At 36.0% G+C, this 576,716-nt stretch overlaps 1 protein-coding gene across 1 annotated transcript; it reads right to left on the bottom strand.

Annotated features, from left to right (window-relative positions):
• Positions 1-383,306: 383,306 nt before the first annotated feature.
• On the bottom strand, positions 383,307-383,761 carry LOC101541674 (60S ribosomal protein L22-like 1). The gene has a single exon (XM_055140119.1). The coding sequence runs from the start codon at positions 383,748-383,750 to the stop codon at positions 383,385-383,387; it is 366 nt and encodes a 121-aa protein (XP_054996094.1). The 5' UTR covers positions 383,751-383,761; the 3' UTR covers positions 383,307-383,384.
• Positions 383,762-576,716: the final 192,955 nt, after the last annotated feature.

Raw genomic sequence — 576,716 nt, forward strand, 5'->3', positions numbered from 1 at the left:
TTACACAGGATTTTTATCTGCAAAATATGAAAACATTAATACAAAAACATATCTACAACCCTACGTTTATAGGATTGAGGATTGCTGACAATAAACCATCATGAAATCAACTGAAATACCCATCCAACAATGACTAGATGAAGAAGTTATAGTATCCATATGCAAGAAAATATGTCATTTAAAAAGATAAAATTATGCCTTTTGAGATAAATGGGCAGGTATTAAGGGGTGAGGATAAGTTAAATAAGTATGCAAGTGAAAGGCAAGTACTTAGAGTGGTTTCACTCACAGAATAAGAATAACTAGAGATGCCTCCAGACCCTGCATTAGGCTGAACCTCATATATGGGGCACTCTGGAGGGAGGCAGGTGAGCCCACCATCTGCCAAACAGACCCTGGACACCCAAAACCCTCCAGAAACCAAGTAATGGTGACATTACTGGTGCCCGCTCGAGCAAATCGATGAGCAACGGGATGATAGTGACAATGACCTACATATATTATCTATTTTTCAGTTAATATTTGTGTCCAGAGTTAAATGATGATCAATCTTCTTTCCTTCATGCTATCTTTCCTTCTTTTCTCGGCTGAGCTTTCCAAGCACTATTTTTAACGGGCTTTCTCTTCCCGTATGTACTCAGATCCCTTCCCTTTTAGTAGATGTTATATACGTGTAGGAATTTATAACACTATTCCATTGGTTTGTGTGCCTGTTTTTCCCTATCTATCTTATTCTTCACTATTATTGTAATATATTTTTAAGTTAAGGAATGTGAGCCCCCCCGTTTTAATTTTTATTTGCTTTGGCTAACCAGGGTCTTTTCTGGATTCATACAAATGTTATTATATGTTCTATTTCCTTGAAAAACACATTAGTATTTTGATAAAGATAGCAATGAATCTGTAGATTGCCTTACTTAGACAGGTGGCCATTTCTATCATGTTTATTCTTCCAATGCATAAGCATGGAGCGATAGCACAGTGGGTAGGGTATTTGCCTTGCATGCGGCCGACCAGGGTTTGATTCCTGTCCCTCTCAGAGAGCCCTGCAAGCTACTGAGAGTATTCCGCCCTCATGGCAAAGCCTGGCAAGCTACCTGTGGCGTATTCGATATGCCAAAAACAGTAACAACAAGTCTCACAATGGAGACGTTACTGGTACCCACTCGAGCAAATTGATGAACAATGGGAGGACAGTGCTACAGTGCTACAGCCTGGAGGGAAGTCAATAAACTTTGCACTGATTTGTCCTATACAGCTTCCTTGTTGGAAAAGTCTAATTTTAAGACTGGCTATCCCAATGATTAAAATGAGTTATCTCAGGCAAATTAATTAACCTCTTCAAACTATTGCTTCATCATCCATTTTGTAAAGCGGATAATAATGCTACCTAACTCCCAGAGTTAGAGTGAGGATTAAGTGAGATAATGAATGTAAAACATTTAATCCAGTGTCTTGTAAGTAGTAAATGCTCAGTAAATCTTAATTACATTATTATCAATATATTTCTTGTCATGCTGAGCAAAATGCCAGAGTCAATCAGTGCAGCTGTGAGAAAGTGGGCAAGTGATGTTGAGGATTCCCTCCCCTCCCCTCTCTGAAAGATTTGAATGAACTCACCATGTTTAATATAGCCTGTAAGTCGAGCCCTTTTTAACATGGAACATCCAATGTTCAAAAAAATATTAAAATTCATTTTTAAACGGAAATTCTCAAGCTTCCTGCAAATTACCAACAACGGGGTGGTGGGAAGAGTCTGTACATTTCTTAAAACCTCAAGAATAATGGAAATTTCACAAAAAATATCTATGTCCCCAGGGGCAGTATACCACCAAAATGCAACATTCATTATTTATTCTCAGGTCAATTTGCACGTTGCTAGAAAATGAAACAAGGACAATTGCAGTCTTCTGTTTTATTTGAATAAGAGGCAAACAAAGTTCATCACCTCTCTACCTGAACTTGATTTCTGCCAATTCACAACTTGTATCATCAGCAGGAAGTTCCAAAATGCCTGTAATTAAAAGAAAACACAACTTTGCTGCCAGGAACATGTGTGCAATATGTGTACAGAAAAAAAAAATGTTTTCCCACCATGCAAACACTTAGGCTATGGCACAGGCTTTAAAAAAATTGAATCAAAAATGTGTCTGTTGTTTTAGTGAGGACAGTTAGATGTCGTGCAGTGAGGCTGCATGATTGTGGTTGTAGACTCACAATTTTGAATCGCTGATCTATAATTTACTAAGCATTTATGCTCCTTTCACCTATAAATATTCAGTTTGGCAAATATAATTTTACCAGTCCCTGTGATTCATTTTCTACAACTATACAGTATGGGCCTCCTGCATGAAGCCTGATATCGCCCTCCCGCTGCTCTGTCCACCTGTTTAGAATTTACATCCAAAATTCATCTAAAACATACCATTGCCCCCCTGGAGAATAGTCAGTTAATATATTTACAAATTCCAGATGAACCAGATATGTTCTGAGGGCTTTGCAATTTCATATTTTGCAAACTAGTCTTTGATGAAGCTGGAAATGTATACTTTTTAGAGCAAAATCAAAATGTGAGCCCCCGCCCAAAATAAAATCCAAACAAGCCACAAAAAAAGAATTCCTTCTATGCACATTTCATGAAAATTTCCCCCCTTTAACCATTGGGTTCAAACGGCAAGAGGCAGACACAAATGATTATATGCATCTTAGGTTAGCTTTTTCTTAATAAAAACAGACAGACTTTATTTTTCATGGGAATTATGCAATTTTTCTGAAGTTCTGGACTACCTGGCTCCTCAGGCAACTCTTTACACACCGCAGCTCAGAGAGCTCAACTTCCTTCTTCTTTCTTACAAGTACACTGCATTAGCATAGATTCCTTTGGAGGGAACATTTCATTTTCATAGGCTTATTTAATCAATGTCATAAGAGTCTTCAAGCTTGTAAGTTTATGCGTAAGTTTCTCTTTTCTGTTTCCTAAAATGTTTTGGATGAAGGGACAGAAGAAGGGGGCAAGATGGTAGAGCTTCTTTAATTCATAGTGCTCCTGCAAGAGAGCTTCAGCTTCTGGAAAGAATTCTGAAAAACAGATGTCTGCTTTCCAAAGTGGAAATCTAAATGTCAAAACAATAATAGTCAAGTTACAGCATGCACATGTAAAATGTTGAGAGAGTGTTTTAAATCCTTATAGCTTGACCTTATTTTTTCAGACAGCTGAGAAACCCACCAAGAAACACACATTATCTTACCTATGCACACAGGCAGGACAGGGAGAAGGTAAGGAAAAAAAAAATGTTAAAGAACCAAGCTGGCATAGATTTATGGAAAGAGAATTTAATGGATAGCTTGGATAATGGAAGTTAGTGATGCAGTTATGACTATCTCTTTAAATATTCCATCAGGTTTCTTTCTCTAACTCTATTTTGAATTTACCTGCATTCATTTAGTCACAGTTTCCTATCTCTCAATCAGAACGTATTTTGGGTCTGTTACCTGTATATCATTTTTTTTTCAGTGCTTGCATTTACGGAATGTGCTCAGGAACTGATAGAGTTCAGAATAAAACAAGTTGATTATTTCTTCCTGTTCAGAACACAAGCTAGCGGGAAGGAAACCCCACTTTTTTCTCTCTTCAAAAATAGTGTTTTCACTGTTATATAAGAGTAGATAAAAAAAGAAGGTCAGCTGGAGTGTCAATATTTTCTATAAAGAATGGTAAATATTTTAATGTAATTACGTGTTAGGATTAATTTGTTAATCCTTATATTTTCTCTTGCCCATTCAAGAGATGTATCTCTAATTAAATTTCCCTTTGGTCACACTAATGAATAGAATATCATCTAGAACTCTAGCCATAGTCAGCATGTGTGGGCTCTGGTGATAAGGGTTCGTAATTGCAGGATTAATTATTGGCTTTCTATTGAGGCTGAAAGCTATGCACTGTATAGAAACTCACTGAATTACTTGAAACATATATAGACTTTGCTTTGTGCTCCTTGCTTTGTATTGCTTCTTATAGTAATTCCGTTTCCCCTTTCTTGTGTTCCTCTGATTTTTGCAAGCACGGTAACAATCATGCTAAGGCTACTCAATTGTTTCCAGGTCATTTCCTCATTATTGGTTTTACATAATCCCCATAGGCAAGAAGTGCAACTTAAACTGCAACAGTAGTTCTGTGATTTAAAATACTGACTTTTAATATCTCCAAAACTGTTGCTTTTAATTTAGAGACAGATTCTGCTGTAACTATTAATGTGGCAGGTGAATTGGTATCTCTTTCAAATATTACCACAGCATGAAAATAATCTTATGATTATGTTCAGAACTTTTTATTATAGTTGTAATATATGGTTGTATGGTAATGTATTTTTCCTTGATGCAAGAGATATATGTGAATGTTGGGCTCATCTATGAAACTTGAGCATTAACCTGGCACCTAAGAAAGGTTATCATCGTTTACTCTCTTCACCTTCTTTAATACAAGAGCAAAACATTTATGGCCTTGTACAATTTTTTTCTTAGAAACCCCCACTGACCTGGCCATCAGTTGAGACACTTAAGAGTGATGTGAGAGTGTATTGGAAACAACAATGATGCAGGAAAGTGGAGAGAAAGTCCTCTTGAATTGGTGCTATTTGTTTTGTCTTGGGCATGATATTCTTCAAATACTGGAACCAATAAAAAATAAATATGACCACTCCTGATGCTCTATTGCACTAAGGAATTAGGGTACTTGCCTTTCATCTGTTGCTCTGTGAAGTAACAAGGTATGCATGGAATGTGAACTTCATTTTTGCTTTGGTGACAAAGACTCCTATATTTTACTTAATATAAATGTATTCCTCTTACTCTAATATTAATCAATTATCGGAATACAAATATAATAAGTAATTTAGTTATCATAGAAGCAAATTCTCCAGACTATTAAACCCTACAAAAATCTTTTTAATGGGAAAGAAGTAGAGTATGGTAATTTCTATAGAAAAAATTCTGCTTATTGAAATATGAAAAAAGCAGACTCTTTTGGAATTAATTGCCAGCTCTAACCACTGAGTTGATCTTTCTCTTATTTAGTTATTAGAGACATTGCCCATTCTTCTTATTGTAGTGATTCAATCATAAAGCTTTAGGACATGCAATTCTCCGCAGGCTCTACTTTTGTTAATATTTGTAAAGCCCAAAAAAACTGAATGGCTGCTTTGAGAACTTTAGGTATATTATTATTCTTATTTTGGGCAGCTTAATCATTTAAAATTCCATTGCTATCTTCACATATTAATATTTATTAGCATTATCTAGTTAGAACTTTATTTCATACTTGGGGGATACATTTTCCAGCATAATTTACATAGTTAGTGTTCATGATTTCCAATGCACTTAGCAAAAGAGAAGATTAATCTCTGTAAGTAAAATGTAAACTAAGTACAGTAAAAAATTAGGTGCTGAAATTCAAGGGCAAGTGAAGTGCATGTACTTCATTCTAACCACAGATTGCAAAGTCTGTTTTTATGCATAGCTCTTTTAATATAGATTTACTTTAAAAACCTTATTTGGGCCCTTCATTTAATTGTAACATAAAAATTTCTCTTTTTTTGGTAATATTTTCTCATATTTTACCCTGATCAAAGGAAATGATCTTCAAAAATTCATCCAATATCAATTTACATTGAAAATGCAATTTACTTTGAAATATATATCTATTAACTATTACTCTCTTCAATCTGTCACCTCTTCAACATTTTTTCTTAAATTTATATACAAAGCTTATAAAAATACAACTTACTGACTCTTTTATTACCCAGCATGTTAATTTGATGTTTTTGGAAAAACTAATAAAATGTAAATGCTAAAGGAAATTGAAACTGTTTGCCATTCAGAAAGAGTGAAACACATCAAATTTTAAGTTTCTTCTAAAGGGTAGAGAAAACCATTTATTAATATAAAAGTTTAAATATCACATATACAGAAGGAAAGAGGACAATGTGCAATCATAGTTCATTTTGTGAGGCAAGAAAACGCCTGAAAAAGAACCCACAAAGTTATGAAAAGAGAAAATTTTAAAATACTGAAGTAGACTCATGGAATTATAGATTGCTAAGATCACTATATCTAGAGCAATGTGATGGCTCAAGACAAATACATGACATTTGCCTTTTAGAGTGTTAAATTTAATAGGCAAATATTTTAGTTCTTCCTGTATGCTGCTGAGAAACTGTAACTGTACACAAACATATACATACAAACACACATTTGGGAGTAATAGAAAAGAGAGCCTTGTAATTAATGTCCTTAATTGTTTTGTTAACACAGCTCATGACAAAATCTGCCAATTCTAAAAATTTCAAAGAAATAGAAGACAGAAAATAATGCCTTGCTTGATTAATAACATAAAACTCTAATGAAATAAGTATCTATAGCAATTTTTAAGGTATGCCATACATTTATAAATGAAACACACATACACATTCACATTTAAAAGAATATACAAATATAACCAGACAGCAACAAAGACAACCGTTGTAAACATAAGATAACATGATAGTCACAATGGGTCAACATATTCACTTTTGGGAAAGGGGGCTGGCCCGCACTGGAAAGTGTGGTGGTGTTCAGGGGCTACTCCAATATGTCTTTTTGGGTCACTCTGGGCATAACTCAGGACACCATGCAGTTCTATGGATTGAACCCAGAACTTCTGAATAAAGAGCAAATACTCAGACATAATTATAACTCTAGTCACTATGTTTGTTATTTGTCAAGAGTCCAGTTAATTATTTTAATAATATTAAAATCTGATGGTTATTATTATATTTACCTGACTAGATATCTGAAAGCTATGTTTCACAAGCTATGTAGTCTTAACATTAGTTTCAATCATATAAAGTGGGAATAGTGCATTATATCTTAGAAAAGTCCAAGCCAATGGTTGTCTATGATTCAATGTACAGAACAGTAGTGCTAAATCATATGCTAGTGGGCTTAGGAGATGATTCAGTGACTCTGGTGCCTGCCTAGCAAGTGTCAGATTATAGGCTCAATCTGTGGTGCACCTTGCAGAAACCTAGAGCAATTTTGGAAACTGCTGTTTGTATATCTGCTCTTAGAGATTCTTGGTATGAGATTGCCTCATCTCAGTCAGATATGTACAAAACATCACAACTAAAGGGTGCTAACTCCAGTGAGTAACATAACTAAAAAGATATGCAGATTTAGGATAACATGGGGTTTGTCCTTTTAGCCTTGCCACAGGGAACTTAGTTTACCTTAAAGCAATGTCCTTTCTGTATGGACACAGGAAGACAGTTAATGTTATGCTTTGTAACTTGAGAGCCGATTGACTCCAATAATATTTACTCCCAGGCATCTGCTTTCTTAATTCAGTTGCCCTTAATTCCTAGCACCCCAAAAGCGGGGTCCTGACGAGGGATAGAATGGACCCAGGGCAAGCTGTGAGCCACCCTGTCATCGAAATGGGCCAGGCCAAAGTGCCACAATACTCAACTATAAGATGAGAGTATGGTCATAGACAAATGCTGTCATGAACCAAAAGTAACAAAGAGACTAGGACTCTGCTGGGGTTAGGAAGACTAACCTGGCCTGAGGACTGTGGTCTGGAATATATAGTGAATGTCCTCAGTAAGAACGAATCTTTAAGTCTGATATATCTCTTACTGTGCTTATACAGAATGACATTATTAGAAATCATCATCATCATCATCATCATCATCATCATCATCATCATCATCATCATCATCCTGTTGATCATTGTATTTCTCAAGCAGTCTCAGTAACATCTCCATTCATCCACGCCCTGAGATTCTAGAAGCCTCTCTCTATTTGTCCTTCCAACGATGCCGTACTGGAGGCTCTTTCAGGGTCAGAGGAACGACACCCAGCATGTTACTGGTTTTGGCATATTAATACACCATGGGGACCTTGCCAGGTTTCCTATGTGGGCAGGAAACTCCCAGTAGATTGCCAGGTTCTCCCAGAGGGTGAAGTTTGCGGCTGCGCGCTTCCAGGAGCTGGCTTTTAAATCACTGGATGCTGGCTGTTGACAGGATTACATGGCACGGGGGCAGTCCCTGGGTGTAACCACCTAGCTATTGGGAGATGGGAAATCTGGGTGGAGGAGGCCCAGTCCCGATCCGAGCAGCCTTGGAGGTCTCAGCTCCGGGTCCCACATACCTAGGTTCCTCTGCCTGTTCCTTCATGTGTGAGGCTCGTCCAAACCTGTGGAGAAGGACCTTGAGCATGGCCATGGCTAGGCTCTGGAGGTCTTCGGCTACCGGGAGCTCTGTTCAAGGTGTAGAGGGAAGCTGGAGCCCATCGCCTCTCAGGAGGCCCCGGGGAAGACAGCCAGGTGCTCGGGCAAGAGACTCTCTGCGTTGCTCTCTTCCAGGAGCTGGCTTTTAAGTCTCTGGATGCTGGCCATTGACAGGATTACACGGTGCTGGGGGCAGTCCATGGGTGTGACCGCCTAGCTACTGGGAGATGGAAAATCTGGGCGGAGGAGGCCCAGTCCCAATCCGAGCAGCCTTGAAATATTAGAAGTAAATTTACTGTAACTATTTAAATGGATTACTAGTTGAGGAAGGAAGAAAGGGACACACCCTGACACACCCTTGTTTGGACCCACCCTTAATGGATCTCCTAGTAATCTTAGATGAGATTTTGTTAATCTCCTCGAGATTACCTTTCTTTGTTGATTTGTTAATGTTCAACCCACCTTTGTGTCACTACCCTATGTAATTTGCTATATAAACTAAGACTGGGGGAAGATGGGGGAGACAGAAGAAGACAGAAGAGACAGAGAGAAGACATGAGAGGACATGGGAGAAGAACAGAGAAGACACAGAAGCAGGGCAGAAAACACAGGGAGACAACACAAGAGAAGACAGAAGATACTGGAAGACACAGAAGCGAAGGAGACAACACAGACAGAAGACACAGAAGCAGAGACAGAGAGAGGTCGGAAGAGACCAGAGGAGAGACTATCGAGACAGAGACAGAGAGAGAGCACAGAGGCACACACGGAAGCAGAGCTCAAGGAGGAGCTGTCCCTATCTGGTTCATACACAGCTGCTCAGGAACACGAACTCGAGCGGCGAGTGTGAGAAAGAGCTGCCCCCAGAGCCCGTGGACAACAGAACAATGACACATATCGTTCTCCCCTCCTGCGCATGCCGCCTAATTCTGGAAGTATGTTCTATAAATTCAGAAAGTTCTGTCTCTGGGAGTATTATGAGCTCTGAAACTGCAGCTGTATATGCTGTAGTGAGCACTGTGATGTGTACTAGCACTGCAACATCACATGCAACCCCTGGTAAGCACCATAATACATGAGCACCACAGTCAAATGTGTGTGTGTGAACCTTGGTAATCTCTAAAACATCAACAGAGCTAAGAAGGTAATCAAAATTATAATAAAGGTAGAAAAAGTAAATATTTTAATAATTAGCAGGGATTTCAGATTTATAGGGAGATATTTGACCGTTTATCAAATCAAATTGGCAGTGCCAGTATGGAGGTGTTTAGGTGCCATTGGCTGTGCCTTAAAGCCTTTAGTACTTTGGGATGAGAACCTTGAGAAATTTACTGGATTAAATTTCAGTTTGTTTTGGTAGGTCACCTTGGCATTAGAGCTTCCTCAGTCTAATAATATTCTTATTTAATTTACAAAACAATTTAACGCATTGAAAAGACAAAAGGATGCACAGGAAGCATTATTATAAGTTTAAAAATATATCAAATATAAATCACTGTATCACAGTCTTTCCATTGTTCATCGATTTTGCTCAAGTGGGCACCAGTAATGTCTCCATTGTGAGATTTGTTGTTACTGTTTTTGGCACATCAAATACACCATGGGTAGCTTGTCAGGCTCAGCCATGCATGTAGTTACTCTCGGTAGTTTATCAAGCTCTCTGAGAGGGATGGAGGAATCGAACCCAAGTCAGCTGCATGCAAGGCAAACATCTTATCTGTTGTGCTATCGCTCCAGCCCATCAAATATAAATAAATATATCAAATATAAAATGGTATTAATAGAAATGGTGGATTTCATAAGAGACTCAGAGAATTCAAGAAATTAGTTAATTTTCATGCAGATATTTTTATACCTGGAGAAGAAATAAGTTTGGGAGTAATGGGTATGCTTAGAGAAATGACTAAAGACAGCAAGTGAGTGGTTGTGTAGTACACAATCAGATTCTAACCTTAATATATAGAATTTTAATTTTGAGGGTGAAATATGAATACTTTCGACTTCTGAATTAATAATATAATTAATAAGCAATATGTTAATAAGAAAAAATTAATTAGTTGTAATTCTAGGTAGCATATTATATTGTGTGCTATTATCACATATATTAATATATAATGAAAAGCTCATCTTATAAATTGTAAAATAATATAATGTATGCCAATTACTTTAAGATGATGTTCTTAGTAGAAAGTCTCCTAAATGATACAGATTGAATGTCCAGAGATGAAGGAACACAAATTGTGACTGCTGATTAGCTGAAACAGATAATTTTAAGAATTTCTGAACTTCCTTATATTTCTTTTACATTTTTGGTAAGATCACTAGACTGATGGTTCCTAGAATTTTTTTAGATTTAAATTTTTATGATATATGAACTGGTAATATTGCAATTAATGTACACTTTCTCTGCACACTTTCCTCTGCATCAAATTGCTTCTTACATAAGAGATGACAGACCACAAGAGTGTTGGGGACATGTTTTCTAAAATTTGGGATGCCTAAAGCCGAAGTACTTGATCATTCCATAAACCATGGGAAAAATGTGGACATTCTCAATTTATTTAGCAGACTTATTGTTTTCCTTGAATTTTTTCCAGTTTGTTATTTTATTGTTTATGCATCCTTCACCTAAGAAAGAAATTGAAGCCTGAAAAAAGTATATTCATATTAGAGTGATAAAATATGTTACAATTCGGTAAAAATATTATATGTAACTAACTTTGCTTTTGGTATTACAATTCCATTACATTTTTATGAGAAAAAATCAAAGTAAAAATAGATTTTGAAGATGTAACTTTGACTGTTCGCATACTTTAAATACAGTCCTTTGAATAATAGCAACCCTGATGGTACCTCATTAAAATTCTTTTATAATAAATTTTACTATATTTAATCATAATGACCATGTAATTAGAAAGCCCAAGGCACAGTTGATAGAAATAAGTTCTTGTGTATATATTTGTTAGAGATATTGCACTGCTTACAGGGGTTGCCTCGTGGTATTTTTAAGAGATTTTAGTTCTTGAGCATCAATGACAAGGTTTATCTTAATGAAGTTGGTAGGCATTTTATTTTCCACTGATAACATCTATGCTGACCTAACTGCTTTGTAAATCTGCAGTATCTTAAAGAAAGAGGTAGTGAATTATTAGCTACTATTCTGTAAATTGGCTTGTTACCTTTTCAAACTGAAATATGTGTGTTTATGTGTATGTGTGTGTGTGTGTGTGTGTGTGTGTGTGTGTGTTTTCCATGTTTCTACTCATTTTACTATAGTCAAAATCAGTCCCTCCTATCAGGATAATTGTTATCAAGAAATCTTTCTGCATTTACATTATAACAATACGAGAAGAACCTCAAATCTAGTGTATTTAACAATAGGCATATTCAAACCCTAAATATATTGGCCCTTTTCTGTTTTTGTGTCATATTCTTAGCAAATAGACCAAGTGTTAAATACTTCATAACCTTCACACTTGAAATGTTTTCTGGCTACATTTCCAACTTTCACCCAGCCATTCTTATATGCCATTTCTTCCAGATTCACCTAAAGGGTAATTCTTCTAGGTTAGCACCATATATTCAGCATTCATATAATTATGAATTTAGTTTTATAGATTTTCACTAAACTAAAATTTGTAGTGTAGTTAAGAGTCCTTTTTATCTCAATAAGCATAAACCACACAAGCTGAATTTAAAAATTCACTTCCTGAAAAATCTAGGAGGCAGCTTGTATATGGATTTAGAATATTTGAATGAAACTCAGGAGCTAAATATTATCAAGAGAGAAGGGGGGAAAAGTTCTGAGGATATAACAGAAGCCAAAGAAGTTTCTCATTCTATTGTCTTTGTATCTCTGCCTTCATTTAATACAATATTCAAGGACTGTGTTCAAATGGCAAAATGCATATGGTCATCCCGGGGTTCAAAAATCAATATATTCTATTTCCCACGTCATAGATTTCTCAGACTTTCTTCCTAGCTCTGTTGATGAGAGAACTCCTTTCTAGATTCAAATGAAAACTCAGCACTGCTCCACTTAAGTCAAAGTCAGAGAGCAGAGTCATATCTAAACATGACGGATAAATGAATATGGAAAAAAAGTTGGACAAAACCTTTCAATATAATATAGAGACAATATATTATCTCTGAACTCCAATGGCACCCTGAGCATGGGACACCTTTGAGGGTAATTGGTAAGGTTTTCGGACGGGTGAGTTGCCCTGACCCAATTGGGGGAAAATTAGGCTTCTTCAGCCCCTCAACTATCTTTTCTTGTCTCATTTTCCTCCTGACCTCTCCCACCGGCATGTAAGACAGCCCTTTACACGGCTGTTTGCCAAACTACCTTATCCTGAGCTATCTCTCTCTGTTTCTTCACAGCTCCTGCCAGCACAGAGCTAGAGCAGCCTCTTTTCCTTTCACCTTTGAATTCTAAACATGTGAGTGAGGGACGCCAAGTGAGTGTCTGGACAGTGAGTGAATAGGACCCCATGGCTTTGGCTACGGGGCCTGAGTGGGCTCCAACCACGGTTCCGTGGGTCCCATAGCGGCTGAAGGAGACTTGCCCTGCAAGGGAGCAACCTGGCAGGGGGATTATACTTGTGCTCCAATGCCAAAAGAACCTTAAGGTCCCAGGAGGAGTCAGGCCTGGCAAGCACCAGAGAGTTGCCCCTCCCCCCCTCCCCCGCCCGCCGCCGCCCAACCCTTTTCCTCTCTTCATAACAGTGGGAACTATCAGCTCCAAGGACTCTCTTATTCTAAACAACCTGCAAGAGATCTTACACTCTTGCAGCATGAAACTTAGCTGGTCTCAGTTGAGACTTTTGGGGGACATGTGTGTGAGATTGCTCCTTGGATGACCAAACCCACCTGGTCTGAATCCAGTTCCTGGCCTCTAGGGCTCAGGTGAGAGACAGGAAAGTATTTTCCCCAGAAATTTTTGCCATTCTTTTGGACCTTCGCCAGTGTCTTAGGTCCTTTGAAGAAGCTAGCACTGCACGGGTGGCCTGGGATGCATCCCTAGGCTGACAGAAGTTCACCCAGGGTTGCCCTTGGGGGAGAGGAGTCAAATACTGCTTCTAAGGGGTCTGCTGAAAGCCACTCTCTGCCTTTCCTTTGTTCTGCTGAATCTGTTAATTGCTCTATTCAGGGCCTGCCAACAGTTCCCACCACCCCCACCCTGCACTGTTGGGAGGAAAATTATTCCTCAGCACTCCTAGATGCTGCTTCAATCTTTTTTTTTTCTCCCCTGAGGTCTAACTGAAGGATTATCTTTTGTTTTGCTTTGTTTTGCTTTATTTATTTATTGTAATGAAGCACTGTGAGGTACAGTTATAGACTTACAAACTTTCTTGCTTGCATTTCAGTCATACAATGGTCCACTACCCACCCCTCTCTATTACCAACATTCCCAGTATCTCTCCCACCACTAGTCCTCCTCTCCCCTTCCACCCTAGCAAGTGCATTCCCTTTTACTCACTTTTTCCTTTTGGTTGTTGTGGTTTGCAACACCCAAATAAACAAATTTACTTATTCATTTATTAAGTGGCCGTCATGTTCAGCCTATAGTCTACTTTCAGCACACATCTCCCATCCCAAGCGGGCCCTCCAAGTATCCTTTACATGGTGGTCCTTTCTCTATCTGAGCTGCCTTTTCCCCCCAGGCATGTGAGGCTGGCTTCCAAGTCATGGAGCAGACCTCCTGGTCTGTATCTCTACTATCTGTACTATCCCTACTTGGGTGTTAATCTCCCATTGTGTTACTTTATATGCCACAAGTGAGTGCAGTCCTTCTATGTCTGCCATGGAAGAATGCAGTCTTCTATGTCCCTCTCTTTCTGACTCATTTCACTTAGCATGATACTCTCTGGACACGTAATGCGATTTAGAGACGACCGCTGGACTAGAGCTGTTACCAACGGATGTTAAAAGACCGTGTGGCTGCCCACCTACAAGATGGTCAGACTTCTTCGTCAAAACCCTGAACGAATGATTTGAGGCTCTTCATGTTCCTGGAAGCAGAGATACCATTGGGCTACACTAGCATGTGACAGGGACAAATGGAGATGTTACTGGTACCCACTTGAGCAAATTAAAGATCATTTGGAATGACAAGTGATACAAGTGATGATACTCTCCATGTTGAAGATGCTTCCATCTTGATATACCTTTCAAAATATATTTGAATGAGTGAATAAGAGAAAAAAATAATCCTCCCATTCACAAACACATATGAATTAGAGTTTTTTGGATTTTAAGATACTTTTTTTGTCTTTGCCATTACCAGAATGGGTGACTGGATCCCCAGTGCAATGATGGCATTATGCACTTATTGTTTTGGTTTAGTACACAGGAGCTTACTTCTTGCTCTTTGCTAAGGGACCACTCCTGGTCATACTTGCAGAAACATACAGGAAATCAAAACTGGGTCAGTCCAGTTTTGGGTAACACTGTACTATCTCATTGACCCCAAGAAGGGCATTCTGATAAAAATGATAACAACAAAAATCCCTGCTGGATTAAACAATTCCTTGAATCACATTGAAGAAACTATTTTTTTCAATAGAGGAAAAGTATGCAATGTTCCCATATTTTTATTTTAGGATTGGTACAAATGTGTTTTTAGATTGTAATGGGGCAGAATTTTTGTCTTACATGCAGCTAATCTCAGTTTTATTCCTCAAACTGCATTTGTTCCCCCAGAGCACCTCTAGGGGTGATTCCTAACTACAGAGTCAGGGCAAGTCCTGAGCACCTCTGGGTGTCTCTCCAACCTCACTTCCCACCCCCACTCCCAAAATTAAGGGCTTAATTTTCCTCAGTTATGCTGCCACATTTGCAATCTGTTATTCAGGTACATTCACCTGAAGGAATAAATAACACTCTGGTATTTCCTACTTTGAAGTTCCAGCTGTCTCTGAATCAAGGTTTTCAGCTACCAATTGAGCAGCTTGGGGATTTTTTGTTTGTTTCTAAATTTGTTTTCCCACTAAAGGTCAGCAGTATTATCACTTTTCATTATTACTAGATTTTCTTTAAAAAAATTTATTCTCTCATTGAGATATTTTTACCTGACTACTAAGTAATGCTGAAATTAATTCATTCATGTATCAAATTTAAAGATTTATCACGCAATGGTAAGGTCTAATTACAGGAACTTCTAAGAAATCTATTGAGAAGATTCTGCCAACTATGTATATAATGTTTAATAATAATTAGAAATAACATTACAAAGTATCACACTATAAACCTATAATAAATTGGCCACCGATCTCAATGACTAGGTTAGTTATGCTCTAATAGGTTTTACAATTCTAAGCTTTACCATATTTTCATAAACATATTTTTTGAATTTCAAATAATTCCTTTTGATTAGACATTAAATTGTTAAATTCTATTTGCTAATACAAAGTTGCTTATTTCTGATAGCAAAAGCCTACCTCTTCCCAAAATTCTTTGTCTAAAGTTTAATATCATAGGAAGCATTTAAAGGTCACATTAGCTTGAATTTCTTTGCTTCCCTCCTATTGAATCTTTTAGGAAATTAGAGCAGAGTTCACTTCCTGCAGCTTATGAACAGTGAAAAACACAGCCTGTGCAGACAGTACTAGCTTGCTATTTACAGAATACACTACTTACTTAGACTTAGTAATTAACACAGGAACCACACCCAGATCACAGCTCCCATTGTACAGTGACACATTCAAGGACAATAGCAATCAATCTATTGTTTTCAGCAGCATCATAATTAACTAAAGTAGTGGAAAATATGTCTCAATATTAATATCTTAAATTAATATCCAGATAATTTAAGTTTCTATTCACTTAAAAAAAGTCATGTTTCTCCTCCATAAATTTGTCTCCAAAAAAGGAAAAACTTAAATTTAAAGTCATTATAAATGTTATGTATCATCCAACTCAAACTTTCTTCTACTAAATAAAAAATAAATGATCAACCTTTGTATTTTATTAAATTGTCCGAAATATAAAAAATTTGAATTATCTAAATATTTATTGATGAAGTTTTAGAAATCTAAGAGATGATAACCCTAGACAAAAATAATAATTTCACAAAATTGTGTTATCTGATATAAAATGAATTGATCCCTTTACCAAAATACATTTTAATATCTACACCAAAGAATAAGGAGAAAATCAGGGGCCAAGACTATAGTACTTGGTCTAAGGCACTTTGCCTTGCATGTCCTAGCCTAATCCTTAGCATTACAACCCTGAGCACAACCAGGAGAGACACTGTGTGTGAACAAAATTACACACTTCTCCACACTAAAAATAGTGTGAATCATGAACTTGTAAGTTCAGATGCTCTAGAGCAAAAGTAGCAAGATCAGAGCTCTAAAGAAAAGCATAGATTTCTTGAAGGCCATGGGGAAGCCCTGGTATTATATTAGTAGTAAAGAGTTATCTAAAGTCTTTAAGAAGACTGGGGATATACCATGATTTATATGTTGTAATGAAACTTGGGTCCAAAACTAAGACTAGAAATTGAGGTTGAGGTAGACATAGCAGAGTACTTAGGAGGTAGTTTTTCAAGAAGATAGAAAAAGGATTGGTGGTGGTTTAAACTAAACTGGTAATAATAAACAGATGCAAATAAATTAAAAACAAAATTTTGGCAAGGCATATATGATTTGTATTATTAAATAAACATAAGTTTTATCTAAAAACTATAAAATTACTCTTATATAACTATAACTATAACTTTATAAAACTATAAAACTATAAAACTGCTCTTTATCCTTCTATAATGAATAACAAATATTGGCATATATTTACCAAAAAAGAAAACCTATATTATCTAATTGCACAGGTGAAACCAAAAATCTTTGATATCCACAAATCTCTGAAGATGACAAGTTCATTGGGTATTCTTCTTAATGGACTTGTCCAAATTATCTGACTCCTATCTATTACCTCAGTATTTTTGCACATACTACAATTCTGGCTGGAGCAATAGCACAGCAGGTAGGACTTTGCCTTGCACGCAGCCAACCCGGGTTTGATTCCTCCTTCCCTCTAGGAGAGCCCGGCAAGCTACTGAGAGTATATCATCCAAAAGGAAGAGCCTGGTAAGCTACTCGTGGGGTATTTGATATGCAAAAAACAGTAACAACAAATCTCACAATGGAGATGTTACTGGTGCCCACTGGAACAAATAGATGAGCAATGGGATGACAGTGATAGGTGATGGTGACTGCAGTTCTACCAAGATATCTTTTCCTTTTGTCATTTAACTACCCCATCCTTCTACTCATTTTATTCCGAAAAACTTTATTTTGTTTTTCATCATTGTTATTTGACACATGACTATGCTCGGAGGCACAGTGCTCAGAGGTTGATCCCAGAAGTGCTCAGAAATTCAGGCAATGTTAGGGATTGAACCCAGGGTTTTGTATAAGTAGGTGCTCCAGACCTTTTAGATATTCCTGAATCTACTCCAAAATCCTTTGCTGACACTTCTTTTATAAATTCCATAAGATTCCTTTTTATATGTTTAAATTATACCTAATATTTATTCATGGCTCTTATTATACAAAATATTTCCAGCAGTAAGTTTTGTGTATTTCTCTATCATTTTAATTTCTAACCCAGTACCTACAAAGTAGGGGCCTTACAACAGATAGCTTGCCCAAGTAACTATTTATATTTTACTTTTGATGCGTCATACTGCATATTAATATATTGTTAACCAATTGAAACCTAAAGTCTTCACACACAGTTATTTTTGTTTAAACCAACATCTTATTAGAGTCTTTTCTCTTATATTATCTAGCAATTCCTTATGGAAATGTAGGAAATCTTGGAGAAATGCCATCTTTGATTATAAGCTTTTGGGGAAATATTATTTTCCACCTAGTTTATACCAGTTAATATTAAGGAATATAATTTCAGTTTCTCCTCATCTTAGAGAGCTTATTATAAGATTTTATGCCAGTTTCCTCTGGCAAAATAAGGATAATATCAGTAATTCTTTCTTTGAGATGAGAGCATAAGTGAGCTCACATATATATGAACGAGAATTTAGGATGGTGTTCCACACACATGAAGTACTCATTAGATATGAAGTATTTTTATAATAAGTAATTTGCTAAAGCATAATTGTATCTTTGGGGAGATGGGATCTTAAATTATAAATAAACTTGTAATTTAATTTTCCTTGAAATGTATTTTCTAAAAATTACAGTTTAATAATGAAATGTGAAAAAAACCTTAAATACTGTTCAACTTAGAGTTCTCTTTTTTACTTTGAAAATTACTTAAATAATATTTAGTGAGAGTCTTTTTCTGAAAAACAGCAAATTTATTGTAATGCAAAACTTTGTCATTTTGATTACCTACTTTATGATTATATAAATAATGATATTTATATTACAGTTAATGTAGGAAGACATTAGGAATTTAACTGCAAAAAAGCCCTACATCTAGTATGGATTTTAATAGCATAAAACTGCTGAGGTTTTCATAAATTGTAGCTAAAAGTTTTACTTATTCATCTATTCTGGTGGTACTTTGCCTAGTTTAATTAAACATCACAATTACCATCCATTTTCTAAGTTTGCCAATGAGTCATAAATTAAATATATTAATTATAATGAAAAGACTAATATAAAAATGTTCACATTTATTAAATGCCTATATCATGTTTATAAAGTACAACCTGCTTTGATTGCTGTTTATTCTTAAAATTTTCTTAAGTGAGTTTTTCCTTCCCCTCAACCAATTTGGCTTTCTGTTTACTTGTTTTGGAGCCATACTTGGCTGTATCCAGGGATCAATCCTGGTAATGTTTGGGAGATTACCTGGGGTTCCAGTGATCAAACCCAGGCTAAGCTGCATGCAAAGTATACTAATATGATCTCATCTTAACTGATTCACTATATCACTGTCATCCTTTGCTCATCGATTTGCTTGAGTGGGCACCAGTAACATCTCCACTGTGAGATTTGTTACTGCAGAGCCTGGCAAGCTACCCATGGTGTATTCGATAAGCTAAAAAGAGTAACAACAAGTCTTAACTAATTATTGAATAAGAAAGACCTTAAAATGAGTCACATTCTGGGATTGTAGCTGATATACCATTTGTAGTGCAATATTGAGTTCAGTATACAACTAATTCCAAATTCAGAATAATCTTATCTCTAACAGTCTAAATTCAATTGAGGAAAAATTTCCACCTTTTAAAAGCAATCTAACAGCAGATATTCTGAAAAATTTTAAATAGATAAAGAAAGAAAAGAAGAGGAAAAACAAGGAGCTTAATGTTGAGGCTAGAGCTAAAGCTCAGCAGTAATATTATTGTCTGAATGTGAGAAGCCCAGACTTCCACCCCTGAAATCCCACCCTGTAACCAAATAATTAATGTTGTTTTCTATTCCTTAAAAATCAAAATCTTGAAATTGAAAGTAACTGTGTCATTGTTGGAAGTATCAAATTATAAAATGACAATGAGGAAGAGTTTCCATCTGACCCTTAATTTTAAAATTCGAAAAGAGATAATGAAGTTGTGCTAACTCTCTCTGAGCCTTGGTCTTTGTCTGGTTTCTATCTCTTGCTTTTGCTCACACTCTTATTCTCTACCTTATCTTCATACTTAAGTTTGAAGATTTGTGATGTTTATACTAGACTCATTTCCATTAGAATGAATGTAAGTGATTTACATTTTATAAATTTTCGACTATTGCAAGCTACTGAGAGTATTCCTCCTGCACAGCAGAGCCTGATAAGCTACCCGTGGTGTATTTGATATGCCAAAAACAGTAACAAGTCTGACAATGGAGACGTTACTGGTGCCCGCTCAAGCAAATCGATGAATAATGGGACTACAGTGCTACAGTGTTACAATACAACTTAGTAATGGTTTTATCTTTAATTCAAGGGAAATCAAACCACAAATTAAGGTAGAATGGTGCATTATAAGCAGTGAAACATTCATTTTAAGGTTCTGAGCTTGAGCTAGTTTTCATATAGCTGACTACTCAGAAATGGCACAATGGTCTAGGGTTGTATATCTGCTCTTTGATTCAGAAATGAGTGACTATAGATTTATCATGGCACTTGGGGATTGATTGAGTATTGTATTGAATTTCTGGTTAATCAGAGAATTTATAAGAAAATAAAGTTCAGTTTTCTGGCTTGACACATGGACAAAAGCAACTCCATTTTACAACAAAGATAATACACATTTTTTTAAAAAAGGTTTTGCACTGTTTTGTTTATGAAGTCATGTAATCATTAAACTATTATTGGTTAACCAATTGAGTGAAGAGTAGGACAATATCTAAGAGGAATTACCTAGTCCTAAGAATGTGTTTTGTAGGAAGGGAAATTTGGGGTAGAGAGAATTTGATAATTGATCTATTGGAACACAAATATTTTCAAGCTTTGGTCCTATTCTAAAAGATCTGGTTTCTCACGCCAATTCTCCTTTTCACTAGTCAAATAATGCTTTTTCAAATATCCTTAACATTTAGGGGCTAAAGTAATAGCACAGTGCCCTAGGGCACAAGACTAATCTGACTTTCATCTCTGATATGGTCCCCACGCCCCACTAGGAGTGATTCCTGATCCCAGAACCAAGAGTAAGCCTTGAGCACCGCTGAGTGGCCAAAAACAAAGCAAACATATTCTTGATATCTAAATAACTATGGTCACTTCAATTTCCAGGAAAAGTAGAAAAAAATGAAATGATTTTTATGTCCAGTGGAACAATGTTTCTTTTCATAGCCTTGAAAGGCCATAGCTTGGTGAAGTTGCAATATTTTGTATTACTTGTCATCCCATTTATCTTCGATTTGCTCAAGCAGGTGCCAGTAACGTCTCCATTCGTCCCTGTCACATGCTAGTGTAGCCCAATGATATCTGCTTGCTCCAGGAACAAGAAGAGCCTCAAACCATTCATTCAGGGTTATGATGAAGAAGAATGACCATCTCGTAGGTGGGTGGCCACACGGTCTTCTGACATCCTGTGGAATCCAGTTGGTAACACCTCTAGTTCAGTGGCCATCTCGAAATCGAATTACATATCTGGCCCATCTGATTTTCAATGCCTTGGCAAATGTGACAGCGTCATCTCTGATTCTTGATAGTCGACGGAGATCGGAACTCCGGATTCCTTCTCTCACTTGAGTGAAATGTGATATTTCAAGCACAGCCCTTTTGATTCCTCTTTGGGACACATGAATAATGTTCTCGTCCTGTTTTCGTAGGGCCCAGGTCTCTGAGGCGTATGTTAGTGCAGGAAGAATGGTGGAGTCAAAAAGATGTGCCTGGAGCAAGAGGTTCTTTGTCCTCTTAACCACTTCTTCGATGCTCTTGAAGGCATTCCATGCTGCTCTCTTCCTCCTGCACAGTTCTGTTGCCAAGTAATTCCTCATGTTGGGTTCTTGACCAAGGTACACATAGCTGCTGCATTCGGAGATGTTTGTCCCATTGAAAGCAAATGGAAGGTCAGGGACTAGTTCATTTTACATGAACACTGTCTTAGTGAGATTCAGCTGCAGTCTGACTTGTGGTCAAAGTTGGCCAGCATTTGTGCCACTTAGTTAATGTTTGGTGTTATTAGAACTGTGTCATCTGCAAAGTGGAGGTGGTATATTTGCTGACTAACTTCACTCCCATTCCTTCCCATTCTAGTTGTCCCATGACATTCTTGAAGGTGGCACTGAAGAGCTTTGATGAAATGGTGTTGCCCTGCCAAACCCCTCTCTTTACATCGATGATTACTTTCTTGTAGAATGGTGAGATCCTGGTGGTGAATCCGTAATACAGCTCGCGGAGTACCTTGATGTACTGAGTTTTAACACCCTGTTTGGCTAGGGCTTCGATGATTGCTTTAGTCTCAACAGAATCGAAGGCCTTCTTCAAATTGATGAACATTATACAAAGCAGCATCTTGAACTCTCACGAAACTTCGATGAGCTTGGTCGTCATGTGGATATAGTTGATCATGCTGAATCCTTTTCAGAATCCAGCTTGCTGGCATGGTTGTCCTTCATATAGTATTCTGCCTATTCTATTCAGGATTACACGAGTGAATAACCTTAGATGACGAACAACAGGCAGAATGGGCGATAGTTGCCAATGTTGTGGATGTCTCCCTTCTTGTGTGGGGATCTAGCCCAGGACAGACCACAGGAATCTATTTAGCTTTCTTAAGACTCTTTTTACAGGAGCCCGCATTCTAGAATAACTTGATTTTCTGCCCCTGAGCAAGGAATTCAGATACAGGCACCCCGGTTCGCAAGAAGGGTGGTGGTCAGACCAGATAACCAGACCCATATCACATGACCCGTATCACAAGACCCAGGACTGCCCCCAGAACCGGGACATTCCTGAATATTGGCGCGAATACTGATCTCTAAAACCATAGGCTAAGGAGTGATGTCCTTTTAAATGGATTGGTTAAGAAAGTTTGCAATATTACAAATCTATTGGCTATGAAATGCGCGGGCTCTGCTGTAACGGCCGGGGAAGGCCTATATAAGATCTCCTTTGGAGAAGCTCGGGGTCTTTGGCCCAACCTGCTGGACCTGCGTGTCCGTGTAGGCGGCTGGACCCTGGCTAGCCAGTCTTACAATAAACCCTGCTTGCTGTTTGCAGTCTCTGGAGTCTCTTTGTCGGTAAGGGAGATTTCGATCCGCGCCCTAACACTTGTACAACAGGACGGTCCTGCTGGTTTTCCATTGGGATGGAACCTTGCATTTGGACAGGTATCATTTGAAGAGCTAAGTCAGTGTATTTTTATTTTTTTGACTTGAAAAAACAGAAATTTATTCTGGAGGCCATAAGTCTGAGCTCCCGGCGTCAGCAGTACCCTGGTGCTTCTCCTAAGGCTCCGTTGAGAACTTCCTTGCCTCGCACTGGATTCTGGCACTCCTGCCAATGTTGGGTATCCCTGGTGGAGAGTTCCACAAGGTCCCCGCACTTGCCCTGCCACCTTCCATGACACCTTCCCTCTGGCCTCCAGGCTCCTTGTAGCAAGCCTCCAGCCTGATCTGGTTTGTCTCCTCCCAACCTAGTCACCTGGTCACCAAAAAGGCCCTCCTTCCCCAAGAGGTTTCGGTGACAGGTACCAGGTGAGCGGGGAAAGGGAGTGTGGGGGACACTCAGTATCATCAAGAAGCTTTTGTTTTCACTTATACATTTCAAAAAGGCCTCCCTCTCCTCAGGGACACACTTCTCCTGGGTTGTGCTGAGTTGTTCTAAGAGCAGATTCCCTCTAAGGGACTAGGAGATAGTTCAGCAGGTAGAGCATTTGCCTTGCACGTGGCAGACCCAGGTTGCATCCCCAGCATACCTATGTTTCTTTGAGCACCTCCAGGAGTGATTCCTGTGTGCCAAATTCCTGAATGTAGGGCCTCACCACTCCTCAGACTTCCCCCATATACTAGTGCCCCCGCCCCAGCATTCTTCTCCATGTTCCCACATTCCTTTCTGCTTCATCCCTCCCCGGTACTAACCAGGGAGTTGGTGGGCACTATCATGGGATAGATCAAGTCTCCGAAATCTGGATTAGCAGGGCTGGGATGTGGCTTGATAAAGTACCTGCCGTCAAGCCAGTGTATTGACGAGTCCTGGAGGCATATTCTTCAGGTTTTCGGGTCTGACCTTGTCTGGACCGAGTGCTGTATGCATCTTTACTGACAAAATGGCATGTCAGATTTTGGAAGGGAGGATGTTTGGAACGACATATCCATCTTGTGGAATTCGATATGTGGGCAGGTGGACGTGGCTGTCAAAGAGATCCGAGTAGAAGTCATAAACAATCCTCTCCATTGCCCTTCTGGAAGATGTGATAGAACCATTAGGACATTGGAGGGGAGTCATCTTGGTATTGTACTTAGCGAAGGACAGGCGAGTGTTGCGAATCCTTTTCCTGGCTTCTGCCACATCAGACAACACTGCTACTCTTCTCTCTTTGAGGACTTCATTTATTGCTTTTCTACACAGTTTTGAGAGCTTGTGCCAAACCACGTTGACGAATGAGCTCGAGGTTTTGAAGACAGGCATCTGTTTGTGGCTCTCCCACTCTCAGAATTCCTCAAGCAGTCATGGAGGTGCTGAACCAGTTGTTTGTATTCCTCGTCAATGTTGTCAACAATGACATCTTCCCGCATTACCCCAGTAGTGCCAAGGAGCTCCCAGTTGGTGGTCATTCTGGGAGTTCTCTTCTTAAAATTGAACTTTGCAGTCCTTTATCCCTACTCTATGTGTAAAAAACTAAAGAACGCCGAGGGGCGAGTGTACTCGCGGGCCTCTGGGCGGCTCTGTCTCACCGCCTGCGTTCGGTGCTCTGGAACCACGGTGTATGGGCTGGATCGGGACGGCCGGTGGTGGTGGTCAAGGACAGGCGAAAGAAGAACGAGGACCAAGCTAGTTGCTGATTAGTTACCGTTTATTCAATCTTCAAACTTTCTCATCTCCCGCACTCCCAGCTCCGGCCTCTCTCTGGATCTACTGCTCAACTGCTGCCTCTCTCTGGCTTCTCTCTCTCCTCCTCCTTGTCTCTCCCGGTGGTGGATCTGGCCCCGTGGATCTGCCCCGTGGATCCGGCCCCCAGGAAAGAAGATACAAAACCAAAACTGAAGCCCTCTTTGGGCTGTAAGCACTCGGATTTACATCCCAAAGACCAGGCTGGGCTGCAGCAAGAAATCTACATGTCAATTACAAACTAGACAGCACCTGAAATTTACATCCCAAAGACTAGGCTGGGCCAGAGCCTGGAATCTACAATGTCAAGTCAAGCCTGGCTAGCACCTTAGATCTGCGGGTCAAAGATCAGCTAGGTTTCTGTGACAAAAGGTTTCTGTGACAAAACTCCAGAAGGCAGCTGGAAAAGGGGAAATATTCCAACGTCTATGAAGTAGAATTTTGCACGAAGGAGACGGTGGTCTGATCCCATTTTGAATTTTGAGACAACAGCAACATTGGTCAGGCAAAACTGTTGGTTCAATAGGATGTGGTCAATTTCATTGCAGAACTGTCTACCGGGAGACTCCCATGTCCAACGTTTAGATTTGGTCTTCTGGAACTGTGAATTACCATGGATGGTCTTGGTTGATGTGATGAACTCAGACAGTCTCTCACCCTGTTCGTTCTATTCTAGGCCATGGGTCTCTATGTGGAGTTCTTCAGGTGACCTTCTCGGTTCTATCTTGGCATTAAAATCACCGACAATGATCTTGTAGAAGGTGTGGTCTTCTTTATAGAACTTCTCCAGCTCCATGTAGAACTTCTCAATTTCTTCTTCATCAAAGTTGGATGTTGGTGCGTAGACAACAAATATAGAAACTGCCAGCAATGAGCCATATCTATTCAAGCATAATCGCCCGATTTGGGTTGTTAGGCATTCTAACGAATCAATGTTCATGGCCAAGTTCGTGTTAACAAGGACACCGACACCACTGATGCCTCTATTGTCGCATGTTCTGAGGAACAGTTTTTCTCCAGTCTCGAAAATGGTGTGATGATTGATGCCTTCTTGGTCAGACCAATGATGTAGTACTTGATCTTCTGTGCTTGCACCATCAGGTCCTCAATGGATGATTCCAATGCCAGTGTACATGCATTAAAAGTACAGTCATTTTAGTCCTTCATTTTGGCAGTCTAGTTCATCCCTCATATTTTATCAGCCTTTTCTTGCTCATCCTTCTTGATGATGCCATATCGGGGGCTCTTTCAGTGCCAGGGGAAAGAGGCCCATGTTGTTACTGTTTTTGGCATATTGCATACACCACATGTAGCTTGCCAGGTTCTGCTGTGCAGGCTGGATACTCTCAGTAGGTTGCTGGGCTCTGAGAGGGCTGGAGACTTTTAGGGCAGCCTCTAATCACCCTTACAGGTGTTCCCACGGTTCACATCATATTTGAACCCCATCAAATATGGTGCGGTAATTATTGGAAAATGGGTATTAAGTGTCTTAAGATGTGTCATGCAGCTGCGAAGCAGCCTGTGGTCTGGAAAGTGGCCTGGAGCGTGGCAGTGGCTGGGTAGTGGAGGTAGTGGAGATTGGGTGATGAGGTATTTATCTGGCGCCTGTAGAGTGCAGTCATCTGGATGTGATCCCTGGAGCACTGGAGACTGGGGGAAGCAGGCAGAGGATCTCTATTTATGGGTCCCATTGAGCCTGGAGTCCAAGGTCACAAAGTTCTTCTTTACCTGGTTCTGTGGGGCTTCACTCATTCATGAGGCTCGGCCAAAGTGTCCGGAAAGCAGCTTGGAGCGTGGGGGTAGATGGGTAGTGAAGGTCCACTTCTAAGAAGAATAATTAAAGTTGGCATTAGAAACTACTATGAAGTCATATGTGAGGGTAAGTGTTATTTATTCTCAATCATGCAATCTAGGAAACTCTTTCTAAACCATAGTTGTGGTCTGAGGGTTGAATGTAATATAGACACAGACATAAATAGTGTGAGACAATTTTCCATTTATATTTCTGCCATCAGAGATAATTGGTTAGAACAAACGTGAATGTTTTTATATATTTATTTATTTTATTTTATTTTATTTTATCTTATTTTGCTTTTGGGATCACACCCAGCAATGCACAGGGGTGACTCCTGGCTCTGCTCTCAGGAATTACTTCTGGCAGTGTTTTAGCGACCATAGGGAATGTTGGGGATTGAACCTGGGTTGGCTGTGTACAAAGCAAATACCCTATCTGCTGTACTATCACTCCAGATCCATTTGTTTATTTATGATTATTCTGTTGCATTCATTCAATAGTTATGCTTTATAATGGGCATTTTCTAGTGTTCTTTATGAGGATCGGGACACATTTTTCCAAACTATGAAAGTTTGGAATGCTAGGTATTTTAATATTTTTAATATTTTAAGATGGATTAACTCAATAAAATAGTTATAGAAACAGAAAGACTCTTACATACCTTCATCCTTTTCCCCCGAAAGTGCATAAAGCTTTGTATGAAAGGTAACAATCCTATACCACTAGGGGAAGTCATTGTTCTCACTAATGATAGGAATTTCACAATACAAAAATCCTTCTCACCCAGAATCTGGATGTTTCAACAATGACCGAAGCTCAAGATTCTTGCTATAAGGCCCTGCTTTGCTTTTTCTGGGATAGCTTTTAAAATAACCTATAAAGTGAGTCCATAAAAAAATCAGTGATGTCTTGGGGTTGGAGCAATAGCACAGCGAGTAGGGCATTTGCCTTGCACACGGCCAACCCAGATTTGATTCCCAGCATCCCATATGGTCCCCTGAGCACCGCAAAGAGTAATTCCTGAATGCAAAGCCAGGAGTAACCCCTGTGCATCGAAGGGTGTGACCCCAAAAGTCAAAAACATTAAAAAAAACCCAAAATATCAGCGATGTCTATACCACCTATCTTATAAGTAATAGTTAAATTACTACCATATTCTCTGTCTCCTGCTTGCCCATGTCCTAGGAGAGAAGACTAACTATCCTGAAAGTAATAAATTTAGGACTTTACTTCCTTTGTTTCAGTCTATTGAAACTGAACCTTCAATCAAAATAACTCCTGGATTTTTCTTCCCCCAAATGGGAGCTCTGATACTTAAAGCTACCGGCCATTCCTTCTTGGTTGACTTTTTATCCCACTACTAGCAAAATTTTAACTTAACTCTAGCTGTGGATTCAACACAATAGAAATTGAGAAATATATACGAGCAAATTGTATAAAACTTACCCTAATCTACATAGTTACATTGCACACTAACTCCAGCCCAAATCAATTTGTCAGGTTCATTATTCACAATATTTTTGCTATTGTTTCCAAAATGTACTGAACACTCCTTTAATTATTTTTCCTTTAGTTATTACTGCAGGACTCAGTAATCTTGTGATGACTTTCATTTACCTATAATAATTGTATAAAACACTAAACTTACTTTTAAATATACGGCATTTGATTTAAGTAACAAATTTAAAGAAGAAAGCTTTATTTTAAAAAGTATTTTGTGGGGCTGGAGCAATAGCACAATGGATATGGCTTTTGCCTTGCATGTGGCTGACCCGGGTTCGATTCCCAGCATCCCATATCCCATATGGTCCCCTGAGCACTGCCAGGTGTAATTCCTGAGTGCAGAGCCAGGAGTGGCCTTTGTACCTCAGCCAGGTGTGATCCAAAAAGCAAAAAAAAAAAAAAAAAAAAGCATTTTGTTTTTGTTTTAGGCAGCAGTGATTTATAATATTGTTAATGGTAGGGTTTCATGCATAAAACATTCTAGCATCAAACCCTCCACCATCATCCACCATTGCCGCAGTTCCCTACCAAACTTTTGTTTTCCCTCCTCTTCCCTCCTGCCATAGTAAGAGTTCTAGTAAAAACAAGTTCTCCGATTTTGTTGTCATTGAGCATTTGTTACTTTTTTACTGTGTGTTTTCATATCTCATGTATGCCAGTGATCGTCCTGTATCTCTCCCTTTCTTTCTAAGTTCATTTAATATGTAGCACTGTAGCACTGTTGTCCTGTTGTTCATTGATTTGCTTGAGTGGGCACCAGTAACGTCTCCATTGTGATACTTGTTGTTACTGGTTTTGGCATATCAAATATTCCAAGGGTAGCTTGCCAGGTTCTGCCATGCGGATGGGATATTTTTGATAGCTTGCCAGGCTCTCCGAGAAGGATGGAAGAATTAAACCTGGGTCCATTGCATGCAAGGCAAATGCCTTACCTGCTGTGATACTCTTAAAATATAAATAATTTTCTTTTGCATCTGTTTTTATCAATTTAATTTTCAGACTCAATCAGAAAGATTGTCAAGGAAACTGATTCCCTCTTACACATAATTATCAAGAATTCAGTCTCTAAAAACTCCAAATAACAAGCCCAGGGATATATATACAAGTATGATTACATGCCAAAAATAGCATTCCAGTTTGCGCTCCTTCTCCAGGTGATTTGGTCAACATTTCCCCTTCAATCATTGTAATTATTCAGATTGGAGCCAGATTTGTGACCCAAGGGAATAACACATACACCACATATGTGCTAGGCTGTGTTCCTGGCACTCATGTTCTGTCCCTCAGAATCACAAAGTGTGACTTCCATAATTAAAAAATAAATAGGTTACTTTCCTTCCAATCAAATGTAATTTTTAAAAAATTATTTCTTATAATAGGAAATAAAAAATTCTAATAGAATCATTCAGTTCAGTATTTATAAGACATTTGAATTTTTATATCAGTTATGGTTTTAGGTAGAAATTATAAATAAATTCTGGTTAATGTAATACATCAGTAAGGTAACAAGAAAAAAAAAGAATTAAGAATTTTTGGAACTGGATCAATAGTACAGTGGATGGGGACTTACCTTGCAAACAGCATATCTGGGTTAGATTTCCAGCACTCCATATGGTCTCCTGAGCCTTCCAGAAGTGATTGTGAGTAAGGAACCAGGAATAAGCCCTGAGCACAGCTGGAGGTGGCACCAAATACACAAAAAGAAAGAAAGAAAGAAAGAAAGAAAGAAAGAAAGAAAGAAAGAAAGAAAGAAAGAAAGAAAGGAAGGAAGGAAGGAAGGAAGGAAGGAAGGAAGGAAGGAAGGAAGGAAGGAAGGAAGGAAGGAAGGAAGGAAGGAAGGGAAGGAAGGAAGGAAGGGAAGGAAGGAAGGAAGGAAGGAAGGAAGAAAGAAAGAAAGAAAGAAAGAAAGAAAGAAAGAAAGAAAGAAAGAAAGAAGGAAAGAAAGAAGGAAAGAAAGAAATCTAACAAAAAGTATTATAGCTCACAAAGTTGAAAGAGAAGCTAGAAGAAATATATATGCATTCAGAGAAGACATCCAGTGGCTGAGTACACGAATGTATCATTTAACATACAGACTAGATTTGAAAATACCACTAGGATAATAGAAGAAAGGAAGGGAGGAAGGTAGGTAGGTAGACTGGGAGAAAGAAGACAAGTGCTATATTGTAAGATAGAATCAAACTTATCTTTACTTTTTTTTCTTTTTTAAAATTTATTTATTGAATCACCGTGAGAACAGTTACAAAACTTTCAGGATCAAGTCTCAGTTATACAATGATCAAACACCCATTCCTTCACCAGTACACATGTTCCACCACCAAAAACTCCAGCATACCCCCTCCCACTCCCCACTTGCGTGTGTGGCAGATGATTTTCAATTTACTCTCTCTTTACTTTGATTACATTCAATTTTCGACAAAAAACCCACTACTATTATTTGGAGTTTCCCCCCCCACACACACAATCAGACTGGTCGAAATGGCATCATTTGGTCACATTTTATCTATTGATGATAACAAAGAGCGTATGATGTTGCACGGTATCGAAAGCAGCTGCCCAGTTTTGGGATTCAGGTATTTTAGTGATTAAGTTCAGAGGTATTTCTGCCAGCAGCCTCTGCATTCCTAGATTGGTTTGTGTTCCTCTGGGATCATGGCAGTTCAGTAGCGGAGGAGCTGTTTGTGGGCGGTTGCTCAGGGTCTCATTTGGGTGGGGAGCAGGGCCGGTTCTGCCACTCCCATCGAGAGATTCCCTGTGCATCCCATCACTGCAAGCTCCTACCTCTCTGTCCAATTGGCAGTCACCATGCTACTGCAAAGGGGAAAAGGTCAAGGGACAAAAACCCTTCCCCTCCCAGGGCTGCACGGGGTCATAGCTTAGTTCACAGCCCAGAAGTATATCTGCCAGCAACCATTGTATTCTAAGATTGGTTTCTGGGGTAATAACCGCTCAGGGGTGGGGGAGCTGTTCCTGAGTGGCTTTTTGTATATCAGGAAAGGTTTGGAGAAATAGTTCCACTTCCCACATACTGGAGTCATGATAGTAGAAGCTCAGTGTCACCAGAACTCCATCTGGAGAAGGTGAGAATTGAACTTCTAAGCTAAATGTAAATGTAGTATATACACACATGTTGATTTATATGATTAGCTTCTGAAAAATATCTTTTATACTTAAATGTTATTTCAAAATTCAAAATTATTTCCATTGAAATAATAATTATATAAATAATAAAAGGTTGGAGAGATATCACAGCAGGTAGTGCATTTGCCTTGCACTCGGCTGCCCTGGGTTTGATTCCTCCCTCTCTCTCAGAGAGCCCAGCAAACTACCCAGAGAATCTTGCCCACACAGCAGAGCCTGGCAAGCTACCTGTGTAATATTTGATATGCCAAAAACAGTAACAACAACTCTTACAATGGAGACATTACAGGTGCCTGCTCGAGCAAATCTATGAGCAACAGGATGACTGTGATACAGTGATAAGTAATGAAATGCTTTTTGGCAAACTTGCAGAGAAGTGTTATGAGACGTTAGGACCTAAATCAGTAACTGTAATCTTCGTGTGTGTGTGTGTGTGTGTGTGTGTGTGTGTGTGTGTGTGTGTGTGTATGTGGAGTACGGGGGCTATACTCAACAGTACTCAGAGTTTATTCCTGGTCCTAATCTCAAGGATTAGTTTCGGCAGTGCTGGGAAGACCATATGTGATGCATGATATTGAACCAAGTGGCAAACTGCTTGCAAAGCAATCATTGCCTTTACTCTCGTAGCATTTTTCTAGAACTCTTATACTATCTTTCTGGAACCAACATCTTGTACAATCCACTCATTACATATTTTCAAACTTAGTCACAATGTCATTCATGAACACTGTGACAAAATCTTTATCATCTAAATTATCAAAGTACAGAAGAGTGGGACCAGAGCAGCAGCACATCCTGCAGGGCACTTGCTGACCCAGGTTTGATTCCAGCAACCCACATATAGTCCCTCTCTCAAGCGGACCAGGAGTGATGTCTGAGAGTCAAGCCAGGAGTGAGCCAGGAGCACTGCTGGGTGTGGATCAAACCCTTCCCACCATGCCCTCCCCCCACCAAAAAACAAAAAAAAGCTCAGAAGAATTTGATTGCATATGACTATGTTTTTCTCAGTGATATTTGTATATTCACTGGATAAATATATATCTCTAACGTCTATTTTTAAAGTGTGCTTACAAAATAAGTATAACATCTAATCATGGATAATTCCCATAGAGAAACTTGTGTTCTCTCTTAAACATTTATTCCTCTTATTTCTCTCTTCACATCTATCTTTCTCTCAATTGCTTCAATAAAAACTATTTATATTTCACTTAGAAAAGGTAAGGAACATGTTACCTTGAGGAAATAACTTAACCACTTTGAAATATAATGTCTTCATATTTAAAATGAAATGAAATCTAATTAATAGGGTTGCTGAAAAACAAACATAAAAAGCAAAAGACACATCGACATGTTAACACAGAATAATAAAAAAAAACCAAAAAAAACTCAGAGGTGTATGATTTAATTTATTCATTCATCAATTCAATATTTTTCAGTTATGTTATTAGATATTTGTGTTGTGATTATTATTAATCACTTCCCACTAGTGATCCCTTTGGAAACTTGTTGATTCACTAAATGCTACTATCTGCCACTTAAAATAGACTTAAGATGGACATTTACATTAACCTGACATAGTTAAATGTATATAGAGAAAAATAATCTCAGGGTCATTTTAAAGATTCAAGAAATCTGTAAATTTGCATTTCTATATAGAAGTTATGCTGTAGATAAATTAAGTTCCAATTTAAAATATATTCTTTATGGAAAAGCTCAGGTTCTTATCAGTCAATTGATTTACCTTTCTGAAAGTTTTTTTAATATGGTCATGGTTTCTGCAATAAAATTTATAAATCATTTATTTGGAACATTGAAAAGAAGATAATGAAAACCTTGCCCCTTATAATTTAATTCTATAAAAACTTCCGATAAAAAATTGTGCTGATTCTTCTATAGAAGGATTAGCAATTTATAAACTGAAGATTTAATAATTTCCCCTTTTCTAACCCCCACTGTATTAAATCCTTTTCAGGAGCTATTTATAAAAAAAAAAACCCAATTGTTGAAAAAGCAAAGTGAAATAGTCATTGACTTGTATTCAAGTTATCTGGATATTTCAAAATATAGACAAATTATATAATACAGTTACTAACAATATTTTAAATATCTATATCAATCTATATCATTACTATATTTCTTTCATGCTAAAGGTAAAAACTTAATTTTAATAGGTTAATTTTGCATTCTTGGATTTGATGTTGGAAATCTTATGCTTCATTAACTTTTTCAGAGTAGGACTTTTTTTTAAATTGAGTATATTTTGTTGTTTTAAATTTTATGAAAATCATTATGAACACTGAAACATTAAGTGCTTAATATTTTGAATAATAATTAAGACATGAAAATATATAATTTAAAATTAGAGGTGTGGCTTTTATCACTCCTGAGGAACTTGGGTTCTCTCTTAACATTCATTCCTCTCTTTATTTTCTCTATTTACATCTCTCACAATTTCTTTCAATAAAAAATATTTGCTTAGTTTAAAAAAAAATCACAGGCACATAATTTGATTTGTTCATACAGGAATTCAATAGTTTTCAGTTATTATTAGATATGTGTGTTAAATATATATTTAGGTTTTAGAGCTTAAAAAAGTTTAACTATGAATTTTAATTAAAGATTGATATATTAATTATTCAGTTTGATTATAAATGCATATAACCCTATTCATGAGTTGCACATTTTGAGGTGATTTATATACTAAAAAAATTGTATATTTTATTCTGTTTGGACTAAAATACAAGAATGTGCCCCCAATATTCAGTAGTCTAAATTATCTTAAATTGATGTTAAAATGATTTTTTTTTTTAGTTTTTACATTTTTATGATAGCTCACCATCCTTATATGCATTCCCTTTCCTTTGAGTTCCAGACAGAACAACAATTAGCATTTGGCTCATTTGACTATATTACTAGGAGCTTTGGCTGACTCTAAAGGGTTCAAAGATATCAAAAAATGGTAAAGAAAAATATTTATGAAGCGCAATAAAAGGATTAAGCCCATCTCTTTCTAAGCATTTTAAACTTGGATCTTATTGTAAAATTCAGACAAAAATATATTTTGAGGCAAAAGAACAAGTTCCTAATATCTGATGATGTCTAACAACTGAAAAAAAAAAAGAACAAAATGTATTTAGGAACATGGAAACACAAGCTAATCAGATTGGACGGAACGTATTTCTTTCCATTTCTAACATTCTAGAATTACATGATTGGTTAAATCGAATTCCTATGATCAAATAATACTCTTGCATGTGCAGAATAAACTGCTGCCTTTGCCTTCAAACTACAACAGCTCCCTGGTTTTTTTGCCCTTGGCACCTGGAAATTTCCATGACTTACTATATTCAATAGAGCTCTAATTTTATAACTTGGGAGAGGAAAGGGATATAGCTTTTATGAGCAAACACAAGGTTAAGGCAGAAGGCTGAAAGGAATCCTATTTGCATAAAAAATACCCTATAAGCCCTCCAGGGAAAAAATGGTGAAGGCCATTTGGGGGTTGTTGTTCAGTTCTTTGGTTAGCCAGTATTCATATTTCTTAATAAAAACAAGACACAAGGAGTGTGGAAGAATGCGCAGATCAAACTCTTAAGAAAGAAAGGCACTTGTTTTGGAAACAATAGTGATTGGTTAGAAGAATACTCTTTGAAAATCTTATTAGAGACCTGTTTGAAAGAGAGGAATTAAGTGAGAAAGAATATTACAAGAAACAAATGAAAATGGACCAGGTGAATGTTCAAAGGTGGTAGATGGTGCCAGATTCCATCTCCAGCTATATGTGGTCCTCCAAACCCCAGGAGCAACCCTGAGGTTAGTACAGTCCCCAAAACCATCAAACCAAGAAAAGTAACACAAAACAAAAGCCAACTCCTCACTCCTAATTCACAACTATTTATATATGTTATATTAATAATATTGTTTATGCATTTTTCACTAAACTTTTTTTTTATTACTATTTTGTCTTAATTATTGGGTGCTTCTATAAGTTAAAAAATACTTATATTTGTCAGTATTCTAATTTTTACATGTACATAGAAAAATAAACCTTTTTTTCCTCACAGAATTCACTATTTTCTTTCTAGAAGCCCAATATTGGAAGTCTTACTGTTTTAATTTTTTTTGAGTTATGTAAAATGCAGACTTGTATTCTTTTCTTATTTTAATTTTTCAAAGCAATGTTAATTTGTTTAAATTATGTACCATACAATATATCTATTAAAATTATGAACCAACATAGAGATCTTAATTTTTTTATTAAATCACTAAGGACCATGTTGCCAAGATTAGAAACTAGGGATGTTTTAGATTATTTCCTCAGTATTTTCAATCATCAATATTATTTTTTTTAACTTTACATCCCTAATAGATTGCAATTTTTCTCATTTCTCCTATATCTAACATTGTTTTACTATCTAATTTTTATAGTTCCTTTGATATGAGTAACTAAAACAGTCTCTTGGCATATATTACTTTTTGTTCACAGGATCTTTCAGGACCAGGGATACAAATCAGTTGCAGAGTGTGTAACTTGCATAGTGGAGCACTGGGTTTGATTCCTGCCTTGAAACAACAACAATCACAAGGCCCCCTAAACATATAATATATCAGTACTACAAATATATAATTTCAAATAAATTCCCATTCACAGTATTATTTTAATCCTATTAAATGACACACAAGTCTTAATACAATGCCCATTTATATTTTAACTCATTCCATTCCCCACCTCCAACTCAAGCTTACTGATATACTGGTAATCACTTTCACTTATATCACCTATCATCCCGTTGCTCATTGATTTGCTTGAGCGGGCGCCAATAATCTCTCCATTCCTACCTGTCATATGCTAGTGTAGCCCAATGGCATCTGCTCGCTCCAGGAACAAAAAGAGCCTCAAACCTTTCGATCAGGGTTTTTTTTTTTAATCGTACTGAATCACCCTGAGATAGTTACAAGCTTTCATATTTGGGCTACAATGACACAATTATCAAACACCCATCACTCCGCCAGTGTACATTTCCCACCACCAATATCCCCGGTGGTAGGAAATGTGCTCCCCTTTTCCCACCCCCCTGCCCCCATGGCAGACAATGTTGTCAATACTCTCTCTCTACTTTGGAGCGTTATGGCTTGCAACACAGACACTGCGAGGTCATCATCTTTGGTCCATTATCTACTTTCGGCACACATCTCCCATCCTGACTGATTCCTCCAGCTATCATTTTCTTAGTGATCCCTTCTCTATTCCATCTGTCTTCTCCCCTCGGCTCACGAAGCAGGCTTCCAGCTATGGGGCAATCCTCCTGGCCCTTTATCTACTATCCTTGGGTGTCAGCCTCATCTTATGTTATTCTATACTCCACAAATGAGTGCAATCCTTCTTTGCCTGTCCCTCTCTTTCTGACTCATTTCACTTAGCATGATATTCTCCATGGCTATCCATTTATAAGCAAATTTCATGACTTCATCTCTCCTAACAGTTTCATAGTATTCCATTGTGTAGAGGTATCAAAGTTTCTTTAACCAGTCATCTGTTCTAGGGCACTTGGGTTGTTTCCAGATTTTGGCTATTGTGAACAGTGCTGCAATGAACATATAGGTACAGATGTCATTTCTACTGTGCTGTTTTGCATCCTTGGGATATATTTCCAGAAGTGGTATTGTGGGGTCATATGGAAGCTCAATTTCTAGTTTTTGAAGGACTGTCTATATGGTGGCATCACTTTCCCCACTTCAAATTGTACTTCAAAGCAGTAGTAATTAAAACAGCATGGTGTTGGACTAGAAACAGACCCACAGTCCAATGGAACCGAGTTGAATATCCTGTCACAGACCCCAAATATATGGCCACTTAGCCTTTGACAAAGGAGCAAGAAATGTGAAGTGGAATAGGGAAAGCCTCTTTAACAAGTGGTGCTGGGAAAACTGGATAGCTACCTGCAAAAAAAATAAAATGAACTCTGACCTCTGGCTAATGACTGGCACAAAATTCAGATCAAAGTGGATTAAAGACCTCAATGTCATTCAGGGTCTTGACAAAGAAGTCTGACCATCTCATAGGTGGGTGGTCAGGCGTTCTTTTGAGTTCTTTTGATGTTCTGTGGAATCCAGTAGGTAACTGCTCTACTCCAGTGGTTGTTTCCAAATCGCATTATGTGTCTGGCCCATCTGATTTTCGATGCCTTGGCAAAGGAGATAGAGTCCCTGATTCTCGATCGACGATGGAGGTCAAAACTCCGGATTTCTTCTCTCACTTGAGTGAAACGTGATATTCCAAGTATAGATCTTTTGATTCCTCTTTGGGAGACCCAAATAGCATTCTTATCCTGTTTTCATAGGGCCCAGATCTCTGAGGCATATGTTAGTGCAGAAAGAACAGTGGAGTCAAAAAGATGTGCCCAGAGCCAGAGGTTCTTCGTCCTCTTAACAACTTTGACACTCTTGAAGGCATTCCACACTTCTTTCTTCCTCCTGCACAGCTCAAGTGCCAGGTTGTTCGTCATGTTGTGTTTTCAACCTAGGTACACATCACTGTTCCATTCAGAGACGTTCATTCTGCCGATCATGAACTAGTCTGTTTCTCATGAACATTGTCTCCGTGAGATTCAGCTGCAGTCCAACCTTTCCACACTGGTCAAAGTCAGCCAGCATTCATGCCTCTTGGTGATGTTTAGTGTTATTAGAACAGTGTCATCAGCAAAGCAGAGGTGGTGTAGTTGCCGACCATCTATCTTCACTCCCATTACTTCCCATTCCAGTTGGTTCTTGACAATCTCGAGTGTGACACTAAAAAGTTTCGGTGAAATTGTGTCACTCTGGCAAACACCTCTCTTTTTTTTTAATTTAATTTTTAATTTTTTTATTAATGAGTCACTGTGAGGGTGCAGTTACAGAGTTTCGTTGCCTGTGTTACAGAACCCCTCTCTACGTTGATGATCACTTCCTTGTAAAATGGTGAGATCCTGGTGGTGAATCCTTAATTGCTCACAGAGGATCCTGATGTACTGAGTTTGAATGCCATGTTTGGCTAGGGCTTCAATAACTGCTTCAGTCTCAACAGAATCAAAGGCTTTCTTTAAATCAATGAACGTTAGACAGAGCACAGCATCTTGAGCTCTTGTGAAAACTCAATGAGCCTGGTCACTGTGTGGATATGGTTGATTGTGCTGAATCCTTTTCGAACCCAGCTTGCTCACATGGTTGTCCTTCATCTACTGTTCTGCCAATCCTATTCTGGATGACTCAAGTGAATAACTTGTAAAAGATGGACAACAGGCAGATTGGGTGATAGTTGCCAATGTCATGGATGTCTCCCTTCTTGAAAAACAGAAAGGTCCTGTTGGTTTTCCATTTAACAATGGAGATACTGGTAATATTACTATGAAATTCTTGGAGAGAATTTACTCTTCAGTATGAAACATAAACATAAAGCTAAATTTTTCACTTGGTAGAATTCATCATATTTCACTAGCTCTATAATCAGTCTGAAATGATAAGTTGATCTTCAGGATTGTCAGATATGACCAGATATACAAATTATCATTAAACCTATTAACAACTTACATTAAAAAAATAAGAATTAGGGGCTGGAGCAATAGCACAGCGGGTAGGGCGTTTGCCTTGCACGCGGCTGACCTGGGTTCAAATCCCAGCATCCCATATGGTTCCCTGAGCACCGCCAGGGGTATATCCTGAGTGCAAAGCCAGGAGTAACTGCTGTGCATCGCCAGGCATTACCCAAAAAGCAAAACAAAACAAAACAAAAACAACAACAACAAAAACAAAACCCCAAAAATAAGAATTACAACCGTTTTTACACAGTGGTGGGATTAGGACTGACAGATTGGGATCTCAAGGCCAGACCAAGAAAGATGCTTCATAGGAGAAGAGACATAAATTACAAAATTAGCTTTACATTTAGTTGGTCTGTTTTAGATTAGTCTCAAATTAATGGCAAACTGGTATAATCAAGGTCATTAATAAAGTCTTTAATGAAAAAGAGAGAGATTTGAGTCATACTTTATTTTAACTTTGATCATAAGAATGTACTCTTAATTTACTTATTGCATTAAAATTTATGATAGCAGAGTGGAAACAGGAATAAGTTGACACATGAAGCATTCATGTTTAATTCAATTGAAATATACAAAACTTACAATCAAAATTAAAATATATTAAGCCTCTCATTACTTTTCACTCTTTTAGCTCAATTATTTAAAAAAAAGATAAATTGCTAAGCAGTTTTGTCAATTTTACAGATTTTTTGAAATGTCTATGTATTGTTTTAAAAAATAAAGGTTAAAAGCTTTTATTGTGTTCAAAAATAAAATATAAATGCTACTAATTTTTTTTCTGGATATTGCATATTATCAGTACCACTTATAGCTGGCAATTTTAAATGACATGAGTAAAATAATATATGTATCTCATTATATGGATTGTAGAACAGAAATAGAGACCTACAAAGAATTGATTATATATGTATTATGAGGGAATGTTTTTAAAGTAATCTTTCTCTCTTCTCTTCTTTCTCCTTTTTCTGTTTTTAGAATGATTATACTTGACAGAACAATGAGTTTGTGAATGTCACTAAATTTCCATCTCACTGAAATATCAAATCACTCTCAAGATATGATTACTGATATGTAAAGCTCCAGAGATATTTCATATAATAATAGTGTTCTAGTAAATTTGTGCTTGTTAAAAGAATAGACACTTTCTACAGAAAGTTACTATTTGAATATTTTGTTTCCATTCCTCTCAAGAGAAAAAATGGCTATCAGAATAATAAATAATATCAATATGAAATATCTGATATTTCCAAAGACTTTATTTGCAAGGTTGTATTTGTAATTTTACAGAGTATGTAAACCCATACATATTAATGAAATATGTAAAAAATGATTTTTCAGACAATATGAAGTCATGCAATGAAATTCTGCTGGTGTCTAGTCTTTGATTATGTCCAAAATATCAACTACTAATGTTCTTAGTATAAGGAAAGGAAAATAAAACTAACCTGTCAGTTTGCAACTGATAGCTAAGTATTTGATGTTATGGATGAACTTACTGTTTTTCTGTTTTTAAACCTGTCCAAAAAAGAACAAATACCTGGAGGCCTTTAATAATGATGGTGTTAGAAAAACAGAGTGCTTTGGAAGTTAATTTTCAATGTGATTATATTGAGTACTCTGGCTCAGAAAGCAGCTCTTCTGGTAAAAGAAAGGGAAACAACATTTGCTGAAGAAATCATAAAATTCTCTATTAGTCTATTAGATACTACTCATAAATGATATCAACAAACCAAAGAAATAGAAACCTCTTTAGGCTCCTTTGAACAACTGACATTTGTGTTGATGCTCATTATTTTTCAATTTTAATACTCCATTTTATAATTTATAGAAATAAGACACCAATTTTAGATTACACTCCAAAAATGTTCTTATTTTATACTAAATTCCACAAATAACTTCTAATTAAAATTAGAATTGTGTGGGTTTATATGCCCACACATGAGAAACATTTATGGTAGAAACTATCATTCAACTATTATTAATTTTCATCCATAGTATTTTTTCATACATAGTATTTAAGCTCCTATTATTTGCTGCACAGAATGCTAGGAGACAATGATTTAAACAATACATGAATATATGAGCTCCTAATGTGCAATTTTATGTGCTTAGGATGTTTTGAGGGCAAACAAAAAATAATAAATAACAACATAAGATCTAAACACCTGTGACTGTCTGTTAAGAGCTCTAACAGAACTGCCTGTTTCTGTTTGAAGTAACTATGTGAGTCGTTTCAAAATACTTGAGTCTCAGATGCTCAACTCTAAAGTGAGCATCCATAAAGCACCTTTATCATGTATTACCTGGGAGACAGCAATCAAGAGGAAGAGATGCTTTCTTAAGCCCTTCCCTCAGAGTTTCTTAACATAAAAAATGGATCCTAATAAATACCCATTCCTTCAAAACAATCAGTCAAACCATTTATTTAATTTAAAGCATTTGTTTTAACTAGTCAATCAACTGAGATAAATACTCATTGGCTAATTAAAATAAATGTGTTAAATTAAATGGTTTGAAACAAATGAAGTCTCAAAGAATTTTTGAATAAAAAATTATTAAGGCTATAACTTATTGACTGATTTTTAAAGTTTTGTTAGAGTGCTGCTATAACACTATTTTAGAGGTGGGAACTAAGAGTTTTTTAGATCAGAATGTTGTAGAGCCAAATAACAGTATTCCTTAGTTTTTTAGAAAGCAAACATATATACTACAGAATCCTTTGAGAATTCTTTTCTCTTTTCCTTTGGTTTTGGTTTTGAGGATCACACCTGAGGGTCACACTTGGTGGTGCTCAAAGGAACAGATAAGGTGCTTGAGTACCAAACTGGAGTTGGTTACCTGCATGACAAGGAGACTTAGCTGCTGTATTATCTCTTAGACTCTTAGAAGGTTTTTACTTTTCATAATGTTTGTCCACACCCAGAATATTTCTCTTAACGGGTTTACTGTTTCTTTTCTACCAGAAGTCTCACTTTTTAAAATAACGTCCATTCCCCCAGGTAGATTTATATTTATCAAAACTGCTGCCATAGACTTGATTAAACTTCTCTTCCACAAAATACTAAAGATCCTTGTCACGTGTTTCAGAGAAACTTTTCTGTTAAATAAAAATTAGTCTGTTTAGATGAGGGAGAATACTGACAGTGCTGGACACTAATTCTTTCGAAGTAATGTTTGAGAATCTATTTCTACTTTAAAGGGGATAATTTAGCACATAAATCATCACTAACTTTTTCTCATATATATAAAGATTAAAACTAGAAATATTAAAAGTATATTTTTAAAAACACGTCACTTTAATTAGACAACTGTTTATATACCAGTAATTTATCAATTTTTTAAAGAAATGTGTGTCTATAATGTTAATATTGTTCGAGGCATTGGAATTAAGGCAATGATTTTGGTAATTGATGTTTTGCTCCTTTAAAGTTTGCAACCTATTAAAATGAAAATTAAAAAGAAAAGAATAAATTGTGATGATTTCTGATGTGCATGTTATGGGGAAAACAATGTAATTTAGAATGACTGGGCAACTTTGAATAAAAAGGTCAAAAGGTTACATTTGAATCAGAGGTGAAGAGTGAAAAGTGAAATTAGAGCAATATAGTTAAGAAATAAAGGAAATATTAAGGCAATAGTATCAGATTCTTCTGAGAATTTCCAAAAAGTGAAGACAGAAAGAATGTCATCAGATTTAGTATAATAAAGGTCATAGTGATCTTATAGAAAACCAGATAGGACTTGAAATGGCTGCAAATTAAATATTGGAGTGGAGACAATTTAAACAGAACTCCATTAGTTTTGCTACCTCCAAAAAAAAATTAAGAAAGGGTTGTGAAAGATAAATCTCTCCAAATGTTTAAATAGGTCTTTTCAAGATACCAAAATATACTTTCCCAAGATGTATTATGTTGGCATGTGAATTATTTCAAGCTAAAATCAAATGAAGCCTTAGTTTTCATCCAAAATAATGAAGAAAGTAATAAATTATCTGAATGTATTTTTTGAGTGATGTCATGCATATATCAGCAATATGCATATAGATGCATATATATGAACACTTTATTAAGTTATTAGTACAAACATATTTACTATGATTACTATTATTGTATTATTATTCGTAGGTGCAAGAGTATATCAGTTGCTGTAAAGACGTTACTCTTTACCCTAAAGGGAAGATAGAAAACAAGGCTGACACCTATGTAGTAAAGTAACTAAATTGCTTTATTCTCTCTAAGTTTGCCTCATCAAGCAGTGGGGATATGTAGGAGAGCTGCAAGAATCATGTTCAGTGTGTGTGAGATGCTGGGATTTGAACTCATGACAATATGCTTACAAGGCATGCACCTAACTCACTGCCCTATTTCTCTGGATTTTGTGCTAACATTTTTTTCTGTCTGGTCCTAAAAAATATCTTATTGACACATGGATTTCACCATCAGGATTCTCAAGGACACTTTAATGATTTCTAAAATTTTAGCTAATAGCTCTTTTATTATTTTCATTTTCTTAAGAAATAAAATCACATTAAACTATCAAATGTAATTTTTGAAATGCATAAAAATAGGTATAGGAAAATTATCACCTTTATTAATTAGTTATTAATTAATTACTTAGTGCTATAATACCTTTAAGCTTTCTATTTTGTTTTATACGTTCTCATAAAGAAAAGTTAAAAATATCAATATTGTTAAAATAATAGCTTTTTCTTTAAGAAATTAAAAATTAGTAAATGATATATAACTTTTTCTAAGACTTTATTGAGCCCTATACTTTTATGTTTAGTATTTAATTAGAGTTAAATAGATATTTTAATATTGTTTGGGGTATTGGACCAAAGGTGATATTTTAATAGAAAATATTTTAGAAAAAAATATCCAAAATTTTAATTTTTTCTTTACTTACAATATTGGTTGTAGAAAAAAAATTTTATATTTGGTTCTTTTCTCCAGCTAAGATTTTTCCCTATATTAATACTGCATCATAATATAAGTTTAGATTATCTTATAGTTGGCGAGACTTAATTTTTCTGACTTTTTTCTTCCTTAATAATACTTTTGCTAATTCTGACACTTCCACTTCCAATTATCAGGGAATATAAGCTTTTACTTCTCTGAATTTTTCTTGACTGTTAAAATAATCAAATTACCATTACAGATGAACTGGAGAAGTAAAATTACTTACATATGTTCTAGGACCATCATATACAAGTTATGAATTGTTTGATGACAACTATGTGAAATAAATAACTCATTTTAACTCATTCTTAGTTAAAACAAAATCAGATAGGAGACCAGGGTCTCAAAGGGGAGAGAAATTTCTAATAAATATTCTGTAATCAGAGTTTTTCTGATTAAAACTTATAAGTTAAATCATAAAAACTTACATCATAAAAACTTTATTCTGGTAGAATTTTGAAGTGGGAAAGGCCCCCGATTTTAATTTTTCCAAGTAATTTTAGGAGAGGCAAAAGTATATCTGGATTACCTTCAGAAAAAAATAATCACATGAACCTTGATGAGGCTTATTTGACTATATTAGGAATGCCTGTTTCTGAACTCTGCATACACATTAAAACTGCATTTTCATTTTATTTAAGTTAGATATTACTTTTAAACGTTTGTTTTAGTTGCAATATTGGAAACTTTTAATTCATAAGGTTGGTGCTTCTCATTTAGTTATACTTAGTTAATATACAATATGCTTTTAGGTGTTTAGGGATTTCAGTGTTATGTTGTAATTTGTAGATTTAAAAATACATATTATATTAATACACTTGAATATTGTTTTTAGTTAATTAAATTGATAAGCAATTAAATATAAATAATTACAACTTAATGCCCAAGTTTATTATAATGATGAATACCCAAGAGGATTGGTTTTCCAATCTTCTGTATCAATCTATTAATACATGTATACCTTATATTTTTCTCAAAATTTGTTTAATTCTTTTAGATATTGAAAATAGTATTAATTCAAGTAGTAAAAATACTTTTTTCCTAATTTCTTTTGTTATTAACTTTTATTATTTCTTTGGTTATTAACTTTTAAGTTTTAACTTATAATGGAGACAGCTGCCAAATAATGCTATTACTGTATCACTGTATCACTGTCGTCCTGTTGCTCATATATTTGATCGAGTGAATACCAGTAACGTCTCATTCCTCCCTGTCTGTCACATTCAGGGTCAGGAGAATGAGGCCCATTATTGTTACTGTTTTTGGCATATCGAATATGCCATGGGTAGTTTGCCAGGCTCTGCCATGAGAGATTTTGTATCGCTCTCTTCCAGGAGCTTTGTTTTTCAGTCTCTGGATCTTGGCCTTTGATGAGATTATATGGCGCCGAGGGGGGCAGTTTGTTGGTGTTGCTGCCAAGCTACTGGAAAACGGGCTACCTAGGTGGAGAGGCCCAGTTCCGATCCGAGCAGGCTTGGAGTTCTCAGCCATGGGTCCCACATACCTGGATTCCTCTATTGGTTCCTTCATGGATGATGCTCATCCGAGCATGTTGAGAGTGGTCTTGAGCATGCTGTGGCTGGGTTCTGGAGGTTTTCGGCTGCAGAGGCTCTGCTTGGGGTGGGGAGGGAAACTCAACCTGCTCCCCTCAGAGATATCCCAGTGAAAACAACCTGGCACTGGGTCAGGAAAGATTTACTTCAATTTGAAATTGAAACACAGATTTTGTCTCTTTGATTTTTACAGCGCTGTGTATTATATACATATGTGTTTTTTGCTTATTTCTGTTTCTGTTGTTTGAGCCACATCCACGTGTGCTCAGGGCTTGTTTCTGGTTCTGTGCTCAGGGATTACTCCTGGCAAAGCTGAATCAGGAACAGGTATGTACAAGGCAAACATTCTACAAACTGCACTATCTCTCTGGCCCCGTGTGTGTATGTATTATGTATAGTACACCATTTACAAATGTTGTATATGAATGTATAATACATCACATAATACTATACTATATATGTTTGCATTGCGGATGGAGTTAATTATAGTGTTAAATTAAGCCATTTTGAATACTTTAATATGTGATATATCTTTCTTGGTGGTCACACCCAGACACTGCCCCCAGTGCTGTGTAATCCCACCAATGGCCAACATCCAGAGACTGTAAGACCAAGCTCCCAGAAGAGAGCAACGCAGAGTCTCTTGTCACTGCACCTGTCTGTCTTCCCCGGGACTCCTTGGAGGGGTTGGGTTGAGTTTCTTCCCTACCCCAAGCAGAGCCCCCATGGCCAAGGACCTCCGGAACCCAGCCACAGCCATGCTCAAGGCCCCTCTCCACTGATTCAGATAAGTCTCAAGCATGAAGGAACCTGCAGAGGAATCCAGGTGTCCGGGACCCATCGCCAAGATCTCCAAGCCTGCTCTGATCAGGACTGGGCCTCTTGATCCCAGACCCCCCATTTTCCAGTAGCTAGGCAGTCACACCCAGAAACTGCCCCGGCGCTGTGTAATCCCACCAACGGCCAACACCCAGAGACTATAAAACCAAGCTCCTAGAAGCAAAGTGGCCGTGCAACATCTTATAGCCTAATTCTCCCCTTTGGAGAACCTGACAAATGACCGAGAGTTTCCTGTCCGCATGGAGAGCCTGGCAAGCTCCCCATCACGTAATCATATGCCAAAACCAGTAAAGTCACAGGATATAAAATCAATACCCAAAAGTCCATGGCTTTCCTATACACAAATAATGAGAGAGAAGAAAGTGATGTGAGAAAAGCAATCCCATTCACAATCATGCCTCAGAAAATCAAGTACCTTGGAATCAGCTCAGCTAAAGAGGTGAAGGACCTGTACAGATACAATTACAAAACGTTACTTCACGAAATAAAAGAGGACACGAGGAAATGAAAACACATCCCCTGCTCATGGATTGGGAGATTTAACATTGTCAAAATGGCAATACTCCCCAAAGCATTATACAGATTCAATGAAATCCCTGTAAGTATACCCATGACATTCTTCAAGGAAGTGGACCAAACACTTCTGAAATTCATATGGAACAACAAACCCCTACGAAGAGCTAAAGCAATTTTGGGGAAAAAGAAGATGGGAGGCATCACTTTCCCCAACCTCAAACTATACTACAAAGCAATAATAATTAAAACTTCATGGTACAGGAACAAAGGCAGAGCAGTAGACCAATGGAACAGGGTAGTATATCCTTACACACACACTCAAATATATGATCATCTAATCTTTGATAAGGGAACGAGAAATTTGAAGTGGATCAAGGAAAGCCTCTTTAACAAATGGTGCTGGCAACACTGGATAGCTACATGCAAAAAACTGGACTCGGAACTATACCTAACACCATGCACTAAAGTCAGATCAAAATGGATTAAAGACCTCAACATAAGACCAGAATCCATAAGGTACATTGAAGACAAGGTTGGCAAAACTCTCCACGATATTGAAGCTACAGGTATCTTCAAAGATGACTCGCCACTGACCAAGCAAGTGGAAACAGAGATAAACAAATGAGACTCCCTTAAACTGAGAAGCTACTGCACCTCAAAAGATACAGTGACCAGAATACAAAGACAGTCTTCAGAATGGGAAAGGATATTTACCCAATACCTATCTGATAAGTGGTTGATATCAAGGTTTTACAAGGCACTAGTTGAACTCCACAAGAAGAAAACATCCAACCCCATCAGAAAATGGGACGATTAAATGAACAGAAAGTTTCACAAGGAAGAAATTCAAATGGATAAATGACACATGAAAAAATGCTCCTCATCACTAATCATCAGGGAGATGCAGATCAAAACAACAATGAGATACCATCTCACACCTCAGAGACTGGCCCACATCCAAAAGAACAAAAGTGACCGGTGTTGGCACAGATGTGGAGAGAAAGGGATTCTCCTTCACTGCTGGTGGGAATGGGGACTGGTTCAGCCCTTTTGGAAAACAGTATGCACGCTTCTCAAAAAATTAGAAATTGATTTCCCAGTGACCCAACAATACCACTTCTGGGAATATACCCTGGGGATTCAAAAAAGTATAGTAAAAGTGACATATGCACCTATATGTTCATTGCAGCACTGTTTACAATAGCCAGAATCTGGAAAAGACCCGAGTGCCCAAGAATAGATGACTGGTTAAAGAGACTTTGGCACATCTACACAATGGAATACTATGCTGCTGTCAGAAAAGATGAAGTCATGAACTTTGCATATAAGTGGATCAACATGGAAAGTATCATGCTAAGTGAAATGAGTCAGAAAGAGAGGGACATACATAGAAAGATTGCACTCATTTGTGGAATATAAAGTAACAAAATGAAAGACTAACACCCAAGAATAGTAGAGATAAGTACCAGGAGGATTAGTTCACAGATTGGAAGCTGGCCTCACATGCTGGGAAAAAAAGCAGCTCAGATAGAGAAGGGACCCCCAAGCAAAGAGTGCTAGGTGGGCCCACTAGGGATGGGAGATACGGGCTGAAAATAGACTACAGACTGAATATGATGCTTACTTAATGCCTCTATAGCAAAGCACAATACCCAAAAGGAGAGAGAGAGAGAGAGAGAGAGAGAGAGAGAGAGAGAGAGAGAGAGAGAGAGAGAGCGCAAAAGGGAATGTCCTGCCACAGAAGTGGGGTGAGGAAGAGGGTACAGGGTGGGGGTGGTGGAAGTGATTCTTGGACCATTGGTAGTGGAAAATGGGCACTGGTGGAGGGATGGGTACTTGATCGTTGTATAACTGAAACACAAGCATGAAAGTTTGTAAGTCTGTAATTTTATCTCATGATGATCCACTAACAAAAAAATTTTAAAAAACAGTAACAATGACGCGTCTCATTTCCTGATCCTGAAAAAGCCTTCATGCGGCACTGTTGGGAAGGACAAGTGAAAAGAGGCTTCTAAAGTGTCTGGGCTAGGATGAATGGAGACGGTATTCAGACTGCTGGACAAAATCGACAATTAACGGGATGATGATGATGATGATGATGACATCTTTCTGCATTGTGCTGAATAAGATTGCTAATATTGCACTTTTGGATTTATATCAATGTTTTGTGACACTGTATGGTCTCTTGAGCACCACTGTGACAACCTCCAAGCACAGAGCTGAGAGTAGCTCCTGAGCACTGGGGAGTGTGGTACACACCACATCCCCCTCAACAAAAAATAGAAATAAAACAAAAGCAAATTCAAATAAACAAAAGCATTAAGGCATATACCTCATTGTTAACTGACTCCCATGATAGTCCAGTATCATATGTTTTCCCTGAGCATCACCGGGTCCAGCTCCGGAGACCCCAAACACTACTTGGGATGGACTAGGTAGTCCCAGCCCTCCAGGGACCCTATATCTCCTGCTTAATTTGGGTCATAACCCTACCAACTAATTACATAATCATTGCTTACGTCAAAGTGATTAACCAAGGAATGAAAAGGCATGATCAGTCCTTTCACAACCAAATATTATTTCTCTTAATTGCCACTTTTTAAAGTATAATTTCATCAAAGGCACTATCCTGAGGATTAAGTTCAGAACCACCATTCGTTTTATAAACCACCTTCGCATTTCATTGCATCATATGTCTAGAGGAGTGGAGGCATCTAATTAACTTGTCAATTGTTGAGTACTTTAGATATGTAAATTTAATAATTTCTCTCAAATGTTTAAATACTTCAATACTGCATCCCCCCCGCACACACACCCCCGAGAATAGATCTAATAAATGAAAAGAAAGTTTTGATGTTTTATCATCAACTTTTTCCACAATGCAAGTTTTTAGCCTATATTTTTCCACACAGAGTTACCTACAGTTTAGGGACTGGAGAGATAGTATAGTGGGTACGATGCTTATCTTACAAATACCAGGCCCGGCTTCTATCTCCAGAATCCCATATGGTCCCTCGAGCAAAGCCAGAGTGCAGAGTTAGAAATAACTCATGATAAACACACAAGATGTAGGTGGTTCTTTCTTTGTTAAAAAAAAGAAAGGTCTTTTGGGTCATCCTTAGTGTGTTTCTCATGAGTGATATATAGCATATTTATATGTAACTGAATAGCATGTTTATTCTATTGTGTACATGGTTATTAAATATCTTGCTTTCTCATTGGCACAATTGGCATGGAGAACTTTTGCTCTTTCCCCTTACCTCTCTTTCTCATAAATGTATCATGTCCTTATAAAATTCATAATTTTAATTTTTTTATTTTATAAAGTAGTTCACAATATTTGGTTACATTTAATATTCAAACACCAATCCATCACCATTATACCTTCCCACTACCTTATTTCAGATGTTTCCATACCGAACAGAAATCACTGCCCCAAAGCAGAAACCGAATAAAATATTTGTATTGTTTGTTTTGAAAAACTGCTGAAAATGCTACAAAAAAAGCACCCTTAGAAGAGAAAGTGTGAAGATTGTTGTATTTCACCAGGGGTTGAGCCTTGTACAGGGGCTGGAGCGATAGCACAGTGGGTAGGGCATTTGCCTTGCACACGGCCGACCCGGGATTGATTCCCAGCATCCCATATGGTCCCCGAGCACCATCAGGAGTAATTCCTGAGTGCAGAGCCAGGAGTAACCCCTGAGCATTGCCACTTGTGACCCAAAAAGCTTAAAAAAAAAAGGTTGAGCCTTGTGTGCTTTTACATATATATATATATGTATTTTTTTGAGATATATATATATCTCAAAAAAAAAAACTCCCTCTAAGATTGGTTGCGTACTATTTTGAATCTCATCAAATATGTTGTGACACTCTTGGAGTATGGGTAAGGTGTGTTTGTATGAAATGTCCAGGAAAAGTTTCATTTGTGGGTGAGGCTTGGCTCGAGCCTGTGGAGACAGTGGCCATGCGCGTGGTAGCGATTGAGTTCTGGAAGTTTTCAGTTGCCCGTCTGTGTCCCTTGGGGTGGCGAGGGGTCTCACTCACCCCCCTCTGGGTCTCCCAGAGTGAAACATTCTGGCAAAGGGTCTGGCGGTATGGTTATGGCAAGCATTATGTTATGCTCCCTTATGAGAGAGAAGGATATGTCATCTGGGTGGTGGCCGATGACGAGGTTATCTCGCACCAGCCAGAGGTAGCTTTTTGGCATGACTGCTGAGTTGCTGGAGACAGGGATAAAATTCATATTAACCATCATGTTAACTCAGACTTATTTCTTCTCCTTTTTCTAGGATGAAGACTGAATATTCTCCTATAGCAGCATCATCATTATCATCATCATCATCATCATCATCATCATCATCATCATATCCATATTGTATAAATCATTATACAGATGAATAAAAGTAAGAATTAGATAAGATAAACTCTTTACTCAAAGTCACAAGCAAAGAATAAATTCTATTTTATTTCTGGTCTTCTTATGTTTATGTATGAAGTTCAGAGAGAATTCAAATTGAAGCATACATAAAAGCAACACAATTCTTAAGACAAATTTGTTAGCAGTTAAAGATAGTTTTAAAAGTATAAGACCTCTTAAAGAAACAATAAATATAAGTCAGTGAGATAGTAGCATGATTAAGGTATTGGCCTTGCACTAGGTGGACCTAGTTTGTGGTTCCTGGCACTCTTTATGGTTCCCAGAATCTCATCAGGAATAATCCCTGAATGTAGACCTAGGAGTATGTCCTGAGTACTGCTAGATGTGGCCCAAGAAACTAAGTCAAACCAACCAACCAACAACAACAACAACAGCAGCAACAACAGAATAAGTTGTATTCAAAAAGTAAAGTTGTATTCATAAAATGTAACATTCATTCCTCTTCCCGGTTTCTGGGCATAGAAATGTGAAAAATACAGCTTTATTTGTTTTTCTTGTAGTATCAGAACCAATATAAATCTGGATACCTAACAAATCATTTGTGAGATAATAGAAAGAGGGTAGACAGCTTAAGAAAAACAGGAAGCAATCCCCCTGGTACTTTAAATATTAATCAAAACATGTTTTCCTTAGGAAGACTTATGGTGAAACTATGAGCAATAGAATGAGTCATATCCAGTCCAGAATGAACCAGATAGGGGAGGAGAATGTCAGTATAGGATTCATTCTACTACTGGGAGGAAGGTTATGCAATTATAACAAGTATAAATTATATAAAGCACAACTGAATCATATGACATATCTATTTACAACACCAACACAATTTCTAAGTTTCATAACTTTATTATTGAGGCATATTTATTGCTGTTGTATGGAATTATTTGTCCACTTACTTGGAATCAGTAAAAGCAATTATTTGTTCTCATACATAAGTCCAGTAAAAACAGGTGGTGTATAAGCAGTAAGAAGCATTGAATTTAAAATCATATTGTTTTCCCTCTTTTTTGGTTGGTTGAATGCATTTAATTCTATAATTCTTAAAAGGTAATTATTTTTTATTAGTCAAAAAACTTTAGCACAACTGTACTATTTTCAACTCCTGACCTTCGACAACTTGCTTACTGTCACTAAGATTAAACTTATTTGCTTCTGCAGATGAAAATATCTACCCATATATCTATCAAGTTATAAATATAGCTGAATTAATAATTTTAAAGTGAGAAAAAATACCTTGTGGAAAAGGAACATTTATTAGTTCTCATAACTCTCGAGTAGTCATCTACTTCAAGTGAAGTCTAATCAAAATTCCAACATGTTATTAGATTCTTGTTATTCTCATTATAAGATCTAGTGTATTTTAGTGAGCAAATATTTATCCAGCCTTCTTCACCTGATACATAATATGCAGGAAAAAAATTTGCAAATTCTCATATTCTTTTCATGCATCATGTTTACTACAAAATAATTATGGTTTAAGTATACCAAAAAGTATTAAAATTAACTTCACTCAACTGTTTGCATAACATTATATCTTTAGAGTTATTCAACATGGTAGAGTATAACAACCTGGTTGGCCTGGGCTTGAATTAAATTTTCCATTTTATGAAATAGATCGCATAGCGTGGATCCTTACAATCATGACCTGAGAGGAAGGCATGAAATTCTGACTAAAAATTCAGAGATAGGGGTTGGAAGGATAGACAGCTGAAATGGTATAGCACTTACCAAGTATGCACAAGTCACTGAGTTTAGTTGCTAATTCCCTGAGCCCTACCAAAGTGGTACCAATGGCCCCTGGAGCTGGTATCTGAACCTCAACCATTGCTGGAACTGATAATACCTGCAGGCCTGCTCCCTCCACAACTGAGTGACTCCTAATTAAAAAAATAGGTATAAGGAAAGCAGTCCCAGAAAAGGAATGAATCAATGATGGAAGGGGTAATAAATAAACAAAATTCCACTCTCTCATATAATGAAGTCAATACTACAATTACTTCTCTGAAAATTCTCAATGCGTGATAATGTCAAATAACAACAGAACAAATTTAAACCAAATATCTGCTATCATGCTCTTTTCTCAATTTCAGGAATAATATTCACAAATAGAATGTTTATATTTTGACTAGATTCTTATCAATGGCTTTATTAGGAGTAGTGAGATAAAATTTATGACTCTTTTTAAGTGATGGTGATAATAAAAACATAAATGAAAATGAAGAGTTTTCTTTTCTAATATTTAAGCCCCTAGCTCTCAAATGATCCCTATCATTCTTCAAATTTGCTTTGGATCAAGTAAGCACCAAAAACTTTAAAAAAAAACTGTTGAGATACACTTGCTGAATCATTTCTGAAAATTGTGTTAGAAAATGAAAGTCCAATCAGCATATTTAAGTACAGACAAGTTGAAGTGGTGAAAGAGATTTCATTGTGTTTATTTCTCCTAAGGAAGTAAAAGTTAAGTTAGTTTATAAAGATAGTGGCAAGTTATTCTTGAACTCTATGAGAAAGAGCACTGTTTGCTGAACTGATTATTCACTTAATGCCTCTTCATAATCATGCATTCCAATGAATTTATGGTTTTTGAGAAATCATTTCTGGCATTAATTAGATTAATTACACACAGTCATAGATAGTAGGACTTGGTGTTGCAGCTCATCACAATTAGCATGGTGTATTATTTGTTCTTCTTAACTCTTTCTACTCACAATGACCCACTATTTTCTAGAAAGTCAACTTGCTGAGATGTGGAAGTAAGGTCAAATGATGTGTGTTAAGTAGAAGCAATGTAAAAACTCCATATTTCACAAGATGAAAAAAATGGTTAATTCTTTTCTTTCTTCCAGTTGCCCGATATTATGGGTACATTAAATTAAGAGACTTTTATGCAAATAAGCTGAAATTATCACTGTATCACTGTCATTCCGTTGTTCATCGATTTACTTCAACGGGCACCAGTAATGTCTCTATTCCTCCCAGCCCTGAGATTTTAGCAGCCTCTTATTACTCGTCTTTCCCAACTATTGGAGGTTCTTTTCAGGGTCAGGGGAATGAGACCTATCATTGATGTTTTTGGCATATCAAATATACCACGGGTAGCTTGCCAGGCTCTGCCCATGTGGACAGGACACTCTCGGTAGCTTGCTGGGCTCTCCGAGAGATATTTTATATATACTTTATATATATATGTATATATATATAATTCTCTCCATGATTCATTGTCTTATCTGAACTCCATCAAATATGATGTCGTAATTTATGGAAAATGGTTAGGAAGTGTCTTATAATGTGTCACAGAAACCAGACTGGAGTATGACAGCAGTTGGGTAATGGAGGTTAGCTGCTGGGGCCAGTCCCTCGGGGTGGGGAGGGTTCTCACTCACCACCCTCTGGGGTGGCCCAAATGAAAACAGCCTGGCGCGGAGTCCCATATATATACATATATGTGTATATACATACATATTTTTATTTTTGACCTGAATCTCACAGTTACCTCTTGAAATGCTCCATATGGCCATATATATATGTATATATATATATACACACATATATATATATATATACATACACACACACACACACACACACACACATATATATATATGGAGCATCTCATGAGCAAACTGTGAGATTCAGGACAAAAGTAAAAATAACAAGAAGAAGTCCTCCTATTGTGTTTATAAAGTAATTCCTCCTTAAGGAAATTCATTGTTTTAGATTTTAATATGTTCACATTAAACTATAATAGGTAAAAACATTTGGTTGTGGTTGCAAAAAACACCACACAGGTTTAATATAATAGACAACGAATTGTTTTTTGGGCCTCTTTCAATGATGATTGTGAAAATTATTCTATTCAAGCTCTTTTTTGTGACTTGATGTGCAAATGATACCCCTTTTGGGGAGGGAACATGGGAACAATGATAGAGAGAAGTTGACACTGGTGATGGGACTTGTGTTTATAAACATGCCTATTTATAAGTATGCCTGAAAACCTAGTACAGACACAACTGTAAATCACAAAGCCTAGGTGAAAAAATTATTTGAAAAAATTCTCTTTTTATGCAAGAGAACTGTTACTAGATTCTGCTTCAGGTAAAAAACAACCATGAAACTTACAGGCATTTTCAGAAATGTGTTTCTTCAGTGTCTGTCTTAATTTGACCACAGTTTCAACGTCATGTTTTAGCTTTTGAAATTTAGTTCTACCCTTATAGATTGTTAAGATCACAGAAGGTCTACTGTATCTATGTAAAGATCTTGCTTCTAGACCCCGAAAGAACAATTTAGAGGAATTATTTCTTTGGGTACTGCAAAGGGTACTCTGCAGAATCAGAAATAGAAAATTATCTCACATGGTTGAACACTGTATGTTGAGGAAATAATATGCTCATTTCAGTCTCCTCCAGAATCAGCTCAAGTACAGAGGATAGCTTATAGATTTACCAGTAAGTACGAGCAAAGAGCACGGAGAAAACTGCTAAAATTAAATTAGAATTCTGTAATTCAGCCTGGCCAATTAAAACCCATTATCACATTACCTTGTACTTTTACAAAGGCTTGTTTCTAAATATATTAAACTACCCTTGGAGCATTAATTAAAGAACACTCGCAACTCACTTGAGAGAGATTACATCCTATGCCAGGGCTATTATTTTTTATGCAAGATGCATTAAGGCAAGAACACCAAGGCAGTTATTCTCTGGTCATCTCATCTATGAGTCAGAGGCTGGAGCATAAACAGGGCTCTTGACTGCAGTTTTGTTCTGTGTCAAAACCATTCTTTTTATATACTGGTCTTATTTCCTGACATTGTAAAAAGAAAAAAAAAAGTCAATACACTGCTGAGTCATAATGAAATCTGAATCATTAAAATCACAAGGTTTTAAAACAGTGTTAAACAAACATAGCCTTGCTTTACCTAAGTCTTTGAGTGACAGCTTTGAAATCAGAGTTGAGAAACTGTTGTGAGTTGGACACCTTTAGGTCAAATGCATCAGTGAGGGATCAGAACAAAGCCCCTTGACTTGTTCACACAGCCCACCCGCTACCTCTGCACCAGTGCACACTGTAAAGCAAGAAAGATAGTAGCTTCATTAGTGAGACTCTCACCCCAGCTGCTGAGTAGAAACAAAAGCACTTATGAAAGATAAAAAGTGATTCTGACATTTTACCCAGATGTTGATGAACAGCTAGAGACAGTACAAATAAAAATGTTTAATCACAGTTTTAAAGGAGCAATATAAATGTAACACCGTTTGACCTTTTGAAAAAAAAAAAAGGTAGAGTGTGACCTTTGCAATGTACAATTCTTGCCTTTATCAAAAAATCAACACCTCTTCAGAGTGCAGTTTGTTGGTTCTAATTCCACATAACTCTCTTCTGACATATGTCTATTAAATATTGGAGCATTCTTTTTGTAATGATTCTTCTTAAATACAAGAATGTGTCATGTAACTCTAATTAAATATTTTATATTGTCACTTAAGATGTATTCCAAATATGCTGAGAATTGTTTGATTTTTCTTCAGCAAATTCATTATACTTTGTCCAATATTAAAAAAAGAAAAACAAATGAGTTAAAATATATTTTTTACTTCTAATCTTGCTTTGACAAAGATTTATAATACAGTGGTTCAAATATAAATATAACATTCTTGAATATAATACACAAAATGAAACCTTGAGTAGGTTCTCAACTGCTACCCTGCCCACTATTCTTTGTTCCTACAATCAATGAGTTATATAGTCCATGTAATAAACTGTTCCCCACCCATTATCACATTTTTAAAAACTGGTAAAGCAGCATTTTGCTTTGATCTATGTTTTCCAATGTTCAGTTTTATCAAAGTGCACACTAAGAAAATACTTCTTTGTATTTGTTAAATGAGCATTGGTTGACTATGCCTCTTCCTCATCCTTAAAACCTTACAGTGGGAATTATTACCTTTCTAGCATCTTTTCCTCTTCATTATAATTTACACTTTATTCTGATATATACATATATCTAGCAGTGTGTTGTCTACTGTTTAGTAGGGTGAGTACTAGGATGAGGTAAATGATGTGCCTGGGGTTAAAATTTTAGGACAAAATTTAAAATTTATCATCCTCAGGGCCCTCCAAGTACTTACTCAGCAGTAATATCAATAATTTATTATTGATAATCCTATTACTTAGAAAAAAATGACCTGTTTAGTGCATCATATAGTGTAAAAAACTAAGGCTTGATGAGGGTCGAGTGCACTCGCGGGCTCTCTGGGCGGCTCTGTCTCACAGCCCGCGTTCCGTGCCCCGGAACCACCATGTGTGCTGTCGGTCGAGGGCAGGCGACAGAAGGAAGAAGGCCAGACTGGTTGCTCGATCAGTTTATTTCATTCTCTCTCTCCGCTTTTCTCCCGCTCTCAGTCTCTCTCTGGATCTGTGGATCTGGCCCCCATGGATCTGGCCCCGTGGATCTGGCCCCCCAACTCACTCTTACAGCCTAGTTAAATCTCCACAGCATGAGGGGGTTGGGGCATACACATAGGTGTGGTCAGCAATAGGGTAAGGTTCCTTTTCCTTAGGGGATGCTTCTCCTAGGAATTAATTCTCTTTCAGCAGGAGGATCCACCCAAGGGCGGAGTCCCATGAATGTGTTTCTCTTCTCCTCAGCCAGCAAACATATAAGAATTCATAATATTAATTATTTTGTATGGACACAATAAGAGATGCATTAAAGCTTATAGAATTGCTCTCCTGGGGCCATCTCAATCTCAGACTACAGTGCTCAGGCCAGATCAGTCTTTCCTATCCCTGGCAGGGTCCCAGTCTCATAATTACTATTGGATCATGACAGCATTTGTCTATGATAAAGCTCTTAACTTATAGTTAAGAATTAGACACTTTGGCCAGGCCCATCTTGATGCCAGGGTAGCACATAACTCACCGCTTGCCCTGGATCCTTCCTGTCCCACGTCGGGGACCCTGCTTTGGGGTGCTAGGAACTGAGGGCAACTGAGGCTTAAGTGTAGAAAGCAGATGCCCGGGAGGGAATAATATTCGAGGCCAATTAATTCCCAAGTAATAAAAACATAATATTGTCTTCTTGTGTCTATACAAAACAGACATAGCTTTAAAGTAAATTATTCAAAAGGCACAAGAAGAGGAGAAAGGCAATATTGACTTATATAATATAAATTCAGTATCCTTGGAAGGTCTGACCTTGCAAATTAGCAGAGTCAGATTAAGGGAAATCCGAGGATTAACTGTTTTGGGGAAGAGAGCATGGAGAAGTGATTATAGCTAAACAAAGGGATGGGAGAGATTCGGGAACACCTTGATGGGTGTGACTGGGGTAAGCCTAAACTCCGGGGAAAACAGGAACAAGCTACTTGTGGTAAGCGGGGAGAGGACAAAGTAATGTCATCCTACAATATAGGTTTTAGTTGTATAGACTTGTATATCAACATCTATATAAACTATATTGGGCTTATCATCAAATGTCTAGTCTCCATGTATCACAATGCAATTAATATGGATTATACAATATCACCATCTACCATTCCCCTTGAATTCTGATAACCGCTATATTTTTTCTATAATCACTTTGTATAAGCATTTGTAATGTACTGTATCTTTAATTAAGCATTAAAAACATGCAGAACCAAACCTTAATCCCAGTTTTGAGATTTGGGATATATATATATATAATATATCCCATTATATATATATACATATATATGCGTGTGTGTATATATATATATATATATATATATAAAATGAATCACTGTCATCCCATTGCTCATTGATTTGTTCGAGCGGACACCAGTAATGTCTCTCATTGAGAGACTTTTTGTTACTGTTTTTGGCATATCCAATATGCATGGGTAGCTTGCCAGGCTCTGCCTCTTGGGCTGGATACTCTTGGTAGCTTGCTGGGCTCTCCGAGAGGGGTGGAGAAATCGAACTCGGTCAGGGGTGTGAAAGGTGAAAGCCCAACCGCTGTGGTATTGCTATGCATATATGTACATATGCATATGTATATATATACATACATATACATACATATGTATGTCTCTTATATATATATATCTCATTCAAAAATAAATTCAAGATTTTGAGAAATATATACATTTATTCTCCCTGGGTAAGCACTTTCCAAACAATTCTATATAGAGATATAAAAGCTTTTGGAATAGCAAATAATTCTGATTCTCAGTAAGTCTTATTTCCCTGAGGTCTGGTCAAATACCAATATAGTTAGGCTAGTTTCATTAAAAGGCTCAATATGAAAAAAAAGTAATTAATTCATAAAAACCATAATATAATCATAATAAAATTATGTAACAAAAATACTTCGTAAGTACCACATTATTAAAACTTGATTAATGAGAGGTTACTGTTCTGATTTCATGTTAGTTTATTTTTTAAAAGAAAGTTTGGTCATATTCAAGTCCTTGTTTTCATCATAGATCATGACCAGAAGTGGAGCCTGGAGGGGGCTTTTGAGGAGAGACCACTGGACAGGAAAATATTAAGATGGTTCATGGATTTTACATGGGAAGCTCATTAGCCTAACAGGCACTGTGTCACCACATTCCATTATATTTCTGAGTTTTCTTTTCCCTGCATTTATTTCCTCTTTTCACTCCCATCTGAGTTACTGCATAGTTGGTGGTTTTTTATGTACATAATTAAATATTTGTCATTAGCTCAAAGCTATTTACTGGTAGTAGAATATTATAATATACTTTATTTCACAAAGAAGCTACTACTACTTTTTCAATGTGCATACTTAATTTGCATCATTATAAATGGACGGTCTCTGCTATATATATTGTTTAATAAGTAGATAGATCTGTGGCTAAGTGTCTTTTGAAACCCTGAAGGTAAAGGAAGAATGTATGAGAAAATTTAATGGCTATTTTATAACCACAATTTTTGAGGAAATGGTATTGATGGGGAAAGGAAATGGAAGATGAATATTACAATTGCTGTTTAAATAGAAGTACATCTTTTCTTTTCTGTACTTCACACTGAATATTGAGGATAGTGATTTTATCGCATTTAATATAATTTTATCTAAATCCTTTAATCCAGAAACCTTATTCATTGTGCTATCAGTGTACTTTCTAATTCTCTTACACAGACCACACTTCCTTTACTGTATCTCCATTGAAAAAAATTAACAACAAAAAGGAGTTAATTATGGCTGCCAATATAGGACAAATGACATGAAGGCATTTCTAGCTAATGCAGTGAACAAGGGATTCACTGTTGGGAAAACAGATTTTCAGTGGAGCTCACAGTATATTAAACCGAAAGAATATGTTGGGATTGGTGAGTTCCTGGACCCTTGACCCCAGATAGCTCTAATTTACCCTGAGCAGAAGAAGTGTGCTGCTGAGAGAGAACCTGTTCATTTTCCACTTGAATGGAATGTGAAGGCATAGAAATCTCACAAGGAACTTGTGTCTCTCAAGATTTCAAACCAAATTTTGCAGATTCAGGAATGAAGTCAACTGAACTTGATAAAATTATATGCTTTGGTTTATTTTTTTCCCCATCTCTACAAATGAGCCATCTGTGCTATTATATCAAGTACACAGAAAGAATCATGTCTTATTTAACCTAACCCAGATCCCTGGTTAGCAATAACTGTAAGTAAAGCCACTTAAATATTTTCTGTCGTAGGTGGTAAATGACATTTACCCCCTCCTATATTCACTCTTACCTGTCTGCTGACCTCATAGAGTCTGATTACTCCTTGGTAAGTTTCCTCTTTCTCACCACTCTTATAAATTGTGTTAACTGACATGGAATTTGCCAGTATGTTGCCTCACGAAAAAGTGTCGTACTAGTTTCTATTGAACCCGAGATATGCTGTTCTATAGGATCCAAGGTTTATTCAGTTGCAGTTGTCGGGTAATCCAGACATCACCAGGAATTGCATACACGTATGGTAGTGTTGTTTTTCTTCATCACCTGAGCTCTTATTATTACATTCTATATACTTAAGCCTCACGAAATTCCTTTCTGTCAATTTCTTTGATGTCAAAATAAGTATATACATTTTTAATTTTTTCTGATATTATTATGCATTGTGTCTCAGCCACAAGTATACTAGTTATTTTGTATTAAATGCACAAAACCAAAAACTTTTAACTTGATATCAGCTGATAAAATATACATTTGGCAATAAAATTTTTGTTGTGTTTGGTAGATAGAAATATTTATTTTGGGCTTGCACTTCAAGCTCATGTTTTTCCTTAAATATATATCTCACTTGCTTGTCTCTTTGCTTTCTTGCTTACTTGCTCTCTCTAGCCTGTGTTCTATAGTTAAATCAAACTATATAATGTCATCTGTAGGATAACATAGCCTCAGGTAGTTTAGGTTTATTGGGTTACTCCCGTTACAGTGCTCCCATTCCTCTTTGTTTATTTGTAGCTTCTTTCTTAGTGTTCTGTTGACTTGTAAATATTGTTTTCCTCTTCTCCTTGAGTCCTTTGCATAGTTTATTCAGAGCCATGTCCTTTTTGTATGGACACAGGAAGACTTAGAAAATGCTATGCTTTTGTAACCTGGGAGTCATTTGACTCTACATGATATTTTCCTCCAGGGCATCTGTTCTCTTGACCTAAGCCTCAGCTGCCCTTACTTCCTAGCACCCCAAAAGCAGGGTCCCAACAAGAGATGAGACGGACCCAGGGCAAGCGGTGAGTTGTGTGCTACCCTGGCATCGAGATGGGCTGGCCAAAGTGCCTAATGCTTAACTGTAAGTTAAGAGTTTGATCATGGACAAATGTTGTCATGATCCAAACAGTGATAACTAGATTTGGACCTTGCTAGGGTAAGGAATGATTAATCTGGCCTGAGTGCTGTGGTCTGAGTCTGTGGCAAGATGTTGCCAGGAGAGCTGCCTTGCAAGCCTCAATGTATCTCTTGCTATGTCCATACAAAAATAACTAGTATTAAGATGTTAATAAGTGTTTGGACTAAGGAAAGGAAAAAAACCTTAAGAGTCAAGAAGGGCTTTGGAATGCCCTGCCCTCAGGAAGGGCTTTCTTATGTTGATTTTGCTACCTGGCTGGGTGTAGCCTAGAGGGCAATGTGGGAGAGACAAGTAGGGGAAGAGACTAGAGAAGGAGAGACTGCAGTTGATCCAGAGAGAGGACAGAGCTGGGAATGCGGGAGATGAGGAAGATGGAAGATTGAATAAACGGTAACTAATCAGCTACCAGCTTGGTCCTCGTTCTTCCTTTGCCTGTCCTTGGCCAACGGCCATCCCGATCCAGCCCATACACAGTGGTTCCAGAGCACCGAACAAGGGTGGTGAGACAGAGCTGCCCGGAGAGCCCGCGAGTGCACGCGCCCCTCAGTGTGCTTTAGTTTTTACAGTAATCAAATAATTTGTGATATAATTTTTGCTGGTGTTGAATGAATTGCAAAGAGAACAAAAATTTCAGAAAGATATGTTAAAATTAAGGTTGAATTATGAATGTCCTGACTATTCTTTTTGTGATATCAGGAAAAGTTATATTTAGAAATGATAATTGGATATCTAATGATCGCATATTTTCCTCTGACCTGTTGGTTGATTTCCCCATATGGTGACAGAATTTTTCTACATGCTGCTACTGAATTCTGGATATGACGTGAACAACAAGTAGGGCTTTCTAGACCTAAAGACATTTAAAAATAAGTTCTCTTGTACTGGATATTTCTCATTAAAAGTATCAATTTTTTTCCTCCTTATTCTGGCTTTCACTTACAGTTGCTTCTGGAAGTTTATACTTGCTATATTTCAGGGATTATTTTCACTAGTAATTCTCAAATTAATGTCTGAGACAAACTATTCTATATTAACAAACTCAGTGGGTTTTCCTCCTGGTGGTGCTGAGACATAGAATGTAGCCAATGAAGCAATTGGCAAAGGAAATTATTCTTACAATGGTTTAAAAAAAGAAGAAAAATGTATTACAAAATACTTCTTCCAGAAAGTTGTTTATTAAGTAGAATTTATGGACTTGAGTGTTTCTGTTTAAGTGAAATGTGTAGACAGCTTACTACTGTGTCAGATGGTGCTTTAGTCTTGCACCCACCTGACATCAGACCACAAGACAGCATGCTTGATGAGAAAATGGCAATTTCTCCCTGAGTGGAGACAGTATTGAATTCTAGTTCACCAAATAAACATTTTATTATAATATTTTAAATGGTTTTGCTTTCCTTATTTACATAGAGGTAGAGTGGTAGGGCATTTGCCTTGCACATGGCCGACCCGGGTTCGATTCCTCTGTTTCTCCCAGAGAGCCCGGCAAGCTACTGAGAGTATCCCGCCTTCATGGCAGAGTCTGGCAAGCTACCCATGGCATATTCAATATGCGAAAAACAGTAACCACAAGTCTCACAATGGAGACATTACTGGTGCCCATTAGAGCAAATCAATGAACAACAGAATGACAGTGATACAGTGATTTAAATAGAATAAATCATATAGCAATTACAAATTGACTTACTGATCATTTTATTTGTCATTTGTTAAAGTTTTGCTGGAAAAAGAAATATAAAAATAAATGTGTTATGTGCCTAAGGGAAGAGGTTGGGAATGGGAGGAAAATGGGGACATTAGTGAAGAGAAGGTCACACTGGTAGTATTAGAATACTAAACACTGAAATATGTAAATACTGTTTCAGTATTCAATACTAAATACTGAAACAACTGTACAATGAACAACTTTGTAAATAACAGTGTTTTTAACAAAAATTTAAAGAAGAAACAGTAAAAAAAAAAAGAAATCTAGCTCACCCAAGGTCACTGATTTTGCCATCTGTATTTTCACTGGGTGTGGGATGTTTGGATGAACATCTGGCAGAAACATATGGCAATGGTTAGTTAACTCTGGCTCTAGAAAAAAGGTTATGTTCAGGAACTTCTGGAAAGATGCTACATAGACAATTATTTCACAACCACAAAAACAAAGTTGCCATGGTAGGCTCCAAGTTTCATCTTAGATGATACCTGTACCTTGATAAGGAGAGTTCAGAACAAATCATTCTACATCTCTCTAGGTTCTTCTGATATTGGACAAATATTGACTAAGTATAAAATAGATGCTCTCTTCCTCCTGTGTAGTTCTGGCGCCAAGTCATTCTGCATGTTGAATTCTCAACCCAAGTACACATAGCTGCTGCATTCGGAGATGTTTGTTCCATTGAGAGCAAATGAAGCGTCAGGGACTAGTTCGTTTTTCATGAGCATCGTCTTGTTGGGGTTCAGTTGCAGTCCAACCTGTGGCTCTGCACTCAGAAATTACCCCTGGTGGTTGCTCAGGGGACCACATGGGATACTGGGAATTGAACCTGGGTTGGCCACGTGCAAGGCAAATGCCCTACCTGCTGTGCTATCATTCCTTTATCTATTTTTAGCCCTCAACTCTTATCTGCAATAAGGCAATCCTTAAGCTGGCTTAACTGAACAAATGATTTTGGAAGAAAAGAAGAAAAATCAGTTAGTGAATTTTCTCTCCCTCCCTCCCTCCCTCCCTCCCTCCCTCCCTCCCTCCCTCCCTCCCTCCCTCCCTCCCTCCCTCCCTTCTTCCTTCCTTCCTTCCTTCCTTCCTCCCTTCTTCCTTCCTTCCTTCCTTCCTTCCTTCCTTCCTTCCTTCCTTCCTTCCTTCCTTCCTTCCTTCCTTCCTTCCTTCCTTTCTTTCTTTTTTTCTTTCTTTCTTTCTTTCCTCCCTTCCTCCGTCCCTCCCTTCGTTTCATTTCCTTCCCCCTTTTTCCTTCCTTCCAGCAGAAGTTTTTAGAAGATACTCCTTGTGCTGCCTTTAGGTGCTGCTGGGACCACCACCTGATTCTGTATAGCAAATCCAGTCTCTTACATGCAAAGTATATGCTCTATGAGTTTGGGCTGTACACAGCACTAAAAGAGTTTTGAAGGAAAGGCACAGTAAAAAGACATGCAGATTTGTTTTTTACAATGTAGGAGTACTGCTATCATTCAACCATTGATTAATCTGATTGAATTGGGCATGAACTCCACATTACTTTTTTTTAAATTCTATTCTGAATGAATGGGTTGCTTCTCCTGGAAGGGAGCATACAATGAGGCCCCCATAACCATGCCACTGAACTCTGCACCAGGGGTTCCCCAGAGGGGGGTGGGTGAGAGCCCTCCCAGACCCAAAGGACCCAGCACCAGCAGCCGACCACCACCATGCTCCAGGCCGCATTTTACACACTTGGGCTGAGCTTCACACATGACTGAACATATTCCTGGACTGAGAGGCTGCTTGACACAACATCATAAATAAATAAATATATATATATATATATATATATATATATATATATATATATATGTGTGTGTGTGTGTGTGTGTGTGTGTGTGTGTGTGTGTGTGTGTGTGTGTATGCCTCTCGGAGAGTCCAGCAAGCTACCAAGAGTATCCCACCTGCAGAGAAGAGCCTGGCAAGCTCCCCATGGCGTATTTGATATGCCAAATACAGTAACAATAAAAGGCCTCATTCTGCTGATCCTGAAAAGAGCCTCCAATCATTGGGAAAAGCGAGTAAAGAGAGACTGCTAAAATTTCAGGGCTGGGACAAATTGAGACGTTACTGGTGCCCACTCGAGTAAATCGATGAACAACCGGTTGAGTAAATCGATGAACAACAATTGATGAACACTGTATTGACAGCAATACAGTGATTCTGAATGTTAACTTAATTTTATTATTTTATTATTATCCCCCCCTTTTATTTTGATTCTCCATGAGTTACAGTTACAAAGCTTTCATGTTTGAGCTTTGGTCATACAATCCTGAAATGCCCACCCCTTCATCAGTGCACATTTTTGGCCACCAAAATCCTCAGCATTCCTCCCTCCACTCCTGTTCCACCCTTCCCTTGCTTGCGTGGCAATTTCCCCCATACTCTCCCTCTACTTCGGTTACGTTTGATATTTAGACACCAGTCTCACCACCACTCAAACCTGCCAAAAAGGCAGTGCTAGATGATTAGTTTTGTATTACTTGTTATGATAGAATAAAATGTCCAGGAAGTTCTGTGTTGGTCTCTTCTGGGAACTTTAGTTCATAGTTTCTGGGTCTTGGCCATTGATGAGATTACATGGCGCCAGGGGAAGTTTGTGGGTGTGACTGCCAAGCTTCTGGAAAAAACTGAAGACCTGAGGGGAGGAGCTGCAGTCCTGATCCAAGTGGACTTGGAGATCTCAGTTTCCACATATCTGGGTTTTCCTGCTGCCAGTCATCCCGTCTTGAGTGAGACTCGTCCACTCTTGGGTGAGGGTCATCCGAGCATGAGTGTGGCCTTGAGCAAGGACATGCAGATTTAAGTTCTGTGTTGTACCAAGAAAAATTAAGCAGATTAGATTTTCCCCAGTAAAATAGGACCTCTAAAACAATACTTATTATCTTATTTTTGAGGTTTTTTTTTAACTATTGTAATTGGGTGTCATGGTTACAATATTGCTAATATTCTAGTTTTGTTGTACAAAGTTGATGCACCTTCACAAACACTGGAGTGCCTCAGACCCTTTACCTCTGATCATTTGAGTTAAAGATATTTTAGACCTGCATTATAAATAAATATCTATTTTTTCAAAAAATCAATTTATTTTCATAAAGTTGTTTACAATAATTGATTGCATTCAGTATTACAATGCCAATTCCACCACCATTACACCTTTCCGCCACCATTATTTTCAAGTTTCCCACCACCACTCAAGCTTACCCCGCAGGCAGATGCTAGATAATTTATTTTGTATTGCTTGTTATGAATAGAATAAGATGTCTATAAGGGTCTCTCTCACAGAGATTCAACAAAAAATAAAAAAAAATAGTATGAGATATCATGCAGCTGCAAAAGCACGCACATCACTCCTGGGATTGTAAAAATTTTCAAAATTGGGGTCCGGAGCCATCCCTGCAGCGAGCTGCTCAGTTCGGAGATTCATTTGTGAGTCTCTGGATCATGGCTGTTAACACACTTAAATGACACCCGGAGGCAGTTCAGGGCCTGACAGTCAGGACCATGGTAGGGTGGAGAGATGGGAAAGTACGGCTCAGTCCCTTGAGGTCTGGCGTTTTCAGTCCTTGGTCCCACATATATGAATTTGTCAGCGGATTTATTCTCTTGCATGGGGGTTTATCTGGTGCAGTCAGAGAGAAAGGACCTCTGCTCCCATCTAAGGTGCCCCCAGTAAAATCAGCGTGGCACATGGTCTGGAGCCATTCCTGCAGCAAGCTGCTTGGTACCGAGATTCATATGTGAGTCTCATAAATATCTTTTTTTTTTTTTGAAAACTGATCTCTTTCTTAACCTCAGGGCCCATTCTGTAGAATTAATTTTCACTTTAAGATGAATTTCAGGGTGGCAAATGCTTTATTTCCTATCCTGTTTTGTAAAATGTAGATTTCTGGGCCTTTCCTTAAATTTATTATTTTACTCAGAGATAATACTCAATAACCTATGTGAGTTTTTTCTGAGGGGGGAGGGTGTAGGGTAGGGCCATACCAGCAGTGTTCTTGGCTTACTCTGGACTCTGTGCTCAGGATTCACTCCCGGAAGTTTTAGAGGGTGCAGTATGATGCTAGATATTGAACTGGAGTTGGTTGTGTAAGAAAAGGACCCTATTATCTGTGCTATCTTTCCTGCCCCAAACTTTATATTTTTAGATATCTAACCTCAAGTTTGTTTCCTAAACATTTTTATTGGAAGAGGCCCTTGGCCATTTTTTTTCCTATTTCCAATATTTTTCCAAGGTTGGAGAAAATTTGTAAATGTGCCAAGTAAATGAAATTATTACAGAAACATAAATGAAATATATTCTTCCTTTTATAAAGAATGATAAAGGCAAAGGCATTGATTATACCTGTCCATAACTATAAAATTCTTTGGCATATTCTTTGGACATTTTCAGAGGTTAAACATAAATTTATGTGCACACACCCAGATGCAAATATGACTCTTGTAACTTTAATATTTGTCACATTCCTTTAATCCCTTTTCTAAAATAATATTTTTAACCTTCCAGGACTTTTCTGGGACTTAACTTTGCAATATTGAAAGTTATTTTTTCCTGATGCACTTTCTACAATAATGAGGATATGGGAAGATCCATAAGTTCAATGACAATAAATGGATAAAGTTGTAGTATATTTACACAATGGAATACTATGAACCTGTAGGGAAAGATAAAATTTTACAGTTCATTGAAACTTGAATAGCACTAGAAGGCATCATTTAAAGTAAAATAAGTCAGAGGTAGAAGAAGAGATCAAATACTGTTTGATCTCATTCAATTGTCTATACAGAAAAAAATCAAGGAAGTGATATATAATGATGAAAAATACTTGGCTCTGGTTTACAAAATTCAGATTAACAAATAGGTAAAGGGGGGAAATGGGGAAGGGAATAATAAAGTGAATTAGTATTTCTAAGTTTTTAGAACATCTTGTATGAAAATTCTCATTATTCACCTTCTAATAGAGCAAGCACAAGGCCCAGAAATAAGATAATAAATGCACACAAAATAAGTCCATAAATTAATTCTGCTACTTATTTTATACATTTTAACAAATTATCAATATTTTCACAAATGAAAATGGGAATAACAATACTACTTATAACATTAGGTATATAAGTAGCATAGAACAAAATAAACTAGTTATTCTAGACCAGAGTTGACATGTTCTACAGTTTTCTATTAAGTTTTGTAATTTACTATTAAAGTTAAAAGAGATTTACTGTATCAGTGTATATTGTTGTTCCATTGCTCCTAAAAAAAGAGATTAATAAGGATAATTTAAACTATAAGTTATTCAGTTTTATGTATTTTAATGCTTCACCATTTTTACTAAAGTTCCAAGATTCAGAGTACTGTTAATCATAGTTTTCAAGCATATATTACTCCAGTTCCACACTCATCATCATCAGACAACACTGCCTTCCTCCAGTGCCCAAATGCACTTCCAAACCACTAACCCTCTCATATAATCCAGGTATATAGACAAATTCTCCACTTCCAATGATCTAGATCATTTATTATTTCCTTATTATATCTCTTTATGTTTCATATATAATATGAATTTATTTTGAAAAAAAATATTGTGGAGGTAGTGGCATCTACAAACATATAGGTGATTAAAATTAATCCCCTGAAATTCCACAAATTTGTAAATAAGTTGAAACAAATGTTCAAAAATCATGTTTCTTTTTTTGGTAGATATATAAATGTAAAAAAAAATAATGTGACTAATTCTATGCTAATACCTTTTAAAAGTTACCCTAAAATAGATTTATCCTACAAATCACAATTTAGTAAGAGCTAAGAGAGGAAAATTAAGAAAATTTCAGGGGAAAATCTAGGCCTATAAAAGTACAAATGTGTTTTATCCTAAAAAGGGACATCCTAAAAATGCACATAAGTGTGTTTTATCCTAAATAATGTTCTTTATCCTAAAATGTTTTATGTTAGAGAAGATTATATTATAGATAATACTTAAGTATCTAAATTAATAGTAAAATATTATAATAAATCTTTATAGATGCAAAAACAACTAACAGAATATTAACTATAAATAAAATTTTGATTCAGTACTTAAAAAAGTATGAGACGTAGTAATGTACAGACCTTTTATATCTAGCGGGGTAAATTTGAGTGCCACAAGTGAATGCATGCTCAGTGACAAAGTGCTGAGAATTTTGTCTTGTCTTTTAAAGATGGTCCTTTAGTCTTGCAAAACTGAATCAAGAAAATGGATCCACTAAACTGTTGCCTGTTGGTGAAGGTATATATTATTCCTTCAAATCTGGTAGCACTGTAGCACTGTCATCTTGTTGTTCATTGAGTTTCTCGAGCGGGACCAGTAACATCTCCATTGTGAGACTTGTTACTGTTTTTGGCATATCCAATACACCTTGCACATTCAAGGCAAACGCCCTACCCGCTGTCCTATAGCTCCAGCCCCCAAATCTGGTCACTGTCACTGTCACTGTCATTCCATTGCTCATCAAATTGCTCTAGCAGGCACCAGTAACATCTCCATTTTGAGACTTGTTACTGTTTTTGGCATACTGAATACGTCACTGGTGGCTTGCCAGCTCTGCCTTGCAGGCGAGATACTCTCAATAGCTTGCCAGGTTCTCAGAGAGGGACAGAGGAATCGAACTCGGGTCGTCAGCATGCAAGGCAAATGCCTCACCACTGTGCTATCACTCCAGCCACCCAAATCTGGTAATGTAGTTAAATAAAGAATTCTTCATGATCTGTTCATTTCATTGAGATTATTTTTATTATATTTTCTTCTGAATTCTAGAGTTTATTTGACAGATCTGTTCTGAATTTTATAGGTTTTCATTTGTATGTTAATTATCCTTTCTTTATCTTTTTCTTTTTGGGTCACACCCAGTGATGCTCAGGGGGCCATATGGGATGCTGGGTATTGAACCCAGGCTGGCCATGTGCAAGGTAAATACCCTACCCACTGTACTATCACTCTAGACCCTGTAAATTATTATTTTCACCTTGATGCTTTCAATGTATGGTATTTATCATTGAATTTTTATTTTGATCACAATGTGCCTTTGAATTTTTCTTGTTATTCCTACTTTCACTAGGACTATTCTGGGTTTTTGGATCTTGAAATCTGCATTCCTCAACTTTGGAAAATACTTAACTATAATTTCTAGACCTAGTTATTCTCCATTGAAATTGTCTTTCTGTTTTTCAAAGTCTCTTATAATTAATATATTGCTACTCTGGATTTTATCCCATAATTCTTTGCTGTGCTGTTAATTTTCTTTCAGACTTTTCCCCATCTTCTACTGCTTTTTAGAGGTTTTCTGTATCTCATTTTAGGACTTCTTGATTTTTTCTCAGCTGCTATTAATCTGCTTCTCAGCTGTCCTATTGCATTTTTATATTGTTAAACATATTCTTTATTTTTGTCACTTATGAATGTAATTCCTGTTCTCATATTTTCTTCTGCTTTGTAGAATATCTGCCATTATTTCTTTGGGCTCATTAAACATCTCCAACGTGGTATCACTCTCAGGGAGTTTACGGAATTAGTTTACTGGTAGAGCCTCACTTCAGATTTCCATTCCATAAGCTTGGTGGGGTTCTACATGGCCTCCCCATTCTGTTTTCAGTGTTCTTGCTGTACTGCAGGTGAATCTTTGTAGTCATCCCACTGTAGCTATTATTGGAGCATAAGGAGAATCATGATTCAGGATATGTAGAGGTGGCCATCTAAGAAGATGGTGATGGTGTCAGGGTCAATAGGAGTCAAGACTCAGAAGCGAGAGGGCTCTGCTTCTAGATCAAAAAAGACCCTGGAATGTCAGCCAGGAAGTTAACCTTATCTAAGAGTTTGGAAGACTAAGCACATTCAGAGGATATGGAATGACTGGCTGAAAAGATAGTGGAAAGGGTCATACGTGGAAGCTGCTGGGAAATCAAGGAAATTTTAAAATGTCAAATATATTCTCTTGGACTTTTCCTCCAAATATACATTATCTAATTTTGAAAAAAGATCATTTTTCATCATTTTCTTATTGATACATACTATACCCTTTGAGTGTTCTTATTTAAAAAAAGAATACAATGCCTATATTATAAGTATGTTTCTATTTTCCATCATCATTATTAATGAATATATTCTTTCACTTGTAACTAAAGTTTCAAAATAATTTAACAAAATTTATCACTGTTGTTGTCCAAGTTTCTAGAAAATTCAGATCCTTTCTTGGTTTTTGGCCTCTTTATACTTATGCTCATCTTATTCTTATTTTGTTCACCTTATTCTTTTGTTCTATATCCCTATTTATTAGCATACCACCACCACCACTACCACCAATACATGTATTTTCAAAACATTTAGGAAAAGGAAGTGAAATGAGAAAATGTATTGTTTACAGAAATGTGAACTTTGAAATTCACACATTGCATAGCAATAAAGAAAGCTATACAAATTTCATCAGTACTTAACCCTAATTGAATTAGTCCCAAAAGAGTTGTTTTGCAACTAAGGGGGCATTTGACAATGTCCAGAGACATTTTTGTTTCTCGGAACTTGAGGACAGTTACTAGAAGCTAATAGAGACCAGAGATACTGGTAAATATGCTACAATAAAAATAGCCCCTCCATAGCAAAAAGAAAAAAAAATCTGGGTCCAAAATTCAATAAGGTCAATCAAGATTAAGAAATCTTATTATAATCTAATAAAATATAAAAACAGATTTTTTAAAAAAGAATATAGCTAAAAAGAGATATTTATAAACCTGGGCACATATTGAGAGAGAATCCTGAGTGCAACTATTTGAATCCAGGGAACTATTTTACAACATAGAAGCTAGCCTTTAAACTCTCATCTACTTGTGCAGAAATATTGTTCTAATTATAAAATGCCTTTCAAAAACTCACATAAATCAAATAATTTTCTTGATAGCAGATTACATGGGAAAATGTGAAACTTCTAAACAACTCATCACTACTTGACCAGCTGTGTGATACTGCTATGGCAATATCTAGGAATACTTATGGGTTCATATATTTAATAGCATTTTTCACAAAATTATATTCTTTTGAATAAATTCACTTAAAAAATCACAGACCCATAACCATCCAACATTACTTTGGACAACTTTAATTATTTACAGTTTTCTATTCTTGGAATTAACATACCAATTCTGAATAGTACATTAAAAAATATCTTTACAGAAACCCGAAACGGAGAGGCCGCTAAGTGTGGTCACTAGACCTCATACCTCTTCATCCTCAGAAATGGAAAACAAATTATCTAATGCTTCCTTTTCAGCAGGTCTGACTTTAGGGGAGAGACTCTCCAAACAATAATAGTGAGTTTTGTTGAAATATTGAATGCAATCAAAGTGAAAGTAAAGTGAAATTTATTAGTTACACAGGCGGGGGGGCTAAGGGTGGGGGGCTAGGGGCGTCGGGGGGGTTAGGGGTGTGGGGGTGCGGGGTGGAGCTATACTGGGATTCTTGGTGGTGGAATATGTGCACTGGTGAAGGGATGGGTATTCGAGCATTGTATAACTGAGATTTAAACCTGAAAACTTTGTAACTTTCCACATGGTGACTCAATAGAAAGTTTAAAATTTAAAAAAACATTAGTCATAAAAGATGATGTATAGTATGTGATTCCATGTATATGAAATATCCAGAACATTAGTAGAGCTAAAAATAAAATAATTATACTTAAGGTGAAAAAAAAAATATCTTTATGTTAGAGTTCCTTCCTTTTCATTTATTTATATGGTAGAAAAAGGCATACCTTCTTGTTTTATTTCTTAACTGTTTGTGGTGTAAAAATTTTCCACTCCCTTATAGTATTTCTTTTTTATAGCTTTATTTAATGATCGTTCACCATTTTAGCAATTTTAGTATATGTATAAATACAAATCCTAAGTTGTCAGTGTAAATTCAGTATTTTTTAATGTGGCTTATAAAAATATAAGCAGCTTTTTACAACTGGTCTATCATAAGTTCTCTTGTTTTGAAAACTGATTTCACATTAGCATCAGAGATAATGAATGGTGGGAATGAAAAACTTAGAGGTCATTTATTTCTTAACTATTTGTGTATGTTAGTATACATTTTTCTGCACATTGCCTATGAAAGAACATCCAGTTAAAATAGAAAGTGGAGAATAAAGTCAAATTTCCCCGCTGTTTACCAATTCTTTTGCTCAATTGCAGTACTGTTTCCAAAGCATAAGGATAGCCATCTAATTTGAACCTACCTGATCTTTTAGTATTTTCATTTATTAAAAGGGAAATGTCTGTGTTTTATTATTTTAAACATGCTCTATATCCACAAGTTGGCTAGTTTTTCATCATTCCTCCATTATAGATGATAAGATATGATGCCTAAAGTAGCAAAGTTCCTTTATTCCCCAAACCATAAAAGAAGTAAATATTATGTGATAAAAATGCTATGAAAATTATATTTGGCTTTTGACTATATTTATTCATTTATATTTAGCAATGGTTCCCCTAAATGCCTATTTAAGCAAGACTTTATAGGTTAAGACTTTATTTTTCTATTACATAGGTTTCATGCTATAAAACAACCTCCAATCCTAATAATTTGAAGATGAAGTTGTCAGATGTGGAAGTGTAGAGCACAAATATTATGAGAATAAAGGGTATACATGATATCTTGAGGCAGTTTGATTCATTGTTGTGGCTAAATTCATATTTCATTTCTGGACAGCTTCACCATTGCTAGAGTAGTAAAGATAGATTGTATGCTGCAATGATTTTTACCACAAAGTTTACAGAAATATCAGAATAAAAATGGTCATCATATTATATTCAACCAAGAAGTCATATAGTAAAAATTATTAAAAATTAATTTTTCTGTATTCCATTGTACTTGTCATATTAGCTTTATGCATTAATTCATTTTCTTTCTGCTCTAACATTCATTAATTTTAATCCAGGATTAACACAATAAGAAGAGGAGAATTGGTTTTTCTGTAGCATCTTCCCCCACTCAGAGTATCCTGATGTGCTTTATAAATAATGAATGAGATACTGTTAGAGTAGGGACTCTGTAGGCAAATAGAGTTGCCATTGTAGAAACGAAATAACTCTTTAAAAAAAAAGATAAATACTAAAATGAATGTCCTTTTATGTCCTGTCTTTTGTTCCTTTAAGTTGTGGTGAAACTTTAAATTGCTATCTGGGAGTAAATGTCATGTCCAAGGAGAAGAATCAGGGAACTGCTATTAGAAAATTCATTAATCACAGTTGTATTTGTAGGTCATGATAATCATTTATTAGCTAAGTAAGACTCCTGGGGTTTTTCACTTATAAAACTTATCTTTTTTCCTTCTATAAAACATTTTTGGCTGAGCTTGAAGCCCTTACCAAGAAATGCGAGAAATTTATAGCTCTCTGATACTTGTGAAAGTCCAGTATGTTGTCTTTTACTACAGGCAATAATGTATGTAGTAAAATAAGATAAATTTAGGCCAAACAGATATTTTTGAGTTAAAAATAAAACTCAAACATAACCCAAATATATGACTTTATGCATAGCAGTTATTTATAGCTTACTACTTAAAGACTTCAGTCTGTTTCTAATATAAATACACAATGATTTATGGAAATATGACAGTAGCTAGAATGCCATGATAAATGAAGAAACCTCAGGTGAACTGGAAAAAGAGTTAATTCTAGTCACAGCTTTCCTGAAAATGTCTAAATTTACTCATTATAGAGAGATTGTAAAAGAGAACTTTAGCTGAACTCACCTTCTTTGAAAAAGTAATAACCACTTGATATGTGACCATTGTTTCAAAGCAGAAGAGTGTGTTAATTTGGCAGGTGGGTGGGGGAGTCAATTAGGCAGGGTACTGTTTTTCTCTGTAAGGTCATACACTAGCATAATGCTGATGCACTGACATTTATTACTTTTACAGAGACCTTACCTGTGAAAACAGGTAAATCATAAAGACATACTAGATGTATAGGTTGAAGTAGAAGAGAGGAAGCTAAACTGGATTGGGCTTGCTTGATTTTAAGTGAATGAATGCATTTGTGTCACAGAGGTGTGCACTGAAGTTAAAAAAAAAAAAGAGGCATATGGCTCCAAGTCATCTCATAGGACAAGTTCATGGGGCAATGTAATGTCAGGGGAGAAGGCTTAGTGAGTTTAGATGATCAGGTTGGGGTGGGGGTGGGGGAACAAACTGACACTGTAATTTGGGGATATGGTCCAAATGACTCAGGACCCATGATGACTAAGCAATATAAATTCTTTTGTTCTGTAAAGAATCAACCAGTAAATACTCTTGGGGATCATATGGTCCTTGTAGACATCTATTCAACTCTATTTTCGAATGAGAGATAAGCATAAGACATTGCATAAATAATAGGTGTGTTTTATTTCAATACCACTTCAGACCCACAAATTATCAATCCATGATGAACAACAATACTCTTAGAAGTAATCATAGTTGGAAAGAAATAAAGGAGGAAAGCAAGAGACACAGGGCACATGTGTGATATTTATAGTACTTTAGAGTTGGCACTCTGGAGAAGGCAATATAACTGAAAGATTTATCAGGAGGTCTTGAGTGAATAGAATGTCATTGGGAAGGGAGTCAAAGAAATTAAAAAAAAATGCTGAATGTCAAATAAAAAACAGCGAAGAAAAATTTTGCTATTTCTGAACTATTGTATTCATTTTATGGACATCTATTCACATAGACATTAAGTGACCTTGCTTAATTCTACCGAATGTATATGTACTATCAATATCTTTCCTATATTGGTTAATGAGTTTCTGTTTTTCCTGTGTATTTGAAGTTTTTAAAGCTATGTGTACCTCATTTTGGAATTGGCAGCTGTGTAGACAGGGCCACTCAATATTCTCTAGAATGTGGATTTTATTTATTTTTTATTTATTTTTTTTTGCTTTTGGGTCACACTGGGCAATGCTCAGGGGTCACTCCTGGCTCTTCACTCAGGAATCACTCCTGGCGGTGTTCAGGGGACCATATGGGATGCTGAGAATTGAACCCGGGTCGGCAGTGTGCAAGGCAAACGCCCTACCCTCTGTGCTATTGCTCCAGCCCCAAGTATATGGATTTTAAACCTCAGGAGCAATCAGTGGGTTCTGAATGAGGAGCTGCCATCCCTGGCCACCGCCACGAAGCGACCCCACTGCCCACAATGCAGAGATTATGGAGGTTCAGGGCACCCAGAGCAACCACTCCACGGCCTGCGAGGAAACCGGCCTGCCCTGGGGACCCCTTCCCCATTCCTGCCCCACTCCTCATGCTGGACAGCCTGGACACATCAACCCAAACAGGATTCTATGACATCACCTACATTTCCAGTCAGAGTCTTAAAAGGCGAGGTTCCAAATATTCCTGACCAGGTACTTTTTGGTCAGGAAGACTAATTTTTCCCCCATTTCTGGCCTTGGATCAGATCACCAGGACCTCTGGAGGGTCTCCAGGTCTGGAATATATGGAGAGTGACACACTGAACAGAGGGCATATGGAGCCAAAGTCTTCATTCTCCTTAAGGGAATAAAATACACTAAGATTCCTTTGCAAACACCCACCAGGACTATGCCCCAGACCTGACCCACCGAACACCACCCCCCCAAAAAAGTATTGCTCAGAAATCAATAGGCATTAATATTCAGATATCATGCTTTTTTGTGTTTATTGATTCATTTTCGGGAGGGGAGGGCACGTTCTGTAGTCCCTCTCGGAGACACCGGCAATCTACCGAGAGTATCCTGCACACATGGCAGAGACTGCTTGGCATATTTGATATGCCAAAAACAGTAACAAGAAGTCACAACAGTGGAGACATTACTGGTGCCTGCTCGGGCAAATTGATGAACAATGGGATGACAGTGCTACAGTGACAATGTGTATTTTATTGTTACTACAAGGAAGGACAGCTGATGAATCTGTGTTAGATATTATTGACTTATTTAAAATAATACTTTGAAAACATAATATGAAAGTACATGTGACTTTATGGTTTATAAAAATATATATCAAAACTTTATTACTTAGGAGGAAATATCAGAGCCTACAGATTAAGATCATTAGTATGAATTCATCAATCTGTATTCAAGTTCAAGTGGAAGAATAACTAAATAGACTTTAAGGACCTAGAGGCAAAACAGTTTTAGTTGTATTCTTTTTTTGTTGAGATATTTTTAAAATAAGAAAATATTTAAATTTGTTAAAACATTCTTGTCTTTAAAAATGCTTCTCAAGTACTTTAGCAAAGAAAATATACAGGTGGCCGACTGACACATTTAAAGAAATGTCACTTAATATCACTATAAATTGTGAAGGAGGTAGCCCTTCATTCTATTGAGGATGGCTGGTTTATATCAAACAGGTTAGAAAACAGAGAAAGAGTTCTTATTCACTGTTGGTAGGAATATATGTAAATTGTTTCAGTCTCTATGGAAAATAGTATGACAATATCTCATTATATCAAATGATCCAGCAATTTCTAGAAGTCTATCCAAAGAATGTAAAACACTAACTCAATGGGCATAAAAATTCTTGTTCCTTTCAACACTATTTTCAACAGCCAAGGCTTTGGAACAAATCAAGTGCATAAGGACAGGGAAGAAAATAAAGACAATCTGTTATGTATACACAATTATATACTACTCACCTATTAGAAGAGATGAAACCTTGTCTTTTTCTACAAACTTATGGAAATGGTGTGGGCCATGCTGAGTGAAAATAAGTGAGAAAGAGAAATGCAAATAACTGTGTATGAACTCATATGTGGGATATTTAAAGATATATAAGGTAATAAACAAGTCCAATTAAAACAAACCCTTTGACTCTGACTATTGAATTGAGGTTATTAGAGGGGGTGGAGAGAGTGCAAAGAGGCTCCAACAAGTTTTTTAAATTTTGGTGGTGGCATGATATAATAACATAGTTATTAACATAGTTATAAGAGTAATGAAATCCTACATTTCAAACATATCATATAAACCAATATTACCTCTACTAAAAAGATAAAATAAAATTTTAGCTAGTTGTATATTTTGTTTGTGCTGGAGCTATAGTACAGCGGGTAGAGTGTTTGCCCTGCATGTGGCCAACCCAGGTTCGATTCCTCTGGCCCTCTCAGAGAGCCCAGCAAGCTACTGAGAGTATCTTGTCCACATGGCAGAGCCTGGCAAGCTCCCTGTGTTGCATTGGATATGCCAAAAACAGTAACAATAAGTCTCACAATGGAGATGTTACTGGTACCCGCTGGAGCAAATCAATGAGCAAGGGGATGACAGTGATACAGTAACAGTGATATTTTGTTCATATAACATTGGATCCATATTTTCTTCTTTGTTTTGTTCATTTAGTTATAATACTTCTATTTGACATCTAGAGTAATATATTCTTACATAATCAGTTAGAAATGTAGATTTCTTGTGTCTTTTTCTTAAACTATATGTCTAGTTTGAAAGATAAGCTTTCTCAGTACATTGACACCTTAGTTTATTATGTTACATAACATCGATTGTATCTATCAACCTGCCATCATAATCTTCATTACTATTTTTTTTTTTTGCTAGACTTGGTAAAGCCTGGCTTTACCTTGATTTATTACTTGATACTCTTACTACAATTCAAAGGAAGAACTGAGGGTACTAGGGATAGAAAAATTAAATATTTTATCAATGGTCACCAGTAGGTATAAGATAGAACTTGGATTTCAAACTGAATCTAACTGACCCCTTCACTATTTCTATGGAAATATTAAAATTAATAAAGTGATTACAATGTTAGTACTGATTGCTCAAATTTTTCAAATTTTATTGGGATACTTGCACATGGTCAATCCGGGCTTGATTCCTGGCATCCCATACAGTGGTGTCCTTAGCATGATCAGTAGTGAAGGAGTGATTCCTGAGCACAGTCCAAGTGAGCGCTTAGTACTGGTGGATATGACCAAGAAACAATAAACAAAAACAAATCCCCAAATGTTATTGAGATGAAACTCTCAGTCAAAATATTTCCTATTTCAGTACAAGTATAGATGATTGTGCCATTTTGTAGAATAGTTTTGCATTCCTGTTTCTGATTCCAAAGCTGACATCAGTAATCTCATCGCACTGTTTAGCACAATAAGAAAAATTCTTTGTTTTAGTAACAATAATTCTTGCTGCAGTTCATTTTTCTTTTAAAGTGACAAAGAAGGATTGCTTTCAGTGTTTCTTAAAATTTGCTCTCAGTGTTTTTTTCTATAACTATGTTTCTTAGGAAATTTGGTACTTAACTAAGTACACTTACAAGAGAAGAATATTTTGATGATAACATCTAACACCAACTTAAGGAAATCAGCCTGTTTCCTTCGATAATGACTCTTCTCTCTTTTCTGTTCATTCATTTATTTATTGTACCAGTATTTCCAGACCATCTATATTGCAAAAAAGGTCCTATTGTAGGAACAAATTAAACAGTGATCAAAGAAACAATGTCCCTATTCTTAAATTATTTTCATTTTGGTACAAAAATGAGATAACTTAATAAAAGAAATCCAAATTTACCAGCTGGTAATAAGTACAATGGAGAAAAAACAAGAAAGATCAAGAAGTATAAATTCACAAAGTACAAATTCACAAAATGGAGATATTTTTACAATGCTTACAATATTTTTTATTTTTAATATTAAGAATTCCTCATCTCCCTGCACATTATTTTGAAGTGTGAGTGATATAACTGAAGATGGAATTGCACATAGCAAAGAACACAAAATGTTTAGTGTTCTATAACTGTCCAAAGAAACATATTTTTAATGATTTTTCAATGCTTGTGAAAATATAAGCTGTCAGGGCTTCAGTTTTTTTTTCTTTTTTAATCTAGAGGGTACATGATTGAAATACTGTGTTCCCACATGAGGAGAAATTGAACGGTGCTTAAAAATTTTTGTATGTGGTAGGGAAGGTGTAGTCTGCGACTGCTTTTTTTTTTAATACCAGCTGGAATACAGATTTGCTCCAAAGTTCAGAAGGGAGCAATAACATTTTGGGGGGTTATTGATTTTAATGATGGCAAGGAAGAACTTTGGGGTATTGTATTCTGGAACCCAAATGTGAGAAACTTGTCATAAGGAAAATGAATTCAATAGTTTCCAAACAGATTTATCATTTGTTTCAGAAGTACCTACAAAAGTACCTAAAAAACCATGATAAATTCAGAATGGAGGTACACCATTCAAGCCATGGATAGCATTTGAATGGTTTCATTGGTGTGCAATAATCTCTGAGAAAATGGCATAGAGTTAATATTAAACACAATGATTTACAGAAGTGAAAATCTTCAGCACAGGTGCAAATTCAACATTCCTTAACAAATCTATTGAATATTTCCAGATGTTTGTGTTGAGTTTTCCTTATAATCAATGTAACTTTTCCAGCTTTTAACAGCTTAAGACCTCATATGGTCCTTTTTAGGTTACGTTTATTCTTCTATTTTTTCTTAGTGTTGAAAAAATTGGAAAGTCCCATATCTGTGTTAATTTAAATTTAAATGATAAAGTTAGAAATTATTTGCTTAGATTTTTATTTACTTAAAATTTGGGGGATCTAGTTCAAACCAAAATCATGAGTACACATTAATTTGCATTCAGAATAAAAATTTTCACAGGATGTATAGGAAAAATGTTCATATAGAAGAACTGTAAAAGAAATTTTATAAATAAAAGGGAAGTTTATAAACCACTTCTCCAAGGATGCTAAATTACTATAATATGAAAAATTTATAGTTAACTTCGGAATATTATTTTAAAATACTAAGAATATTAATTTTTAAAGTTCTCATTCCTGAGATATTTGTAGAAAAATCTTTAATGCATAAAGTAAGCAGGAGTACATTTGTTCCTATTTTTAATGCTCTCCCATGGAGACTTGGCCTATCTTTTATACATACATATATACATACATACATAAGCTGACAAGAATCCTCAGGCATTAGAGTATTCATGTAGACTTCAACATAGGGGAGAAGCTTATAAAAACAGGATATTGAAAATTCTTAAAATATATCACCAGGGTCTATTGTGAAAACAGTCAAACCCAAAGTAATGATAAGTACCATATAAACTTAGTTTTCGTGGATTTCTGAACTTCAGAGAAATGTTGAACACTTTAAAAAGTGATGAGGCATTAGAAAATGTTCAAGACTTAAAAATACTAGTAATTGGATTTAGGAGCTAGCTCATAGAACTGGAGCTTACATTTGCATGAAGGAGCCCTGATTCTGATGCCTACTACTTCATGGTCCCCCTGCATGGTCAGGCATGACCCCTGAGCATCACCGAGGTGTGGTCGTTTATTCCACCCAAAAGACTAGTGATCATAAAAATGAAGGAACATTTTGTCATATTCTATAAAGTATGGTTAAATAAACCAGTCATGATGGAGTTAGTATTAGAATTTTATATTACATATGAATTTTCTATATTAAAGGAAGTAAAATTTAAACTGATAAATTGGAAAAAAATCACTGTTCATGCTTCTCTTCAATGTTTTTTATCCACTTTGTTATTGATTGACAAGATAATCTTTCTTCTAGGTTTCTATTTTATCTTAATAGTTTTACTGATAAATAAGCCTTATGTGAATATTAAACATATAGAGTGTATTTCATGTTTAGAGTAAATATCGAGTAGTTGACATTTGGGTTAGCAAGTGGAGACACACTTTGTGGTGTACAGGATTTTTCCTTTCTATACTCAGGAGTGACCCTTGAAGGTGGTTGTGGAAACATATGCTTTGCTGGGGATTGATCCATGGTCAGCTGCATGCAAAGCAAGTGTGCTATGTACTCTTCCACAAATGGTTTTGCAAAAACTGTCCAATCATACGTATATATTTCTATATATATACATACCAATAATACATATATGTATATACATATATAAATATACAATGCGATAGATATACATAACAAATCATATATGCATATATACTCAGGTATATGTGTGTGTATATGTATGCATGTGTGTATGTGTACATATACATAGTATACCTATGGTAGGAAACTTTAAGTGAAGTTTTCTCTGGCTGGATGTCTGTTTGGCTTCCTGTTTTTTCCTTAATAAAATTCCCATCATTCTGCCTTTACTCCACATGGATTCTATAGATTTCATTGAAATTCCAAAATTTGCATAGGCATATCTATCCTAGAGAAGATTGACTCTTTTAACACTCAATTCAACACTAATCTCATCAACGGCCAAGAGCTAGAGACTAAAACAAAGCTCCTGGAAGAGAGTGATGGAGAATATCGCATGGCAGAGCCTGGCAAGTCACCCGGGGCATATTGGATATGCCAAAAGCAGTAACAATAATGGGCCTCATTCCCCTGATCCTGAACCCGGCAAGGATAAATGGAGACATTACTGGTGCCCACTCAAGCAAATCTATGAGCAATGAGATGACAATGATAAAGTGATACACACATACACACACACACACACACACACTCAGACCCTGTATAAAATGAAAAAGCCCTTATTATTAGATGTGGATCCACAAATTTACTCTAGAAAACAGGCATAATCCTTTGTAATACCGAATCTACAAGTATGTTCAACAATGCAGTGCCATACTAAGCAAAACAGAGGCAATAAATAGATAGGACAACATCACATTAAGAAGGTTCTGCACAGGAAAAAAAAAAGATCAGACCAGAATACAATGATACCTTGTAGACTAGGAAGAAATATTTGCCCATCACTCATCTGACAAAGGGTTAATGTCCAAGTTACACAAAGCATTTGTAAAACTTAACCAGATACACCCCCATTTTTATTCAACAATGCTTCTTAAAAATCTACTTAAAAATCCTCTTTAAAAAATCTTCCTAAAATATTATTGATTTTTTGGGGGGGTGGGCTACACCATGTAGTGTTTGAGGCTTATTCCTTGCTTAAAAATTCTTTCCTTATTGTGCTCAAGAGACCATATGCAGTGACTGGGATCAATCCACTGGAGCCAAGGGGAGCAACTTAACCTTATATTACTTCTCTAGCCACAAAATTTTATTTTATTTTATTTATTTATTTATTTATTTATTTTTTTGCCATTTTTAAAAATTTATTTTATTCTTTAGTGAGTCACAGTGAGGGTACAGATACAGATTCATGCATTTTAGAGCTTTTTTTTCACTCACACAATGTTCGCAAACATATCCCTCCACCAGTGCACATTCTCCACCACCAATAAACCCAGCATCCCTGCCCCCCAAATCCCATCTCCTCCCTCACCCCAAACTGCCTCTGAGGCAGGGTATTCCCTTTTGATCTCTCTCTCCAATTGGTGTTGTGGTTTGCAATAAAGGCATTGAGTGGTCATCGTGTTCAGTCTCTAGACTACTTTCAGCATGCATCCCCCTTCCCGCACAGGATCTCCAACCACATTTTACTTGGTGTTCCCTTCTCTATCTGAGCAGCCTTTTTCCCCAGCTTGTTAGACCAGCTTCCAAGCCATGGAGCCACCTACTGGTACGTATTTCTACTATTCTTGGATATTGGTCTCCTACTCTGTTATTTTATATTCCACAGATGAGTGCAATTTTCTATGTCTGTCTCTCTTTCTGACTCATTTCACTTAGCATGATACTTTCCATGTTGATCCACTTATATGCAAAGTTCATGACTTCATCTTTCTAACAGCTGCATAGTATTCCGTTGTATAGATGTACCAAAGTTTCTTTAACTAGTCATCTGTTCTCGGGCTCTCGGGATTTTCCAGATTCTGGCTATTGTAAACAGTGCTGCGATGAACATACAAGTGCAGATGTGATTTCGGCTAAACTTTTTTGCTTCTCCGGGGTATATTCCCAGAAGTGGTATTGCTGGGTCAAATGGGAGCTCAATCTCTAATTTTTTGAGAAGTGTCCATTTTGGTTTCCAGAAGGGCTGAACCAGTCGGCATTCCCACCAGCAGTGTAGAAGGGTCCCTTTCTCCTCACATCCTCTCCAACAGCAGTTGCTTTTGTTCTTTTGGATGTGTGCCATTCTCTGTGCTGTGAGGTGTATCTCGTGGTTGTTTTGATCTGCATCTCCCTGATGATTAGTGATTTAGAACACTTTTTCATGTGCCTTTTGGCCATCCACATCTCTTCCTTGGAAAAGTTTTTGTTCATTTCATCACCCCATTTTCTAATTGGGTTGGATGTTTTCTTCTTGTAGAGTTCAGTGTCTTATATACCCTTGATATCAACCCCTTATCTGATGGGTATTGGGTGAATATCCTTTCCCATTCTGTAAATTGTCTTTGTATTCTGGTCACTGTATCTTTTGCTGTAGCCACAAAATTTTAAATTCTAATTTGAAGTACATAAAAGACATATCAGAACATTTGTAAGTATTTTTTATTGTATTGTAATACTTTAATGATTAGAACGTTATAAGGCTAAACATGCTTGCATTCTATATCTTTACCTTGTGGATATCAAAGGAGAATTAATGTGGTAGTGTCTTCATTAAGTTTAGGCAACCAGAGCACTGATGAGATGTATTGAGGTGGACCCCTGTCTAAGCAAAGAGAATATCAATAAATCTAGACACAGAATTAGGTGTATTTAATATCATGACATATCTCCATATAATTATCTCCATTCAAGACTTGGGTAGAATAAAATAATCATTCCAATATTTACAGAACATTTAGTATGCATCCACTACTGGAGAGATGCTAAAGGATTTGTAAAATCCTATTCATATTAATAAAGAATGTATTTACTAAGAAAAAAACAAATAAGTTAAAGATAAAATGCTAGAATGATAAAAGCAATGCACAATTGAATCAAGGCAACTGGGGCTTTGTATATTATTATAGAAAAGCTTTAATGGATTATAAAAAGATGCTTCATTTTATACTTTAATAAGTAGAAGATGTTTGTTTCTCAAGTTTACTGCTTTTATGTACTCTGATGATTTTGAATACAAGAAATAAGCTCTGCTTTACAAAGTATCTTGCAGTTTGGGAATGAGGGTGAGTGTCTGTCTATCTCACATAGTCCTTCTGCTGTTTACTTCTTTTCTGAATACTTCATAATAGCTTTTTTTGCTGCTTGTTTCAACCAAACCCAGACATACTCAAGGGATACTTCTAACTCTGTGCACATGAGTTACTCAGGTGGTGCTGAGGGGACCCATATGGAATGCTGGGGACCAAATGGTGGTTGGCCAGATGTAAGGTACTTTCTGCTGCACTATCTCTTTAGCCCACATATGTTTTGTTCTGTTTTTTAAAAATAAGATTATTCTTGAACTATGTTGTAGCTCATGTTCTTTATATAAGTCAGAGTTTGTAAAACAAAGATAAGCCACAACCATGATGATTGCAGTGCAATCAGTTTTTTCTTGTAATTTGTCAACAGCTTGTAATCTGGGAAATGGTTAAATGCACTTCCCTTTAAACCAGTTGACTGAGCATATTTTGGCGGACTAGGAATGAAAGTGGTTTCTCCTTATACTGAGAAAGATGTCAGTATTCTCAATCTCCATATAAGCTGACATGTCTATTTTACTATCACACCTGCTTCTGGCAGGTCTGGATGTAATTTTACTGAAAATGTGATTATAACTAATAAATAATTATGTTTAATTCCTTAAATAAAAGTATTTATGCACTTTGTCAAACTATTGCTGAAGTACCTATATTTAAAACATATAGAAAAGTTAAATTGTGAATATAAAAAGACACAATTCACTCCTCACATTATTTTATATTCCTTTGTGTTCTCAAGTGGTTCAGTGGTCAGTGACTCTTGCTGCTTGCTATCAATGATTCCAATGAAAATTGTTAGCTGATAAACACATCACCAAGGCATATATTCTCCTGGATTTGATCACTGCAGTAAGGTGAACAAGTTAGAAGTGCTAGTGGAGAAATTTTTATTTTATGATTTGTTCTAACTTAACTCTCAGGACAGAAAACATCAATCTGCTAATTGACCAAAGGTGCAAGCAGTGATAGATTTCAAGGTGACTATAGTGTACTTTATTTAAAATCCAGAATTTTAGGGCTAAAATTTAGTTTGGAAAAAAGCACGTTTATTGGTAATATGTCTGTTTATAATCAAAGTGTTCTGGGAATTGATAATATATAATTGTCATAACTAAGGATTATTTATTTTTAAAAGTGTGAATTAAGCACACACAAATATTTCTAAGTATTTTTTCTAACTTATTTGTTAATTCTTTTATTAAATGCATCTATTCATTTTCAAGTATAAAATAACAGCTAGAACTTTAGGCATAAGAATGAAAGGCTCAACCTTAACCATTCTGAAACTCATATTCAAGCAGAATACAGAGACAAAAATATTTACATATGTAGTTATAAAATTATAATATAGTAAGTAATGACAGTTTAAGGTACTAGGAAATCTCATTTATTCTGGGAGTAAGGAAATGTTTTCTTGAGAAAATAAGTTCAACTGATGTCTAAAGCTTGGATAAACATGAATAGAAGAATGTTGTAGTCAGTGGAAACAGTTCTGTGGGTTTAGAGAGAGGCATGCACAAACATGTTTTTTTTTTTTTTTAATTGAATCACCATGAGAAAAGTTACAAAGCTTTCGGGTTTAAGTCTCAGTCATACAATGGTCAAACACTCATCCCTTCACCAGTGCACATGTTCCACCACCAAGAACCCCGGTATACCTCCCATCCTAACTACCCCTTCCCCCACCTGTGTGGCTGATGATTTTCACTTTAATCTTTCTTTAGTTTGATTACATTCAATATTTCAACAGAAAACTCTTTATTATTATTTGGAATTTTCCCCCAACAATCAGACCTGCCAAAAAGGCATTATTTGCTAATTCGTTTTACATTGCTGAGAATAAAGGGCATATGAGGTTACATGGCTGCTGTTGCGGCCGTGCAGTTTTTGATATTTCTTGTATTTTATTAATAAAGTCCAGAGAAATTTCTGCCAGAAGTCGCATCATTCCAAGCTCATACCTCTGTTTAGTGGACTCTAAAAGATGACAGTCACCACACCATTGCCGCCGACGAAAGGAAAGGCCAAGAGAGAAAGACCTTTCCCGTTCCAGAGTGGCGTGGGACTGTAGCTTAGTTCACAGTCTAGAGGCATTTCTGCAAGAAGCTGCTCAGTGTCAAAAGTAGTTAGTGGGCCTCCAGGATCATGGTCGTTAGAAACAGAGGAGACATTCCTGTGTGGCTGCTCAGGGTCTCATCTGGGCGGAAAGTGGCCATGCACAAACATCTTGAAGTGAATTATGAAATAAGACCAGAATATGAGGACATGGATTTAATGGTGATCGTAAGGAAGGCCTGGCAGTCTCCTAACCCTGTGCCTTGATATCTTCACCAGGGCCCTTTGGAAGGGGGTGGGTTGGGATTCCCTCTCCCTAGCAGAGCCCCAGCAGCTGAAGACCTCCGGAGCCCAGCCACAGCCATGCTCAAGGCCACTCTCCACATGCTCGGACGAGCCTCACGCATGTGTATGAAACCTGGGGCTGAGATCTCCAAGGCTGCTCAGATAGGGACTGGGCCTCTTCCACCCAGACCCCCATTTTCCAGTAGCTAGGCAGTTACACCCAGAGACTGCCCCTGTCCCGTGTAATCCCATCAATGGCAATATCCAGAGACTATAAAACCAAGCTCCCAGAAGCAATATCTTTTAGCCTAGTTCTCCCACTTGGTGAACCTGACAAGCTACTGAGAGTCTATTGCCCACTTGTGAGAACCTGGCAAGCTCCCTGTGGCATATTCATATCCAAAGTACAGTAACATATATATATATACATATACCTCTTGGAGAGCCTGACAAGCTACCGAGAGTGTCCCGCCCTCACAGCAGAGCCTGACAAGCTACCTGTGGCATATTCGATATGCCGAAAACAGTAACAATAGGTCACATTCCCCTGACCCTGAAAGAGCCTCCGATTGTTGGGAAAGATGAGTAAGGAGAGGCTGCTAAAATGTCAGGGCTGAGTGTAATAGAGATGTTACTGGTGCCCACTCAAGAAAATCAAAGAACAACGGGATGACAATGATACAGTGATAAAAGTGGTCACGAAGTATCATGACACCTTTCTCAGCAAGTGTTTAAGGGAATTGGCTAATGGAAATAGAGTTTTTACTATTTGTGCATTTTAAATGTAAATGTTAACAATATTTTTAGTCAAAATATTTAAATCTTGGAAAAAGCTGAAATGTTTTATTTCTTAATTATAACTATTATTAAATCTGTCTACTCTTACAGTTCACCAAACTCTTTCCCTTAGAAATTTGTAATGTAAAAGCCTAAAGTTCTAGAAACTAGAGAAGTTTCTTTGTAAAACTCTATTAAGTCACATGAACAATGACAACCATTCAATGTTGTACAGCAAAGAAGGAATATACAGAATAATGTAAAAATAACTGAATTTGAGTGTTGCTCTTTACTTACTGTGTGACCCTGAGAAAATATTTCAGCCTGGTTTCTTGCTTATCTACTAGAACTAATGTTTTTCTGGTTTAGCAAATAATGATTAAGCAATTACCATATTTCAGACATTGGAAAAGGGAGGGCAAAGCAATGAATAAGTTATGTGTGATTGGGACAACATTGTGGGCAAAAGCAAAAGGGTGCTAGAACCCTGCAGTAATAAATACTGCGAGAGAAGGGTATTTTAAAAGTGAGTGACACAAATAACTTGGTGCATTTTTATTGCAGCACCTATGTTTTATCTTCTACAAAGTAAAACTTAATCAGTTCTCATGCTGTGTTCAAGATTTCCATGCTTTGTTATAGCATGTGAAAATTTTGTTATAACAAGAAAAGATTTGATAGAGTAGTATGATTTAACATTTTATTGCTTTGCTCATTTGGAAATTTTAACTTTATTTTTTCTAGAAACTCTCATACTATTTTTTTTTCTATGATTGCAAAACAAATCTGCAAGGTTTTCTTTGAGCAAGGCAAAAGCAAGTTTACATCTTAAGAATGACAACATGACACTCTCAAGGTACTCTGGAGCTACAGACATGTTTTGCTCTTCAGGTATATCTTCAAGGAACGGCAAGTTACATGACTAAAAATTAATCCCAAAGTCTCAGGCTGAAGGTGGTCTCCATTCCCAATTGTGAGCTGCCTTACCACCCTAAATAATTCAAAATAAAGGAGCATGACTCTTCAATCAACATTTTTATCTAATTGTCTAAATTGTTCACATAGCCTAACTTTTCTGTTGCCCATTCAAGCATTTGAAATGTGACTTCATAAATAAGAGTGTTAAAAGATAAATGGCTTACCATTTGACAAGAAACTAAATGTTAATTGATATAATGATACAATTTACCAGTGAATCATTTCCATCTCTACCATGGAACCATCTGCATGTACAGCCCTATATACTTTAATCAATAGTTCTTAGCGTTTTTCTTTTAATATGGTATATATGGCCTTTTCTCAAAATTTCTCCTAAATATATTGATTTTTATTTTCTATTTCACTTTTCTGTATAATAAGATTTAAGATTCCTTTATTTTATTATATCCATGCACCACAAAATATATCATTTGGATCTGTGGTTTCAATTTCTCTAATTTAAACTATGCAAATATTATTAGCATATCATCTACTTCTCTTCCACCCACATGTTTATTCCAAGGACTGTGAAACAAATGAGGTACACTAAATTCCACTAAGCACCTAAGTGAATTTTTGGTCTTGCTCTGCTATCTTAAGCTAGCTTTTAATCTCCATAAATGTTAAATGACTTTCAGTTGTTAGAGTGAAATATTGTGGTATATTGCCAGATACATGACAGTTAAAAACACCCACAGACTTTTGGCAGGGAATAAATCAGGGAATGCTCATATGGGTGAATAGTGTCTTAACAAGGGAACCATATGTGTTCCAGGAAAGGTCTTATGAAACTAATTTGATAAAGGTATTTTTATTTTGCTGTAAAGAAAAAAATATCTAAAACTATCATGAAAATATCTAAAACTATCATGAAAATATTATTTTCTTTCATGCTTTTACATGTCACTAGCAACATACCAAACTCCTTACAGAGATGTTTGTAGCAGCTGCCATCAGCTCAAGTCCAGTATGTGACAGTCACATTGCAAGGAAAAAATACCCAAGTTTTCTGCTTAAAGAAGTTGGTTTTTTTTTTGTCTCTTTAATAAGTCTCTAGGCATATATGAAGAAAATATCAATGTGAGATAGAGTCAAAGAGAACATAGGAATGGCACAAAAGTGTTTGAAATTTTCTCCATATATGGCATTCATATATATACATATATATGAATTATATATATATATATATATATTTCTATGCACCTTTCAAGCTACCCATGATGATTTAAAGAGGAAAAATGCCAAACAATTATCATCATCTAAAAGCTTGGATATTTAGGTAATGATACCTCCAGATCATGTTTCATAATAAAATAATGCTTTTCTTCATCACTGATGGTTATCTTTGCAGTGAATTTATATTCACCCCAAACTTGGACAGGTATAGCAGTTTTTCACAATTAGACTAAGCTAAAAGTAACCAAGATGTCCGTCAATAGTGGAATAAACGAACAAACTGCTATAAACAAACAATGGAGTATTATAAAGCAAAGAAGCTATAAAAAGACCTTGTGTATATTTTTTTTACTCACCATCTATTCATTACCACCTCTACGGATTGAATTATTGTAGCACCTATAGAGAAGAAAATAAGCAGATTTTCCCCCATGAACTTAAATTATGATTAAAAAATAGAAAACATGTATTTTATTTCTTTTTATTTTATATTTGCAGAGATTATTATAAATTATATTAGAATAGTTTGGTTGCCTGTGTAAGCATTTTTGAGGAAATACCATTTGAAAATAGAAGTAAAACATAAGGAATAATTATGGGCTGGAGAGATAGTCAAAGGGTAAGGTACTTGCCTTGCATGTAACTGACCTGCATTTGATTCCTGGTTCACATATATGGTCCTCTGAGCACTGTCAGAAATCATCCCTGCAGAGACTAAGAAATAAGCCTTGTAAGCACTGAGTACCACTGGGGTTGGTCCAAAAACATAAAAAACAAGAAGAAATACGCAGAGAGATAGAGGTAGATAGATAGAGAGAGAGAGAGAGAGAGAGAGAGAGAGAGAGAGAGAGAGAGAGAAATAGATCAAGAACATTTGATGCAGAAGCAATTAGTCAAAGTTCTTTGGCTTATAAACAAGATTTATTTATTAAGAATTGCTTATACAAGGGGGCTGGAGTGATAGCACAGCGGGTAGGGCGTTTGCCTTGCACGCGGCCGACCCGGGTTCGAATCCCAGCATCCCATATGGTCCCCTGAGCACCGCCAGGGGTGATTCCTGAGTGCATGAGCCAGGAGTGACCCCTGTGCATCGCCGGGTGTGACCCAAAAAGCAAAAAAAAAAAAAAAAAAAAAAAAAGAATTGCTTATACAAGCTCTGGTATATTCTATACTCTACACTAAACCTACTTAACCTTAATGTCTCATTTCTGTTATATCAATACATCATAAGCATATATATTTATAGATATATATAAATATTGCACAATTGTAATACATACAGCATATATTATCTAAATACATTATCTATCTTATATACACTTATACATATAAGTACATATTCATATTTTTATAAACAGAAGAAAAAATTAAGAAGGGCTGATGGAATATAGGACAAAGGACAGTTATGGCAAAGTATTAAAAGGTGTTGGAGGGACTGAAACAATAGCTTCAAGTTTAACTTTATTTCTTTATTAGTGAATCACCTTGAGGTAGAGTTACAGACTTACAACATTTCATGCTTGTGTTTTGGTCAGACAATGCTCTAGTACTCATCCCTCCACCAGTGTCCATTCTCCACCACCGATGATCTCAGTATCCCTCCCACTCCCCCATTCAGCCCCCCCACCTCTGTGGCAGGGCATTCCCTTTGGTTCTCTTTGTCCTTTTGGGTGTTGTGGTTTGCAATAGAGGATTGAGTGTCCATCGTGTTTGATCTATAGTCTACTTTCAGTGCGTATATCCCATTCCCAGTGGGTCCTCGAACCACGCTTTACCTGGTTTTCCCTTCTCTCTCTGAGCTGCCTTTTCCTCCAGCATGTGAGGCCAGTTTCCAAGCCGTGGAGCTAATCTCCTGCTACTTACCTCTACTATTCTTGGGTGCTAGTCTCCCATACTGTTACTTTATATTCCACAGATAAGTGTAGTCTTTCTATGTCTGTCTCTGTTTTTGACTCATTTCACTTAGCATGATACTTTCCATGTTGATCCATTTATATACAAAGGTCATGACTTCATCTTTTCTAACAGCTGCATAGTATTCCAGTGTGTAGATGTACCAAAGTTTCTTTAACCAGTCATCTGTTCTCGGGCAGTTGGGTTTTTTTTTTTTTCCAGATTCTGGCTATTGTAAATAGTGCTGCAATGAGCATTTGAGTACAGATGTCATTTCGACTATACTTTTTTGCCTCTCCGGGATATGTTCCCAGGAGTGGTATTGCTGGGTCAAATGGGAGCTCAATTTCTAATTTTTTGAGAAGCGACCATATTGTTATCCAAAAGGGCTGAACCAGAGGCATTGTCACCAGCAGTGTAGGAGAGTCCCTTTTTCTCCACATCCACACCAACAGCGGTTGCTTTTATTCTTTTGGATGTGTGCCAGTTTCTGTGGTGTGAGGTGATATCTCATAGTTGTTTTGATCTGCATCTCCCTGATAGTTAGTGAAGAGCATTTTTTCATGTACCTTTTTGCCATTTGTATTTCTTCCTTGAGAAAGTTTTTGTTTATTTTATCGCCCCATTTTGTGACGTGTTGGATGTTTTCTTCTTGCAGATTCCAACCAGTGCCTTGTATATATCCTTGATATCAACCCCTTATAAGATGAGTATTGGGTGAATATTCTTTCCCTTTCCATAGATTATCTCTGTATTTTGGTCAATGTTAATTTTGAGGTGCAGAAGCTTCTTAGTTTAATATAGTCCCATTTGTTTATCTCTGTTATAACTTGGTTTGCAGTGGCGTGTCATCTTTGAAGATAACGTTAGCTTCAGTATTGTGGAGGGTTTTGCCGATCTTGTCTTCAATGTGTCTTATGGATTCTGGTATGATGTTGAGGTCTTTAATCAATTTTGATCTGATTTTTGTGCACGATGTTAGGTCAAAGTTTAAACCCATTTTTTTGCACGTGGTAGTCCAGGTATGCCAGCACCATTTGTTAAAGAGGCGTTCCTTCCTCCACTTCACATTTCTTGCTCCCTTATCAAAGATTAGATGTTCATACATTTAGGGTTGTGTGTAGGGATATTCTGCCCTGTCCCCTTGGTCTGCGGCTCTGCCTTTGATGGGAGGCATCACACTCCCCAACCTCAAACTCTACTACAAAGCGGTAACAATCAAGTTTAACTTTTTAAAATGATTTTCAGTCTATAATTCTGAACCAGCCCATCATGGGGCCTTAAGACTTACCTAAGATCAGACAATAGTAACTACAGAATTTCATTGCCAATGCCATATTTAAGAAATACAGTAGTGTTGCCTGATATCTCAAGCCAGAGTTCTGGATCAAAGTCTTTCACTGTCACTGTCATCCCATTGCTCATTGATTTATTTGAGCGGGCACCGGTAACAGCTCTCATTGTGAGACTTGTTGTTACTGTTTCTGGCATATCCAATATGCCACAAGTAGCTTGCCAGGTTGTGCCATGCAGGAGCAATACTCTCAGTAGCTTACAAGGCTCTCCGAGAAGGGCGGAGGAATCAAACACAGGTCGGCCTCGTGAAAGGTGAATGCCCTACCTCTGTGTTATCACTCCAGTCCAGACCAAAGACTACCAAGGGAAAAAAATGTATCCCATACTTTAAATTTATGAATGTGTATATTAACATTACATTACTGACACTGTCAAAGTTTCTCTGGAAAACAACTGCTCAAAATAATATGCCTATTTGGCAGAAGCATCAAAAACACGAGCAACTTGAGAGATATTACACCTGGTAAGGTTGCCTGCAGTCAACCCAGGTTTGATCCACTGCACACCATATTGCTTCCCTATCCTATTTGAAATGATCCCTGAGCACAGAGCCATGAGTACCCTGAGCACTGCTGGATGTGTTCCAAAATCTAAAATAAATAAATAAATAAATACCAAAATACATAAAATTCTCAGCGCTCTGCCATTATTAATAATGATGGGTCTCATTCCCCTGACCCCAAAAGAGCCTCCAATGCAGCACCGTTGGGAAGGACAAGTAAAGAGAGTCTTCTAAAATCTCAGAGCTAGGATGAATGGAGACATTACTGAGACCATTCGAGAAAATCGAAGATCAATGGGATGATGATGATGATAAAATTCTAGTCAGAGATATGAAGAACATGGGACAGAATCAATTTTTATTTGTTGCCAAATTTTGTTACTTTTCCCTGAAAAGTGTTTGTCATAGGGTTTGTTAATAATTCGAGATTATTAATACATTATTAATGCATGACCAGTTTTATTCCTGATTTTCAACATTTTGTAAGGTGTATTTCATTCCACAAACTAAGTTTCAAGCTTCTAGGCCTTATTGAATTGTATGTGTTCACTTATTCTTTTAAAATACCATAATAAGATACTACCAATGACCACAACTGATTTTTCAGGGATAGAGATGTAGACATTTTAGGTACTGGAAAGTAATAAGACTGACAACCAGTAATTTTTATATTTTATAAATATATAAAAATTATTCCCTAAGTAGTTCACTTTTTATAAATAATATGAAATCATTTTCCTACTATGCTTTTTTGCAGACATGCAGTCACTAGTGTATATTTTGAAATTTCTCAATCCATGAAAACCTTTTTTTGAAAGAAAATCTATTACTGGAAAAATCAAACATGAGTATATTCTCAAGTTACCAAACTTTCCATGGGATTTCCTGCCTGTGACATTTAGGGTATTTCATTGTAAAATTGTGCTATTGTGCTAATATAGGACAATTTTCTTTAAATATAGAAACCCAGTTCTAAGTAAAAATGTATATTCATGCATAGTGTGGTCTACAACTCTCAGATTCATATCAGATCATAGAATCCACAGATTTTAATTGAATCTTGTGATTTCTTCAAAACATTTTAACAGAAGAACACAAACTCACAATACAAAACACACACGCAGTGACAGTCAACAGTTAACACATTTATGCGAATAGTAACAATCCTTTGGTTTTTGGAATATTATCTTTTTAATCCATTTTTCTACTTTTTCTTAAATCAGTTCTGGAAACTGACAGATATTCTTGTTAAGAACTACCAAATCAAAACTATGAAATGCTTGTTATTTTGAGTGATAAAACTGTTAATAAAACTCTATCGGAATATTGTCAGTAGCACAGTCTACTCTTCTTCTCTAGCTTATCTCCTACCCATCATCTTTTTTTTTCTTTTCATCGTGCTAGTGATTCAGTACAGCTGAATCCTGAGAAAACTGTAGCTTTCCCTTAACACCCTTCTATCATTCCAACTGTCCCTGTTCTCTGTTTGTCCTCGCTATTTTATCAAGATTGAAACTTCTAGACAACATTTTCAGTCATTCTGAGTTATCATCTGTGATCCTGTGATCCTCTCCTCAGTAATTTAGATCTGGGCAAGGCTTTCCCAAGTGCCTTTTTACCAGATAGAGCATGCAACTAAAACAGTGACTGCTTCCCTTGCCATCAAAAACTTACATGGATCCATTACAAAGAAAAAGGTGGATTGTCTAGCCCACCTCTGAGACACGCCAAACCAATGGGAAACTATCTGCACATCATTTCTGGGAGAGTGCTGATTTTACTGATTGTTGTGATTAGTATAGATTATTTAGTTCTTGTGAATTCATATATGAGTATGAATTTTCAATGCATTTGATATTTACATTCTTATGAAAGGTGAATTATGATGTGTGTATATGTTTTTACGTCACTGAATTTAGTATAAACACTGAAAAATGACTTAAGTCTAGAAGGTGCTAATTACCATCACTTGCAAACATGTATATAATTGGTGAGTGGAAGATAGCAGATAATTGAATATAAAATAAATGTTATGCTATGTAGGATTTTGCATGACAATCAAAAGAAAGACTATGCAAAAATAAAAAGCCCTATGTACATACTAGATGGCTAAATGCTCTTATAATTAAAATTACCTTTCACTTTTGGGGTGAGCCTAGGAGTTTTAAAAACTACAGCATTATTATACTTGGACAGAACATGTGAGAGCAGAACTCTGGGTTCATGTTATATACTCTGGTTTGAATCTCTCCACCATGTCCTGATCCTGTAGGAACTTGGGAAAAATAATTCTCTTCAACTTTATTTTTCTCATTCATAAAAGGTGGGCTGTTTCAGTGAAGTCAGATGTTCCCAAACTTCTATTTGTTTATTTATTTTACTGCTTTCAACTTTTCAGGAAAAAAAATATATCACTTCATTCACAGCTCTTCTGTATACAAACCATCTTTAAGTGAGCATTTTTACCTAGGGCTAGTACTGCGCCTAAGGATTATTCCGATACCCTTCCCCTGGAGGGCAGTGGTTTCATGCACTTTAGGAAACACTGAATTAAACAAATTATGAGAAGTAATTTTGAAAGATATAAATATTAATTTAAAATTTTTCTCATTTCTAATGACCGAAATATTTAATAATAGCTAATGATTATAATTTTTATATCATAGGCTTGGTCATATTGAGCCATATTGACTCCACACCCCTTGTGAACTTCTTTATTCAACAAATATTCTATCTGTGAAAAGCGCTAGATATTCTGAGAGATTCAAAAACAAAAACATACTACTTTTATTAGTCTCTTTGGATCTGGCTAATGCTTTGATGATGAAACAAAATTAAGTAGAAGACAATACAATGTCCAGCAGTGTTTGATAAATTCCATATGTGTTGTTAAGAAAACTTTGCTTCAGGAAAAATTATTCTTACCCAACGTGATGAAGAACAACTAGGTTGAATAGCAAATATCTTCCACTTGAAAAATCAGAGAAACTATAGAATGTGGACAGTGAAGAGCTGAAATATTGAAGGTTCTATAGACAGAGCGTGCCAAGATTCTTTATATCCTTAGGAACAAATTTATTTTCTAAATGTCTGGATGCATTTGTGGTCTGAACAGATAATCTTTTAAACTTTGTGTCATAAATTATCACCCAAGGAATAAATTGACATTAAATGTGGTTGCAATGAATATGATATATGCTAAATAGTGAATCCTGCTGATAATATACCTGCTATTAGAGTGTATTTATATATATATACACATACATGCATACACATATGTATATTATATGTAACATATATGTGCTATGAGATAATAGAAAAAGTTCTTGACAAGAAACTGGACATATTTTGTACTTGGCTCTGCCCTTGTATAAATGATCAATTAGGATTCATGACTCATTGAGAACACTCTTGACTCTTCAGTGATTAAGTGAACATGAAATTAATACATGGCTTAATGAACTATTCAAGGAAGTAGTTGAAAGTGAAAACAGAACTTTCTGGAATATTTAGGACTATCAGTAAATCAATTAAATTAAAGCTTTGCCTATAGGCCATCTTGCCACATTCAACAGAAAGAAGCCGGGCATTCTGAGAAGAAGCCGGGCGTTCCAGTAAGCAACGCGGCCAGAGACTGCTCCGGACCCCCAGACCGGGCCAGCAGCACCGGGGAGCCAGATGGGGGAGGTACAGCCACTACGCCTCCTCTAGATAGAGCCATGGCGACAATGAGCAGCAACTAACATGACTCCAGGATGTGGCAATGGGACAGACCTTTTCTAAAAGATGAAAACATATAATCTATTGATGCCATCCAATATGTCTGACTGTTGGAGGAAAACCTCCGAATAATGATAGTGAGATCCCTGTTGAAAATTGAATGTAATCAAAGTATGGAAAGAGTAAAGTGAAAAATGTCTGCCACGCAGGCAGAGGGGGAGTGGGAGGAGGGTATGCGGGGGTTTGATGGTGGATCAAATATGAAAACTTTGTAACTGTACCTCACAGTGATACAATAAAAAATAAAATTAAAAAATAAAAATAAAGTTTTGCCTATAGTGTTTACATTACTATTTCTTTGCATTCTAATGATACAATTAATTGGTTATTGTATTTATTTGCTAACTATGTAAATAGGGCCTTCAGTAAAAAGAAGGTCAGAGATAAAGCACAAAGTGTAGGGGCAAACCTTAGCGTATGTTTTCATCATAAGAGCAGATGTCCCTAATACCCTGGAAATTTAGAAGTACAATAAAAGAATCCATCTATGTGACAACTGTGTGGAGTACGACTTGTCACCAGTATGAGAGAAGTCTCTTTTCTCTATATAAGAGGCACAACCTTGTCACACTCTAGTCACTTTTATAAAGTAAGACCATAATACTCCATGGAACTCTAAGTGATATTTTGTTACATCCAGGATTTTTTTTTTCTTATTTGCAAAGATGGTGAAATACAGAAATACACAGCAGCTGTTTTAGACAGGAATGGATTTATCAATGCATAGTTGTTAATTAATATTTTAGAGGGTATCAAAAATGTCAGAGAAACACACTTGTGTTTAATAGGAAAAAATTTCTGGTCAAGTTATAGGTGTCTGAGAAATTAGCCTATGACTTTTCTGGATTCTAACATTCCATTCTATTCTCTAGTGCAACTGATTTCCCTTCACTACTTCATACAGGTGGATTAATTAGAAAAATACTGATCACACGTCAGCAGTCACACTAGAAGAATATGCAAAATTTGTTTTTAGCTTTCCAGCCTCTATAGCAAAGAAAAGGCAAATAAACAAATAAGTAAGCCATATATGAGTGCTACAAAGACATTAAAATAATAATGATGGCTTTTTGTTTAGCAACCTTAGTATTCACTTATATAGCACTTGTGAGCAAAGTTCTATTTTTATTTTATTTTATTTATTTATTTAGCTTTTGGGGTCACACCCAGCGATGCACAAGGATTACTCCTTGCTCTGAACTCAGGAATTACCCCTGGCGGTGCTCAGGGGACCATATGGGATGCTGGGATTCGAACCCGGGTTGGCCCCGTGCAAGGCATAAGACATACCCACTGTGCTATTGCTCTAGCCCCTATAGGTCTATTTTTAATCCTGTAATTACTCAATACACTTCAATACTTTAAAGCAATTTGCAGATGATATTACTCACACATTTTATCAAAAATGAGGCATGACAGGTAGAGTTAGCTGCTCCAGATTTCATGGCTGCTAAATGGAAGAACCAGACAAGTACCTTAGCATTCTGGCTTCAAAAACCAAGATCTTATATTCTATTCCACAGTGCTCTCATACACAGAGATAGAGACTCTGACAATGAGGGAAGGAATAGGTGGGATAAATAGCACTGTCATCCTGTTCATCGATTTGCCAAGCAGGCACCAGTAACGTCTCCATTGTGAGACTTGTTACAGTTTTTGGCATATTGAATAATCAAAATAATTCATCCCAGATTTATTGACTTTGGTAAATAGATGGATAACTCCAAACTAAATTTGACTCCTGGACATAAAGTAAACCATTTTCCCCCTAGAGCTTAAAAAAAAAAAAAAGGTTGTGCAAACTTGGCTGTGCAGTGCAGGGGAATGAGAAACATTCTGGATATTTCTATTCCTTCCAGCACTGCTGTTTGCTTTCCTGACATAAGAAATCTTGACTAGGGGCAGAGCAGAGTAATGTGTTTAGGAAAGGTCAGAGGAGATTGTGTTCTGCCTCTTGACACCATCAAGAAAATCTTTGGCCACATTGTAATTACAGATCGTTATCAACAGCCAGGAGAACAGACGGTGAGAATGCAGCTTGAGTTCCAAATCCCAGGCTGATCATGGAACATAAAAATTGAGAAATATCATTTTTGACTTGTAAACAAAAATTTAAATGGAAATCACTGAGAAAAAACAAATATTGACTCAGTATAACGGATTAAAACCACACTTTAAAAATGCATCAGGCTAGATTTACTTGAACAATAGCTACCCTTTCCTATTTGATATTTTTATTGTCTTATTTTGATGTGGAATTTTTGTCCTTTGATGTCTAGATCATCAGGACACATATGCCTGTTAATTACTTTATTTAGAAATACCATTGTTCAGATGTTAACAGGGCTCATGTTTGGACTTCCTGGGGACAATAAGACTCTCTAGGGGGTACTTTGCCTGATGAAAATGTTGTTCCTGAATGATCATTCTTTCCTTGTGTTAGTGTGCTAATAAATACCACTAATGAGCATATTAAATTTGTTTCTTCCTTCATTATGTGCTAGGTCACCCTGGAACATATCAAGGATTCATTTTATTTCTAAAATGGAGCAATTTATTTACTCTTTAGGCAACACATTATTTTTGTCTTTTAAAAGCCATTTTACTTTTATTCTTTCCTATGGGATAATTAAAAACACTAGAAATATGTAAATCTATATACACATTCCATTGATGTAAACATAAAGAGGAAATGACTTTTTAAGATAAGATATAAATATTTTGGTAGGGTTATAAATAAATTATGTTTCTATACAACAAGTAGGAAGATTTTTTGAATGTCCATTCCATGTAACAATTTTATAATCACAATGTATTGCCTTATCAATACTATGCAAAGTTCAATGTTTATCTGAAAATAGCATTACAAACTGTGTTTCCTAGAATTTCATGAATTTTCTATATGATCCTTTGTATGCACATTATACATACATGTGCTTGGTTTAGTGTTTGTACCACATTTCACTTTGCTCAAGCCTTACTCCTGGCTCTGTGCTCAGGTGTCACTCATTCCTGCCTGGGCTCGAGGGAAGGTGTAATGTGTCAAAGACTGAACTCATATTGGTCATGTGCATGACCAGCATCCTGCCTCTCTGCCCCTGCCCTTGTTCTACCTCGAGCCCCACATGTGTTTTTATGTTGTTGTTGGATAGGATCAAGCAATGACTTTCAACTCAATGACTTTCAAATCTGTGGACTGCCACCTGTGGGTTATACTCTATTAGGGATGAATACACATTAATTATTTTCTATATTTCAATATATATATCACTGTCACTGTCACTGTCATCCAGTTGCTCATCGATTTGCTTGAGCGGGCCCCAGTAATGTCTCCATCTATATTTAAAAATATTTCTATATTTTTGGAAACACTTTTTGTTAAGAGACAATTGTTGGTGAGGGTAGTGCCAGGGGAAGTTGTTCAGAACTGGTTAAAAATCTGTACAAGTTCCTCCACAGGGAGGACACTGTGTTCTTGCCAATCCCAGGAACAAAACAGTCTTCTCTAGAGACCCATTGATTTATGTGGTAGGAACTGATCCCTATCACCCAGATTTGAGGGGAGCCCTGATTCTGAGGCTAAGGTAAATTTAAATCATTTGCAAAGAAATAAAAGTCAATTTTAGTCTCTACCTGGTCTTAGGCTCTTGATCTTGTGTTACTAAAATAAATTTTACGAGAAGATAGATTTTATATCATTTTCTTGAGATGGGGGAAAGGATGACTCTCATTCTGAGGATAAATGTGGCATTCTCTAAAGAGAGAAACAAAGAGAGAAGGAAAGTCAAAAGTGAAGGACACAGCTGCACAAATGAAGGCATGGTCCCCCTTATAGTGAACTGTCCTGAATTGCCTTTGGAATGTGCCTTTGGGACTCAGGTAAGAGCACCTGCTAGGGTGTTTAAAAGGAAGGATGGTTTAACTCCTGTGATCTGCTTTAGGTGTCTTATTATGGCCCCCTCTGAGAGGGGTGGAGGAATCGAACCCGGGTCAGCTTCATGAAAGGTGAATGCCCTACTGCTGTGCTATAGCTCCAGCCCAGCATAAAGTATATTTAAAGAAACATTTTGTTTTGTGATAAATATTTAAAAGATAAACAGAGGTACCAAAATTTTTAAGAAGTTTTTTGGGGAAAAATTTATTCCAATCCAGCAGCACCAATGACAAAGTGATTAGAAGCAGTCCAACAGGAGCTAGGGGAAGACTTGAAAAAAGAAGTATGCAATCAGGAAATCTGTCTATCATTTATCTGACCCTAGGGTTTTGATACATTCACTTCAAGGCACTTTTGAATTTAGGTTTTGGTCTGCTTACTGAGATGCCAGAGTATTAAACTAATCTAGATCTCATTTTTAAATAGATCTAAAATAGGGAATCTGCATTCCAGGACACTATTGAAGAAATTGTTTTACTTTCAACAAGGATATAAGAAAAACAATAGGTAGAGCAGTCATTATGAAGATAGAAAATTCTTATTTTTCTACACCTCCTCTTTCCTGTAGTTCTTTTGTTTTATAAGAAGATAACTGGGTATACTAACGTCTGATGAATGTATTTGGTCTCATAAATCTGATTTCTACTTCTATTGTATCATAACATTGACACAGATGAAACTAATAGTGATTGAGATATCTTGGCTTGGTGCAATTTTTTTTTTGCTACTTATAGGCATTTTAATGCAAAGTGAAACATAATTCTTAAAAAACAGTAAATTTACACAAGTGAGTTACGGGTGAAATAAGAAACACTTTTTTCTGTTTTAAAAATCAAATATTCAGAAAAAACTGAATGCTCCTAATTAGAAAGTAAGACAGCATTTTGCTAGCATAAGGAATATTAAAAAATAAAGGTAAGGAGAAGTTTCTTAGAGTGTTTCATTACATAACTGACAGTCTCTTGAATGGTATCCAATAAAAGCAGACTATTAATATTAGCACTACTCATTACATAGCTAGAAAATATTGATTATATGGCTTTCAAGAAAATTACATAAAAAATTCAGACTTGTTCGACAATTTTCTTTCTTTGTATTTGTCCCAATTTGCTGTTGAATCCATTTTTTACACATTTATATCTGACTGTTTTGCCCCCTCAGAGGAATGTGGGCTACACATAATAAACAGGATTGAATTTGTGTTCAGTTTATTAATGGATTGGTAACAACTGTTACTATGCCATGCTTCTCTCAACAGCTGTTTATATTTTATTTAAAAATCTGTAAAAACATTTCCAGGTAGTCCCTTGATCTGTATAATAATTTCCTTTTGTTCCAAGCTGTTGAAGGTGTCTTTGAACCCACAAGGAACTATTCATCTATTCCTTCAAGACAGGCCCACTTTCATCATAAAGAATGAATATCATGAAAATGAACTCTGAAATCAAAGTGAGAAAACAAAGGTGGGTGAACTCTACAAGGCAATAGAATAAAAGTCCAGGTAGCTGCTGAAAGTGATCAGTCACTATTGTTCTAAATCGCTCTTGATTTGCACCAGGAAGCTGTCTTTCTGTGCTACACCAAATCGCGTCCAGAGTTATCTTTTGTGTTCATGCTCTGCTTACAGCCTCTCTAAAAATTCTGCTCACTGTTTGTCACAGTCAGGAACAAGTCTGTTAAGCTCCCCCTAGCTGATAAGTAGGCGTTGTTACTTATGGATATCCTGTTGTGCCTGCCTCCTGTAGTCTCGAATTTTCTTATTGTTCAAGCCAGAGTGATCTCAGAGGAGCATTCTTTGTAAAATACAATGTCTACTTAAAAATTTGTCAATGTGCTTCCAAAAATAACTGGGATATGAGTCCAAATGACCGTCCTCTCCACATGCTTCATTGTGATTAAAGTAAAACCCAGAAAAAATAATCTTCAAAATAGGAAAGGGAGGCAAAGTACCATCCTGTAAATTGCTATATCAACTGCAAAATGCCATGAAAGGCCCTTCCTTTTTGAAGCAAAGGATGAATAAGGAAATGGAGATATATAATATACATGTGGAGAAAAAAACATAAAGCAACAAAAGCTTTTATTGCTGTCAATGAAAGCGATGGATAAATTAGATAGAATGGTGACGGGATGGGTATGGTAAACTAAAGAATATAATATTGAACAAATATAAGATTTCTGCAAGAATGGGGTGAGTCTGAAACAGAAAAATTCAGCTAATGACTTTTGTTTAGTACTGAAATAAAGAAAATAGCAACAAATGGAATAGTTTGTATTAAACCCCATGTCACTAAATCAAGACTCAATTCAATAAATTGAATATTTTAGCTGCTATTAAGAATGTATTCTTAAACCAGCCAATCTAGAATTTCCTAGTCTTAATTTCCTAATAGGGTGAACTATCTAACTACTTTTCTATAGGCAGGAAAATTTTAGTTCCACTCAAGGGCCAATCAAATGCTTTATTGTCAACAAGTTAGTAGGCTGGAAGATGGTGGGTTCATGTCCTCAAAGCAACCATCTAGGGCCAGAAAGAGTACAGTGGGTAGGGTGTTTCCCTTGCATGCAGCCATTCTGGGTTTGATCCCAACACCATATATGGCCCCTTGAGTACTATTTATAGACATCTCTGAGAACAGAGTGAGTAGAAGCCCTGAGCATCCCTAGGTGTAATCCTACAAGTAGAGAAACCAAAACAAACAAAAAGTAATTATTTTGTCTAAATAGCACCAGAAGAGGGCCTTTTAAAGAAAAAAAGATCAGAGAATAAAGGGAAGGGCCTTTTTTAAAGAGGATGGGCTTCATACCCTAAGGAGTGAGAAAGAACAAGAAAATCCCCTTTAAATTGGTCCCCCGGGCCATAGTTTTATCTGTGAACCTAAACAAAGGATGAGGATTTTGATATAGGAACAGGAATTGTCCTTGTCTTTAGACTTATAGCAAGGACAGTTTTCCTATCTAATATTGATTTTAAGCCTCCAGTTTCTCTACTATCTCCTAAAGGTGGGTGAGTTTTGGATCAGCTTCCTCCAAATGTTCAGATGGGGATCTGCAAGGTGTTTTGAAAAGCATTGAGAAGGAGTGTTAATTTGAAATAAATGTTAATTCAACCTAGTCATTCGAGGCCCTGAGGACTTAAAGAGAAACACACAGATTTAGGATTACCTCCCAAATACTTTTCTATCAAAAAAATCTATAAAATTCTGTCTAGCATTTAAATTTGAAACCACATAGATTCTCTCTGTCTTCCTTTTCTCTTTTCACGTTCTCTCTTTTTCACTGTATGTGTGTGTGTGCAAGCACGTGCGCGAGTGTGTGTGTGTGTGTGTGTGTGTGTGTGCGCTTGTGTATGTGTATGCGTCTCTTACCCCCTCACACCCCTAGCACTAACCAGAAGAACTCAAAGTACAAAGGGAAAATTTACCTCTATACCTAACATTGTCTCACCTCCTTCAACCTATAAAAGTCTTTTGTTTTGCATGTCTTAGGGACTCTGTTTTATATGTTGGATTTGGGTTGTTGCCTAATTCATAAATCAATGAATAAGTCAATAAGAATGTAATATTCAACCAATAAAATTTTGGTTTTAAACAGAAATAAAATTCAAAGGTGCTTATTTTTAAGTTATGTTTAAGGGAATCTTTATTTTACAGAAAATCTAGAACACAGATATAAAAATTTTGAGTTATGTTCAGTATCTATTTCTTTGATATTTTAAATATAAATACTTCAAATTCTTATTAGAAATCAGAACATGTGCTGTAATCTTTTTTTGTTACTCCTGAAAATCTTAATGCCTTCTTTGCATACATAGTCACTCTCTTTTAAACTAAAAAACTAAATTTATTTTGGGGCTGGAGCGATAGCACAGTGGGTAGGGCGTTTGTCTTGCACATGGCTGACCCGGGTTCAATTCCCAGCATCCCATATGGTCCCCTGAGCACTGCCAGGAGTAATTACTGAGTGCAGACCAGGAATAACCCCTGTGCATTGCCAGGTATGATACCAAAAGAAAAAAAAATCTAAATTTATTCAATGATGTGAGGAAAACTGGGTAGCTGAGAAAAGGAGGCTTTTGGTGGCAAAAGGAGGTATAGTTTCTCCACTATACAAACAACTCCCTCCCCCACAAAATAGAGCAAAAAAGTATTTTATTTTATTTTATTTTTATTTTTTTTAAACTTTTTATTAAATCACCATGTGGAAAGTTACAAAGTTCTCAGGTTTATATGTCAGTTATACAATATTCAAACACCCATCCCTTGACCGGTGCCCATATTCCACCACCAGAAACCCCAGTATACCCCCCACCCCCACCCCCTACCCCCTACTGTATAACTAATGAATTTCACTTCATTTTTTCTTTACCTTGATTACATTCCATAATTCAACACAAAACTCACTATAGTTGTTGGAGTTTCCAACCAAGAGAGACAGACCTACTACATTTGATAATTAGTTTTTCATTGCTGGAAATGAAGAGATATGTAACCCCACTGCTACAAGTACATAACTCTCTCTTTATTTTTTTTATTCCTTTTTCCTTTTCCCTTTTTTTTTTTCTTTTTCCCCCCATCCTCCTTCCAGCGCCTCATAGTATGGTGTACGCCACGCCGCGTCGGCCAGCGTGGGGCTTTTGCTTAGTTCACAGTCCAGAGAGGTGGCTGCTACATTAAAAACCTTCAATATTTCAACAAAAACTTACTGTTATTATTTGGAGTTTCCCCCCCAAGTCAGACCTGTTCAAAAGGAACCATTTCACATTGCTGACAATTATAAATGTTAAGTTTTGGATTTCTGTATAAAGTCCAGGGAAAATTCTGCCAGAAATTACATAGCCCAGCTCACAGTCCCAGTGCATTGCTGTAAGAAGTCTCTGAATTCAAAGTCTTTAGGCACAGAGGGTCCGATTCGCGCTCAGCGGCTCCGGATTTATCTGGGCCGAGGGCGTGCCGGTTACGCCCCCTTCCCATGAGTTCCTGGGAGCCCCAAAAGTAAAAACCGAATACCTCTGGGTTTGGAGTCACAGAAGATGGTGCCTGCCACATGGGTGCCGCCAGCCCGCCGCTTTCCGTGCAGGAAGACAGGGTGGGGAGGAAAAAAAAAATCCACCCCCTGGCAGCACAGAGTTGTAGCCCAGTTCACAGTCCCAGAGCATTGCTATCGGATGCTGCGCTGGATGCCCGAATGTGTTACATCTCTGGAATCAAAGTCTTTAGGTGCAGAGGGTCCGATTCGCGCTCAGTGGCTCCGGATTTATCTGGGCCGAGGGCGTGCAAAAAAGTATTTTATAAGAAGAATATATTCAATTGCAGTCCAAGGAGACACAATTTATGTGCTCACAAGTTGTGTAGATTTTATCGTCTATTAATTTGCTGTTCAATGAAAAAATGTGTATTTAACATGCAACACACATCTCTCATGACACACACGCTAATTTTAAGTCATGCACAGTACCTTTTCAAAGCAAAACACAAACAAACCATCAGATTCTAAAAGATGCAAATGTCTTTAAAGCATACCATTGAAACAGATGTGCTTCAAATACTGTTTTTATTTTAGACATGCAGTTTGTGTTTCATGGTAATGTTTACTCTGAGTTATAAAAGGACTCTTTGCAAATCAAGATGGAAAATAGTAAACAACATGGACTAACAAGTGACTATTAGAAGAGAATTGTTTTCATTTATTATTCAACTTCCTAAATTAATAGTTACATTGCTCATGAGGTACATTAGATTATCTTCTATACACTCAAAATATTTTCTCCTAGTTTATTTCAAAAGTACATATTAATGAGAAGTTAAATGGATATTTGATCCTTTTAATTTATTTTGAGGCACAGAAAAACAAGTAACAATCTAAACTTAGATTGTTTTAAAATGGATATTATATGGATTGTTTTAAAATGGATATTATATGGATCCGGCATCTCCCAGAAGCTCTAGTCCACTTCACAGCCATGTGACATCTTATAGTCCACTTCTCCCTCTGGGAGAATCTGGCAAGCTACCAAGAGTTTCCTGACCACATGGGAGAGCCTTGAAAACTCCCCATGGTGTATTCTTATGCCAAACCCACTAACAATGCTGTGTCTCATTCTCCTAACCCTAAAAGAGCCTCCAATGCAGCATCGTTGGGAAGGATGAGTAAAGAGAGGCTTCTAAAATCTCAGGGCTAGGATGAATGGAGACAATACTGAGACCACTTGAGAAATTCAAAAATCAACGGGATGATGATGATGATGATGATGATGATGATGATGATATGGATAATTTAGATGAGATCTAAGGACTTTCAGATATCTTTTTTTTCCTTTTTTGGGGGGAGGTCATACCCAGCGATGCACAGGGGTTACTCCTGGCTCTGCACTCAGGAATTACCCCTGGCGGTTCTCAGGGGACCACTTGGGGTGCTGGGAATTGAACCTGGGTCTGTGTGTGCAAGGCAAATGCCCTATCCACTATGCTATTGCTCTAGCCTCTACTTTCAGATATCTTTTGGTGAATTTAGTTGATTTTTTTATTTTAAATAATTTTGTTTGAAAACAAATTTTTATATAGTGTAAATACTTCTAGTTTTTATTTATACTGCTAATAAACTATTGCTAAAATAATTAGGTAGCCCACTGCCTCAGGGGTTTACTATCAACTGTTTCTCTTTGTTTATAACTTGTATAGTTTAAAACTTGTGAAGTTTAAGAAAATTTATTCTCTCTCTAGGCTGTTTTGAATGGCTGTAAAACTGGGATAAGTCATCTTATGAGGCAGTTGGGAGTATGACATGAATCTGTGTATATCTGCCATATAATAAGTTTGTAATATATATTTGTGATACTCAGCAAAAAGGTTAAAGCTACAATATAATATTTTAGTATTTTATGAAAGCTTATTAAAATAACTAGATTATAAAGTTTAATTTATATAGTATACAAGGTAGTATACACGAAAAACTTAGCTATAAGAGAATTTGGGTAACAAGATCAGTTAATTTCCTAATTCTCTAATAATTATGTTCAGTTTTTTAATTCATAAAATGGAGTACTAGTATCTGGCCTGAAATGACTATTACATAGTTAGAAAAATGATATAAATCAGCTTTTAATCCAGTAAAAGACATATGGTAAATAATGGTTTAATAAATAAATGTTTTTATTACATCCAATAAATAAAGGTCTTCTTAACTCTATAAATTTGATAATAGCAGATTTTTTACAATTTATTTTTAATTTTTTTAATTTTTAATTTTTAAAATTTTTATTTTTTAATTGAGTCAACATGAGATACACAGTTATAAAACTGTTCATAATCAGCCTTCAGTCATACAATGATCCAACACTCATCCCTCCATCATTGTCCATTTCCCACCAGCAATGACCTCAGTTTCCCTCCCACTACGCTGCACCCAGCCTTCCTCTATTGATCTATGCCAGGCACTTTCCTTTTCTCTTTCTCTTGCTCTCTCTCTCTCTCTCTCTCTCTTTCTCTCTCTCTCTCTCTCTCTCTCTCTCTCTCTCTCTCTCTCTTTCTGGGCACTGTGGTCTGCAACACAGATACTGAGATATTATCGTGTCTGTTCCTTTACCTACTTTCAGCACCCAGTTCCTGTCCAGGCTTATCATTTCCAACAATCTCTATCATAATGGTCTCTTCTCTATCACAATTGCCTTCTCTCCCAGTACTTGAGGAAGGCTTCCAATCATACACTAATTCTCCTTGCCCTTGTTTCTAATGTCCTGGGTCTTATACTGTTTTTATATTCCACAAATGACTCATTTCACTCAGCATGATGCTCTCCATATCCATCCATCTATAAGCAAATCTCAAAACTTCATTTTTTTTCTACCTGCTGCATAGTATTCCATTGTGTAGATGTATCAGAGTTTCTTTAACCAGTTGTCTATTTTCGGGCATATGCATTGCTTCCATATTTTGTTTTTTATGAATAATGTCACTGTCATCCCGTTTCTCATCGATTTGTTCGAGCGGGCACCAGTAACGTCTCTCATTGAGAGACTTATTGTCACTGTTTTTGGCATATCCAATACACATGGGTAGCTTGCTAGGCTCTGCCGATTATGAATAATACTGAGATAAATGGAAGAAATAGAAGTGCAGATGGCATTTCTGCAGTGTATTTTTGGGTCCCCAGAGTATATTCCCAGAAGTGGTATTATAGCAGTTAATTTCTAGCTTTTTGAAAAATACCCACATTATTCTCCAGAAAGGCTGGACCAGTAAGCATTCCCACCAACAATGAAGGAGAGTTACTGTCTCCCCACATCCACAGCAAAACTGGATACTCTTGTGTTTTTTTTTTTTTTTAATGTGTGCCAGTCTCTGTGGTGTGAGATGATATCCCTTTGTTGTTTTGATTCGCAGCTCCCTGATGACTAGCAATGTAGAAAATTTTATTATGTGTTTTTTGACCATTTGGATTTCTTCTTCGGGAAAGTTTCTATTCATTTCTTCTCTCCATTTTTTTGATGTGTTTTTTTTTTTTTTTAGAATGTCCTACCAATGCCTTATATATCTTGGATATTAACCCCTTATCAGATGGGTGTTGGATAAATATTGTTTCCCAGTCTGTGGGCTATCACTGTAACTTGGCCACTTTTTTTTTTGAGTGCAGATGGTTCTGAGTTTCATGTCATCTCATTTGTTTATCTTTGCTTCCACTTGCTGGGTCAGTGGTAATTCATTTTTGAAGATGCCTGTAGCTTCAATGTCATGAAGGGTTCTGCCCATTTTCCTCCAAATACCTTATAAATTCAGGTCTGATATTGAGGTCTTTAATCCATTTTGATATAGACTTTTCTGCCTGATGTTAGAGAAAGTTCTGAGTTTATTTATTTATTTATTTTTTGCATGTAGTTTCCCGGTTTTCCAAGCACCACTTGTTGAAGATGTTTTACTTGTTCCACTTCATATTTATTGGTACTTTATCAAAGATTAGGTGACCATATATTTGAGGGTTGTTTTTAGGATATTAGACACTGTTTCATTGATCTGTGGTTCTATCTTTTTTTCCAATACCATACTGTTTTAATTACTACCAATTTGTAATACAGCTTGAGGTGAGGAAAGTGATGCCTCTCTTCTTCTTTCTCCCAGGGATTGCTTTAGCTATTTGTGGGGGTTTGTTTTCCCATATGAATTTTAGGAGTTTTTTATTTTTTTCCTTTGAAAAATGTCATGAGTATCCTTAAAGGGACTACATTGAATCTATTCTAGCATGATATTTAATAACAGTGATGACAGAATTTGAAAGAATATTTACCCAATACCCATATAATAAGGGGTTAATATCGTTAATATCTAGGATATACAAGACACTAGTAGAATTGTACAAGAAAACACCTCCAACCCCATCAAAAATGGGGAGAAGAAATGAACAGAAGATTCCTCAAAAAAGAATACAAATGGCCAAAAGGCACATGAAAAAATGCTCCACATCACTAAACATCAGGGAGATGCAAATCAAAATAACAATGAGATATCATCTCACACCACAGAGACTGGCACATATTCAAAAGAACAAAAGCAGCCAGTGTTGGCATGGATGTAGGGAAAAAGGGAAGCTCTTTCACTGTTGGTGGGAATGCCAAATGGTCCAGTCTTTTTGGAAAACAATGTGGACATTCCATCAAAAACTAGAAATTGAGCTTCCATATGACTCTACAATATCACTTCTGGGAATATATCCCAAGGGTTCAAAAAAGTACAGTAGAAACGACATCTGCACCTGTATGTTCATTGCAGCACTGTTCACAATAGCCAGAATCTGGAAACAACCTGAGTGCCCAAGAACAGATGACTGGTTAAAGAAACTTTGGCACATCTACACAATGTAATACTATGCAGCTGTTAGGAGAGATGAAATCATGAAATTTGCTTATGAGTGGATTGACATGGAGAGCATCATGCTAAATGAAATGAGTTCGAAAGAGAGGGACAGACACAGAAGGACTCCACTCACCTGTGGAGTATAAAATAACATATGAGACTGACACCCAAGAACAGTAGACAGAAGGGTTGGGAATATTGCCCCATAGTTGGAGGCTTGTCTCATGAGCTGGAGGAGAAGGCAATGGAAGTAGTGAAGGGATCACTAAGACAATGATGGTTGTAGGGATTGTTCAAGATGGGAGATGTGTGCTGAAAGTTGATAAAGGACTAAATGTAATAACCTCTCAGGATCTGTATTGCAATCCATAATGCCCAAAAGTGGAGAGAGAGTATGGGGGAAATTGTCTGCCATGGAGGTTGGGGGAGTGCTGGAAAGGGGGGTATATAGGGGACATTTGTGGTGGGGAATGTGCACTGGTGGAAGGATAGGTGTTTGATCATTTTATGATTGAAACTCAAACATGAAAACTTGTAACAGTATCTCACAGTGATTCAATTGAAAAAAAAAAGAATAACAGTAATGACAGTAGATGACTTTGTCTTATGCCTGGTATTAGAGGGAAGGCTTTAAGATTTTTTCCATTGAGGATAATGCTTGCTGTGGGCTTGTGGTAGATGGTTTTGATTATATTGAGAAGAGTCCCTTCAACTCCCATTTTCTTGAGAGTTTTTAACATGAATGATAAAAATGGACCTTGTCAAATGATTTTTCTGCATCTATAGATATAATCATATGGTTTTATCCTTTTTTCATTGATATGGTATATTGATTGACTTGCAAATTTTAAACCATCCTTGCACTTTTGAATCTAATCCTACTTGGTCAAAGTATGATCTTTTTGATAAGTTGTTGGATTCTATTTCCTAGTATTTTGTTGAGGATCTTTGCATCTTTGTTCATCAGGAATATTGGTCTGTAATTTTCCTATTTTGTGATGTTTCTGTCTTCTATGAATATCAGGGTGATATTTGCCTCACAGAAACTATTCAGGGGTATTTCTGTTTCTTTAATTTACTGGAAAAACTTGAAAAGGATTAGCAGTAGGTCCTCCTGAAAGGTTTGAAAGAATTCACTAGTAAATCCATCTGGGCCAGACTTTTGTTTTGGGGGAGACTTTTGATTACGATTTCAATTTCCTCAACACTGATAGGTCTGTTCAGGTATTCCAAATCTTGGTTTAGACTTGGAAGTTTATAGGAATCAGGAATTTATCCATTTCTTCAAGGTTCTCTTGTTTGGGCCTGTAAATATTTACAAAGTAGTCTCTGATGATTCTATGTATTTTTGTAGTTTCTGTTGGAACATCCCCCTTCATATTTCTGATTCATTTATTAGGTTTTTCTCCATTTGTTTTTTGTGTCTTTCTAGTGGTTTATTAATCTTATTTATTTTCTCAAAGAAACAGGTCTGGACTCGTTGATCTTTTGGACTGCTTTTTTGGATTCCAGCTCATTGATTTCTGCTCTAGGTTTCATTATTTCCTTCCTGCTGCCTGTTTTGGACTCCTTTTGTTTTTCATTTTGCAAGATTGTAAGCTGTGCGGTAAAGTTATCGATGTGGGTCCTTTCTTCCTTCCTGATGAATTCTTGCAGAGCTACAAACTTTCCTCTTAACACTGCTTTTGCTGTGTCCCACACGTTCTGGTAGTATGTGGCTTCATTCTTGTTTGTTCCAAGAATTTTTTGATTTCCTTTTTGATTACCTCTCTACCTTACTGGTTTGTCAGGGTCCTGGCCAGTCAACCCTGGCAAACTGGGGTAGAATCCCCCAGCCACTGGACTTACTCCCTATAGGAGAGGGAATGGGAGAGGGAGAAGCCTCTGCCCTGCCCCTCAGCACACTGCAGCCACCCTACCGCTGCCACCAAGAAAGAACCACGCAGAGAGGGGAGAGTTGGAGGTCAAGGAACTCTCATTTTTATTAAGCTCACATGCCAATATTTAAAGAAGAAATTTTAGGGAGGAGTGGGCATTAAGGACACCTGGTTATCAGCTCTGGAGTAAACATTTTGCTGGGCCCTTTATAGATGTTAACTAATGATTTATGTTCCCTCCTTTCAAGGCCGGGTATGCTTAGCTCAGACAAGTGGTGACTTTCAAGTTTCATCCCATTATCTCCTCGACCAGGGAGCCTTTCTGGGTGGAGTGCTGGCATAGGGCCTCAGGGCCCTGTTTGAAGAGAGCCTGTTTCTGTCTCTAAGGGCAGGGAATTTGGCCAGGGTCTCAGGCTAGCTGCTAAGACCCCAACACTGGTTGTTCAGTAGTGAGCTGTTAAATTTCTAGGTGTTTGATTTGATTATTTGTTTTTGTGTGTGATTAACTTCTATATTGAGTGCAGCATCATGGTCAGAAAGGATAATTTATACAAATTGTATCTTGATATTACTGAGACATCTTTTGTGTCCCAGCATGTGGTCTATCTTGGAACATGTCCCATATGTATTGGAGAAGAATGTCTTTCCTGTTTTTGGAAGATGAAAGCCATATATATATATATATATATATATATACATATATATGTGTGTGTGTATGGAAAAAAGAAAAAGGTTAGTTAGTATATACATATATATATATATATGTATATACTAACTAATTTTTCTTCCACTTTTTTCCCTCAAGTAAAGTATTTCCTTGCTGAGCCTTAGTTTAGTTGGTCCATCAAGAGGTGACAAAACAGTATTAAAATCTCCAACTACTATTGTGTTGCTATCAGAGTCTTTCTACAAGCAGTTGTTTTAAGTATTTTGCTGGTCCCTCATTAGGTGCATATACATTTAGGAGTGTAAATTCTTCCTGATATACCGATCCCTTGATCCTTAAAAAATGATCTTCACTGTATCTTATAACTTTCTTCAGTCTGAAGTTTATGTGATCTGATACTACTATGGCCACCCCAGCTTTTTTAAGGGAGTAATTTCCTTGGAGAATTGTTTTCCAGCTTTTGACTTTTATCCTGTGTTTGCTTTGATTGTTCATATGTGGTTTTTTTTTTTTGCAGGCAGTTGAATGTGGGTTCAGTTTTCTAATCCATTCTGCCACTCTATTGGTTGGTTCATTTAGTCAACTGATATTGAGAGAGATTATTGTGATGGGGATTTGTCCCATTTTATATAGAATTGCAGTGGACTTGTGGCGCTTGTCTTAAAGTAGCCCACTTAGTTCTTGTAACAATGGTTTTGAGTCTGTGAAGTTCCTGAGTTGTTCTTTATCTGTGAAGTTCTGTATTGTTCCTTCAAATATAAACAAGAATCTAGCTGGGTAAAGTATTCTTGGTGAGGTGTTCATTTCATTGAGTTCATTATAGCCCACCAGAGGGTTTCATCTGATAAGTCTGCTGTGAATCTTAGGGATGTTCCTTTATAAGCGATTTCCTTCTTTGATCTTGTTGCTTTCAATATTCTATCTTTATTGATTTTTTTTCATTCTGATTAGGATGTGTCTTGGAGTATTTTTATTTGGATTTCTTTTAGCTAGTATCCTTTGGGCCCCCTAGAATTTGGATGCAAGGACTCCCTAGCTATGAGAACTTCTCAGCAGTGATAGCTATGCCAGTTGCCTCTTCATCAGGGTCTTCTTCTTGGCTCTTTGGTATCGCAATCATTCTTATGTTGTTCCGCCTGGCTTAATCTCGATTTTCTCTTGTCATTTTTTTTTTATTTTGGGGGTCTTTTCCATCTTCTGCTATAGTCTGGAAATTCTCTGAACTTCATCTTTGAGCTCAAAGATTCTGTCCTCATCAGCTGTTATTCTGCTGCTGAGGCCTTTCAGTGAGTTTTTCATTTCACCTACCAGGTTTTTCATATCTGTTATTTCTGCTTGTATTTTCGTTTGCATTTTCCTCACTTCTGCTCTCATATTCTACTGTATTTTATTGGTGGTGCATTTCATTGTTTCTTTGATCTCCTTAAGCATCTTTAACAGTTCCATTCTAAATTCCTTATCAGAGAGGATATACAGCTCATTATTACTAATTGGGTCACCTGGGCTAGCTTCTTCACTCACCCAGCCTGGTGGGTTTCAGTGATGCTTTACCATTGTGACCTTTGCAGTTTGGAGTCTTCTGCTCACAGTTGCTTTTGTGTTTTAGAAGGAATGTAGATTGGTGGAAGGGCTACTGGACTATTGGCTTATTCTGATAAGGTGGTTGAGTTATCTTTGTGGGTTCTGAAGAAGAGGCTAATTAATGATTCTAATGGAACATGATGGGGGAACTTAACTGGTGAGCTGCTGACACTTGGGACCCCCCTCCCCCTCACACACACACCAGCTACTAATCTGGGAAGCCCAAAAGTCACAGCCTTATTGATTGCATCAGCAGTCAGGTACGACTCGATACCAGGGACCAAGCAAGTGCAGAGTTCTTGGCCAACTTGGGAGACCACGCCATCCAAGTTTCTAACCTGGGAAGTCTGAAAGTCACAACCTTGTCAATTGTATCATCGGTCAGATATAGCTGGCTAGATACCTTTTAAAATGGAGATTAGACTGACATATATAAATAGTATTTTGAAAGAACTGGATATATATACATGTATATGTATATATATAATTTATAAAATTTAAAATTGGAACATGCAGTTACATTTAAAATTTAAAAAATAAGATATTTAAAAAGAAAAAAAAATTGAACAGTTTCTTAGTAAAAATCAATAAAATGCTAAAGCCTTTATCCAGGCAAAATTTTTAAATGACAAGACACAAATTAATAATATAAAAAAATAGGGAGGAGACATCACTAAAAATCTGATGGATTTTAAGAGTAATAAATGAAGGCTAGAAACAGCTCTGTAGCCCTGTAGCACTGTCATCCTGTTGTTGTTCATCGATTTGCTCGAGCGGGCACCAGTAATGTCTTCATTGTGAGAATTGTTGTTACTGTTACTGTTTTTGGCATATTGGTGAATATGCCATGGTACTTGTCAGGCTCTGCCGTGCAAGTGGGATACTCTCGGTAGCTTGCCAGGCTCTCTGGCTCTCTGAGAGGGATGGAAGGATCAAACCCGGGTCAGCTGCATTCAAGGAAACACCCTACCCGCTGTGCCATCGCTTTAGCCAGAAGCAGCTCTATGACCATAAATTTGATAATAAACGTAAAGTGAACCAATTCCTTGAAAGACAAAAAGTGCTAAACAATGCATAGGAACTAAAGAATTTAAATACGAAAACCCTGTAAAATTGAATTATCACTGTATCACTGCCATCTCATTGCTCATCGATTTGCTCAAGTGGGCACCAGTAATGTCTCCATTGTGAGACTTGTTATTACTGTTTTTGGTATATTGAATACGCCACGGGTAGCTTGCCCGTCCCTGACATATGGGCGAGATACTCTTGGTAGCTTGCTGGGCTTTCCGAGAGGGGTGGAGGAATAGAACCCGGGTTGGGCTGCATGCAAGGCAAATGCCCTATGCACTGTGCTATCGCTCCAGCCCCAAATTGAATTAATAATTAATAAATATCATTAACAAACCAATACCACCCTTTGTAATTCTAAAAGTCTCTATATCACCTGTGTGTTCCAAGCACCACTGGGTTCCGAGCACCACTGGGTTCCAAGGGTTCCAAGCATGGGAGTCCCTAAGCACCAATGGGAGTGGCACAAGAAATCTCTGGCAATGGGCTTTACTATTGAAACACTGATTTACTCTTCACTGTCACTGTCACTGTCATCCCGTTGTTTGTTGATTTGCTCGAGCTGGCACCGGTAATGTCTCCATTGTGAGATTTGTTGTTACTGTGTTTGGCATATCAGATATGCCATGGGTAGCTTGCCAGGCTCTGCTGTGTGAGTGAGATACTCTCGGTAGCTTGCTGGGCTCTCCTAGAGGGGTGGAGGAATCGAACCCGGGTCAGCTGTGTGCAAGGCAAATGCCCTACTTCTGTGCTATCGCTTACTCTTATAAACTAATATTACTCTAATAAATTACTATCAATAACAAAACAAAATCTGCTAATGTAATTCATTACATTAATAAGCAAAGAAATATCACAGTCATTAAAATATATGCAAAAACGATGAGCACTGAAAACTGAAGTTCATAGCAAACTAAAAATATGTAAAGGTTTTCTTAAATTGGTAAATGTTTTTATACTTATAGGAAAAAGATCGAATTGCTCTCTCGTCACTCATTTTTATTATAGTTATGGAGGTTATAGTAATGGAAGTTAAAAACTTTATATAGATTGGAAAAAATCTATAGATTATAATCTACAAATTGTCTATTTAAAATATGAAAGAATTGATAAAAAAACTGTGCCATAAGTAATAAACAATGATAGCAAGATTGGAGGATATAAGGTCAATATATATAAAATTCATTTTCTGCTTATGCATTAGAACTAAGTGGAATTTGAAGTTAATTTATTAACAAACATTGTAGCACTGTAGCACTGTCATCTCTTTGTTCATTGATTTGCTGGAGCATGCACCAGTAACAGTCTCCATTGTGAGACTTGTTACTGTTTTTGGCATATCGAATATACCACGGGTAGCTTACCAGGCTCTGCCATGTGGGCGAGACACTCTATAGCTTGCGAGGCTCTGAGAGAGATGGAGGAATCAAACCCGGGTTGGCAGCATGCAAGGCAAATGCCCTACCCGCTATGGCACAATAAACTTCATCCTATTACATATATGACATCAAATAAATAAGACATAAAATATCATTTCATTTATATCATGAAATTATATACAATTAAATATATAATTCTACTTATATAATGAAATTTAGCTAAAACCTACCTATACAAGTGAAGTCAGTAAAGCAATTGAATATGTGGACAGATATGGGGTTTAACCTAGGAAAGGCATAAGACATACCAATGTATTGTAACATGTCTCTTGATATTAGAGCTAGTTATAAAACAAGTTATCACTTGTATCACTGGTAGTCCCATTGATCTTCGATTTGCTGGAGCGAGCGCCAGTAACATCTCCATTTGTCCCTGTCAAAAAAACAAGTTAAGTGTGAAAAAAATTATAATTTGCTATTCTTTTAAGTTTTCTGCTTATGTTTTATTTCTTAGAATATAAATTTATTCTTTTTATGAATAAATAAAACGATGTAATTTTTATATATTTATATAAAATGATGTAATTTTTATATATTTATTTTAATATATTTATTCTTTTATGAATAAATAAAATTATGTAATTTTATATATTTATATAAAATGGTGTGATTTTTAATATATTTATTCTAAAAATTAATTTGCCTATGCCTATCAAATACATATATAATGTATGCATCTGATTCTTTTTTCCTTTCATCAATTGATAGAAATTTGCATATTTTCATTTTTTGAAATGAAATTTCATTTCATTTTGGTTTTTTGGTTTTGACTTTCTGTTTGTTTTGGGACCTACTGGTGGTTCACAATGATAACTTTTGGGAATAGTATTGCTATCAACATGCATGTACAGGTGTTTGCTTGAGAGTTTAGTTTTAGTTATTCTTGGTATACATACAGTCATTTATAATTTGAATCATGTGGAAATTCTATGATAAAAGTTTGAGAAGTAAGGATATTAGAAAACATTTTCAATGAATCCTGTCATGCATATGATTATGTAATCAACATAACAATTAATATAGAGAACAATTTTGTCACCCAAGATCCCTTATCATACTACATTTTATATAGAGGTTGTTTTAATCTCTGTAGCCAAGTCTTTCATACACATAACCCTTTTTATGAGCATATAATTTATTTAAATATTTTCATTTAATGGGAATGTATACTTTTTACTTAGGGTTTATAAAATAAAAAGAAGCAATAATGTGCTATTGTGAATGTAGGTGTTTTTATTTGTAGAGAGTAAATACCAAGGAGTAAATTTGATGGGAAATAGACTAGGTATATGATCAACTTTCTAAGAAATTGTCAGTTTTGAAAACTAGTAGCAAATTATTATAGCAAACCAGCAATATGTAAGAGCTCTATTGGTTAATATTTAATATAATTCTTGCTGACAGTATAATCTTTCACTGATACAGAACATTTAAGTTACTACATCAATTAAATTTCAAATTGCTGTGTTCTGAAGACATAATTTGACACACTGATACATTTATTAGTCAATCTAATAAGACTGAATAATAAATTAATTACATTTCAGTGCTTCAGTATTTACTCATGTTTTTATTTGTAATTTTATTTTAACATATAGGCATTTTTGATATATTGTAAATACAAATTGTCACATGTAAACATTTTCTCCCTTTCTTTAGTTTTCACTTTAATTTTCTTAGTCATTTTTTTGGGGGAAAGTTCATATAAATGTGCTTATAAATTGTCTTTCAGTTTTATATATTCTTTCTGCATACAAATAAAAAGTTTTATAAAATTTGGAGTTATTTTCCTTCTTATTCTTTCTAATAAAATGATTCCTTTAATGTTAGGCTTGAATCAAAATGCAGTTTGAGAGGATTGTGCTTTATTTTCCAATATGTTTATCTATTTGTATGATCAAGTTTTGTTAAAACTAATTTCCCACTGAATTAGATTATACTTTACTTTTCTATTTGTCTGTTTTTGTGCTTCACCAGTGGTGCTCATGGCTTACTTCTGGCTCTGCTTTCTGGTATCATTTCTGGATGTGCTTGGGTGACCATATAGAGTACTAGGGTTTGACCTGATTGGTTGCTATACTATCATTCCTGCCCCCTAGACCTTAGCTTCTTAAATCGTGGATCATTTCCTTGCATGGAATTAATTAGTTGAATGTGAATGTAGGAGTTGCAAAAGAAGTGAGAGCAGGGGCTGAAGCAATAGCACAGCGGGTAGGGCGTTTGCCTTGCACGTGGCCGACCCTGGTTAGATTCCCAGCATCCCATATGGTCCCCTGAGCACCGCCAGGGATAATTTCTGAGTGCAGAGCCATAACCCCTGTGCATCGCCGGGTGTGACCCCCCCCTCAAAAAAAAAGAAGTAAAAAAAAAAAAGAAGTGGGAGCAGCAAATGGTCTCTGAACACACAATGACCAAAATTTTGTTCTGAACCAGCATAATGGATTGAGAGGTTTTTCTGATAGTGTTCACCTGTGTTGCATTTCTTGGGTGAAAGGGAATCATGAGCAGGAAAAAATTTAAGAAGGCTTTTCTTAGGTTTTTTTACTAAAAAATCAATTGACAATGTTAAGGTGGCATTCTTTTTTAAATTATTTTTTTTCTCTAGGTTCAGTCTATCTAGGTAATAACAGCAAAAATATTTTTAATAATGTCAGGTATGTCATTCCTCCTCCTCTCCTCCCCCCTTTTCTTCTTGTCCTCCTCATTCTTGTGTGAAGGCATGAAATGTGCCATAAACTGAAGAGTTTTCACTATTTCATCTCCTTAAAAGAAAATGTCCCCTAACCTCTCTTGATTACAATGGCCAGGCAATTTACTTATATTTTTTCCACTATAGAGCAACTTCATCCGCTTTGTCAATTCTTGTGTATGGTCTATTTAAATGAATACTATTTTATCCCTTACCTTTATGATACAAAAAGATAAACATTTAAAAAATTAGTGAGATGATCTGATATGATTAACATCTTAGGAAAAAAACATGAACAAGGCTTAAGTGCAGTGTTCGCCCCCCACCCCACCAACGAGGGGCCAGGGAGATATCTTAAAAGTCTAGAGCACATTTGGGAGGCCGGGGGTTGATCTCCAGCACTACATAGGTCCCAACGACCAACAGGAGCAACCCCGGAACCCAGAGCCAGGAGAAACCTGAACACTTCAAAGTGAGTACCAAAACAAAAGTAAAACTTCGAAAAATATATATCTTTATACATATGATTAGTTAAGGTGAGCATACAAATTGCTTGGATTCTGACCTAATAGAAAATATTTTCCTAATTTATGGTTACTTATTTTTACTTACTTTTAATTTAAACTAACATGAATAGCAATATGTTTTTTCTTCTATCTCCTGATATTTCTCGCCTTTATTTCTTATTTGGTAAAACATTTGTCATCTACTAAAACTTAAACATTATCCATAAAGTTTTAATAGTCCAGATTTTGTAAATCTGACACAAAAATTTCATGATTTGCACCCATTATTAATAGTGTGTATTTTTTATCTTTTTTAAAATTTTTTATGATAGTGGATGACAGAATTTTACCCAATCCTGTAAATACAAAATATGTATTTATCAAAAGTTTTCTTTTAAGGAGGAAGCATATGTGTTTTGTATCGAGTATTTATTATGTGTTCAGTAAATATAAATAGGATTAAAAAACTGACTTGCATGAATAAATAGGATTGAAGTATATAATAAATCATAGAGTCAAGCATCACTCCTTTCTATTCAGAGTGGCCCCAGAGCGTGAGTTCAGACTATGTAGTCATAACTATTGCTGAAATCCACAGCTTTGCAACTTGTTCAGGAAGTGAACTTGAATACATTATTAATTCTTCTAGTGTCTGTTTCCTCATCTGAAATTGAGTTAATAATAGTACCTAATTCATAGTCATATGGGGGAGGATAAATGAGCAATCCATATAAATACCTGGTTGACACAGGATATACTCAAGCATTTAACTATATTAATTATTATTCTAAGTGCTCACTGTGGGGTTTGCTATGTGCCAGAAACTGAGCTATCATGGACTGCATTTTAAGTAAGTTATGAAGTAATGCAGTAGATAGATAAACATGATAAATAATAAATTGCATGAATAGAATCCTATGGGAGCATACAGGAACAACAGTTAATATTCTGGATACTTAAGAAGGCATTATTTGTGTAGATATTTGACAGATACATAAGTGTGTGTCTTAAGAATGAGAGGACAGGCCAATGCTAGTCAGGCAGAAAGAGCAAATGCATGGTCAGATGAGAAAAAAAGATATTGGAGAAATTTGAGGAGTAGAGAGAGAAAATGAAATTAAATCCAAGAATTCACAAGACAAACGAATTGTCACATGCAATGGGCATGTGGAAGCATTGGCCTATTTCTGGGTAGAAACAGCTGCTGACTTAAATTTTGGCAAGCTATTTCAAGTGGCAGCCTCATATGTAACTGAATATAATCTGGAAGTGCAGACACCTTTATTAAATTCACATGCCATCTCCAAGAGCATATCCAACTAACTAGACTAGTGTTAGCTACCATAAGACCAAATAAACTATTTTTTGACATAGCTAAATAGAGAGAAAAATTGGATATGTTGCATGAAAAATAAATAATACTTCTATTAGAAGTTTTTGACCCTAGTCAAAAGAGTCAGTTTGAACTAATAAAGTAGTAACAAGTGTGTGTACATAAGTTTCACCTAACCTCATTTTATATCCAATACTATTAGAATCAATAGGAATGTACAAAAGTCATAAGACCTTTTGTTGAAGGAATAAAGTGAATAGAATAAGGATAAATTGAATAAATTGCATCAGTAAAATCAGGAGTTATTTAAAACCTCAATAGAATTTGTGGTTTTTCTACATTGACACCACTTTTATTTTAAGCACTCATTTTTAAAAACTTTTTTATGCAAATGATCTAGAAATTATTCCAGGATGGGGAGAACTTCAAATGATGAAGCAGATAGGTTTAACCACAAAATCACATCCATTTTCAGTCACAGCAAAATCCTAATACCTAAGTGTACACATAGTTGTTACTTTATTGGAGAAAATATAAGTATGATTTGCTATCCACTGACTTTTATGCCATCATAGTATAGGTCTGAATTTTATTTTCCAGACTGTAGATTTTCTCAGGCTGGAGCGATAGCACAACGGTTGAGTGTTTGCTTTTTATGTGGCTGACCCAAGTTTGATTTGATTCCTCCGCCCCTCTCGGAGAGCCCGGCAAGCTACCGAGAGTATAGAACCCGCACGGCAGAACCTGGCAAGCTACCCGTGCATATTGGATATGCTATAAACAGTAACAATAAGTCTCTTAATGAGAGACGTTACTGGTGCCCGCTCGAACAAATTGATGAGCAACAGGATGACAGTGGCAGTAGATTTTCTTATTTGCTGGCATAGTCAAGTTACAACTAAGAAAATTCTATATTTTTCACTCTAAATGCAAGCTAAATATCACAATAAATTGTGATAAAATTGAAATTTTAGTTCATTAATACACTTTATGTGTGATAAAGACTATTAGTCTTTCACATATCAGAACTTTTATTTAATGATGTTATATTCTCCTCCTGCCATGGGAAATAGCAGTGGATAATAGAAACATAAACACTACATGAATTACCAAATAAGAACATAGACTCTGGACTCTTTCCCAACTTTGCCATTTATTGCCTTGGTGTATAATCATAGGCAATTTGCTAAACTTCCCCACACTTCCTTATTTCACATCTGTAAAGTGGAGAAAATAATATTATAATTATAGTACCTACTTCAAGATGTAGTTACAAATATGTAACACGATAGTTATAAAATGCTTAGAAGAGTGCTTTCATAAAGTTTGTCCTCAATATATACTTACTAATAATTATGTTCACCAAAATATTCTTTCAAACAATAGATTTTCAAGGTGTTAATTACAATATCTATGTCTGCACTTTTGTTTCTTGGAGATTTCTACACTCTGCTGTCCATGACTAATAATATTGTGTCATCCTTTAGGGTTCATATTTGGCATAAAGACATCTCTTTAATAAGGATTCTTTGGATTTTTCCCAACTTATTTTCCCCCCAATGTAATCTGTCTTCTAATGTTTCCTCTCATTTATAAAAATTATCAACTTACTTCTTGATTCTGGGTCATATTATTTTCCCTTTTTATAGAATCTTGATATACATGAAATTATGATAATATCCAATTTCTACTTGTATCACTTGTATCACTTGTAGTCCCGTTGATCTTCGATTTGCTCGAGCGGGCACCAGTAACATCTCAGACACCACTACCCAAACACCGCCACCCTCCAGGTTGCTCTCCGGACACATGGGCTGAACTTCACGCACGAGTGAAGCCCCGCAAAGCCAGGTAAAGAGAACTTTGAGACCTTAGCTCTAGGTTCAAGGAGACCTGGAAACAAGATCCTCTGTCTGCCTCCTCCAATCCCCGGCATCTGAGGGACGGGTCCAACCCAGATGCCCCACCCTACCTAAGATAAATATCTCACTGGATGACCCCTACTACATCCACTACCCAGACACCGCCACCCTACAGGTTGCTCTCCAGACACACCATAAAACACTTAATACCTATTATTCCCATACCATATTTGATAGGGTTCAAATTTAGTGTGAACCATGGTAACACCTCTAAGGGCAATTGGAGGCCGCCCTAAAAGCCTCCGTCCCTCTCGGAGAGCCCGGCAAGCTACCGAGAGTATTGAGCCTGCAGAGCAGAGCCTAGCAAGCTACTCGTTTCGTATTCGATATGCCAACAACAGTAACAACAATTGGCCTAATTCATTCACCTGTCATCCAATTTCTACTATCATTTATAAATGTTAGCATAATACAAAATGATGAGAAAATTTTTTTCCATTGCTATAACGAACCACTGCCATAGATATCACTGTGGCAATGGTTCCTTATAGCAATGGAAAAAATTAAAAAATTAAAAATTAAAAAATAAATTCTTAATTTTACTGGCATAGACATTTATATTTAAATGTTAGGTCTCATATATTCAGAACCTCATACAAGATACATGGCCTCTGCTTCTGGTAATTTAGCCCATGTGAAGAAATATATTAAATATATTTAAACTATTTTTTTAAAAAGTCATATTTTAAGTATCATTATTCTTCTATGTACAATGTAGTTGCCTTAAAAAACAGAAAATAATTTTATGCTTTTTGTTGTTATTGCTTTTGAGCCATACATGCCTGTATTAAAAAAATTACTCCTGACCTATAATCACGACTGGGTACTGGGATACCATCTTTAGCGCTGGGTATCAAAGCTGAATTGGCAAGGCAAGTACCCTACCTGCTATCACTTTGGCCCATAGTTTTAATGCTATATGTTTGAAACTTCAAATTTCCTCTAAATATCTCACCTTTTCCCTATTGCTTCATATTCTGTCCACGTTATTCCTTCTCACCATTTTATTCAGTCTTTGCTGCATTGGTTGTCCCAATCTACTGTCATATGAATTCATCTAAGCTAATAATACTAAAACCAGTTGAAATATCGGGATTTTTTCCTACCAGTTTTTTAATTCAACGCATAATTCTCATTTTAAATTTATATAACTTCAAGCAATAAATAACAGTACAAAATTAATTTCAAGAGCAAAGTTTAGTATGCTTTTCTCTGAATCTTTCCTGGTAGCACAGTTATTCATGAGTTTCTTTTGCTATTCTCCAATTGCAGAGAAATCACAGCAAAGTGTAATTTGATCCATACTGCCTTTTTGATAAGCAGTGACAATAATATGGTAAATCTGTCAGTTACATGAAGAATGACATAACTTTGTAAAATATGGCTTTCTTGACTTATGGGCAGTGTATACAGAGATAATGGAGAAGTCAAAAGAGAAAGGCTCCAATTCATGTATAATACAGGATTTGAAATGAATGAAAATATTCTATTTAAACTTGAGTTCATTGATTTTTAAAAATGAAACTAATAAGCAGACTGAAACTATTCTATTTAACCCCCCAAAAAGACTGTGCAGAATTGAATTATGTATTGAATTGTAGTTTTAAACTTTATGCAAACTACCATATCCCCTAAATTTTTAATTTATTCTTGACTATTTTAGTATCCTGATTTTTGACAAGCGTGTCGTCTGATATCCAGAAATTGCCACCAATAAGCTGTGAATTCCTCTCTAAATTGCAGTTGACATCTATTTGCATGACTATAATCCCCTGGTCTCTTACATGAGCCTATTCCTAAAAATATAAAGAATTTAAGACACTTTACTGTAATTGACTTTCAATTGCCTTATCATTCTGAAGATGATAGCTTATTTTTTACAAGATTTAGCTTAAATAAAACCTGAAGACTCTTTTTTAGAGCTACCTGCTTTTTTGTAATTAAAGAGTATTGTAGACCTCATGCATTCTTGTGGTCTTATACTTTAAAATTGTACCCTATGTTTAGAAGACAAGAACTTCGGTGTGAGAAAGAAATAATTTTATAAATGCCCAAAGTGTATTTTAATAAACCATTTAATTACATAGGTTTTAAAACTGATGAAATGCACATTACACATTATTTCTTTTAGTTCTGTCCCGGGTAAGAATGATTTCAAATCCCTTTGTCTCATGATAGATGTGCCTGATTTTCCTGAGCAAGCATTACTTTTTTTCTAGAATAAGAGGATAGCTAAACATATCAACTTTGATACATCTCCTTTAACAAATTCAAATTGGGCACTGCCACTTTAATAACTCACACCTGGTGAAGATTCCTGTTCCATTGAATTCACACTGCAGTAATGAGCCCTGAACATCAGGCAGAGAACATAATGAGAACAATGCAATTAATCACCAAATCATGCTCAATTTCTGTAACATGAATATTTCTTTTAAATCTTCTACCTAAAAATAATATTTCACATAGTGAAAAATGTAGGCAACGTTTCATTGATAAACAAAAAATGTATCCTGAGATTTGAAAAAAAAGGCTAACAGTCAGCAGGCCACATGGAGGTGAGTGCATAAATCAAATACCTATACCATCTGTTATAGAAAATTAACAGGAATTAAGTAGCATTCATTACTAAAAATATATTTCTTCACAGCATGTAGTAATGCATCTTAGAAATTATATTCTAAATATGAATATAAGAATTCATTATCAATCAAATTTTTTCTTATTAAAGAAAAGCCAATTCACCCACAAACTTCTTGTCAACTAAATCCAGTGGTATAACACAGGCAGTAAACAAACAAACAAAACTGGACTGGATATCCAAAGGGAAAGATATACTGGAGATACTAATTATTTGTTTGTGATGTAGGAAACAATTAACTATCTCTAGAACTATCCTTTCATCTATAAATAAACAAATAGAACAACAGTGGAACAGTTATGACAGAAATATTTTTAAAAAGTTAATGTCTATGGGTCTATGGCTCACGGATGTTTAGCTAGATGAAAGAACATGAAGTAGATATTGACTTATCTCATTCCCCTATTCCATGTAGAATTTTAGTGAGACCAAGCTCAGAAAAAAATTGCATTTATAAATTAAATTTAAAAACAAGTTATACTTCCTTGTTGTATTAAGCCACTGGTAGAATAATTATATGCACTAAAATACATGAAGGAGACCAAACCTTGTACTTTAATATTTCAGTGGGCTATAGCCAATTGTCTTGGAATTGACACAAGACCTACATATTTATGACTGCACATATTTTTGAAGAAGACAGTTCATTAAGGACTGTCATTTGAAAACAGGTGCAATGAGCCCACCTGCGAAATTAGTTTATATGCACATTTCTTGTAATAATAAAAACAAATTGGGCATTTAAGCACTAGCTATGCATTTTTTATAGGCTCTCCTCTTTTATAATAGCAAAAAAATAAAAAAACACTTTGCATGCATAATTTAGCATCTATATGTGGTGTAGACCGTGTTCTTTCCACTCACTTTGGAAACAGTTAATGTGAAGGGCTACTATCCTTTATCTTGTAGAGAGTAAACATTTTTTGAGACCAAAAATGACAATATGTTTCACAGAATTTGCAGGCCAGTTTACATGGTTGCATTCCTGATTTTAATTTAACAGTGTCACGAACACTTACTTTTTCAATTTCAACTAAGGTAACCAGGCAAGAAATCCAAATGAGTAAAAATAGTGACTGATGCAGAGGATGGCTTTTGACACATTTCAAATATGCCTTCAGTTAGATGCTGTAAATTAATTTCAGGTTATCTTAAATGGAAAGTTTTATGTAGTTTGAGTAAATAATACACTCAAGTGTTTTTTAAATTTAAGCACTGGATTACAACTAATATTTGGTTGAGCCCTAGATATCGCTAAGCTAAGACTCAGCGAAATATTGATATAATTTCTGTATAGTGAAAATAATATGCTTTTCAAGAAATGGACATGATAGAGTGGTTACATTCGATAGCCGTTATATCATGATTGAGAAAGAGATTGTGTTATCACCATCTTACAAATGAAAAAAGTGAAGATCAGAGTTTTCATTAGCGTAAGATTCAGGATTGATACATTTTGACATTGAAATTTGAAATATCAACATGTGTTTGATAGCATCACTTTTTTCAACCTCTGGAATGTTAAAGAATTGCCCATATTTTGAAAATTATTTTGTTTTCTAATTATTTTCAGTATTTCCTAAAACCATTTTGTACATGTTTTCCCTTCATGATTAAAATAGGATTTGTTAATATTTGGTTTGGGGGCTACACTGGTCAGTTTGATCTGGACTTACTCAGGTATTATTCCTAGCAGAGCTGAAGAGACCATACGGGGTGCCAGGATTGAACCCAGGTAAGCTGTGTGCAAAGCAAGTGTCCTGCCTCCTCCTGTACTCTCTCCCTGGACTAATTTTAAAAGGATGATCTTTTATAACTATTTTTACTTATTTCTTTATGTGAGGGGAAGAGACATACCCAGTTATGCTCAGGAACTAATCCTGGTTTTATACTCATGAATTGCAGTGCTGTGGAACCATATGTGGTGCCAGGAGCTTAACCTGAGTCAGTTGCATATAAAGTACATGTATTAACCACTGTGCATTATCTTGGTCCTCAAAACCACACCTTTTTATAATTAATTCTCAGTACATGGAATAGATGGGGGTGGGGGGTTACAGATTAACATAAAGGTTTCCTCCCTGGTAATCAAATAGAGAAAGATGTGTGAAGAGAAATTGAACCTTAGCTTAGGAGAATTGATAGAGTAAAATTATGTACAGATAATTAATGGGCTGGAGGGATAGCATAGCAGTAGGGCATTTGCCTTGCATGCGGCTAATCCAGGTTCGATTCCTCCGCCCCTCTCAGAGAGCCCCGAAAGCTATCGAGAATATCTTGACCGCATGGCAGAGCCTGACAAGCTACCCTTGGTGTATTCACCATGCCCCAAACAGTAACAAACAAGTCTCACAATGGAGACGTTACTGGTGCCCACTCTAGCAAATCGATGAGCTATGGGATGACATTGACAGATGATTAATGTGTTTCTCATTCTATCAATCTCAAACACACTTGAAAAAGTAAAAGTGAGGAAATATTTTTTTTGGTTTTTACCTAAGTTTAGTGATAGTCTCCTTGGAAAAACACCTCTGGTGGTCTAATATGAAATTAACCATGCCTTCTGGAGTAACAACTGTGATTACACCTCAATTTTATTTGGACAGGAAGAATGAACAATAATATCTTGTATTAACACAAGATCAATACTGTTGATTTCTTCTCCAGAAATGATACTTATATTAGTCTAATGATATTCACAATGCAGAAGAAATCTAGAAAAATTACTTTAAAAATTTTTCCAGCACTAGCCATAATTTTTTAGATGTCCTTAATGCGGTCCCATTTCTTTATTCTTCTACTTGGTCTCACAGGACAAGCCACAGTCAGATTATGATGTAACACAGTCCAGCAAATGTTATTAAAACGGTAAAATAAAATGCTGAGTGTGAACCGCAGTCACGGGCTCTTTATGTGTTTTCACAGGTGTAAGTCTTTTTTCAGGATTTTTTTTTTACTTTAGCTAATGTTTTTATGAATTCTTAACAAATACTTAAATATTCATTAAAATAGTAATAAGGAGAATTTTAAAAGTCAGCTTTATCACTTCCCTCCCTGAGGAAAGCAAGCACGGGGAATAACAGGTAACCAGGTCGCTATTCAAGATAGCACGGTCGGCCTTATAAACTGATCTTAAAGCACTAGGTATTTCTTATAATACCTGGTATTTGTCCTCTGTTGCATTTCTAAGAGGCTTATAGAATTCATGGAAATTATGGGGTTAACCAATTTACTACCACTCAGAAGTAGATGTCGGGGGTTGTGGGTTAAAAAAAAAAAGGAAATAGATGTTGCATAAACCAAATTATTGCATGTAAGGAACAGTTTTGTTTTCCTTCTTAGCTTAGACTTTGAATTCTAGCTTATTTAACCAACACAGTGCTGAGTTCCAGGATATGAGTAACTGAGGATCTTAAATGGGATGTGAAGCAAATAACTTTATTTTGAATCATTAGGGCAGAGCAATAGCACAGTGGGTAGGGCGTTTGCCTTGCACGCAGCCCACCTGGGTTTGATTCCTCTGTCTCTCTAGGAGATCCCGGCAAGCTACTGAGAGTATCCCGCCCGAGAGACAGAGCCTGGCAAGCTACCTGTGGCACATTCAATATGCCAAAAGTGACAACAGGTCTCACAATGGAGACTTACTGATGACTGTTCAAGCAAATCAATGAACAACTGGATCTCAGTGGTACAACAGTGCTACAGTGCTTGAGTCATTAGAGTTATGAAGATGCTTGTGAATGGATGAGTATTTTAGATGCATTTTTTTCCTTTTTGGGTCACACCCAGCAATGTGCAGGGGTTACTCCTGACTCTGCACTCAGGAATTACCTCTGGTGGTGCTCAGGGAACCATATGGGATGCTGGGAATCGAACCCGGGTCAGCCACGTGCAAGGCAAATGCCCAATCCACTGTGGTATCGCTCCAGCCCCTGTTAGATGCATATTTAATTTAGTAATGGTGCTGCAATAATAAGGTTACAAAAGGTAAACTTGCATTTATCTTTTGTTCTGGAATTTGGCTGATAACACATCTCCCCAAATCTGTTTGTAAGGTAGGATTAAAGGGTGCATATCCTTAGCGACCCACTCCTGGGAACATCCTTTCCCTTTCCTGCATGCACCTACAAAAGATATTTTGGGATCCTAAAAAGGAAAAAAATGTGCCACACTCCCAGGATAGGAGAATCCTATCACAAATGTAGAACTTCTCTCAATCCCCACCTTTTTTAATTCAAGTGATTACTATATGACCTCCCACTGAACTACTAGATTTATTGGGGCAGCTTTTCTTGTTTGTTTGTTTTTTTTTTTCAGGAAAAGGGAACCTAGTGCACCTGACCAGTGACTTTACATCAGTGGAACTCAGGATGAAAAGCTTATACAATAACCTGCAACAATTTTGTCAGTCAAGGAAGAAAGCCACTTGGAAATTCCATTTCCTAAGAATGATACAAAAGGACCTAGGAGAGACTAAGGCACTAGCCTTGCACAAGGTCCATGTTTATTTTGATTTCAGCATTTCATATGACTCCCTGAGCCCCAGCAGGATTTATCCCTGTACACAGTACCAGGAGTAAACCCTGAGCAGTACCAGCTGTGGTCCCCCAAACAAACAAACAAACAAAAAAGCATACAAAACCAAACAAAATAGGTCAAAATGGGCTGGAGAAGGCACAGTCATTGCCTAGCACATAGCCATCCTGGTTTGCCCCAAGCATACCAGAACACAGATCTGAGAACAGTCTCTAAGAAACATGGTATCAAGTCTAAAGACCCACAAAAGAAATAAACAGAAAAATAGATGGATTTCCTGTCAGAAGTAACTATTGAGTACAGAGCCAGGACTAATCCTTGAGCATAGATGGTATGTTCCCCAGCCATCCAGATTTAATAAGAAAATTAAAAGAATGTTATAAGAGCACATCAACCCAGCGTAGCGGTACTTCTCCTAATTGGGAAGATGTCCACATCCCTTTTTAGTGTGTATATTAGCTTGTAATAAACCAGTCTCCTTGCTGAACATTGAACTGCATAGCTGTCATCTTTGCCTGCTCCCCCTTATGTTATTGTTGTTCTCTGGCCAGAGTTTAACGATAACCTAAGGGCCCCCTCGTGTGGGGTCTGCATAGCACTTGCATTTACCTTTTGTTGTGGAATTTGTCTGATAAAGCCTGGGTTTCCAAGAAGAATTATGAGCTCTGACAAGAACTCTAATTGTAATATTAAGAAAGGTAGAATCCTGGACCAAGGGAAAACCCTCAGCCCATCCAGATTCTTCTCAGGCTGGATGAGTAATCAAAACAGCATCAGGCAGGTTAGCAAAGGACAAATCAATTTAATAACATTCCAATGGAGAATTCATAAGGCTATAAATTCTACAGCAAAATTGCAAAGACCAGGGATTTATGCCCTGTGTTTAGAGACCTGGGGTATCAAGGAGAGTGACAGGGAGACTTTACATGACAAGGAGGGATGACCTCATCTTTTTATTCTGAATACAAGGCCACAATACCTTAGTACTAAAAATAAATAACAAATGAAATGTTAATACTTTGCCATAGAAGCGGGCAATATTATCGATTTGTTTCAGCCCACTAAAGAGCTAGATGAGAAAAGAAATTATGTACTTTTAATTTCTTTTATAAGCAAATGCTTATTTCTTCACACCACTGAAGTGAATAAATATTAAAGAATAGTCAATACTACTTAATTGACAAAATGTACCTGTAATCATAAAGCAGATTTTCAAAGTCGTATATGTTAGAGTTGTAGCACTCTTTTGCTCTTGCTGGTGAGGGACAGCCCAGTTATTTTTCAGGCAACATCTCACACACAAGGAAACGCAAAAGCAGTGACCCTTTTTATTTGCTTTCCTTTCTAAGTGTTGTAGGCAGGAAGACACGAGACACCTTTAATGTATGTTGGGGCAAACTGTGTCTAAAATTTAAACCAGTCTGAAGACACAGAGGCCTCTGACACAACAGAACCATCTCAGGGGCACAGAAAATGTTTGAATGGCACTATTCTAAGCCCGAGTAAGGAGAATCCCTGAAAAGAAAAGTGACTGGACCCTGTGGAGCCCCTGGCAGGAGAAACTCCACAGCTAAAATAGAGGCCACAAGAAGAATATAAAAAGAAGACCACCAACTGCTCCCAGCTCTCTCCGTTGGCAAACACCCTAGGAACTCTCTGGGGGTGGCAGGCCTGCAGTTTTAGAAAAGTGTGGATAAACTAACTTGGGTAGAGGAAGCACGTGCCTACCACCCTGGCTCTTGTTGCCCTCACACACGCTGCCCACATCCCTCGCTCCTGGATGCGTGCTTTCATACTTCACCATTGGGGTGTGCACTGGAGAAGCCCTGGAGAAACTCATAGTCTCCTTTGGAAATGTATCATAACCTACTTCTCTTCTTACTTCTGTTTACTTCCCTTATAAACATGTTATACTGCACTGTTCATCTTCTCCTGAAATTATTTTCTATGAAGCAAAGGCAATAAACCCAAAAGACTTTGATAAGATTAGGCCGGACTTTCCTGTCCTGCAAAGAGTAAATGAATGGTCCAGGCTGAGAGTCCACAGCTCCCCCAAAAAATCAGGTGTCAGGGATCATATCCCATGCCCCACAGAACAACGGCCTCATGGGAATGGCAGGAAGTGAGAGGCTATGTGGTGCAGGGGTCCATAACAAACTCTTTTTTTTTTGCTTTTTTTTGGGGGTCATACCTGGCAATGCACAGGGGTTACTCCTGTCTTTTCACTCAGGAATTACTCCTGGTGATGCTCAGGGGACCATATGGGATGCTGGGAATTGAACCCCGGTTGGGCACATGCAAGGCAAATGCTCTATTGGCTGTGCTATCACTCCAGCCCCTCATAACAAACTTTTATTGGTCCTGAATCTCTCAGACCCTTCTCCAGATAATAGAGGTATATATGGAGAGAAAGAAGTTGATTTTCTTTCTCCTTTCGACTTTGCACAGGGAACCTCCACGGGCAACATTAAGGACACATTTCTTGGGACAGTCTATGTTCAGAATGATTTTAAGTTTTATTAACTTCTTTGATGAAATAATCACTAAGACATTAGTAAACGTATATTTATTAGTTGCATTTTAAAACCGAAAGATTAGATTTTTGACTAAAAGGATGGTTTGCAGTTACTCTACATGCTATTGTTGGCAGAGTGATTGTTTCCTGCATGTTATTGCTAGCTCTTTCCAAGAGAGAGCAGTAGTGAATTGTATTATTTGTTCTGGCTATATAGTTTTACTCAAAAGTACTGATTTTCGTTTTCAACTTTATAACTTTTCAACCTATTGACCATGAAAAATGTTCTGACACAATGTGACACATATAAATGTTTAAAGTCCAAAGGGTAATTATCTATATTCATAGTTAAAACTCTGCCTTGATTTCACAATAGAAACCATATGTTCACCCAAAACACTTTCAATAGGTAAAATAACACCCAGATTAACCCTGAGTTAGTTTACTGGTTAAAATAATAGCAGCATCTTCTTCCAATTCAGTAGTTCATTTATCATCTCTGATCAAGGCACTGGACATGAACTTTCAAGATTTAAAAGCTTAAGTTTAAAAAGAAAAGAAAAACAAGAGAAAAAGCCTACAGATGTTTAAATATCCTCTTTACTGACCTAAGGATGGTCCTATGTGTTCAAGTACTTAATACTAGCTTTATGAGTTATTATTGAAAAACTGCATCCTATTTTGTCTTATATTTAATAACACAAAAGTTTTTCTCTCAAGTCAAGAAGGCGATAACTTGTTGAGTTATTTTCAGCATTGTATCACAAGGAGAACAATTTAGATCAATTATTGAATATTTTTTTAATGTAAATTGCCTTGGGCCTGGAAAAAATCAAGGAGGTGACCCAAGATGAGGAAAGTGCAGGGCCCTGTGAAGGCCAGAGAGTACATGTTGCTTCTCCAGTGAGACTGTCCTGTGAAGTGAAATTTAAGGTTTTACTTTAAGAAGTCAATTCAAAATATATATGTGTGCTTCATCCTTTGCAATAATTGATTATTCTCAAGCTTCGAAATCACTGCTGCAGAAAATTACAAGCAGAAAATAAAATGGTATATTATAGAAGTACTGACATGCAAAAGGAAAAAGGCAGTGCAGGGTTGGAAAAAAAAATAGGCAAATGACTTTCAGCATGTGCCAGCTCTGAACAGTTTAAGCTCATTGCAAGCCACTTCTTGACTGCCTGTGTAATGCCACAGTTCCTTGCCAAGTCACAGCAGAGAAAACTTCCAGTGAACAGATGATCTACAAGGACTTTCATCAGAAAGAGCCCTGTTATCTCTGAGAAGTAACATTTTTCTGGACTATTCTAGTCAAGCCTCATTTGAAAAGGCATAAGGGCATAATACAGAAAGAACTAGGAGGTCTGTAGATGTTTGGCTGAGATACTGGTTCTGATTATATTATTATTTTTATGACTAGTGCTGTAATTACTTCATATTGTTATTTTTCTATACAAAATATAAAGGCCATAGGAATGTGGAAGGGAAGTATTCCCAGAGGATTTAAATGAATTCAATCTTCATAGGAAAAAGAATGAACTCCAGAGGGGGTCTTGACTGAGTGTTCCTTCCCTCAAAATGAAAAAAAGCAATCTCCTTCAGCATATAAAATCCAGAAACTGTTATCAAAGGAAGGAAAAGCTTTCTTTTCCTTGAAACAAATAACATTCTGAAATGTTGCAGTTTTGCATCCATCATGAGCAGATATTCTCGAAAAAAGTGAACAGAACCATTCACCCTTACAGAAGCTGGCTTTCACCCAATTTATGCTCTATGTGTGAGTTTTCATATGTTCTCCTTATTCAACCTAGCAATCACTTATACAGTATTTACCAGAGAGATAGGGCTTACTAATAAATCTTTTCTATAGAATACTCTTTTAAAATCCTCGAGGTCTTCTATATTTAATACCTAAATGGCTCTGCAGCCTTCTTTTTGTCACAGTGCATATTATTTTGGATCAGGTTTGCTTGGGATTTAGTGTAATTTATCAATAAAACTGAGTGTGTGACTAGAAAGAGAAATTCTGGGACTGGTAGTAGAGCTGATAGCGTGTTCGCCTTGCACATGGCTGACCCAACTTTGATTCCTGGCACCCCGTATGGTACCCTGAATACTGCCAGAAATGATATCTAAACACAGAGCAAGAATAACTGTCACTGTCACTGCCATCCCGTTGCTCATCGATTTGCTCAAGCAGGCACCAGTAATGTCTCCATTCTGAGAATTATTGTTACTGTTTTTGGTATATTGAATACGCCATAGGAAGCTTGCCAGGCTCTGCCGTGTGGGTGAAATACTCTAGGTAGCTTTCCGGGCTCTCCGAGAGGGATGAAGGAATCGGACCCAGGTTGGCCACGTGCAAGGCAAACACCCTACTCGCTGTGCTATCAGTCCAGCCCTTGGAGTGAGAATAAGCCCTGAAAATCATCCGTTGTGATCCAAACACAAAGAAAGAAAAAAACCTCAAAATTCTTAACATTTGCTTTGGAGGAATTTTTCAGGCTCTTGTCTCAGTTCCAGGTATTGAAAGTTAACACCAAGGCAGTGGAATTTTGAAAGCTACTTACATTCCTAGTAAGTTCCTGACTGGATGATAAAGCCCATGAAAGCTGAGGTGGTAAAAAAACATTTATGTTGCATTATTGGCTCAAAATGAAATAAAGCTAGGTAGCAGTGCAGAGTGAGTGTTTCATTAAATTTTCTAGTCAGTGAGTTAGTGAGCACTTGGGGGGAAAATGATACATGGTTAATATCAATATATGAAATATATCCAAACTATAATCAGTGCCTAAATGATGGGATGAAAGTTTGGAAAGCTGAGAAATTGTGCTTGTCGGTTAAATATGGTCAAAATACAATGAAACGTGGACTATAATTTATCTTTTACTAGATCTTCTGCTCTGAAAAATTTGCTTTATTAAATACAATGAAATTAGGTTTATCAAGAAAATTTACCAAGAGAAATTAAGCTGTAGTGTATTAAAAAAAAAGTTCAAATATTCTATCTATTTTAGAGGTCTGGGTTTACTCTAGAGAGACATATTATGGGCAAAAAATATTAAGCGATGGTAGAGATAACATCATTTATTAGATCTAACTTAGCATTCTTTAAACGATCATCTCCTTCAGGACTTTTTCAGTTTGCTTTTTTTTTGACAATCAGAATCTTATGCATGATCATTCTGTAATAGTTTCTCTTTCTCTGCCTAGTTTACACACACACACACACACACACACACACACACACACACACACACACACACCAGGAACCTATAGTTTTAGACTTAACTTTGACCTCTAAGCTACAGTTTTTTAAAGATCGTAGTATATTTTTGTGTACATATATTTAGAAATTAAATAATAATATATAATAAATTATTTGAGATCATAAGAAAGCAATTTTAGGAAATATCCATGAAGTTCTGATATTGACCTTAAATTTCTACCAAAGCTTCTGGTGATGAGAACAGCACATCAGTGCTGCTAAAATCTCTGATCTGACTTACCTTAAACTGACCTGCTGATTCCTATCTCTGCTTTTCCTGACCTCCTTCTGTTTGTTTTTGGGTCACACCTGGCTCTGCACACTGCACAGGGGTTCCTCCTGGCTCTGCACTCAGGAATTATCCCTGGCGGTGCTCAGGGGACCATATGGGATGCTGGGAATTGAACCCCGGTCGGCCGCGTGCAAGGCAAACGCCCTACCCGCTGTGCTATCATTCCAGCCCCTCCTGACCTCCTTCTACTATGGTAGTAAGTATAGAGTTTCTTGTGTTTGCAATGCAAATGTTCAAAGTTAACTTTAAATTCAATATGTTAAAAAGTCTTGCTCCTTTCCAAAATGCTCAGAAAAAAAAATTGTTGGCTGCTTACTTTACTTGTTAATTGAGAAGCCAGGTTTTTTTTTTTTTTTTTGTCTCTACATTATCCCTGCAACTTTTCCTCTCTAGCTTGCTCTGGTTGTGTTCTTCTTTCCACACTAAAGTGAAAGAAAGAAGTAAACTGATCTCCAAAAAAAGGAGCAATATTTGTTGGATACAACTCAAATTAGATCTCCCTTTGTGGAGTACCTTGTCATTTCCTGGACAGCAACACTCAGCATGTGTCTGAAAAATAGGTTAGGAATAGTACTGCTTAACCACTTTGTACTCCAAGTAAACCAAAAAAGAAAGTCACCATCCAGGGCAAAAAGAGGTAGGAAAGTTGTTGAAGTAAAAAGAGATGTGCAATGACTGACCTGGGTTCAATTCCTGTCGCCTCATAGGGTAACTCAAGAATTGCCAGAGTAATCCCTAAGCACAGAACCAGCAGTAAACCCTGAGCACTGATTTATACACCAAAAACAACAATAAAAATGAAATTATTCAATATTAACAAATTATCAATTAACTTACATGTAATATAACTTAGTAATATTACTAGTCTTTAGATAAAGTTGGTTCCAAAATTAGTTCCTAACTTTCTACTTACTAAATGTCTGCCATTTAATAAAAGACGTTTGTAGTTGTCTGATTGGGCCAATATTTCATCTTAGTTGAACTATGCAAACCTAGAACCCATATTGAATATTCTTTTAATTGTAAGTATTTTATGAATATTAATTTGGTAATATTGTTGCCAATACTGTTAGCTTGTAAAAATTATCAATAACAAGTATATAAACTGCCTGCCAGGTAAGTTATTGAAAACTATTAGATACTAATATTTTGTCTGGAAAGAAATAGGTGTGGTTTTCCAAGATCATGTCATTCAAATAACCAGAGAATCCATTATGAGATGTAGGCAAATGCAAATCATACAAGTATAGTTATGTATATAAATATACAGATCTATATATGGATATATGTTACCATCTTTCTATATGCTAAGACCAGCAATTAAAATATTTGCCAACACCCAATTTTTAGATTGTGGAGAAAAGTAAATGAGAGAAATTTAGCAAGTAAATTAATTTATATTACAGTATCCACCATTTTCCTGATATTTCTGGAGAATTTAAGATTTAGTAATGGGAGATTATGTCTCTAAATTGCCTAAAAGGTCATAAAAGATCTGGGAAAATATATTGACTTTGGAATTCAGCATTATCCATTGCCTTGTGCTTGCTGTACTAATGGTTTAATTACGTTTAGTCTGAATAGTGTTCTTCACAAAGTGACTGGCTAAGGTATTTTCTCTGAGAAAGTGCTGGTCTGTAACTAGAAAAAGTCATGACAGAGTGGTAAGGATTCAATCTAAAGATATATATGCATATTTGGGATACATGAATGTATGAAAATTTCTTTGCAAGGAAATTTTTTTGTTGTGCTGGGAATCAAAGCCAGGTCTTACATATACAAAGCATGCCGTCTTTCATACTCCTACACCGTATGGAGTATGAAACAAATAATTACCTAAAAGGCTTTAAATACAAACTTCCATATTTATTTTTTATGTTATAATTCCAGAAACTGTGCTTTTGCTTTGCCATTGAATTCTTTTTTATGGTTTTATTAGTAACACATTTTTTCTACTTTACTTGATTGTTAGATATATTTTGTAATACATGTAGCATATAAGATATTTTAATTGACTATGTCAGCAGTAAAACTTCCTATCAACAACATGTTATTTGTAGATTTTTTTTGGTGAATCAAAGTTTATATGTTGATTTCTGAGATCATAAGTTTGATTACTCTGACCTCTGCATAGTTCAATGATCAATTCTAGGTATGTGGATTTATGAATAGGAGAGCCCGGCAAACTACCGAGAGTATCTCACCTGCCTGGCAGAGCTGGCAAGCTACCTGTGGCATATTCCATATGTCAAAAAGAATAACAACAAGTCTCACAATGGAGATATTACTGGTGCCTGCTCAAGCAAATCAAGGAACAACGGGATGACAGTGACAGTGACAGAGACATTTATTACTTGAACTGAAGTTCTTTGAAATTCATATGCTGATTTTCTAACCTTGAGTACTTTAGGAAAAGACCACATCGAAAATAATGTCTTTGTAGATATAGTTAATTAAGATGAGATCCTAGTGGTATAGAGTAGTCCCCTACCCCACTATATATGGGAATTTTAAATACACATATAGAAATTTGAGTATAGATATGAACCTAAACTGAATTCCATGTGAACATGAAAGTATAAACAAAGTTGAATAAATCGTTAAAGCAATAAAAACCAGATTGGCAAAAAGCAACTGTACATTTGTAAAAGGACATTACAAGTTTTCTCTCTTACAGGAAGAATAAACCAGTTCTGTCTACACCTTGATCTCAGCTGAGTAGCCTGCAGATCTGCGAGGTGTTAAATTTCTGTTTAAGCTCTCTAGTTTGTGTTACTTAGTTATGGAGCCTTAGCAAACTAAATCTAACATGTCTGCAGAGCCAAACATGTCTGTACAGTGCAACAAGGAATGCTATATATGCCATTATTCTAGGTTTCTACTTGGGAAACACAAGTTTTTTTTCCTGAGTTCTCATCCCCTGAATGCTCTAGGACACTGAACCTTCAGTGTCTTTTTTCAACATATAAATAGTATGCACCTCCACTATCCTAGAGTGTTTTACCTTATTGCCAAATCCCTGGTTATATTGGGAAAGTGGTCCTTGACCAATTGTGGAACTTGTAACAGAGAGAGTCCCGCTCTGCCAGCTGCTTAACAAACTCTGGGGGTGCACTCCACCAACCTCAAAGAGATCAACTTGTGGCCGCAGATGTTCCAGGTGCTGCCCAGAGATGCAGGCAGGTGCGTGTTTGTCAGTGTGCAGATCGTTACAACATGCCAGTTAACCGAAAGCTTACATTCAGTAGGCTGGGTATTCAATAGCTGTAATGATTAGAGACCACTCCAAAAGCCTTCATCCCTCTCAGAGAGCCTGGCAAGCTACTGTGAGTACCCCACCAGCATGGCAGAGCCTGGCAAGCTACCCATGGAGTACTCAACATGCCAAAAACAGTAAAAATGACGGTCCTCAGTCCCCTGATCCTGAAAGAACCCCCAATATGCCATCGGGCTACACTAGCACGAGACAGGGACAAACGTTACTGGTGCCTGCTTGAGCAAATCGATGAACAACGGGATGAGGGTGACAGTGACAGTAACAGAGTAATGAAATAAAGGAATTTCATTCACCTCATAGGAATTAGAGATCTTTTCCCATTTCTTAGATAGATCAACAAGTAAGACATCAATTCAGAGGGGTTTTATGTTTTTAAAACCTATCTTCAAAAAAGCTCACAGTCATTTCTAAGGCAAACACACAAAGCAATAAGTGCTGACTTAGGAGGAATAAAAGTACAAATAATCCATTAAAAGCTACTAAGGATATAGAAGTTTTGCTTTTTGAACATATTACATGTTATTAATTAAGTACTGGATCTACACAGCAAATTGTTGCTTATTTACTCATAATATCCTAACTAACTCTCCCTATAATTCTGTGATCTGGATGTTATTATTATATCTTTACTATCTCAAACAAAAACTGATGCTTAACTTAGGTAGGTTTCTTGTTGTCACATTGCTTTCAAGTTTATTGATAAGCACTTGAACTGCATTCTCTCCTGTTTCTAAATTTATGGTCTTAACCATTACTCCCAACACTCCCTGACACCATTCCTAATTATTTTCCCTGAAATATGGTTCAATAACAAATAAAACTGTACGTTGTGTGAGGTCAGTAAAGAAAGAGGAGGTATCCGACAATTTGAGGCATAAAACTTAAGGGTGCATTTCTTAAAAGAAAAAAATGGATTAACCCTAACTTGTCCTTCAATGCACCTTTAAAATATTTATTTTTTAAGTAATTTGACAAAGTTTTGAATTCAGTCTTTGGTTGTAAAATCACCCCATACCAATTGGGACTAACACTTAAAACCATGGCCTCATTAGCACCTTCCCAACCAAATTAACAATATAAAATTAGGAAAAAATATTCTTAAAAATCTAACAGGGTTTGATTCGAGTTATGAAAACATGTAAAATATTCAGAGAATATGAAAACATTTTATGATAATAAATCTTCAACCAAGTGAAGGATTTTCTGATGTATTGAGAATAGACAGAGGGTAACTTGATTTTATGGCAGTTTTGTCACCACAAACTTGGTAAATATCTTTAATATGACTAAATTTTAATGCAAATAAAATTGGGTTATTTTAAATATTTGAAGTTTATTATACCTATGTTTTTGTTATTGGAATGGAAAAAATCATTATCAATTCTTCCTAATTCAGAAAAGTGTCCATAGATAGATAGATAGATAGATAGATAGATAGATAGATAGATAGATAGAACTTCCTCTAGTGCGTGAGGGAGAGGAAGAACTCTAGAATGGAGGGAGAGAGGGAGAGATGGAAGAGGAAGGAGGAAGATGAAGGCAGGAGGAATGGAGGTCATACATTCTGATAGAGTTCAGCAGTCATGATATCTGCAAAATAGGGTGACAAAGGTGATTTCTTAAAATGGGAAAGGGTAGGGGAAAGGAATAAAATGCCAATGACTCTACTGGGGAAAAATGATTCTTTCTTTCTAGGGTGCCATGTGCTGTGCCTTGACCAATCCCAGGTCAGCCTTGTACAGGCACCCTACCCACTATACTGTCTCACTGGCCCCTCTTTTGTACCATTTTTACTATACAAAAGCATCGTAAGTAAAGATGAGTAACAAAACACAACTTAAATGTATTACTTTCTTTTTTAAATGAAATCACAAAATATGTTAATAACTTGTATAGTTTTTTTTTGGCTGGAGTGATAGCACAGCGGGTAGGGTGTTTGCCTTGCATGCGGCCGACCCGGGTTTGATTCCTCTGTCCCTCTCAGAGAGCCTGGCAAGCTACGGAGGGTATCTCGCCCGCATGGCAGAGCCTGGCAAGCTACCCCTGGAGTATTCCATATGCCAAAAACAGTCACATCAAGTCTCACAGTGGAAACATTACTGGTGCCCGCTCGAACAAATCGATGAACAATGGGATGACTTTGATACAATTATACCCATTTTTATATACCCTAATAAACATAAAAACCCTAAAAGCTATACTACACAACTCTTAGAAAAAAGAAATCAATACAATTCAGATGGTCACCTACAAAACCACTATACAGGGGACTGAAGATCTAGTATAATGGGTGGGGCATTTGCTTTGTATGGTGATGACCTAGTTTTGATATCTGGCATCCATATGGTCCAATGAGCACTTCCAGGACTAGTTTCTAAGTCCAGAGCCAGGAGCAATACCTGAGAACCACTGTGCAGGGCCTTAAAACAAAACAAAACAGAACAAAACAAAACACAATATATAAATACCTTCCATTTTTCCTTATGCATGTAGCAAACCAGAAGAGAGAGAAATAAAATACAACACAGTCATAGCACTGTAGCACTGTATCACTGTGGTCCTGTTGTTCATCTATTAAAGATCTCATATCAAAGAGATGGTTTTAGGGATATAACTCATTCACAAAACTTAACTAGAAAACACAAAATCCTTTCAAAATTGAGAAGGAGAGCTGAAGAGTTGAAATACAGATGAAAAATAAATGTTCAGGCACATAAAATTAAGCACATAAAGAATAAATAAATATTCATTGTCATTTATCAGGGAAATGTAAATCAAAACAACAGTGAGATAATGCCTGGGACCAGAGAGAATAACCTATATCAAAAAGGCCAGCAACAAATAAGTATTATACCATGTGTGCAGATAAAAAAGAATCCCTGTATAACTGGTAGGATCATAAATTGTCCAGCCTCTATGGAAAATTTGAGGGGTTCTATTAAAATATCATAAATAAATGTATCATATAACCCAGTAATTCTATGCCTATATGCTACCCCTTAATGCTAACTTTTAAAGATATATGCATATAAATATTCATTGTAATGCTTTTTACAATAGTTAAGTATATGGAAAAATAAAGCACCGAGTGGAGAAAGAATATGTAGTATATATATGTGTATATATATACACATATACATGCATATATATGTATAAAATTGTACCTATAAAGCATATGCAGTATTTTAGGTCAATTTTACACCATAAACTTTTTTTTTTTGGTTTTTGGGTCACACCTGGCGATGCACAGGGGTTACTCCTGGCTCATGCACTCAGGAATTACCCCTGCCGGTGCTCGGGGAACTATATGGGATGCTGGGAATTGAATCCGGGTCGGCCATGTGCAAGGCAAATGCCCTACCCACTGTGCTATCACTCCAGCCCCAACCGTAAAACTTTTTAAAGGAGAAAATAAATAAAAGACCAGGTGTCCTCTGAACTAAAGACACCATATTTCCAGAACTTATATTTTTTGTGATCTTCATTGTCAGGGAAAATAGCTAAGAATGAGCACAAGGAGCATGATGGAAAAAAAAAATTTGTAGTAACAACAGTTAAAGACTTTTTAAAATATTGCTGTGTCACAAATAACTTTTCCTATTGCAAAAGTGATACTGATAGGGATACTTTTAATAAAAATTAATCTGACCTAAGAATTTATTGATTGATAGTTTGTGTCCTGGGTTTCAGCAATAATACAGCCTTGTACACAGCCAAACAGAGTTTGATTCCTAACACTCCATATGGTGCCCCAGTCTAACCAGGAGTTATCCATAAGAACAGCAAGGAGTAAGATCTGTGCATCACAAAGTGTGGCACAAGACAACAACAAACTTAAAAAACAAACAAAAAACAATTCCTTTCCTTCATAGTCTCCTTCAAGCAAACTTATAAATGTTCTCTTATCACTGTCATCCCATTGCTCATTGTTTTGCTCAAGCGGGTACCAGTAACGTTTCCATTGTGAGACTTGTTACTGGTTTTGGCATATAAAATACTCCATGGGTAGCTTGCTAAGCTCTGCAGGGCTCTCCGAAAGGGACAGAGGAATTGATCCCAGCTCGGCCACATGGAAGGCAAATGCCCTACCTGCTGTGCTATCGCTCCAGCCCATAAATGTTCTCATAATAAAACTGAAAGAATAGTACTTATTCAGTATCTTCTGAATATCTATACTCTGAATTTTCTTATGAATTTTTTCTGTAGTTTCTTACTAATAAGAACCGTGTTTTCCTTCTTTACTCTGGAATACAAATCTAACTTCCATGTAAATAAAACAATTTTTTACAGCTGCTGAGAATGTGTATAACAGCAGTCTTCTAAGGAAGCAAAATTTCTATATACTAAACATAGTTACACACATAATACATATTAGTTGTTGTACTATATGCAATGAATATGCACAATCATTTATATGCATGCATATATAAATATGAATAAATGCGATACATAAAGTATTTTTATTTAAATGGTTTTATCTGATGCACTCATGGCAACTGGTTAAGCAATCTCTGTGAAACTCTTTGTGTATGACACTACTGAAGCAACATCTATAGGAGAGGCAGTAGGAAACAATATATAAATGTAAAGTTGATGAAAGCAAAAAATAAGCGAGAATCCACAGCATTGCTTATATGGCATGAATTAAACCTTCTATTAGTCTTATTGCTTCTGACCTTAAAGATTTAAGTAGCCTGCAGAAACTGGACCCGTCATAATGAACTGATGGGTATGTACTTCATCCGGAAGTCAATTACAGGGAGAACTAAGGAAGATGAAACAGCTGGAAGTCTAGTCTCTGTTTAACACTGAGGATGAGCAGCATGTAGGCAGAGTGTGTGTGTGTGTGTGTGTGTGTGTGTGTGTGTGTGCGCGCGCGTGCACGCGCATGTGTGTGTGATAAAATGGCCGCTCCTCCACTCACAACTCTTACATCTCCCACAAGAATCTCTCCTATGATCAACATTAGAGAGAAAGAGAAAAAAGATTTTTGGAAAATAACATTCTGTCTAGTTTGGTTGACATATTACAAAATCACTGCAGTGCTGCACTACTAAATTTTTTTAGTAGATATTATATTGACAATAGCAATATATGCAAAAATAGGAATCCTGCCTTTCTGAACTTCTATTGTATGGCAGGCACTCTGCTGGGCAGTTGATATGCATTATTTCATTCAGTCTTCATTTTACCAAATGAGCTAAGTATTCTTGTCTCCATTTTAAAGATGAGAAAATTGAAAACCAGAAATAATAGTATCTACCTGAGGATGTAAGAGCTGGTACAATTTTAGATACTGAGTCTGTCTAACGCTAACACATCTATATGTTTTCATTTTTCCTGGTAGTGTAGCAGTGATGATGGTGATAATAGCTAATGTGTCATCCTGAGTATTATTGTGGCAGAAACAGTGCTCAGTACATTATGTGTCTTATTTTATTTAAACTTTACATTTTCATGAAGGAGATACTGTCATTATTCTATTTCACAGATACAGACAGTACTTTTTAGAAATTGAATAAAAATGTCTTCAATCACAGAAGTAGTAAGTGGTAGAGCCAGGACATATCTCCAAATTTGTCTAGTTTCAAATCCAGCATATTTAACAGAATTGGGTAATGGATTTAGGGTCTAATGTATGTTTTTTGTTTAAAGAGCTCATTGGGCTATAGAATTGAGCTTACCAGAGCAGAGGGACCAGGGTGTGAGAGTGTTGGACTCTGAGACAATGATAGAAGTAAGAGGACTCTCTGTTGGATCATGTGATGTTGTATGTTATATGCATGAAAACTTCCACCATGTTGTAAATCATAGTGTATCAAATATAACTTAATTTTTTTACTGTACTCATACATGTATTTAACTTATTTAAAAAGTAAAACATAATGGCTCTATTGCCTATCTGCCTAATCTATCTAGTTTCCTATTTATATATCCCAGTATAAAAAAAAACACAGATTAAAGGTATCTTAGAAGTCTTTCTCCAGTACTGTTACTCTTCTCAGAGGAAACTACAAACATGAATTTTATATTAATAATTCCTTTTTATCCATAGTTTTACCATGTACATATAATATAGTTCCTTTTCATGTCTTATTGAAATGTTTCACATCTTTTTCTGTTCTGTACATTTTTCTATGACATTTTTTCTTGAGAATCAAGAATGTGAAATTAAAGCAAGCTTCATTTCAGATAACTAGTTCATTCATTTCCATAACTGTATAGTTTCAAGGTGGATACTACAGTTTTTTATTTGTTCATTTGGTTATTGGAAGACATTTAAGTTGGAATGTTTACTTGTTATGAATAACAATTTTATGAACATCTAAAAAATGTATCACTGCTGCATATGTCCTACAAGTTTTCAATAGTATTTCCCAAAGAGTAAACTCTTTAATGTATAGCTTATACTGGTCTTAAAAATTTAAAGAGGTATCAAGCTGATTTTTAACATTAAGATAAAATAATTAAAAATATATATCAACTGTGCTTGATAATATATTGCCATAATTGACATGTTATTTCCATCATGATATATTTATGCCTCCAGACTTCTATTATGTGTATATATAAATATTTTGAAGTTTTATTCAATATATTTATAACATATTGAGAATATTTTCCTCTATTATGAGTTACTTGAATTCTTGTTCTGAGATGAAAATTATTGTTCTTCTCATCTTGATGCCACAGTCCACAGAGAAGCGGCAGGCATTCTGGTGAACGGCACGGCCCGGACAATGCTCCGGACCCGAATCGGGGCCAGTAACACCGGGGGGCCGGAGGGAGGAGGTGCCGCCTGCACACCTTCTCCGGATGGAACCCCGGCGACACTGAGCAGCAACTAACACGGCTCCAGGATTCGGGACTGGGACAGATCCGAGCCGCGGGGGACACTGGAGTGGGGCGGTGCCAGCCCAAACTCTGAGTGGTCCCGGCCGCCGGAAGTCACGCCCTCGACCCACCCTCGGCGCCATCTTGATGCCACAATCCACAGAGAAGCGGCAGGCATTCTGGTGAGCAACGCGGCCCGGACAATGCTCCGGACCCGAATCGGGGCCAGCAACACTGGGGGGCCGGAGGGAGGAGGTGCCGCCTGCACACCTTCTCCAGATGGAACCCTGGCGACACTGAGCAGCAACTAACACGGCTCCAGGATTCGGGACTGGGACAGATCCGAGCCAGAGAGCCAGCCCTGCGCAACCTCAGAGAGCCAGCACTGTGTAACCTCCGAGAGCCAGCCCTGTGTAACCTCCGAGAGCCAGCACCTGTGTAACCTCAGAGAGCCAACCCTGTGCAACCTCCGAGAGCCAGCACCTGTGCAACCTCCGAGAGCCAGCACCTGAGTAACCTCAGAGAGCCAGCCCTGCGCAACCTCAGAGAGCCAGCCCTGTGTAACCTCAGAGAGCCAGCACCGGCACAACCTCAGAGAGCCAGCACCTGTGTAACCTCAGAGACCAGCACCTACGTAACCTTGGAGAGCCAGCATCTGTGTAACCTCAGAGAGACAGCACCTGTGTAACCTCAGAGAGCCAGTATGCATGTGCCATCCCATGCATCTAAGCAACAACCCCCATGACAAATGGAGTTATTAATATGAATAAATTTTTACTGCGTGTTGTTAAAAAAAAAAGAGGTAGAAATCAGAAGGGAACACCTAGTAGAGACTATTGGGAGGACCCACTCAGGTTGAAAGCTGCGTGCCAAAAGTAGACTATAGACCGAACATGATGGCCACTCAATAAATACCTCTATTGCAAACTACAACATCCAACAGGAGAGAGAACAAAAGGGAATGCCCTGCCACAGAGGCAGGGTGGGGTGGTTGGGGTGGTTGGGGTGGGGGTGGTGGGAGGGATACTGGGAACATTGATTGAGGAGAATAGGCATTGGTGGAGGGATATAAATGAAATGCAAACATGAAAGTTCATAAGTTTGTAATTGTACCTCATAGTGATTCATTAATAAAAAATTTTTAAAAAGAAAAAAAATTATTGTTCTTGTGCTCATTTTTCTAAAGGGTTGTTTATATATTTTTTGCTAATTTGTGATTCATTGTTTTGTACTCCAGAAAGATCTTCTTCAAGAAAATATTTATAAATTCATTGTATCTTTAGGAAAGAATTACTTAAATTTATAATCAATCTTTTCAAAATTTATGTGTTCATATATTGTGTCTTCCTAAGAAATTTAGTTATCTTGTGATCCTTAATATATTTCATTGTATAGAGCTTTTAAAAAGTTATACTTTTTAAAGTATAACTTTAAAAGTTTACTTATGTTTATCTTTTAATTCACCCAAAGACATTTATTTAATTCACCTGAAGCTGTTTGTTGTCTGACATGTCGATTTAATTTCATCCATGTGAAAAGACAAATTTCCCATTGTCAAATTTAAATAATTCATCCTTCCTCTACTTACAATTTCAACATCACAGTAATGGCTCTGATATATATGCTTCTCTATACATGTGGGCTTTTTACTTAATTTTTTATGTGTCTAAGAATATATATCTTAATTAACATAGAATTATATTTTCTAATATATCAAAAAGTTTATCATATTTTCCTCATCAGGTAGTTTATGAAAATCTTTGCAATACGTGGGCATTTGTTTTATACTATTTATAAATTATTTATACTATTTTCATAATCATTTTATTGAGCTAATATAGATAGAATAATTTACTCTGATTGTTTTATGTAGACTTAGAGGTTAACTTTATAAAATAGGTTTTTTTGATGAAATTTAACCAACCACTTCAAAACCATATACTGTCTCCATTTGAAAACAACTTCCCTTTGTTAATGGCAAATATTTTTTTTAAAATGCCATTTGTTAAGGGAGTATTTATTATTTAACTGCTATAATTTTCTACATAAGAGAGTTTGTATCTTGTTAGACTTATTCTCAGACATTGTTACTCTAAAATAATATAACCACACATTAAACACTAAACACTGTCCTCCTGTTGTTCATCGATTTGCTCGAGCAAGCACCAGTAACATCTCCATTGTGAGACTTGTTGTTACTGTTTTTGGCATATCAGATATGCCATGGGTAGCTTGCCAGGCTCTGCTGTGCTGGTGGGATACTCTTGGTAGCTTGCTGGGCTCTCAGAGAGGGATGGAGGAATCGAACCCGGGTCGGCCGCATGCAAGACAGATGCCCTTTCCACTGTTCTATTGCTTCAGCCCATCCACACATTACTGTAGACAGATATATTTTATTGACATATTTAATTGTCACTAATATATATAAATTTAATTGACTACTATCATAATTTCTAAGTTTTTAATTTTGTCATTATTTCCTAATTTGGTTATTTCCCAATTTAATATATATTTGGTTTCTTAAATTGATAGTGGTGTCACCTTCAACAAATATATTTTTTGTTTATTACTTTTTAAAATTCTTATATATTGGTACTAGAGGGATACTACAGCAAGTAGGGTATTTGGCTTACACTCAGCTGACCTGGGTTTGATCTTCTGCATCCTATGTGGTTCCCTGAGCTCACCAGGAATGGTCCCTGAGTATGGAATCAGCAATATGCCTGAACATCACCAGCAGTGACGACTCAAAAGTAAAATAAAATTTTAGTATTTTGTAACTGGATAGTTCAAAGGTTGAGGTTCCTGCCTAGAGTTCAGCCAACTCCAATTATATCCCTGTTACTGTGTATAGCCCTTTTAGTACTGCCAGTAGAGGTCCCTGAGCACACAACCAGGAGTTAGAACAGAGTACAGCCTAGTATGGCCACTCCAACACAGAACAATTTTTGAAACTTTTCTTTTTGTTCCATTACACTATAATAAAATATTTCTCTACCTCTAATATGATGATAACTTTTTAATAATTGGACATTAGTTTTATCAGATGAGATTTTACAGTTAGTAAAACACATTCCAATAATTTATTAGAATGCTATATGATATTTACTATATACTTACTAAAACACTTCTTGTTTGCAAAATGATTCAATTCACTAGTGTCTGCTTTCAAATAATTTTTAAGGTTTATTTTTCTTTTGTTTTACATTGAAAAATTATTTTAGTTTTTTAGAACAAAGTAAAGGCACTGCTGGGATTTCAACCAAGTATCTCCTGCTGGTTCAAGGTAGGCACTGTAACCAACCAAGCCATGATGCCAATCTTTTTATCTTCCTTCATGTTAGTCATCCATTCTATATGTGGAGTTTGAGATTCATAACGCAATGAGTAGGGTGTTTGCCTCGCACACAGCCGACCAGGGTTCGATTCCTCCATCCCTCTCGGAGAGCCCAGTAAGCTACCGAGAGTATCCCACCCACACAGCAAACCCTGGTAAGCTAGCGTATTCAGTATGCCAAAAACAGTAACAACAAGTCTCACAATGGAGACATTACTCGTGCCTGCTCCAGCAAATCGATGCAGTGTAAAACAGTGTAAAACAGGACAGCAGTGTACAGTGCATTTTAAGATACTATATTTAATGGTTAAATTTAGAATAATTTCAAAATAAATGGTTAAATTTAGAATAATTTCAAAATAAATGTTTACTTTAATTCTAAGGTATAAAAGTAATTCTTTAGTCAAAGTCCTACAAAATTATGTTATTCAACACTATTTAGTAAACTATTGTTATTTCTTAAACACAATGCCAATGAGTTACCATAGTAATAGTATAATCTGTAGGGTTTTCAACTAGCACACTGCCAACCTGGGTTTAATCACTGGCTCCCCATGAGATACCTTGAATCTTGAGCTTCACCAGTTGTGGCTACCAAACAATCAAGCCTATAAAATAAACAAAAAAGCAATAACAACAAAAACAAACAAAAAACAATGCCAATGATTAACCTTTACATTCAGGCTGTTTTATTGAAATATTTGTTGTCACCTTATCACCATTTCTTCTCAGTTCTTTAATCTAGACTGATTTACAGACCAGATAATTTAATATTTTTTGAATTTTTTGTGTCAATTTCAATAAAACTCCAAATATTTTTTATTCTTAAGTATCTTATTTTCTGTATACCATGTTAAAGGGATGATTGAGCTCGCCCTATTCAGGTGTAGCATTATTTTTTATTAGACAATGTCCTTACATTGTTCTGATTTTTATTCTCTTAACAATTGAACTGCGGTCATAAATTTTCTTTGTTTCTTGTGAAGATAGCTTTGTTTTTTTAAAGAGTATCATTATATTGTGAATCAATGTGAATTTTTTTTCACTTTTCTATTAGATTTTTTTCCTGTATCTGGGGAAATCATTTCTTTCAACAGTTTTGACAATTTAGCCATTCTCTCTTTTAACACACTCCTTTTCATATTTTCTCCATTTTATTCTTCTGAAAATATCTTAAATACCTCTCTCCCCTTATGTCTCAATCTTTTTTAATATTCTTAATGATTTTCTTTTCTGGATTGCATTTGTGAGAATTTATTAAAATGTATATTCTGAAAGGTGGAGTGTGAAAGTACAGAAGATAAGGCGTGTCTTGTATTCCTTGCATGCTACCTATCTGGCACCACATAGATACCTGAGCAACCCAAAGATCACATCTGAGAACAGAGCCAGAAATAGCACCTGAGAACCTCAGGTTCTCCAACCCACCCAATAAAATACGATACAAAGTCTAGTTCACTGTCTTTTCAATTTTATTTACCCACTGTGTCAAAAGTTTCAACTTCAAAACAATTTATTTCTAGAACCTGCATATGGTTCCTTTCAGTTTTCAAATGTTTTTCTTTTCTTGTTGTTAGTTCAAGCTTAGTAGGTTTAATTTCATAAAATAAATTAAGTGTTTTATTATATAATGTGCATTTGCTACTGCTTTAATGGGTGCAGGCACTCAGTTCTTGTTTTCATTCAGTCAAGATTGAAAGCAGGGGCTGGAGTGATAGCACAGTTGGTAGGGCGTTTGCCTTGCAAATGGCTGAACGAGGTTCGATTCCCAGCATTCCATATGGTCCCCAGAGCACCGCCAGGCGTGATTCCTGAGTGCATCAGCCAGGAGTTACCCCGAGTGACCAAATTCAGAAATCACATTAGAGAAGAGAAAGGAAAATAGGGATGCAAGGAAATTCCCAGACTATGGGATAGGTCTCCTCATAAAGGATTTCAAAGAAATACAGAATCCATTCCCCCTTTATACCTCTTTTAAAAGCAGAAGAGGTGAGCGTTGGTTATATTCTGAAAATGTAGGCCATTAAAACAGGGAAAAGGATACTAAGATGCTACCTTCTGGTTTCTAGCTTCAGGGCCAAATTATTTGGGTTATCATGCACTACCTAGTCAACCCTTGGAACATACCAATGATTGATTTTCTTTAGGGTCATCTCCCTAATCTCACCTACTAGTTTCCCTTTTGTCCCTATCAATATCTTTTAATTTTAATTTAAGTCTTTAAAGTAAATTTCTGTTGCCACTTTTGTGTGTGTATTGAGTTCTCTGAAAGCAGATAAGATTTAATTTGAGGAACAAGATTTTAGATTGGGCAGATAAATATTGACAGTTTTGCTTTTACAAAGTTTTGCTTTAATGGCAGAAGAGGGCCAAAATATTAGAGAATATCTGGGCTTCTATTAAAGGGCTTGATGTTTTCTCTATGTAAAAAACAGTTCTGCTACATAAAGAAGTGTGAAAGCCACACTAAGAGATCATGATGGGGCTTAATGGTCCATGACAGAGCGTTTCCTCCAGGTGGTTAAATATCTGGAAGGGGTTCTTCCATTTGCCCAAGCAGATATTCCTAGAGGGTGTTATCTTCAGCTGTTTGTCACTTACTTATAGGGTATGAACAGTATTTTAGGGACACTGGGCTTAGATTTATAGAAGTAAATCTTTTTATAATCACAGGAAAAAATTGTTGGTCTATGTGAGATTTATTTATTTTTAATTATTAAGTACAGAAGCTTAATTTAGATTGTGTCCTTGCAAGATATTAAGGATCAGTCCTTCTGAAGACCAGGTACAGGATACCAAACTTTAACTTTAACTCACATACCACACAAATTTCAGTCAACATGATAAGAAGGTTGCACTGTTCATCTATTTGCTGGAGCGGGCACCAGTAATGTCTCCATTGTGAGACTTGCTGTTACTATTTTGGGCATATTGAATACTCCACGGGTAGCTTGCCAGGTTCTGCTGTGTGGGCAGGATACTCTTGGTAGCTGGTAGCTTGCCAGGATCTCCGAGAGGGACGGAGGAATCGAACCTGTGTCGGCCACGTGCAAGGCAAACACCCCACCCACTGTGCTATCGTTCTAGTCCAATAAGAACGTAGCTAGCAAAAGTGCCTGTTGGAATTGCTCTGGGCAGAAATCGATGAGCCTCTTTTTAGCTGATGAATTGCTGCACGATGAGAGGAAGTCCTCACAATCAAGGGAGTGCCACCACTTCTGAATGAAGCATACTTCTACTTCATTTGCCATAATGATGTTGCAGGTGAAGTCAGGAATGGTAAAAGTCTGCGTGAACTCTTGTACTCCTTCAGGACTGAGGCTTTGCCAGTTCTAATAAGACAGCTGATCAAGCTACATGCAATATCCACTTCTTAGATGTGATGTAGGCAGGAAGGCGAAAGGCAATGTCAGTAAATTTCCTGGGAAGTAATAGCCCTGAAGTTTTGAAAGGAAACCTTGCATCAAACAGGAACTCAGGTCCAATGAGACCCTATTCTGGAGCCTGCAACAGATGCAGGAAAGCTCTAGCAGAAACAAAAGGCCAGGAAAGGAATTTCAAAGAAGACCATCACCACTCCCAACCCTATCTCCCTTGGCAACTTTGTTAGTAGTTGGCTTTTATTCAGGTAGAAATCCCACTGGGGGCAGGTTGGAAAATCCCTATAAAAGTTACCTGGAACTAAGGAAGGGCATGCATATGCTGCCCCAGACCATGTGCTGCTTGTGCCCATGTGGCTGAGCACACGTAGTGCTTGAGCAAATGTGTCACATGCATCTCGCCTTTTGAGATGTGTACTTCCATGCTTTCATATCTAGTGCTGGGATGTGCGTAAGGGCTCTCTCTGCCTTCGGAAAAGCCCGGTTCTCTCTTGAGCACCTTACTTCCTATCTCTCTCTCCCACTTTTCTCTCCCTTCTCCCCTTTAAAACCTCCAAGCAAAATCTGTGTTACTTCACTGCTGTCTATTCCTGTATTTCAGCAAGGTGAGACAAGAACCTAGTAACCCTGGGTCCAAGGAGGCAGAGGTAAAGCAGGAGAAAGTGATCCTCTTTCTCCTCCCAGTTTCACATAAGCCACCTGTGGAGCTACCGACATCAGATGGGTATGGTCTCCACTATCCGAATTTTCAGGCTAGCTTTCATTTTCAGGTTCTCAGGATTAGGTTGAAGGAAGGTTACAATCTAATCTTCTCTTGTGCTTTCAAAGTTTAGCTGGTAAGAACGGAATTTCTGAAGACCACAGGAATAAAATGGAATAGTTTTATTTAGTAAAAAAAGTGAGAGAAGAGAAACCCATAAAGTAAAGAAAAAAAACTTGCACATCCAGAGTCAAGATGCAGGTAACATTAGAATGAAATAGCCCAAGAGCCCATCATCCCAATAAGTTTATTATACAGGCCTTTCCGCTCTGTCTTTACTGGGGCTTCAGTGTGCTGAGCTTCAGTCATTTCGAGGGTAATGTCAAGACAAAGCATTTTGAACTTTGGTAGTCTTCAACATTGAGGATATCATGATGGCCTTTGTTCCTGATAAATATCTCTTCAGTGTTCCTCTGATGGGTCATGAACAAAGTTATTTAGCTGGTATCTTCATTCTTCATTCTTAGGCTGGCAGTAGGGAAGGATCGGGTCATTTCTTGGTTTATGATTTCCTGAACTTCATTGCCAAGAGTTTACTTCGTATATCCATTTGCACCCTCTTCTTTCTCTGTCATCAGAAGTAAGATGCCTCAGCTATGACTTGAGCAAGGAAATTCCGAAGTGGAAATGGAATTTGAATCTTGGTTATATTTTCTCAGAGTGCATTACTCATTTGCTTCAACCAGGAATAGAAATTTTTCTTGCTATGTTTTTTGAAATGGGGTATAAACCTCATTAATATTTTTATTTGTACTGGTGTGGTCCTAAATTCTCATTAATATTTTAGGTGGTACTGGAGATTGAACATAAGTCCTCTACATCAAAACATATCCACCAGTGAGTCACATCCTCAGAGAATTATTTCTTATATATATATTGAGTATGTTTTGCTCTACTATACTTCTTTAGGTTAATGAGGTAGAGTTTAATAAGACTATCCACCTTCAATCTGTCAATATTTTTTGTCATTGGTTTCTGTCTTTATGACTACAAAGCTATCAAAACGAACCCAAGTTATCTACCATCGGTTTTAAATTCTCAAATTTCCTATTTCCTACTGTTGTGACCTCACTTTCTGAACTCTTTTCTGTTAAAGTTAGTTTGCTTACTATATTACTAGAAACTAACATTTATATATTACACTCAAGTAAATATTGATATAGGGCTGGAGCGATAGCACAGTGGTTGGGCTTTCGCCTTTCACGCAGCTTACCCAAGTACAATTCCTCCGCCCCTCTCAGAGAGCCCGGCAAGCTATTGAGAGTATCAAGTCCGAGCAGCAGAGCCTGGCAAGCTACCCGTGCGTATTGGATACTGGATATGCCAAAAACAGTAACAATAAGTCTTTCAATTAGAGACGTTACTGGTGTCCGCTCGAACAACCTCTTAGATACTGCAACTAAAAGATCTAACATAATGGGTCGATAATCTCAAGGTGTCAAATATTCAGGTCTATAATTTTAATTAAAATAATGGTGACACATACATTTCTATTATAATCACAAAATTCTAATTAAATGAAACTATTTTATTTGTAAACAAAAATACATTTTTTGCCAGGCCAGTACTGGTTTAGTGATTCATAGATTTAATATTGTTTCAATAATCTATGCTATTTTGAATTTTAATCTATCTAGTTCCATATCTAATCATAAAATAATTTTTGTAACTTATTTAATAAGAATATTATATATGACATAAAATATTATATACAAATGCACATATGTGTTTGTGTATGTTCTGAATAGTTTTTCTTTTGAGATCTTAACAGGAACTTGTCCATTGGCATTTGGAAAAATATTTTCTATAAAACTTAAAAAATTGTAGGTTCTTTTATGTGTTACCTGTATATAATATGGCAAAACTTATACCACCTGTTTTCAGGTTTGCAGCAACTTTATTATTTATTAAAATGGAGTAATTGAACAGATTTGTTCTAAATATCTAGATTACATTTTTTTGCATTATTAGCAAAATTTGTGTATATTCTAGCGATATCACACAAAATTACTATACTCAGTCACAAAAAAGACAATAATTCAGAGCTCAGAGAAAAAGAACAAAGACCATAATTGGGTATAACCTGCAAGGACTAGACAGAGCAAGATGTGATACTGGATATTTCCACACTAAAGGGGCTAAATTTCACTGCAGGGCCCCTAGCAACAATAATGGCAGAGTATTTCTAGGAGTAGATGGACCGCAGGTTTTTTGAGCAATGTTTTAAAGCAATTCCCCAAAAAGAGAATTAATAATTAAATGAATTACAAATATTGATTACTTAGTGTCTCTTTGCCAAACTATATCAACTGAAATATTGCTCCAGTTATACATATCAATTAGCTTATTATCATTTTTGTCAAGACTACAAATTCTGTATTGTGTTCACCCATATCCTATTTCTTCTTTTCTAATTTTATAGACTATTTTCTTTGAACTGAATAAAGACTTTTGCTATTAAAATGTATTTAAAATTTCTTTTCATTATGCATTGTTTTCACAGCATATCTCAACAAAATTCAATTGGTAGACTATTGACTACTATTGTGGTGGTAGTTGAGTATATATTAATGTCATGAACAGTTTCCTGATCTCAGAGAAGACCCAAAAAGAGAAGACCTGGAAAGAGAGATCAGTTGTTGCTCTCAGGCTAAGCCAGGGACATTAGAAGCATGCTTCTAAATTTTATGCAGGGTATTTTGGCTTTTGAGAAATCACTTAACCTCAGCTCTGGTTTTTTGAGATGTAAAGTGGGGTGTTGAAGAGGTTATACAATTAATATTTCTAAAGTAGTCATAAAATGAAAAATACTATACAAGTGTTAATTATCTTGTCGTGTTATTATTAATAGTAATTTAGGTAATAAACTTTCAAAAGCAACCATCATGACAGTTTTAGAGAAAGTTTCCCGAAACAGAATGCATATAAATGTAATATAGATTTAAATATTCATATAAAATGTTTCCTATATAATCTTTAGAGTTGGCTATTTAAATATTTTGTAGACATATTATACTGTAAGTGAAACAGTTTATGTAAAACAGATTCAAAATATTGCCAATCTAAAATCCAAATACATTGGCGTGATAAGCATTTACCTATGTGTGCCATGAAAACCAGGAGAGAGAATGGTTGAAAGAATACTATATTCATGATGGAAAGAGATTTATTTTGAGTAACTGCTTAATTTTGTCAGTTATTTTCCACTGACCTAACAGAAAAGTGGTTTTACTAGTTGGTTCTGGCAGTAAAGAAGACATGCAGAAGAGTAATACTACATGGTGCTGATAGTTTATGGTTAAATCAAAAGAGTAGCTTCTATGCATAATTATTATATATTGACTCTCCGAAGAAGCAAAATCAACAAGATACGCATGAATATCATCATCTTTGTCTTTCATCTAGCTTGCATTTTTTTATGTATCCAAATACAGAAGATGTTGGCCGTCTGACATCTTATAGCCTAATTGTCCCTCTGGAAGAACCTGGCAAGCTACCGAGAGTTTCCTGCCCACATGAGAGAGCCTCGCACACTCCCCATGGTGTATCATTATGCCAAAATCAGTAACAATGCTGCATCTCATTTCCCTGACCCTGAAAGAACCTCCAATGCGGCATCATTTGGAAGGACGAGTAAAGAGAGTCTTTTAAAATCTCAGGGCTAGGACAAATGGAGACGTTACTGAGACCACTCGAAAAATTCGACGATCAACGGGATGATGATGATGATGATGATGATGATGATGATGATGATGATGATGATGAAATACAGAAGAAAAAGAGGGAAATGATTGCCATAGGAATTAAATCACATAATTGTGTAGGCCAAGAAGCTCAATGATGGATCTCCCATCTGCAAATTTATAATCCAGTAGCAGTAGGTATATTTAACTCTGAATCCCAAGGTGGGAGAATAAGAAATGTTGGTATTAGAAGGCCAGAGATAATATACTGTATCAGTATATGAAAGATAGAAAATTAGTCCTTCCTTTGTCTTTTTGTTCTATTCAGACATGCAATAGATTGGATGATATATACCCACATTGGTCTTTCATAGAGTCTACTTATTCAATGCTAATTTCTTCTGAGTACACTCCCAGAGCATATCCAGAAATGTTTTACTTGTTATCTGAGCAACTCCTAGAGCAGTCAAATTGATACAATATTAACTATAATCCTGTGCTTTAGACATTTAATAAAAATCCACAAAAATTAACAGGCAGTTTTGAGGGCAATGGGAGAGAGCACGTGCTTTTTTCCTATTTTAATGCCAACTGATAAGAAATGTCCTTTCATCAAGAACAAATACCCATTCCTAGGATATCATTGGGTTTGTCCTTTTAGCCTTGCTGCAAGGAACTTAGTTTAACTTAAAGTAATGTCCTTTCGGTATGGACACAGGGAGACAGTTAATAATATGCTTTGAAACTTGGGAGCTGATTGACTCCAATAATATTTACTCCTGGGCATCTGCTTTCTCAACTTAATTGCCCTTAGTTCCTAGCACCCCAAAATTAGGGTCCTGACGAGGGACAAAATGGACCCAGGGCAAGCTGTGAGCTCCCCTTGCATCGAAATGGGTCAGGCCAAAGTGTCACAATAGTCAACTACAAGTTGAGAGCATGGTCATAGACAAATGCTGTTATGACCCAAAAGTAACAATGAGACTAGGACCCTGCTAGGGCTAGGAAGACTAATCTGGCCTGAGAACTGTGGTCTGGAATATATAGTGAGATGTCCTCAGAATGAACCAAACTTTAAGTTTATATCTCTTACTATGCTCATACAGAAGGACATTGCTAGAAATATTTGAAGTAGATTTACTACAACTATTTAAGTGGATTACTACCTAAGGAATGAAGAAAGCGACACACCCTTGTTTATATCCCACCCATGAGTGGATCTCCTAATAATCTGGAGTAATCTCTTTCGATGAGATTTTGTTAATCTCCTGGAAGTGGTCTTACCCTTCTTTGTTGATTTGTTAATGTTCAACCCACCTTTGTGTCACCACCCTATGTGATTGCTATATAAACTAAGACTGTAAGGGGAGAAAAGGCAGAGGTAAGACAGAAGCAAGGAGATGAGACAAAGTAGAGAGAAGGCACAGAGGCAAGACAGAAGACACAGGAGAAGACACAGAAGCAGAGAGAGAAGACACAGAAGCAAGAGAGAAGACACAGAAGCAGAGACAGAGGTAGGAAGAGACCAGAGGAGAGACTACAGAGACAGAGACAGAGATAGAGAGACAGACAGAAGAGATCACAGTGGCACACAGAAGCAGAGCATAAGGAGGAGCCATCCCGATTCGGTCTATACACAGCCGTTCGAGAGCACCAAACACGAGTGGCAAGAGGGAGAGAGAGTGCCGCCCCGAGAGCCCTCGAACAACACAACACACATCACATCGCACCCTCCTGCGAGTGCGCATGTTTGAAATTTTTACACCTAGCATTCTTAAGGACATTAATCATGCAGGCTACGAGAATCCATGAAAAGTTTTCCAAAAGATTCTTATCAAAAATATACAGATTTTTGTAAAATTTGTGTAGATTAAGATAAATGTGTAAACATTTCAGGAATGTAGTTAAAGCCCAATCTACATAGATTTATCCTTGTTCTGATTCTATAAAACAATTATGCAGACCATTTGACTATGTTGCACCTCACAATGCTTATAGTTATGAAAACTCATAGATTGTGTAATATAGACCTTGGTTATACACATATTACTGCTGAGAAATAGATGCAAGTTATGTGCATCAGTAATAATGTGATACAGATATTTGTTTCAGAAATCACCCTGTCAAGTAGCTTTTTATATATAATAAATCTCCCCCAAACTTTAAACATCAGTCACTTATTTAACTCACAATATTGGGAATTGACAATTTGTAATGGGATCAGCTACTTAGAGATAACTCATGCATTTGCAATTTACTTCAGTCTGGGACCTCAGTTCTCTACAAGATGTTGATCCTCCAGCTGGCTGGCTTCATTTTTTTCATGTGGTACAGTATCCTAAGAACATAAAGAGACAGAAAACCTCAGTGTTAAGCACTGCCAAGCTTCTGTGTGTGTTACATTTGCTAATATCCTACTGACCTATACAAATTAAATGACCAACCAGATTTAGTCCTTCATGAAAGGAGCTTCAGTGAAACATTTCCAGGCATGAAAGTAGTTAAGGGAATAATTTAGATTATTTTTATAACCTGTCAAACCAAAATCGTCATTCCTTAGAATAGCAAAATTTTCAAGAACATTATCAATCAAAGGGTACTTGAATAAATTAAAATAAAGTCTACTTTCACTTTATTAGAGCCCTTTTCCCTTAAAACACCCAAGGAATCCTGAGGAAATATTTTTACCAACATTAATTTTTGTTGGATTTAGAGGAATCACAACCTTTTTTTTTTTTGAAAAGTATAGTCATGTTATTTTTTTTAAAGCACTGTAGCAATGTCATTTCATTGTTCATTGATTTGCTTGAGTGGGCACCAGTAATTTCTCCATTGTGAGACTTGCTACTGTTTTTGGCATATCAAATATACCACGTGTAGCTTGCCAGGCTCTGCCGTGCAGGCGAGATACTCTCGGTAACTTGCCGGGCTCTCTGAGAGGGATGGAGGAATCAAACACGTGTTGGGCTGCATGCAATTCAAATGCCCTACCCACTGTGCTATCGCTCCATTTCAAAAAACATTAATCACTTGTAGTTGTAAAATGTACAGAATTCATTTTTTCATGAATAATATTTTGATGTATAGTATTACAGAATTTCCTTGCTTTTCATGGCTTGATGATTGGTATCATGACAATGTAGATGAATTCATCAGTTTACTTTGTTTGTTGTTTCTTTCTTGTGGAGCTTCAATTTGTGAGTTAAAAATTAACTATTAACCATTCTTCCTCATCAATGGATGTCTAACCCTAAATTTCCAAATCGGTGCCTGCACTTTCAGCTTATTCATCACATCATCAGAAATCTAGAAGAGGTAGTAGAGCAAGTATATTTCATCTCCAAAACTGTATATAGTCTGCAAACCCCTCCCAGGAGTGATCCCTAAGCATTAACCAAGGAATAAGCCATGAGCCCACCTGATGTGTCCCCCAAACCAAAAAAAACAAACAGAAAGCTAGCATACTATTATTTATCTATCTATATATTATAAACATGCATAAATATTTAGTATTATGAAAATTTTAAAGCATTTTTTTTTCACTAGCATGACTTCTAAATTCAGGAAACTCAAGTTGGTTATAACTGTTTACTTATTTTTAATTTGGGCACTGTGATTTACAAACTGATAGTGTTAAGGTTTTATGATAAAACATTCCAACAACAGACCCTCCACCAGAGTTAGCTTCCTGCCACCTTTGCCTCCATGTCCCTGTCACCTATACTATCCTCTCTCATACCCTCTATGTAATTGCTTACAACTAAAAGAAGGGCTTAAAAGAAGGGCTGTGATAATGGTAAATTGCTACTCAGGTTTCAAATTAAGCCCCAAACAGAATGCATATTTTGTTTTTGAAAATGTGATTATATAAACTTAAGGGCAAACACTTTCTATGACCTGAATATCTTTTTTTTATTTTTTAATTCTTAATATCTTTTGACACACTTAATTTTTTACAAAATATTTGTTGAAAATTATACTTCTATTTATTATATAATTTTTGTAAAGCTGAAGAGTATATAATTTAGGACAGATTCAGATTATTCAAAATGAAAGAACCATGCATTTAATGTTTTAATCATATTTGTCCCTGTGCCACTGTGAAGACTTTCTAAATTGTTCCATGTTATTGAAATTGCATCACAAATCCTGAAAATACATAAGTCTGAGGGAGATGCTTCACTGCTTCATTCTAATGACAAACCAAACTCTTCAGGTTCTATGCCATTCTACTTCCTCCCAGATTTTTTGCACATTCAGTTTGTCTGCCATTGATCTGCAGGAGGCTGAAGTCTAGTCACACATCCTGTTGTACACATCTAGAACTGTCCAATTTGCTCCTGTGTGCATTCTCTTCTGACACTGTTTTTTTCCTTAGACTTTTCAGATGCATCTATTCTTAGAACCTTGTTTGGGCATGTATTTGTAACTTTGCACTTATTTTCATTTGGATGCCATTTGCTATCTGATTTCTGTGTTCTTTACCAGCTATTATTTGCACTTCCATTGATACCCTGAATTGACTAAAGGTGCCTTATTGACCTTGTTTCTAATTGGAATAGGGGAACCAGAATTTGTTAGGGTAAGAAATGAAGGAAGGGGCTGGAGCAATAGCACAGCAGGTAGGGCATTTTCCTTGCATGCGGCCAACCCGGGTGATTCCTGAGTGCAGAGTCAGGAGTAATCCCTGTGCATCGACGGGTGTGACCCAAAAAGAAAAAAAAAAGAAGGAAGCACTAGAATTAACTTTTGAGGCGATGGTCCCTGTCAGTACCAGTATAACTTTTGCATGATAGCACACATTGGCAGAAGGAACATTCAGATGGTCAACATTCAGAAAAAAATTTGCTATTAGTGGGTTTGCTTCCTTTGGTCCTTGGTTGCTGACTGTTAAAATAAATCAGAACATATTCAATCAAATATGACTAGTTTAGGTCCATATACCTAGCCTAAATATTCCTAGAAGAATCATTAGCCTGTAAATGCTAATTTATAGTTATGCATATGACATATGTAATTGGACTGGAGTGATAGCACAGTGGTTGGGTATTTGCCTTTCAGGCAGCCGACCCGAGTTCGATTCCTCCACCCCTCTCGGAGAGCCTGACAAGCTATCGAGAGTATCGAGCCCTCGCAGCAGAGCCTGGCAAGCTACCCGTGCATATTGGATATGACAAAAACAGTAACAATAAGTCTCTCAATGAGAGATGTTACTGGTGCCCGCTCGAATAAATCAATGAACAATGGGATGACAGTGACAGTGACAGTAACATATGTAATTAAAGTATTGTAGGACCAGCATTTCTTTTTTTTAATTTTTAATTTTTTTAAATTTTTTATTGAATCACCATGTGAAAAGTTACAAAGCTTTCAGGCTTAAGTCTCAATCATACAATGATCAAACACCCATCCCTTCACCCATCCCTTCCACCACCAAGAACCCCAGAATACCTCCCATCCCATCCCAACCCCCCAGCGTTGTGTGGCTGATGATTTTCACTTTACTTTCTCGTTACTTTGATTACATTCAATATTTCAACAGAAAACTCACTATTATTATTTGGAATTTTCCCCCAATAATCAGACCTGCTGAAAAGGCATCATTTGATAATTTGTTTTCCATTGCTGAGAATGCAGAGTATATGAGGTCGCATGGCACACGGTTTTGGATTTCTGGTATTTTAGGAATTAATGAAGTCCAGAGAAATTTCTGCCAGAAGTCGCATCATTGCAAGCTCCTACCTCTGTTTAGTGGGCTTTAAAAGATGGGGGTCACCATGCCACGGGGGAAAGGAAAGGCCGAGAAAGGAAAACCTTTCCCCTCCCGGGCGGCATGGGGCATTTCTGTAAGAAGCTGATGGGTGCCGAAAGTAGTTAGTTGGCCTCCGGGATCATGGGCATTCGGGAACGGCGGGGTCGTTTGTATGCAGCCACTCGGAGTCACATCTGGCAGCATTTCTTTAAATTTAATAAAAAGGGAGTGAAATTTTAAACTGAAAAAAGAACAAATGATCTATTAACCTAGAAAATTAAAATGAAACTATGCAAAGTTTAGTTAACAGTATAAGTATATGAAGATTTATAATAATTAAAAATATTATACTGTGGAATTTAGTTATTTTGTCAATTGTTCTATCTCACATAAGGACATATTTAAAAAACAGCAGCTTTTTTTTTTTAATTCATCCAAAAACAATTTTCCCTTGAAATCTCTTAAGGGCAGACAAAAAGGCTCAGCTCTGAGAAACATGGATATACCAATTAGAGCAATCAAATCATTACTAGGTTTTGACTTTCAAATTAGTCCCTAAATTTACTAAGAATTTCTGAATCTTTTGTGAGCCACTATTCTAGAAAACTGGGCTTAAAAGAGAGAGAGGACTATTTTCTAAATTCCTTAAGATCCCATTAACAGCAAGAGCCAATTCTGAGAGTCAAGCTTGAATAGTCAGTTTTAGTCCAACCTAGGTGAAAAAGAAGAATTCAATGTCTAATGTAATAGAAATCTTACCTGCCAAAATGTGATGTGGAAAATTGTCCGAATTGAAAATAAGAGAAATTCTGATAAATTGTTTAGAGAACTAAAGCAGGTGATAGTGTATCATTTTCCATCTAATGAAATTCCTAAAGTGATATGTGACAGAAACATCTGGATTAGGTTGAGGAAAGTAGGCCAGTGTCCTCTTTAAATAGCTGTATGGTGTTTGGATGCTATATCCAACTTGCAAAGAGTTCTGTATATCTCAAACATGCAGAGACCTATGTACTTCAGATACATGATCAAAATAGCATACTACAATTTCTTCAAAACTGAAAAATTTCTACGAAAAGACTTTAGAACCACCAGAAACTCAATATCATTGTGTGGTCTAGATGAAGAAGTCTTGGTGCACAAGGTCTATAAATAGAGACAATAACCATAAACTTGAGTTTCTGCTACCAATACCTGCTCGACATCTTTTGTTTTCCTCTTTCTGTCTATACTTTATACAGATTGGGGTGAGATGGGATAAAAACTCCTGAAAAGCCAAACATTTTACTAAAATCATGTAGAATGATATGCTGAAGAATTACATAGAACTTTTCTCAGTTGGCAAATACAAATTCTCACACCACCATGACTGCCACCAGGTTAGGCACTTTCTTCCTAGGTTACACAAATTACAGGTCAAGTGGTCATTTTCTTGCTTACCAGAAGTATGTTACTAATTGATCTGACCATATATTTATGATATTGGATTTGGCTAACACAATTGTCTCTAGTGGGACATTCAGTGTAACTCTTCCTTGTTTTAAAGAAGAGTTAAAACAATGACTGCCATGTCCTGAATTTGGTATTATACCCAAGACCAGTCTTACCTCATGTCTGATCTTTGATACTTCTTTAAAACTTGAAGGCACTTACCACCAACTTGGAAAAATTTCAATCCATAATGGCATACATTCAAATTGTAGGGATTGAATCTTCAATAAATTATAATTTTGATTTTCCATATTTGTTATAATAAGCTAAAGGATGTTTTACTTCTTTAAACATGTACTCCATTTTTAGTAGGAAGGCAAGGTGACATTTTTGTTTCTTTTGGGGTGGGAATGGGGTAACACTTGAAACAAGAAACTTTGTCTTCAGTAGGAAGGCTTCAGACCATTTCTTTGTATTATACTTGGTTGTCCTGTGATTATATAAATGTGTAAGTGCAAATCATTCAACCTTCAAAGAAGTATTGCAGGAAGTAAATCATAGTGGGTAAATCTTTTAAAAACTATAAAAATGCAGCAGAATAATTAATGTTTTTAAAAGAGTAAAGCCAAATAGATTAGAGAAAGTGAAATAGATCACTTTCTCTTTGTCTACATGTATGAAATAGATCACTTTCTCTGTATGTCTACATGTATCACTTTCTCTGTATGTCTACATGTATACAGTATGTGAACTGAATATAGACATTAAACATACTTCCAAAATAGTCCTAAGCAGTTTATATAATAATCTTCATTAAAATAATGATACATTAAGTAATTATCACAGGGATTATAATTATAAATATGTGCAAATCTATGAAAAATTAATCAAGGGGGAAATTATGGTAGTATTGCCATTATAAAAATAGACAAGACATAGGTAAGAGTAGATGTTAAATAGCACTTCACCTCTATCTTCATCCTTTTCTTATAATAGTGCCTAAAACAAATTTGACAAAATGGTAATTGCTACTTTTTCAATTATTAGAACATATATTGGATATGCCAAAAACAGTAACAATAAGTCTCTCAATGAGAGACGTTACTGGTGCCCGCTTGAACAAATTGATGAGCAACGGGATGACAGTGACAGTGACAGTGTTCATTTTATCACTTTATTTAGTTCATGTTTTCAAAAATCACTGAAAAATCATTGGTAGACTCAGAAATTTCTAACACTTTTTAGCCTTGTGGAAAGTAAGAGATTCCATGCTCAGTCATCCTCCAGTTTTTCCTAAGAAAAATTCAACTCAAGTTATTTTTCGAGACAGGTCATAATAATAAGAATTTTGCTATATGGTCCTTTCCCCCCAACCCAAGAAATCTGCCTCTAATCCTTTACTTGATGGAAAGAAAAAAGATATGTACGTGGTGGCCTTATCTTAGTTGTTCATTGCAGGCTGGGGAGCTACCTGCACTTTCATGAGCCAGTGAGTTAAGACAGATAAATCAGCTTGCACAAGTCAGCTAAGTCAGGTATATCCAAGAGGTTGTGGCTCCGACTTGACATGTCTGGACACTTGTCCTTAAATAGCTTCAATAGAATACGTCTCCGTATAGCCTTCTTTCAAATTACATTTTTCTACCTTCATGAGGAATTTTCCTAGTACATTTCCTACAGAGCATGAGATGTCTAAGTTCATACAGAATTCAGAACACAGAGGAATACATGTAAATGACTTTTTGTGTATTATACATTTTGAGAGTCATACTCATATGTCTGCACTATTCACAGGCCTTTAAAATACATTGAAACTGTGTGGAATAATTTGGGTTACTAAGCCTCAGGATTTTGAAAACTGTATTTCTTCTACCTGGTTAACACAAAGGAAGGAAGGAAAGGTAAAAAACGTGTGCCGAGTAAATGAGGAGAGAAAGTTAGATGCAATTCAATAAGTCTGACATGCAGACAATAGTGTCTCACAGCTTTAAGTAGTAGTGCTTAGTTCAGACAACCATCTTGAAAATTTGTGTTAAGCTGCCTTCAAGGTATAGAACTGGGAAAACTTGGGTAAAAGAGTGTTTAAAAGAATTTGTTCAAAGAGACATAGAGGAGGAGAAAAATCATCTAGAGACACCCTTAAAGCTAGTTAATTTCAATTCTTGTTGCATAGCTTGTTTATGGTAGGAGACCATCATCTTTTCTTTTATAGAAAAAGTCACTTTAATTGTCTTCCCTCTAATCCACCTAGTAACTTCTCCCTCCCAAAGCCCTCCCCCCACACGCCACACACAGCAGTAGAGCTTTAGATAAAATGGCCCTCATAGCTTTACAGACTGAGGTTTTGTTTCTCCCCATATTAAATCAATAGCATTTTTTTTAACAGATGCGTAGGAAAGCCAAATGTGAAGTAGGACAAGTGGCTCCAGAAAACACATTGGTTTCGATTTACTATTGAATCAAAAAATTCAAGTAAAACGAATTCTTTTGAATCACACAATGATAAAGGGATAAGATCACAAACAGGGCTTCTAAGCTAAAAATGTAAATGAACTTCACTGGCTACTCCTCAGCAAATACAGGATTTATTAATAATAAATAATAAATAAATAAATAAATATTTATTAGGATAATAAAGCCCATAAAATCACTCTTTTCAAATGTGAGTTTTTTTCCTTTGCATTGACACATGAGCATCGTAGACCATCAGTTACTTCAAAAGACTAGAATTTTCACAAAATTTAATTTCACAGCTGTGTTAATTTCTTCATTTTCACGTTTTAATTAATATTATACTTTGGAGAAAAAATAAGTTTGCCATTATCCACATGAATATAACTACATTTTCTCTTTTATTGTAATGTCTTCTTTAGTCCCTAAACTGTCATTAAACTGAATTGAAATTGCACATGGATATAAAATAATGAAAAACATGAGACGTGCACTTACAGTTTTTTAATTCAAAACTTTATTTTTCAAGTATAATGCTTTTATATGTATGTTTCATGTGACCCTTTTTCTTTATGCTTTTTTATGATGTTAATAGATTAAACCAGGGGAAATGGGATTTTTTCCCATTGGAAATGTAGCATATCCTGAGATTTCATATGCAAAAACTCATATGCACTGAGTTTTGCCTGCTACCCTGTGAGTTTTTTTTTTTTATCCAATCCACCTAGATGGTTCCTGTTCCATATTAAATTTTATGTATAACAATTAAATTTCCCTCTGAGCCATCTGGGTTTTTTTGTTGTTTGACTTTAGATTTTTCAGCTTGCCCTCCCAATTTACTCATAGTGGGACCAGATTTTCTCACTCATTTTTCCATAAATTTTCCTGTCTGCAGCTAGTCCAGTAAACTTCCTGCTGATATGGCTGTAATGTGGGTTAGACTTTAAGTGACCTATCATACATTGGACCTCACAAGGAAGTGGGTTTGTCTCTTGTATTCACTCAAATAAAACTGGAGAAAAAAACTCCAGTAAAAATTTCAGAAAATTTGCCTAGCTGAAAACTGACTTCACTCTGAAACTGATCCCTCCCGACATACCCACCCCCTGGGAAGGGTATGGCAGCTTATGCTAGTAATTGTGAAAACTCTCAGCTATCAGTGTCATAGAGTTCCCTTATAAATTATTTAAATTTCAGGCAGCTATTTTTCTTCTAATTATTCTTTCCAATATATTTTCAAGTGGATGGTAAGAGAACAAATAGTCACACTTCATTCAAACTTTTATTTCAGAAAATGCTTTAGGTGATCAACTTGAGGAAAAACGTCAAATTCAAAATGTTATTATTTCAATGTTGGGAATAAAGTCCTCTCCAATTAGCAGTTAAAATTTGCCAAAAAGTTCATAGACATTCTAAATTTTCTCTTCATTTTGAATCATCTTTCTCATATGGGAGCAGATTTGTATAGCCAGTTATAAATAAATTCCTTCCTCTCACGATCTGCAGTGCCACATCTCAATCAGATCTTTTGTATATGACTAAACTTTTTCCTTAATAATATATTATGTATTCATCCTAGTAGTAAGCATATGGGATGTTAATAATGAACCATTTTTAAAGATAATATTATTTTAGAGGCCAGAGAGGTAGTGCTGTAAGTAAGGTAGATTGCCTTGTATGTAGACCACTTGGGTTGTATCCCAGGCACCACAGGTGGTCTTAAGGTCCTTCAGGAGGGACCCCTGAGCACCATTGTGGGCACTGTTGAGTGTGATCCCCAAACATAGCAAAACTAAAAGAGTAATGCTATTTTAACTAAAACTTGACAAAGAAGTTATAATTTGCCAAAGTATTTGTATTTGTCTGAGATAGAGTTTTTCATGAAATTTCATTTAATGCATGTATCTGAAAATAAATTTAAAAGTTGATCCATTTTATTATTAAATACACCATTTAAAATGCCTCATTGTTGAATTTTGAATATTATAGTAAATAAATTTCAAGTATATGGCATATAATGATAGATATCTCATGTTAAAATGATGTTTACTTATGTACTAAATTTATCACTATCACCACTGTCACTGTCATCCCGTTGCTAGATTTGTTCAAGCAAGCACCAGTAGTGTCTCTCATTGAGAGACTTATAGTTACTGTTTTTGGCATATCCAATATGCACAGGTAGCTTGCCAGTCTCTGCCGTGCGGGCTCCATACTCTCAGTAGCTTGCCGTGCTCTCCGAGAGGGGCGGAGAAATCGAACATGGGTTGGCCGAGAGAAAGGTGAAAGCCCAACTGCTGTGCTATCGCTCCAGCCCATACTAAATTTATAAGATGCATATTCAATACCTACTCTAAAATGAACTATAACTCAAGGCATGGGGCATATAGTAGCTTGTATTATTTTCTACCCTCATGAAGCTCACAATCTACTCAGAAAAGATACATAAAGAAATAATTTTGGTGTAATTGTGCTATAGCTGCAACATACATAAAGGTTGATTCAATGTACTAAGGAATAATTTTGTAATGAAAGTCAGAGGAGTCTTTAGAGAAGGAAATGTATTTGAGCTACTCTCAAAAGAACTTCAAAATTCCTAAGTCAGAAAAAAAAATGTGGTTTTATATCAGTGGGAATGACAAGAACAAAGGCAGAGAGACATAATGGAGTATAGCATATTCAAGATATAGTAGCTGTCCTTTTATCACCAAAACAAAAGCATGAAGGGCGGGGAAAGGAATTGGAGATTAATCTGGAAAACAGAGTGCCATTATATTCTGAAAAATCTTGTATAAAGATGAGGGTCATAATTCTGTAGATATTCGGTAGTCATTGAAATTTTGAAGTAGGCAAGTCACATGGTCAAATGTGTAGTTCAAGAAATAACTGATATCAACCTGATGGGTGAACGAAAAAAAAATCCTAGAGTTGAAGACTTGATAAAGTATATTTTCACATATGAAACAAGAAATGGGTCTCTATACTCCTGCAATAAACTCATAACTGATCTTATTCTTTGTCTCCTATAAAATAATCACAACACAGAAGCTAGAACTATTCTTTTCAACACCAAATCAGGTCATGTCACTTTTCTGCTCAACACTTGTAATGATTCTCCAAATCATTCAGAGTAAAATCCTTATAATGAATAGCTGTACATTCCTATCACCTGCCTGCCTGACCTCCTCTCTTATACTGATGCCCCGAGTTTCTCCATTTCAGCCCTACTAGCCTTCTTGCTGATCCTCACACATGCTGGATATATTCCGATCTTAGGACCTTTGCCCCATAAATGCAGGGTTAATTCCCCAACTGTTTTTAAATCTTGGTTCAAGTGCTGTCATGTACTGAGGACTTTCCTGGCTATTTAAGATCACAAACATCTATCTCCACCTAGCACTCACAATCCCCTTTGATTGTGAGTCCCCATTTTGTTGCTGAAAACATTTGAAACTCTAGCATTACTATATAATTCTTTAAATTATGTTTGTTGCCCTTTATTCATAGATAAAAAGAAAATGATCATCCACTTTGCTCACTATTGTAGCTCAAAGTGCCTAAAACATTAAAACACAGAAGAATTTTAGCAGCTAAAGGGTTTTCATGAATAAAATGTTGTAAGTCTTTAACCAGTGTAATAGTGATGGGAATGAATGTAGTGACCAAGTTCAAAAAAATTTTAGTGAAATTGTGAATAATACTGGTTTATTCTGTCATTAGCAGAGATGACAAAATAGGTTTTTCTTGTTTGGTAGAAGCACTGACTTCAATCTGTATTTCTAGTGTTAATTATACTATGTAGACAGCATAAAGGCAAGTTAAACAAAGGTTTGCAATTAAAAACATTCAATTACATTCAATTATGAAAAATGTATTGTCAATTCTTCAAAATATGGTATTTTAAAAATCTTCTTTTTCCTTAGGAGGTTGCAGGAGAGAAAAAGGAGAATGTGAATATGTCAGAGAGAAAGAATAACAGAGAAGATTTTAACATGATAGTTCTTGATCAATTGAAGGGGAAAGCATCACTTTATGATTTATATGTAGTCAAATAACCTTGCATTTCTCTTGTTTCTCTTTCTTTATTATGGGGCCAGTGTCTACTCTTACTGGTTTTCTTTTGAAGAACCAGTCCCAGCAGTACTTCGGAACTATGTCAAGCCCAGAATACTATAGAAACACTTAAGTGATGCACTATCACTTAAGCCTCATCCCCACCATCAGGAACATGATACACTTGATTAGTCTCTGCACGGGTACAATGACTTAATCTGGAAATGGTCCGGTATTCTGCAAAGACTGCACTATGAACAATGAGGTGCTTGAGGGAAAAACACCGAAACTTTGCTCAGGCCTATATTATATAGAAGTATTTTCAGTTCTTATATTTGCTTATTGAACTGGAGCGGTAGTACAGAGGGTAGGACGTTTGCCTTGCATGCAGCTGACTCGGTTTCGATTCCTCTGTCCCTCTTGAAGAGCCCGGCAAGCTACTGAGAATATCACACCTGCACGGCGGAGCCTGGCAAGCTACCTGTGGCATATTCGATATGCCAAAAACAGTAACAACAATTCTCACAATGGAGACGTTACTGGTGCCCACTGGAGCAAATTGATGAACAACGGACGACAGTTCTGCAGTGCTCCATTTGCTTACTTATTGGCAATGTCCCAGAAAACAAATTACTTAACCTCCTCAGGATTCAATTTCTCATTGGCTAAACTTCCTCATTTCCAAAAACTATTATGTCATGAAATTTTGTTGTGAAACACAATGCATACACAATGCATGATTTTTAAAATTAGAAAGGCTATATGATGTGACTGATATAGTCATTATTCTAAAGATGTTGGTGGAATTATAGAAAAGATGTCAAGCATAAAATATTTGCTTTTAGAAAACTTTTTCAGTTAGTGAAAAAAGCCAAGTTTATAACTTCTATATTATTTAAACTTGTTTCTAGGTTATATGGATTTTTTTTTACTGGACAACAGACTGAATTGTCATATTTATATTTTTGCTTCACAACTTGTCTTGGAAGACTATCATTCAGGGACCCCTTTAGATTTCACACTAGCTCATCTCAGGACATATTCTGACTACAAGTACTTCAAAATTAGTACCACTAAGGGAGTTATGCATTTTAAAAATTAATCAGTGACTTTAGTTTCACCTTTAGTATACATGCCAAATGTAATAATATGTAGTCACTAATATAGCTTTATAATATTTTTATTAAATCAAGGATTTGAGTTTCCCATCTTGATTACATGCTTAGAATTTCCATAATAGAAAATTCCTTAATTTTTTCGTATAATTTTTATTGCTAACATTCTTCACATAGTACATTAAAAAAGATTGCAGTAATTTTCCTTCCTTTTGGCACTTGGAAAGTTAGATAATGGAAACAATATAATATTACAGTAAGAGGGGATTGCTTTGACCTTCAGAGAATAAATGTGTAATGCAAGAAAGTTTAAGACAATAGTAAGGATACTAGAGTACCAAAGACTTGGATTTGGTTCTGCATCTTCCATTAGCTAGATTCTAGGTTACTTCATCTTTTTTTCCCTGTACTTCAGTTCTTTTACCTATACTATAAGAAAATGAAAGACATTATTTGTATGTATATTTCAGCTATACAATTCTATAAATGTTATCAAATACCCTAGAAAATGACAATTAATGAAAAGATGATTAAAAAGCTGCTAATGAAGATAAACTGAAGACATGTGATGCAGTCATCATCTGGATAATTTGTCATCATTAGAGTACATACCATTTGATGATTAAAATAGAACTAAAAATATAAATCAGCTTATAGAGGCAATTCAATTATATTTACAGGCTTCCCATTCTAGAAAGCATCAAATCCATTAGCCAAAGATAGTCACGAAAAGATTTCCATTGGATTCTCTGTGAAATTACTTTTGATCTGACTATTTGTCAAATGAGGTTTGTATGCTTTATATGCTTTGTTTCTAATTACTTTGCCCATGTCAGTACTGCTGAATAACTCTCGACAGAATTAGGGTGAAAGTTTCACAAAACTTTCAATATCTATTTCTCTATGTTCTTTGCTTATTCTGAATCAAAGAATAATATGATATCCCACTCAAAAATAATGATTCATTGTGCATTAATCATTTATTTGAATATTAGAATGCTGAGTAAATAAGCAGTAAAAGTGATATAGACAGATGAGAAAAGTAACAGTAGTTTCATTTTTAACCTATTCTGCCTATGTTTTATTTATTCTGGAAGTTTCTGTCACCAAAAATGCACATTAATGTATTTTCAGGTAAAGTTAGCTGATTTCAGACAGAGTTTATGGTAGATTAACAAGTTCCAATAGGAAATGGCTCAAATGAGTGGAGTTCATGCATTTTCTGTAGGGTCTGATATCTAACATGCATATCTCATGCTAGTATCCCCGGGGTCTCCAAATCTTGAAGTATCCTTCTATGAATGATACATAAATAATTATACATCCATATTACATAGATAAAAGAACATATAGAAACACACAATTATTTTTTCTATGGAAAATCAAAACTCTCTCTAATAGTTATCAATATTTGTGAATAAAATCACAAGAACTCACTGATGCCTTATTATTATTATACTTTCTATTAAGGGATTGTTAATTTATGTAGGTAGGAAATTACTGCTGCATATGAGATATAGCACTATAGTTGGGACTGTTTATATGTTAGATTTGATTTTGCCACTGGCCAGAAATGATCAGTTTTAAAATGTATGTGTGTGTGTGCATACGTGGTGTGTGTGTGTGTGTGTGTGTGTTGTGAGGACTCCCAAATTATATTCAGAAAGACCAGAGTCCCTATTATTTCTGGCCAAATGGACTAGGTAGTTTAATCTGAGAGCCTGAAGATCCAGAGTTGCTGAGACTCAATTATGTTAAAATCACCTGGCTACACTCTGGTGACACTCAGAACAACACCTTGCCAAGCATGGGGGTCATATGTTTCAAAGTTTTTAACTGGAACCTCATGTGTGTTAACTGCTATACTATCTCCTTAGCTTTGACCAGTTTTTAACTTACAAATAATGAACGCCTCTTTAGCAATGTCAGTTCAACCTGTGCATCTATTACTGCAATATTTTTCCCCCACTTTAAGGTCACCTCAAGCAACACAAGTCTTATGTGGTGTTTCTCAACATTTACAAAACATTTTTGACTCCATCTTGCTTTTACCAATTTATAATCTCAATTTTCCTATCAGATATAATTTCTGCATTGTGCAGAGCTATACTCTTGAGTCGCAGTAAGCACAATTTTAAAGTTCATGAACTAAGAGCTAATTGTAAATTCTTCTATCTTACCACATGATATCAATCAGAACTCACAGTCGGCATTGAAAAAATTGCTCAAAAAGTGTATTGGCTCAGAAAAACTCCTCTGGAAAAAAAAAAAAGACCTAGAGTTTTGCACTGAGTTGACCCCTCAATTTAAAAATTGTATGAAAAAACTCTCTTTGTTTCAACATTTTATTTTGATAAATTTTAAACAAATAACAAAGTTGAAAGAAAAATATAAATTCCCTATTCTATTATCTAGATTAATAAATCAATCCATTTGAATTAAATTTTAAATTAAAATTTTAATTAAATAAATAAATTATTATTATCTCTTTACTTTGAACCTTATTTGTATATACATTTATTACACATTTTGGTTTTATTTAAATTTATTTTTGTTAAGTTACATAAACAAACTATTGTTATTATGTTGTTTTCAACATTTACATCTCCTATAAAAAATTCTCTATAATGGTCAAAAAATCTGTTATAATAATAAATTTTAAACTTTTAAGGCTCAAGGCTGCTGAGAGAAGATAGATATTCTTTGAAGGAGGAGCAGCAGCTGTCTGATGAGCAGCTACAGGAGAGATCCATCTTTCCTATCCACCCTCCTCCAGAATCATCGCCTTGGCAGAACCTCCTATTATTGGAAGCACAACACAGTAGTGGTTGGGACCGGAATTTTTAACCATGTCCTTTTTCCATCACATGAAACCACTTGTAAAAAGTGAAGAAATGCAAGTAATTAATGAAATGGTACAAAATATATTTCTGGAAGCTTTGGACAAATTGTTGTCGTTTACACCCAAACTCAGAGAGACACAGGATCCAATAGCACAATCATTGGCATCATCACTCTCAAACAGACAGCTGCTGCGAGTTTCTCGCCGGCTATCACAGTAGCCCAATGAAAATCTTCACAGTACTGCTAATAAAGCCTGACTTTCCAGGTTTTTACCGAGCCTTGCAAGATCAGCATTAGAAAAAAATCTGGTAGATGCTGAAATAGAAATAAGTACTGATAATAATCTCGAACCACAGCCAGAGGATTACAACTGTGAAGTAGCATCTGGAGTTCTGAGCATTGGAGCTGTTAGTGCACCAGTCTACAATGCCCGTGAAAAAATGAAAGTGCCTGATGTCCTGTTCTGTGACAACATTCAGATAATCTCCTCATCGGCCACTGTCCAGAACTCATGGCCTCTTCTCCTGGAAGGGAGCATAGCCATGTCATTGGAGTCCGAACTAGACTGTATTTACTCGAGGTGCCCCAGAGGGGGGCAAGTGAGAGCCCTCTCTAACCCAAGGGACCCAACCCCAGCAGCCGACCTCCACAACCCAACTGCCACCACGCTCCAGGCCTCTTTCCACATGCTCGGACCGAGCCTCACATGTGAGTGAACATATTCCTGGACACATCATAAGACTGTCCCTACTCATTTTCCATAATTACCACAAAATATTTGTTGGGGTTCAGACGGTAGGCAACAAATCATAGAGAGAAATATATATCTATATGCCTGACTGGGAATACCTATAAACCCGATTAGTAGCCACCCCAAAAGCTTCTATCCCTCTTGGAGAGCTCAGCAAGCTACTGAGAGTATCCAGCCTGCATGCAGAGCCTGGCAAGTTACCCATGGCATACTTGATATGCCCAAAATTATGATGATGTCAGTCCTTATTCCCCTGACCCTGAAAGAGTACCAATATGCCATTGTACTACATTTGCACGTGACATGGACAAATGGAGACTTTACTGGTGCCCACTTGAGCAAATCGATGAATAATGGGATGATAGTGATACAGTGAAGGAATAAAACAGTTACATCTCATGCAAGTCATTCTTTTAATTTATTATGTTACTTCTGATATGATGCAACATTCAATCACCAATCAAATTCTATTTTTCACTGACGTAATACACTGGTGTCTTTTAATCTATGAAAATCAAGAAAAATATACATTATATTATTAAACTGTTATTTACAAACTAATTTTTTGTGATAAAAATGTGTATTTGTTTAATTGCATTCTATTCTGTAAGTTAAAATTAAATATATGTGATAAGTATGCTGCATAGTTTTTGCTGGATTCTGCTTGCTGTATCACTCTAGGAATCATGTAATGTCTTTTGGATCTATTATTGATAGTGTTTGTTTTCTCCTTTTCCTATTGTAATTTTTTAAATACTATTTGAAATAAAATTTAAGTAAACATCTTTGTATGATAAAACAGTGGTCTAGAGAAATAGATTACTTCTTTGGGATTTTAAGAACATTTCTCTGAGAATATCTGTTACTCTGTCCTGGGTATGTTAGTCACCACAATATTCTAATTCCCATGCTTCTATATAGGCATGTACTGTGAGGTCACTTGTGTAAAAACACAAAAATGAAAAAAGGAAGGGGCAAGGAGGAGAGAGCACCTCCCGCACCGGGCACAGGGCACAGGGAAGCGGCCCTGTCTCTCACACCACCCACGTTCGGTAGTCTCCAGCCGCTTCCCCCACCCCGGGGAGGCTGATGGCGATGATGAGGCAGGCAAAGGAAGGAACAGAGGCCAGGCTGGTTGGTCTCAGTTGCAGTTTATTCCATTCCCATCTCCATTCTCCTCTGATTCTCCTCCTGCTTCTTCCTCCCCCATGCTACTTCATTCTCCTTCTCCTCTGGATCTGGATCTTGGTCTAGCTTCTCCAGATCTCACACTGGGCCTGGCCCTGGAACTGGCCCTGGAACTGGCCCTGGAACTGGCCCTGGGACTGGCCCTGGGATTGACCCTGGGATTGACCCTGGGACTGACCCTGGGACTGACACTGGGACTTGCCCCCAGCCCACTCTTTCAGCCTAGTTAAATCCTCAAGAATGAGGAGCTGGGGCTTACACATAGGTGTGGTTACAATCAATAGGGTGTAAAGTTCTATCCCTTAGGAGATGCTTCTTCTAGGACAGATACTTTTTCAGCAGGACACCTGCCCAAGAGCGGAATCCCATGGGTGTGTTTCTCCTCTCTTTGTCCAACTAACATATAAGTATTCATATTATTAATCATTTTGTATGGACATAGCAAGAGATGCATTAAGCTTATAGAATTGCTCTCCTGGGGTCATCTCAATCTCAGACTACAGTGCTCAGGCCAGATTAGTCTTTCCTATCCCTAGCAGGGTCCTAGTCTCGTCGTTGCTTTTGGATCATGACATGACATGTCCATGACCAATCTCTTAACATATAGTTAAGCATTAGGCGCTTTGGCCAGGCCCATGTCGATGCCAGGGTAGCACACAACTCACCGCTTGCCCTGGGTCCGTCCCGTCCCTCGTCGGGACCCTGCTTTTGGTGGTGCTAGGAAGTAAGGGCAGCTGAGGCTTAAGTCAAGAAAGCAGATGCCCGGGAGTGAATAATATTTGAAGCCAATTAAATCCCATGTTACCAAAGCATATTAACAATTGTCTTTCTTTGTCCATACAAAAAAAATATTGTTTTAAAGTAAACTATTCAAAAGACACAGAGAGGAGAAAGACAATATTAACTTACGATATAAGTTCCCTGTCCTAGCAAGGTTTGACCTTACAAATGAACAAAGTTTGATTAGGGGAAGGGCTGATTAACTAATTGGGGAAGGGAGCATAACAGTGATTACAGATAAACAAAGAAATGGGAGTGACTCGGGAGCACTTTGGATGGGCGTGACTGATATACCTAAGCTCCTAGTGGCAAGGGGAGCAGGACATACCAATGTAGTCTAGAATTGTTTAGAGATTATTACCAGATAAGCCCAAACTCTGTGGCAAGGGAGAAAGGACAAACCAATGATATCCTACAGTCACTGCTAACTTTTATTCAAATATCATATGTCTTAAATTTTTATAAAATAATTATTACAAGTTAGTAAATTAAAACTAGAGTTAGTTATCTGCAATTCAACAAAATTGGAAAGTAAATACAATACTACAATCTAAAAATTCTTGTAATTGTCTCAGGGTTGTTTCTAAAAACTTTAGTAGTTTTGTCAAACAGGCAATAAAATTTTATATTATTTTCCTAAGTATTACTTTTTCTGATCTTCTGATGTCATTTATCAGTTATTGAACTGAAATATGTTTTATATATTTTACTTGTATATATTTTGTATTTCTTAAAACATTGAGAATGCATTTCTTCTTAAGAGCTGGAGCTGTAGCTGGTTGACTGAATGTATGCAATGTATGCTTTGTATGCCAAAGGCTTAAGTTCAATACCTATCATCTAATGGTTCACTAAGCACAGAACAGGAAATAGCCCCCATGGACTGCCAGTGTGTGACAAAATCAAGTAAAATAATGTTTTTCTACAAGTTGTATACTTGAAACTTTATCATTAGCAATATTGTAAATCATAGAATATTAAAAAGAATGCTCTGTCTCTCTTTGTCTCTCTGTCTGTTTCTATCTGTCTGTCTCTCTTCTAGCTTTTTGAGTCACCCTGGTAATGCCAGGGGCTACCTGGTGGTTCTGGGGGAACCATATGGGATGTTGGGGATTCAAACTAGGTTGGCTGTGTGCACTGCAAATGCCCTCCCTGCTATACTATAGCTGTAGCCCTATTCTTTCTCTTTTGAAGGGAATTTATGCTTGCTTTTTTTGAGATTAAAAAAAAATTCTAGGTGAGGATTTTATAGAATTGTTAAATATTCTTTTACTAGGTAAATTTTAAAATCCAGTTCAATATATAAGAATTACAAGGGACTTCATCCCTTCTGAAAGAACATTTGAACATATACTATAAATAAAATATATACATACTATATTGTTTTTCTGTGTTTATTCTGTACTCTTCTAAGACCATCAGCACCAGACATAAGTGTAATAAGAGGATTGATGAAATCATTGTTCGTTGTGTAAAATCCCTTTCAAAAAATGATGAATTATCTTCATTTTTATAATTTGGGAAGACAACAAAATGAATACTGGCTTGAGCTTCATTTCAGGAAAGTGGTTTGGATTCTTAAACCATATTGACCACTTATATGTCTGTATTTGAATTATGGTAAATTTTAATTAAATATATCTTAGGTTTTAAAATTAGAAAAGTGTGATAGCTGAACCTGACCAGAGAGGTGTTCCTGGCCAAAAGATGCCAGTGTTCCTTACACCACACTAGAACATGAAGATTGCCTCCTGGTGCTTCTGTCATGCTCTTCTTCAAAATTTGAGAGGGGGCTCTCACAGACCTGGAAATAACAGAGGCCTGTGGAATGTCCCAAGAATTATAGGAAGACCCTTCTGGGCTTCCACTCCAACAACTGAAGGAATCAAATTGATTGGAGGATGGTGTCTCCAGCTTGAAAGCATCAATGACTTGCATCTCACTGCACCAATGGAAGTTTCCATACAGCCCCCAAGGAACAATTCTTTTAAATGAAGTAATTCAGCCATAGCGTATTATATCAAAAGATGGTAACCAAAGTCAACTATATCAGATCTTACCAAAATGCCTTAAAAAGACTTCAGACTAATAATCTTCTCATTGATTAATGACCTGAGAAATTCATTAGAACAGAGAAATAATAAAACTGAAGAAAGTTTGGTAGAAAAACGTAAGAGCTTATACAGGAAGAAATGAAAGAGCTGAAGAAATCAACAGCAAGTCTCAATAGCAAAATGGGAGAAGCTAAAAATTGATTTAGTGATCTTGAAGATAAGGCACATAACTCCATGAACTAATAATAGATTATAGGGAAAAAACTAAAAATAATAAGAATTTAAGAGATGTAGTTGACAATATGAGGAGCAACTTCAGAATCATAAGAACTCTGGATGGAGGGAAAAAAAGGGAAGAGAACTGTTTGTTCAAGAATAAATAGCAGATCACTCTCCTAATCTGAGAACAGAGACTTATGAACTGATGTAGGAAGCCCAAAGAATCTCCACCAAAATAAACACAAAGAATCTAAGATATATTGAAACCAATATGTCAAGATCTAAAAGAAGATAAACTACTCAAAATGCACTGTAGCACTGACGTCCAGTTGTTCACCGATTTGCTCGAGCGGGCAGCAGTAACGTCTCCATTGTGAGACTTCTTGTTACTGTTTTTGACCTATCTAATACACTTCGGATAGCTTGCCAGGCTCTGCCGTGCGGGCAGGATACTTTCGGTAGGTTGGCAAGCTCTTCAAGAGGAGCGGAAAAATCAAACCCAGATCCGCTGCATGCAAGGAAATTGCCCTACCCGCTGTGCTATCACTCCAGTTCTACTCAAAATAGCAAAAGAAAATCAAGTGCTCACATACAAAAGAAAATGTTATATGATTCACACTAGTTTCCTCAAATGGGCAAAAGAGAATGAAATGATTTATTTATGATATATTTAATGTACCAATGAAGACAAGCGTCAAACATGCATTACAGGGTTTTGGACTATATGTGAAAAAATGCTAAAAACATTCTGATAGCTGCATGCATATCTTGCATCTGAACCAGCTCTGCGAGGGCTATTACTAGAATGGCCTCATATAAAAAGAAAAGTTCAATTGGCAAAAGCAACAAAAATCCTCACGGAGACATGGCAGCAAATATCTTCATATCAATAATTTCTGTAAATGTCAGTGGACTGAACTCTCCCAACTACAGGCACACAGCGACTGGATAGATCAAGAAATAAATCTAGTTCTTCTCCATATAAGAGACACACTTGAACTCTCACAGTAAGCACAGGCTTAGCATAAAAGGTTGGAAAAATATCATACAAGCTAATGGTAAATATGAAAATTCAGGGATAGTCATATTTGTATCAGACTAAATATAGTGCTCTATCTAAAAAAAGAGTAAATATTAAGGGTGGACTTTACATAACAGATCAACAAATTGAAAGAACTCACCAAAGTACCAAAAATAGAGGCAGCAAAATAACAAGGTACATAAAGTGACTTCCCATCGATCTAATGAAATTCACCAACATCAATAATACTAGCAAAAGATTTTACCCCCCATTCTAATCATTAGACAGATCAACCAAACAGACTATCAAGGATGCAAGATCTCTAAATGAGGAATTTGAAGAAAAATGTTGAGAAACTTGGGTAGGGTCTCCCAATCCCCAAATGCATAATATATATATTCTTCCACAGTGTACATGCGATATTCTTTAAGGAAAAAAATCACATTTTGAAATATTATTAAAGGATTCATAAAATGAAAATAACATCCAAAAGTAGAATGGAAGAAATAATAGAATTAGAATAGAAATTATGATATAGAAACCAAGCAAACAATTAAAAAGGTAACTGAAATAAGAAGCTGTTTTGTTATTCTTCAGTAAATTATGTTGACAAAACTAACAGCCATGCACAACCTGTATTACCATATTCCAATGAAGATCCATTACTAAGTTTAAAAATTAGCATATTGAGTAAAATAAATAAGGTTCATGCATTGATTTCTCATTAATTTATACATTGTCCTAATTAGTAATTTTAGGTGTGATAATTTTGACATGTTTTCATACTTCTCAGGGAACAAAGGCACAGCCAAATTTAATTTTCTTTTTTACAAAATAATTAATTACTTAATTTGGGGGCATCACATTCAGCAACACTAAGGAATTACTCCAGGATCTGTGCTCGCTCAGGGATTACTCTTGGCAGCCTTGGGGACCAAAGGCAGGTCAAACTCTGGCCTACAGTCTATACTATCAATCTAACCTAAATTTTTCTAATTTATTTATTTAATTAGTAATCTTTTTAATGGATCTGTGACTTTATTTTTATTTTATTATTTTTTGATTAAATCACCATGAATTATAAAGTTACAAAGATGTTTATGATTAAGTTTCAGGCATACATTGTTCCACAATCTCTTCATCATTCCCTTCTATCCTCCCCTTCCACCCCCTTGCCTGCCCCTGTGAGAGGCACTTTTCCCCTCCTATATTATCCCGTATTTCCTTCCCTAACTTATCATCCTCATTCCTGACCCAGGGCCAACCTTCATACTGAAGACCAGTTCTTCTGCTCTTTGTTTCTATTGCTATTGGGCAGTTGGTGTTCCCATATGAGGTTTCTTTATTTTCTACATACAAAATTCTGAATCTGTGCTTCTCCCTTTGACTATTTTCACTTATCATGATATTACCCAGATCCATACATTGCAGCAAATTGCATAACATAAGTTTTTCTTAAGGCTGAGTACTATTCCTTTATGTGTATGTACCATAGTTTCTTTATCCAGTGATTTGTTTGTGGGTATTTGGACTTTTTCCAGCTTTTGGCTATTGCATATAGTGCTGCAATGAACATAGGATTGCAAATGTCTTTTCTGCGTTGTGCTTTTGGGCCCTGGGGGGTATATTCCCAGGAGTGAAATTGCTGGGTCATATGGAAGTTAACTCCTATTTCTTTTGAGGAATGTTTGTATTGTCTTCCATAAAGGCTGGACCAGTTGACATTTTCACAGGCAGTGAGTGATGGTCACTTTTCTCTACATCCTTTCCAGCATCAGTTGCTGTTCATTTTTGATGAATGCCAGTCACCATGTTATGAGGTGATATCTCATTATTAGTACTAATTGTACATTCACTCTGCCCTACACACACACACACACACACACACACACACACACACACACACACACACACACACACACACACACCTTTCCTTCTTTGAAAAAAATAAATAAATAAAAAGGTCATACCTGGCAATGCTCAAAGATCAAAGATTACTTGTGGTTCTGTTTATAATTGCTAGATATTAAGAAAATTTTTCCTTTTTTAAGTACTCACTCCTGTCGGGCTGGAGCGATAGCACAGCGGTAAGGCATTCGCCTTTCACATGGCCGACCCATGTTCGATTCCTCCACCTCTCTCGAAGAGCCCAACAAGCTATGGAGAGTATTGAGCCCGCACAGCAGATCCTGGCAAGCTACCCATGGCGTATTGGATATGCCAAAAACAGTAACAATAAGTCTCTCAATGAGAGACGTTAAACTGGTGCCCGCTCAAACAAATCGATGAGCAATGGGATGACAGTGACACTCCTGTTAGTGCTTTGGGATGCCAGAGAACAAACCTGGGTCCAACACTTTCAAAGCAAAAGACTTACCCTCCAGACTATCTCTTCAGCCCCAAAGTTTAATTTCAAATTTTAACCCATTTATTCTCTTAAACTAAAAAGATAAGTAAACATTTTTTTAATAATGTAAATCTTTATTAATTTTCCAGGTGATCTTTGAAGTAATAACTTCGGGACATTCAGGTTCCATCGCTATTGATGAAGTGAGGGTCTTAGAACATCCATGTAGTAAGTTGCTTCAAAGTATAAATAAACATTTTTAAGTACACTTAAGTGATATCCGGAGATGACAGATTAAGGGGCATAAGTATTTTGTGTCTCTTTTATAATAGTTAATTCAGTTGATGAGATCATCTGTCAATCTTGGTTAAGATTCCTCATATGATTTGTAAAATTCCAAATATTTATTTGTTTAAGGGTTTAATAAAATATAAGTAATTCATTTTGAATTCATCATATTTACAATACTAATATGAATAATAAAAATAATCAGTAGTCATGAAAAGTTGATATAGAAAATTAGTATGTGATGGAATAGAATATTCATGCCGATATGTTCTAGACTATTCCAGAATATTTCTCTGTGAAATGAAACTTTTCTCTATCATTATAGTTTTGGTACATGCTACTTATAATTGGAATATACCTTTTAAATGTAACTCAAAACTAAACACAGAGAACTGTTAGTACACCTGCTCTGTTTCCATTGAATTTAAATATAGATATGCTGTGAAAGTTTTCTTTCATCTAAATACTTTTTCTTTGAGCAAACTTTTTTGATCCCTTTTGTGTGTTACAGTCTTTTCTTCTGGATGTAAGCACTGAAGTCTTTATTTTGATATAGTGGTTTATTAGTTGCTAATTTTACTAGTTACAAGTTAATTTGATTAGTTTTCTAGTCTATTATTAAAACACATTTTCTGATAAGTTCTTTTCTTAATTTCCTTCTAAGTACTTCACACTCTCTAACTAAAGGAGAAATGGGATTATGTAACATTGCTTTTCCTAATTGTTTAAAGCCTCCTAAGTGGAATACTTCTTAAAAATATTTTTAAGTATTTTAAAGTAATGCAATGTTTATTTTAATTTTTTAAAAAAATGATTATTGTGTGATATTTTTATTAATTTAAAATGTGTAAATTAACATGAAAAACCTGACCCCTTTACATTTCTAAAATACCACTAATTTATTTTTAAACATTACAGTTAGACGTTAGGAATATTTTTTATTTTTATATTGACCTTATATGGTGATAGCAGTAGCATATTATTTTTTTCTGCACAAAAGCCTACTGACTGATTTGAAAAACAATTTTCACCTATGACTCAATTGTAAGGGTATTTATCATTTTTGAAAGGAGTAAGAATAACTCTGTTCTGCTCCATAAGCCTTGTTATGTTATTAAATATTAAACTAAGGACATTCTTTTAGAAAAGTAAAACAAATGCTCTCAGCTTACCAATTGTTTTGTCATTAGGGTTCTAAACTCTAATACTTTTGGAGTGATAATTAAGTAACCTTGTAATGAGGAGGGAAAAGTTTAAATGTCTAGAACAATTTGTTCATAGCTTTAAGTCTACAACTGTGATTTTTAAAGCTCTCTATTAAATAGGGTAGTTTCAGAATTCCCATGTGATATATAGCATTGCAGACAAAGTATACTATGAAAATATGTACAGATGGCTGCTTAATGTGTAAATTAATCCGACTTGGTAAGGATCATACCAGTCATTGGCAGTACAATTATAGATCAGAATAAAATCTTGCTCTAAAGATATGTTCAACCAGAGAGCATTACTATATACACAAGTTTATTTAAACACTTTAATTATTTACTGTCAGAATTTGTGACACATGTGTTTCATTCAACTTGCAAACATTAATGGGAGTGATATAGCATCACATTACTAGCAACAAAACAAGTCGGGTAATTAAAAAAAAAAATGCAGGCCATAAATACCACAAATCACCAAAACCAAACACTCATCTTCAAGTTCAATTGTGTTTGAATTGGATCAAATAGCAGCCTACTTGCATGGGTAATTTGAAGGATTCAATGAAATATAAAGCTTAAACTTCTTTTATATTTGCTTTTATATTTATGTAACCTCAAAATTAAAATTGAAATGTAAGTCATTTCAATCAAGCCCTCAATAAGTATTTGGACTTAGAAAATATTTCAACCTCAAGGTAACAGCTGAACGTTTATTTAAGACAAGCATATTTGTACATAATGAGATTCATATGAATGTTAGCTTTTATTTGAAGAGTTTGGAAAGCACCAACCTTGAAAAGCACATCTGTTCCTGTTACTAGACCAGAAAACAACTCCTTTCCATTAACTATGGGGCATAGAATACACTGCAACAGACAGAGAAAGTTTATCGACTTTTCCTAAGGTAAACTTTAATTTTGTCTTTACTCACATAAAGTAAATCCTAATTATAATACTTGAATTGAATCCCCATTCATTCACTAAAAGAGGAAGAAGAGATAGAATATGATGAAATGTGCTAGAATTCCAAAACCGTTCCTCTTCCCTTTGGAAGAAATGCTTTTTAAAAGGTAACAATAAATAAACTCCCTGATGTTGAGGAATGTGGCCGTCTCTCTTTCCCTAATGCCAGTCTATCAATGGAGAGATGATTAAGCTGTACACATCTTTCTTCACATTCATTAAGAAGCCGTGCAGTATAATGAGAACACAAGGCTGGAAGTCAGGACCTTGGTTTCTGCAAGAATAAGTGATTGTCAGCAAAGCACTTAACCTTTGTGAACCCCAGTTACCTCATCTATAAAATGAGAGGCTAAGCCTAGTAGATATCTAAGGTGTTTCTTTCTCTTCTACTATTGAGTTGTTCTTAAAAAAAGAGGAGGAGGGTATAAAAATGTAATAACTGACCATATGTCTAGCTAATTCTATCCAATTAAGCAAAGCTTATCTCAGTGATATGGATGATTATAGCCCTCACACACAAAAAAGTGTCCTTACTTTTCCATTTCATTTAAAAGACACATAAATCCCTACTTATGTAGAGGGGTCTTTGCCATCATGGTATGCTTTGAGACACCCTTGAAACCTCATAACCCATTAAAGGCAATGTAGTTTTCAGCTCACGGTTACTTTCACGCTTAGATGGCAGCACTTTTCTGTAGCTTTGAACTTGCTTCGTTTACTGTTGGGTTTCTCAAACTGGGAATGTGAATGTTGATTGTGAAGGTCAATACTAAAGCATAAATGCATTTCTCAAATCATATGTCAGAATTCTATTCCAAGGTCCAATACAGAAGGAAGTGAATAAAGAGGCCAACAGAGCTACCCTAAGAGGGAAAACTCATTAATAACCTTTTATTAGGGATAAATAGAGATGAGGAAAAGCCAGAAGAGCAGGAACTAGATCTCTGGGTCTCAGAATGTCAGAGGCAGCCTGGTATTTTATTGGCACATTGTTTTCTAATTACTCTAAGGAAAGCAAGGCTTCTCTGACAACTATCTCCTAAGAAAATAACAAGGTTTGACTCTATTGCATTCTACAGACCTTTAATTTAAGCAAGCTAGAAAAGTTAACCATTACAGAGGGCTTAGCAATTAGAATTGAGGAAGAACACACAAAAAAAGGTGTTTTGATAATTGCTCCCTGACATCTGGATTTGGTGTCAATAGGAAAATAGAGATTAAAGGAAACACTAGCAAATGTCTCATCTAAAAGTAGGTGATACACTATCCAGTTCATCCAACACTTCACCATGTCTGCTGGCTCAGTGATTCAGTGTCTGACTTCTTTCAAGTTTTCATATTGAGTCAAATGAATACTTCTGTATGCAGTCCTTCATTAAAAAATCTGGAAACTATTTTACAAGCGTTTATTATGGTCTATAGATCAAACAAAACACATTTACAGGCTTGATTTGACTTGAAAGCCAATTTTCAATTTTGAACTAAAGCAACATCCAACTTCTTCTAAGTGTCTACTTTACAAAGTAATACTCTTCATGTAATAGAAAATAAATCTAATATCCAAGAACAAACTTGTCTCTAAGCACCCAGTAGCTATCATAGTGTAATTTCTAAGGTACTAGGAAGCTCTTTCATTTATTCTGATAGACTCACTAGTTAAAAATCAACATGGATATGAAAGTATGTGAACTTTGTTGAATTAACATTCATTTATAAATATAGATAAAACAGAAGATATAGTATTGTAAACACTATTAATTTAAGAAAAGATTAAACCATATGCCCTTGCCTATATGTTCCTTAAATTCTAGATTTTTTTTTTTTTTTTTTGCTTTTTGGGTACACCCGGCAATGCTCAAGGGTTACTCCTGGCTTTGCACTCAGGAATTACTCCTGGTGGTGCTCGGAAGACCATATGAGATGCTGGGATTTGAACTTGGGTCAGCTGAGTGCAAGGTAGAACACCCTACCCACTGTGCTAGCACTCCAGCCCCTCTAGAAGGTTTTCTGCTGTTGTTATTTTGTACCATTTCCGTGGTGATAGAGATTAAACTTGATTTAGTATTTGGGGATTGTTCCTGGTTTTGGTTGGTGCTTGGGATCAACTTGAGCTTTCCACATGCAATGCATATATTCAGTTCACTGATATTTCTCTAATATTATATTTATTTATTCATTTTATTTTTGGGTCACACCCAGCAATGCACAGGATTTAGTCCTGGCTCATGCACTCAGGAATTACTTCTGGCAGTGCTCGGGGGACCATATGGGATGCTGGGAATCAAACACGGGTAGGTCGTATACAAGGCAAATGCCTTAACAGCTGTGATATTGCCCAAGCCCCTATTTCTCTAGTATTTTAAATTCTTTGAAATATTTTTGGGTCAATAAGTTGTTGCTTTTATGACAGGAAATTATAAGATTTTAATTGTTGCTTATTTTTTCTCCTGTCATATACTGAGAGGAAGGTGGTGTTTTTCTGAGTTTTCTTTTTATTCTGTTTTATTCCCTGTCAATTATCAGGAAATATTGAATTTGTCAATACTTTGAAGGTTCTCTAAAATCACATCATGAATGGAATAAAAATATGATTTGACTCACAACACATTCATTGTATTAATGGCATGAACAAAAGTTTATGCTGTTAAAAAATTCTTAAACTTAGTGTTTTGATTGAGTAGTGCATATTACTCTTTTGTTACAATATTAATTTGTTTTATAAAATCTATATATTGCTAATGTAACATGGGAGCAATAATCAAATATCTTGTTAAATTCCATGTAATTTAAAAAGAAAATACACATTCATTTGTATATTTACACAACAATCATTTACATGCTACTTGGCATATGAAGGAAATTCAATGTACAATAGTCCATATACTCATCTATCATCATCATCATCATCATCATCATCATCATCATCATCATCCCATTGATTGTCGAATTTCTCAAGCAGTCTCAGTAACATCTCCATTCGTGCAAGCCCTGAGATTTTAGAAGTCTCTCTCTACTCGTCCTTCCAATGATGCCGTACTGGAGTCTCTTTCAGGGTCACGGGAATGAGACCCAGCTTGTTACTGGTTTTGGCATATGAATACACCATGGGGACCTTGCCAGGCTCTCCCATGTGGGCAGGAAACTCCCAGTAGTTTGCCAGGTTCCCCCAAAGGGAGAAGTAGGCTATAAGATATTGCCCAGCTGTGAAGATGTCTCGCGCTTCCGGGAGCTGGTTTTTAAGTCTCTGAATGCTGGCTGTTGACAGGATTACACATTACAAGGCGCCGAGGCAGTCCCTGGGTGGGACCGCCTAGCTACTCGGAGATGGGAAATCTGGGCGGAGGAGGCTCAGTCCTGATCTGAGCAGCCTTGAGGTCTCAGCCCTGGGTCCCACACACCTGGGTTCCTCTGCCGGTTCCTTCATACATAAGGCTCATCCGAACATGTGGAGAGGGGCCTTGAGCATGGCTGTGGGTAGGCTCCGGAGGTCTTTGGCTGCCGGGAGCTCTGCTCCAGGTGGGGAGGGAAGCTGGAGCCCATCCCATCTGAGGAGGCCCCAGGAAAGACAGGCGTGCGGGCAAGAGACTCTCTGCCATCCTCTCCTATAAGATATTATAATCTGCATTGAATTTAGCATTGAAAATGTTGATTACTTGTAAAAATTGTGAAATTAGGAAATATATGAATACTAAAATATATCAATTAACCATTTTGTGTCACAGAGGATTGAGTATTGGGTAATGGAAGCCTTTTCTGCCAAAGCAACATTTATAAAATAAAGAAATTCAAGTCAAATCAGTATTTAGTGGCAAAATTTCTTTAAGAGGTATACAACAAAAGTAGAATTCTGAAACGTGCTCCCCATATGGATTTCAGTTAGGGGTTAGTACCCAGTTAGGTTTATTAGTAATATACCACTAACTACTAATTTTGAAAGTAAGAGTAAATGCAAAGAGAGTTCACTTTTACTCCCTGTGGAAATATGTAAATTTGGAGAACTCTCTGAAACATACTTATCTTATTTATAAAAATACATAAAACTTAATTTCCTATCCAACAATTTTGGTGTTAAGCAAAACAACAAGCAACTGATTCAAATTTGGTACACCATAGTTGTTAGTGTCACCTATTTCTTTTGTTTTAAAAATGAAAAGGCTGAAAAGTAAAACACATGCTAAGCTATCCCTCATATAACTGAGGAAGTGGAGTTAGAAAGTTTTCATAGAAGAGGATTTCAACCATACACTAAAGGTTTTTTTTGTTTGTTTCACTTTTGTGATTTTACTTTTATGAAATGAATAATGTCATTTCTGAGGGAGAAAATGACACTTTGTAGGGCATGATACTGTGTAACATAATTAGGATGTATTATTTAGCCTTTGCAATTCAAGACAATTTAGATATAGGTATTCTCACTTGCTTTTCACTGATAGAGAAACAGACGCTAGTGATTTGAAGTAACTTGCCCTAGGTCAAATCTTATTAAATAGAACACTGTAATTAATATATATATATATATACACATATATATCTATTTAAATTGTGTGCACCTGTGTTAGTATAATTTGAAGAAGTCATTTCATCATTCTTGAATTTTATAAAATTTTTAAATATATACATCTATTAAAAGACTTCCCTCTTGGAGACGCTGGCAAGCTACCAAGAGTATCCCCCCCCACACGGCAGAGACTGGCAAGCTACCCGTGGTGTATTTGATATGCCAAATACAGTAACAACAAGTCTCACAATGGAGACATTACTGGTACCCACTCAACAGGACAACAGTGCTATGATGCTATTATAAGAATATTGGGGTCCCAAAGTAGGAAAATTTTTTGGCACTAATATTAGTGTTTTCTCAAGGGAAAAGTATAAACACCGTGTTTCAAATTTTTTACTTGTTTCTTGAAGAAGGAATAGATTTAAAAGGAGAATAGATTAGAGAACTGTGGAAGCCATTCTCAAAAAGTAGAAAGACTTTTCTCAAAAATATAGTAGGGATTGAACAGAGAAGAGGCCAGGCAGTCTGGTGAGCAATGTGGCCGGAAAAATGCTCCAGACCGGAATCCGGGCCAACAACACTAGGGATCCAGACGGAGGAGGTACAGCTGGGTCGCCTTCTCCAAATGGAGCCCTGGCGACACTGAGCAGCAACTAACACGGCTCCGGGTTGCGGGACTGGAACACATCTGAACCTTTTCTAAAAACTGAAAACATACAATCTTTTAATGGAAAACCAATTATCAAATGCTTCCTTAGTAAGGCTGTCTTTCTTGGGGGGAAACTCCAACAACAATAGTGAGTTTTGTTTTGCAATATGGAACGTAATCAAGGTAAAGAGAAAATAAAGTGAAATTCATCAGTTATACAGTGGGGGGCGGAGGGTATACTGGCGATTCTGGTGGTTCAATATGGGCACTGGTGAAGGGATGGTGTTTGAATATTGTATAACTGATACATAAACCTGAAAACTGTGTATCTTTCCACATGGTGATATAATAAAAATTTAAAAAATATAGTAGGAACTAAATACAAGGAATTACTTAGTGTACCTTTGAAAGTTTTGGAGGGGTTGCTATTAAAAAACTATTTTTAAAATATAATAATAGTTGTAACTAAATAAATTAAGGTGAATCAGGCATTCTTGAATGAAATATTCCTTAGATCTATCTACTTATAACTACACCTCAATGAATGAAACATAATGCAATATAAAAGATTTGTTTGTAAGTATTCTATTTTGTTCACCTATAAATAGGAAATGTTAGAAAATGTGGAGTTGCATAAACAGAGATGATTATGATATGTATAAAAAGAGCCATGGAATTCACACACAAACCAACAACAGATAAATAACTACTGTAATATCAACCACTGAAGTGAATATTAGTGATTTAGTCATCTAAAATGATAAATCTTGAGAATAGAAGTAGGAAGGGGTAGACAGGAGGTACCAAGGTCAGAGATCAGGGTTGATGGGAACATCAGTGGTGCAGAGGTGTGGGAGGTGTGTGTGTCTAAACCATAGAGCCAAAGACACTGTAAGCAGGATCCCCAATTACAACAATTCAGTTTAAAACTGTGTAGGTTAAAGGGGCAATAAAATAATAAAAGGAAACCAGGGTCCTGGGTCCATTGGTGAAGGGAAGTTAATGGTGGGTGGGATTGGTGTTGGAACATTTTATGCCTGAAACTCTATTAAGAGCAACTTTGTAAATCACAGTGGCTTAATTAAAAAAAAAAAAGAAAAGAAAAACAAAAGAAGAACTTTAAGTAACCCTTGTAGCCAGGGATATGGTGCAAATGCGAAGCACATGCATTGCATGTAGAAAGGCCGGGATCAATTGCAGGCATGGCATGACCTTTGAGCAGCTGTTAGGGACTTGGTGGCCCATAATGAATGCCTCCCTCACCCCTACAAAGTGGTGTGGTGTCCTACATTTAAAATAAAATATAATTCTTAAAATATCAGAAAAAACGGTATTAGTTTTTTATTAGTTTTATCAGATGTTAGTTTCGAAGGCAATAGTCTTTGAAGTTTGCGGGAGAAAATATAAATACATTAAAATTTTGATGTTAGAAAAATAGAAGTATAAACTGCAGAGATAGCTCAACAGGCTTTGTTTGCATTCAGGAGGCTCAAGTTTGATATTGGGTAACATACTTGCCAGGGCACTGCTGAAAGTTACCATGAGCACAGAGCCCGGAGTAGTCCCTGAGAATAGTCAGATGTATTCAAAAACAAAAAAATAGAATACATTCTGTCACTGTCACTGTCATCATGTTGCTCATCAATTTGCTCAAGCTGGCACCAGTAACTTCCCCATTGTTGTTACTGTTTTTGACATATCGAAAACATTATTCAACAAAATGTTAACAGTTGTACTATTGGGCTAATGTAATTTCATGTAAATGCGTAAACATTTTCAGGTCTAGGGAGATAGTACAAGAGGCAGGGTGCTTGACTTCTACATGGCCAACCTGGGTTCAAACCTGGCATCCCATATGGTCCCCACAGCTCAACAGAGTGATTTCTGGGTGCAGAGCCAGCAGTAAAACCCAAAGTACTTCAGGGTGTGGCCCTGAAAACAGTGACAATAAGGAAGCTTCTATTTTCTTGCTCTTTCCTCATGTGGTTAAAATTATATAAAAGTTTAAAAACATTAAATGAAAACAGTCCATGTTTTAGGTGTATAGCAGGATAACACCCAAAGTTAGCTATCATTTGTTTGTTTCTATCAAATCAACCCCTCTTATTATGCACACTCTGTCATTGATTATCACATTTAATTTATTCCTTTATGTATATAGTTCATTTGTCAGCCTAAAGGCTAATCAAGAGCTGAGACTTTGTTTTTTCCATCTTTACATACCCAGTATTTAACACAATGTCCTTGATCTAATAAAATGTCAATGTATTTGGTTTAATAAATGAATGAATCACTTAATCTTAATAGCATTTGTTCTCTAGTGTAGAAACAAAGACTTGGTTATAAAGTTTAAGTTTTAAATGTAGTGGAAAATTAAGTTTACTGAATATTTTCCCCTAATGAAATAATAGATTTGGGCAATGATCATTAGTAGCTACAAACACAAGAACAGTCAAGAAAAATAGACCTTATTTGTCTCTTGATGGAAGTATACAATATCGTTTATAAAGCATTCTTGCCTAAAATTGGACTTTAAACAGATTAAGTATTTTAAGATTCAATTACCAAAAGTCTAAAGATTGGAAGAACGTTAAACAACATTACAGGGGAATTATCAAAGCAGGCAGCCATCACACAAGATCTAGGAGTGTTATTTCTTTGGCTGGTCTACCAGGCCAGCCTATGGGTCTATAGAGTTTTGGACTTTCCAGTTTCCATATTCACATGAGACTGTTATTAAACATTCTAGAAAGATGAAAAAATGGTTAGATTTCTCTGGAGATCCCTGACTAATACAACTTTAGACACAATTTCAGACATAATGGAAGTTTAGGATCAAACTTTTAAAACATTTTTACAGAAAGAATTAGCAAGTTGATAGTAGTAGTAGACTGTTACAACTATATATCAATGAGTTTCAATCTTTAATTTTATTTCTTCAGCTTGTCTGAAATAGCATATCATTATTTGAAATATTTAACATACAGGGTTTCTGGGCTAGAGACATTGCACAGCGCATAGGGTTTTTGCCTTGCACACAGCCAACCCGGGTTGGATTTCTTTGCCTCTCTCAGAGAGCCCGGCAAGCTACCGAGAGTATCCTGCCTGCACGGCAGAGCCTGACAAGCTACCCGTGGCGTATTCGATATGCCAAAAACAGTAACAAGTCTCACAATGGAGATGTTACTGGTGCTCGCTTGAGCAAATCGATGAGCAATGGGATGCCAGATTTTCTATTTTTCTATTTGGTATTTTATTCCTTTTAAAATTATATCATGTTGGGGCTGGAGCAATAGCACAGCGGGTAGGGTGTTTGCCTTGCACATGGCCAACCCAGGTTTGATTCCCAGCATCCCAAATGGTCCCCTGAGCACTGCCAAGAGTGATTCCTGGGTGAAGAGCCAGGAGTAAGCCCTGAGCATCACCGGGTGTGACCCAAAAAGCAATAAAATAAAATAAAATAAAATAAAATAAGATAAAATAAAATAAGATAAAATAAAATAAAACCATGTTTTGTCTTACTATAACTGTTAAATTAGGCACTTCCTTGATGGAATATATGATGGATAGGGTAATGCTTTGATAAATCTATCAACCTGAAAGCTCACTAAATACTACTTCTTACAAATCCAAAGAAATTCTTAAGAGTGGAAACAGTTTTTTTTTTCTTTTTGGGTCACACCCGGTTATGCTCAGGGGTTATTCCTGGCGTTGCACTCAGGAATTACTCCTGGTGGTGCTCAGGGAACTGTGTGGGATGCTGGGAATCGAACCTGGTTTGGCTGCATGCAAGGCAAATGCCCTACCTGCTCCAGCCCCGGAAACACAGTTTTTTTTTTTTATGCTTAATTCTTGCTTTATTTGTGAAATTGCTCATAGCTTATATACCTTATTACAGGTTAGCAAAAGAAGGCATTCTGAATATAAAGTTGTGCTATGTTGCTCTAGGAAATTATTTAATTTTGTTATGATGGAACTTATTTCAGTGTGTCATATAAAATATATAAAAATATAAAGTTTTACAAACCTATTAAGAAATAGTTATTTACCAGTTTACCAAAATACCTATACTACTCAAATCTTACTTAGTTTTTGTATATGTAAAAATGAATCAATTTATAGATTTTAGTAATCCTCAACAGACAAGACTGCTAAATTGCTTTTTGTAGTCAAGCTCACACTGGTCTTTTAAGTCTAGTGCTTTCCATTTCCATCACTAATACTTTATAAAGTTTTTTTTCCTCTGCTTCCCTTTAAGTGCTTACCATTTCCATCAGGGCCCTGTACCCAGCATGTTCATAAACAGAGGCTTAACCCACACTCTGCAGTCAGAAAAAACCTCCCCCTGCTGGCAGAGTAAATATTAACTTTATTTTTATTTATTTACTTGTTTATTTCTTTTTTTGGATCACACCTGGCTATACACAGGGTTTACTCCCGGATTTGTACTCAGGAATTACTCCTGGAGGTGCTCAGGGGACCATATGGGATACTGGAAATCGAACCTAGATCAGCTGTGTGCAAGGCAAACACCCTACCCACTATACTATCACTCCAGTTTCAGCAAGCTAGACGGAGAGTATCCGGCCCACATGGCAAAGCCTGGCAAGCTCCCCGTGGCATATTCAATATGCCAAAAACAGTAATAATAACAGGTATCATTCCCCTGACTCTGAGAGAAGTCTCCAATGATTGTGAAAGACAAGTAAGGAGAGGCTGCTAAAGTATCAAGGCTGGGATGAATGGAGACATTACTGGTGCCTGCTTGAGTAAATCAATGAACAATGGGATGACAGTGATACAGTGAATATTTTATAAGTTTTCTTCCTTTAGGAAGTAAGAATTACACATACATGAAACTTTGAGAAAAATATAGGCTACCTAGACATTTCAGAAATTTGATCAACCATTTTCATCACATACTGAAAAGAAACATTTATTGTAATTTATAAGCTGCATTTAGAATAAAATCTATTTCTATGTGAATTATATGTAATTTCTGTAGTGACAGCATTATACTATTCTTAGCATTATAAGCAAGACTAAATATTTGTTATTTTACTATAATAAAATTATATGGTTATATTTTATATTAAATATATTTCAGAAATAATATATTCTGATAAATTATATACAATTATATATAGTTTTATAATTGTTTACAATTAGAAAAAATTTTATATAAGTAGAGACATATGAGTGATACATTAGAAAACATTTTCTTATTTTATTGTCTCCAAGCATTTGAATACATTTCACTGTTACACAGTTGGACTATAAAACAAAGTGAATATTCCATATCTAACAATAATCCTTGAGTTCATCTCTTAATGTCTGTTGAATTTTATGCAGAAAATATTGGATATAAAATAGTTGAGAGAAATAAAGAAGTAAAATCATAAATCAATACTAAGTAGCTTGAGTACGAGAGATTGTGTTTCTATACCATTGCTAGTCTCTTTCTCCTCCCTCTTGTGCTTACTCTCTGTCCCCTCTTTTTTTTAATAATTCCTCCAGTCTCAAGTAAGTGCAAAATGATAATATTCATTTCAGTATCTGTCTCAGTACATGACCCCAATTTATAACAGCATCCAAATTTGCCATCCATAGAAGTTTTTATTAAGAGATGCAAGCCAAACATCCCTCTTTATAGGTTAATGCGAGTAGTCCATTTACAAAGGGAGCTTTACAAGTCCTCAAAGAAACCTATTAAAGAGTTTCAGGGATATTACAATGCAGCTTCCTTCAAACGGTGTATTTTCATTGGCATTATAGCCCTGACAGTAGATTTTAAAATGCTGTATGCAGCCCGAGAGACCTTTGAACATACTTAATAAGTGAGTTAAATAATGGTAAGAATGTTTTAACAGATAAATATTTGGAGGCTGCGCTTGGTAAGAATCCACAGCTCCAAACCTGAGTGCAAAATAAAGCTGAGTCTCCTATCAAGTCTTAACACTACCTTGGTTTTTTCTGTATTTTCATTAAAGTGAACAGTTTTAAAAATGCAAATGTGGTAGGTCTCATCTCTCAGTTTTGCAAAGTGATTATTTGTGGGAGATCAAGGAGGTATATACGATGCTAATTATGCTGTCACTGGGTTTTGAAGTTTCTATGTTTTTAGGGTCCTCTTTCTGTTCTTATACTATGGCTTATAGAGAATATTGCAAAATATATTTCTTAAAGCTACATGATTTTGTGTTAAATAAGATAATGCCCTCATTATACTTCTACTTTCTTTGATAGAGAGAGATACTGAAGTTTTATAAATGCATACTTAAATTAAGAAATGAGAAGAAATTTAGTTTCTCTAGATAAAATCTTTTTTTTGGAGGGGGGTCACACCCGGAGATACACAAGGGTTACTCCTGGCTCTGCACTCAGGAATTATTCCTGGCAGTGCTGGGGGACCATATGGGATGCTGGGAATTGAATCTGGGTCGGCTGTGTGCAAGGCAAAAGTTATCAGCAGCAGAAACTGATCTGTAGTCTTCAATTTATGTTCATGAGGGAACATAGGAGAAATGAATAATTTTATTTAACTTTTGGACAGAAATGGGTGTGCCTGGTAACTAATTGGTAAAAAACTCTTCACACAATAAACCTGTGAAAGAATCCACAAGCAATATTAACTCTGTGAGTCATTTTAGTTAAAGTCCTGGGGGATTTTAGTTTACATCATAAAAGATAAAAGTATGAAACCTCAGTATTATTTTAACTTGCTCTTTTTCTTATTTTTTGCTTTTGGGTACACCTGGCAATGCACTGGGGTTACTCCTGGCTCAGCACTCAGGAATTACTCTTGGCTGTGCTCAGGGGCCCATATGGGATGCTGGGAATCAAACCTGGTTTAGCCGCATGCAAGTTAAATGCAAGTTAGGGCTGTGCTATCGCTCCAGCCCTAACTTGCTCTTTTATAAATGATAGGTATCTTGTCAAGTTGCTATCAGTACCCACAAAATCTCCTAATGTTATAGGCAAAAGTTTGTCTTTTGAAAATCAAACCAGTTAACTTCCTTGAATACATAGAAGAAACAGACTTTTCCTTGCTTAGTATCTAAAAGCTGTAAACAATGGTTAGAAGCTAGAGGCAAAAATTCCAAATTTTCTCAGAACATTTTCAAAGACTGCACATTATATTTTCTTGAAGCTCAAAAATAGCTCTTTAAAATAAGATATTTTTAAATAACAATTTTAATTGATATCTACTTTCATGCAAATAATCTAAGGAAAGCAAAAAACAAAAATACCTTAAAACCTACAGCACAATAAAAATAATTTACACATATTTAAACCTGGTTCCAGGGAATATTTCTACAACATGTGAGTTGATCGCATTGCAACATAGTGAACTAAAGATTAATCAATATTTTTACGGTTGCTAAAAACTTAAAAAGAAAACAAAGAGAATCAAGGATGTAAAAAAAAAATCTTGGGCTGGGTTAAGGTATTTGCCTTTAGTGCTCTGATCCTGGCTTATTCCTGGCACTGTATATAGCCCCCAGGGTACTGCTAGAAGTGATTTCTGAGCTCTACAGAGCCAGAAGTAACCCCTGAGCACCACTACAAGCTGTGATCAAAAACCAAAACAAAACATTCTTGACAAGGTATCATATAAAGAAATGGTAACAATGTGTTTGTAGCTAATATAACATACACATTCATGTATATTACTCTAATATAACTCTTAATTTATAGGCATCAAAAATTCAAATTCTTATAGAAAGAATTCTGATTAGAGTGAATGTTATTTGCCTGAATGTTATTTGAATGTTATTGCCTGAGATTTAGACGACCAGCTCTAAATCTGTTCTTCTTTCCCCTGCCTTGGAGTAATAGTTCTGGTTTCTTATTAGCATCTCCTTTGACAACTGACACAGTGCTGAACTTTATAGGAGGGGCAGTATGAAGAACATTGCTGCAGAAAGAGAAATCTTTCCCAGGTTCTAGTATGATATAATTCTCTTTCTTTCTGTGTGTGCCAGCCAAAACGATGCAGGAAACAGTGAAACTTCTTCTCCACCCAGTTTTGGCAGGCCATGTAGATAGTTCTTAGTGAGACTTGGTGGCAATCCTGCCTTAGGTTTCCTGTTTCCATCCAGTTCTTAAAGCAACAACAACAAAACTACTTCTTTACCACACAGTATCCCAGAGTCACACACTCCTTCCTCTCTCCAGCCCAGGAGAAAGTTAGAGTGGGGAATGAGGGTGCTCTCTTCCATATCTGTTTCTTCCCTGACATTATTTCTCCCTTTACTCTGCATTAGTTCTAGGTTTGTCATTGATTCCTGTGGATGATACTTCTGCATCCTTTAGGATTCTCTTCACTGTTTAGTAGAATAGCTAATAGCTTTATATATATAAAACCACTACTGACCATTATGTGGTGGAATATATATTATTAGTATGTCAAAGAATCTGGAATGCTCTTAGTCAATAAAGGTTTTTTATAAAAAAAACTGATAGCTCTGGGCTGGAGCAATAGCACAGCGGGTAGGGAGATTGCCTTGCATGCGGCCGGCCCAGGTTTCATTCCTAGCATCCCATTTGGTCCACTGAGCACCACCAGGAGTAATTCCTGAGATGTAGAGCCAGGAGTAACCCCTGAGCATCGCTGGGTGTGACCAAAAAAGCAAAACAAACAAACAAACAAACAAACAAACAAAAAACTGGTAGCTCATTTGGTGATGAACAGGACTTACTCCTGACTCTGCTCAAGAAAACCTATAGGGTGCTGAAGATGGAACCCAAGTTGGCCACACTGTACTCTCTCTTTCTGGCCCCATGGTGAAAATATTATAATAACGATGAATTAAAATTCATAAATTGTTTATAATGAAAGCTGTTTACAAATCATATATAGACAAATTGTTTTGATAATTGTCTAATTCTATTTACTGAAAAATAGGGAAATATGCCTACATTTTGCAAGAATTAAGGGAAAGTTCATGGAACCAAAGTAATCTAAATAGTCTTTTCAAGAGCTGCAGTGGGAAGGTTAAAATGTGAAAGATAACTGTAGGACTATTTTGGACCTTATTTTGGATTAGTTTTAAAATAAAAAAGAAACTTCCCTGTTAACTCAAATATCTCAAAGAAGTCCTACAAAGCATGTATACACATTTTTAAAACATACGAAGAGTTGAAGCTGATTCTTAAATTAGCCATAGAAAAAAGAGATTATTTCCCATTTAACTTGAGAAAGATATTAATGCTGCCTAATTCTTAAGGGAAAATTAGATCTTTTTATATATATGTTTTAAATATTAGGAAGGTTGAAAGACATTAGAAGTGCAAGTAATGAAAAATTAATTATTTGTTGAGTTCTTTTTAATATGAGATTTTGTTGTTATATAGTGATCTGATTGTATATGAGAACTTATCTTGTTGCCAACATTTGTTTATTTTTCCAATTCTTTTCCTTCATATTAAAAACTAACAAAAGCTACTGTCAGTTGACTTATGTCCACTAATCTAGATCTAAACATTCAACCTTGGCATAATGGTTATCCAGCAAGGACTGAACATTTGAATAGTTCAGCACATAGAAGTATAGAGTGCAATTGTAATTTTCACGTAGGCAGCTGGAAAGAAAATCAGTCAGTTGGACTCCATTTGTCTCTATCTTTTCTCATTATTTATTTTAGGGGCTATAATATTCTTTGTAATTATACACTTATCCAAATGCATATGAATATTGCTTTGGCTTTTTTAAATGATATGAATTATCTTATTAATTTTTTAAAATGTCAGATAAAATGTTAGGTCGTTTGGGTACCTCCTAATGATTGATTTGTTATTTATTTCTCAAATGCAAAGCATAGATATGTTATTAATAAAATGCTATTTAAAAAATAAAATATAGCACTAACACTATCTTACAGACAAAAAATTTTTAACAACAGACACATTCTATGGAAAAGGGAGTATGAGGCAAATGGCTATGAAAAAAGACAATGTTATTGCTTTCAAAGGACTCTCCAATTAGTGGAATTTACAAACAAGCACCCAATAAAATGTAAATGTTATTGGATTGTGACAAGCATTAGAAGAAAGAAGTAAGCAAGCTGCTAAGACCTTGTGTAGCAAAAATTATTTTAATTATTCTTAAAGATAAAAAAGAGATAAAGTTCTATTCTATTTGGGAGAAAGTATCAAAGAAATTTAATAAAATGCAGAATGTTTAGAAGGTAGCTAACAATGTACTTGGGATACAACATGCAGTGCTGGGACAAATGGTACAAAATGAAAAATTAGGCGGTATGCTAAGAATATTTAGAGTATTGCTGTAAAGGTCTGTGGTCAAAATGTTTTCTAACATCTATGGGTTTTATCTTCTTATTCGTGTTTTAAAGAATGGCATTCATAGTACAAGTTGATTTTGAAGGATAGAATTCACTTGTTCCTGGGAGTTTAGTGTATAGGTTCTTGGATTCATTTAGGGCATTTGACAATGAGGGCCTGAACCATAGAGGAATATGAAGATGAAGCATAGAGGATGCATTTGAAAGACATTTCAAAGATAAATTTGAGAGGACTTGGTCGATTAGATTTAAAGGGTCAAGAGAGGTCACAGTCAAAGATGATGGAAGCTTGCTAGCCTGTGTGACTGGGAGGAGAGTGGCCCCATTACTAGAGCAAGAGAACACCCAGGAGCAGCAGCTTTAGGGCGGGGGTGGAAAGATAATGAGACCAATTTGGAACATCTTGAGGTTTGAGTGTCTATCTCCAGTCATGTTTCGTATTCTCTAAAAATAAAAGGGCTCTAGGGGCAATCATCAAAAATAATTGTAATATTAAAATATAATTTATAAATGTCACCCTGATGTAAAAATATTTAGCAATGCACATCATTAGCTCACAAACCATGCTATTTCTAAGAGGCCATGTATACACATTAGGTCTAAGGTGTAAAAGTCTATCCATTAGAGAATGCGGCCCAGACAATTACATTTGATTTGACCTACCTCCTTGTACATTTCGGAGATGTGAATTAAATAAAGAAAATATATTTTTCTCTTTTTTTCTAACAAATATTTTGGAAGTCTCTTATTTATAGATTATTTGAATTTTACAGTGAGGTTTAGATAATGATTTATCAGGTAGAGAATAAACTGTCTTTAATGGGTAGAGTAGGTTGTCATATAGACTGTTTTTAGTGAAGAATGTTTCTTTAATATGTATAAAATCTAACAAGAGTATTCAGTAATTCTTAAATTGAATTGCTATGTTAATTTTTCTAATTAAGGTTGCTAAATATTTGGGTTGGATTATGGCAATATAAACAATAGTTGTATTGAATTTGATTAATCAAGGGTATTTTAGCAATTTGTACAAGGTTGTATAAGATATTACAAGGTGAGTTATCTTCAAGGCAGAATTTTAGGCTTTTAAAACAATAGGAGCTAGAGTATATATTAGCTTTTAGTTTTCTAAAGCGTTTGCTCAAACATTCTTAATGTCACCCAAGTACAAATCTCTCCAGAATTCAATTTAAAGAAATGGTTATCAAACTGATCAGCACTTTAACTCTTCATTCAAATTTCTGATTCGAAAAGAATCCTTGATAAATAGTGCTACAGTTGCATGCACTCCATTTTGACAGTAAAAATGCCATGGTTCCTCAATATTAACTGCTAAAGCCTGCCACTTAGGCGCAATGGACTTATTACGTGTGATTATTTGGCTAATACTATCAGAAATACAACTGAAACAATTTCTCTCTCCAATCACAACACCCCATTAGTAATTTTAGGCATATTTTGGATAAGAAAGAGCAAAGTAAAAGTCTGATGGGCTTATGTTCAGAAATATTTTTACATATTTTTATTTGATGTTTTGATGGTCCCAAACGGTTATCTGAGAGTAAATATGTGACTCTTTACAGGAGAGGAAATGGTACTTATTATTTGCATAAGTTCACTTTGCTAACAATGATGAAATAACACTGGAATTTAGAACCTCAAATTATTTCAATATTTTATTTATATTTTATAAACTTAGAGATTCATAGAGTTCCCAAGTAAGGAAGCAGCCTGGGAATAGTCGTATAAGAGAAAGCAGTTTCACTGGAGGTTTGTAGTTTGCCCTTGATATTAAATTGTATATGAAAAAAAATCTTTCTCTATCTCTCCCAAACTTAAGGAAGAACTTTTCCTAGTTCAACAACAACAACAAAAAAATGCTTTGCTAAAAGAGGCTTAGATCCTTAGCTATTATATTATTTATAATATTCTCTAGTAAAAGTAAGCACAACTTATCCCTGTAGATTAAGTCTTATTTACATTCTGTGTTTAAACTCATTACAGAATAGTCTTGAACTCTTTAAAAAGCCATTTCTATCAGCAGAGAAAGTTTGTCTAGGTGTCAGCATGTTGGAGCAGAGGGGAGCAAGTACTCCAGAGAGGAGTTCAAGAGCATCTGTAGGAGCACCCCAGGGCATAAAAGCAGAGCCCTGGAAGACACTAAGAAATAGAGGCTCGTGTAGGCAACTCAAGTCAGCTTCATTTTTCTTGAACTAGAATTCTGGAACTCATATAGGTAGAAAACTATCGTTTCTCTGTTTGCTAATTTTTTAAAAATAATTTTCCAAGTACTCTTACTGTCATTAACTAAATGGTAGAGGCTAGATAGCACAACAGGGTGCCCTGCACACTGATGACCCGAGTTATTTCCTCAGTACCAGTGTGGTTTCCTCAGCGCTGTCAGGGATGATCCCTGATAGCTAGGAGTAAGCCCTGAGTGCCTAAGCATCCCCAGGTGTGGCACCCCAAAACAAAACAAAGAGAAAAAAAATAGAAAGAAAAGGAAGGGAAAAAAGGAAACTGGTAAGGGTAAAATAGGAAACATTCCTATTCAAAATATTCAGTGCATATAGCAAATGTTTTCATGAATGTTGATTGCAACTTAATTGAAACAGCAACTTTCTCTGCAAAACCAAAAACTCTGGTCAATCCTAATACTCTCAGGAAACTTTTAACTGGAATAAATTGTATTTATGAAAAAAGAATCAAGTGGTCATTGACTGTATACAGGGACATACCTTCATTCCGTCTGTGTCATCCAGACCCAAGACCAAGGAGAGAAATGAGAGCTCTGTTTCCTATTTCCTGCCCCCTAAATCCTTGGTCACACATGTGAAACCAGCTCCAGTACATCTGATCTCTGAGCATATTGGTAGTGATTGCCTGCTTGGCAAAAACAGACAATATCAAGCCTTCATAAAAATGTTAACAGACCGCAAATGTAAAGAATTATCCCTATTAGTCAAGATAGAGCATTGGCAATATATTTTGTAGACTTAGAGAATTATGGTTGCAGTCATCAGAAGATTTTACAGGTTAAAAAAAATCCTCTGTAAGACACACTCAGAGTAGATGAGGAAGTGGAGAGAATAATGCTTTCTTTATAAAATTCAATTCAACTTAAAATATAGTGTTGAAATTGTTTTACTGTATTTAGTTTTCAATTTAGCTATATTCAACCCATTTTCCTACTACATTTAAACATTGCTTTAAATATGAAACCTCTAACTTTTACCTTAGATGCATGTGTATAAATACATATGTTTTGCAGATATATAAATACAAATTTTGAAAATATGTATTGTGGCTCCACCATAATTCAGGCTTACTGGCTCTGTCTCTGTAATAAGGGGTCACTCCTAGTCATGTTCAGGGACCGTGCATGATGAAGATATGGAACCATGATTGGCCATATGAAAGGCAAATGCCTTACTATCTCAATTATTGTTCTGGCCCCATGAATGTATTTTTTTAATGCTAAGTTTTCTGTGTTTATCACACTAAAAGATATCTTAAACATTTACTCAAGTATTATGAAGCACTTAGAATTGACTAAATCAAAGAATTGTAACTTCTCAAATGGGCTCTCTCTATTGTATTGTGGCAACCATAAAATATAGTTCTCTATGAAATACAAATTATTGTGGCAAAATTTAGTTTTACCATAACTTTGTCACATTTTATTTTAAAAGATTGATCACAAATTTCATTAACTAATTCATAAACATGCATTATTGTCATCCATAGTCAAAACTTTCATCCCTAAGGCAAAATGAAAGACTCAACTTTACCTGCACATTTCAATTTTGTCCTCTTCTTATGGCAAAATAAAATATGTGAATTGCTAAGCAATAAAAGTTGACCTTAACATTGTATTCCCAATTGCAGAAATTACTTTAAAAATTCAAGATGATATACCATGCATTCTAAATTTTATCTATGTATAAACTTTTTATCTATGTATAAACCATAGTTGCTTTATCCAATCATTGATTCTCAGACATTTGAGTTGTTTCCAGATTTGGGCTGCTATGGATAGTGCTGAAACATAGGGGTGCAAATGCCATTTTGTTTTTGGGCTCTTTCCACTTTCCAACTTTCCAAGCAGTGCAGTTGCTGGGTCGAATAGAAACAATATTCCTAGTTTTCTTTTTTTTAGGAGTGTCCATATTGTTTTCCAGCAAGGCTGAACCAGTGGCCGTTCCCAGCAGCAGTGAATAGGGCCCTTTCTCCCCACCTCCAGCCAGCACTGCCTTCCTGTTCCTGTTCTTTCTCGTGTGTGTCCTCTCTGTGGCATGAGATGATGTCTTGTGGCTTTAATTTGCATCATTGTTTAGAAAGTTTTTGAGTTACACTTGGTGATGCTCACTCCTGACTGCACTCAGGAATCATTCCTGGCGGTGCTCAGGGACCATATGGGATGCCAGAGATCGAACAGGTCAGCCCTGTGCGACGCAAAGCCCTACCTGCTGTACTGTCTCTCCAGTCCCCTGAAGAACATTTGTTCATGTGCTTTTGGGTCATTTGAGTTTCTTCTTTGAGGAAGCTTCTGTTTATCTCTTTCCATTTTTTGATTTTATTTATTTATTTATTTTTATTTATTTATTTTTAATTAGAGAATCACCGTGAGGGTACAGTTACAGATTTATACACTTTTGTGCTTATACTTCCCTCATACAAAGTTTGGGAACCCATCCCTTCACCAGTGCCCATTCTCCACCACCCGTAAACCCAGTGTCCCTCCCACCCTCCCCAATCCCATCTCCCCCCCACCCCACCCTGCCACTGTGGCAAGGCATTCCCTTCTGTTTTCTCTCTCTAATTAGCTGTTGTGGTTTGCAATAAAGGTGTTGAACCATTTTTTGATTTTAATTCTTGACTGTCTTTGAAGAGAAGATGCTTAAGTTTAAAAAAAATGTTTTTGTATTATTTAAAAGTATGCTTTTAAATACAAAGTAATTGAGAATGTGGAAGATGAACATATATTATTTTTATTTTTTATTTATTTAATTAATTTATTTTTGCTTTTTTGGGTCACATCTAGTAATGTTCAGGAATTATTCCTGGCTCTGCACTCAGGAATCACTCCTGGCAGTGCTCAGGGGACAATATGGCATGCTGGGGATTGAACCCAGGTCAGACACATGCAAGGCAAATAAATGCCCTATGTGCTGTACTATCACATTTTAACATAATGAACACATTTTAATGTAACAATTCATTCCATTAAAACCAGAGTTTTATCATAATCATGTGTTACAATGTCAATTGCCTTGCACACAGCCAACCCGGGGTTCGATTCCTCGTCCCTCGGAGAGTCTGGCAAGATACCTGTGGTGTATTCGATATGCCATAAACAGTAACAACAAGTGTCACAATGGAGATGTTACTGGTTCTCGTTCAAGCAAATCGATGAACAGGAGGACAGTGCGACAGTGCTTTTAATATTTGTTTACATATTAAGTTGTGAGGATGAACAGAATGGCGCAGTAAATAATTTAGCAGTTATTTTGACACACAAAGAATAATCATGAAGTATTATATGTTGTTTTAATATAGGTGTTTTCTAGTGAGGAAATGTTATGTCAAGTGCCTGTTTCATCAGCATCTGAATATTTCATCCACATATTTCATAGGAGAGAAATTCCAATGGTAGGTAATTTGGTATGTGTGTGTGATCCTCAAGCATCAGTTATCCTAAAAATGCACTAAAAATTCAATAAGTTTTATGTGCCTTAGTAGTTGATCCTGTGAGTTGCCTCATTTGGGTGAAAGGGGGAAAAAGAAAGAGTATAGTAAGAGGATAGCACAGGGAAAAGAAAAAGTTTTTAGTTACTTTGTGGACAAATTGTAAACTCTGGCACAAAGTTTGAAATAGATTGAACTTTATTTGTCACCCTTATGCCTCTACTTGTTATAGGTCCTCATAAAAGTAGCTTTCGGGACTATTTCATGGAGATTCTTTAAAAGAGCTTTAAAAAATTACAGTAATTCTATAACAGTAGCAGAACCACTGGGGAGTGATTAAAAGAGAAAGAAAGAAGATGTAAATGTTTGGCATTCTAGCAGTTTGTATTTATTCCTAACTTGAGTTTTGCTTTCATGTGCCATGCTTTTAAATTGGGAACATTCTGTACCTAAATAAATGGGTGATGTGGTGTGTGTGTGTGTGTGTGCATGTATATATATATATGTATGTATATTTATTCATATATATGGTTTATTATGTTTAAAAATTTTGCAAAAGCTTGTAAGAAAAGTATCCAGAAGTCATCTTTATTGATACAAATTGTAATGAAGTTATCTTGAATAAACTTAAACGAGAAAATATATTCCTATGGTAGATGTTTAATTACTTTTATGAAAATTTCATGTGTCTCTTTTTCTCTATTAATCTGCTGGCATACAAAGGGAAAAAAGCATGTGACATTGTTGACTGCAGAGAAGATGGCAAGCAAAATGAGAAAAGAAACTGCAGACCTGCATGGTCCCTCTTTACATTTGGAATGAATGCTATTCGGAAGTGCTGTCCAGAAAGCACTCTTTTTTTTTTTTTTCATATTAAATACTTAAGCTTTCATTTGTTTACCTGACAGAATATGCATGTTGTCAGGGTGGAAAATAATCAGAAACAAATCAGATTCTTGATGAGTTCATAATATCAATTCTCTACTGATTATCTAATCTACTTTCTAGATCCCCTCTCTTTTTCTCAGATCAAAACCCTTAAGACCACGCCCTTGAAGCAGACTGCAAACTCTTCCTAAGGAAACATGCCTAAAAGTCTAATAAAATTGGAGGTAATTTGTAGTTCTGGCCCTATCTTCTAATTCCTGACCCTTTCTGGAACCTATTTGCTATCTTTGCAGAATAAAGAGAGCTTTGTCTTTTTTCCTTTAGGGGATTCCTTTACTCCATATATCGCCAGGGGTTGGGGGTAAGTATCATGCTCATTCAGCTGAAATTTATTTAGGAACTACTCTTCTAGGAACAAAAAGGGGAACAAGGCTTATTCTGCTAGAGGGCATCTAAGTTTAGAGTCTTTCTGCTCCCTCTGAAGACCATTCATTTGGCCCTAGGAAACATTTCACAAATGCAGAGCTGGGGTAATGCTTGCCTGAAACTACATTCTTGATTTATAAATCCCATAACACAAAATGCTGTACACAAGGTCATGAAGCAAAATTCTACATGGACACATAAAATACTCTGGCTTTATTTATTTAAAGAATTAACCTTTCTCTCATAGACATCTGGAATTTCTATCAGTTCTACTTAACTAAGGTATTTTGTATATAATTGCCACATTGCCCTACTCAAATAAGAGACACTATCAATTCACTCCGTAGCCTCCAGTTGTTTCTGTCACAAAAATAGGACCCTTGGCTGCCTTTGCTTCCTTTTAACAAGTATTTGTTAATTTTTATAATTTGCAGAGTTTAAAGAACAGCAGTTCTGTTTGTGTAAATCACCAGATTTAATTAGAGAAGAGGAATCCAAATGGTACAAATAAAAGTCTGTGCATAATAAAATATTAATTGCCTTTAAAAATACAATAGTGTTCAGTATTCTATTACACTCCAGTGAAAAGTGCTGCAAGCAACAGAGCGCAGTGCCACAGTGTGGCTGTAATCACGGCAGCCTAGGAAAAATGTTTAAGACCCTGAAAGCTGTTGTATAACTAATGATGGGACCATCAGTCTTCCTTTTGTTGGGTGTGAAATACCCACTGTAAATTCCTTATCCAGTATTCTTATTGTTTAATTTTTTTTTTTGTTTTTTGGAATCTTTCTCCACAAACTTCTGAAACTTGGACTACCATGATATAGCTTGTGTCTTAGGTTATTTTTGTTAGGGAAGAGCTTCTTTGGAGTAGCACACATTGAAGGGAAAGATGCAAAAATGTAAGAGTTATTTTTATCCTGCTATTGAGGAGTTATATCACTTATGAGTTCAGGTACATAGTTTCCCTTCCTGTGGTTTCTGATACTGCCCCTATATAAGAAAGAGGAGGAAGAAGAGCTCAAGACTTCTTTAATTTCTACTTTTACAGTAATCCAGTTAATATCTATTTTCAATGATTTTTTTTTTAGAGGAGGTCAGTATAGAACACCAAAAAAATATTTGGTAACAAAATAAACTTTCCAATAAATATGTATAAGATCTAAAATAAACCCCATATTTTGTAAGAGTTTTTGTAGTTTCAAAGTTATTTCATGTATAATATATATGAGATGTAATTTGTTATAATATTTATCCTCAGAATTACATAAAATGAAGTCATATTCTATAAAAGCAAAGTTTATGACATTTATCACTGAACAAGGATCAACAGAATTAAAATGCTGTTTATTTATAAAGCACAATTTTAAGACAAAATTATATCAGACTGTGTAGATTTATTATAATTTACAAAATTAATTTTCAGGCACACTTCATTCTGGAGTCACTAACATCCCAGCTAAGTATGAGTAATTTCACTTTATTATTTTATGGGATTCTCTCTGCTCCCATATTTTCTAAACAAAACTATTTTATTAAAAAATTTGCAGCACTGTAGCACTGTTGTCCCATTGTTCATCGATTTGCATCAGTAACATCTCCGTTGTGAGACTTGTTACTGTTTTGGGGATATCAAATACACCATGGGAAGTTTGCCAGGCTCTGCCTCCTGGGCGGGATACTCTTGGTAGCTTGTTGAGCTCTCTGAGAGGGACAGAGGAATCAAACCCGGGTCGGCCGTGTGCAAGGCAAACACCCTAGTCGCTGTGCTAATTTTCAGGTTAGAAAATCATTTTTAAAACAGTATCAAACATTCAGTCTTACTAAAAATAAATATAGCAAGTACTCATCCTATAACATGCTAAGAGGGCATTTAAAAAGGGGTACAAAGAGCGAATCATTACTTCTCATATCAAGGATCTTATAGGGAATGAAGGTATGTAGGGAAGTAATTTGACTAACATATGATTGATATAGTAATAAGGATGTTATAAGCTGCTTTAGGAAAAGAGACTCAAGAGTTAATATTCATTAACATCAAATACAATTACCATTAATTTCAATTTTTATTTTTTTCTTATTATTGAATAAGATTGAATTATAAAGCTACAAGGTTATTAATGAGTTCTAGGCATAAAGTTTTCCAACCCCAGTAAGACCCCTTCATCAATGTCTACTTCTGTCTATCAACATTCTCAATTTTTCTTCCGACCCCATGCCCAGTCTATTTCTATGACAGTACTTTTTCCTTCTTTTTTTTCCTTTATTTTAAGCATTGTTGTTTACAGTCCTATTGCTGATAATTTATCATACATATCACCTTACCTCCTTTCAGTACCATATCCTCCAGAGATGAAAATTTCCCACATTATTGTTTTAGGACTAAATTTTTAATTTTTTTTTCTTTTTGGGTCATACCCAGCAATGCTCAAGGGTTACTCCTGGCTCTGCACTCAGGAATTACTCCTGGCGTTGCCTTGTTGCCTTGGGGACCATATGGGGTGCTGGGAATCGAACCCTGGTCGGCCGCGTGCAAGGCAAAAGCCCTACCCGCTCTGGCCCTGGACTAGTTCGTTTTTCATGAACACTGTTTTGGTGAGATTCAGCTGCAGTCCGACCTTTCCACACTCACGGTTGAAGTTGACCAGCATTTGTGCTGCTTGGCTAATGTTTGGTGTTATTAGAACGGTTATTAGAACGATTTGCTCACAATGAAATGGACATCTCCGAATGCAGCAGCTATGTGTACCTGGGTCCAGAACACAACATGAGGAATGACCTGGCGCCAGAACTGCGCAGGAGGAAGAGAGAAGCGCGGAATGCCTTCAAGAGCATCGAAGTGGTTAAGAGGACAAAGAACCTCCAGCTCTGGGCGCATCTTTTCGATTCCACCATTCTTCCTGCACTAATGTACGCCTCAGAGACCTGGACCCTACGCAAACTGGACGAGAATGCTATTCGGGTTTCCCAAAGAGGAATCGAAAGAGCTATGCTAGGAGTACCACCTTTCACTCAAGAGAGAGAAGGAATCTGGAGTTCCCACCTCTGTCGACAGTCAAGAATCAGGGACGCTGTCTCATTTGCCAAGGTATCAAAAATCAGATGGGCTGGACACGTAATGCAATTCAGAGATGACCACTGGACTAAAGCTGTTACTGACTGGATTCCACAGGACATCAAAAGACCTCGTGGCCACCCACCATCGAGATGGTCAGACTTCTTCGTCAAAACCCTGAATGAACTATTTGAGCTCTTCCTGTTCCTTGAGTGAGCAGATACTATTGGGCTAACATAGCACGCAACAGGGACGAATGTAGACATTACTGGTGCCCACTCAAGCAAATTGAAGATCAACGGGATGACAAGTGATACAAGTGATTGTTATAGGGGCCCCTTCCTGACCTACTTCAACCTGCCTCTTCAATGGCAAGCTTCCCAATAAAGACTAGTCCTCAATGTCTTTGGTTCTGTTGCCTTTTGGCATTTGTTATTCCTCAGCAAGATAGTCTCCAAATCTATCCACATAGCATTTATTAATTTTAAATAGAGAATATCCCTTTACAAACACTTTTTGGTTTGCATTTTTTAGTATTTGGATCCCACCTCCTGGTATTCAGGGCTTTTCCTGGCTCTGTGCTCAGGGTTCACTCCTGGCAATGCTCAGGGTACCATATGGAGTGCCAGAGCTTGAATCTGGAGTGGTTCAAACACCCTACCTGCTGTTCTCTCTCCCTGCTCGTTTCACAAAAATTAAAAAATTTAGTTTGATGCTTGTGTGCAGTAATGCTGTGTCAATAGTCTGAACTCAAGCACTGTTTGTTACAACTTATTACCTAAACTATAATAAAAATTTAAAATAGATACATTATTTTGTCTATATCTTATTTAGAATACATAATCATTTTCACCAATCTGAATTATTAGAATATACATTCTAGACTAGACATTTCATATCACTAAACATAAGTGACCTGGTAGTTATATTAAGGAAGATAAATTCTAACTCTTCTCTATTATTGTTAGCACATTGTGGTATATATATATATATATATATTCTGTATTTTATGCAATAGGTATCATATATACACATATATGTATAAAACTGTAATAAAATTCATTTCCTCAACTGCCACCTTTTCTTAAAAGTTTCTCTGTAATGGCCACACTGAGTAGTGCTAGAGGTAGTGGGGCAGAACACCTGGCAATATTGTTTGGCATCTCTGCTTAATTATTGATTGCTTGGACTCACAGGTGAGGTGCTCAGTGGGTGATGATTCAAGGCCTCTGGGGCTACACCCAACTGTGCTGGGGAAGGTGAAACATATGTTGTCTGGGATCTTGCACTAAGAGCCTTGCACACACTGTGCTTGGCTCTATCACTGGAACTATCTCTTCAGCCTCTCTCTTTTTTTTATTTTGTTGTTGTTGTTTTTAGTTTGTTTTTAAGGTGTGAAAGAAAGTAGTACGTAAGATGAAATTGAGGTATTGTTGCTGAGTGGTAGAGCAGCACAGGGAGGGAGGGAGGAAGGGAGGGAGGAAGGAAAGAAGAAAGGAAGGAAGGAAGGAAGGAAGGAAGGAAGGAAGGAAGGAAGGAAGGAAGGAAGGAAGGAAAGAAGGAGGAAAGGAATGAAAAGGAAAGAGAGGTAGGGAAGGAGGGAGGGAGGGACAGAGAAGGAAGGAAGGGAGGGAGGGAAGGAGGAGGGAAGGAAGGAGGAAGGAAGAAAGGAAGGAAGGAAGGAAGGAAGCAAAAAGGAGGGAAGGAAGGAGGAAGGAAGGAAGGAAGGAAGGAAGGAAGGAAGGAGGAAAGGAGGGAGGAAGGAAGGAAGGAAGGAAGGAAGGAAGGAAGGAAGGAAGGAAGGAGGGAGGGAGGGAGGGAGGGAGGGAGGGAGGGAGGGAAGGAAGGAGGGAGGGAGGGAAGGAGGAAGGAAGGAAGGAAGGAAGGAAGGAGGGAGGGAGGGAGGGAGGGAGGGAGGGAGGGAGGGAAGGAAGGAAGGAGGGAGGGAGGGAAGGAAGGAGGGAGGGAGGGAGGGAGGGAGGGAGGGAGGGAAGGAAGGAAGGAAGGAAGGAAGGAGGGAGGGAGGGAGGGAAGGAAGGTGGGAGGGAGGGAAGGAAGGAGGGAGGGAGGGAGGGAAGGAAGGTGGGAGGGAGGGAAGGAAGGAGGGAGGGAGGGAAGGAAGGAAGGAAGGAAGGAGGGAGGGAGGGAGGGAGGGAGGGAGAGAAGGAAGGAGGGAGGAAGGAAGGAAAGAAGGAAGGAAGGAAGGAAGGAGGATGGAAGGAAGGAGGAAGGAAGGAAGGAAGGAAGGAAGGAAGGAAGGAAGGAAGGAAGGAAGGAAGGAGGAAAGGAAGGAAGGAAGGAAGGAGGAGGGAAGGAAGGAGGAAGGAAGGAAGGGAGGATGGAAGGAAGGAGGAAGGAAGGAAGGAAGGAAGGAAGGAAGGAAGGAAGGAAGGAAGGAAGGAAGGAAGGAAGGAGGGAGGGAGGAGATAAGGAAGGAGGAAGGAAGGAAGGAAGGAAGGAAGGAAGGAAGGAAGGAAGGAAGGAAGGAAGGAAGGAGGAGGGAAGGAAGGAGGAAGGAAGGAAGGAAGGAAGGAGGAAGGAAGGGAGGAAGGAAGGAAGGAAGGAAGGAAGGAAGGAAGGAAGGAAGGAAGGAAGGAAGGAGGAGGGAAGGAAGGAGGGAGGGAAAGAAGGAGGGAGGGTGGGAAGGAGGGCAGGAGGGAAGGGAGGAGGGAAGGGAAAAGGGGAGGAAGGAAGGAAGGAAGGAAGGAAGGAAGGAAGGAAGGAGGGAGGGAGGGAGGGAGGGAGGGAGGGAAGGAAGGAAGGAAGGAAGGAAGGAAGGAGGGAGGGAGGGAGGGAGGGAGGGAGGGAAGGAAGGAAGGAAGGAAGGAAGGAAGGAAGGAAGGAAGGAAGGAGGGAGGGAGGGAGGGAGGGAAGGAAGGAGGGAGGGTGGGAAGGAGGGAAGGAGGGAAGGGAGGAGGGAAGGGAAAGGGGAGGAAGGAAGGAAGGAAGGAAGGAAGGAAGGAAGGAAGGAAGGAAGGAAGGAAGGAAGGAAGGAAGGAAGGAAGGACGGAGGGAGGGAGGGAGGAGGAGGGAAGGAAGGAGGGAGGGAAAGAAGGAGGGAGGGTGGGAAGGAGGGCAGGAGGGAAGGGAGGAGGGAAGGAAGGAAGGAAGGAAGGAAGGAAGGAAGGAAGGAAGGAAGGAAGGAGGGAGGGAGGGAGGGAGGAAGGAAGGAAGGAAGGAAGGAAGGAAGGAAGGAAGGAAGGAAGGAAGGAAGGAAGGAAGGAAGGAAGGAAGGAAGGAAGGAAGGAAGGAAGGAAGGAAGGAAAGAGAAGGAAGGAAGGAGGAAGGGAGGGAGGGAAGGAGGGAGGGAAAGAGGAGGGAGGGAGGAAGGAGGGAAGGAGAAAGCAGGGAGGGAGGGAGGAGGTTTGGCTCAATTTCTGTTATTCTGAGTAAAAAATATGATTTATTGAGATGTTGAAAAAGGTGGGGAACTTACAAGTCCTATTGTCAGAGAACAGAGATGTATATTTTAGTTAGGGAGCTCCAGGGAATAGTGAGTCCCTGTTGGCTCAAAAGGTAGGCGGTAGGATTAAATCAGTAACTAATTGCAGCCAAGAGAAACAGAACCAAGAGTGCTTGAACGGACTGATAATTTATTAATGAATCAAATTTATGTTAAGATTTGTGCAAAATACTTTGCTAGAAGCATTAGAGGTTCTAAAAGTCATATAATACAGGCCTGGATTTAATGCCATTTGTACTCAGATAAGGAGCTAACATTGCCTGACAAGTTTGTACATAGAAAAGTCAAATATATCTGCCAAATATGTTACTAACAACAAATGTTTTTCAATTTCAGAAGAAAGGCAATGTTACAGTAATGAGAAGAAAAGTCTTCCTTTACAACAGAAGATAGAAATGTAGTATATCTAAGGATAGCTGAGAAAAATATGTTACTTAAAGCAAAATAGATGTTAGGTATGTAGAAACAATAAAATTCAACCTAACTATAATTTGGAATGATGATGACTAAAATAATTTTTAAAAGCATAGCAAGTTCTGCCTCTGTCTCCTTTCTTTAAAAGCTATAATAGACATGAATAGGTACTAGTTCCAATAATATATTAAAAACAAAGCTTTATCACTGTATTTCACGGAATAATAGTAGTTGATTTTTGTCACTGGATGCTTCAATTCACTCTTAATTGCTTACTATTTGAGGACCAATGAGTAGCTGGATTTTCCAAATCTAAAAGGTTCTTGATCACTGGCCCTTCATTTCATTCTTCCAATTCTTAAATAGCTTGCAAAAAATTGTCAACTCTCTAGTTCTTTACAGTACTTCTCCCAGAGGTAATTGTTCAACAAATGACATACACAGATATGCTTTCAAGTTATCTATAATTTTTACTAGATAACTTACTATACAACCAAATTCTCTAAGATTTTGGCTTCAGAAAGCAATTTTAGAAATATCTATTGCTGCCTGTGTGCTTTTTTTCCCAAAGAATATTACTGTAGCAGTGTTGTCATCCAGTATCATTTTTTATAATACATGTGGCCAAATGAGGAATCTACTCCGTTCTAACTAGCAGGAAGATGGCATCTAAGTGATATTTTGAACAGCTTCTAAACAGAATAAACATCCTCCTATTACATTCTGGTAGTTAGAATTATTACATGATAATTCCTAAATGTAGGGTAGCTAGAAGTAAAGTCTAGCTATATGCATAGGAAAAAAAGAAATTCCATTTAATGATCCAGCTACTAGCTAGTAATTGCTGGTACAAATAAATATCATGCTGTGATAGATTTATACCCATCCAATAATTGTCATGGATGAGATTTGGTATGAACCTATAGATGTCATTTATTTTTATCCTATTTCATCATCAATATAATTATATCTAATTGCTCACTAATACTCTTAAGTCTTTTAATGTTTTCTTCCCACCCTATATGTAAGATTTTTAAGTACACAAGTCTTCATCTTTTCTTAATATTTCTTAATAATACCTTTCAAATAATTTGTTTCAAAATGACAGGTAAAAATTTCAAACAGGAACTAGAGAGCATCCTTTATAAAAAACCTTTTTTTTTTCCCCAGAATATCCCTCACTTTAAAATTCTGCTGTCTGTTCTCTAATTCCACAGTGCCCAAATATTTCAGAAGCAATATAATCGTCAGTTTATTTCAAATTTCTCAGTTTTCCCTAGGGCACTAGTCTCTCTACAGGGCATGAGTAAGTAGGAACTTTGGTCTGATGCTATCCACTTGGCTAAAGTTCACAGAGGGTAGAAATTGCCTGTGTCGAAGCTGCAGTTCCAATCCTTGTCGCTGAACATAAAATGACTTGGGCCTCCAGGGTTAATGGTAACATTGAAATCACTGGAGGCTCAGGTAAGAAAATTGTAATTAAAAAGGAAATAGAGTTTGAGATATAGCTGAACTTTATTATATAAAAGTACAGCATAGCATTTCCTCCCTCACCTTGGAACCAAGTCTCTGAACGTGCTGAAGTTTTTGATACCTAGAAAATACCTTGATGAGGGAAGAGAGGTAGAACCAGGGGGAGTTAAGTAGACCACTCTCAGAGTTCTGCCCTGCATTTTATAGAATAATTAAGGTCTCCGTGCCACCTGATTCAAATTTCTCTGCTTTTGTTTCCTCTTAATTTGAAAAATGTACCCCATTTTGCTCTCCTCAGCTCCTCAGCAAGGAACGTTGGCCTGTATCTTCAGAGTGGAGCTGTCATTCTTCCTCTAACCTCTACTGAATCCTCCTCCCCCAACCCCACCACACATACCCCGGTTCCTTCTTTGGGGAGTTTAGATAAGTGTCTTTTGTTTATAGTATCTTGAGTTTTGATATGGATCTATTTTTGTTACTAAACTTTTGTGGCCTAATAGCAGTGTTTTCTCTGTCCTCTGAAACAGCCTGAAATCAGGAGACCACTCCTGTGATAAAGGTGGCTTTGAAACACAACTACCTTTGTGCTTGCAGAATAGCCACAAAGCACCCCAAACTGTCACTGACTACTAATATAATTTAAAATCCAATTAAAACCCTTAGCCTTCTCTTTAAATCCTGAAGGGCTTAGGGCTCCAGACTCCTCAAAACCAGTCTTCTGAAATCATCTTTCCCTTCCTACTTTCAATCATTACTTGCTCTCAGCAGTTGTTTGTTTCCAGAATTAAATTGAAAAGACCTCAACAATGTCATTTTGGAAATGAAAACCCATGAGCATAGACCTCTCACTTCCCACTTACCCACCTGAGTCTTACAAATAATAATTCACAATGTGGCACATAATAGTACCCCCTCCCCCATCTCCAGGCTCAGAGGCTTAGAATCTTGAGTCTGTCAATGCCTGTTTTTTCTGTTTTTGTTTTTTTCCTCACTTGCAGTCACATGGATCATAGAGAGTGAAGCTCGGGAGAAATTATTTTCCCCTGCTGCACTATGCTTACATGTTTCTTTGATTTCATAGCTATGCCGAGTGCCTAGTAATAGGACAATTTTAATAAACATCATACAATTCTGTCTAGGATGCATGCAACTGGGAAAGGCAAAGACCTTCAAGCATCTGCTTATTAGTCCTTTTGACAAGAGACTTTGGGTACTTGGTATCTCACACCTGCCACCGGTGCTGTGGTCCTCAGTGGTGATGTGTCCTCACCTGAGAACTCAATTGTAACAGTGGTTTGCATTTCTCTTTGTTGAATTTCTGTTCCTCCTGGTACCTCAACTACGCCAAGTAGTCACTGGGCCAGAACCACTTTTTCTTTGTGTTTGTGCACATGGTGTTAAGGGATTAAAAAAAAACAGGGAGTCGTATTGATCGTTTAGGAGGTAAAGTCTTGGAAGACTACACTGTTACTGAATAGCGTGACTACAAATGGGGGGTTTCCTTTCACTCAGATGGTCTGGGAGCTGGTGAATCACAAACGTAGTTCAAGGCATCAACTCAGTATCTATTGTGGCATCTGTCCTCTCCATGCTATTGTTTAGTGGCTAATATACAGAGCAATCCCCCTTGCAGAAAATTTACATGTAAGGGAATTTTTCAAAGCACTGAAAGGAGTTTCAAGTCCTCTTAGAAAGTCCATAGGGTTCAGTGAAAATAGAATCTAATCAACCTGTAAAAATTGAAATCCCACATCTATTGCATGACTTGATTTGATTTGAGGTATCTTCTTTTTGATCCCTAAGCAATATAATGAGTTGACTATCTCTCCAGGAACATTATCTACATTTGTGTCTGCTTCACTCAATCTCCTCTACTTCATTCTTTGTCTTCCTCTTGCAGAATTCTATTTCTGAAAACATCCTAACTGCTCCTTGACTTAGGTATAATTCATCTTTATTTGGATGAATCATGGTCTTTCTACTAACTAGAAATGAAAGAAAAACAGTTCATATTGTGTCCTTCATATTTATGATTGACACTTCTCTGCTCATACTTATCTATGTTTTCCTTCTCTGAGACTCATGATTTCCCCCCTGACTACCAGGGCTTTATGAGGACTTTGTGAAAAACCATTTCTTAATCAATCAAATTTGAATCAGAGCAATTTCAGAATTCCTTATGGTGTTTAGGCCAGATTCCCCTGTGCTTACAGCATACTGAAGGGAAGTTTATGTTTAAGCAAGTCTTCTTCCATTAAATGCTTCAAGAGAGGGATACCTTTTCGTACCTGTCCAATAACACTAGAATTATTATAATATTAGAATTATATTATATCCTAATATATTATAAGAATTATTATACAAGCATGATATATATATATTGATGTAGTTTTATAAAGCACGTGGATGTGTAAGTATTGTTTAATTTTATTCTACAAAGGTAATTGGGGAAAATGGGTTTTTTAAACAAATGAGAAATTATCACTTAGAGGATAATTAGAGGACAGAAGTGAGATTGAACCACATCTGACAATATGTGCACTGCTTTCCATTCTAATACAGATCTAAGAACAATCTAAGAAATACGAAGAATCAAGAGCAGTTGGTTAACTAAAAGAAGTGATAAGGCAGATTATTGAGAAATGTATTTTAAAGAAGAAAGTTAAGTTGTATATTAAAATGATGGAAGGTGCCTAAAATGAGGGGAGTGGCATATGTAATAATTTAGATGTAGGAGTGCTTTGGAAGTAACATTACTTCCCTTCCTATTGTAGTTATTTAGATTATTGATGCAAATATAGAATACAATGAATTTCTGAATACATTATATTTACCCAAATTTGCAATAATTTATAAAAATTATTAATTGGCCATAGCTCTTTGAGTTTCTGCATCATTAAATACATTTTCCCAATCCTTTGTCCTACTCCAATATTCAAAGTATATATTTAGTATTCAACATATAACATGGTCCTTTTTGTATTAAACCATAAGTCCTTTATTTAGAGACTTCTAGGGCTATCAATTTTGCACAGGTTCACTGTTGGGAAAAAGAAACATTTTTTTTGCAGCAAAGAATGTGATAATATAACAGAACTCATTGAAAATTTACTACAGAGACTCCATAATCCCTTAAGTACGCTAAAATAAATTGCATGGGGATATTACAGTACATAATTTAATGCCACTTTCCAAAGACAATAGTCGAAGCCAGGGTGCCTTCCAGCACTATGCTAGTACATAGCTTAAATTATGAATGAGGAGAGTATCAGTAATGTGACCCTCTCTTTTTGAATACTTTCTGCAGTCAACTCCTATCTATACACTGACAGTTCTCTGCGTGTGCTGCACAGCTCAACTTCTAAGCAATAATGAAATTACAGCCTTAGGTGGGGAAGCTGTTCTTCAGTCTGATCTTCTCTTTCAGCAAAAAAGAGAAGGAATAAGCGTGGAGAAATATTGCCTAACTCTGGAAGCATTTCTGGAGGAGAAAAGTTGTTGACCTGACTTGTTAGTAGACAACTTATCTGACCTTCAGCTTCCACCAGCTTTGAAATAAAGCCTTATTTTAATGATCTTTTTATCTTCTTTTAACCTTTTAATTTTTTTATCACAACTAGTGATGAAAACTTAAAGGGCAAAGTTCAAAGACAATCTGTGTATGTCTGTATCTGCATGTTGCTATGCTTATGTCTGGCATTCAATACGATACCGTATAGATATAATATTTTGCATAGTTCTGAAAAATAAAACTATTTAAAATTTATTTATTTTTTCTCATCTGATTATCCTTACATTCTTCAACTCTCCAATAATATGAGAAAAGATAATAAAATGCAATTTCCACATTGCTAATCTCTGTTTTAATCACAAAATATTGCATGGAGACATTATTTTCAAATGGTTTCCTTTTTTCCTCAGTCCTGACTGTTTCTTCTTATCCCATAGAAAGTATTCACTTCAATTGAATAAACCATGTGTAGTTTACAAAATACCTTCAAGCTACTGTTTTAAAGATTCATACCTTTTATCGTTTCCTATTTATATCCTGCTGATATAAACATATATTCTGCCAACACCAATCTTTGTTGAATGTTAACATAATCATATTAAACATATTATCCAGAAATTTTGCAGATAATGAACAGAATAAACTTCTGTAAGAGCTAGATAATTTTTAATATTTATGGAAAATTCATTTCTGTGTTTCAATCCTTATGACAGGTTTATTTGCTAGAGTATGTAGTGAAATCTATCATAGAAAAGATTTGAGAATTGAATGCTAAATTTTTTATTAATTGGGATTTTTTTTGAAAAAAATAGTATAAGAATTTGAGCAATGTCCAAGGAATTTACTAAAGAAGTTAATATGTGTAATAAAGTTATCAATTTCAAAATAATTTGTATAAAAAAACTCTACACTTCAAATCTATGAACATAAAATACATATATTTCTAGTGGCAAGGCAATTAATACTTCTGCTATTAACAGTAGAATGTATACCACCTCTGCCTTCTACTATTAACAGACAGCATCTGTCTGGTGTTTGGCTAATCCCTTAGAAAACAAAAAGTAAAATTCTAACTGCGGGGTTATGAAAACATATCATTAGTGCATTATTTCACTTTTGTTGTAGTAATTACTTAAGATAGTTACAGGTTAAAGATTCATTTCATTGCATTGTATGACCAGAATAATTTAACAGGTTTATACCTTTTTGTTTTTATAGAAACCACACTAGAGATGTTGGGCGGAGTGGCACCAGGGTCGAATCGAATTGTATTAGAAGTGTCTATGAGGTACCAGGAATCCTTAATATAATAGGAATGTTCTTTATCCCTGAACCTTTTTTTGTGGACCCCTATAATGTATAATAACTGTATCACTGTCATCCCGTTGTTCATTGATTTGCTTGAGTGAGCACCAGTAACATCGTCATTCGTCTTAGCCCTGAGATTTTAGCAGCCTCTCTTTACTCATCCTTTCATTGGAGGCTCATTGGAGGCTCTTTCAGGGTCAGGGGATGAGACCCATCATTGCTACCGTTTGGAGCATATCAAATACACCACGGGGAGCTTGCTAGGCTCTGCCATGCAGGCAGGATACTCTCAGTCGCTTGCTGGGTTGTCTGAAAGGGAGAACTAGACAATAAGAGGTCGAAGGGCCCCAAGTGTAGCCGTGCTTCAGGGAGCTTTGTTTTTTAGTCTCTGGATCTTGGCCATTGATGGGATTACACGGCAGTGGAGGCAATTTGTGGGTGTGACTTCGTAGCTATTGGAAAAAGGGGGATCTGGGTGGAGGAGGCCCTCTCCTGATCCGGAGGCTTGGAGATCTCAGCCCTGTGTCCCGCACATATTATATAATATATAATATAATAATAAATTCTCTCTATCGTCTTCTAAACAGTTCTCCTTAAAGTAAGTTGGATGACACTGAAAGAAGGCAAATAATACATATTATTATCATAAACAGTAGACAAGTTAGATATAAGACTTAGATCCAGAGTTTTAAAATAATTTGGAGCTCACATGGTTTCATTCTTTATTAAATCAAACCCTGAATAAATGTTTTTAAATATCACCTGATGATGTTTCTAGGCTGTGGCAAATTGAGGACTAGGATTCAGCTATTGTTAATAGAACTCAAAAAGCATGGAGGTGGGTAGTAATTTTAAAAAGTGGATAAAATAGATAAAATATTGATGGATAAAATATTAATATGCAATGATTATTTCATACTGAACTACCACTAATGGCATCTTCATTTTTCTCCACTGTTCACTCAAGCACATGATTGCCTTTCAGAGAGTCACTATCTTAAGCTGTTTTAATTGGTAGGCGAATTTCTCAGTGCACAAGAATAGGAGAAGAATAAGGGACTTGAGGATTTCTTTTCTGTTATTCTTTATAGTTTTCTTTCTCTGCTGCTCAATTTTCATTGAGATCTGAAATTCAGTAGCACTGTAGCACTGTCATCCCGTTTATCGATTTGCTCAAGCAGGCACCAGTAACGTCTCCATTGTGAGACTTGTTGTTCCTGTTTTTGGCATATCAAATACACCATGGGTAGCTTTTCAGACTCTGCCTTGCAGGCGGGATACTCTCAGTAACTTGCTGGTCTCTCTGAAAGGGACAGAGGAATCGAACCCAGGTCAGCCTCCTGTAAGGCAAATGCCCTACCTGCTGTGCTATTGCTCTAGGCCTAAATTCAGTACTGAAGATAATTTATCTTATATTAGAAGAAAAAGCCCTTTTTGCTTATCTAGTAGAGGATAGAAAATAATTGAAATTGAGAGATGGCCAGGTTGATACTATTTATTGTGTTAGTATTACCCTCACTCAATATATAACTTTAATAAAATATTAATTGATGAGAATGATACTATGGTTTTCTGATATATATGATTCTTTGTGCATGAAAAAATAGAATACACATTCATAATTGAAATTAAAGGTAATGATCCTCTGAAAGCACTAATGAAACATAAATACAAGTACTCCTCATCACATAAGTGTAGTTGTGTTATACAGATAATTCTTTAGAACTCTAATTCTGAGAAGAAAATATATATCTTACCTCCTGGGACTGAATTGTTTCACTAACACCAGGATAAAAAAAATAACTTAAGAATGTGAAATGCACATATTTGCCATAAGCAAGAAGGTACAAATACTAGTTCTGAAGAATAAAGAAGTTATATAGATTAATTCAAGCAAATAGGTTTAAAAAAAAATGTGATCAAGTACCATGCTGTTGTCTTGGATCTAGGAAGTAAGAATTCTTCTGTCTGGATTTTAGCATCCACTCAACGCCTGTTTCACATGACTTAATGAATTATTGTTGAAGTAGTTAATTGATTAGCTACTTATTATTTCAATGAAAGTTAAATGATTTCTGGGCCAGGAACATTACTGAAGTGGTGGAGTGCATGACTTACATGAATGATACTGCATCCCTGTGGCCCCTGTGTACCACTGTATGTGGTATTTCCTCTCAAGTGCTTGGGTGTGCCCATGCTCAGCTAGAACTACAGCTTTAACAACAGTGGTGCTATTTCTATTTTTTTGAATAATACAGGCATATTAAGCAAAATGATTGAAATTTGTGTCATCATTCTAAAATATTTTTTTCTAGTAATTCAAGCAGAAAAAAATACAGTGCTATAAAGGTGAGCACTTAAAAAATCAGAAAAACTGTATGGATGTCAGTATTCATGCATAATGCTTCTAAAAAGTCTGAAATTTTTTTAAAAAATGTCTTTTAACTGACTTTTATAGAAAACATCTTGTTTTCCTATTTCATTGATTCTGAATAGCTAGCTTAATAATTTTTCATTTTGCATGCCACTTCTGTCTTTTCAGGACAACATTATACAGACTGTTAGTTTTACATATAATGGACATTTTTAAAAGGTAAGATGTTAAATGTAGTTGGGCTAGGGTATACAGCTTAATATTTCTCTCCAACAAAATGCAAGTATTCCTCAAGACTTGCTGAGAGATATTATCTATAGAGGCATTTTATCGCAAACCTCTGTTAATCCGAACCATTAATACATAAAAAAGTTTACATAAAAATCTTCAGGAATAGTGGGGCTATTTTTTTTTCAATTGAGTCTTTTATAATTCTTTACTTTAGCTCTTTTCAAAATGAATTCTTGACCTTTTGTTCATATAACTTAATCAGGAAACATAATTTAGACTTTCTCAGGGACACATTAGGGGGCATATAGTATTGTATCAAAACATTGATCTGGGCCTGGAGACAGATGGCATATGTTTGTCATCATCCATCATCCAACTCTTTCCTTTCAGGCTTTACCACCTCCCATGCTGCTAATTATCCTGATAAGCATGTTTTTGGTGGCCCTGATCATAGGACAAGAGACTTTTAAGGGAGGAAATAAATATTTATGTACACATAAATACTGTTATAATCAGAGACCAAACTCAAAGAATAAAATTTTTTCAGCAATTATAATCTGGAGAAGGATATGTTTACATTTTCTCACCTATATTTTCATAGTTTTAATAACCAATTAATGCTTATAAAATATTGATAAACTGTCTTAGAAGTCCTTGCTAGTGTCATGTGGAGAATGGACAGTGAATGAATGTGTATGCTCTTGATGAATTTGCAACCTATTATACTTTATAAAAACAAAAATTGAACCAGCAGCTATGTATTGGATATTTAGGCATACATCCATTTCCTACTCTTTAATACCTACCAAATCATTGCACAATGCTGAGAAAAGTGAATTATTTATGTAAACACGTCTCTATCAAAAACGGAAAAGTAATAGGTCACAAGATAAATTATGAAATGTTTTTTATTTGTGGGAGAGTAGTCTTAGGGATTCAACTTATAATTCCAAATCACTACTTAAACCACCTCATGTTCTGCCTTCACTCATGTATTTATATGCCCCATCAACATTTAAGTTTGTGATCACATGTTGATTACTACTGCTACACTTCTCTCACAAATTATAACCTCTCATATTTTTCACATGTTTTTTACTCTTTTTTCTTGTTATACTTTAACATTTTAAAACTTTCATTAATTTTATTTTGAATAGGCTGATATCTCAAGTATCCCATTCAAAACATAACTTTATAGTAGATAATCTAATGATTGTATTTTACTATAATAATTCTAATTTAAATAATTATCACTTGTTTACAATATATTTGTTCAGTAGTATTTAGATCAGTGATTATGTTAAACAGATCAGTGATTATATTAAATATTACTTGAAATATTTTCTCATTTTGTTAAACTATTTGAGTTCTTATGTTCAGGAATGGATAGTCTGGGGGTGATTTAGTCACATTTTATAGTGCATTGGAAGTGATCTTCATAGAAATAACTTCTGCATATGAAAATAGATTTATAAAAATTCTAGTGATTTTATAAAAATTTACTGATTCTACTTCGTTTCTGTATGTTATTTTGGTCTTATTGCATTTCAATTATTTGATTCCTCAATATCTTTTTTCCCAACCTTTCATATTAAAAAGATCTTAAAACAGCTGCTTTACTCAGTATTTATAAGTACACTCTGACCCCAACAAACAAGAGAAAATAAAAAGGACTGCTTATAAACACATTGAAAACATCTATTTAATCAGTGACAAGGAAACATACAATTAACTTTAAATGGAATTAGGGACTTAACTGTGCACTTTGGAGGACAAAGTCCTCATGACATTTTCTGTCCTCAGCTGAATGCAAAGTGAAACATCCACACTTATGCAAAAATGGCTGTCTGAAAAATACTATCTGTAATGCTGAATGTGTTGGGAGTGTGTGTAGGTGGAGAAACAGTGTAAGGTGAACCAGTATGTGGTAGACACCAGCAAAAACGGAAGCAGTTACAAATGAAAGCTTTACCCCCTCGCCCCTCATATGTTAGAAACAGCAATAAAATTAACAATTATTCGATCTAAATATAAACAGACAAACAAGTCATAAAGAAATATTTCCATAGACACAGAACATAATGTGTTCAACCAACTACATTGCTGTAGTGTCCCGAAAGCAAGACTGTTCAATATTGCTGTAATTATGGCAAGTGCCATTTTCCCAGGAGTGAAAGGTTGTTTTTGTTTTCTTAGGTTATTCTAAAGTGCACATTAGTGAGTAAAGACAGTCCCCTTAGGTAAACATCAAACTCATCTTGTGTCTGTAAACATAGATTTAAGAATTTAAAAAAGCTTGTTCATTATCCAGTTCAAGAGGGAGTTTGTTGTTCCCATTAGTACAAAGTGAAGAGTGTATCAAGTATCAGTTCTGGATAAATAGGATGGGGATTATAGAAAGTTTGTAGGATCTACATTGTATGAATGAATTTCTACAAAAATAGCCACAGTCTGGATCAAACTAGAAGTATCATGCTTTCCTTTTTAGTTTTAAAGAAAAGGAATTTGACCTTTGGCTTCATTGTTTTCATTTCTTACATGTGAAAAAAAGCAAAATTCATCGTGCATTAGTCATGAGATCAGTCTTAAAGAGGGGTAATGCTTGAGAGCAATTCATATGATTTATTTATATTTTAAAATAATGAGCTACAGAAGTTCATTATAATCATCTTGAATCAGAAGGTCATGACCTGGATGACTAGGAATAGTTCCTGTGGGAATATGATCAGAAATCAAAAACAGGGTAGGCTGTTTATGCCAGAAAATGGTATATGAGCCAGAAGGGGAAAGTGAAGAAAGGAAAATTGCTGGTCTTTTTCATGCTTAAAAACATTGTAAAAGATTTTAGCAGTGACACTATGGCATAAAATATTGAAATACGTTGCTAAGTTCATAAGAAAAACTTTTGGATGAAAGAAACACAGAGTTGAATATAAAAATAAAGTTCCCACTTTCTTTCTTTCATGTGCCTTTGAAATTCAGAGCACTACTCTGGTGGACAAGAATATTAACAATTGGAATGCAAACTGAGTGTGTATAATAAGAAATATCAAAACTCTCATTTTTGTAATCAGAGTTTGAATCACAGAGGACAGCCCTGCTTGAAGCCCATTAACACATCATAATAACAACCACCTGATGTAATGAAAACAAATGAATTCTAAAGAAATAGAAAATGTAAGATTGGGTCATTATCCTGCAAGTTAATGAGGACCAGACTTTACCTGTTGTCTTGGGTTCCAAGGAAAATTCTCAGTCCACTGAGGACACTTTACACCAGGAAATATTTCATTCTGTTTTGGAATTTCTCCTCGGAACATGTTATAGAACTAGTTTCTTGCCTTCAGCCTTTTTGTTTTAGTTTAGCTAAGCTGAATTTTCTGTTACTCATTACTTTATGTGGAATCTTACAGAACATAAGGATGTGAGAGAGCGGAAAGAAAAGGGGGAAGGAAGAGCTTAAAAAAATGTCAGTGTTCTAAATCAAATGCTCAGACCACCAGTAAAAAAGAACAGAAATAAGTTCATTCTTTTTTTACCATTTTTCATATCAAAATGTAGCCATGTCTGGGACCAGTGAGATAGTATAGTAGGTAGGGTGCTTGTCTTGGTGTGGTCTGCTTTGGGTTAAACACCCAGTACCCCATATGGTCCCCCCAAGCCCCTCCAGGAGTGATCTGAGTACAGAGTCAGAAGCATGACCTAAGCACAGCTTAGTGTGACCACAAAACAAAAATCAAAACCTCAAAATGTAGCTATTTCTCTGAAGATCATTGCGGGAACACTGTTAGAAATGATAAGCACAGTTTATGTGTATATAGGAAATTATTCTAATTTAAATTGGCAAATAATGATGTTAATTTGTGCTTTACTTTATGTTTGTTCAAACATTGACCACTTCTAGGACCTCCTACCCTATATCCTTTAATTGCTTTACTTTTAAGCTAGTTTAATCTACCATCACCCTGAAGATATCTCCCTAATATTGCAATTTAGATATTCGTCTTTTTCTTACCCACTGACCCATTGCCAAAAATAACTGTCTCTCAGGTAGGAAAAATATAATTGGAGTAGCCTCAGATTTCTATTTTTTTTTACACTAAAGTAGGCAAACTAAACTACATAGTTATTCTCATAGTGCATAGTTATTCTCATCTACTAGCGATTTTACTCTTTCCTTTTGTAAAATCAACTTTTATCCTAGTATCTGCAATGCCTAGAATTTAAATATTTAGAAGTTTGGGTGACAAATAGATGATGAAATAACAAAAAGCATTAGGAACACTAAATGTAGTTTAGCTCCCTGATTTAAATACCAGGTCTTATTTTGCTTTAGCAGTATTTCTATTCAATGCAGACACCTCAGAATGTCGAAAGCACAGACTCCTGATATATATTAATTTAAATACTAATTTTCCCACATCTTAAGTGCAAGTTACCGAATATCTCTCAAACTTAGTTATCGTCTCCGTCTCCATAAAATGGAGATAATTATAACTACTTGACAAGGTGATAATGCCAACCTCCTGGGAATGTGTGAGAACCTAATGCTGTGTCACACCACCTTCCTTGTTTTCCTGGAATAGCTTTACGGATCAATATTTGAGACCATAAAAGGCTTTTCTACTTGGCTTGCTTAAAATTTTATTGTCCAGCTATTATGAATTAATGTTATCTATAATAACAATGGCCTAGCAGAAGTGCAACTGTGCAATAAGTTTTGAAGCTACAAAATAAAGATACCAACCTAGGTACTGGAATGTTAATATAGAGGGTGGACCCTTGCCTTATATGCTTTGGACCTTATATGGTTTGATCCCCAGCACCACATATGGTCCCCTGTGCAAAACCAAAAATAAGTCCTCAGTATCAATGAATGTGAACCAAAAACAAAAAAGAAGAACAAGAATGCCAACTTCCTTATAGGGCTGGGTAACTAGTTAAGTGGGCTGAGTGCATGTCTTGCATGTGTTAGGACCAGCTCTAATCAATAAGCAGCAGGTGTGAAACATAAAACATACAGAATTCTCCTCTTTATTTTTCACATTATCAAAAGAACATATCCTTACCACTAAGTATTCAGAAATCATTTTTGTAAATTCACTTTGAAATATATAGTATTAAACTCATAGATATTTTAAGGTGAACAATGCAAAATAATCTCAGAGTTGAAAGATATATAAATTTACAAAGACCGCATATCCTTCTTTGGGATGGTCTCACAAAATGTTTATCTTTCTGGCACAATTTCTAATAGCAGTTCTTTTTATTCTGGTCCAAGACTGGATGATAAATTATGTGGTCACCCTACTGAAAGATTTTTGTCCTATCTCTTATCTCATGCTTGAGATCTTTTTGCATTATCTTATCACATGGTTATAGGTTGGTTTGAACTATTTTTTTCTGACAAGGAAGTTACTGCCTCCTGAGGCATCCTAATATATTGTGGTTTGGTTCTGATAGGTCTTCCTTAAAATAAACCAAATTAAGTCTGGTTTTCACTTCTACCCACTGGTTCTCAGTATACCCTAGGGTTATAGAGAACAACTCTAACGCTTCTCCCACATGATAGCCCTTCAAATATTTGAAGACAGCAATCATGTTCTGCCTGAGGGTACTCATTTCCTGAATATACATCCCCATCTTTTAGTTCAGTTGTTGCTCATATAAGTTGGCATGGAATTTTTTCACCATTCTGATTGCTCCTCTCTGAATACATTATAGTTTATCTTCCTCCATGTCTAAGTGAATTTCCCAGGACAGAAAAACATAATACAACCACTGTTTGACAAATATCAAGAAATACAACATTGGAAATGCTATCTTGGATTCTTTGCTTCAAATTGAAAAAATTCCAAATTTAGTAAATGTTCCAAAAAATGTTTTTTTTTTAATTTCATGTTTATTTTGACAATTAAAACCATGTATCATTCATTATGAAATTCATGCAATTTGCTTTGGTATTCAGCATGAATACTGACCTTCAAGGAAACAAAGCATTCATTGGCAAACTGTTTCTGAAGGAATTATTAGGATCATGTCCATAAGCACATAGAACTTGATGTAGAAGATAATCATTTATGCCAGTACTTCTGGTATTCTTCCATTTTCTGAACCAATGAGTGATTGAAAATTCACAGTTTCCTATTGATCAGTGCACAAGGCTAGTGATGACCAACAGGCTTTAAGAAATGGTGATGGGTATCACTAAAATGTTGGAGTTTTAAAGGGGGGGCATATAATTCCGTTTTTTTCCTCCCGCTGCAAGGAAGAAATCTGAAACTCATGATGAAGTGGAAGTGCTTTAATATTTTCAGCTTGAAACACACTGCCATAAGAGAACAGGAATATCATTGACCATACCTTGCATCAAAAGAAAGTCTGAACCTATGAACTTTGCAGAACATGTTAACAAGTTTCTCATGGTTTGAGTTAAATAAAAACTTACAAAGTGCTAAATACCATAGTGAGCACTACCCATGCTTGTGTTTTTCATTCTGTCTCTCCAGTGTTTCCTTACTATTGGTTCTAATAAATAAATAGAGATGTTTCTTTTTTTAAACTTTGATCTTTATAGTTTAGTAAGTTTTGTGTTCCTGCTGTTTTAATATTTTTCTTATGACGATATATTTGGGTAAATTATTTTGGTGTCCTTGTTGTCAGGTAAATACCTCATTTATTCTTTTAACCTCTGTATCACATTTTTGTTTTGTTTTATTTGGGGGTCACACCCAGCAATGTTCAGGGCTTATTCCTGGCTCTATTATGTTCAGGGATCACTCCTGTTTCGGCTCTGGAAGTCATATAGGCTAAAAAATAAAATACAGGTTGACTGCATGCAATGCAAATACTCTACATACTATAATCTTTACTATAATCCTTCTCCAGCCCCATGTTTCTTCTTTTTTTTTTAGGCCCCCCAAAGAGTGCAGGAGTTACTCTACCATTTAAGCTCATAGTATATATAACATATGTCAACACTGATCACAATTAATTTTACTGCTTTTTAAAAATAGAATAAATAAAATAAAATGGGTAAATAAAATAGAGATAAAATAGAGTGTGGCATTAGAACTCATAATCATTCCAAAAACCTTATATTTCTAGGCTAGTAAAGCAGTACCCTTGATTACTAAATTGCATACATACGCCATATAGTAAGTGGGAAAATTCCCTTCCTGATTGAATGACTAGTTTGTTTAGTGTAGATCACGTACCCCAAAAATCAAAGCAAACAGCAAAGCATTTTTTCTCTAGAAAAAAAAGGAATTATGCTCTCTATTTCATGTACTTTGGTTTGATATTTAAGGGTTGGGATGATTTCACCCGGCATAATTTTGTCAAAAATCCTGGAATGATTTTTCATGACTGTAACTGCTCATACTGTGTACAACTGGTCATACAATAGTGCACTACAGGACGCATTTCCCACTGAAAATAGGGTATTAGAGCACTGGCTTCCCTCCAGTATTAACATGATCATTTCTGGTACCACAGGGAAATCGTGCTACCTATTTAGGCTGGATGAAGTGTCTTAAACAGGCATTTAATTTATTCATTGTAGCAGTTGCTTTTGTTGAATAAATACCAACTGCTTATTAGAAACTGTTTATTGAAGATGAGCAGCTATATTATGGACACATATCAAATTTATGGTTGCTAAATCTCACTTACCATGCCTTGAATATTCTATCGGTTTTAACATACTGTACTAAGATGACGGTATTTATCCTACCCGTTCAAATAAAAATAAGTTCTATTGAGTAAATATGGGTAATATTTTTCCTCTATACAATCTTAAAAACTATATGACAGCTTATCTATGCTGACTTATTATTAGTTGTTAAAATGTCAATAAATTCTTTCTAATATTCAATCAATTTATAGTAAACAAAGATTAAGAATTTAATTAAAATCAAATTAAAACTGTGAGATATTTATGATATTCATTATAATATGTTGCCCCCAATTCCTTTTAATTTTCCAGTATTTCTCCTGGGAAGAAGCTGGAACATTATTCTTTAATTTGCCACATAACGCAGTTTTATAAAAGAACTAGGCTGTCTGGTCAAAGATTCAATTGATGAAATAGTAGAAAGGATTATCCCCAAGCAATGGCAACTAAAAAAAATTTGTTTTATTCAAATGCACCATCCTTTCCATTCAAGAAGCTTGCAGCAATTCTACATGCCTCCAATATACTAATAAAAAATTGAATTGGGTCATTTCCAGTGAGCAACACTGGTGTTTATTATTGCTAATGTTATTTCTATTACAAAGATGATGATGATGATGATGATGATGATCATGATCATGATGTATTCTGTTTATTAACTTACAATACATTGTCTACACCAAATCATAAGGGTCTTTTACATGGAAACTGACATTTTGATGCCTTGTATCATGAAACGGTGCTACCGAATATGTGACATTTTTCGATACCTACAAATAGAATATATGTTGTGCCTTTTATAATTTGAAATATTCAAGATGACTTCTTGCATTCACTGACTGAAAAATCTATTAAAACCATGCTCTTATTTTTTTAATTCTTTTAAAAACAATTGTAAGAAGAAGGAACACAATTCATAAACATTGAATGTATAATTTTCAGCGGTTGTAAATCATATTTCTGCTGGAGATGTTTTAAGATCTCACAAAACTATCTTACTATAGAAGATTGGCATTTTAAAACAGAATTGAATTACTAACAGAACACAATATTCTTGGAATAATATACAATCCTCTGACCACCATCATAACTATAGTGAGGGTGGACTGTGTCCCAATGGGAATTAGTTTAAATTAATGAGTTTATTCAATGATAAAGAATTATACACTTACAGTATTATTTACTGAAGTGTCCATTATTATTTTATTACTAAAATATATTGAAATCATCTTTGATAAAGTCATGAAAAATTTATGTTTAACTTAATCTATTGGAATCTCCTGATTATTATCTATTCTAGACAACAGTCAGGCATTGCATGTGCATTGTATGTCTGGGCATTGTATGTCTGGGGAATTGAGCATTTTCCTGGCAAACCATTTTACAAAGGTCAATAGAGCAAGAGATTATCCCTGATTGGTTAGGTAGAAGCTTACCTAGGCACTTCAAAAGAACCAACAACCTCTTTTGCTCTTTGAATTCATCTATAATCAATGGGATGTAAAGATTACTTTTCTGTTTCTAGTCACACACCCCTTTTACTTAGCATTAATATTGATTTAGTCATGAGTCTACTTAACTATTAAAGGCATTATTGGATTCTCAAATCCTGCATTTGAAGAAATCTAGAGTGTCCTGTTATGAAGTAAGATAAGCTTTTCCTCTTTCAGACCATATTACATTGGATTCCTCCTGGGAGGACTACCTTGGTTAGCCATTTATGCATATGGGAAAATTGTCTGGGGTTTTGAAGAAGCAGAACAGTCCTTCAAAATTTAATAAAAATATACAGTAAGTATCAATAATCAATTATATGATTTAGTCCTTATAAAGAGCATTTCTGCATGTTATATCATTTAAGTCTAAGAAGAAAGCAAGTATCTCATTGTATTTATAGGAAAATCAAGAGAAACCAATTAAGTTATATAAATGTTTACTTGGATGCTGGACTGATCTCTGTGAAAGCCAGTGCTTACCGATTATGACATATTATTAATACTTTAAAATACTTTTAGGCACTCAAAAATCAGTAGATTTCACATGACAATGAACTATGTTGGAGGCCACTTTTTTGGTTTCATGGTAATTTGGCCTTTGCTTAGCTTCCGTGCAGCACTAACCAGCTAAAATGGACCACTAAATTATATTCACCATGAATAATTTTTAGCACTGCAAAAGGAATTCACATAAAAAAGCATTTATTATAGTCAAGAAATCATAATGACTTTCTTGTACTGCTGTTATGTCCTTTTTGATTGTTTGTTTCCAAAAAATTACATTTCTGTTGAAAAGTATAATAGAAAAACACAAAAAGTTAGAAAAGGAAGAGACTGAATGAAGACAAGACTTGAAAAGGGATAAAAATTTCACCCAGCAATTCCACTCCCAGGAATATATCCCAGAGATGCAAAAAAGTATAGTAGAAATGATGTCTGCACTTGCATGTTCATTGCAGCACTGTTTACAGTAGCCAGAACGTGGAAAAAACCCAAGTGCCCGAGAACAGATGACTGGCTAAAAAAACTCTGCTACATATACACAATGGAATAATATGCAGCTGTTCGAAAGGATGAAGTTGTAAAATTCACATATAGATGGATCAACATGGAAAGTATCATGTTAAGCAAAATGAGTCAGAAAGAGAGGGACCGACATAGAAAAATTGCCTCATTTGTGGAATACAAAGTAACAGAATGGGAGACTAACAATCAAGATTATTAAAGATACTTACTGGGAGGATTACTCCACAGTTTACAAGCTGGCCACACATACCGAGAGAAAAGGCAGTTCAGTTAGAGAAGGGATCACCAAGTAAATGGTGCTAGGGGGATCTGATCGGGATGGAGACTCACCCTGAAAGCAGACATAGACTGAACATGTTGGCCACTCAATACCTCTGTTGCAAACCACACCACCAAAAGGGAGAGAGATTGCAAAAAAGGAATGCCCTGCCACTCTAGAGGCAGGGTAGGGGGAGGGGGGCAGGAGTGGGGATGGTGGGAGGGATGCTGGGACCATTTGTGGTGGAAATGGTGCTGCCGGAGGGATGGATACTTGACCATCGTATGACTGAAATGAAACATGGAAGTTTGTAAGTCCGTAACTGTACCTCATGGTGGTTCACTAATAAAAAAAAATTTTTAAGGAGATAGAGAAGAAATAGAAAGGCAAAAGAATTGGCTGAAATCATTACATCTTTAAGTACATTTTGGTTCTTGAGTTTTATTCTTGGCTTTTTGCTTTTTTAAATTTTTAAGAAAAATTTTTTTAGTGAGTCACAGTGAGGGTACAGTTACAGATTCACATCTTTTCGTGCTTGTTTTTTCCCTCGTGCAATGTTCGAGAGCCCATCCCTCCACCAGTGTCCATTCTTCACCACCAATGAAGCCAGTATCCCTCCCACACCCCATCCCATGCCCCCCACCCCACCCCACCTCTGTGGCAGGGCATTCCAATTTGTTCTCTCTCTCTCTCTCTCCTTTTGGGTGTTGTGGTTTGCAACAGGCATTGAGTGACCATCGTGTTCAGTCTCTAGTCTATTTTCAGCATGCATCTCCCTCCCCTCGCAGGATCTCCAATCACATTTTACTTGCTGTTCCCTTCTCTATCTTGGAAGACTTTCCACCAACATGTGAGCCCCACTTCCAAGCTATGGAGTCAACCTCTTGGCATTATATACTACTGTTCTTGGATGTAAGTCTCCTACTCTGTTATTTTATATTCCACAGATGAGTGCAATCTTTCTATGCCTGTCTCTCTCTTTCTGGCTTATTTCACTGAGCATGATACTTTCCATGTTGATCCACTTATATGCAAACTTCATGACTTCATCTTTTCTAACAGCTGCATAGTATTCCATTGTATAGATATACCAAAGTTTCTTTAACCAGTCATCTGTTCTCTGGCGCTCGGGGTTTTTCCAGATTCTGGCTATTGTAAACAGTGCCTCAATGAACATATAAGTGCAGATGTTATTTCGACTATACTTTTTTGGTTCTCCAGGATACATTCCCAGAAGTGGTATTGCTGGATCAAATGGAAGCTCAATTTCTAATTTTTTGAGAAGTGTTCATATTGTTTTCCAAAGGGGCTGGAACAGTTGGCATTCCCACCAGCAGTGTAGAAGGGTCCCTTTCTCTCCACATCCTCTCCAACAACTGTTGCTTTTGTTCTTTTGGATGTGTGCCATTCTCTGTGGTGTGAGGTGGTATCTCATGGTAGTTTTGATCTGCATCTCCCTGATGATTAGTGATGCAGAGCATTTTTTTCATGTACCTTTTAGCCATTCGTATCTCTTGGAAAAGTTTCTGTTCATTTCTTTGGCCCATTTCCTGATGGGGTTGGATGTTTTCTTCTTGTAGAGTTCAACCAGTGCTTTGTATACTCTTGATATCAATCCTTTATTGGATGGGTATTGGGTGAATATCCTTTCCCATTCTGTAGATTGCCTTTGTATTCTGGTCCCTGTGACTTTTGCAGTGCAGAAGCTTCTTAGTTTAATGTAGTCCCATTTGTTTAACTCTGTTTTTATTTGATTGCTCAGTTCCGTGTCATCTTTGAAGATACCTTTAGCTTCAATATTGTGAAGGGTTTTGCCGACCTTGTCTTCGATGTACCTTATGGATTGTGGTCTGATGTTGAGGTCTTTAATCCATTTTGATCTGACTTTTGTGCATGGTGTCAGGTCGAGGTCTAAGCCCATTCTTTTGCATGTGGTTGTACAGTTATGCCAGCACCATTTGTTGAAGGGGCTTTCTTTGCTCCACTTCACATTTCTTGCCCCCTTATCAAAGATTAGATGATCATACATTTGGGGTTGTGTGTTGGGATATTCCACTCTGTTCCATTGGTCTACAGCTCTGCCTTTGTTCCAGTACCATGCTGTTTTAATTGTTACTGCTTTGTAGTAAAGTTTGAGGTTGGGGAGGGTGATGCCTCCCAGCATCTTTTTCCCAATAATTGTTTTAGCTATCTGTGGGTGTTTATTGTTCCATATGAATTTCAAGATTGCTTGATCCATCTCTTTGAAGAATGTCATGGGTATCCTTATAGGGATCGCGTTGAATCTGTATAATGCTTTGGGGAATATTGCCATTTTGACAATGTTGATTCTCCTTAACCATGAGCAGGGGATATGTTTCCATTTACTCATGTCCTCTTTTATTTCATGGAGTAGTGTTTTATAGTTTTCTTTGTAGAGGTCCTTTACTTCCTTGATTAAGCTGATTCCGAGGTATTTGATTTTCTGGGCACGATTGTGAATGGAATTGCTTTTTTCATGTCCCTTTCCTCTGTCTCATTGTTTGCACATAGGAAGGCCATGGTTTTTTGGGTATTGATTTTATAGCCTGCGACCTTACTGTACAGGTCAATTGTTTCTACGAGTTTCTTAGTAGAGCTTTTAGTCTTCTCTAAATATAGTATCATATCATCTGCTTTGCTTTGTTCTGTTTTGTTTTTTAAGTCATACACAGGGGTGCTCAGGGACTTAATATATATTCTGTGCTCATGAGTCACATATGGCATTTATCGGGAAGCATATGCAATGCTAGGGATTGAACTGGGGTCAGTGTGTGGAAGGCAAGTGCTCAAATCCTTATTCTATCTCTATTGTCCCTTGGGTGTCATTTTTAAATATATGACTTTACTAATTACTTCTACTTCCATTATTAATCTGTATTAAAAAGTGTGTATAAAAACAGATTTTATAAGAAAAATGTTACTGTCTCATGCCAAATATTTCTTTGATATTGCCAGAGAAACACATTAAGAGCTAATTTCTTTTAATTGAATATTTATTCCCCACTTGGCAAAAATCCATCTGCTAATCGGTCCAATAATTACATGAACACATGTGTTAAATTTATATGAATAACTTCATTGTTGGAAAATAATGACCTAGTGCCTATAAGACTGACTTCCTCATCAAATACAGTATTTTTAAAGATATAACTATAAGATAATAAAAAATGAAAAAACACACACAATGACAATGCAATTTTAAATCAAATGCATTGAAGATTCTGAGTACATATAATGAAAGTAAGGAATTCTTGTAATGTGTTGGGCAGAATGCACGTTCTAAAAGTTCTAAAAAAATAATAAAGCAGAGGATGACAATTTACTTGGAAAGTATACTTGTAACTCAAAGTTTTATAAACCATATCATCAAATTGATCCTATTTTCTCTTTTTATCTGAACCAGATGGCCCCTCCTTAATTAATATGAATGCATGGTTCCAAAGAGTTCATTGTTCTTTCCCCATGGCCCAACTTTGCCACAGATGATTTTCACTTCTGGGAGAATATATTGTCTTCTTGCTATAACCAGGACCTTTTGAACAACCTTTCTTTCACTCGGTCTCCTTTTTCTTGATCTAATTATCTTTCAAAAATAATCAGAATTGTAATTTAAATATTACAGTACATAATTAACCACACTGGTTGACAGAGAATGAGAAATGTGGCCCTAGGCAAGCAACAAAATTAATATATACACTCAGGAATACTCTTTTCTTTGCTTTTCTTTTTTTTTACTTAGGTGTGTCAACTGGCTAGTGTGCAGAGAGAACCAGAGTGAGCAGCTGGGGCGTCCCTGACCATTGTGGCTTAGGGAAAGGTTTATGAAATCCCAGGCAGAGCTAACATGCTCTAAACATATTTTCTCTTGTTTGGGATTTTTTTTTTGTTTGTGTCTCTAGGTGACATTTCACTCTAACTCCCCAGTGGCCACCTCTTTGATCCTCCTGAAAGTCTCTCCTCCTTATAAACGTGAGCTTTCATGTCTTTTCATGACTTTTTAAAAATTCTTATTGGTTGTCTTCATTTCATGGCCACTTCATTTCTGACTCTCTTCTAGGCTGAGACTGTAGAATGATGGCTTAGCTGTGGAGCTTGTGCCTTGATTCTATAAAGAAGAAGAAGGAGATGGTAAGAAGTGACAAGTAAGTAGTAATAATGAGGTCCCTGTGGGAGGCATGATCAAAAAATATTTTAAAGAGCTGAGTTGTGAAATGGAATAAAACCTTGTGGACTCATATTTTAAAGAAAGAAATAGGGACCCCAGAAGAGCAAGGGGAATGTTTTCTAGTTTTCGTGGAACATTGGAGGATATTGTTTGCTTTCAATACAATTTCACTGGAGTAAATATAGAGGGGCTAAGCAAAATGATCTGTTTCAGTTAGTTATCATCAGAATCTGTCTCCTGAAGTCAATGCTAGAAGGATATATGTCACAGGTTCTGCTCTTAAGAAAGCAAAAAGCAATGGCCAGTTTTCCATAAGAGATAAAATGAATTAGCTAGAGTATAGGTCAAAGAAAAGAGGCAAGTAAAACAAGGAAATAAATAGAAAATTAGTCATGATTTGACAATCAAATAAAGCCTTTTAGATTGCTTCCTTGCTAACTTTGTGAACTTGGTAATAACCTTTTGCCCACATTTGCAGCTTCCCTGCTGAGGCGGCAGGCTAAGTCCTGTGCTCACTATCCTTTTTGGGTGTTGTTATGATTTTGTTATTCCCTTGTGTTTCATTGTTGCATTTTTTCCTCCAGAAAGGGCATAATGTAATGGATCCATTCACCAAAATTTTTAATTGGGTTCATTCCTTCTGCCATGAGGGGACTGCTGGATTCTGGCATGTTTCATTGGAATCGTGTGCACCTTTATTAAAAGTGAAAGAAAGATAATGGCTCTGGCAGCTAAACTCTAATAAGGTCTTCCCCTTAATGACCTTAGAAAGTAAATTAGAACACATGGCTAGAGTTAGTGTTTCTTGATCAGGTCTATTTCTCTTGTCCAGAAGCTGTAAATGCTAACCAGGCTGTTCAATTAGATGCTACCTACTTCTTAGAAAATAAATAATATTATATACATTTTAGTTTAAGGTGCTGTCGATTGTATTCAAGTCTAATTATGAATTGGGTTGATCATGGGAACTACTAACTTGTGACATTTGCCTTTGATTGTAGCTGGCACTAAATATTTTTTCCAATATATTTTTAAAATTAAGATTTATTTGCTTAATACTCAGAAAATACTGGTTTGTCTTTTTAAATAGAAACAATTATAATAGATGACTATTTTTTCCAGTATTTAGCAAGCAATTTTACAGCCAATTAAATTACACTAATAAGAAGATTAATCAACTTTAAATGTGAAGCTTTGTTGTCGATTACACTGTATATGTATTTTATTCTACTATCAAATATGCCAACTAGAAGTTTACATAGATTAAAACACCTATATCCACTTGCACCCATGGCTATTAAACAATTAACCCACTTTTCATGGGTAATCAACCCACAATAATTTGGTTTGGGTGTTCATTACCCAGATTAATTCAAATAAAAAAGACACAGTGAGACAGAAATTGGATAAGTGGATACTATGTAATCCCAACACTCTCAATTTTCCATAGGGATGTCTGAACTGGATTTTGACAAAATACTTCTCTTCATCACAACCCTCCCCAATCAAATACAATGTAATTTTTCTCTATTTCTTAAAATAAATTATTCTTCATTGAATATATTAAATGAGTAGTCTTCAAAATTCTCAAATACTGTGGTTAAATATCTCCTACCCTTGCCATCCAAAGAAACCTACATAATTAAAATATTTCATTCACATACAAAAATAAAGAAACATTTATAAGGGATATGTTGGAAACTTCTGAAAATATACTTAGTCTAATTTCAGTACATGGACATATTTTAAGGGGTGCATGTCAGTAATGAGGTACCAATAATGCCTCTAAAATCAATTTGTATTTTTACATTACAAATTTCTACATTATTTTTATATTATTTTATATTATACTATGAGCCTCATGCATGAGTAGATATATTCCTGGACTGCTTTGCAGCTGTGTGACACATCATCATAAAGGGAAATATATATATATATGTATATATATGTATTATATATATATATACACACACACACATATACATGCCTCTTGGAGACCCCAGCAAGCTACCAAGAGTATCCCCCCCCCTGCACAGAAGAGCCTGGCAAGCTCCCTGTGGCGTATTAGATATGCCAAATACAGTAACAATAACAGGTCTCATTCCCCTGACCCTGAAAAGAGCCTCCAATCATTGGGAAAAATGAGTAAGGAGAGGCTGCTAAAATCTTAGGCTGGCACAAATGGAGACATTACTGGTGCCTGCTCAAGCAAATCAATAAACAATGGGTTGACAGTGATACAATGTGAATTTTGAAATCATGACAAAAAATTTCAATTCCACTACTGATGCTCATACTTATTCTAATTTTCTTCACACACCCAAATCAGTATAAATTAATCAATGCTCTAAAAATTTTAAAGGAAAATTTGAGTCACCTTAAGATATTAGGGTAATTTTATATAATACTATTACTAAAGGTTCAATGATTTTCAACTTCTGTTAATTATTAATATCTGGTATGATGGGTTTTATGCACATTTGGGTTTATTTGTAAAAAAAATGCAAAAAGCCTAAGTATACTACAGTAAGAGAAATTTAAATAAACTCCATATAACTATGTAATGCAAGCATCACTAAAGCAATGTTTTGAAAACAATGTAATAGCATGAATAATATTTACATGTTACTCTCATTCCTTACTGCTTTACAATCATCTAGGGAGCAGGTAGATAATAAAACCAGCAAACTTCTAGAAATTCTACCATAACTGGTATTGAGTGGGATCTGAGCTTGAGCATAAAGCACAACTTCAGCTGATTAATTTCCTTAGTAACCAGTATGCAAAGTTGTGGATACAGTTTAATTAAACTAGGTAAGAATCTCAAATTTTCTTGTGTTGGAGAGATCAAAGAGTAGGTAGGCCACTTCCTTGCGCATGGCTCATCTGGTTTGATTCCCAGAACCCTTCACAGTTTCCCCTCCCACCCACTACCTCCTCCTCCAGCATCCAGACAGGCTACGGATGATTCCTGAGCTCCAATGGTTATAGCAAAAAGAGAAAGAAGTGATGTCAAATAATATGTTGTTGTGTCTTAGTTTTATATGATATTTACTTTTAAGTTGTGATATACTTAAGTGCTTTGTGATTTTTTGAAAACATGATGTTTTGGTGAGCTTATTTTTATTTTAAATAAAATTAGCACAAGTAACATTTAAAATAGACATTTGTAAAGAGAAGTCTTAGACATACTTAAGTTAATTCATAGGCAATATACTTATCTAAAATGTATTAGATGTTATAGTGTTCCTTTCATAGATGCACAAATGCCAATGAAATCTTTCATATTTAAATTAAAGATTCACAGATGAAAATTTGATGTTATTGTTTGGAGTACTGAGTTGCATAGCTCTTCATAATATTAAAACTTGTATCTAGATAAGAATGGCATGGCTAAATAGAAAGAAAACAAACAAACAAACAGTGGTTTATCAAGTAAGTTGTTTTCAACCCACACTTATAGCTTCCCCCATTAAGAGACAGGAACCACCCCAGGGCAGAAACAAGACTTTTTCTCAGAAATGGGAGGACATTTTTCAGAATAGAATTCAAACAAAATGTTTTCTCTCCCACCTCTAATTAGAATTGTAAATTCTTTTTTGTAATAGCAGTATAACGATAAACCTTAAATATTTGATAGTTGGCATTAATATTATGTTTTTCCTCCTTCTTTTAATAGAAAATTTTCTTTTTCTATATGTTTACTTTTGTTTTATGTTTTTTATCTATGTGGATTTGGGTCATATCGGCTTACTCCTGGTTCTGTGTGCTCAGGCATCAATCCTAGATACCGTCCTTGGGTGTCAGTGAAATATGATTTTTGTGAGTATTCAATATTAAGGGAATTTTTTTCCTTGCCACTATAAAAACATTATTAGAACTTCTTTTGAATGCCTTAATTGCTTAATTACAACTTTGATCTGTGCTATTTGTTTGCTTTTACTGATTTTTATTCTCTCAGAAAAACCATAGATATTTGAGGGTAAAAGGAGATTTATCGCAGATTTACTATATTGAACCTAGAATTAGGTTGTTTTTATTTTAAATAAAATCATCCCATATGGAATTTATTAAAATTGTCCAATGACAATCTTTTAATTATTTTTAATTTAAAGAATAATGAAGTTTCTCATTTATAAATCTTATCCACATTGCCTTTTGTTTTTTTCTCTTTCTCCCCATGATGTGACTTTGATACAATGTTATTGCTTCAGATTCCCTTTTCCTTTTCCTTTCTGAAAACTCCTTTATTTTTTATATGAATATGATCTGCTCTACTGAGTTGTTGGTGACTACATTCCCTAATAATTATTTTTTCCCTAGTTGGCTACATCCCCTGGTCACTAACGCTCCCTAATATTGATGTTCATTTTAACATCAATTATTATATATTTAATTTGTCTTTTTCAGTAGTGCTTGAACACTTTCAATAGTATCTGCTTCCTTGCTAGAGTTCTGGATTTCATAGTTAATTTCTTTGTATTTTTTATGAACATTTACTTTATGTTTTACATTTAATGACTTAGTAGTGAATCCTTTATTTGTGTGAATCTAATATTTAACTGTTTTTTTCTATAGCCATTTTCCTATTCATAGTTATTCACTTCCTTCAGTTGTTAGCATTATCTTTTCCATTGTGAGACCATATTTACAAGGACTAAATTTATAGATTCCTCCTAAAAATGTAAGTTGGTAGACTTTCCTCCTGAATGGAGTTGTACATGTTGTAATTGTATATTGAAATTTAGTTTTAATTCAACTTATACTCATGGAATTTCTTAGATGACAGATGGTCTCACTTAAAAATTTAAGATTAAACCCTTCAACCTGAGTTTATACCTGAAATCATAATTCTCAGAGTGAGTTATTAAAGCTATTGACATAGTCATTTTTCCAACTTTTACCTGGTTTGAAACAGACATGCTTCTTTCTTTTATGGTTGTCCTTGATTCAGATAGGAAATATCAAGGAGTTCTGTTACTGTTCTCCTTGTATTTTACTATACTGTTGATATTTCAAGGGATAACTTACTGAGAAACTTTACAAGATGTATAATGACTTCAAGGAGTAGTCTAGGAAAATAATTTCAATTTATGTCAGGGAAGAGGAATCTTCAAGATGTATGTTGACTGCGTAGAGTAGTCTAGGGAAACCATTTTAAATTTGTTTCAGGGGAAGAGGAATCTTCACTTTCATTTTTTCTTTTGTATTTGTTTTGATGAGGTCAACATGGATCTCATGCTGGGTTTAAGGATTATTCCTGGCTCTATGTTCATGCAAAATCCCTAGTTCCCTAGTAGTGCTGGGGAACCATATAAGGTGCCGCAAATCAAACTGATGTCAGAAACACTGTGTCAGAAACTACCTATCTGGGCCCTTTTCGTTGAATCTTTTAGAGAGTAGATGTTCAGGTGCATTTTCCTAAGTGATATCCTTTAAAACTCAGCTCTAAATCCTGGTAACCTAGTTTCCTTTCTTAGAAAACACATCTTCAGAAATTTCTTGAGTCTAGCTTCAAAAATCTATCCTATTATTATTTAGTTCATAGAGAATTTTCTTTTTTATTTTTGAAATGTGCACATCTAAAGTGAGTTTGCAATAATTTACTAGCATTTATATACTTTATGACATATATTGCAGATGAATTAAAAAATATGTTGTCAATATAAAGAATTGTTAATAACTCATGGTGTTATTATTAAACAAGAGAAATTCTCCACTAGCAAAGACTGTTCTTCATTCATTTTCAAACAGCTCTGAGATTGATCTCATGGTGTCCATTTTTTTTAACACATAGTCATCTTCTTGATATTTTTCCCTAAATAAAATTAATTTAGTCAACATTTCAAGCCCACTCAATATAGTGAATTGTCAACTCTGAGTGCATTTTAATTGATATTATCTGAACTTAAAGAAATGGTAAACAAAACAAAATAAAACATAACTCTAGGTAAGTACTGAAAAGCACAGAACAGAATACTTCATCTTCTGTAACCTTTTCATTAAAACAGTTTTAAAATAAATGTAACCATATTTTGCTGAATCAACACTTCTCTTGTGCTTGTGATCTCTTAAATATATATGTCATTTTTTATTGTAACTAAGCCATAGTTATCTATCTCAATTTGGAAAATTATTTTTGCTAGGCTCACTAATTCTTATTAGATTAAACTTTATTGAGTTATAAATAGGTGTTAGAGTTCTAAGAACTCTAACATCTAAGAACTCCTACACCTATTTATAATCTTTTGCAGTAAGTCTATATTTTATATTCTTGCACACTTTCCTCAGACACATTTTATGACTTTCTTTCAAAATTTAATTTTTTTCTAATTTCAAGTCCTCCTACCAAAAAAAGTGCTAAAATTCATGTGAAAATTTTCTTATAGTTACAGAACATTAAACTGTTTAGCCGAGATAAAAATTTGGATATTTAAATATATAATAACCAAGAAATACATATAAAGGTGAATACTATAAGCCATATTAAAATGTAAGTTTGCATTAAATTTTGTATCAACAAAAAATCATTGTTGTATCAGCTAGATAAAATTTTATTCAATTACTTTTAACATATATTTTAAAAGTTTAAAAATATTACATGGCACTGAGGTAAGTTTGCTTCACCTATAAGTACATTTGTCAAAACATTAATTTTTTGCATTACCTTAATTATTTCATCCACCAATTTTAACAAGAGTCCTTCACTGAAATCAAATCAAGATAATTTGTATTAACTGTATAAATTAAAATGACTCAAAAGGAGAGAAACTTATCAATTTCCCATTTGTACCATTGTTCACTAAGTACTACATTCTTAATGCTATTCTAGGTGCAAGAGATAAACAAAACAAAACAAAAATCCCTGTTATTATGGGACTTAAGAGAAGGATTTTAATTTTTTTAATTGTTTAATGAGCAGTAAAGGTATGTATTATGTCCAATTATGGGAAATATTATGAAAAGAGAAAGACTTTAAATAAATAATATGCAATAAATTGGTCTTTGTGAGACAGTAACTGTGATTTTAAAATTCAAATTCAGGAATGGCTTCCTTTGAAAAATGATTTTTGCAATAGATATGCTTAAACATACGAGATACCCTGAATACCAAAACATTAAAGCATATATTCAGTGTTACAGGGTGTGAACAGGGGAAATATTTTTACATGATTAATTTGTAATGGAAAGAATCAATAGTGACTAGCTTCTGGTTATATTTTCAAGGTTAGATAAATAGGATGCAGAGTCCATTGTCATGTTAGGTTTACCATGTGAATAAAAAAATGACCAGAGTTACAGTTTTTTTGTCCAGAACATCTATCCTATAGAATGATCATTTTCTGGAATGGGAAAGGCAGGGGGCAATAATGCTATATAGAGGAAAGATGCAGAGTTTATTTTAGACATGCTAAAAAAATTAACAAGTCTGTTATTCAACGAGCAGAAATTTGAAGTGAACAGGGTATCTGAATGGACAGCTCAGTGATCCAGTTATCTCTTGCTGTATAACTAGCTATCCAGGATTTACTTTAGACAATAATTTATTATTTTTATAGTAATATGGATTGGCAGGGCACCTGGCTTGTTCTTGCCTGGGTATCTAGGTGGGTGTTGTTCAATATAGGATGATACTGAAGTTATTTGATACTGAAGTCATTTGAAGCCTTGAGTTAGAAACTCAGGCAGGACTATCTTTACATTTACTTGTATCCTTTCTGCGCAACTTTGGGTGCATGATTATTAGGTTTCAAGAAAAAAAAAAAGATTTCCAAGTCAAGCATTGTAATGAAAAAAATTCAGCTACAACATTTCTTAGGAGCTGACAATAGAAGTTTACAGTCTCACTTCTGCATAGAACTAATCAACATTAATTTGTAGGTACCATTTAGATTATGGGAAAAAATATATACAAGATTTAGATGCACCTTAGGTTTTGTATCTAAATTCTTTTTTTTTTTTTGCTTTTTGGGTCACACCCAGCGATGCTCAGGGGTTACTCCTGGGTTTGCATTCAGGAATTACTCCTGGCAGTGCTTGGGGGACCATATGGGATGCCGAGGATCAAACCCGGGTCAGCCGCGTGCAAGGCAAACGCCCTACCCGCTGTGCTATCGCTCCGGCCCCTGTATCTAAATTCTTTTTGGATTTTAAAATCACAGCTTGCTGTGCTCAGGGTTAGATCCACACTCTGAGGTCAAGGATTCCTACCCAAGGTGCTTTGTTTTTTAAAAAATACTAAAAATTATTTAAGAATGGGAATTTAAGTTACCATTGATTTTATTCTTCAACATTGTCATATATCATTTAACATTGTTATTGATATATTATTTCATTTTTGGATTATGAGCCACATGCATATATTTTTCTATTCACTTTTTTGAGTTATTTATAATTTTAGTTAACATAGTCGATATATTTTTGTTTTAAATGAATTAAATTGTTAGTCTTTTTAAGTTCTTTTATTTTTTATTTTAAAAGGTCTTAATTGAATAACAGTATTATAAATTTGTCATATTTTTATAATGCAGGAGCACTGCTATTTATTCAGCCATTGATTAAGCTGATTGGATTGGGCATGAATTCCACATTACTTTTTTAACAATTTTATAAATTAGTTCACAATATTTGATTATATTCAATATTCAAACACCAATTCCACCACCATTACATCTTCCCACCACCAAATTCGGAATGTTTTCACCCCAAGCCCCAATCCCTGTCTAAAAACACAACCAAAATAATATATTTTGTATTGTCTGTTATGAAGAACTGCAGAACATGCTTACAAAAGGTGATCATATAAGAAACAGTGTGAAGATTGTTCCAAGCTACTGGAAAACTGGTGACCTGCGGGGAGGATGCCCAGTCCTGATTCAAGCGGGCCTGGAGCTCTCTCTCAGTCATGGGTTCCCGCCTCCCTCTGCCCTACAGGCCCTAACTGTGTCTTTTGATGTTTTTTGAGATTTATGTAAATCTAAAATAATGCCAATAAGTGGATATGTCTCCCACATACCTAACTTTTGGCTGTTTAATTTCTTGGTAAACATGGCCCCAAGTTGTTGGGATCTGGTCAAAGGCACATTAGCAATTTTGGGGTATCTGGAAGTCTGAAGGCACCATCAGGCTGCTGATGCACTCTCCTCACAGGTACTGGTTGACCTGCTGGTGGCACTAAACCCCCAAACTTGTCATTTTTATTCATTATTTTGTAGGAAACTATTACATTTCCCCATTAGTTATATATTTAGAAAGTCCTCCTTTACAATAACAGCATGATTTCTTTCATTTTTGGTGTGTTTTTTAGCTATTTTTATCTGGCACAATGTTAATATGAAGTATTGTTAATCACACTTTTCATGAATGCATCATTTCAACAGGAGACCCATCAACACAAAGCCAGCTTTTCTCCACAAGTGTCCCGAAGGGGCCTTCCTATTTTCTCTTCCACTTTCTTTTTCATATAAACTCAGTTAATTGACAAAAATATTCAGTTCCTATCATTTTGACCATTTGCTGTTCTCTTACTGTGTTTATTTCCACCCCACATCTATCTTTTTTATAAACTGTCATAGAATTTATATTTCTAGTTTTTAATATAATTATTTAGTGTATCTGACATGTGTTTTATCAATGAAATATAGTATTGTATTGCATTACTCTTTCTCCTTCTTCTTCATATTTATCTCCTCTTCCCCCTCCTATGCCTCCTTCTTCCTCATATTATAGTGAGGTTTAGATATTTTTTATAAAATTTCAAAATGCCTTAACAATGGACATCTCAACCATTTCTAAATAGAAATTCAGAAATATTAATTAAATCACAAAGTTGTATGACCATCAACTGTATTTTAAAACATTTTAATTTTCCCAACTATATCTGTAACTATGTAAGAATAATTCAGTTCTTTTTCTCTCAGACATTAATAAATCCTAATACATTGTTTTACTCTATAATTTTTGTGATATTTCCATTTATTATTGTTGTCATGTTTTCAAATCTCATTCATGATGTACTAAATGTCAAAACTTCCTTCATCTTTATTGCTAAACACACACACACACACACACACACACACACACACACACACATACACTACATTTGTTTTCCTCATTCATCAATTGATGGTTATTTTTGAGTATATATATTTATAAGTAAATTTACTGGGTCCTGTTTTTATCATTTGGCCATAAATATTACTACAGTAAATATACTCATACAAGTATCTATTTGGGAATCTGTTTCCAAATTTTTGGAGTATATATTTATGAGTAAATTTACTGGGTCCTATGATTATAGTATATTTAGCCCTTGAAGACTACTCAAATTTGTTACATAGTAACTACACTATTTGCTGCTTACCTTCTTAACAACACTTGCTAGATTTTGATGTTTTTAAGTTATATCTTTCTCAGCAGGTATGAAGTAAAATTTACTTGGGAGTGATCTATATTTTCCTAATGACTAATTACAAAGTGGTTTCTTTGAAGAATTTTTTTAAGTTCTTTCACTGCTTTTAAATTGGATGATATATAATAATTGTTAAATATTTTAAAATAAATTCTTATCAGATATGATTTCAAAATGTTCATTCTTTTTTTAAAAAGACATTATTTATAATGTCTTTTACTCTTGTGGTAATGACCTTTAAATCATATATTAACAAATAATTTTACTGCTCTAAATCACTAATCATAAGGGAAATGCAAATCAAGACAACAATGAGATATCATTTCACACCAAAGGTACTGGAACACATATAAAAGAAGAAGAGCAGCCAGTGCTGACACAGATGCAGGAAGAAAGGAACTCTCCTTCCTTGGGGGTAGGAAAGCCAACTGTTTAGCCATTCTGTAAAACAATAGAGACATTCCTTAAAAAACTAGAAATTGAGCTGTCATTGGACCCAGCAATACTGCTTCTGGGAATATACTATGAGGACCAAAAAATATATAGCAGAAATGTCATCTGCACTTCTATGTTCACTGCATCATATTCGCAATAGCCAGAATCTGGAAGCAACCTGAGTGCCTAAGAACAGATGGCTGGATAAAGAAACTATGGTGCATCTACATACTGGAATATTACTGAGCCATTAGGAAGAATAAAGTCATGAAATTTACTTGTAAATGGATAGACATGTAAAGTATGCTGAGTGAAGTGAGTCAGAAGGAGGGACAGATAGAGAATGGCTGCATGGCAAGCTGCCCATGGTGTGTTCGATATGCCCAAAAGCTATCAGGTATATCCCTTTACCTACTTTCAACACTCAGTTCCTGTCAAAAAGGATTATTTTTAAACTGTTATTTTTATACTGGTCCCTTATCTATTTTAAACACCCTTCTGCCCCAGGCACTCTTGTGACAAGGTTCCAGTTATTGACCATTCCTCCTTGCCCCTGTTTTCCCTAGCCTTGGTTATTAGTGCCATATTACTGTAGCATTGTCTTACCATTGCTCATCGATGTGCTCGAGTGGGAACCAGTAACATCTCCATTGTGTTTTGGGCATATCGAACACACTGTGGGTAGCTTGCCATGCAGCCATTCTCTATCTGTCCCTCCTTCTGATTCACTTCACTCAGCATACTTTACATAATTTTACTTAAAGTCTAATGTTTTTCTTTAGTTGTTCAAGTTTTTTTATAAGAATAAAATTTTCATTAGAATATGCGTTTGATAGAATTTTTTGGTATGAATATATTTTCAGGTCTGGGTTATAGCTTAAAGTGCTGGAGTACACATTGTTAATATAGAGGTTCTTTGTTTTTTAATTTGATTTGAATGTGACAGGTTGAAGAGTTGAAGCTCTGTATATTTCCAACATCACAGAGGCAGAAGAAAAAGAAATCTGTAAAATTCTGAGATATATTTTTATAGTCTTAGACTGAAAGTTATTTCAGCATTTCCACCTATACAACCTAATCAGATTCTTACAATTTACTTTGAAAGAATTCTGGTAATCAGAGTTATAGTAACTTGGTAATACAATCATAGAACATTTTATCATCCACAATACATATAAAATGTATTCAGGTACACACAAGTCCAGGTATATTTTCTACTATGCATGCTTCTTATGCTATGAATCCCCTCTATTTATCTTGAATGCTAGCATTGTTTTCTATTATGCATTCGCGTTTAAATATATACTCAAAGCACAGAAGACCATGGATCTTTCCAAACTTAAAATTCTGTAACACATTTTATATATATATATATATATATATATATATATATTTCAGTTCTAATGCCCTTTTTCTGATCTTCATTTATAGGCATTCTATTATTTAAAACTTAATCACTTGTCATATTCTGTCAAAATATGTTCAAGTAATAGAAATCAGTCTATCTGCAGGTAGTCTAACACCTACAGAACAGGTCAAAATAGTTTGAAACATATACACACACACCCACACTAATATTATGTGTTAATTTGGCATTCAGTATGGGTGATATGTATAGCAGTGTTGAGTATTTCTAATTTTCATAATTAATTGATTAATTTACAGTGCTTTATTATAGATACTATCCTAAATCTATTAGAAACAGTAATATAGCAAATATTTTCTGCCACTTTATGTGGCAGTGGTTTTCAAAAGTCTAATTGAGAAAACAGATCGATAGTAAAGGGACGAGGGTGCTTACTTTGCATGCAGTCAACCCAGGTTTGATCTCCAGCAACATATATGAGCCTGACACAAATTACCCCTGAGCTCAGAGCCAAGGTAACCTCTAAATACTGGTTAAGGTGTGGATTAAAATGTTTTAAAAGTCTAATTAAAGATCAAGACATAAAATCCCAATAACAAATTGCACACACATATATAATTAGTATTACCTATAAGAATATATATGTATGTGTGTACATATATATTTAAGGGGACACAATTAGTAACACTGGGGATCTGTGCTACTCCCTCTTGGGTTAAGGGTGCCACATTAATGAGGGATTGAACTCAGGGTCATGCAGATAATATGCAAGCTTTAGCCCATTAGCTGTATCCTCAACCCCCTTAAGTCTATTTTAATTAATCCATAAACATTTTTTTTTTTGCTTTTTGGGTCACACCCGGCAATGCTCAGGGGTTACTCCTGGTTCTGCTCTCAGGAATTACTCCTGACGGTGCTCGGGGGACCATATGGGATTCTGGGGATCAAACCCAGGTCAGCCACGTGCAAGGAAAATGCCCTCCCCTCTGTGCTATCGCTCCAGCCCCTCATAAACAAATTTTAAAAAGTAATTATTTCACAATATTGAGTTAAAAATGAGTGTCTCTTAACTAATAAGTATAAGACTCAATATTTCACAATATTGAGTTAAAAATGAGTGTATCTTAACTAATATGTATAAGACTCAATATTTCACAATATTGAGTTAAAAAATGAGTGTCTCTTAACTAATAAGTAGAAGACAAAGATGTAGTTCTTTGTCAGTTTTAAGACAGTCCTCATAAGATATTGTGAATCCTTGGTCAATAAAATGATTTGTTCAATTTTGATATCACAAATAGAAGATGTTGTGCCCAGTCACTTAGAATGCATTGAATAAAATATTTGGTCTTTAAATATTCTATTTTGTATTTTAAAGAATAAAAAACATAACTTTTATTTGTGAGTTTCTTAGTGATATATACATATGCATCTTTACTTTTCAAGAGTCAGTTTTTTTTTTTTTTCAGGAAAATTGAGAGAAAGCTCCAACTATTTCTATTCATTTTGCAGGGCAGCAACCTGGAAGTACAGAGAATCACTCCTGGATCTATATTCAAGTGCCAGTTCTGATGGTATCCAGGGGACCATATGTGATGCTGGGGAAGGTAAACAACCTACCTACTATACTATCATTCTGGCCTCAGAAACAATAATTTCAAAGTAAATTAAAATGAATGTTTAGCATTTTAAAATGTGTTAAATATAACAAATCAGTAAATAAGCATAACTTGCAACATAATAAAAAACTAGAACAAGGTTGAAAGACAGATGCTACCTGATCTCAAAGAAAATAATGTTGATAAGCTACAGTAATCAAGAGAGAGTAGTACTGGTGAAAGAAAATGAGATAATGAAGCAGGATAGGGAATTGTAGTAGACTTGAAATTGACTTCAATATATTCAATTGAGATGGTATAATGAGTAGAGCTTTTGCCTTGAATACAGCTGGCCTAGGCTTGATCTGTGCATCCTAATTATGGTCCCTCAAGTCTTGCCAGCAGTGATACCTGAGTGCAGAATCAAGAGTAACCCTTAGCCCATTTCTCCGCGCCCGCACCCCCAGAATGACTGACGAAGAGGAGGAAGCTGCTTGGGACACCAGCAGCCCACCAGCAACCTGCAGTATGTGACTTGAGAGTTTCCGCCAGGTCCCCCGAGCGGGGAACCGGCGTTTCTCTTTTTTTTTTTTCTTTAATCTCTCTCTCTTTCCCTCAACTTCTCCTGGGCACAGCACAGCATCTACCCCACTTCTCTGAGCACAAAATGGAGAGACGCACCCAAACGCGAGGCGCGGCTGGCGGGGGATCGAGGGCGGGGAAGTACCGGTCTCCGCCCACATCGGACACTTAAAGAGAGTGCAGCCACGTGGGCTTTCCCATTTCTCCGCGCCCGCACCCCCAGAATGACTGACGAAGAGGAGGAAGCTGCTTGGGACACCAGCAGCCCACCAGCAACCTGCAGTATGTGACTTGAGAGTTTCCGCCAGGTCCCCCGTGCAGAAATCTCTCTCTCTCTCCTTCAACTTTTTCCCTGGACTTTAGACAGAAACCCAAAACCGCGTAGCCGCTGCCGCGGCCGCGCGACCTAATGTCATCTTAGTATCAGCAATATGTAATGATTCCTTCTTAATGGGTCGGACTTTTGTGGGTGATCCTAACAAGAATAGTAAGTATTTTGTTGAAATATTGAAGGCAATCAAAATGGTAACCATCTCTCTAGATTGAACTAACCTATATCCCCACGCCGGCTGAGAAGAAATATCCTTCTTTCTCGGGAAGAAACGTGGTGTGGTGTCAAACATAGTGTGATGTCCATTAAGCAAACAGACCTGGTGGCGTGGGAATGGGAAATAAGGGGAAAAATTAGGTACATGGACCAGCGGGACGCTGGTGGTATCTCGAGCCGGAGCCGATATCAGCGCAAGACCTTTGGTTCCAGAAACTGCTTGCAGACACTCTACTAGACTATCAACTAAGCCAGAGCCCCACGCCGGCTGATGACGGGAAATAACCATCCTCTTCGGTTTTTTTTCCCTTTGTCAGACAGCGTGGCGATTACTAAACAGGCGTGAACTCGGTGGCACGGGGCAAGGGGGAAAAAGAAAAGTTATGTAACAAACAGCAGGACTTAATATCTCTATATTCTTAGTAATGGAGAACTATCAAATGCCTCATTGGCAATAGGACTGTCTTTTTCTTTTTGGGGGGAAACCCCAGCAATGGTAGTGAGTTGTGTGTTGAAACATGGAATGTAATCGAGATAAGCGCGAATGAAGTGAAACTTATCACGTACAAGGGTGGGGACTAGGGAGGTGGGAGGGGGTGGCAGATATACTGGGGGGGTTGGTGATGGAAGATGGGCACTGGTAAAGGGAAGGGTGTTTGAATATTGTATAACTGACATAATCCTGAGAACTTTGTAACCCTCCACTTGGTGATTCAATAAAAAAAAAAAAAAAAAAAAAGAGTAACCCTTAGCATTGCTGGGTGGGATTCCCAAAACAAAATCAAAATGAGTATGTATCATTCTTGTAACTATTATCTGTGTGATGTTGTCCAGCTTGCTACTATATTCATTGTTTCTAAGTTTGTCCATTTATTGTCTTTTGCAGTTTAATTTGCGCATTTTATATAATTACCTTATCTCTTCTGGGCATACCAAGGATATTGTTTAACTATATGATTTTCCTATAATCAGTTTATTTTCTATCTCAAATCTGAGCCTCAATTTATATTTATTATTATTAGTCTACTTGAGTTGCTTTGAGGAAATTATAATTTTTTCCCTTACAGATGTGGTTACTGTTCAAAGGCCTACCTTAATTTTTATTTTATTTGATAATTTATTTATTTATTTACTTACTTATTTATTTATTTATTTTAATTGAGTCACTGTAAGAACAGTTACAGGGCTTTTAGGATTGAGTCTCAGACATACTATGCTCAAACACCCATCCCTTCACTAGCGCACATGTTCCACCACCAAAAACCCAAGCATACCCCCCTCCCACTCCCCCTCTGCCTATGTGGCAGATGATTTTTCACTTTACTCTTTCCTTACTTTGATTACATTCAAATTTCGACAGGAAACTCACTATCATTATTTGGAGTTTTTCTTCCAATAGTCAGACCTGTCAAAATGGCATCATTAGATTATATGTTTTCTGTTATTGGTAACAAAGAGCATATGATGTTGCACAGTTGAGAAAGCAGCCGCCCAGTTTTGGAACTGTGTGCTGCATGGACACACCTCTCCGCTCCTCTGTAAGGCATGAACTGTTCATCAGGTTCTCACGGGGAGGATCGTGACCCTGCCTTCCCCTCCTGTGCCCCAAGAGTTTACTGGGGGTGTGGCCACTTGCTGGAGTGGCGGCCACTTAGGTGGCTGCAGTTGTAATTTTCCTTATATTATACTCTCTATAACATATTTATTCAAAAATCACCCTGGCCATCTCAATCATTCTTTGCCAAATAGTCCTTTAGCTGACTAGAACTTCACAAAAGCTGTCAGTGAACAATAGAATCTGCACAAACTCCTCATAAAGACAGCATAAACTTAAGTCATCACTAGAGGCCCAACATAAACTAAGAGGAACACCTGATAGTAAGGAAGTATTCTAGAATTGGAAAAAGGCCCCCATCATCAACTTAGCACAAACAGAATCCCCCCTGCAGAAAGAGGGAATAGGGATAGACAACTAGAAAGTTCCAACTCTAGACTTCCATAGCAATATGAAGAAACAGCGGAAATCCCCTCCACGAAGACAAGATGAAGAAAAGATTCCAGAAATCTCCACAGGGTCTACCCACATACGGGACCTCTCAGAAAAATAATTCAGAGAGGAAATCCTGAAGAGGGTCATGTACTCAAAGCAACCATGGAACAGACATCCAATAAATTAAGGGAGGAGATGAATGATGCTTTGAAACGGTCAACCAAGAAAATGCAGGAAGAAATGATATCAGAAATTTCAAAGCTATGAACAGATGTCACAAAGCTATGAACAAAAGTGACACAAATAAAGGATTTGATAGATGAATTAAAAATCTCAGTAGGTGCCCTCAACAGTAGAATGACTACAGCCAAAGATAGAATCAGTGAGCTTGAAGATGAGCTGCAGAACGCTTACAGACAACAACAAATAATGGCAAAAGACCTCAAAATGGCTATAGAGCGAATAAGAGTCCTTGGGGATGACTTCAAGAGGAACAACATAAGAATCATTGGAGTACCAGAAGCACAGGGAAGTAACCCCAATGAAAAAAACACAGTAAAAGACATCATTGCTAAGAAATTCCCAGAGCTGAAGAAGGCAGGCATCCAGATCCAAGGAGTCCGAAGAGTACCAGCAAAAAGAGACCCGAATAAAAAGACTCCAAGGCATATCATACTCAGAATGACAGACGATGTGGATAGAGACACAATTCTTCAAGCAGCAAGGTCAAAGAAGGAAATCACATACAAAGGAGCATCCCTCAGATTTACAGTAAACCTGTCAGAGGAAACTCTCCGAGCCTGAAGACAATGGTGGGACATAGTTAAAAAACTCAATGAAATGAACGCTTCACCAAGAATACTTTATCCGGCTAAACTCTCACTCAAACTCAAAGGAACCATACACTATTTCTCGGACAAAGAACAGCTCAGAAACTTCATAGATTCAAAACCAAACTTAAAAGAAGGACTAAAGGGGCTATTGTAAGTCAAGGAAGAACCCCACAAGAACTACAAACCCCACAGAAAGATGACACAAAACCCCATGACGATAATCTCTCTCAATGTCAATGGCCTAAATGCACCAATTAAGAGAAACAGAGTGGCAAAATGGATTCAGAAACTAAACAGAACATTCTGCTGCCTGCAAGAAGAACAGTCAGAGCAAACACAAACTCAAAGTCAAAGGATGGAAAACAATCCTGCAAACAAACAACTCCCTCAAAAAAACTGAGGTGGCAATACTAGTATCCGACAACATAGATTTCAGGTTGACAAAGATTAGAAGGGACAGCAAAGGTCACTACCAATTTATCAAGGGATATGTGCAACAGGTATGTGTAATCCCATCAATGGCCAACATCCAGAGAGAGACTCAAAAGCAAGCTCTCAGAAGAGAGTTATGCAGAGAGTCTCTTGCCTGCATGCCTGGCTGTCTTCCCGGGTCCCCTCAGAGGAGATGGGTTCCAGCTTCCCTCCCCAACCTGAACAGAGATCCCGGCTGCCGAAGACCACCGGCACCTAGCTACAGCCATGCTGGAGGCCCCTCTCCACACGTTCGGACAGGTCGCATGCATGAAGGTGCCAGCAGAGGAACCCAGGTGTGTGTAATCCCATCAACAGCCAACATTCAAAGAGAGACTTAAAAGAAAGCTCTCAGAAGCTATATCTTTAGCCTTCTTCTCTCTCTGGGAGAAACTGGCAATCTTCTGAGAGTTTCCTGCCCACATGGGACAGCCTTGCATGGTGTATTCATATGCAAAATCCAGTAACAAGCTGGATCTCATTCCTCTGACCCTGAAGAGCCCCCATTGCAACATCTTTAGGAAGACTGAGTCGAGACGGACTTCTAAGATCTCAGGGAAAGGACAAAATGAGATGTTACTGAGCCTGCCCGAAAAATCAGTGATTAACGGGATTTTGTGATCGTGATTCGTGATGTTGAACAGGAAGAAAGCACACTCTTAAATGTATATGCACCAAATGAGAGACCGGATAAATACTTAAAACAACTCCAAACAGACTTTAAGGAGGACATCGCTAACAGCATAATAGTAGTCAGAGACTTCAACACTGCCTTATCACCTCTGGATAGATCGACAAGAACAAAACTCAGCAAGGAAACACAGACTCTGAAGGAAGAAAGATAAGAGAGAGGCCTAATAGACTTATACAGGGCTTTACACCGCAAAAAGAAAGAATACACATTCTTTTCCAGTGCACACAGAACATTTTCCAAAATAGACCATGTACTGGGCCACAAAACACACCTCAATAAAATCAGAAAAATAGAAATTGTATCAACTATCTTCTCAGACCACGATGCACTGAAGATAGAAGCGAACCAAACACTGACACGAAGAACCAAAACAAACACCTGGAAATTAAACAGCTCAGTGTTGAACAATGAGTGGGTCAGGAAGGAAAATCAAGGAAGAAATCAAGAGATACCTCAAAAAAATGAGAATGAAGGCACGAGCTACCAAAACCTATGGGACGCAGCTAAAGGTGTGTTAAAGAGAAAATTTAGAAATCTGCAAGCATTCCTTAGGAAGGAAGAAAGGGCCTACATAGATAGCTTGACTTCACAGCTCAAGGCCTTATAAAAGGACCAGAAAAAGGAACCCAAACCAGACCAAAGGAAAGAAATAATAAAAATTAGAGCATAAATTAATGACACGTAAACCCAGAAAACAATCCGAAAGGTCAATGAAACCAAGAGCTGGTTCTCTGAGAAAATAAACAACATTGATAAACCACAAGCAAGACTCACAAAGAAAGAGAGAGAGAGAGAACCCTAATAAACTGAATAGGGAAAGAAAAAGGGGGACATCACAACAGAAACCAATGAAATTCAAAAGAATTTGAAAGTCTGTGTGCCACGAAACAAGAGATCCTAAAAGAAATGAATGAATTCCTTGATTCCAAAATCTCCCAAGACTGAACCATGAAGACTTGGAATACCTGAATAGACCCATTAATATCAAAGAAATTGAAACTGTAATCAAAAATCTCCCCAAAAACAAAAGCCCAGGTTCAGATGGATTCACTGGTGAATTCTTTCAAACATTTAAAGAAGACCCGGGGCTGGAGCAATAGCACAGCGGGTAGGGTATTTGCCTTGCACGCGGCCAACAGAGGTTCGATTCCTAGCATCCCATATGGTCCCCTGAGCACCGCCAGGAGTGGTTCCTGAGTGCAAAGCCAGGAATGACCCCTGTGCATCGCTGGGTGTGACATAAAAAGAAAAAAAAAAAAAGACCTGTTGCCAGTTCTCCTCAAGGTTTTCCAGGAAATTAAAAAAAAAACAGGAACTCTCCCAAACAGTTTCTATGAAGTACATATCTCCCAAAAACCAAAAGCAAAGAAAGACACCACTAAGGAAGAAAATTATAGACCAATGTCCCTGATGAACACCGATGTGAAGATCCTCAACAAAATATTAGCAAATAGGATCCAACAACTCATCAAAGAGATCATACACAGACCAAGTGGGATTCATCCCAGGGATGCAAGGATGTTAAAACATTCAAAAATCAATTAACATAATCCATCATATCATCAAAAGTAAAGATAAAACCATATGATCATATCAATAGATGCAGAGAAAGCATTTGACAAGATCCAACATCCATTCATGATGAAAACCCTCGCCAAAATGGGTTTTGGAGGAACTTTCCTCAAGATAGTCAAAGCCATCTACCACAAGCCTACAGCAAGCATTATCCTCAATGGGGAAAAACTAAGGGCCTTTCCTCTAAGATCAGGCACAAGACAAGGATGCCCACTCTCACCACTTCTCTTCAATATAGTACTGGAAGTACTTGCGATAGCTTTTAGACAAGAAAAAGAGATTAAGTGCATCCAGATAGGAAAGGAAGAAATCAAACTCTCACAATTCTCAGATGATATGATACTATATATAAAGAAGCCTAAAGCCTCTACTAAGAAACTCTTAGAAACAATACAGTAAAGTTGCAGGCTATAAAATCAATACCCAAAAATCCATGGCCTTTCTATATGCAAACAATGAGACAGAAGAAAGTGAAATGAAAAAAACAATCCCATTCACAATCGTGCCCCCAAAAATCAAGTATCTCGGAATCAGTTTAACCAAGGAATTAAAAGACCTCTACAAAGAAAACTATAAAATGCTACTCCATGAAATAAAAGAGGACATGAGGAAATGGAAACATACCCCCTGCTCATAGTTAGGGAGAATCAACATCGTCAATATGGCAATATTCCCCAAAGCATTGTACAGATTCATCGTGATCCCTATAAGGATACCCATGACATTCTTCAAAGAAATGGATCAAGCAATCCTAAAATTCATATGGAACAACAAATGCCCACGGATAGCTAAATAGTTCTTGGGAAAAAGACGATGGGAGGCATCACCCTCCCCAACCTTAAACTTTACTACATAGCGGTAACAATTAAAACAGCATGATACTGGAACAAAGGCATAGCTGCAGACCAATGGAACAGGGTGGAATATCCCTACGCACAACCCCAAAGGTATGATCATCTAATATTTGATAAGGGAGCAAGAAATGTGAAGTGGAGCAAGGAAAGCCTCTTTCACAAATGGTGCTGGCACAACTGAACAAACACATGCAAAAGAATGGGCTTAGACCTCAACCTGACACCATGCACAAAAGTCAGATCAAAATGGATTAAAGACCTCAACATCAGACTACAAACCATAAGGTACATTGAGGACAAGGTCGGCAAAACCCTCCATGATATTGAAGATAAAAGTATCTTCAAAGATGGCATGCAACTGGCCAATCAGGTGGTAACAGAGATAAACAAATGGGACTTCATTAAACTAAAAAGCTTCTGCACCGCAAAAGATACAGTGATCAGAATACAAAGACTATCTACAGAATGGGAAAGGATATTCACCCAATACCCGTCTAATAAGGGATTGATACCAAGGGTATATAAGGCACTGGTTGAACTCTACAAGAAGAAAACACCAACTGCATCAGAAAATGGAGCAAAGAAATGAAGAGAAACTTTCCCAAGGAAGAGATACGAATGCCAAAAGGCACATGAAAAAGTGCTCTACATCACTAATCATCAGGGAGATGCAGACCAAAACAACCATGAGATACCACCTCACACCACAGAGACTGGCAAACATCCAAAAGAACAAAAGCAACCGCTGTTGGAGAGGATGTGGAGAGAAAGGGACCCTTCTACACTGCTGGTGGGAATGCCGACTGGTTCAGCCCTTCTGGAAAACAATATGGACGCTTCTCAAAAAATAGAAATTGAGCTCCCATTTTACCCAGCAATACCACTGCTGGGAATATATCCCAGAGAAAAAAGAAATATAGTCGAAATGGCATCTGCACTTATATGTTCATTGCAGCACTGTTTACATTAGCCAGAATCTGGAAACAACCCGAGTGCCTGAGAACAGATGACTGGTTAAAGAAACCTTGGTACATCTATATAATGGAATACTATGCAGCTGTTAGAAAAAATGAAGTCATGGACTTTGCATATAAATGGATCAACATGGAATGTATCATGCTAAGTGAAATGAATCAGAAAGAGAGAGACAGACATAGAAAGATTGCACTCATCTGTGGAATATAAAATAACAGAGTAGGAGACTAACACCCAAGAATAGTAGAAATAACTACCAGGAGGTTGACTCCATGGCTTGGAAGCTGGCCTCACATTCTGGGGAAAAGGCAACTGAGATAGAGAAGGGAACACCAAGTAAAATGTGTTTGGAGGCCATGCAGGGAAAGGGTGATGCATGCTGAAAGCAGTCTAGAGACTGAACACAATGGCCACTCAACACCCTTATTGCAAATCACAACACCCAGTTGGAGAGAGAGAACAAAAGGGAATACCCTTCCTTAGAGGCTGGGTGGGGTGGGGGGAGATGGGATTGGGGGGTGGGAGGATGCTGGGTTTATTTGTGGTGGAGAATGGGCACTGGTGAAGGGATGGGTTCTCGAACATTGTATGAGGAAAACACGAGCATGAAATGTATAAATCTGTAACTGTACCCTAACGGTGATTCACTAATTAAAAAAAAAAAAGTGCATACCACGAAAAAAAAAAAATAAATTCTTGCTATTATATTAAACAAAATTTAGTGTGTTATATAAAATTAAAATGAGCAAATAAAAGTTTTTGTTGTGATTTGGCTTATTCCACCATCATTTTTCCCCTTTTATATGGCTCTGTGTCTCCTACAGATATGATTTATTTTTCTCTAAAGTTTCCTTTAAAAATTTCTGTATGCTTGTCTTCTGGAAGCAAAGTCCCTCCATTTTTACCAGTCTGAGTATGGTATTATTTCTTATTCTGTTTGAAAGGGTAATTTCATGTAAAAACATACAAAATAATATGTTTGTAATTTTGTTTTCTTTGAATATCTTAAATAATTCATTCCAGTTTTTTTTTGGCAGACATGGTTTCAGACCATAAGTTGGATGCAGTTTTATTCTTTGCTTTTAGGTCATTTTTATGCTTTGAATTACCTCAGGATTTTTTAGTATTTATTTTTGATATTCTACAATTTAAAAACATAGCTACCTCATTAGCACAAGTAGGCAATGCACCAGATTCGTTTGGAGCTCTTTTGAAGCCCAGAGAATTCATCTTGCCTCATATTCTGAAGTTTCTGGATCCGTGATTTGATATTAAATTGTGTATTACATTAAATTCGGGAATATTTTCAGCCATTACTGCTTAAATATTTCTTTTTCTCTTCTGGTATTTCAGTTAAATCTTTAGTAATTATGTCAGATCCTTACATATTCTGCCTCTTATTTTTCTACTCTTAGATTTCTTGGCTTTTAGGTTTTGAGAATTCTGTGCACATATATTCTAGTTCAGATATCCGTTACTCAGTAGTGTTCAACGTGAACTAATGAATGCATTAAAATCATTTTTAAAATTTCTGTTCTAGTATTTTTTTTCAATCTCTTTGTGACTCAGTCTTAATATATCTATTGTTCTGTTTACAGTTCCCAAGCATTCTCTCTTGCTTTTTCTAGATTACCCTTTATCTAGATAACCCTTAGTTACTTTAAGTGATAGTTGCTCTAAGTTTCTAATTTGATGTTAATATTTCTGGTGTGTTTGGTTCTGATACTTACTCTACTTCTTTAAACTCATGAACAATTTAACTTACTCTTGATGCTCAAGGCAAGGTCCACTTCTGAACTCTTCTATACGCTTTTGTTCCTTTACTTACTTATGTCTCGAATTTTGAGAGCTTTCTGAAAAGAAAACTTATAAAAAATTATCTGTTTTTCCACATTATTTGGGATCTTCTTTACCCAAATAATCATGTACACTTATAGTTTTCACAGGTAGTAAAAATTAATTTAGCATTTTAAGTTGGATTTTTCTAGAAGCTAAGACAGATTAAACAAAAGCTTGATTCTTATATTTATTGAAAACTCTCAAACTATTAAACAAACATAGACGCAGACAGAAATATACAGAAGTGAGGAAAGAGTAGAGGGAAAAAAAGTTAACAATAATTTAGTCTCAGGTAAATTTTCATTGCCCTCATTCGAAAATATTTCGGAGAGTAAATTTCATTTAGTATATATTTTTGCCTTCTGCTACGGAAGTATATTTCCCTCCATGAGGTAGCACTGTAGCACTTTTGTCCCACTGTTCATCTATTTGCTCAAGTGGGCACCAGTAATGTCTCCATTGTGAGACTTGTTGTTACTGTTTTTGGCATATCGAATATGCTATGGGTCGCTTGCCAGGCTCTGCTGTGTGGGTGGGATACTCTCGGTAGCTTGCTGGGATCTTGGAGAGGGATGGAGGCATTGAACCCGGGTTGGCCGCATGCAAGGCAAATGCTCTACCTATAGTGCTATCGCTCCAGTCCTAGCCCAGCAAAACTGACTCCCTGAGGGCGAGAATTTAGCTTCATGGGAGGAGTTGGTGTTAAAGAATTGACTGTATGTCAGGGGCAAGATATCAGTGAAGGTCGTGAATTTAAGTCCTTTCCCCATAGCATTCAGCAGGAGTTAAGGCTACAAGTCAATAAAGGAGACCTGGGCATGGCATACTTACGCTGGATTCTATTATGTTAAGATACAAAATTATGGGCTTAGATTAGTTTACTTTCAGCTGTGAGGTTTATGAGATGTCTGCTTCATGACTAGAGTTTGCAATGAACCCTCTTGATTTTGTAACTTTGTACAAACACTGGTAGGAAATAACATAATTCCTTTGGCAGTTACTTTTAAGCTATGTTCAGTAAATATTTTCAAATGACTCCCTTCCGTTTCCTATAGGCATTCTACCAATGAAGCTTGCAGGTCATCTTAAAGAAATATTATACATGAAATAAGGGTATTTTATGGCCCAAACTTTTGTAGTTTTGTTTGTTTACTAGGACCCTTTTAGGCAGCTTTGAGTTTATGTGTGGTTTGTTGCTATGAGGAGATGTATTTATTTATTTTGTATTTCTAAAATAAGATCTTTTCTAAGATCTTATTTTGAAAGGCTACTGTTGTTTCCATCTATTTATATTGTGGTCTTGTGATTTAATAACAGAAAGGGGAGATTTTGTGTTAGCTGCATGTGAAATTCATATGGTTAAGACAATTAAGTATGTGAGCACTGCGGGAGTAACAATCCACCTGAGTGTGTAATATGTTCAAAGTTTCTTGATTGCAGCATATGAATCTTTCTAAGTGTAATGCAGTTTTACTTTAATTTAATATGTTTATGCTTGCATTAAATTTAGGCTTCGTGAATGTCCATACTCATTCTCAAAGCTTGTGTTGAAAAGTACAAAATTAGAATCTACCATATAATACAGTATCTGTAGTTGATAACATTACTATGCAACTATACTTCTGAAGAGTAGAATTTAAATGTTCTTACATGCAGATAAAAGGATAGATGTGAGGGAATGAATGTTAGTCAAATCCATATGAGGAATCTTTTTTTTTTTTTAAAGTGGAGAAATATAATAGGCAGATCCACACAATCATTTGGGAATTTATTAAATGTTACCTAAGCATGGACTATTTTCAAACTATCTTTTGTGTTAACACTATTATCTGTATTATGAAGTATTAGATTTTGTTTTCAAACAGAGGCTATTAAGTTTTAAATAACCTTTGAGGAATTGCCTGCAGGAGAGAAATCAATCCCTAGAGACAAACATTAGCTTTCTACATACAGGAATCTTTTCTGTGATGGTCATAAATGAGATTTTTAGGGGCGGCAATCTCCCATTATCACTCTACTTCCTGATACTTCTCACTGTTTTATAGCTTTTGCAGTACTCCTCTCAGTGTGGTGGGAAAGAGCTTTCGGCACTAAAGCAGAAAACCTAATTTCTGTTGCAAAACCCCTTTGAAGTAAGTGGCTTTAACTGGTGAAGACAGAGAGCTATTTAGTAGGTAGCCCAAGGGTTGAATTGCAAAGATGCACAGGAGTAGGGCCACATGTGGCAAGAAGAAACAACAGGACTCAGGAGAGCTCAGGTGAAAATCAGAGGAAAGTAAAGCTGAATCAAGGGACTGGAACTCTGCCACCTCAAATTAAAGCCCAGCACAGTGGCACATTCTTGAACAAATCTTCCCTAAGAATATCCTTATTCTTTGAAGTAGACTTAGCTCATCCTTTGTATTTTCCCTGGTGTCTAAAAAGCACTCAGAGCATATCTAACCGTCTATGAAGGCACTTTGCTCCTGACTCCAAAACGGGGAGTCAAAAATTTGAGAAGCACAAATGTCTTTCTTTCTTGAGGTATTAACATCCTTGCTTACCATGGCAGAGCCTAGCAAGCTACCCTGGACGTATTTGATTGCCAAAAACAGTAACAACAATGTGCTCTTTGTCTTCCTGGAGCAAGCAAACACCATTGGGATACACTAGCACAAGACAGGGACAAAGGAAAAAGTTACTGGTGCCCGCTTGAGCAAATTGATGAACAATGGGTTGACAGTGATACAGTGGTATAGTGATCCCTGCTTACATCCATTATTGACCAGCAGCAAACCAATCCCCACTTCTTTCAACTCACCAAATGGTACATTTTAAGCATAACTGTTTCAAGAAAGCATCTTTCCTTGATCATGGAGGTCAAAGATTTGCTCTGGAACATGATGGAAATCTAGGCAAAATCAGAAAAAGCCACAATCTCTTCTGTCTGGACATTTCTTTACCCAGATGCCATGCAGCTTGCTCTATTGTTTACTTCAGATCTTCTTCCAAATGTTAACTTTTCTTTTCCCATCATCCTATCAGAAAATACTTTTCTCTGCAACTATTTGCTTTACTTGCCTTATTTTCTCTAAAACATCTCACTTTGGTTTAACACACAATCGTTTATTTTGTGGTTTTGTTTTCAGTATTCCATAATTCTATCACCATTAACATCTCAATAGAGTTATAAAAATAATATTTTTAAATAAATAATAAAAACAATAAAGAAATAGAGATTTTCGTGAAATTAAGTCTTGTGCTGAATATAGCATGCTTTCCCCCCAATTTTTCAGGCTCTGTTTGATGTCCTTCAGTGTATTTTAAAATTATGTTTAAATGGGCATTACCTCTTTCTTGAATAAATTGCTCTAATATTATTTTATAGTTTAAACAACATTTAATAAATTTTTAATGCAAATGGGTTACATAATGGTAAATGGTTTTTTTTAATTTTAACTATTTATGGTTATTCTACAAAAGCTGTTAATATTTTATAGTGATCTTATATATAGTCATTATTAAGAATTATTTTATTAACTCTACCACTTTATGACTTGACTATATGCTCTAATATGGAATTATAGAGTTTCACTTAATCATCTTCAGTTGTTATTTTATGAATTCCTATATTTCTGAAGAAATTCCAGGGTTTACCTGATTTTCATGCCACTTATACTTCACACTCACACTTCCATCTGCAACCTGGTGAGGTTTGTCTTTACAATGTGGAGTTTTCAACATTTATTAAACCTATTTGGAGTTTCTAAGTCTTTTCCATATGCATGATCAGAACATTCAGTTCTGAAGAACATGTTTCTGATATAGTGCCTAATTATTAGTTTTCTGCCTATTCTTTTTTTTCTCCCCCTGGAACTCTGTTTTCTACATTTGGATCTCCAAATAATTGCCTTGTCTTTTAACTTTTCCTTCAAGATTCCCATTACTTTTTATTCTTGCTCTGTGCTATGAAATTTTATTTCCTATTTAATCTTCAAAATCAATATATCTGCTCTTGGCAGTTATCATTCTGATTGTTTTTGCTACTGACCTTTTAACTTTAAATTATAGAATATGTAGCCCAGAGAGTATTCTGTTTTTTAATTGTTTGCTCGTATGTATTAGGTATTTTTTAAAGATTTTTTTCTCCTGATTGTCGAGAAATTCTATTTTAGTTGCTACCCACTACTTGAAATTGATACTTAATCCATCATGTTTTTCATAGTTATCACTAGTTTCTTCTTAATGTATTCCATTGGCGTTTATTATAAATTTAAAAAATAGTAGGCATGTTTTGGAAATTTATGTTCTTATGACTCATGACAACAAACTGGAGAATTTTAAATTTTTTGTTGAGGATTGTATACCCTCTGTTTATGTACATGTGCGTGTGTGTGTGTGTGTGTGTGTGTGTATGTTTGTGTGGACTTTAAAATGGAGTTCAGATAATGTAGTATCACTGTAGAACTGTTGTACTGTCATCCTGTTGTTCATCAATTTGCTGAACAGGCACCAGTAATGTCTCCATTGTGAGACTTGTTACTTTCTTTTGGATATCGAATATGCCACGGGTAGCTTGCCAGGCTCTGCCATGCAGGCAAGATACTCTTGGTAGCTTGCCGGGATCTCTGAGAGGGACCGAGAAATCGAACCTGCAAGGCAGGAGTGGTCCTCTCACAGAAATTTTATAATCATCTCTTCAGTTTTGCTAGTTTATAATCCTATATTTAAACTTGACCTTGATAAAGACTTATTCTTTTTCCAGATCCTCTATGGCTGAGTCACATTAATAAAAGAAGAATGAGATCTTATATGCTCTCTTCAGGGATATCCTAGAAACTGTCACTATGATGGTGTCTTCAACATGTTCCTATGTCTATCAACACACCTTCCCAGTGGTTTTATGAGTATAGAAAAGGGAGACAGAAAGGATGTATCTAGAAACATCTCAGTCCTCAGACTCTCTTTTTGTGGTTTTCTTGTTCCTTTAAGTATTTAGCTTTGACAAATATATAGGGAAAAATCATAGAGGGCAAAGAGATGAACATAAAGCTTATAGCAAAAAAAAAGTGTAAAAGCAAGGGGAATAAACATGTTGAATTGTTTCTTTTAAAAGTATATTTACAGGGAAAATGATGTCTTATCTTTGTGTCATCTAACCTCTTACGTGGTTCTTGAATGTTGCTAGCCATAGTTAGAATCACAATTTCCAAAAGGTAAACTATAATCTAGTCAATGTTATGGGAGTTGTACATGTCAACTCAGGGTCATATATGGTTTTACCTGTCAAACAGTACAAAGTAAATGTAGCTTTTTTGAAGTGCATATAATTTAAGTTTTTCTTTTTTTTTTTTACAGGTCATTATCAAACTTAAACCCATACCATTTCCCTACTAAGTCATTTTCTGTGTTTAAGAAGAAGCTTTTTAGCTGTAACTACATCAATACCTGTGGCTGAATGCTCTATTGTGAATAAAAATTTCTTTGTTTTTTCCACCCATAACTGTGGAAAAGAGTTTATTTTTGAAAATACTATAATAGTCCCAGTAATTGCAGGAAGTCCTTCATTTCACAGTCAATGTCATCTTAGTGATGATAATGTTTCTTATAATTATTAAAAAAGACATTTTGTTGACTTTTATTTATGTACTTTGGAAAGTAAAATTAATCACCCTTGTGATATATGATGTGGCAAGTTAGATATCATGTCTTGAGAAATGAGTTATACTCCGTGATCAAAGCTTTAGAAACAAAATGGTGCTCTTTATCAAATTGTGTATAGCTAACTTTTTCCCAGTTTCCCAAGACATGTGGCCTTTCTGCTATGGAGAGATACCTCAAATAATTGAGCACACTCTTTGCATAAAGGAAGCTTTAATTTCATCCCAGCACCACTCAGTACCCTGAACACATCCAGGAATGATTTTTTTTCTTTTTGGGTCACACCCGGCAATGCGCAGGGGTTACTTCTGGCTTTGCACTCAAGAATTACTCCTGGTGCTGCTCAGGGGACCATATGGGATGCTGGGAATCAAACCCAGGTCGGCCTCGTGCAAGGCAAACGCCCTACCTTCTGTGCTATTGCTCCAGCCCCCAGGAATGATTCTTAAGCAACGCTAACTGTGCTCCAACAACCAGCTCTCCTTCTTAAACAGAAAATTGACATTTTTTATGAAGGAAGAATTTCACAGCATAGAGACACACTTTCATTGTTTATGATTGCATAGATTATTACTGAAATATAATTTAAAAGTAAGTAAATACTTATTTGACCTGATCCACTAAGCTTAGTTTCATTATGGTATTATATATTTGACTTTATTCACTGGTTTTTGAAGAATGAATACTGTCTCTCAACCCTAACTTGTCCATTTGTTTATTTTTAATTTGTTCATTATTTCCATTTGTTTATTGTTCCAAGAAGTGTCCAGAAAACCTGAACCATAGGACTTGGGGTGGGGTGGGAGTAGAGATGGAACCTCCAGAAATTTTCAGGGAACTGGGTCATGTTTCAACATGAGCATCAATGATGCAATGCCAGAGACTCTGTGGTGCCAGGGACTACTCAGGCCATCTCATTAAAAGGAGGTGGCTTCCAGAGTAATATCCAGCAGTGTTGAGGGGACTATGTGGTGCTGTGGATCTAACTGGGGTGACCACATACAAGGCTTATGTCTAAATTATTTTACTACCTCTTTGTCCTAATTTCTAAGTATCATTTAAAAAACAAGTTCTTGGGGCTGGAGCAATAGCACAGTGGGTAGTGTGTTTGCCTTGGGTTCAATTCCCAGCATCCCATATGGTTCCCCGAGCACCAACAGAAGAAATTCCTGAGTGCAGAGCCAAGATTAACGCCTGAGCAGCACCGCATGTGACCCAAAAAGCAAAATAAATAAATAAATAAATAAATAAATAAATAAATAAATAAATAAATAAATAAAATAAAATAAAAAGCAAGTTCTTTGGTAAGCACTTCCATTTCTTAGTTTTATGTCATCAGATGAATAGTAATATGCAGTACATATGTAATTTGTTTATTACAGTAATATATTACATATACTTATCAAAGGCTGGAGCAATAGCACAGCACGTAGGGCGTTTGTGTGGCAAGCTACCAAGAGTATCCAGCATGTATGGCAGACCCTGGCAAGCTCACTGTGGTGTATTTGATATGCCAAAAACAGTAACAACAAGTCTCACGATGGAGACATTACTGGTGCCCGCTTGAGCAAATCCATGAACAATGCAAGGACAGTGCTACAGTGCTATACTTATCAAATGTCAGTGGATCCTTATTAGAAAATTATAAAATTAAATGTATTTCTATTTTATATTTAGTAATATCTCAGAGATATTAAGCCTAAATTCCAGTGTCTGATATCCTCTTGATAGCTAAAAACTGAAGATACCTTGAAACTTGGATGTTAATCTGAGACTAATTCAAGATGAAAAATTGGATTGGAAATTTTTTAAGAGTAGGCTTTCTCATGAGATTTCCATTACTTCTATTCTTACTGATAAGTCACAGGGATCAGAGAATACCCATTTGTGTATCTTTGGATCCTTCACCACAAGAGAAAGATACAGAAAAAAGATGGAACTTGTTTTGATACAAGTTTTAGAGGAAAGTTTCAATCAATTCAAATTTTGTCTGAAGCCATTCTACTATAATAGCTTAATGTCTTTATTAGATAGTTGTATGATGTTACCTTCAGTGTAATATGCCAACTTCAAATGAAGAGTTCATCCATTCTGATGGATAGGGTATAGTTCTGGCTATGTTTCTGATCTATAAAAATGACCTTGAATAAGTGATGAATTTACTTTGTTTCTGTTTCCTAACCTCCAAAGTGAAGCTAGTTACTTAAAGAATCATGATCTATAACCTTAAGTTACTTAGTCAAAGCTGACATTTATACAAATATATAATGTAACTATAAATCCTTAAAAATATAACCATACAAATGGCTGTGAGATCAATTTGTACTTTTTGAATAGATATGTTTTCTGAAGATGTAACTTTACGTTAAGGAAATATAAATGCATGTATGGTTCTATATAACCTACTGCTAGTTCATGTAGTCTAGTGGTAAGTCTATGGTAAGGCAATATATGTGCATGTATGGTTTCAAGTAGCAAATGTGGTTTCATGTAGAATCTGCATACGCCTCTTAGAATGAACATAAATGAACTTTTCTCACAAAATATTTCAGAAAATAATATTCTTATTGTCCCCATAATTATATTATAAGCCAGTGATGCTTACTTCCTATCAACAGAGAGAATTTATGTGGCTACTGATGTGAAATTAACAATTCTGGATTGTATCATTGGCTTCTTCATTTCCCATTGTGTTCTAGTATTGCACTTGCTCAGTAAAATTACAGTGACAAGCGAGCAGCATGTGTCTTTAGACCACTGAAGGAAAAATAGTAATGCCAGAATTAAGAAACTCATAATAATTTTTATTGAATTTTATTAAGTCATATCAAAGATGCCAATTAGTAGGATTAATTCATCTTCCTGGTAGTTCTTGAGAATTATCAACATAAATTTACACTGAAAAATCAAACCTAGACATGGAAATGGAAGATTTCCAAAGTTTGTAATTCTGCAATAAGGAGGGACATTTCCTCTAATCAATTTCTCCTTCATAGTCTATAAATAAAAATATCACTAAGAAATGTCTTCCTGAGAAGGATTTAGTTCCTGTGGTGTGGCATAACAAACCTGGGCATGCTACAGACATTCAATAACTAACAAGCTAATTGAGAAATTCAGGTTTATTAAGATTGGACAGCAGAGATTTTTTTAAGTCCCTTATACAAAAATAATGCACAGTTGCACAAGTTACTCTCTTTAGTATTTTTTTTGTGTGTGTGTGGTGTTAAAATTTTGAGCAAAGGCATTTTTTAATGTGTTGTGTCTACTTTATATCACAGACTACATTCCTTCTCTAACCAAGTGGTCTATCACAGTAAATAATAATAATAATAGAATATGTATGGAACTTTTATGTTGTTCTTATGGTCAAAATCTAAGGCACTCACATTCTACTATGATGCTTAAGTGATACATTTTTGGGGAAAAATGGATAATATATTTGTAGATATTTTCTCAAAGAAAAGAGCTATCTACAGTTTCAGACCATGAAGGAAATACATATGGAGCTTCTGAAAGGCATTGGGATTTCTACATCGCATTGCTCACCATGCCTAAGAAGTAAAATGTTGAAATAAAACAAACAAAAATGTGCAATCTGTCCTAAATTCTTATTGCATGTTCACTATTATTTAGATTGTTGTAATTTAAAATTTCACAATGAGCTTTATCAGTGCCATGGTAGAAACAAGCAGATAAGCATCATGAATTGTTAGATTTAATCAAGTAAATGTTGATTCTACTCACTCATTATGCTATTATCAGTTCCACATAAAGGTGTTTCTAATGCACTCACATCTCACACATATTTACTGTTAGAGTGTATTGTCTGGGCTGGAATAACAATGGATATAATCATTAATTTTTTATTAGATAGCAGCAAAAAGTCTAATTTTTGTTGTGATGGTTATTGCTGTTTTGAGACCACTCCCAGCGATGATCGGGAGATATTTCTGGTTCTGTATTTAGTAATTACTCCTGGTGGTACTGGAGGAGGAGGTACCATAAGAGATTCAGGGGATCAAGCCTGTGTCAGCTGCACAGAAGTTATGATGTAACCATTGTACTATTGCTCCAGTTCAAGAAGCAAAAAACTTCAATCAAATTTCAGTTAATAAATTTTAGAAAACATGTATTTCAAAACTGATACATGCTGTCATTTCCAAGTGTTAAGTAACAGTGAATAAAATATAGACTTTCAAGTCCCTTAATGAGACTCATATTTCAGCAAAAGAGACCGATAATATATCTGTAGCACTGTTGTCCCATTGTTTACCAATTTGCTCAAGCAGGCACCAGTAATGACTCCATTGTGAGACTTGTTGTTACTGTTTTGGGCATATCTAATTCAGTACGGGTAGCTTTCCAGGCTCTGCCATTTGGGTGGGATACTCTCAGTAGCTTGCCAGGCTCTCAGAGAGGGATGGAGGAATCAAACCTGGGTCAGCTGCATACAAGGGAAATGCCCTACCTGCTGTGCTATAGCTCCAGCCCCAATAATATATTAAATAACAAAATTAAGTGAGCAAGATACTGTATAGTATGAGGAATATATCATATGAGTAAAAAGAAAAATAAGTAAGTGAGAAGATTACTGTTAACATTGAAAGAGAGTTTTCCTTATGGTTAGGGAAGATTCAAATGAGAAGATCTATTAATTTTCTGTTTAACAAACAAATTTGTGCATAGAAAATATGCACAAATTTTGTGACTTAAAAGAGTACAAATTTTTTCTTTTACTACTAGAAATCAACAGCATAAAATAGGGCATGGGAGTACTTTGTTCCTTATTTGTCTTTTCTCAAGAATAGTGTTACTTATCTGTCAGTTTCTAGAAGTTATTTATATCCCTTGGCAATATTCACCTGTTTATACTATTCCTTTTCTCATATCATTTAAATACCATGCTTATATTGTCTCATGTTTTACTCTTTGCTATGAATCTCATGATTCTCTGTGGAGAGCCTCCATGGAACCGTGCTTCGTGAACACCTGTTTCTTGTTGGTTGCACCGTGCTTCGTGAACAACACCTGATGGGGAATCAGGATGTCTTGTCACGCTCACAAGTTATGGCTGGTTTATCAGCTGCAGACACTTGAGGGCAAACAGGCAGGGAGAAGTATATAAGGGGGGAAGTCACCTGGCTGGTCGGTTCTCCCTCATGCGTCCCTTTTTCCGCCTTACTCCACGTCCCCTTTCCTGATTTCTTCCCCAACGCATGAGAAAGTTCCTGAATAAATCGCAGCCAAAAGAATCTCCGAGTTGCGTGTTTCTTCGCTGGACGAAGTGGCGCGCGACAATTCTCTATGACAATACTTATTATTTGCTTGAACCTACTTGCATAATCCAGGAAATTTCCCCATCACATACCTACAAAGTTGTTATGTGCATGAAAAACACAATATTTGAAGGTTCTGTTGATTGGAGTATTGCCATGCAATGTCAGGATATCTAACTCAGAGGTTAAAAATTGAGTGTTTAAGATAATGGGGATCTGAATATTATACTTAGGAGAAAAACTTTTATGGAAGAGTATAAATAAATTTAAAGTTACTGAATGGGAGTAATCCTTCTATGTTCAGGAACATAAAGAATGATGGTGGGGGAGAGAATTGAGATTACACTGATGACAGCATTGAAAAAAAAGAACATAGAGCATTTGCAATGTGGCGGTAAAACAAATGCTAAAGTAAATGCCTTTAATGTCAATGACATAGGGACCAGTGGATGGTTGTAAGAAAAATGATATGGATTATGTTTAACAGAATCCCTTTCGTGCTATTGTAAAAAACAGTCTCAAAGGCATCATTAACAGAAGCAGAAGACTAAAAGGGAATTGTAATGTTTCAGGTGAGAATTTATGGTAGCTTAGATAAACATAAGAGCAACAAGCATGTTATGTGGATCTATTGTGAATAGATTCCCATGGTGGACAAACCAAGTGGAGAGGTATGAATGAACAGCATTAAAAATGACAGTGCAAATTGAAGCCTGGTCAACTACAGGACTAGTGCTATTACCAACTGAATTGAAGATGTCTGTTTGAACAAAAATTAAGCTTAGATTGAGACAAGTTGAATCAATTTACTTTTTGAAATATAAATGTAGATTTTTACTTATAGCTATCATACAGATATATAATTTCACAAACTATCAACAATTAATGGGATTAATACCAAGAGATTGGATGAGATTACTTACAAGGGAAATGAATACTAGAACAAAGAAAATTCACAAGGATTCAGTCTTAAGTCATCAGGGAATTTGAACATTTTGAAATTGAGGAAAGGCTGAATTCATGAATTTGGTTTAATATCCTATGACATTTTTACATATGATGTAGCACAATAATGAAGAACATTTCTACTTGGGCCAGCGAGAGATAGTTTAGTGGGGAAGGACTTATCTTGCATATGGCTGGTCTAGTTTCAATCACAGGCACCACCTTTTGTCCCCACAGCCCGGCTAGATTGATCCCTGAGTGCAGAGTCAGGTAATATCTGAATATTACCATGTGTTGACTAAACTAACCTCACCAAGAACATTTTTTGCTTAGTTGTTAAATCAGGTATTTTAATGAAAATGTAAAGTTTTACATTATTAGACATATTATTTTATTTTGCTGCATAATAAAGTTTGTATAATGGCAAACCTTTCTGAAGTGACATTGGTTCTTAATCACAGAGCAATTGTCCCATCTCCCTAAGGAAAAATAAAATTGATTTATATTTTAAGACTTAGGGACCTGAAATAAACTTATTAAATAAGGTATCTCTTCTATGTGAATATTCTTAGTATATAATTGACTTAATTTAGAGATTTTGTTAGGACTCACTTAGCCAGAGAACTGCCATGACAGACTTTGGGGCCTGTGAGTGACTTAGGCCTCTTCCAGAAACAAGAAAAGCAGAAAAACCAGAAGCTTTTGTCAAAGATTTCATCCTTGGAATGAGATTCAGTCTCCAGAATGTCACTGTCAGAAAGTGGGCTGGATGTTGTAGGCCACCAACAACAAAATATGTGTAGTCTATCACTGTCACTGTCATTCCGTTGCTCATCGATTTGCTCGAACAGACACCAGTAACATCTCCATTGTAAGATGTGTTGTTAACTCTTTTTGGCGTATCGAATACACCACAGGTAGCTTGCCAGGCTCTGCCGTGCAGGCGATATACTCTTGGTAGCTTGCCGGGCTCTCCGAGAGGGGTCGAGGAATCAAACCCGAGTTGGCTGCATGCAAGGCAAACGCCCTACCTGCTGTGCTATCACTCCAGCCAAATAGAAATACAAATTTGCTGAGTAATGGTGACTTGCCAAAATGAAAGTATAAGAACTTGCTTAAACCTAGTGTTCAGGGTCCTTGTTGAAACCTGCTGTGCCAGGTGGATACTTGAACCCCAGCTAGCTGGAACATAAAACCTTACAATGTGATTTTCACTCTTGGCTCTGTTCTCTGTCCTTGAGGTGTGGTTGTCTCTGGACTCTTAACAATTTCATTGTATTTGACTAGTTACACTGCTTAACTTTGAAAAAATATTTTTATTCAATAATATAATTCCCTGGTTTGCTTGTCTCAAGAGTAAACACTAAAGTTTCATTTCTGGGGAGGACTGGTTGTTCCTGCTGCAGAAACAGAAACCAGAAACCATTGTCCGGCCGGAGAGACAGTGGGGAGGGTGTTTGCCCAGCTCTGGCACCCCATAGGGTCCCTGAGTGCCACCACAGGAATGCCTGGGCATCGCTGGGTGTGACTCCCCCCCCCAAAAAAAAAAAGAAAAACAAAATAAACAAAAATCCATTGTCTAGGGCTGGGTGCGAGTGACAGGCTCCAAGAGGCCCAGCAGTGCCAGAGCCAGCTGCTGAGGTGTGGAAGTGACTCAGCTGACTTGTGGTCACTCTGGAGGCCAGACTGGACTTGTGGTCAGCTGGGAAGGGTGCGAGCACAATGCCCCCTCACCAGCAGCCTGTGTACCACCACAGTGTCCCATGCCTGGCCGGGACCCCGTCAGCGCTGGGGGCACAGCACAGCCCCCGGGGAGGCGTCTGTTGGGCTTGCAGAGTTCCTGTCCCTCAGCTGCCTGCACCCGCGCCAGTCACCACAGTGAGACCCATACTCCAGCCTGTGGAGTCAAGTCCCCAGCCTCTAAACAGTTTTTAAAAATTTATTTCTAAGTGGTCTTTGAAATATTAATAATATATTGTTGTCTCCTGGCTGTCTTCACAGGGGCCTCTCAGAGGGGGTGGGTTCAGTTTCCTTCCCCACCCCAAGCAGAGCTCTGGCAGGGAAGACCTCCAGAATCTAGCCACAGCCATGCTCAAGGCCCCTCTCCACATGTTCAGACGATCCTCACACATGAAGGAACTGGCAGAGGAACCCAGGTGTGCAGGACTCGGGGCTGAGATCTCTAAGCCTGTTTGGATCAGGGCTGTGCCTCTTCCACCCAGATCCCTCATTTTCTAGTAGCTAGACAGTCACACCCAGAAACTGCCCCCAGTGCCATGTGATCCCATCAATAGCCAAGATCCACAGACTATAAAACCAAGCTCTTGGAAGTGACATCTTATAGCCTAGTTCTCCCTCTCGGAGAACCTGGCAAGCTACCGAGAGTTTCCTGCCCACATGGGAGAGCCTGGCAAGCTCCCCATGGTGTATTCATATGCCCAAAACAGTAACAATGATGGGTCTTATTCCCCTGACCCTGAAAGAGCGTCCAATGCAGCACTGTTGGGAAGGACGAGTAAAGTGAGGCTTCTAAAGTCTCAGGGCTAGGACGAATGGAGAAGTTACTGAGACCACTTGAGAAAATCGACCATCAACAGGATGATGATGATGATGATGATGATGATGATGATGATGAAATATAATTCCCAAAGAATTACTGAATGTCTTTATAGTCTGTTGTCAATTTTTTTTATCCTTAAGCTTTTTTCTTTGCTGGCTGCATAATGTTGTATTACTTTTATTTTTAAAAAAAAAATTTATTGAATCACCATGTGAAAAGTTACAAAGTTATCAGGCTTAAGTCTCAGTCATACAATGATCAAACACCCGTCCCTTTACCAGTGCACATGTTCCACCACCAAGAACCCCAGTATACCTCTCATCCCGCCCCACCTGCCTGTATGGGTGATGATTTTCACTTTATTTTTTCTTTACTTTGATTACATTCTTTACTTTGATTACAATATTTCAATAGAAAACTCACTATTATTATTTGGAATTTTCCCCTAACAATCAGACCTGCCAAAAAGGTATCATTTGATAATTTGTTTTCCATTGCTGAGGATCAAGAGCATATGAGGTTTGGGATTTCTGGTATTTTAGTAATTAAGTCCAGAGAAATACCTGCCAATAATGCCAGAAGTCGCATCATTGCAAGCTCATACTTCTATTTAGTGATCCTTATAAGATGGCAGTCACCATGCCACCAGGGAAAGAAAAGGCTGAGAGAGAGTAAAACCTTTCCCCTCCAGGGGCAGAATAGGGCTGTAGCTTAGTTCACAGTCTAGGGGCATTTTTGCAAGAAGCCACTGGATGTCCAAAGTAGTTAGTTGGCCTCTGGGATCATGAGCATTCAGGAATGGAAGAGCATTAGTGTGTGGCCACTCAGGGTCACATCTGGCTTACTTTTAAAGGTTTCTTTCTTTCCTCACCACTATTAAGTCTCACATGGGTAGTATATGTGGAAAAAGACTATTGTGATTTTGGCTCTATAAGGTATATAAGTTCTTTGTTTTGCTTGTCTACATCTCAAAACTGTTTTCCTTCCTCTTCTTATTTATTGATGCCAATTTGTCCTTAAATATGAGATCATGTTTACTTTGAGAAAAGCCCTCCTTGTCTTAAGTGGTTCTTGCTTTCATAGAATTTTCTTTTATCTGCAGTTCACATTGCAAAATGTTTTCTTAGCAACTTGGTAAAGTACTTTTATTTATATAAGAGGATATTTACTTATATTTTTACCTTGAAGGTGGAAATACTTTAGGGTAAGTGAGAACATACACTGTCTACTGTGTTAAGTGTGATGTAACATTTTGTGGAATGTATACCAACATAAGAAAAATTAATCTTATGAATTTACTCAACAAATGAATAATGTTTCTATATAAACAAAATGAAGTCCAACTTACCTGAAAAAGGAACACTTAAATGTAAAAAACTAAGGCTTGCCGAGGGGCAAGTGCACTCGAGGGCTCTCCGGGCAGTTCTGTCTCACCGCCTGCGTTCGGTGCCCTGGAACTGCAGTGTATGGACTGGATTGGGACCACCAGTGGTCAAGGACAGGCGAAGGAAGAACGAGGACCAAGCTAGTTGCTGATTAGTTACCGTTTATTCAATCTTCCATCTTTCTCATCTCCTGCACTCCCAGCTCCGGCCTCTCTCTGGATCAACTGCTGCTTCTTTCTGGCTTCTGTGTCTCCTCCTCCTTCTCTCTCCCACCTTGACTTCTAGGCTACACCCAGCCAGGTAGCAAAATCAACATAAGAAAGCCATTCCTGAGGGCAGGGCATTCCAAAGCCCTCCCTCATTCTTAAGGTTTTTTCTTTTCCTTAGTCCAGGAACTTATTAACATCTTAATACTAGTTATTTTTGTATGGACATAGCAAGGGATACATTGAGGCTTGCAAGGCAGCTCTCCTGGCAACATCTTGCCACAGGCTCAGACCACAGCACTCAGGCCAGATTAATCATTCCTCACCCTAGCAGGGTCCGAATCTAGTATCACTGTTTGGATCATGACAGCATTTGTCCATGACCAAGCTCTTAACTTATAGTTAAGCATTAGGCACTTTGGCCAGGCCCATCTCAATGCCAGGGTAGCACACAACTCACCGCTTGCCCTGGGTCCTTCTTGTCCCACGTCGTCGGGCCCCTGCTTTGGGGATGCTAGGAAGTAAGGGCAGCTGAGGCTTAGGTCAAGAGAACAGATGCCCTGGAGGAAAATATCATGTAGAGTCAAATGACTCGCAGTTACAAAAGCATAACATTTGTTGTCTTCCTGTGTCCATACAAAAAGGACTTGCTCTGAATAAACTATGCAAAGGACTCAAGGAGAAGAGAAAAACATTATTTACAAGTCAACAGAACACTAAGAAAGAAGCTACAAATAAACAAAGAGGAATAGGAGCACTGTAATGGGAGTAACCCAATAAACCTAAACTACCTGAGGCTATGTTATCCTACACTTAAACATTATCATGAAGGTTATTTTTTCTAACAGAATCAAAACCCTAAACAAATCAAGCAATACTTGAAATCAAATGTCCCAAGAACGGGGAGACTATTTCTATCCTAAACACAATCAAGAATTTTATTAAATACATGGTAATTTTGCTTTTGAATGTGTCATTCTCTAGTCTGAAGAATTAACAATGACTAATCTGCTCTTTACTGCAGAGTTGAAGGAATGATAGGGGTTTTATGTACTTATAAGCCCAATATAGCACAACTTCAAAATCTAGATAATATACTATTAAAATGAAAAACTAAAGTGAGATAATATAACAACAACACTGCTTGTTTCAGTCAAATATGCATTTTGAGAACATCAATAACAAAAATAAAATAAATACTGTGTTAGTAGGTTTACCTATTTTTTTCCTATTTTTTTTACAGAAATGTATTTAAACAATTACAAATACCATTTATTTTAGACTTGGCAGTAAATCTGGACCAACTCATTTTAATAGTTTTGGTCATAGGATCACTAATTATAGGAAGTTCAAAATAGAGATACATATATTTTGTTTTTTTCTCAGATGTTGCAGATGGATTATGCCTCTGGCAGGTCATAGTTATCATTTAAGAAAACGATATTCAGTATCATTTATAGCAATCAGAACAGAAACTCTTTGGCATAGTGTATGATCTAAATTTATGTTGAATTTATATGCAGGCCACTGTTTTTATGTGTCCCAATTACTGCTCTTGATCTTTATAAGGCAATTTATAAGGCAAATTAAAGTACACTCCTGCCCACCTAAAAGAGAGCAGGTTATCACTGGGAACTTCTGTCTCCTGGATGATTTACAAAAACTCTCTGCAGAATACTTTGATGTTTTCGGGGCATTCACAGATATTCATTACATCCAATCAGACAAACTACAAATTTCGATCTGAAAGAAGTGGATGGGTAAACCATAGGGTACAAGATATAAATATTAATGTAGTTGACAAGGTTAAGATGTAACATTCCACAACCCATTTCATATCCTGGATCTAAAAAACAAATCATAAAAGTTAGGAACTTGTAAAAAAATGTTTAGAAATTTCCTTCTTACCCATGCTTATCAGCACTCTTAATGTTTGCTGCTTTCTTGATATTAACTATCTTTAATATCCCTTGACTATCAATTAACTATCACTATGTGCCAAGCATTGCTCTACACTGCTGAATCATTTTAACTATTATTCTGAGTTTTGTCTCAACAGCCTAAGAATCCTGAAATAATCTTTATTGCTGTTAGTCTGCGACTTATGTCATTCTACGTGAGGAACACTTCTGATCAAGATGAGGTAAGAGATGAGTATTTGTTTTCACTTAGATCATATTCAAGAGTAATAATTCCTGTAATGTTATTAAGAAACTCTCATAAGAAACACCCAGTATTGTTCATTCATACCATGCAAACATGCTATTCAAAGAAGTGGAAAGGTGTGAACGTGACTAGAAACCTCTCCTTAAATATTTTATTCTTCTGTATTTGCATCTATAAATGAAGATTGGAGGTAGGATCATATTTTCTGTAGGCCGATTTTCGCACTATCGGGCCGAGTCTCATGCATGAGCGGAGTCCCACAGAACACCGGTAATGAGGAACTTTGTGATTTTGGATTCTGGGCTCAACGGGATGGGGAACAGAGATCCTCTGTCTGGTTCCCCCAGTCTCCAGAGACCCAGGGGTCACACCCCTAAGCCACCTCCTGCCAGCTCCAGATAATCTCCTCATCGACCACCCTCCAGAACTCACAGCTGCTTCCTGTGGAAGGGAGCATAAAATGAGGCTCCCATAACCATGCCACCAGACTCTGCTCCAGGCTGTTTTAACTCACATCACCCCAGAGGGAGATGGGTGAGAGCCCTCCCAGCCCCAGGGACCCAGCCCTGGCAGCCGACCTTGAATACCCAACTGCTGCCACACTCCAGGCCGCTTTCCACAGGCTCAGGCTGAGCCTCACACAGGAGTGAACAGCATGACACATCATCAGATACTCCCTACCCATAAAATCATAAAGGGAAATGTGTATATATTTATGAATATATATATGTATGTATGTATGTATGTATGCCTTTCTGAAAGCCTGGCAAGCTACTGGAAGTATCCCGCCTGCATGGCAGAGCCTGGCAAGCTCCCTGTAGCATATTCAATATGCCAAAAACAGTAACAATTACATTCTCATTCTCCTGACCCTGAAAGAAAACCTCAATTGTCAGGAAAAATGAGTAAGGAAAGGCTGCTAAAATCTCAGGGCTGGAATGAATGGAGATGGTACTGAGCCTGCTTGAGTAAATCAATGAATAACGAGATGACAGTAATGATGACAGTGATGAAGTGGATGATGCCACTCTTTCCGTGGAGGGGGTTCAATGATCCAGGTGGTGTTATGGGACACTTTGTTTGCTTAAAGAAGTAAGACTTCCAGGGGTACTTTGAGTAACTCTTTTCTTGTTTTGTTTTGTTTCTTCTTAAAATAGAACAATAAGTCAAGTAAGTTCCTGTATATACCTCTGCTCTATATCTACATATTTAAGATTTTATGTACAGGCACCAAAGAAGCAAGTTAGGGCTTTTGCTTTGATCATCCATGTATTTTCTAAAATGAGGTCATGGTAAAAGTATTTTGATTTTGCTTATGAATATTTTTCCTTTGAAAAATTCCTAAAAGAAGCTTGCCCCCAAGTAGTATTGAGATTTTTATTGATAGTAGTTCACGAATACAGAGTTTTTATGTTGGTGATTGCTATTAGTGAATAGGTAAAACCAAGACAAATCTCTATATTACTGGAGAGAACGACACTCCTCATGCATTTTATTTGTATATTCAAAAATTGTGCCTTGTATATAAAATACTCTCTGGATTACTTGACCTTATCTACATCAGTCGTTACTTTACAATTCTAAAGGTTATAGATAAGAACAGTTCAAATAATTCTTGTCTATAGAAGTAAAAAATAATACTAACTTAAATGAATATTTTCATTATCCCAAGAGATAATGGTTTTGTCTTCATTCATATGCTTATTTTAATATTAATATCATAAACATTGTGTACTTACATTCTCCTCTCAGTTGGTTCTGAGTTGATTCAAACCTCCTATCAATTTTTTTATTAGTCATATAACATTTTTAACATGAAGATTTTTATATCTGCATGAAAGACAGATCTTTTTGGTGGAAATTGTCTTTTAGAATAAAAATTTTAGTTAGCCTTAATCCACACATATTTAATGAATTGAGCTCTATGTTACATCATGACAAATGCTATGATAGTCAACAATGAAGAGTACATCCAAATTCTGATGTAGAGAAAAAAAGATCAGCTAATTCAAAACATACCATCCTTTCCCTGTAAATTTCTCATCATTCTTCTTGCCTCTTTGCTTTATTTCTTTCCGTGAAGCAAAATAAATGAGATGATTATTTCATTATGATGCATGTTACAAATATTACAAATACAGGTACTTTGCCTCTCATTTACAACAAACTTGAGAAGAAAGCATTTGAATGAACATGATTATTCTTCAATCACACAAAGTTTGAATAGCTCTCTTTATCAAAAGGAAAGAAATGGACCACATAACTTTGGTCTGATTGAGATTTTTTACATTAGGTATTTCAGAAATAATACCGGGGAACAGAGTGGACAATGATTTGGTGACTAATTCTGCATAGAGAGCAATGGAGTAAGATTGTACATTGACTATTGTATAGGACTACTAATAGACAGTGTCATCATTGCCTGCCATCATTTAAAGAGACGTGCCCAAAAGATTATTGAAAGATTTTCTTCCTCAACTCATTATAAGTTCAGAATTTTATAATGCATCATTATGATAAAATGAGGAATTTCAGATTAAAAAATAGAACTTTAGTGCAACAATTTAGTATATTTTCTACCCAATTGTAATACTTATGCATTATAAGTAAAAGAGAAAATGAATCACAAAATGGGCACATTTAAAAATAATTTCTGAAAGTGGATGTGACCCATTATTTTGATTCTGACCTTTACTCTTCTTTGCCTTAAGATTAATAATATTAAAACTATAAAATTATGATTGTGCTTTATACTTAAATATCAGAAGTTGCATATTTTGTTGACATAAGGCAATAAGATAGTCCATTTCTAGAATAGACTATACTAGAAAAAAAGGATAATTTTTGAGATGAAAGAAACTAATAATTTCTTACACTATAATTCAATATTCCACACAATTCAATAAATACATACTGAGATCTTTGGAAGGAAGATATTGAATGAAAGTCTGTTTTTTTCTCATGAATATTAGATTGTTCTTAAGATTCTAAGAATTTTAAGTTAAAATTAACTGAAAATTAACAAAATTTATTGCATATACACAAATTCTAACAATGAACAGTGTGATGTAGATAATTAAAATATGCATAATGATATGAAAAGTGTATTGGAGGCTATCATATGTTATCAAAGCAACTGGCAAAATCCTCTATTAAAAAGGTTTCATTTAAACTGTGATGAAAATAGCAGAGAGATATAGCTAGACCTACAAAGACACTTTAAACTGGCTTAATAAAGTAAGTGATACTAAAATTACCAAGCAATTGCAAATGAGGCATGTGCGTGCACACATGCACACGCACATACACAGAGTATTGCAATAAAGATCTCAAAGATATTTGAAGACTCATGTTCAAAGCAGCATTACTTAGAAAAAAGGTAAAAGGGTTTAATATTGATGGTAGGAAATGTGCTATTAACATACAACAGAGTGTTATTCTTCTTTAAAAAAGAAAGATACACACTACAACATGAAATAAGCTTGAGATTTTGATTTGCAAAATACATTGTATGAACCCACCTACAATAATTAAATTTATAGAGATAAATTGTAAGGTTCTGAAGGAAGAGATAAGTGGTAAGTGATTTCATATTCTTAGATATGTTAAATTAACATTAAATATGTTAATATAAAATATGTCAAATTAATATTTAATGTATAAGCCTATAGTTTTAGATATGCAAGGTGAAAAGTTGTCCATCATTTGGTCACAAAATAGTGTGAATATACTTAACACTACATTTGTGTTACTATAACTGTGAAAAATAGAAAATTTTATGTATATAACTTTATTTAAATTAGTTATTTTAAAAAGGATAGAAAGTTAAAAATATCTTTAATTTTCTTTTAAATTAAAAATATAGGAAAACAAATATTCATGGTAAAGTTCTCCAATGACAAAATTTTCTAATTTATTTACTATGTATTTCCAATAATTAGCATAGAACCCAATATATTGCAGATATCTCACAGCTATTTGTTTACTTAATCTGTTAGAGTAAAGGAAACACTGGAATTAGTAAAATAAAAACCACTCATTTATTTCATGTGTAACTATATATATAACAGATATAATGATATATAGATTTATATATCATATGTATCAGCAGAGCCTGGCAAGCTCCCTGTGTCATATTCATTATGCCAAAGATAGTAACAATAACAGGTCTCATTCCCCTAACCCTGAAAGAGTCTCCAATCATTGGGAAATATGAGTAAGGAGAGGCTGCTAAAATCTCAAGGCTGGGATGAATGGAGGCATTACTGGTGCCCGCTTGAGTAAATTGATGAACAACAGAATGACAGTGATACAGTGCTATATGATACAATGATAGAAGAATGGAGATTGTTGCCTTCACTTAGCCTTGTCTTTATAAAAGGAAGAAGGGCATATGATTATATGAGGACTGGATAAAAGATAATAAAAACTAGATTAGTGCCATGGTCTTTCATAAAGTTGGAAACAACAGTACTAATCACTTAAATAAAGATAATGTTTAGAGGAAGAAAATAAAGATTAATTTTGAGACTTTTCAGTTGGAAGGATTCATTACTTTAAAAAGAGTATTTCTCACCTACGAGCTCAAAGTTAATTAAAATCATACATTACTGTCAGAGCAAATTAAATATGGTCTAAAGAGTTAGAATTCTAAGGTCTTAGCACCAGTGTGATGAGAGTAAGAGAAAGAATAATGCAAAACTAACCCTAAAGATTTTTTTGAAGACTGGCCCTTTTTGACAGTAGCAAATATCTACTTAACAAAATTGATTCATCTAGGTTTCAGAGAGGGTATTCCATTTTGATCATGCCGTTTTATATTTCCCAAATTTTGATTAAGATTTCCATTTCTTTTAAAAATAATAGTAGTTTTAAATTTTGCAAATATAGAGGATGGATAGCTAGGTAGTGAGCTTGTCTTGTATGGGGCAGGTCTGAGTTGAACTCCCTGTACCTACTATATAGATCCTCTTGTAGTTCCAGGAGTAAGCCCTGAGCACAGAGAGTGTGAACCCTTTGTGGTTCACGCTCAAAAACAAAACAAAACAAAAAATTTTGCAATCATAGGCACTTGGGAAACATGTAGGAAAATGCAGCTATTAGGTCTCCTCCAGACAATTGTAATCAAGTTGCAATCAAATAGAACTTCCAAAGACGACTTTCTCCCCTCTCTCTCTCCCTCTTTCTCTCCCTCTCTCTCTCTCTCTTTCTCTCTCTCTCTCTCCCTCAATCTCTCTCCCTCCCTCTCTACCTCTCTTTCTCTCTCTCTCTCTCTCCCTCTCTCTCTCCCTCTCTCTCTCTCTCTCTCTCCCTCCCTCCCTCAATCTCTCTTCCTCCCTCTCTCTCTCTCTCTCTCTCTCTCTCTCTCTCTCTGTAAAGTGACACCTTCCTAGTGCAACTATAGTGTTAAATTGGTTTGACCTTGATTTGATCAAGACAGATCCTTACCTCCGTACATATTCCTCTCTAGTGGTAGCACCAAATCCTTCAGGTCCAGACAGATAGGACAGATGTTATGGTGCATGCTGACAGACCCCAGTTTGAGCTCCTAGACAAAATAAAATACTCCAACCCACTGGCTGAACAGAACTGGCTTGGAGACTGCATATTTCTGCCTAACAGTCACTTCTTGTCTCGTTATCACACGAAAAATCTTATTTTTATGTCTCTATACAATTTTCTACACTATGCGATTATGTATGTTCATTGCATGTCCTCCAACTGATCACATGCAGACCTTCTGCATAAATACTTATAATTTTACCCCTCAAAACTTTTTATATGAACTCTTTTTTAATTTTATATTAGCCAAACTCTCTACTTACCATAAAGTCAGATTACTTTGCCCCTCTCTAAATTCTACAGAATGAATGGTACGGATAGAATTGATCTTCAATTTGTAAGTTTATTGCCCACAAGCTGTTCAGTCTTTTTTTCTATCTAGCTTTGTTCCCATGACTTATGGTTCACAGTATTATCATGAATTATTTTTCTTTTATTTTACAGATATTTAGGTTTTACACTTTTATTTGATATGCCAAAAACAGTAACAACAAGTCTCACAATGGAGACGTTACTGGTGCCCGCTCGAGCAAATCAATGAGCAATGGGATAACGTGTGACAGTGCTACAGTGCTACATTTTTATTAGTTTTAATATTTTCTAAATTCTTAATTGACATATTGGTGTGCAATACTATATAAATTTAAGATATGCAACACATTTTTCTTGTAATAAATCTCTGATTTTTTTCATAACTTTCAACTAAACCATGCTGCAGTATTTAATATAGCATCATGTTATGTATCTTTATTCCTTATTTATCTTAACTGGTAGTTTTTAACTTTTGATGACTTTCACCTTATTTTTCTACTACACTCTTTGATTTGGGTACAAACGTGTATGATCTACTCTGCTCTAAGTTACTGCTTTTAAGATAAAACATGCAAGTGGCATCATAAAGCAGCAGTCTTTCTCTTTTGGAAACTTTATTAGCACAGCATTCTCATGTCTTACACATAATATCAGAAATGACAGGATTTTCTTTGTTATTTTATAACTGAATAATATTTTGGTGGGTGGTGTTTTATTAGATTAAAAACCACATCTTCTTAATCTAACCATCTCTAATGAACTTCTAAGTTTTTCTTTATTTTGACTATTGTAAATAGTACTGAATATGAACATGAATTTTGGACATTTCTTCAACATTTATTGCCTTTGGATAAACTCCCATAGTGGTAGTGATAAAGTATGCTATTTCTACTTTTAATTTTTGAGAAATCTTTCTTCAATTTCCTACTAATAGTGAATCTGCCATACGGGAGCAGAAGTAGCACTGTAGCACTGTCATCTCATTGTTCACTGATTTTCTCGAGCAGGCACCAGTAACGTCTCCATTATGAGAATTGTTGTTACTATTTTTGGCACATCGAATATGCCACGGGGAGCAGGAGTAGAGGATATATATAATTAGCTGACCATATACTTTGCATGCAGTAGGCCTAGATTTGATCCCCTGGTACTTAAGGGATTCCTGAGTAATGCCAAGAGCCACCCCAAGCACAAACCTAGAAGCGGTCCCTAAAAACCACTGGGTGTGAACAATATCCCCAAAATGAGTAAATCTATGATAACACTTTCTCCATACAAAGGTTTGTTGTCCTGTATTTTTAATTATAATCATACAAATGTTTAATGTGACATCTAATTGATTGATTTTCATTTCTTTAATGAGTAGTAATATTGAGCACTTTAGGTACTTGTTGTTTATCAATATATCTTATTTGGAAATGTCTATTGTTCATATATTATTTCTAGTATATTTTTGGCTTTTGACTTTTATGAGTTCTTTATATATTTACCTATTTTTATATACATGTATTCACTGTTACTGTCATCCCGTTGCTCATCGATTTGTTTGAGTGGGCACCAGTAACGTCTCTCATTGAGAGACTTATTGTTACTGTTTTTGGCATATCCAATACGCACGGGTAGCTTGCCAGGCTCTGCTGTGTGGGATCCATGCTCTCAGTAGTTTGCCTGGCTCTCGGAGGACAGAGGAATCGAACACAGGTTGGCCGCGTGAAAGGCGAACACCCTGCCGCTGTGCTATTACTCCAGCCTTTAGTTTTTGCAAATACTTTTACCATTCTGTAGCTTGCATTTTATTTTTTGTTTAATCCTGAACAGAAACTTTCTAGTTTGATGTAGTCCTACCGATGTGAATTTATTTGTGTGTGTGTGTGTTTGTGTGTGCTTTATGTACCATGTCCACTAAACTAATTTAAAATAAACTTCAAAGCAAGTAGATAGACAAAGATAAAAGCAAGGAGCTCCATGATTTGAAAAACAGCAAAGAAATATTTTATTGGATAAATTGTTGTATGATAGATATGAGCAGTTTAATAGATAGTGCTGAATGTTTAATAACCCATTTTGTTCTGACAAGAAGCAAATTTACTTGTAACATAGCTGTCACTGAAGTGAATAGCAACTAGTTGCTTACAGTGAAAAAAAAAAAGCTACACAATTAGGTAGAAGTTAACTTGAAAGGAGCTAAACACATCAAAACATCACACTGTATACAGGCTTAAATGCCAGCAGTATTTGCAACTTACTTTCAAATATTTTAATATATTGTTGTTTATTTAGGAGACGGAGCTCCAACCAGGAATCATGGGTCCTTACAGGTGCTTTTTCTAGATAATCACTCTGGCAGTTCAATGAAAAGATCCTGAGGTGCTAGGAATTAATCTGGGCCACTTAGGCGTTACTCAGAGGGAATTTGGGAATCACATATTTCTGGGGAATGGAACTGGGGTGAGCTGCAAACAAGGCATGTTCCTAACTGCCTGCAATATCTTCTGGCCCTCAAATATTTCTGAAAATGTTTTTTCTATCTGAGTTTTTGGGGCTTGGAAATAGCCCTACAGTTAAAGGGCACGCCTAGACAGGTAGGACATAGGTAACTGGTTGCATTACGTGGTCCTCTGACCATATATGAATGCATCTCTGGAGGCCTGAGGATGCCTTGGCACTGCAGAATTTGCTCAGCGTCTCATGCTCAGGACTCTTACATGGAACTGCCAGCCTGGTTGGCTGAGAATTGCCTGGTAAAGGGGCATAGTGGCGGGGGAAGGGGGGTGGCTCCAGGCTTCCTGACTCATCTTGTGAGGCCCAGAAAGAAAATAAAATGAAATTAAATAGTAAAGTAAGATAAAATATAAACTAAAACATGGGAGGCCCTCAGAAAAGTTCAGGGGACTTGTGAGGTCTCACCAGGTACTATTCCAGTCAATTCAAGGTTCCAAGAACTTGGTACTGCACAGTAACACCCAGGGCCACATGGAAGGCAAGCACTTTAAGGTTTATACTATCTCTCAAACCCCTGCCACAAATATTATTAAGTATTTTAATATTACACTTTATGTTAAAGCAACATTTAAAAGCAACCCTACTGTACAAAATTAGGAATTGAGACAAACCTTCGAAGAAAACTGAGAATACGAAAATAGTAAACTCTCAGAGTAGTTTTCTATTTTTCTCTCTATCATGCTGTCTCTATTTTTGTCATTCTCTGTAAGTTATTCCGATGAAAGCTGCTCCACACAGATTTCAGAATATAATGGTTTTACACCTTTTAGATTACGTGTTGCACTATCACCACTACACATAATTGTCATGTATTATTATTATTGAAAATTATATACTTTATTGTTTTTGCTATAAGAAATCAGAATTCAAAGTCTAATTTGATCTGCACTGCAATAAATCTAGCTCATGACCTCTTTCTTTATTAAACACACAAGATACAATTTTGGAGGTACAGAGGTAATATTGTTGGTCCAACCTCCTTTAGACTTTTTTCTTAAATCAGATTTTAGGTTTTTTTTCTTTTAAATTTTACTGCAGCAATGTAATTGCAGATATTTTATAGAACACCAAGCAGACAAACAACAGAAATAAAACTTTAACTCAGAACACATTACTGAATTGTTCATGATAACCTTTATAAGAATATAAAACACATATTTGGATAAAACTTCCATATGCTTGGGCCAGAGGAATAGTACAGTAGTTAAGGAACATGCCCTGCATACAGCTAATTCCAGTGTGATCCATGCACAGCCAACTGTCCTACTATCCTTCAAGTCTAAAAAATTCAGTATCCATTTATTGAAGCTTTGCTTTTTTTTTTTTTTTTTTTTTTGCTTTTTGGGTCACACCCAGCAATGCTCAGGGGTTACTCCTGGCTCTGCACTCAGGAATTACTCCTGGCGGTGCTTGGGGGACCATATGGGATGCCGGGGATTGAACCCAGGTCGGCCGCATGCAAGGCAAACGCCCTACCCGCTCTGCTATCACTCCGGCCCCGAAGCTTTGCTTTTATAACAGTATGCTTGATATTTTAAACAACCTAGTCAAGTTGTTTCTGTATAAACAATACTTATGGAGTGTGATATAGTTAAATTTAAAAATAAGATTTACAGGTATAATGAACCCTAGACCTAAAATATTTCTTATTCTAATTAATATATAACCATATGAATAACATAGATTTATGAAATTACATGCACTATCATAAGGCAGACAATTATTTAATGCTACTATAAACTGTCTTAATTAGTTAATGTTCAAATCATTTACATATTTGAAAAATTGAATAAATTTGTATGAAATAATTTTAAAAATCCAGTGGTGTATATTATTTTGAGAGCTAAAATTGCATCTAGCAAAGAGCAAAGCGATTAGTTTACTACTTTCCTAAAAATATAGCAACTTAAGATTGCATTAATGATCAGATAATTAATAGTAATTCAAAACATTAGGCTAAATGATTGTTAAGTACATAAGTGAAATTAAAATCAAAAAGCACTGCAATGGCATATTATACAATGACATTATTTAAAATATTATTATTGTCAAGGGAAAACAACACTGTGAAATATTATGCTCTATTGTTTTTATTCCAAATGAGCAATGATTCACAATCAGAGGATTTATGTTGATACTGAGCTTCACATTTTCTTAGTTACTTTTTATTCAGAGCCATAGATATATAATCTTTTTTTTAAAAAAAAACCTGATTCTACTTAGGAGATTTTATAATTACTGTATTGGCAGTCAAACACAAACTATGAAAGTGATAATACATGATTTGTGATTAACAGCAAAACAAAAATTAAATCTAAAATGAAGTGAATTTAAGTACTGTCTCAAAATGAGATAAATGGCTTTGAAATTAGTAGAACAATGTTGAAAAACTCATGTGTTTACAGTTAATTGGGAAGAATTAAGTTTATGTTTTCATTCACATACGGCTCCTGAGAACTACTATGTATGATTCAACCATCTCCCTAAAACAAATAAATAGCCATGTTGTGTTCTAATTCCCTTTTTCTGAACTTGGAGTAAACTGAACGGTTTGTTTCCTTTATGAAAATTGAAGGATTATTATTAACCTATAGATATGTCTTTTCAGCAATATGCATTTATCATTTTGTTTGGGTAGGTACAAAATTAATGTTTGTTGCATAGAATTACTAGGAAGAAGAAATTGATGATAAGTACTCAGTATACACTTGTTGAATTATCAATTCAGTGAATAAAATATTGATCTCATATTATAGGTAGAATAGAAGATCTAGAAAATTCAAGTAAAATTAATATAAAGGAACTCCTTCCTTAGACTCTAATATGTTCCCACTATGTTTAACCCTGCTCTTAACTTTTGATAAAACTCATTAGATTGTTAGACTAAAGTGTCCAAACCAGAAAGATCAAACAATAAACTGACAAATTGTATAGGTTCAAAAATGGAAAAGAAAAAATAAATCTCAATAGTAGAGACTATTGAATTTATTGTCTTTCTTCAGGATTCTGTCTCCTTTATTCTTTTTATTTTGGAAATTATTTCTTTCGGAAATTATTTTAAAAAATAATTTTTTTAGAAAATAAACTTCACAAGTCTATGAAAGTTTTCAAATTTGTATTTTTACATACTACAAAAATAAAAAATAATTTTATTAGGGTTCTATGAAGAAAAATCATTTTAAACAATGACATTATGTTTTTTCCTATTAATTTATCTTTACTATTGATAAGCTTCCCATGATGCCAGAACAATAATTATTTTGTTCAAGTTTTAAACACCAAGCCTTTACTTTTGGATGTTGATGATGATTATATTAAAAGTCATTATTATATTAAAAGTCACTAATTAGTGGTTTATTGATTAGTCTCAATTCAGTATGTAAAAGTAAAACAGAGTACGAAAATGGACTAGTTCCATTTTCATACAATTAAAAACTTCAAATGCCATTAGATGAAGCAATTCAATTTTCTCTTGAAATCAATTAGCATGCCTATGTGAAATATAGCCCAGAAGACGATCTGGACCAAATGATAGTGAGTCTTTGCTCCCTGTGACTTTAACATTGTGGAGCCTTTTATCTGTATTCTTAACCAGTGACCATTAGGTATTTCCATAGATATTTTTGCCTTTTGTGTCCAGTGAAACACATCACATATCTAGCATAAAATTTAAGTAATTTGTTTAATTTACCTAAATTTTATATATTTTATTTATAACATGGTTTTAACTTCCAGAGAAACCCTCCTAGTTAAAGCAATATATTGTTAAAAAGATTTCTACATTAATCCTAGACAAATTAACAAAATTAGTGGATTTTTTCCTAAGAGACATGAGGAAACTGATTACAATAAATTTAAGATACTGCTTGAAATCTTAACTTCAATCAGGCAGTTTATACTAATATCAGCATATTGCTTTATTTTAGGTTATGAAAGCTATAAAAGTTCTATAAACATTGTGAAGTTTATAATAAATTTACCAATATTAAATTTAAATTTGTGTTAATGAATTATTTAACTGACACTATTAAAGAGAAATGACCATACCTATTACAAAATATGTATTTATTATCTGCTTACATTCATTTACCATTTACTTGACATACTTCACAAATTTACTTTCCTATCAAACTATTCCCACTACGGGAAATCTCAGCTCTATTAATATGTACATTTTTCAATTCGTGGCAAATGCAAGAGTTTTGAAATTGAACAATTGCCTTGGGGTTTTCATAACTCAACTTTTAAAGTATATCCACAATTATGATATTTTGTGAACTTTATGGTATTTCAATACCCCATGATATTTAATTTTACTCCTTTTAATCTGGTACATTTGCTTATTTAGCTACTGACATTTAATATAAAGAATGTGTCTTTTCATGTGGATCTAAAGGTCTTTTATATATTTAATGCAAAGCTGGCTAAGACTTAGCATTATGTATTTTAGTGTCTTTATGTTTACACCTGTAAAATCTCTTCTTATAGCTGTAATTATGTAGGTGTCTCTTGTAACTCCTATTTTAGAAAGAGCTGCATACTATACTTAGTAGAAACCATAATAACTTCAATATAATTTTTCTATTATTCTTATGATCAGTTGAACTCACTTTTCAGACACCTGCTTAGTGTTTTTCAATCTTCAAATGACCATTGTACTTTTCTTGGGCCAAGCGAGCTGAGTATTTCTAAACGACTACAATTTCCATTATACCAAAAGAATATCCTCTCAGGGGATTATAAAAGCTGTAATTTCATCTCAGGGTTCCTATGACTAAACTGCTTGAGTTTGCTCCTACAATTTATGACATTACATGCCTCCTCAAAGGAATTATAGACATATAATATCCCTTGAGATATATTATTATTCTTTATGTTATTCGTGTTTATGTCTAAAATAGGTTCTGCAACTGGCACTTGATGGAAGAGCAGATTTGCAGTTATCTCTTCAATGATTTTTAGCAATTTAAAAGACAACTGCATCTTAACAAAACTGCCATTCTATAGCAGTTCACCCAAAGTAAAGAACATTGGCAAAGTTTTAACTTTCAATACTTGGAATTCCAATACCTTAGAATTCTTTATTCTGATCTTCAATTAATATGCCTTGATTGAACAAAAAAACTACCTAATAACTGGAATAACATATGCTCTTTTTAATGAAATATGATCCTCTTTTTTAAGAAATTAATATTGCCAATAAATGTGTAAATACATATAGAGATATAATAACATTTTTGTTTTTTATTCTCTCAACAGTCATACTCATTTTCTTTCCATTGATTTTCAAACTCATGTCAAGAGTGATAATACTTAATTTTATTACTATTTCACAGAAGAGTTAGGTTGTTTTAAATAATGTATGAGTGTTTTAATCTCAAACCTCTTGAAACTGATCCATTTCTTTTTTGTTGTTGTTGTGTGGGGTTCTCCTGGTCATTGTAAAGTCTTTGGTAGTATCTCTGGCCTGTGCCTACTAGATTACAGTAATACACCCCAATTGTGGTGACCAAATTTGTTTCTAGATATTGCCAAATATTTCCTGGGGACAAAATAGCTTTCAATTGAGAACCACTATAATAATCCATTGACTTGATTGAAGAGCTTACTATCAATCATCTGTTTTAACCCTGAAAGTAAATTTCCTCAAGGATTCTACCCTATTAACTCTATATCAAGTAGAGAGGTAATAATAGCATAGGACAATAAGAATTTTCTCACAAAACTCACACAAGATGTTTCAAGTATCAGTCATTGGTACATTGAACATCAAATGAGTCAATAGGTGTGTGCTATTCTGGATTAAAAATAAATAAATAAAATAGAACAAACAAAAAGTTGCAGCCTTTGAGGCTGATCAACCCATTAATGATGGAAATGCAGGAGAAATACAAGAGCTATTTGATATCATTTAAGTTAGAGCAAATAGGGCTATATATGTGAATAGTTTCAGTGCTCTTTTGTAAAAAATGGGAAATCTATCAATATACCTGAACCATTGGTGGCTTAGTCATAATAAATTTTTTATATAAATATTTGACTGTGGCTTGATATACATTAGAGAGATAAGATATTCAAATATATAAACATATGCTTGCTTTGTCTGCATATCAAAATGTAATGTACCATTTTCAAAAAGCTAAAAGTTACTTATAAATCATTGGTTATATGTATTATGGAATATGTAAAGGTGAAATATTACTATAATATGTACTCATTTTTGGTTGTTTTAATATTACTTTTACATGCACACATATATTTCAACTTTGAAAATCAATGTCTAAAATTTGTATGATACTTAAAGGCATAGTTTTGTATAATCATTGTCTAGGCACTTATGTAGACATATACTACAAAAATACAGATATGCATTAATGACCATAACTTTGATACAAAAAAATTATGAATTACAAACAAGAACCTCTTATATAATTAGTAGAAAGACACATTTCCGAAAAATATTCAGGTGGTTACATTTTAATCTTTATATTTTCAAGGACATCAAAATAAAAGTTTACATCTGAGAGATCTAAAAATATATTTTACATTGCAAAGGGGTCCTAAAATCTAAAAATTTGGGACTTCTGGTTTGGATGAAACTGTATGTTTTAATCTCAACACTGTGCATTTATAAATTTATAATGTTGAGAAAACTTTTTGATAGTTCTAAACTCTATATGTAAACTCAAAAAATACTATTATTGGAATGCATTTTATCCTTATGTTAGTCACCCGTTTAATTTTTACAAAAATCCTTCCTCTCTTCAGGACCTGGAGATATAGGACATGGATAAGATTCTTTCCATGGGAGATCTGAGTTTGATCCTAGTCTACAGACCTGGGTTTGATCCCCAGCATCACCTATTGTTCTTCAAGCACCATCAGAAGTGATTACTGAGCTCAGAGCCAGGAACAAGCCAGGAGCACTGCTGGGTGTGGCCCAAACCAAAACCAAAATGAAATAAATAAAACAGTTTTTATTCATTTAATTTGTATTAAATATATACCTCTCTTTAAACTTAGCATCAGTGAATGATTTATGCTGTTGATTTGTATATACTTTCTCCATCCATTTAACAAAAAAGTATATATATATATTTTGTAGGAAACATAATAGAAGTTTACACTTTTCAAACACATCTCCCAAAATGCTCTAGTAATAATATCTTGATTGTTTCTGAAACCATTTTCTAGCTCTGTAATAGATCCCTGCCACTGCACTGTAGATTTTCGAAAATGGTATACTTGATCTAAACACTTTCAAAACAACTCAATAGTAACTTTAGATTCAAAGCTGCAGAGCAACTATTTTTGTGTCCATCTGCACTTGTCATTTCACATCAAAGCAGAAATCTGTGAATATATTCTATTTTGTTTCCATTATTGTCACACATAATGATCGCCAAAAAGCTTTCCTCAAAGTCTCTCTTTTCTCCTTTGTCCTGGTTTCTCATTAAGATAATGTTTTGAAGACCCTGCAGTGTTTATAACAATGTATTTTTTCAAACCTAACGTGGAACCTAATAATTTAATTCAATTTAAATCAGTATTTCTCAACCTTTTTCTAGTGCTGGTTCCTTTCTAATCTTATTTCCTTCCCATGACTCTCCCTTACTTATTGTCCCACCTAGTTTTCTGTGACGTTTCTCCATTTACATAATTTTCACCTGTGGCTCTCTTTGGGCGCCCACATGGGCTCTATGGCCTTTGACTGTGCACCGTTGGCTTAAATATTTCCTCACAAATCACAATCTCCTGTTATATTTATACTTATCTTGACTCTGCTGGTTACTTTTTCTTAATCTCATTTCTCACATCAGATATACCACTATGTCTATTCTCTCATACTTTCTTATGAGCCCAAATTCTATTATCAGTTTTTACAATTTTTTTAATAATTTTTTTAGCAGTAGCTAACTTCATTCTATAAAAGTCTTACAAACCTCAAAATATTTGAAGCCCTGCCCCTGTTATTAGTGTGGCTGCTATATTTGTAGACATCATGAAATTGCTTGTGAATTTATAAACAATAGTCTACATTATTCATCTTTTCATTTTGTTACCTAAATTAATGTCATGACATGTATTGTTCAACAGAAGATATGCACATAGAACACGATCAATTTATTCTACTGCACAGTCATAATATAAAACCCAAACTTTATTCACTGTTGATAATTGTTTAAGTCTAGTTTATTACTTGCTGTTTTCCAAAATTAATGGCTAGAAATTGCTTTATTTCTGAGTAATCTGCGTTTGTCCTGACCCCCATTTTAGACACATTATCTGTTTTCCCACTTCTTAGGCAGCCTGCTCAATCCACAGGGAGTTGAATTCACACACTATTTAAGGTTTTTGTGAAATACTGGTGATGCAGACAGGAGTAAGTTACAGATTTTGCTGTAAGGTGTTCACCAATAATTTGTGATAAATTCTAATATAATAAATTCATCAACACAAATTTAACTCTATTTAAAATATAGCTAAAGTGATCAGAAGTTGGGATTGAAGGATTCTAAAAAGACTCTTAATTTTATGTTTTTTGGGGAGGACATACCTGGAAGTACTCAGGTCTTACTCCTGATTCTGTACTCAGGAATCACTCTGGTCTTGGTTCAGATTAGAGCCTTGCTGGGATACAGAGGATCAAATCCAGATTGATTTCGTGCAAGGCAAGTCCCCTAATCACTGTACTATCTCTCCAGGCTCAGCATTTCTGTTCATTTATCAAATTTACTTGATCTCACACTTAGATATCAACTTAGAGCAGTCTTTGCTTTCTATACCTCCACTGAAGCAATTGTTATGGTCCACCAATATCTCTATTGAGTCTATATTAGATTAGTTCCCCTTCTATGTTTTTTCTTCTATTAAACCTCAAACAATTTAGTTTTATGAGACATTTTTCTATGAAAGCTGTTCTGTTCTCTACTTGAATTACTAATGATAGCTAGTACATTGGACATAATTATTTTATAAGTTAGTGTGGGATGACTGTGACTGTGACTGTGAAGTTAGTGTTGGATTATAGCTCCAAGGATTTTAGGTTTAACATTGTGTTGTTCTTTCTCCTCCTGCAGGAGCTTAGGTTAGTTGAATTTAGCCCACTGAAGTGCTCCTGGGGACACACCCAATTCTATGGGGACACACCCAACCTCCATATTTATCTTTAACATCTCGTTTGTGTTTTTCCTTATCTGTTAGTCACAAATATCTCCAAATCCAACATTAGTGACTTGTAAAGTGGAACCTTCTGATGACTCGAACTTGGTATATGTAAGTAAAATATTGCTTTTCTTTTTCCTGACCCCAACTCTTCAGGATTTCTTTGTAATAATCCTGATGGATTTAAATAAAGTGTCACTGGTTACAAGCCTGTGGACCTGTTCCTTCATCCACAAGCCTGGAGGACAGTCATTGACCCTGAAGCAACAGGGGACCCCAGTCACTGTGGAACAATGACCCAGACAAGTTTGTATCTATTAAACTTATACCATTGTCTCTATTATTTCTTTAAGCCCCAGCTTTCTATCCCTGACTACCACTTTAACATGTTCCCTTTGACTTCTATGCTAAATCTCAAAATTACATAAAATATCTATATTCTGGAATTCTTTTAAAAAGGACAAAGACAAAACATGTCTCATCATGTTTTTCCCTTCTTAGTAAGCATTTCCCACTCTAAGTAAAAACTCCTTTATCTTTCTTTCTCATATTCTACAAATTGAACCAAAAGAATGTTTTAACTCCTTTTCATCTTCACTTCCTTCATCTAAATCCAAATTACATTATATCTTGGGTGGGACAATTGAAATATCCATCTAAATAATGGCTCTACAGGTGAACTCTGCAAAAATATTCAAAGCACTCATAAAAAGGCAAATGCTTTTTTTTGGGGGGGTCGCACCCACTGAAGCACAGGGGTTATTTCTGGCTCTGCACTCAGGAATTACTCCTGTTGGTGCTTGGGGGACCATATGGGATACTGGGAATCAAACCCAGGTTGGCCGCATGCAAGGCAAATGCCCTACCCATCGTGCTATGGCTCCAGTCCCAGCAAATGCTTTCTCTTTGGACTGGAGATAGATCAGCAACTAAAGGCTCAGTCTTGCAAGCCTGAGCTGCGAGTACAACCCTCTCCTCATTACTGCCAAAATGTGTCAGGCATTATCCTATTTTCTGTGATCTTTGGAGAAACAAGGGATTTGTGAAGGCTCCTCTGTTGCATGTGTGTGAGCACCACAACTAAACTGTGTGACTCCTCGTGAGCACTTAAACAAGACTGTGTGCAAACACAACAACTTAATAGGGTGTGCCTCCCCATACCCACCTGTCTGCAAACCAGTAGTACCACAGCCCAGTATGTGAACATTGCAACATGATGTGCTATTCTGAGAGACAGCACGACGAATTGTGTGAGCACTACAATGATGCTTATAGTGAGCCCATCATTGCAGCAACATCAACAAAAGAAAATGAGGAAACTATAAAACTAAGAATATACTGATACTTGGATACTTAAATCTTTAATAAATTTCTTTTATACTTAGGAAAGTAATTTTAGCTTGCCACCAAAAGCTGAAAAGTCATTCAAAATTTAATCTTGTATGAAGAATCTCCTATAACTTCCCTAGTGATTCTAAACTAGTTTGACTCTTTCCTTTCACATACACAGTTTAGTTGACTTTTCCAGCTAATATGGCCTCTTATTTTTTATCTTTTCCATTATCTCTAATTATGACTTATTCAATTTTATATGCAGACCTGGCAGCTATAAATAAATGCTTGAACTAATCAAATGTAAACCAGAAATCCTACTTTACTAAAGTACTCTACATTTTTTTACATATGTAATGATATATTTATATATGGATATATTTATATCATTACACAGTAATCCATTACTAAGTAAAATTTTATTTTTACTTTATATCTCTTAAATAAATCTCTATACCCATCACTATTATTCTTGGCAACAATAAGGCATAAAGAATATTGGTTTAGAAATATTCTCTTTAATATTTTCTTTTCATCTAGCATCTAGTAGAAAAGTTCCTGACTCACACAGGAAATAAATACAGATCAGCCTGTCCATAAATGTAATAATCACTTTAATATTTTCATATTTATCAATATTATTTGGAGACAAGGATTGAACCCATGGCCTCTCACATGCAAGACCTGAGCTTCATCCCTGTCAATTCATCTTCTTAAGTAAATAAGAAGCCACTTGAAAATAAGGGGTGGTTACTAAATTTAAATATTTACAATGTTAACTCCCCACACAGAGCCTGGCAAGCTACCCGTGGTGTATTTGATATGCCAAAAACAGTAACAACAAGTCTCACAATGGAGATGTTACTGGTGCCCGCTCAAACAAATCGATGAGCAACGGGATGACAGTGATACAGTGATATAATGATACCTGAAACATAATTGCTTGCATAATAGCTAATACAAATTGAAGAAATAAATTTTTTATACAAATTCATAGGTTAATACAAAAGAAAAATATCTGTATTTCTTGAAAAAAATTAGTAATGTATCTCAGAAGAAATGGGAAAATGTGTTTCAGGAAAAGGAAATAAAAAATAAAAAGGCCAGAGGATATGAAAAAAATAAATTTAAGGAGTATAATTAATGCACTTTAGAGTACTTGGGGAATTATAATAAATATGTGCTATTTCTTTTAACCTATCCTCCATTGTAAATTCCATGGCTCAAGGATATGAATTCATTATTGTCTAACCTAATTGCCAAAAATTTCTTTTTAAAATTGATCCCAGCCTCAAGTATCCTCCTGATCTAATCACCATAACTTGATATTGCCAGACTTATAATCCTGAAGTGAAATTCTGATCATGTACTTCCCCACTCTTGACTGAAAAACCTTCTGCAATTCCCCAATGCTAAGTGAAAACATTTCCAATTCCTTTAATTCATTGTATGCTTTCCAAAAACTCTTGCCAGTTTTTTTTTTCCCCCACAAGTTTACCTCCCACGCTCCCTTTTCTTATACTCTATTTTCCAGCCAAAACTGAGTATTTGCATATCCTTGTGCATTTCTAGCCCTTTCCAAACTCGGTGTCTCTGTTGGATGCTTCTTGTGTACAATGCCCTTTCTACCATCTCGGCAGTCTATACAATTTCCAACCTTTGCTTGCCAACATCAAGATGGAAGTTCTGAAGCTATCCAGGCAGAAACAGCTCTTTTCTTTTCTTTTTTTTTTTTTTTTAACTTAGCTCTTCTAAGTTCTAAAGTGATTTTTCATGATGTATTATAATTTAAGTAAATCATTCTTTTTTGACTTGTTTGCTTTTGGGGACACACCCGAGCCATTACTAGGGAGCTATTTCTGGCTCTCAGGGATCACGCCAATGGTGTTCAGGAGTCCGTTTGATGCAGGTGGTCAAATCCGGGCCTCTAATATGCAAAGCGTACACTCAGCACCTTGAGTTATCTCTCTTATATTGTCTCATACTCATTTATGACTTGTATTACTTAAAATATACGGTTTTTTTTTAGGGGGAGGGGTGTGGGAGGACACCAAGAGGTGCTCATAGCATATTCCTGACTCTGCACTCAGGAATCACTCCTAGTGGGGCTCATCGATCCATACACAGTGTTGGGGATCTAATCCAGGTCAGCCACATACAAGGCGAATGCTCTGCGCTTTGAACAATCTCTCCAACCTCTCCTTAAAACATATTTTATTTCCTGATAAGTTTTATATATTCAGTGTTAATGTTTAATGTTTATATTTATACTTAAATTTGTATATTTAATTTTTGCTTTTAATATTAAATAGTTATTCAGGTATGTAAACGTATATGGATAACTTATTTCCACATTTTGAAATAAAGGTTAATAGCATGATATTTAGTGTGTTTCAAAGAAGCTGTGGGAGAGAGGGTTAAGGAAAAGAAAGACATAAATTTCAGCTTTTTTTCTGAAAGTCAGTGGATTTCTGAGAAAAATTCACTCATTTAGGCGCTTGTATCATAGTGTCTACCTTGTGAGTTTCCAAAGGAAGACATGAAAGTACGTGGGCATTCGTGGGACTTGAGCGTTCTGTGGCCAGGACCCGTTCCCCTGGACAGCCTGCAGCAACAGATGGACAAGGGACAGGGGGAATGGAGAAACAGCCCAGGCTGGTTGGTAGTCAGTTTTATTTCTCTCTTCTTCCCAGAGTAGTCCAATCTTCTCTTTGACAGTATAGTTGTAACCATAGTTTTAGTCGTAGTCCCAGTCATCATAGTTCTGTCACCCTAGTTCATATTGTACTCTTCTAAGTCTGGTCCCCTTTTGCCCCTTAAAGCAAAGTTATATAGCAGTTATGAAGGGTGGGGGCACACATAGGTGGGGTTGAACATTGGCATAACAACAAACAGATGTAAAGCCACTCCTTCAGAGGAAGTTCTAGGGGAATAACTCAAGGACAAAATCTCATCTGAGGGTTCAGCATTCCAGTTTACTAGGCGATCCGCTAAAGGGCAGGATTCCATCTAGGGTGTATTGCTTTTTCCTTTCCTCAGCTTGGAATCCATTTAATCAATCATAGCAAATTTATTTCTTATAATATTTCTAGTCCTTTTGTATGAACACAGTAAGAGCTTTATTAAGTTTTATTAAGTTTAAAAGTTGGCTCTTTCTGTCCTCAGGCCAGGTTAGTCTTTTAATAAGGACCCAGCAGGGTCCTTATTCAGTTACTTCTTTTTAAGTCATGACCAAGTTTGTCCCATGACCATGCTCGCTCTTAATTTATTATACTTTATATGGCATGTTACTTGTCCCCTTTCAATGCCAGGATAGTTTATAGCTTGCCTTAGGTCCATCCAGTCAATTCATTGAGACCCTGCTTTTGGAGTGCTAGGAACTAAGGGCAACTGAGGCTTAAGTCAAGTAAATATGGATGGATGCCCAGGATTAAATGTTATTTGGAGTCAATTAACTCCCATGTTACAAAAGCATAGGATCTACTGTCTTTCTGTGTCTATACAAAAAGGATATTGCTAAATAAAAGGGTAAAGAGAAAAGCGATAGAGGATTATTAGTGCCTGATGGAATTGGGTGTGCCTCAGGGGCACTGGTAGCTCAATAAACTTTAAGCGGGAGGAGCAAGGACAACCCAATGTTATCCAACAGTACTTTTTTGTTTTGAAAATAAAAAAGGAAAGAAAAAAAATCCAAATGGCCAAGTAACAAAAGCAGATGATTTAAATTGTTGCATACTATGAACTTCAAACTTTGTTTACTTGTCCAGAATACTTACAAAAAAAATTACAGAGTAACCAGATTAAGGGCTAGGTATTTGATACTAATGTAATTATTAATAGACTCTGAAATCTGACTCCTCAATGTCTCAGTATTGAGGGGCTTTCATGATAGAGTGCTGATTGCAGTGTTCAATTTTCACATTTTTAAACTGTATTGTTAAAGGAAAGTGTTCTTCATGATTCAATGCAACGGCTCCTGACAAACAGATCTCTTTTTTTTAAAGCTTAAGAAATGCATTTATGTCTAAGAGCAATAATAACAGTGGTGTGAGGGAAAAATGTTCACAAATAGGTTTCATGTGTAGAGTGACTTACACTCTGTGTCCTACACTAAAAATTTATGACAGATATGTGTTATTGAGCAAATATTGGTATGCTTTTGACCTGAGTAATGACAATTTTAATGATAAATATGCCAGTTTTCTTAAAACTATGAGCAACCTTCTTCTTCTTTTTTTTTTTTCCTCTTGGGTCACACCCGGCGATGCACAGGGATTACTCCTGGCTCTGCACTCAGAAATTACCCCTGGCAGTGCTCAGGGAACCATATGGGATGCTGGGAATCGAACCTGGGTCAGCCATGTGTAAGGCAACTACCTACCTTGCAATGCCGTACCCACTGTGCTATCACTCCATCCCTGAGCAACCTTCTTAATTAAACTCCTACATCTGTAAATAGTGTAGGAGAATTTTTTTTTTCTTTTTTGAGACTACAAGTTGTGAGATGGGTCTGGATATTTCATTATCTGTAAAACTCCCAAGGAGAAAATGTTACTGTGGGACCATTCTCTTACAAATGAACTGAATCCTACTAGCCAATGCAATGATAGGTCAAACAGTACAACCAGTAGTTATTCTTGTTTCTCTGTTTCTGTTTTAGTTACCTAAAATAGAAATAGAACCAAGTGTCTGAGAACTGCAACCTATGATTGCACCCTGAATTTCTCAGGTGCTCTGCATTGTCCCACAGAAGTTTCAAAAATATAATTTATGTCAGTAATGACTATATGGAAACCTGGCGCCAAGTTCTAAAATCCTAATTCCTGCACTATCATGTCACCCTGATAATGTATATCTTTAACTTTTAACTTTTCTCAGTTGTATTTTGTGAAGATAAAAGGACCCATGAGGAATGGAATATTAAGGAGATTTCTGCAAAAATTTTACAAAATAAATTTTTTTAAATTGTTTCATTTGTACCTTATAAAACACCAGAATAATAATCTCTATGTTTATATATGAAGTCATTGAAATTCAGAGGAGTAAGCAACTTACCCAAGGTCACAAGTAGCTTGCGAATTGGAAAAGCCAGAATTTAAAGCAAGGGCTACCCAAATGCAAAGGCAAAAGATGCTCAGTAATACTGCAATATATGGTTTTACCTTTGTGCAGGCTCACAAATTCAAATTATAGTGATTCTTGGATTCCTACCAGAGACCCAGCTTCATATCTATCAGCTGAACTGTTTACCTACACATTTCCATACAAATGTGCTTTTAGCCCATTATCCATTCCAGATTCAGCAAATAAAAGGCAGGATGCCCAGTGAAATTTGAATTGTAAATAAATGATAAATGCATTTTAAATATTACCCTTGAAAAATGGTAATAGTGGCCATTCTTAGATTCACCATGAAATATTTGGGACATTTCCTCTGTTATAAAACTATTCATTGTTTATATAAAATAAAAATTCAGTGGATGATATATATTATGTATATGTATATATATCTGTATACATATATATGTGGTTGGACTATTCATTTGCTTTCTAAACATATAATCCTTCCATGTTAAGTATGTAAACACTAAATTCCCTTATCTATAAAAATTACCGTTATCAATTTGCCTAATATGATCGCTATTTCACTTTCTACTTTCTAGGGTTGGGCTGGAGCGATAGCACAGCGGTAGGGAGTTTGCTTTGCATGCAGCCAACCCAGGTTCAATTCCTCTGACCCTCTCAGAGAGCCTGGCAAGGTACAGAGAGTATCTCGCTCACACGGCAGAGTCTGGCAAGCTACCTGTGGTGTATCTGATATGCCAAACACAGTAACAACAAATCTCACTGGTGCCCACTTGAGCAAATCGATGAGCAATGGGATGACAGTGACAGTAACAGTGACTTTCTAGAGTTGCATTATTCTCTATCCTGAAAATGTCTAGCATTTGAGATATATGCTCTTTTTTTTTTTTGAAGGTGGTGTAGAGTGAAGAGATGGGGCAAACCTAGTGATGCTCAGGGGTTACTCCTGGCCTAAAACTCAATAATCAGACCTCATGGTACTTGGGGTACCATACGTGACAGCAGAGATTTAATCTAGATTAGTCAGTTGTAAGGCAACCATCCTATTTGCTCTTCTATTGCTCTGGGCAGGAACACAGATCTTTAAGGGGCAGAGAGGTAGGTAGTACAGCAGGTAGGGTTCTTGCCTTGGATTCAGACACCCACATCATTCCATATTGTCACCTGATTACTAGGAATATTTTCTAGGTGCAGAGCCAGGAGTAAGCCCTGAGCATGACCCAAAACAGACAATAACAAAAAAGATATGTTCTATTAGAATTGAAAAAAGATACAGGAAAGCAGATGTCACAGAGTGAAGAATGATGACATCCCACACAGACTTCCATATTTGAATCACAATCAACTTCATTTGAGATCTAGACATCAGCATGCACAATACCAAAATGTATATTATATAAATAAATTCAAAGTCACTAACTTTTAATGAGAACTATCTGGCTACTTAATTTTATTTGTGAGCACATTTTCTTTAGGTAAAAGTGCATGGGAAATAAAAGCATGTGGTGAAAAGAAAGATATTTCATTTCATTTTGAGCTTTTGCTTCTGAATAAATTTAATAAAGATCAGCCTTGTGAAGTACCCGTAAAGACTTCAGATAGCATATGTTTTATTTAATTAATAAACTGAATATAATATTACGTTTTGTAGGCTGATAGGTAAGAGAAACTTAGTAATTTATATTGGCAGATTAATAAAATTTAAGAAGAGATTGCTTAGCCTGAAGGAGCCCAAGGACATGAAAACCAATCCCTTTGAAATAGAAATCCTGAGCTCTTTGAAGAGAAGAAATTGATCACAACCCAGATGCAGAAATCCAAGGTTCCACCCAGAGAAGAGTGGGTCTCCCCCAAAGAAGGATGTCCAACCCCTTTATAAGAGGGGGATATAGAATAATCTATGAGATTATGAAGTTATCAAGAGATCATCAATAGTACAAGAGATGAGATCATGAGGATATCATCAACAAGGCAAGAGTTTCCCAGGACAACCTAGGTTAGCTTTCATGTATGCAAACTCCAGAAAAAAAGAATTGAAGAATTCTATAAAATTTCCTCCTGAAAGCCATTCTGGGCTGTCTCTCAAGCTCAGTTCTTCCTTGAACATATCTTGTTTGTCTCTGTTTCTTTACTTGCTTAACTTACACTCTGTAGAGACCTGTGTTCTCTCTTGAAAACACACTTTTCCCTCTCTCTCCCCTTATATCTTTCTGAGTAAGTTTCAATTTAAAAAAAAAATCTTGGAGCTGGAGTGATAGCATAGCGGGTAGGACGTTTGCCTTGCACGAGGCCGAACCGGGTTCAAATCCCAGCATCCCATATGGTCCCCTGAACACCACCGGGGGTGATTCCTGAGTGCAGAGCCAGGAGTAACCCCTGTGCATCGCCAGGTGTGACCCCCAAAAAAAACCAAAAAAAAAAAAATCTTGTTTCACCATTTTGTCAGCTCCTGAAATATTTTGTATGAGAAAAAGTTAACAAATCTACAATGCTGAGATTATGAATGACCTGATCTAAACCAGGCATTTCCCTGTTTCCTCTGAGTGATGGGGGCCAAGATGGGTGGAGCAGAGAGATGAAAACACACTTTGCTTGACACTATCTTCTTTGCTTCCGACTTTATTGGGCTTCCAACAATTTGCAGCATTATATAAGGAAAGCCATAACTTAAAAATTAATGAACGCAGAATCTGCCAGTAATTGGATAATCTTATATTGCTAATATTGGTGATTCTAATTCTCTAAAAGAAGAAATAATTTTTGCTTGATAAATTTAATAGTCTTGTTTCTGGGTTAGAAATCTTTCTTAAACAGTGGATACTTAGAAATTAAAAGTCTTACCAGTGTGTTTTTTGCCTTTATTTACCTAACTACTCTTTTCCATATGTCTTCTGTTGCATACCAATTTTTGTTTGCATTGAAAAAATATTTTAAAATAGAAACACGTTAAATCTGTTACAGACATTTGAGTATTTTAACAAATAAAAGTGGATTGTCAACCATTTTTTTATTTAAGCTTATTTCTCATACAGTTTTAGTACTGATTCAGTTTCATGATAATTCAAGTGTATATTTCTGCATATTCAGATAGATATTACTCTAATACTTAAAAAATTGCCCATGTTAATCTGCTGCTTTTCAGTTGTGTTTTTCTAAATTTTATTTTAGACATCCTGATTATAATATTGATAGTTGTAGAGTTTTATGCATAAAACATTCCTTCACCAGGACCCTCCATCAGAGTCAGTTTCCCTTTACCATTCTTATACAAAATACTTAAGCCTTCTTAAGACATTTTACAGATCCTAAAAAATTCAGATGGTATCACTAAAAGAAGAAACCTCAGTTTCCCTTGCCAGAATCTGTGAAGAGTCCCATTTTTAACTGCTCCAGTCTAAATTTTTAACAGGCCTGCAAATTCCTTGGAATCCTTCCGATAAATGAGGTAAATGAGAAGTCAATAATTTTCTAAAAGAATAGGTTCTGCCTCAGACTTAAGGCTCAGAGTCTGAGACAAGTACAAGTAGTTAAGATCAAAGGCCAAATAGATAACCCAAAAGGCCTAAAGCCAAATACATAATACAAAAGACTGGAAGCTAGCTAGACCTCTCAGTATAATCCTTGCAGTTTCCTTTTTTTGTTTTTGTTTTTGTTTTGGGGCCACATCCAGCAGAGCTCAGAGATACTCCAGTCTGCAGTCTTCCATCAATTTTAGTGGTGCTCAGGGACTCAGCAGACAATATGTGGTACAAGGATCAAACTAGCTTTGAGCATGTTCTGCAGAAATCCTACACCCTATACCATTACTCCAGCCCCCAAATCCTTGTACTTTCTGTAAACATGCTTGTCACTTCTTTAGTAACACAAAGGCCCAGTTCCCAGTTTTTCTATACAAACCTAAGTTCCTCCCTGGCTGGGACCATTTCTTTACATTTTTCTTCTATTTTCCAATAAGCCTTTCTATTTTCAACTGTGAGTCTGAGCATCTTCATCATTCGATCTTTTCACTCTTGAAACCTGGAACCTGGCTCAACAGAGACCCACCATCATTTTTACATCATTATGATAATCTGCTCATAGATAAGAATACATTTGTACATAATCCTATATAGCTATCACAAATTAGAACTGTTTAAGGTATGCATTCCTATTTGAGACTAATGTAATACATGCTGTTTTTTATTTTATTTTTTTTTTTAACTTTGGACTGCATCCAGCAATGCTCAAGGGTTACTGCTGACTCTGTACTTACAAATTACTCCTGGGGGTGCTCAGGTGTCTGCTTGGGATGCCAGGGATCCAGCACAGCTTGGTGTCATGAGTGTGATAGAGGCAAGTGGAGTCAGATATGTTTAAACACTTCCAGTTAATTTAATAATTTACGCAAGCAATATCACCATTAAAGTCATAAGCAAATCCAACTAAGAAAATTCATAGAACTAATATAACATTCTAGATCATATCCTCACCTCTAGCTGACTGAAGCCACAACCCCGCTGCTCTTAATATGAAGTGCTTAGGCATCAAGTTAGCTCCGCAGCCCCAGCTCAGTCATTCAGTTCACCTAATGCGAGTTTGGTAGAGGGACGGTAGTCGTCAATGGTGCTGACACTCAGACTGGTTGGAGACAAGTCAGACACAGTCCATCTAGTCTCTGGCACATCGGGGACAAGGCAGAGAGCCAGAGGGTCCTTCTGAGTCTTACAGGGGCTGTCAGAAGACTGTCATTTAAAGGTCCACTGACCGATCATTTTGGAGTGTCATCAATCAAATTGGCCCGTCAGAGTTCAAGGCAGGAAGCATCTGACCAGTACTGTTAACCAGATGTTTCAGTGCAGGGTCAACATGTGGTTATCAGTGACTTTGTAAGCAACTTGATATCTTACTATGCACTGTAGCACTTCACACTGTCGTCCCATTGTTCATCGATTTGCTTGAGTGGGCATCAGTAACATCTCCATTGTGAGATTTGTTGTTACTGTTTTTGGCATATCAAATATGCCACGGGTAGCTTGCCAGGCTCTGCTGTGCAAGCAGGATACTCTCTGTAGCTTTCTGGGCTCTCTGAGTTGGACAGAGGAATTGAACCTGGGTCGGCCACGTGCAAGGCAAATGCCCTATCACCTAGTGATAACATGCTGTGCTATCACTCCAGTCCTTAGCTTACTATATCACACATAAAATAAGTTAGCAAGATGGTGTAACTTTTGTTCACACAAAATGGAATGCCTTCTGTTCAGAATAGTTGGTCACTTGCAAGGCAAGCTGTACTACCCACTGTGCTATTGCTCCAGCCTCATGATATTCTTTATTTCTTTAGGTCTTTTTTTTTTCTCTTTTTTAGATTCTCCCTTTTCAATTGGTGTGTCCATACTCTTGCTGCCTTTATTACTTTTTTACAGGCAGATAAGTACCGGGATCCTAGTAATATATTTTTTGTAAATAATAAAATTTAAGAGAAGATTGAAACAGCCCCACTACATGGAGGCCACAACCCTTTGAGATGCAAATCCTGAGCTCTTTGGAAAGGAGAAACTGAAGTAGCACTAAGAGAAGGGTGGACTCTATTGACAAAGGGAAGCTACAGAAGAATCTATGAGATTGTAAAAAGATCATCAACAGTGCAAAGAATTGGATTACAAAAAAAGTATCAACAGTGCCAAGATTTCCCTTTGACACCATTCAGATTAATTTGAAACCCGTGTTTCCTCTTGAGCATGAATTGCTTGTCTCTGTGTCTCTTGCATTTTTCCCACTCTGGAGAAGCTACTGTTCTTCCTTGAACACATATTCCTCTTTTTCTCCCTATTCATGCCTTTCCAAGTAAACTTCATTCAATAAAACCTATCTTGCTTCACTCTTTCCCTCCTTCCAACATTCTTTTCTGTGAAGAAAGTTGAGAGACACAGAACGCCTGTGCTGAAGTTAGTAGTGACTTTCCTGCCAAGAGCAATCTCTCTCTCCAACATGAGTCCAAGTCTCCTAAGAAAGCAGATAGCAGACATCAGTGCCCCTGTGTTCAGAACAAGTCGACCCCTGGCACAGCTTGGTGCTTCCTCCTGAGCCACGTCCTGTCAGTACTCACAGCTGACTTTGCCAGCCTTGATTCAAGTCAGGTATTTCCCCTAGCACTGGTGGCTGAAGTAGAACAGTGAGGTAGAAACAGTATTTTCTTCAATGTACCTCCCTCACTCTCTACTCAGTCATGGGCAAGACTTTGCAATATTTTCATTGGATTACCTCAAATTTGGCAGTCAAAACAACTAAGATTTATCACTTCTCAATCTGGAGGTCAGAAGTTCATACTAACTATAACTGATTTAATATTATCTTTACAAGGACTTTTCTAATATTTTGAAAACATTTTTTGGGGGAATTCATGAGCCCTCTAACAATCTTCAAAGTCAGCAATCTTCAAAGTCAAAATGTGCCTGTGATTTTCTTCTTCTTCTTCTTCTTTTTTTTTTTATGTCTACATTAAAACACCCTTGTGATTATGTTGAAGCCACCTAGATTGAATAAGGATAGTTTTCCCATTTAACTTGAGCTTGGTTCTTAACATCTTGAAATCCACTCATAAACTAAATTCGATTTAGCCATGAAATCAAACTGATTAACAGGTTTAGGCTCTGTAGGTTGAGAAAAGGTGGGAGGAACGGTATGCACTTCTCTGCCTACCACAGGAAAAACCCTTTGAAGTTTATTATGTGGTTGCAGCTCAGGATTTCTTACAAAGGAGTTTGTCTCTATCATATTGCATCATTCTTAAAGCCCAATCAATGAAGTTAGGTAATGTACCTGCCAAAATAAAGTTACTCTGTTTGTGTCCTATTTGAAATGCTGTGGCAGAGAAGTAAACACAGGTTTACTTCTGTGGTATAGAAGTAAATGTATCAACATTTAAAAAAAAAAGTTTTCATGGAATTTAACTTTCATTTGGAGAAAAATAAAATTAGATAAATGAAATAAAAGATCATTTCTTATGATAGCAAGTGTGCTGGAGAAAACAAAATGTCATAGATAGAGATAGTTGAGAGTGCAATTTTAGCACTGTGTCTCTGAAGATAGAGAGTGTAAAACTTTACCTGAGAAGATGTAACCCTGCCAAGATATAAGAAAAGCATTTAAAGGAAATGATTCAGTGAGAGAGAATCGCAGGATTGTTTTGTAATGGAGGCAGAAAGATGAGTAAAACATCTGACATAGAAAGGATAGAGAAAATAGTGTTTAGAAATTGTTGTGTAGAGGTGAATAGGAAAGATAAATAATGGATTCTTATTTCAGAGATTTCAATTAAGGATTATAATCACATTGCAATAGAAATTTTCTTAATCATCAAAGTAGATTTATTTAAAAAGTCATACTATTTTATTTCTGAAGAAACTAATGTAAAGACATATAGTGTGAGACTTTTCTTCAGGCCAGACAGGGTTCCGATGTCTCCAGTTATTATGTCAACCTTGGGAATATTGAGAATGGCTAGATTTGTTACATATTTGGTAGTAGAAACGAGATGACTTTTTTTTTTTTTGCTTTTTGGGTCACACCCGGCGATGCACAGGGGTTACTCCTGTTTCTACACTCAGGAATTACTCCTGGTAGTGCTCAGGGGACCATATGGGATGCTGGGATTCGAACCCGGGTCGGCCTTGTGCAAGGCAAACGCCCTACCCGCTGTGCTATCGCTCCAGCCCCGAAACGAGATGACATTTAATAAAATGGGATCTGGAGTGATAAGAAATAAAATATTTTAAATAGGTTGGGGAATGCTAGTTCTATTTATCCAAATAAAGATACAGAAAAGAACCTATGGGTGTGGGGCAAGTGTCCCATAAGTAAGTCTTGCATCCTCAAGATAAAGTTTTGTCCTAAGGTTCTTATTAAAGACTAATAAGTCTAATATGTATTTCACTGTATCACTCTATCACTCTCATCCCATTGTTCATTGATTTGCTCAAGCGGGTACTAGTAACGTCTCCATTCGTCCCTGTTGTGTTCTAGTGTAGCCCGATGACATATTGGGAGCACATTATGTCAGGGGAATGAGGACCATCATTGTTAGTGTTTTTGGCATATTGAGTACGCCACGGGTAGCTTACCATGGTCTGTCGTGCGGGCAGGACACTCTCGGTAGCTTGCTGGGCTCTCTGAGAGGGATGGAAGCTTTTGGGGCAGCCTCCAATTGCTTTTACAGGTGTTCCCAGTCTACCGAATGTAAGCATTTGGTCGATTGGCATGTGGTAATGATCTGCACACTGACAAACACTCATCTGCCTGTGTCTATGGGCAGCACCTGGGACATCTGCGGCCTCAGACTGATCTCCTTGAGGTTGATGGAGTGCGTGTACTTATATGTATTTACTTGATCTTAAGTCCAAACCTATTAAGACAATTTAAGGGGGCAAATCCTTAAAAGTGAGCACTTCATGGAGAGAGAGAGAGAGAGAGAGAGAGAGAGAGAGAGAGAGAGAGAGAGAGAGAGAGAGAGTGCAGGAAGTAAGGTTCTTAGCTTTCTTGCTGCAGAGCTGGGTTTTATGCTAGTCATCTTATACTGTTGCTCAGTACTCCACAGATCGAGTAACTGCTGAGGTTATTCACTTAAATAACCCACTTCTTAGTAGCTATTCTCCCTCTCCCCCCATCCATATGCCCAACCCCTCCCAAAAGAAATATTTGTCTTAAAATTCTTTTTTAAGAGGTTCACTCTTGGAAGACTGAACTAAGATATTCTTTATTTACAGCTTCTGCATAGCTAAACAGTTCAACTTTCTACTTTACATTCAGTACCTGATCCATGGTGAGAACTTTAAAAATAATGCTATCAAAACATACCTTAATGATTAGCCTTATAAAATATGATGTTGGTTTTATTTATTCTATTCTACTTCTTTTCTTCTCAAAAGACATCAAGTAATAAAAAGGAAGTATCTTCTAACACCGTTGTAAATATAGCACTTTCAGATACCAGGACTATAGAATGAGCTAGTATAATGCTTTGTGATGTACTACTTTCAGAAAAGAGAATTGGTAGTTTTCTAAACAATTCAAAGTCATCTGTCATTTAAAATACCTATGGTACCTATGGACTTTCTTACATCATCTTTATATTTTATCTTCCTTATGCTTCTAAATTGCCTTGCTAGTTATTTCTTATAGATACAAAAATCTTAGAGAAATGAACTATTTCTTAAGTGTTTAAAACTAAATCTCTATGCCTCACATTTAAATGGAATGCAACTATTATCTTTGAGTTGTGTCAATTCTTTATCTCTTGTCACTGACATACACTATAATTCAATCTGTATGTCCTGTTGCTATTCATAAACCAACAAACTCTGGTGGTTTATGTCATCAGCAGAAAACCTGAAAGTGAATTATAGCCTTGTATTCAATCTTTATGTTCTGTACAGAAATAGCCAGTTTTTCAGAATGTGCAATTTAGAGACTTGGGAGAAAGAGACTTATAAAGTGTGTTTCTTGTAGCCTGTGCCAGAGTCAAAACTATAAGTGTTCAAAATAAAAGATTGATATAAAATTGGTTGAAAATATATCTATAGTGCTATGGGAAACAGAATGTTTTATTAATATTCAGAATACATGAGTCAGGTCTGAATTCTCCTTAATTGACTTTAAGAAATTTTCCAATACAAGAAACACAAATTTGGATTTTAAAAGCATGGAATTGGAAGAATAATTACTTCAACATACTGATTTATGTAGAAAGTTCTTGTACTTTATGGTTTTTGTAATTGATGTGAAAAGGTCAAGTAAATATCATAAAATTAGTTACACATGTAGATAAACAGAAGCAACGCGAAATATAGTCTTAAAATTTTCTTAATTAATGAACTAGTGGGGAGATAGCTCAAGTACAGTTCAAACTTAGCCTATTCAAATCTTAAAACATTTGATATCCAGAATTACATACTTTACACACAGGAGTGGCAGGGCCAGGAAACTATTTTATATGCTATGAATGCTTTAAAAAGTAGTAATAATATATAAAATTAAGACTTTTATCCCCACTAACCTTCTACTATAATGGGAGATGCAATAGTAAAATTAGATGTGATATCCTAATGAACTTAAGTGTAATGAAAAAAAAGGATCTTATGTAATTAAAGGCAAGATATATGACTATCAAGGAAAGTTGATATGTGAACATTGATATAAATAAATTGATGGAATAAACTTCTAGTGTACTGAACAAAGTACATTACAACAAAGGAATAGACAGTTGTGATATTTTTATGTGATGAAATATTTATTGCATTAGAAAAAAGTAAGAAGGTTAGTGTGTCTGGAGCAATATCAATGAAAGGATACTAAAGGATGATATTGGAGAGAAAATCAGGAGAATAAATTCTAAGTGGCATGTAGACTAGAAAATAATTTTTGTATGAATCTACGTAAAACTGGATGTCAATCAAGAAAAATAAAAAGTTCTACAAAACATTTTGCTCTATATTTTGCTGAAAATAGTTTCTGAAAACAAATAGAAGACCACTAGGCAAATGGAAAAAATGTTCATAGTCATTTTCCACTAGGGAAATGCAAGTCAAACTGACAACGGGATGTCATTTTACACCAGTTATAGTAGCATATACCAAAAAGACTAGAACCAATCTGTGTTGGTGGGGATGTGGCGAAAAAAAGCAATCATCGTTCACTGCTGTTGGTAATGTCTGGTTCAGCCACTATGGAAAGCATTATGAATATTTTTAAAGAAAGTTAGAATAGAGCTTGCATATAATCCATTGATTCCACTTTTTGGTATCTACCCTCAAGATATAGAAACATGCAATGTAAAAGACATATTCTCAACTGCGTCCATTCTAATATTGGTATAATAGCTAGGGTATGGAGTAAACCAAAGTGTACAAGGGGTACAGTCAGGGAAATGGCCTTGCATGTGGCTGAACTGGGTTCTGTTTCGGCACTCCAAATGGTCCCCAGAGCGTGCCATAAATGACCCCTGATTGCAGGGCAAAAGTACAAAAACACTGCTGGCCTTGGTCCTAAAACAACAATAAATTGTCTCCAACAACAGACTAACAGTAAGAAATTTCTGGTACACTCACACACACACACACACACACACACACATATATATAAATATATGTATGCAAATAATATGAACAATGGAATCCTGCACATATATACAAAAATATGAATATTCCTGTTTGCTGCAATTTCAATGAAATGTATCATGTTAAGTGAAGTGAGTTAAAAGAAGAATAATTATCAGATGATCTCATTAATCTGTGAATAACATGACATGAGAATGAAAGATAATAAAGGTAAAAGAGGTGGGCAAACCCTTGGACCTAGATTACAGAAATAGAAAGGTTAAGGAAGGAGAGAAAAGAAGTGGGGAAGTAGAAAAAGGCAACCACGGGGTAACATATGTTCAAAGATCTATCAGTTCTGTAGAAGCAAGGTATGTATCTATATATATCTAAAACACTGGAGCAAGAGCTGGAGTGATAGTACAGCAGATAGAGTGTTTGCCTTGCATGCAGCCAACCCAGGTTTGATTCCCAGCACCCCATATGATCCACCAAACACCACCAGGAGTAATTCCTGAGTTTAAAGCCAGGAATAACCCCTGTGCATTGCTGGGTGTGACCCAAAAAGCAAAAATAAATAAATAAATAAATAAATAAATAAATAAGAAGTAAATAAAACACTGGCGCATACACTACTGCAAGAATGGGACTGAAACTACAATAATTAAACTTAATATATGCCTATTGAAGAGATGGACTAGTGTGGCTTATGGTAGAATTTCAGTTTTTACTAGAATTTAAAAGTAGCATCAAAAGAATTATATCATTATATTACTTGTCAAAACTCAAGAGTTTGAAAAGAAAAGCTACTGGCAATTTTTATGACATTTTAGTATCACATAATTTAAATGGAATTAAGTATTAGGAATATTTGCTATATAGAATAATTGTGGGGATATACTTTGCAGTAAAAGTAAATGTAGAATTGTGGGTCTTTTAGAGAAAATTTTCATCCCCAAACGTAAGAGTTGCATAGTCCTTATTTATAAAATTCAGTGGTCCTTGTGATATTCTCACAGATCTAACACACAATTCTTTTTTTGCTAGGACTTCTGATCTTGCAAAAAGATTTTGATAGCTTACAGATTTCAGTTCACTGGGCTTTGCCATCTATCACAATGTTAGAGGCAGATTATGGATACTCATTAAATTTGGCTAAATTGAAATAAATATCTTGCTCTTCTAAAAATTTTGACATTAGAAAAATATATCACAAGTTAGTGGGAAAATGTCCTTGAGTAAGCAGGCTTATTGAAATTTTTCTCCATTTAGTCTCCTTTTTTTGTCTGACGTTCTTCACTACATACATTTTCTTCATTGATTTTTTAGCATACAATCATTTTCTAATCCATTATTATAATAGTCTACTTACACAATTTCTCTATTGAGAGTATAATGTGTCTGGAATTGTCAAAATCTTAGATTTCCTATAGTAAAAATATGGACAAATAGCAGAACCCAAGTTATTGTTGCTTCCCCCCACAAACATAAAAATGGTGATTTTTTACAGAGTTCTTGTATTGGAAAAAAAGCCATAGTAGTGTCTAACACATGGGAGTTAAATAATAAATTAGAAATTTCACAAGGTGTGATTTATGCATTAATTATATAGCTCTGTAGACACATTGAATAGTATTAATTTTAGTACATTCATTGGGAGAAGTAGGAAATAAAGAAAAAAGAGGTCAACTTCCTGCTTTCCTCATCACTTTCTGAATTGTCTGTGAGTATTTTCAGGTGTATTCTAAAATAAGTTGTGATATTGAATTACATGGGGCCGGAGCGATAGCACAGCGGGTAGGGCGTTTGCCTTGCACGCGGCCGACCCGGGTTCGATCCCCGGCATCCCATATGGTCCCCCAAGCACTGCCAGGAGTAATTCTTGAGTGCAAAGCCAGGAGTAACCCCTGGGCATCGCTGGGTGTGACCCAAAAAGCAAAAAAAAAAAAAATAAAATAAAAAAAATAAAATAAGTTGTGATATTGAATTACAGAACTTCCCCCTGTATATAGAATGCCTGAAAATCATTATTCAGGCCATTTTGTGTGGTTAGATAAAGGACTGTAAGTTCAGCAGAAATATTGATTTTGTTAAAATGAGGGAAAATAATCTGTGGTAGGAAAATATTACTTGAGCACTTCTGTATAGAAACTGCTTCATCATTATATATCTAGTTTTAGCCATATCGCTAGAAAATAGAACATTCATTTTTAAATATGGTGTGAAAATTGAATTGATCATGAAATAATGAATAATGTGCACAAAAGTAACACATACCATTATCATAAGTGTTGAAGGTATTTGTCCCTGGAACCTTTTATATCTAATATTAGCTTCTCAGATTAGCAGTCAGAATGTATTTGACATACAATCCTGACAAATAATTTTAATCACTTTTCATATTGACTCAAAGAGGTACAGAGTTCAAAAACAAAAATAATGAACCACTGGCATAGATATGTTCAAGCTAAGAAACACAACGGGACTAGTGTTTAACTTCATTAAAATTTTATTTGCTCAAATGAGATTTTCTTACACTTATAAAACCTGGATTAGACACTCATATTGAAAGGGAAAAAAAAGAGCCACTAAGTAAAAAGTTCATAGAGTTCAAGGCTATGTAAGAACATATGAATGGTATAAAACTTACAGCAAGGTTATCTAAAGCTGAAGGTATAATCTTAGTATGATAATACACTAGGTTGCCAAATACGTTTCGCATGCCTTGAAACTAAATTTAAAAAGTTGAGTCTTAATTTCCTTTGGTTACTATAACATATACCACAAACTGGATGGTTTAAACAACAAACTTGCTTTTCACATTTCTGGAGTCTGTAAATCCAAAAAGGTTCCTGCTGACTGAGGTCCTGGTCAGAACCATCTACCAGTTTCAGAAAGAATGGAATCTGATGTTGTCTTTTAATACGAATTTTAATCCCTTTATGAGAACACTACCTTTCATGATCTCATGGAAATACAGTTGCATACAGAAGGCCTTATCTCTTAATACCATCACATTTGGTGTTTTTCTCCTAATACCACAATATCAGTGCTAGGACTTTAGGGTAGGGGTAAAAACAAGCATCCAGGGCCTGGAGCAATAGCACAGCGGGTAAGGCATTTGCCTTGCACGTGGCCGACCCGGGTTTGATTCCAAGCATCCCATATGGTCCCCTGAGCACCGCCAGGAGTAATTCCTGAACGCAGAGCCAGGAGTAACCCCTGTGCATCGCCGGGTGTGACCCAAAAAAAGAAAAAAACAACAACAAGCATCCAGATTATAATATTTAGAAATTGCTATGCACATTAAATGTTCGAAAATATCCATTCATCATGTATGCCCTACATCAAAATTCACTATTCCACCAATACAGAAAAAAGAGTTGTACATAAAATAGAAAGCAATGATTTTATTGATAATAATACATTACCTAAATTTATAGACAGCAACTGAAAATCTATAACATGATTTACTATAAATCATAACTCTCATTTAAAATAAAAATGTTAATTTCTGAATTCTGACTTTTCTTCTACTTGCTCTAAGTAGTTAGTATAATTTTTCAACTTATATGTCTATGAGCTGGAAGGGTTTGACCATAAACTATGTCCAGGATTTTTGCCTGAGTCTAAGTTTCTGTGAGACATTACATTTACAAATTTGTTTTGAGGGATTTACATATAATAAAATAGGAGAGGAGGCAGAGAGGGACATTCTAAACCATTATACTAGGTAAAGGCCATGGCCAGTAATATTCAAAGGGCAACAACATATTCCTGCCGGTAATAACCTTTACACCTTTTAATTTACTTCCCTATTTGCATTAAAAAAAACATTTTTCATTAGGTGGTTTTGTCCATTCTTCATAATTCAGCTCAAATATCACTCCCTATAAAATCCTCCCCATTACCCAACCTTTGCCTGCTCCCTTAAGGAAAGAAAGTTATAGACTAATCAGTTTCTCTCTGTGATGTTTATTAATACACTTGTATTGATATATTTAATATGTTTTCCATTTATTAAATTATGTTACCTCAAAAAGCATGAGATGTGTTATATTCAGTTTGCTTGCTTTCTCACATAGTTTTCAAGGCAATAGATAGCCCAAAGGAATCATTATTTCAAAGTTATGTATTTGAATAAATACACAAACATGGGACTGGAGCCATAGCACAGTGGGTAGGGCATTTGCCTTGCACATGGCCATCCCGGGTTTGATTCCTCCATCCCTCTCAGAGAGCCTGACAAGCTACTGAGAGTATCCCACCCACACTGCAAAGTCTGTCAAGCTACTCGTGGTGTATTCGATATGCCAAAAACGGAAACAAGTCTCACAATGTAGACTTTACTGGTACCAGCTCAAGCAAATTGATGAACAATGAGACGACAGTGCTACAGTGCTACATAAACATGGTGCTTTTTAGTTGAATGATATTTACAATTTTTGCTACCATTTCTCTTTTGAAGTATAAAGAAAATAGTAAAAGCTAAGATGATAATGTTTAATTATGTAAGCAAGAATTGGGGCTATTATTGTTGTTGTTTAACTTTTATTTTGGTTTGAGAGACACTCCTTACCGTGCTCAAGGCTTAATGCTAGCTCTGTACTCAGGTATCACTTCTGGAAGGACTCAGGGGAACATATCAGGTGCCAGGAATTGTACCTGGATCAGCTGTGTGCAAGACATGTGCCTACCAGTTGTGCCGTTGTTCTGGACATAAGAATAGGATTATTTAAGTAAGTACTTTAAACTCATCTAGAAAACAACTTATTCTTTTTTGAGGGGTCATACCAGGAAATGCTCAGGGGTTACTCCTGGCTCATATACTAAGAAATTCCTCCTGGTGGTGCTCGGGGGATCATATAGGATGCTGGAAATCAAATCTGGGTTGGCTGCATGCAAAGCAAATGCCCTACTCACTTTGTTATCACTCCAGCCCCCCCAAACAACTATTTGTAAACATGGAAACATGGTGAAGAAGTAGAGTATTGCCATTCCCCATTCTCACCTTCCTAGGACAATCAAAGACTTGGATTCTGGACCTCCTGTTAATGATGGTTCATAAACACGAATATAACAGCACTGAAATCTCCAAAAGAAGAAAAAAAAACATTACTTAATGATTTATGCAATAAATTTAGCCGTAGGAAAACTTTAATCTACAGGAATATAAATTATAATTTTTCCTTAATAATAAATTTATTTTGCCCTATGAAAGTCTTATAGTTATGTAGTTATGTCTGGATATTACTAGTAAGAACTATTATCACTTAACACTGAAAAACATATACATTAAAATGAAAGTAAAAGGAGTTACTCCAAAAGTCAAATCACTGTATCAATGTCATCCCCTTGATGGTTGATTTGCTTAAGCAGGTGCCAGTAGCGTATCCATTTGTCCTAGCCCTGAGATTTTAGCAGCCTCTTTACTCGTTCTTCCCAGGGGTGCTGCATTGCAGACTCTTTCAGGGCCAGGGGAATGAGACCCGTTATTGTTACTGTATTTGGCATATCGAACATGCCATGGGGAGCTTGCCAGGCTTTGCCGTGCAGGCAGGATGCTCTCAGTATCTTGCCAGTTTCTCTGAGAGGGAGAACTAGGCTATGAGAGGTAGCATGGATATCTCAGTCCCGGGTCCCACACACCTGGGTTCCTCTGCCAGTTACTTCATGCGTGAGGCTCATCCAAATGTGTGGAGAGGGGCCTTGAGCATGGCTGTGCCTGGGTTCCAGAGGTCTTTGGCTACCAGGGCTCAGCTCAGGGCGCGGAGGGAAACTCAACCCACCCCGCTCCGATGAAGACAGCCAGGCACGTGGGCAAGAGACTAAAATGGATCTCTTAGAAAACATTTTATGTGTGTTTTGACTTTCAGAGTCTCTTGTTCCCAAAAGTCAAAACACACATAAAGTGTTTTCCAAACTATAAGCACAAATATAAACTTTATGATGAAAACTACAATAGTGAAGTCACAGTGAGCTTAATGGAGAGAATGCAATGAACAATTGATAAAAGTTAGATAAAGATTCAAAGCTTATGTTGATTATGACTGAGTATTAGGCATAGTGTTTTCATTATTGAACATATTTCTGCATTTTTCTTCAACAGATACTAAGCTTGTAAAGTGCAAAAACTTCCAGAAACCAAGTCGTTAAGAGAAATAATAATAGCATTTGGAAAATTTATTGAAATGCAAAAGGATCAAAAGTCTTTAAAGGACTAATCTATGTGGTGATCTTGCATTCTCTTTGTAAAACTAAATTGAGTCCAAAGTATTAAACTGCAATTGTGGAACTGTAATTACACAACTAACTAGCCACCTGCAGTTCAGAGTGTGTCAAGTTAACTGGGTCAGACTGGAATAAAGTCAAATATGTAATGAAGAGTAAAACATTTTACTGGCCCTGTGTTGGTCTGTTGTTGTGACTATGAACTGACACTTTGAAAAGCAAAATCTTCAAGGTTTCACACATTTGCTCTATGTTATCTCTATGTTATCATTTTAACATCTTTCAAAATATACACAATGAAAGCACTTAATTACATAGAGAAAAACTCTCAAGATATGAAAATTAAATGAATGACTCCTTTTTTCCCTCATATATCTAAATACGTAAAATTAAAAATTTCCAAGCATTTCTTTATAAGATATCATCACAATGACAAATATAAATTTGTGTATCATAGTATAATCTTGATGAAATAGCTTCTAAAAAATCTGATTTTTCCAAGGGTCTTTAGCTTATAAATGGTAAAAACAGGGGCTGGAGTGATAGCACAGCGGATAGGGCGTTTGCCTTGCACGAGTTCGATTCCCATCATCCCATATTGTCCCCTGAGCAAGGCCAGGGGTAATTCCTGAGTGCAGAGCCAGGAGTGACCCCTGAGCATCACTGGGTGTGACCCAAAAATAAAAAAAATGGTAAAAACAAAGATTTTAATGAAAACGTCTTGACATCAAAAACTTACACTTTAAAAGTACACTTGTATTGATGCATATCTATTATATTAAACATATACAGCTTCTGCCTAAATTCAGCAGTGTTTTCTAAGTACTATATCTACAAACAATTGGATATTACAATGGAAATGAGAGATAAGAAGTGACCAGAAATATGTTTTCATGCTACACACCTGGTGATAATTTCATATATTTACTCCTTAGAGGGTATTACTCAAAGAATAAAACAAAACAGTTTAGTGGAAAAATTCTTAGAGTCAGAAAATAAAGAGGCCATTTGCAAATCAGTCATGTAGCTGTCATCACTTCTAGTAATCATGAAATCACATCACTTCACTTGTATCACTTGTCATCCCGTTGTTCGTTGATTCATTTGGACGGACTCCAGTAAAGTCTCCATTCATCCCTGTCACATGCTAGTGTAGCACAATGGCATCTGCTCACTCCAGGAACACGAAGATCCTCAAACTGTTCATTCAGGGTCTTGACGAAGAAGTCTGATCAGCTTGCAGGTGGCCTGCCAGGCAGTCTTTTGAGGTACCGTGGAATCCAGTCCATAACAGCTCTAGTCCAGAGTTCGTCTGTAAATCGCATTACGTGTCTGGCCCATCTGATTTTCGAAGCCTTGGCAAACAAGATTTTGATTGTTGATGGAGGTTGGAACTCCAGATTCCTTCTCTCACTTGAGTGAAACGTGATACTCCAAGAATAGCTCCTTCGATTCCTCAATACCCAAAGAGGTATCCCAAATAGTGTTCTCATACTGTTATTGCAGGGCCCAGGTCTCTGAGGTATATGTTAGTGCAGGAAGGATGGTAGAGTCGAAAAGATGTGCCCGGAACCCGAGGGTCTTCATCTTCTTAACCACTTCTTTGATGCTCTTGAAGGCATTCCATACTGTTCTCTTCTTCCTGTGCATTTCAGGTGCCAGGTCGTTTGTCATGTTGAGTTCTTGACCTAGGTCCACATAACTGTTGCATTCAGAGATGTTCATTTCATTGAAGGCAAATGGAACACCAGGAACTAGTTCATTTCTCATGAACATTGTCTTCATGAGATTCAACTGCAGTCTGACATTTCCATACTCATGGTTGAAGTTGGCCAGCATTTGTGCTGCTTGGCTGATATTTGGTGTTATGAGAACGATGTCATCAGTGAAGCAGAGGTGGCGTAGTTGCCGACCGTCTATCTTCACTCCCATTCCTTCCCATTCCAGTCGTCGCATGATGTTCTTGAGGATGACACTGAAGAGTCAGTGAAATGGCATCACTCTGCCGAACCACTCTCTTTATGTCAATGATCACTTCCTTGTAGAATGATGAGATACTGGTGTTGAATCCGTAATACAGCTCACAGAGGATCCTGATGTATTGAGTTTGAACACCCTGTTTGATTAGGGCTTCGCTGACCTCTTCAATCTCAACAGAAACAAAGGCCTTCTTTAAATCAATGAACATTAGACAGAGTGGCATCTTGAACTCTCACGAAAATTCAATGACTTTTGTTACTGTGTGGATATGGTCGATCATGCTGAATCCTTTTCGGAACCCGACTTGCTCGCATGGTTATCCTTCATCTAGTGTTCTGCCTATTCTATTCAGGATGACTTGAGTGAGCAACTTGTAAACAACAGACAACATGCAGATTGGGCGAGAGTTGCCAATGTTATGGATGTCTCCCTTCTTGTACAACAGAATGGTCCTGCTGGTTTTCCATTCGGACGGAACCTTGCATTCAGACAGGTAGCGTGTGAAAAGTCTAGCCAGTGCATTGGCGAGTACTGGCGGTAGATTCTTCAGGTGTTCGGGTCTGACCTTGTCTGGACTTGGTGCTGTATGCTTCTTTACCAACAAAATGGTGTATCGAATTTCAGAAGGGAGAACGCTGGGAATGACATATCCATCCTGCAGAATTTGGCATGTGGGCAGGTGGACGTGGCAATCAAAGAGATCAAGTAGAAGTCGTGGATAATCTTTTCCATTGTCTTTCTGGAAGATGTGATAGATCCATCAGGACATTGGAGGGTAGTAATCTTGTCTTATAGTTGGTGAAAGACAGGCGGGTATCCCCTCATGAAATCATGTCCAGAAATTTTACTTATTTGTCTTATGTAAACGTAACTTTCAGAAATATAGATTTGTACTGACATATATAAAAATGTATAGTTTTCTAGTGCTTCTATATATGTAAATTGTACCTTTGCAATAGGTATCAGTTTCCGGACAGATAAAATATATTCCCTGATCAAATTCAATAATGCAATTTGAATGAATTTTTTTGCTGACAGTATGAATGTCTGGAGCACAGTAATTTGTGACAATAGTTGAACACAGATGTTATTAGAGATTCCAGGTATTCTTCCAGACAACATAGAACGTTATGCAGAAGATCAGTGAGATATTATTTACATATTTTCAGTTTAACTATGACATGAAAGGAAAGTTTTGTTTGGTGTCAGGTAGTATGTATTACAACAGAAATGAGTTTATCACAAGTGGCTTGGGACATTTCTATGTGCATGATTCAGGGTTGCGTCTCTCTGTCCTAGAATTCGATGGATTTTTTTTTTTTTTGTCAATGAACAATGCTGACCTACACTTAGAGAAGCCTTTTTGTACTTTGTGGGAGTTTATGTTTTTAGAAAACATTCATCCAATCTTGCTGTTGTAGCTGAATTAGATTCTATCCTGGGAGAAACAAATCTTTGTTTTGCTGCTGCTCTAGGTTTTGTTTTTAACTTAAAAATTAATTTTTAATATGCTGCAACATATTTAAGGTTGGCACAATATGTGTTTCAGACATATGAACCAATTTTACACGCAAGGAGATTAAATAAGGTTTGAGAGAATCTCTGCAAATGCATGTTTGCAAAGGTTGAGCAAGAGGGCATTTGGTTCCATTTGTGTAAATGGTTAAACATAAATAAGAGAAAAGGTCCACAAGGAATACTAAGGCCCACCAGAGACCACAGTTATGTTTCTTGGTTATAAATATTTTAACTTGCTGAAAAATAGCAGTTTAACAAACAGAAACAGCAAATGTTGTCTCAAGAAGTCATATTCTCGGGAAATTACTTGGAATATTAAGCAAATACAAAATACAATTGTACGAGACAATGTAAAAAAATGTGCCTAGGGAGATTCTTATTGTTATATAGGTACTGTAAAATTCAATGCAGAGGATGATATGTAATATAACCAAAAATATTAGTGTGGGTTCTTATGAGGTAAAGATGAAACTGACAATGAAAATAAATAATAAAAAAAAGTTTAGAGAAAAGCAGAACCAATGGATGGATGAGACTTATAAGAAAGATCTAACTATTTTTTTTAATAATCCCAGTCCTAAGGGTTGAAGTAAAATAGAAAGGGAATTAAGATGTTTTAACAAACACAATAAGGAATGGAGATTTATCTATTCACAGTGATATAATTTGTTTTTCTTCAAATTATGTGCCTTTTGAATTTTGAATTCAGAAAACATGTATTTCATTACTTTGCATACAAAGGGTTTTAAGACAAGAAAGCAATTTGGCACTGTTTTCTCATTTTTTAACAGAACATTATGACATTACTAATAATAATAGACCAAGACTTGTCTATGTCTATGTCTATAACTCAAATTTATATCTATACATATAACCATGTGTCAAGGACAATAGTAGACATTTTGTATTTAAAGTGTATTGTTATTATCCTGCTTTAAGGCAGAAATTCTATTCTATTAAATAGATAAAAATTAGCACTGTTAGCACTGTCTTCTCGTTGTTTATCAATTTGCTCAAGCAGCCACCAGTAATGTCTCCATTGTGAGACTTGTTGTTACTGGTTTTGGCAACCAAACAACAACAACAAAATATGTCATATGTCCAGTACTAACTCAAAGAGCTTCTTTTTGTCAACCTCGTCATGATTACTGCATCCTCTAACAAACAGCTCATTATTTTTTATATGGTCATGTATTTTCTATGTCCTTCCAGATCAAAATGCATACATATATATGTGTATAACTCCAGGACTATACCCAATTTACTCAGGGGACCATGAGGTGAGGCTGGAGATTAAGCTGTGTTGACCAATGAAAGGGACACACTTTAATTTCTGTATCATCTCTCTGGCCTCACTATATTCTGTGTCTCTCTCTGTAAAATGAAATAGTTTTATTTAAATAATTTCAGTTATTGAAATATGTGGAGAGAGAGAAAGATGCTCAAGAGACCACAGGGGAAAATGTGCTCACTATAGTCTCTTAACTATGTTTACTTCATAAATCTGATTTGTAGCTTCATCTATTCAAAGCATCTGTGTCAAATCTGAGTATTCAGTAGTATTATGGACTTTATTTTTCTGAAATGCTTATTTTTTTTTTTATTGAATCACCATGTTGGAGGTTACAAAGCTTTCAGGCTTAAGTCTCAGTTATACAATGCTCGAACAACCACCCCTTCAGCAGTCCACATATTACACCACCAAGAATCGCAGTATACCTCTCCCCCACTCCCCAATCCCCACCAGGCCCCCACCGCGCCTGTGTAGCAGGTAAATTTCACTTTACTTTCTCTTTACTCTTATTACATTCAATATTTCAACAAAAAATTCACTATTATTGTTTGAAGTTTCCCCCCAATGTTGAACCTGCTGAAAAGGAAGCATTTGATAATTTGTTTTCCATTGCTGAGAATGAAGGGATATGGGGTTGTGTGGCCACAATAGTGGCTGCGTGGTTTTAGATTTCTGTATGTTAGTATTTTAGTAACTAAGTCCAGAGAAATTTCTGCCAGAAATTGCAACATTGTAAGCTTGTACCTCTCTGCTACTTTATATTCCACACATGAGTGCAATCTTTCTATGTCTGTCTCTTTCTTTCTGACTCATTTCACTCAACATGATACTTTCCATGTTGATTAACTTATATGCAAATTTCATGACTTCATCTTCTCTAACAGCTGCATAGTATTCCATTATGTAGATGTACCAAAGTTTATTTTACCAGTCATCTGTTTTTGGGCACTGGGTTTTTTTCAGATTTTGGTTATTGTAAACAGTGCTGCAATGAACATAGAAATGCAGATGTCATTTCTATTATACCTTTTTGCCTCTCCTGGATATATTCCCAAAAGGTATTGCTGGGTCAAATGGAAGCTCAATTTCTAATTTTTTGAGAATCATCCATATTGTTTTCCAAAAGAGCTAAACAAGTCGGCATTCCCACCAGCAGTGAAGGAGAGTCCCTTTCTCCCCCCATCCATGCCAACACCGGTTTCTTTTGTTTTTTGGGATGTGGGCCAGTCTCTGTGGTGTGAGATGATATCTCATTGTTGTTTTGATCTGTATCTCCTTGATGATTAGTGATTTCGAGCATTTTCTCATGTGCCTCTCAGCCATTTTGATTTCTTCTTTGGGAAAGTTTCTGTTCATTTCATCACCCAATTTTTTTTATCGGGTTGGCAGTTTTCTTCTTGTGTAGTTCAACCAGTGCATTGTATATCCTTGATATCAACCCTTTATCGGATGGGAACTGGGTAAATATACTTTCCCATTTTGTAGACTGTCTTTGTATTTTGGTCACTGTTTCTTTTGAGGTGCAGAAGCTTCTTAGTTTAAGGTAGTTTCATTTATTTATCTCTGTTTTCACTTGCTTGGCCAGTGGCATGTCATCTTTGAAGATACCATTGGCTTAAATGTCATGAAGGGTTTTGCCAGCCTTGTCTTCAATGTACTTTATGCATTCTGGTCTGATGTTGCGGTCTTTAATCCATTTTGATCTGACTTTTGTACATGGTGATAGGTGGAGATCTAAGCCTATTTTTTTGCATGTAGCTGTTCAGTTTTGCCAGCACAATTTGTTAAACATGCTTTCCTTGCTCCACTTCACATTTCTTGCTCCCTTGTAGTAGACTTCCCAGATCATAGTCTTTAAGGAGCAGTGGGGCCGTTTCATGCGTGGCTGCTCTGGATCTCATCTGGGCTGAGAGTGTGCCAGTAACACTCCCATCCCATGATCTCCTGCTTGCCACATTACTGCAAACTCATACCTCTGGGTTGTGAGTTCTAGAAGATGACGGATGCCACGTGGGCACTACTGCTGCTCCTGCTATCACTGCCATCTCCCCCATAGAAAGAAAGGGTTGAGAGAGAAAATCCTTTCCCCTCCCAGAGCGGCATGGTGTTGTACCTCAGTTCACAGTCTAGATGCATTTCTATAAGAAGCCACTGGGTACCAAAATGGATTAATAGACCTCTCAGATCATAGTCTTTAAGGAGCAGCTGAAATGCTTATTTCTATGATAAGCAAAGAGGCAAATGAGATACATAGCATTTCCATTTTTTGGAGGCTATGTTTAAGGGTAAAATAGCCATGGGCAAAAAGTGTGTAGACTCATTTAAGAAGACAGAAATTCAGTTTACACAGAAAACAGGCTTAAGAAAGTAGCTTTAACTTTAAACAGCATAAAGGTTGTCTTCAGGTTCTAGCTATTGCGAGTAAAGCTACAATGAACATAGGCATACAAATAAGTGTCAATTATGATTTGGGGGCTCTTAGTGTAGATGTCCAGTGGAGTCACTGGGTCTTATGGAAGTTCAAAAAACACAAATGCTGAAGAACAGATGACTGGGTAATGAAATTATTACACATACTCACACACACACACACACACACACGGATATTACGCAGCTGTAAGATAAAATCCTGTAGTACGTGACTATGTGGCTGAACTAGAGTGAAACGGAGAATAAATAGTTAATGGGTATTGATAACAGACCATGGGAGTAGACCTACAGAGCTATTATTAGTCAAGTGGGATTGAGTGTAGGGATTTAGAGAAAACAATGGAGAGCATGCTGACCCTGCTGATGGGTGTGGAATAGAACACTGCATCCCCGAAACATTGCAGCAGTATTGTAAATCACAGTGCCTAAATTAAATATATATATATATATATATATATGTAAAAGAGTCAGCAGAGTCCTTTTAAATGTATATGGCCTCCTGAATCTAACCAATGTCTTCTGAATCTAACCAATGTCTTCTTTTGCCCTGTGCTATTTCTTGGCATTTATAATAATTCATAAGCTTGTTGAGAGGTCTATTCTGATGCAATATAAAACTGTAGGAGGTAGTTAGGGTTTTTATATTATTCTTTGGTATGGACAAAAATCACTATGAAACAAGGAATAATAACTCCAAGAAGTGTTTCCATGGTAATGGTAAAGAGAGGATAGAACAAGAGAAGTCCAGTTCACCATTAGGGAGGAAAAGTAAAGATGTCTAAATTGACACTATTGTTAATTTTCTCCCTCTGATTTCTGAGAATATGTGATAGGTGCTCATTAAACATTTATTAAATTGAATTGAAAATAATGTTGTGACTGCCACTGTTTCTTCAGTTATCTGTACAAGAAAACTAAATAGACAACAGGAGCAATAGAAAGCATTTTTACATTTAATATAGTGCTTTTAAATTTAAGCGTCTATTAATAAGTTTAAACCATCTTTTTTAACACTAGAAAGTACACAGTAAATGCTGAGGAATTAAATATCATTAAGTTCAGATGCTAAAACAAATAAATTTATGAAAAAAGAAATATCAGTCAAAAATCATCTTGGAAATGATTTAATGAAATGATTGAGTGAAATTCCTAGAAGTCTTCTTTCTGAAGCACAGGTCATTCCTTACTAGAGTTCTTGGGGTGAGGCGGGGGGAGTTACCTGATTCATATGAGTGTTCATCTTTGATGACATTTTATTTTATAACATTATAGACATAGAATTTACGTTTGAAAAAGCATAAAGTAAATGCTTCTATTCCTAAAAATGTTTACTGATTTTGATCAAAGAAAACAGATATAAAGATATTTAACTTATACCTGTTTCAAAATCTTATTTCCTCAAAAATTAATGAGCTCAATAAAATTGTGGGTGTTCATAATATCAATGTCATGATAACCATGATTTTCTATCTTGAAAATTAAAATTTCTCAGAAAGAAAATACCTTTCTTAGGTATCAGGCACTAAATTCAGCAATGGCATTAATATTTCCTTCTTTTGAATTTTCAAAATCACCTTGCAATAAGGAGGATTGTTATAGAATTCTTGCTGGGGAAGGGAACTGACCATCTCCCAAAGAGTGCTCAGGAGACCTGCGGTCACCTCCCAGTGGTGAATCTTGGTTAATCTCGTTAGCTATTCAGTGTGAGCGTCTGAATATGTCTCACCGCTGAAGCTCTGCAGAGCTGGGGACTAAGTGGGGCAACCCACATGTGCTAAGGATCCTTGAGTGCTATACCTTGGGTTGCTTGGAGAACCATGTAGAGCCAAGAATCAAACTCAGGGCCAAAGCAAGATGGGACACATGCATTGCATGTAACCATAAAATTCTGTGGCATCTTTTCCAGTTCTTTGATACAGTTATTAAATATAAAGTTATTCAGTAACACTAATTATTAAGGAACAAAGGTATGAAAGTGGTTGGGAAAATTGAAAATAATGATGGTAGCAAGGCTCAATGATGGTGTGGTTGGTGTTGGAATATTAAATGTCTGTAACAGGCCATCATGAACAACTTTGGAATAAATAAATAAATAAAATAACCATAAAAAGGAAAAAAAAGAAGTAAGTTCACCACAAAAGGTTTAAAGGAAGCTCATGTAACAATAACATGGAATTTTTGTTTTATGAAGCACATGTGATTTTTAAATGTTTTTGCGTACATATTTTAAGGGGTTATGGCCATACTAGTTGTGCTTTTACTACTAGATCTGTGCTAAGGGATCCCTCCGGGAGGAGATCTGGGGACCATATGGGGTGCAGAGGATTGAACTTGATCAACTCTGTGCAAGGGAAATGCCCTACCCACTCTACTTTTACTGTGGACCCAAACTGTTTATATTTTGATATTAGTTTATAATGTATGATAATCAATATTATAGATACATTTGTCAAGATATATCTGTATGAGAGAATTCATTTTTGCAAACACACTCGATGAAACAGAAAATTTATGTTGAGACAAATTTTGATGTGCAACCGCATTTAAATTGCTCTAAACCTGTTGGGTATGATGCTTGAAAATTTTACTGCTAATCTCTTGAGGTAGAAAAATTTTGATTTAAAATGCACATGTTAAAGGTTCTCTCTGCATTTGGTCCTATAAGCAAATATCTCCTCCTCTCTCACCATTTAAGAATGGTGTCCTTCAGAGAAGGAATCAGACTCTCTAGTGATTCCTGTAGTGTTGAAATCATATACACTGAAACCCTCTTTATCGATATTGTAAATCACAGTTTTTCCATCTACTAACTTAAAAATTCAAAACTAATAAAAACAAAAGTGACCACTTGCTTGATATAGTAAGAGACGTATGAAAGGGACTGCAAGAAATTGGAAACTGCATTTAAAACCTAAACTTTCTAAATTGGAAAACTAAGACAGGGACAAAAAAGAAATAGAAGACCAGATAGTACAGCTGATGGAGAAGCATTCAACTTTCCCTTTTAATATTTTAAAATGGAAATATGAGTGAATATTTTATGTGTCCACAGGATGATATTATAATGCACTAAATGCAGGGAAAAATGAGCTAAATGCAAATGTCTATTGATAATAGCACACATTCCGGCTCAAGTTTGCTTCAACTAGGAATGATAGTCTCACTAGTACTCATCTCTATACCAATTCTTGGTCAGGAGAAATAAGTGTTCAAAATATCTAAATAACTTCAGCATATATAATATATACATATGTATGTATGCATGTATATGTGTGTATGTCTATGTATGTCTGTATATATCAATATGTACATTAAATAAAATTGTGATAGGTAATTCAGTGAATTTGCTTCAGTTTGGGATAATTCAGGATATTAGAATTCTAAAGTTCTATAATTTTTCTTCCATATCATCATTTATAGATATATAGATCTGATTCTATATTATTTCACTTATTGACAATGTCTTTATTTGTTTGGGGGCTATACCAGGGGAGCACAAAGCTAACTGCTGGCTGTGTACTCAGGGATCTCTCATGATGATATTTTGGGAATCTTATGTGGTGCTGGAGAGTTGGAGAGATAACACAGAGGGTAGGCATTTGCCTTGCACCCGGCCATCCCAGGTTCAGTTTCTCCACACCTCTTGGAGAGCCCAGCAAGCTACCAAGAGTATCTCGCCTGCACAGCAGAGCTTGGCAAGGTACCCATGGTGTATTCAATATGCCAAAAATAGTAACAACAAGTCTCACAATGGAGACTTTACTGGTGCCTGCTCAAGTAAATCAATGAGCAACAGGATGACAGTGATACAGTGATACAGTGATGTGGTGCTGGGACAGGTTGACTGTCACAGCAAAGCAAATGCTTTTCATCCTGTACTGCATCTTTGATCCTCAGTTTTTTAATTTCTTTTAGTTGGTTTTCAAAAACCTTAAATTCTAAAATTCAGTGCAAGTAATGATTTATTTGCTTTGTGTATTTAATAAAGAAGTTGTTAAACGAGCCAAGGTTGAATACTGGAATTATGACTCTTGCCTTTCATGTTGCTGACCTTGGTTTGATCTTCCATATTGTAAATGGTCCCCTGAGCACCACCAGGAATTATTTTGAAGTACAAAGTAAGTTCTGAGCAATGTAGGGTGTGGCCTCATACTTCCTTGCCCTCAAAAATGAAAAGAAAAGAAGCTGAGCAATATAGTAACTAGATAAATTAGATTAGTCTGTCTAAACATATCTAGTCAATCAATCAGATGTACGATCACTATCAGTCCTAAACCCACATGGTGTATTCTTGAAGTCAGTGTCTTTGAAATGTTCTTATAGAAGTCAGTGGTATTTTTTGTCACTATGTACCCATTGAAATGAAGCTTCTACACATGAAAATAAAAAGCAATTATGAAATTAAGGAGCTCGGCATGACCACTTTCTGGGCCAGAACAGTATTATAGCCATTTATTCCATCACCTTAGCTTTTCAACATTTATATTTTGTGAGAGTACTACAAACACAGCACCTTTGTCCTTAACATAGCTATCCTTTAGAAATCTGCTCCATAGGACACAAAATCAGAAAGAAATTTCTCTGTGGGTCGAATTGTTTCATGCAAAAATGTATGCTGAAAAGAACAGCACTTCTTACATGAAACAGTGTAGAGAGAGTGGGACATGTTCAAATAATGAAGGAACTATTTTAAATTGATAAATTTTTCTTTAATTATTTCCTAGATGGATGCTATTTGTACAGTTATATTTCATCAGACTGCAGTAGAGTTTCAGGGTAAGAAGACACATGCCACAGGAAACACCACAATGATTGTTAATATTGCTTTGCCTCTGCACTAGCTAGATGGATACCAGCTATCAATTTTTCCCCTCATGTTCTACTAAACAATGACCTCCATAACCTAAAGAAAATTAGTAGTGTGCAGAAAAAACATTTTTAATGATCTTACAGAAAGGTTAATTACCTTAATAACTAGAACTGCTCATTTCTTCCCCAAACTCTTTTCAAATCCCCTTTGCTGCTGTACCTTATTTGTCAGATATTTACATCTTGAATGATCTATTTTTACTTTAAAATAACTGACCCTTTCTTGCTTTTTGACAACGACGCTATCTTTTTAAAATTTTATCAGACAATTTGTTATCCATACTACTGGCAAAGTATATTGATTATTTTCACACTTGTTTTTTTTTTAAAAAATGAAACATTCTCAGCAATACAAAGACATTTTCTCATATTTCACTTTGAAAAAAAGAGAGTTCAACTGCTAAAAATAATTTGTTATACATATTTTAAGAAAAAAACTAAAATTCATTTTAATTAACCATTTGTTTATGTATCTCTATCTTACCTTTAAAAACTTTTGATTATAATAGAATATTTTTAAAGAGTAAATCACTATAGTAGTATTTTAAGACAAGGAAGCAGCTACATATGAGTACCAACAAAAGTCACTCACTCAAGCATGAAGTAGCTGTTACCAGAGAGCAAAACAAGCCTTCTGGCTTGAAATCTACTGTCTGCCAAAAAATGAACATAACTTTCAGCTTAGAATTAATCTTAACTTAGTTTTCCCCTTCGTTGTAAATTTCTATTAATTCTTCTTTTTGCGGGCATTTTCTATACAAAATGCTTGTTACTAATCGTGCATATATTCTAGCTGATCAAGTTCTTGGACAAAGACTAGTTCTATCTCATATCAGAAGTCAAAACGTGTGAGAGTAGATAGGTGAATAAAGTTCTGTATTCTACTTAATGTCCAATATTTAAGATTCATAGAATCTTCAAGGAAGATCAGATAGCTGGTATTGTAAAGGCAAAATCTCTGGGAAATTGTATCTTTCAGTTTTAGCATCTTTTTCATCGTCAATTAGTCATAATCTGTAGCACTGTAGCACTGTAGTTTCATTTGTTCATCGATTTGCTCAAGCGGGCACCAGTAACGTCTCCATTGTGAAACCTGTTACTGTTTTGGCATATTAAATATGCCACACGTAGCTTGCCAGGCTCTGCCATGTGGGCAGGATACTCTCGGTAGCTTGCCAGGCTTAACGAGAGGGACAGAGAAATCAAACCCAGGTCGGCCGCGTGCAAGGCAAACATCCTACCTGCTTTGCTATCACTCTAGTCATAATTAATTAGTCATAATCATCGGAAAAAATCTAAAGTGCATTGAACACAAATCAGATTATGAAACTGTATCCTGCATTTAAGATATAGTTAACATAAATTTTAAGTAAATAATTAGATACATTTTTTTTTCACTCTTTGGGACACACCTGGCAATGCACAGGGTTTACTCCTGGCACTCAGGAATTACTCCTGGCAGTGCTCAGGGGACCATGTGGGATGCTGGGATTCGAACCTGGGTTGGCTGCGTGCAAGGCAAATACCCCACCCTCTTTGCTATCGCTCCAGCCCCAATTACATACATCTTAACATAAATAAATGTAGCATAACAAATGATGCAGAACAGAGCACTGAATAAGAGCACAGAGGTAACATAATGTATAGACAAATCTCTATGACTCTGTTGTATGTCCATGTAGCCTTATCCCATTTATTCTATATTATTTTTATTAATATTTACTTAATAAGTTACCTTACAATGTAGCTATAACGCGACCTTCAGATCAAGAAGCAATTGCAGGGTGTTTTCTGCCTAGTTTGATAATGGTAATCTTATGCTCCAGTCAAAGAAAAAGCAGATTTGCCCAGAGATATAGTACTGAGGGTAGGAATTTGCCTAGTACACAGCCAATCCGGGTTCAATTCCCAGCAACTACTAGGGTCCCCTGAGTCTCACTAGTAGTGATCCCTAGCTCAGTTAGCACTGCCATATTTGACCCCCAAAACAAAAGATACTGCAAATTTGTTTACAATGTATCATATTAGTTCTCTGATGCAAATGTACTTCATCCAAACCACTTGCCTGCAGTACTTTATGCTATTATGTAGAATTTGAGTAACAAGAGAACTGACAAGTTCTGGTCATTTTCTGTTTTACTTGGGTATAAATCGTGGTGGTGAATCTCTATATTTCATTGATTAAATATTTGCAGATAGCATGTTTTTCCACTGGAAATATTATATTAAATTGAATTATTTCTCCAGATATTTTTCCTCTCATTAGACTCTTGGCTAGCTGAGTTAGATATCAACTTGTTTCAGCACAGGAATGTGTATAGCATGGCTTTGAAATTGCGGCAATTGTACTGAAGAGAGCTGCCTATTAAGTGATTTAATCATGGGAATGCTTATGTTCAATAAAAGTTATCAAAAGGCATTATCATAATGAGGAACTTCAGCACTCCTCAAGTACAGTATCTTATGAATTATGCAGAGTTATTTTTAAACTACAATGCAACACTAAATTAGGTTCTTCTTTCATAAAAATTATTAAAGTATAATCAGTCACTATTCTCTACTTATTTCTAATTTCTACAATGCTGCCTTGATTTTGTAAATCTATAGAAATCATTTCTTTTCTATATTCCTTTTCTTGCTTTAATGTCACCTTTCATCTCTTTCACTCTTCCTCCCCCCGGTCTCGGCTTAAGAAGCCAATTGGCACTGGTAATAACTCTTCACAGTGGAACCCAGAAAATGCTATTGCCGTTTCTCTTAAGCTAGACTGTCTTGCAAACACGCTGCCTGCATTTAGTGAAAATAAAACGGGCAGAACAGAAAAAGGAGATCATGTATATCTTAAAATAACAACAGCCATATGACAGTTTGAGGCCTATGCTTGAAAATTTGCATATATCCCATTAAGTCAGCTTGATCTCCACTTTCAAATTTTGATGTTGCCAGTCAATTTGCAGAGGTCAATCGCATTCTATTCTATATGCAAGCTTTCTTATAATTGTACCTCAATAACTGACAACTAACCCTGATAAAAAGACAAGAGCTTATTGCAGGAAGGCATCAATATACGACATTTTATAGATAGAATTACTCTGGACAGACTTTGCTATTTTTGGACGATTAGCATCAAGTCAAGGTTTCAAATGATAAATTCAATTAGAGCTGGATTGACTAAGTGTTCTAAAATAGTGTGTATTAGAAATAACGTACAAGCATGAGTTCATTAAATGGTGGTATCAATGTGATCACCTTTCAGTAACACAATCAATTTGCTGGTCTTCGAATAGGAGTAGTGGTCAGACTAAATTAAATTTAATGTACATTGACCAAGTGATTTAAAGTATCTAGATTTGCACGAACTCAGATTAAAGAATGATAACTTTCAAGTGTTCCTGAAGCAAAGAGAATAATACATTTAAAATGGGTCAAGTAAGGTGAGGAGACTTGCCCCTTTGTTTGCTTCCAAATTTTACAATAGTTCTTTTTCTGAAGTCTGCAAAAAATGTCAGACTAATCGAAATCCTGTGAACTATGCAGATATTACAATCCTGAATGCTGCATTGGCAAATTGGTATTCCATTTGCATTCACATCAAAGCCTTTAAGGTTTATATTGCTGAATTTCTACTGACAGGTGCTATGCAAGCAGCACTATTATTATACGCTGGAAATACTCATTGTAGCTTAATAAGGAAAGCATGAGAATGCAATGATAGGACAAGCAAAACAGTTTAAATTTATTACAAGTGCATCAGAATTCTTCATTTTCTACTTTTTCCTTAATGTATGATATATGAATAAAAGAAAAATGGTAATGATCTTATCTGAATGGTGGTATATGTGTCATATGCAGATATATATTTTCAATAAAGCAGTTTTTCTTGCAGAGAGCTGTTGTCTTTTAGTGTTAAGATTTGCCAATATTCATCATAGTCCCAGTCTATGTTTCATACTTTCACTCCAACTGTCTGACTCTTTGATGATCTGAGAGGAGGGATTTGAAGATCACAAGAAATCAGTTATATTTATGTCCAATGTGGTCATTAGGACGAATTAGATTTCTATACTTCACCAGCAGTTGGTACAATTTAGAGTCAGAACGTATCATACATCAGAAATTATCAACTGTGTTAAATGAAATATTTGCTACCAAGTTAAACAATTCCTTTGAGAATTCTTTAGAAAACTCTGATATTACTTTTTCTTTCAACTTTGTGGCAGACTTGAATGCTATTTTTTAATTCCATGCTAGGGGGTGCCATAACCTTACAGCTGAATCAAATCTAGAAAACAGAATTAAAACTAGAGGTTTTATCAGTCTCTAATGAGAAAAGGAGAGATTATGACTATGTATGAATGTCTATGTGTGTTGATATATGTATGTGCACATTTTTGTGTCTCTACCTACTTTGGTAAGGTCCAGAAAAAATAAATTTCAGTATGAATACATTTTAATCTGTTAATATTTTTCCATATAATATGTTTATGGTTCAAATAACTCTAATATTTAAAATATGTGACTCATATACATTGAGATATCTATTACAATCACATATATTGAGGTAACTCTTACCACTAATATTTATTAAATTGATTTTTGCATTAACCAAAGGGAATCATATTTTGGAAAGAGCAGTAAAATATGTTACAGCTCTGTCTTATCACACATTTGAAAGTAAATTATTTTGAGGAAAAGATCAAATATTTTCTTAGGCTAGATATTGTAACACATATTGAGTGAGTCACTATTGTTTTTAATCTCTCCAGAGGTATGACTATCCATTTGAAAATTTTATATCTTGATTTTAATAATTATTATTTTTGGAGAGGAGCAGGCCGCATCCAGCAGTGCTCTGGGCTTAGTCCTGACTCTGCCCTCAGGAATCACTCACAGAAGGCTTTGGTGCTTAGGGGTCCAGTTTGGAATGAATCAGGTTGGCTGCATGCAAGGCAAAAGTCTTACCCACTGTACTTTCTCTCTGGCACTAATAACAATTATTTAAAAAGCATTTTCCCCAGATAATGGTCCCCTGAGCCCCATCAATAGTGATCCCTGAGTACAGAGTCCTGAGAACTAAACACTGAACACTGGGAAGTTTGGCCCCTAAAACTTAAAACAAAAAATAAACAAAATCTTTATATCTATTATTACATGGTTGATGATAGAACCACTTAGCATAAAGCATTTTTTAATTTGTATTATTACTTCTAGAAAAATGTTAAATAATGCACCATCACTATGATTATATAAAAATTCAAATAATGTACCATCACTATGACAGTCCCATGGGTATGAAATGAGTGACATTCCCTAATCAAGGGTACTTAGTCTGATCTTTCTTGACTAACAAAGATTCAATGATGATTGAAAATAGCTTTAACTATATAAACCTAAAAAATAGCATTCCCAATCTTATTTTATCAGTTATTATATAAGTTACATAGCTCTAAACTCATATACCATCTAGGAAATATACGATTGACTCCAGTCAGAAAGAATCAGAAAGAATGTATGTTTAGTTCTTTAGAAATTAGTGAAGTTTGTACATGATTTATTATTTTTATTTATGTGAAGAATTACTTAAAGCCCAGAATTTCGATAGTTATGTAATCAATTTTATAAAGAATTCCTGAGAATTTACATCAGTTACCAGACACCAGTTTTAAAGGTAACCTGGTGGCTTTTACAATGGAGTATCCAAATGTTTGAATAAGTGAAAATGCTAAATAGTGTTACAATGCTTCAAAGTATCTGTAAACTAAATTTATTGAAAGTATATGTAACCTATATTTCTTAACATGGAGGCTACAGACAATAAATGTAGTAAGAAGTACAATTAGAAAAATTTAAAATTATCGGCAAACTCCTGACTCAGTTCACAAGTACCATTATTTTTCAGATTCTTTAGGAACTCAGTGATAAAATGTTTTGACTGACCAATTCTAGTTAGGAGCCTTCAGATGAACAATTTTCTCGTCTCTCAAGGCATCAAATTACTGTCATGTAGAACAGAATCAAGCAATATTTTCAGTTTATTACTAAAACTAAAATTATAATACAAAATAATGTTTACTGTTATTGACTTAGAAGTGTTGAACTCCTCAAAAAATAAAATCCTTATGTACGCAGGTCTTCTTAAAACTTACTTTTCCATTCATATATGATGTCTTAAAGCATCTATAGCCTTTGTGCATGGTGTTTATAGGTATGTGTATTAATTGAAGTATGCATGTGTGTGAAAGTGACTTAAAAGGTTAGCAAGGGCACCCTATCTCCGCTTAAATTTTTACAGCCATTTAGTCCTTGCCACTCAGAACATGATGGATGACTTCCGGAATTGAACTCTGACTCTCACTGGGAGAACATGCTTCTTGTCAAAAGTATCTCAAAGGATTCCCATTATTCCTCAATTTGAAAGACTGTTGAACTTGTATTTTTGCTTAAGGTATCAAAAACTTCCTTCTCATCTTATAGTAGATAAATAGCAAAATGATAGGTATTTTAAATAGCTACTAGTGGTATAAAATGAGTATCTAATTTAGATAATATTAATATAATGAAAAGGTATTCATTGTTATAATTTATTATCCAAATAATTTACCAAATTAATTGAAGGGATATAATTTTCTTTGTGATAATGAATCACTTAAAGAAGACAGATTGACTTGTAATTCAACAAAAAACAATTTTTTATTGTTCACCCTGAGTTGTTTTAAAGAATGTACAGAAACAATATGCATAATATATAAACAGTTAAATAATTAGTCACAAATTAACAGATTATCATATATATTAACTGATGCCAAAAGAAAACTGGATATTTGATTATTTAACCCTATGTCAGTGCTGCTTTTTGCTGCATTTTATTATGTTAAAATGACATAAGTTTACATAATGAATTCTAAAGACTCAACTTTAACTTAGATTCCCAAAGGTTCACTTTCTAAGAAAGTTACCTTTATAACAGACACATATAAGTCAAGTGGCCATATTTAATCAATAGAGAAATTATTGAATTTCAGATAGCTATCCTGAAAAATATTGTAAAGCAATGTTTAAGTTGAACCAATTCAGCCTAAGTTGTTCTTTTTCTTAAGTCACATGGATCACTTACACTGAAATTGACACTTTTGTTTAAGGAAATTATATAATGTAATTTATTTTAATTTTAAACTTTTATTATTATTTTTATTCCTGATTGTAATGTAATTAATCCAGAGCCTCACATATACAAGATGAATTCCACTTCTGTGCTATCTCCATAGTCCTTGCAATTAATCTTAAGAACAACACAGCATTGTTTTATCATCCACAGACTTTATCAGATATGTGAATGCTTTTAGCATAATGACTGAGTGACTTAATTATGACAGATTTATTTTTTCTTAAAAATTATTTTGTAAAGACAAATATAAGTCATTTGCAAAGAGATATTCTTTTCTAAATTAAATGTGTGCTATAAGAAAAACCTTGCAAATAAAAACATTTTAATATTTAATATTCATGAAAAGATAGGATTACACCTCTATGTAATCAAAGATAATTTTTTTACAAAAAACTATAAAGTACAAACCCAACTGAAGAATTCAAAGCAATAGAATATCTGTCTTGTAAATATTGTATTATATCATAATTTATATTATTTCAGATGTCTAATTCAATATTTATTTTTTATAATGAGCAAAGTAAAATATTATGATTTATTTTTCTCATGTTTATTAGCATTTCAGGTAAATTAATTATAATCTTTTCTTTCACCCAATAATATTTTCTTTCTTCCTAGGAGGTAGTCATACCTTAATGGTGCCTTGACTTGTCTTTAAAGAATGAACAAAATTCTATTCAATAATGACAGTATAATAGCACTAAAATTTTACATAATATTGGCAGGAATACAGCTTTAGACAGAGGGAGATTCTTGGAGGATCCATGGTCAAATAGAAGAGCTCTGATGAAAGCAATAGATGAGAGTGCTTAGGGGCTAGCAGTTTTTACATAAAGACTGGCTAATGAGTGTGATGGATCAACAAGTTTTCAGTTATTCTTATCCCAAATCCAAGCTCTATGTTGCAAATTATAATAATATTTTTATAATTTTATGTTTGAATAATTTTATTTTATGAATAAAATTATTTCCATCCATATTTATTGGCTAGTGAAAAACATGGCATCTATCTCCTTATATATCATGTAAAATTTATATAATAAGTTATACATGTTTTAACTTATGCAGAAATTATCCTAGATCTTTTTCTAGTTGGCAGATAACTTTTGCATTCTCACAAGCTCAAGATTTTAACATCAAGATTATCTAGCTTCAGTCCTGCCAATTCTATTTGGAAAACAAAAGTAGTAAAGTTGGAGGCAGGAAATCTGTCAGTGAGTAGAGTAAAATAGCTTTGTTGTCATTTCCTTTCATCTTCGATCCTCAGTTGAGAAAAATTTACTCCAGATGTGGAATATCCTCAAGAAGAGCTACTTAATATTCTTTTGTCAAATTAATATAAAAAATAGATAAGCTTTAATTATTCTTTATTTGCTGTCAGATACGTATTTGTATGTGCCTTTCCCTGGAATATCCCTTTTTGGGGGACAAGGACTGGAGGGGTGGTGGTGAGTGCGACACTCCCAGCAGTGGTCAAGACTTATCCTTGCTCTGGACTCATCCTTGCTCTGGACTCAGGGATCACTCCTGAGAGACTCGAGGAAACATTCATGGTGCTATAGATCTAATCCTGGTCAGTTGTGTGGAAGGCAGGCCCCTATCCCTACCCACTGCAATATTGCTCCGACCCTGAAACCGCCTACTTTTAAAATAGGTAACATTCAACACCACTGTGTTCTCTTATTTAGTGTCTCTTTTCGGAGATTTTCCCAAAAACATAGCTTTGCTTTTTTTTTTTTCCACTGTCCTCTCAGACAATACAGAGTCACTGACCTCCAGTCCTGAAGGAAGCAGAAAGCTATTATTGAGTGTCAAAATTAAGCCTGTCTCAAATGAGAAAAAAATGTTAAGTTTGTGTATAACTAACATGTACAATTTTCACCCAAAGTTGAATAATGTCAGAGGTGTAAAACTTTCCATTTTGATGGAATTCACAGAATGAGTATTTATATTTTTCTGTGGAAGCAAAAGCTTTCCTTTATGCATGTATAAGCCAAAATAAAATGGGCTTCGAGTTTCACCTACAATTTTCATAAACGTTTTGAAATTCTTAATAATTTGTTAACAAGAATTCTTGCATTTTCATTTTCTACTGGACCCTGCAATTTATGTAGCTAATTGGCTATGGGTTGTGATGGAAACTCACTCACATGTATTAGTTTGGGTTCTTCAGTGCTTACTAAACAAGAAAATTCCACTATCAGCAAAGAACTAGAATAGAAACAATTACTTTAATAAATTAATATTAATGAAATTATTTTAGAAAAATAGAGATTAAAGAATTATATTGACCATTATCTGCCCCTTCGTCTCCTGATACACTTTTATTTAAAGTGAAATGTTCAAGTTTAAGTCTAGCTTTTTTCATTTTAATCAAGATATAACAAACTTTATCTGGCTGTTCAGTTTTTCTTTTTGTGTATTTTCATTTTAAAAAGCTGATTTTATTAAAGATCAGATTTACTAAATATTCCTCGATCCTTTATTTACTAATTTACCAAATAATATTAATGTATGTGCACTTATACATATTCTTGAGTATTATAGTTTCTTGAATTAAAATATTTTAGTTTAAAACAACCTTGGAGTACTCTAAAAATGTTTAGCAGTGGATATTCGATAATACTTAATAATCTTTATATAGTATTTCTTGTTAGCAAAGTGGTAATATTAATGACAATTGATAGTATATATATATATATATATACATAACATGGTTTTAAGGATGGGATGAGAATGCATGCCAAATGCTTAACAAATTTCTGACACCTACTTAGATATTAATACGTTTTTAAAAGTTTCTGTCTTAAATTTCTGCTTCAAGGCAAGATATTTATTTATGGGCATATTTTATAAAATATCTCTTATCAAAATATTGAATTGATGTTATTAATTAGCATTTTTCAGTTTTACTCTTAGCATTATGTATATTTCACTCAATTTACTTTTTACCTTCTAGTTGAATATTTTGTTTGTTTTTTAACCATATTTGGCTATTGTGAGGCTTACTTCAGGTTTGGTGCTCAGGTTCTGCTTAAAGGACCATATCTGGTACCTGGGACTTGGCATATGAAAGACCATATGCAAGCCAAGCACATTACCTAATGTGCTAAATCTCTGAGCCTCTGTGAATAATTTTAAGAAAACATAAATTTATATAGACAAATATTTTTATATAAACTTATCTTTCTAATATCCTACATTTTCTTATTTTTCAATAAAAATGTAAATTTTTTTTAAAAGAAGTACTTAATGTTTTATATTAGCTTCAAACTCTAGTGTTTGATTTCTTAGTCTAAATCAAATTTATTTCTATGAATCATACAAATAGAATTAAATTAATTTATCCTTAGATCACAAATGAATGACATATTTTTATTACAAAAATAAGATTTACATATACTTCTGGGAGCAAATGAATATGGAAAACAGTGCAGAAAGAGTAATATTGGTAGGGAATCATAGAAGAAATAAGTTATATAGTTTTTCTCAGAGTACCCAGAAGAGAAATGTTAACAAGGAACTATAAGGTAGCAGAGAAATCCTAATGAAGTTCATTTCCTACCAGTCAAAGAGATGAACATTTTAGAAGACAGAGCAATCGATCGTAGGCTTATTAAATATTAACACATCTATCTCACTTTCTTCATTAGAGTTTTTGCAAAGTAACTAATAATGAGATTATGCCAAAGACTTAAATTCTTTCAAAGACTAAGATCGGCATTAGCAGGCATGACTGTTTTATTATAGTATATGAAGCTTTATCTCAGACATACCTACAATGTCACTGGCATAGTGCTCTAAATGATAATTATATTAACCATAACATAACACCCCTTGCTTGTATGGGTGCATATACAAACACACATACACACACATACTCACTCACACACTTTATCATCAAAACAGTTATTAGTCATTATTAAGGAAAACACACTTATCATCTCAGAAACATTATTGATTTAACTCCCAAGAGTCTACCCGTGAGCTATTTCCAAATTTCTTCTTGGACACTTGGCACTTTTATTCTTTCAACAGATGTTGCAAAACTTAGACTGACTTGCCTACTGGAAATCTTAGGCAAATCATTACTCTGACAAATAGTTGTTTGATACTGTTTAAAACAGTACTGTAGTTTTTCTTTAAAGTTTTTGGGCAGAAGCATCTTTCATAAGTATTTTAATGTCAGAATACATATTTTACTTAAAAAAATTCTAAAATTTGGATTTGGATCATATCCTTTAGTGCTCATGATTACTCTTGACTCTGTGATTGAAACTTGCTCTTAGTACTGTTTAGGGCAGTATTCAATCTTTTGGAACTAATCCAAAGCATGCCATGAAAGCTGGACACTTTAACTTTTATACTCTCTCCTTGGCCCTCAAAAATTTTTCAAAATATGGAGTGTCCAATTTATATGATAGACAAGAATACATCAAATAAAATTGTTCATTCTAGAGTCTTAATTCTCTCCTAGGGAATTAATTGCTGCTATTTTAAATAAGTTTGTATTATAAGAACATTGTAAGATGTACAGCTGATATTTTTAAAAATATGTTCATTAATATTATAGGCTATAAATATGAAATAATTAAAAATTGTCTGCTAAAGATTGTACTTTCAAAATAATACTTTGAAAAGAGTTTTTTTAACTCTCATTGAAATAATTTTTATCACTCCATATTTACCCAAGATTACCCCAGACTTCCCAGTAGGGTTTTAAACGTTTATCCATTTTATGATTTGTGTCAGTCAAACTGGTACGCTTAATAGAATGACTACATTTTTACTTCTTTTACCTCTGTCACTTTGTGTATCTTATTTTCCTTGTTTGTACTATCTTTTATAAAATTGTCACCCTTATTTTATCAGTGTTAATGAGAATCTCCTATCTACTATATTTGATGATTTTTATTAGTATACATCAAATAAATTCCTGACATAGGATTAATTTTACTTTTTCTTTTTTGCCTTTTTTGGGGGGTCACACCCAGTGATTCACAGGGGTTACTCCTGACTCATGCACTCAGGAATTACTCCTGGCAGTGCTTAGGGGGCCATATGGGATGCTGGGAATAGAACCGGATCTGCCTCGTGCAAGGCAAACACCCTACCCGCTGTGCTATCACTTCAACCTTCAATAGGTTTAATTTTAAAGCTTAAGAAATTAAGGCACATACATATTACACCTACTTTCCAAATCACAGACTGTGAAAAGGCAAATACACACATACATGTATTTATGTATATATACATATATATGTATATATGAATGTTTATGTATGTACATATGCATGTATTTTAATTTAACATTTGTTTTCAAGCAAACTTAAAATTTGTGTCCTCTATAAACACTTCTCTATCAACTATCAAGTAATTTCCAAACTCTTAAAACAAAATTCTGTATAATTAACAGGCAATTGTAGTCACGTAACATTTTATCATTCTATGACTGACTCTTAAGTGTGTATTTTTTGGAGTCAAAGGCTCTGACTTTATTTAATCCCCTTAATATTTTTCAAAGCTTGTTTAAATAAAATCGTATTAAAGATAAAGCAGTAAATGTTACTGCACCACATTGAAAATTGCAACAATTATTTACACCTCTTTTACAATATAGAATAAGTTTTCCTTTATGTCAGGATGTGCATACATATTCTAAAATATATGCTTGTACAGAATAAAAGATATTGAGCCTACATTTTATTGAGCCTCTGCACACATGTTGGATGAGTTAAGTTAGAATAATCAATTTCATTGTCTAGTGACCTGTGTCTACATAGAAACTGTTAAAATAATTGTAAAGGGTGTGACTATTAGATGGGAGATGCTTAGTATCCAATAGAATGATGGATCTCAAAATCGCTTTGTTTGGATGTAGTAAATTATGACCAGAAGATTACCAAATGTTCTTTCTTTCAAAAGTAATTTCCACTGTGAGTAGAAATTAGAATTTATCAAAGCATTCTGGCCACTGAGAGGACTAGAGACATTCCTCATGAGTTAATTCAAAGAATATCCTCAGACTCCAGTCCAAGATTTTGAGCACCACCTTTTATTTTTAATTTATTTTAAAAATCATTATTGAGGTACCATTGGTCACTGTCATCCCGTTGCTAATCGATTTGTTCGAGCGGGCACCGGTAATGTCTCTCATTGAGAGACTTATTGTTACTGTTTTTGGCATATCCAATACGCACGGGTAGCTTGCCAGGTTCTGCCCTGAGGGCTCCATACTCTCAGTAGCTTGCCAGGCTCTCGAGAGGGGCAGAAAAATCGAACACGTGTTGGCTGTGTGAAAGGCGAAAGCCCAACCCCTGTGCTATCGATCCAGTCCATTGAGGTACCATGATTTGCAAAATTATTCATAGTGGAATTTCAGATTTACAATTGTCCAACATCCATCAGCAGTGTCAACTTCCTGCCAGGGGTGTCTTCAGTTTCCTTCGTACGCTCCACTTCCAACTCAGTTGCCTCTTAAAAATTTAGCGGTTGTAGTTTAGAACACATTTTTCAGAGTTGGTGGCTCTGTGGTTCAGGAATATAGTTATATGATATTTCTATAATGCTCAATGTCCCTGGTCCTTTCTTATTACCTTCTCTCTGACTCTTCCTTCTTCCTTCAGTTTTCTTCCTATCCTAAATTCTACGGAAGTAATCTAGGTATTCCCCTTTGGTACATTGCTTACCATTATCAGGTTATTCTGCATACCACAGAAAGAGATCTTTGGGTAGTTGTCTCTCTTTTTCTGACTTATTCAGAGCAATATGACATTACCCAACTCTGTCCAAGTTGCAGAAAATTGCATTTTTCCGATCTTCCGTGTAGTTTCATAATTATTATTGTGTATGCCATACTTTCATTTTCCAATAATCTGTTGTTGAACACTTAGGTTGTATCATATTTTAGCTACAGTGCTAAGGGCTGCAATGAATAATGGTGTGCATGTGTACTTTTGAATGAATGTTTTTGTGTCTTGTAAATACCAAGTAGTAGGTCATATGGTTTCCCTAATCTAACCCGAGTTTGATTTCTCCATCCCTCTTGGAGAGCCCAGCAAGCTACTGAGAGTTTCCTGCCTGTGGAAAAGGCAGGAAAGTAGAGCCTGGCAAGCTATCAGTGGTGTATTCAATATGTCAAAAACAGTAACAAGTCTCACAATGGAGACCTTACTGGTACCCGCTCGAGCAAATCAATGAACAACATGAGGACAGCGCTACAGTGTTACAAGTGCTACTTTTTCTAAGAAATCTCCATACAATTTTCCACAAGAGTTGAACCAAACAACATTCCCACTGGCATTGAATGAGAGTTCTTTCTTTTGCCACATCCTTCTAGCACAGATGACTTCCAGTATTTTTGATATGTACCATTCTCTCTGGTATGATGTATCTCATTATTTTCTTGAGTTGAATCTTCCTCCCAATAAGTGATGAGCATTTTTTTCATGTGTCTATTAGCCATTCATCATTCTTTTTCAGAGAAGTGTCTGTTCATATCCTCTTCCCATATTTTCACAGGGTTTCAAAATCTGTCATCCCCATCCAAATCAGACAAAAAGGGAAAATAAAACATAGTTAAATATTGTATAAAAAGCAGCCAATAACAAAACCATAAGTCTACCAAGAAGCTATAGTTTGATCATGTTTATTCTTAATTAACCTATAAGCAATGCTTAAAAATTTACATTTTTCATATTGTGGCTTTTTATTTATTTTTGTAAAGAATAATGAAACAAATTAAATGCTAAAGAGTAAATTTCTCATGGATAGTTTTGAAAACTGGAGTAACTGAATTCAGTAAGCAGTTAATGAAAGATAAATTATATATTTTAACTAGGTAAGGCAATAGTGAAAAATTAACACTTAATCCCTTTAAAGCTTTGCTTTTATTTCAGAGATCTCTTATTTTTTACTATAATTTAATTTAATTTATAAATTGGTACTTTCCTATTTGGATATATAGCAGTGAGTAGTTCTGTAAAGGGACTTCTGGTTCCCAAAAAACTCTCAACAACTCAAGAAATTTTCAGACGATCTAAGTGCAATTTTTTTACTAATGAAAAGGATGATTTTGAAACTGAGCTAGAGGACAGAAAAGTGTGTCATGAGAGTTAGAATCACTAGTAAAATAGTTGTGCTTGAGGAATAATTATTTAAGGACATTAACTATTGACATTTCTATAATTATGGCCTCATACTATCTCTTGGGTCCAGAACTATACATTGCTTAGGATAAATGCTAACCAAACTGAACATATTTTTATTAGACATTAAAGCTTTTAATGTTTACATTTGAATTTTATATGCAATAGGTATTAGATATAGTTAATGCTAAGATGCGTATAATAAGACCAAAGCATTTACTATAGGGACCCAACAGGTGAGGGTTATGTTTTGAGAAACTTTGAAATGGTTACTATGGCGGCTGTTATTTTGGGGAAAATAAGCATTGTGTGAGACGCATGATTTGGAATAGTTTTAGATCCAACTGCTGCTATTTTGGGTCATGAAAAACATTAAATTTACGAATTTGAATTTATTACATTTGGATAAAATGATAATATACTGTGAATATGCGGAGTTAATAGAAAGTTCTTTGTAGTGGTGACAGTGCATGAAGGTATGTTATATATCAAATATAATTTATTGTAAACACTACACACTGATGTAGATGATTGAATATCTTTTGTGTCAGGATGTTTCTTTTTAATCCAAAGTAGACTGAAAATGATTCTAAGAGTTGGCAGGACTTAGAGACGTGTTCTTTGCCAAAAGTTCCAAGAGTTTATTAATTTATGCTGCTTTTACTATGTCAAATAACCCTCCCTCATTTTTCACTTGTGGAAATATGTCTCAGTTACAAACAAATTTATTTGGGTAACATAATGTTAATTGTATGTGAAGCTAGAAGTGATTGCTGGCAGACTAATTTCTGATTAGTTTGGTAGTAATGAGTAAAATAGTAAAAACAAACCAATTGTATTTAAAGGTGTAGAGTGTCTTGAAAGAGAACAATAATTATTAAAACCATGAATAATAGCTCTGAATAAATATATAAAACCACTTTTTAAAGCCACTTTTAATAGAGTTAACCTTGTTACGAATGATGTTACAAATTCTTCCTCAGAACATAGGGGAAGTCTGATTTTCTTAGCATATAGGAGTTTAAATATTCTAGGAAACAAAAACTGGAACCTCAAAATACTTCAGCCAAGACAGAAAATATGTGAATGGAGTGACTGAGAAACTCCTCCAGGGTTGAAAAGTTTAAGGAAGCCACTTTTGAGTCTGGTTGAGCAAAGGACAACACAGAAATTGAAGTGTAAACACACCGAGATTTAGAGGAAAACTTTTCCCACTGAGTGATGCGGGTGTCAAGAGTGTATTTAAGATTACCTCAGAGATCAAGGATAGAAATTCTGTCTGGGCCAGTGGAGTCACAAGAAAATCTCAGTATGTGAGGGAAGAGATCAAAGTTAAAACCTCAAAGCTTCCCAGAAAACCACAGACATTTCTAGCTGAGGTATACTTTAATGTAACCTAATGGTGCATTTCCAGAGGCAATACAGAGAGTCGAGGGCGTTATGTGGATACACATTAGAGTATAAACACTATCCTGAATTATTATATTGATTTTGCATAATAAAGGTAGATCCCTGGTTTAAAATGCATTATTTAGGTAGTGTCAACACAAACTATATATATGATTTATTTTTATTTAAATATATTATATGTACACATATATCTATATATCTATATATGTGTATATATGTATGCATGTATATGTATATGTATACATATATGTGTATGTATATGTGTGTGTATATACGTATATATGTATATATATATATATACACTCCACTTTCCTTATATGGGATCTCAGAACATGGGTTAGCTTTCAGGCTACCCCAGCAATACTTGATATCAGTGGTTAAGCTGATGTCATCTTCACACTTGCCTCTATTTGACCCCAAGGTAATTCCTAAGTCATAGAAATATCTTTACCCTCTTTCTTGTTGGGGGTCCCTAATATCAGATCTGCTAGAATTGCCTCCAAATGTATCAGAAACATCAGAGATAGAACTCATGACTTCATTGAACCTGTCAGGAAAGCATTTTAAGGCCGAAGCAGATAGATTACTTTCATGCTGTGAATCTTGGCTTTGATCCCTGCACCCCAAGCTCGTCTGTCATGATCCCTGAGTGCAGAGCCAGGAGAAAGCCCTGAGCACTGTGGGCTGTGGGTCCCCACCTTTAACCCCCCACCACAAAAAAGTGTTTTAAGCCATAGAACCACCCTTTTAATCCACTAGAATTGTATTTACTACACTGGTATTACATAAAAATGTTCAACTTGAGAAACATTTTAAGCAAAATAGATGTTGTAGTAAAGAAAGAAAGTTACTGTGAATGTGTCCACTAAATATGTGTCACTGGCTACACATAAAATCATAGTAAATTTGTGTACATACATATTTGCACTTAAACTGTGACTTCCTTTCTAATGTCAGCACATTTTAAAGTTCATCTAAGCAAAACTCACTTATAGTTTTCAAACTGATCTTAAATTTAACATATGCCACTATGACAATGCTTTTTGCACAGAAATATTAAGTGAAAAAATTTGAATTTTTCATAGAAATCTGGTCTCAAAGAAATAGTTAACATTATGGTTAACATCTGTTTCGCTTTCATGATTTGAAAATATTCTAGTACTAATGCAAATATATAGCATTCGTATATTGATATATGTTTATAATGGGTAATAATAACAGTATCACTTGTATCACTTGTTATCCCATTGCTTGTGGATTTGTTCGAGCAGGTGCCAGTAACGTCCCTGTCCCTTGCTAGTGTAGCTCACTGGCATCTACTCACTCCAGGAATATGAACGGCCTTAAACCGTTCACTCAGGGTATTTACAAAGAAATCTGACCATTTCATAGGTGGGCGGCCACACAGTCTTCTGACTCCTGTGGAATCCAGTTGATAACAGCTCTAGTCCAGCGGTCATCTATAAATCGCATTAAGTGTCCAGCCCATCTGATTTTCGACGCCTTGGCAAACGAGAGAGCGTCCCTAATTCTTGATTGTCGACGGAGGTCAGAACTCTGGATTCCTTCTCTCACTTGAGGGAAACGTGATACTCCAAGCATAGCTCTTATAGCTTTTTCAATTCCTCTTTGGGATACCTGAATAGCGTTCTCATCCTGTTTTCATAGGGCCCAGGTCTCTGAGGCATATGTTAGTGCAGGAGGAACAGTGGAGTCGAAAAGATGTACCCAAAGTGGCAGGTTCTTCATCCTCTTAACCACTTCTTCAATGCTCTTTGACGCTGCTCTCTTCCTCCTGAGCAGTTCAGGTGCCAGTTCGTTCATCATGTTGAGTTCTCGACCTACGTACACATAGCTGCTGCATTCGGAGATGTTCATTCCGTTGAGGGCAAATGGAACATCAGAAACTTGTCCGTTTCTCATGAACATTGTCTTCCTGAGATTCAGCTGTAGTCTGTCCTTTCTACACTCACGGTCAAAGTCAGTCAGGATACGTGCCGCTTGCCTGATATTTAGTGTTTATGAGAATGATGTTATCAGCGAAGTGGAGGTGGTGTAATTACTGACCATCTATCTTCACTCCCATTTCTTCCCATTCCAGTCTTTGCATGATTTTCTTGAGGGTGGCATTGAAGAGTTTCAATGAAATGGTGTCGCTCTTTTCAACCTTTCTCTTTACGTCAATGATCACTTCTTTGTAGAATGGTGAGATCCTGGTGGTGAATCCATAATACAGCTCACGGAGGATCCTGATGTATTAAGTTTGAACTCCCTTTTTGGCTAGGGCTTCAATGACCACTTCAGTCTCAACAGAATCAAATATTAATAGTAATAACCATATAATATATAATCATGCAATCCTAAATTGTACATAAACTTGACAAAATATTTATTAGTTATCTGAAAAAAAAATGATGACATCAAGGAAGACACCAGGGATGCTTATAAGAATAAGCAAACTTGACTCATTGTTTAGTATGCTATACCTAACACACTCCTGTTATTTCTGATATTGTGTTTAATATGTTTGCTATCATATATACAGTAATTTATCTGAATTAAGAGAAAATGTTAAATTTTTCACACAATGCACATTTTGCTTATCCACAAGACTATTCTGTGGGAATTTTTTCTCTATATTTTCCCTCTGTATACTTCAACTGAATTTCTGTCTATAGCACTTGTTCTGTTGAACATCCCCTATTACTTGAAATAGCACTCCGTTTATAACTAGCTACTAAAATTATAAAATTTCTCTAATTGCTCCTGAAAACTAACACTAAGCGATTTTCCTTTTTTGCTATCCATTATTTAAATATAGATATGCTTTGAATTCATGGATTCATTTGTTTCCTTTAATTTATTCTTTTTGGAAAATCCTAGTTTTCTGTCATAGACTTTTACCATTTATAACCTGATAGTTTCTAGTGCTAATTATTTTTTTTACCATGTTGGTAACATTTTTTTCTTAAAAAACATCATTTACTCAGTATTCCATGCTGAAAAACTGATGGAATTCTAGGTTTCCATAACTTATTTCTCATTCCAAACTTCTAAAGAATTTTCAAATATTGTTGATTAATTCTGGGCTTTGATTTTCACTGTCTAGCCACATTGCTCCAATATTTGGAAACTGCAGCCTCAACTTGTTTTGCTGAGGCACTGAGGCATATCATCTCTCAACAAGTATTATTTTTATGCCCTTTAATTTAAACATGAAGCATCCGAAGCAAAGTTCTCTAAAATCCAGTTTTCCTCCAAGTTTTTGTACCTTTATCTTCCACTGCCCCATAAGCAGTAGGCTGCAAACACACTGAATACACCCATTCGCCTATTTTTATCATGCATTTAATCCTTATATTTTTGCCTCATTCACAGAACTATGCTTTTACATGTAGTACTTGCATTTTTCTTCTCAGCTATTTAAAAAAAAGAACAGTCTTCATTATTTCAAATTTCTGCTTTTGTATATAAAAATGCTTTTCTTGGATAAATGAAAATTTATCAAAAATTAATATATGGATATATTAATTTTCTTTCTCTAGAAGACAATATTTTGGCTGTTTTATATTCCCCTTTTTATATCTATTTCTAGCTTGTTACTACTTTATAATTTTACTTCTGTTATAATTGACATATTATTTATTTCAACTATAAATAGTTGGCATATTTAACTATAAATAGTTAAATAGGTGGGGCTGGAGTGATAGCATAGCGGGTAAGGAGTTTGCCTTGCACGCGCCCAACCTGGGTTCAAATCCCAGCATCCCATATGGTCCCCTGAGCACTGCCAGGAGTAATTCCTGAGTGCAGAGCCAGAAATAACCCCTTTTCATCGCCAGGTGTGACCCAATAACCAAAAAAAAAAAAAGTTAAATAGGCAACATCCAGTAGCCTAGTTCTCCCTCTTGGAGAACCTAGCAATCTACCAAGAGTTTACTGCCCACACAGGGAAGAGCCTGGCAAGCTCCCCGTGGCATGTTCATACGCCAAATACAGTAACAATGGTGGTTCTCATTCCCCTGACCCTGAAGAGCCTCTAATGCTGCACCATTGGGAAGAATGAGTAAAGAGAGGCTGCTAAAATCTCAGGGCTAGGATGAATGGAGACGTTACTGGGCCCGCTTGAGCAAATCGATGATCAACAGGATGACAGTGATTTCAACTATGCAAAATATTCATTCAACAAGTGTATATATTGGGAAGTTATCTCAAAATAAATATAGCTAATAAGTCTCTATACATAATTAAATACCATCTTATTGTTAGGAATATTTTTAAGAAATTTTGCTACTTGTTATTTTTGCAATATCCAAATATGCAATTCAACCTCTTACATGTATTAACCATCATATACACTGTGATTCATGACTTGTTTACATTACAGTTGGAATTTGGTACCATTTGACTTCTTTACATAAAGTCCCTTTAGTCCTGAGTGCCCTTTGTAGTTCTTCTTTAATAAGCATCTGCTTACCATTTTAATTATCTACTTTGTGCAGTCAAATAAAAATTTCAAGGATAGTATTATTTCTCTATACTCCTCCATTACTATTTTTTTTCTTGAAGAATTTGTATAACAACACTGTACCTAATTGTACTTAGCTCTCTTTACTTGCTCTGTTATGGAGTATTGAATGGGTTCTCTAAACACCCTAATTAAGTACTTGAGTCAGAGAGATGGTACAGAGGTAAGGTGCTATCTTTGTATTTATCTGAAAAGGTCTAGATCCCCTGTACCCCACATGGACCCCTGAACCCTGCAAGTTGTGGTCCCTGAACCCAGAACCATGTGTAAGCAGGGAATATGCACTGCCAGCTGTGAATCCCTCAAAACCAAATAAAAGCAGTTAAGTGTTTAGACTGAGATATGAATTCTGAAAATCTAATCTTATGTGCACACATTACAATTAAAAATGGGTTATTATCTCTGTTCAGAGTTCTTTTTTTTTAGCTACACAGTTTATTTGCTTGTTTGTTTCATTCTTTGTGCTTGCTCATTCAGAAAACCCAACTTGACTTCTCTACTCACCAGTATTAAGTTCAGTAACTTCACTGCAAAAGTGATACTTTTGCAAGTGAAAGATACCTCAATAAATTAAGTCATTCTTATGTCAGTGCCATCAGATTGCTCATAACTTAAGTTTGTGGTTATAGGGTATGTATATTGATGTTTTATTCATTGTATTTATTGTGGAGTGTTCCCTTTTGGCCAACAATTGGAAACATAGATGAGACATAAAAGTAGCAAATTTTACCTAAAACATCTTCTAAATAATGTATATTATATTCTAATATTATTTAGAAGATTTGAAGTGGAATAAAATTTAGTCATATACACTGTACATGAAATGTTGCATAGTATGCTATATAAATATACAATATGCAATGTAAATGATTTAAGAAATAGAATATATTGAAATATTCCTTTGGAATTCATCAATATGCATGCATAGTTATTGTTTTAATCAATCAAATAATATTTATAATTTTGAGATTTATAAATTTATAAATTTGAGAAGAACTAATGATGATGTATGTTTTTTGTATGTACATGTATATTATGATTTATGTTGATAGGTAAAAATAAATGTATTGAATGAATTTTTTTATTCTTTTACAATGCCTGTCTTTATTTGTTTCCCTTTTTTTATTAATGCAGTATGATTGACAAAGTTATTCATAGATGGGTTTTATATACATAATGTTCCATAACAAATTCTGCCAACAGAGTCAATTTCCCTCCACCAATGTTTCTAGGTAAATTTTACTGACACCATGATTTTTACCCACTGGAAGATGGAAGTAAATTGCAAAATGTATAAAATGACTTTGATTTTAAATTTTAAGTTTTAATTTTTTCATCTCTAATACCTGGGTTTGACATTACTCTATGCAAAAAATTACAATAATTACTAAAACATGGAAGAAAAAATAGACTAAGCTTTGTCTTCTAGAAACTTCTGTGATATTTGAGGAGACCTTTGAGGATTGTGTGTCTTGCTAATCTTGTGATTACAAGAACTGCAAATGCTTTTAGATTTCTTTCAGCATGACATGTAATACATTTTTTTAAGCAACTTTGTCTGTCCACTGAAGTCTAGACTCTCAAATTCTCAACATTCATATTTACTGCCTGAGGAAAAAATGCATGGGTAGAACAAGGAATGAGACTCTGGCATTTAATTATTAAATCAATACAGGTGCCTGACTTTCAGAAGCTAGGTACAATTTAAATCTGGTTAAAGGAAGTCAATCATCCATTTCCAACTCTCTGAAAGCAAACAATCAAGACTTTTTGTTTTAAGGCATTTTGAAGGGTACAGTAGTTTAGTATATAACTAATTAACTAACTAGTAATGAAAATATTTCATTTATGTTAGCACATTACATGACCTTTTACTTTTGAACTTTTCAACAGTGTTGTAGTATGACAGACATTTTCTTTTAATGTAACCACAAAATAGTCTCACATATTTTACACAAATTCATGCAGGATATGAGAAAAGTATTAGTGTTTTTTCTTGCTTTTCAATGTGCAAAGCAGTTGTATATGCTTCTTTTATGTTTTATCTTAAAATATAGTAAATTACTTATTTTTGCCACAGATAACAATAATTAAAAATGTTCTTTTACTATTAAATTTTTACTAGTTTGTTTTGGGGCTCACAACCAGTAGTGCTCAGAACATACTGATAGGTATGCCCTCAGTCATCACTCTGACAGCCTGGGGAACCATATATGGTGCTGGGAATAGAATCTAGGTTAGCTGTATGCAGGGCTAACATCCTTCCTATTATACTATCACTCCACCCCTACAAACAAATTACACTAAGCATTCTCTTGTGTTACACAAATAAATTATTTTATTTAGTATTTAAGTGATGCTAGGATGTATATATTGTTACTGCATTTTTTTCAATGTGAAGAAACTATCAAAATAATTTTCCAGGAGCTGGAGCAATAGCACAGCAGCTAGGGCATTTGTCTTACACGCAGCCAACCCAGGTTCAATTCCCGGCATCCCATATGGTCCTCTGAGCACCGCCGGGAGTGATTCCTGAGTGCAGAGCCAAGAGTGACTCCTGTGCATTGCCGTGTGTGACTCAAAAACCATAAATAAATAAATAAATGAATACATTTCCAGATTTAGTCTATAAATATTGTTGCTAGACAAAGTTCATAAACGAATATTCATAGAAATATTATTCATAATGCCAAAAATTTTACTGAACTCAAAGCTCTTTTGCAAAATTACAGAGTACAGTGTTTTCACTATACATAAAAATATACATGTTTTCTATGGCATGATTTAATGTTTTAATGAAAGGGGAACATGATTTCCAACTGTGATCGGAAAACATGGAAGGGGTCTTCTTAGTACAACAGTACAGTCAATTCAAAAAACGGTATTCTAAGTTAAATCCCCAGCATATTTTCTTTCATTAAATATCACAATTGGTATTTTCATGTACATAACATAATGCCCTTACAATGTTTCTTTCCTGTCCAAGGTTTTAAGAGCTAAAGGTATGCAAAATAGTTGCAGCTATGGTAAAAAACACTATGTATTTATTTATTTTTAAGGGTTCATTTCCTACTCACTAAGTAGATTTGAAAAATCCAGTTGATTTACTAGGTAATACAATAGCATCATTAGAAACATTCATAGAATTTCTATATCCCTTTGGGAAAAGAGAAAGAAATTTCTGAGATGAGAAATTTTCTAAGAACAATTTTGTTTATGAATGAACAATAAATGCATCATTAGGAGGGAATCTTTCTCTTTAAGGCAAAATGCATATAGAGAGTTTGATTTAATGCAATGCAGACAATAAATTGCTCTTATATTCTGAATGGCTTTCTCAGAGAATACCCAAGAGCTTTACAAAAATTAAAAATTCTTAACAGCAACATCAAACATCAGATACTTTGGTTTAGATTTTAGAGCGAAATTGATTTAGCATTTTAGATCCCCATTGGGGATTGTTTCTGCATTCATGAAAGCCGCTGTTAGAGGTAGATATGCCATACAACCAACAGCTGCTGATCTAGGCAAAGACTTTTATAGTTTCCAGGAAATCACAAAGATGCTTCCATAACAACTACAGGCACTGACCATACCAATGTGAGAGTTGAATATGAAAATTTAAATGTATGGTTATTAGTACAGAGAACTATTTTCACAAGTATTCTGGGACTGTCTTTATCTGTTTTCTTTCCTTTTATTGTTGCTGCTTATTTCTATAGAGGTACAAGGACCCAGTATACCTTGAATATAATATGAAAATCAATGAAACAAAATATCTATTGCAAAAATCAAACCCATGTTTATTATTTCAGGTTTCACATATGACCTAATCATCTCATGCTGATAATAAAATCAGATCATAGATATCAATACTAGTGTTCCTAATTTCATTTAAAATACATGAACTTTTAAAAATTATTTTTTGGAGTGATAGTATGGTAGGTAGGGTGATGTAGTCAACCCAGTTTCATCCCTGGGGTTCCCTATGCTCCCCTGCCAGAAAGGATTCCTGAGCACAGAGCCATGAGTAACCCCTGATCATCGCCGGGTATAGCCCCCCCAAAAAATAAACCAAAAATATTGTTTAATTTATTTTTGTAGAATCCAAAATTGTGGGGCACCCTCTCTCCTCATCCCAACCAGGTACATGCCCGCTATTCAGGTCTCATTACAGAGCCGTGCATCTAAGTAGACCCTAGCCCAGCCAGTTTTCATCCCTTGAATTGCGGGGAACGGGAACTGAGGCACACAGTGCACACCCAAAGTTGCAATGTTCTGGACACCCTCTCTCTTCATCCCAACCAGTTTCCTGCCCGCTATTCAGGGTTCCTTCCCAGAGCCATGACCACATTATTTCCCCCCTTCATATCCCATAAGAACCATAAGTTATCCTCTTAGGTGGTGCTTTCACTAGATTATTTTAACCACCAGAAACACATTAGCCAATAATTCATTAACCCCACCTCAATACTGCACCAAAAGCAGAATAGTAACAATGAGCGTGAAGGGCCAAACCACTCAGTTCACAATGGTAAAGCAGTGTAGAAGCCCAACAAGCTTTCGTATTGAAGAAGCTAGCCCTGAAGACCCCAAAAGTAATGAAGTGCTAGATAACCACTCTAACAAGGAATTTAGAAGTGAGCTACTGAGGATGCATAGGAAGCTAAAAGAAGCAATGGAAAGTACTGACAATAAAATACTAGAGGATTTGAAAGTAGAAATACGGAAAATGCAAACAAAATTACAAACAGAAATGGTAGGTCTGAAAAAACTGGTAGGTGAGTTAAAAAACTCACTGGAAGGTCTCGGCAGAAGAGTAACAGCTGCTGAGGAGAGAATCAGTGAGCTAGAAGATGAAGTGTAGAGATACTCCAGAAAATAGCAGAAAATGGAAAAGAGACTCACAATCCATGAACAGATGTCAAGAGAAGATCAGGATGAAGCCAAGAGGAGTAACATAAGAATTATTGGAGTCCCAGAGAGATAAGAAGAAAACCCTGATGATGAAGAAACCATCAAAGACATCATTGCTACGACATTCCCAGAGCTGAAGAAAACATTCTAACACATTCAGGAGGCCCAAAGGGAACCAACTAGAAGAAATCCAGATAAAAATACCCCAAGACAAATCCTGATCAAAATGACCAAAAACTTAGATAGAGACAAAATCCTGAAAGCAGCAAGATCAAAGAAAGAAATTGCCTATAATGGAGCATCCTTAAGATTCACAGCCGACTTATCTGATGAAACCCTCACAGCCCCAAAACAGTGGTGCGATATAGTAAAAAAACTCAATGAAATAAATGCCTCACCAAAAATACTTTCCCCAGCTAGACTTTTATTCATAACAGAAGGAATAACACACAGTTTCACAGATAAGCAACAGCCCAGGAACTTCATAGACTCAAAACCATGGTTACAAGAACATCTAAATGGACTACTTTAAGACAAGACAGACCCCTCAAATGCACCAAATTTCAGCAGATAAATGGGACAAAACCCCATAAAAATAATCTCTCTCAACATCAATGGGCTAAATGCACCAATTAAAAGACACAGAGTGGCAGAATGGATCAGAAAATTAAACCCAATATTCTGCTGCCTGCAAGAAATGCATCTCAACAGTCAGAGCAAATACAGGCTCAAAGTCAAAGGTTGGGAAACAATCCTACAGGCAAACAACTCCCATAATAAAGCTTGAGTAGCCTGGTATAATACCACATTGATATCACACTGAAGAAGGACCCAAGAGACATTGAAGGTCATTTCTTATTTATCAAGGGATCTATACAGCAGGAAGAACTTACAGTACTAAATGTATATGCACCTAATGAGGGACCAGTAAAGTACTTAAAACAACTGCTCACAGACTCTAAGAAAGACAACGGTAGCCACATAATACTAGTGGGAGACTTCAACACTGCTTTATCACCTCTCGATAGATCAACCAGACTCAAGCTTAGCAAGGACATACTTCATCTGAGGGAATTAATGGAAGAAAGGGGCTTAGTAGATATATACAGGATACTTCATCCTCAAAATGCTGAGTAAAGATTCTTCTCAGGTGTGCATGTAACATTCTCCAAGATAGACCACATGCTAAGCCACAAAACATACCTACATAAAATTTAGAAGATATGGATTGTATCAACTATCTTCTCAGACCATGATGAGCTGAAATTAGAAGTAAATCACACACAAACAGAAAACTAAATCAAACACCTGGAAATTAAACAGCTCACTATTGAACAATAAGTAGCTTAGAAAGGAAATCAAAGAGGAAATCAAAAGATTCCTGGATACGGACAAAAATAAGGACACAAGTTACTAAAATGTATAGAACACGTCAAAAGCTGTGTTAAGAGGAATGTTTATAGCTCTATAAGAAATCCTCAAAAAGGAAGAGCGAGCCCACATAAGTAACCTAACCTTACAGCTTAAAAGCTTGGAGAATGACCAACAAAAGGAGCCCAATCCAAAGAGGAGGAAGGAAATAATAAAACTCGAGCAGAAATTAATGAGATGGAAACCCAAAAAGCAATCCAAAAGATCAATGAAACCAATAGCTGTTTCTTCGAGAAAATAAACAAGATCGATAAGCCTCTAGCAAGACTTACAAAGGAAGGGAGAGACAAAACCCTAATAAACTGGATCAGAAATGAAAAGGGGGTCATCACAACAGAAACTACAGAAATTCAAAGGATCCTCAGAGATTACTTTGAGAAGCTTTATGCCACGAAACAAGAAAACCTTGAGGAAATGGATAAATTCCTGGATTCATATAGGCACCCAAGACTGAACCGAGAAGACCTGGAATACCTGACCAGACCTATCACCATCAAGGAAATTGAAATTGCAATAAAAATTCTCTCCAAGCACAAAAGTCCTGGCCCAGATGGATTCACCAGAAAATTCTTTCAAATCTTTAAAGAGGACTTACTCCTAATCTTCTTTAAGCTTTTCTAGGAAATCAAAGTATCACAAACACTTCCAAACAGCTTCTTTGAAGCAAATATCACCCTGATACCAAAAGAAGACAGAGATACCACAAAGAAAGAAAATTACAGACCGATATCACAAATGAATATAGACGCAAAGACCCTCAACAAAATATTACTAAATAGAATCCAACGACTCATCAAAAAGATCATACACCATGACCAGGTAGGATTCATCCCAGGGATACAAGGATGGTTTAACATTTAGAAATCAATCAACATAATCCATCATATCAACAAAAGAAAATATAAGAACCATATGATCATATCAATAGAGGCAGAGAAAGCATTTGACAAGATCCAGCACCCGTTTATGATGAAAGCACTGTAGCGCTGTGGTCTCATTGTTCATCGATTTGCTCGAGCGGGCACCAGTAACATCTCCATTGTGAGACTTGTTGATACTGTTTTTGGCATATTGAATATGCCATGGAAAGCTTCTCAGTCTCTGCCATACAGGCGGAATACTCTCGGTAACTTGCGCGGCTCTCCAAGAAGGACAGAAGAACCAAATCCAGGTCGGCTCCATGCAAGGCAAATTCCCTACCTGCTGTGCTGTCACTCCAATCCATCAAAATGGAAATACTGCCTAAAGCACTATACAAATTTAATGTGATCCTATCAGGATAGCCATAACATTTTTCAAAGAAATAGATAAAACACCCTTGTAATTCATATGGAACAATAAACCCCCACGAATAGCTAAAGCAATCCTTGGAGAAAAGAAAATGGATGGCATCACCTTCCCCAACTTAAAACTCTAATACAAAGCAGTAATAATTAAAATAATATGGTATCGGGCTAGGAACAGAACTACATACCAGTGGAATAGAGTTGAATACTCTGTCACAGACTCCCAAATATATGACCACCTAATCTTTGACAAAGGAGCAAGAAATGTGAAGTGGTACAAGGAAAGCCTCTTCAACAAGTGATGCTGGGAAAACTAGATAGCTACTTGCAAAAAAAAAAAAAAAAACAAACATGATCTCTTACCTCTGTCTTGTGCCACGTACAAAAGTCAGATAAAAGTGGATTAAAGACCTCAATATCAGACATGAATCCATAAAGTACATAGAAGAAAATGTAGGCGGAACCCTCCATGACATCGAAGCTAAATGCATCTTTAAGGATGAAACAGTACTGACCATGCAAGTGGAAGCAAACATAAACAAATGGGACTACATCACACTAAGAAGCACTTCAAAAGAAACAGTGACCAAAATACAGAGAGAGCCCACAGAATGGGAAAGAATATTTACCCAATACCAATCTGATAAGGGATTAATATTCATTATATAAAAGACACTAGTAGAATTATATAAGAAAAAAACCTCCAACCCCATCATAAAATGGGGAGAGGAAATGAACAAAAGCTTTCTCGGGAAAGAAATACAAATGGCCAATAGGCACATGAAAAAATGCCCCACATCGCTAATCATCAGGGAGATGTAAACAAAACTGTAGCACTGTAGCACTGTTGTCTCATTGTTCATCAATTTGTTCGAGCAGGCACCAGTAACGTCTCCATTGTGAGACTTGTTGTTACTGTTTTTGGCATTTTGAATACGCCATGGGTAACCTGCCAGGCTCTGCCATGAAGGTGGGATACTTTCTGTAGTTTGCCAGGCTCTCCAAGAGGGATGGAGGAATTGAACCCAGGTCAGCCATGTGCAAGGCAAACGCCCTACCTGCTGTGCTATCATTGCAGTCCACAAATCAACACAACAATGAGATATCATCTCATATCACAGAGTTGTCACACATTCAATAGAAAATTTATATTCCTAAATATAAGCAAAATGTCTTCTTATTGACATTGTATGAAGCTATTTTGTTACTATGAAAATTTAAAAAAATTGAATATGGAGAAGAATCATCATAGTATAGTTGAAGACATGGGTGCCTATTTTACATCTTTACAAATATATAGAAACTGATATATATTTAATTATGTTTATATTAATAAATGCATATCATCATATACACAGATGGGTATATTACAAATACTTGATATTTACTACACATGCATATAAATACATTGTCTTTTTGTGTGTTTCTATAGATATCTATATTGTCTTTCTATTTGTATATCCATGTATCTGTCTACTAAGAGAGGAAGGAATAAAAAATAAAGTATTTGTGTCTTATTTATATTTTTATAGAAAATAAGATATATTTATAACTAATACATCATATTAATCATTTGATACAAGTAATCATCAAATTAGCCCTATTTGAAATTATAACCCCTAACCATCATTGATGGGGTTAAGACAGTAGGCAACAAATCATAGAGGGAAATATATATATATACATGCCTGACTGGAAACATCTGTAGAGGTGATTAGAGGCTGCCCCAAAAGCCTCCATCCCTCTCAGAGAGTCTGGCAAGCTACCAAGAGTATCCCTCCACCTCACAGCGGAGCCTGGCAAGCTACCTGTGGCATACTCAATATGCCCAAAACAGTAACAATGATGGTCCTCATTCCCCTGACCCTGAAAGAGCCCCAATGCTCCATTGAGCTACACTAGCTCAAAACAGAGAGTTATGGAAATGTTACTGGTGCCCACTAGAGTCGATGAACAATGGTATAACAGTGATACAGTGAATATTTCATATTGTGTCTATTTAGGTTATATTCTCCTTGAGAGAAACAACTTAAGTAATTTGTAACGTAAATATCAAGATAAAATAGATTAAGATAGACAAGTAATTGTTGAATTAATACAATGCAAAAGTAACTTACTGCATACATTCCTGAAAACATGGCCATCTTTATATTAAGAATTTTTTTTCTTTGTGGGAAGAATAATGTATTCAATATATGGTGCTGGAACTTATATTGTGACTTACTTATTTTTCCACTTACAATTATGATTGGAAGCTTTTATTTCTAACTGCCTGTCCCCCAACTTTGATAGTCACCAGTCTATTCTCCTTATCTATGAGGGTGGTGTGTGTGTGTGTTTGCTTGTTTAAATGATTTGTAACATTTTTGTCCAGCTTACTGTGAGGGAATTGTGATAGCATCTTATCAAGCATAAACTTTTAAAGAGTTATGCATGTTAGTGGACAGAGTGACAGTACAAAGGGTAGGGTGCTTGACTTTCATGTGGCTGATCCAAGTTGGATACTTGGCACACCACAGAGTCCCCCAAACTCTGCCATGAGTGATCACTGAGTGTATAGCTATGACTAAGTCCTGAGCATTGTAGCGTGTACTCAAAAACAAAAAGCAAGACGAAAAAAGCATTTTTTATTCATGTTAAAATATGAATTGATAATTTTTTTCAAAAAAATCATTGTTTATAGCATATGGAAATTATCTAATCATCAGTTGATAGTAAATAGTTGCCTGGTAATTTTTAAATTACAATGAATTCATGTCCAAGCTTTTATATAAACACGTGTTTTAATTACTGTATTACTGTACTGTATTGATACAGTACAAATATCTAACTATAATACTTTAAATGCATGATTCTTGAATTGTATCTCAAGTATACTATTATAGAATAAACAATAAATTAAGTGTTGGAGATAATTTACAGTTTTAATACTCATGTGTGAGAAAAGCAGAGGTAGAGTGTGAATATAATATTCTAGGATTATAAATGTCATTACAAATAAATTACTCTGGGAAAAGTTTGTTTTGATACTTATAAAAAGTGCCTTTAACCTATTCAATTCCTGCTTTTAAGCAGATTTATAATTTGGAAAACAGATTTATACTGGTATTATAAGTACTGGTACTTCACAAATTTCTGATTTACCAGTAAGTTTGTTCAAATTATACAGAGGATTAAAAAAATCTATTACCAGTTGTAGAAAACAAGTCGGAATGTGATGCTCTTTTTACTAGATCAAAGGCATCATTTTAATGTGCAAAAAGCAATATAATGGAAAATCGTATAATTCAGGTTTCAAAAGCAGAAAGAGAAGCAATTCTATGAAGTATAGTATGGTAAAAAATGTATGAATATATAGTAAATACAGAAGCAATAATTATAAAACTTAAGAGTAGCATCCCTTGGACCCCTAAAATTTGTCTTGCTGTTTCTGGCAAACTACAAAATACAATGAAAAAAACACATTTTCTAATATTATATGCATGAAATACAACACCTTCCCATCTGTGGTGTCTTATGTCATATTGCAGTGTGGCAGATATTTAGGATTTGGAGAGGACTTCTTTAGCAGATGTATCTACAACCTGCCCTCCAACACGTTCTCTTGAGTCAGAAGTATGTGAGATCTCAAATCACATTATCTTTCATGTAAAGTCATATACTAAATCATGCATAAAACACTACAATATATGTACTAATAGAGGTAGTTTGGGTGATAAAAGACTATTATAATCACAATGTACATTTATATAATGATAGCTCTTTATATAATTCGGTAGTCTAAAATGTTTCATTCCACCTGACAGTTGTATAGCTTGCACTGTTCAAAGCCTTTTTTACCTCTTGTTATATTTACACTCAGCTGGAGAAATGCTGAGCATTTTACAAGCACAGACAACTGAAGTAGTTGGAGGTCATTGCAATGCCTATAATGCAGAACTAAAATTCTAGTTCTTTTGTTTTCCCTCCTATCATTTTACGTTCTCACAAAATCTTTTCTAATTCATGTATATTCTTATACTAGCACTTAAAGCATAATTTACTCTCTCTCCTATTCATTGTCAAACACTCATCCAATTTATTTAGGACTGGAGGACTGGGGTCCAGACACTTAGATGACAGTATATTAGACGCTGGAAGGGCTGTCTCTCAAACACAGGTGAACAAGATACTGAAACATGAGGAGTATAAAAGCCTAAGGTACCCAGATTCATGAGTACCATCTGAGGATTAGGATTCCATTATATATTACTAATTATTAAATACTATTTAAGTGTATTAAATGATAACCACTACAAATTACTGATATCTCGATAATTTTATTAATATTATTATCTAATAAATGCTATTCATTTATCACAAATAATTACATAATTGTCTTTAATTTAGTTATCCATCTTAAGCATTTTATTAATTATGATTGAAGGTAAAAACATTGCTCAACCATTTAAATTTATATTACTATGAATTAATAATATAATTAATTATAATAGTAATGAATTTATTATTAATTTAATGGGCAGTTAGTATATGGGTTACTGGATCCCAGACCCCCTAAACCACAAGGTGCACAAGAGACCAGGGCACCAGATTCTCAAACTTTATTGCATGAAAGACTGGAGTGCCAAAGTCCTAAACATTCACTGTGGATTGTTCAAATAGACTGTAAATGATGATATGCTATTAATATTATACATTCTATGTCACATAAGATTTTTTTCTCAGATCTTCACTTAAGTAAATTTCATCTTGGTTTTAAAGAAAGTGCAACCAAGTGATTTATTTTTACATTAGATTTAATCTTTATTACATTTGGTTAAATGTGGTTAAGTATTTACATTTAACAAATAAAGGGTAAATACTTAAATAATTAAGTATTAAGTGTTTAACTATTATTTCATAACATATGCACTTCAAACCTTTTGATACACACGAAAAAAGTTCCCAGAAATAAAAGTTCTATGAAGAGAGTAAGATGTCAATTGACTAAGAGTAAAATAATATAAGGAGAGTAATAGAACTCCTAACACATCCCACAATAATAATCATCTCCTTTATGGAAATACAAGTACATATTACTTAGGCCTATTTGGTATGTTGTCCTGATGGAAAGCAATCATGCACAAGGAGATATTTAGAATCTTCTTAACACATATATAAATAAAATATGAGTATCATAAAGTTCATGTAGAATTTCTGAAGGCCAGATATGGTCTTTTTAATTTAGGTTATGATTTTAGGAAATTGTACATCACAAAATTGAGCAAAATTTGCTGTCAATCAGCTTATAATGTCTGTAATTATAATAATTTTAAAGCTTTTGCCATTTACAGAATTGTTTTAATGTTTTCTGTTTAGGAAGGTTTACAGCTAAAGACCTTGACAAATACTCCAGAGTACAAGTTTGCCAGGAAACTAAGGATAAAAATTTTAGAGCTTATTGGAAAACCGTATTCTTTCAATAACCTGTAGCACCTGGTAGATGGCATCTTATTGTGAGTAGACTAAAATCTATACATTCCTCTCCTCCTGACACTATCAGAAATCTGAATATTTATTTGTTTTCAGTCTTTGAGATATACCTGGCTCAGTAGTATTGGGGGCTACTCCTAGCTTGGCACTCTGGTTTCATTCCCAGCAGTGCTCAGGGGACTATTTGTTGCCAGGGAGTAAATCTGGGCCTCTTAATTTCAAAAATGCATTCAGTTGAGCTAATGATTTAACCATAATAATAAACCATAATAATTTTATACTTTATGGCAATGTTTTTTCATTTCCACGAATCCAGGAGAAAAAACATTTTTTTATTTATAATTAATCATTTGGAAATTAGTCATATTACACAGGCTTTGACCGGAATGTCAGCAGACATTCTGCTTCAGGAATTAATATTGACTTTAGAAAGCCAACAGATAAAAAGAGTCTGATGGACTTTAGGAATTCCAGTTTACTGAAATGCTGACAAAAATAGTGATTGGCAGTACCAAGAATCCCAAAGCATTTTAGGAACCTCAAGAACTAAAATATAAATGATGAATACAAGGGTTACAAGTAAATCTTTCTTTGTTTGTTTGTTTCTGCTTTTTATTTTATTTTATTTTATTTATTCTTTTATTGAATCACCATGTGAAAAGTTACAAAGCTTTCAGGTTTAAGTCTCAGTTATACAATGCTCGAACACCCATCCCTTCACCCGTGCACATATTCTACCACCAAGAATCACTGTATACTCCCCCCACCCCCTAGCTCCCCAGCCTCCCACCCCGCCTGTGTAACTGATAAATTTCACTTTACTTTTACTTTACTTTGATTACATTCAATATTCAACAAAAAACTCACTATTATTGTTTGGAGTTTCTCCCCCCAAAGTTGGACCTGCTGAAAAGGAAGCATTTGATAATTTATTTTATTAATGGTAAACAGAATGTATTTTTATAAAGTCCTGACTCCTTCAGAAGTATTCTAACTATCCTATGAGAAAGGCTCCGATCAAAAAAAGGAAATATAGGGGCTGGAGCAATAGCACAGTGGGTAGGGCGTTTGCCTTGCACGCGGCCGACCCGGGTTCGATTCCCAGCATCCCATATGTTCCCCTGAGCACAGCCAGGGGTAATTCCTGAGTGCAGAGCCAGGAGCAACCCCTGTGCATCGCTGGGTGTGACCCAAAAAGAAAAAAAAAGGAAATATAATTAAATAGTTCCATTCTCTTCTAAAAACTTTAACTTTCTGTGGTTAAGAAAAGAGAAACTACATGACTGACCTGAGTTCAGAAAAAAACATGAATCTCAGTAATAAGAGTGAATTTTGTGGAATTTGGCTTGCTCTTATTCAACTCTTCTTTCAGTAGTTTAAAGAAGAAACTATTTGAATTATGCTGTAGCACTGTTGCACTGTCTGTTGTTCATCGATTTGCTCAAGTGGGCACCAGTAACATTCCATTGTGAGACCTGTTACTGTTTTTGGCATATTGAATATGCCACAGGTAGCTTGCCAGGCTCTGCCTTGTGGGTGGGATACTCTCGATAGCTTGCCGGGCTCTCCGAGAAAGATGGAGGAATCAAACCCTGGTTGGCCATGTGCAAGACAGACGCCCTACTCACTATGCTTCACTCTCAAGTCACTAGAAAGAAAATTATTATAAAATTCTACAGACACTACACAAAAGAATATCTACAATGTGGTCTATGTATTAGCTCAATGAATAAATCTATTATCATTTTTTATCTATATTTGACCTAATTTCCCCTGCTGTACGAACATATCTGCATGTGTCACATTTTTAATACAAATTGATAAAACTGCTTAATATTGCTGATACTTTAGTTCAGAATTGGGACCTATAAGACAATGACCAAAGGAGCCTTAGAAATAATCTAAATACATATATTCATTGAATCCATAATTCCAGGCACAAGTGTGGTATGTCTACATGTCTTTCACTCCAAAGAATTCTCAGTAATCCCTAACTATTCTTTCATATCAACCATAGAATTTCATGAGAGCAAGAAGTAAAGGCCATGGCATAATTGTCCATGAAAGCATACACACAGAGAGACTATAATAATCCTTGGAAACACTAGAGGAATTATTGGTTCAAAATATTTGAAGAAAGGTAGAAAAAATCAATCTTTCGAGTAAGTGTGAATAACTAAATGCTTCTTCTCAAATCCCACTTGGAGAAATACTAATCTTCAACATGTGATGTATATAAGGGCAGGTTCTTTAGGAGGACAATGTTTGAAACATGAATAGCAGGCTCCTATTTAATTAAAATGTAATCTAAATATTTTTTCTTTAATTATGCTTTATCTTGACATTGTGTTAGTAATATGGACTTTACATATTTATGTTAAATATGTCTGATGCATTTGTGTATCCATTAAAGTGCATGTGCTACTGCTGTAACAATGTTTTATCTATTATAACACATTAAATATTGTCAACTCAGTGTCCAGAACAAACATTACCCTTTTCTTAACATTACCTTTCACCAAATCATGTAAAATTTAAATAACAGAGTTACTATTTGAGCACCTTGGATGCAATTGTATTGGTATTTGCAATTTTCCTATACCAACTACTAATTATGATTAAAATAAATAATTTTCAGGAATCCCAACTGATACTAATACTAATATTTGATCCTTCTCACAGAAGGTGGTAGCTTTATACTTGAATGATTTCCCACAAACATTTAGAAGCAAATTAGTAGGGGGAGGCTTTCCTCAGTGATGTTTGGGGTGCTGAAGGTCATTTCTTGCAATATTCAATCTATTGGTGTGGGTCTGTTAGTGTGATGCTTAATGGTACTCAGAAGGCAGTAAGGTCACATTCAGTGTTTCTTGGCCATAATGAGGTTATATCTCTTGTTGCTTATGGGGCTGTAATAAGCCAGTGATCGCACTTGGGGCCTCTTCATCATAAGTATCACTCCTATAATATATCTTCTCTGCTCCCAGAAACGAACTTTTAAAATATTTAGAGTAGGTCAGAGCTGTATCTGTGAAGACTTTACCTATCTCTTGAGTGTCTTTCCGTACAGCATCTTGAACTTCAGGAATTCTAGGCAAAGCTAAAAGTTCTAACCCAAAGTTTATTGCTTCAATGTTCTCTGCTGCTGGGTTCTAAATATGTGTTAAATATTACAGTTATTGAGTATGTGGCTGACTGAAGAAACAAAAACTATACAAGGACTGTTGAATTTGAAACTTTTAGAGGGGATAGATTCCTCACAATGCCATGAATTTACTCTAAGAAACTATTCTATTTTCCCCAGATATTTTGTGTTTGCAGCTGTAGCTCTGTAGCACTGTCATCCCTTGTTCATCGATTTTCTCCAGCAGGCACCAGTAATGTCTCCGTTGTGAGACTTATTGTTACTGTTTTTGGCATATCTAATACGCCACAGCAGGCTCTGCCATGTGGGCGGGATACTCTCGGTAGCTTACCAGGCAAGCTATCCATGACATATTCAATATGCCAAAAACAGTTACAACAAGTCTCACAATGGAGACGTTACTGGTTTCCACTCAAGCAAATCTATGAGCAATGGGATGACAGTGATACAGTGACAGTAATTTTGTGTTTGTGATCAGGATCATTTCACTCCTAGGCTTTTATTTAATGTAGTCATAAGCAAGGGGTCCAATACATTTCCAGGAACAATATATCACCCAAGTCCATCAACTACCAGTGCCACCCAAATCATCCACATACAAGTGAAAATATGGGTCTTTTTATACCCTCATAGCTATTATGTTCTTCTCTTGATTGAGGTGCTTGCAGTTTTCCGTGTGCTACTCACCAGGAGTCACACTTTCATTATTTATTCTAATTTTCCAACTTGCTGTTTTTCCTCTACAAAAATTTAATCTAGGATAGCCAATTGTGGTTAATCATCACATCCACCAGTATCCTTTATCTGTATCTATTTCTCAACGTCTTAAAAACTTTCGGAGTTTTGACAACTCTGACATCCAGTCAGATATTCATTTTTAACCCATACATATAATTGAATAATCTTTCAATCACATATTCCTAGGTTTCCTGAAGATGGGCCATTTCCTCTATATTATATGCTTGAGATTTGGAAAATGATTATGATATGTCACGGGTACCATGAACCTTGGTCACTAGTAAAGATAGTGACTGGCAGCTTCCTTGTTTCTCACATTTCTGCGACCAGTTATATATTCTTTTATTCAGCTGTCTCCACATCTATCTCAGATGTAAACCTATGATATAGTTTAATTGATTTCATCTCTTCTATGTGTTTATATATGTATTCATTCATTTTTGGTGGAGCAAGAGAGATTTAATTGAAACTTATTTAGGAAAATGTGAGGGGAGAGCACTGTTGTCCCATTGTTCACTGATTTTGCTTGAGCGGGCACCAGTAATGTCTCCATTATGAGGCTTGTTGTTACTGTTTTTGTCATATTGAACATGCCACAAGTAGCTTGCCATACTCTGCTGTGCAGGAGAGATACTCTTAGTAGCTTGCCAGGCTCTCCTAAAGGAACGGAGCAATCGAACCCAGGTCGGCCGCGTGCAAGGCAAAAATGCCCTACTTGCTGTGCTATCACTCCAGTCCGTGAGGGAAGAGAAAGAGAAAATACAGTCTTCTTCAGAGTGGAAATAGGCAAGCAAAGAAACAGAGACAAATAAGCAAGATACACATTAAAAGGAGAACACGTTCTTGAATAACAAGCTGCTATTCATCTCTAGTGACACTTATTTACTTATGGATTACTTGCCACACATCTGCCAGAAAAATCTGTATCTTCTTATTTAAGTAGTTTTTCATTTATTTGTTCTTATCAATATGATGCTGTGCATTTCTTCTAGAATCAATAATTAAATCTTGTATGCTATATCAAAATAATTCATTTTGTTGCTCAAATCATCCCATTTTGTCCATTTCAAGCACTGTGGAGGTGTCATCCATATGATTATGATTCATTTTTTTGTTTTTATTTTAAATATTTCTTGCCTCTGGTATAATATGTTCTAATCTCTTTTTGTTTGCTTGTTTGGGGTCACACCTGGTTGTCCTTAAGGGCTTACTTCTTACTCTGCACTATCACTACTGACAGAGCTCAGGGGACCATATCCATGACAGAAATAAAATCCAGTTTGGCTAAGTGCAAAGTAAGTGTCCTGCCTGCTGTATTGTCACTCTGGCACCTATAGTTTCATCTTCTATTTTCTACATTCCAGGCTCAAAATCACTTATTTCACATACCATAATATTTCATTAGATCTTATTGCATTTCAAAATTTTGAAGACTCTAGAGGAAGAAGAGAATACCCATGCTAATAGGACTCACAAAAGGCACAGATGACTCCTACCTCCTCAGAAAACAGCTAATATTGTCATAATTTCAGCTGGCTTCAGGTCACAGCTGTGGGATCCTGGGAGGCTTCTCAGTATGGCCCTCTATCACCAGTGGAGCATCTGGTTCTTCCCTGGAATCTGAGCCTAGGAGTAGAAGCAGCAGTAGGGGGAGAAACAAAATATTCCTGTTGGAGTCACATATATTTCGGCTGTGTCATGGTTATGCATGTCTTTTGCTTGCTCTTTCTCCAGCTCTGTACTGTCCCCACACTTTCTATTTCAGACTTTCCTGAAAATCTCTGTGTATGTGTGTCTCTGTCTCTGTCTCTGTCTCTCTCTGTCTCTCTTTCTCTCTCTCTTTCTCTTTCTTTCTGGCCTCGGCAGCTTGCTACTCTACCTCTTAGTTGTAATGCTGCACTCTGCTCTTTTTCTCCGTCTCTGTTTTTCTCTCAGGACAGGGACAGTGGAAATCTCCTCGCCAGGCTTTCTGAGCTCATTCTAGCAGACAGTAGCCTTCTCAGCAGTAGCTGTCCCCAAGCTCACTTTAGTCACTCCAAGCTTGCTTCTAGCAGCTTTCTAATAGTTGTGCCACCTCTCTGTCTTCAGAGAGTTAGAGCTCCTTCTCTCTCCCTGGGCTGTTGGGTTCATCTACAGGGGCAGCAGCTCAAAAGCACCTGCAGTAGCTGCTCTCTTGGTAAGGCAGTGTCCTGCTTTGTCTCTCAGGGAGCTTCTCTCACAGGGAACAGTACAAAGCCGGCTCTTGCCAAGGTCTAGGCGCCAGCACTAGTATTCAGAGTTTCATCACTTTCCCAAGGTCCTGTTTCCAAGGTTCTACTGTTTTGCCAAAATCATAAGCTTCCTATTTGCCTAAGTCAATAACTGATTGCTGTCCTGAGCTCCCAAAACATGCTATCCAGCACAAGACCAGTGCAGCCTAACTATTGTGGGAAAAAAAATCTAATGCTTCTACCCAAAGTCTCACAATCTCTGATCTCTATTATTTTAGCATTGATCATAGTTCATTACAAATGTGCATCCATGCCATCATTGCTAAAGGCTCCCATTCCCAGGCACCACCAATTGTTAAACACTTTTGTTTTTTGCAACTATTGTTCATTTTCAAACAGTTTTCAAACATGAGCAAGCTCTTGTAATAATTCCTGCCGATGGCCCAGAGATGACACCAATGTACAATCACAATTACTAGGTGAATTTCAAATTGATCATGTGGTGATGTCCAAATTGTTGACTAGAGACCTTATTATTTGTCCTGCTCATAGTTTGTAAACTTGTAATATAAATATCAGTAAAATTTCACTTGAAACCATAAATCTTAGCATCACAGAACACAATTCAGAACAATGATTTAGTATTTTTGGTCTAAGATAAAATATATTACTTACTATCAGTTCATGATAGCTTATATATATATTTGGATGTCTTTGTTCTGCCTTTTAGCACCTACTGATACATATTTGTAGCATCCTTGTAACAAATTTCTCTCTTTCCCTCTCCTTTCTTTCTCTCTCCATCCCGTTTTTCCTTTTGTATCTTTTATAGTGTTTGGCTTTCAGTGTATCACTGTCACTGTCATCCCGTTGCTCATCGATTTGTTCGAGCGGGCACCAGTAATGTCTCTCATTGAGAGACTTATTGTTACTGTTTTTGGCACATCCAATAAGCACGGGCAGCTTACCAGGCTCTGCCACTCGGGCTCGATACTCTCAGTAGCTGAGATCTCCGTAAGGGTGGAGGAATCAAACTCGGGTCGGCCGCGTGAAAAACGAACGCCCAACCGCTGTGCTATCGTTCCAGGCTTTCAGTGTATATGAAGAATAAAATTTAAAGTAAGGATTTGCCTCAATTAAAGCCTAACTATAAAAGATATATGAAAGATACTCTAATAGTGAGAAAACTGAAAATAAAACCTTGACAAATTCAGGATCATAATTCAAAATTATGAATTATATTGTGTGGCAAAAAATACAACTACCTCCAAATTCAGATAGGGAATAAATAACGTTTTTAATTGGTGGGATAGTAGTAGATATCTTAATATTTGATAAAAATTTTTATAAGTCAAAACTCTTACCTATATGGGTGATAGGTCAAAGTTTTTTTTATGTGTGCTTTCACTTAGCTAATAAAGTCTTCTATGAAAACATTGTAAAAAGAATCAATTTATGATATATAAATAAAATGCATATAAGATTATTATAATTATTTAATGCATTATTTTATTGCCTTAGTTTTATGTTTACAGAATAGCACTTTAAAATAATAACCCAGTTAAGGTAATTAATGTTGAATTGCAGTGGAAATCCAATTGAATTACTTGTGACATTCACATTAATACTAAATGAGTTCACTGTGATTAATGCTGTTAAATAGATACCAGAGGAATTAATATTGATTAGGCAATTATTTTAAAGTGTTACTGTTTATTGCAATTTATACCAACTTCTTTTTTTGAGTAAAGGTTTTTTTATTGGCAGTGGTGTAATCTCTCAGGGAGCATGAATTGGGAGCACAAAGTAGTTTTGTTTTCTTATGTTTAAAATATAACAGTCTTTTATTCTGTCCTCACTGGTTGTGCCCTACACTTCAAAGTTTCGAGCAAGTTCTGAACCTTTAGACAAGGTTAGATAATTAAGACAAGTTCGAATTTGTCTCAGGTGTTGGATGTTCCTTAAACTGTGTGTTCTTGGTACTACTTTCAGGCCTGTCTCAAACCCTGTCGCCAACATGACTACTTTCTCTAACTGCTCAGCTAATTTTAAAATAGATATAATAACTTGAAAGTAACAGAGCATTCATCTACCATTCGAAGTAGAATACTTCTATGGGATAGAATACTGTTATGACTTTACATTTAAATACATAAATATCTATTATACATAAATATTTTTCTATCTATAATTTTTGCAGGGCAGAGTCTCTTGCCCCCAAGCCTGGTTGTCTTCACCGGGGCTCCTCGGAGGGGGTGGGTTGAGTTTCCCTCCCAACCCTAAGCAGAGCCTCGGTGGCCGAAGACCTCCGGAAGCCAGCCATAGCCATGCTCAGGGCCCTTCTCCACTTCAGAGTAGGGAGGTAGGTGCCATGAGCAAGAGGAGGAGGTTGGGAATAGAGCCAGGGGGCATGCTGAGACAGTGGTGGAGGAAACTGAACACTGGTGGATGGTCTGTTGTTGGAAAAGTGCTTAAAACCTGACCACTGACAGTCTTGTAAAATTGTAGATCATGATGATTAAAGTAAACTTAAAAATTAAAACTAAATTTCTGCTTTGAATGATCATATAGTGCTCTCATTTATGCATTCTTCATATATACTGTCATATCTTTAAAGATCATTAATAATTAAAAATGCATTATATTATCCATTAAAACTATTGTGAGTAAAAGAAAATGTGTTATTAGATGTGTTATCAACTTGATGTGTTGATTACATCATCAGTAATGTTAGTGATAATCAAAAATAGATAGAATGATCAAATGATGAATACATTATCGGGACAAAAGAAAAGAGAGATAGTATAGCAGGTTACATGTCACCTACCGAATTTGATTCCCAGCACTGCATACCGTCCTCTGACCTCCACCACAGGTGATTTCCAAGCACCAGGAGTAAGACCTAAACACAGTCAGGTAAGATCCCAGAACAAAGAGACACAAAAGAATCAAAGACATTCAGAGTAAAATACAAGTTTTTATATCTAAAATATTACCAAAATTAATTTCCCCTTTTATGTTAATATTATGTGTTTCATATTTTTATAATAGATTGAAAGTAGAGCAACTACTTACCAAAACACTTGAGTTAATATTTTATATATAAGTGGATTTATGTTTTTTTCTTGATTCCACTTTATTCCAGCCTTTAATAGATTCATGAAATTAAGTATGTTTCCCAAGTTCAGGGATTTCCTGTAGAAAATTTTGATCTACTCTTATTGTTCTCAAAGGGAAAAATCCAGTCACTCACACAAATGCTCTGTTTGTTTTCATGTAAAATTTCTCAATTTAACGTCAAGATGCTTAATGTATTTCCATAGGTACCATGGTTTATTGCATTTTTCTAGCCAGGAGTATATTTAAGCTGAAAGTAGTTTGTCTTGTTGTCACAGTACAAAACTGTTATTTCCCTTGTCTTTGCACGGTTGTAATGCAGTGGAAAAAAATAAGAAAAAAAAGAGAAAATTATAAGTGGCAAAACCCAAAAGAAAATGCCTCTTGGCCTTTCATAATAATAGAAGTATCCACAGATATAAGCTATTCAAAGATTATTTTCAATTTACAGCTAATCAAAATAATTAACAATAGAAAGTGGCAAAATGTATAAATCATCTTAATATTTGTACTACATATATATCAGTGTAGTCCACAAGAGGAAATATTTACAACCTTTTTTTAGAATAAACTGAGAACTAAAGGATAAACTGAAGAACATTGAAGCAAATGTGCTTCCTTTGAAAGCAGGATTCTTATCTTTAAAGCATAAATGCTTTAGCTACAAATCTTATAATATCTTTCACGGCACATGTGCAAAAACTGATTTTAAAAGATACATAGCATTATATGGCTGAGTATCTCTGGGAAAAATCCAGCTCTTAAAGATAAAATGTACTCTGACGCTTATCAGGTGATATTTATGGCATATCTTGTTACAGGGGAATTATCATTGCTTCTTTTAGTGATTAGTGCTCCAGAAGCTGAACCTTTCATGCTTGAACAAATTCGTCCTGTTATCATCATCTTATTATTATTTTACTTTTTTCCCGTTTATCAGCATTATAAGTATACTTATTGCTTTCCTTTCATCAAATTAATATACTAGTCACTGTTGCTCAAATTTTCCAATTATACTAGAAGTTTTCCTAAAATAGCTTGTTAACTAAGTGGGAAAGAGAGTTTCTTTTCATTCCCTGTTCTCTTTTACTTCTCAGTCATAGGTAGGTATTTGGATGTGTTTGTTTCTTGATTATGTAGACAAAAGTGTGCTTAACCAACATATTATGTTAATAAAAAATAAATGCAATTCTGCTTATGTAACCATTATGTAAGCAAAACGAAAATCATTGAATGGAAGATGTAGATTATGGTGCTCATTTGTGTATGAAGTCAATTCCTGCCATTATACTTTTCAAGTGTTCTCTTATTTACATAGTAAAATTTTATTCTTTAGAGAAATTGGTTTACAATATACCGTGAAGATATTTTTAGTGAAATTTTTTATTATGGTATTAATACTTTTTATTTTTCAACATTTCATTATTAATTATCTCTGTGCTAAGTGATGAGAAATCTTGCCCTGAAAACAACAGTTGCATGAAATATATTATGCTAAATCATTTGATCAGTTGACATCTTTTTCAGTCCATTTTTTTCTTTAAATTGATGTAAGACTTAGATCTTGTTCATTAAATGGATGTCTTTTAAAGTTTCTGTAAAAATATTTGTTTAGATAAGCTCTTTTTCCTACGATCTACAGTTAGTGACATGAATTACCCACATTAATTTCAAGGAAAATTCTGTTCTCAAGAACATTTCATATGAGGTCTATAGTCATTAGGAAACCATGAATCTACTTCAGTCTTTGATTTTAGATTCACTTCAGGTCCTTCACTGTACTCTTGCCTAAGTAACTAGGGTCATTGAATATATCAGAAGTCTAGAGTTCTCGGTTCTTACTGTTTCTAGTATCTGTATATAACATTCTTGCTATTGTTCAATTAATTAAACAATAAGTCCTTTGACAGAGGTGATTCTTATGCCCTGACTGCCCACACAACCAAACAAAATCTTAATCCTGTAACTGCTTTGAGCTTTATATACCAAAATAGGGTCAGGGATGTAGCTCAGCTATAGAATACCTGTCTTGAATGTGTTAGGCCCTTGGTTCAATTCTGGCACTGAAATAAAAAATCACAAGCTAAGGACAATCAATAAAGAGCCCCTGGACTATCCCCAATACAGAAAATATTTAAGAATAGTCAGTTTCCTTGCTTGGTTTCTACCTCTTCTTTATAAATCTTAGAGTTCCTGTGGTTGGAATATCACAAATTTCCATTTGAGTGAATTAACTCTAAATTGTCAATAAACCTCCACTTACCTTTAAACAGGTAAAATATGTGTCTCAGTTTAGAACACCTATAACACTAATTTCCCTCTTGTTTGCCTGTTTCATTCCTTTTATTGCTTAAGTGCCACATAGAACTTCCACAGAAGAGATTCTTTGTTCTACCAAAATTGAGTAAATTTTATCACTTTGATCTTTCCAGGCTAGGTGAAACTCACCTCTGTTATTGCACTTAAGACATGGAATTGAAGTTCCTGATTGTTGAAAGGTTTAATTGCATATAGCATAGAAACACAAACATTGCCTTAGAGATTTTTTCTTTTTTTTTCTTTTTTTTGCTTTTTGGGTCACACTCAGCAAATGCTCAGGAGATACTCCTGGCTTTGAACTCAGGAATCACTCCTGGTGGTGCTCAGGGGACCATGTGGGATGCTGGGAATCAAAACAGGGTCAGTCTCGTGCAAGACAAACGCCCCACCCTCTGTGCTATTGCTCCAGTCACAAGACTTAGAGAATAATTTTTGACTGAAGAAATTATATTTGCTTTGTGATGAAATATGTTGTACTCACAAGTGATACACATATTTTTTCCTATCTTAATATATATATATATATATTAAGTTTCAAGAATATCTTTTATTTACCAACAGACCGCAAGTCCATTTCTAGGTACTTCTTTGTCTTGTATTGCTTCAGCTTAAAAACAGAAACTAATCCTCAGACTCAGATCCATCATCATCTTGACTGATCTGGAAGTAGCGGACTTCGTAGGTTTCCTTGTCAGATGCAACTACACGAAGCCAATCACGGAGAATATTCTTCTTAAGGTATTTCTTGGTAAGATATTTTAAGTATCTTTTAGAGAACTGTTTCTCAGAAACAACAGTGATTTTATTCTTCAGGCATTCAATGTGAACAACATTCCCGAGATTTCCAGTTTTTCCATTCACTTTAACCTTCTCTCGCAGAAACTGTTCAAAATTTCCCGAGTCAAAATTCCCATTTTCTACAGGATGCGTAAGATCCAAATTAAACTTCCAAGTTGCCCTCTTAGGCTTCTTGTCTTTCGGTGCCATATTGGCTGCTCACCACGTGCTCCAAGAGCCTAACTTAATATTTTTTAAAAGTTGCATTCTACTTTGCATTCCGTTCCACCTTTTATTTTGATGTTTTATCTGAAAGTGTCTAGAAACCGTGGCGATGGGAGGTCTCCCCTAGTAAGTGCTGATCACTGATTAAAACCGCACTTAATGAAATGTGTTCAGAAACACATAGTAATATTTTTGGAAATGTTTTTCTCCTGCTCTTTATCCAATTAATGAAGCATTTGTATCCATGGGTACCCCTGCTGTTAAGTGGTTAGCTTTCTCCTTTAGCTTTAATTAAATGTTTTCAGTTAAGGAGACTTTTTTAAAACATATTTAATCACAAACAAGTGAAAAATATCCAGATTCCCTGCGGTATTTTTCCCAGTTTTCCAACTATATTTGAGAAAAGCATGTAGTAAAAGCCTCACCTCACTCTCTCACGTTTATAGATTTGAACTCCTAGAATATTTGCTGGAATATTTGGTCACAGTTTCCAAGCACTACCAGATTGTAAAATAAGCGTCACATCAAGCCATTTACCATATAAAATGAAACTGCTACTCGTTGAATTTAGTTAAAATAACATTAGCAGAACTGAATGTATCAAAGAATCATTTCTAATTTTAAATTGAAAACAATTTTCAATTTATTCCATAAATTATTTTTAGAGTAAATTGTAGTATACATTTTAACTTCATGTGCTTTATATTTTTGTGAAAATAGATATCCTGTTGTTCTTTCTTCCCTAAAAACAAATACTACTGCCATTGCTGTATTATTTATAAACTCTGGAAATTTTTGATACTTCTGAGGAAGTAAAACAATTTTTGATTAGTGAATAATATCAGGTATTAAAATGAACATTATAATCTATTGACTCTGGACACTAATTGACTATTTTTCTATTGACTTTCTCTGTTAATCTATTGACTCTGGACTCTGTTACTAGGGTAACAAGAAAACTTTGATTGCTTCATTTTTAATTTTTTTTTAAATTTTTAATTTAATTTAATTTAATTTATTTATTTTTTGCTCTTTACGTCACACCAGGCAATGCACAGGCATTACTCCTGGCTTTGCACTCAGGAATTACTCCTGGTGGTGCTCAGGGGACCATATGGGATGCTGGGAATCGAACCTGGGTCGGCCGCATGCAAGACAAATGCCCTACCCGCTGTGCTATCGCTCCAGCCCCTGATTGCTACATTTTAAGTTCACCAAATATTATATATGGTATTATATAATAGCAAGATTTGTTGTATACATTGTAGGTTCTTTTGGGAGAGTCACACCCAGCTGTGCTCAAGGCTTATTCCTAGCTCTGCACTCAAGGATCACTCCTGGGAAGGCTCAAGGAAGCCTACAGCAGCTGGAAATCGAACCCAGGTTTGCCTTGTGCAAGGCAAGTACCTTACTATTTCTTCAGTTCCAATAACAACATTAAATATATGTGTATATAGTATCAAATGGAACCATAATCAAGTTTTAATTAAACATTTACCTTCGATGTATCTGATACATTTTCAAATAGTGGAAAACTATACTACAAAAATGTTGAATAATTTGGCTCTCTAGATAAAAATAAGGGCTGGGGAGCTAGCACAGAGGGTATAGCATTTACCTTTCACAAGTCCAACCCACATTCCATTCTTCTGTCCCTCTAGGATAGCCTGGCAAGGTACTGAGTTTATACTGCTCACACGGCAGAGCCTGGCAAGCTACCCATGGCGTATTGGATATGCCAAAAACAGTAACAAGTCTCACAATGGAAACATTACTGGTGCTCACTCAAGCAAATTGATGAACAATGGGACGACAGTGCTACAGTGCTACAGATATAGGTGCACGAAGCTCCCCAAATATAATTTCTAACTGATATAATTTCTAACTAGTCTGTGTTCACTGATCTAGTAGTGCCAATATCTTGCATTAATCTATACATTGATACATTTGGGATCTCTTATCATTTATCTCAGAAAAACTTGTAGCACAGTAACACTGCATCCGTTGTTCATTGATTTGCTCGAGCGGGCACCAGTAAAGTCTCCATTGTGAGACTTGTTGCTGTTTTGGCCACAGGTAGCTTACCAGGTTCTGCTGTGCGGGCAGAAATCTTTCTTTCCATCTTCATTCTCAAAATCAACTAGATGGATGACATGGTCTCTGTTAGTTATTCTCATTTTCTCTTACAGATTTTTAAATTTTCTCTCTGAAACTCTGTTACTGGGATACTCTATCTATTCTCTATGTTTTTATGTACAATATATAACTTTCACACATCTAGCATTTATCAGCGCATCTTTCATTCTGTTACCAAGTGACAGTCACTGTCATCCTGTTGCTCATTGATTTGTTTGAGCAGGCACCAGTAATGTCTATCATTGAGAGACTTACTGTTACTGTTTTGGGCATATCCAATACACAATGGTAGCTTGCCAGGCTCTGCCATACGGGCTCCATACTCTTGGCAGCTTGCCGGGCTTTCCGAGAGGGGCGGAGGAATCGAACTCGGGTCGGCTGCGTGAAAGGCAAACGCCCAACTGCTGTGCTATCACTCCAGCCCGTTACCAAGTACCTTTCAAAATATTGGTCTGCTTGGTCTATATCTATCACCCAAAAGTCACGTACTTGGATATCTGCTACCTTTAGATATCCAAAGTACTTAGGAAAGACTGATGAGATGTTTTCTTGTCTGCCACCCACTGAAGTATGTTATAAGTTAAAATACAATAAATAAAATACAATAAATGTATAAGCTGATAGAAACTTGTTGATGGATACATCAGCCACTATTATTTTTAAATTGTAGTTTTTAATAATTTCAATAATTTTCATTTTTGATATTTACCCATTATTTGTATACTAAAGTTTTATTGCTTTTACAGTATCCGGAAATTTCAATGGAACTTAGCAATTATAAACCACAATTTGAAAGTGTTCAGACTCTCTTATTTATGATAAAACTTTTTGCTGATTATAAAAGCCCTCTACTGAGGAGAGGTTTTCATGCATTCCTAAAATGACTGACGTCCATAAGGCTACAAATTCAATTGAATGCAAGGGCTATTGATTCTTCTAAATTATTACATTAAACTAAACTACCATCCTGACAAAGCAAGTGTAGAAAATCACTTCAGCTCAGCTCAGAGCCTGAAACTGTAAAATTGACCAGATCCCAAACACTGTAAGATTCATCATAGAATTAGAGTGCTAATCATAAACAGATGCAGAATGGGTCACAAAGATCTAACAGAAGCCATAGAACACCTATAATGTTTGATACAAGCAAATATCAGTAACACTAGTTTCGGAGCCCATATTAAAACTGATGTCAAAAGAATGTCAAAACTTTGACTTCCAGAAAAAGTCATTTTTTTTTTGTTACACTTGAATTTTTTTTCAAGAACCTATTATTGTATAAGGTAGTGGTAAAAGATAACTGTCCGTCAAAATACTCGTGAAAAAATAAAATAGCCATTTAAAAAATTTCAGGGATAGAGAGATAGTATAGCAGGTAAGTCTCAGTTTGCGTGGTACTGACACAGATTTGATGCCTATAGTCCCCTGAACCTGCAAGGAGTGATTCCTGAGTGCAGAGCCAGAAGTAAGCCCTAAGAAGAGTTGGGTGGAGCCCCTAAAATGAAATTTAAAAAATCTCTTATTCTTTATTCTGACGTGAATTACCAGTGGTTATCTGCCATAAGTAATATCAGTTGGAGCTACAGTTACCCAGAGATGGGTCAGGGCTGAAATATTCAACATGACTTGCTCTTTTAATTTTGATTGATGCAGCACTCTGTTGGTAGCTTCAGTCAGTCTATCAGTGAGTATGCTCAGCTGCCCTCACACACCCTTTGCACACAGTGAGGTCCTCTCAGAGCATGACAGCTGTTTCCATAGCAAATGTTTTTACGTGCATAAAACAGGGCCCAAAAGACTGAGCAATAATATAGCAGGTAGGCCATTTGCTTTACATGTGATAGACCTGGGTGTATCCCCAGAACCTCATATGGTTCCCTGATCCTAGCAGGATTGATCCCTGAGAGCAGAGCCAGTAGTGAACATTGAGCACGTCCAGCTGTGTACCCCCCCAAACAGAGAAACAAACAAAAAACAAAACAGGGACCAGTGGTTAAGTCAATGGCCTTTCACACAGATGACTCTGGTTTAATCTCAGGCACCACATATGACCTCCTGAATACTTCCATGAGTAAGCCCTGAGCACAGACACAAGAGTAATCTCAGAGTACCACCATGTATGTCCCACTCTACCCACCACTAAAAAGTGCCAAAATAGAAGGTGCAGATCAGTGACTCAAACTCACAGCTGCACAATGTCATTCTTGATTCTTTATCTTAAATCCAAAAAATTAATATGATAAGCCAAGGTTCAAATGTACAAAATAGAGTTTATCACGTAGCGTGGGAAATCACACACAATCATCACTAAATCACATACACACAACTGTCAACTAAAATCATGCCTTCTAAAAATGCACATCATGCACATCTGTTGTCATAAGTAAACAATATTTATTTTTTAGCATATGTTAAATCAATTAAGCTTTTTAATAAAATATTTTTTTACTTTTGCTTTTTGGGTCACACCCAGAGGTGCTCAGGGGTTGCTCCTGGCTCTGCAGGAGGACCATTTGGAATGTTACGGATTGAACCTGGGCTGGCCGAATGCAAGGCAAATACCCTATCCGCTGTATTATCACCCCTGCCACCAATAAAAGCATTTGATATGACTTTTGGTGTGAATAATTATCGTTGACCTCACATATAATTTATTAGATAAATGCAATTCAATAGTGCTTAATATTATAAAGTTACTAATATTTTATGTTATAGAAAGCTTAAATATTTAAAATTTAAATCAACAATGTTTTTCAAAATGTCTAAAAAAATAGAATCTATAATTTAAATGTTCTAGATGATGCCAAATCTTACTATCTTATCAATTATTTAATCTCACATCTAACAAAAATGTTTTGCTTAGGAATCCATCCTGGAGGTTTATATATATATATATACACATATATGTATATATATATGTTTCAAGTATTTTATAAAACATAGTTTTATGGAAGTAGAAAAAGTTGAGGAAGGTATCCTAAGCAGTGCTCAAAGGAATACCCACCCACTCTAGAGAGAATTACCATATGGTTCAATGGTTCAGATCTGGCAATGCAGTAATGTTTGACCGGTGGGCCTGGGAGCTACTAAGATATTCCTTAGCAGTGTTTCTGGAGTTTTTCCAGGCCCATACCTGGAGGTGCTCAGGAGTCCATGTGCTGAGGATTCAATTGAGTACATGATGTTAATTCAAATCATGTGTTCCCGACCACTGAACCATTTACCTAGACACTTGAAGCATTACTGGCTCTGTGCTCAGAAGTGATACCTAGGTTTCTCCAAGGACCATATTTAGTGTTAGGTACCGAATTGGGGTTTGTGTCATGCCATAATTTAAAAAAAAGCATAATGAAGACTTTATATTTAAATAAATAATTCATTCGAAGTAAAAATTTAGATGTGAGTTATCATTCTCTTTCTTAAAAGTTTTCTAATGAAGAAACTGGAATTATGAAAAAGTTGTCAAACTTTGCAGCCTTTCTTAAAATTTTGCCCTGCAGGATAGGTCTAAAGAAGACTTATTTTCACCATGAAGTTCTCTGAACAGGGAGACATCTTTTCTTTCCATATGCTTTCTTCATAAGCCAAACCTAAATGGTTGTTTTAAGTCTAGATTTAAATGAACATGAGAGCTGTGATTTTTTTGTGACACCATTGCTTATTCAATTGCAAGAGATGATAATTTCTAAGTAGTTCAAATATATATTGCTATTTTGGACTTACATAATTAATATTAAAAAGCTGAGGAACTCATGATGAACATCTGTTTTGTTGGGAAGATAGCTCAAAGGGTTCTATGTTCTATCAAATGTCTTGAACAAATAAAGTTCAAAGTTTGATCACTAATTTCCCTTGTACCCACTTTCCTAGGTGAAGTTCAATTAGTACCTGAGTATCTCTGGGAAGTTAATGTCCCACAGCAGCCAATTTGAGTGTGAAGAATCTCCAAACACCAGAGCACAGTTGAGAATAGGACAGAATACACATGTTCTCTAAAATCATGAAATTAATTTTGGGGTAGTTAAAGAATTTTTCCTAGAAAATATTCATTTATATGCATTAATTATTAGGGAAACAACAAAACTAAATTCAAGTGAATTCTAAATGCTAGGAAAAAGTAGCATAGTTTTGCAATATTCTGTAGAAAAGTAAAGTAGCTCTTGTACCCCGCTGCCCTGGGAGAAACAGCCCCCAAGTCAGCACCCTGCTGGCTCTTCAAGACCCCTACCCCCACTTTGCCGTCCCACTGCCAGTCATCTTTAGCGCCGCCCTAATTCACCCCTCCTGCCCAGGTAACCGTGAAGGCCCTCTTGCACCCCGAAGCCCTGGGAGAAACAGCCCCCAAGTCGGCGCCCTGTCGGCTTGGGCTCCTGAAGACTTCGGCTCTGCTTCTCCACTAGGTTGTGGGGATGTGTCCTTATGTCAGGAGGCGTGGTCTCAAAAGGAGCGTGGCCCCTCTCTGAAGCTGCTGCCGCAGTTGTTTCTCCCCTCTCACTGCATTGCTCACTTACGTCACAATCTATGTAACCTACTCCTTTTAAGAACACCCTGGCTTTCTTATCACTATATGCCAATTGTCAACTACCCTATCCCATCCTAACTTTATAAAAACTGTCAGTGAACACAAGAAGCTTCACAAAAAAACCTTTATAAAGAGATTACAAATTCAAGTCTTCAATAGGGGCCCTACATAAGCCAGGAAGAGCGCCTGAGGGTAAGGCCTATAACAACATGAAAAAACAGTGAAAATTCCCACCACCAGGAGAGAATGAAGAAAAACTCACAGAAGCCTCAACAGGAACTACCCACAAATACAACCTCCTCTCAGATAGTGGATTCAGAGAGGAAATCATGAAAATGATTGACAATCTCAAAGCAACTATGGAACAGACATCCAATAAATTCAGGGAGGATATGAACGCAGCATTGGAACAGACCACCGAGATAATACGGGAAGAAATGAGAGCAGAAATCTCAAAGCTACGAACAGAAGTGACTCAATTAGAGGAATCGGTAGATGAAATAAAAAACGCAGTAGGAACCCTCAACAGTAGAATGACTTCAGCCGAAGACAGAATCAGTGAGCTTGAGTATGAGCTACAGAAAGCATATAGGCAACAACAAATAATGGCAAAAGACCTCAAAAATGGCTCTATGGCAAATTAGAGTCCTAGGGGATGACCTCAAGAGGAATAATATAAGAATCATGGGAGTACCAGAAGCACAGGGAACTAATCCCAATGAAAAAAACACAGTCAAAGACATCATTGCTAAGAAATTCCCAGAACTAGGCATTCAGATCCAAGGAGCTCAAAGGGTGCCAGCTAGAAGAGACCACAATAAAAATTCTCCAAGACATATCATAGTCACAATGATGGATGCCATGGATAGAGACACAATACTGCAAGCAGCAAGGTCAAAGAAGGAAATCACATACAAAGGAGCACCCCTTAGATTTACAGCAGACCTATCAGAGGAAACCCTCCAAACCCGAAGACAATGGTGGAATAAGGCCTATAAAAGTGAAAAAACTCAATGAAGTGAATGCCTCACCAAGAATACTTTATTTAAACTTGAAGGAACCATACATTACTTCATGGATAAATAACAGCTCAGGAACTTCATAGACTCAAAACCAAACTTAAAAGAAGGACTAAAGGGGCTACTGTAAGACAAGGAAAAACCCTACAAGAACAACAAACCCTACAGAAAGATGATACAAAATCCCATGACAATAATCTCTCTCAATGTCAATGGCCTAGACGCACCAATTAAATGACACACTGTAGCAAAATGGATTCCGAAACAGAACCCAACATTCTGCTGCGTACAAGAAACACACCTGACCAGTCAGAGCAAACACAGACTCAAAATCAAAGGATGGAAAACAATCCTGCCAGCAAATAATTCCCTCAAACAAGCTGTGGTGGCCATACTAGTATACGACAACATTAGATTTCAGAATGAAAAAGGTTAGAAGGGACAGCAAAGGTCATTTTCTACTCATCAAGGGATATGTACAACAGGAAGAAATCACAATCCTAAATGTATATGCTACCTAATGAGCGACCAGCTAAATACTTAAAACAACTCCTAGCAGAATTTAGTGGGAAAATCACTAGCACCATGATAGTAGTTGGAGACTTCAACACTGCCTTATCACCTCTGGGTAGACAAAAAAGAAAAAACCTCAGCAAGGAAACAAAAGCTCTGAAGGATAGAGGGCTAGTAGACCTATACAGGGCTTTACACCCCAAAAAGAAAGAATACATTTTTTTTCCCAGTGCACAAGGAACATTCTCCAAAATATATCACGTTCTGGGTCACAGATCATACCTCAATAGAATCGGGAAGATAGAAATTATATCAACTATCTTTTCAGACCATGATGCGCTGAAGATAGAAGCTAATCTCACACAGACACGGAGAACCAAATCAAACACCTGGAAGTTAACCAACTCATTGTTCAACAATGAATCGGTCATGAAGAAAATCAAGGAAGAAGTCAAAAGATACCTTGAAACAAATGAGAATGAAGACACAAGTTACCAGAACCTATGGGACACAGATAAAGCTGCATTAAGGGGAAAATTTATAGCCCTACAAGCATTTCTCAGGAGGGAAGAAAGAGCCTACATAAATGACTTGACTTCGCAGCTCAAGATCTCAGAAAAGGACCCAAACCGGAGCGAAGGAAAGAAATAATAAAACTTAGAGCAGAAAGTGACGGCATGGAAACCCAAAAAACAATCTGAAAGATCAATGAAACAAAGAGCTGATTCTTTGAGAAAATAAATAAGATCGATAAACAACTAGCAAGACTCACAAAGAAAGAGAGAGAGAACCCTAATAAATAGAATCAGAAATGAAAAGGGAGACATCACAACAGAAACTAATGAAATTCAAAAGATCATCAGAGACTACTTTGAAAGTCTGTATGCCAAAAAACAAGAGAACCTAGAAGAAATGGATAAATTCCTGGATTCCTACAACCTCCCAAGACTGAGCCAAGAAAACTTGGAATACTTGAACAGACCCATTAATATCAAGGGAATTGAAACTGTAATCAAAAGTCTCCCCCCAAAAAAAAGCTCAGGCCCAGATGGTTTGGCCAGCGAATTCTTCCAAACATTTAAAGAAGACCTGTTGCCAATTCTCTTCAAGCTTTTCCAGGAAATTGAAAAAAACAGGCACTCTCCCAAACAGTTTCTATGAAGCACATATCTCCCAAATACCTAAAGCAAATAAAGACACTGCTAACAAGGAAAACTTCAGGCCAATATCCCTGATGAACACAGATGTGAAGCTCCTCAACAAAATACTAGCAAATAGAATCCAACAACTCATCAAAAAGATTATACATCATGACCAAGTCAGATTCATTCCTGGGATGCAAGGATGGTTTAATATATGTAAATTAATCAACATAATCCATCGCATCAACAAAAGTAAATATAAAAACCATATGATCATTTCAGTAGATGCAGAGAAAGCATTTGACAAGATCCAGCATCAATTTATGATGAAAACTCTCACCAAAATGAGTTTTGGAAGAACTTTCCTCAAGATAGTCAAAGCCATCTATCACAAACCCGTGGCAAGCACTTTCCTCAATGGAGAAAAACTAAGGGCCTTTCCTCTAAGATCAGGGTCAAGATAAGGATGCCCACTCTCACCACTTCTGTTCAACATAGTACTGGAAGTACTTGCGATAGCAATTAGGCAGGAAAAAGACATTAAGGGCATCCAGATAGGAAAGGAAGTAATCAAGCTCTCACTATTCACAGATGACATGATTCTATACCTAGAGAATCCTAAAACCTCCATTAAGAAACTCCTAGAAACAATAGACTTCTACAGTAAAGTTGCAGGCTATAAAATCAATACCCAAATATCCATGGCCTTCCTATATGCAGTGAGATAGAGGAAAATGACATAAAAAAATGCCATTCACAATTGTGCCCCAGAATATCAAGTACCTCGGAATCAGCCTAACTAAAGAGGTTAAGGATCTGTACAAAGAAAACTACAAAACCCTACTCCATGAAGTAAAAGAAGACACGAAGACATGGAAAAATATTCCCTGCTCATGGATAGGAAGACTTAACATTGTCAAAATGGCAATACTCCCTAAAGCACTATATGGATTCAATGTGATTCCCATAAGGATACACATGAAATTCTTCAAAGAAATAGACCAAGCAATCCTGAAATTCATATGGAACAACACATGCCCATGAATAGCTAAAGCAATTCTTGGGAAAAAGACGATGGGAGGCATCACCCTCGCCAACCTTAAGCTCTACTAAAAAGTGGTAACAATTAAAACAGCATGGTATTGGAACAAAAGCAGAGCCACAGACCAATGAAACAGGGTGGAATATCCCTACATACCACCCCAATTGTATGAACACCAAATTTTTGATAAGGGAGCAAGAAATATGAAGTGGAGCAAGGAAAGCCTTTTTAACAAATGGTGCTGGCATAACTGGTCAACCTCATGCAAAAGAATGGGCTTAGACCTTTACCTGACACCATGCACAAAAGCCAGATCAAAATGGATTAAAGACCTCAACATCATACCACAATCCATAAGGTACATTGAAGACAAGGTCGGAAATACTCTCCACGATATTGAAGCCAAAGTATCTTCAAAGATGACATGGAACTAAGCAATCGAGTAGAAACAGAAATAAACTAATGGGACTATATTAAACTAAGAAGCTTCTGCACCGCAAAAGACACAGTGACCCGAATAAAAAGTCAATCTACAGAATGGGAGAGGATATTCACCCAATACCCATCTGATAAGGTGTTGATATCAAGGGTATATGAATATAAGGCACTGGTTGAAATCTACAAGAAGAAAACATCCAACCTCAACAGAAAATGGAGCGAAGAAATGAACAGAAACTTTCTCAAGGAAGAAATATGAATGGCCCAAAGGCACATGAGAAAATGCTCTACATCACTAATCATCAGGGAGATGCAGATCAAAACAACTATGAGATACCACCTGACACCACAGAGACTGGCACATGTCCAAAAGAACAGAAGCAACTGCTGTTGGCATGGATGTGGGGAGAAAGGGATCCTCCTACACTGCTGGTGGGAAAGCCAACTGGCTCAACCCTTCTGGAAAACAATATGGTCACTCCTCAAAAAATTAGAAATCAATCTCCCATTTGACCCAGCAATTCCACTTCTGGGAATATATCCCAAAGAGGCAAATAGATATAGTCAAAATGACATCTGTACCTGTATGTTCATCGCAGCACTGTTTATGATAGCCAAAATCTGGAAAAAACCCAAATTCCCAAGAACAGATGACTGGCTAAAGAAACTTTGGTACATCTACACAATGGAATACTAGGCAGCTGTCAGAAAAGATGAAGTCATGAACTTTGCATACAAGTGGATCCACATGGAAAGTATCATGCTAAGTGAAATGAGTCAGAAAGAGAGAGACAGACATAGAAGAATTTCACTCATCTGCTGAACATAAAACAACATAATGGAGGACTAACACCCAAGAATAACAGAAATAAGTATCATATTTGCTCCATGGCTTGGAGACCAGCCTCACATGCTGGGGGAAAGGGCAACTCAGATAGAGAAGGGAATACCAAGCAAAAATATGGTGGGAGGACCCACTCGGGATGGGAGAGGCGTGCTCAGAGCAGACTATAAATCGAACACATTGGCTACCCAAGACCTCCATTGCTAAGCACAATGCCCAAAGGGAGAGAGGGAACAGAGGGGAATGCTCTGCCAAAGAGGCTGGGTGGAAAGGGGGATGGGGTGAGAGTGGGTGGGAGGGATGATGTGGTCATCAGCGGAGGATGGGCACTTGTGGAGGGACAGATACTCAAGCTGTATATGACAGAAACACAAGCACAAGAATATGTAAACCTGTATCTGTATCCCCAAGGTGATTCAGTAATAAAAAAAATAAATTTAAAAAAAGTAAAGTAGCCCACTCGCAGCGCCCACCGCTCCAGTATGACCGAGGAGGCCAAAAGAGCTACTTTGGACACCAGCAGCCCCCTGAAAAACTTGCAGTATGTGAACTGAGTGGTCCGCCAGGCTGCCCCTGCGGGGGCCCGGCGTTCCTCTCTTTTTTTTTTAATCTCTCTCTCTCTCTCTCAACCCCTCCTGGGCACAGCACAGCCTCCACCCCACTTCTCTGAGCACAACATGGAGACACAGACCCAAATGGGCGGCGCGGCTTGTGGGAGATCGAGGGGCAGGGAAGTACCGGTCTCAGCCCACCGCGGACACTTAAGGACAGTGCAGCCACGTGGGCTTCCCACTCACCGCGCCCGCCGCTCCAGTATGACCGATGAGGCCAAAAGAGCTACTTTGGACACCAGCAGCCCACTGAAAAACTTGCCAGGCTGCCCCTGCGGGGGCCCAGTATCTCTCTAGGTTTTCCCATCTTATGAGCACTATAAAAGGGTAAAAGATTGTAGCGAGAGAATTTCAGGCAGAATTTTCCCTGGACTTTATACAGAAACCCCAAACCGCATGGCTGCTGCCGTCGCCGCACGACCTAATATCATCTAATCATCAGCAATATGAAATGGTTCCTTTTTAACGGGTCAGACTATGGTGGGAAATCCTAAGAATAGTAGTCTTTTGTTGAAATATTGAGGGCAATCAAAGTGGTAGCCATCTCTCTAGATTGAACTAAGCCATATCCCCACGCTGGCTGAGAAGAAATATCCTTCTTTCTCGGGAAGAATCGCGGCGTGGCGTTAACCATAGTATGATGTCCATTAAGTTGACACGGACCTGGTGGCATGGGAATGGGATACAAGGGAATAAAGTATTATGTACATGGAACAGCGGGACACTGGTGAAATCTCGAGCCGGGGCCAATACCAGCGCACTACTTTTGGTTCCAGAAACTGCTGGCAGACTTTCTACCAGACTATCAACTAAGCCAGAGCCCCACGCTGGCTGATGACGGGAAATAACCATCTTTTTTGGGTTTTTTTGCCCTTTGTCAGGCAGCATGGTGATTACTAAACAGGCGTGAACTCTGTGGCGCGGGACGAGGGGGGGAAAAAATAGAAAAGTTATGTAACAAACAGCTGGACTTAATATCTCTACATTCTCAGCAATGGAGAACTACCAAATGCTTCCTTGACAGTAGGACTGTCTTTTTCTTTGTGGGTTATTTCAATAGTGAGTTATGTGTTGAAGCATAGAATGTAACCAAGATAAAGCGTAAACGAAGTGAAACTTATCACTTACAAGGGCGGGGGCTGGGGGGGGCGGGAGGGGGCGGGAGGTATACTGGAGTGGTTGGTGATGGAATAGGGGCACTGGTGAAGGGAAGGGTGTTTGAGTATTGTATAACTGACATAATCTTGAGAACTATGTAATCCTCCACATGGTAATTCAATAAAATTAAAAAAAAAGTAAAGTAACTAAATAACCTGAAACTCAAGTGTACTGTACTCTTACATTATATTATTCTCTTACATTATATTATAATTAAGCAATTCAAATAATTTTTTGTGCTTCTGTATATATGTGTGCATATTTGTATGACTAGCTTTGAAGAGTAATATATATATATATACATATATATATATGCATATATACCCCCTTGATAGTTCTCCGCCTCATCATGGTGAGGGGGTGGCAATGTACCAACCAGTGAAGAGTGAACCAACATGCCACCCACACAGCAGAGTCTGGAAAGCTACCCGGGACATATTCTATATACCAAAAACAGTAACAAAAATGGTCCTCATTCCCCTAACCCTGGAAGAGCCCCCAATATGGCAGCGTTGAGAAGGATGAGCAAGGAGAGGCTGCTAAAATCTCAGGGCCGAACTAGGCTGCCAAAATGAAGAAGGACTAAGACTGTCTACACTTTTGACCCACATATGCTGGCATTGGAAGCATCCATTGAGGACCTGATGGTACAAGCGCAGAAGATCTAGTATGACATCATTGGATTGACCAAGATGAGAAGGCATCGATCACATCACGCCATTTTCGACACTGGAGAAGAACTGTTCCTCAAAACATAGTACAGTAGAGGTGTCGGTGGTGTTTGTGTCCTCATCAACACAAACTTGGCCATTGATTCGTTCAAATGCCTAACAATCTGAATCGGATGCTTACGTTTGAATAGATGTGGCTTATTGCTGGCAGTTTCTTGAGAAGTTCCAAATGGAGCTGGTTTTCTATAAACAAGACCACACCTTCTCCAAGGTCATTGTCAGCGATTTTTGAGGCTCTTCACGTTCCCGTAATGAGCAGACGCCACTGGGCTACACTAGCACGTGACAGGGACGAATGGAAACATCACTGGTGCCCGCTCGAGCAAATCGATGAGGAAGAGATGACAAGTGATACAAGTGATATATATAGTTTGGGGCCACATACAGTGATGCTAATGGATTACTTCTGCCCTGAATTAAGACTTACTCCTGGAGGTACTTAGGGGACCATATGGGACGCTGGTGCTGGAGATTGAACCTGGTCAGTTGTTCGAAGGAAAGAACCCTACTTGCTGTCCTATATTTCCAGACCCAAATTTCTATTTTTCCTGTTTTATTTTTTATTTTATTTTTGGTTTTGAGTCACACCTGGAGGTGGTAAGGGCTTGCTTCTGGCTCTATGCTCAGGAAGCATACCTGATGGGGCTCAAAGGAGTGCTGGACTGAACCTGGGTCAGCAACATGCAAAGCAAACACTTTCCCACTATATTATCTCGGTGGTCCTATAAAACATAAATTTAATTAATCTTATAATAATGCAATAACTCTACCTGGGATTGCCTATATGTGTTTCTTGACAAAGCTTTGAGAAAAAACAGGCATGCTACAGAACAATATATGGAATACTCTGTGTTCTATTCACAAGTAGAAGATGCCCCAAACTACAATTTACAAAAAGTTCTAAAATCCTATTATGTTTAATCAAGCATAAAATATCTAAGAATATATTCACATTGTAATTTTTTTCTCATTGCCATATAATCTACTTTTTCAAGATTAACCAACAATATATGTACCTCCCTACTTTCCACTGTAAGGAACGTCATGCATTTCTTTTGTTTTCCACTTATAGAAAAATAATACTCATCTTGTATTGCTTTGAAATCTACAAAATGCAATGGTAGTTCTGAAGTCTACTAATGCACATCATTGATATCTATTTTGGAAATTAGCAAAAATTAATTTTTATTATTTGTGTTAGATTTCTAGATAAATAATAGCATCTAGTTAATTTTATTTTAATATCTAGCTCAACATATGCGAAGAAAATATTCAAATTAGTAATTTCAGTATAAAAATTTAAATACATAAGATATACACAAAATATCTTTTTAAGTAAGCATTTTTCAAGTACTCTAAATTTTTCATCTTTTGTAAAAATTCTTTTAATTTTTTTATTGGGGCATACCTTTTAGATTGATGTTTTGAAGTTAGTTCTATTTATCTTTGATAACTAAAGTTTAACACAAATGCGGCACATGTTTCTAGTCCTTTGACTTAGTAATATCTGTATCACTTTTAATGACAGAACTGACAGAATAAAGGAATCATATCTACATATTTCCATTGAATAAAACTTTTTGGCTACTTCTAGACTTATACACAGTTCAGTAGCCTCAATAGAAGCATATTAAAAGCACCTGAGATAATTTCTGACTTGTGTTTCAAAAACCCGTATGATTTTGTTACCATATCACCTGGCTTTAACTGTGCTTGTGCAGACCTAGAGAACTGCTTGGCTCATTTCACAAATACATTTTGCAAATAAGAAATTTTCAATATATTTTAGTATTAAAATATTACTTAAGTATAATTTTTTAGACCTTAAGCAGTTACAAACATTCTTTTCCTAAACCTAATTTTGAGTTGATCCACAAATCTCAGCTAATCTTTGTGAAGCTGAGTTGAATCAAACTAAATTTTTTGTATAGGTAGTTTCCATAGGTAAGTTAGGAATGACTAAACTTAACATTAAATCAAATAATTGTCCATATAGTGGGTGTTTAGCCTTCAGTTACCTAAGAATTGGAGCTGAGAATGCATGAGAATGCACCATCAAGAAAAAAGCAATGCTACTGTAAGCTTTAAATATTCCATGACAAAAAGTACATGAGACTCTTAGACCAAGTTTTGAGAATACCACCATCAAGTTAGAAAACATAGCTTGAATTAAAATAGATTAGTCATAGAAAAGCTAGTACTTTCACTTTTATACAAGATCCTTCTAGAGGTGAAAGAGCTGAAGTAGTGAAAGAAAAAAAGCATTTTAGTCCTTTATACAAATAACAATAAAAACAATTTTGACTATCTGATATTGTTTATAAACTTCACAGACTCTTTTTCCTCTCTCTGATAACAAGAATTTCTTACTGTCTTCTGAAGAAATATTTCTGAAATACTTCAGAAGAAAGTAAGAAATTCTTGTTACCAGAGACAGGAAAAAGGGAAGTCGCCTTTTAGACAGGTTACAGGGAAGTCACCATCCACATGGAGTTTTATCTCTCGTTTTCAGGAAAAAAAGATTGGTCAAAGTATCTGTGCTTCTCATTTAATATAAGATTTCACAGGAAAATGCAATCCCAACTTCTCCATGATCCTCTGTAAAGAGAGTTCTGGAATGTGTAGTTAACTTCAAAGAATTATCTGTTTGGTACAGAAGTAACTTGTCCAGAAAAAAAAAGCATCTCAAAGTATCAGTTTCCCACAAAATATGCTGGATTAAGGGCCCATCTCTCTTACCTGGATGGAGAGCAAACTGCAATGTAATTGATGTCCCAGAGCTCTCTACACCTGCAGTTTCAACTTTCTTGGTTTCTTGTTCGTAATTGATGCAGCTTTTTCTACTATTGCTCTGATATTTCCTGAGAAACTTATACACAGATTTTAATTTCAACTTGTATCTTGTAGCAAAGACAATCTAAATCACCTGGTAAATATGCAAAAATATATCAATAATTAACTTTGAATCAGTACCATAATCCAAAGAGACTTGGTTAATACTCACTGTGCAAATGATACTCAAATATGCAGTATAGCTTCCCTTAGTATGACTAAAGATTTCACAACATACAATCTAGAATCACCAGCATCAGAATCATTTTCAGTGTTCATTAATTTATAGTCTTTAGGCCCTGCCACATTTTTATCGAATCAGTCACTGAGGTTGGGACAAGGAAGTAGCTATCTTTAAGAAAGCATCTAGGAGATGTTTATGCACATGTAAATTTAAGAAACTCTTATCTCAGTCATGTATAAAAAGCAGGTTTATTTCTTAGCTCCCACATGGTGTGACTGCTATTTGCAGCATAGTCTAGGCTAGCTATAGCAGAGAACCAGACAGATTTGACGCTATCTGAAAGAATACACACTGTCTGCCAGGAATGAGTCAATTTCTTAGAGATAATAAACTTAAACTCCTTTTAAGATGATGAACCCAAGGTTAAGTGATTTGCCCAGTAGATGAAAAGCCTGGTTTTAGATGGAATGAAGATTAAGATATCCTAATTCTTAATTCTTAAGCTTTTTTCTCTTCTCTTCTCTTCTCTTCTCTTCTCTTCTCTTCTCTTCTCTTCTCTTCTCTTCTCTTCTCTTCTCTTCTCTTCTCTTCTCTTCTCTTCTCTTCTCTTCTCTTCTCTTCTCTTCTCTTCTCTTCTCTTCTCTTCTCTTCTTTTCATTTCTCTTCTCTTCTTTTCTTTTCTTTTTCTTTTCATTCCTTTTCTTTTCTTACTTCTGTGATTATTCATATTACTGCTTTTTAATTAATGTATAACAAAAACAACTGTAGATATAGTGCATCAGGTAAGATACTTGCCATACATGCAGCTAACCCAGGTTCTATCCTGTAACCACATATGATTACAACAAGTACCTCTAGAAGTAATTTAAAACATTGTTTCCCAGTCTCTGCATTCATAAGCATACCCCTTATGGTGTTTAAAGTCATTCAGTGACTAATGCTTTGGGCTGGTGTTGTAGCTCAGTGGTAGAGTACTTGCATTGCAAGTGTAAGACCCCAATTCAATCCCTGTCGTGGCAATTAATAACTGCTAGTAACATAGAAATGTTTTGAAGTAAAAATAACTGAATGCCGATAACTGCTAGTTTTAATATATTTAGGAATTTTCTAAATATTTCAATAAAAATATCACTAAAATTTAGCCCATTTTAACATGAAATCTGTTTTTTTGATGAAATGCCTTCAGCATTATGACAAAGGTGTGTGGAAAGATAGTTTTATCAATTCTGCTTTACTTAGAGAATGATAAGTGATTAGTATAAAGTCTGCCATGAACAGGTTTTTACAATGATCGCTGTCCAATTAAACTCTATCCTCAGAGACAAGATAACACAATCTCTAGTAATTAATTGTAAGAACTTAGTGGAACTAGGTTTTTCTGCATTTTGATTTTCTTGCTATGTTTCTTATAATTTTTATCTGATTTTTATATTAGATATTAGGCAGAGTTATGATTTTAAGTTAAAAATGTAATAAGCAATCTGATAGAACTTACTAATAAGATCGTGAAAATTGTATAACCTTTCAAGAATTATGTACATCTTTTTGCTTGGAATGTTAATGATCTTGAATAAGTATGCAAAATTCTAGCTTTTAAGTGCTACCACTTCTTCATGAATAACATCACTCAAATATAAAATAAATGATGTCTTTTTAAAATATTTTATTATGCAAATATTTTTATAATAAAGCTTTGAAAAGTTCAAATTTTTGTTTATCTGTAGAAATTTTATACAAGTAATTTTTATTATCAGAATCCTGTTCTAGTCTTGAAACCTCCCAAAATTATATATATACATATATACACATATATGTATATATACACATAAGATCTCTGAAGTCAGAATCATAACAGTTTTGCTTAGAATTATAACTCCAGCTCTTGTCAGACAGATAAGCTCACATGATAGCTTCAATAAACACTTAAGTGTAGGATAATATTGGATTGTCCTTCTTCCTTGCTACAGGGAGCTTAGATTTATCGGGTTATACACATCAGAGTGCTCCTGAGTCACTCCCATTCCTCTGTGCTTATCTGTAACTCCTCTGTGCTCTCTTCCCCAACCAGTCCATCACCTTTTTCCCCTAATCAGACTCTGTTAACTTGTAAGGTCAGATCCTTCTAAGGACACTTGACTTGTATTCGTAAGTGAAATATTGCCTTTCTCTTCTCCTTAGGTCTTTTTAATAGTTTACTTTAAAGCAATACATTTTTGTATGGACACAGAAAGACAGTTAATATTGCGCTTTTGTACCTTGGGAGTTAATTGACTCCAAATAATATTCACTCACATGTATCTGCTTTCTCGATTTAAGCCTCAGTTGCCTTTAGTCCCTAGCACTGAAAAAGCAGGGTCCCGACAAGGAACTGTATGAACTCAGGGCAAGCAGTGAGCTACGCTGGCATCGAAAAGGGCCAGGCCAAAGCGCCACAATACTTGTAAGTTAAGAGCATAGTCATGGACAAATTCTGTCATGATCCAAAAAGTAATGATGAGATTAGGACCCTGCTAGGGTTAGGAAAGACTAACCTGGCTTGAACGCTGTAGTCAGAGATCTTTAGTGAGATGACCCCAGGAGAGCAATCCTATAAGCTTAATGTATCTCTTATTGTGTCCATACAAAAGGATTAATATTATGAATGTTCCATTCATTCATTTCTAGAAAGAGGACCACACCTTCTACAAGATCATTGTCAGTGATTTTAATGCCACGATAGGACCAAGAAGGTCGCCCGAAGAACTCCACTTTGGGACCCATGGCCTACAATGGAACGAACAGGGTGAGAGACTGAGTTCATCATGTCGAGCAAGACCAACTATGGTAACTCACAGTTCCAGAAGGCCGAATCTAAACATTGGACATGGGAGTCTCCCAGTGTACAGTTCCACAATGAAATTGACCTTATCCTATTTAATCAAAGGATTTGCCTGACCAATACCGCTGTTGTCCCAAAATTCCAAATGGGATCAGACCACTGTCTCCTTCATGCAAAAGTCTACTTCACAGAGCGGGGAAGAAGGACTGCAAAGTTTATGCTTAAGAAGAGAGCTCCCAGAACAACCACCAACTGGAGCTCTTTGGCACTATTGCAGCAATGTAGGAAGATGCTGTCGTTGACAACATTAACGAGGAATAAGATTGACTGGTTCAGCACCTCCATGACTGCATGGGGAATGCCAAGAGTGAGAAAGCCACTAACACATGCCTGACCTTGGAAACTCTCGAGTTCATTCACCAATGTGGTTTGGCACGAGCCTCAGGCAATCACAAGCTAACGTCTGAACTCCCAAAGCTGTGCAGAGAAGTGATAAAGGTAGACCTCAAAGAAAGAAGAAGAGCAGTGTTGGCCTATGCGGCAGTAGTTGGGAAAAGCATACACAGAGCCTGCCTGTCCTTCGCCAACTATAAGACCAAGATGAATGCCCTCCAACTTCCCAATGGATCTATCACATCTTCCAGAAAGACAATGGAGAGGATTATTCACAACTTCCACTTGGATCTCTTAGACAGTCATGTCCACCTGCCCACATACCAAATTCTGCAGGATGGATAAATCGTTCCCAACATCCGCCCTTCTGAAATACGACACGCCATTTCATCAGTGAAGATGCGGACCAGCACCTGGTTCAGACAAAGTCAAAACTGAATACCTGAAGAATCTGCCGCCAGTACTCGTTAACACACTGACTCGGCTCTTCACACTCTACCTGTCTGTATGCAAGGCTCCGTCCCAATGGAAAACTAGCAGGACTATTATGTTTTACAGGAAGGGAGACATCCACGACATTGGCAACTATCACCCAATCTGCCTGTTGTCCATTGTCTACAAGTTATTCATTCGAGTCTTCCTGAATAGAATTGGCAGAACACTAGACGAAGGACAACCATGCAAGCAAGCTGGGTTCTGAAAAAGATTCAGCACATTCGACCATATCCACACAGTGACCAAGCTCATTGAAGTTTCTCAAGAGCTCAAGACGATGCTCTAACGTTCATCGATTTAAAGAAGGCCTTTGTTTCTGTTGAGACTTAAGTGGTCATCGAAGCCATAGCCAAACAGGGCATTCAAACTCAATACATCAAGATCCTCCTCGAGCTTATTATAGATTCACCTCTAGGATCTCACCATTACATAAGGAAGTGATCATTGATGTAAAGAGAAGGGTTTGGTAGGGTGATGCCATTTCACTGAAATTCTTCAGTGCCACCATCGAGAATGTCATGCCACGACTAGAATGGGAAGAAATGGGAGTGAAGATAAACGGTTGGCAACTACACCGCTTTGCTGATAACACCAAACTTTCTGATAACACCAAACATCAGCCAAGCAGCACAAATGGTGGCCGACTTCGACCACCAGTGTGGAAAGATCAGATTGCAGCTGAATCTCAGTAAAACAATGTTCATGTAAAACGAACTAGTCCCTGACGTTCCAGTTGCTCTCAAGAAATGAGCATCTCTGAATGCAGCAGCTATGTGTACCTGGGTCTTGAACTCAACATGAGGAAGAACTTGGCACCAGAACTGCACAGGAGGAAGAGAGCAGCGTGGAATGCCTTCAGGAGTGTCAAAGAACTGATTAAGAGGACAAAGAATCTTCAGCTCTGGGCACATCTTTTTGACGCCACCTTTCTTCCTGCACTAACATATGCCTCAGAGACCTAGGCCCCATGAAAACAGGATGAGAATGCTATTCGGGTATCCGAAAGAGGAATCGAAAGAGCTATGCTTGGAGTATCACATTTCACTCAAGTGAGTGAAGGAATTCGGAGTTTCAACCTCAGTTGAAGAATCAGAGTTTCAACCTCAGCTCAAGAATCAGGGATGCTGTCTCGTTTGCCAAGGTATCGAAAATCAGATGGGCCAGATGACACGTAATGTGATTTAGAGATGATCACTGGACTAGCGCTGTTACTGACTGGATTCCACACAATGTCAAAAGACCATATGGCCACTCCGTTATGAGATGGTCAGACTTCTTCGTCAACACCATGAATGAACCGTTTGAGGCTCTTCCTATTCCTGGAGCGTGCAGATACCATTGGGCTAAACTAGCACTCCACAGGGACAAATGGAGACATTATTGGCAACCACTCAAGCAAATCAAAGATCAACAGGATGACAAGTGATACAAATGATTATGGATGTTTATGTTTCTTGGACAAGAGAGGAGAAAAATACCCATGGGATTCTGCTCTTGGGTGGGTTGTCCTGCTGAATGAGAATCAGCCTAGAAGATGCTTCCACTGAGGGAAGGACTTTATCTTTGCTGATTGTGGCCACATCTATGTGCAAGCCCCAACCCCTCATGTTTTGGAATTTAACTAGGCTGTAAGAGTGGGCTGGGGGATCCAGAGGGAGTATGAAGTAGAAGGGGAGGCAGAAGCAGGAAGGAGAAATATGAAGGAGCAGGATCCAAGAGGAAGATGAAGAGGAGCGAGAGAAAAAGCAGAAGGAGAATAAGAGGAGAATTGAGAGGAGATTGGAATAAACTGTAATTGATTCTAACCTGCCTGACCCTTGTTCCGTCCTTTACTTGTTCATCTCCATTGGCCTCCCTAGAGTGGGGGAAGCAGCGGAGACCACCGAAAGCAAGTGGTGGAAAAGAGAGCCACCACATGGTCCTTTAGTATTTTATTTTTTGAATACACTTTGAGGAATAAAAAATAACAATACATAGCAATTGTATACATGGCACACACACTTTTACTTTAAATTTTAAGTATAAGATCAACATCTTAAAAATGAAATAATTTAACTCATAGATATATTTAAAAGTTTTGAAGGAAAGATAAATGAATAAACACTCAGCCACTTATTCCAATGTTCAACAGTAGCAAAATCAAATTGAAAACACTATATTTTCTTTGTTTCACGTGGATGACAGTATTGGCAATTTACTAGTAGATGTGTATGTTGTGAAAGAAGACTCTTTTTCTCCTGGATTAATGAAGAGTGCAGTGTTTATTATCTAGGGGTAATTGAGAAAATAATTTTGCAAACAAAGTTTTAAAATGTGGAGAATTTATGAAGTCATTGACTTTTAGAATCATTCACCAATGACATCTAAAGTGAATGTACATAAATCATTTTGTTTTCAGTTGTTTGAATAGAAACTCTCAAATAGATGACATTTCTGTGCTCATGTCACCTCTGAATGATTGAAAATATTATTATTTTTCAGTCATAGAAATTAGGAAAAATAAGCTATTATTATTGATTCTAAACTGAGTTCTACAGAAATAAAAAACATATTTTGAACTAGAGAATCAGTGTAAAATAAAATTGGTTTCAATGATCAGAAGTGGTAGACATTATTGATTCATTTTACAAATTGGATTTTAAATTGGATATGGTGCTTGGTACTCTATAATATTATAACTCAACATATTTATAAGAATATTGTTAAGAAAACGTTTCTTGATTTTGAAATTCTTAACTTCCAAGCATATTGATAGTGTTATTATGTGTAACTTCTTAAATTTCAGATCATTTTGTAGATAATAAATTTAAAAAAATGAGTTTCTAAAGTGAACAGCACATTAATAGAAGTGTATTCTTCCATAGATAACAAATTATCAACAATGAAATCTATTTCTTTATACAATCTCCCATCAATTTCTGAAGGTAAATGTTTTAGTTTATAGATTTTCCTTTTACTTAAAGTAATCTAAATAGTAAATTTTAAAATTCTAAAATTTTATTGTATTATAGTTGATGAGGTAAAGAATATTAAAATAAAAAATTATTGGATGGATTTTAGTAATATCAAGAACACCATAACTTATCTGACGAACCTAAAATACTTTCAAGTCTTCCTGATTAATGATAAAGATTTGCAACTCTATTTAGTGAGCTATATGTAATTAAAAGTACAAATCTAAAGTCATGATAAAAATATTAAAAGGTTGAAATTATTAAATATAGATGATTAAGTCTCCTTAATTTTTACTTGATCTTTTATTTAAACATATTTTGTCTGTAGTACATCCTAAGATTTTGTTTGCAGAAGACTCACTCTACTATTAATTGGTTTAAATAGTTACACAATGATTATGATCATTGATTTATATTCATGTATTAATTTATCTAAATTTTGGTTTTGTGTGTGTTGAGTGTGGCACACAAGGCTCACTCCTGGCTCTGTGCTCAGGGATCACGCCTAGCAGCGTCAGGAGACCATATGTGTACAGAAATCCTGGGTTGTTTGCTTTCAAGGAAAACACCCTATCTGCTGTACTGTGGCTCAGACATCTTATACATTGAATTTATCAACTGTTTTTTATGGAATTTATAATAATTAACCTGCAGTTGGACAAAAGTGGAGGCAATTGGCTATTGCTCTTACATTCAAACAATATGTATGGAATTACAGAACACAAAATTAGTGTTCATGTTTTCTGGGCAGAACTTGATCTTGGAAAGTTATTTGATATCCTGTGTATGTCAGAAGAAAGGAAGAGAACAAGTGAAAGCAAACAAACGGCTAATGCCTGACTATATTTACAAAATGTATTAAAATACTGCGACTGGAGTGATTGCACAGCGGGTAGGGTGTTTGCCTTGCATGCGGCCGACCTGGGTTCGATTCCTCCACCCCTCTCAGGGAGCCTAGCAAGCTACGGAGAGTATCCCGCCCACACTGTAGAGTCTGGCAAACTACCTGTGGTGTATTCGATATTCCAAAAACAGTAACAACAAGTCTCACAATGGAGATGTTACTGGTACCTGCTTGAGCAAATCAATGAACAATGGGATGACTGTGCTACAGTAAACTAAAGTATTGCATTATTGACTTAAAAAAATTCTGCTATTAAGATAGCGGCAGTAGGAGTTTTCCAAATCAGCTGTTTTCTTTTCTTTTTTTTTTAAGTTTTATTGAATCACCATGAGATAGTTACAAGCTTTCATGTTTGGGTTACAATCTCACAATGATCAAACACGCATCCCTCCACCAGTGCACATTCCCCACCACCAATATCCCGGGTATACCCCCCTTTCCCACCCTCCCACTGCCTCTATGCAGTCAATATTCCCCATACTCTATCTCTACTTTTGGGCATTATAGCTTACAACATAGACACCGAGAAGTCATCAAGTTTGGTCCATTAACTTATTTTGGCATGCATCTCCCATCCCAACTGGTTCCTCCGGCCATCATTTTCTTAGTGATCCCTTCTCTATTCCATCTGCCTTCTCCCTTCTGCTCATGAAGCAGTCTTCCAGCTATGGGGCAATTCCTCTGGTCTTCATATCTACTGTCCTTGGGTGTCAGCTTCATGTGATGTTATTTTATACTCCACAAATGAGTGCAGTCCTTCTATGTCTGTCTCTATCTTTCTGACTCATTTCACTTAGCATGATACTCTCCATGTTTATCCATTCATAAGCAAATTTCATGACTTCATCTCTCCTAACAGCTGCATAGTATTCCATTGTGTAGATGTACCAAAGATTCTTTAACCAGTCATCTGTTTTAGGGCACTCAGGTTGTTTCCATATTTTGACTATTATGAACAGTGTTGCAATGAATATATAGGTACAGATGTCATTTCTACTGTGCTTTTTTGCATCCTTGGGATATATTCCCAGAAGTGGTATTGTGGAGTCATATGGAAGCTCAATTTCTAGTTTTTAAGGACTGTCCATAATTTTTTTTTTTCCAGAAAGGCTGGACTAGTCGGCATTCCCACCAACAGTGAAGGAGCGTCTGTTTTTCCCCACATCCACGCCAGTACTGGTTGCTTTTGTTCTTTTGAATGTGTGCCAGTCTCTGTGGTGTGATATTATATCTCATTGTTGTTTTGATTTGCATCTCCCTGATGATTAGTGATGTGGAGCATTTTTTATGTGCCTTTTAGCCATTTGTATTTCTTTTTTGAGGAAACTTCTGTTCATTTCTTCTCCCCATTTTTTGATGGGGTTGGAGGTTTTTTTCTTATACAATTCTACTAGTGTCTTGTATATCCTGGATATTAATCCCTTATCAGATGGGTATTGGGTAAATATTCTTTCCCATTCTGTGGGATCTTTCTGTATTTTAGTCACTGTTTCTTTTGAAGTGCAGAAGCTTCTTAGTTTGATGTAGTCCCATTTGTTTATGTTTGCTTCCACTTGCATGGTCAGTGTTGTTACAACCTTAAAGATGCTTTTACCAGCTGTTTTCTTTAGGAAATACCTAGACTGGTCTTTCCCAAACCTCCAAACCTCCCCTTTTCCTTGAAGCATGTGAAAAAAGACACAAAATCTCAGATGTTACCAATGTCTAACTAAACTGGCTTTTATAATTTTAGTGTTGCTCTGGGTCATCTTAAAGGGCTACAGAGGCATGTATTTCACATGGTCATATGGACTTCTTTACAACCCAGCTCAGTTCATCAGGTTTGAAAATTATTTAGGGCCAAATGCATAGAAGTAAAGTAATTATTTCTCTGAATATGAACTTTATTTCTCTGCATATGAACTTTGTAGACTCTTTAGAAACAGTATTATCAACTACTTATGAATTTTAGGTTCTTTGTCTTTTTGTTGGCATATGAATAATTTATTTCACAAATATCTTTGTTTTCTTAAAATAGATTAACATATATATGTATAACAAAATGCTAAATAGTGAGAAAGGCATATTTTCCTTTTAAAATACACACAGTAAAACTACTCTCTTTAGATTGATTGTGATATTAGGAGAAGTCAAACAAAGATTATTACGTTTATTCCAATTTAAGCTTTTTATTCATTTTCCAATAATTGCACTAGAAGCCTCAAAGATATGCTCTCAAATTTTAAGAACCTTGGGGAAATTAGCCAGTTTTGTACTAATAAATTAATGATAATGTTGAAATAACCTTTTTTCAAGGTAACATAAAAGGCTGTGGCAATGTTCTACTTTCTTAGTCATATTATAAGTTTTCAGTTGACCTGGAGTAAAACTCATATATTTTCCTTTACAGAAAAACAATGTCAGTTTAAATTCTTACTTTTCTATACATAATAGTAAAGATCTTGGTATGGCTTTCGCAGTTTAAATTACTTCTCAAATTAAACAGGGAAACTACCTTATTGATTAAGCTATTTTTAATTATTCTTTGGCAGCTTGTATATATAAAAAATGGGTGGTATAATGGTATACATAGAACCATCAAATACAGTATTTCTCCCTTATATACAAGAAATGAAGATTCTTATAAAGTTGGCTTAAATTAAGTTACATATTTATATTCCATCTCCACCAATTTATTCTTGAAGGAACTTGGAAAAGTCACTATAATAGTATGCTACATAGGTCAGAACTAAGAACCATAAGGTGATATTCAAACACAGAAATAAATTTGATTACATTCCTAAATGTGATCAAGATGAGACTATATTAATTTCTCCAATCTTGATTTTACATAGTTATCATCTTTCATTATTCTGATTTAAATTTTCACAGCAACTTTTCATTGTGTATAGTTTCTAATCTCCTCTTCTTATAAGTACAACATATACTTAATTTTAAAGCTCCACCCATGAGGTTTTTTGAAAACTTAAATCTTAAAAGGTCATATCCCCGATGCTGCCAACAGGTCAACCTGTGGGCGAATGTATCAACAGCCTGATCGTTCCTTCAGGCTTCCTGACACCCCAAAATTGCCACTGTGCCTTTGACCAGACCCCAACAACTTGGGACTAAATTTATCAAGAAATTCAATGGCCAAAAATTAGGTATATGGGAGCCAGGACCACAAACCACCTCGGCTCAGCTATACAAGCTCATTTATTGGCCTGATCTCAGAAACCCATAGATAAATCTTGAAAGAGACCAAAAGCAACAGTTAATCTCAGATCCACGCATGGCTGAACAGACTGGTGTAAATCAGAGGGGGGCAGGTTGTCCTGTGCCTGCCCAAGCAGAGCCCTTAGCAGCCACTTGCTTCCACAATCCAAAATCGCTGCCATACTCCCGTCGTGACTCCACCGTCTCAGGACAGACCTCACCATGACACAATTTGCTGAAAATTCAGTTATGTGGGTTTTGTGACTGAAATGGCCAGTCTTTCACAGAGTTGGGGTGAACTACTTCCCCCCACATCCCAGTACTCATGGAAACACTGGCAGTCACTCCCCACAAACCAACTCCCACTTTCCAATACACATGGAAGCACGGTCCACCCCACAAACCAAATCCAGTGTCTCCCTGTAAACTTTATTACTGGCCTTGCTTCAGAGACCCATAAATAAATCTCGAAAGAGATCAAAAGCCAGAGATTAAAATGCAGTGAGTCCCAGAAGACACTATAGTGTTGGAGATGAATCCGGGGCCCATATCGAGCCAATTTCACCGGGGCACTCACCCCAGATGGACCAGATGCAGTCTCCCAACCTACTCCAGATGGAATCACATAGACCAAGAGCTTCCACAAGCAAGGCCCAGGTATGCGGGATGCAAGATTAAATCTCCATGCCATGGCGCTGGGCTGTCCCTCTCCAGCTCCCCATCCATCTGTTGGCCTGGCTGTCAGCCCACAATGTGCCTCCAGATGCCACCTTAGCACACCAACATGCCATGTCCTGAGATACAGCAGTGAGTCCCAGAAGACACCACAGAGCTGGAGATCTCTCCAGGCCCCATATTGAGCCAATTTCACTGGGGCATCTCAGATGGAACAGGTGCAGTTTCCCCTCCCACTCCAGATGGAATCCCAGTGACCAAGAGCTTTCACAAGCAAGGCCCAGCTATGCAGGTTTCAGGACTAAATCTCTATGCCGCATGTTGGGAGAGGTGCCAGGCTGTCCTCCCAGGCTTTCTGCCCGCTTGTTGTCCTGGCTGTCACACCCACAATATGCCTTTGGGCACCATCTCAGCACACCAACAGCCCTGGTCCAGAGATGCCCAATTGAATCCAAAAGTGGATTATTGCCCTACATAAATGTCTCTGTAATCCAACCATTTACAATCTAGGATTCCAGATGCACATAGCTGTGGCACCCAAGATATTCAAAGTGAGAAATGGACAATAAATGATCTAGCATCTGTCCCTGGCAGGCAGGTTTGAATGGTGGTGGGAAAATTCAAGTAAAACATAATGCCCAAAAGTAGAGTGAGAGTATTTTGGAAATTGCCTGCCATTGAGGCAGGGTGAGGACTGGGATGGGGGCGGGGGGAATATTCTGGGAACATGGTGGTGGAGAGTGTGCACTGGTAGAGGGATGGGTGTTCGATCATTGTACGGCTGAATCTTGAACATGAAAGCTTTGTTAACTGTATGTCATGGTGATTCAATTGAAAAGCAATGTGGAGTTCATGCCTAATTCAAACAGCTTAACCAAAGGCTGAATAGCAGTAATCCTACATTTAAAAAAAGAGGTCACATCCCCAAACAGAGTCACATTCTGATTTCCTAGGGATTAGAGCTTCACCACATGAAAAGACTTAGGCTTTTTGTTTCCATCAAGACAAACTTGGGTTTTAAGAATATCAATAGTTATGATGATTAAATAATTCTTCAGACACTTAGAATCATGTGTCCTAACTAGATACACTTATTATTGTCCTTCTTATTGTTAATAGTCTATGCATTTCAATAAAATTTGCATTTGCTTTAGTAATAAAACAAAAACAAGAACAAAAATAACCTGAATATACAGTACTTCTAAGAAGGCATATAATCGGCCCATAAACATATTTTTTAAAAGCTCAAGATCATGTATTATTAGACAAATGAAATAAAAATGGCACATTAGCAAGGATGACCTATATACTATTGTAAATAGCAATATTGGAAAGAGTTGGAGAAAAAGGCACTTGGTACACTATTGGTGGGAATTAAATTAAATCATATAGATAATTTTTCAAGGTTGTGAAGGTTACTGTTGTTTGTAGCATATTAAGGCAATATAATTATCTTTACTGCATAATCATAATGCAGTCTTAAAGGTGAAAATTGATGGAAAAGGGGGTAGAGTTTTACTATATCTATAAATTATTATATGGTGCCCTGGTTATGGTTGATTTTGTTTACTGCTGTAACAAATGTATGTATAAATATATGTTCATTTATACAAGACATGAACTTTGGCACTAAGTCACATATTCACTGAAAGTTTTGCTGATTGGATAAAGGTTACTTAATATTTCCATACCAAAACTGCCCTTGGTATTATCACCTTATGAAATTGTCAATAACTCAGAGTCATTGCTAGTTCTTGAACAGAGAAAAAAAAGAATTAAATAGGAGTGTAGAAATAATCACCAGGTTAATTTTCCAAGTCTTTGCTAGAAATGATACTTTCTAAAAAAATAAGCAAAATTTTTTGATTTATTTCTCTTTAGTTAACGCATGAATGTCACTTAAACTATCAGTTAAATTCCATGCATGCTCACTTTGAAGGAGTACTGTGTTGTTATATTTTTAGAAATTGCTATCTTGATACTATGACTATTTTCACCTTTTATTATTGAGTTGCTTGTGAGATTTCCTCAAGCCTGCAAGGAATTGCTTAACCAATTTTGATCACCTTTCATTCAATACATATATGTTAATAGGTTATGTAAGTCTTTTTATTGTATCTCCTTTGATCATTACATAATGTCTGTTACTGTCTTATACTGATTTCTTAGATTGAAGTCTACTTTGTCTGTTATAAGTAGCACCCTCCCTATCTTTGTTCTCTGTATGTTTGTCTTTATAATTATTTCCCAAACTTTTGCTTGAAGTCTGTGTCTATCATAACAGATCAAGTGTGTCTTTTATTGGCAGCAGAAAATTGGGTTCAGTTTTCTTGTCTAACAGTCATTCTGTTCTTTTTGATTGGTAATTTCAGACAGTTGATCCTAAAGGGAATTATTTAAATGAGGTAGTTTAATGCCAACTTTTTGTATGAGTTCCTTATATTTCTATAATTAGTCTTTGTTTCTTTGGTGTTTTATATGAGACTGTTTAGTATATCTTTACCGGTTTAATGACCAAAAACTTCTTTAGCTCTTGTCAGTGAAATCTTGTATTGCACCATAAAATTTGAATGATAATCTAGCTGGATGAAGTATTCTTATGTGAATGCCTATTTTATTTAGTGAGTTGGATATACTACACAAGTACTTTTTAGCCTGTAGGCTTTCATTAAAAGGATCTTTTGTAATTTTTATAGAAGCTTCCTTATAGGTATTTCTGGGTTTGTTCTAACTGCACTCAGAATAGTATATATCTCTTTCCCTTTTGCCAGTTTAATTACCATATGTTTTGGTATTTTTTGTTTGGACTTATTCTACTAAAACCTAAAAATGTACTGAAAAACAAGTAAAGCTAAAAATGATGACATTCCATTGGGAGAATCACACATTAGACAAAGAACTAATATCCCAGATACATAACGTATTTTAAAGTCTTAAGGTTGTGAAGGTTACTGTTGTTCATAGCATATTAAGGCAATATAATTATCTTGACTGCATAATCATAATGCAGTCTTAAAGGTGATTTTTTTTCTTAATGGGCAATTTTTTTCTTAATGGGCAGAAGATTTATAGATAATTCCACAAAGAAGATATCAAGATGGCAAACAGACATATATAACAAAATTCTCAGTATCACTGATAATCCAGAAAATGAAAATCAAAATGCAGGGAGATATCATATCACACAAATCAGAATGGTCTATATCAAAAAGTTTTAAACATGAGTATTGACAAGGAAATGGCAATAATAGAAGCCCTCATTCACTACTGGTAGATTTGCTGCTTGTTTCAACCTATTTGAAAATGGTTTGGAGACTTAAAAGAATTGAAAACATGTATTGCATAAAAACCTGCAATTCCTATCTGGGATTCCACCACAAGAGCATAAAAACTTGGATACAAAATGACATATGTACGTCTCTGCTTATTGCAATATTACTTACAATAGCCAAATCTTGAAACAACTGAAGTATCCAACAACAGATGATGAATGATGAATAGAGAAGTTGTTTTATATATGTATACATATGTATATATGCATATATATTCACAGTAATCCCATTGATCATCGATTTTCTTTAGCAGACACCAGTAATGTCTCCATTCAACCTTGCCCTGAGATTTTAATAGGCTCTCTTTACTCATTCTTCCCAGCGGTGTCGCATTGGATGCTCTTTTAGGGTAAGGGGAATGAAACACATCATTGTTACTGTATTTGGCATATCAAATACACCACAGAGAGCTTGCCAAGCTCTGTCTTACAAGCAGGATGCTCTTGGTACCCTGCCAGGTTCTCTGAAAGGGAGAACTAGGCTATTAGAGGTCTCTCGGCTGTGAATGCCTTGGATGGGATTACAGGGCACCAGGGGAAGTTTGTGGGTGTGGCTTTCAAGCTACTAGAAAATGGGAGGTCTAGATAGAAGAGGCTCAGTTCCTATCCGAGCAGGCTTAGAGATCTCAGCCCCAGGTTCCACACACCTGGGTTCCTCTGCCGTTTCCTTCATTTGTGAGGCTCATCCGGACGTGTGGAGAGGAGCTTAAGCATGGCTGTGGCTGTGGCTGTGTACCGGAGGTCTTCGGCTGCCAAGGCTCTGCTCAGGGCAGGGAGGGAAACTCAACCCACTCTGCTCCAAGGGGCCAGGCACGAGGGCAAGAGATTCTGTGTGTGTATATATATATATATATATATATATATAAATATACATATATATATATATACAGTGGGATACTACTATGTTGTAAGAAAAGGTGAAATTATGGAATCTGCTCAAACTTGTATACAATTACAGGACGTTACATGTAGCATAATGAGTCATATGGAAAATATGCAATCCTCAGATAATATCCCTTAGAAAAGAAAAATAAAAAATTAGGGCGACTGCCTTGCAGACTGGCCAACCCAGTTCAATTCTTCCACCCCTCTCTGAGAGCCCGGCAAGCTACCGAGAGTATCTCACCCACACGGCAGAACCTGGCAAGCTACCTGTGGTGTATTCAATATGCCAAAAAAAGTAACAATAAGTCTCAAAATGGAGGTGTTACTGGTGCCCGTTCGAGCAAATTGATGAGCAACAAGATGACAGTGGCAGTGAGAGTGAAGCAAGACATATACAGTTCTCAATGGAAACCTGAGAGATATTTAAGAACTGTAATCTGAGCTTTCTTGAGTGTGAGGGGGCAAAATTAAGATAATGGTGGAGGAATCCTGGGATTCTGGTAGTAGGAATGATATAACAGAAGTGAAAGTATAAAATAATAATATTGGTGATACAAAATTATTATAAATAGTAATATCAACTCTAGAAAACAATAGAAAATTTTACCATTAGATACTCAAATCTCAATTTGGTGGGGAAGAATCTCCATATTGTTTTCCATAGAGGCTAAATCAACAACATTCCTACAAATATTGTGAGAGAGCCCTTCTCAATAGCTTCAAAAGGCAAGATATGGAACCAACCCAAGTTCCCCAAGCAGGTGGGTAGATAAAACATTTCAGATTAGACCACCATAAAAATAAACCATCCAGCTATAAAAAAAAACGGTGGAGGTATGTTGTCATTATGGTGGTAGGTATAGTGTTAGAACACCATAGGCTTGAAGCATGGCTATTAGCAGTTAAGTCCCATGTCCAAATAAAAATTGGAAGATAAAAACAAAATCAATTTATATAAGAACCAACAAATATTTTTGAACCGGGGCCGGAGCGATAGCACAGCGGGTAGGGCGTTTGCCTTGCATGCGGCCGACCTGGGTTCGATCCCTGGCATCCCATAAGGTCCCCCAAGCACCGCCAGGAGTAATTCCTGAGTGCAGAGCCAGGAGTAGCCCCTGAGCATCGCTGGGTGTGACCCAAAAAGCAAAAAAAAAAAAAAAAAATTTTTTTGAACCAAAAGAAAATAGAATTCAATTATTCCATGAATTCTCAGAAGCTTTTGGAACTTTAATTTGCTGGAAGTAAATTTTAATTAAAATCTGACTTTGGAACTTCTCAATTTCTTCTTCGTCATAGTTGGATGTTGGTGCGTAGATGATGAAGAATAAACTGCCAACAATGAGCTACATCTATTCAAGCATCAGCATCCGATTTGGGTTGTTAGGCATTCCAAAAAATTGATACTCATGGCCAAGTTCATGTTGATGAGGACACTGACACCACTGATAGCTCTACTGTCACATGTTCTGAGAAACAGTTCTCCAGTGTCGAAAATGGCGTGATGTGATTGAAGCTTTCTAGTCTCAGTCAGACCAATGATGTCGTACTTGATCTGCACTTGCATCATCAGGTTCTCGATGGATGCTTCTGATGCCAGTGTAAGAGTGTTGAAAGTATAAACAGTTATTTTAGTCCTTCTTTATTTTGGCAGCCTAGTTTCGCCCTGAGATTTTATCAACCTCTCCTTATTTGTTTTTCCCAATGCTGCCATATTGGGAGCTCTTTCAGGGTCAGGGGAATGAAGCCCATTATTGTTATTGTTTTTGGCATATCTAATACTCCACAGGTAGCTTGCCAAGCTCTGCTGTGCCGGCGGGACACCCTCGATAGCTTGCCGGGCTCTCTGAGAGGGACAGAGGCTTTGGGGGCAGACTCTGATCGCTCTTAGAGTTGCTCCCAGTCAAACTAATGCAAGCTTTTGCTCGACTGGCATGTTGTAACAACCTGCACACTGACAAACACACACCAGCCCGCGTCTCCGGGCAGCACTTGTTGGTTCACTCTTCACCAGTTGGCACTGTTGCCACCCGCCCCCACCCACAATGTGTCAGAGAATTGAGAAGTTCTAAATGGAGCTGGAGAAATTCTATAAAGAAGACCACACTTTCTACAAGGTTATTTTCGGTGATTTTAATATCAAGATAGGAGGACCAAGAAGGTCACCCAAAGAACTCCATATCGGGACCCACGGCCTAGAACAGAACGAACAGGGTGAGAGACTGTATTCATCATGTCGACCAAGACCATCCATGGTAACTCGCAGTGCCAGAAGGCCGAATCTAAATGTTGGACATGGGAGTCTCCCAGTGGACAGTTTCACAACAAAATTGAACACATCATATTCAGTCAACGGTTTTGCCTGATCGATGTCACTGTTGTCCCCAAATTCCAAACGGGATAAGATCACCCTCTCGTTAGTGTTAAATTCTACTTCATGGAGTTGGGAGAAAGGGCTGAAAAGTTTAAGAGAACTCCCAGAATGACCATCAACTGGGAGCTCTTTGACACTATTGCGGCAATATGGGAAGATGCCATCGTTGACAGCAATGATGAGGAATACAATGACTGGTTCAGCACCTCCATGACTATGTGAGGAATGCCAAGAGTGAAAAAGCCACAATAAGATGCCTGTATTCAGAAACTCTCGAGCTCAATTGCCAACAAGTTCCAACCTCTGTCTCATTTGCCAAGCCATTGAAAATTAGATGGGCGGAACACGTAATGCAATTTGGAGATGAACGCTAGACTAGAGCCATTACCAACTGAATTCCACTGGACGTCAAAAGAATGCCTTGCCACCTACCTAGGAGATGGTCGGACTTCTTTATCAATACCTGAATGAATGGTTTGAGGCTCTTCATGTTCCTGGAATGAGCAGATGCCACTGGGCCACACTAACACAAGACAGGGACGAATAGAGAAGTTACTGGCGCCTGCTTGAGCAAATCAACAAGCAATGGAATGACAAGTGATACAAGTGATAACTTTGGAAAAGGACAAGAAATAAACAGATAGCTACATACATATATGCTGTTAGATATAACAGTACCTACTATATATGTTTGTGGTGTTATGTATGTTATATTTACACATAACAATTCGTCTATTTATTTACTTTTCTATCCTCAAGTCCCATATATGCTTAATAAGTTATCACAGATTATTTGGCTCAAAACAGTAGAAGTTAATTCTTCTACAGTTCTAGAGGCCAAAAATTCAAAGCCAAAGCTACTGATAAGAAATCAAGGCATTGAACAGTATCATCCCTCAACTTTTTAGTTTCTGATGTTTTAAAATATTGTGATCTTTGATCCCATCACTCTCAAGCTTATCATTAGTTTTGTGTTGTTAGTTATTTTAGTTATGTTATATAATGATTTTATATTTATATATAATATACAATATATTATATCATGTTAAATATATTATATATAGTTATGTTAATTATGTTATATTATATTATATATGTTATATCAAGTTATATATGTAGTTATATATGTTATATCAAAGTTATATATCAAGTTATATATGTTATATCAAGTTATATATTATATCATATATTATATATCAGATATTATATATATATTATACCATATGGCTTATGGTTAGTTTTATGTGTCAACTTGATTGGGTCATAGGATGCCTAATTGTCTTTCTATCTTTAAGAGTTTTTATAGGGTGTTCCTTGATGAGATTAGTGGTTGTATAATATATTAACAAGTTTTCAATGCTATCAGGCATCATTCTATCCTTTAGTATCTAAGGCAAAAATAGAGGAAGGGAGAATTGTTTTCTTCCTTCCTTTCTTTCTTTCTTTCTTCCTTCCTTTCTTTCTTCCTTCCTTCCTTCCTTCCTTCCTTCCTTCCTTCCTTCCTTCCTCCCTCCCTCCCTCCCTCCCTCTCTCTCTCTCTCTCTCTTTCTCTCTTTCTTTCTTTCTTTCTTTCTTTCTTTCTTTCTTTCTTTCTTTCTTTCTTTCTTTCTTTCTTTCTTTCTTTCTTTCTTTCTTTCTTTCTTTCTTTCTTTCTTTTTCTCTTGAGTTAGTACATTAGTTTCTCCCATACTTGGATTGCTATGATACCATTGGCTTCCCTACTTTGAAGGCTGTTGGACTCAAATAGTTTTTCAGTCCAGTAGCTTTCCTGAGTCTCCAAACAGCAATAAGCAAATCACGGGCCTTCTTATTCTCTATATTCATTTAAATGCTGATTTTTTAAATAAAATAATTATCAATTATTTAACAGCATGGAATCTATTTCCCTAGAATAGTTGTCTACTATTTCTTCCTTACTCTATATTTTTTTCTGTCTTCTTCAAATTATCTTATTCATTACATGTGTCAGATTTCCCTGATTTCTATGTGACTTTATTTAGGACCCTCTTTCATAATTTTACACTTGAATATACTTACTTTGTCATATCTACAGAGTCTTTTCACATAAGATGGCATTAACAGGCTTAAGGGTGAAAGGACCTAATGTATTTGGGAGAAGAGTTTTCAGTCCTAATTATAAGTATATAACCTCAAATCTCCTAGAGAAAATAATGACTATTTATCTTTATTTCTACTTTCCCACCTGTCCTAGCTAGATGATGATTTCATGAGTGAAAAAGATTTGAGAATATACTGTTTATTTTTATTCCATTTGAAAGTTATGTAATCTGAGATACATTAAGGTCTTCTTTCTGTTTCTTTTCTTTGTAAAAATATCTTCAAAGTATAATGAGAATTGTAACTCATCAAAGATACTTGAACCAAAGTTCTAAAATGATGCATAATAAATTAAAAGGAAGTTTGAGTTTACTACTGGGTAAATAAAGACTTGGAGAATATATCTTGACTGTGATGAAAATGTATATTTTCAGGTTAGAACTAGAATAGGACTAGAAATATAAAAATAAATAATTTGTAAGTTACATATATGTGTATATACGTGTGTATATGCATCTAAATAGTTATTAAAAACTGAAGTGGTAACATTAAAAATTAAACATACAATTGATATTTATATAAATAGCAATAATGTTTATGTTTATAAAAATAGCAATTACATAAAAGTGTGTGCTAATTTTACAAAGAACATCATATTCTTTTTGAGTCAAAATATATTTGTAAAACAAACAGTTCAAGGAAAACAATATATATTTTATTGTATTTTAATTAAAATATTTTATTATATTTTATTGAATACATCATTTAGCATATTTTACATAAGCTAAGTATAAATAAAATGAAAAACATCATTATTTTTATATATTGCAATTTTCCATGAAAACTCCTGTTTGGCATTTTTTAAAACTTTGTGTAGTAGAATTAAAATTAGAATACCTATTTTATCATTTCAACATTTGATCTCACAAATAGGAAAGCTGGTGCATCACATATAACAATGGAACACCCATACAAATATCATCTTAGACAGGTACTGTAATTGTATAAGAAACATGAACAAAAGAAAATAATGTTAGAGAAATTGAGGCTTTCAAAGCATATATTGTTCTTACTAATCAAATTTTGAAACAGCAGACTTTAAAAGAATAATAGTCAATCCTAAAACTAAAATGTTTTGCATTTGTAGAAGGTGAAATTTTAAACAAAAGCTTGTTGACGTTCTCTTAATAACCTGTCAACCATTTATATCATTTGAAGACAAAAGATTTTTGAGAATTATCAAGTGATGAATCCTAAATCTAGAATTTCTCTTATAAAAAGTGTTCCTGAAATATAGTTTTCTGATTTAAAATATTTTTTTCACATCAAAAGTTCTTAGATGTGCCATCCAAAAACAAAAGCATATTTAATACTGTAATGAAAGCTATCCTGGAGGAAATTAACAGCTGACAATACTGAGAAGTATTTTTGTCTACACTGTATTTTAATACTAAGAAGTATTTTTTCTATACTGCACTTTCAAACTTTTAAACTTAGCAGATGCAATATTATTTTATTTTGGGGGTGGCAAACCCAATAGTGCTCAGGTTGATGCTTGAATCTGCACTCAGGGATCAGTCCAGGCAGGGTTCAAGGGACAATATGTGGCGCTTGTGATAGAACCTGGGTTGGTCACATGCAAGACAAGTATCCTATCTGTTGTACCATCTCCACAGCTCAAGCAAATATGATTTTAAATGAAATAGGATTGATAAATTTTAAATAATATATTATTTATTCTTTTTTCTTTCCCTCTTTCTTTTCCTTTTTTATTTATTTTATTACTTTTTAATTTTTTTATTTTAATGAATCACCGTGAGATAGTTAAAGTTTACAGACTTTTGTGATTACACTTCAATCAATGTTCGAGTGCCCATCCCTCCACCAGTGCCCATTCTCCACCACCAATATCCCTCCCGCCACACCCATCGCTTCCCACCCCCGTCTCTGTGGCAGGCACATTCCCTATTACTCACTCTCTCCTTTTGGGTGTTATGGTTTGCAATATAGGTACTAAGCGCCCATCATGTTTGGTCCATAGTCTATTTTCAGCACACATCTACCATCTCGAGCAATACCTCCTACCATCCTTTACTTAGTGGTCTCTTCTTCATCCTATCTGCCTTTTTCCCCAGCACATGAGACCAGCTTCCAAGCCATGGAGCAATCCTCCTGGCCCCTATTTCTACTATCCTTAAGTGTTTTTCTCCTAATATGTTACTTTATATTCCACAAATGAGTGTGGTCATTCTGCATTACTTATTCATAATTCATATATGTACGTCTAGATTGAGATAAAATTTTCATGTGCTCAACAACTAACTCATTTATAGCTTATTTCAAAGTCACATCATGAGAGTTAAGGAGATAATTAAAGGGTTACGGGTTTATGCTTCTTATGTGGAAGGACCCAAGCTCATTTTTCAGTATCTCAATGTCCCCTCAGCACCATCTGATATAGAACTGGTGTTCCTAAGCATTCTGGGCAAAGAAGCACCTATCACTGGAGCCTAGCAGTGAACCTACATGGCTCTACTTATGGAGAATTACCACCTTGCCTTCTAGGTTCCTAGAACACTGCTTGTTATGGCCACCACACAAAATCTCATAGCAATATCTCAAGTGTCTATGGATTATTTATCAACCATCTCACCTACCATTCTGTTTTATTCATTGGAAAATTTTTTCTTACAGTTGAATGAATAACACTGATTATCAAGTTAACAATGTCTGTCTTACCAAGGGCAAAGCTAAAATTTCTGTCTTACCTTCACTAAACTACCAGTACATAACTCAGTTGACTTAAAGTTTCTTAATTTTGTTTAAATTTCAATGTGGTCCTTGATCTACCTGTACTTCCCCTGAACTTCTTTCATAGACGGAAAGGAAGGAAAGCACAGTCTGTTTTGCCAGCTAAAATCTATTTTGTTAGCTCCTTTTAATTTTTTAGCCAAAATTTAAAAAACTGTCCTCCAGAATTCTGTCCTCACATGCCTCCTTTTGCTTATAATCTTTTTTCTAGATATTAGCCAGTCCCATGAAGTTAACTACTAGACAGTGATGACCAGTTGTCACAATCTCTCCTCCCCAATCTAGAAAACTCAAAGATCTGCTTATTTAGTAAATTATTTGGATGCCTAATAATCTATTCACAATGTACATTTTAAGAAAGATTGTTCATTATTTCTACTGTTTGTCTGGGCTCTCAGCCTCCCATTTCAGTACATAACATTGGTATCAACACTTGCTGAGTTAAGAATTTAGGAATGTTTCTTAAATATTTTCTTCCTTCTCATGTATGTACACTAAATCAGTGATTTATGTCAGTCCTAATATGCTTTCCTTTTCCCTAATTTCAAAAGGCGTTATTAATAGATATAATTTTTAATTAACATTTAATAACTTTGAATTAATCCTAAAATAATTTGTCCTATCACTATATACATATATATGATGAAAGTTCTCTCTCTCTATATTCTAACTACATATTTCTCAGTTGGACGACTAGAATAGTTTGCTAGTTGTTTTGTACTCCATTATTAACTCAGTGTCCAAAGTAGTTATTTTAGGAAACAAATTTTAAAAAGCATATACTGAAAAGATTCATGTGGGACAATTTTATTTCAGTAGTAGAACAATTTATGAGATTGGAATGGGTAACTAAAAAACAACCAATGAGGGACATTAAAAAGTCAGTTACTTCTGTGACTTATTAATGCTTAATCTCCCAGTCTGCCTATAATGGTTTCCGAGAGTTATCCAACTAAAAGGCAAAGGACTGGGTGAATTTATATATAGCAGTCATTGCTTGGGGGGCTGTATTTGTAGGGTGAATTTATAGGAAATTCTCTTCCTTTTTGAGAGCAGATCTGTCTTCCAAAGTTTTAGAGAAAGCCCTATGTAAAGGTGTATAGATAGGTAGTTAGAAATCAGTTGAAGAATATTAAGTAGTCTCCCACAGAAAGTGAAATTTTCCTTCATAAGATCCTACTGACATCTTATTTGACTTAAGAAAAAGTCATCATTTTCTTCACTCTAAGAAATTTTAGACTTGCGGGACCCTCTGCGCCTAAAGACTTTGATTCCAAAGATGTAAGACATTCGGGCATCCAGCGCAGCATCCGATAGTGATGCACTGGGACACCGAACTGGGCTACAACTCTGTGCTGCCGGGGGTGGATTTTTTTTCCTCCCCACCCTGTCTTCCTGCACGGAAAGCGGTGGACTGGCGGCACCCATGTGGCAGGCGCCATCTTCTGTGACTCCAAACCCACAGGTATTTGGTTTTTACTTTTGGGGCTCCCAGGAATTCATGGGAAGGGGGCGTAACCGGCACACCCTCAGCCCAGATAAATCCGGAGCCACTGAGCGCGAATCGGACACTCTGCGCCTAAAGACTTTGAATTCAGACACTTCTTACAGCAATGCACTGGGACTGTGAGCTGGGCTATGTAATTTCTGGCAGAATTTTCCCTGGACTTTATACAGAAATCCAAAACCGCGCGGACGCGGCATTAACATTTATAATTGTCAGCAATGTGAAACAGTTCCATTTGAACAGGTCTGACTTGGGGGGGAAACTCCAAATAATAACAGTAAGTTTTTGTTGAAATATTGAAGGTTTTTAATGTAGCAGCCACCTCTGGACTGTGAACTAAGCAAAAGCCCCATGCTAGCCGACGCGGCGGCATGGCATACACAATACTATGAGGCACAGGAAGGGGGATGAGGGGGAAAAAGAAAAAAAAAGGGAAAAGGAAAAAGAAAAAGAGAGAGAGAGAGAGAGAGAGAGTGTTATGTACTTGTAGCAGTGGGGCTACATATCTCTTCATTTCCAGCAATGAAAAACTAATTATCAAATGTAGTAGGTCTGTCTCTCTTGGTTGGAAACTCCAACAACTATAGTGAGTTTTGTGTTGAATTATGGAATGTAATCAAGGTAAAGAAAAAATGAAGTGAAATTCATTAGTTATACAGTAGGGGGTAGGGGTGGGGGCGGGGGGTATACTGGGGTTTCTGGTGGTGGAATATGGGCACTGGTGAAGGGATGGGTGTTTGAATATTGTATAACTGACATATAAACCTGAGAACTTTGTAACTTTCCACATGGTGATTTAATAAAAATTTAAAAAAAAAAGAAATTTTAGACTTGCTAGTTCTTCAATAAACCAAGATCAACCACTATGGTGTGTGACTGGAACAGGTTTTCTTTACTCACTGGTCTAAAATTTACATCTCCCTCTTCATTTCCCTCACTCACTCTTTTTAATCTCCTCTCCCTCTCATCATATTCCTCTAAATAAAGCTATTTAATTTTAGTAAACTATTAAGGAAAAAGAAGAAAAGATAGTGTTCATGAGAAAAAATAAAGTTTCAGCACTATATTCTGTATCATTTTGAATAATGCCTGGCACATACAAGATGCTCTTAAAAATTACGGGAAACATTTGGCTATTGTAAATAGTGCTGCAAGGAACATAGGAAACAGACAAAATGTCCCAGAATAGATGAAAATAATCTCTGGTACTTTACACAATTGAATAATACTCAGCCATAAAATAGATAGTCATGATACTCTACAGGTTTCTGCAACATGGAGAAACCTGGAGAGTACCATGCTGAATGCAGTTAGTCAGAGGAAGAGAGACTGGCACAGAATGATCTTTCTCATATGCAAGACATAAAGGAACATAATAGTGGAATAAAGGATACGCAAAACAATGGGAAAAAAGAACATGAGAACTATTATTCAGTGGGAAATTTGTCACTTGGAAGGGCTGGGGGAAAGGATAGACAGGGGGCAACTTCTATGATGGAAGGATGCACTTAACCAGAAGCAGGAGGTGGTGCTGAAAGATGGTCAAGTGTTGTGTGTGAATATCTATCAGCAACAACAACATTTCAATGTGATTACATTGAAAAAAAGGTATTTTCTTTTAAAATGCCTCTTATAAAAGCCTAGTGGGAAGAAAACGCTGTCCCGAAGTCCCCACACCAATGGTGAAGGGCAGTAGACACTGGTTAAGGCATTGGTGTTGAAACATCGCATGCCTGAAATCCAACCATTAATATTTTTATAATTTCACAGTGACTAAATAGAAAAAAAGTTAATTATGGAAAAGTTGGACTGGAGGGATAGCACAGCGGATAGGGCGTTTGCCTTGCATGCGGCCGATCCGGGTTCAATTTCTCCGTCCTTCTGGGAGAGCCAGGCAAGCTACCAAGAGTATCTCGCCCACTGGCAGAACCTAGCAAGCTATCCGTGGCATATTCAATATGTCAAAAATAGCAACAACAAGTCTCACAATGTAGACATTAGTGATGCCCACTCAAGCAAATTGATGAGCAACAGGATGACAGCAATACAGTAATACAGTGATAGAAAAGTTATTTTGGTTGTTGAACTCAATATGACTTTACATTTTGTTTTTGTTTCTTGGAACATAATTTGTTTGGAATTTTGAAACACAAAATCTGCATTCAAATAATAGCTTCAGTGTTTACTAAATGTGGATTTGAACAAGTTACTTGACCTGTTTTTTATGCTATCACTTTAAAATGTTGTATATTAAATTACAAAGGATTTATGTTAGTAAGTAGTATAGCAGTCCTCATGAAAGCTATTGATTTTCAATAAATACTAGCAAGATTTACTTTTAATTTTTCAGCTTAAGAATTGAATTAAACTAGGGGGCTGGAGCGATAGCACATAGGGTAGGGTGTTTGCCTTGCATGCAGCCAATCCAGGTTCGATTCCCAGCATCCCATATGGACCCCTGAGTACTGCCAGGGGTAATTCCTGAGTGTAGAGCCTGGAATAACCCCTGAGCATCACTGGGTATGACCCAAAAAGAAAAAAAAGGGTAGAATTAAACTAGCTTTTTATTTTTGTAGTGTAAAGAATATATTATAATTTTGAAATCAAAATCAGATTTTTCTATTTAATATTTTGTTATTTAATTGCTTATTTATAGGTATATCATTTCTTATTTAAATTGGGATAATAATTCACAGCATTTAGAATTTCTTGATGTCTGTTAAAGTTTGAAATATATGTTTCCTTTCAAGTTTTATATACTTCATATCCCTACTGTCATCACTTGTGTGAGTTAAAGAAATCATCTACCTGAAGAGCATATAAAATAATTAGTGATTGTCAATGCATCATGGGAAAATAACTCCTCAAAAATTTAATATCTTTTTAATGAAAAAATGGGAATAATAGGCCTCATAGTGTAGAAAATATTTTTTTGTTCTTCATACCTGAAAATTCCCAATGCACAATTATGCATTATAATCTTTTACAAGTCTTTCAGTGAAGAAAACCAATTAACTCTTCTGAGAATATCTTTACCCAGCATTATTTCACAATTATTAACTTTTCTCATACAATATACATTAAGATCTTCTGAGGCATTAGAATATTCTACAGAACAATATCTAAAACCCTTTTCGTTTTTTAGTTTGTTTGATTTATACCCTACCATCTTATATCTTTCCCCTATTTCATTCTCCTCTGGTAACTTCAGTTATATTATCAATGCCCACTTGTTTACTTGTTTAGAATTTTTATCTTAATTTTTCAGTTTATCCATTTTACATGCTTATATTGCTCCCATAGGCAAAATTATTCAAGATTTTTCATTTTCCTTCTGACTTTGCATAATTCTTTTAACATACTTATGCATTACTGCAATGTCAAAATCCCTTCTTTTAAAAATAGCTGACTAGTATTCTGTTATATGAATGTACCACATTTTCTTTATCTAGTTATCTATTACTAGTAGGCACTTTAATAGCTTCTACATCTGAGCTAGTGTAAATAATTTAATAATAAACCTAGATTACATGTAGCTTTCTCTGATAATTTTTTCCTATTCTTTCATGGATATGCAAAAGTGATATTGCTGCATTATATAATAACTTTACCTTTTGCTTCTTGAGGAAGTCCCATAGCATTTTGTTACAGTATTTGACAATTCACATTCCCAGCAATGGTTCACAAAAGTTGCTTTTTCTACACATTCTCTTTAATACCTGTTATCGAAGCAATACTGCTTTAATTCTTGAAATTCTATGAAGTTAGCTCTTCTCTTAACACTGATTTCCATATGACTTCCATTTGCTTTAACTCAATGATTTCTTCACTTTTGATCTGATTAATTTTAGCTACTTTCTTTTCTAACAACTGCCATAGTTTTTCTTTCCTTATCACTTTGCACCTTCATTTCACCTTTTTAAACACTGTTATACTGAGTCACAGTACTCTGCTTCCAAATAATATGATTTAGACATCGCACAGGTAAATATATTTAGAGAATATGGAAATCTTATAATTTATATCCAAAAGAAAGGGAAGCAACTTTTTCTTGAGCACTTCATAGTAGCATAAAAGAGTTACAAAAATAAGTTTTAAGTTGTCAAATAAGGCAAAGCTTTTCTTCAGCTCTTCTTATAAATTATTTTCTGCTTGTTACCAGCATAATAGGGGCATGCAAGCCATTTTATGTTATATTAAGATCTACTCAATCTGGTAATTAATGCCAAAGCTTGCTGTGGTTGATTTTATATTAAAATATTATAATTAAGCACCTCTTTCAATGTGAAAAATTTCTTACTACCAGCACACCGAGAAATCACTGTCACTGTTAACCCGTTGCTCATCGATTTGCTTGAGCGGGCACCAGTAACGTCTCCATTGTGAGACTTGTTGTTACTGTTTTTGGCATATCAAATATGCCTCGGGTAGCTTGCCAAGCTCTGCTATGCGGGCTAGATACTCTCAGTAGCTTCCTGGCCACTCCAAGAGGGATGGAGGAATTGAACCCGGGTTGGCCGCATGCAAGGCAAGCGCCCTACCTGCTGTGCTATCACTCCAGCCCACACTGAGAAATATTGAAAAACAATATTTTGACAGAAATATGTATATGTATATAAATTGGTACGAAAGAATATTGAAGTTTATTTTATTTTTATACTACTTTTTCTTTGTTTGGGGTGTCCGCACCTGGCCGTGCTCAGAGCGTCCTCCCAGCTCTGCACTTATGGATCAATCCTGAAGGGCTTGGGACCACATTCTTGTGCCAGCCTTCAAAACAGGCACGGTACCTTGTAGAGAAAATGCTCTACCTGCTATACTGTCACTCTGGCGCCAGCAATATAGGATTTTTAATGCATAAAATAATTCAAAATGCTAAAATAAATATTGAATGATAAATCTAACATGCAAATTCTCACTAAATCTCTTCTGCTGTATAAATGTACATTTTTTAAATTATCCTAAAACTCACTACTATTAAAACTTTTCTTATAAGCTAAGGAGAGGGCCAGATACACTGAGAGAAAAATAAGAAATGATAAGATGCTATTTGTGGTCACTTTAATTCCTTGTGACCTCTCTCAAAAGATACTTAGAATTTCTTATTCCAAAGGCTAATCTCATGTTAATTTCCATGACCTGATTCTTTCTTATCTTTAATCTTTATCAATTATTCCCTTTCTTTTATACTTTCAATCTTTTTATTTCAATGAAACACGTGCATATTATTAAATCATTCACAACTTTAAATTATTTTTACTTCATTTAAAGTGTGGTTGTTAATTCAAATCTTTAAGACAAGATATATCCACTCTTTCTTTTAAATATAATACTTCTATTTAATATGGATATATCTAAATACATATCTCCAAAGTAGTATAATGTTAATTTATGTAAATAACATCATATTTTTATATAATTTATGTTATTATAATCATATATAAATAATATTACAATATACTGTGTGCTTTTTTTAGAACATTTCATAATTGTTTATAGTTATTTCTCATTATTTTTGTAGCTTCACAGTATTCAGTTCTGGCATTTTTTTAACTAGGTGGATTTTGAATGATTTCCCAAATCTGTTATCCAAATAGTCTTTTTTTTTTTCAAGATAGTCTTCTAGAAATAAATTTGCTCACTTAAAGGTATAGAATTACAGGTAATTTTATTAGACATCAACAAATTGTCCTTCATAGAAGCTATAGCATTTTCTTCAATCCCATCATCAAACTATGCTCACAATTATTTCCCATTCAAATATTAATAGAATATGATGTCTAACTAATGCTTTTGTCCAACAAAATTGAACAGAATCATTTTAAAAAACAGAACTGAAAATGAGAAAAAATTAAAATCTGATGAATAATATATAGTTCACAATGAAAATAGTATTTTATCACATTAGAAAAATTTAAAATTCTCATGAGAATAATTATAATAAAATTATCCAGTCAAATTTTCTTGCTGCTCTATTTGTAGAAATTTCTGTTCATTTAGAGAACTGCCAGTAATCTGTAGTTAAGTAAAAAGATATTCTTGTTTTAAACTTAGCATTTTAATTTTTAGGTTCATATCTTAAGAAAATTATTTTTATCTAGCAGGAGGCATATCTAAGAAAGTTTGTTGCATCATTGTTTGCAATAGCAAGAATTGTTGACAATTAAAATATTTAGTGGTGAATACGTATAGAATTATATCATTAAATAACACATAGAGAAGTAAATGAGCTACTTTTCAGAATCAAATGGATAGCCATAGATGATAATAATTTATGATAAAGTCATGTTTTTTAAAAAGATGAGTTGTAGATTAACATTAACATTATTCTAGTTTTATAATATAAGCACACATATTCTATATTTGGAGTACATAGGCTATCCATGATAATGTGTGTATGTATATATTTTCATATATGTCCATGAGGAAAGAAAGAATTTGTGAAATTATATTATCAAGAATTATATAGAGAACTGTAAAATACATATGTCAAATGCTAAAAGTGGGAAAGCTCATATAATAACTATCTTTAAATGGGCAATGATTAATAGTAAATTTAGGATAAACATCAGTATTGAAGTAATACTATCTTTAAAAGCTTTTATATCTTGGGCCAGAGAGATAGTACAGTGGGTAGGGCACTTGCATTGCATGCAGCTGATCTGAGTTTAATACTAATTGCTCCAGGATTGCAGAGACAAGAATTTACTTGAGCATTGCCTGAAAGACAGAGCAGGCACACACACACACACACACACACACACACACACACACACACACACGCACACACACACACATACAGTCTACACATTACCCAATTTCTGAGTTCCAAAAATCTGCAGCTCTTGGATTAGTCATACTATGCTCCAAAGTGAACCCCATAGGAGACACAAGCTTGACCATTATGAAATCATCGTGTTCTGTTCCCTCTGACCTTGAAGACAGCCACGAAGAAGAAAGAAGACAATAGCACACTAGCGTTCACTGAGAATATCAAGGCCAACAGAGCCCTAGCCTAACTAGGCTGTGAAGAAACATCATCATCATCATCATCATCATCATCATCGTGATCATCATCATCATCATCGTCGTCGTCATCATCATCATCGCATTGATTGCCGAATTTCTCAAGCAGTCTCAGTATTGTCCCAGCCCTAAGATTTTAGAAGCCTCTCTTTATTTGTCCTTCCCAATGGTGCCACATTGGCGGCTCTTTCAGGGTCAGGGAAATGAGACCAATCATTGTTACTGGTTTTGGCATATGAATACACCACAGGGAGTTTTCAAGGCTCTCCCATGGGGGCAGGAAACTCTCAGTAGCTTGCCAGGTTCTCCCAGAGGGAGAACTAGGCTATAAGATAGTTGGGAGCTTCCGGGAGCTTGGTTCTAGAGTCTATGGTGGGATTACATGTCACCGGGATCAGTCCATGGGTGTGACCGCCTAGCTACTGGACAATGGGAAATCTGGGTGGAAGAGGCCCAGTCCTGATCTGAGCAGGCTTGGAGATAACAGTCCCAGATCCCACACACCTGGGTTCCTCTGCTGGTTCTTTCATGTGTGAGACTCGTCCGAATGTGTGGAGAGGGGCCTTGAGCATGGCTGTGGCTAGGTTCCGGAAGTCTTTGGCCACAGGGGCTCTGCTCGGGGCGGGGAGAAAAACTGAAACCCATGCCCTCCAAGGGTCCCTGTGAAGACAGCCAGGTGCAGGGGGACAAGAGACTCTCTTGCAGTCAACTCGATTGACTGCAAGAAGAAGCATCATGACACTAATATGACCGAAGTCAGCACCCTGATCAGACCTGTTGGAGGGACGAAGACATGTTTAGGTAACTCCTATGATGTCTTTGAAGTCAACAAAAATTGGGATAATCAAGGACCTGGAGAAATAGTATAGCATTTAAGGTTCTTACCTCACATGTCACTGAGCTTGATTTGATTTTCAGTGTTACATTGTCCCCTCAGCACTGCTTCTCAGCAACCTCACAGCACTGTAAGTTGTGGCCCAAAATCTCAAACATTCATCAACTTGTACACCACAAAGAAATTTTGATCATCTAAACTGAATCCATAAACTAGCCAGCTTGAAATACACATCTTTATATTTATAGTTTTTTAAAAATTATAATGCAGGAGAATATAAAATTTTGTTATGCAAAATATTGCAGTGTTTTCTATAATATTTATAATTTTGTGTATACTTGAAATTTTCCCTGATTATACAAATAAATCTACATGCAGGTGCAAATACGTAATTATATACTCATTAGGTGGATGTTTAGATTGTTCAAGAATCCTTTCTTCAGATTGAAAAATAAGGAACGAATTTACAAAATTCAAGGAAGAGCTTCTTAAATTCAGATTTTGATTTCATCAAACTCTCAACTAGAATAATGCTGTTTGACTTGTCTTACACTTTATAAAGGTGTATAATAGAGGATAAGGTGTTTGTCTATGTGTCTTCATGTTTTTATATTTCATGAACATTTTAAGTTTATTACTCGGTGCTGGAGTAAGACATATATGTGTTAGTCTTTATATCTACCTCTCCAGAAAAAAAAGATATTATTGAGATTTTTAGTTTCAGAATGAGAAACGTCCAGGCATTACCAGATTCCCAATTATCAGAGAGATTCAATTATCTTTACCTGTGTTTTGCTTATTAAAGTAATAAGTAGACTAATTCATTTGAGAAAGAGAGTAATTTGACAACATTTTAAAGAAGTATAAAGTACTTTGTAAGTGTAATTATTAGAAGATGCAATTAACCAGAACAAATTCTGGTTAATCAGGTGTTACTATAAGAGTGTTACATTCCATTATGCCTAAATTCATTATAAAATGTAACTTTCAAAATGAGGACTATTGGTTTGAGTTAAAATTTCTTACATAGTAACATAGAGATGGGTAATAAGAATGAGCATATGCTTGAATTGCACAATTGTATATTGCCTGATTATACAAATATATACCAAGATATTTGAAAAAAAGTGTAGATTTGTGATAATTCAAACAATGAGAACTTTTTAATAAGGAAACAAATTATTTTGATTAAAAGAGCTTTTTTTTTGTTTTTTGCTTTTTGGGTCAGACCCAGTGATGCTCAGGGGTCACTCCTGGCTCTGCACTCAGGAATTACCCCTGTCTGTGCTCAGGGGATCATATGGGATGCTGGGAATCGAACCCGGGTCGACTGCGTGCAAGGCAAACGCCCTACCCGCTGTGCTATCACTCCAGTCCCTAGAAGGGCTTTTTAAGAATAAATTTATTTTCAAATCCTAGTGTGGATAAGAACTACCTTAAAATTGATTTTTGATGTGTTTGTCAGCGTGCACATCTTTACAACATGCCAGTTGACCAAAAGCTTGCATTCGGTAGACTGGGAGCCCCTGTAAGGGTGATTAGAGGCCACCCCAAAAGCTTCTGTCCCTCTCAGAGAGCCCAGCAAGCTACCTGTGGTGTATTAGATATGCTAAAAACAGTAACAATTAATGGGTCTCATTCCACTGATCCTGAAAGAGCCCCTAATTGGGCACCATTGGGAAGAATGAGTAAGGACAGGTTGATGAAAGCAAGTAACAGGGACAAATGGTGACGTTACTAATACTGCTCAAGCACATGATCAACAGAACAAGTGTTACAGATGATATGTAAAATGCAAATTTCAGATGACTTCTTTCTATTGTAGATTTTGATTCTTCAAATCAAAAATGAGCATAAGAGGTTTTATCTGGTTAATTCTTTAATGTGTTTTCTTTTTCAAAGTTATCACTGTTGTCTACTGGACATTAATGAGTCTAGAATTTCAGTCTCTCGTTAGTTATCCTCAGAATCAATTTCTGCCTTATATTCATACCTTCTAAATTAGTCCAAGTAAATTGGGGGTTTTACTAACCCTAGATTTTAGACAAATTCTTATATTCATTGCAGCTGAATTTATTTTTAAATAACAAAAATATTGAAATTTATTATGTGAAACTTTCTATTCACACAATGTTCATTATGAGTATGAATATATGAATATGTGATGATAAATGTGAGAAATAATTTAAAGATAATTAGAGGCTAGTGATAATACAAGAATTAATAAGGTGGTTTTATGCATATGACCAAGATCACTTTGATCCCTAGCATCACAAATTGCTTAGGATTTTGTGAGGTTTCACTTTTTCTTTTTATGTAGAGAAATTCACTTCATAATTTTTTGCAGAGCATGTTTGATAATTCTTTTTTTTTTTTTTGCTTTTTGGGTCACACCCGGCGATGCACAGGAGTTACTCCTGGTTCTACACTCAGGAATTACTCCTGGCGGTGCTCAGGGGACCATATGGGATGCTGGGATTCGAACCCGGGTCAGCCGCGTGCAAGGCAAACGCCCTACCCGCTGTGCTATCACTCCAGTCCCAGAGCATGTTTGATAATTTTTAACTCAATTGCTTTGTTTGTCTAAAAGACAACTTCATTTCTCCATCATATTTAGTTGAGTATTGTGCAGAATAAAATATTCTTGGCTGGCAGTTTCTACTTTTCAGTAAAGTATATGTGCTGTTCAATTAGCCTCAAATCTGTAAAGTTTTTGCTGAGAAAAAATTTTAGATGAGAGTCTGATAGAGGTCTAGTTGAAAGTTAATTATTTTTCCCTAACAAAATTTAGTACTTTTTCTTTATTTTTGGTACTTTTGACTTCTGACACAGTTTTCACAATTTCTGTATAATTTCCAAATTTTCATTTATGAATCTATGTGCCATTTCTTTTCCTGAATATCTAAGATTAATTTTTGCCTAGAATTGGTAAGTTCTCAAATATAATTTGATTGAAATATTCTCCGTTATCTTCTCTTCTTTTTCACTTTTGAAATACCAATTATATCAATATTTACTTTCTATGGTGTTTAAGCTATTGGTAGATTTTTTTATCCTAACATGCTTATTTTTCTGCTCCTAATTTTATATAATTGCATTTATTTTTATATTCTTTCTTCTGCATGATTTACATCTATTAGTTATGATTTTCTTGAAACACCAGATTTCATTCTACATGCTTTTTTCCCCCAATCTCTATCTTTTGTGAACTCTTTGTCTCTATAATTCTTTTTATGTCATGTATTTGCTTCTTTATTTATTTTATATTCTCTAACTTTGTTATCTGTTTGTTTTATAATAATATAATTCTCAATTCCTCCGTCCCTCTCGGAGAGCCCAGCAAGCTACCGAGAGTATCCTTCCCATATAGGAGAGCCTGGCAAGCTACTGGTGGCATATTCGATATGCCAAAAACAGTAACAACAAGTCTCACAGTGGAGACATTACTGGTGCCTGCTCGAGCAAATCAATGAACAACAGGATGACAGTGATTTTTCAATTATTTCTCCATTACCTCCCCTAAATCTGACTTGTTTGTCATGTAGAGACCTGTAATTTTCTTTTTAGAGTTATTAGTTATTTTATTTCCTCTTTTTCTTTTTATTGGACTGGAGTGATACCACAGTGGGTAGGGTGTTTGACTTGCATGGGGCCAATCTGGGTTCAATTCCTCCGTCCCTCTCGGAGATCCCAGCAAGCTACTGAAAGTATCCTGCCCAAACAGCAGAGCCTGGCAAGGTCCCCGTGGGATATTCAATATGCCAAAAACCAGTAAAATCTCACAATGGAGACGTTACTGGTGCCCACTCGAACAAATCAGTGAACAATAGGATAACAGTGCTACTGTGCTCTTCTTTTTATTATCATAGGTGTACAATGTTATAGTATTAGAATTTCATAAGAATAGCTCAAAGCCTTTCTATGTGTATTGAACTGCCCATACTCACCACAAAATTTTCAGTAACATCCTTTCACAGGCACTTATAACCAATTCTAACCACTTCCTCTTTGGAAATCATTTTAATTCAAATCTAGAAGTTAGTTTTGTTGGTTTTGATTATGTCTTATTATCATCAATTTTACTATTATAGTTTTTTCCAAAGTCTTTGTTACTTACTCCAATAATATATCTCCTAACTTTGTCTCTTGAAGCCTTGCCATTCTTTTTTAGACTAATTCCATCTTTACTTGTAATTACCTCCAGATTCTTTTATGCTTATGTATCTTCTGATCTTCTGATGAGCTACATTTTTTTTAAAGGTGAGGCTTTGCTGTTAAATTTTTTTGGTTTTCTGACTTTGACAAAGAATGGTCAATGATATTTAAAAAAAGAAAAAGAACTGTTATTGGTCACTATGTTGCTAGGCAGGTGGTTGAAAGGGAAGTGTTTAGAGAGGAGTTTCATGCTACTCTTTTTAATTCTGGGACTTCTACTTTTTATACTAAAAGTTTATGTAACAGTTTATGTAACAGATTCCCAAAGTTACTTGAACTAATACCCTATTTCCAGAGGGGGTGGGGTAAATTATTCAATAGCAACTTTGGAAATCTTCTTGCTTCAAGGGAACAAATGGAATGTACTTACCAACTGTACCAGAGATTACTGAATGCCTCCTGCATTATTTCAGCACCCCTTCAGGGGGCAGCCTCCGCCACTCTGGGAAACTGCTCTAGAACTTACATTCTTAAACTGTGGGCCATGAACCAAAATGAAATCAATGTAGTGTAAGTCGTTAAACATGTATTCATTATCTTAAAGTAAAATTTTGTGATTTATCAGCAGTAAATGTTTGATCTGTGCACCTTTTTAAATATATATTTATGCACCTGGGGTCATGTTAAAAGTTCTCAAGTCAAAAGGGATAATGAGTAGTGAAATATTCCTGGAAGAGGGGTGAGTGACAATCACTTGATTGTACGGTCACTAGATCTATAAAAAAAATTGCATATTTTTCATCCAGGTGTATACATAATTTTGTTTCTGGTCTATAATTCAATTTCAGTCAACAATACACATTTTTGTCTTGCTTGCTCTGGAAAGTCGATGATTCTGGGTAATATTATTTCCAGTTTTGATCCTCTTCCAATAGGCTCAGGTCTGCCAGTCGCAATGGCAGCCAGTGTACAACTGACCGTTAAGTGGTTCCCTTCAATGAACCAGCCTCTTTTCTTCCAGTTTCGCGATGTGTGGTTATTCACTTTCAGAAATATAAATACATATGTCTCACTAGTAAAAATGGAAGAAAGCTAGTAAGATCTTCTATGATATACAGTTTTTCTCTGTGTACTTTAGCTAGGAGCTTTGCTTATTGGCATTTATTACAACATTTTCCTGGCACTATCTCTCACTCTGTGTGTGTGTTAATTTCATTGTGAATAAACTTTTTAGTTTATTATAATTTTATTTGCTTAATTTTGCTTCTATTTTTCTGTTCTTGGAGTCAAATTCCTAAAGATATTACTAAAGTTGGTATCATGGAGTGTTCTGTTGGTATTTACTCTAGTTTGGGAGCTTTTTATTTGTATGTTTCTGATCTGATATTAAAGTTTTTAAATCAGCTTGAGTTTTAATACATGGTGTGAGATACTGATATAGTTTCATTGTTTTGTGTAAACATGTCTTTTTTATATTAATTTATACTCACTTGACATATAACTTTAAGGTTTCCCTAATAACATTCAGTTTGGAAATATAGTTTTAAAAAGCAATTTCTTTCTTGCGGATTGGGGTATGGCCACACCCAGAAGTGCTCTTAGCTTCCTCCTGTCTTTGTGCTCAGGGTCTACTCTTGACAATAATCAGGGAAACCTATGATGTGCCAGAGATAGAAGCAGGATTGCCTTATGCAACCAAATTGTTGTAACATATATAGCACTGATAAAGAAAATAAATATTACAAAGAATAAGAAATAACAAGAAAAAATATGCATCCATTCATGCATTACAAATTTAAGAAATTGCCATTTACCAGAATCTAAAGATGTTATATTGATTTCCTTAAACTGAGAAAAATAATTTATCCTTAAAATTACTTGAGATTCAGAACAAATAGAAAGTTTATGCGCATTCCCCCGGAGATCTCTCCGGCCCATGGAGAGACAACAGTGGAAAGCGCTCCTAATTGGGTGGGTTCTGTGAGCGGTCCCGATCTGAAATAAAACTAGTGAGGATAATAAATAGGGGGCCCAAGACGACACATGCCGATAAAGGGCAACTTTATTAACTGCCATGCTGGTTTTATACTTTTCTTAGCAGGGGGTTGGTACATAAGTTGTCAATCATCAGGGAAGTGTCTTCTCAGACCAAATAAGGAAAGGTTCGGGGTGTATTAGGTGGGCTTACGACATTCTTCAAGAGTAGATTGAGAAATAGTGGGGAGAGGAAGGCAAGGGTTTATCTGGCAGGAGCATTCTACTTTAGGGCTTTATGGCGTCTTAGTTAACTGCCGCGGGCTACTCTTACCTCTTAGGTTTAGCTATTTCCTTTGTCACAAGGGCACCTTTACCTCAGGTCATGCAAACTTGGTAATGGAATTTTCTGGTTTGTCCAGGGTAAAGGTTTCGGGGTCCTCTTTTGTTCAGGGTCCTGAGCAGTCCCCAACAAGTTTAAACTAAAATAACAAATTATTCATTGATAAGTAAGTCTTAGTAATATAAAAGAGCTGTATTTTGAGCACATAAGTCTAGGCTTGTATTATTAGAATGAATGAAGTTTGACTGATAGACAAAAGCCAAACACTGAAGTTATGTTAGTGTAATATGTGATATCTCAAAGTAAAATGGAAAAAAAATTAGGCTCTTGCCTTTGATCTTTAATTAAGCATTTGGTTATTTTTCTTCTTAAGATAGTGAATATTCTATTGGCAAGGGGGAATTAACCTTTCATCAAATTAGAGTGAATATGTCTGTCTTAAATCATTCTAAAATTTTAACAAAATAACTAAAAGATTCAAAATAATTTGAGTAGTATTTGAATTATTTTGAATACCATTGAATAGTACTTAATAGTATTTGACTTGATCTGAATAGTATTTAATTATTGACATTTTAACAATAAACTGTAAGAAGGTATCTAAAAAAATTAACATAGCATACCACCAAAATATCTCCTATTTAAAAAATACAGTGCATAAGATTTAGCCTCTTCCCTATTAACATGTTTGCACAAATTTATGATTCCAACATTCCTGCCCCTTTCCTCACTTCCTGTTTAGAAACTTATCTGCCTTTACAGTCCACTTGAGGGCAAACTTGTTCCTTTGTCTTATCTTTCCACACTAAAATATTTATATGTTTGAGTTAGCTCGTCATTGAAAGGCACGCATAATCTTTTGATGTGAATTAATCTCAATAAATGAGCACATATCTTTCAGAACCAGGTATAGGTTGGTATCTATTAATTTGGATGTATTACTTATTTACTTATATCAATCTCCCATCAATATCAAGGTTCTACCTTTATTCTCCAGGATTTGATCAAATATATCATTAAAATATATTTATATTAAATAATGCAAAATATACAATAAATAGTTTTTCAACAAAGTAAATTTCAAATTGAAAATATTTAACATTTTTGTACTTCAATTTACCTCATTTAAGGAAAGTATATTAGTCCATCAGCAGTCAACTAGTGTTTTATTATTATATTATTAATATTATATTATTTATATACAAAGAAGAAAGAGAAAATGTATTATTTTCTGAAAAATTACAAAAGTCACAGCTCAGTTTGACATAGAACAGCAATTCAAATACTTCATAATTTAAGATATATATACACACATATATGCATATACATATACACATATACACAAGAACACATGAACAATACTAGGGAAATTGTTGCACTTTGGTTGTTTTTGCAAATTAGAATAATTTGCTTTCTGTTTGCTTTCTGTGTGCGCTCTGTAGAGATTCGACCCGGGTGGCCACATGTTTGTTTGTGCTGCCGCTCTGGTGCTGATGACCACAATCCCGAGGCCAGCTAGACTACTTTTGGTACCAGCAACTGCTTCCACCAATGTCTCTAGACTGTGATCTAAGCCAGAGCCTCATGCTGGCTGAGAAGGAGAAAGATCTTTCTCAGTTTGCTTTCCCCTGCTGGGGGAAAGCGGTGTGGTGTCCGCCATATTATGAGGACTTTTAAGCAGGTATGAACTTGGTGGTGCAGGAAGGAAAAATAAATAAATAAATAAAAACTAAAAAATATAAACTTGTTTCTTACCATCTTATAATAAATGTACAACAATAAACAAAATACAGACAGAGAGACCAATTAATAAAATTCTGCTGAAAAGTTTAGATTACATGAACCAAAGTTTGGTCTGCTAAATGTCCTATATACTATAATCTAAGTTTTGCAATTTTGACAAGTTTTCAAGATTTATATTCATGACCTCATTTTGATTTCTTTTCATTTTATTTTTAATATTTAGTAATTTTTTGCAATAAAATCACTGTATCACTGTCTTACCGAGCTTCTTTTTTTTTTTTTTTTTTGCTTTTTGGGTCACATCTGGCAGTGCACAGGAGTCACTCCTGGCTCTGCACTCAGGAATTACCCCTGGCGGTGCTCAGGGGACCATATGAGATGCTGGGAATCGAACCCGGGTTGGCCATGTGCAAGGCAAACGCCCTACCCACTGTACTATTACTCCTGCCCCTTACTGAAACTCCATACTGAGTTTCTTGAGCTGGCACCATTAACGTCTCTATTCCTCCTAGCCCTGAGATTTTAGCAGCCTCTGTTTACTTGTTCTTCCCAGCAGTGTCGCATTGAGGTTCTTTCATGGTAAGGGGAGTGAGACCCATCATTGTCACTGTATTTAGCATATTGAATACACCATGCAGAGCTTGCCAAGCTCTGCCGGGTGGGCTGGATGCTTTCGGTACCTTGTCAGGTTCTCTGAGAGGGAGAACTAGGCTATCAGAGGTTCCAATATTAGTGGGGCAAATATCTAGATCAAACTCTCAAAACCCGGGGCTGGTTCGATAGCACAATGGGTAGGGTGGGTAGGGTATTTGCCTTGCATGCATCCAACCTGGGTTCGATTTTCAGCATCCCATACTCTTCTCAAGAATTTCACCATCACCATAAATCTTAGATGCCTGTGATAATAGCCACACCACACAAGCTCAGGGATAACTACAATCAAAAACACCTGTTTATGGAGACTTTGAGAGACTTTTCTCAAGAAAGAGGAAGCTATTTTTTTTTATAAAAGTCACAACAGCCTAGGAGCCAGGAGAGAGGACAGCGCAACATGCACCTGTGTTGTTGACCCAGCTTCAGTTCTCAGCATCACACGATCTCATTGCTGAATACAGTCTTGCGGTACTAGCATGAGATACTTTGGTTGAACTGGTAGTGGTGGAGGCTTTCAAGGGATGGACCTTCCTGGATATGGTCACCGGCCTGGATATGATTTGCACTGCCCTATAAAATCTGAGTCCCACTAGATGTGATTCCTGAGCACAAAGCCATGAATAATCCCTGAGCTCTATCAGGGGTTACCAAAAACAAAGCAAAAACCAACACAAACAAAACACAAATATGAGTATTTTTTGAGTATTGTATGAGTTCAGTTCAAATATGAAATGAACCTAGCGCTAACAAGTAGTCTGAAAAATACTCTATGTGGCTCAAAAATGGGCTATTGCAGGTATTTGCTAGAGCTGTCAGATTATCAGTTTGTAAAAGTAAAGGCACACTTAAAACGCAAATCTAGTTTGCTTCACTAAATTACATTTAAAAGCTCTTTTGACATACTGGTCTCTTCTCTATCTCACCTACCCTTAACCCATATATATATATATATATATATATATGTATATACATATATATATATTATATACCACAAATGCATGCAGTCATTCTATATCTGTCCTATATCTGTTCCTTTCTTTCTGACTCATTTCACTCAGCCTGATACTCTCCATGTCCATCCATTTATAGGCAAATTTCATGACTTCATTTTTCCTAACAGCTGCATAGTATTCCATTTGTCTATTCTTGAGCACTCAGGTTGGTTCCAGATCTGTATCAGTGTTGCAAACCTGCAAACCACGATGTTCAAAAGGAGTGGGAAGGGGAAGAGAGAGAGGGAGAGAGAGAGAAAGAAAGGGAGGGAGGGAGGGAGGGAGGGAGGGAGGGAGGGAGAGAGGGAGGGAGGGAGGGAGAGAGGGAGAGAGATAGAACGAGGGAGAGAGAGAAGCGTCTGACATAGAGGCAGGCAAGGGAATGATGGGAGGGAACCTGGAGACACGGGTGCTGAGAAATGTACAACGGTAGAGGGATGAGTGTTGAAATACTGTTTGACTGAAATCCAATCACGAATAGCTTTCTAGGATCTATCGTACACTGATTCAATTCAGAAGTTAAAAAATAAATAATTAAATTAAAAAGCTCTTTAGATTCCCCCCACCCCACCCCTGGTGGGGGTGCTCCTAATAAGAGCTCAGGAATCCTGGCACCCAACCAATGATCCTCAGTCACTGTGGGGCAGAGGTTCCATGCCCGAATTCCAGGTTGAGGTGCTGCTCAAACTCTGCGGTACTACCATGAGATACTTTGGTCAAACTGGTAGTGGTGGAGGCTTTCAAGCTCTCAGAGAGAGACATTTTTGTATGTTTACTCCCTCCTTTTCTCCAGTGGAAGTCTTTTTGGCTCTGTATTTTTCACTCTAAATTTATATCTGTATCACCCTGTCAGGATTTTCTCACTGAGAATTCTGAAACTCAAGAATACTTGGGGCTGGAGCCATAGTACAGCGGGTAGGGTGTTTGCTTTGCACGCAGCCAACCCAAGTTCGAGTCCCAGTATCCCATATGGTCTTTCGAGCACCACCAGGAATAATTCCTGAGTGCAGAGCCAGGAATAACCCCTGAGCATCTCTGGGTGTGACCCAAAAAGAAAAAAAAGAAAATAATACTTTCCTCTGGTTCTCAATTGTTCACCATTCCTTTCTGTCTCTGTTTCTGTCTGTGTCTCATTTTTTCCATGGTAAATTTTTATATGATATATTTTTACATAACCCCTGATATAGTTTTTAAACTTTTAAGGTTTATTTCTAATTTCCATATTCTTTATATATATTTTGATTATATTTTGAGGTCAAAACTTTTTTCACTTTGTCCTTTCTCTTTTTCTGTGAAAACTTGAATTCTCTGAAGGTAGAGAAAAACCAGACAATTTGGACCAAGACAGAATCTAAAGAACACCTTTGTACTGGTAAAGAAGTCTATATCCCTAAGATGCAAAAAAAGTATAGTAGAAATGACAACTGCACTTGTATGTTCATTGCAGCACTGCTTCCAATAGCCAGAATCTGGAAAAAACCTGAGTGCCTGAGAAAAAATGAATGGCTAAAGAAACTGTGGTACATCTATACAATGGAATACTATGCAGCTGTTAGAAAAGACGAAGTCATGAAATTTGCATATAGATGGATCACCACAGCTTATAATCTGGCATCACATCACATACTGGGGCGAAAGGCAGCTCAGATAGAGAAGGGATTACCAAGTAAATGGTGCTAGAAGGATCCACTCAGGATGGGAGACGCACCCTGAGAGTAGACTATAGACTGAACATGATGGCCACTTAATACCTCTATTGCAAACCACAATACCCAAAAGGAGAGAGAGAGCAAAAGGGAATGCCCTGCCACAGAAGCAGGATGGGGGAGGGAGAATGGGGTCGGGATGGTGTGAGGGATGCTGGGACTATTGGTGGTGGAAAATGGGCATTGGTGGAGGGATGGATACTTGACCATTGTATGACTGAAATGTAAGCTTGTAAGTAACTTACAAATGGAAGTTTGTAAGTCTGTAACTGTACCTTACGGTGATTCACTAATTAAAAAAATTGAAGTCTAAGAATCTGTTCTCACACTACCAGTCAGTGAAGAGACCATGGTGACCTTTACCAAACAAAAAAGAACTTAAAAAATACCTTTTCTTCACACATACTAAAATGGTGACATTTCCCCACCATCTTCTGTATATGCAACATTCGTCCATTGAATGTTCTTGAGCTATGTATGTTAACTGTTTCTCTCATAAATAAACTTAAGCTTCCTGGATAAACAACTGAAATTAATATATATGAATGTTTGTGTTGTCTTAGCTCTGCTAGGCATAAAGCCAGACCCCATACTTCCTATCCTACAAACTTGTTATCCAATCTCTGCTGTTTAGATAATTTTCTCAATTTAACTTGTTTGCACAGCAAAATCCCACTTTCTATTCAGATGTCCTTAAGCTTTTTCAGATAAAAGAGGAAAGATCTGTTTATATTTCCTCTTATTTTGACTTAATCCTCAGAGAAATTACATATTGATATTCTTAACCTTTTCATGCATGCTTTATTTATTACCATTTTGTTTAGAGATGTAAATAACTGTCTTTTTAGGCATCTAAAAATAAATAATGGGTTTCTATAATAAATACCTTGAGATGCCTTTACACATTTTTAAGTTGAAAAATAAAGTATGGAATTGCTGGATAACATTGGGTTGTCCTTGCTCCTCCTACAGGGAACTTAGATTTATTGAGCTACTCCCACAACAGTGCCCCTGAAGCACACCCAATTCCATCAAGCGCTAATAGTCCTATATTGCTTTTCTTTTTCCTCTATGTCATTTGCATGTTTTAGCAATGTCCTTTTTGTATATACACATGAAGACAATTCATTCTTTGCTCTGTAACATGGAAGTTAATTGACTCCAAAATAATATTTACTCCCAGGTATCCATATTTACTTGACTTAAACCTCAGTTGCCCTTAGTTTCTAGCATTCTAAAAGCAGGGTCACAACATAGGGACTGGATGGACGCAGGGTAAGCTGTAAGCTAGTCTGGCATAGAAAGGGGACAGGCTAAGCACCATAAATATAATAAGTTAATAGAATAGCCATGGGACAAACTCATCATGACCCCAAAAGAAATAACTGTATAAGGATCCTGCTGGGGTAAGGAAAGACTAACCTGACCTGAGGACTGTATAGCATATACATATAGCAATGTCTCCAGGACATATAGCAATGTCTCCAGGAAGAGCCACCCTTTCAGTTTAATATATCTCTTACCATGTTCATACAAAATGACTAGAAATATTATATGAAGTAAATTTACTATGATTGGTTCAATGGATTATTGGCTGAGGAAAGGAGAAAACAATACACCCTGGATGAAATCCTATCATTGAGCAGGTCTCCTATTAATCTGGAGTGCTGAGCCATCAGGTGAGATTTTGTCCTTGAGTTAATCTCCTAGAACTTCCTCTAAATGAGTGGCTCTACCTGTTTGTTGTTATGACATGTCCAACTCCACCTATGCATACCCCTATCCTTCACAATTTCTATGTAACTATCCTGTAAGGGGAGAAAGAGAACTAGAAGGCAAGGACTAGTAGAGGCTTTTGAGGTCTATGAGGAAACTAGGATGATGAAACTATAATGACTGAGACAAGCAACCTAGGACCAAAAGTTCAGCTACGATTGTGCTGTAAAGGGAGAGATCAGACTATGCTGAGGAGGAGAGAGAAATCAACTGAGTACCAACCAGTCTGGGGCCCTGTTTCTCCGTTTCCCCAGTCCTTGTTCAGTCTGTCACCATGGGCTGGCCAGGGGAACAGTTCTCAGCCACTTAACACTTGAGTCCCTTGCATGCCTGCGGTTTTCTTTGGAACTTGTACAGAACTATGAGTTCTGTATTTTATACTTTGTATTTTATACAAAGATGGTAAATAGAGTTAACATTTGTGGATGGTTGGTATAGTTCACAACATATTAAAATCCCATTAGCATATAAATAGACATAGTGATAAATTGCTAATAAATAAATTTTTCTTGGACATCTTGATTTTAGGAATTATCAAACATTATCTTAAATTATATTAGGATAGTTATTCTGAATTGCAAATAATTATGGAATTTATTAAGTATATGTAATCTGCACTATTAAGAGTTATTTAGGTATCTCCTTAAGTTCCTCTTAAAGCTCCTTCACTTAAACTAATTTATACTTCCAGAAAATTCCAAATACTGAATTCTAAAATTATGCCTTCAACTCTGAAGTGTACCATCTGAATGTTACCATCTGAACTGTACTATTATCTGAAATATAACGTCACATACCAATATACTGAGTATTTACCCCAGAAATTCTCTATTTTCCTACCCATTTTTGTCATCATCTTGGAATTTCTTGTGCATTTCTGTTTGTGTGTGTGTGTGTGTGTGTGTGTGTGTATGTGTACTACTTTTGATTTTGGGTCATACCTGTTGATACTCAGATTATTACTGGCTCTACACAACTGGCAGTAATCTGGGGACCATAAGAGAAGCTGAAATTATACACAAATTGGAATGTGAAAGGCCATGCCAACTGTACTATAATTCTAGTACTCTCTTTACTGTTGTAATATGTCTCCAGTCCCTTATCCTAGAAATTTTAGCCTAATACCTATCCATACTGTTAACTCCCCGAAATTGATTCCATTAAAAACGTATAGTAAGCAAATTATACCTCCTAACTTTTTATATATTACTGATTGCATAATTAAGCTTTCTAGAAAGAGAAAAAAATAAACTTTACAAAAGTCAAAGAAAAAAGGGAAAACAAAGTCAAACACACCTCAAAGGAAATAAATATAGGGAAAAAAATCACAAGGCCTAATTTGAAGATTTCCTAGTGACAATTGATAGAGTAAATTCATAAAATCATGAGGAGGGATGGTCCTACTAGAGAGGCGTGGGTGAGAATGGGTGGCAGAAATGAAAGAAACAGGATAACCGTTAAGAAGAGGTCTATCATATTAAATAGTTATCAACATTTTAATGAAGGAAATTTTAAACTGGGAATCAAAAGAAACAATTATAGTAGAAAGTAATCTGGAATCTGCTATAGAAATAAAAATAAGTGACACTCAAACACAAAATACAATTTTCATAAAAATAAATAAGAATCTTACTAGAATTGTAAAATCTTACTAAATGACACAAGCTATGTATCAATACATTAGTCCTTTTATTCATCCAATAGGCATAGATGGAATATGTTAACATAAATATGTCTAAAATTGTTGTCCATTGAATTCACATGTACATTATAGAAGACAAATATATAAGCAGTGAAAATATGCTAGCACGTCATAAACAAAGTATATTGAAGAAAAGTTCTATGCATGTGTGATGATTTGTAAAGATTAGGTATAGTGATACAAAAATAAACAAACCTAATTGGGATGTGGAGAAAGGTTTGGTCAGCTAGAAGGATAAGGAATGATGTAAAGAGAAGCATGGCAGAAATAAAATTCTTAATCAATTCTCTTTGGAATTGCTTTTAATTATGTTGGTGGCAAAAGAGTTGAAATATTACTATCACATTATAAACTTTCACAATGCAATTTGATGTTTGATTGTTTTTTGTATAGAGGAGAGTGAATGTGCTGTGCCGAACTGTGCTCACTGGGCCTTATTCCTGGCTCTGTGTTCAAGATTATTCGTGACCAGTGCTTGGGGGACCATTTATGGTGTGCAGATTGAACTCAGATCAACCCCATGCAGGATAAGCACCTTAATCTCAGTATTATCTCTCCAGTCCTTTAATGTTTGATTTCTACCCATCCACTTCCCCCTGTTTATACTGAGTGACAAACTATAAAAGTTTGTATAAACACTTATTATGATTACATTATTATAACTCTGCTTTATACTTTCAGCTTACTAATATATTTGATATTTTAAATCTTATTATGCAGATAACTAGAAGATACTTATCTTTTTTATAAATTTTATTTTATTTTAACAAAGTTGTTCACAATAATTCATTACATTTAATATTCAAACACCAATCCCACCACCGTTGTACCTTCCCACCACCATATTTCAAAAGTTTCCACCCCAAATTCCAAATCCTGCTCCCCACAGCTTGGTACATCAGTGGTACAGCATATGAGAGGTCACCCCAGGAATTCTAAAGTTTAGAACACAATAATACAGCAGATTCACTCCTGGGTGAGGCGTATTTTGCATTCTTCTGAGAGCTTTATTTCTGAGTCTCATGTCCATTGATGAGATTATAGGGTATCAGGGGCAGTTTTGTGGGTGTGACTGCCAAGCTACTGGAAAATTTGGGAGATGGAAGGAGGAGGCACACTTCTGTTCCAAGTCAGCTGGGAGATTTCAGTCCCAGGCCCCTGCATAACTGGGGTTTTCTGCTGATTCACTAGTGGGCGAGACTTGTCCAAGCCTGTGGATGAGCGGCCGTGAGCATGGTGGTGTTTGGGTTCTGGATTTTGGCTGCTTGGGTTCTGTTGGGGAGCGGAGGGAAACTCAACCCTGCTCCCTCCATGTTGCCCTGATGAGGACAGCCTGGCACTGGGTCTTGATATTCTATGTTGCTCTCTTCTGGGAGCTTTATTTCTGAGTCTCTGGATCATGGCAAAGTACCTATCTTGATTTAAAGATGAAAGAACGGCCACTAAAAGATTTTATGCAAGTGTTCTAAAACATTAAACAATTGGCAAACTGAGATTAAGAAATCAGTTTGCCAGTTAAGAATCTTGACTCAATTAATAAAATTACATATTCTGATTCCTGTCAATACCAAGAAAATTTACATCCGAGGAAAAAGTTCAGAAAAAAATATCTCAAACCTATATTTTGTATTCTATAAGGAATTATAAGTATTTCTTCTTTTATTGTATTTTTGGATTTTTAATGTAATATGTGCTAGTAAAATTTAAAATAATGCACTAAGAATAAAATATGCATTTTACAAATATGGGTGTAGTGTATGTGATTGCAAATATGTTATATATCTAGGTCCTGTTAAAGAACATTCAACTAATGAGTATGGGCCTTAAATATTTTAATGGTTTTGAAGTTTTAATCTTAAATTCATGCACATATGCTGATAACATAATAATTAGAAGCAATTTTTTGCACTCTTTAGGATTAAAAACAAAAGTTTTTTTAGCAACATAAAGGCGATCTAGGAAATTCAGTTAAATCTCAGAGGAAATTTTTAAAAAATTATTTATATTCCTATGCAGCTATAATTACATGCTTAGCATGTTAAAAACTTAAACCAGATCAGGGAAGCAGCAAAATGACCTGTTACAACAATGAATCTCAGAATTCTGGGCTGACTAGAGCAACTCAAGTCTAAGAACTGTATTCAGTCTCTCTCTAGTGCAACACCATTAAATTTAATTACAAAGAGAAACTTATTTTTTGTTATACAAATAATATCCCCACATAGCCTAATTTAAACTAATTGCCTACACAGTTTTCATTCCAAAGGGAAAACAAAACTAAAATAAGTGCTGACTTAATCAAAATGTGTTTAATTATATTATCACATTGAATTCTACTTGACCCTTCTTCAAAAGTTACATTAAAAATGAGAATGTTCTTGCAAAGCGTGGTATACCTGCAATTTATATAGCTTCATTTCTGCATGACCTATTTTACTAGTCACTTTTTTCCCTCTTTTTTCTTTTTTAACTTTTTCTCCCTATAAAACTGTGTCCAAAAGCAGTCATTCAGACTTGCAATATTTTCCTTGTTTTAATATTGTTTTATCTGTTAGATTGAGAAAGAGAGGGGGAAAGCCTACAAATAGAGAAGTGAGATAGTTGATATGTCATTTTTGAGAGATTGTGTGATTTTTGCATAAGAAGCCTCCCTAGCCATCAAGGAATACCAAATGAACTTTCCCAAAATCTAAGGTGTAGCAGCACTTGAACAAAAGCCTGTTGTTCTTGATTTCTTTCATGGCATGGAAGAAATGTGATTTTTAGTTTATTCAATGATGTCCCTGACAGAATTATGTCGCCAGAGTATCAGTCAAGTGTCTGGAGGGCATCTTTACCCATCATAATTATTTGACTATGATCAAATATTGATAAATGAGTAAAGAAAGAGAGAGACACCGACTATAAAAGAAAGCAGCACTGCCTGCATAATCAGTCATAACGTCAGCCATTTCATTGTCTTCCTTTTCCATTCCTTTCCATTCCCTTACAGTTCAGATTGTGAGGAAAAGATCCCAAATATCCTCATTCCTGATATGGATAAAGGAAACACTGCTTCTTTAAAAATTAGTTACTTAAAACATATAATAATCTAATATACAATAGAATTTTTCTAGATTTTCAGAAGTGTAACCTCTCAGATTTCAGAACCTGTTTTCTAGCTCAAGGATAGGCAAATACAACAGGATAGATATTTTAGGAACCCCTGAAGACCACTTTATTAGTATTTGTGACTCTCCTCTATAATAGGTTTCACATTTTTTAAATAATAGGTGAATGGGGCTAGAGAGATAGTACAGGAGGTAAGGCATTTTTTTCACAGAGCAGCCAACCCAGATTTTAATCACCAGCACCACATATGGTCCCCTTGAGATACACCTGGGGTCACTCTTGAGCTCAGTGCCAAGAATAGCTACTGAACACTACTGGATATAGCTCCTAAATCAAAAAACAAATAGAAAAAAAAATACATTTTAGGTGATTATAAAATCAATGAGACACCAAAAGTTTAAGAATTATCTAAGATTGTGTCTTTTTAAGTTTCTCCTTATAATAAGCTTTCTGGATGACCAAAATTTTGTGAAGATATAATAAACTCAACATCAGCAATATTGGCACTGTGAATATGAAAGTCTCTGGTGTAGATTTTAAAAGAAAATTTAAACTATTTTATTTTTCTCAGACTGTTTTTATGTCCTGAGGTGCAATGATATCACACCCCACACACTATCAAAGTGCTAGTACCCCAAAATAATTCTGCTACAGTTGTTGGATGCCTCCTCCCATTTTTTACTGCCTCTTTTGAAAAACTTAGGTCATGTTACCAGAGTCAAAGGTTATATTTTTTAAATTTTTTTTATTTATGCTTGTTTATCTTCAGTCTACAAGTCTATAAGTTAATGTATCTGATATTTGTCTTTCTCCTTACCTATTCTAGCTGACATAGCCCCCAATTCTATCTGTGTTGTTGCCAAATGCAAGAAGATAAATTTTCTTATAGCTGAGTGTTACTCAATTGTGCACATACACTACAGATTTTTTCCATTCCTCAGTCATTAAGCACTTGTGTTGCTTTGAAATAGCAACAAATTTAATTGTTATATAGTTGTATACAGTTATATACCCATATATAGTTATATGGCTATAACTGTAATAGCTATATTGTGCACATTTTTCTTATAATATTAATTATTACTAGACACTATCACTGTTAACACTTACATTCAATAGGAATGTAATATAAATTTTTCAGTTGACTAGTCTGATCTGTGACTTTTCTGAGTCCTGGGTATGTTTTCTTCTATAAGAAATAGATGCAACAGTCACATCCACGTCTCACTGCTGCAATCATGTAAGTTCATCTACCAGCCCTATTCCAGAATCATAAATAAATTTTGAAAAAGATAAACTAGCTGCAAAAATTTCTTGGATACCCAATAGCAGCTGAGACCTCTGTGGTGATCTCAGGAGTGGAGAGAATCCAGTTCCTGCTATACCAAAGCCTCAGCAGCCACATTTACACCCCAACAGCTGCCAACATGCCTCTGGCCAGAGTGTCCAGTTAAATATTCTGGATTTTCTGAAGAATGTGGCCACATTTGTGGCCTTGTGAAACCTCCAAACTCAACAATACTAATATTCCAGTAGTAGCACACCAGAATAGATGGGAATATAATGTAGAAGCCACCTAATCTCAACTAACAAAAAAAAAGTAACGAAGAAGGTTTAACTTGCAACAATAACTTAGTAAACTCTGATACAAGAACTTAATGTGCCAACACAACAATTTCCACTAATTTTCTTTTAATGATATATTTCTTGATCATTTCTTTAGCAATTTAGTGGTAACAATTTAAAAAAAATATTGTGGGCAATTTAAAATAAATTACTATAGAACCAGTCTTGAAGGGTATTTGGGAAAATGAAAACAATGGTAGAGGGAAGGTAACAGTGGTGGTGGGATTGGTGTTGAAATATTAAAAGCCTATGACAAAAAATTATGAAAAACTTTATAAACCTTGATTTTTAAATAGTTGAAAAATAGATATCAAAACATTTTAAAGCAGGACTTAATTCTATATTTAAAGCTGTGAATTGGTTAATTTTGCAACCACTTTTACTTAAGATGTGCATGGTGGACTCATGTAATTGTTATTATATAAGCAATTTTACATGATTATATAATTTTTAATGAAACTAAACATTTCAATGGAATTTTAAAAGAATAATGAGTTCTAGTCACTGTATCTTCTGCTTATAATATGTAAGTCAATTTTACAGATAACTCTTAGATTCTTTCATATTTGTTAAATGAAATTATCATATGTAAAACTAACTCCAAAGTGACTATCAAACTTTAAAATGTATAATAGTTTAACTAGAAAAGCATTAAAATATTTCTCAGTCTCATCATACTAAATGATTCAGTAGGTCTGCGTAGAGCAGATAAATTTGCTTTCATGTCTTCTTTCATTTTGAGCTTTTTAAAATGTATTTATTTGTTGTATTGTATTTATTTATTTATATTGAATTACCATGAAATACAAAGTTGCAAAGCTTTCTTTATCAAATTTAAGTCACACAATGTTCCAAAAATCCATTCTCCCCAACAGTGCATATTTTCTCAATATCCCCCATATGCCTGCCGTCAACCCCTCCCCAGCCTGCCTCTTTGTCTCCCTCTACTTTCAGGCATTGTAGTTTTCAATACAGATACTGAGATGTTCTTTATCCACTTTCATCACACATCACCCATTTAGAGCAATCCCTTCTAACCATCACTGTCATTGTGGTCCTTTCTATATCCCAACTGCCCTCTGACCCAGCTCTTGAGGCAGGCTTCCAACTGTAGAACAATACTCATGGCCCTTGTTTCTACTCTCCTTGGGTGTTATGTTTTTGTTTTATATCCCACAAATGAGTGCACCCATTCTATGTTTGTCCCTCTCGTTAGCATGATACTCTCCTTGTCCATGCATGTATATGTGAATTTCATGACTTCATTTTTCTAACAACTGTATAGATATAGATTGTGTAGATGTACCATAGTTTCTTTAACCAGTTGTCTGATCTTGATACTTGGGCTGTTTCCAGATTCTGGCTGTTGAGAACAGTGCTGCAACGAACATGCAAGTGAAGATGTCATTTCTACTTTTTTTTTAATTATTATTTTAAACCCCAGGGTATATTCCCAGAAGTGGTATTGCTTCAATATATGGAAGATCAGTTTCTAAATTTTTTTAAAAATGCCTATATTGTTTTCTAAAAAGGCTGGACCAGTCTGCATTCCAACCAACAATGAATGAGTGTCCTTTCTCCCTGCATCCATGCCAGCACTGGTTGTTCTTATTCTTTTTATGTTTGCCAGTGGTGTGAGATGATATCTCATTTTTTGACTTAATCTTCTTGATGATTAGCGATGTGCAGCATTTTTTCATGTGCCTTTTGGTCATTTGTATTTATTTTTGAAGAAGTTTCTGTTCATTTCTTCTCCCCATTATTTGTTGGAGTTGGAGGTTATTTTCTTGTAAAGTACTACCACTGTCACTGTATCACTATCATCCCGTTGTTCGTTGATTTACTCAAGCGGGCACCCATAATGTCTCTATTACACTCATCCCTGAGACTTTAGCAGCCTCCCTTACTCGTATTTCCCAACAGTTGGAGGCTCTCTGAGGGTCAGGAGAATGAGACCTATCGTTACTGCTTTTGGCATATGGAATACGCTATGGATAGTTTTCCAGGCTCTCCTGTGTGGTCGGGATACTCTCAGTAGTTTACTGGGCTCTCTGAGAGGTATGTATATATCTTTTACTGTATTTGTGATATGAATACACCACAGGGAACATGCCAGTCTCTCCTGTGCGAGCAATAGACTCTCGGTAGCTTGCCAGGTTCTCTGAGAGGGAGAACTAGGCTATACGCTCCTTCTAGCAGCTTGGTTTTATGGTCTCTGGATGTCGCCCATTGATGGGATTACAAGGCGCCAGGGGCAGTTTCTAGGTGTGACTGTCCAGCTACTACGAAATGGGGGATCTGGGTGGAAGTGGCCCAGTCCTGATCCCCGAGTCCCACACACCTGGGTTCCTCTGCCAGTTCCTTCAGGTGAAGGGCTTGTCCAAAATTGTAGAGAGTGGCTTGAGCATGGCTGTGGCTGGGTTCCAGAGGCCTTCAACTGTCAAGGCTCTGCTCAGGGCAGAGTACTACCAATGCCTTATATATCCTGTATAATAAGCCCCTATTTGATGGATATTGGGTAAATCATTTTTCCCATTCTGTAGTCTGTCTCTGTATTTTGATGACCATTTATTTTGATATGTAGAAATAAAAGGGATTGTATTTAGTTTAATGTAGTCAAATTTGTGGTTTATATTTGCTTCCCACCTTCTTTGTTAGTGGTGCTTCATCTTTAAAGATGACTTTAGCTTTTGTCATTGAAGTTTCTGCCTATGTTTTCTCCATGTACCTTATGAACTCATGTCTGATATTAAGGTTTTTAATCCATTTTGATCTCACTTTTGTTCCTGGCATAAGATAGAGGTCTGAGTTCATTCTTTTGAATGTAGATCTCCAGTTTTCCCAGCACCACTTGTTGAAGAGGCTTTCCTTACTCCACTTCACATTTCTTGCTCCTTTATCAAAGATTAAATAATTATATTTTATGTTTGAATGCCTTTTTCAGGATATTCAACTCTATTCCATTGATTTGTGGATCTGTCTCTATTCTAATGCAATGCTATTTTAATTAGTACTGCTTTATTGTACAGTTTGAAATTTAGGAAGGTGATGTTTCCCATTCTCCACCCCCACCCTTAAGAATTGTTTTGTTAGGGGAGAGACTCTCCAAACAATAATAGTGAGTTTTGTTGAAATATTGTATGCAATCAAAGTGAAATCAAAGTGAAATTTATTAGTTACACAGGCGGGGGAGGGCTTAGCGGGGGGCCTAGGGGCGTGGGGGGGTTGGGGTGTAAGGGGGCGGGGTGGAGCTATACTGGGATTCTTGGTGGTGGAATATGAGCACTGGTGAAGGGATGGGTATTCGAGCATTGTATAACTGAGATTTAAACCTGAAAACTTTGTAACTTTCCACATGGTGACTCAATAAAAAATTAAAAAAAAAAAAAGAATTGTTTTGCTGTTTGTGGGGGTGGGGTTATTGTTCCATTTGAATATCAGGAGTCCTTGGTGTGTTTCTTTGAAAAATGTCATAGCTATCTTCATAGGGACCACATTGAATCTTTACAATGCATTCCGGAGTATTTCCATTTTTATGGTGTTAATCTTGCCGATCCATGAGCAGAGGATGCATCTCATTTAGTTGTGTCCTCTTCTATTTCTTGAAGTATTGTTTTGTAGTTTTCTTTGTATAAGTCCTTCTCTTCTTATTTAAGCTGATTCTGAGGCACTTGATTTTCTGAGGCATAGTTGTAAATGGGATTGTTTATTTAAGATCTCTTCCTTCACTTTCACTATTTGTATATAGGAAAGCACAGAGTTTTGGATATTGATTTCATAACCTGCCACTTTACCACACAAACCTATTGTTTCTAGGAGCTTTTTGGTAATCCTTAGGATTTTCTAAGTATAGTATCACATAATCTGCAAATAGTGATAGCTTGACTTCTTCCTTTCCTATCTGGATACCCTTGACATCTTTTTTATTGCCTAACTGCTATGGAAAGTATTTGCAGTGCTGTATTGAATAAAAGTGGTGAGAGTGGGCAACCTTGTCTTGTCTCTGATCTTAGAGGGAAGGCTTTTAGTTTTTCCCCACTGAGAATAATGCTTGCTGTGGGCCTGTGGTAGATGACTTTGACTATACTGAGGAAAGTTTATTCATCTTCATTTTGTTGAGAATTTTTATCATAACTGGGTGCTGGATCTTGTCAAATGCTTTATTTGCCTCTATTGATATGATCATAGGTTTTATTTTTTCTCTTATTGATATGGTGTTTAATGTTGATTGATTTGCAATTATTAAACTATCCTTGCATACCTGGAATGAATCCGACTTGATCGTGGTGTATGATCTTTTTGATAATTCATTGGATTCTATTTGTTAGTATTTTGAAGAGAATCTTTGCATCTGAATAGGGCAATCTGCCTGTACTTGCTTTTTTTTTATGCTTTTTGGGGTCACAACTGGCAATGCACAGGGGTTACTCCTGGTTCTGCACTCAGGAATTGCCCTGGAAGTGCTCAGGGGACCATATGGGATGCTGGGAATTGAACCCGGGTCGGCCACGTCCAAGGCATATGCCCTACCTGCTGTGGGCAAACGCCCTACCCACTGTGCTATTGCTCCAGCCCCTGTAATTTGCTTTTTGATGGTGTCTCTGTGTGCTTTTGGTAACAGAATGATATTTGTCTCATAGAAACTGTTCAAGAGTGTTTCTGTTTCTTCAATTTCCTGGAAAAGCTTGAAAAGGGTTGGAAGTAGGTCTTATTTAAAAGTCTCGAAGAATTCAATAGTGAGTCCATCTGGACCAGAGCTTTTGTTTTGGGGGTAGACTTTTGATTGTCAATTTAATTTCCTTGATAGTGGTAGGTTTATTCAGGTATTCCAGATCTTCTTGGTTCAGCTTTGGGAGGTTATAGGAATTTAGAAATTTATCAATTTCCTCATTTCCTTTTCTTTTTTCGTGGCATAAAGATTTTCAAAGTAATTTCTTATGATGATCTGAATTTCTGTGGTTTGGTTTCTGTTGTGAATCCTTTTTCATTTTTTATTGTTTATAAGGGTTCTCTCTCTGTCTTTGTCTCTCTCTCTGTCTCTGTTTCCTTCTCTCTGTCTCTCTGTCTCTCTCTCTCTTTCTCTCTTTCTCTTTGTAGTTTTGCTAGTGGTTTACCAATCTTGTTTATTTTTCTCAAAGAAACAGCTATTGATTTTGTTGATCTTTCCAATTTTGGGGGGGCTTCCAGATCATTAATTTCTTATTTATTTATTTAAATTTATTTTTTTCCTTCCTTCTACTTGATTTGGGCACCTTCTGTTGGTCGTTTTCCAACGATCTTAAGTTGTAAGGTTGAATTATTTTTGTGGGCCTTTCCCCCTCCCCTTCCTGATGAATGCTTAAAAAGCTATAAACTTTCCTCTTAGCAATGCTTTTGTTGTGTCCCATAAGTTCTGGTAGCTGGTGTCTTTATTCTGGTGTTTCCAGGAATCTTTTTAGTTCTTCTCTGATTTTCTCTCTAACCCACTGGTTGTTCAGTAGCAAACTGTATAATTTCCAGGTGTTTGATTTGATTATCCATTTCTGGCTTCCATTTACTTCTAATTTCCATGCATAGTGGTCTGAAAAGATAGTTGAAAAAATTTCTATTCTCTTAATTTTATGGAGGTATGTTTTGTAACCCAGCATATGATCTTTCTGGAGAAGAATGTGTATTCATCTTATGGGAGATGAAAAGTTATATATATATGTATGTATATATATGTATATATATAAAACCACACACACACATATATATATATATAGATACATACTAATCCCCTCTTTCATTTATTCCCACAAAGTATTTCCTTGCTGAGCTTTAGTCCAATTGATCTATTGAGAAGTGATAAAGGAGTTTTGAAGTCTCCAAATATTATTGTGTTGTTATCAATGTATTTCCTGAATCTATGAGTAATTGTTTTTGGTAATTTGCTGGTCCCATATACAGTGTATATGCATTAGAAGTGTCAGTTCTTCCCAGTGTATAGATTCCTTGATCATTAAGAAATGACCTTGACTGTTTCTTACAACCTTCTTCAGTTTAAAGTCTGCATATTCTGATACTAGAATGACCACCCCAGCTTTTTTGAAGGGTTTATTTGCTTGTAGAATTGTTTTGTTATCAATGTATTTCCGGTCTTTGACTTTGAGTCTGTGTTTGCTCTGACTGTTCAGATGTGTTTGTTGAAGGCAGCAGAATGTTAGGTTCAATTTTCTAATGCATCCTGCCATTCTGTGTCTTTTAATTGGTGCATTTAGCCCATTGATCCTCAGAGACATTATTATTACGAAGTTTTGTTTCATATTTCTGAAGGAGTTTGGTGTGTTTAATGGACTTGTCTTTTTTTAAAGTAGCCCTTTTAATTTTTCTTAAAACCATGGTTTTGAGTCTGTGAAGGTCCTGAATTGTTGGTTGTCTGTGAAGCTGTGTGTTGTTACTTCAAGTGTGATGAGAGTCCAGCTGTATAAATTATTTGTGAGGCATTTATATCATAATATTTTTCACTATATCCCACCACTATCTTTAAACCTGGGGGGGTCTTGTCAGATAAGTCTGCTGTAAACCTTAAGGATGCTCCTATATAAACAATTTTCTTCTTCAATCTTGCTGCTTTCTATATTCTATCTCTATCTGTAGCATTTGTAATTCTGATTAGGATATTTCTTGGAGTATTTTTATTTGAATTTCTTTTAGCTGGTAACCCCTGGGCATCCTCTATCTGCATGTATGCATTCTTCAGCTCTGGAAAATTCTTAACAATTATGGTTTTGACAGTTGCTTCTTCATCAGGGTTTTCTTCCTCTCCCTCTGGTTCCCCAATGATTCTTATATTATTTTTGAGTTTAACCAAAAGTTTACTTGTCATCTGTTGATTTATTTTGAGATACTTTTCCATCCTCTGCTGTTGTCTGGAGACTCTCTGCATCTCATCTTGAAGCTCACTGATTTTGTCCTCAGCAGCTGTTACTCTGCTACTGAGGCCTTCCAGTAAGTTTTTTTCATTTCACCACCAGTTTTTTTTTCAGGAATGACATTTCTGTTTGTATTTTAGCTTGCATTTTTCATATTTCTGTTATCATATCCACTTGTATTTTGTTGGTGGTATGTTCCGTTGTTTCTTTGAGCTCCTTATGCACCCTTAAGAGCTCTATTCTAAATTCCTTCTCGGAGAGGTTATATAGTTCATTATTACTGGTGGGTGTCGTCTGGGCTAGCATCTTCTTTCACTAAACCTGGTGGTTTTCTGTGTTGCTCTAACATTGTGACCTTTGCAATTTGGAATCTTGCACTCAACCGTTGCTTTTGTGTTTTTTGATGTAGTAGGAGCTAATGGACAACTGGCCTAATATAGTTGGGATGCCAGGCTGCCTAAACTAATTTGTAGTTCTTATGGGATATGTTATGGGAGATAAACTCAAAACCACATTAGCTTGGAAACTACTCCCATCAATCCTCTGACCTATGATTGCAACTATTAGGTTCTTGCAGCCTGTGGTGCTAGGTCAGAACCCCCTCCAGCCTGGGCCCTTCCATTCCACACAACTCTCTCTTTCAGTCCTGGACTAACCCATGCACAGTCCATTTCACCTTTATTTTTAAGTATGTTAACTTATGAAGACAATATTATCTGGCTATAATAGAATGAACAGTAAAATAACACCAGAAAAATATTGAGAAATGATCAAACTCTTAGAATTTAAGCAGTATATTTCTGTTCAGTGGGTAAAATGCAGAAGAGAGGGGAGATTCTCTATAAGAATTATAAATCACTTTGAATTATTTTGAACTAAGATTTCCTTGCTTTGGATTAAATCCGGTGGAGGAAATTCATATAATGCTGAGAGTATGCATGACATGCCCTTCAGTCTTGAACCTTCTCCATAATTTTGATTGTTTTAAAAATCAATTAATAGTATTATATGTTAGAGTCTAGATACTAAAGAATGCCTGTATTTTATAACATATGGGAGAGCCCGGCAAGCTACCTAGAGTATCTCGCCCACACGGCAGAGCCTAGCAAGCTACCCATGGCGTATTCGATATGCCAAAAACAGTAACAAAAGGTCTCACAATGGAGACGTTACCAGTGCCCGCTCGAGCCAATCTATGAGCAATGAGATGATAGTGACAGTGACAGTGGCTGTATAATTACTACAATTTTATGCCAAATTTCTGACAGAACAGTGAGTTTAGACAATGTATGTTGATTATACTTAAAAACAGGGTACAACAATAATGGGCCTTGGCAATTATTTGCTGAAATACGCTACTTTCATATGAAGAATCTAGGTTTACAACTCAAGAGTTAAGGGAAGGAAGGGCATAAAAACAAATATGATTAAAACTGAGGAATGAAATAAAATATTTAATATCAGAAATCAACTTGAACAACAAAAATTAAATCAAAAGATTTTCAAAATATCTACAAAACTAATTACCTTCTAGGATTTGATTAGTAGTTCAAAGTGATTGATCATTTACACTGATTTGTAAATGTCTTTCTGATTACAATTTGTTGTCTTCACCATTGGGGTTTCTTTCCCTTCTCCCTTCCTCATTCCCTCCCTTGTTCTCTTTCTTCCTCCGTCCCTTCCTTCCTTCCTTCCTTCCTTCCTTCCTTCCTTCCTTCCTTCCTTCCTTCCTTCCTTCCTTCCTTCCTTCCTTCCTTCCTTCATCTTTCTCTTTTTTTATGCTTTCTTTGATTGGAGGCTACGCCCACAGTGCTCAGGCTTATTCCCCACTTTGTGTTTAGAGATCACTCGTGCAGTGCTTAGGGGAAAATATACCGGGCTAGGGATGAAACTGACACGGGCCACAGATAGATAATTGTTTTACCCTTGTGTAGGATAACATAGCTTCAGGTAGTTTAGGTTTATTGGGTTACTCTGTTACAGTGCTCCTATTCCTCTTTGTTTATTTGTAGCTTCTTTCTTAGTGTTCTGTTGACTTGTAAATAATGTTTTTCTCTTCTCTTTGAGTCCTTTGCATAGTTTATCCAGAGCAAGTCCTTTTTGTATGGACACGAGAAGACTTAACAAATGTTATGCTTTTGTAACCTGGAAGTCATTTGACTCTACATGATATTTTCCTCCAGGGCATCTGTTCTCTTGACCTAAGCCTCAGCTTCCCTTACTTCCTAGCATCCCCAAAGCAGGGTCCCAACGACGTGGGAGGAGAAGGACCCAGGGCAAGCGGTGAGTTGTGTGCTACCCTGGCATCGAGATGGGCCTGGCCAAAGTGCCTAATGCTTAACTATAAGTTAAGAGCTTGATCATGGACAAATGCTGTCATGATCCAAACAGTGATAACTAGATTTGGACCCTGCTAGGGTGAAGAATGATTAATCTGGCCTGAGTGCTGTGGTCTGAGCCTGTGGCAAGATGTTGCCAGGAGAGCTGCCTTGCAAGCCTCAATGTATCCCTTGCTATGTCCATACAAAAATAACTAGTATTAAGATGTTAATAAGTTCCTGGACTAAGGAAAAGAAAAAAACCTTAAGAGTGAGGGAGGGCTTTGGAATGCCCTGCCCTCAGGAAGGGCTTTCTTATGTTGATTTTGCTACCTGGCTGGGTGTAGCCTAGAATGCAAGGTGGGAGAGAGAAGGAGGAGGAGACAGAGAAGCCAGGGAAAGGCAGCAGTTGATCCAGAGAGAGGCCGGAGCTGGGAGTGCGGGAGATGAGAAAGATGGAAGATTGAATAAATGGCAACTAATCAGCAACTAGCTTGGTCCTTGTTCTTCCTTCGCCTTTCCTTGACCACCGGCTTTCCCGATCCAATCCACACACTGCGGTTCCAGGGCACTGAACGAGGGCGGTGAGACAGAGCCGCCCGGAGAGCCCGCGAGTGCACTCGCCCCTCGGCGAGCTTTAGTTTTTTACACCCTTGTATAGCACTCTGCTCTGGGTTGCTTTGTCAGTGGTGGCTCTGTCTCTAATCTATCTGGGTGTTTTATTTTCCTTACTGGAAAAGCCTTGTTCATCGTGGTTCTAATGTAGATTAATCTACATTTTTGTTGTAGATGTGTTATGATCACAGGAAGAACTGAACACAGATTCTCTCCATTTAGCCATCTCAGTCCCTTTTTTTTTTTTTTTTTGCTTTTTGGGTCACACCCGGCAATGCTCAGGGGTTACTCCTGGCTCTGCACTCAGGAATTACTCCTGGTGGTGCTCAGGGGACCATATGGGATGCTGGGATTCGAACCTGGGTCGGCCGCATGCAAGGCAAACGTCCTACCCGCTGTGCTATCACTCCAGCCCCCTCAGTCCCTTTCTGCAACATTTTGCCATTTTATTTTCATCTTACAGGATTTTGTTTATATAATTTTGATAAGAAAAGTCATAAACATATTTTTTACATGGCAATCTGTCCAAGGCCTAATTTTTCTATGATCCTGATATTGAGATAGTAAGTACTGAGAGTAACCTCATTATGAATTTGGTCTAATAAAAATTGATCATGCGGGGCCGGAGCGATACACAGCGGGTAGGGCGTTTGCCTTGCACGCGGCCGACCCGGGTTCAATCCCCGGCATCCCATATGGTCTGCCATGTGGGCGGGATACTCAGCAGCTTGCTGAGCAATCCGAGAAGGATTTGGTTTATTATACTCCTAAATTTTAATTTTCCAAAATATTTCACAGGTACATATGATCCCGTGGTGCTAAACTTTGCTCAGTTTTTATTAAGATCGTTTACGTGACTTTTCAAAAATTTGATAATAAAAATTCTGTTACTGTTTTATTGGAATTGAGAGAATAACTGTGTTCACAGATTTTCTTCTATCTCTCCAGAATTATGATATCCAACTTTTACCAGAGGAGCTTAAGAGAGCCGAATTTAGAGGAACCTTTTCCTTAAGTTTATTTGTGAATTCTGTTTCAGACAAAAAATCTACAATATTTAGGTATGCAGATACATCTGAGTCATTGTAACTATTACTAAAAACCATAATAGCTAAGATGTTGTTTGTTGTGCAGTGATACTTTTTTGTGTTTGATCTTGTGATTTTGTGTTTGATCTATACAGAGAATATAATGGCTGATAATTATCTATTTGTCTGTCTATCTACCTCTCTATCTACTTCTCAAAATTAGCAATGTATATTGTATTATTTACTAACATCTACACTGAATATAATGCTCACAATGTAGAGGACAAAATTGAGTCATAGAATAGTTGGTTTTGTTGCTGAAGTATTCACAGGTAATACTAAGACTAAGACAACATACCTAGGTTTTCCTCACTCCAAACCATGTTGCCAGCCATAGATTTCATAAGCACTGTAGCACTGTAGCATTGTCTTCCCGTTGTTCATCGATTTTGCTCAAGGGGGCACCAGTAACATCTCCATTGTGAGACTTGTTGTTACTGTTTTTGGCATATCAAATATGCCACGGGGAGTTTGCCAGGCTCTCTGAGAGGGACAAAGGAATCAAACCCGGGTCGACCGCATGCAAGGCAAATGCCCTACTGACTGTGCCTTTGCTCCAGCATAGCTTTCATAGACAAAACAATTTCAGTAGATGGTGCCCTCCATTTATCATTTCTAAATTAGCTGTAGTCTTGCTCCATTTGTCCATCTATGTTTGAGACAGAAACTTAAATATGGACATTCTTATTACCTGTACAGTGAATATAGTTGCCATAAGTACTTAGAAAGCTTTTAGTGACACTGACTGACCCAAGCAAAGATACCTTTTAAACCTGAGGATAATTTTAAAATTGTGCGTAAATTCACATCACGTTTTAAAGACCACCAAATGTTTTGTCTTAGTGGACTTTGACTATAATGATATTCTGCTAAAAGCAAGATTTGGCACTTTTAAGAAGTCAGAATGAAGCAAACCTGGTGTATAACTCTTCTGGTTTTCATTAGCAAAGGAAAGAAGAGACTTTCATGGATTTGCTAGCCCAAGTCATTTTCTGTCATATTTCTTCAAGAATATTATTTATATATTTTTATTAATATATAGAACTGTAGCACTGTGGTCCCGTTGTTCATCAATTTGCTGAAGTGGGCCCTAGTAATGTCTCTATTGTGAGACATGTTAGTTTTGGGCATATCAAATATGACAAGGGTAGCTTGTCAGGCTCTGCCACGTGGGCAGTATACTCTAGGGAGCTTGTGTGCTCTCAGAGAGCGACAGAGGAATCGAACCTTGGTCGGCTGTGTGCAAGGTAAAATGCCCTACCTGCTGCGCTATCACTCCAGTCCAATAACATATATAAGAGTTCATATAAAATATTTAAGAATTTTATAGGGTAATTACATTTTGATAGGGTAATTGCAAAGCACTTATCATTAACTTAGTTTGTCTTTCTTACCTTCACTTCTAGATACTGTTGAGAAAGAATATATTTCAGATTTTAATTTATATGCTACAGGCCATGTATTGCTATTGCTATCAATTGTTGTGAAGACTTTTGCAAGAGCTAAGGTCTTCATACTTTTATACCTTGATCATCGGTGATATATTTAAACCCAGCAGCCAAAACTATAACCATTTATACAAAATCAAAGAACATAAATTCTTTGTTCAAAGTCTCTTGTAGGATATCATTGGTTTGTTCTTTCTCCCTTGCCACAGAGTTTGGGCTTATCTGGTAATAATCTCTAAACAATTCTAGACTACATTGGTACGTCCTGCTCTCCTTGCCACTAGGAGCTAAGGTATATCAGTCACACCCATCAAAGTGCTCCCAAGTCACTTCCATTCCTTTGTTTATCTGTAAACACTTCTACCAGTTTATCAGCTTTTCCCCTAATCAGACTCTGTTAATTTGTAAGGTCAGACCTTGCTAGGACAGTGAACTTGTATTGTAAGTTAATATTGCATTGCTCCTCTCCTCGTGTCTTTTGAATAGCTTACTTTAAAACAATGTCCTTTTTGTATGGACAAAGAAAGACAGTTGTTAATATGCTTTGTAACATGGGATTTAATTGGCTCCAAATATTATTCGCTCCGGTGCATCTACTTTCTTGACTTAAACCTCAGCTACCCTTACTCCTAGCACCCCCAAAAGCAGGGTTCCTACGAGGGATGGGATAGACCCGGGGCAAGCGGTGAGTTATGTGCTACCCTGGCATCAAGATGGGCCTGGCCAAAGTGCCTAATACTTAACTATAAGTTAAGAGCTTGATCATGGACATGTCATGTCATGATCCAAAAGCAACGACAAGACTAGGACCCTGTTAGGGATAGGAAAGACTAATTCGGCCTGAGCTCTATAGTCTGAGATCGAGATGACTCCAGGAGAGCAATTCTATAAGCTTAATGTATCTCTTGCTATGTCTATACAAAGTGATTAATATTATGAATACTTATATGTTAGTTGGACAAGGAGAAGAGAAACACACCCATGGGATTCTGCTCTTGGGTGGGTGTCCTGCTGAAAAAGAATCTGTCCTAGAAGAAGCATGCCCTGAGGAAAAGAACTTTACCCCTATTGATTGTGACCACGCCTATGTGTAAGCCCCAACCCCTCATGCTGTGGGATTTAACTAGGCTGAAAGAGTGGGCTGGGGGGCCAGTACTAGGCCAGTTCCAGTGCCAGATCTGGAGAAGCTAGATCCAGATCCATATCCAGAGTGAGGAGAATGAAGTAGCATGGGGGAAGAAGAAACAGGAGGAGAATCAGAGGAGAATGGAGATGGGAATGGAATAAACTGCAACTAAAACCAACCAGCCTGGCTCTGTTCCTTCCTTTGCCTGCCTCATCATCGCCATCAACCTCCCCGGGGTGGGGGAAGCGACTGGAGACTACAGAACATGGGCGGCGGGAGAGACAGAGTGCCGCTGCCCTGTGCTGCATGCCCGGTGCGGTGCCCGGTCCCTTTTCTTTTTTGTGTTTTTACACAGTCTCTGAATTGCTGTTGCTTTCCTGAGAACATGTTATTATAATTTTCCAAATTACAAATTGTTTTGGAATGTCACTTTCTCAGTTCGACCCACTTGCAGTCCTACTATAGTTGTAACCCAAGCATTGAGTTAAGGCAATCCCCCTTACTCATTGGTTTTTCTCTATTGTTTGTTTTTAATTTTTGATTTTGGTCAGCACCTAGCTGTGCCCAGTACTTACTCCTGGCTCTGCTCAGGGACATCTCTTGGTGGGGCTTCAGAGATCATATATGGTGTGTGGGGACTGAATTGGATCAGTTGCAAAGTAAGCATCCTATCACTGTACTGTCTCTCCAGTTGTCATTAGTATTCCTGCTATCTCAACCAGTCCTAAATTTCCTTTCATAAGGATCTAGCATTCTAACTTATATCACCTTATCATATCATATAAAAATTGAACTGATCTGTAGTGTGTGTGGGGGGGGAGAGGAAGGGTTGTTTTTCATTTTTATTGACCACTTCTCCTTCGAGCTAAGGTTAAAATGAAAACTCAAAAATTAGTTTTCATAATAGAACAGGGTGAAGATTAGAGGTTATATGGTGTTTCTGAACTAACAATATATTTTAATAACAATATGGTAGTTCTCTCTCAAAAAAAGAACACACAGTTCCCTAGCTCCTACTATCACATAAAAACTCAGTAAAAATATGGCTATCTACGGGAATGTGAGATCTTACTAGGATTAAATCTGGCAGTTTCTCAATCTTGCCTTTCAAGTTTTTAAAACTATGAGGAATGAATGCTGTTTGTAAAAATACTCTGAGATATTTTTGTCAGAGCCACCTGAAGAAGAACATTTACAATCACTCTCCAAATAGTAAACTATTAGGTTCTTAGAGAAAGATCCCTATGGCATCACTGATGTTCCCTAAAGGCTACTGCTATTGATTATTTTCTATTTACTGAGAGTATATTCAATTTTCTTGGAATATTAGTTTCATTAATTTGATATGTAAAATGGGGAAAATGTTCATTAAGGTATTGATGGGTTGAGAACTATTTTTTTAATCCTATTTATCTCTTTAAAATCTTTGTTCTATTCAAATACTCAGGCATTAACAGACACGTACACATGCAAACCAATGAATTAATGTATGTCTATTGCTGTGAGAGTTTTTCTTTTTTAATTTATATAGCTAAATGAAATTGAAGCAACCATTCCAAATACAGAAATAGTGTGCCTGGCATAATAACTAGCTTTGACACTCTTGCAATGAGATTAAATCATTGTCAGGGGAAGATAATGGACACAGCATGGCTCTACACAATCTTTGCCAAATAAACTGGACACAGTCCAACTAACTGATGAAATAATACTGCCAAGGAAATGAGTAAAAACTTCCAGCAGGCACAAGTCAGACCATTGGCTAATCACAGCCACTTAGGGGATCAAGACCCTGGCCCTGAATACTGTGACCCAAAATCTGAAAATTGTGTTAATGATTAACATAAATTATTCCTTTTTAAGGATTTCAGGCTTCAATTCAGTGCATTTAGAATTATCAGAAACCCCTGGTTATTGCTATTTCTATATCAATATAGATGCCTTTCCCCTCAATATGGTTATGGTGTTGTTAAAAATAAAGAATTTTGGTACTATTAGTATTGTTTAGTTTATTGCATTATATAAAAAATAATGCATTCTACCTGTCTATAAATATCTAGGATCAAATAATAATTTCAGGTAAATGATTCAAATGAATGTTACTAAATTAAGGACTAAGCGAATAGTTTTTCTTTACTTGAAGGACTGTATCAAGTAGAAAAGTTAGGTGTATATGATTAACCTTCAGAACCTCAAGGGCCCAAATAGCAATTATATGGGTTATTGGATACACATTCTGTGTCATGATGATGAAAAACACTAGTTTCCAAAGCATCCCATGAGGAATTCATGTCATTTTAATGGCTAATTTGTTTGTTTTAAAGAATCTGATTATGTGTACTGTTAAAATAGAAATAAAGCCGAACAGTGTATATTTGTTAGACAAATAATTAGATTGTAATAAAAGGTGACCACATAAAATCCTTCAAATTAAAATTTTTCTAATTTAAAGTACTACTAAATATGAATCACTCTATCACTGTCATGCCAATGATCGTTGATTTGCTCGAGTGGGTGCCAATAACGTCTCCATTCATCATAGCCCTGAGATTTTAGCTGCCTCTCTTTACTCGCTCTTCCCAGCAGTGCTTCATTGGAGGCTCTTTTAAGGGTAAGTGGAATTAGACCCATTATTGTTATTGTATTTGGCATATCGAATAGGCCACAGAGAGCTTGCCAGGTTCTGTGTTGTGAACATGATGCTCTCGGTACCTTACCAGGTTCTCCTAGAGGGAGAACTAGGTTACAAGAGATCGCTTTCGTGGGCTGTGTTTTATAGTTATTGTATTATTATTAAATATATGATATATTATTATTATATTATTAAATATGAATAATGGTAAAAAATAAAACTATATTCCAGTTTTTTAAATTTATTCTAATGATAGCCTTTTACCTTCTGCCAAACTCCCAAGCAAAACTACAAAATGTTCAATGAAGTCATAATACACAGCTCACACTCTGAAATTTTGACCTGTATCTCCATTAAGGCTTTTTAAGCAAGGTCTACTACAGGCTACTAATTGACAAATCTTTTTTCATCTCTTCCAATACTTGACCTTTCATTCATGTTTAAAGTTATTGGTCCTTCTTTTTGTTAGGAAGTATGGCATCTCTTGAATTTCTTGGCACTAACCATTTTTCATTTGCTTAGTACTATTTCTTGCTTATATTTGTCTCCACGTTCTCCACCTAACCACACTTGGGTGTCCCAGTTACTATTCTGGACCTTGGTTTACTTTCTGTGCAATCCATATTAGATTTATGACATAAACTCCATTTATATAATGTTTTTTATGGTTTTCTAGCATATATCATTGATTGGGTATAGGGTACTAATAAGTTTGTCCACTAACACTATACTTATAATTAGATTCATATTTAAAAAATAATCAGTTTCACCTGAATGTTTCAAATGCTATTCTATTTCACATTATGATAATAATAATAATGAAAAAATACTATTCACCTAGCTCTGTAAATTGAAAATTTATATTTTGGTCTTCTAATCTCTGTTTATTTATGTTTTATTTTTTATTTTATGGTCCTACCCAATATTGCTTCTTATTTATGTTTAAGCAGCCCCTATTATGCAGATTCTGTTTCATTTATTTGTTTATTTTTATTGATTTGTTTTGTTTTGTCTTGTTTGAGGGCTGCAAGGGTTTGGGAAACGATATGGGGTTCTGGGGAATCAAACCCGGGTTCAAGACAAGCATTATACCTGCTGTACTATTGCCCAAGCCCTAATTGAAAAATTCCCCGAAATAAAAATATTACTAATTACAGCTAATGGAATCACAAATAAGATTAAAATTTAAGACATATTTTAAAATTTTATTTATTTCTTAAGAGCTATACTAAACATAGGACACATGTTTTGCTTTTGAAAAATAGCATTTATATTTTTAAAAGTACTGTCATAATGATATTTTGTACTGCCAGATATGCTAGATCTGTATTATCATGAAAAAGAAATGTTCTTGATTTTATCAGTCAATCAAGAACACAATTACATCAGATTTTTTAAAAAACAATTGCAAAAGCTCAACAACAAAACACATTTTTTTTTTTTAGCTATGCTCAAGTGTCTACAAGTGTCCTGAGCATCAGCCAATCAACCCTGTTGATCTCTACAAAATTTTCTTTTACACTGAGAGTTGGCTGATCTTGACTGGACAGTACAGTTGCAAATTGGCTCTTCTCTGAAATTCACTCATCTACCTCCTGGGCCCATCATTTCAAACTCAATTATGCAAGTCTTCATCAACCTTCATCTTGTATTAAGTGTGCTTAGTTACTTTGGCAAAAAGAAAAAAAAATCATGAATAGAAAATAGAAAACCTTGACATATTCAGATGATAGTACATAGGGCGTAGTAACATATTGCAAGAGGAATTCTAATTATAATCCAACCTACCACAAAATATTTTAGCAATATCTAACAAAGCAAATATTTAAAAAAATCATAACTATATATAATTCTATGGTTTTATAAAGTATTTAGTTCACAGGCAAGGTAAAAATTTAAAGATAATTTCCACAAATGGTATCTGTTTTTAATGAAAAAAAGTAATTTTGATTAATATGGATGGAAAAATAAAGTCACAGGGTTTGCTTAGATTAATCTGTTTTGGTAATACAGACTAATGAAAGAGAAAACTATTACTATCTATATTAGTCCTGTCTACAAACATTAAGGCATGTGCTGTCTTAAATTAGGGCCATATACTTTTAAAATGTAAAATAGTGGGTAAAATTAATTTTGATAACATATTCTCAAAATATGTACATAGATTATCATCATCATCATCATCTCGTTGATCGTCAATTTTCTCGAGCGGTCTCAGTAACATCTTCATTTGTCCTAGCTCTGATATTTTAGAAGATTTCCCAACAGTGTTGCATTGGAGGCTCTTTCAGAGTCAGGGGAATGAGACCCATCATTGATACTGTTTTTGTTTTTTTTTTAAATTTTTTATTAGAGAATCACTGTGATATACAGTTACAAACTTATGAACTTTTGTGTTTGCATTTCACTCATACAGTGATCGTTTACCCATCCCTCCACCAAGTGCCCATTCTCCTCCACCAATGATCCCAGTATTCCTCTCACCACCTCCACCCCATACACCACACCACCCTGCCTCTAAGGCAGGGCATTCCCTTTTGTTTTCTCTCCTTTTGGGTACTGTAGCCTGCAATAGATGTATTGAGTGGTCTTCATGTTCGATCTATAGTCTACTTTCAGCTCGTATTTTCCAAACCGAGTGGTTCCTCCCAACATCCTCTACTTGGTGTTTCCTTCTCTATCTGAGCTGCCTTTTACCCCAGTATGTGAGGCCAGTTTCCAAGCAGTAGGGCAGACCTCCTGGTCCTTCTCTACTACTCTTGGGAGTTGGTTTTGCACTCTGTTATTTTATATTCCACAGATGAGTGTGATCTTTCTATGTATCTCTCTCTCTTTCTGACTCATTTCACTTAACATGATACTTTACATGTTGATTCACTTATATGCAAATTTTATGACTTCATCTTTTCTAACAGCTTTATAGTATTCCATTGGGTAGATGTATTAAAGTTTCTTTAGCCAGTCATCTGTTTTTTCCAGATTTTGGCTATCATAAACAATGCTGCGATGAATATACAGGTGCAGATGTCATTTTGACTATATCTATTTGCCTCTTTGGGATATATTCCCAGAAGTGGAATTGCTGGGTCAAATGGGAGCTCAATTTCTAATTTTTTGAGAATCGCCCATATTATTTTCCAAGAGAGCTGAAACAGTAGACATTCCCACCAGAAGTGAAGGAGAGTCTCTTTCTCCCCACATCTGCGCCAACACCAGTTGCTTTTGTTCTTTTGGATAGGGGCCAGTATCTGTGGTGTGAAATGATATCTCATTGTTGTTTTAATCTGCATCTCCTTGATGATTAGTGATATAGAGCATTTTCTCATGTGTATTTTAGCCATTCAAATTTCTTCCTTGAGAAAATTTCTGTTAGTTTCCATCCCCCATTTTTTGATGGGGTTGGATGTTTTCTTTTTGTAGAGTTCAACTAGTGCCTTGTATATCCTTGATATCAACCGCTTATCAGATGTATATTGGGTGAATATCCTTTCCCATTCTGTAGACTGTCTTTATATTTTGGTCACTGTTTCTTTTGAGGTGCAGAAGCTTCTTAGTTTAAGATAGTCCCATTTGTTTATCTCTGTTTTCACTTGCTTGGCCAGTGGCATGTCATCTCTGAAAATACTTCAGCTTCATTGTTACTGGTTTTGGCATATGAATACGCTACAGTGAGTTTACCAGGCTCTCCCTTGTGAGCAGGAAACTCTCGGTAGCTTGCCAGGTTCTCCAAGAGAGAGAACTAGGCTATACGCTCCTTCAAGAAGCTTGGTTTTATAGTCTCTGGATGTTGGCCATTGATGGGATTACATGGCACCGGGGGCAGTTTCTGATTGTGACCGCCTAGCTACTGGAAAATGGGGAATGTGGGTGGAAGAGGCTGTCTCCATCCCAGCAGGCTTGGAGATTTCACCCCTGGGTCTTGCACACCTGAGTTCCTCTGCTGGTTCCTTCATGCGTGAAGCCCATCCAAACCTGTGGAGAGGGGCCTTGAACATGGTTGTGGAGAGGGGCCTTGAGCATGGTTGTGGCTGGGTTCCTGAGGTTTTTGGCTGCTGGGGCTCTACTAGGGGCGGGGAGGGAAACTCAACCCACCCCCTCCAAGGATCCCCAGTGAAGATAGCTAGGATCGGGGGCAAGAGACTCTGTTATAGAGAGAGATAGAGAGAGTGAATGATCATTATAGAATGTCTTTTTAAAACTCTTGTTTTATACTGTATTATTGTTATTTTTAATGTCAGAGATCAAACTCAGGATTTAGTACATGCATTGCATTCAATGTATCAGTGACCTGCTTCACCTAGCTACACTATGTTTTTTTTTTTTATGAGGCTAGAGACATAACCAATTGGTAAAAGTGGGTAAATAATTAGTGTCATTCACACTATTGTAGCCATGTTTTTTAAACTACAATAAAATTTTTAAAAGAATTAAGTCACCAGCATATAATCTAGAACGTTTTAATAAAGAAAACAATTTGAGTCAAAACAGTTGATGTTCATTTTCATTTTACATTAGAAAATCACTGCACATTTTTTTTCCACTGAAAAACTGACAGGAGAAGAGAAGTAAAGTCACTGGGCCTTCAAAGACTCAGAATTTTTTTTATATTTAATAAAAAGGAAAATTGTTAAAACTCAAGGAAATAAAGAATTCGTAAATAGACACTGATATATCCTCTGGTTTAATTACACTGTTTGATACTAGACTGTACCAAGAGGACAACAAGGCTTATAATATCTGCTAAGAGAATAATAAGCTTCCTCTAATCAAAAAGAGGTAGAAAATGCAGAAACCTTTAAGATAAAGTTAGTTGTATATTAAGTTATTTATCATGAGGGGAATTTCTTTCCCTTCCTCTTCTACTTTCCAATAAACTTTTCTACTTTCTAAGAAATAAAAAAAGTAAAGATTAAAAATGTAATGAAAATTGTTAATCATTTGGTAAAATTTATGAGGCTAAATGAAAAATGAAAAGAAACAGAAGGTGAGAAGAGAATTTTTTTTTAAAAGTGTTCTGTTGAAGGAATGAAGCAGTGAGAAAGGAATTTAGGAGAAATAGATGACCAAGGATGCTTGTCTTACATGTCTTTGTGAAAATTTCTCCCTGTTCCCTATGCTATCTACCCTTCATATTCAGAATGTTCATCATAATGTAATATTTTTTAAATAATTCTTTTCAGTTATTACAGTTATTTTTATTACTTTAAACTTTTGGAGAATTCTGTCTCATCTTTAATTTCCCAAGTATCTACATAGTGCCTGCGATATAAAAGTTCAGTGCTCGTTTTAAGATTGAATTTTTCTCTTGACTATGTGTATGGATGTAGAGGATGGGATCACTGCAAGAGTTGCAAAGATAAGCTGAGAGCATTGTCTCAATTCCCACCTTTCTAAAGTGAGTTTATCCAGAGTGACCTCTTTGGTTCTCTGCAGCAGTAGATTTTATGACTTCAAAATGACTAATCTCTGTTTTGTTCAAATGTTTCACTGATGGTTTGTTTCCACTTTTTCTCTTAAGATACCTAAGTTAGCTGTGAGAATGTTTGACACTGACCTCTATTTTGGGAGCCTTCCAAGTCAAGTACCTTATTACCTACTCCTTTTTTTTTAAAGTTACTGAAGTGCAAAGTTAACTTTTATACCAACCACTTAGAAGGATAAATAAAAGACTTTCAGTTATCCACCCAATTCTAAATAACAAGCAGATGCTATGTTTACTATAGCTAAACTCATTTAGTAGTGGAGTTAACTTATTTGAGTTACTGAAAAGAACTTTGAAATGTTGTCTTTTATAAGTAAATTGGCACTTAAAGACCTAAAATAAAAGATAAAATAACATTTGTTAATCTCTTGGGAGTAAATTTAAAAACAAACTCCAATACACATGCTTTTGAAATACTTCAAAATTCAGAAAAGTAGTTTATTCTGAGTTTTCACATGAAACCAATACACACACATTACATTCAAGAATTATATTAAATGCATTATTATCTACAGGGAAAATTTGGAGGGTAAATAATTAATGGCATCCCTTTTTAATCAAATTAAATTTTTGGCTAATTTTTTCTTTCTTCTTGATCCCTGAAAGTTTGAACTGTCTTTCACCATGAAGAATAAATAACAGCATTTGAAATATTTGCCTTATGTATTTGGTATGTAGTTCATAGTTGATAAATATTACTTGAAATGTTTAGCAATGTTTAGCAATGGTCGATACTAAAGTATTCTATCAGTAAATGTAATTATTTATAAAATCAGGATAAAGAGTTTTAAGAATATGGAACAGTAAACTATAAAAGATAATTTAACTTCTGTTTAAATGTTACAAAGAACTAAATTCTGTTTGCACAGAATAAACAACCCCAGAACAAGTGTTTATGTTTACAAGGTGGTAGCAAACGATTAGTACAGCTAAGTACAATTTTTTCTTTATTCTTGAAGTTCAAGAATTCTGTCATTCCTTTTGACTCACAATTTTGCTTCTCTGCCAAATAGTTATCTTCCTAATTTATCTTTACATTTTTTTGCAACTTATAAAAGCAACTATAGAAATAAGGGATGGGAATAGGGGGTAATGCAATTAAAAAAATATTTTTACTTTCCAATTTCTTAATAAACACTGCTTACAAAGCATGGTTCCTTGGACACTACAGAAGGGATAATTATTGAAATATCAAAGAGATAAGTTAATTTTATGGCCATGTTATAATGAGAAAAGCTGATTTAATACTCCTTTGCTAGTTATGGAAACCAACTACATCATTTGTATAAACAAGTATGAAAGAAAAACAAGGATGAAAGTTTTTTGTACACCTAAAGGTAATTTTTCTGATGAACTTAGACATATTATGGTTAACATGGGATAATATATGGGATGAAATAATTTGAATCTCAATTTATTGGCATATTGCTAATTACCAAAGAGCAGCTAAGACAGGCAAATCCTTTGGTATGCTATACATTATAGGAAGTATAGAAGTTGAAATCATAAGTTTGATTAACTTCTTACTGAGTGTCATTGTAGATGGTCTTTAGCATATCATGTCAAGATTTCAGTCATCATTTTAATGACATATTTTTATCAAATCTCTATCTGGTAAGTGTAATGCCAAAGATTGCTGTTAAACATACCACAAATATAAGGACTCAAAGCAATTATATTTTTCAAAACCAAAGAATTACCAGCACCATTCTGTTGCCAAAGACTGTATCAAAGAATCTGCTCCTGTGTCCTTCATTAATGATGATTTTATATATTTTTGAGTTTATGTTGACATCAATCCACTCTGCCTTCATGGTCACATCTCATCTTCTTTTCTGTATCTTTCTTATAAATTATACAGAAAATAGGGATTATTTGGATAATTTTCTTTTTAAACAGTAATTCATATTGAAATCATTTTAAAATACCAAGAATTAAGATTTTAAGAAAACTTTTAGGCCACGAGTCACTGCTATTCCATTAACAGACATAAGAGACTTTGTCTTTAACATAACATAAGCTAATTTAAAGATAATAAACAATACAAGAGAAGCTAAGCAATAAGAATACACACAAGAATATTGGTATGTTAAATAAATATTGGTGTAAATTAAAATATTTTTCCAACCTAGACTAGTCTAGTCTCAGGTTTATATGCCATGACTGAATCGCACTGATGTAAAATACATATATCCGAGTAAATGCTTAGATGATTAATAGGCTTAATATTCCCAGCTATGTCAGTATTTGGTTTCTCTATCTCTCTCTCACTTTTGTATCCTACTCACAATAGAAAAAAAAAATCTGTTGATCAATTTCCCAGAAAAGTCAGGACTTAGCCAGAAATTGCTTTATCCTTGAACTTATAAAATTCACTTCTGTCAAAATGTAGGAGGAATAGGCTGCACATATGAAAATGATGACTTCTTGTCACGTCTCACTTTTCTTTTAGAAGGATTCACAAACCACCATTTTGCCCTAGGGAGAAATGTTGCCATTTTCACAGCAAAATGTTTTTTTGTACAGCGAAATGACAGTTTTCTTCAACAGTAAAACCGAATTAACTTCTGAGGAAAAATGCAGTAAAAATGTCAACCTCATAAAATATATCATGTTTTGAACATCAGCACATGTTTTTGACTGACCTGACCAAGAAGGAAAATGTCCTCCAGGTGCTAGTGAATCAGGGCGTTGGTGGTTGAAGGGCAGGTGGTTTTGAGGATGCAGAATTTGAGAATGGGGAAGAAATGCACCGGTCAGAGGGAGAATTATATATTAGGTTGCAGGTATAGACTCAAAATAATAAAGATTTTTTTTTGGATAATAGTAATGAGTACAGTTCTTATTTGTGCACTATACATATTACAGGTGTAAAATGTAAACAGCCTGAAAAGTACTTTGCAAATCTACAATTGAATGCAGGTCTTTAGAAAGCCTTAAATGTTTCTTGGAAACACCCTTCTTTTTTTTCTTTCTTCCCTCTTCCTTCCTTTGTCCCTTATTTCCATGGTTTAGACTGGTCTATTCTGTGCTCCTAAAGATTACTTTTTTTAAAAAAAGCGTTTTCTCTTGATTCTGACTTTAAAAATTATTAATTGAATAATGACTAAATCTTCTCTCAGAGAAATGATTTGAATTAGTGAAAGCAGTGTTGACTCATTGCCATTAAATGCAGGGCAGTAAGTAAAATAACCCACAAGAGCCAGACAGTATGGCTCTTAATATTGTTAAAAGAAAATTTCAAACCACAAAAGAGACATCTTAATTTTACAATAGTTAATCCATTATTTCCCTTACTGATAAGTGGAAGCAAATTAGAAAAATTCCACGCCCTGTCTCATCATGCATGGCACATGGGAATAGGTGACAAAAATGGTATTATTATGGTATTATTAGCAATAATAATTTAACTGTGTAATTATTTACAATTTATAAAACATGTGCTAATTTAGTTTTGTCAGAATTATAAGCCTTAGAGTAAATAAGAGGAATATACTTTTAATAATTTAGAGATAAGACATTTTGTTTGTTTTGCTTTTTTCTGCAGGGAGGAGATGCAGTATCTGGGAGTGCTCAGGACTTATTCCTGAGTCTGCTAAGGGAACATTTCTGTTAATTCTTAGAGGTCTATTTACTGTGCCAGGGGTTGAGCCAGATTTGGCCATGTACAATGCAAGTGCCTTAACTCTTCTTCTCCAAGATAAAACATTTGCACATAGTACATTTTATAAGGATTATATGTCTAACATGACCAAGACATGTTATCTGTTGGTACAAAATATGAGTCACCTATAGATGAGTTAGTGTGAATAATTGTGGTTTCATATAGGAAAGGAAATCTTTGAGAATATTTTGACTGACATCACTTCTTATGTTTTTCCTTAGGACACCATCACATTATTCGTATATTAAAGAGGATGTAATCATTTATCAGATTCTTTCCAGCTCAGAAAAACTCAAGTTCCAGCAACTCTTCTCAGCAAGAGTGATGCATGGTGCCCTTTGTGCAGAGGGAAATTTTATACCTTTAAATGTCTGTCACTCTGGCTAATGAAAGTCGGCTTCATTTTTGTGACAAGATTTGGTTCATTCTTTTGTCAGTTCGATCGTAATTGTTGAAATTAAAGGGCAGCTATAGATCTCCGAGTTACCTTCATTTTTAATTTAGTGGCTTATAAGATATTACTCTAACCTCTTACATTCATTCCCTTTATGCCATCCACATTCTGCTAAATGCAATACCTTGTTTTACTTACCTAAGTGGTATATCTTATTATAGCAGCTAATTTATCAGATGAATACATTTAGTTTTCAACCATGACTAATGCTCGTGACATAACTGAAATTTCTCAAGGATATGTGAAAAACATACAGACTTCAATTGCAGCTATAATTATATTATTAACCTTGAAAAATGCTGGTTATGTGTAAATTCTGTTTCAGTTAATGAAGAGTCCAATAGGTAGTGACTTGCATATAGCAGCAACTTCTGCAAATATGTAAGATAAACACCCTATAAAATCATCTGCTAGGAAATTTTTGATTGAGTTATTAATTATTATTTATTTAAAGAATGTTTTATAGCAAACATAATTTCAGAAATGAAGTAAAGTTTAAGTCAAAAATAGCAATTTATTCATTTAAATCAGTACACTGGATACTAATTCTTTAAGAATATTTTAGTTGTTTGACAAAAAGGTGGTTGAAGATTGTTAGTATAGGAAGGTGATTTCCTTTCTTAAAAATATACATTTATTTTGAGTGTACATCTTCAATCCATACATTCAAACCTTTTTCACATATTAACCTTCAATTCTTTCAACCACTCCAAGTGAAAAAAGTTGTGTAAATATTTTTTTTAAAAAAATCAAGTAAATTTACGTCTTATTTAGAAGTAGATGTTTAAAGTAGTTAAGTAGATCTCCTAAGTTATTCTTGAGTATTCCTCTGTCTCTGTCTATAGCCACAATGTGGTCCCCAGATATCTTTCAATTTTATTTCATTCTAGTCTATTATCAAACATTTTCATTTGTTTTGATAGGCTTGGGTTCAATTTAGGAGTTTTTCAAACCATGATGTCATTTTTAGGAAAAGTGGCAAAAGCTAGACCAGCGACATCAGTTAGATTGTTCATTTTTCTGTTTAATTTTATTCTAATTAGAATGCATTTAGTTGGAGCCAGAGAGATAGCACAGGGATTATGGATCTTGCCTTGCATAAATCTTACCCCGGTCCAATGTTTGTTGACAAGATTTGGTTCATTATGCAACAGTATTTTTTGAAATTAAGGAACAGCTATAGGCTTCTGAGTTACCTTCATTTTTAATTTTTAATTTATGGTCCCCTATCACAGCTGGAGTGTCAAGGGTAATTCCAGCATTGCATAACCTGACCTACAAACATGCTTGTTCCTGAGAATCACCTGAATGGGCCCCAAGGCCACTTGAGCTTCACTTCATTAACCAGCTCCTAACACACAAATACATACACAAACACAGAACAAAATAGCTTTGTTTCCGTGAATATAGATTTACTAGGGATAAATTGTTTGTCAGTGATCCTTGTTATTGTGAGTTAACATAACACTGTCCACCAGTAAGATCCTTTTTTCCCCTAATGTCGATTATCCTTGATTTGCAACACTCTTCAGATCTGCTTCCCTCTCTTCTCTGTCATCTCTGTTTCATAGAGCTAAGTATATCATGAAAACTTAATAAAGCACAATGCCCATATTCTTTGCAGTTTTTCCAGCTGGGTTCAGTCAAGGAAAGACAAAGAAAGAGTAGGGAGGAAAGAAAGAGAAATAACTTACGACTAGTTATTTCCTCTCATTCAGTGTGTCATCAAAACAAGATGATAGCTGTAATGATTTTTAGAGGTATCCTTCCTCCTGATATGCAAATTTCTTCTTGCCATATGATCTTGACTAATAACCACAACCTCTACTCCTAATAATGTGATGTTAACAGTTTGTTAGGTATCTTAGTTCAGTTCTGGGGATTGGGTTCTCAGAGAAGTATTTCTGTGGAGGATTTTACTGTGCTATATTTTCAGAAATATCTCCAAAGAGTGTGGGGAAAAAAAGCAGGATTGGAGAGAAACTTTGTCCTCTGATGCAGTGGCAGTAGAGAGTTTATATGTGATACTGAGTTGACTCAGATGAGAAATTTGATTCTCATGGTCAGCTAGCTGGTGCCTTGCATTCCCAGAGAACCTGTATATGGATATCAGATGTGTAGGTGTGAGAAATGATCTTGGATGAGGTAGCCCCTTTGACAGTAGTCAGTTTCTGTGAACTGTTATCACAACATATTTCATAATGGAGGAAGGACTAAATCAACAGAATCAAGAGCTAGTCAGAACACTAGTGTTTACTATCTAGTCCCTTTAACCCCCCAAAATTATCTGCAAGTAACCTTTTATTGCATTCTTTTTGGTAAAGTTTTTTGGAAAGCCTTTGTTTCAGTCCAAATTCCTAACTGATAAAACATAAAGTATAAGAACATAAAGTAAATGTGTTACTTACCAACAGTTTGCATTATTTATTGAAAGTTAAAACCTCTATCTATGCTTTTCCATTTTCCTCTTTGCTACCTATATTTATCATCTGCATCCTCTGACTGTTCTACAGGACTCATTTAATATCTAATTCATTTTGCCTAGATATAACTAAATGCAATACCTTACCCCCACTGCACATTTGTAGAATGCTTTAATATTGATATGCACTTTGAAAATTTTATATGACTTTCTCAATCACCACCTTTGGTTGGGCAATTTAAATACCCCCCAAATCATCACAGTTTAACATAGAGGAGCAGAACAATGCCCCCTGCAGAGTGAACTCTTACTACCTAGAGGTAGAACCATAATTGTATAAACTTATAAGGTCAACCATATGTTTTTACTCCACAGACTTTTCATTCTAAAGTTTATAGATTAAAATTTTGCTTCTAACACTTACCTCTCATTTATTGGGGATTATTGGTAGATTGGAGCGATAGCCCAGCAGGTAGGCCATTTGCCTTACATGTGGCTGACCGGGTTCGATTCCGCCGTCTCTCTCAGAGAAACTGGCAAGCTGCCTAGAGTATTCCTCCAGCACAACAGAGCCTGGCAAGCTACCCGTGGCATATTCGATATGACAAAAACAGTAACAACAAGTCTCACAATGGAGACATTACTGGTGCCCATTTGAACAAATTGATGAACAATGTGATAACAGTGCTACAGTGCTATTGGTAGACTATTTAATATATATGTTCTTTTATTTCTGTCTCTGTAGAATGAAGACAGCAATAGCAGCTATCACATAAGATTATAATAAGTATTACAATATAATAATCAAGCAATTACAGATGTACCTTGAGGCTAGAGCAATAGAACAGCAGTAGAGTGTTTTCCTTGCATGCGGCCAACCCAGGTTCGATTCCCAGCTTCCCATATGATCCCCTGAGCACTGCCAAAAACTGAAAATTAGGTTCCACTTAGCATGAACTAAGAAATAGGAATAATGTCATGACTTGAGAGTAATATTGACTATAAATTAGGTTAGAATATAGAAGACTCTTGTTCTCAAATAACCATCATTTTTTTAGGGTCACAGGTTGTTTGTTTTTTAATAGAAATAGAGAACAGGGGCACATTTTTACAAAGAATAGAATCTAGAGCAGTGAGTCCCAGAATTTACACTAAAGTCTTCAATTGTGCTGTCCCATGATCTGCGTACATCATCTAATTACAAACCTAAAAAACAATAAGGTTAAGCCTTTGGGAGAAAGGAAAATGGAAAAAAAAATTATCTCCTTAGGCTTTGGGACAATGACAACTGAAATTATCTAATTTCTTCCACTGTTTTTCTGTCTTCTTTTTTTTCTGGACCACACCCAGTAGTGTTCAGCGCTTACTTCTTACTCTGAACTTAGGGATCATTTTTGGCTGTGCTCAGGGGACCATATATGGTATTGGGGATTGAACCAATTTAAGCTTTCTGCAAGTAAGGCAGGCATCTTATCACTTTACTGCCTCCTGGTACTTGCTTGTTTAATTATTGATCTTTGGACCTATTTTAGTTTCACAAATGGGAAAAAATCCAATCATACTTTTTCTCTGTGTAAATCTCAAATTTTCTAAATACAAGAAGAGATATTTTTCACGTATGTGCCAAATAATTACTCTCATTAGGCTTAATGGTAACAGAGTACATTATGCTTAGACACTGGAAAGATAAAAGGATATTCATGTGAAAAAAGATTTTAGACCTATTAAAATTAACTTGATGCACAGGAGTTATACATAACATATAATGCCTACTTTGAAAGTTGAGTAGATCACAAAGCATTCAAAATGATGTCAAATTTATTTATATAATTGAAGGTCAACTCAACAGATGCATATAAAGAAAATTTTTGATAAAGAAATTAAGCTATAACTTTATGTCTTACTTTTTGTAACTACACAAGTACATATTTTATTTTCATCATATATATGCCTTATGAATTATTTATTATTCTAATAAAATAACATAATTTTACAATTAAAAAATCAGAGACAATTTTACAGAATTAAGATGTTGCTCTTTAGATTGCATTTGGTTTTCATGAGCATTCTGATTTTGATTTGAATATTAGCTAGCCAACCAGGGTCCTGAAAAAATACTGAAATATATTTAGTTCATGATTTAATGTGGTTATTGAAAGTTTGGGCTATGTGTCAGTATACTTCTGAATTAGAAGTTTTAACTGAAAGAATGATAAATATGGCAAAGTTCTTTTAAAAACAGTGGTTGATTTGTATCTGGCAAGTACACACACACACACACACACACACACTCACACACTTTTGTAATCTAAGTAAAAGAGAGAACAGCCGGAAGTCTCCCTGCTACCCTGTAGTTTCAGATAATCTAAACCTCAGATAGCTTCTTAAGAGTATCTCATAGTGTGACTGAAATGATATGCCAATATCACTGCTGGTTATCACACTTTGTAAGAAGTTGTATCTTCCTCTGCTAATAATTCTTTCACTCAATATGCTTATATCTTTTAAAAGTATATATTTTTTAAAAAATTGGTTACTCTGCTTTTCTAATATAGAACTTTCTCTTGTCTATGTCTTTAGTTTTGGGGTGAGAGAGAAAATTTAAAAGCTAAGATTTTTATTAGTTCTAAAAACATGCACTTATTTGAATGAAATAACTCACATAGATTAATGATGTGTATGCATTTTAAATTTGTAAGTGGTAAAAAGCATAAATGTAATTTTTGTATTAGAAGTATTTTGATAGTGATTAAAGAATAATAGATCGATCAAATGTTATCTCTCTGATCTCAGCTCTTTGTCCTTATCATTGACCGCTGATATAGGCTATTGGAGGCAGTGAACTATAAAATACACAAATACATTTGGTAAAACATATGAACTAAATAAGAATTAAATGTAACACTGTCATCCCATCTCGTTCATCGATTTGCTCAAGCGGGCAGCAGTAACGTCTGCATTGTGAGACTTGTTGTTACTGATTTTGGTATATGGAATACTCCAGAGGTAGCTTGCCAGGCTCTGCCATTGCAGGTGGGATACTCTCGGTAGCTTGCCAGGCTCTCTGAGAGGGATGGAGGAATCGAACTCAAGTAAGCCACATGCAAGGCAAATTAAATGAGTCTAATTTATTATTTATTATAAATCTAAAGAATACTTGATATAAAAACAGGTGCTATATCTCTGATATGTATTATTCACAATATATTTAATGCCATTTAGATATATACAATACTGTATTTATATGTATTTATATTTTCTTTTATAATGTTATGACATCTTATAAGATATTAACATATTTATAAGTTTAGTAGTCAATTAGCCAACCAAATGTGGTCAGGCTGATCTATAAAATTCAAGAAAAACTCATCTATTCTAAAATTATTTAATTTTCTTATTCTCCAGCTTATACTTCTATCTCTTCTATTTCTGAGTATATAGTGAAAGGAACGTATTGATCTATTGAACCTAAAAACCTATGAACTAAAGCTTTAAAGTGACAGCTTTACAAGTCCAATGTACTGCACCATACCTATTACTCAAACAATATACATATTATTCTAAAAATGTACCTATTAGTCCAAATAATATTTTTTTATTTTTATTATTATTATTATTATTATTTTATTTTTTAAAAAAAATTATCACCAAGTGGAAAGTTACAGAGTTCTCAGGTTTATGTCTCAGTTATACCGTATTCAAACACCATCCCTTCACCAGTGCCCATATTCCACCACCAAAATCCCCGGTATACCCCCCGCCCCCCACCCCAACTGTATAACTGATGAACCTCACTTTATTTTCTCTTCACCTTGATTACGTTCCATATTTCAACACAAAACTCACTATTGTTGTGGGAGTTATATCCCCAAACAAGATAACCCTAATAAGGAGGCATTTGATAATTAGTTTTCCATTCAAAGATTGTATGTTTTCAGGTTTTAGAAAAGGTCGCGAGGCCGCGTTAGCGGCCTCGCGGCTCGGATCTGTCCCAGTCCCGAATCCTGGAGCCGTGTTAGTTGCTCAGTGTCGCCAGGGTTCCATCTGGAGAAGGTGTGCTGGCGGCACCTCCTCCCTCCGGCCCCCTAGTGTTGCTGGCCCCGATTCGGGTCCGGAGCATTGTCCGGACCGCGTTGCTCACCAGAATGCCTGCCGCTTCTCTGTGGATTGTGGCATCAAGATGGCGCCGAGGGTGGGTCGAGGGCGTGACTTCCGGCGGCCGGGACCACTCAGAGTTTTGGGCTGGCGCTGCCCCACTCCAGTGGCCCCCGCGGCTCGGATCTGTCCCAGTCCCGACCAAATAATATTTAATATGAAAAGTTACATAACCTGTTCTGATTTGTCTATACACTTTCCAACTAGAACAACAATAGTGATTAGTTGCAGTGAGAAACACATAGCCCTCAGATCAAAAAATATTCTAAGACTGTACCATTGTAAAAAGACTTACTAGTTCCTGTTACAGAAGGTTATTGCTTCCATGTTGAGGAAACCCATTTATCATATTTTAATATTTTTTAATGTTGCAGAAGTATCTTGATTTCTCTGTAAATAGACTTGATACTTTATCTGGTAAGACTTTAGTCAAGAATATTAGACCCTCTGCTCCTAACAACTATGATCTGAGAGGTCTTCTAACCCATTTTGGCACCCAGAGTGGCTTCTTACAGAAATGCATCTAGACTGTGAGCTGTGCTATAACTATGTGCCTCCTGGGGAGGGATTTTTCCCTCTTCACCCTGTTTTTCTGTGCAGAAAATGGTGGTGGCAGCATCATCCACGTGGCAAGAGCCACCCCCTAAGACTTCCACCAGGAGATACAAAGTTTGCAATGTTGCGGCTCATAGGCGATCATGGGAAGGGGGCGGTACCAGCACACCCTCAGCCCAGATAAGATCTGGAGCTGCTGCTAGCGAAACAGACCCTCTGCTCCTAAAGACTATGATCCAAGAGGTCTTCTAACCCATTTTGGCACCCAGAGTGGCTTCTTACAGAAATGCATCTAGACTGTGAACTGAGCTAAAATATCAGAAATCCAAACCCGCGTGGACACAACAGCGACCACACAAATTAATAGAATTTTCATTCTCAGCAATGAAAAGAAATTATTAAATGATGCCTTTTCAGCAGGCCTGATTGTTGGGGGAAAATTCCAACCAATAATAGTGAGTTCTCTATTGAAATATTGAATGTATACAAAGTATAGAGAGAATAAAGTGAAGATCATTAGCTACTTTAGGTGGGGCTGGGTGGGAGGGGGTGTATTGGGGTTCTTGGTGGTGGAACATGTGCACTGGTGAAGGGATGGGGGTTCAATCATTATATGACTGAGACTTAAACCTGAAAGCTTTGTATTTTTTTTCACGGTGATTCAATATAATAAAATAAAATTTTAAAAAATATTTATATTTTAAAAATCTATTCAATGTGTTAAGACAAACCACACACACTATATGACACACTATATGTGTATATTAAATATCGACAATGGGGTTACATTAACTTTCTTTCTCTTTAAAAATGTATTTTTAATATTTTTAACCAATCATATGTGACTGATTTATAACAACATATAACAAATAATGACTAAGTATTTTTCATGTAAGATATTTACAATAAAATTGTAGTATATAATTATGCCATTTTTTAAAAGTTCAAATAGAGGTTGGAGAAGGCTGAATCGTCAGCATCAGTCCTGAGCACAAAGCCAAAAGTCCGTAAGTGTGTGGGCCTGGTTCAAAAAAACAAGAGAACTAAAGTTCCAACAAAACTAGTGACATTGGGAAGAGTATAATTTTCTTGACAACAAAATATATTCAAAATTCGATTTCTTGTTCTTTTATCTATGCTCTTTTAATAATTAGTCTAGATTTAGTTAAAATGCTTCCAGAAGTATAATTTCATAACGATGTATGTGTAAAATTGACCACATATGGAGCCAGAAAGACAGTACACAGGTAAGGCCCTGATCGGTGGCCAATCCCAATTTAATCTCTAGCATCACATAGGATCTCCCGGGCATGAACAATAGTGAACTCTGTGCATAGCCCAAGAACTCACATCCTCAAGAAAAAAATAGAATAATCACATCTACTACCAAAGTTCTACGGTTGTCAACCTATGAATATGGCCACTACCCCCATCACTCACTTCATATTCCCCTTTCCCTTCACCAGTCTTCAGAGCTTTCGATGAGTCTAATAATTAGTTTTGATTTTATATTCCCTAGTTTATTTGATTTTTTACATTAAAAATGTGAATATAACAGGGGACCGAGTGAAATTGCATCAGGTGGGGCATTAACCTTGTATGCAGCCAGTTCGAGTTTGATGCCAGCATCGAGTATGGTCCCCAGTGTACCGCCAAGAGTAATTCCTGAGTACAGAGCCAAGAGTAACCACTGAGCATCCCAGGTGTGGCTTCAAAAGAACAACAATCAAAAAATAGTGTATATATAAAACAGAAGCTTGTGTCTCATTAGTGGAGCAAGCAGTTGCTTTGCATTTTTCAGGTCCATGGTTCAATTCCTGGTACTGCCAAATATGAATAAATTTATCTACTAGTTTTCTTTTATTTCCTTATTTCAGTAACGTAATCACCTCAAACTTCATACATCTTACCTAAAAAAGATACATATATCTTTTAAATAACAAAGGAGTCATTTGTATGAAATGCAGTATTAAGTATATGTTTCATAGTTATATCTAGTCATATATCAATGGAAATTTATGTTTATTTCATTTTTTGTTTAGTATTCTTGCTGTATATAGAATGGTGCTACTCTAAACATGAATATACAAATATATTTTAAAAGTAGAATTTTGATATTTTTGAGTTGAATGATTTAAGTGGATTCCTAGATCATATGATGTAGGATAACATTGGTTTGTCCTTTCTGCCTTGCTGTAAGGAGCTTAGGCTTATTGGGTTACTCCCATCATAGTGCTCCCATTCCTCTGTGTTTATTTACAATTTCTTTCTTTGTGCTCTGTTGACTTATAAATATTGTTTTTCTCTTCTTCTTAAGTCCTTTGCATTGTTAATTCAGAGCAATGTCCTTCTTGTATGAACACAAGAAGACAGTAAATGCTATGCTTTTATAACTTGGGAGTTAATGGACTCTCAATGATATATTTACCTCCTGGGCAACTGTTCTCTCGACTTAAGCCTCAGTTTCCCTAGCTTCATATCACCCCCAAAGCAGGGTCCTGATGAGGGACTGAATGGACCCAGGGCAAGCGGTGAGCTATGTGCTAACCTGGCATGGAGATGCTTAAATATAAGTTAAGAGCTTGGTCATGGACAAATGTTGTCATGATCCAAAAAAGCAAAAACTTGATTCGGACCCTGCTAGGGTTAAGAATGATTAATCTGGGGGCTGGAGTGATAGCACAGTGCGGAGGGCATTTGCCTTGCACGTGCCCGACCTGGGTTCAATCCCCAGCATCCCATATGGTCCCAAGCAACGCCAGGAGTGATTCCTGAGTGCAGACCCAGGAATAACCCCTGAGCATTGCCGGGTGTGACCCAAAAATAAAAAAAAAAGGAATGATTAATCTGGCCTGAGCACTGTAGTCTGAGTCTGTGTTCCCAGAAGAGCTGCTCTACAAGCCTCGATGTATCTTTTACTGTGTCTACACAAAAATAACTAATATTAAGATGTTAATTAAGTTATTAAATTAAGGAAAGGAGAAAAACACCTTAAGTGGTATTTTACCCATGAGCAAAGGAAGGGCTTTCTTAAGTTGATTTTGCTACTGGACTGGGTGTAGCCTCTACCTCCAATGCTGGGTGTGGAGAGAGAAGAGAGTTGGAGTTGTTGGGAAAGAGAGCAATGCAGCAAGATGGAGCTCGGAGAGATGAGCTGGAGAGACAGGAGGAGACGGGAATGAGGGCCAGTGTGAGACTAGAATGGGGGGCTCAGAGAGACTCGAACTGGCGCCTAGGGAGAATGGAATAAATGGCATCTGATCAACCAACTGGCTTGGCCCTCGTTTCCTCTTCCATCTGCCCTATGACACATGCCATCCCAGTTGCGCAAGTGGCCCGAGACCACCAACCAGAGCGTAGAGGGGAGAGCTCTCGGGGCCTCCCCCAGCCACCTGGAGATTATACAATATGATACATCCATTTCTATCTGGTTGGGTTCTGGGGCCACCCAATGGTGCTCAGGTCTTCTTCTGTCTCTTGGCTAAGTGATCACTCCTAGTGATACTCAGGAGACAATATGCAGTGTAAGAAATTGAACCAAGTGCCTTATCTCATACTATCTCTCAGATCCCCTCTGTATTTTTTAAAAAGGAATCTCCATAGCATTTTTCATTCGGTTTGCACAAATCATTTTACCATTGCTTCAGGTCTTTTTCTCCATATTATTGTCATACTTTTTTAAAAAAAAATACAGGCCATTCTAATCAGTTAAAGGTAATATATAATTATGGCTTTGAATTTCATTTTCTCACCAATAAATCACACTGAATATTAGTTTATGAGTTTATAGTCTGTCTGTATATTATCTTCTATAAATTCTACTTGAGTGAGTTGTTACTTTTCTTTCTTGTGATTGAGTTGCAGACATTATTTATTTTACATATTAACCCCTTATCAAATGTAGCACTGTAGCACTGATCTTTCATTATTCATAAATTTGCACAAGCCCACACCAGTAATGTCTCCATTGTGAGACTTTTTTTTTTTGCTTTTGCTTTGTGGGTCACACCCAGCGATGATCAGGGGTCATTCCTGGCTCTGCACTCAGGAATTACCCCTGGCCGTGCTCAGAGGACCATATGGGATGCTGGGAATCGAATCCAGGTCGGCCTCGTGCAAGGCAAAAGCCCTACCCGCAGTGCTATCACTCCAGCCTCCAGACTTGTTGTTACTATATTTGGCATATCGAATACACCACGGGTAGTTTGCCAGGCTCTGCCGTGCGGACGGGATACTCTTATTAGTTTGACAGGCTCTCCGAGAGGGACAGAGGAATCGAACCCAGGTCAGCCATGCTCAAGGCAAATGCCCTACTTGCTGTGCATTCTCCAGTCCATAAGATGTACAATGTACAATGTGCAAATATTTTTTTCTCCCAAATGCTAGGTTACCTCTCTATTTCTTTAATTGTAAAAGCACAATTTTTATAACTAAAAAAAGTACTTTTACAATTAAAGAAATAAAGACCTATATATTTCCTTATATATACTACAATTAAATAAATAGAGACCTATATATAAATATATATGTATATTTAATGCAGTTCTGTTTTGTTTTTTTCCTTACCAGTGAATTTGAGTCTCTATTTTTCTTTTGCTTTGTTTTAGGGCCACATCCAGTGATGTGCAGGGGTTACTATTGCTCTGCTCAGGAATAGGTCCTCTGAGGTTGTGCTCAGGGGACCAGAAGGGATGCTGGGAATAAAACCTACATAGGTTGCATGCAAGGTCAGCGCCTTGCCCCCTGTACTATCGATCTAGCCCTCAGATTTGAGTTTCTGAAATATTTGAGGGAGAGATTCTAGAGTTCACTTTCTGGTCTCTCCTATATGTACTGTTTTAGTATGTAAGTTTTTAATTCATTCTACATATATTTGTTTATATTATGTTAGTCACTAGACATTTATTTATTCAAAGTAACGGTGTACATTTCCTTGCATAACATGCTGAAGAAACTAACTTTTTTATGGTATGGAACTAATATTTATCTATCGTGGTTTTGGGGTAAGCAACTTATAATAGTTCACTTAAAAACAAATATAAAAACACAAAAATATACAAAAATCATAATCTTGAACCAAGCCAGCAGAATTTAGAGGTTTCTCGATATTTATGTACAAATCAAAACTGATTGGTACAACATGCAAAATTCTCATAGCCAGATTTGTTTAAGAAAAATTTAAAGTTTGTGCATGCAAATTCTATTTGTAAAGCAAACCCTACTGTTGTTACCTAATTCAAATGCCCTAAGAGAATGTGGGACACAGAAATTATTTTCTCTAATGTTTTCACTTTCCTTTTTCTTAATCTGTTAACTCAATTTTCTTTATCCAATTTTCTTCCTACATGTGGTATACCGTTTTTCTCTAAATAAGAGATATTTATCTTTAATAAATTATTTGTTATGCACAAAGTAAAATTTTTGAGATATACACACAACCGTCAGATTCAGTAACTACATTGTTAAATAAAATAGATACAGTTTCTGACTGTAAATCCGGTTGTCATCATAAAGAACAGTCAGGCACCTCAGGGCAAACAACATCTAGAGTAGCACATAATGTGTGTGATGTGGCAGTGAATGGATATGTCCAATTTCTCTTAAACATCTACTACATGGGAATGACCATTAATCATTTATATCCCTCCTTCACTACTTGGTTGCTATCCTTTAGGGCATTTGTAGTATTTAGGGATTTGAAATTGGAGTTTTCACAGAGCTGCAAATTACTTTGTAAATATCTTATAGGCAGGAGGCCCATCAATATTGATTGAGTAGAAACTGCACACAATACAATTCTAGAGGGTCCAGAGCACTTAAAAAATCTAAATTTATAGCTGCTACCCTAGAGGAGATTACAATCTAACTTGTGCTATGGACAAAAAAAAAACCCCTAAGTTTGAGAAAAATTTAAAAAAATAACAAATGTATTCTTGTGAAAATTTTGTAATTACTTTGTAGACCTCAAACTTTTTACATTAGAAACAATTAATGCATCAATTAAAAATAGAATTCTATAAACAAGTAGTACCCTTTGTCAGTACGGATTTTTATCTCTATCACTGTTAATTTAGAATTTCACAAATTGAAACTGGCAACAAGTTTCACTGTCATCCTGTTGCTCATTAATTAGCTCAAATGGGCACCAGTAACATCTCCATTGTGAGTCTTGTTGTTACTGTTTTTGGCATATCAAATACGCCATGGGTAACTTTCCAGGCTCTGCCCATGGAGGCAAGATACTCTCAGTAGCTTTCCAGGCTCTCTGAGAGGGGCGGGCGGAGGAATCAAACCCAGGTCAGCTGCGTGCAAGGCCTGTCACTGTCACTATCATCCCATTGCTCATTGATTTGTTCGAGCAGGCACCAGTAACGTCTCGCATTGAGAGACTTATTGTTACTGTTTTTGGCATATCCAATATGCCCGGGTAGCTTGCCAGGCTCTGCTGCACGGGCTCGATACTCTCGGTAGCTTACTGGGCTCTCCGAGAGGACCGGAACAATAGAACTCGGGTCGGCCGCGTGAAAGGCGAATGCCCAACCACTGTGCTATCGCTCCAGCCCTGAAATTTATATATTTAAAATAATTAACATAAGATGAAAATTTTTGACACTCAATATAATTTCCTGGAATATTTTGATATCAAAACAAACATATTTAGGCATAGTTTATTATATATAAATTATACTGATATGACAATCCAGTGTGTCTGTCTTGCACACTGCTGACCCAGGTTCGAGTCCTCCATCCCTCTTAGAGATTCTGGCAAGCTACTGAGAGTATCCCGCCCGAATGGCAGAGTCTGGCAAGCTACCTGTGGCACATTCAATACGCCAAAAAACAGTAACAAGTCGCACAATGGAGATATTACTGGTGCCCGCTTGAGCAAATTGATGAACAAAGGGATGACAGTGCTACAGTGATAGTTCTACTTATTACATAAACTAAGCAGTTTAAAATGCATCAAATTGTTATTTAATATTGCAATTTGACAAACGTAAATTTTGTCCTTGAAACAAGAACAAGTAATACAATTATTATTGATTGCGTTCAGGCAATAAAATTGTTGTGTAACTAAAAAAATGCAACACATATTTTTCTCACCACCTAGTCAACAGTGGGCATTTTATATTTGCAGAGAGCAGGTATTGAGAGACTTGGGGTGACAACTGGTGGTACTTAGGGTTTGCTTCTGATTCTGTACAGAGGGATTACTGCTGGCAGAGTTCTAGGGAACCTCTGCAATGCTTGGGATGGAGCTGGGGGTTGGACACTCATGCAAGAAAATGACTATCCTTCCATACTGTGATCTAACTGTTGGGGTAAGAAAAAGATATTTAAACTTGCAGACATTGGATTACTAGTGAACTTCAACATCCTTTTATTTATGCTACTTATAAAATAAAAGCCCCAATTTTTGTGCTTCTGAACTGCAGAATCAGCATTACCTGGAAAATGCTTTTATAAAATCAAATTTAATAAATCTACTAAATTAAAAATGTTTGTGTTGAAAATCAGCAATCTGTTTGAACTGGTTCTCCAAGTAACTGATGCACACTCGAGCTTGAGAGCAGTAAGCTACATTTTTGGCTAAGGGATACTGTTAATAAGTAAAAATGGGATATAATCTCTTTCAATCTAAACAGCAGGTACTCAAAACCAGTATACAGCCCTCTAGCAGAGCACCTCTCTTTTCAAATGACCCTCCCGAAACTTCAGAAATACTTATGTTTCTAATGCAGCATCACTGTGCTTCACACTATAGTTAAGGGAAATTAAAAGCATCCAGGCTTCACTATCCTTTCTTATTCTTAAATCCTATTACTTTAAGTCTTGGATAATTGTTATTCCTTGATGGGGAAAGCTCTTTTCACTTGAAGTGAATCATTCACTGCTAATTCTTCTTCAATACACTCTTTGCTGAATTTTATTTCTCTGGTCTTGATAAATATTTCCAGATTTCTAGGAAATTTACTGAAACCTTTATCAAAATGTAAATTTGCTAGAAGCAGCATAGAGGGAAACATGGAAACTTGGGGTATAGCATTAAACTCTTGCTTTGAAAATTTCTAGTATCTCCCCCAAAATTATGTAAACTTCTGCATATTATACATTATAAAATTGTTCTATTCCCATTAGTCATCTCTAAAACCTACTTGGATCTTAAAACAAAGTTCATGTGATTTCAGTATTTGGGCTTGTGAAATTTTCAAAGTAGAATAATTTATACTTTCTCTAATATTAGTTTAAGCTCTTCACAGAACTAAAAATTAAATAAAATCTAAAGTTGACAACAGAGCAATCATGTATTTTTTTGTGATGAGTATGGTTTAGTTACTTGAGTTTTGTTAATACTGTAGAGCACATCTTGTAAATAATTAAATTTCCTGAATTTAAAGCATTTGTTTATATTTTTAAATGTCTGGCCATCATTAAACATTCTCATTTATCTATAAATGAACACTATAAATTTATAGTAATGTATTTGAAAACATTTAAGTTAGCAATATCTCATTATATATAGATATTGTATATCTCACTGAAATATTTTATTTTATTTATTTATTTGGAGGGGGGGCACACCTAGCAATGCTCAGGGCTTACTCCTGGCTCTGTACTCAGAAATTACCCCCGTGGTGCTCAGTGGACCATCTGGGATGCTGGGATGGAACTCCGGTTGGCTGCTTGCAAAGCAAAATCCTACCCACTGTATTAACACTCCTGCCCCTGGAATATTTTAGTCCTTTTATGCAAGGAGACTTTAATAAAACAGTTTAATTATATTATTTCAGCTACAAAAGAAAATGTATTAAAATTGTCAATAGCTTTATAACAAATAGGTTTGTGTGTGTGTGTGTGTGTGTGTGTGTGTGTGTGCTTTTTTGGGTCACACCCGTCGATGCATAGGGGTTACTCCTGACTCATGCACATAGGAATTACTCCTGGCGGTGCTGGGGGGACCGTATGGGATGCTGGCAATCGAACCTAGATTGGCCGCATGCAAAGCAAATGCCCTACTCGCTGTGCTATTGCTCCAGCCCCAACAAATAGTTTTAGTCACAAAAATATTTGGATTTGTATATTAAGCCAATTTATTTATTATTTAAATTTTGGTGCCAAATTCACTTGTGCTCAAGACTTGCTTCTGGCTCTCTGTGCAGTGATCACTCCTGGCCAGGTTAAAGGACCCCTAGGCAATGTGGGGGATTGATCCTGGGTCGGTCATGTGCAAACAAAATGTCCTACCTTCTGTACTATATCTATGATCCCTACTAACTCAATTTTCTCATAAAGTATAAGCCTTGCATATCTGAATAATTTTAACTTTTGTTTATTCTGTATTAATAGGATACTTCCAGATTGGAGTGATAGCACAGTGGGTAGAGCATTTGCCTTGCACAAGGCAGACCAGGGTTTAATTCCTCCATCCCTCTCAGAGAGCCTGGCAAGCTACTGAGAGTATCCTGCCCACACAGCAGAGCCTGACAAGCTATCCCTGGTGTATTTGATATGCCAAAAACAGTAACAACAAGTCTCACAATGGAGACGTTACTGGTGCCCACTAGAGCAAATGGATTAACGGGATGACAGTGCTACAGTGCAGTGCAGTGCTAGGATACTTCTATAAAGAGTTCTTAAAATTTCATATTTAAATGCTTTTGCAGTGTGTTATATAAGATAGCTTTAAATGAAAATTTATAACAAAAGATTTTTGCAGATTCAAAATAATATGAATATGACTTGATGTCAATGCCCCATTTTATCTGTTTGACTATTCATAAATATTCTAAGTTAAGTATTAAAAATAAATTTTAGAACTTCAATTTTGTATAACTAAAATATATAATAGTAAAAATGAAATTATTACGAGTATGAATCTTTATGTTATTTGTGCTTTTGATATTAATAACTTTCAGTGTCCTCTTTATTTCATTCATTCCTAAATAATAAATTTGGATATATAAATATATTCTAAAGGATAGATGTAATGCATAAGACTATTACATAATGTATGTTACATAATCATCGTCGTATTATTAATAACACGTAATTTTCAAATTTGCCTTGAATCATAATATTTGTTTTGCCTCTTACAGAAGTGGGCTGGAGCAATAGCACAGCAGGTAGGGAGTTTGCGTTGCACGCAGTTGACTTGGGTTCAATTCCTCCACCCCTCTCAGAGAACCCCGCAAGCTACCCATAGTATCTCGTCCACACGGCAGAGCCTGGCAAGCTACCCGTGGCGGATTCAATATGCAAAAAACAATTACAAGTCTCACAATGGAAACATTACTGGTGCCCACTCTAGCAAATTAATGAGCAACAGGATGACAGTGACAGTGACAGTGCCTCTTATAGAAGTAGTATTGAGTTAAAGGTCATATTGAAACTAACTCAGTAATTTTAGTTTTATACATATGTATTTCAATATGACATATGTATATAACACACAGACACACACACACACACACACACACACATATATATATATATATATACATATATATGTGTGTTTTTTTTTTTTTGCTTTTTTGGGAGGGAGCCACACCCGGCAATGCACAGGGGTTACTCCTGTTCTGCATTCAGGAATCTCCTGGCATTGCTCAGGGGACCATATGGGATGTTGGGAATCGAACCCGGGTTGGCCCCTGTCTATTGCTTCAGCCCCTATATATATATATTTTTTTTAATTCCCTAATTTTTAAACTTAAACTTTGAGCTCTATCAAAGTACAATTTTCAAAAATTGAAAATGAGTCATGACTATGGTTCAAGTGGCACAGGACTTTTCTATGAGAGGCCCAAGGTTTAAACACCAGCAACCTGTGACTTTCTGAGCACCACTCGAAGACATAATTCTCCCTGTGCACAACCTGTGTGATCCTGATGACCTGGTCCTCAAACCTGGTCAATCATGGCCCCTAAAAAATAAAACCTAATAAAACATCTGTAAAACATAATTCCAACAAGAAATATATAGTAGGTGCATATCAGAAATTTGTTATTAACATGAGTTCAAGAACAATGGAAAAGCACCTTTAAGAAATATTTGGGGAAAAAAAAAGAATCACCAGGAGAGTTGATGTAAGAGCTCACATATTAAAATATTTTTTAAAACTATTTTTAAGAGATAATGTTTAATTGATAAATTAATTTTTCTTTTCAAGAGAAAATTTTAAGTCTGAGGATCAAGGGGCTAAAGTATGTGTAAGTGTGTGTATCTAAAATTACTGAGTTCTTTCTAATATTACTTTAAAAGTCTTAGGTTTTCTCTAAGAAGCAAAACATTACAATTCATGGCGATTTTGAAAATTACAAATATTTCATTTTTAATAAAAATAACAATAGTTGATATTTCGATCTCGTCATTCACTTCTTTTTCCAATTGGTCTTGGGCAAGCACCTTTTCTCATGAGTCAGATTTTTCTCAAAAAGAGAAGCAAAAATCCTGATTCAGTTCCTGATATAATCTTATCAGTTTGCTAAGCAATGACAATTTAAAGGTCCATTAATCTTTTCTTTGATGTAACAATAGTTAAGAGTACCAGGCACAGCTTTTTTTTCACAAGGAGTTAAGAGTGTCCTCTTTTGTTGAAAAGTATAAAATCTGCATTTTGCAACTTAAGCTTCAGTCAATAATGATCAGGAAGGCAGAAGAAACTTATTACACATAAGCCCAAACAGGTTATTATCTCATTTATCTCATTATAGCAATCAACACTATTAAAATATACATGAGGATTTGTGTGTGTGTGTGTGTGTGTGTGTGTGTGTGTGTGTGTAAAATAAATGATCCCTTCATAAGAAACTGACCAACGTTTTTCAGGGAAATTTCATATGTATTACAAAGAATAGGATCTTTAAAACATTTTATATTAAATCTTTTTTGTGTTTGTTTTGGGGCCACATGGTTTTCCTTAGAGATTTCTCATGATTCTTTACTCAGCGATTACTTATGGCAGGCTCAGTGGATAAGATAGGCTCCCAGAGTTTGAACCCACATCAGCCATGAGCACAGCAAGCACCTTACCCATTAATATTTAATATTTTCTAATTATATGGAATTAACAAGAAATAAACACTAACTTCACTTTTCTTCTGAGACTTTTCCCCTTGTAGCTTTTACAAGGCAAACTAGAAATAAAACATATTAAGAAGTAAAAAGAGAATTTTTACTATCTCAATTTTGATGAGAGAAAAATTAGTAACAGAGTTATAAACAGTCATTTGGTAAGCAAAAAGAACATTTTTAGATGTAAAGGGGGGGAAATTTAGGATAATAATTGTGGTATTTATGGTATTTGTTTAAGAAATGAGTATGGATGCTTAAAAATTAATATTTTTAACTTAACTACCTATCAGTCACAAATACAGCAAAACAAGGTTTATTTATTTTTATTTACTTATTTATTTACTTTGGGATAATACCTGGAAGTGCGATTGAAGGATTATGTTTTGCTGAGAATGAATCTGTTGTTCCCATGAGCAGTGCACTTACTCCAGTCCTTTGAAGCATCTTTCTGGCCTAATTTTTTTCATTTGTTTTGTTTTGTTTCAGGGCCACACTTGGCTATACCCAGGGCTTATTCCTGGCATTTTGATCAAGGATCAATCATAGTGAGCTGTCGGGAACCATATAGGAGCTGGGTATTATAACCAGGTGGGCCATGTACAAGTCAAGTGCCTTACCTTCTCCAGACTTCCCTGGCTCTATTTTAAAAGAAATATAAAATAACACAAGATTTTTCTTTTCTTTTGCCAGAAATGAAACCAAAGTCAGCTACTGCCAAGACAAGCACTCTACCTGCTGTACTATTTCTCTAGCCCTTCATGACACTTTTTATTAATGCTTGTGTTATACTTTTTCAATAAAAGTAAATTTAGAACCTTTAACTTAAGAGAAATGATATGTAATTTATATATACTTATAAAGTGCATCAACATTTAAAACTTTTACGGAAGTGACAGAATATTCTTATTTATAGATAGTAACACAGAGAATAATTGCTTCAAGTCTGAACTTGTAACCAAGTTCAAATCTCAACCAAAAAACACACTGATTCAGATCTCAAATGTATTTCCCCTTTCTGGTTAGCATAAAGTATTTTAGTTATTTAAGTACTATACTAGGGGAAAACAAAGAAAAAGGCCTTCAAATCTAGAGGGATTCTCCTAATTTCAGTAGATATCACCAAATCGGCAGACCAAAAAAGGTAATTTTCAACCACTGCTGTTCCCTATGTATTAGCATAAATCAATCTGAACAAAAATCATACTTTGTCAGGAACCTGAAGCAAAACCATACACACACATATCATATTTTATATATTATAAAATATTATATATATTAATGTTTATGCTCTATTTTTCAATGAAAGTAAATTCAGAACATTCACCTTAAGAGAAATTATATATAATTATTATGCATAATTATATTATATAATATATTATACCTGTGTGTATGTGTGTATACTTACAAATACTGATGCAAAGACAGAAATAGAGGTAAAGACAGAGGCAGAGACAAACTACAGAAACTCAGTAAATGTATTAACTAAAATTCTATTGCAATTTAGGAATTAATAAGGAGCCCAAAGTGGTGAAAAATGTACTATAGATCTTCAAACAATAAGTTGTCTATCTTTATCAATTCCACTTAGTTGCCTAAACGAAAATCTATTTAAAAATTTGTTAGGATCATGAATGCTGTTAACATCAATATCATGTGTCCCATACATATTTATTCTAACAATGCATCAAAGGTGCATTTTATTTAGTCGTATGATGAAATTGATTGAGAGCAGTCTGGAGAATAAATTACTACTAATTGTGTAATAATTTTCTATCTTATTTTCTTGTTTGGATTATTTTTCTTAGAAGCAGTCATGACAGCTCTTTTCTATTAATTGAAATGAGATAAATCAAATTTGAGATCTTTCAGTAAGAGAATAAAAAAGTTTTAGATATTGATAAGGAGATTATATTACATTGTAACATTACTGTGAATGATTGATAGTGTTTTATATCTTTATTTGAGCATTTAGTTTTTTTTTTTTGCTGGTTTGCATATTACATAACAGTTGATTGTGCATTTAGGCATTATTCCAAAACTCTAAAAATATTTAAAATGTTAATATTATTTTATAAAAAAATCTTATTTTAATATATACCTTCAAACGTATTTTTTACAATAAGCACTGTGGAGTATAGTATAAATATTTAAGTTCTTGTATTATGCCTTAATTGTGAATATATGCTTAAAGAATAATTTAAAAAAATACAGAGCAAATGGCAGAAATAAATCTTTTACTTTATTTTTTTTTACTTTATGTTTTTTATTTATTTATTTATTTATGGTGCTTTAATTCTAGTAGGGTTTTGTAAATAGGTCTTCACCTTTTTTTTCCACTTTTTTTTTTTTTTAAGTGGGGGATTCACTCAGACAGTGCTTGGGAACTATGGGAGCCATTTCTGATGATATTTGCAAAATGATCACTGTCAAATCCTCCAATCTGTTTCTGTTTCTAACTGCATCCTTTCCATAAATATTTAAGAGCCAGAGTGTTTTTAAAAATACTACCAATATCAAATAAAATTACAAATGTGTCTCAAAAAAGACCTAGTATATACTACAAAGTAAAAACTAACTTGAATTTTGCCTGATGGTTTCATCTCTTTCTACTTCTCACATTCTCCTATTCTGTAATACACATGACTTTAGTTCACACATGCATCTAGCCTTCTGAACTTGATATTCCTTTACAAATTCTCTCCCCTCATTCCCTGACATATCTTCTTGGCAGACTCCTCATTTCTCATCTTCAAATTAAAAGGCTCACTTGATCACACTAATATATCTCTCAACTTCCATCAATCTTTAGCCAATTGGATTAGTTTATTTCCCTCAAGTAGTGACAGTGTCCATTATAATATATTATATATATACATATATGTATTTCAAGTACCTATAATATTAGAATTTGAGATATAGTGGCAAAAAAGGAAAAAAATCCAAATTGTTGTCTTTATTAAATGTACCCTTTAATTGGAGGAGGTCAATAAATAAATAAAATAAATGGCATGCAATGATGCTAAATAATATATAGTGACAGAGGTAAAGAAAATATGTACAGAGTGCTGGGCAATAAAAACAATCTTGCCATTTTAATCATATACTCAAGCAAAACTTCTTACAGAAGAGAAAACTTGAACCAAACTTTGAAGACACAATACATATGAACTTCTTTTCTCTGATACAAGAAAATTTTAGTAGTATACTTAACATTTCTGAATGACACATACTAGAACAAATATTTCTCTTAGAACCTCTTTCCATAAAATCAGAGAATGTGACATTTTATTCTTATAACCTAGAACAGTGCCTCACACATTTGGCAAAATTTACGTTCTAACACCTTTCTTCTGTTTATATTTAGTGCATTTTTTTTCAGTGACTAAATGTTTGAATTATATTTTTACATAGAGAATATTGGATTACAGACATCAGGGAAATGATACCAAAATACTTTTTTTTCACCTAAGTAACATCTTACAAAGGCATTTTCAATATACTTTGCTCTGATATTGTTTTACAGTTGAATGCATTCAAATTTCTCTATTATTTTCTCTTCATCCATATAGTTTCAAAATATTTCTAACTTACAGCCATTAGTTTGATATTTTGTTACCTGTTCAGAAAAGTTTAGTAGCAGTATGAAAATTATGATCATACTATTTATATCCTTTTGGTGCCATTTATGAGGATATTAAGTGTGCCTAGACTCACACAACTGTCTCCACCCTGAGGCCCATGTATCACTAGTTATATTCCTGTTTTGTTTTAGTCTCTAGATAATGCATTTTTTTCAATGAAAATTTAATAGTTGTCCTCTCCTGGTTTCATCAGTTTATTTTTTTGTTCTAATACTATTGTTGTTTGTATGAAACTTTGTCAAACTATTATTGTGCTTCACTTCTTTCTTTCCCTTTAACTCTTTTGCATCTACTATTCTATTTTATTTCAATTTTTAATAAGTATCACATGTTTAACAAACTCTTACATCTTTGTAGTCTCTCATTTATATTTTACCCTTACTGAGATTGTTCTTATACCAAGATGTGTTGTTTTTCCAGGAAATAGCAAAGGTGAGCCACAGAGCAGAAGAGATCCACAATTATGCTATTGTTACTTATTAGCTGGCTGTGGGTGTGAAGCCATGAGCCTTGTACAGAACATTAACATAAAAATACTTCAGTTGTTTATGAAGTCATATATTTAGTACCTTTAAGGGGGTAGTTTTGGATTCCCCATGCCCAGTGTCCATGCCTTATACTTGTTGCCAAGCCTCAAATTGGACAAAGACATCATCAATTCAGGATGGTTTCTTGATGGTTTTGCTTTTTGATGTTTTTCAAAACCCACACACCCTCTCTCCTCTCCTGGGTTGTTTCTCACTGTCCATGTGGTCCATCACTGATGCTCTGTAGTCCATCTCTGCCTGCTGGTGTTGGCAGCTATTTGTTGTTTTGTTCTAGTTGAGAACTGCTACATTTCCTGCTGCCTGGGCTGCCACAGCTGAAGGCCCAAAGAGGATGGTGCTGTCATGTGTTCCCTTTCATAAGTTTACTATCCCCCTCTCTGAGGCACTTCCATGATCTACATTACTGGATACCCTCTTATTGGAGAGATTTTTTTGTGGTGGGTGGCAGTGGGGAGGGGTGGGGTGGATTGGGTTGGGAGTGTGGAACATCCATATCTGGCTGTGGTCAGAGCTTAGCCCTGGCAGTACTCAGGGACCAAATAAAATATCTGCAATCAAAATCAGTGAGCCATTAATAAGGAAATTGCCCTACCCATGGAACTATTGCTTCACTTTGACAAACGTCTCACTCCCCCACTCCCATTGGAGAAATTGGTAGTATTTGTCTTAAGTAGATTACCAGTACCCAAATCTTCACCATTCCACCTGCACCACATCACCGTTTGACTCCTATCTGGTCTTCATAATTTTCTAGTGAGTAAGTGCTGGAGAGATCAGGACCTGGGAAAGTCTGCAGAAACTCGAGCTCACCATGAAATCTGCAGTCCTTCTGCCTTCATTAATATAGCTGTCAAGCTGTGTCTACGGTCCACTTGATCTGTGTGGGACCTAGCTCTCACCACTTAAATTTTTGAGGAGCTGGGATTCCCAGATTGGGGCAAGGTTTTCACTCCTTCAGAAAATAATCCAGTACCAATTCTGACCCATAATCCTAGGTCTGTTTACTGTCTCATAGAAAGGAGTTTTGGAAGAAGAATAGTAAATTAGAAGTGTCTTATGAAGCAGAAATGAGAAGCAAGAAAAATTGTACAGGGGTTAAAGCAGTTGCCTTTGACATTGATGTCTCTGGTTCTATACCAGAAACCATATATAGTCCCCTGAGTTCAATAATGAGTGATTCCTGAACAGAAAATTAGAATAAGCCCTGAGAATCACTGGGTGCAGCCACTCTGCACCACAAACAACACCCTAAATAAAGAAATAACTAATTTTAAAAAATGGCCAAGAAAGTATGTGGGTTTTTCTAGAGAGAAAAGAGCCCCACAAAATACAGAAAATGTGTAAGTCAATAATAGAGATGGGGCAACTTCAGAATGGAGATCCTCATAAAGTGATAGTTAGAGAAAGGGAATGGAGTGTTCAGAATATAGTGCCCAGTTGCCTCTGGAAACTAATTATATAGTTTTTTTCCAAGTATTTTAGCCTGGAGCTCTCTGCAAATAAAAGTCCTAGCTGGGAATCAGGAATAGCCCTTAAGCACTGTAAGGGATCTGGTGTGACCTTAAGGAAACAAAAAGAAAAAAAAAATAGTCATACAAACAAAACAGGATTATTGTGTGGGCATTGTTAAGGAAAAGGACTTTGTATTCTGGTGGTTTTCTTTATTCAGGGTCTTATCAGGGTCTTCATTCCCTTTGAAAAAGAGATCTTAATTGGTTCAGATTTGGGAGTTTGAGCAAGGCTGCAGCTTTTTCAGAGATGGTTGTAGGCAGGATAAATTTGAGAAATCTCTTAGATTAAGCCTTCTAAAGTACTTGTTTACTTTATCATGAATATAGCACTGTAGAACTATTGCCCATTGTTCATCAATTTGCTCAAGTGAGCACCAGTAACATTTCCATTGTGAGACGTTATATAGCTAGATTAAAATCTGAATTACATAAAAGTCAAGTGCAAAAAAAGTATTTCTGCATTTATATGGTAAAGCCTTTAATTCTGACTAGAGAACCTAAACATTCTGAAGAGTGGAATAACCTCCAGAAGTGGTGGAAATAGTTGATGTGCTAGGCATTTCCTAAATGCTGAGTTTGACCCCTGACATTTGAGTGACCCCTAAGCAACATTGAATGTGTTCTCACTTCTCCTGGCTCTTCCCTCTACCCTGTTTGTGACCTCTAAAAAGAGGGAAGGGGACAAAAAAGAAGGAGGGAGAAAGAGAAAGAGTGAACGAGAGATAGAACAAAAGAAGAGAGATATTCTGAATAATTCTGTCAGATTTCTTCTTTTTGATTTTTTAAAAATTATTTATTTTATTGAATCACCATGTGGAAAGTTACAAAGTTCTCAGGTTTATGTCTCAGTTATACATTGCTCGACAACCTGTCCCTTCACCAGTGCCCATATTCCACCACCAAAAACCCCAATATACCTCCCACCTTCTCACCCCCCACCCCCTCACCCCCGCCTGCGTAGCTGATAAATTTCACTTCATTTTCTCTTTACCTTGATTACATTCCATATTTCAACACAAAACTCACTATTTTTATTGAAGTTTCACCCCAAAAAAGAACAGCCATACTGACAAGGAAGCATTTGATAATTACTTTTCCATTGCTGAGAATGAAGAGATAGGAATGTTTACGATTTCTGTATTTTAGTAATTAAGTCCATAGAGATTTATGTTAGAAATCACATCATTTCCCTTCCTGGAGCAGCATGGGACAATGGCTTAATTCACAGTCTAGAGACATGGCTGCAAGCAGTTGCTGGGACCAAAAGTAGTGTAGCTGGCCTCCTGATCATGGTCAATCAGCAGCAGAGCAGCAGAACAAAAGTGTGGCCACCTGGGTCGAATCTCCACTCGGAGTGCACACCAGTATTGCCCTTGGCCTGAAACTGCCCATCTGTCCTGCTGTTTCAAATTCATAACTCTTTTTTTTTTTCTCCTTCCCATGCCACCAAGTTCGTACCTGCTTAATAGTCCTCATAATATGGCGGATGCCAAGACACTTCTCCCCAAAAAAGGAAAAAAAAAAAACAAGAAAGAGGGATTTTTCCCCTCCTCAGCCAGCGTGGGGCTATGGCTTAGTTCACAGTCTAGAGACATGGCTGCAAGCAGTTGCTGAGATCAAAAGTAGTGTAGCTGGCCTCCGGATCGTGGTCGAGCATCAGAAGAGTGGCTGCACAAAAGTGTGGCCACCCAGGTCAAATCTCTGTGAAGCCTCTTCTTTTTGATTTTTTAATCTCTGTAATCTCATTCTTTAAATATTGCCTTCTTATAATGAAATTCTTTTTTGTTGTTGTTCTGAAATTCAGTAATATCCTTAATTAAGAAGCTATTTGTCTTTGCTGAATCTAAGTATACTTCTGTTAAAAAAAAAACTAGTAAAGAAGAAAAAAATAAAAATGAAAAAACAGAAAAAGAAACTGACAACTTTATCCATAGTTTTACATAACTCTGAGAGGGTGACAAATTTCCCATATTTTGCACTGGGTGAGGAACTCTGTCTTGCTCGCAGAGATTGAGCAGAGATACAGCAAGTAGCTGGCAGATATTATTTTCTGTTGGGTGTCTTTACCTACAGAGCAAGTAGTGTGGATCACATTCTCAGGCTCATGTACATATTTTACAGATGCTGTTTCATGAGCTTCCTGGAGTCTTCAAGGGTATTTGATATTCAGAGCTTGGCAAAGAATGCTCATCTGATGCTTTCCTATTTAATCTTGCCGAAGGGGGTGATTCTTTGAAAGTGTGAAAATACCTTACCAAGCTACATCAACAGATGTATAGTAACTGAAACTCATTTTAAATACCTAAGGGAATTCTTTCTCCTGACATACATTTAACTCCCATTATGATTAATGGAAGCATTACTTGATTTACAACATGCTCCTATCTTTAGATGGGTAATGTTTAGAGGGAAGAACCATCAGCAAAATTATTAACTCTATTTATGGTTCTGCTGTTGCAGAATAATTTAGCTTCTATGAGACCCCAGTCTTGATTATAAGTATTACTATAACCACCCATATTGACAGGACCTCAGGTTTTATAATGCAACAATTTTTTTTAAAGAGAACATCACATAATTAGGAATTTTCAGCACAAGATTATTCACTGTCAAGTACTAATGACTGTGATAAAGTCAGAAATTTTTAACTTAAATCAAATAATTGGACTCAGCAGCACAAATTAATGGCTTGACTAATTTGTATTCTTTTCTTCTATGTTAACGTTTGAAATTATGTAGCTATATAATTTTGTATATTAATAACAGAAATTATTATCAAATATTTATTGAAAGAATGCATATAAATTTTTCAGCACAGATAACTGATTTTGGAAATTCCTATTATTATTATAAAGATATCTTGAAATTAATTTTTATAACTTATGCAAATTGCAGCTTTAAGTAGCAAACTATCTAAACTTTGTAATGTCTATTTACATTGCTAACTTGGAAATTTATAAGAACAAATTTAATCAAAGTTTCAAAGTGAACTTTAAGTTTTATTTGATGTTTAAGATTTTAATGAAGTAATTACAGACATTTTTTAGTGTAGATAAGATGTGCTGTAAATATCCTAACTTCTTCCCCCATGTAAATATATTTCTAAGTATTAATGGCCACAAACCAATAAAAAAAATATGAGTGTTACACTTGGAACTTAAAGGATAGGACTTAAGCTTAAAGATCAGTTCGCAGTTTGTGTTGCTTTAAGTACTTGTTTTTCTTTTTTCTTTCATATTTTACTTCATATATCACATGAGAAGATAAGATGATTCTGTACCTGACTTCCCCCCGCTTATGATTAAATTTAGTCAGCATAATATTCTCTTTCCAATCAGTTTTATTTCAATTTCTTGATATCATTATTTAATAAACTTGCAGTGAAGACAGGGTTTTTAAAAAGTTATTATTTATCAATACTTCAGATTATAGTGCCATTGGTTTAAGTATATATGCACAAAATAAATATTTATCTAATACATACTATAAGTACTAGTCTTATTATGGGTTCAGAGTAATCTAAAAAGGACAAAAATTCCTTTGGATTTTACATTCAAAATATTTAAAACATTTCATTATAGTAACAGATTTGTTATAATCAGCGAAGATAACTGTGCTTATTTAGTATTGCACATCTAATGTGTAGCATTTTTTCGGTTCTAGAGGTTAATGGGTTCTGAACTCATTAGTTATCTCCAACACTTAGCTATCTCTCCTCCTCTCTCTTCTAGTCCTTAGACTGTTTTAGCTGAGACAGTTCATTTAGACCTCCAATGTTCTGCCCACATTACAAGATCTTACCTGGTGTAGAATGTAGCTATCTTTCTTGCCTTAAATACAAATTTGGGGGAAGCAAAATATGATAAATTCCTTTCTGGCAATTATCATGTTAAACTTCTATCATTGTTGTCAAGATAATAGAATAAATTCTATGATAAGAGCAATCTAAATTCACCTCTCTATAGACACTATGAATTTGAAATATTTCCAAAGTAATTGAATATGATATCAGTAAGAACACTTGGGTTGGAATTTTTCTTGCAATAGGAGGCTGATATATCAGAAGACTCACCAACATCAGACAATGGGTGATTCAACAACAACAAAAAAAGGATAGAAGATTGAATCGACTCTTTTATTTGTGTTACTTCCTTGTGAAATCAACTTTGGTTGAGCACCAGGAGGAAAAAGTAAGTTAACTAAAAAGAGTGAAGAATACAGAAATATAAATAACACTTCTTCACTATTTTGAAGTTTAATAAGAACAGAAGAATGGGCAGTAATTGGTAGCCTAAGTGTGTCATACATGGAAGTCATCTTTATCCCCTCCTTTGTGGAAAAGAAAAGAAAAAAGAACAGAATAGATATATCTATGTTTGAAAGAAAAATTTCAAGTAAGGAAAAGTCAGGATGTACTTAATAAAACAAAATTTGTGAGACAAGAATGAGTAGTGTATTTCACACTTGGTTGAAGAGATTAAAGCTAGGTAAGAAAGATGCCTCATAATGAGCCTACAGATAGAAGTCAAATCGAGATGATATTAATTCAACTAGAAATTGAATTTAAATGTTTATCACACTGAATTGGTTTTTCAGTTTTTAGTTAAAGATAATTTTGATGAATTTGGAAGTGGTGCTGGATGCATAAATCTAATTTTTGAATGAATCAGTTACTACTACTCAACTAGTCTTTAGATAAGACATTAGCAGAAAGGTGAATTTAAATCAAACTATAATTGTGTGATGTTGAGATAAAGGCAATTTAAAATAGGAGAGGAAATGAAGAAATATGCAAAATAGAATGCTTTTGCTTTTGTGAGAGAGAGAGAAAGAGAAAGAGAGGGAGAGAGGAGAGGAGAAGGAGGAGGAGGAGAAAGAGAAGGAGGAGAAGGAGGAGGAGGTAGAGAAGAAGAAGAAGAAGAAGAAGAAGAAGAAGAAGAAGAAGAAGAAGAAGAAGAAGAAGAAGAAGAAGAAGAAGAAGAAGAAGAAGAAGAAGGAGAAGAAGGAGAAGAAGAGGAAAAGAAGAAGAGGAAAAGAAGAGTAAGAGAAGGAAGAGGAAGAAAAGAAAGAGAGAGAGAAAGAGAGAAAGAGAGAAAGAAAGAAAGAAAGAAAGAAAGAAAGAAAAAAAGAAAGAAAGAAAGAAAGAAAGAAAGAAAGAAAGAAAGAAAGAAAGAAAGAAAGAAAGAAAGAAAGAAAGAAGGAAAGGAAGGAAGGAAGAAAGAAAGAAATGAAAGAAATGAAAGAAAGAAAGAAAGAAAGAAAGAAAGAAAGAAAGAAAGAAAGAAAGAAAGAAAGAAAGAAAGAAAGAAAGAAAGAAAGAAAGAAAGAAAGAAAGAAAGAAAGAAGGAAGGAAGGAAAGCACTAAGTTATTAAGAGTGCTTGCCGTAGTGGCAGGTGGTAAGATGTTTTGGGGGAACAGGAGGGAGATTGGGACTATTGATGGTGTGAAAATTACACAGGTGAAGGGATGGGTGTTAGAACATTATATGAATGAAATCCAATCATGAACAACTTCGCATATGTGTATGTCACTATGATTCAATTAAAAAAACTAAATAAATAAGAAAAAAATTCTTTTGTATAAATCTGAAGATGCACAACTGGGAACAACTTATTTTAAGAGAATGAACTAAAGAAATGTAAAGGCTGTTAGCTCTTAATAATATTTTATATCTTTTATAACTTTCACTTGTCTTTGTCAACAATATTCTACATTTGCAGATTCTCTTGCCTCTATGCCTGACTGTCTTCACCAGTGCCCCTCAGAGGGAGTGAATTGAGTTTCCTTACCCACCCTGAGCAGAGCCCTGGCAGCCAAAGACCTCTGAAGCCCAGCCACAGCTATGCTCAAGGCCCCTCTCCACATGTTCGGACCAGCCTCACATGTGAGGGAACCTGCAGAGGAACCCAGGTGTGGGGGACCCCAGGCTGAGATCTCCAAGCCTGCTGGGATTGGGACTGGGCCTCTTCCACTCAGATTCCCCATTTTCCAGTAGCTAGGTGGTCACACCCAGAAACTGTCCCCCTGTGGCCATGTAATCCCATGAATGGCCAACATCATAGACTATAAAACCAAGCTCCCAAAGCACTTGGCTGCTACTCAGCGGAGCGACATAATGTAGTCTATTTCTCCCTCTCCGAGAACCTGGCAAGCTACTGAGAGTTTTCCTGCCTGCACAGGAGGGCCTCACAAGCTCCCCATGGCGTATTAATATGCCGAATACAGTAACAATGATGGGTCTCATTCTCCTGACCCTGACAGAGCCTCTAATGGGGCACGGTTGGGAAGGACAATAAAGAGAGGCTGGTAAAATCTCAGGACTAGGATGAATGGAGACATCACTGAGCCTACTCGAGCAAATTGAGTGTCAATGGATGATAGTGATAGTGATTCTATGTTTGCATTTTAGAACACACAATCTAAAATACTATTTCAATGACTGTGACACTGTGACACCCAAAGTACATTGTCCTGTGTTCTTATAATAATATCATGGGAGCATAAAAGAGATATGTGCTCATTCTAGTCCTCTGACAACTACTGTAAAAGTCACAGATTATTACTGGGCCTTGAGGAAGCCACATAGAAGAGTATAGCTGCATGGAAAACTTGTTCTCTATCACCAAATAGAAGTAGCGAAATACCAGTTGTATTGACAGACCAGGGAGATGACCACAGAGACCTAAATACCTTGTCAAATGGGCTTAGAGGGTCACTATGTCATGATAAAAAAGAGAACTACCTGCCTGAGTTGCAAAAATACCAAACTCATTAAATACATGTATATTTATTTATATATATGCCAATTTAAATATATACGCCAATTAAATAATATACATGTCTATTTAGTGCAAATCTTTAATCTCTCAGGAATAATTTACAAGGGGATGTTTATATTAGAATGAAAAATTTAAAGCTGAAAATAAATCAGGAAACAGTAGGAAAAATATTTTAGTAATTCTAGATCTATTCTAGTGATGGTATTTTTATGACTACTATCATTTTAGTCTTGTACAGATGTTTCATGTTCAGAATATAATAGCTCATTTCAGTAAGTGAAAAAAAGTTCTATGTTTTTTATTTTTATTTTGAGGTTAACCCAACAGTGCAGTCAGGGCTTTCTCCTGGTTCTGCATTTCAGGGATCACTTCTGACAGGGCTCAGGGGATCATAAATCTAGTAGTCTCTCCTGCCACTACCTCTGTAACATTTACGCTGTCAAAACATTATGCAACTTCTTGCTTGTCCAGGAGGAAAAATATGTTTGTCCTAATAAAGTCCTACTCAGTGCAAAGAGAGAATGAGAGAGAATAAAAGCTGAAGCAAAACATAGTGCTAGTAATAATGACTCTAACTAGCATTTGGGAGTTGCTTACACTGTAGTTATAGACACTTACAGGGGTGAATTAGGATGTTGACAGCATGAATCTGAAAAGAATGAGCTAGATTAGGTGTTTTGAGTAAATTAAGGGAAAATTCTTTCTAGATGAACACCACATTAAGTTACTGAGATTGTGACTTCAGTATCTGTCCAATTGCACACATATGATAAGTGATTCTCACAAGGACAAATGTTCCTATAAGACCAGAATCCCAAACATTCTGGCTCTTCGGCTTCTTCCATATCATTGAATGTGGTGAAATTACAAAATTATGATGTCTCTTAACTTTTCAGTAAAGCCTACAACCCCCTAATGCATCAAGGAAGAAAATTTAAGTACCACAGGAAATTCTATTATTTTATACCCTCAGCTTATAGGGCAAATGACTGGAGAAACAAAATCAAACCTAAACAGAATGGCAAGGCAAAAAAAAAAAACAAACACCTGGCTTTATCATTTATATGGAATCTACCAATTCCAATATTATGCGCTATTTGGATATTTGTCTATTTCTTTTATTTCATTTTTTAACTTTTTCCCCTGCACCTGTCTTCACTGGGGACCCCTGGAGGGGGTGGGTTGACTATCCCTCCCTGCCCTGAGTAGAGCCCCGGCAGCCGAAGACCTTCGGAACCTAGCCACAGCTATGCTCAAGGTGCCGCTCCACACGTTCGGACAAGCCTCATGCGTGAAGGAACCGGCAGAGGAACCCAGGTGTGGAGAACCCCAGGCTGATATCTCCAAGTCTACTCGGATCGGGACTGGGCCTCTTCCATCCAGATCCCCCATTTTTGAATAACTAGGCAGTCATACCCAGAAACTGCCCCTCCCCCCATCATGTAATCCCATCAATGGCCAACATGCATAGACTATAAAACCAAGTTCCCAAAGTATGCTGCCACTTTGTGGCCGTATGACATCTTATAGCCTAGTCCTCCCTGTCAAAGAATCTGGCAAGCTACCAAGAGTTTCCTGCCCACATGGGAGAGCCTGGAAAACTCCCCATGGCATATTCATATGCCAAAACCAGTAACAATGATGGGTTTCATTCCCCTTATCCTGAAAGAACCTCCAATGTGGCACCCTTGGAAAGGACGAGTAAAGAGAGACTTCTAAAATCTCAGGGCTAGGACGAATGGAGACGTTACTTAGACCACTTGAGAAAATCCACCATCAACGGGATGATGATGATGGTGATGATGATGGTGATGATGATGATGATGACGATGATGATGATATTTTACTCAGTGTGGGACTAGATAGGGTCAATTATTTGACTTTTCTCACATTTGTTTTTTATCTTTTTCTTTTGGGAGGCTTTGGGCACACCTGGCAGTCAGGGATTACTTCTATCTTTGTGTTCAAGAATCCTTCCTGGCAGGCTCTGGGGATCATATGGAGTGCCAGGCATTAGCTCAATGTTGGCTCCATGAAAGGCAAGCACCTTGACTGCTATAGTATCTCTCTGGCCCCAATTGTTTCTTAATAAATTGAACTGTTATATATGTATATATATGATTCCATTATATGTTATATATCAATAATTACAATTCATATTACAATTAAATCTATTTTACTTTTGTGCAAGACATGTAATGGCATAGATAATTGAACCAATCCCTAAATAGACTAAATTTAAGTATGGTTCAATCAAGTCATTCTCAATGACATGAAGATATTTGGATTGTTTCTATGTGATCTTCTATGCACTGATTAAATTATCTGTTGTATGTGTAAGGTGACTCTATGTAATCAAGAAAATAAATGCAGCATCTCATTATCAAATCAACACATTGAATTTGTGTTGAAGACACAAATGAAGACAACTTACTTTTGCTGAGGTTTACCGAAGTTATGTGATGATTCTTTTTCAAAGCTTACTAGATCTTAACCTATCCCTTTAGATGACCACTTGCATAGAACAGATTTTATTGAATATCATTATCAATTTTCTCTTTTCATCATTGTGTAAGATCTGGCTTCCCTTTCCTGTCGTCAAAGTAGAAGATGGATAGCTAACTGAAAGGAAAACTGTCAATTTTGGTTTTTGCTGGGGATTTTGGGCCACACCCAACGATGCTCCAGGTTTACTTCTGGATCTTTATACAGGAATTACTCCTGGCAGTGCTTGAGGGACCATATAGGATGCAGATGATCAAACTTGGGTTGGGAATATGCAAAGTAATTGTCCTACCCACTAATATCACTCCAGCTCCTGTTTTGTTTTTCTTGAGAGTCATTTTTATTACTATTTTATGTGGTTTCTTTGGTTTTGGCCCATACCTGGTGGAACAAAAGTGTCACTTCTGTCTCTGTATTTGGAAGTATTCCCAGTGGTATTGAGTGGACCACATGGGGGTGGTTATTAAATCCAGACCTTTGGTATGCAAGGCATGTGGTCAGCCTGTTGAGCTCTCTCTGGCACCAAACATTTAATTTAAATGCTGTTCACCTTTTGTTAACTTTTGAGCTCAGGGAAATAACACAAGGCTCAAGGGTCATGTCTTAGATGCACAAGGCTCTGAATTTGATTCTCAGCATGGCCAGCCCCACTGGGCATTGCCATGGTGGTCCTTGTGACGCTTAGCACTGATAGACCTGAGCTATGCCCTCATATCTGGGCCCTAGCATTGAATAGTCAGAACAGAAGTTCTGTGTCATAGGAGTGGCCCATACACCATGAGCATTGCTTGGGAGGCCTGACCTATTGAAAAATAAAGAGTTCACTTATGTTCAATTTACTTCCTACATAGACTATCTATACTAACTGGTCAAATAAAAAACCAATTATATTATACTTATATTTTTAATCTTCACACACAATCTTCCAGCAATACACATTATAAATATTTCCTCTTCAAAAATTATGTAGGGCTGTAAATATAGTCTAATGAGCTTTTTTTTTTTCACTTTTCTTTGCATGCAGTCTACAAGGTTTGATCTTTGGCTCTGAATATAGTCATTCAAGCCTTGTCAGGAATGTTCCCTGAGCACAGAGTCAGAAGTAAGCCCTTAGCACTTCTAGTTTGTCACCCCTTCGAAAAAGGTATTTATTTATTTTTATTTCTTTCCATTTCTTTTTGTATTTAAGAAATTTGTTATTTTAGGGTTTCTTTACGTTAATCAAAATTGTCCATTCTTGTGCCCTGCATTTTCTACAACCATTAATTCTGCTGTTTTGAGGATAACTGGCCAAATTTCATCACTGACCCCAAACCTGCGAGGTTAAAATTTAAGTAGTTATGATGTGGTGCTAATGGAGCTTGTGAATATTTATTATTGAAAGATCCAAGGTTGCGTGGCCACATGGAACATATTGTTTCTCTGCTACTATGTACCATATGGAGGGTTCACATTTGCATTTTAACCTAATCAAATATCAAATATTAATATAATCAGAAGGAGTCTAAATATTTTGAGAGCACTGAGATTCTTTAAATTATAAATATGAATAATGGAGTTGGCTAAGTTACAAAACTTAAATGCAATCATAGCTTTGGGCTTCTTCTGGTTTCTATAAAAACCTTCCCTTGTGTCTGTCCTGAATGTAATTAATATATGTTTCTAATCACAATGTGCATAAAATAAGCAAAGAAAAATAGTCCCAGGTTACTAGCTTTTATTAAAATCATTGCCCCTTGTATATCGAAAGGTGAAATAACAATTTGTCTCAAAATGCCATTCTTCATTAAAATTTTTAATTATATATCTAGTAATATATAAGCAAGCTACTATTGATTTCTATTTGATGTATTAATGCAGTTGACATTGATGTAGTCTTACTATATATATATATACATATATATGTAATTTAAATATATCAGCCCATATGAGAGAACTATTATAAAGGATTATTTCCTTTTAATGTTGGGTTACTATATATAATACCTCAGTCATAGCATTCCATTTATAGACAGAATGTATATTAAAGCAATTGATAAACAGTGTGTCTTATTAAGGGGCTCTACATTCCTCTTGTAGCAGTTATTCCTTGAAGACTGATATTGATCACTGCTTGACAGAGTTTAAAGGTCATCTTTAAGTCGCTGAGAAAATATCAAGGAAGCAATGACACATAACATAAAGACCCTGCTGCATATAGTGAAGAAATAGAGTAAAAATGGCAGACTGTGTTAGTGTAAGATAACACTGTAGCACTGTCATCTCATTGTTCATCGATTTGCTCGAGCGGGCACCAGTAACATCTCCATTGTGAGATTTGTTGTTACTGTTTTTGGCATATCAAATTAGCCATGAATAGTTTTCCAGACTCTGCTGTGAGAGCAGGATACTCTTGATATCTTGCTGGGCTCTCCGAGAGGGATGGAGGAATCAAAGTGCAAGCAAAATTGATCTTATATCTTTATATGTTGTACTTTTGCCTTGTGTAACCAAGGTGAAGATATTGAGGAAAAATAGCTAAGTGGATAACCGGTTTAGTTTGAGTATAATGCAATACTTTGATTATAACTAAGGCAAAACATTTATTACAATTGACATCACAAAAATAATCATCTATTTTTTATTCACTTTGCATATATTAATAAAACCCAACATCACAGACAATTACTTCAGCTATAAGTTGGATATTCTTTTGGGTAACAATTTTCTACATTGTCAATAATATTAGAATATGGTATTACAATGTAAAGAAAACACTTTCTACTTTGGCCAGATCAGTAATAATTCTGCTGGTTTCTAGGATTTAATATTTGAATACACATACACTTTTGTCAAATAATGTTGGTGTGTTAAAAAAATTGACTAGGAACAAATTCACATAACCTTAGTAAGTATGTCATGGACTTATTTTTTTTTAGTCATGGTAGAAATCCATGGCCTCATAAGTGTACAGTGTGTGCTCTGCCACTATCCATATCCCTAACCTGATAATGGATTGAAGTTAAACTATTTGACTACTTAACTTTAATCAAACGATTACATAAATTTTACTTCACTTCATGCACCTCAGTTTCCCATTCAGAAAATAAATGTATGGTACCAGAAACTTCAAAGGGTTATACACAAAATACTCAACAAGCTTTAGCCAGTATTTGTGTCCATGGAAATAAAAAGAAAATATCAACTTTTAGCAATGTTTGTGAATCATTTACATTGGGCTTTAATTTTCTATGCTTTTTTTACAAATATTCAAAGCTGAAAGGAAACATAGTTTTTTAAATTATTTTTTCCACAAAAATCTCTTTTATTTTAGTATGAAAATTATTTGCACAATTACAAAAATAGGTAGTCAAATACAAAATAATATATTGAACAAGTGCATTGTCACTGTCACTGTCATCCCGCTGCTCATCGATTTGCTTGACAATGCCTATATTTTTCTAAATAAGATGAGAAAACTCTCCTATGCTTATTATCAATTAATTCCCCAAATATTATGCAATGTATGCTTAAAATCATATTACTATAAAACTAGTTATTTTTGAACAATCTTTTCCTCAGAGACGGTGTTCAACTTCCCTGCTATTATAAAATTATATAAGTAATGACAGGATAACAGCTTGATTTTTATATCAAATGTTATTTTTGAAAAGCCAAGTAATTTTCTTTCAAGATGCATAATTAGGTCCAAGAGATGTGAAGACACTAATCTCTTTAATATTGCAAGATTACTATACATATGCATTGCATCAATATGCAAGAAAATGTGTTGTAGATTTAGAAAATAGGTTCAGAATAAATTTAATACTAAAAAATTTAGGGTAAGTTAAGAATTTCAGTAATTATTGAAAACAATTTTTATTTTTCATAAGAGTTTCTTACTTTCAATAATAACTTTCAAGTGTAAAATTTTCCAAAACAACATTGATTTTGAAATATCCATCCCTGTTCTTCTACAGCAATACTACAATGATGAGGTATTGTTCACTTGAAAGAGTTCATATCATGCTAATGTTGAGAAATAGTGTGCAATTTTGTTACATTGATTTTTGGGCCATACCAGGTAGTGTGTAGGATTCTACTGGTTTAGTGCAGAGAGGCTGCACAGAGATTGAGTGTCTGTGTGGTTCCTCAATTGCACCCAGGACCTCACACATATAAGGCAAGTGCTCTACACTTGAGTAGTAGCTACAACATGGTTCTTATAATTGTATTCATATTAATTATTGCAGAGTATTTTAATATACAAATTTCTCCTAAATGTATGTACAATAAAATTTGCCTTAAAAATGGAAATACTAAAATAGGTGGAAACTGATTAAAAATCTCATTAGAAGCAAAATTGTTATTTATTACATTAATATTTTTTGTGAGCTAGTTTGAGTAAGTTTTCTTCAGTTCATAGCCCTGGCTTGTGCTTAGGGACAATTCCTGGTGGTCTTGGGACAATATGAATCACCAGGGACCAAACCTGGGTCAGATACATGCAAGACAAGCTCCTAGCTGCTATACTATCTCTCCAGCCCATGTCATTTATTTTTAGTCCAAGATTAGGTATATTTAAAATTTAACATGTTAACAGTTAGAAAATGTTTTCTTCTGAAACTATGTCATGTATATTTTTAATTAAAAATAGTAGAGGTGGGCTACAGCAAGAAATTTGTCTTGAATTCCACCAACCAGGATGCCATCCCTGACACCACAGATACTAGTCCCCCAAGCCCACCAGGAGTAATCCCTGAATTCAGAGACAGGAATAAGCAATGAATACTCCTGGGTGTGATCTAAAGACAAACAAAGAAACCAAACAAACAGAAGAGGCATTATAGATACATTTTGATTAGATAGTTTATTAAGAAAGTGTGAATATTTAAAAAATTAAGTATGAGATTGATTTTTATTATTTTATTATAATACAACAAATTTCCCCTTCTTATTTAACTCAGAAAGTGTTTTAATGTGTATGCAATTAATACTATTAGAAATTCATTTTTAAAAATAAACAGAAGAAAATGAGTTCATTAACCTTAGCAGCTTCTTGTAGTATTGAAATGAACTTGACTGAACAAAGATCTATCATTAAAAACTGTCAAATTATTATAGTTTGGTGGAATAAACTGAGACTAGACATAAAGATGAATAAGTTAGATAAAATTTTGAACAAGTAATATAACTGAAATATACTTTATGCTTATCTGGAAAGCAAGATTAATTTTTCTAACCTAACTTCACAGAGCTGCAATAAATATGAAAATCAGCAAAGTTGTTTGAAATCACATGTAATGACAATATAAAAATGTATTTGACTGTGATTGACCACTTTCAGTTTGCATATTGGTACAAAATAGAAAGCCTTCTATTATACTTTAGATTCTTATGACTATTCTCATTGGCATCGTGAGTTAACTTACTGAATTAAGGACTTTCTAATACAGTTACTACTTCTAAAGTCTATTATTTCCCCTCTCTACCATATTCAGCCTGAATTCATTTCAGTTTATGTTGAAGTTTTGTTCTCAATTGCTTTCAGATGCAAGGCAACTCAAACTTATGTAGCAGAAAACCTAAGGGCAATTCAGTATAGCTACATTCTTGGCAAGTTGTAGGCCATATCTAATTTTAAATTTCTGCCATATTTAAGAAAACATGGTGTACAGTACCCAATTTATCAAAAGAAGAGTCTATGATAATAGTATTTTGATGCTTCATTTACTAAGTATGCTTTTTCTTACTGTTTAGGATGCCACTTTACTTCTTTAAATTTCAAAGTATAAATATAAGTTCAAAATATGTGACATGCTGGATGTTAAAGTTCGAATCACAGTGGACTTAGCCCAGAACATCTGCTCTTTCTACCAATATCCCAGTAGACATACCCTTTAGTCCTTTGTTTTCAGATGGTAATATATCGTAGATGAATGATAATGACATTTCTAAGTTAATAAAGCCACTCTCGTGGAAAATTTGGAACACTCATTTTCTTTCCACTATCTAAATTAATTAAATTAAATGTATTTATCAAGGTAATATTATGAATTGAGTAGTTTTCTTCAAGACACTCAAGGTATTCTCATTTCTGTATTTAGAAAATGGTTCTTTGATCATATCTCCCAATACAGATATCTGAAATTTTAAGTAGTGTAAATATAAACATTCGACCAAAAAATGTTATTTTGCATTTCACAATTTGCATGGTTGTTGAAAATATCTAGCCAAATCCAAATTGAACAGGTTATGACCTCTTTGGTTATGTTAAATTAAATATTGATTGTGATTACAAGTAAAATGCATTATAAATATTTTGATGAAAAGGCTTGTGTTATTAAGATTCATTGATTGCCAAACTAACAATATTCTTATGTTATTCATATACTATTCAAGCTAATTTATATCATTCCCTGTTTTGACTCAGTATTTACATGGTTTATGTCTTAATTATGCTTTGGTCAGAGCTTTCCATGTAGTATTTCTAAAAATAACTGATACATATGCATATATTTCTTTTATTGTATATACTTTTGAGTCTAGTCTGGCAATCTTTTTCTTTTTTTTTTTTTTTGCTTTTTGGGTCACACCCGGCAATGCACAGGGGTTACTCTTGGCTCATGCACTCAGAAATTACTCCTGGTGGTGCTCGGAGGAGCATATGAAATGCTGGGAATCGAACCCAGGTCAGCCATGTGCAAGGCAAATGCCGTACTCGTTGTGCTATTGTCCCAGCCCCAAATCTAGTCTGGCAGATTCTTAATTGAACTTTAAGAAAAACAAAGCTTCTTTAGCACCTTTGGTAAATTAGCAACTTACAAAAATTTACATGTAAAGTATAGTGGGAAATAAATTAATTTACTTGGATAAATGGGTCCTCAAACTCTATTATATCAATGAATATTAAGATATATCAGGTAATGCCAGCCCAGCCTCCAAGTGGTCCCAGCCGCTGGAAGTCACGCCCTCGGCCCACCCTCGGCGCCATCTTGCCACCTTCAACAGAGAAGCAGCCAGGCGTTCTGGTGAGCAATGCAACCCAGAGAATGCTCCAGACCTGAAACGGGGCCTCCAGACAGAGGAGGAACAGCCAGCACACCTTTTCCAGATGGAGCCCCGGCAACACTGAGCAGCAACTAACACAGCTCCTGGATGCGGGACTGGGACACATCTGAACCTTTTCTAAAAACTGAAAACATACAATCTTTTAATGGAAAACTATAATTATCAAATGCTTCCTTAGTAGGGCTATCTTTCTTGGGAGGAAACTCCTACAACAATAGTGAGTTTTGTGTTGAAATATGGAACATAATCAAGGTAAAGAGAAAATGAAGTGAAATTCATCAGCTATACAGTTGGGGGTGGGGGGCGGGGGCGCGGGGTATACTGGGGATTTTGGTGGTGGAATATGGACACTGGTGAAGGGATGGTGTTTGAATATTGTATAACTGAGACATAAACCTGAGAACTTTGTTGTGTTTTTTTTTTAATTTTATTTTATTGAATCACTATGTGGAAAATTGCAATGCTTTCAGGCTTAAGTCTTAGTCAAAAAATGCTGAAACAACCATCCCTTCACCAGTGCCCATATCCCACTACCAAAGACAAAAAAAAAAAAACACAGTACACCTCTCATCCCGCCCACCCCCGCACCCCACCCTGCCTTGTAACTGATAAATTTCACTTTACTTTCTATTTACTTTGGTTAAATTCAATATTTCAACACAAACATCACTATTATTATTAGGAGCACCCCACTAGAGTCAGACCTGTTGTGAAGAGAAATAAAGTCATGTGGCAGCGCTACTGTGGCCACACGATTTTGTATTTCTGTACTTTAACAACTAAGTCCAGGGAGATTTCTTCCAGATCATTGCAAGCTGGTAAACCCCATCTGTGGTCGTCATAATATGGCGGTCCCCATGCCCTTCATCCTTGGGAATGGACAGGCGAGAGAGAGAAATACCTTTCCCCTCCTAGGGGGGCATGGGGTCGCGGCTTAGTTCTCTGGCTAGAGACAATCTGCAAGGAGCAGTCCATGTTGAAGTTGGTTCAGCTGGGTCTGGATTCACGTTCGTACAGCTGTGGAGGAGCCGCACGCGCGTGCGGCCCCCGGGGTCACATCTCGGCAGCAGTGGTAAACCTGAGAACTTTGTAACTTTCCACATGGTGATAAAATAAAAATTTTAAAAAAGATATATTAGGTAAGATTATTATATTTCAATTTTGCCTTTAAATTATCTTTATAATTGGCTTCTTCACTCTATTTTATGTGACAAAAATTAAGTAGAAAAATACGTCAAACTATGCCCAAAATATTTAAAAATACTTTTTACATCATAACAAGGAAGCTTATTAAATTTAATGAATTATATCTGGTTGCCAATTTTTCAAAGTATGATGTTGTGAGGGATATATAATATTTATGTAGCATTATTTTTAGAATATATATTACACGAATGTGTATATATTTACAGGAAATATGCACATATATACACAGATGTTAGACTCATTTTATCTCTGTTGTGTTTGACAATCACATTCATGTCTTTATTTGTGTCATATTAAGTTAGTCCTATAATTCTTACTAAAAGCATTACACTGTGCACTTCCAGCAATCATTTGTTTGGAGAGGAATGGTGATATTATTTACATAAACAGATTGGTGAGAAGCTGATTACACAGTAGTGAGTTGCTTTTATGTGTGACACTCATTTGAGGATAAACTATTGAAACAACAGGGTACTAATTATCAGGAGACAACAAGGCTCATAATAAGCTTCCTTGGGGAGATTATTGGTTGACGTGATCATATTAAAAGCCTTTATTATGATTCTGTGTATTGGGCACTCCACTCTTTTTTAAGCCATTTTAAATTACTTTTAATGTAATCTTTTTTGTTGATTTGTTTTCAAAATCTTCAACATGTATCTGTACATATTACCCTAACCCCTCATATAATATAGTCTTTTCCCAGAATTCAGAAGTACAGTAAACAAACTAACAGACATGGAGCATCTTGGTAATGGCATGGCATTAAAATCCTTTCATTTTTGTTACCATATTCAAGCCCTTTCCAAACCTAACAATTCTATCTCAGAATATTTTACAAGCTCTTACATTTAACTGCCCTCACCACCATGATAATCTTTTCCAAAGATCATTTCTTGTTTTTCAGAAAAGGCAAGATAACTAATCACGCTGGTCTGCTATTATTTCCCTCCTTTTCTTCTTCATACTATTATATTAAATGATCTCTTAAACAGATAAATGATTATCTCACTTGACTGTTTTAAATGACTTGCTAATAATTTCTTGTTTCTTGATTGGTTTTGTTTTGGGGATCACAGCCAGCAGTATTGAGGACTTACTCCTGGTTCTGCACTCAGTAGTTACCTTTGGCATAACTTGGGGAAACATAGGTGATGACAGCGATTGAACCCAGGTTAGCTGCAAGCAAGACCTGCTATACTATCTCTCTTGCCCAAGGATTTATTATTTTTAGGTAATGATCCATAATTTGTAAAATAATGAACTAAAAACATTTTCTCTCTTTAAGATTTAGTCATAAAAGTCTTCTGATAATCAGTAGCTTCCAGTAATATTGCATTCCTTTCTATCTACTTTGGGCATAATTCCAGGTCTTTACTCATAGGTCAATGTCAGTAGTACCAGAGAACCAACGATACTCTGAGGTAATCAAATCCTGGGTCTTTGGAATGCAGGTTACAATAAGAACACTGAGTGATCTTTCTGGATCTAATTGAAACCTCTAATCAGACTTAAGGTTAAAATGTCAGATCATGAAAGAAACCTTTTCTGATCCCGTCTTACTCCTGTCCTTACACTTCGTGGTACTCAAAACTATCTGCATTTAGGTTTAGTGTAATAGTGAATGGATTAAGAATATTAAAATAGACTAAAATTGGGACTAAAATGGCAAACTTTTTTGAATTAATCTTCAAAATGTATTTTTATGAGATATATCATCAGTGCCTTATAAATATGTGTAAATCTTTTTTATTAGCATCTATTTGGAAACTTATTTAGTTTGCCAAAAGTCATGTGAAGAAGTGAAAGTTCAAGTTAAATTTCTTGACAGTTAACATGGTGTTTCTTAGGCCGGTATTGCCTTGTTACACTTGTGACACTTGTTACAAATATGATTACACTTGTTAGTGTAATCATATTTGATATCTCCTGAGTTTCTTTTTCCAGACTTCAGAGAAATAGACAAAACTTACATCCTTGGAATTTATATAACTTCTATGTTGACAAAGTTTTCTTGTTTTATTTACATGAACTGCTCTCACTTAGCTTGACCCTCCATTATTATGTTTTTGATGATTGTTCACACCTTTTTAATAAAGAAAAGGATAAAATATTACTTTTTAAGAATTCTGGTTTCAAGCTGTTTCTAGGGAGAAATGATTCAATGCTTATCATTTCTAGTAGGATGATAAACATTTTAAAAGAAAGAAAACATACATAATATTGAATGAGTTATTGTTTCCTTAGAATGAACAAGGATTTTAAAGCAATTTTGCCTAATATGACTCACAAATAATTTTTTTCATCATTGAATAAGGCACCATCTTTGGCCATTATTAGATGAAATAAACACAAGGACAAAGAAAATCAAGAGGTAATCCTTTTGGCAATCTTGTCATGCAGTTTCTGCAAAACATTCCCTGCAGTGCAGGATTGTTCAAAGCTTCACATGCTGAGTCTTGCTCACTGCATGAAAAAACTAGTTGCTTCTTACTGAGAGAGATTTTCAGATAAGGAAAAGAAACTGAGTGTTCTGCTACAGTTGTATCACCCAAGGTCTTGACAGGCCACAGAGGATGTCTCAGTGATCTGTTGTATACATTTCATGTCATGTATGTTCATTGGTTTAAAGTACTAAATCTAGAGAAAGTGATATCTCATTTAATGTTGCCTCATTTAAAAAAAAACTCTATCATTGTTACCTCTATCCCAAATCTGACTCAATTTTCTTAATTCTATTAGTAGTTTATATAAAAGTTATCACTACAAATAACAAAAATACATGACTCCTATGACGTTTGGATAGACTAAAGGTAAACACTAAAGAGTGTGTAACAAAAGTGTCACAAGATGTGCCATCAGTATTTTGAAGCATAAAGGACACCAGTGATTTTAACTTGTGACATTAAATTTGCAGAGTAGGCACTTTATGCCCTTCGCTGTAAAGGTCCCCAAGCCTCAATGAGAGTTTATCAAAAAGTAGAGAGAGAATAAGAAGGAAATTGTCTGCCATAGAGGCATGGGGTGGGGTCGGGTAGAGGTGGCGGGAGGGAAACTGGGTATATTGGTGGTAGAAAACATACACTGGTTTAAGGACCGGTGTTCAATCATTTTATGACTGAAACTCAATCATGAAAGCTTTGTAACTATATCTCATGGTGATTCCATAAAAATAAAAATATGGGGGGAGAGTAGAATTCAAATGTTCATCAATAGGTAAGGGGTCAATAAAATATAGCATAACCAGACACTGAAATATTATTAAATGAAAAGAAACAATGATGAAAAAAAACCGCATTTTTTAGGAAGGCAAACCACACTTTGGCTTGGTGCGTGATCATTATTTCTTACTGCTGTCTGAAAATTGAGGTGTCTCCTGACAGAACATGATTTATAAGAGAATTTTCCTACAAAGGAGTCAGAGTTTTTCTGAGATTCTCAATTTAGTACGTTAAAGTGGCTTATCTTTTTGTCAAATGTTTTGTAACTTTACACTTGAATTCTACACTTTACAATTTTACACTTGTGATTGTACACTTGAATGTAGCGATAGCACTGGAGTGATAGCACAGAGGGTAGAGCATTTACCTTGCAAGCAGAGGACCTGGGTTCAATTCCTCCATCTCTATCAGAGAGTCTAGCAAGCTTCCGAGAGTATCCTGCCCACATGGCAGAGTCTGGCAAGCTACCAATGGTATATTCAATATGTCAACAAGTCTCACAATGGAAACGTTACTGGTGCCTGCTTGAGCAAATTGATGAACAAAGGAATGACAGTGCTACAGTGCTACACTTGAATTATATGCACCAATTTTATTAACTTATATTAGTTACCATATTAACTTACCATATTATCATATGAAGAACTGATTCATAGATAATCCAAACGCTTGCTTTAATAAAAGTGTACAATGATATAAATGTATGGATAAATCAAAATCACTTCAGAGGGTTAAAATTGTTTTAGACTATATTTTGCAAAGAATACCTTACTGTATTATCAGAACTTTAAAATATGGAGTTCCAAAGGTTCTTTAAAACTCATCTCTTTCTTTGTTTTTCAGACAACACAACAGAGTTTACACTAGTCAAAATTCCCTAGAGGCATAGTTAGTATGGATGGGACTGTGAATCATTTAGGTTACTGTCCTCTATAGTATGAGTTATATCATGGTTTGATTATTTGGTTTTCAAATTTAGTATAAAAAAGTTTCAAACCATCATAGGACTAAATGTAAATCTTGAAAAGTTAAGGCAATGCAGAAAATGCAGACAGCCATAAATTTAACTTCCAATAACAATGCCTCAAATTTTCAATTGAAATTGCTTGTCTTACAGATAGGTACTAAGATTTATTTACATAAAGTATCCATGAAGTAAAGAAATAAATTAAAGAATAGTATCTTGATATTTTCCACAGTCTGAATTTAGGCACAAAATATCAATGAATATTTTCATTTAGATGGAAATTAAATTAAATATTATCATTATTGCATTACATATAGAACTTGATGGCTGTAATATTTTTAAGAAAATATGCTTAATAAACATGTTTACTGTTTCACAATAGATTTTGTAGTGTACTAAACACACTGTTTCTTCTAGACCAATGGTATATTTTTATTGTATCTCTTACAGAAGAGTATGGGAAGAAGATTAGGTGATAATAAAACCACTCTTTTTTACCCTTAATAACGTTTCACACTTTTCAGAAATTTGATCTAAACTATTGTTTTAAATGTATTTTTCTTTTTTAAAAAGCTGAGACGTGTCAGGGTGTAATAATATGTTGCTCAAAGAGCTTCTGTTTTACACATGCTGGGTCCTGGTTAGATCCTCAGCCCCACATAGTCCTTCAAAATCTGCCAGTCATGATCTCTGAGCGCAGGGCCAGGAATAAGCCCTGAGAATCACCAGTGTGTTCACAAAACAAATAAGTTTAGATTTATATAATATCAAGATACCATCATCATAATGGTGAAAATTAAAATAGTTTGAATACTTTTCACATATCCTTTGACCATTTTTCCTAAATATATACATATATACATGTGCATATAGTTATGGTGCATTATTTAAAAGAAATTGACACTAGTAAATGAACTATTTCACTCATCTTTCCATACCATAATTTTTCCCTTTTACTACTAAATCTAGGATACTATATTGAATATAGCCATTATGTCATTTTCATTTTCTCTATAATGATTTATTCCGATTTGTATTCAAAAATAATTTGTCAATATTGAAAATGTGATAAAGTGTCTCCGAACTTTTATTTGTCTGGGGTTTTCCTTTTGTTAACTAAAGACTATGTTTTGTGGGGTAAAAAAAATAAAACATTAGGTAAAGTGAATGCCTCATATATATTGTCACAGATTATATAGCACGACATATTCCTGGTGTTGTTAACTTTGATAAAGTTAATACCTGCCCAGTATCTCAAAAATTATTTCCATACCTAATTATTTGATAATTAGTTGGTTTTTCAAACCGTACTCCGTGAAGGCAAAATCAAACACTACTGCCTAAAATATCTACTTAGATTATTTAAAATGTATAAGCTATAATTTTTGTCTCTGTATTTTCTACTAAGATAGCAATTGCACTATTTTGTATAATCAAACTACACCAAGCAATTTTAATTTTTCAAGTCTATTTTGCATTTTTTAAATGTTTATTTAATTATTATGGTTTGGGTCATATGTTTATAATAGAGTTAACGTTTGTCATTTTGATGTATAATTTTTTTTCGCACTTCACTATCATCAAAGTGCCCAAGACCCTCATTCAATGCCTGTATGTTCCCTATAAAAAGCCTCTCATTTCCCCACACCCTTCCTTGTTTTCTTGGCAATTTTATTTTTATAATAAAGGGACTGCACAAATATTTGAGAATCTGAAGTGAATGTTTAATAGTATATAAACAATTTATATTGTTTGATGGACTGGAGGGGTAGCCCAGCAGGTAGGTTGTTTGCCTTGCACTCAGCCGACCCGGGTTTGATTCCTCCATCCCTCTTAAAGAGCCGGGCAAGCTACTGACAGTATCCTGCCCACATGGCAGAGCCTGGCAAGCTACCAGTGGCATATTCAATATGTCAAAAATAGTAACAACAAGTCTCACAATGGAGAAGTTACTGGTGCCCGCTTGAGCAAATCGATGAACAACGGGACAACAGTGCTACAGTGCGACATATTGTTTGATATATATAAGTATAATTTTTTAATTCAAATTGTATATGCTCCAGATGTACATTGTTGTTGGACATCAGCAATTGTATATAATATTATTAAATTTACCATTTAAAGTTTTATTATGTTATTTATCAATTTGCCTCTTTTAAATGTCATTTTCCTATTGATCTTCTAGTACCCAAAAAACAGTGACCTTAATCTTACTATAAAATCATGACAGAAAATTTGATAATTTTTTGAAAACCTTGAAAATGATCAATCCAAAGTAAAATGAATGTACTAAAGCATATCAAAATTCATTATGAAAACATTCACCTAATGTCTATAGATTACAGTAAAAAAAGTACTATGAAGAATGTTGTTATGTAAGCAAATACAACTGTGTCTTATTTGCATGCAGACAGATGGATTATAAAAAAAAAACGTAACCACATTTCATGATCATGGAACATGTATTGTAAAAGCTTGAGCTTCAAACTGCAAGGGATTTGAGTTTATGCTTTGGATAGAATAAATAGCCTGCTCATTGTGACCTCAATGGGCAACTAGGGATACATAGAGACAATAGATAGAGCATACACATTGCTCTATGGTCCTTAAGTGCCTTATAAGTGAGTAACAAAACTTAAAATCAATACAGATTTTTATGGGAAGGCAATGAAGAGATTTTCAAATAAAGGGTAGTATGTTCAAACAGATGAATTCCTGTAAGGATGTGGCTTTCAGTGGTCAATAATGATATGTTTATGAAAGATCAGGCTTCATCTAGCCATATGAAGGGTTTGAGTGATTTTAACTTTATAAAATATATTAACACTATAGGAAAAAAGCTTTATCATGAGAAAAATTTTCCTGGAAGGATTTCAGATAAGAAAATGTTTATAAATACTAACATTCAGAAATATTTCACAAATACTTGCAATTATCTCTAGAGTTATTACACAGTGATTCTCAATTTACTGCTTAGATAAGGTATCAGTTTAATGACAATTTTTATTTATCATCTCTCATAGGACTCAACTATGATTTCATCTTTAAGCAAAATTGTTATCATTGAGATTGTTGACATATTTTATCACTTTTCAGCATTTTTTGTCTAGATGTAACAAACATTTCCCAAGAATTAAATAATTATTGGCTCAACAAACTCTTACCTACACCACAGAGTTAGACAGGATCATTACAGTATACTTGTGGTGGAAGGGAGAGGTCATGTATATTTTTTATCTGAAGTTACTCTCAACAGATAAGGAGAATCCTGTGCTGGAAGTCCTTCTAAACACACTAAAAGATCTTAACCTGCCTAATAAAAACAACGGAATGGTGAAAGTAACATGGGTATAGCCCTAAATTCTATTGCTTTTATGCATGTGTTTTGTGCTTTCTGTTTTCACTGAAGCTGTGATATAGACACTTTCAGTTCTCCCTGCTTCTCTGGGTGCAGTTAATTTTATGAAATGACTTATTTGCAGGCTGATTTTCTACAAATCTCTTCTATGCATCTCTACCACATTAATATTTCTAAAATATAATCTGGGTATGCTACCCTTTCTCTTCAAACCTTTTTCACAATTCCTGTATAACTGAAGACAAACATAGGCTCTATGAAGTTCTACAAGATGTAGATTTTGTGTACCTCACCATGCTTGCCCAACAAGCCTACTTCTGTACACTGTCAAAAGGAGCTGCTCCTTTTGTTCAGTTTTCAGATGTCACTTTCATAATTCTCTGCATTACTTATTTGTTCTCATATACCTCTGTGTTTTGATTTGCCCTCTAGTGTACCCATGGCCATTTCATGCATAAATCATTATTGTACAAAGCTTTTGTACTCTTATTTTTTTCTAAACATTTCCTCTTGAGTCTTCTAGATGCAAAACCCTTTAATCAAGATGCACACTACTAATCATCTTATTTCCAATATGTAGCATAGTGACCAGAAAACATCAGGTCTCCATTGAATGTACAATAAATATGCACTGAAGCTATGTTTGCAATAATATATCTTGTCAATTGGTATATTAATATTAGAGATGAACATTTGAAAGAGGAATTCCAATAATCTCTAACAATTTTACATCTATTGAATTTAATAATATATTAAAATTTATGAAATAAAATATTTGTTAAAATATAGTCTAGGTTCAATAATATTTTTATCAAAATTTTCTATGTTTGATTAGAAAATCATAATTTAAAAAAACTTTATGGGCTGGAGCGATAGCTCAGTGGGTGGGGCATTTGCTTTGCATGTGGCCTACCTGGGTTCGATTCCCAGAATCCCATTTGGTCCCCCAAGCACCGCCTGGAGTAATTCTTGAGTGCATGAGCCAGGAGTAACCCCTGTGCATCGCTGGGTATGACCCAAAAAGCAAAAAAAAAAAAAAATACTATTCTTTGACTCTGTAATTTTTTAAGTAATAGACTAAGAATGGAGGTTGATTGGGTGGTATAATTTGTTTAAACTTTGGGACCAACCTGGTAGTTCTCAGTTACTCCTGACTTAGTGTAAGTTCTGATAGACCATTGCTGATGGAGCATTCCCAGTGGCTTTTTTAAGACTAGGCAGTGCTGGGGATAAAACTGGGCAGAGCCTTTCATGTGCAAGACAAGCACCTTAACAATTAGACTATCTCTCTCGGGCTGGCGTGATAGTGCAGCTGATAGGGCATTTATCTTGAACGCAGCCAACCCGGTTTGATTTCTGGCATCCCTTGTGGTCCCCCGCGCACGACCAGGAGTGATTTCTGAGTGCAGAGCCAGGAGTAACCTCTGAGCATCACTGGGTGTAAACCAAAAAACCAAAAAAAAAAAAAAAAACAAAGAACATTACACTATCTCTCTGGCCCAGTATAGTAATTTTTACCAACATTCACAGAATGTGCTGCAGAGATATCCCGGTTTGAGGGTGCTTGTCCTCTACCTGGTCCACCCCATTTCAATCTCCAGCACTTCATGTGTTTCCTCAAGCATCAACAGGACTGATGCCTGGGCACAGAGTAAGGAGTAATCTCTGTGTACTAAAATCAAATAATCTCTGTGACTAACCCCAAAACCAAAATAACACAATTACAGAATAATATTACATATACACAATGAAGTTACAATTGCTTCATTTTTAATATCTCTGACATTGGTTTGATCTTCTGCAGAATATATACTCCATTCCGTATCACTCCCAAATGGTGGCCCTGGTGGTCTCAAGTATTGACCAGGGAGCCCAAATAATCTTTAAACTCACAGAACTCAAGCAGCTCCATATTTTAGGTCCTGACATTAAGCTACTGGGCCGATTGGCCAAGGGTTGGTCCCTGACCTGAATACAGTTTGAAGAACAACCCCCTTCTGCACCTTCCCAACCCCCGCAAAAAAATAAATAAATTCCAAAACATTTCAATGTGAGTTTTTAAAATTTATAATAATTAAAAGTAATGAAAAAATGGCATGCTTACTTGATGTAATGCAATGCAAAATTGTGGAAAATCCACAAAAATGTAAATTTTGTATTAGATAAATAAACTCATCAGTGGTATTAGTTTAAAGATGAGTGGAGGCACAGATCACAGGAGGTTTGATCTGAGCATTGCTCACAAGTAGTAAAGCATAAAGAAACACGAAGAAGAGGAAATAGTAACTGAACAATCACTGTGATTGTATTGTGATCACCATATTGTATTAGCCAAGATTATAATAACCAAAGATATTTGGGATGCAGAAGCTAAATTAGAAAATGGTATTTTAAAAAATAAAATCCCTGTGTATAATAGCATTTCCAGGGGTAGGAAGGATTTCCACATGGGATCATTGCCATGGCTCACCTTCCACCAAAGAGTCCTGCACAGTAATTCAAGGGGGAATTGATCTGTTGTCAATGGCACTGCATTTAAATCTCAAGATTTTAATGACCTGTAATTTTAATTTAGTGCAAAAATACAATGAAACTAAACCATCACCTTTCTTTAATATTAATACCTTCAAAAAACATGATGAATTTTACATAAATATAGAGATAGAATACAGAGATAGAATAACATGTACAAAATAAATTTAGTATGACAAATATTTGAAACCATGCCATCTTGTCTTTGTAGGCCAAACTCTTTTCTTTCTTTTTTTTATTTTTTTGCTTTTATGGGTCACACCCAGCGATGCACAAGGGTTACTCCTGGCTCTGCACTCAGGAATTATGCCTGGCGGTGCTCAGGGGACCATATGGGATGCTGGGAATCAAACCCCGGTCGGCCGCATGCAAGGCAAACAAACACCCGACCTGCTGTGCTATCGCTCCAGCCCCTGTAGGCCAAACTCTTAACTAAAGGAAATAACACATACTGCATCTAAAAAAAAAGTGTCACATATCACCTTTAGTTTAAAACACACACACATACATATACAAATGAGCATGTATTATAAAATATATATCATATATATGCTTTCATCTGTATCATATATACATTTCATATATATATATGCATATATATATATATATAAACTGACTTTATAAACACCTATTGCTTTCCAAGTAAACTAGTTTATTTGACTTCCAAACTGGGCTATAGGTTTGGGGAATTTCATTTTCTGGTCAGGAAATATTATTATATGATAAGACCTCTGAAGTGATTTTTGCATTTTAAAAGTGATGTGAAGGTAAAGAGCTTAAAATGTTCATATTTCATTTTATAAGAATATAGTTGGGTTGGAGAGATAGCACAGTGGGTAGGACATTTTCCTTGCATGTGGGTGACCTGGGTTTGATTTTTCTGTCCCTCCCGGAGAGCTCTGCAAGCTACCGAGAGTATCCCACCCGCACTGCAGAGCCTGGCAAGCTACCTGTGGCATATTCTATATGCCAAAAACAGTAACAAATCTCACAATGGAGACATTACTGGTGCCCACTTGAGCAAATCGATGAACAATGGGATGACAGTGATACAGTGAAGAATATAGTCATTTTAACACTTGCCTTTGTATCTATCACTAAAAATGTTATATAATCTATAAATCTATCCTTCCCTCCCTCATTCCCTTCCTTCTTTTTTCCTTCCTTCCTTCCTTCTTTCCTTCCTTCTTTTTTCCTTCCTTCCTTCTTTCCTTCCTTCCTTCCTTCCTTCCTTCCTTCCTTCCTTCCTTCCTTCCTTCCTTCCTTCCTTCCTCCCTTCCTTCCTCCCTTTCTTTTTCTTTTATTATTTCATTATTTCTCACTGTGTTTGACAGAAATGAAGTTTCCCAATAAACCAAACAAAGAATGCAACAGAGGAAGCAGCATATATACCAAAGGTAACATTTCATTAGAGTTATGCAAAACAATTAATTTTATTAACATTTATTTCCATAGATTATCTAAAAAGTAACAAGTTACCATAGTGCCTAAGCCTGAATTTTCTGTAGCACAAAGACTATTATTGAATACTTATTTCTCTATCATAAACTAAGGTAAATTCTTATGATATAGTGAATCTGCTGTGAAGATAGCAATAAGCAAACATGTTTGTAGTTGAATGGAGTAGTTGCACATTAAGGCATACGATGCTTTAAATTTAGGGCCTAGAGCAATGCAATCTTAAAAATGCATTCTTATAATCACAGTTTTTTTAAGTCAGCTGGTTCAATGCTCTAGATACACAGACAATAAAGTACCTATTTTATCTGATTACATTAAAGACTACATCAATTCTATAAAACTCCAGGTTTAAAGTCTTAAAACATGAAAGCTTATGAAAATATAAAGAAAGGCAAGAAGATAAAATACTCTAATAAATAAAAATTTTGTCTTGATCTCAATCTTTCATATGGATGTACTTCTTAGTTATTATTTATTTAATTAGAGAACTTTTATTTATATTCATATATGCGTCTTTAGTCAATCCCCAAATTAAGTATCTTGCATGTTCCTGATAAAGGACAGGGACAAAAATGAAGGAATTTTCATCAACCTAGATAGATAAAATTGAGTCTAGATAGATAAAATATCATTCAACAAGCAAAATCAGTGCATGAGTCTCACCTTCATGACCTCTCATACAGTTAGCATTTTAAATCAACATTAATAGAAATTGTTTACACTGAAATAAATCCCAACTAATTAAATTATGTGATCCAATATCATAAAAAAAAAGAAAAGAGTCACTTTTAACCACAGTTAGGTCAAAGAGAATATTTAGAACTCAAACTAATTCAGACTTGGGATCAGCAAGTACATGCTATACATTATCTATCTTTATCAAGTAAATGGAATTATGTAATATTAAAAATACTCTAAGATTCATTAAAATAACCAATTGTCTGTTTTTGGGCACTAGGATTTTTTCCAGATTCTGGCTACTGTGAACAGTGCTGCAATGATGGAACAAAGACAGATCCACAGACCTATGGAATAGGGCTGAATATTCTTACACACACCCTCATCATATAATCTTTGGTAACGGAGCAATAAATATAAAGTAGAATAAGGAAAGCCTCTTTAACAAGTTGTACTGGCAAAACTGGACAGCTACATGCAAAAATGGACTCAAACCTCTACCTAACACCATGCACAAAAGTCAGATCAAAATGGATTAAAGACCTAAACATCAGACCAGAATCCATAAGGAACATTGCAGAAAAGTTTGGCAAAACCCTCCACGACATTGAAGCTAAAGGTATCTTCAAAGATGAAACTCAACTGACCAAGAAAATGTAAGTAGAGATAAACAAATGAGACTATCTTAAACTTAGAAGCTTCTGCTGCACCTGAAAAGAAATGGTGATGAGAATACAAAAACAGACTATGGAATGTGAAATGATATTTACCTGATACCCTTCTGATAAGGAATTAATATAAAGGACATACAAGGCACTGGTTGAACTCTAGAAGAAGAAAACATCCAATCTCATCAGAAAATAGGAAGATGAACAGAAACTTTCTCAAATAAGAAATTTGAATGACCAAAAGGTACATGAAAAAATGCTCTTCATCACTAATCACCAGGGACATGCAAATTAAAATAATAAAGAGAGGGGCTGGAGCAACAGCACAACAGATAGGATATTTTCCTTGCACACGGCCGACCCAGTATCCTATACAGCATCCTATATGGTCCGCAAGCATCTTCGGAGTTACCAGGAGTAACTCCTAAGTGCAGATCCAGGAGTAACCCCCATGCATTGTTGGGTGTGACCCTTCCCAAAAAAAAGAGATATCAGTCACAATACAGAGACTGGTACACATCTAGAAGAACAAAAGCAACCAGTGTTGGCATGGATGTGGGGAGAAAGGGACTCTGTTTTTGGTGGGAAAGCTGACTGGTCCAGTCTTTTTAGAAAATAATATGGATATTTCTCAAAAAACTGGAAACTGAACTCCCATCTGACCCAGTAATACTATTTCTGAGAATATATCCTGAGAATGCAAAAAAACACAGTAGAAATGACACCTGCACTGCATCTGCATTCACCCCAGCACATTCATTGCACCACTGCAAATGGTTTGTTTGGACAATATAGGGGAGGGAATAATTTTTCTTGAATTTGATTCAAGTTTGATTTTTTTTTTATTGTTTCAGATTAAGTAGTTCAGTTTTTCTTTCTGCTGTTTTGGGCTCCTCTGCATCCTCCCCCACTTTGCCGCCACTGCCAATCAAGCCCAGCACCGCCTCATCTCAGGAGTCTTGAACAGGTGAGGACCTACCGGGAAACGCTTCCCTTCGCTGCACGGACCTGAGAGAAACTGCGACCCCACCAGGAAGATTCTGGGGGTGTGGCCTGTATCTCAGCGGGCGTGGTCTCAAAGTGGGCGTGGCCTCCTGTCTGAGAGGCCAATGCTAACCAGCCCCAGCGCAGATATTATCTCCACAGATATTATCTCTGACCTGAGCACAATAGGTATTGTCTCTTTCCTTGAAAATCACTTTAATCATCTCAAACACCTATGCAAAATACCCATTAGCCTAGCCTAACTTTATACAACCTATCAGGGAATAAGGGAAGCTTAGCACAAACAGAAACCCTCCTTCCCACAACAAGAGGGAACAGGAATAAAGAACCACAAAGCTCAGACTCTACACTTCCATATCAAGATGAAGAAGCAGCGAAAATCCCCTCCACCAAGTGAGGGAGATGAAAAGATTCCAGAAACATCATCAGGGGCTACTCACATCTACAACCTCTCAGATAAACAATTCAGAGAGGAAATCTGGAGGAGAGTCGACCTATTCCAAGCAACCATGGAACAGACATCCAATAAGTTAAGGGAAGAGATGAATGAAGCACTGCAACGGTCTACCAAGAAAATGCAGGAAGAAATGAGAGCAGAAATTTCAAACCTACGAACGGAAGTCACACAAATAAAGGAATCGGTAGATGAACTAAAAATCTCATTAGATGGCCTCAACAGTAGAATGACTACAGCCGAAGACAGAATCAGCGACCTAGAAGATGAGCTACAGAAAGCTTATAGACAACAACAAATCATGGCCAAAGACCTCAAAATGGCTATAGAACGAATCAGAGCCCTGGGGGATGACTTCAAGAGGAACAACATTAAAATCATTGGAGTACCAGAACCACAGGGAAGTAACCCCAATGAAAAAAACACAGTCAAAGACATCATTGCTAAGAAATTCCCAGAGCTGGAGAAGGCAGGCATCCAGATACAAGGAGTCCGAAGAGTACCAGCAAAAAAGAGACCAAAATAAAAAGACTCCAAGGCATATTATAGTCAGAATGACGGATGCTATGGATAGAGACACAATTCTGCAAGCAGCAAGGTCAAAGAAGGAAATCACATACAAAGGAGCCCCCCTCAGATTTACAGCAGACCTGTCAGAGGAAACCCTCCGAGCCCGAAGACAATGGTGGGACATAGTGAAAAAACTCAATGAAATTAATGCCTCACCAAGAATACTTTATCCGGTTAAACTCTCACTCAAACTCGAAGGAACCATACACTATTTCTCGGACAAACAACAGCTCAGGAACTTCATAGACTCAAAACCAAACTTGAAAGAAGGTCTAAAGGGGCTACTGTGAGACAAGTAGGAGCCCCATAAGAACAACAAATCCCACAGAAAGATGACACAAAACCCCATCACAATAATCTCTCTCAATGTCAACGGCCTAAATGCAGATTAAGTAGTTCAACCTTTCTGATCATTTTTCTTTCTGGCAACAAGGAAGACAAAATTATTGGTGGAAGGTTATGTATTCAAATAAACCCAGATTTGATATACTCTGAAACTCTCTACATTTTATTTAGTGGTATGTTGCTCGATTTAGACTTGTCTTCTAAGTGATAAGGAAGGAAGGAAGGAAGGAAGGAAGGAAGGAAGGAAGGAAGGAAGGAAGGAAGGAAGGAAGGAAGGAAGGAAGGAAGGAAGGAAGGAAGGGAAGAAGGGAGGGAGGGAAGGAAGAAGGGAGGGAGGGAGGGAGGGAGGGAGGGAGGGAGGGAGAGAAGGAAGAAGGGAGAGAGGGAGGGAGGGAGGGAGGGAGGGAGGGAGGGATGAAACGGAGGGAGAGAGAAAAGTAAACAAGAAAAGAAAGGAAGAAAATAGGAAGAGAATAAAGAGATAAAAGAACAAATGCTAGAGAAATAAAAGGAGAAAATAGTAAGAAAAATAAATTACTGCCCTTTCCATAGTTTCAAAGCCCAGTGATGACTCTTTTCAACAATTGATAATTATATTTTTAGTATTTAAAGACATGATTCTACTTGTTTTATGAAAGTCCAAAGTATCTATTTCAACTTATTAACTTGTGACTATTAACTAATTATAGTAGTTAATAGCAACCATTCAATTTAACTCTTACTCAATTGAATAATTTTTGCAATTTGTTTTTATACTCAATTATTTTCCTATGATTTGGAAGTTTCTTAATTTTCCTGAAGTATGGAAGTAATGGGTGAGTTCTTATGGCAAAATTAAGTATTGCAGTAATATATTTGACACATCTAATTATATAAACTATCTCAATAATTTATCATCTTTATCAACCATTTTTATTTATTATCAGTCCCTATCTCCATTTATTATGTTTCAGAACTCATTGAAATTGGAAACTCTTCACCAAACTATTCACACAGTTTGGGAATTTAAGCTTACATTATTATAAATATTTGTATCAATCTGGAGGCAGTGATTTTTACATTGCTCACATTTCATCTCATTAATTTTTTTCATCTAGAGTAGTACTCTTTCTGGAGATAATACTCACAGTTTGTCTTCATTATTTATGGATTTCATATTTGGAAAAAAAGTTTATTTTAAATCCAAAATCACAAAGGAAAGAAAAATTTGATTTATTCATATTTCTCCAGATGACCTCAAGCAAAAAGAAATTCTGCCTTGTGTCAGCTTTCACACACCAAACAAATTTCCCCTCTGTGGTCTGTTGAGGCCGCATTATTATTTTTTTCAATTTCTGACTGTTACTGTGATTTTCTGTTAAAAACGGATCTCAAGTGTTATCCTGATAAGCTCTGAAGTGTTTCTAAGCATGAAAAGACTGCGGTGTTCCTCCAGTAAAAAAATAGTCATTGTGTTAGATAGGCTTCAAGAAGGCATCAGGGATAGTGCTATTGATTTTGAGTTTAATGCTAATGATTTAAATATATATCTTAAATTAGATATTTTAAAACTGGAATACACAAAAAGAAAAATTATGTATTGATGGATAGCTGGTGAAAATATTTTGACTGAAAGCTTTCAAGAACCTAACCTTGGATTTCCCCAATGGACATTGGTTCAATATTTACTAATGTGTTCTCAGCAACTTTATAAATGATAATTACCATGAACAGCAATAATTTTGCTTTTAAAAGTAAGAAACTAACAAATGATGTGTATAAAGATGACACACAAGAGTAAATGAAAAAATTAAAATACATATATGTGGAACAAAACCTTTATTAGTATTGTACAAACAAATCAACTAAACAATACAATTATGTCATAAAGATAAAAATAAGGGAGCAGAAGAATAAAATGCTTCTTGTTAGTATAGTGTAATCAATGGTATCAGCATTTATTCTACAAATACAAATATAAAATATAAATTTGCGGTACTTTGTAAATAACTTACCTGTTTGGCAAATAACAAATAACTGAATTGTAATTAATTCTTGTTTGAATTGCTTACATTTAACATTTTGTGCTTCTAGTCACATGTTTTAGAACATTATTCAGCATTCATATCCAATGTTATATTATGCATACTTTAGTTTACTCTAAAATATATTCTCAAAATTTTTCCAGTAAAGAACTTACATGTCTGAATATAAGTAAAATAATTTTTCATTATGATTTTTAAACATTTTCATCTATATTGTATTTTACTTTAAAAATAGTAAGGTAGCATGTTTTGCAAAGTTTGAGTTGAGTTTTGTAGCAGTTCATTTTATTAGTTTTATTTATGACTATAAGAGTCAACTTGTAGATTTCTTTTATCTAATTTATTTAACCAAACCTATTAAAAACTTAGGCAATTGAAGAATAAGTCATCACTCTATATTTAATAAATTTTAGATAAAGTATAAATGGATTAAATAAAATGACAGTAAATTAATACTGTTTTAATGTTTTAGTTTTTCTCCACTGAACCTTTATGGTCACAAAAACTCTGTTTAAAAACAGATTTTAATAGCAAGAATGGAAAGAAAAAATAAATTCACATTGCCTTGATATGCATTGTATATTTATTAAAAATTATTTTCACTTACTTTTAATAAATATTTCTTTATGAAAAGCCTTAATTGCTGCAATTCTAAGTATTATATTTGCTTGTATATTTTTTTAATTTTTAAACTCTGAAGATAGCAGTTATTAGCTAATATTTACAGAATAACTCTAAAACTTGTTCTCCTTGGTTTACTCATAATGATGTGAGTAATCTTTGGTACTATCTCTATTTAGAATGAAAAAGCCACATTTTGTCACCAAGGTATTTGATCATTTGACCTTGTCATTCAAAATGCTGAAGAACCATTATTTATTCATTCTAGCTTGGTTACTGGAAGTAATCCATAAGCAGTTATGGTATGCCACATTATTACTTTATAAGTTTTGAATATTTAAGCATCCAGGTCACTGTAGAATAAAGATCCATTATTTTTTTAAAAAAGACAAAAGCCTCACAAATTACAACACTTTTCAAATAATTATTTCACATGACATCATAGTACCTTTTTTCAGAGACTTCTATTAGCAGTTCAAGATTCAGTGCTGTATGTTCTGCAATTTAAGATATTTGATTAAGTAACTGTACTCCAAACACATAAGCAGAATTTCAGCAAGCTGGTACATTTCAATGTAGCAATTTTTGTGTCCAAAATGTGTAAAGTCATTCTAACTATTTTCAGATGCACATACATCCAAACATAATGTGGCATTTTTCAAAATTATGTAATGCCATCAGGTGTGAGCAGAAGGTATGGAGGATTTCAGATCAGGCAAATGAAGAGGAAAAGCAAGAAAGATAATCAGAAATTCAAAACATGTGGAAGATAAGACTATTCAAAAAGGGAAAGTAAATCCATACTTAATAAAAATGAGATTCAAAGAGTAAACTGAATAAAAAGTGATTGACCCCAAATAAGTTTCTGTATACAAGCATTTTCATAATTCTTCTGACTTCTATTTATTTATGCTAATGTAACTTTCATATACCCCAAGGGAAATCTAATACAAAATGTTTTATCGACACATTTTCCTCTTGTTACTTAAAGTTTACCCATTCCTAACATTTCATAAGATGTGTCATCTCTCCATAATGCCCCTTCTATTTGCTGCTTTCAATGGTTATTTGACTGCATTTATATGTCTTTTTTCACCACTAGTCAAAACAACAGTAATACTTCATTCAGCCATAAATATTTCTAATACTGATTTTCTTCTTTGTATTCACTGCCAATACTTTTTGGGCAATACTTTAAGTTTAGTATGTAGTATTTTACTTAACATTTAGAATTTACTCTTAAATTTTTTCAGCACTTAAAATTCCATCACTGCACTGTCCTGAACACCTACATCCTTTTTCCTTACTCTCTTTTTTCTTCTTTACTTCTGAAATACAGTATTCTCAAGTTGTCTCTAGCCCTGGAAAAAGAAATTATTCAGGCCAGTTCACTCAGAACATATGATTAATTATATCCTTTACCCTTTAGCTAAGTTACACACTGCATGAAGTATATGCCCCATCATTGCTTTTCTTGTTCTTAGTAGGTTCCAAACCTGACTACCCAGCTATTTTTGTTTCTTTCCTGAGAATATAGGAAATACCTGGCTACTCTTAGGGAACATGGGGGAATTATACAAGACTGCCACAGGCCTTACTGGCTACTTGCCTAGTTTGTTTTCCTACAACGCCATGTGGAGAATGTTTCAAAGCTGGGTGAGGAATAATTATGAAACTTGTCATTACCTCAGGAAGAATTACAGGGTTTCCTATGATTTGATATTTTTCCAAACTTGTTTTTGTTACTGTCATTTTCACCTTGCCCCAAAAGTCTACCTGGAGATAAGAGGCAAGGCACAGATGTCTTTGTGAGGGGTGCCTTTTTGTTCTAGAAACTTTTTTACTGACCAGAATTTTTCTCTACTTCTATAAGTTGCAAGAATCTTTTTTTCATAACTCTTAGAAGGCCATGATTCCAATGTATTGCTCACTGATTTTTTTTTTGTAGCACTTCCTTCAGACATGACATTCCACAGAGCAGAGAAAGAATAAGGCTGGAGGTGGGGGTCAGAACTTGGTGGGAGAATGACTATATTGAAAAATATAGCTGTGTATATAGTACTTTGGAAATTAGGTTAGTAAATGAGTTTACAATATTAGTTTTGCATTTTCTGCTGTGGTTTTATTATAATTTTTTTACTTGACTAAGTACATAGTTTTCTGAAGTTGTCATTCTTCTGTTCTGACTCTGAGTGCAGAGCAAGGAATGATCTCCAAACATTGTTGGTTGTGGCCCAACAAACTAAAGCAAGCATCTAAATGCAATTCTTTACCAAAGAATGTTAGAAACAATTACCTAAACTTAAATACTTTTATGTAATTTAAGTATCACAGGTCTCACTTTACTTAATTTTCTTCTGACTAAATGAATTTTTCTGGCCAAAGGTGTTTGAACAAACTGCAACAAACTTTTTCTACATTTCTACATTTTTTTCTACATTCTGAAGGTTGTGTTAAGAATTATTGGTTCATATAATATATCAATAAAATCAAAACTTTTTTTGGTAGCTTAGCTAGATGGACTGGCACTATAGCACAGCAGCCGACCCAAGTTCGATTCCTCTGTCCCTCTGGGAGAGCCCAGCAGGCTACGGAGAGTATCTCACCCGCACAGCAGAGCCTGGAAAGCTACCTGTGGCACAGTAACAACAAGTCTCAAAATGAAGACATTACTGGTGCTCGCTTGAGCAAATCGATGAACAATGGGACGACAGTGCTATATAGTGCTACAGATTAGCTAGATGAAGAGGATATGTTTGGACAATGATAGTACGGTTTTTCAATTGAATTAAGGAACTCTTCACTTCTTCAGACTTTCTCTGTTTCCCGTCATGGTTCTGAGCATATTATGTTTTAAAATAAGAGAATAATATTGGTCAAGAAGACACAAAATAGGTTTCATTGAGGAACTGCGATGATGTCTATTTCACAAGGGTATATAAATTAATTTTATTGTTTGAATTCTTAATAATGAGTATTATAGTATGCCTGCACATTTGCTCTAGAGAAAAGGAAATTACTATGGTTAGGGAAAAAAAATTGCCAGTCTAATAGAAATTAGAGACTGTAAAGGAAAACGTATCAAAAATAAACTACTTATAATATCTTGGGATATGAGTGCCAGAAGATGAATTGCCTTAAAATAATAAAATAGACAATAAAAATCAGGGAATCTGTAGAGAATGAAAGAAGTGCCAAACACATGGACAGCCTGGAGGTTGGCATGGACTTGGTGCACTTTTCCATGCTTGGGGGAAGTCAATGATTTCCTTTTGCCAAGTCTGTCTTAGTATTAGTGTCATGGAGATTCTTCCCATGTTTATGGATATTTTCCAGGTCTGGCTCCAATGCTGAAAGGGATGTACTGGCACCTTTACAAATATTCAAGCCAAAAAGAAACAGGATAGAAATGCTGAAATGTTGGTTTGAGAGTTTAGGTTGTTTAGAACAGAGGACTGGGGAATTATGCCAAGTAGGACAACAAAACATTGCAACATAGTAATACAGGGAATTTTATATTTCGGGATGGGGGACCTTTTAACAAAATGTATACCTAAGTATGGTGGAAAATAGAAGCAAGCTCCTGTTTTCTTTCTGAGTCAATTGGGAAAGCAATTGTGAAAGAAAATTGCTCCTTTATCAAAAATTACAGACAAATGATACCTGGTTAAGACCTGGTTCAGTTTCATGAAATAGTTCACTGGCTTTTCTACCCATTCACTGGAAATATGTGAATTCTTCTCAGAAACAAATATGAAAATTTGTCACTAAAGGAATCCCTCCAAATCAGTAACATGCTATTTATCCATTTTATATGAAAAGTGAAACCCACTGGAAATAAATATATATCTTAGAATTTTTTTCTTTGTTTATTTTTTCTAATTCTAGTATCCAATTCTGGCAATAACATGCAATGTTAAAATGCAGTACTCATAAATTTTAAACACCTAGGCTACTGATTTAAATAGAAATAAAACAAATTATACCTTTGTGATTTCCAAATTGTGTGATTATAAGTTATTGAACTAGTCATGCCTAAAATGTCCCATCACTTTAATAGAAATGACAAGGGATTATACTTTTAAGAGTTGAAATATGATGATCGATACTAAAACAACAACAAAATAGTTGGAATAGATTAACACTCTGAAAAATAATTGTATCCATCTGAACATTAAAACCTATTGGAGGAGAGGATTTGAACCAGAGCTGATTGACTGTGTTCAGGCATCAACCCTGGTAGTGCTTAAGAGACAATGCATGATTCCAAAAATAAACCTGGTGTTGGCCACAGGCAAGCAAGAACCTAATCTCTCCAGTCCTCAATCCTTTTTTTTGAACCCTTATAATATGTTTTATTGTGATTCAGGTTATATTCAGTAATTTGTTCTCTTTAGTTCTCAGAAAGTCTCATAAGATAGCAGAGACAAACATAAGCTATAATGTAGCACTATAGCACTACCCTCCCGTTGTTCATTGATTTGCTCCAGCAGACACCAGTAACGTCTCCATTGTGAGACTTATTGTTACTGTTTTTGTCATATCGAATACGCCATAGGTAGCATGCCAGGCTCTGCCATGATAAGCTATAATAAGTTAATTAATTGCATTTCTTCACAGTGGGTAGGGCGTTTGTCTTTCACTCGGCTGACCTGGGTTCGATTCCTCCATCCCTCTCGGAGAGCCTGGCAAGCTACAGAGAGTATCCAGCCTGCACAGCAGAGCCTGGCAAGCTACCCGTGGAGTATTGTATATGTCAAAAACAGTAATAAGTCTCACAAGGGAAACGTTACTGGTGCCTGCTTGAGCAAATCGATGAACAACGGGATGGCAATGACAGTGACAGTGAAAAGAAATATAACAAATAAAATATAACAAATAAAAAATAAATTAATAGGATAGAGGATTTATTTTTGTTGTTGTTGTTGTTATGACATGCTAGGACTTACTGCTGGAGCTGCACTCAGGGTTTACTCCTGGTGGGGCTCTGGGAATCATATGTGGTTCCAGACGTCAAACCCAGTGCAGTTGCCAGCAAGGCAAGAACTGTGCCTGATATACTATCTTTGGCCCTATGGGAATTATTTTAATTTTAATAAGACCTTATCAAGAAATATGTCTCAAAAGAGAAAATATTTTACTATATTCATAACATATCTAAGGAAAGAAAGAATTTCTGTTTCAGGGAGCAGTAAACATAATTGTTTGGAGGCAGTATCATTGCATTAAAGTCTTTTGTTTTTATGAGTAAATTATTTTTATTGATAGACAACTTGAGGAACTATAAACATGCTCCTGAACAAACATTATTTCATTGTCTCAGAACATTCTTCTTGTGACATTATTATCTTGCCTCATTAATTCCTATTAATTCGTCTCAGTTAATATTCTTCTTTCTTCCTCTTTAGTCATATAGTAATAAAGCCTTTCTCTATCTATACCCACACAACTGGGTACTTTTTCTTGAAGTATTGCACATGTTTAACAGACTTATAAATTTATACTTATTTTTGTGTTTAAATAAACTTGATTTTTAGTAGTAAGCCCTAAGATCCAAAAAAGCATGCATGTTAATCAGGGATGTCTGTCACTGCAACTCCAAAATATTTCCTCAAAACCAATAGTTATTAATATTTATTGTGTATATGAGTAACAAAGAATGAGTGCAAAATAGATATGAACACTTAAAATTGAAATAATTCTATATGAGCTGCGGGATTGTAACTTACTCAGGACCTTAAATTATAAAGGTATTTTATGTTCGATCTATGGAACAATGAAGCTTTTATTTGTTTTGTTTTTTTCTTTGATTTTTCTTTTTTTTCCCCACAGGAGAGAATGTGAATACCATATATACTACCACAAATTTTACAGTCGAATTTCCCACATTTGTGAAAATCACATATCCTGAGTGCAATTTGGTAAACCTTACCCTGGAAAAACCATCTTCATGATCTTGCAAGTAATTATGCCAGTAAGTATGGAACAATGAATTTTTGCTGGGTCTTACGCCATACTTCAATCAACAAAATCTAGAGAGTGGTCTGTAGTTCCAAAGAAAGAAATAAAATCTGAGTGTTTCAGATTATCCTGTGTTTCTTTAGAAAGTAACACAAAGGGCATATGTTTTGACCATGACTTAAGAAACAATTTTGGATTATGAAGAAACAATGTTGGATTATTAATAATTCTATGAATTATTCCAGAGTCACCTCTCAGTGTAAAAGGAGTAATCACTGTTAAGTACTTACTATATATTTATTTCTTCAAATTAACCATAACTGATTCTGAAACACAAATACAAATACTAATCAAAATATACAAAATTTTATATTAAAAAAGTTACTCAACTTTTTACAACATACTAGATTCACAAAATATTCACAATATGAAAGAAACTAGCATATAAAAGGAAGAGAAAGACAGCTGTTTTTCTAACCACTATTGAAACCAGTAGAAATAAGCCCATTCAAGTTTAGTCCATTTCTTTGGAAAACTACATTGCATTGATCCATAAGTAATTTTGTACTAAAAGTGTAGACATTTCATGGCTCACTGAAACTTTTCTAAATTAACTAACTTGATTCTCTTACATTGTATTTCTGAAGTGATCTACTTAAATTTCTTGTTATTAACAGTGAACAGATGTACTCTAAGTAAGCAATAGATAGGTGGATGGTATACTATATAGAATAAAAATTTATCTTGGAGTTTATCTTTAGTTATTTAATTTTCACCAATTTGAATTTGATTGAGTGAATCTTTATAAGTATTGTTTTCTTTTGTTTAAAGTTAATGTACATAAACTGCTATGGATATCTTCGGTATATATGTCTGTAGGAAATATGTAAACCAAAATGATATAGTCATACGTATGCACATACATAAATGCATGATACATGTATGTTCTTACTATATGTGAGATTTTATTGTACTTGGCAATAATAACTTTTATTTTTTGGATGTCTGTTAATCTTCAGGGAGTAGCGTCATTTTGTAAAACTAAAAAATACACATTATAGCATTTTATACAGTAAAAAATAGTGAAAATTATCTGCATTTTTATGTACAAAAATATTAAAAAATAATTAGAATTACATTTCTACTTTTTAAAAAATCTCCTTTCCTTTTTTAATCTTGTTCTTTTTGGTTTTTGGCTACATTCTGCTGTGCTCAAGACTTATTCTTGACTCAATACTTGGGGATCACTCCCTACAATGTTCTGGGGACCAGACTGGGAAGCCTGATATCAAACCAGAGTTGACCACATGAAAGGCAAGTGTCCTACTGCCTTCACTATCTCTCCAGACTCTGCCCTTTTTCCTATAGATCAATATATTAACATATTTATAACAAACAAAATAACTAAGGTTTTCTACTCTAGAAAAGTATATGAAATCCTGAAGAAAATATTAAGGTTGTAGGATAACATTGGTTTGTCCTTTCTCCCTTGCCACGGGGAACTTAGGTTTATTGGGTTACACCCATAACAGTGCTCCCAGTCACTCCCATTAGTCTGTGTTTATCTGTAAACTCTTCTCTGTGGTCTCTATCACATTTTTCCCCTAATGAGATTCTGTTAACTTGTAAGGTCAAAACCTCTTAAGAACACTTGACTTGTATTAGTAGGTTAAATATTTCCTTTCTCCTCTCCTTATGTCTTTTGCATAGTTACTTCAGAATAATGTTCTTTTTGTATAGACACAGGAATACAGTTAATATTATGCTTTTGTAACATGGGAGTTAATTGACTCCTAATAATCTTCACTCCTGGGCATCTGCTTTCTCAACTTAAGCCTCAGTTATCCTCAGTTCCTAGCACCCCAAACGCAGGATCCCGACAAGACCCTGGATGGACCCTGGGCAAGCTGTGAGCTAACCTGGCAACAAAAAGATCCTGGTCAAAGTGCCACAATACTTAACTATGAGTTAAAAGCATGGTCATGGACAAATTCTGCCATGATCCAAAGAGTAATGAAGAGATTAGGACCATGCTAGGGTTAGAAAAGACTAATCTGGTCTGGGCACTGTAGTCTGAGATCTATAGCAAGATGGTCCTAGGAGAGCAATCCTATGAGCTTAATGTCTCTCTTCCTGTGTCCATACAAAATGACCAATATTATGAATGTTTATATGTTTATTGGTCTATGGTAAAGAGAAACACACCCATTGATGGAATTTCATTCTTGGGTGGGTTGTCTTGCTGAAGGAGAATTTGCCCTAGAAGATTCCCCTGAGGGTAGAACTTTATCTCTGTTAATTGTATTACCACACCTATGTGTAATTATTGCCCCAACCCCTCATGATTGGGGATTTAACTAAGACTGTAAGCACGGGCTGTGGGAGGCAGAACAAGGAAGGAGAAGTATGAAGGAGCAGAATCCAAGAGGAGGATGAGAGGGAGGGGGGAAGGGGGGATGCAGAGGAGAATCGGAGGAGAATGGAGATAAGATTGGGATAATTTGCATTGAGACCAACCAGCCTGGCCCTCGTTCCATCCTTCATCCACCCATCACCATTGCATCTCCCCCACAGGGTGGGGGAAGCGGCCTGAGACCATTGAACACTGAAAGAAGGCAGTGAGAGAGAGCTGCTGCAGCCATTTTTAATTATGTTTTGAATACACATAAGGTCATTCGAGAACACTTGATGCATAGTTATCCAGTTGCCATCTATTTCAGTTAAAATACAACCCATTTATGGATTCTTCATGTTTTGAAAGAGAAAAAATAATATAATTGCATCAATTATTAATTTTCTGCTATTTCCTTCAAGATTTTTTCCAGAAATAATTCTTCCTAAAGATAATACCTTTTCCTGGCAACAGTCAGATAAGTTCTGTATTTCCTGATTTTCAATACTAGCAGATAGGAAAAAAAGAATCTTGTAGAAACAGTGTTAGTGCTATAATTGAATGTAGAATTTTGATCCATAAAAATAAAATAATAACACAGATTGATTTAAAGAAGGCTGAATATATTTTATAGTAAAAAAGAAATCATCCTTCCTCCAGATAATGGAGTGTAAATTAATGTTTCAAATATAATTTTTTTTCTTTTGGGGTCACACCAGTGATGCACAGGGGCTACACCGGGCTCTACACTCAGGAATTACTCCTAATGGTTCTTGGAGGACTATATGAGATGCCGGGATTTGAACCCGGCTCGGCCACATGCAAGGCAAAAGCGCTACACACTGTGCTATTGCTCCAGCCCCTCCAAATAGAATTTTGTGAGAAAACCTAGATTTGTGTAACTAAGCTCTAGGTTCTCAAGATTACTAGTTAAGAATCATCGATAACAATGGGAAAATATGACATAAAAATATTAATAATAACAATTACAAGACTATATATTTTTCCACATTCTTATATCCATAGTGCAGTATGTCAATAAGCAGTTATATAATATGAAAAGAACTTTAGCATTTACAAAAACAAAGACTAACTAGGAACATAATTTATACTTGAAAGAGATTAGAAATCTATTACCTGCTGTCTCAATAAAATTTATGTGCACGGCTTCCAAAATATAAAATAAAATGCATATGTACACTATCTATAATCAGTAAGAAATAATATAGGGAGACTTAAATTAGTTCACTGAAAATGGATGACTAATATAATATATGTTTGTCTATATTAATATAATATATGCTTATATATATTCATTCATATATACATATATGTATACACAAAGAAGAAAGATAAAACACTAAGGGTCAGAGAGATAGCTCAATGAGTTAAGGGAATGTTGAGTGGGTCCAACATGGTCCAACATGGCCCTGTGAAAACTGCTAGAATTTACCTTGTATGAGCACTTTACCAGGTGTAGCCCACAGCACTGCCTTGTGTGGCCAAAACAAACAAACAGACCATGAAAAGGGGTGAATAAAAGAAAACAAATTTAAAAAGTCAAAAGAACTAGTAAAATTTTATTAGCCTTAGATTTTTGAAATAACTTACATTAAAAATGTGGTCAGAAATTGCATAGAAAAACCTGTAATTTATTTCTAAGCCATCTGTGAGAAGACAAAAGAAAAGAATCTTATTGAAAGGTAGTTGTCAAGACCAACAGTGTAAGACAGCAATTGGAAAACTAAGACTCAGATCAACCTCATATATAAGGGAGGCATTAAAACAAGAGCAAGCCTAAATAATAATATGAAGAGAAAATCCTTCTGAAATTAAAAGAAGTACGCTGAAAATGAGGCAAAAGAACAACTAGCACATATCTTATCTCTGTTTTGAATACTAAAGACAAAGTGAAAACTGGAACAATAGGCAAAGCAGAAAATATTTCTGTGCTTTTGTTTCAACATCAAGAAGGATGTGGAGAGAGAGATCATAAAGGAAGGACATTCCTCATTACTATTCTGCTATGTCTGTCCCCAAACTTCTACTTCATACTTTTCAACCCAACATTGTAGACAAGTTAGAAATTTAAAAGATGGTGGCTCTAGTTCATTCCACTTGTTAGGAATGAGCCTGGTCCTCTTTCCTTCTTATTATATCTTTGCAAGGAAAATGAAGAATAATCAAAGCAGTGCCATAATTCGACTATTGATGTAATTGAGAAAGGAAACTGATGAGACAAAACCAAACTTTTTTTTAACTAGGGAGGCAGAAAGGGAAATTGCAAGGATACCCAGGCACTTTTCAATCATATAAGCTGAGGTATGTGACTTACTGCTAGAACACATATCTTACATTAGATCAAAACCCAAGATCTAACACATAGTGTTAAAGAAAAGGGAAGAAAAAAAAAGTTGATATCATTTACCTAAAGAAAAAAAAAACACCAGCTAATATCATATACTTAAAGTGATCAACAGAAAGAAAAAGGAAGAAAAAAAACACACCAGTTGATATCATATGCTTAAAGTGATCAACAGTTTCAATAAAACCCTTATCAAAATTCTATGGCGTTTTTCTCTGAAATGGAAGAAAACAATCCTAAAATTCACATGTATATTGGCATAAAAATTGACACAGAAAAATGGAACAGCATAGAAAGCCCAGAAAAAAATAGTCCATGCATATCTGGCTAATTAAAATTTGACAAGGACACTAAGAACACAAAATGAGAAAAGAGTCTATTAAATAAAATGTGATGGGGAAACTAGATATACATATGCATAGCAATAAGACTAGAGACCACTTTTACATCCCACACACAATCAAACTGCAGTAAAGATTTGCGTATAGTAGCAGAAATGATAAAACTTCTTATAGAATTTATTCATTTGATTCTTTACTTACCTAGTTATTGGCTTTTAGGAGTCATACCTGGCAATATTCAGGGATTATTCCTGCTCTGCTCTCAGGGATAATTCCTGGCCATGCTCAGGGCATGAAATATGGTGCTAAGGCTATAATGTGTATTGGCAGTGTACAAAGCATTGTCCTCCACTCCTGTACTATCTCAGTAGTCAGTAAAACTCCTAGGCAAATTAATAAGAAATGTTCTAACACTAGTCTTGGCAAAAGATATTTGTTGTTGTTGTTAAGGTAACATGTAACATAAATGTACTACTGACATTTATGGCTTTGAGGAGCAGTTACTGTACCTCACCACTACCAAATTACCCAATATCCTCCACTAATGTTCTTATGATATTTTCAGTGTCCTCTTCATTCCTCCCAATATGCTACCTGTATTATCAAATTTATATCCAAGATCAAGGGTTTTTCATCATTTGGTATTGTCTATTATATTTTATGTTTCTCTGTTTCTTTATCTACCTGTACCATAGATTATTGAGATAATTTTGCATTTGTCTTTGTGCTCTATTTTGCTTACCATGGTATCTCAATCTCCATGCAAGTTGCAGCAAACTAAAAGATTTCATCTTTTATTATAGCTGCATACTATGCCGTTCATCTCCCTCTGGACATTTGGGTTGTTTTCATATGCTGACTATTCTAGTAAGCACTGAGATGGTATCAGTGTACATAAATCTTTCCAAATTAATATTTTTATATATCAGGAGTACATACCAAGAAACTGAATTTCTCAGTCAAACAGAAGGTCTATGGATAACTTTTTAAACTGAATATTATTTCCATTAAGACTAAACCAGATGGCATCTCCACCAACACTGAGCGAGGACCCGTTGTTTAATCACCCAATATTGATTTTAGTTATTGTTCTTTTTTACAGTCTTTTGATATTTGCCATCCTCACTGGCAAGGTGACTTTTCATTGTCAGTTTAATTTACGTTTAATTTACATTTTTCTGACAATAAGTAGTGATGAACGCTTTATCATATGATTACTTTCCCTTTTAGGAAAGTATAATTTCATATCAGATCCCATATTTTTGATAGTGTTATTTTTTAAAATGATTTTGAGCATAACAAACATTTTTTATAACTTCAATATTAGCCCTTTATATGCAACATGTTTTCCTGAGTATGCTGGACTTTGTATGTTTACATGCAAAATCTGAGCTGTTTATAGGGTTATACTTATATATTTAATAACTTTAAGAAGGTGCTTTTGGGTTCCTGTGTTCCAAGGCCTCCCACTGGTGCTTGGCTGGTTCTATGCTGGTTCCCAGTACATTATTCTTGGTTTTCATGGTCACTTGCTGGCTCCATTTTTCAAAGCCTAGGCAGGTGTCTCACTGGTTCTTACTCATAAATTTCAATGTTTTTAAATGCTTGGTTTGTTGCTCTGCTCTGCAGTCTGTTGCCTTCTTCTCAAGGCTGATAGCCCAGAAGATACTTGTAGTTTCCGTGAGTGTGGTTGATATGTACTGTTTTCCAGCAATGTACTAAGGTATAGGTGAGGAGTCAAAGATACCTACTGTAAAAAACTAAAGCTCGCCGAGGGGCGCGAGCACTCGAGGGCTCTCCAGGCGGCTCTGTCTCACCACCTGCGTCCGGTGCCCCGGAATCGCTGTGTGTGCCGTCGGTCAAGGGCAGGCGACGGAAGGAAGAAGGAAGAAGGCCAAACTGGTTGCTTGATCCATTTATTTCATTCTCTCTCTCCCCACTTCTCTCCCGCTCTCGTGGATCTGGCCCCGTGGATCTGGCCCCCATGGATCTGGCCCCCCAACCCACTCTTACAGCCTAGTTAAATTTCCACAGCATGAAGGGGTTGGGGCATATACATAGGTGTGGTCACCATCAATAGGGTAAGGTTCCTTTTCCATAGGGGATGCTTCTCCTATGACTTAATTCTCTTTCAGCAGGAGGATACACCCAAGGGCGGAGTCCCATGAATGTGTTTCTCTTCTCAGCCAGCAAACATATAAGAATAATATTAATTATTTTGTATGGACACAATAAGAGATGCATTAAAGCTTATAGAATTGCTCTCCTGGGGCCATCTCAATCTCAGACTACAGTGCTCAGGCCAGATCAGTCTTTCCTATCCCTGGCAGGGTCCCAGTCTCATAATTACTATTGGATCATGACAGCATTTGTCTATGATCAAGCTCTTAACTTATAGTTAAGAATTAGGCACTTTGGCCAGGCCCATCTCGATGCCAGGGTAGCACATAACTCACCGCTTGCCCTGGATCCTTCCCTTCCCACATCGGGGACCCTACTTTGGGATGCTAGGAACTGAGGGCAACTGAGGCTTAAGTGGAGAAAGCAGAAGCCCGGGAGGGAATAATATTCGAGGCCAATTAATTCCCAAGTTATAAAAACATAATATTGTCTTCTTGTGTCTATACAAAACAGACATAGCTTTAAAGTAAATTATTCAAAAGGCACAAGAAGGAGAAAGGCAATATTAACTTATATAATATAAATTCAGTATCCTAGGAAGTTCTGACCTTACAAGTTAGCAGAGTCAGATTAAGGGAAAGCTGCAGATTAACTCTTTTGGGGAAGAGAGCATGGAGAAGTGATTATAGCTAAACAAAGGGATGGGAGAGATTCGGGAACACCTTGATGGGTGTGACTGGGGTAAACCTAAACTCCGGGGAAAACCGGGACAAGCTACTTGTGGCAAGGAGGGAAAGGACAAAGTAATGTCATCCTACCACCTACCATCCAGGTAGAAGTATAGGGTCAAAAAGGAAGTTACCTTACCAGGTAACTTATATATCCTACCATTGAGCATTTCTACTACCTATTTGATTGGTTATTACAATCTATTAAAGAGATGAGATTTTAAAAGATCAATAAAATTAACTTGCTTTCCTTGTGGCCCTGCCTTTCCCTCCACTTCCATTATAATGTGATATTGTTCCCATTCTGTAAAAAAATTTTCATTTCAGTTTTTTTTTCTTCTTTGTAAAATATTTTTAATTTGATGTACTGCCATTTGCTCATTTTGTATATGTTTTTGGTTTTTCAATGGAGTTAAATCAACACAAGCACCTCTCGGGTCTATATTCTGTAGAGTTCTTCCTGTGTTTTCCTCTTGCAATGGTTTTATGGATACAGTAAGAAATTCTAAAAATAAAAGGAAAAGGAAGTACAGAATTCACCATTAAAAAAATCCTGCTCAACAAAGGATATCACCAACAAAATTAAAAGAGAATCTATAAAACTAGGGAAAGGGAATGAAGATACTAAATAAGTAGCAACATTTTTTCAAACATGATTTAAAAGAAGACAAAACATGAAGATGCATTATTTGAAGATGACATACAAATGGTTAGTAGATACATGAGCATCATTAATCATGAGGTATATACAGATCAGTATGCTGCAAATCTGTTGGGATTGTGTTTTATGTGTGTGTGTGTGTGTGTGTGTGTGTGTGTGTGTGTTTCTGTATGTGTGAAAGGTAACATATTCTAAGGAAAAAATACAAAAAATAGAACTCTATTTCGTTGTTGGTAGAAATATAAATTGTCAGAGGCATTATGGAACCTAGCATGGAGGTTCGTTAAGAAATTAAAGATAGAATTTCATGTGACCCATCAGTTCCTGATTTGGGGGTAATAACCTCAACTGAATCTATATCCAAAGGAAAAATGAATAAATTTTTTATAGTTATTTTAGTACTCCCATATTTATTTTAGCATTACTTGTAAGAACCAATATAAGGAAATAACTAAACTATCAATGAATGGGTGGCTAAAATCTGTGCGTAGTTGGTACTAAATACTGAGGATAGGAAGAGCATATATTTCAAAGATAGTAGATAGTAATTAGTCTACTTCTCAAGAAGCTAATAAAAATAAATTCTAAAATTCTAAAAAAAAACCAGGTTGTTTTCTTCTTATTGTTGTTATTAACTGAAAACCTAGAGTAATATATGACCAAAACAAGCATGATACTAAATAGGGGTCAGTGAGATAGTAAGGTGTATTAGTGCTTGCCTTAATGCTGCTGACCAGGTTAAATCCTTGGCATTGCATATTGTCCCCCAAGCACTGCCAGTAGTAAACCCTGAGCACTATTGCTATTGCCCCCATACAAAAAATAAAATAAAATAATAACGTAAGAAAGAAAAAACAGAAACACACATAGTATTCATTTGTATATAGATATTTGATACCATAGTTATGAAAATAATATCTTTTTAGTTAACACAAGAACCACTGTTTTGTATTCGCCTCTTTGAAGGTATTTCACTTGTGTCTTCACTTCTTTGGTACATCCTATTATAATGTTACAGTTAGTCTAATTACTGTTATTTCATAAATAACAATTATTATTTGCCCATGAAGTGATCTAATTTATATGTTCACTAAAGAGTAAAACAAATCACGAATGTATTTGTACAGTTCAAATTATCCAGCACTTTAAAAAGTTATTAAATGACTAGATCTTTCATTTTACTCAATCTAATGTTTCATCTTAAAATAAAATCATGTTTATGTAGAGTCAGTGAATTTCTTTTTTCTAAAATCTTTTCTTAGAACAATCTAATTGTGCTTATGAGATATGTATATATGATATGAAGCAATTGTCCTGTCTCCACCTCGAGTTTTGAATGAAAATATCAAGAGAATATTAAGTATAAAATTACGACTACTGTTTTTAATAATAATATCCTTAAAATTTGCCATTACTTGATAGAGTCAAGTTAAGGCCAGCAACCACAATCTTCTTTCTGTTAAAAAAAAAAAAAGTATTCTATCTCCTTGTCACTGTTATATGTATTCACAAGTAGAAAATTCTCAAAGTTTCGTTTAAATTAACAAATCAAGTGTAAACTCAAGACTAAATAAGGTATAAGTTGTATCAGGTTATACACCTTTTAGCTTTTATGTCAAGTGTTGAATGAAATTAATTCCAAGGACTGGGAAAACCAAAGATTTGTGTTGTAAGTATGCTCCCATGCACACATGCACATGCGTCCAACACAGGCAGATAGTTATTAATGTTGAAGATTTTAGCTGGATGAGCTGTGGAATAAGTTGGGTGCATAATCAAGATGTTGCTTGGTGGTCAAGATGCTATCACACTTGTTTATCGAGTGGAACAAAGAATTCAACTTAACATTTTGATGCCTCCGGTGTCTATGTTTCTTGTTCGTTAATTTTTAATAGGTTTTAGGATTTTATTTTTGTTATTTCTTTCTTTAAGTGGAAGGCTGATCCAGAACTATGAATGTATAGGCATTATTTCTGGCTCTGCGCTCAAGAGTGAATGACCTTGGTAATGCTCAGGGGAAACATACGCAGTCTCAAGAATCAAATCTGGGCCCATAGAATTTAACACAAGGGATTTTACCCCCGTACTTTCTCTCCAGACCCTACGATTTGACTCATTCATGAAAAATTAAATTCATTCAGAACTAATGACATCTATTCAGACTTGTACATAGGCATCTTATATGCACATACACACATGTCCTTTAAAATACGCATGATAATGAATGTTAAAAATATAATATTGCTTCAGATACTCACTTCCTAGATATGAACTTAACAGAAATAGAAAATACTTCTTGCATTCTCATTGCTGGCTTTTTGTTGTCCAGTTAACCACAATGATTATAAGAATTTTGCATACCTCCCTCCCATTCTACTTATTTTTAAAAACAATCTATTGATTTTCCTCTTAGAATTTTACTCAGATGTTAGCGCAGAATGTATCATTTTTCAACTGCTCTTTTTTGCAATTTGAATATTTAGCTATATATCTAGGTCAATATTTAATTAGCTCTGAGAGTATAGCTTATGACTTCTCCATGTTTTATTTATGCTTCTCATTATAAATTGGTAATTTGGGATTTTTTTATATTAAAAGGCACCACTTTGTAGACTCTCTGATACAAAGTGAGTATTTGAGCACCTTTACTATAATTCCCACATGTTTCTTTTGCTATAGTAAGTACATTTCAGTCCTCCAACTTCCTAAATAATATGAAACTTTACTGTTTTTTGCTGATAAATTATCAAGTAACATCTCTTTCATATCTTTAACATGTTTGACTACATTAGAGATTTAGATTCAGTTACCATTGTGCCTACTGACTCATCACTGATCTTTGCTGATGTGCAGAATTATAATAATTTGCTCATGTTAGTCTTGAATGCAGTAATACTCACAAATTCTTGCTTTATTTCAAATGCATTGTATTTCTTCTTGAATTTTCTGTGTAAATGAGCAAATTAATATTTTTATATAAATAATTAGTCCTTTTCTCCCTTTTCTCCTCTGTTCTAACTTCCAAAGGGAAATAAACTTAATATTTAGCAATATGTAACGAGTAAATCACGAATCACGAAAATCACGAAAATCCCATTAATCACCTATTTCTCGGGCGGGCTCAGTAACCTCTCATTTCGTCCTTTCCCTGAGATCTTAGAAGGCTATCTTGACGCAGCCCTCCCAATGATGTTGCACTGGGGGCTCTTTCAGGGTCAGGGGAATGAGATCCAGCTTGTTACTGGATTTAGCATATGAATACACCATGAGAAGCTTACAAGGCTGTCCCATGTGGGCAGGAAACTCTCAGAAGATTGCCAGTTTCTCCCAGAGGTAGCCAGAGCGGCTGCGCGCTTCTGAGAGCTTGCTTTGAAGTCTCTCTGGATGTTGGCCGTTGATGGGGTTACACACACCTGGGTTCCTCTGACAGTACCTTCATGCATGAGGCCTGTCCAAATGTGTGGAGAGGGACCTCCAGCATGGCTGTAGCTAGTTTCAAGTGGTCTTCGGCGGCTGGGAGCTCTGCTTGGGAGGGAAGCTGGAGCCCATCCCCTCTGAGGGGCTCTAGGGAAGACAGCCAGGCCTGCGGGCAAGAGACTCTGCCGTAATGAGTAAAACTTGAGAAATTTTATTTTTTAGATTATGTTGGAATATCTCTGTGTATTTCCCCTAAGCCTCATTCACTCTGTTGAGAAAAACTGATAATTTTCAACTATAGATAAAAGCAGTCCAAAACAACTCCTGTATCTTTTTAGATTGTTCAAAAAAACCTAAAATTCAGTGTACCTTTGTGACAAATTAAATATATAAAAGTATTTAGGATTCACACACCTAAATTATGTGCTTTAAATTCCATGTGCATGTATGGTCAAAGAGAAAGTAAAATGAATTGAAAATAATTAGAACATATTGTGAATCTCTTCAGTTCTTGCCTCAATCAACATCAGTTTTGGCCAAATTCATAAAAGTGTACCTTTAAAGACTATAGCGATAGCACAGGGACTAAAACATACATTTTGCCTGTGACTGACCTCAATTCAATCCCTAGCACTACATGTTCCCCTAACAGTCCCAGACATACAGCTAGAGCCCCCTGAAAAACACTTCACTTACTCCATTCTTGAGATCTGTAACTGAGCTGGCCAAAAAAGTCACTGGGAATTACCCCTTCTCAACCTGAGCACTGACTGGGAGCATATTTGACCACCCAACCCTACCAAACAAAAAGCTGAGCATTCCATACTTACTTGGCCAACTATTTACTTGAATGATTTATTACTTTGTCCAAATTTTTATTTTATCGTGTCTAATAAGGACTGGAGCGATAGCACAGCTGGTAGGGCATTTGCCTTGCTAACGGCCAACCCGGGTTCAATTCCTCCATCCTTCTCAAAGAGCCTGGCAAGCTACCTAGAGTAACCCGCCCTCACAGCAGAGCCTGGCAAGCTCCCCATGGCATATTCAATATGCCAAAAACAGTAACAACAAGTCTCACAATGGAGACTGTTGCCCACTCGACTAAATCGATGAACAACAGGACGACAGTGCAGACAGTGCATGTCTAATATTAATTTGATTTTCCTCAGTAATGTATTGCTACCTTCAGAAAATAAAAGGGGTAGCATGCTCCGTCTTTTAAATATATGAATTTAATAAAACTTTGTTAAAATATTAAATTAAACTTTTTTTCAAGTATCTGATTAATTATTTTTAGATTACTTTTCAATTTGATCTCTAATCTAGATTTATTTAAGGATTTTCTGAGGGAGACTACCATGGTGCCTTCTTTCAAATTCATTCTGGCTATCTAGACAGTGTCTGTCATAGTTCTTTTTTTGTTTTGAAAGAAACACATTCACTGTGATATTTAAATTAAATTTTGTCCAAATTCTTTGAGAAACTTGCTAGACAGTTATCATTGATGATTCTTCTAGTCATTTCCTTTACTACTAAAACATTGAGACACACTATTTCATTTTCTCTTGTTCTTCATCAGTCAGTCATCAGTTGAAATCAGTCAATTTCTGAGTCATAGCACCTTTTCTTTGTAATACTTTTGTAAATGTATGAATATATTCAGTCACTGTCACTGTCATTCCTTTGTTCATCGATTAACTCGAGCCAGCACCAGTAACATCTCCATTGTGAGACTTGTTGTTACTGTTTTGGTATATCGAATATGCAATGGGTAGCTTGCCAGACTCTGCTGAGTGAGTGAGATACTCTCGGTGGCTTGCCGGGCTCTCCGAGAGGCATGGAAGAATCGAACCTGGGTCAGCCGCGTGCAAGGCAAACAAACGCCCTACCAACTGTGATATCGCTCCAGCCCAATATATTCAGTAAACACTATAATTCTAACTCTTTCAAGCTACTTTCCATAGTGCTACAACTTAACAGACTTGTGATTTTACTACCATAGTTATTTCAGGTCACTCTCTTTCCAATTTTACACAGAACAGCAGAATTCCTCATCCTTTCAATTTGCTATAATAAATTTCTCATTGTATCTCAAGCTACTAGTTTAATGGTTCACATAATAAATTTTGTCTTTATAGTTTATATATATATGTATATATATACTCCCCCATTACTTTCCTTCCTTCCTTTCCAAATTGGGATGAACTCTGAGCACTGAACTTTCTTTATTTTGGGGGGCCACACCTAGTGTTCTCAGATGTTACTATTGGCATTCTGCTCAGAGATCACTTACAGAGTGTGAACTCTAGTTTTAGTTCCTCCCTACCATTTATTATGCCAAAGGTTTATATAGATAAGAATTCAGCTAGGAAAACACAAATGTGCTTAATTTATAGTTACATAATTGAATAGCTCTTTTCAAAATTAATGTTATGGTAAACAACATAAATTAGCAGTTTACTAGCTATTAGAATTATGGGAAGTTCCAGGAGACACATGGACCAGCCAGATATGATCATACTTCAACATTAAAATGAGTGGTGGAACAGAAGACCTTCAGACCACTGTTACAAAGTCCACATGTCTGCCAGAAGGAAAAAATAACAATGGTCTCTGCTTCTCATCCTCTTAAGACTAAAACAATTAGTACTCCATGATGGACATGATCCAGGCTACTGTGTGTTAGACATCCTGGGATATACACAGCTGAACGATTCATTCCTTGAAGAAAAAGAAAAAGTAGTATGAGTAAACGATGCTAAGTTGCCAACAGTCTGCATTTCAACTGCAGAATGTTCTGAAATGTTAAATCTGAACTCAAAATCCTCTGAGATCTAATTCTGCCAACTTCTAACACTCTGTACCTCAATGGTTATGTTGCAGTCATTCAAATTTCTTACCTGAAATATCCCATGCTCACTCTAAAACACAGATTTTTCACTTTCTGTCTTTGTCCTGAAATATTTTCCATCATTTACTTTTTCTCTAGCTAATTCCTACACTTTAAATACCACATTAAACATTATTTTCTATTTTCTAACCTGTAATACAGCTTGCATAATATCATTATGTATTTCTACTTAACTATGTTATTTATGCTTTTTTAAATTCTGAATATATCACACTTGGTAAATTATTTTTCATTTTTCTTTATTAGATTTTAATCTCCATAAAGTAATGGAACATATTTATCTTATTTGCTGCTATTTCCCTAGCAACATTCTCTTGTATGTTAAATCAATCTATTAAAAATGCATTTAGTTGCATCTTACACAAGAATATTGTAAAAGAAGTTTTTAAAATAATTTTCTTATGTTCATCATTCTCTTTCTTTCTGCTTTCAAATTGAAGAAGTGAAGTTAGTCTAGCATGACTTCTAAGTAATTATTATTTAAAAAAATTAGTTTAGAATCATTTATATAAAAATTCAAATTATTGCAATTTGATGAACATGCTCCAGGACAGGAATTGACAATTAAGTCAAATTATGTAGCATTTATTGAGACCGTTTGGAATTTTCAGACCACCATCTCCTTCTTGCAAACTCGTACTTCACAGAGTGGGGAGAAAGGTCTACAAAGTTTAAGTTTAATAAGAGAACTCCCAGAATGACCACCAACTGAGATGGTCAGTTAGCTCTTTAGCACTATTGCAGAAACATGGGAAGATGCCGTTGTTGACAACATCGACAAGGAATATGATCAAATGGTTGAGCAACTGGTTCAGCAACTCCATAACTGTGCAAAGAATGCCAAGAGTAGGAGAGCCACAAACAGATGCCTGTCTTCGGAAACTCTCAAACTCACTTGCCAATGTGGTTTGGCATGAGCCTCAGGCAACCACAAGCTAATGATCGAGCTTGCAAAGCTGTGCAGGGAATCGATAAAGGAAGACCTCAAAGAGAGAAGACCAGCAGTGTTGGCCGATGCAGCAGAAGTCGGAAAAGTATTCGCAACGCTCGCCTGTCCTGCGCCAACTACAAGGCCAAGAATACTGCCCTCTGACATCCTGATGGATCTATCACATCTTCCAGAAGGGCAATGGAGAGGAATATTCACAACTACTTGGATCTCCTCGACAGCCACATCCACCTGCCATGTACCAATTCCACAGGATGGATTTGTTGTTCCCAACGTCCTCCCTTCCAAACTCCAACACACCATTTCGTCTGTAAAGAGCGTACAGGACCCGGTCCAGACAAGGTCAGACCTGAACACCTGAAAAATGTGCTCATGAATACACTGGCTCAGCTCTTCACATGCTACCTGTTCATATGCAAGGTGCTGTCCCAAAGGAAAACCAGCAAAACTTTTCTGTTGTACAAGAACAGACACATCCATGACATCTACAAGTTGTTCACTTGTAGATGAGTCATATACTTGTAGAGTCATCCTGGAGAGAATAGGCAGAACACTAGGTGAAGGACAACCATGTGAGCAAGCTGGGTTCTGAAAAGGATTCAGCTCAATCGACCATATCCACACAGTGAAAAAGCTCATTGAAGTTTCACGGGAGTTCAAAATGCCACTCTCTCTAACATTCATCGATTTGAAGAAGGCCTTCAATTCTGTTGAGACTGAAGCAGTCATTGAAGCCCTAGCAAAATAAGGCTTTCAAACTCAGTACATCAAGGTACTCCGTGAGCTGTATTATGGATGCACCATGAGGATCTCACCATTCTACAAGGAATTGATCATTGTCTTGAGTTCGGCAGGGTGATACCATTTCACCGAAAGTCGTTATTGCCACCCTCGAGAACATCATGCGGAAACTGGAATGGGAAGGAATGGAAGTGAAGATAGACGGTTGGCAACTACACCACTCCTGCTTCACTGATGACATCATTCTCATAACTCCAAACATTAGCCAAGCAGCACAAATGCTGACCGACTTCCACCACGAGTGTGGAAATGTCTGACTGCAGCTGAATATCAGCAAAACAATGTTCATGAGACATGATCTAGTCCCTGACATTCCATTTGTTCTCAATGGAATGAAGTCCTCCCAATGCAGCAGCTATGTGTATCTGGGTCAAGAACTCAACATGAGGAATGACTTGGCACCAGAACTGCACAGGAGGAAGGGAGCAGCATGGAATGCCTTCAAGAGCGTCGACGAAGTGGTTAAGAAGATGAAGAACCTCCAACTCCAGGTACATCTTTTCGACTCCACCATTCTTCCTGCACTAACGTATGCCTCAGAGACCTAGGCCCTACGAAAACAGAATGAGAACGCTATCCATGTCTCCCAAAGAGGAATCGAAAGATCTATGCTAGGAGTATCATATCTCACTCAAGTGAGAGAAGGAATCCATAGTTCCATCCTCCGTCGACAGTCAAGAATCAGGAACACTGTCTCATTTGCCAAGGCATCAAAAATCAGATGGGCCAGACAGGTAATGCAATTTAGAGACGACCGCTGGACTAGAGCAGTTACTGACTGGATTCCAAAGAACGTCAAAAAACTGCATGGTCGCCCACCAACGAGATGGTCAGACTTCTTCATCAAAACCCTGAATGAATGGTTTGAGGTTCTTCCTGTCCCTGGAGCGAGCAGATATCACTGGGTAACACTAGCACTCTACAGGAACAAATGTATACGTTACTGGTGCCCGCTCAAGCAAATCAAAGATCCATGGGATGACAGGTGATACAAGTTATTATTGAGACCAGGATATATTATAGCACATACCCAGACCAGGTTCTGTCCTAGGTACCACATTTCCCACTGAGCACCTCAGGGTGTAAAGGAACCCCCCCCAAAGTACTCTCTGAATAGCCTAACTATCCCTGACACCACAGGGCCTGAACAGCACCATATTTATGGACTGGTTGAGTTGGCCTTGGGGCTCTTTTGGGTTTTGAACTTTCTGAGCACTGTGTGAAAGCACATTGTTAACACCAAGTAGTTTCTACTGAAAATACACCACTCAGTAATCATCACGTATCTTGTCAAAGAGACAAAGATCAGTGAAATTACCCTTTCTTTAAGGAATTATAATTTGGTTCATGAGTGTTTGGAAGTAGTATGCCAATAAAAATGTAAAATTAATTTCTAAAATGCACAATATTTCATATTATCATTTTCCCTAACTTTATTATCTGAAATTGATTTTGTAAAAGATTCACTTGTCAAATGCATTATATGGAAGTCTATATGTATTATATGAGGCCTCCATTTTATGCACAAAGCAGTATTTTTATTTGTTTGGCCCTAAGATAGCAGCTAATCAAAGAGTGGGATCCCACCTTTAATTAGAAAACAAATAGTAGCAATTCATAACCTTTATATTGACTAACACTGCAATATTTGCCAAAGGTTCATTTGAGACACTGGTATTTTTGTAAGTGGTTGTCTTTTGGACAGGTTAATTATCTCTTCTTCCACATTCACTGGTCTCTATCTGCTTAAGTTAGGTTTTCAGGAAGTAACATAAGTGAATTCAATTATGTCAGCATTCCATAGAAGGGTCTTCAGTAAATTATTTCTGATGTAAAGCCTGAAGCTTTTATAGATGAACAATATTTATACATTTCTTTAAAATGTGTGAAGAAACCATCCATTATATTTTTCAACGTTCAAAACATAAGAGACTACATCTTCCTTCAAATTTGAGCCAAGAAAATGTTTGTGTCTAAAGACATCCTTGGGATAACCACATTTTTTTTCCTTTTTGTCTTGGCTGCCAAAATGAACAGACGTAAATTCAATGTTTATCTGCTGTGATTGACTCATCACAGGTGCCTGATAATAGCAGTTCTTCTATAACCTTAAAATGTTTCCCACCCTCTTGGCAGGCCCTGGGATGAATATTTAACAAAATTTCTTTACATTGTGACAAAGCTGACTCCAATTCCTTAAAAAGCAACCACACAAAACCCATAATAAGCACTAAGTATAAATACTAAGTAATCAAATAAGTATGATAATTACATAATCATTCTACTCAGTACATAATGCATTAACTATAAAGGATTACCGTATTTTCATTTGCAGTTGATTTTATATAGTCTTTCTGTTATGAAAAGAAAGAGCTCAGGTTAGCGTTCTGAACAATTTGTTTTTTTTTAGATGGTCAATGAATCTAATATTTTTACATGTCCACTTCTCTGTTCATGTGCATATTTTCTACAGCTATACACTGTAAGTGTACTACTGTAGTACTATAGCACTGTCGTCCTGTTGTTCATTGATTTGCTGGAGTAGGCAACAAAACATCTCCATTGTGAAACTTGTTGTTACTGTTTTTGGCATAATGAATACGCCACGGGTAGCTTGCCAGGCTTTACCATGTGGGCAGAGGTAACTTGCTGGGCTCTCTGAGAGGGAATCAAACCTGGGTCCGCCTCGTGCAAGGCAAATGCCCCACCCACTGTGCTATCGCTCCAGTCCAACTATACTACTAGTAGTATTCATTATAGCAAGATAAAATAGGAGAAATATTCGAAAGTAATTATTATGGTTCACTTATATTCATCAAAGAGACCAAAACAACTCAGAGAAAAGATAAAATTCTAATGGAAAGGTTGCATGTAATTGAACCAGGAAAATAGCTCAGTGGTAGAAGAAATGCTTAGCATATGTGAGACCCTGAGTTCAACCACTACAACACAAGGTTCCCCCACCCAATAACACCAGCAGATATGACCCTGGGAACCCACCTACCACAGAGCTGCACACAAGCCCTTGGCTTAAACAACAAACTCTTAAGCCTACAAACATTTAGTGCAAAAATCACTAAGAGTGATCATAGTATCCTGAATGCCACTAGAAATGGCTACTACAAAAACACAAAAAGGAAAGGAAAACAACACGTGGTCATTGTAGTGCCTAGAAAAGAGATATTTTAAATTTGAGAGAATAACATGGGAAAATACAGTGCTGACAAAGCGTATTATTGCTTTGGCATGAATGGGTCAATCTTCAGAGATTTGACAGACTTTTACCACTGGTAATAAACACAAAATAAAATGTTTTATTCATCCCAAGATTCTTCCCTTCCCATTGCAGATTTCTTGAATTTTTAAAACTTAAAAATTATTTTTAATATTTTAAACTATTTTACATAGAATCCATAGCAAAAGAGTGGAAAATAATTGTTGGAGAATTAAAATAAACTCTCCCACCACCTACCTCCTTTTTACAAATTAAGGTAATAATAATCTGCACTATTTTACTTCTTTCAGAGAGCTCTTTCACAAACCTCTTCAAAATTGTCATAGCCCACCCATCACCCAAATAGCAAAATCCTTCCATACTCATCTATTAACCTGCTCTTTGCTTTGTACTCCTTATGCCCTTCCTTTCTAGACACCTTATTTTTTGATTTGCTTGTTTTGTTTTCTTTGGGTCACACCTAGCTGTGCTAAGGGCTTACTCCTAGCTCTGTGATCTCTGGATATTTTAAACAGAATAACTCGTGGCAACTTGGGACCATATGTGGTACCATTGATAAAATCCATGTTGGCCAAGTCAAAGCAAGGACTCTGGTTGCTATACTATCATTCTAGTCATAGAAACATCTCTCTCTCTCTCTCACTCTCTCTCTCTCTCTCTCTCTCTCTCCCTCTCTCTCTCTCCCCTTTTGTTTTTTATATCAAAAGGTTTGTTTTTTTTCTGTTCTTTGAATTCAGTGCCTTGTATGAATTATACGTGTGAATAAAATTATCTGCCATTTATCTTTTCTTTCTGACTTATTTTATTTAACAGTGCATAATTCAATCTTATTTTGTTGGCATAAAGATTTTTTTCATATGCTTATTTATAATTCGATATATTCTTCAACCTTTTGTCAGCAAAATAATTTGAAAATATTTTCTCCCAGTTTGTAAGTTAGCTTATATTTTCACCATCCTAATACAAATAAAAGAGAAAAGTTTTTTTTTTGTTTCCTGTTAGAATATAAAATTCTCCTTTTTTTTTTAATAATTTATTTATTTTTAATTAGAGAATCACCGTGAGGGTACAGTTACAGATTTATACGCTTTTGTGCTTATACTTCCCTCATACAAAGTTCAGGAACGCATTCCTTCACCAGTGCCCATTCTCCACCACCCGTAAACCCAGCGTCCCTCCCACCCTCCCCAATCCCATCTCCCCCCCAACCCACCCTGCCACTGTGGCAGGGCATTCCCTTCTGTTCTCTCTCTCTAATTAGCTGTTGTGGTTTGCAATAAAGGTGTTGAGTGGCCGCTGTGCTCAGTCTCTAGCCCTCATTCAGCCCGCAACTCCCTTTCCCCACATGGCCTTCGACTACAATGTAGTTGGTGATCGCTTCTCTGAGTTGCCCTTTCCCCGGAACGTGAGGCCAGCCTCGAAGCCATGGGGTCAACCTCCTGGTACTTATTTCTACAGTTCTTGGGTGTTAGTCTCCCACTCTGTTATTCTATATACCATAGATGAGTGCAGTCTTTCTATGTCTGTCTCTCTCGTTCTGACTCATTTCACTCAGCATGAAACTTTTCATGCCCATCCACTTAACTACAAAATTCTTGACTTCCTTTTTTCTAACAGCTGCATAGTATTCCATTGTATAGATGTACCAAAGTTTCCTCAACCAGTCATCCGTTTTGGGGCATTCGGGTTTTTTCCAGATTCTGGCTATTGAAAACAGTGCTGCGATGAACATACATGTGCAGATGTTGTTTCGATTGTATTTTTTTGCCTCTCTGGGATATATTCCCAGCAGTGGTATTGCTGGGTCAAATGGGAATTCAATATCTAATTTTTTGAGAATCGTCCAAATTATTTTCCAGAAGGGCTGAACCAGTCGGCATTCCCACCAGCAGTGAAGAAGGGTCCCTTTCTCCTCACATCCTCTCCAATAGCGGCTGCTTTTGTTCTTTTGGATGTGTGCTAGTCTCTGTGGTGTGAGGTGGTATCTCATGGTTGTTTTGATCTGCATCTCATAACAGAAACCAGTGAGATTCAAAAGATCATTAGAGACTACTTTGAAGGTCTTTACGCCACAAAAAAGGAGAACCTAAAAGAAATGGATGGATTCCTTGATTCCTACAATCTCCCAACACTGAAGAAAGAAGACCTGGAATACCTGAATAGACCCATCAATGTTAAGGAAATTGAAACTGTAATCAAAAACCTCCCCAAAAACAAAAGCCCAGACCCAGATGGTTTCACTGGCGAATTCTTCCAAACATTTAAAGAAGACCTATTGCCTGTTTTCCTCAAACTTTTCCAGGAAATTGAAAAAACAGGAACTCTCCCAAACAGTTTCTATGAAGCACACATCTCCCTAATACCAAAAGCAAACAAAGACACCACTAAGAAAGAAAATTACAGACCAATTTCCCTGATGAACACCAATGCGAAGATCCTCAACAAAATACTAGCAAATAGGATCCAACAACTCATCAAAAAGATCATACATCACGACCAAGTGGGATTCATCCCAGTGATGCAAGGATGGTTTAACATTCGGAAATCAATCAACATAATCCAGCATATCAACAAAAGTAAAGACAAAAACCATATGATCATATCAATAGATGCAGAGAAAGCATTTGACAAGATCCAACATCCTTTCATGATGAAAACCCTCGCCAAAATGGGGTTTGGAGGAACTTTCCTTAAGATAGTCGAAGCCATCTATCACAAGCCTATGGCAAGCATTATCCTCAACGGGGAAAAACTAAGGGCCTTTCCTCTGAGATTGGGCACAAGAGAAGGATGCCCACTCTCACCACTCCTCTTCAATATAGTACTGGAAGTACTTGCGATAGCTATTAGACAAGAAAAAGAGATTAAGGGCATCCAGATAGGAAAGGAAGAAATCAAACTCTCACTACTTGCAGACGACATGATACTATATCTAGAGAAGCCTAAAACCTCTACTAAGAAACTCTTAGAAACAATAGACTTATACAGTAAAGTTGCAGGCTACAAATCAATACCCAAAAATCCATGGCCTTCATATATACAAACAATGAGGCAGAGGAAAGGGACATGAAAAAAGCAATCCCATTCACAATCGTGCCCCAGAAAATCAAGTACCTCGGAATCAGCTTAACCAAGGAAGTAAAAGACCTTTACAAAGAAAACTACAAAACGCTACTCCATGAAATCAAAGAGGACATGAGGAAATGGAAACATATACCCTGCTCGTGGATAGGGAGAATCAATGTTGTCAAAATGGCAATACTCCCTAAAGCATTATACAGATTCAGTGCGATCCCTATAAGTATACCCATGACATTCTTCAAAGAAATGGATCAAGCAATCCTAAAATTCATATGGAATAACAAACGTCCAAGGATAGCTAAAACAATTCTTGGGAAAAAGATGATGGGAGGCATCACCCTCCCCAACCTCAATCTTTACTACAAAGCAGTAACAATTAAAACAGCATGGTACTGGAATCTTTGATAAGGGAGCAAGAGATGTGAAGTGGAGCAAAGAAATCCTCTTTAACAAATGGTGCTGGCACAACTGGACAACCACATGCAAAAAAATGGGTTTAGACCTTGACCTGACACCATGCACAAAAGTCAGATCAAAATGGATTAAAGACCTCAACATTAGACCACAAACCATAAGGTACATTGAAGACAAGGTCGGCAAAACCCTCCACGATATTGAAGATAAACGTATCTTCAAAGGTGACACGGAACTAAGCAATCTAGTAAAAACAGAGATCAACAAATGGGACTACATTAAACTAAAAAGCTTCTGCACCGCAAGAGATACAGTGACCAGAATCCAAAGACTATCCACAGAATGGGAAAGGATATTTACACAATACCCATCAGATAAGGGGTTGATATCAATGGTATATAAAGCACTGGTTGAACTCTACAAGAAGAAAACATCCAACCCCATCAAAAAATGGGGCGAAGAAATGAACAGAAACTTTACCAAGGAAGAAATACGAATGGCCAAAAGGCACATGAAAAAGTGCTCTGCATCACTAATCATCAAGAAGAAACGTTTTTAACTTTTATTAAATCCAGGTTTTTTACTTCCTTAAATTTGTTTTCATTTTAGTATTGTCTAAGAACTTTTGTCCCAAATTTAATGATTCCACTGAAGTGTTTTACTAAAAGTGTTATAATTTAGGAGTAAGAAATATAACAGCTGTCTAATTGCTTGGTGTTGCATATGCCCAACCCAAGTTCAATGACCTGCGTTGGTGGTATAGTAGTGAGCATAGCTGCCTTCCAAGTTCAATTACCATTAGTATCACGTGATCCCCTGGGATGGTCCTCTTAAAACGGCCAACAGTGACTTGCTAAGCACAGAGCTGAGAGTAATTCCTGGTACCTCCAGCTGTGAATCTCCAAAGGTGGAAAACTTTTGGATATAAATTATAGATATTAGAAATATAAGCATTGTATTTCATTTCAAAGTTTACAATTCAAAATAACTTCATCTAAATTGGGAGATGTAGGTTGAAGTTTCACTTTCTTCTTTATATGTCATTACTTTTATTTTTTGTCAACATATTTAATTGCTTTAAAAGCATTTATTAAAATTGTTCCTGTATTGATTTTGCTGCAGAGTATTTTTTAAGAGTAAGGCAAGCTTGATTACATGAGCATAATTTTTATTTTTTTTCATTCCATTTAACTGATCTTCGTGATATTCCTCCTTCAATATTACACATATATATTTTTATTACTATTATCTACAAATAAACAAACAAAACAATACAGATATCTTTATATCAATTTCTATTTTAAAATATTTCTAAATTATACCTAGTAATTAAAATTATATGAGCAAATCATATTATTTTATGGGGGATTCTTTTGAGGAAAAAAACATCTTCTCTAGTTATCTCTCTGAACAAAACAAAAAGCTAATCTAAAAGGATGTATGTTCTTCTATTTATATAATTCTATTTTCAGTAGCCAAAATATGGAAATAGTCCAACTGTGTCCAATAATGATGAATAGATAAATATATAAAACATAGTGGAATACTACTCAGTTAAAAGCAAAATGTTAAAGCTTCCACATCTAGTGATCTGATATTAATATGATTAGTTATTAAAGAAAGTAACTAAAAAGTGATGTTTGTCTTACAGTGTAACTAACAAAATTATTCTAACAAATTGGTTTGATACCAGTTGTTGCTGAGAACGTGTAGAGTTTTCTTATAAATTATTGTTGTTTATTTATTGTTTGTTTAGGAGTCATATCTGGTGGTGATGCTTGGAGCTTACTCTGTGCCCAGAGATCACTCCTGGAAGTGCTCAAGGGACCATGTACAGTGCTAGGAGTCCATTCACTTAAAAGCAAGCACCTTAACTCCTCAAACATTTGTTTAATATCTATTGTTGGTGTTTGTGTTAAATTGTATAGTCATTGAGTTAAATATTTTGGTAGGTACCTTAAAATCAAATATGCAGTTATTGTTCAACACTGCAATTGTATTACCAGAAAAATAATATTTCCACTAACAAAAAGGTTTGTACACAAATTCTTATAGCAGAAGTTTAAAATAGTTAAGAATTAGAAACAGACCAAAATCCTTCAATGTGTGAATAGTTAAGGAATCTGTTATACATCCATTCTATTAACTTACCATTCAGTAATGAAAAAAGTAAAAAGCTACTGATATCACAGAATTATACATCTCGGGATTGATACTGATAAATCACAGTATTATTACTGATAATGATGAATCTCAGGATTATTACTGCGTATTGAAAACATTGAAAAGATAATATATTACATACTTCCAATTATATAACATTCTTTTTTAAAAAAAATTATTTATTTTTAATTAGTGAATCACCGTGAGGGTACAGTTACAGATTTATACACTTTTGTGCTTATGCTTCCCTCATACAAAGTTCGGGAACCCATCCCTTCACCAGTGCCCATTCTCCACCACCAGTAAACCCAGCATCCCTCCCACCCTCCCCAATCCCATCTCCCCCCACCCCACCCTGCCACTGTGGCAGGGTATTCCCTTCTGTTCTCTCTCTCTAATTAGCTGTTGTGGTTTGCAATAAAGGTGTTGAGTGGGCACTGTGCTCAGTCTCTAGCCCTCATTCAGCCGGCAACTCTCTTCCCCCGAATGGCCTTCGACTACATTACAATTGATGATCCCTTCCCTGAGTTGCCCTTTCCCCAGAATGTGAGGCCAGCCTCCAATCCATGGAGTCAACCTCCTGGTACTTATTTCTACAATTCTTGGGTGTTAGTCTCCCACTCTGTTATTCTATATACCATAGATGAGTGCAATCTTTCTATGTCTGTCTCTCTCTTTCTGACTCATTTCACTCATCATGAAACTTTTCATGCCGATCCACTTAAATAAAAAATTCATGACCTCCTTTTTTTCTAAAAGCTGCATAGTATTCCATTGTATAGATGTACAAAAGTTTCCGCAACCAGTCATCCGTTCTAGGGCATTCGGGTTTTTTCCAGATTCTGGCTATTGTAAACAGTGCTGCGATGAACATACATGTGCAGATGTCGTTTCGATTATACTTTTTTGCCTCTCTGGGATATATTCCCAGCAGTGGTATTGCTGGGTCAAATAGGAGCTCAATATCTAATTTTTTGAGAATCGTCCATATTGTTTTCCAGAAGGGCTGAACCAGTCGGCATTCCCACCAGCAGTGAAGAAGGGTCCCTTTCTCCCCACATCCTCTCCAACAGCGGTTGCTTTTGTTCTTTTGGATGTGTGCTAGTCTCTGTGGTGTGAGGTGGTATCTCGTGTTTGTTTTGATCTGCATCTCTCTGATGATTAGTGATGTAGAGCACTTTTTCATATGCCTTTTGGCCATTCGTATTTCTTCCTTGGTAAAGTTTCTGTTCTATTGTATCTAAGAGATTCTTAGTAGAGGCTTTAGGCTTCTCTAGATATAGTATCATATCGTCTGCAAATAGTGAGAGTTTGATTTCTTCCTTTCCTATCTGGATGCCCTTAATCTCTTTTTCTTGTCTAATAGCTATCACAAGTACTTCCAGTACTATATTGAAGAGGAGTGGTGAGAGTGGGCATCCTTGTCTTGTGCCTGATCTTAGAGGAAAGGCCCTTAGTTTTTCCCTGTTGAGGATAATGCTTGCCATAGGCTTGTGATAGATGGCTTCGACTGTCTTGAGGAAAGTTCCTCCAAACCCCATTTTTTTTTCTTTCTTCTCTAACCCCATTTTGGCGAGGGTTTTCATCATGAAAGGATGTTGGATCTTGTCAAATGCTTTCTCTGCATCTATTGATATGATCATATGGTTTTTATCTTTTGTTGATATGGTGGATTATGTTGATTGATTTCCGAATGTTAAACCATCCTTGCATCCCCGGGATGAATCCCACTTGGTCGTGATGTATGATCTTTTTGATGAGTTGTTGGATCCTATTTGCTAGTATTTTGTTGAGGATCTTCGCATTGGTGTTCATCAGGGATATTGGTCTGTAATTTTCTTTCTTAGTGGTGTCTTTGTTTGCTTTTGGTATTAGGGAGATGTGTGCTTCATAGAAACTGTTTGGGAGAGTTCCTGTTTTTTCAATTTCCTGGAAAAGTTTGAGGAAAAGAGGCAACAGGTCTTCTTTAAATGTTTGGAAGAATTCGCCAGTGAAACCATCTGGGCCTGGGCTTTTGTTTTTGGGGAGGTTTTTGATTACAGTTTCAATTTCCTTAACATTGATGGGTCTATTCAGGTATTCCAAGTCTTCTTTGTTCAGTCTTGGGAGATTATAGGAATCGAGGAATCCATCCATTTCTTTTAGGTTCTCTTGTGTTTTGGCATATAGACTTTCGAAGTAGTCTCTAATGATCTTTTGAATCTCAGTGGTTTCTGTTATGATGTCCTTTTCATTTCTGATTCGATTTATTAGGATTCCCTCTTTTTATTTCTTTGTGAGTCTTGCTAGCGGTTTATCAATCTTATTTATTTTCTCGAAGAACCAGCTCTTTGTTTAATTGATCTTTCGGATTGTCTTTTTGGTTTCCATGTCATTAATTTCTGCTCTAATTTTTATTATTTCTTTCCTTCGATCTGGTTTGGGTTCTTTTTTCTGGTCCTTTTCTAAGGTCTTGAGTCGTGAAGTCAAGCTGTCTATGTGGGCCCTTTCTTCCTTCCTGAGGAATGCGTGTAGAGCTATAAATTTTCCCCTTAACATGGCTTTAGCTGCGTCCCATAGGTTTTGGCAGCTCGTGTCTTCATTCTCATTTGTTTCTAAGTATTTTTTGATTTCTTCCTTGATTTCCTTCCTGACCCACTCATTGTTCAATATTGAATAGTTTAATTTCCAAGTGTTTGATTTGATTCTCCGTGTTGGTGAGTGGTTAGCTTCTATCTTCAGCGCATCGTAGTCTGAAAAGATGGTTGATACAGTTTCTATTTTTCCGATTCTATTGAGGTATGTTCTGGGGCCCAGTACATGGTCTATTTTAGAAAATGTTCCATGTGCACTGGAAAAGAATGTGTATTCTTTCTTTTTGGGGTGTAATGCCCTGTATAGGTCTATTAGGCCTCTCTCTTCAATTTCTTCTTTCAGAGTCAGTGTTTCCTTGTTGAGTTTTGTTCTTGTCGATCTATCTAGAGGCGATAAGGCCATATTGAAGTCTGTGACTGCTATTGTGCTGTTAGTGATGTCCTCTTTGAAGTCTGTTAGGAGTTGTTTTAAATATTTAGCTGGTCACTCATTAGGTGCATATATGTTTAAGAGTGTGATTTCTTCCTGTTGTACATATCCCTTGATAAACAGAAAATGACCTTTGCTGTCCCTTTTAATCTTTTTCAACCTGAAATCTATGTTGTCAGATATTAGGATGGCCACTCCAGCTTTTTTAAGGGGGTTGTTTGCTTGCAGGATTGTTTTCCATCCTTTGACGTTGAGTCTGTGTTTACTCTGTTTGTTCAGGTGAGTTTCTTGCGGGCAACAGAATGTTTGGTTTAATTTCCGGATCCATTTTGCCACTCTTTGTCTCTTGATAGGTGCATTTAGGCCGTTGACATTGAGAGAGATTATTGTGATGGGGTTTTGTGTCATCTTTCTGTGGGATTTGTTGTTCTTATGGGGCTCCTACTTGTCTCACAGTAGCCCCTTTAGACCTTCTTTTAAGTTTGGTTTTGAGTCTATGAAGTTCTTGAGCTGTTGTTTGTCCAAGAAATAGTGTATGGTTCCTTCGAGTTTGAGTGAGAGTTTAGCCGGATAAAGTATTCTTGGTGAGGCATTAATAACATTGAGTTTTTTCACTATGTCCCACCATTGTCTTTGGGCTCAGAGGGTTTCCTCTGACAGGTCTGCTGTAAATCTGAGGGGTACTCCTTTGTATGTGATATCCTTCTTTGACCTTGCTGCTTGCAGAATTGTGTCTCTATCCATAGCATCCGTCATTCTGACTATGATATGCCTTGGAGTCTTTTTATTTGGGTCTCTTTTTGCTGGTACTCTTCGGACTCCTTGTATCTGGATGCCTGCCTTCTCCAGCTCTGGGAATTTCTTAGCAATGATGTCTTTGACTGTGTTTTTTTCATTGGGGTTACTTCCCTGTGGTTCTGGTACTCCAATGATTCTAATGTTGTTCCTCTTGAAGTCATCCCCCAGGGCTCTGATTCATTCTATAGCCATTTTGAGGTCTTTGGCCATGATTTGTTGTTGTCTATAAGCTTTCTGTAGCTCATCTTCTAGGTCGCTGATTCTGTCTTCGGCTGTAGTCATCCTACTGTTGAGGCCATCTATTGAGATTTTTAGTTCATCTACCGATTCCTTTATTTGTGTGACTTCCGTTCGTAGGTTTGAAATTTCTGCTCTCATTTCTTCCTGCATTTTCTTGGTAGACCGTTGCAGTGCTTCATTCATCTCCTCCCTTAACTTATTGGATGTCTGTTCCATGGTTGCTTGGAATAGGTCGACTCTCCTCCAGATTTCCTCTCTGAATTGTTTATCTGAGAGGTCGTAGATGTGAGTAGCCCCTGATGATGTTTCTGGAATCTTTTCATCTCCCTCACTTGGTGGAGGGGATTTTCGCTGCTTCTTCATCTTGATATGGAAGTGTAGAGTCTGAGCTTTGTGGTTCTTTATTCCTGTTCCCTCTTGTTGTGGGAAGGAGGGTTTCTGTTTGTGCTAAGCTTCCCTTATTCACTGATAGGTTGTATAAAGTTAAGCTAGGCTAATGGGTATTTTGCATAGGTGTTTGAGATGATTAAAGTGATTTTCAAGGAAAGAGACAATACCTATTGTGCTCAGGTCAGAGATAATATCTGTGGAGATAATATCTGCGGCCACGTTAGCGTTGGCCACTCAGACAGGAGGCCACGCCCACTTTGAGACCACGCCCACTGAGATACAGGCCACGCCCCCAGAATCTTCCTGGCACGGTCGCAGTTTCTCTCAGGTCCGCGCTGCGCAGGGAAGCGTTTCCAAGTAGGTCCTCACCTGTTCAAGACGCCTGAGATGAGGCGGTGCTGGGCTTGATTGGCAGTGGCGGCAAAGTGGGGGAGGATGCAGAGGAGCCCAAGCCGGCAGAAAGCCAACTTGGAGGACAGTTTCTCACAGGTCCTCGAAGCGCAGGGAAGTCTATATAACATTCTTAAATATCAAAAATGATAGAAACAAAGAACAGAGGAACAGATGTCAGGAGTTTTGAAGCGGAAAAGTAGGAGGCATGTAAGTTGGTGCTGCTTTAAAACAGCACCAGCTATATTTTTTGTGATTGAAATTGTATGTATCTTAACAGTATCATATGAATATCCTGAATGGGGTATTTGTTTATTAATTTACAACATATTGCCACAATAAGAAAGTAGGGAAAGGATATATGGAAAAACTTTGTAATTATTTGTAATTGGACATGAGTCTACAGTTTCCTCTAAAAGAGATACTTTAAAAACAATGTTTTGGGGGCAGTTGTTATGTGCCTACTAGAGAGAGGGATTGCGAGGGAAATTGATGACATTGGTAGAGATAAGGTCTGACTAATGCTGAAAGTGGTGGTGGAACACTACAGATTTTTTTTTTGAATAGTATCAATTTGTTATTTTCTGTTTGTTATTTTTGTTTGTTTTTTTTTACTCTCAGCAATGCATCATACTTAGCAATTCATGTTCAGCTGAATTGGAAAAAAGTTTACTATTTTGGTTATAGCCAATATCTGTCTTAAAGAGAATCTTGCCAGCATTCACATATGAGCATCTGGTTATACACAGTTCTTTCCAGTATTCACATACAAGCATCTGGTTATATACAATTCTTTCCTGATGAGAGTTGAATTTCAACCACTTTTTCCTCACTGCTATAAGGTGATAAGACATTTTTACATCAATGTTTTAAAAGTAATCGTAGGTTAGGGTTGCCTTGCTCCCCACTGGGGAATAACTATGGAGAAAACTAACTCTTTGCATCTTTTCTGTTTGTATTGGTTTTCTTGTTTAATTTTCCCTTCAGTTATTTGTTTACAAGTTTAGATTATTAACCATATTAATAAAGTGTCCATGCTTCATTTAGTTAAAATGGCAATAAGAATAGTTATTGACTCAAAATAAAAGAATGAAAGTAGAAATATACTATTAATTTAAAATCTCTGTAAACAATAGTTCAGAGTAGAGAAATTCATAATATAATCAGAATATGTGGAAAGAATTAACATAAATTTACATCTAAAATGTGTAGATTGTGAAATTAACTAACAGTGGGTTTAAGAACTTAGTCATTACTGACTGACTGAAGTTTGTGACATAGGAAAAACTATCCAAGGTGAGGCAAAGAG

The sequence above is a fragment of the Sorex araneus genome, chromosome 5 (genome assembly GCF_027595985.1).
Source record: "Sorex araneus isolate mSorAra2 chromosome 5, mSorAra2.pri, whole genome shotgun sequence".
Lineage (NCBI taxonomy): Eukaryota > Metazoa > Chordata > Mammalia > Eulipotyphla > Soricidae > Sorex > Sorex araneus.

What these genes read in the sequence shown, in the direction of transcription:
- LOC101541674 (XM_055140119.1), bottom strand. Translation starts at nt 383,750, where the DNA reads ATGGCACCGAAAGACAAGAAGCCTAAGAGGGCAACTTGGAAGTTTAAT.